This window comes from Homo sapiens, chromosome 2, assembly GCF_000001405.40.
Source record: "Homo sapiens chromosome 2, GRCh38.p14 Primary Assembly".
NCBI lineage: Eukaryota > Metazoa > Chordata > Mammalia > Primates > Hominidae > Homo > Homo sapiens.
Window position 1 is genome coordinate 71,232,213 of NC_000002.12, and position 571,172 is coordinate 71,803,384.

General features: G+C 45.2%; 2 protein-coding genes, 2 long non-coding RNA genes and 1 pseudogene across 20 annotated transcripts, besides 42 other annotated features; 3 read left to right on the top strand and 2 right to left on the bottom strand.

The window, feature by feature from the left end:
* Nucleotides 18,422–18,922: an enhancer, noted in NCBI's record as "H3K27ac hESC enhancer chr2:71477764-71478264 (GRCh37/hg19 assembly coordinates)". NCBI's record gives its function as "activates a minimal SCP1, AML or CMV promoter by ChIP-STARR-seq in primed H9 embryonic stem cells {active_cell/tissue: H9 hESC(primed)}" and the evidence as "EXISTENCE:reporter gene assay evidence [ECO:0000049][PMID:30033119]".
* Nucleotides 26,026–44,603, bottom strand: LOC105374797 (uncharacterized). Its single transcript, XR_940233.2, has 3 exons — nucleotides 44,170–44,603; nucleotides 43,963–44,072; nucleotides 26,026–26,290 (listed from the first exon to the last, which is right to left on the bottom strand). It is a non-coding gene; the product is annotated as an uncharacterized LOC105374797 (long non-coding RNA).
* Nucleotides 44,187–44,426: a silencer, noted in NCBI's record as "silent region_11622". NCBI's record gives its function as "represses an Ori minimal core promoter by ATAC-STARR-seq in GM12878 lymphoblastoid cells {active_cell/tissue: GM12878}" and the evidence as "EXISTENCE:reporter gene assay evidence [ECO:0000049][PMID:35858748]".
* Nucleotides 45,628–45,737: an enhancer, noted in NCBI's record as "active region_16018". NCBI's record gives its function as "activates an Ori minimal core promoter by ATAC-STARR-seq in GM12878 lymphoblastoid cells {active_cell/tissue: GM12878}" and the evidence as "EXISTENCE:reporter gene assay evidence [ECO:0000049][PMID:35858748]".
* Nucleotides 99,163–99,850: an enhancer, noted in NCBI's record as "H3K27ac hESC enhancer chr2:71558505-71559192 (GRCh37/hg19 assembly coordinates)". NCBI's record gives its function as "activates a minimal SCP1, AML or CMV promoter by ChIP-STARR-seq in primed H9 embryonic stem cells {active_cell/tissue: H9 hESC(primed)}" and the evidence as "EXISTENCE:reporter gene assay evidence [ECO:0000049][PMID:30033119]".
* Nucleotides 99,370–99,579: a silencer, noted in NCBI's record as "silent region_11623". NCBI's record gives its function as "represses an Ori minimal core promoter by ATAC-STARR-seq in GM12878 lymphoblastoid cells {active_cell/tissue: GM12878}" and the evidence as "EXISTENCE:reporter gene assay evidence [ECO:0000049][PMID:35858748]".
* On the top strand, nucleotides 99,570–202,849 carry ZNF638 (zinc finger protein 638). 4 transcript variants are annotated; one of them, NM_014497.5, is made up of 28 exons: nucleotides 99,570–99,663; nucleotides 116,541–118,059; nucleotides 123,507–123,568; nucleotides 130,941–130,979; nucleotides 131,742–132,040; nucleotides 133,217–133,494; nucleotides 136,170–136,316; nucleotides 137,671–137,793; nucleotides 148,010–148,068; nucleotides 148,301–148,353; nucleotides 163,929–163,979; nucleotides 166,489–166,560; nucleotides 167,347–167,433; nucleotides 167,900–167,968; nucleotides 168,266–168,306; nucleotides 169,744–169,875; nucleotides 171,658–171,786; nucleotides 173,389–173,430; nucleotides 173,916–174,050; nucleotides 175,910–176,035; nucleotides 186,390–186,427; nucleotides 190,602–191,826; nucleotides 192,438–192,503; nucleotides 194,248–195,202; nucleotides 196,335–196,439; nucleotides 199,115–199,216; nucleotides 200,953–201,071; nucleotides 202,530–202,849. In NM_014497.5, the coding sequence occupies exons 2-28, from the start codon at nucleotides 116,743–116,745 to the stop codon at nucleotides 202,593–202,595; spliced, it is 5,937 nt and encodes a 1,978-aa protein (NP_055312.2). In that variant the 5' UTR covers nucleotides 99,570–99,663; nucleotides 116,541–116,742; the 3' UTR covers nucleotides 202,596–202,849. The 4 variants fall into 4 exon arrangements, with proteins under 4 accessions (NP_055312.2, NP_001239542.1, NP_001239541.1 ...); NM_001252613.2 differs by having other exon boundaries at nucleotides 201,016–201,071; NM_001252612.2 differs by having other exon boundaries at nucleotides 99,570–99,653; nucleotides 116,215–118,059.
* Nucleotides 99,851–100,536: an enhancer, noted in NCBI's record as "H3K27ac hESC enhancer chr2:71559193-71559878 (GRCh37/hg19 assembly coordinates)". NCBI's record gives its function as "activates a minimal SCP1, AML or CMV promoter by ChIP-STARR-seq in primed H9 embryonic stem cells {active_cell/tissue: H9 hESC(primed)}" and the evidence as "EXISTENCE:reporter gene assay evidence [ECO:0000049][PMID:30033119]".
* Nucleotides 116,147–116,441: a silencer, noted in NCBI's record as "tiled region #7735; HepG2 Repressive non-DNase unmatched - State 17:Gen3'". NCBI's record gives its function as "represses a minimal TATA promoter and a strong SV40 promoter by Sharpr-MPRA in HepG2 cells {active_cell/tissue: HepG2}" and the evidence as "EXISTENCE:reporter gene assay evidence [ECO:0000049][PMID:27701403]".
* Nucleotides 116,194–116,394: a silencer, noted in NCBI's record as "peak3743 fragment used in MPRA reporter construct". NCBI's record gives its function as "represses an SCP1 promoter by STARR-seq MPRAs in K562 erythroleukemia cells {active_cell/tissue: K562}" and the evidence as "EXISTENCE:reporter gene assay evidence [ECO:0000049][PMID:32103011]".
* RNU6-105P (RNA, U6 small nuclear 105, pseudogene) lies at nucleotides 147,544–147,644 on the bottom strand (annotated as a pseudogene).
* Nucleotides 184,401–185,030: an enhancer, noted in NCBI's record as "NANOG-H3K27ac-H3K4me1 hESC enhancer chr2:71643743-71644372 (GRCh37/hg19 assembly coordinates)". NCBI's record gives its function as "activates a minimal SCP1, AML or CMV promoter by ChIP-STARR-seq in primed H9 embryonic stem cells {active_cell/tissue: H9 hESC(primed)}" and the evidence as "EXISTENCE:reporter gene assay evidence [ECO:0000049][PMID:30033119]".
* Nucleotides 184,633–184,682: a silencer, noted in NCBI's record as "silent region_11624". NCBI's record gives its function as "represses an Ori minimal core promoter by ATAC-STARR-seq in GM12878 lymphoblastoid cells {active_cell/tissue: GM12878}" and the evidence as "EXISTENCE:reporter gene assay evidence [ECO:0000049][PMID:35858748]".
* Nucleotides 191,707–192,001: a silencer, noted in NCBI's record as "tiled region #6666; HepG2 Repressive non-DNase unmatched - State 15:Elon, and K562 Repressive non-DNase unmatched - State 17:Gen3'". NCBI's record gives its function as "represses a minimal TATA promoter and a strong SV40 promoter by Sharpr-MPRA in HepG2 and K562 cells {active_cell/tissue: HepG2 | K562}" and the evidence as "EXISTENCE:reporter gene assay evidence [ECO:0000049][PMID:27701403]".
* Nucleotides 213,017–213,518: an enhancer, noted in NCBI's record as "H3K27ac hESC enhancer chr2:71672359-71672860 (GRCh37/hg19 assembly coordinates)". NCBI's record gives its function as "activates a minimal SCP1, AML or CMV promoter by ChIP-STARR-seq in primed H9 embryonic stem cells {active_cell/tissue: H9 hESC(primed)}" and the evidence as "EXISTENCE:reporter gene assay evidence [ECO:0000049][PMID:30033119]".
* Nucleotides 218,710–218,896: a silencer, noted in NCBI's record as "fragment chr2:71678052-71678238 (GRCh37/hg19 assembly coordinates)". NCBI's record gives its function as "represses an EF-1alpha promoter that drives an FKBP-Casp9 reporter gene in an ReSE screen in K562 erythroleukemia cells {active_cell/tissue: K562}" and the evidence as "EXISTENCE:reporter gene assay evidence [ECO:0000049][PMID:32094911]".
* Nucleotides 221,207–222,056: an enhancer, noted in NCBI's record as "H3K27ac-H3K4me1 hESC enhancer chr2:71680549-71681398 (GRCh37/hg19 assembly coordinates)". NCBI's record gives its function as "activates a minimal SCP1, AML or CMV promoter by ChIP-STARR-seq in naive H9 embryonic stem cells {active_cell/tissue: H9 hESC(naive)}" and the evidence as "EXISTENCE:reporter gene assay evidence [ECO:0000049][PMID:30033119]".
* Nucleotides 221,349–454,551, top strand: DYSF (dysferlin). Of its 14 annotated transcripts, none has more exons than NM_001130979.2 (56): nucleotides 221,349–221,874; nucleotides 248,671–248,726; nucleotides 249,667–249,758; nucleotides 271,002–271,107; nucleotides 279,595–279,709; nucleotides 281,028–281,120; nucleotides 281,504–281,709; nucleotides 283,411–283,539; nucleotides 283,968–284,030; nucleotides 284,777–284,827; nucleotides 287,966–287,996; nucleotides 288,577–288,692; nucleotides 294,008–294,134; nucleotides 296,086–296,189; nucleotides 302,809–302,877; nucleotides 303,056–303,099; nucleotides 306,945–307,027; nucleotides 317,138–317,179; nucleotides 318,829–318,944; nucleotides 319,395–319,508; nucleotides 320,799–320,976; nucleotides 321,595–321,719; nucleotides 323,753–323,859; nucleotides 329,540–329,732; nucleotides 331,846–332,001; nucleotides 335,739–335,870; nucleotides 335,960–336,126; nucleotides 337,608–337,722; nucleotides 338,017–338,122; nucleotides 338,387–338,529; nucleotides 341,986–342,159; nucleotides 357,381–357,474; nucleotides 357,999–358,076; nucleotides 366,352–366,533; nucleotides 368,490–368,630; nucleotides 369,287–369,316; nucleotides 370,564–370,593; nucleotides 379,033–379,134; nucleotides 379,253–379,414; nucleotides 380,429–380,594; nucleotides 381,122–381,198; nucleotides 411,753–411,851; nucleotides 423,950–424,078; nucleotides 426,666–426,821; nucleotides 428,348–428,439; nucleotides 432,056–432,226; nucleotides 432,950–433,092; nucleotides 435,164–435,303; nucleotides 436,542–436,630; nucleotides 436,900–436,995; nucleotides 437,393–437,534; nucleotides 441,985–442,084; nucleotides 446,845–447,023; nucleotides 448,789–448,898; nucleotides 450,318–450,465; nucleotides 454,242–454,551. In NM_001130979.2, exons 1-56 carry the CDS (start codon nucleotides 221,787–221,789, stop codon nucleotides 454,278–454,280), a joined length of 6,336 nt encoding a protein of 2,111 aa, NP_001124451.1. In that variant the 5' UTR covers nucleotides 221,349–221,786; the 3' UTR covers nucleotides 454,281–454,551. The 14 variants fall into 14 exon arrangements, with proteins under 14 accessions (NP_001124451.1, NP_001124453.1, NP_001124450.1 ...); NM_001130981.2 differs by lacking the exon at nucleotides 317,138–317,179 and adding an exon at nucleotides 388,335–388,397; NM_001130978.2 differs by lacking the exon at nucleotides 281,028–281,120 and adding an exon at nucleotides 388,335–388,397.
* Nucleotides 222,057–222,905: an enhancer, noted in NCBI's record as "H3K27ac-H3K4me1 hESC enhancer chr2:71681399-71682247 (GRCh37/hg19 assembly coordinates)". NCBI's record gives its function as "activates a minimal SCP1, AML or CMV promoter by ChIP-STARR-seq in naive H9 embryonic stem cells {active_cell/tissue: H9 hESC(naive)}" and the evidence as "EXISTENCE:reporter gene assay evidence [ECO:0000049][PMID:30033119]".
* Nucleotides 258,664–261,871: an enhancer, noted in NCBI's record as "VISTA enhancer hs2170". NCBI's record gives its function as "enhancer in: blood vessels[3/3]" and the evidence as "EXISTENCE:transgenic organism evidence [ECO:0001131][PMID:17130149]".
* Nucleotides 268,057–268,735: an enhancer, noted in NCBI's record as "H3K27ac-H3K4me1 hESC enhancer chr2:71727399-71728077 (GRCh37/hg19 assembly coordinates)". NCBI's record gives its function as "activates a minimal SCP1, AML or CMV promoter by ChIP-STARR-seq in primed H9 embryonic stem cells {active_cell/tissue: H9 hESC(primed)}" and the evidence as "EXISTENCE:reporter gene assay evidence [ECO:0000049][PMID:30033119]".
* Nucleotides 271,095–271,594: an enhancer, noted in NCBI's record as "H3K4me1 hESC enhancer chr2:71730437-71730936 (GRCh37/hg19 assembly coordinates)". NCBI's record gives its function as "activates a minimal SCP1, AML or CMV promoter by ChIP-STARR-seq in naive H9 embryonic stem cells {active_cell/tissue: H9 hESC(naive)}" and the evidence as "EXISTENCE:reporter gene assay evidence [ECO:0000049][PMID:30033119]".
* Nucleotides 273,287–273,581: a silencer, noted in NCBI's record as "tiled region #7639; HepG2 Repressive non-DNase unmatched - State 20:ReprD". NCBI's record gives its function as "represses a minimal TATA promoter and a strong SV40 promoter by Sharpr-MPRA in HepG2 cells {active_cell/tissue: HepG2}" and the evidence as "EXISTENCE:reporter gene assay evidence [ECO:0000049][PMID:27701403]".
* Nucleotides 274,341–274,842: an enhancer, noted in NCBI's record as "H3K27ac hESC enhancer chr2:71733683-71734184 (GRCh37/hg19 assembly coordinates)". NCBI's record gives its function as "activates a minimal SCP1, AML or CMV promoter by ChIP-STARR-seq in naive and primed H9 embryonic stem cells {active_cell/tissue: H9 hESC(naive and primed)}" and the evidence as "EXISTENCE:reporter gene assay evidence [ECO:0000049][PMID:30033119]".
* Nucleotides 274,843–275,342: an enhancer, noted in NCBI's record as "H3K27ac hESC enhancer chr2:71734185-71734684 (GRCh37/hg19 assembly coordinates)". NCBI's record gives its function as "activates a minimal SCP1, AML or CMV promoter by ChIP-STARR-seq in primed H9 embryonic stem cells {active_cell/tissue: H9 hESC(primed)}" and the evidence as "EXISTENCE:reporter gene assay evidence [ECO:0000049][PMID:30033119]".
* Nucleotides 279,801–280,300: an enhancer, noted in NCBI's record as "H3K4me1 hESC enhancer chr2:71739143-71739642 (GRCh37/hg19 assembly coordinates)". NCBI's record gives its function as "activates a minimal SCP1, AML or CMV promoter by ChIP-STARR-seq in primed H9 embryonic stem cells {active_cell/tissue: H9 hESC(primed)}" and the evidence as "EXISTENCE:reporter gene assay evidence [ECO:0000049][PMID:30033119]".
* Nucleotides 295,542–296,060: an enhancer, noted in NCBI's record as "NANOG hESC enhancer chr2:71754884-71755402 (GRCh37/hg19 assembly coordinates)". NCBI's record gives its function as "activates a minimal SCP1, AML or CMV promoter by ChIP-STARR-seq in naive H9 embryonic stem cells {active_cell/tissue: H9 hESC(naive)}" and the evidence as "EXISTENCE:reporter gene assay evidence [ECO:0000049][PMID:30033119]".
* Nucleotides 313,535–313,614: an enhancer, noted in NCBI's record as "active region_16019". NCBI's record gives its function as "activates an Ori minimal core promoter by ATAC-STARR-seq in GM12878 lymphoblastoid cells {active_cell/tissue: GM12878}" and the evidence as "EXISTENCE:reporter gene assay evidence [ECO:0000049][PMID:35858748]".
* Nucleotides 320,535–321,036: an enhancer, noted in NCBI's record as "H3K4me1 hESC enhancer chr2:71779877-71780378 (GRCh37/hg19 assembly coordinates)". NCBI's record gives its function as "activates a minimal SCP1, AML or CMV promoter by ChIP-STARR-seq in naive H9 embryonic stem cells {active_cell/tissue: H9 hESC(naive)}" and the evidence as "EXISTENCE:reporter gene assay evidence [ECO:0000049][PMID:30033119]".
* Nucleotides 321,037–321,536: an enhancer, noted in NCBI's record as "H3K4me1 hESC enhancer chr2:71780379-71780878 (GRCh37/hg19 assembly coordinates)". NCBI's record gives its function as "activates a minimal SCP1, AML or CMV promoter by ChIP-STARR-seq in naive H9 embryonic stem cells {active_cell/tissue: H9 hESC(naive)}" and the evidence as "EXISTENCE:reporter gene assay evidence [ECO:0000049][PMID:30033119]".
* Nucleotides 327,911–328,438: an enhancer, noted in NCBI's record as "H3K27ac-H3K4me1 hESC enhancer chr2:71787253-71787780 (GRCh37/hg19 assembly coordinates)". NCBI's record gives its function as "activates a minimal SCP1, AML or CMV promoter by ChIP-STARR-seq in naive H9 embryonic stem cells {active_cell/tissue: H9 hESC(naive)}" and the evidence as "EXISTENCE:reporter gene assay evidence [ECO:0000049][PMID:30033119]".
* Nucleotides 354,164–354,672: an enhancer, noted in NCBI's record as "H3K4me1 hESC enhancer chr2:71813506-71814014 (GRCh37/hg19 assembly coordinates)". NCBI's record gives its function as "activates a minimal SCP1, AML or CMV promoter by ChIP-STARR-seq in primed H9 embryonic stem cells {active_cell/tissue: H9 hESC(primed)}" and the evidence as "EXISTENCE:reporter gene assay evidence [ECO:0000049][PMID:30033119]".
* Nucleotides 354,673–355,181: an enhancer, noted in NCBI's record as "H3K4me1 hESC enhancer chr2:71814015-71814523 (GRCh37/hg19 assembly coordinates)". NCBI's record gives its function as "activates a minimal SCP1, AML or CMV promoter by ChIP-STARR-seq in primed H9 embryonic stem cells {active_cell/tissue: H9 hESC(primed)}" and the evidence as "EXISTENCE:reporter gene assay evidence [ECO:0000049][PMID:30033119]".
* Nucleotides 356,218–356,798: an enhancer, noted in NCBI's record as "H3K4me1 hESC enhancer chr2:71815560-71816140 (GRCh37/hg19 assembly coordinates)". NCBI's record gives its function as "activates a minimal SCP1, AML or CMV promoter by ChIP-STARR-seq in primed H9 embryonic stem cells {active_cell/tissue: H9 hESC(primed)}" and the evidence as "EXISTENCE:reporter gene assay evidence [ECO:0000049][PMID:30033119]".
* Nucleotides 361,865–362,364: an enhancer, noted in NCBI's record as "H3K4me1 hESC enhancer chr2:71821207-71821706 (GRCh37/hg19 assembly coordinates)". NCBI's record gives its function as "activates a minimal SCP1, AML or CMV promoter by ChIP-STARR-seq in naive H9 embryonic stem cells {active_cell/tissue: H9 hESC(naive)}" and the evidence as "EXISTENCE:reporter gene assay evidence [ECO:0000049][PMID:30033119]".
* Nucleotides 365,809–366,310: an enhancer, noted in NCBI's record as "H3K4me1 hESC enhancer chr2:71825151-71825652 (GRCh37/hg19 assembly coordinates)". NCBI's record gives its function as "activates a minimal SCP1, AML or CMV promoter by ChIP-STARR-seq in primed H9 embryonic stem cells {active_cell/tissue: H9 hESC(primed)}" and the evidence as "EXISTENCE:reporter gene assay evidence [ECO:0000049][PMID:30033119]".
* Nucleotides 366,311–366,810: an enhancer, noted in NCBI's record as "H3K4me1 hESC enhancer chr2:71825653-71826152 (GRCh37/hg19 assembly coordinates)". NCBI's record gives its function as "activates a minimal SCP1, AML or CMV promoter by ChIP-STARR-seq in primed H9 embryonic stem cells {active_cell/tissue: H9 hESC(primed)}" and the evidence as "EXISTENCE:reporter gene assay evidence [ECO:0000049][PMID:30033119]".
* Nucleotides 370,489–371,688: an enhancer, noted in NCBI's record as "CDK7 strongly-dependent group 2 enhancer chr2:71829831-71831030 (GRCh37/hg19 assembly coordinates)". NCBI's record gives its function as "activates an origin of replication core promoter dependent on BRD2, BRD4, P300/CBP, MED14 and CDK7 cofactors, with strong dependence on CDK7, by STARR-seq in HCT116 cells {active_cell/tissue: HCT116}" and the evidence as "EXISTENCE:reporter gene assay evidence [ECO:0000049][PMID:35650434]".
* Nucleotides 370,489–371,881: a biological region, named in NCBI's record as "CDK7 strongly-dependent group 2 enhancer GRCh37_chr2:71829831-71831030".
* Nucleotides 371,587–371,881: a silencer, noted in NCBI's record as "tiled region #1514; K562 Repressive non-DNase unmatched - State 13:Ctcf". NCBI's record gives its function as "represses a minimal TATA promoter and a strong SV40 promoter by Sharpr-MPRA in K562 cells {active_cell/tissue: K562}" and the evidence as "EXISTENCE:reporter gene assay evidence [ECO:0000049][PMID:27701403]".
* Nucleotides 438,671–441,550: an enhancer, noted in NCBI's record as "VISTA enhancer hs1479". NCBI's record gives its function as "enhancer in: limb[6/6] | tail[5/6]" and the evidence as "EXISTENCE:transgenic organism evidence [ECO:0001131][PMID:17130149]".
* Nucleotides 440,175–440,674: an enhancer, noted in NCBI's record as "H3K4me1 hESC enhancer chr2:71899517-71900016 (GRCh37/hg19 assembly coordinates)". NCBI's record gives its function as "activates a minimal SCP1, AML or CMV promoter by ChIP-STARR-seq in naive H9 embryonic stem cells {active_cell/tissue: H9 hESC(naive)}" and the evidence as "EXISTENCE:reporter gene assay evidence [ECO:0000049][PMID:30033119]".
* Nucleotides 461,249–461,748: an enhancer, noted in NCBI's record as "H3K27ac-H3K4me1 hESC enhancer chr2:71920591-71921090 (GRCh37/hg19 assembly coordinates)". NCBI's record gives its function as "activates a minimal SCP1, AML or CMV promoter by ChIP-STARR-seq in naive H9 embryonic stem cells {active_cell/tissue: H9 hESC(naive)}" and the evidence as "EXISTENCE:reporter gene assay evidence [ECO:0000049][PMID:30033119]".
* Nucleotides 461,749–462,748: an enhancer, noted in NCBI's record as "H3K27ac-H3K4me1 hESC enhancer chr2:71921091-71922090 (GRCh37/hg19 assembly coordinates)". NCBI's record gives its function as "activates a minimal SCP1, AML or CMV promoter by ChIP-STARR-seq in naive H9 embryonic stem cells {active_cell/tissue: H9 hESC(naive)}" and the evidence as "EXISTENCE:reporter gene assay evidence [ECO:0000049][PMID:30033119]".
* LOC124907827 (uncharacterized) lies at nucleotides 463,846–511,569 on the top strand. Its single transcript, XR_007086966.1, has 2 exons — nucleotides 463,846–464,682; nucleotides 510,492–511,569. It is a non-coding gene; the product is annotated as an uncharacterized LOC124907827 (long non-coding RNA).
* Nucleotides 559,135–560,122: an enhancer, noted in NCBI's record as "H3K4me1 hESC enhancer chr2:72018477-72019464 (GRCh37/hg19 assembly coordinates)". NCBI's record gives its function as "activates a minimal SCP1, AML or CMV promoter by ChIP-STARR-seq in naive H9 embryonic stem cells {active_cell/tissue: H9 hESC(naive)}" and the evidence as "EXISTENCE:reporter gene assay evidence [ECO:0000049][PMID:30033119]".
* Nucleotides 562,106–562,717: an enhancer, noted in NCBI's record as "H3K4me1 hESC enhancer chr2:72021448-72022059 (GRCh37/hg19 assembly coordinates)". NCBI's record gives its function as "activates a minimal SCP1, AML or CMV promoter by ChIP-STARR-seq in primed H9 embryonic stem cells {active_cell/tissue: H9 hESC(primed)}" and the evidence as "EXISTENCE:reporter gene assay evidence [ECO:0000049][PMID:30033119]".

The following is a 571,172-nucleotide window of genomic DNA, read 5'->3' on the forward strand; positions in this document are numbered from 1 at the left end:
TAAACTCCTGGCCTCAAGCAATCCTGCCACGTTGGCCTTCCAAAGCCCTGGGATTACAAGTGTGAGCCACTGTGCCCAGCCTAGTGCCTCATTCTTTAATATAAACAGACAGCTAATGATTACCAGAAAATTGAGGAAAGCCTCTAACATAAATGACAAAGATCAAAATAAATATACAGAAAAAAATTAACTCAGTGGTAACAGAAATAATGCAAGAAGCAGAGGAAAATGGAAAAAAAACCCTTAATATTCTTTAAAAATAAGATACTGTATCACCAAAAAAGAATAAAATGCTGCTTTTAAAAAGGAACATTCAGAGAACAAAAAAGCATTCTTGGAAATTAAAAATAAAAACTCTTCAAAATTTAGAGCTTCATTTTGCTCTCACATATCAGCAGCCTGGAAGTAAGAAACTCTGGGGCTTCCATATTCCACACAGCAGGCAGGAGCAAGAAGTAAAGAAGGATATGTCTCTGCCCTCAAGAGACTTCAAGGAAGTCTTCCACTCACCATTTCCATCCAGCTAAATAGAACGTAGTCATCTGGATAAACTTAGCTTGCCAGAGTATCGGGGGAACCAGCCCCCAATATTTCAATGTAGGTTCTTTTCTATTTTCCCTAAGTGTCAGCTGGTCTGAGAAATAAAGAGAAAGAGTACAAAGAGAGAAATTTTACAGCTGGGCTTCCTGGGGCATCATCACATATTGGTAGGACCGTGATGGCAACCCCAAGCCTCAAAACCAGCAAGTTTTTATTAGAGATTTCAGAAGGGGAGGGATGTACGAATAGGGAGTGGGTCACAGAGATCACATGCTTCAAAGGGCAATAAAAGATCACAAGGCAAAAGGGCAGAGCAGGATCACAAGGCAAGGGTGAAATTAGAATTACTGATGAGGGTCCATGTCCCGCTGGGCATGCATTGTCTTGATAAACATCTTAACAGGAAACAGGGTTCGAGAGCAGACAACTGGTCTGACTAGAATTCACTAGGCTGGAATTTACAATCCAATCCTAGTAAGCCTGAAGGCACTGCAGTAGACCGGGGCGTATTTCATCCCTTATCTCAACCACATAAGACAGACACTCCCAGAGCGGTCGTCTATAGGCCTACCCCTGGGAATGCATTCCTTCCCCAGGGTTATCAATTATTAATATTCCTTGCTGGGAAAGAATTCAGCTATATTTCTCCTACTCACACATCTGTCTACAGGCTCCTTGCAAGAAGAAAAATATGGCTCCATTCTGCCCGACCCCTCAGGCAGTCAGACCTTATGGTTATCTTTCCTTGTTCCCTGAAAATCGCTGTTATTCTGTTCTTTTCAGGGTGCCCTGATTTCATATTGTTCAAACACGCATGTTTTATAAACAATTTGTATAGTTAACGCAATCATCACAGGGTCCTGAGGCGACATACATCCTCAGCTTACAAAGGTGATGGGATTAAGAGATTAAAGTAAAGACAGGCATAGGAAATTATAAGAGTATTGATTGGGGAAGTGATAAAGGTCCATGAAATCTTCACAATTTATGTTCAGAGATTGCAGTAAAGACAGGCATAAGAAATTATAAAAGTATTAATTTTGGGAACTAATAAATGTCCATGAAATCTTCACAATTTATGTTCTTCGCGGCTTCAGCAGGTCCCTCCGTTTGGGGTCCCTGACTTCCCGCAACACTGGAGAGACTGGGAAATGAGTTATATGACCAGGTGACTAGTTAAACACGAGTTTTACTATTAAGTGAAAAGAAGAGAATGGATCTAAAGATCACAGAAAAACTGGAAGATAAAGACATGAAATTTTATGTCTCGTAAAGCAAAATAAAAAAGAAAGTTAGATGGAAAATAGGAGAGAAAGTATGATAAATGTTCTAGAAGGAGAGAGTAGTCCCCAAGAGAGGAGGATATAAATTAAATATCAAAACCATGCCTCATAACTGAAATAATCTGAGTCCTTTAATTGAAGGAATTCATCAAGTGTCCAACACTTTGAATAAAAAGGGCCCACACCAGTAATAAGTAACACTTGTTAAGTTTTAACTGTGTGCCAGGTATCACTTTAAGCACTTAACATGTATTAACCCCATTTAATTTTCAAAACAACAGTGTGAGTACTGCTATTATTCCCATTTTACAAATGGATAAACTGAGGCAGATCAGCTAGTAAGTGGTGGTGTTCTGTGTTCCTGTAGAGGAGGAATGCATTCAGATGTCCAACCTGATGACACCACACAAGTACCAAGAAGGCACCAAAAGATGTATCGTGCATATCATGAGATTTTCCATGCTTCAGGCTTCCAAGCAGGTCAACAAATGAGAGAGGCAGGAGGGGTGACTGGTTTTGGGTTTAATTGTGGCTAGCAGGTAGGGCTGGGGTAAGGGTGTTCATTAACAGGTTAGGGCTTGCAAGATTTGAACTTCCCAAGGAGGGTGCACTTTTTTTTTACCGACTTGCCTACATGTAGGGCAAGAGGGTAAGAGGGAGGATGGTGATTAAAAGCTGTCAGCTGGCCGGATTTGGTGTCTCACACCTGTAATCTCAACACTTTGGGAGGCTGAGGTGTGTGAATCACATGAGGTCAGGAGTTCGAGATCAGCCTGGCCAACATGGTGAAACCCCATCTCTACTAAAAATACAAAAATTAGCTGGGTGTGGTGGTGCAGGCCTGTAATCCCAGTTACTCTGGAGGCCGAGGCAGGAGAATTGCTTGAACTCTGGAGGCAGAGGTTGCAGTGAGCCGAGATCGCGCCACTGCACTCCAGCCTAGGTGACAGAGCCAGACTCCATCTCAAATAAATAAAAATAAGTAAATAAATAAAAGCTGTCAGCAGTCAAATATTAAAAATGGAGTCTGACTCTTTATTAAAAGCTGCAATTCAAGTCAAAGCACTTGCAAAGCTGTAGGGATAAGGACAAGATCCTAAAAGTTTTCAGAAAGAAATAGGTCACACACAAACAAGTCAGGAATCAGAAGAAAATCAGACTTTCCACAACTAAAACAGGAAGATAGAAACCAGTGGTGCGATACCTTCAAAATTCAGAAGGATAATGATTTCTAAGCTAGAAATCTATACCCAGCCATACTATCAATTCAGTGTGAGGGTGGAATAAAGATATTTTCAGAAAAGCAAAGTCTCAAGAAATCTAATTCTCAGATACCCTTTATCAGGGGCTACTGGAGGATATGCACTACTGTATTGTATATTTTGTATATTTTCAACTTTCTGTATATAATGATGTTTGACATCTTTAAAAATCTGGCTGGGGGCTGGGCTCAGTAGCTCATGCCTGTCACCCTAGCACTTTGGGAGGCTGAGGCAAATGGATCACTTGAGCCCCGGAGACTGAGACTAGCAACATAGCAAAACCTCATCTCTACAAAAGATACAAAATAGCCGGTGTGGTGGGCAAGCCTGTAGTCCTGGCTACTGGGGGTGGGGGTGGGGTGGGGCTGAGGTTGGAGGATCTCTTGAGCCTGGGGAGGTGGAGGCTGCAGTGAGCTGTGATGGCGCCGCTGCACTCTAGCCTGGAGGACAGAGTAAGGCCCTGTCTCAAAAAAAAAAAAAAAAAAATATGGGGAGAAACTGCCCCTCCTGGGGCCGGTCAATTCTTAGAGATGGCAAAGGGCTCAGCAGGAGCCGTACTTTCTCTGTCTGGCCCACAGACCCCAAGAAGCAATATTCATCTGCTTTAATCATGCCAGAGCCAGGTATCAGGCAACTAGAGACAATCCCTATAGCTTAGAGCCTACCCAAATCATTCGAGTTTGCCATTCCTAAACCCAGCCTTGCCTTTCCCCAGGAAATCCCAATTAAGGTTCTAGCTTAGGCTTTTTCCCTGTTCCTGTCTTGGGCTACCAAGCCAAAACCTGGTGCCTCCCGCTGTGACCCTGTGTGGCATGCAGTGATCCCCTCTCTAAGCCTTGTGAGTATAATAAGCTTTGTTTTCATGAGCCTCTCCTGTGCCTCCTCTTGTGGCTGCACCTGACTGACCATGTCACAAAAACACAAAACCATCATCAAAATTAGAAAGCAAGAAAGAGGAAGACACATAACTAAGGAAAGCAGGAGAGCTAAGAAAAGAGAAGAATGGCGGGTATTTCTCAGCATGACAGTGAATGGGGCAAGACCTGTCCCGCAGGCATAGAGTGCGGGCTGCCTGCAGTGAGATGAGTGCTCCAGCAGTGATGTCTTCCAGAAAAACAGGAACTGATACGTCACCATTTAAAAAAAATTCATGGCCATACTGACAGGTGATTTCACAGCTGGGAATAAGTTAATGATAAATGCACGGAAGACTAAGATGGCATTGTCAGTTCAGGAAAAGATAAAAGAAAAGGCACATAATCATACTACTACTCTTTGTAGCTTAGCTACAAACAATAATAAAAAATACACATGCAGCATTTGGTGTGTGCTAGGCACTGTTCTAAGTGTCTTTCATTTATTAACTCATTTAAACCTCCCAGCAGCTCATTTTACAGATCAGAAATATTTGGCAAAGATGTTAAGTAAAGGTACTTGTCAAATATTACACAGTATATCAGTCTCCTGCTGCTAAAACAAATTACCACAAACTTAATAGCTTAAAACAATACAAATTCATTGTCTTATAGTTCTGGAGGCCGAAAAGAGGTTTCTGTGAGCTAAAATCAGGGTGTTGGCAGGCCTGTATTCCTTCTGGAGCTCTAGGGGGAACCCCTTTCCTAGTCATTTCCATCTTCTAGGGACCACACGCATTCCCTGGCCGGTGGCCTCTTCCTCCATCTTCAAAGCTGGCAGCGTAGTATCTTCTCGCCCTCTGACTCTGCTTCTGTCCTTACAACTCTCTCTGATTCTGATTCCTCTGCCTTCCTCTGACAGGGACTCTTGTGATTAGATTCAGCCCACCTAGCAATCCAGGATAATCTCTCAATCTCAGAATCCTTAATTTAGTCACATCTTCAAAGTCCCTTTTACCATGTAAGTTAACATATTCATAGGTTCTGGGGATCAGGGTCTGGGCATTTTTGAGGGGACAGTATTCAGCCTGTCAAACACAGCTAGGGGTAGAGGCAAGATTCAAACCTAAGTAACTTATTTCCAGAGTTCTTACTCTTAATCACTATGCTCTGGGGCCTTTATGACAATACTCACATAATCATCATCATCTGAATACCAAATATGGCTATAACGAATTTTGGGATATAACCACATTGGGAGGATAGGGAGTAGGCTAGGGAGCTCTCTAATGCTACTCACTACATAGCATTTAGTATTTGCTAGGCAAAGAACAGTGCTTAGCACATACCAAATGCTATGTAGTGAGTGGCATTAGAGAGTTAATTCTTTATATTTCACAGCAGAAAGGCAAATGGATAGACTAGACTAGTCTAAAACTAAAAAAAAAAAAAAAAAAATCCAAGAATAAGTATATAAGCGTTTTTCTTAACATATGAGAAATATATATCTCAAAAGAAGCAGATAAAAGCAGAAAAGCATGCCAGGCGCAGTGGCTCATGCCTATAATCCCAGCACTTTGGGAGGCCGAGGCAGGAGGATCACCTGAGGTCGGGAGTTTGAGACCAGCCTGACCAACATGGAGAAACCCCATGTATTTTGTAAAAATACAAAAAATTAGCCAGGCATGGTGCCACATGCTTGTAATCCCAGCTACTTGGGAGGCTGAGGAAGGAGAATCACTTGAACCCAGGAGGCAGAGGTTGCAGTGAGCTGAGATAGCACCATTGTACTCCAGCCTGGGCAACAAGAGCGAAACTCCGTCTAAAAAAAAAAAAAGCAGAAAAGCATTGCCTCAAGGGTGGCAGGGGGAACTGGTGATTTTTGTTATCAGCCGTGAAAAACCAATTGATTTTACAAACTGTGTGTAGGTATTTCTTTGATTAAACACATTTCATTAGAAAACCCCAAGGTGTGAATATGGGACTCTGTTTAAGGAGCTTCTGTTTGCAGTGTCCTCCCTGCCAGTCTTCACTGTCATGTTTCCCAGTTCCCTGACCTTCTTTCAGGATCCTGTTTCTTGTCTTTGGCTCTTTGCATGATAGCTGGGTTTGGCTGACTTACCTCAGCCTTAGCACCCTCCCTTGGACACAGCTTTGGTATTTGTCCTCCAACTGGAAGTCCTGGGACTCTGGGTGTCTAAACTTCTGCTGTCAGAAGCAGGGCTAAACAAGGACTTACCTGGCTTTGGTGAGTTCCAGGCATGGCTTGTGGACAAAGCACCTCTTTCCCATGTTTATGTGGTCCAAGCCAGAAGGCAAATATCAGAATCAAAGGCAAAATTATAGTTCATACACTGGGGAGTTAATCTTAGGGGCAACACAGAGAACAGGAGCAAGGTCGTAGAGGCAACGTGAGATGAGTGAACAGCAGTAAAGGAATGGAAGTGCCTTCTGAGAACAAGGAGTGGCAGAGGGGACTGAGGCACTGGGTTGGTCCTTGAGAGGGGGTGACAGCAAATGGGCCATCCGAAGGTTTGGGTCCTGGACCTGTCATTCCAAATCCTCCAATAGTTTTTCTAGATTCATGATAGATGGCACTTTTCGGTCCCTTTTGAAGTTAGGCATGGATATGTGATTTTCTTTGGCCAGTAAAATGTAGGAGAAGCATATGTGCTTTGGACAGATTTTTTGGGTTTTTTTTTTTTTTTTGAGACTGAGTTTCGCTCTGTTGCCCAGGCTGGTGTGCAGTGGTGCAATCTCTGCTCACTGCAACCTGTGCCTCCCAGGTTCAAGCGATTCTCCTGCCTCAGCCTCCAGAGTAGCTAGGATTACAGGCGCCTGCAACCACATCTGGCTAATTTTTTTATTTTTAGTAGAGACGGGGTTTTGCCATGTTGGCCAGGGTGGTCTCCAACTCCTGACCTCAAGTGATCCACCCACCTTGGCCTCCCAAAGTGCTGGGATTACAGGCGTGAGTCACCATGCCCAGCCTGGACAGGTATTTTAAAAGCCAGTAGATCATATTCTACATCTTCTTCATATCACAGTGATCAAGTAGCAGATGTTGAGATGGAGCCTCCATCAGCCTGGGTCTCTTGAGTAACTACAGTGAGAGAGGCCCCTGCTGAATCACAATGAACATAGAGAAAGAGTGACAAACTTTTGCTGTATTAAGTCTCTGAGACTTTAGGATTGTTTGTCATCACAGCCTGACCTAACCCATGATGCCTGATACAGGTCCTGAAGTACCAGTCACTGTTCTGAAGGCAGTGACTTTGCCTTAAGAACTCAATGAGCAAGGCAAGGGTTTTGGCTTAAGAACTCAATGGGTCAAGTCCAGAAAACCAAGTTCACTCAGAGAATCCAAAGGACAGGAACAGTGCCTCAAATGATGGCAAAGTCAAGAGCCAAGAGCTGAGAAGAGCTGGACTAGCATGAGAACAGGTTAGAAGCAAAACCCAGAGAATGCTTGTTAATTCCTAGGGAAGGAAGTGAATTAAAGTGAGTGATACCTGTCTTTATTATTTTCTCAGCTCTGATCCACAGGGCGGTCTGGGAGGTTTGAAGGCTCAAGGTCAAGTGGACATGAGGGTGGTGGAAGCATCAGTACTATGCAGTTTGTGGAGCTTCAGGTTGGTAGTACAGGGAGATGTAGAAATACAGTGCAGGTGCTCTGATTAGAGAGAAGGAGCAAAGTGTTGAAAACAAACCCTGCGATGATGAGGAGCTCTGTAGAGGCACACAGATGCTGATGATAGGTTCCCTTTGAGCCACTGAATAAGGTGCTCCATTTGGTCATCACTGTGTGTAGTGGGCAGTATTCAGCTGGACAAGGTTGCAGACTTCTAAGCTGGGAGATGAACTGAAAGTGAGGTCAGAGGTCAAATGACTGAGTCCTCTGTAAAGGAAGATCTGATTAATAGACTGTCTCCAGTGGTGCAGATTGAGGCTAATATGAAAAATGTCCTTGTTAGAAAGTTGGGTCAGGAACATTCAAGGCAGCACTGAGTGTTGGACAGGACACATTAATTCCTTACATGTCTCAGGTGTTCCTTCAGTGTGCAGATGTCATGTAGCAGTAAGGTGTAGGATGCCATTTTTGATTGTGGCCTTTGGAGACCATATTCAGGGCTAGGTATAACTAGTCAGGAAGCATGGTGGCAGAGCATCAACCTGAACACATGCCCCCTGAGCTTTAGGGAAACAGTGTCTACCTGGAAGTTTTGACTGCCTAGAGTATATGATATTGGAAACTCAGAATAGTAAAAAGAGGCAGCCTGCCTTGTATCAACAGAACTGCCCTGTATGTGGCAGCTGCTATAGGCTATGATGAGATGTATGAGATGTATGTCCTACCCTCAGATGCTGAGACCTCAGGAAACAGTGGCTAAAAGCTAAAATTTCCATTCCCTGGGATAATATTTTGTCTCCACTGGGCTCAGCTTCCATGCAAAATGGGAACAGGTTTGCAGTTAACAGATCTGATGTCCTTCTGAGATGCACGTACGCCTATAACTTTGCTGTAAGCTAAGAGTCTAGAGACTATAAAATGCCATACTGGCTCAGACAAGGTCAAAGCAGGGACAAACAAACCCTACAGCCTCTGGATTATAGAGCTGCTTCCTGGGACCTAACAAATCAGTTTACCTCCTGAATGAGTCAATTAGTGGTGCTGTGAGGGTAGGAAAGGAGCGAATGAGCCGCTAGTAACATCCAATGCCCCCAAATATGGCTATGAGCTACACTGAGGCCTTGGTAGTCCTGGTAGGAGCTCTTTACAAAGGTCACTGGGGGCTGGCTGAGGAATTGGTGTTATGGTTTGTGAGAAGAGTTTCAGTTTCAGAAAAGGGAGTGCAGCTGCTTGGCTAGATCTCAGGCTGGGCACAAATTCAAGTGGACATTTGTACTAGAGAAGGGAGTGATGACAGGGCAGCCCCTCAGCCTCCCTGTAGGTGGTATGCATCCGAAACCTCTGGCATTGATGTGACAGAGGAACTGATGCTCCAGGTCCCAAGCAATGCTGGTGGGTGGCAGGCATGAGTCCTTCAGGAGATGCTCTGGTTATTGGCTTTCGGCTTGGAGAGGTCAAGACCCTCAGACAGTGTGGGCAGCATGTGACTAATAGGAGCTGGCTCTGGACACACAGCCTCCACGAACAGCTGGATTCATGTGGTCTTCTGGGTCACTGTCCTCTCTCCCTGCTTGCCCCCTACCCCAACATTTCAACTTCAGCAATATTGCTTCCTTTCTTCTTCCCAAATGTTTTTTTTTTCTTTTACAGAAAGTGGGTCCAGTCAACCACAAGGCTTTGTTTTGCTGAGTTGAGTATGCAAATACACAAGGACCTGTAGTCCTTCCCCACACAGTGCTTTTTTCTCTAAAGAAACACTGAACAAATACTCTTTAAGCACTGATTTAATGGAACATCAAATCATTGGCTTCCTTGGGTACTTGCATGTACTGATCTGCCCTCTCTATCTGCCCTAAGAAGAGGATTCTAAGCATAATTGGAATGCAGAAAAACTCTTCTTGTATTTGAGGTCTAGAGAACAGCACCAAACAGATAGTTCAATGAAGCAGCAATGTGAAGTTGCCAGGCAGAGACATGGGAGCCAGGAATGGGGCCGTGCAAGAGTAGTCAGCCACAGTGAGGCAGGGCAAGACTGGTGTGGCTGAATCATGACAAATCCTCCATGGTACTTGAAATCCCCTCCACTCTACCCATCATGAACTATCCCCCAATACAGGGCCCCAAGATAGGATGTCCCATCCCCCAAGATAGGGGCCCCAGCAGACCTCAAAGGCATAATCTGGCTGATGTTGGCATTGGTTAAGTCAATTAGGATAGAACAGCTGACAGAAAGACATCCAGAGGGAGAGTCCAACAACTGTTCAAAAGAGAGCCAAGGCTAAGATTGGAGAGGGAAAGTAGTGTCACGTCTGAGAGGTGACAAAAGCAAATAAAGCTAGGTTAGGAGCCAGACGAAAGGAAGGTAAGGAATAAAGGCAAACAACAACAACAACACAAAAGGGAAAGAGGACCTAGCTAGAACTTGTAGAAAGGGTCAAGATAGCCAGGCCGGGCATGGTGGCTCACGCCTGTAATCCCAGCACTTTGGGAGGCTGAAGCGGGCAGATCATGAGTTTGAGACCAGCCTGGCCAATATGGTGAAACCCCATCTCTACTATAAACACAAAAATTAGCCAGGCGTGGTGGCACACGCCTGTAATCCCAGCTACTCTGGAGGCTGAGGCAGAAGAATCGCTTGAACCTGGGAGGCGGAGGTTGCAGTGAGTCGAAGTTACACTACTGCACTCCAGCCTGAGCAATAGAGCAAGACTCTGTCTCAAAAAAAAAAAAGAGGGGGGCAATCTCAAGATGCTTGAGTAGGCTGGCCAAACTTAAATGCACAGGTTAGGAGGGAACATTATATAACTAAGAATACACATGATACTGTGATAGTTATTTAGTGGTAATGACGATATCAATGACCATTTATTTAAATAATAAGCTTTAAAATACTTTTGATACATTTGGAATAGTTGAGAAAATACAAATATGTACTGGAGATGTTAGATAGCATTAGAGAATTATTGGTAATTTTGTTGGTTGTAATGGTGCTATTGCAGTTAATAGGGAGAATATTCTTAATGTTTTCGAGCTCTAAGAAAATATTTAAAGATTAACTCATGACAACTGAAATTCACTTTGAAATGGTTTAGTAATACATACTCATATATATACATATATGTGAAGTAAATATGACAAAAATTTAACTAGTTTTGGATGCAGGTAATAATTCCATGTACTATTCTTTTGTTTTTCCGTTTAAATATTTTTCTTAAAAGCAGTTATAAATAAAAGCTAAAAATTAGTTTTTATCAATAGATCTACCAGAAGCTAAAATACAGCTAGGTATAAAATGATTATGCTAATGAAAAATCAAGACTATGTGGGTGAAAATATGTTATCAATTATCAATGTCGACCAGAAACATTGGGCAAAGGTCTTTATCATAAGGAAACTTTGCAGAGCAAATTTGAGATTAGAGATGGCAATAACATAGTTTGCAAAGTTCTCTAGCGGTTTCTTAGGTCTCTCCTGATTTCAGTAATCTAAATATTCATTTGCAAATACATCTATTTTAAGGGGATTGGGAGTAATAATTTCTTTTTGCAAGTACTTGTATCTGTTATATGATCTTTATCACTTTTGTCTAGCATTTTTAGTTATGTCTTTGTGACTGTCTGATTTATTCCCCAGCAAAGTTACCTTTTCTTCAAGGTTCATTTTTCAGAATTCTTGGTTTCTCTATTCCACATGTACATGCCCGACAAATACTTATTTATTAAATAAATACTTAGTTATTTAAGATTCCATGTCCTAAATACACTTCCAGAACACACAAACCTCACTACCATTATGCAATTTATCTTCTGCAAATCATTATTTTTCTATGGTAGCTTGCATGCTGAAAGCAAAGTGCATCCACATTCCCAATGATCACAAGTGTCCCACTATACTCTGGGAACCAAAATTCCAAGAATACTTCCAGGTTCCAAATTTACCCCTCCTGTAATGGAAAATCTCTCCTGCTGAGGTGGTAGTTTCTGATTGCCCAATATTGTGTTCCCTTTCCAGGGCTGCAGGAGCCCAAACACTCTTTTGAAAACCTCTCTCCCTACTAGAAACACAGGCTGTTCATTTAGCAATTATAGCTGTCAGCACAGCAAGCTGGCAGGAGAGAGAACAGCATCTGTTTCTGGGCAGCGAGCCCTTGGCAGAGCCAGGAGTTGAGGGCCTGGGGAAACAGGTAGGACAGTGGCTCTAATTTGTCACTTCCCCAGCACTTGTGTATTTGCATCTTGTATCCTGAAAAGTGATACATGTATTAATTTCACCTATATGCTGGGGAGGAAAATTAGAAAATATGGGAAGTAGATAAGAACAGGAATGGTCTGTGGGTCTCCAAGGTCTTGTACATAGTGATACTGCCTCATCCATTCATCTCTTCATTCAACACCCACCTACTGACTATCTTTTCTATATCTGCTGCTGAGCTTGGTGCTGTGGACCCACTGGTGAATGTGACATGGTTCTTGTCCTTGAAGGGCACACAGAGAGTGGAAAAAACTAAAGTATAAATGAGAACTACAAAGGGTTTCAGACTGTATGGGGCATGGGGAGCCCATACAAACAGGAATGGAATAAACTGTGGGTCTCCAGTTTCCACCTGCCCTTTTGTTCTTAGGAGCGATATTTCCTAACCATTTGCCATGTGAATTCCTTCCAAGCTGCTGCTTTAAGGTTTTCCATTATCTAACCAGAAGCCTGAAATTCCTCAAATTTTTATGGCACATGCTATTTGTCCATAGCTATTTAGGTGTTATCACCTGAATACATAGTGTAAATCTTGCATCCTGAGATAAGTTCCTAATGATTGTGGTAAGTGTCCTGTACTTTTACATAATAGCTAATTATATAATAGCTAGCAAATATACTTTTTGAATACTTTTGACATTAACTTGCTGTGTGGCCATTTGGCAAGGTCCCTCATCTGTCTTCTAGCTCTCAGATATTCCATCTGAAAAATGAAGAGAATTGTCCTGCCCACCTTATCCTCTCCTTGAGTTGATGACCAAGGGCTCTGAAGAATGAATATATTTTATCTAGACAAGGGTGTCTATTTTTCTAGACAAAATGACAGTTTATATTAATAAACAAATCTAATGAGCCAGGAAAATATTAAAAGGCTGGCAAACCAGAAAAATATTAAAAGGGTGGCAAATGTGTCCAGAAATATCATTATCCAGAGATAACCTGTTTCCTTCCATATAACTCTCTCTTTAAACACCCCCCACCACACACAGCCACAGATGGGACTGTCATATACATAATGTTCTCTAGTCTCCTTTTTTCATTTGAAAAAAATATTGAGCATTTTTTCATGCTAATAAATCACAGCTATCATTTTTCTTTTTTTATTATTATACTTTAAGTTCTGGGGTACATGAGCACAATGTGCAGGTTTGTTACCTAGGTATACATGTGCCATGTTGTTTTGCTGCACCCACTAACTCATCATTTACATTAGGTATTTCTCCTAATGCTATCCCTCCCCCAGCCCCCCACCTCCTGACAGGCCCTGGTGTGTGATGCTCCCTGCCCTGTGTCCATGTGTTCTTCTTGTTCATCTCCCACCTATGAGTGAGAGCATGCAGTGTTTGGTTTTCTGTCCTTGTGATAGTTTGCTTAGAATGATGGTTTCCAGCTTCACCCATGTCCCTGCAAAGGACATGAACTCATCTTTTTTTATGGCTGCATAGTATTCCATGGTGTATATGTGCCACATTTCCTTTTCTTTTTTTTTTTTTTTTTTGAGATGGAGTCTCACTCTGTCACCCAGGCTAGAGTGCAGTGGCGCCATCTCGACTCACTGCAAGCTCCACCTCCTGGGTTCATGCCATTTTCCTGCCTCAGCCTCCAGAGTAGCTGGGACTACAGGTGCCCACCACCATGCCCGGCTAATTTTTTGTATTTTTAGTAGAGACGGGGTTTCACCGTGTTAGCCAGGATGGTCTTGATCTCCTGACCTCGTGATCCGCCCGCCTCAGCCTCCCAAAGTGCTGGGATTACAGGCGTGAGCCACTGTGCCCAGCCATGTGCCACATTTTCTTAATCCAATCTATCATTGATGGACATTTGGGTTGGTTCCAAGTCTTTGCTATCATGAATAGTGCCACAATAAGTGTGCATGTGTCTTTATAGTAGCATAATTTATAATCCTTTGGGTGTATACCGAGTAATGGGATCACTGGGTCAAATGGTATTTCTAGTTCTAGATCCTTGAGGAATTGCCACACTGACTTCCACAATGGTTGAACTTATTTACACTCCTGCCAACAGTGTACAAGCATTCCTATTTCTCCACATCCTCTCCAGCATCTGTTGTTTCTTGACTTTTTAATGATCACCATTCTAAATGGCGTGAGATGGTATCACATTGTGGTTTTGATTTGCATTTCTCTGATGACCAGTGATGATGAGTGTTATTTCATATGTTTGTTGGCTGCATAAATGTCTTTTGAGAAGTGTCTGTTCATATCCTTTGCCCAATTTTTGATGGGGTTGTTTTTTTAATTGTAAATTTGTTTAAGTTCTTTGTAGATTCCAGATGTTAGTCCTTTGTCAGATGGGTAGATTGCAAAGACTTTCTCCCATTCTGTAGGTTGCCTGTTCACTCTGATGATAGTTTCTTTTGCTGTGCAGAAGCTCTTTAGTTTAATTAGATCCCATTTGTCAATTTTGGCTTTTGTTGCCATTGCTTTTGATGTTTTAGTCATGAAGTCTTTGCCCATGCTTATGTCCTGAATGGTATTGCCTAGGTTTTCTTCTAGGGTTTTTATGGTGTTAGGTCTTACCTTTAAGTCTTTAATCCATCTTGAGTTAATTTTTGTATACGGTGTAAGGAAGGGATCCAGTTTCAGCTTTCTACATATGGCTAGCCAGTTTACCCAGCACCATTTATTAAATAGGGAATACTTTCCCCATTGCTTGTTTTTGTCAGGTTTGTCAAAGATCAGATGGTTGTAGATGTGTGGTGTTATTTCTGAGGCCTCTGTTCTGTTCCATTGGTCTATATATCTGTTTTGGTACCAGTACCATGCTGCTTTGGTTACTGTAGCCTTGTAGTATAGTTTAAAATCAGGTAGTGTGATGCCTCCAGCCTTGTTCTTTTTGCTTAGGATTGTCTTGGCTATGTGGGCTCTTTTCTGGTTCCATATGAACTTTAAAGTACTTTTTTCCAATTCTGTGAAGAAAGTGAGTGGTAGCTTGATAGGGATAGCATTGAATGTATAAATTACCTTGGGCAGTATGGCCGTTTTCATGATATTGATTCTTCATATCCATGAGCATGGAATGTTCTTCTATTTCTTTGTGTCCTCTTTTATTTCGTTGAGCAGTGGTTTGTAGTTCTCTTTGAAGAGGTCCTTCACATCCCTTGTAAGTTGGATTCCTAGGTATTTTATTCTCTTTGTAGCAATTGTGAATGAGAGTTCACTCATGATTTGGCTGTCTGTTTGTCTATTATTGGTGTATAGGAATGCTTGTGATTTTTGCACATTAATTTTGTATCCTGAGACTTTGCTGAAGTTGCTTATCAGCTTAAGGAGATATTGGGCTGAGATAATGGGGTTTTCTAAATATACAATCATGTCATTTGCAAACAGAGACAATCTGACTTCCTCTTTTCCTAATTGAATACTCTTTATTTCTTTCTCTTGCCTGATTTCCCTAGCCAGAACTTCCAACACTATGTTGAACAGGAGTGGTGAGAGAGGGTATCCTTGTCTTGTGCCAGTTTTCAAAGGGAATGCTTCCAGTTTTTGCCCATTCAGTATGATATTGGCTGTAGGTTTGTCATAAATAGCTCTTATTATTTTGAGATACATTCCATCAATACCTAGTTTATTGAGTGTTTTTAGTATGAAGGGGTGTTGAATTTTGTCAAAGGCCTTTTCTGCATCTATTGAGATAATCAAGTGGTTTTTGTCATTGGTTCTGTTTATGTGTTGGATTACGTTTATTGATTTGTGTACGTTGAACCAGCCTCACATCCTAGGGATGAAGCCGACTTGATCATGGTGGATAAACTTTTTGATGTGCTACTGGATTTGGTTTGCTAATATTTTCTTGAGGATTTTCGCAACGATGTTCATCAGGGATATCGGCCTAAAATTCTCTTTTTTTGTTGTGTCTCTGCCAGGCTTTGGTATCAGGATGATGCTAGCCTCATAAAATGAGTTAGGGAGGATTCCTTCTTTTTCTATTGATGAAATAGTTTCAGAAGGAATGGTACCAACTCCTCTTTGTACCTCTGGTAGAATTCAGCTGTGAATCCGTCTGGTCCTGGACTTTTTTTTTGCTTGGTAGGCTATTAATTACTGCCTTAATTTCAGAACCTGTTGTTGGTCTATTCAGAGATTCAACTTCTTCCTGGTTTAGTCTTGGGAGGGTGTATGTGTCAAGGAATTTATCCATCTCATTTAGATTTTCTAGTTTATTTGTGTAGAGGTGTTTATAGTATTCTCTGATGGTAGTTTGCATTTCTGTGGGATTGATGGTGATATCCCCTTTATCGTTTTTTATTGCATCTATTTGATTCTTCTTTTATTCTTTATTAGTCTTGCTAGCAGTCTATCAATTTTGTTGATCTTTTCAAAAAACCAGCTCCTGGATTCATTACATTTTTGAAGGGTTTTTTGTGTCTCTATCTCCTTCAGTTCTGATCTGATCTTAGTTATTTCTTGCCTTCTGCTAGCTTTTGAATTTGTTTGCTCTTGCTTCTCTAGTTATTTTAATTGTGATGTTAGGGTGTTGATTTTAGATCTTTCCTGCTTTCTCTTGTGGGCATTTAGTGCTATAAATCTCCCTCTACACATTGCTTTAAATGTGTCCCAGAGATTCTGGTATGTTGTATCTTTGTTCTCATTGGTTTCAAAGAACATCTTTATTTCTGCCTTCATTTCGTTATTTACCCAATAGTCATTCAGGAGCTGGTTGTTCAGTTTCCATGTAGTCTTTCTTAATCCTGAGTTCTAATTTGATTGCACTGTGGTCTGAAAGACAGTTTGTTGTGATTTCTGTTCTTTTACATTTGCTGAGGAGTGCTTTACTTCCAATTATGTGGTCAATTTTAGAATAAGTGCTATGTGGTGCTGAGAAGAATCTGTATTCTGTTGATTTGGGGTGTAGAGTTCTGTAGATGTCTATTAGGTTCTCTTGGTCCAGAGCTGAGTTCAAGTCCTGGATATCCTTGTTAACCTTCTGTGTCATTGATCTGTCTAATATTGACAGTGCGGTGTTAAAGTCTCCCATTATTATTGTGTAGGAATCTAAGTCTCTTTGTAGGTCTCGAAGGGCTTGCTTATGAATCTGGGTACTCCTGTATTGGGTGCATATATATTTAGGATGGTTAGCTCTTCTTGGTGAATTTTACCATTATGTAGTGGCCTTCTTTGTCTCTTTTGATCTTTGTTGGCTTAAAGTCTGTTTTATCAGAGACTAGGATCACAACCACTGCTTTTTTTTGCTTTCCATTTGCTTCGTAGATCTTCTTCCATCCCTTTATTTTGAGACTATGTGTGTCTTTGCACATGAGACGGGTCTCCTGAATACAGCACACCAATGAGTCTTGACTCTTTTTCCAGTTTGCCAGTCTGTGTCTTCTAACTGGGGCATTTAGCCCATTTACATTTAAGGTTAATATTGTTATGTGTGAATTTGATCCTGTCATTATGATATTAGCTGGTTATTTTGCTTGTTAATCGATGTAGTTTCTTCCTAGCATTGATGGTCTTTACAATTTGGCATGTTTTTGCAGTGGCTGGTACTGGCTTTTCCTTTCCATGTTTAGTGCTTCCTTCAGGAGCTCTTGTAAGGCAGGCCTGGTGGTGACAAAATCTCTCAGCATTTGCTTGTCTGTAAAGGATTTTATTTCTCCTTCACTTATGAAGCTTAGTTTGGCTGGATATGAGATTCTGGGTTGAAAATTATTTTCTTTAAGAATGTTGAATATTGGCCCCCACTCTCTTCTGGCTTGTAGGGTTTCTGCCAAGAGATCCTCTGGTAGTCTGATGGGCTTCTCTTTGTGGGTAACCCAACCTTTCTCTCTGGCTGCCCTTAACATTTTTTTCCTTCATTTCAACCTTGGTGAATCTGACAATTATGTGTCTTGGGGTTGCTCTTCTCGAGGAGTATCTTTGTGGTGTTCTCTGTATTTCCTGAATTTGAATGTTGGCCTGCCTTGCTAGGTTGGGGAAGTTCTCCTGGATAATATCCTGAAGAGTGTTTTCTAACTTAGCTCCATTCTCCCCGTCACTTTCTGGTACACCAATCAAACATATATTTGGTCTTTTCACATAGTTCCATATTTCCTGGAGGCTTTGTTCATTTCTTTTCACTCTTTTTTTCTCTAATCTTGTCTTATTGCTTTATTTCATTAATTTGATCTTCAATCACTGATATCCTTTCTTCCACTTGATCAAATCGGCTGTTGAAGCTTTGTGCATGCATCATGAAGTTCTCGTGCCATGGTTTTCAGCTCCATCAGGTCATCTGGGGTCTTCTCTACATTATTTATTCTAGTTAGCCATTCGTCTAACCTTTTTTCAAGGTTTTTAGCTCCCTTGCAATGGGTTCGAACATGCTCCTTTAGCTCAGAGATGTTTGTTATTACTGACCTTCTGAAGCCTACTTCCGACAACTCGTCAAACTCATTCTCCATCCAGTTTTGTTCTCTTGTTGGCAAGGAGGTGCGATCCTTTGGAGGAGAAGAGGTGCTCTGTTTTTTGGAATTTTCACCTTTTCTGCTCTGGTTTCTCCCCATCGTTGTGATTTTTATCTACCTTTGGTCTTTGATGTTGGTGACCTACAGATGGGGTTTTTGTCCTTTTTGTTGATGTTGATGCTATTCCTTTCTGTTTGCTAGTTGTCCTTCTAACAGTCAGACCCCTCAGCTGCAGATCTGTTGGAGTTTGCTGGAGGTCCACTCCAGACCCTGTTTGCCTGGGTATCACCAGCGGAGGCTGCAGAACAGCAAATATTGCTGCCTGATCCTTCCTCTGGAAGCGTCATCCCAGAGGGGCACCCGCCTGTTTGAGGTGTTTGTCAGCCCCTACGGGGAAGTGTTTCCCCGTCTGGCTACACGGGGGTCAGGGACCCACTTGAGGAGGCAGTCTGTCCATTTTTGGAGCTCGAACACCATGCTGAGAGAAACACTGTTCTCTTCAGAGCTGTCAGACAGGGACATTTAAGTCTGCAGAAGTTGTCTGCTGCCTTTTGTTATACTATGCCCTGCCCCCAGAGGTGGAATCTATAGAGGCAGTAGGCCTTGCTGAGGTGTGGTGGGCTCCACCCAGTTTGTGCTTCCTGGCCTCTTTGTTTACAATGTGAGCTACTCAAGCTTCAGCAATGGGGGACGCCCCTGCCCCCCGCCAGGCTGCAGCCTTGCAGGTTGATCTCAGACTGCTGCGCTAGCAGTGAGCAAGCTCCGTGGGTGTGGAACCCGCTGAACCAGGCATGCGAGGGTATCTCCTGGTTTGACGGTTGTTAAGACTGTGGGAAAAGTGCAGTACTTGGTCAGGAGTGTACCGTTTCTCCAGGTACAGTCTGTCACAGCTTCCCTTGGCTTGGAAAGGGAAATCCCCTGACCCCTTGCACTTCCCAGGTGAGGTGATGCCCCCTCAGCTTCAGCTCGCCCTCTGTGGGTTGCACCCACTGTCCAACCAGTCCCATTGAGATGAACCAGGTACCACTGTTGGAAATGCACAAATCACCCGTCCTCTGTGTCATTCTCGCTGGGAGGTGCAGACCAGAGCTCTTCCTTTTCAGCCATCTTGGAAACTATCCCCTATCATTTTTCTTTTCTTTCATTTTAGGTTCAGGGGTACCTGTACATGTTTGTTACATGTAAATTGCATGTCACAGGGGTTTGGTTTACAAATTATTTCAGCACCCAGGTAATAAGCATAACACTGGATAGGTAGTTTTTTGATCCTTACCTTTCTCCCTCTCTCCATCATCAGGTAGGCCTCAGTGTCTGTTATTCCCTTGTGTCCATATGTACTCAGTGTTTAGCTCCCACTTATAAACAAGAACATGTGGTATTTAGTTTTATGTTCCTGTATTCATGTATTTAGGCTAATGGCCTTTAGCTCCATCCATATTGCTACAAAGGACATGATCTTGTTCTTTTGATGGCTGTGTAGTATTCCATGGTATATATGTACCACATTTTCTTTATCCAGTCTACCACTGATGGGCATTTAGGTTGATTCTAAAATCTTTGCTATCGTGAAAAGTGCTGCAATGAACGTACACATGCATGTGTCTTTATGGTAGAGTGATTTATACTCCTTCGGGCATATACTCAATAATAGGATTGCTGGGTTGAATAGTTATGCTTTGAGTTCTTTGAGAAATCGCCAAACTGCTTTCCACAATGGCAGAACTAATTTATATTCCCACCAGCAGTGTATAAGCTTTTTTTTTCTCTGCAACCTTGCCAGCATCTGTTATTTTTTCACTTTTTAATAATAGCTCTTCTCACTGGTGTAAGACGGTATCTCATTGTGGTTTTGGTTTGTATTTCTCTAATGATTAGTGACATTGAACATTTTTTCATGCTTGTTGGCTGTGTGTATGTCTTCTTTTGAAAAGTTAGACTATAATTTTCAATATATGTATAGGATTCTATTGTTGTATGTTTGTCGTAAGTATTTAACTGGTTCCCTATTAATTTTTGTGTTATTCCTGACATAAAATATGAGGATTAATACCCTTGCAAATATATCTTTAGAAATTTGTATTGTTCATTCCATAGGATAATTTATAGAAGTAAAATTGCTGAGTTACCTCCTCCCCAAAATGTAACTATTATATAGAATTTTAAGCTGATTATTCTCTTGTTTTTCTTTATAATTTACCCATCTATATTTATTAATAAATGCCTGCATAGAAGTTTTAAAAATTCTTATGTAGGGCAAACTTACCTGTTCTTCTTTAGGATTTAAGACTTTCGTTTTATGCTTCAAAATGCCCTTCACCTCTATCTATATTCACTGTATTTTCTTTTAATGTCAGTTTCAACTTTTTACATTTAAATGCAAAAATAATCTGGAATTTATCTATTTGATTTAGGAATTGAGGTGGGGGTTCAACTAATCTCCCCCAACAATGCCCAGATGGCTAACCAGTTATCCCAATAGTTAAGTTTGAGATGTCTGTTAGAAATCCAAATGGAACTAGGTAGGTATTACGAGTCTGGATTCTAGGAAAGAGTTCCAGCTGGAGATATGACGATGGGAGTTGAAAGTAAATAGATAGTATTTAAACCAAGGAGCCTGGATGACATCATCAAAAGAGAGAGTATAGGTAAGGAGAGGAGAGGGCCCCCACTGGCCTTCTTGCTGTTCCTCAAACATGTGGAAACCATTCTTGCTTCAGGTGCTTTGCCAACAATGCTCTTTCTCTAGACATTTTCAAGTCTCGCTCACTTCATTGAAGCCTCTCAAATGTCACTTCTTCAGAACAAAGGAACACCCTGACCACACTATTCAAATAGCATCCCTTCCCCTAAGCTTACCAATGACTCTATTCATTAGTCTTTTATTTTTCTTCATAGCACTTCTCATTTCCTAAAATCACACATTCATTTGTCTACTTATTTATTATATACCTTCTTCATGAGGTCAGGGCTTTGCATTTTAAAGAAATATATTATTTTAACCATCTATCCTAGTTTGGGATGTCCCAGGAGAGACCCCAGACAAGAATTTGAGTGTGATTGTTTATATGGGATATTATCCCAGGAAATGCCAGTAAGAGTATGAAGAAGTGAGACAGGAATGAGAAAGCAGTCAATAAAGGACACATTATCAAGCAAGTTACCACTGTGGGTAACTGGAGCTTAATCCTGCATGGGAACTCTGGGCCTCAAAGAATATACTCTGAGGGGTATGATTGCTGAGCTATTAATACACCAACTCATGTTAGTCACTGAATGAGGGTTGTTTCTGGGCGTGTTAATTCTTATGTACTTCTGGCCTGATGAGCCCACTTGCCCATGGGCACACCATATTTGCTGAAGAGAGTTAACAGGCAAAGAGATGCAGATACTGGTAATTAAAAGTGGGATGGTGTGCACTATAATGGTAAGGCCTGTGGGTATATGGGTGGGGACAAAACAACACCTGCTATCTCATTCTATTCCCTGCACCTTGAAGTGTGCCTGGCATATAGTGGATACTCAATAAATACATGAACATTAAATAAAACTTGTTCACATGTTAAGGGAACATAATAGGTGATCTGCTTGCCTGCCTCAACCTCTCAAAGTGCTGGGATTACAGGCATAAGCCACCGCGCCTGGCCTCAGAAATGTATTTTAACCCTTATAACACCACCTGTTTTTTATTTTCCCTGCTTGAAAGCTTATAGGATTATTTTTTATTTATGCTTGCCTAAGTCTGCCTTCAGTAAGCAGTCCTTGAGCTAACTCTTAAAGGAGGTATAGGAGTGTGTAAGTGGAGGAAGTGGCATGTGCTGAAAGGAGCAGCCAGGAGTTTGTGTGACTGGAGCACAGAGGTCAGGGAGAGATGGCAGGTGGGGAGACTGGGCTTGCAGGCAGTTGCGGTATGATTTGTGTGGCAGATTGTATTTTCTACAGATGCCCACAACAACATCTCCACACTTGCTCATCTATAATGTGACCTGATATTCATTTTTTTTTTTTTTTTTTTTTTTTTTAAGGCAGAGTCTCGCTCTGTCATCCAGGCTGGAGTAGAGTGGCGTGATCTCGGCTCACTGCAACGTCCACCTCCCAGGTTCAAGTGATTCTCCTGCCTCAGCCTCCCGAGTAGCTGGGATTACAGGCATGCATCACCATGCCCAGCTAATTTTTGTAGTTTTAATAGAGACGGGGTTTCGCCATGTTGACCAGGCTGGTCTTGAACTCCTGACTCCAAGTGATCCGCCTTCCTCGACCTCCCAAAGTACTGGGATTATAGGCATGTGCCACCGCACCTAGCCCTGATATTCTTTTAATTGAGAGGTAAAGTCCATGTACCCTCCCCTTGCATCTGGACAAATTTGTTTATAAACAACAAAATGTGGCAGAAGTGACACTGAAAATTCAGAGTCTGTTAAATGATGACATAGCTTCCACTTTGTTCTCTGGAGCACTTGCAGCTGGAACTCTGAAATGCTCTACCTCAAAGCCATCAAGCTACAAAGAAACCAAACCAAAAGGAGAGGCTACAAATAGGTGCTGTCGTCAGCAGTCCTGATCTTCTCCACCTGGCCCAGGGACCAGATTTGTGAGCGAATGATCCTTCAGATGATCCTAATCACCATCTGCTGAGATACTTTCAGGTAAGGCCCTAGACATCAAGAAACAGAGACAAACTCTGTCCTCATATCCTTTCCAGATCTCTGACCCCGACGATCCATGAATCTAATAAGATGGTTGCTGTTTTATATCACTAAGCTTAGAGCAGTTTATTACCCAGGCATAATAACTGAACACTAACCATGAGTTGGGCTTCCTCAGGAAATGGGGAATCATTGGTTTCTGGATATGGAGTAACCTAATTAGACATGGGATTCAACAGTAGTATAGTACAAAGCCTCAGGGTTCTACAACTCCCAGGGGCACCAATAATGTAGGAGTCAAGGTAATGATGGTCCCTATATTTGTGCAGACTGGTGACCCTGGTTGCTGTGGATGAACTGTCAAGAGCCAGAACTAGAAGTGAACTACTAATGAGACTAGTATAATAGTCTGGATAGGAGAAGAGGAGGGCCTAAGCTAGGGTAGTAGCCATGAAAATGAAGAAAAGGTAGCTATCAGAAATGTTTCAGAGGTAGATCCAGTAGAACCATGAGACAGGTAGAAGTCTGGAATGACTCCCAAGTGTCTGGCTCATGGAGGATGGTGGTATAATTTCCCAGGTCAGAGATCACAGGAGGAGAGACCAGTTTGAAGAGAGAGACGATAGATTAAGATTTGGATGTGGGCCGGGCACGATGGCTCATGCCTGAAATCCCAGCACTTTGGGAGGCTGAGGCGGGCAGATCACCTGAGGTTGGAAGTTCAAGACCAGCCTGACCAACATGGAGAAACCCTGTCTCTACTAAAAATACAAAATTAGCCGGGCATGGTGGCACATGCCTGTGATCCCAGCTACTCGGGAGGCTGAGGCAGGTGAATTGCTTGAACCCAGGAGGTGGAGGTTGCGGTGAGCCAAGATCACACCATTGCACTCCAGTCTGGGCAGCAAGAGTGAAACTCCATCTCAAAAAAAAAAAAAAAAAAAAAAAAAGGATTTGGATGTCTTGATTCTGAGGTGCCTGAGGATATGTCCAGGCATCATTTGGACATATGACAGATGCCTGGGCTATAAATAATATCTTTGGACCTTAACAGTATATATTTAGTAATTAAGTCTATGGAAGTGAATGCCATGGCAGTTGGAGAAGATACAGAATGAGAAGGGCCTAGAACCAAATAATGGGGAATTAAGATGTTTAAGGGACTGGCCAAAGAAGAAGACCACCATAAAGGATTTTCTGAAATTATCGAATAGGTAGTAAAAGAAACAGAAGCATCTGGTGTCAGAATACCTAAGACAGGAGAGAATATTAATAAAAAAAGAAAGTGGTCAGTAATAACCCATATCTCAAAGAGCAAGGATGGCAAGGACTGATAAGCGGCCATTGAATCTGATAATTATAAGGTCACTGGTGCTTTTGCAAGAGCAGTTTCTGTGGAGTGGTGGGAATAATGAACAACAGGCAATGGACAAGGACTTAGTGCAGAGTGAAGAGAAATATGAGTTCCCTAAACAGGCAGGGAAAAAGAAAGGGGCATTGAAATTGAAAATGGCAAGGAGAGGAGGGAAAAGGGGTGGGCGATCAGGATGACTCAAGCCTTTGTCAATTATACTGCAGGGCTTTGTCTGTGAGAGAGGCAGGGTGGTGCAGTGGGTAAGAGGACAGGCTTTGGAGCCAGGCTGCCTGTATTTGTGTGGAGTTTCACCATTACGTATTAGCTGTGTAAACTTGGGCAAGTTACTTAATGTCTTTGTCCTCAGTTTCCTCATCTGTAAAGGATAATTGTAACCACTTCTCAGGTTTTTGTGAGTGCTTAGAAGCAACCAATAAATGTTAGCTCTCAATGTTATTATTATTATTAATTATCATCATCATCATCATTACTACACAAGTAAACTCTGGCTTCTTCCCTGAATAATATCTACTGCTCTTGTTCTAGGGCAGTGATTTTCAAAGTGTGATCCAGGTCCCTGAAGCTCTCTCAGGGGGTCTGGGAGATCAAAACTATTTTCATAATACAAAGACACAATTTGCCATTTTCACTTACATCCTGTCACAAGTGTATGCTGCAGTTTTCCAGAGGCTACGTGATATTGCAACAGATATTGATATAGAAACAAATATGAAAATCCAGATGTCTTTTATTAAGCCAGACACAAGAGTAATTTTAAAAAATGTCAAAGGTCACTCTTCTCATTTATTTTGGTTGTGGTTTAGAAACTGTATTTTCCATTAAAATGTCTTATTTATGTTAACATGTAATGGGTTTATTTTTGTTAGATGAATGCAAACTAAATATTTAAAAAATGTATCCATTTACATTTCCAATATGGTAAATATTCAAAAGATATCCACAAAACAAAAGCTCTTGGAAGCTATCAATAATTTCTAAGAAAATTATTAGAAAGGGAAACTAACACCTAAAAGTTTTGAGAATCACTGCTCTAGGGACTGAATCAGAATCAGAACAAGAAGTGTTCACTAGTTTGTACTTCTTTCTCTGGTCACACAAGACCACTTGCTTTTCCCTAAGGAAATAATTTATGTTCACAGCTCTGAATCTTTGGTGTGCTATTCCCTCAGTTCACCCTTCTTTGTCAAAACTCTGCATATCCTATAAGACACTTATCTTCTCAGTTTCATTGGCTTACAGTGATGTAGGTCCTCAGCTTACCTTTCCAGAAGCTGCCCCAAATCCAGCATGCTTATGCTCCTTCCCATGGTCTCCTCTTCACCTATCACAAACATAGCGGTAGCTAGCCTCCAAATTGAGCAGAAGTGGGAGAAGAGCCCTCTTCCAAATTCTTTGTCAAACTTTGTCACCTGGGCTCCCAAGCAACATTTCTTTTTCACTGAGTCTCATAAAACTGCTACTTTGGTTTTTGCTCACAAGCCCCTTTCTATCAGTCAGTTTGGTCCTGAGTGAGAAATGCAATATTACCCTGCTCCCTATACCTTCATCTTTCTTGTAGTATTCAGGGGGTCAAGTACTAAAAATATTTTCTTCACAATAGTAGCACTTCTGAACCTTATTTTAAGCTCAGCTGGGATTTCTGTTGTCATTACCATCATCATCATCATTATTCTAATTCTTATATACATTCTGATCCCCACAATAATTCTGTAAGGAATATGTAATCCCATTATGTTAGTTATCTATTGCTGTGTAACAAATTACCCCCAAAACGTAGTGGCTTTAAACATTTATTACCTCAGAGTTTCTGTGGGTTGGGAATCTGGGCTGACTTAGCTGGTTCTGCTTCAGGGACTCACAGGCTATAATCAAGGTGCCGACCGGGGCTGTGGTCATCTCAAGCCTGAGAAAGATTTGCTTCCCAGCCCATTTACATGGTTGTTGGTAGGATTCAGTTGCCCAGTGGCTGTTGGCTAGACACCTCTCTCAGTCCTTCCCACGAGGCTCTCTAAATGACAGCTTGATTCATCAAAGTATATAAGCTAAAAAGGCAATAGAGAAAAATCTAGTAAGAAGGTAGCCAGTCTTTTGTATCCCTATCATGGAAGTGGCATTCCATCACTTTTGCAGAATTCTATTTTTTAGAAGCAAGTCACGAGGTTCAGCTCACATTCAAGGTAAGAGGATTACACAAGGGCATGAATACCAGCATCATTTAGCGCCATCTTGAAAGATAACTGCCACATTCATTTTCCTTGATGGTGAAACTGAAACTCAATGAAGTTGAGTAATATGATGGAGATCATTCAGTTAATAAATGGCAGAGTTGGATTTGAACTTAAGTCTTTCTTACCCCAAAGCATACCTTTAGCATTTCATACATTTTTACATTGTGTTTGTCACTGTGGCAAACAATTTCCCCCATTTAACTGCAGCCTTATTAAGGGTAGGAGGAGCTCGTGCTCCCTATGTTGACAAAAATGTTGGTAAATAGACTGATGAATGAATACGTGAATCAATTAAAATATTAATAGTCCATATATTAGAATTGTACACACAGAAATTACTAAACCAGGGTTCTAACTAAAAAGCCAGGACAGTAAAATAGAGCATGGGTCAAACTAAGAGAAGGGAGAAAACGGGCAACCCAGATAAACTATTGATCCCATGCATTTCTTCACATTTCTTTTTCCTTCTGTGTGAAATATGGCCTTTCTATTTTGGTTGGCAGAGATGAATCCTGTATGTTGCCGGAATCCAAACAGTAGAATGACCAAGAATACTCAAAAGGCATTCTGAATAAAGCTATATCCATGCCCCATCCAAAATGTACTAATTGATTTATTTTAGAGACAGGATATCATTTTGTCTCCCAGGCTGGAGTGCGGTGGCACAATCCTAGCTCACTGCAGCCTCAAACTTTTGGGCTTATGCTATCCTCCCATAGCTAGGACCACAGGTGCAACACCACCATGTCCATCTAATTTTTTATTTTTATTTTTGTAGAGCTGGTATCTCGAACTCCTGGCCTCAAGTGATCCTTCCTTGAGGATCCTCCCTTGAGGCTCCCAAAGCACTGACATCCAAAGCACTAGGCTTACAGGAGTGAGCCACTACACCGGACCAACAAAATGTATTTAAGCTACATATTTATGTGTGTTTAACACAGAAATTCCTAACCTATGTCACCGCGATGCTAGAAAGGAAAGAAAACGGCAGCAGCCAAAATATTTATGCTAGAAGAGATGGAAGGAGCAGAAAGTTTCATGCAAATTTGGTTGTTTGGATTATTCCTTTACCTCATAATAATTGGGTTATTTGTTTATTAATAAAATATTGCCTGTAAAGGTAACATTTTCAATAACTCAGATTTTATTGGTGGGTATTTTTGACATACATTTTGTCCAAGTAGTTCTGTAGTTCCTGCTTTTTATGGGACCTCTAAGATGCTTTCAGATATGATGTTATGCTATGGAAAGGGACTGACTTCTATCATCAGTTTACCAGTCAGTGACAGCTTGCTGAGAAATAGTTGCTGGACCTCTAATTTTCTTTCTTCTGTTGTTCCCTCAGATGTTATTTTCTGGTCAGGACCATGACTCTGAAGAACTGATCAGAAGCAGTAACAGTGTAGCCCCGTATATGAAGGGGAGGAAACTAGCAGTAAAGAATTCCTGGCTGGTGCGGTGGCTCATACCTGTAATCCCAGCACTTTGGGAGGCCAAGGCAGGTGGATCACCTGAGATCGGGAGTTCGAGACCAGCCTGACCAACAAGGAGAAACCTCGTCTCTACTAAAAATACAAAATTAGCCGGGAGTGGTGGTGCATGCCTGTAATCCCAGCTACTCGGGAGGCTGAGGTAGAAGAATCGCTTGAACCTGGAAGGCGGAGTTTGCAGTGAGCCAAGATCGCACCATTGCACTCCAGCCTGAGCAACAAGAGTGAAACTCTGTCTCAAAAACAAACAAACAAACAAACAAACAAACAAAAACAAAACAGAATCCCTGTGATTGTGAGTCTCACTTAGGGCTGGACCGAAAGTATTAGACCATTTACACAGAAATCTATTTTTGTTTTTTTTAGACGGAGTCTTGCTCTGTCGCCCAGACTGGAGTGCAGTGGTGCCATCTCGGCCCACAGAAATCATTTTTAAAAATCCTTTGTGAGGCCGGGCATGGTGGCTCACGCCTGTAATCCCAGCACTTTGAAAGGCTGAGGCTGGTGGATCACCTGAGGTCAGGAGTTCGAGACTAGCCTGGCCAACATGGCCAAACCCCGTCTCTACTAAAAATACAAAAATTAGCCGGGTGTGGTGGCGGGCACCTGTAATCCCAGCTACTCTGGAGGCTGAGGCAGGAGAATGGCTTGAACCCCGGAGGCAGAGGTTGCAGTGAGCTGAGATCGTGCCATGGCACTCCAGCCTGGGAGACAAGAGCAAGACTGTGTCTCAAAAAAAAAAAAAAAAAAAAAAAAAAAAATCCTTTCTGAAAAGTGGGAATGGGATGAACACACTTCTGAAAACATGAAATTTTAACCTATCTATTAAGTAGATCAGTACAACGTAAGAAGCCATCCTAGAGAACAGTCACGTAATAGTGGTCCTACCTTTTGTTGTTTTCCTAAAACATCCCTAGGTATAAGCATCACAGCTAGGTGAGCGATCTCTCCATAGCCTGGCTACCTAGAGACATAAATTTAGTGGCTGAGCCCTAGGCTGTCACTATCAGATTCTTCCACTCTACTTTCTAGTTCTGTTAATTCAGTAAGGAGACTTGCAGAAAATTACCAGTGAAGACTTTAGTCTCTAGAAAATCCTAAACTTATGAAAACATTTAGACACTTCTGCAAGATCCTATAAGTTTGCTGATATTACAGAGTTGAGGAGTCACCACTTGGAAGTTTAGTCTTTAGAGGGGGAGGGTTGAAGGTGACTATCTCTATAGGCTTAAGCATTACAAAAGTGGTAGCTTCATGACAATGGAGCTGTGCATTTAAAATTTTTTTCAATTGTCGAACAGGAATTTTATTTTCTCTGAAGATTTTGCCAAAGTGCCCAGGATGTTACTGTTTATAAGATTAGGTAGGTCATTTGCTGTTGTCAAGTAACATTTGCAATTATTGAGCAAGACTCCTTTAGCCATAAATCTATGCTAACCTGTCCAGGACATTCATTCCACAACTCTTTGCTGACAGTACACAAGTTATCATATAGCTGCATGGGAGTGTGAGGTACAGTTCTATTTTCATCTCACCCTTTGGCTTGCTCTATAACCTTGGGAAATCACTTCTAGGCCCTGTGCCACAGACCTGCCATCTGTAAATTAGGACTGTTTAGTAATCCTCCTCTGGCCAGGTCAATGGAAGTCATGAATTCTGGAGCTGGGCAATTAAGAACTTCTAAACACTCCATGAAAGTGCTATTGACACATTCATTCTTTTGAACTTTATCACATACCAGCCTTCTTGAATATTTGACCATATTTTTGCTCTAGTAACACTTCAACATAAAATGCATTAGAATGATTTTCCTAGCTGGGCATGGTGGCTCATGCCTATAATCCCAGCACTTTGGAAGGCCAAGGCAGGCACATCGCTTGAGCCCAGGAGTTCGAGTCCAGCCTGGGCAACATGGCAAAACCCCATCTCTATAAAAAAATACAAAAATGAGCTGGGCGTGGTGGCATGCACCTATAGTCCCAGCTACTCAGGAGGCCGAGGTGGGAGGATCAAGTGAGCCTGGGAGGTCAAAGCTACAGTGAGCTGTGCACACACCATTGCACTCTAGCCTGGGCAACAGAGTAAGATCCTGTCTCAAAAAAAAAATAATAAAAGGATGATTTCTCTAAATTTGGATGATCTCACCTAAATTCCTTCCAACCTTACTGCTAAGAAAGAGTATAAATTATTACATTTTACATATTCATTTCCATTTCTCCTACCCATCATACAGGTACACTTGAATCATGTCCACTGGATTTCACTGAGACAGGAGCTTAACCAGGATCCATTCATTCTGTTTTAGTTAGTAGTTGGGAATCAATGTTGTTAGAACAAATGGACATTTTTTAACAAAAATTCATACATTTAAGCCTCTCATAAACTTAAAACACCTACATTTACATCATGTTATCTTCTTATCCTTATGTAAGGAAAATGTCAGCCAGACCCTCCCTCCCCTTTGCAATCAAAATAAGGTCATCCGGACATCCAATGTGGGTGTCCATAGCCCTTCAAAGATTAGCATCACTAGTAATTTCTTTTTTTTTTTTTTTTTTGAGACGGGGTTTCTGTCACCCAGGCTGTAGTGCAGTGGTATGATCTCAGCTCACTGCAGCTTCAACCTTGCTGGCTCAATCAATCCTCCCACTTCAGCCTCCCTAGTAGCTAGGACTATAGACATGTGCCTGGCCAACTTTTTTGTAGAGGGCATTTCAACATGTTGCCCAGGCTGGTCTCAAACTCCTGGACTCAAGTGATCCACCCACCTCAGCCTCTCAAAGTGCTGGGATTATAGGCATGAGCTGCTGTGCCTGGCCAATTACCAGTAATTTCTGAGGGGCTTATTTTCTTCTGTCCTTTCTACTCCTGAGCCCCTACTTTTATGAGCACTGTCTTTTCACTGTTCCAACCACCTCAACATGAGCCTTTCCCTCAGTTTCTACAAAACCCCATTCACATAAAGTTTTAGTGAGATTTTAAGATTTGGAAAAATAACTTTAAATTTGTATATTAGACACTCTTGTTCTATAAAAGGTCAATTTTTTTACCCTTTCCCCAGAGATTCCCATTATTCCTTAATTCTATGTACCACCCAGACTTCTCCCCTTGACTTGTCTCTCCCCTCTCCTCCTTGCTTGGCTCATCTCTTCTCACCACTTTATTTTTCTTTCTCTCAGGGGGAAAAATTAATTTCTCTCGGGGTTCAGGCAGGGCAGTTTTTCTTGTGTTGCCAGGGCTTCCGCTCGTACCCATATTTTCAGAGTGTCATTTTATACCCGAAACAGCTTATCAGGGTATTTTCCCAAATAAAGACAGTTTTTTTTTTCTCCCTAAGAAGAATTCTGGTACCATGTCTTACTAATTTCTCTTCATTATATTCAACAATGTAGACTTATTTATGTACAGTCATCACATTTGCAAACTAGTTAGTATTCTACTTTTCTCATTATCTTATACATAATTTCCCATTTATTATTATAATATAGCCCATGTTTGCTACTTTAATACGTATCTTCCCAGTTATTGGGTATTTGAATAGTTTTGACTATAATCCCAAATGTAGATTATGAGCTGAAAATAAACGATTTCATAGATCGTGTGCTTTGCTACAGCACTCTTGAAAAGTTGTTCTAATAAATAATTTTCTCAATTTAACTCCATCAATATTCTCTTTTTTAATTTTCAATTAGCACTGCAGCAAGGCTAATAATTTCCCCAAAATTAACTTTTCTGAGTTTCTTCATGTGTGAACTATTTACACATATGTTTTGTTTTGTTTGTTTGGTTTGTGAGACAGAGTTTTGCTCGTCGCCCAGGCTGGAGTGCAATGGTGTAATCTCGACACACTGCAACCTTTGCCTCCGAGGTTCAAGAGATTCTCCTGCCTCAGTCTCCCAAGTAGCTGGGATTACAGGCATGTGCCACCATGCCCAGCTAATTTTTTGTATCTAGTAGAGACGGGGTTTCACCATGTTGGCCAGGCTGGTCTCGAACTCCTGACCTCAGGTGATCCACCTGCCTCCGCCTCCCAAAGTGCTGGGATTACAGGCATGAGCCACCGTGCCCAGCCTACACATATACTTTGACCCTTGTTCAGTAAAATCTGGGTATTGATTTTAACACCTTTATCAAGATATAATTCAAATACAGTTCCTCCATTGAAAGTGTACAATTCCATGAATTTTAGTATATTCAGAGAGTTGTACAAATATCACCACAATTTTACAACATTTCATTATCCCAAAGATTGCCGGGTCATATGGTAACTCTATGTTTAACTGTTTCAGTAACTACCAGACTATTTTTCAAAGTGGTGGTACCATTTTACAATCCCACCAGTGGTATATAAGGGTCCCAATTTCTCCACATTCTTGCTGTATTAGTTTGCAAGGGCTGCCAAAACAAAATACCACAGACTGGGTGGCTTAAACATCAGAAATGTATTTGCTCACAATTCTGGAAACTAGAAATCCAAGATCAAGGTATGAGAAGGTTTGGTTTCTCCCAGGAGTTCTTTCCTTGGCTTGCAGATGGCTGCCTTCTCATTGTGTCCTCGCATAGCCTTTTCTCTGTGCAAATATCCCTAGTGTCTCTTCCTCCTCTCATGAAGATACCAGTCATTTTGGATTAGGGTCTCACTTTTATGACCTGATTTCACCTTAAGTACTTGTCTAAAGGGCCAATATTCAAATGTAGTCACATTGGGGGTTACAGCTTCAAAACAGGAATCTTAGGGGGATACAATTCAGTCTATACGCTTGCCAACACTAGTTACTATCTATCTTTTTTATTATAGCCATTCTAGTGGCTGTGAAGTAGTATCTCATTATGGTCTTGATTTGCATTTACTTGATGGCTAGTAATGTTGTGCACCTTTCATGTGCTTATTGGCATTTATAGAACTGGCTATTCAAATCCTTTGCCCTGATTTATTTATTTATTTATTTATTTCTTTCTTTCTTTCTTTCTTTCTTTCTTTCTTTCTTTCTTTCTTTCTTTCCTTCCTTCCTTCCTTCCTCTCCCTCCCTTTCTTTTCCTTCCTTCCTTCTTTCCTTCCCTCCTTTCTTCCTTCCCTCCTCCCCTCCTTCCCTTCCTCCCTCCCTCTCTTCCTCTCTTTCTCTCTTTCTCTTTAAGAGAGAATTTTGCTCTATCACCCAGGCTGGAGTGTGGTGGTGCGAACTCTGGCTCACTGCAAATTCTGCCTCCAGGTTCAAGCAATTCTCCTGCCTCAGCCTCTTGTGTAGCTGGGATTACAGGCATGTACCACTACACCTGGCTAATTTTTGTGCATTTAGTAGAGACGGGGTTTCATCATGTTTCACTGTCATTTTTTAAAATTTTATTATTATTATACTTTAAGTTTTAGAGTACATGTGCACAACGTGCAGGCTTGTTACATAGGTATACATGTGCCATGTTGGTGTGCTGCACCCATTAACTCGTCATTTACATTAGGTATATCTCCTAATGCTATCCCTCCCCCCTCCCCCCACCCCACAACAGTCCCCGGTGTGTGATGTTCCCCTTCCTGTGTCCATGTGTTTTCACTGTTCTATTCCCACCTATGAGTGAGAACATGCGGTGTTTGGTTTTTTGTCCTTGTGATAGTTTGCTTAGAATGATGGTTTCCAGCTTCATCCATGTCCCTACAAAGGACATGAACTCATCATTGTTTATGGCTGTATAGTATTCTGTGGTGTATATGTGCCACATTTTCTTAATCCAGTCTATGATTGTTGGACATTTGGGTTGGTTCCAAGTCTTTGCTATTGTGAATAGTGCCACAATAAACATACATGTGCATGTGTCTTTATAGCAGCATAATTTATAATCCTTTGGGTATATACCCAGTAATGGGATGGCTGGGTCAAATGGTATTTCTAGTTCTAGATCCCTGAGGAATCGCCACACTGACTTCCACAATGGTTGAACTAGTTTACAGTCCCACCAACAGTGTAAAAGTGTTCCTATTTCTCCACATCCTCTCCAGCACCTGTCGTTTCCTGACTTTTTAATGATCGCCATTCTAACTGGTGTGAGGTGGTATCTCATTGTGGTTTTGATTTGCATTTCTCTGATGGCCAGTGATGATGAGCATTTTTTCATGCTTTTTGGCTGCATAAATGTCTTCTTTTGAGAAGTGTCTGTTCATATCCTTTGCCCACTTTTTGATGGGGTTGTTTTTTTCTTGTAAATTTGTTTGAGTTCATTGTAGACTCTGGATATTAGCCCTTTGTCAGATGAGTAGGTTGCAAAAATTTTCTCCCATTCTGTAGGTTGCCTGTTCACTCTGATGGTAGTTTCTTTTGCTGTGCAGAAGCTCTTTAGTTTAATTAGATCCCATTTGTCAATTTTGGCTTTTGTTGCCATTGCTTTTGGTATTTTAGACATGAAGTCCTTGCCCATGCCTATGTCCTGAATGGTATTGCCTAGGTTTTCTTCTAGGGTTTTTATGGTTTTAGGTCTAACATGTAAGTCTTTAATCCATCTTGAATTAATTTTTGTATAAGGTGTAAGGAAGGGATCCAGTTTCAGCTTTCTACATATGGCTAGCCAGTTTTCCCAGCACCATTTATTAAATAGGGAATCCTTTCCCCATCACTTGTTTTTGTCAGGTTTGTCAAAGATCAGATAGTTGTAGATACGTGGCATTATTTCTGAGGGCTCTGTTCTGTTCCATTGGTCTGTATCTCTGTTTTGGTACCAGTACCATGCTGCTTTGGTTACTGTAGCCTTGTAGTATAGTTTGAAGTCAGGTAGCGTGATGCCTCCAGCTTTGTTCTTTTGGCTTAGGATTGACTTGGCAATGCAGGCTCTTTTTTGGTTCCATATGAACTTTAAAGTACTTTTTTCCAATTCTGTGAAGAAAGTCATTGGTAGCTTGATGAGGATGGCATTGAATCTATAAATTACCTTGGGCAGTATGGCCATTTTCATGATATTGATTCTTCCTACCCATGAGCATGGAGTGTTCTTCCATTTGTTTGTATCCTTTTTTATTTCATTGAGCAGTGGTTTGTAGTTCTCCTTGAAGAGGTCCTTTGCATCCCTTGTAAGTTGGATTCCTAGGTATTTTATTCTCTTTGAAGCAATTGTGAATGGGATTTCACTCGTGAATTGGCTGTTTGTCTGTTATTGGTGTATAAGAATGCTTGTGATTTTTGCACATTGATTTTGTATCCTGAGACTTTGCTGAAGTTGCTTATCAGCTTAAGGAGATTTTGGGCTGAGACAACAGGGTTTTCTAGATATACAATCATGTCATCTGCAAACAGGGACAATTTGACTTCCTCTTTTCCTAATTGAATGCCCTTTATTTCCTTCTCCTGCCTGATTGCCCTGGCCAGAACTTCCAACACTACGTCGAATAGGAGTGGTGAGAGAGGGCATCCCTGTCTTGTGCCAGTTTTCAAAGGGAATGCTTCCAGTTTTTGTCAATTCAGTATGATATTGGCTGTGGGTTTGTCATAGATAGCTCTCATTATTTTGAGATACGTCCCATCAATACCTAGTTTATTGAGAGTTTTTAGCATGAAGGTTGTTGAATTTTGTCAAAGGCCTTTTCTGCATTTATTGAGATAATCATGTGGTTTTTGTTTCACTGTCTTGAACTCCTGGCTTCAAGTGATCCATCCACCTTAGCCTCCCAAACTGCTGCCACCATGCCCGGCCCTAATTTATTTCTTTGTCATAACAGATATTATTTCTATAATAGATTATTTGCATTATATAGTATATTGGTGTGTGTGTATATATATACACATATATACACATATATATACACATATACATACAGTATATTATATACTATAACCATATAGATATCAAGCAGACTAGATGCTACCATAGGAGAATTTTTTTAAATCTTGGGGATATGATAGCCTTTCTAGGAAAGAGTAAAAGCAACAACAAAAAACCCTAGAAAGTTAGAAAAAGTAATGTGACTATATGAAAATCAAAAATAATTCAGCCAGGCATGGTGGCTCATGCCTGTAATTCCAGCACTTTGGTAGGCCAAGGTGGGCCAATTGCTTGAGTCCAGGAGTTTGAGACCAACCTGGGCAACACTGCAAAACCTTGTCTCTACAAAAGATTAGCCTGGCATGGTGGCACATGCCTGTAGTCCCAGCTACCTGGAAGGCTGAGGAGGGATGATCACCTGAGCCCCTGAGGTTGAGGCTGCAGTGAGCTGTGGCTGCCACTACACTCCAGCCTGGGTGACAGAGTGAGACCCTGTTGCAATAATAATAATAATAATAATAATTCACTGCAAAAATACAGTAAACAAGCCAAAAGACAAAGGGGGTAAAAGATAAGTAATTTATTCATATTGGACTACTTTCATTATTTTATATATATATATATGCATGTATACATATCTATGCACTACAATTTTTAAAAAGACCAACAACTGAATAGAAAATTAAAAATTAAATTTGATAATGTACTGTATAGAGACGTGTTGAAACAGTGGTCCTGACAAATTGTTATGGGAGCCACAACTGACATGAACTATATATGGATATTAATTTGGTAACATATATGGAATGTTTTAAGTCCGTACCTTACAATATAGTCAATACATACATATATACATTTATAATTTTTCTTAACCCATGGAATGTCTTTGAAAGGATATGCAAGAAACTGGTCAACAGTGGTAGTCTAAGAGGAAAGAAAGCTGGGGGCAGGAGGCAGTGGAGGATGAAAACTGTCTTTTCACTGCATATATTTTTGACACAATTGAAAATTTTAACCATGTCATGCATATTATCTAGTCTTCTGTACAAAAAAAAAAGGAAAAGAAAATGACATGTGGATATAAGACTGAAAGATTTGAAAGCTGTTGCAAGATGGCCGATTAGAAGGAGCTGCAGTCCACAGCACTCACTGAAGGGAATGTAAAGGCGCGAGTGAATTCAGCACCTTCAACTTAAATATCCAGGTTCTTGCATTGGGACTAACTAGGCAAATAACTCTACCCACGGAGAATGAAGAAAAGCAGGGGGCAGGGGACGACACCCCATCTGGGAGCTACAGGGAGCCAAGGGAACCCCCATCCCCAGCCAAGGGAAGTAGTGAGTGATTGTGCGACCCTGCCTGGGAAACCACGCTTCTCTCACAGATCTTTGCAACCCCATGGATCAGGAGTTCCCCTCCTGAGCCCATGCCACCTGGGCCTTGGGTCCAAAGCAGAGAGCTGTGTGGAATCTTGGCAGAGCAGCAGCTGAGGCACACACAGAGACTAGGGAGTTTTACATACTCCAGCCCCGGGATCCCTGGCAAGGTGGGAAATCCCTCCCTACATCTCCTTGGGAAGGGGGCTGAATGCAGGAAGCCAATCAGCATCATTCTGTGGGTCCCACTTCCATCGTACCCCACAAGTTAAGACCCACTGGCTTGGAATTCCAGCCAGCCAATGGCAACAGGCTGGAATCTGCCTGAGATGGGTCTGGGTTCCAGAGAGGGAGGGGCGGCCGCCATCTCTGCAGTTCAGTAGCAGACTCAGCTGTTCCAGCCTAATGGCTTTGAAGAATACAAATAGTCCGAACGAGGAAGGGTCCTCCACAACGCAGCACAGCGGCCTTGCTAGATTGTGGTCTGACTGCTTCTTTAATCAGGACTCTGATCCATTCCTCCTCATTGGGCGGGATCTCCCTCCAGGGGCTTCAGACACTCCAGCCAGGGTTCTAAAATAGAACTCTCATCCCTCTTTGGGATGGAGCTCCCATGGGGAGGGGCAGCTGCCATCTCTGTGGTTTGGTTGACTCAGCCGTTCCAGCCTGCTGGCCAAAAGACTACAAATGATCTGGATGAGGAAGGGTCCCCCCAATGCAGTACACTTACTCTACCAAAAAGCAGCCAGACTGCTTCTTTTTTTTTTTTTTTTTTAAATGGAGTCTAGCTCTGTCACCAGGCTGGAGTGCAGTGGCGCAATTTCAGCTCACTGCAACCTCCACCTTCTGGGTTCAAGCGATTCTCCTGCCTCAGCCTCCTGAGTAGCTGGGATTACAGGCATGCACCACCATGCCGGGCTAATTTTTGTATTTTTAGTAGAGACAGGGTTTCACCATATTGGCCAGGATGGTCTCGATCTCCTGACCTCGTGATCCGCCCACCTCAGCCTCCCGAAGTGCTGGGATTACAGGCGTGAGCCACCGTGCCCGGCCCAGACTGCTTCTTTAAGCGGGTCCCTGATCCCGTTCCTCTTGACTGGGTGAGACCTCTCAACAGGGGTCTCCAGCCACCTCTTACAGGTATGTTGGGGCAGGCAACAGGTCAGTACTCCCCTGGGATGGAGCTTCCAGAGGAAGGAGCTGGTTGCCATCTTTGCTGTTTTGTATCCTTCACTGGTGATACTTCCAGGTATGGGAAAAACTGAGGCAACTAGGGTCTCGAGCAGACCCCCAGTAAACCACAGCAGCCCTTTGGTAGAGTGGCCTGGTTATTAAAAGTAAAACAAACAAACAAACAGAAAACAACAACAACATCAACAAAAAAGACTCCACAAAAACCCCATTCAAAGGCCAGCAACCTCAAAGATCGAAGGCAGATAAGCCCACAAAGATGAGAAAGAATCAATGCAAAAACACTGAAAACTCAAAAAGCCAGAATGCCTCTCCTCCAAATGACTACAACACCCTCCAGCAAGGGCACAGAACTGGGCTGAGGCTGAGATAACTGAATTGACAAAAGTAGGCTTCAGAAGGAGGGTAATAATGAACTTTGCTGAGCTAAAGGAGCATGTTGTAACCAATGCAAAGAAACTAAGATCGTGATAAAACAATACAGAAGCTGATAGCCAGAATAGCCAGTTTAGAGAGGATCATAACTGATCTTATGAAGCTGAAAAACACAACATAAGAACTTCACAATGCAACCACAAGTATCAATAGCAGAATAGCATGAAAAGGAATGAACAAAACCTCTGAGAAATATAGGATTATGTAAAGAGACCAAACGTATAAATGATTGGGGTACCTGAAAGAGATGGGGAGAATGGAACCAAGTTAGAAAACCAACTTCAGGATATCAACCAGGAGAACTTCTCCAACCTGGCAAGACAGGCCAACATTCAAATTCAGTAAATGCAGAGAGCCCCAGTAAAATACTCCATGAGACCATCAACCCCAAGATACATAATCATCAGATTCTCCAAGGTTGAAATTAAAGAAAAAATGTTAAGAGCAGCCAGGAGAAAGGCCAGATCATGGCTGGGCGCGGTGGCTCAAGCCTGTAATCCCAGCACTTTGGGAGGCCAAGGCGGGTGGATCACGAGGTCAGGAGATCGAGACCATCCTGGCTAACATGGTGAAACCCTGTCTCTACTAAAAATACAAAAAATTAGCTGGGTGTGGTGGCGGGCACCTGTAGTCCCAGCTACTTGGGAGGCTGAGGCAGGAGAATGGTGTGAACCCAGGAGATGGAGCTTGCAGTGAGCCGAGATTGCACCACTGTATTCTAGCCTGGGCAACAGAGCCAGACTCCATCTCAAAAAAAAAAAGAAAGCCAGATCACTTACAAAGGTGACCAGACTAACAGACTAACAGCTGACCTCTCAGCAGAAACCCTACAAGCCAGAAGAGATTGGGGGCCAATATTCAATATTCTTAAAGAAAAGAATTTCCAACCCAGAATTTCATATCCAACCAAAGTAAGCCTCATAAGTGAAGGAGAAATAAGATCCTTTTTAGACAAGCAAATGCTGAGGGAATTTGTCACCACCAGGCCTACCTTCCAAGAGCTCCTAAAGGAAGCCCTAAATATGGAAAGCAAAAACCATTACGAGCCACTACAAAAACACACTGAAATACACAGACCAGTGACACTATAAAGCAACCAGATAAACAAGGCTGCAAAATAACCAGCTAGCATCGTGATGACAGGATCAAATTCACATGTAACAATACTAATCTTAAATGTAAATGGGCTAAATGGCCCCAATTAAAAGACACAGAATGGCAAGCTGTATAAAGAGCAAGATCCATTGGTATGCTTTCTTCAAGAGATCCATCTCATGTGCAAAGACATACATAGGCTCAAAATAAAGGGATGGAGGAAAATTTACCAAGCAAATAGAAAACAGAAAAAGGCAAGGGTCGCAATCCTAGTTTCTGACTAAACAGACTTTAAACCAGTAAATGTCAAAAAAGACAAAGAAGAGCATTACATAATGGTAAAGGGTTCAATGCAACTAGAAGAGCTGACTATCCTAAATATATATGCACCCAATACAGGAGCACTCAGATTCATAAAGCAAGTTCTTAGAGACGTACAAAGAGACTTAAACTCCATGCGATAGTAATGGGAGACTTTAACACCCCACTGACAATATTAGACAGATCATTGAGAGAGAAAATTAACAAAGGTATTCAGGACCTGAACTCAGCTCTGGATCTAAAGGACCTGATAGATATCTACAAAACTCTCCACCCAAAAACAATAGAATATACATTCTTCTCAGTGCCACATGGCAGTTACTCTAAAATTGATCACACAATTGGAAGTAAAACACTTCTCAGCAAATGCAAGAGAACTGAAGTCATAACAGTCTCTCACACCATAACGCAATCAAATTAGCACTCAAAATTAAGAAATTCACTTCAAACCACACAACTACATGGAAATTGAACACCTGCTCCTGAATGACTCTTGGGTAAATAATAAAATTAGGCAGAAATCAATAAATTTTTTGAAACTAATGAGAACAAAGAGATGATGTACCAGAATCTCTGGGATGCAGCTAAAAGAGTGTTAAGAGGGAAATGTTTAGTGCTAAATGCCCACATCAAAAAGCTAGAAAGATCTCAAGTTAACAACCTAACATCTCAACTAAAAGAACTAGAGAACCAAGAGCAAAGAAACCCCAAAGCTAGCAGAAGACAAGAAATAACCAAGATCAGAGCTGAACTGAAGGAGATAGAGACATAAAAAACCTTCTAAAAAAAAAATCAATAAATCCAGGAGCTGGTTTTTGAAAAAATTAATAACACCACTAGCTAGATTAATAAAGAAGAAAAGAGAGAAGAATCAAATAAACACAATCAGAAAAGATAAGGGGGATATCACTGACCCCACAGAAATACAAACAACCATCAGAGAATACTATAAACACCTCTATGCACATAAACTAGGAGGTCTAGATGAAATGGATAAATTCCTGGACACATACACCCTCCCATGACTGAACCAGGAAGAAATTGAATCCCTGAATAGACCAATAACAAGTTGTGAAATTAAGGCAGTAATAAATAGCCTACGAACCCAAAAAAGCCCAGGACCAGATGGATTCACAGCTGAATTCTCCCAGAGGAACAAAGAAGAGCTGGTACCATTTCTACTGAAACAATTCCAAAAAATTGAAAAGGAGGGACTCCTCCCTAACTCATTCTATGAGGCCAGCATCATCCTGATACCAAAACCTGGCAGAGACACAACAAAAAAGGAAACATTGATGAACATCGATGCAAAAATCCTCAATAAAATACTGGCAAACTGGGCTGGGCATGGTGGCTCATGCCTGTAATCCCAGCACTTTGGGATGCCAAGACAGGCAGGTCACTTGAGGTCAGGAGTTCCAGACCAGCCTGGCCAACATGGCAAAACCCCATCTCCACTAAAAATGCAAAAAATTAGTCATACATGGTGGTGCACGTCTGTCATCCCAGCTACTCAGGAGGATGAAGCAGGAGAATCGCTTGAACCTGGGAGGTGGAGGCTGCAGTGAGCTGAGATTGCATCACTGCACTCCAGCCTCGGTGACAGAGCAAGACTCTTTCTCCAAAACAAAACAAAACAAAACAAAACAAAACAAAACAAAAAAAACTAGCAAACTGAATTCAGCAGCACTTCAAATAGCTTATCCACAACGATCAAGTAGGCTTCATCCCTGGGATGCAAGGTTGGTCCAACATACAAAAAACAATAAATGTGATTCAACACATAAACAGAACTAAAGACGAAAACTACACGCAGAAAGACCTTTGATAAAATTCAACATTCCTTCATGTTAAAAACTCTCAATAAACTAGGTATTGAAGAAACACCTCAAAATAATAAGAGCCATATATGACAAACCCATGGCCAATACCCTACCGAATGGGCAAAAGCTGGAAGCATTCCCTTGAAAAGCAGCACAAGACAAGCTGCCCTCTCTCACCACTCCTATTCAACATAGTTTTGGAAGTTCTGGCCAGGTCAGTTAGGCAAGAGAAAGAAATAAGGAGTATTCAAATAGGAAGAGAGGAAATCAAATTATCTTTGTTTGCAGATGATATGATCCTATATCTAGAAAACCCCATTGTCTCAGCCCCAAAGTTTCTTAAGCTGATAAGCAACTTCAGCAAAGTCTCAGGATACAAAATCAATGTGCAAAAATTGATAGCATTCCTATACACCCATAACAGGCAAGCTGAGAGCCAAATCATAAATGAACTCCCATTCACAATTGCTACAAAAAGAATAAAATACCTAGGAATACAGCTAACAAGGGAAGTGAAGGACCTCTTCAAGGAGAACTGCAAACCAATGCTCAAAGAAATCAGAGAGGACACAAACAAATGGAGAAACATTCCATGCTCATGGATAGGAAGAATCAATATTGTGAAAAAGGCCATACTGCCCTACTCCCATTAAACTACCATTGACATTCTTCACAGAATTAGAAAAACTATTTAACATTCATACAGAACCAAAAGAGCCCAAATAGCCAAGACAATCCTAAGCAAAAAAAAAAAAAAAAAAAAAAAAAAAGCTGGAGGCATCACATTAGCTGACTTCAAACTGTACTACAAGGCTACAGTAACCAAAACAGCATGGTACTGGTACAAGAACAGACACATAGACCAATGGGCCAGAATAAAGAACTCAGAAATAAGATCACACAACACTGTTGGTGGGAATGTAAATTAGTTCAGCCATTGTGGAAGACAGTGTGGCAACTCCTCAAGGATCTAGAACCAGAAATACCATTTGACTCACAATCCCATTACTGGGTATATACCCAAAGGAATATAAGTCATTCTGCTATAAAGACACATGCACACGTATGTTTACTGCAGCATTATTTACAATAGCAAAGACATGGAACCAATCCAAATGCCTATCGATGATAGACCGGATAAAGAAAATGTGGTAACATATACACCATGGAATACTATGCAACCATAAAAAAGAATGAGATCATATCCTTTGCAGGGACATGGATGAAGCTGGAAGTCATCATCCTCAGCAAACTAACACAGGAACAGAAAACCAAGCACTGTATGTTCTCGCTCATAAGTGGGAGTTGAATATTGAGAACACATGGGCACAGGGAGGGGAACAACACACACTGGGATCTGTTGGGGGGGTGGGGGGCAAGGGGAGGGAGAGCATTAGGACAAATACCTAATGCATGCAGGGCTTAAAACCTAGACGATGGGTTGGTAGGTGCAGCAAACCACCATGGCACATGTATATCGATATAACAAACCTGCACGTTCTGCACATGTACTCCTGAACTTAAAAGTTGAAGAAAAAAAGAAAATGAACGTGCATTGTTCTCCATTGCGAATAACGGCCACCAGAATTCCAGGGTAACAAATCTCTTAGTTGTCCTCTGGCCGAAATCTCCTCGTGCCCCACACCCTGCCCCATATCACAACAAGGCTTTTTTTTTTTTTAAGACACCGGGCTGGAGTGAAGTGGTGCGATCATGGCTCATTGCAGCCTCCCGCCTCAGCCTCCTGCCTCAGCCTCCCAAGTTTTTCTCACTTTTTCCCTTGTTCCTTTTTCCGTGTTCCTTAAATCAGAAAATAGTTTCCTGTCACCTGTCTGGACTCCTCCCCGTGTGCCTGCTTTGCCAGGTTTAGGTGAGGTGGACACAGAAATAGCGAAGTTGTCCTCTGGGGTGTGTCCTAATCCAAAACAGGTTCATCCTGGGACCACAGGCAGGCGCCACCCCTACACGTTTTTTGACGTTGGAATGTGCCTTATGTGGGCTCCCCTAATTACCTGTTTTCATATCTGCTCATCCACCGGAATGACTGGGAGATCCTCTAAGTGGAAGCTTTTTCCTATTTCCATGTGTCCCCAAGCACTGTGGCTGGCCCTAAATAGGTGTTCTGTAAACAGCAGGCGAAGAAATTATTAGTCTTAAAAAGGACAGAAAGACTCCCGCAAAAGCAGCAGCGCGTGCCGAACACCTTAGGCCTCACAGACCTTCTATTTGAGGAATGTGCTCCCCCAATCCCAGACCGCTCCTGGTGGGGCGGGCGCGAGCGCAGGACCGCGGAGCCTGCTGCGTTGCTCGGCTGCAGGGGAGGAGCTGGGCCCCGCCCCCGGCTTCCCGCGCTCCGCGTCCATTGGCTGGCCTCGGGGGTGGGCGGGTCCCGCCGCACGGAGTCCTGCGCCTTGAGGCTCAAGCGGCGGCGTGCAAGGCGTGTGAGGCGCGTAGAGAGCCGCGCGCGCCGTCTGCGATGCCCCGGGACGGCGTTCCTGCCGGGAATACCACCCCGGCGGCAGCCCAGGCTGCCGCGCAGAGCCCGGATTCCGCGACTGCCGGGGCACCGCAGGTTTTGGACTCGCTGAAGCGGTGAGCTCTGCCTTTGCCCTATATGCCGCGCTCTCGCCCGTGCTCTGGGGCAGTTGGCAGTGGGTGGGCAGGAAGGGGCGGGCCGGCAGGGCGTCGCACGTTGGCGTCCCCGCGTCGCGGGAATGGGGTTCGGATTCCCCCCGTGAATGTCATTCCCCAGGCTACCGGTCTTTAGCGCTAAGTTGCATGGGCTGGTGTGCCAGTCGGTCAGCGAATAGCGGCAGAACGCCTGGCCGGGCCGGCGTTTTCCGGGACACTCGTTTCGGCCTCGCAGTGGCAGCGCCTCCTGCGAGCCTAGACCGGCTCAGTGGACGCGCCGCGCTGTGCACGCGGGTCTGGGGAGACGGCGGTTCTTGAATGATCCCTCACACTGCAGGGTATCTGGGAGCGGTGGATTGAGGGGGCACAACGTGGCTTCTGTGTCGGTGAAATCGCTTGGACCAGCTCCAGTTCTTTTTAAAGATTACTCTTGTAAAAAAAAAAATACATTGTAGAATTGCATAATATGCTCTATCTCATCCAAAAATAGTTTTTGATGTCAGAGTAGTCATATGAACGCAACATTGACCCCTTTACCCCCCTAAATAATAAATCTTGAGCTTCTTATTGTATGGTAATAGATTTCTTTCATGAGAGAAATTTCTCAGGGAGTTAATCCACTCTCTCTCCCCTACTGCAAGATCCCGCTGCAGTGGTCCTAAAAAAGAAAAAGAAAAAGAAATTTCTCATACTACAGAAGAATAAAGTAGCCACGCTCTGTGTTTTGAATCAATTTTCAAGGATTTTTTTTCCACTTTGCTTAGGCGTTCTTTCACCCACAACTACACCCCCAGGTTCCAGATTTTGGAATGGTGTAAATAACGCCCCCCGGCGCCCATCCACTTAGCGGAAGGAAAGTCAGCCACTAGGCTGCGGGCTCCGGGCTGTCCCCAGCGTGGGAGAGGCTGTCCTGCTGGCCCGGCTGTTTATTGCAGCGATTTGGATGTTCCAAGAGTCACAAGGGACACTGCTCACGTCCCCATCTAGGGGGTCACTTCATAGCAGCATCAGCTCTTTCTTTTCATCCTTCTTGCTTGAGTCTGCCTCCGGTCCTCTGGATGGAGCAGGCTACAACGGACGCTCGGAGTAATGAAGTGAATTGCTCTTTCTTGATACAAATGAATACTAGTGCTGTACTGCCTTCTCCCAATCTTTGTGGCGTTTGTGTGAGCTGCTGAGAGCAGGCAGTGGAGAGAATGATAGACATTTTGCAGAAGCGGAACGCTCTAGTGTTATGTCATCCTTCTTGGCTCTGGTTTCTAGGTCCAAGTTCTGGTGACATTGTTTCAGCTTGCTTTGCCCTTTCCCAGGCCCCTGGGTTAGTTTGAAGGGAAAGGAGTGCCTGTTTCTTACCCCATAAGGACTAGGAAAAGGGATTGCTGGCTTGAGAAAGAGGTGCTGTAAGTTATCCTCTGCGGCCAGAATTCTGAGGATTGGAAGATTATGGATTTTTTAAAAAATGAAGGCATATAGAGGAATGGTAGACTACTGTAATTATTCTTAATAGGATGTTGGGAAATACAAATGCTGACCTATTTTATTCAGTAATTAGGGGAAGCTTAAGTACTTTAAATGCACCCTTTTAAAATTGCCAGTGTTACTGTGAATTGTCTTGTAAAACCAAAAAGCACCCCCAATTTAGCCTTTCTGTAGATCTTTTACATATGCTTAAAGGATTTGGGTCGGGATTCTTAGTGTCTTTGTATTTAATTTTGTGTCTTCGAGGAAGGGGAGCTATGAAATGTAGTACTTCCATACCTTTTGCCTCTGGGGACGTTTTTTGGTGGCAAGGAAAACTTATTTAGTGCTGATTTACGGGAATAGAATGGTTTAAGGAATTTGTTGGAGATTGCTCGTTTAAAAAATGCCTTGGGTTCATTATGATTTGGTAAATTGTACGGTATTGCTATATTTCATCCAAAATAATTTTCCATTTCAGGGTAAACATTTGAATGTACATTGACACTTCTATTTCCTAAATAATAAGTTTTGACCTTTCTTATTTTGTTTTCGGTCATCAGTTTTGAAGGATTATTTTTTCCCAAATTTGCTTAGGTTTGCTTTCATCCACAACCACGTGCCCAGGTTCTAAATTTGGAATGGTGCTAATAGTGTCAAATGTGCAATTCTGGGTAGGTATATGTGGGTGGATGGGATGGCTTATAGGTTGTATTAAAATTTTATTTTTTTTCTCCGTTGAAATGTCAGCCCCACCAGAAACTATTAATATTATGACATTATCTCCTTCAAGAAATGGATGTGATGATAAAATGCTTTAGTAATTTTGAATATTATAATATTATGACCACTAACATTAAATGCTGTGATTTTTAAAAATGGCTTTCAATTAGAAGGTTTTGATAACTTGAGTCTTTCTGTCATCTCTCAGTAATGTGCCATTACTAAAATATTTTTCCCCCCCTCTCTCCAAGGCCTCAACATTTTCCTTACTGCATTCATGTAAGAGCTGTGGTTTTGGTATGAAGGTTAAATCCCCTCACTTCTGACTTACATGTGCAAAAATTTACAGTTTGAGATCTATACCAAGGTTCACTTGGGTAACAGGATTCACAGCTTGAATCAGTAAAGTATCTTGTTTCCCCTGCTTCTGGGCAGGTGGGATCTTTGGAGTATCATTTCTTTATTTTCGTTATTTCCCAAGTTTTTGAAAATATTTTAATTTTGATTAAGATAAAGAAATGACTTAAATTTTTTTAATAAAAATTATTTGGGTAGACGATAATTTCACAGGGTTAAAAATTAAAAAGTTTAAAAAGGTATACAATGTAAAGTCTCTATCTTTTGCCTGTTTCTCGGCTTCTCAATTCTCATTCTGACAAGTTGCATGCTGGGTAATCATTATTATTAGTTTATTACTTCACCTCCCAGGATATTTTATATGTATAAAAGTGAAAACAAGTTTACATTTCCCCTTCTTATATGTATTTGCAGTTTTCTTCCATTGCTTTTTCCACTTGAAAATGTATCTGAGAGATCTTTTCTTACCAATACAGAGAACATCCTCAATGAAAGGTGTTTTTTTTGTTTGTTTGTTTGTTTTTCCCCTGAAAAGTAATTAGCAAAGAAAGAGAATGAAAGAAAAGAGGATGGCCGTGCGGTGGTGGCTAATGCCTGTAATCTCAACACTTTGGGAGGTCTAGGTGGGCGGGTCACCTGAGGTAAGGCGTTCAAGACCAACCTGGCCAACACGGTGAAACCCCGTCTCTACTAAAAATACAAAAATTGGCTGGGCGTGGTAGTGCATGCCTGTAGTCCCAGCTACTCAGCTACTCGGGAGGCTGAGGCAGGAGAATCGTCTGAACCTGAGAGGTGGAGTTTGCAGTGAGCTGAGATCGCGCCAGTGTACTCCAGCCTGGGTGACAGAGTGAGTCTCTGTCTCAAAAAAAAGAGAAAACAGAAAAGATGGACCTTGAAGAGACAAAGAGTTTTCTTTGTGGTTGGGGTATTGGGTACAACACTCTTGCTGTGTGAAAAAGGAATCACTTAGAGTGCTTAAGCATGAGATAAGGGGTTGTAAAACCTTCTAGGCTAAATAATTAAATTATTTTAAAATTTTTACTTTAAAATCAAAGTAATACATGTACATGATTGAACAAATAAAGCAGTTCTTGAAGATTTACCACAAAAATACCAGACACTTGTTAATTTCTTTTTACTCTGTTTCTCTCCTTGAAGGCAAACACTTTGAAGTCCTTTAACTTTTTCTTCTAGTATTTACCTTTGTCTTTCTGAAAAAGTATACTTTATAACCACTTCTTGACTTAAATAGTTTAGGTATTACTTTTTTATAAATTAAGAATTGATAAAGTGAGGATTTAACTCTTTATTCTCTCTTTCTTCTGTATCCTTCTTCCATCCTCCCAATTTAGATTCTGTCATAATTTTTTGTTAAATTAGTAGTTAGGTTTTATATTATTATGACCAGGTAAACATGACTAGCCTTTGAGCCAAATGATAAACTAATTTACCTAATTTTCTTTCATCCCGTGGTTAATTTTTTCCAAATGCTGCAGTGCCATCAAATGGGCCAACAAATGTAAGGATTTACCAATGCCATTTTTTCCTTAAACTTCCTTCCTATAGCTTCCATTCTTCATACTCTAATCTGGTCTGGTTCTAAGTTTGTAACAAACCTAAAGATTAATGTATTTAAAGAGATAACAAAAGAGATTGCACCTACAAAATAAGAACAGGTCGCTATGAAAAGAAACCATAAGACAACAAGAAAGAGCTCTATGAAATTAAAAATATGATAGTCAAAATGAACTCTGAATAGAAGACCTAGAAGATAGAGTTGTCTAGGTTTGCATAGCTATAGTCCTGGGACTTTCCTTCACCTTTCTCCTGATTTGGACCTTCTGTTATCTAGATCATGAATCTGGTTTTCTTCATTTTGCTGAAACAATTAGTCCAGTTACTTTCTAAGAAAAGATAAATGTTCTAAGTCCTTGCATGTCTTAAAAATGTCTTTATTCTACCCTTGCATTTGAATTACAGTTTGGCTGATTTTAAAGTCTAAGTTTTTCCTCAGCATTTTAAAGGTTTAATTCTAGTGTGTCTGCTGTTAGTGTTGCTGTTAAGAAATCTGATATAATTAAGTTTCCTGTTTCTTTTTATATGGGTTGTTTTCCCTTTCTGAAAGCTTTTTAGTATAGTCTCTCTGGTTTTCTGAAAGTTTGTGATTTTGTGTCATATTCACTGGTGTGATTCTTTTTTCATTTCTTGTGCTCTGCACTTGGTGGGCCGTTTTAACCTGAGGACCTCCCCCCGCTTTTTCCCCTAGTTTGATGAAATTTACTTTAATAATTTATTCCTTTCCATTTATTCTGTTCTCTTTTTCTTTAGTTGGATTTTAGACCACCTGGATTGATCCTTTAATTTTCTTATCATCTCTTCTATTTTTCATTTTTTTGTTTTTTTTTCACTTTCTCTGGATGATTTTTTTCAGCTATCTTCCTAACCCTTCTATTCAGTATTTCATTATGATCATCATATTTTTAATTTTGTAGAGCTGTTTGTTCTCTAATTGCTTCTTTTCAAAGCATCCTGCTTTTATGAGTGTCATATATTTTCATATCTTTTTAAAGATATTAATTCCAAGTTTTGTTTTTGGAGTTTTCTTTTGTTTCCTTGATTGTTTCTGCCTTTTGAAGTCTTTCTTCCTCTTTATTTGGCTTTTCAGTTTATTCAGGGAGACGCTTCCAGCCCTGTGCAGCATAGGCTGTAATCCTGGGAGTAGGGACAGGAAAGGGGAATGTGTTGAGAGTCCCCAAGGCCACCCTCAGGTTCAGCGATTTACTAGGAGGACATACAAGACTCAGCATATAGTCATACTCACAGCTATGGCTCATTGCAGTGAAAGGTTACAAAACAAAATTGGCAAAGGGAAAAGGTGCATGGAGTGAAGTCTGGGAGAAACCAGGCACAAGCTCCCTGGTCCTCTCTCAGTGGAGTTCCACAGGATGTGCTGAATGGTTGTGACCACACACGTGAAATGTTGTCTACCAGGGAAGCTCCTTAGACTCAGTGCGCAAGGTTATAACTGGGTGCAGGTTACATAGGCACCCTCTGCCTAGCGTTTACCATAATTCCACACTCCTAGAAGGAAATCAGGTGCTCAGCATAAACCACTATTCTTACATTTTTACACTGTTTAGGTACAGTGAGCCACTCACTGTTAGGGAATGGTGGGAACCTTCCTGAAATCAAAGTTACCAGACAGCAGCCATGGGCTAAGCTTGCAAGTAAGACTTTCAAAGCATAGTAGTCTCAGGCATGTTCTGTGAACTCTTCTGCACAGGAGCATAGGGCCCCACAGTTAATACATAGGCTTTCACTTATCCTTCTTCTGCTTCATGCCTTATTCATGCCCTCTACTGGTAACCTGGAGGTCAAAGACTCTCTCCTGCTATGGAACTGAGATGGTCACTTGGCTGCCACAGGATGGGAGTGAGGCACTGGGAAAGGGTGTATCCAAACATTTTGTATGGGTAAACATGACTAGATGAGCTGTTTTCAAGCTGTGGACTGGGGCTCCTGAGACCCATTTCATAATGATACTAATGTGATATTTGGCTTTTTCTCAGGGTATACAGTGGAGTTTTCCAGAGGTGTGGGACATTGCAATAGACCAAAGGCAGACATGTAAAACAGTGCCACTCTTATCACTGTTTTTTTAAAAAACTAGTTATTTTTCATAAAAATGAGTTTTTTTATCTTTAAATGGACTAGTAATTTTAAATTTCTGTTTTTCTTAAGATGATAAATATTGATAGTTATACCTATATAAACAAAAGCTCTTTGAAGTCTCAGTACTTTTTAAATATGTAGGTCTTTGGACCAACAAAGAGCTTGAGAAGCCTACATCTCCCATTTTTTCTGAGTCTCGCAGTTTTCCCTTTCATAGTTATCTACCTATTCCTTGTTGTGTGTATGTCGTAAAAAGTTTTATTTAACTTAGATATTTTATTTTATTTAACTCATTAATTAAATGAAGGAACCAGTAAGATGTTACAACCAGTTCAAACGGAGAATCTAGGGAACAGTTAGATTTATAGATGAGGAATATTGAAATGACTCACAAATGAAGGTAGCAGTGGCTTCTTACATAGTGGAGAAGGGATGTCGGTTGAACCTCCGCCAGGCAGAATTTACATGCCTAGAGACAAGTGTTATTTTGCTTTGCTATCAGTTTTTTTCAGTAGAAACTAGAAAGGTAAAATCGTTCAACAGCAGTGAAAGGCTAGAATCAGATAAGTTGGAAGAGTGTGATATAAATAAAGCTTAAAAGTTTTCCATTGAAGCACACATTTTCCCCTGCAATGCTCATCTAGAAAAGTGTAGATTTTAATTTGCTTTCCCATGTAAATTTATCTATGCAAAAATTCTGGTTGACAGGGAAATTATATGTATCATTGAAATGAACAAATTTGTATTCTGGGTATGTTTCATTTGCTAGGTTGCTTGCTTGTTTTAAGCAAATTGTTTAGGTTCACATGGCAAATCAGTGATGACTGAAATAGATGATTTTTTTTATATTTTATTTTTTAAAATGTTTGTGGGTACATGGTAGCTGTGTATATTTATGGGGTACATGAGATATTTTGATACAGGCATACAAGAAGTGAAATGAGTACATCATGGAGAATAGCAGTGTCCATTCCCTCAAGCATTTATCCTTTGAGTTACAAACCAATTACATTCAAGTTATTTAAAAATATACAATTAAGTTATTATTGACTATAGTCACCCTATTGTGCTATCAAATCGTAGGTCTTATTCATTATTTTTTATTTTTGCTTTGTACCCATTAAACATTCCCACCTCCCCCCAAAATAGATAAGAATTTAGAAAGCTTCTTACTTTGGTCCCAGACTGGGTTCCCTTCCAATAAACATTGACAGCGACTGGCAATATTTTTGCAATTGACACTGCCCCAAGCTTGGAGAGCATCAAAGTCAGTAAGCCTCAGCCCTATGTTCTCATTGGAGATGTGGCCATGTACATAGTGAAGGATTATACAGCATGATAGGTATAGTACCAGAGGTGGAAATGGTGTGACATAGAATCAGAAAAGAAGAAGCAATGAATTCTGGCTGGGAAGTTAAACATTTCATCAGGGGCTTGGAGGACAACCAGAATTTAACCAGAATGGTTTTCCATTTATACAGATACGGGAACTTCTCATTATTCTTTCAAATAAAAAGCCAGTCTCTTAGATTATGCCTAGATTTAGCCTCCTGGTATTCACACCGTTGTGTAGTCTTCTCCCATGTTGTATGGGGGTTGGTCTGTACACCGATATATACAATGGTAGAAATGGCAGTGTGTGCATTCCAAGGATTGGTCATAAGAGACACTGCTGTTTCCATCATGGTCTCTTGGCTTACTTGCTCTGTCGTGTCATGGGAACACTTAAGCAAACCTCCAAAAAGGCTTTTATGGGGGAGAAGCTGAATTTAATCTGGGCAAATGGACACCCAGCTCGAGAATCTATTTCTGGCTTCCCTGCAGCTGGTTTATTTGTGTGACTTAAGTTCTTGGGAGCAGAAGTAATGTGTGCACCTTCTGGTACTTGCCTTTAAAACAGTTTCTTAATCGTTTTTTCATTATCACTCCCATAAGGAGCCTTTTTCGACTTTTATTCCGTAATTGCTCCCTTGAAATTTTAATGCCACAGATATACTATATACCCGCATATGCCCTGTATGTATGTATCTGTGCTTTATCCATAAAAAGACTAAAATGTTTTTACCTCTGTACCCCCCAGGAACCACCTTTTTTCCCATTGGGGATGATGCTGACCTTGTTGAGAATGCATGCTTTAGACAGACTAGGAATGCTCTCCCTTCATGGGGGCTGGAAGGCACACATGGTGTAGTGTGCCGGCTTCAACCATGTAGACAGGGGGAATCAAACAACAAGACAGAAAGAACTGGGAGGCATAGACAGCATCACAGAACAAAGCTGCTAGCCTATGTCTAGAAAGTTAATTGAGAAAGAAGGGAACTTTGATCTTATTTAAGCCATCTTATTTTGGAACCTTCACTGTAGCAGCTTGGCCTTTATCCTAACAAATGTGCATCCCATTTTCTTTTTTTTAAACAGGAAATTTAATCAAAATAAATTTAATGAGATAAAAATCTATACACTAAATAAAATACTGATGACAGAAATTGAAGTAGACACAAATAAATGGAAACATATTCCATTAGGATAACTAATATTGGCAAAGTACCATATTATCCAAAGTTATCTATAGATACAATGTTATCTGTATCAATATTTCAGTGGTGTTTTTCACAGTAATAGAAAACAATGGTAGAATTTGAGTGTAACCTTAAGCAACTTCAGTAACCTAAGCAATCTTGAGAAAGAACAAAGCTGTTGGCACTATACTTCCCGACTTCAAACTTCATTTAAAGGTTATAGTAATTAAGAAAGCATGGTAAGTGTATAAAAATAGACACAAAAACCAATGGAACAGAACAGGGAGCCCAGAAGTAAACCTATATGCATTGCATTTCTTCAAAACTGCTTCGCTTTAAAAAAGTTTCTCTTCTGTTAGTTTCATGTCACCAAATTCTGTTTACTCAGCAGTATAGAAATGTTATTTACCCTTTTGCCATCTGCAAATGCCTTATCATTACCAGTACTGTGAATTGTATAAATATTAACATCATTGGATCCAAAATTTGGGTATCTCTAAGTGATATTTTATAATCACTTAACCAAAGTGTTACTATGCTTTATCTCACTGCATATGTTGCTAGTTTGCAGTAGAGTAGTAGTCTTATTGGTTTCTTTAGCCGTTGAAGCAGTAGAGTGTCTTTTTTTTTTTTTTTTAAGAGACAGCGTATCACTCTGTTTCCCAGGCTGGAATGCCTTGGTGCAATCATGGCTCACTGCAGCCTCTAACTCCTGGGCTCAAAGCAATCCTCCTACCTCAGCCTCCCAAGTGGCTGGGACTATAGGTTCAGCTAATTTTACTTTATTTTATTATTTATTATTTTTATTTATCTTTGAGATGGAGTCTTGCTCTTTTACCCAGGCTGGAATGCAATGGCGCAATCTCGGCTCACTGCAACCTCTGCCTCCTGTGTTCAAGTGATTCTTCTGCCTCAGCCTCCCAAGTAGCTGGGACTACAGATGCTCACCATCACGCCCAGCTAATTTTTGTATTTTTAGTAGAGACGGGGTTTCACTATGTTGGCCAGGCTGGTCTCGAACTCCTGACCTCAAGTGATCTGCCTGACTCAGCCTACCAAAGTGCTGAGATTACAGGCATGAGCCACCGGGCCCAGCCCTTATTTTATTTTATTTTTTTGGTAGAGACGGGGTCTTGCTTTGTTGCACAGGCTAGTCTCAAACTCCTGGGCTCAAGTGATCCTCCCACCTCGGCCTCCCAGAGTGCTGGGATTACAGGTGATTTATTTTAAATGATATAGTTGCTTAAGCATTTTTGTTCTGTAAGTTTTTTACTTTTCGTAGGGAAGGATGGCATTGCTAATTTCTTCTCAGATAGACAGAATATGTGCCATGTATTTAAGAGTTATGACACAAACCAGCTACAGAAACAGAATTTCTCATCCCAGAATTTTCTTGTTTTTTATTATTATTATTATTATCATTTTTTTCCTTTACAAATTGTAGTTTAGAAAAGTTTAACTCCTGGTTATCTCTGTTTTATTAGAACCAGGACAGTTTGGATGACAAAAAGTTAGAGGGTAGAGGCTATTAAGAAAACAAAAACAAAACCAGAAAAACGCGGACTTTTTAGAAGTAACTGGGTGTTCTGGGCAGTTAACCAAGGTTGGTAGAGGCTGTTAAGACCCAGCTAGGCCACGGACCGTGGCTCACACCTGTAATCCCAGCCCTCTGGGAAGCTGAGGCAGCCTACTGCGGATTGCTTGCACTCAGGAGTTCGAGACCAGCCTGGGTAACATGGCGAAACTCCCATCTCTACAAAAACTGCAAAACCTAACTGGGTGTGGTGGCCCACACCTGTAATCTTAGCTACCTGGGAGGCTGAGGTGGAAGGATCTCTTGAACCTGGGAGATCGAGGCTGCAGTAAGCCATGATTGCACCACTGTACTCCAGCCTGGGTGACAGAGCAAGATCCAGTCCCCTCACCCCCACAAAAAGACCCAGCCAAAGATGGGAGGTCTTTCTTGTGAAAAGATTTTGCTGTTTGCTTCACTAGTTTTCCTAAGAATATAGATGGATGTTAATAGGACTTAAATCTCATGATGGGTGTTGGGGGGACTGGGAGGGAAGATCTTCCAGACTGATGGGCCATGGATCATTTGTTTGGCCCTCATGGTGTTTCATACGTGTTTTGAATCAGCTGCCAACACTTTAAAATAAAGCAGGCACAGACACACACACACACATACATACCACCTCCATTTCCAGTGTGTAAAGGCTTGGAAGCTCTAGGAATGCTGAGACAACATTAGCACATGGCTGCAGTAGGCTGGAGCTAGGGAGCACCTGTCCCTTCTAGACAGGCATGTGCTCCCCACCATTTCCTCATGCCACCTGAGTGTGTAGACCAAGTGCTAGTAGACATTTATCCTTTGTACTTGTGCTACTGTTTTTCCACTGTAGCTTTCAGAAAAAAATATTTTTGGGTCCTTTTTTTCTCCCAAAAGTAGGAAAATAAAAAGGTCTTTTCATTCTTAAGAGGTAAGGGGGCATTTTATGTGTGTATGTGCAAGTAAAGAATATTCCTGTGTTTTAATATGTAAACGAAGATGCCATTTTAAAACCAACAAATTAAGATGCCGCCTAAAAATCAGCTATAAGCCAGGCACAGTGGCTCACTCCTGTAATCCCAGCACTTTGGGAGTCCAGGTCATGTGGATCGCTTAAGTCCAGGAGTTTGAGATAAGCCTGGGCAACATACAGAGACCCTGCCTCTACAAAAAAGTACAAAAAAATTATCTGGGCATGGTGGTGTGTGCCTGTAATCCCAGCTACTGGGGAAGTTGAGGTGGGAGGATGGCTTGAGCCCAGGAGGTCAAGGCTACAGTGGGCTGTGATGGCACCACTGCACTCTAATCTAGGTGACAGAGGGAGACCCTCTCTCAAAAAAAAAAAAAAAATCAGCGATACATAATAAATGACATAACTAGTATATAGAAAAGATAAAATGGTTTGTTTTGTAATGGGAATTGAATAAGGGATATCATTATGATATATAGCTTTTGGTTAAAAAAAAATGTCCTGGGTGTCAATACCTTATATAGATGATAAGTTCCTAGAACAGTGCCTTTTTTTAAAGAGAAGAAATTATGTTTCTCAAACAGAAAGAAACATATATAAATAATGTAAATATCATTGGAACACTGTTTCATAGCATATTGAATATATGGCTGAGAATTTAAAAGGCAAGTTACATTACAAATTTAAATTATTTATGGAGGCTGGGTGCAGTGGTTCATGCATGTAATCTGAGCATTTTGTGGGGCCGTTGTAGGAGGATTCTGAGCCAAAGAGTTTGAGATCAGCCTGGGCAACAAAGTGAAACCCCATCTCTATAAAAAATAAAAAAAATCATTTATGATATTTTCAATTTAAGCTAAGGAAAACATATAGATAATACCACACAGCAATATGTGTGGTGTCTGAAAATTTTAATCAGTTGAAAAACTTTTGTATTTATTGCTCATGGAAGGGTCCATATCAAAGGACTCATTTATATAAAAAAAGTCAAAATTTAACAAAAATGGGTAAAAATTTATCGGCTTGATTACGTATAGAAAATGCTCCTGAAATAGTAAGTAGTAGGGGTTACCATTGGATATCTTAGTGACAAAGTACTGAAAGGAAATAGACATGAATGAATGAATTAATTTTTTTGTTTCAAGACGAAGTCTTGCTCTGTCGCCTAGGCTGGAGTGCAGTGATCTCGACTCATGCAACCTCCGCCTCCCGGGTTCATGTGAGTCTCATGCCTCAGCCTCCCGAGTAGCTGGGATTACAGGTGCCCGCCACCATACCCGGCTAACTTTTATATTTTTAGTAGAGACGGGGTTTCACCATGTTGGTCAGGCTGGTCTTGAATTCCTGACCTCAGGTAATCCTCCCACCTTGGCCTCCCAAAGTGCTGGGATTACAGGTGTGAGCCACCATGCCTGGCCGGAAATAGATGTGAATTTATTCTGTTTAATATACATTGTAGTAGGAATAATTTTAAGCTGAAAGATTAAAAATGCAACCAATATAGTTATTAGTAATTATCACAATGAAGTGGATACTGATACTTGAAATTCAGGTGGTTCAGGACTTTGCAGGTTTAATGATATGTACAACATGCTAGTCTCCTATGTGTAGGTTAGAGCTGAAAATGCTTTTTGAACTGTTAAATCAACCTGTACGTATCATACAAGGGAAAAGTGTTGCCTCAGTTTACCTGTGAAGAATGGCTCCAAGATTTGGCATTTTTGGTTGAAGTTACTGCCCATTTAAATTCTGCAAATATTTATTTATAGGGGCATTCATAAAGAATGCCCCGTTTGTATGATTCAGTTCTCTCATTTCTAGTAGATACATGTTTTTTGGCAAAATGGCTTTTTATGTTAAGGAATAATCTGCGTCACTTTCATGTGCTGAAGTTGGTTTCCAGAAATGAAAATTAGCATCTTACTTCATTCTCAAAATGAATGGAATTTAAGACTGAATTCCAAGGCAACGTCTTTGACTTTATACTTTATAAAAATGAACTAGCATTTCTCAGTTAATAACAATGTGAATGGATAGCTGCAAGTGTATGGAAAACTAAATATTGTAACACTGGAGCAGCAGAATTCTACAAACACCTTTGGAGTAATTACCCTAAATTCAATAATCACTTTGCAAAAAATTTCATCTTTGCTTGAAAAAGTGCCTGTGTTTAAGAGTTGTTTTTTCTTCTCTTAGTTCAAGGATTCAGGGCTGAATTCTGTATTACATATTGCATGCAATTCTAGATATCGGAGCTGACATTGACACCTTGGTATAGGGGAAAAGGTGTCAAGTTTTGGGTTTTAGGTCAGTGGTGTTATGACCTACAAGAAAAATTTAGTAATTAATTGTTTCTGGGGTTTTTGTTTTGTTTTTGAGATAGGATCTCCCTCTGTTGCCCAGGCTGGAATATAGTGGGGTGATGCTGGCTCACTGCAACCTCTGCCTCCCTGTTGAAGCCACCCTCCTACCTCAGCCTCCCGAGTATCTGGGACTACAGGCGTGCACCACCATGCCCAGCTAATTTTTTGTGTTTTTTGTAGAAATGGGGTTTTGCCATGTTGTCCAGGCTGGTCTTGAACTTTTGGGCTCAAGTGATCTGCCCACCTTGACCTTCCAAAGTGCTGGGATTACAGGTGTGAACCACTGTGCCCAGCCTGTGCCTGTTATTTTTTTGGTGTTGTTTGTTTTGTTTTTGTTCTTTGAGATGGGGTTTTGCCATGTTGCCCAGGCTGGTCTCGAACTCCCGAGCTCAGGTGATTTGCCCCCCCTCAGCCTCCCAAAGTAGTGGGACTACAGGTGTGAACCACCATGTCCGGCCTGTGTTCCTGTTGTTTTAATTTGTATTTTTTTCAATTTCAAATTTATAATCTCTGATATCATAACTGCTTGTGTTGTATTACATTACTAAAAATAATGCTTAATTCTATTTCTGGCATTTGAGTTTTTTAAATCTTGATCGCTTCAATTATTTATGTCACTGGCGTGGCTCCTGTAGATATTTGAATTTGTGATTCTTGTCATAGGCAGAAGGTACAACCTGACTATATCCTTGGGCAAGATGCCTATGAAAATATGGTTATCATCTTGTTCTAATTAATTTTACACTGGTACCTCTTTTCCTTACTTAGGCACTAAACATATTTTTGCGGTGGTTTATTTTATGGTGGCAGTTTTAGGATACGAGCATGGAAAATTTATGCTTGCTTATTTCAACACTGTAAATACATACTACTAGACAGCCCAGTATCAGGTAATAAGATTTTTTTTCTCTTCAACCTTCACCCACCCTCTGCAGAATCTTCAGTGAGAATTTCCTGTGAAAGCTTCAGGGCAAACCATTTAAAAAAAATAATACCTATAAGCTTCGATAGGATCCAAGACTCCACCCAGACTCTGTTTTAGACATGTAATTCTGTTTAGACATGAAAAGTTTAGGTGAAGCATCACAGTTTGTGTTGTATTTTGTAATAACTCCTGCGTTTCTGTTGTTGTGTCACTGAAATTCTTTGGTTTTGAAGCAGATGTCTGCAGCCTATGAGAAGCTGCCTTGTGCTCCTTCTCCCTGGCAGTGCTACCCTCGCCCTGGCTCGGATGCAGCTATGGCTCTGCCTTCTCAATTGCTTGCTGTGTGTTGCTGTTTCATAGAACTGTAGACCTTAAAGACTCTCTAGTAAGGCTTTTGGCCACAGGAAAAGTTTTTTTCCTAAAGTTTCCAAACCAGCCCAAGGAAAGAGAAAAAGAGGACAATGGAAAATATTTTTCTGAATCTTAAATAATTTGTGGATACTGAATTATCACTGTTAATATATTCACGTTTCTCCTTGCTCCCATTTGATCCTCTTTGGGGTCGGATCGGTATGGGGGAGTTGTTTCTGAGGACTCTTTGCAGTGGTTCGCTGAGTGTGGACCTTGGGCCAGCAGTTCCCAGCATGACCTGGGAACTTATTGGAAGCGCAGAATCTTGGTCCCCATCCCAGACCTACATAAATCCCAGAAAGAGAAACTCTTGAGGAGTAGAGTGGGTGGTGGCACCCTGTGTTTTAACAGCACTTCAGATGATTCTCATACATGCTGAAATTTGAGAACCACTGTTGTATATAACTTGAATTATACCTATATTGGATTTTTACATGGAAACTTAGGAAAGCTCCCAAACTCCTTCAGCATCTTCCTACTTTCCTCCTATTACTTCAGGGTCTGAGATAAAGTATATACTCTGTGGTGAGCTGTGGACCTTTACCCAACCTGGCTGGGACTTTGTGATAGTTGTACTCAGTTGACTGTCCTCAGTGACAACTAATTGTTGAGGTAATGGGTGAGACAGAGATGCCTTTGGCACTTCTAGGAAATTCAGTTGGCTCTGGCCTCCTAGGAACTACTGATCTGAGGGGAACCTATGCTTTGAGACATGGCCAAAGCAGTTATTCTCGTCTTTTATTTACTTGATGTAAATAATCCACTGGAGAAAAAAAGTAGAGTATGTGCCATTCTGATTTAATTTTTTTTTTTACTGTAGTAAAATATACATAACATTTTCTATTTTAACCATTTTGAAGTGTACAGTTCATTGGCATTAAGTACATTTACATTATTGTGCAACTATCACCACTATCCATCTCCAGAACTTTTTCATTATTTCAAACTGAAACTCTGTATCCATTAAGTGATAACTATCCATTCTACACACCCTCCAGCCTCTAGTAACTACAATTCTTTCTTTATGAATTTGGCTCTTCTGGGTACCTCATACAAGTGGAATCATACAATATTTGTTCTTTTGTGTCTGGCTTATTTCACTTCGCATAGTGTCTTCATGGTTCATCCATATTTTAGCATACATCAGAATTTAATTTTTTAAGGCTGAATATTATTTCAGCGTGTATGTATATATGCCATGTGTCCATTCATTCATCAGTGGACCTTTCGGTTGTTTCCACCTTTTGGCTGCTGTAAGCAATGCTGCATTAGTGCACAAATATCTGTTCAAGTCCCTGCTTTCAGTTTTTTGGGATATATACCCAAAAGTGGAATTACTAGATCTTATGGTAATTCTGTTTACTTTTTTAGGAACTGCCATACTGTTTTCTACAGTGGCTGCACCATTTTACATACCACCAGCAATGCATAAGCGTTCTAGTTTGTCTACATCCTTACCAACACTGTTATTTTCTGTTGCTGGAATTTTTTTTTTTTTTAATAATAGCCATCCTAGTGAGTGTGAAATGATATCTGATTGTGGTTTGGATTTGTATTGTCCTAATGATTAACGATGTTGAGCATCATGTCATGTGCTTATTGGTCATCTGTATTCTTCCTTGGAGAAATTTCTATTCAAGTTCTTTGCCCATTTTAAAAATTGGGTTTTTTTTTTTCTTTTTTCTTTTTTTTTTTAGACGGAATCTCGCTCTGTCGCCAGGCTGGAGTGCAATGGCGCTATCTTGGCTCACTGCAATCACCACCTCCCGGGTTCAAGCGATTCTCCTGCCTCAGCCTCCGAGTAGCTGGGACTACAGGCATGTGCCACCACACCCAGCTAATTTTTGTATTTTTAGTAGAGATGGGGTTTCACCATGTTGGCCAGGATGGTCTCGATTTCCTGACCTCGTGATCTGCCTGCCTCGGCCTCCCAAAGTGCTGGGATTACAGGCGTGAGCCACCGTTTTTGAGTTTTTTACATATTCTGGATATTAATTTCTTATAATATATACTGCTTGCAGGTATTTTCTCCCACTCTGTGGGTTGCATTTTCACTCACCTATACTGTCTTTTGAATACTATCTTTTGATGCACAAAAATTTTTCAATTTTGACAAAGTCTCACTTATGTATTTTTTCTTTTGTTGCCTGTGCTTTTGGGGTCATATCCAAGAAGTCAGTGCCAAATCCAATATCATGAAGCTTTTGCCCTATATTTTCTTCCAAGAGTTTTATAGTTTTCACTTTTGTGTTTAGGTCTTTGACCCATTTTGAATTAGTTTTTGTATATGATATAAGGTAAGGGTCCAATTTCATTCTTTTGCATGTGGATATACACTTTTCCCAACACCGTTTGTTGAAAAGACTGTCCTTTCCCTGGTGAATGATTTTTGCACCTTTGTTGAAAATCATTTGATCATATATGTGAAGGTTTATCTCTGAGCTCTCTGTTCTATTCCACTGATCTGCATGTCTATCTTTATGCCAGTATCACACTGTTTTTGATTACTGTAGCTTTGTAGTTTTTTGTTTTTTGTTTTTTTTTTGAGACAGAGTCTCCCTCTGTCACCCAGGGTGGAGTGCAGTGGCGTGATCTTGGCTCACTGCAAGCTCCGCCTCCTGGGTTCAGGCCATTCTCCTGCCTCAGCCTCCCGAGTAGCTGGGACTACAGGTGCCCGCCACCACGCCCGGCTAATTTTTTGTATTTTTAGTAGAGACGGGGTTTCACCGTGTTAGCCAGGATGGTCTCTATCTCCTGACCTCGTGATCCGCCCGCCTCAGCCTCCCAAAGTGCTGGGATTACAGGCGTGAGCCACCGCGCCCGGCCAGTAAGTTTTGAAATGAGGATGTGTGAATCTTACAACTTTGTTCTTCTTTTTCCAAGATTATTTTGGCTATTCAGGGTCCTTTGGGATTCCATATGAATTTTAGGATGGATTTTTCTATTTATGTAAAAACATTATTGGGATTTTTGAAAGGGATTGCATTGAATCTGTAGATTGCTTTGGGTAGTATTGCCATTGTAATAATATTAACTCTTCCAATTCATGAACATGGGATATGTTTCCTTTTATTTGTGTCTTCCTTTATTTCTTTCAGCAATTTGTAATTTTCATTATACAAGTCTTTTACTTCCTTAAGTTTATTCGCACTAAGTATTTTATTCTTTTTGATGCTATTACAAATGGAATTGTTTTGAATTTCCTTCTCAGATTGTTCATTGCTATTGTATAGAAACCAACTTATTTTTGTGTTTTTCACCCTGCAACTTTACTGGATTTGTTTTTTAGTTCTCGTGGGGTTGTGTGTGTGTGTGTGTGCGTGTGTGTATAATCTTTAGGGTTTTCTACATATAAGACCATGTCATCTGTGAATAGAGATAATTTTACTTCTTTCTTTCCAATTTGGATGTCTTTTATTTCTTTTTTTTTTGCCTGATTACTCTGGCCAGAACTTCTAACGCTACGTTAAATAGAAGTGGCAAAAGTGAGGCCGGGCTTGGTGGCTCACATGTGTAATCCTAGCACTTTGGGAGGACGAGGCAGGCAGATTACATAAGCTCAGGAGTTCTAGACCAGCCTGGCCAACATGGCAAAACCCTGTCTCTACTAAAAATACAAAAATTAGCCAGGCATGATGGTGCACACCAGTAATCCCAGCTACTCTGGAGACTGAGGCATAAGAATCACTTGAACCTGGGAGGGAGAGGTTGCAGTGAGCCAAGATCGTGCTACTGGACTCCAGCGTAAGCAATAGAGTGAGACTACAACTCAAAAAAAAAAAAAAGTGTCTGAAGTGAGTATCGTTGTTTTATTCCTGATCTTAGTGGAAAAGCTTTCTGTTTTTCATAATTGAATATGATGTTAGCTGTGGGTTTTTTGTATCTGGCTTTTATTGTTTTGAGGCAGTTTCCTTCTATTCCTAGTTTGTTGAGTATTTTTATCATGAAAGGATGATGAATTTTAAATACTTTTATTGCATCAATTGAGATAATGTGGTTTTGTCCTTCTAATTCATTGTATGAAGCTAGGAATTACTTTTTTTTTTTTCTTTTTTGAGATGGAGTCTCACCCTGTTGCCCAGGCTGGAGTGCAATGACATGATCTCAGTTCCCTGCAACCTCTGCCTTCTGGGTTCAAGTGATTCTCCTGCCTCAGCTTCCCAAGTAGCTGGGACTACAGGCGTGCACCACCATGCCTGGCTAATTTTTATATTTTTAGTAGAGACGGGGGGTTTCACCATGTTGGCCAGGTTGGTCTCCAATTCCTGACCTCAGGTGATCCACCTGCCTCGGCCTCCCAAAGTGCTGGGATTACAGGCATGAGCCACTGCACCTGGCCTTTTATTCTAAAACTAGATAAAGAATACAAAAAAAAGTACAGACCAATATTCCTCATGAATGTAGATGCAAAAAATTACTAAATTATTGCCAGATTTAAGGCCAGTGTACAAAAATCAATTATTTTCCTATATTGTAGGAATAAGCAAAATAAATTTTGAAAAGGGATACTGTTTTCAAAAGCATCGTAAACATTAAATAATGTAACATAATATAGTCATAATATTAATGCAGAAAACCATACAATGTTATTGGGAGAAGGTAAAGAAGTTCTGAGTAATTAGAAGGATATACCATATTTTGTTGATTAGAAGTCTCAATATTGTAAAGATTTCACTTCTTAACAAATTGATTCACCGAGTCAATGCAGTCCCAACTCAAAATCCAGTAAGTTTTTTTTCTTTTTTTTTGAGAACTTGACAAGTTGATTCTAAAATGTATCTGGAAATGCAAAAGACCTAGAATAGCCCAGACAATCTTGAACAGTGGGAAGGCTAGCCATATTGGATATCAAGACTTAATATGGCCGGTCATGGTGGCCCACACCTGTAATCCCAGCATTTTAGTAGGCCAAGGTGGGAGGATTGCTTCCAGCCTTTTTTTTTTTTTTTACTAAAAAAAAAAAGAGAGAGACAACATGACACTGTAATTATTAAGAAAGTGTAATATTAATGGAAGAATAGAAAAATTGATCAAAAGACTAGAATAGAGAGTGCTGAAGCAGAATCACATATATCTGGACACTTCATGTATGAGCAAATTGACCCTAAAGAGAAGAAGGGAAATAATTAAATTTTTTTCAGTATGTGGCATGGAGACAATCAGATATTATTATTTTTAAAAGGAAGGAAAAAACATACAAAGTAAAAATCAAACCAAAGCTTGACCCAACGTCACACTATTAAAAAAAAAAAAAAAAAAGGCCGGGCACCGTGGCTCATGCCTGTAATCCCAGAACTTTGGGAGGCTGAGGCGGGCAGATCACCTGAAGTTGGGAGTTTGAGACCAGCCTGACCAACATGGAGAAACTCAGTCTCTACAAAAAATACAAAATTAGCTGGGCGTGGTGGTGCATACCTATAATCTGAGCTACTCAGGAGGCTGAGGCAGGATAACAGCTTGAACCCGGGAGGCGGAGGTTGCGGTGAGCCGAGATTGCGCCATTGCACTCTCCAGCCTGGGCAACGGGAGCAAAACTCCGTCTCAAAACAAAAAACAAAACAAAAAAGTTCCAGGTGGGTTGTGGTTTTAAATGTGAGCAGCAAAACAATGAAGTTCCTAGAAGATAATATATGAGAATATCTTCATAACCTTGGTATAAGAAGACTTTTAATAGGATGCAAATAATACTAACTATAAAGAGAAAGAAAAGCTAAATTGGACTACATCAAAATTCTTTCCTCACTGCCTCCCTCCCATCCTTTCTTCCTTCCATTAAGATTTTACCCCTGGCCAGGCATGGTGGCTCACACCTGTAATCCCAGAACTTTGGGAGGCCAAGGCAGGAGGATTGCTTGAGCCCAGGAGTTCAAGACTAGCCTGGACAACGTAGCGAGACTTAGCCTCTATTTTATATTTTTTTTTAAAAAAAATTTCACCCTACTGGGGAATTATTAGAGATCAACAGTAAAAATAAGTCATTGCTTATCAAGAATACTGTGGTAATGTCCTGTCACTGGGGTCCTCACATAAACTGTTGAAAACCTTTAAGCCATTTCCTACCATATAGCCACATAATCTTTTCAAAATATATATCATCACTTTACACTTTGACTTAAAATTCTTTCACTTAAAATTCTTTCACTAAGACTGGTTAAGTAAATTCTAGGATATCTCCCTAAAATGAAATATGCTACAGTCATTAAAAAGAATGAGGTAGATTTCTTTACATGAATGTAGAGCAATCTCAAAGAATTATTAAGTCAAAAAACAAGATACAGAACAATGTGTATTAAAGTGTAGGGAATAGATACAGTAGAATCTCATCATATATTCATTTCAGTTACTCAAAATTAACTAACTCATGTAGGTAAAAGAAAGGAAATTATATATTATTAAACAGGGCAGGGGACTGCATTGGCCTTTTCTCCACTTTGTCTAAGTATGTAGTCTATCTTATTAGTCTGTGAAATAGTGTGTAATTTTAAGGGTTTTACTGACCATTTATAAGGAAGAGTTATACATAATGCAGGAGGCCAGGCACTGGAACGGTAGTGGTTTTCCTAACTATCGTGCAGCACAGCTTGTCTTAAGACAGGGTCTTACACACTGAATGATTTTTGGTATGTCTGGCCCTCAGCCATTAAATGTCAGTAGCTTCTGAGGTATTGGGTCAACCAAAGAACTGCTCTGCAGATCTTCAAACATCAGTGGATGGGATGGGATTTAGGAGCATACCGCCTTAGTGTTCTTAGGCTAAGAACACTAGAGGGGAAAAAAATAGAAGAAATAATATAGGGTCACAGAGAAAACTGAGTGAAGACTGAGAGGAATTCACAGCATGGGATTTGGGATTGGTTGCACAAAACTGTATATGCTACGCCTGAATAAGTAATGTAAGGGTTTTTCATGGATTATTTTGACCATAAGCAAGACAGGAAAATGGGCAACATGGTTGCATGTAAGTTCTATCTGGAATTTAAGTTGGGCTCTCAGTTGCCAACTCCAGGGAGCTGCCAGGAAGTAGATGTGCTTGAAGGACTCCTCAGTTCCCACCTTTACCCTGAAGTGTTCTGGAACCTGCACTTACTATCCCTGTGCCAGCCTGTCCCTCCTCCCTCCCTAAGGAGGGGAAGGGAAACACCCTTAAGAGGGAAAAATCAGCTCTGAGGTGAGGAAATAGGATAGTTACTAATTTGAGAATACTCATTTGGCCAGGCGAGGTAGCTCATGCCTGTAATCCCAGCACTTTGTGGGAGGATCACTTGAGCCCAGGAGTTTGAGACCAGCCTGGGCAATGTAGTGAGACACCTGTCTCTAAATAAGAAAAAAATTAGCCAGGCATGGTGGTGCCTGCCTGTGATCCCAGCTACTTGGGAGGCTGAGGTGGAAGGATCACTTGAGCCCAGGAGGTCCAGGCCACAGTGAGCCATGATTGTGCCATTGCATCCCAGCCTGGGCAACAGAGCGAGACCCTGTCTGGAAAAAAAAAAAAACAACTGATTTGACTTAATGTACTACTGGACTAGACTAAGGAAACTCAAAATAAGTTCAGTACAAGGAAGTGTCTTGACTTAAGTTATAACTGAAAAGTCACACAGACTTCCGCTTAGCAGGGGCTTGGTAGGATAGCTGCTGTCCTTAGAAAGGTTTTGGGCATGGCCAACCTTGGTCTGGTATTTCAGTAATAGACTGGATTGTGCCTCATTTTGGTCACCACACTTAAAAAATAATGTAGATAAATACAGGAGTCCATTGAAGGTGATTAAAATTATTGAAAGCAGGTAAAATAGCCCTAAGATTGGCATTGGTGTTTTTACTGCACCCCAGCCCAGATTCTTCTGAAGTTTTCAGTAGCACTACTACAAAAGACCACAAGGTGGTGACAAAATTCTAAGGTATCTTTTTTTTTTAAGCTAGATTTGGAAGCAATCACACATTCCCTGATGGAAATGAGGAAAAGAAAGCTTAAGAATGTCTATATTTCAAGTTTTATGGAATGATCAGAATACTTTCTCTAGCAGGTTTTTTGCAATACTTGCCCATTGTTTAAACGAAAAGATTTCATTCATGTTAAAGAACAATACTGGTAAATGAGTTAGATATTTGTCTCTTAGGCTTTAGCAGACATCAGCATTGTTTCCGTAGCTTTCTGCTCTCTTTTTCTCTCTTTTCTGTCCTCTGTACCTCTGTCCCCTTTCAAAAGACTCCATCATATGAGGAAGTCAATCTAATATAGTGGTTGAGGGCGTGGATTCCGGAGGCCTGCTGCTGAAGTTCAGATACAGATTACCAGTTATTAACTGTGCGACATACAGCAAATCACTTAGCTCTGTGCCTTGGTTCCTTTTTCTCTAAAATGGAGATGACAATAGTGCCTAGTTCATTGATTATTCTCAGGATTAAATGAATCTATAAGTGTAAGAGCACTTAGAGCAATGCCTGGCACATAAAAATGTTAAAATTATATGGAATTAAAATTTAAATGATTTTCTATTGGTTTATGGAGTTAACTTTTTAAAATTTATTAAGTAGATGAGTGAGCTGCATGAGGATTTTCTCTCTCTCACACACACAACTTCCAAATAAAATTTAGTTGCTTTTGGTTTAGGAGGCACTTAATAGCTTTCCTTTTCCTCTGTCCGTCATGTTTCCCTATTTCTTACCCTTACATTAGTCACTGAAGAGAAAAGGATAGGGATTTTGTTTATTTATATGAAAGATATTTATGTTAAAGTGAGACAAGAAAAAAAAAGTGGGGTTTTTTTTTTTTTTTTTTTTTTGAAACAGGGTCTCGCTCTGTTGCCCAGGCTGGAGTGCAGGCATGATCTCGGCTCACTGCAACCCCCCCTCTCCTGGGTTCAAGCGATTCTCGTGCCTCAGCCTCACAAGTAGCTGGGACAAGAGGCGCATGCCACCATGCCCAGCTAATTTTTGTGTTCTTTTTAGTACAGATGGGGTTTCACCATGTTGCCCAGGCTGGTTTTGAATTCCTGAGTTCAAATGATCTGCCCCCCTCGCCTCCCAGAGTGCTGGGATGCCAGGTGTGAGCCACCACACCTGGCCAAAAACATAGATTTTTTTGCCCTGTATTTTCTATGGGCACAGAAGAAAGACCTTTTCAATAATCAAGAAGATTTTTAAAAGGATATTATGCCTTACATATTTAACTATTTTAGGATCACATTAAAATGATCTGCTAATGAAATTAAAATCTGTACATTTACTTTATTCACTCTTTTTTGTTTTTTTGAGACATTCTCACTCTGTTGTCCAGGCTGGAGTGCAGTACCGCAATCATGGCTCACTGCAATATCTGCATCCCGGGCTCAAGCAGTCCTACTGCCTCAGCCTCCCAGGTAGCTGGACTACAGGTGCATGCCACCACACCTCGCTAATTTTCATGTGTTTTGTAGAAATGGGGTTTCACCATGTTGCCCTGGCTGGTCCCGAACTCCTAGGCTCAGGTGATCTACCTGCCTAGGCCTCCCATAGTGCTGGGATTACAGGCATGAGCCACTGCACTGGGCTTGTACATTCTCTCTTTAGAAAATAAAACTTTTTAAATAAAATACTTCAAATATCCAAAAGAAAATCTGAGATATTTGTAAGATAAAATCATAAAAATAAAATTAACGCCATTTCTTCAACCACTCAATTGAAGAAATAGAACATTAATATAATTTTTGAAGCCCTCTATACCCTTACTCATCCTGTGCCTCTCTTTGAACTTCCCCCAATCTGACTTTTTTATTTCTTATTTTTTCTCTCTCTCTCTCTTTTTTTTTTTTTTTTTTTTTTTTTTTGAGACAGGGTCTTGTTCTGTCACCCAGACTGGGGTACAATGGTGTGATCATGGCTCACTGCAGCTTCCTTGACCTCCTGGGCTCAAGTGACCCTCCTGCCTCAGCCTCCTGAGTAGCTGGGACTAGAGGCGTGTGCCACCATCTCTGGCTAGTTTTTGTGTTTTTTTGGGGAGAAGTAGTTTCACCATGTTGTCCACGCTGGTTTCCAACTCCTGGGCTCAAGTGATCCAACTGCCTTGGCCTCCCAAAGTGCTGGAATTATAGGTGTGATGATTTCTTATTCTCTTACATGAAAAAATATCTTACCACTAATGGGCAAAATCATAAACACGGTATTGCTTAGATTTGCATGTTTGAAGACTTTACGTAAAATGATTCCTATTCTTCTTCTTCTGTAACTTGCTTTTTGTTTTTAGTCAGGAGTATATTCCAGATGTTCATCCATGTAGATACTTACCTAGAGCACATGTATTTTTACTACTCTGTTGTATTCTGTTATGTATATATCATTTATTTTTGTCACTCATCTGTCAATTAAAAATGGTATTAAAATCCAGAATTTAATAATTTTGCTATTAAAAAACCAGTGCTGCTGTGAGCATTTTGTACTGGCTTCTTGGTACACCTGTTCAAGAGTTTTTCTAGGCTACATGCCTGCGAGGGTAATGCTTGAAAATGACAAATGGTTTTCCAGGGTGATCATGATCCATGTACCTTCCTACTAGCCGTATATAAGAATTAATGTTTCTCCATATCCTTACCAATATTTGGTCTTTTGGTTTTTGCTTGGTGTGTGCAAAATGGTCTCTGCTTCAATCACTCTGGCCTGTTTAGTGCTCCTCACAACCTTTGCACTTACTTGTTCCTCTGCCTGGAATGTTCTCTCCCTGATATCTCCGTAGTTTGCTCCTTTACCTCTCTCAGGCCTTCACTTAATTGTGAAGTTCTCTGTGAGGCTTTCCCTGTCCATCCCCTTTAAAATTTGGCATGCTTCTCTCCCACTCCCTTATCTCTTCACTGCTTTATTTCTTTCCGGACCACTTACTGCCACTGCTTTTCCACACTAGAACTTAAGTTCCTTAAGGATAGGGAGTTTTTCATATCTTGTTCACTGTTGTGTTTCTAGAATTTAGAGCAGCACCTTCCCCATAGAAGACTTTAATAAATATTGTTGACTGAATTGAATGAATGTCATTGAGGTTTTACATTTTCTTGATTATTAATGAGGTAGAGCATTAATGAGGTGGCCACTTTTTATTAGCCATTTGTGTTTCCTTTTCTGTGAAATGGCTGCTCAAATATATTGCTTATTTTTCTATTGGGTTGTTTAATACTTTCTTATTGATTGATAGCAGTTCCTTGTAAGTTCAGATTTGTTAATTACTCATGTCATACATATACTTATACTTTGTGCCTTAACTTTAAGCTTTTTTTAAAAAAAAAAAAAAAACTTGGCCAGGCGTGGTGGCTCACGCCTGTAATCCCAGCACTTTGGGAGGCCGAGGTGGGTGGATCATGAGGTCAGGAAATCAAGACCATCCTGGCCAACACGGTGAAACCCTGTCTCTACTAAAAATACAAAAAATTAGCCGGGCGTGGTGGCGGGCGCCTGTAGTCCCAGCTACTTGGGAGGCTGAGGCAGGAGAATGGTGTGAACCCAGGAGGCGGAACTTGCAGTGAGCCTAGATTGCACCACTGCACTCCAGCCTGCGGGACAGAGCGAGACTCTATCTCAAAAAAAAAAAAACAAAAAAAAAAAAACAAAAAAAAAACTTACCTCTTGATAAACAGTTTTAATTCTTTAAACACTTTTTAAAAATTTTTTTAATTTTAATTTTTTTTTAGAGACAGTGTCTCACTCTGTCACCCAGGCTAGAATGCAGTGGTGCAATCATGGCTCACAGCAGCCTTGAACTCCTGGGCTCAAGTGATCCTTCTACCTCAGCCTCCTAAGTGGCTGGGACCACAGGTGCACACCACCATGGCTGGCTAATTTTTTTTTACTTTTTACAGAGACAGGGTCTCCAGTATTGCCCAGGCTGGTATCAAACTCCTGGGCCCAAGCAATCCCCCCACCTCTGCCTCCCAAAGTGCTGGGATTACAGGTGTGAGCCACTGCACCCTACCTGATATGTACTTTTGGATATATGATTACACATATGTGTGTTTTTTCTATTTAAAAATGGGAACATACTACACGTACCTTAAACTCTTTCAGTTATCTAAAAAATTAATTGTCAAATAATATTGTATTATATGGATCTAAAACAATTGTGTAGTTTACCCTCATTTGTTTCTGCAAGCTCATCCTCTTTTTCATGGTCATTAGATATTGCCTATTCTCAACACTTGGCCATCTTCTCTCCTCACTTGGTATTACCTCCGTAGGTAATCTCACCGATGGCTCACAGCTTAAGTTATTAGATACATGCCAGTGACTTCCCAGAGTTACGTCTCTAGCTCATAAACCTCAGAGCCCCAGCCTAGGTATCTAACTGTCTGCTTAGCATTCCTGCTTGCTTATGTCAAAGGTACCTCAAACTCTACATGTCTAAACAAGGCAGAACTAATGAATTTCCCCTCAAACCTAGCAGTCTGCCAGTGTTCCCTTGGCATGATCATCTGTCTCACTGAATAAGGCATAAACAGGAATCACCATTAATACATTATTTGCTCCTAAATCCTGATCATCTCTCCTGTGATGTCTTCTTTGATTTAGCTGGGCAGAAATTTAGGCTTCTGTAACCAAGAAAAGCTACGGATTGTCTGATTCACATCTGTTTAGAGTTTACTGTTTGTGGGCAAGAAATATACCTCTTTGCAAGGCTCTGTGGTCTTTCCTGTTTGCTTTCAGCTGGACCAATTGAACTGAACCTTGTTTTTTTTGCAAGAATTAGATGTAGAAGTAGTGAATTTATGAGTTAGGAAATTTTTTGACTGCAAGTTACAGAAAACCCTAATCCAAACAAATCAATTTATTGCCTTCTATAAAAGGAAGTCCAGAGGTAGAATGGGTTCAAGCTGATAAATATCAACAGTGGCTCAGTTATATCATTATGGACCCAGGTCCATTCCTCTCTTCATTCTGCTGTTCTTAGCAAAGTCAGTGTTTCAAGTTACAGGAGTTTAACCAGCACCTTTGTAACCACAGAATAAGGATGATCACTTCCCACACTTTCCACATAAGGATAGAGGCATCCTCCTGGCATTCCGTATGTATACATTTTTTCAGTTAAATATTCTAATTGGCTCTCTTTAAAAGTTTTATTTTTAATTGATGCATAATAATTGTACATTATGGTTGGGTGCAGTGGCTCACACCTGTAATCCCAGCACTTTGGGAGGCCGAGGTGGGTGGATCACTTGAGGCCAGGAGTTCTAGACCAGCTTGGCCAACATGGCGAAACCCTGTCTCTAGTAAAAATACAAAAATTAGCCGGGCGTGATGTGATGCACGCCTGAAATCCCAGCTGCTCAGGAGGCTGAGACATGAGAATCACTTGACCCTTGGAGATGGAGGTTGCAGTGAGCCGAGATTGGGCCACTGCATTCCAGCCTGGGCAACACAGTGAGACTTTGTCTCAAAAAAAATTTGTACATATTTATGGGATACAATATGATATTTTGATAGTGATCTGATTAGAGTAATTTGTAGAGTAATTTGCAAATCCACACCTTAAAACATTTATCATTTCTTTGTGATGAGGCCATTCAAAATCCTCTTTTCTAGCTATTTTGAAATATACATTATGTTAACTATGGTTACCCTACAGTGTAATAGAACAACAGAACTTATTCTTCCTACCTAACTTTGTATTCACTGACCAACCTCTCCCCATTCTTCCCTTTCCCCACCTCTCCTGCTCCAGTTTCTGTTAATCACTATCCTACTCTCTACTTCTATGAGATCAACTTTTTTTTAGATTGCACATATGAGTGAGAATATGCAGTATTTATCTTTCTGTGTCTGGCTTACTTCACTCAATATAATGTCCTCCAGATTCATCCATGTTGTTGCAAATGACAGCATTTTATTATTTTTGGCCGGGTGTGGTGGCTCACTCCTGTAATCCAGCACTTTGGGAGACTGAGGCGGGCGGATCACCTGAGGTCAAGAGTTCAAGACCAGCCTGGCCAACATGGTGAAACCCCATCTCTACTAAAAATGAAAAAATTAGCTGGGCGTGATGGCGCGTGCCTGTGGTCCCAGCTACTTGGGAAGCTGAGGCAGGAGAATAGCTTGAACCCGGGAAGCGGAGGTTGCAGTGAGCCGAGATTGCACCACTGCACTCCAGCCTGGGTGACAGAGTGAGACTCTGTCTCAAAAAAACAAAAAAAACAAAGAAAGAATTTTATAATTTTTTATGGCTGAGTAGTATTTCATTGTGTATATATATATGTATGCATACAACATTTTCTTTATCCTTTCATCTGTGGATGGATTCTTAGGTTGATTCCATATCTTGGCTATTGTGAATAGTGCTGTAATAAACATGAGAGTGCAGATATCTCTTCAACATGCTGATTTAATTTCCTTGGGTATATATACCCAGCAGTGGTATTAATGGATTAAATATGTGGTAGTTATAGTTATAATTTTTTGAGGAACCTCCATACTGTTCTCAATAAAGGCTATACTAAATTACATTCCCAACAATGTGCAAGGGTTCCCTTTCCTTCACATCCTCAACAATACTCATTATCTTTTGTCTTTGTGATAATGGCTATTCTAACTGGAGTGAGGTGATATCTCATTGTAGTTTTGATTTGCATTTCCCTGATAATTAATGATGTTGAACATTTTAAAATACATCTGCTGGTCATTTGTATGTCTCTTCTTTTGAGAAATATCTATTAAGATCTTTTGCTCATTTTTAAAATTGGCTTGTGTTTTTTTGTTTTTGCTATGGAGTTGTTTGAGTTTCTTATATATTCTGAATATTAACCCCTTGTCAGATGTATAGTTTGCAAATATTTTCTCCCATTCTGTAGGTTGTCTCTTCGCATTCCATATTTAAGGTCTGTCATCGCCACCCCTCCCCGCTTATGTTATCAGTTCATTTGTTAGTCAGGACCCTGGCTTGCAAGTGACAAATACCAAACTCAAATTGGCCTAAGCAAAATGGTAATAGTGTACATGGAACAGAAAAGGCTTTGGAATGTCTGGCTTTGGGCATGGCTGGATCTAAGGGCTCAAGTGATGTGATCCAGGTCTTCCTTTTCTCTCTCACAGGTTTTTTCCATTTTGTAATCTTGAGGGCCAGCATAACAACCTTGGTAGAAAGAGAGCATCTTCTTTGATAACTCCGGCAGAAAAAAATCCCGGAGAGGATTCTAATTGGCAACACTCCTGTTCCTGATTCAATGACTGTGGCCATGGGAATGGAATATTCTGATTGGTCAGGCCTGGGTCATGTGTCTCCTGTGGTCTAAGAAGGCAATCCAGCCACACCTAAACTGCAAGGAAGTGGTTCCTGGCTGGAAAAGGGTTTGGTTATGAGAAGAGGGGATGAACGCTGGGAAGGCAAAAATAGCAGCTGCTCATTATAATGGTATTTTAGCAACTCAAAGGAAGCCAAGTTGGCTAGAGCAGTAATTCTTGTATTGTCATTTCCAGTTCCAGTTCTGAATCAGAAATGGGTGGTAGGGCCAGCAATCTGTGTTTTAATAAGCCCTTCAAGTGATTCTGATGCAGGATAACTTTGGAAACCACTGATAAGGCCGGGCGCGGTGGCTCACGCCTGTAATCCCAGCGCTTTGGGAGGCCAAGGCGGGCGAATCACGATGTCAGGAGATGGAGACCATCCTGGCCAACACGGTGAAACCTTGTCTCTACTAAAAGTACAAAAAATTAGCCTGTCATGGTGGCGGACACCTGTAGTCCCAGCTACTTGGGAGGCTGAGGCGGGAGAATGGTGTGAACCCAGGAGGCAGAGCTTGCAGTGAGCCGAGATCGTGCCACTGCACACCAGCCTGGGCGACAGTGCAAGACTCTGTCTCAAAAAAAAAAAAAAAAAAGAAAACCACTGATCAAAGAGGTGAATATGGAAGTGAGATATGGCAAGCAATTAATTCTGGGTGTAGGAGAGATTACTTAGGGAAGGTGGAATCCAATTTAGACCCTAAAGGAGGAGGTAGAACTCATCTTGTGAAGAAATGTTTATTTCTTACTCTCGAGCTACTTGCTTTTCACTTTCACTGAAGCCTAGCTGATGCCAATTTACCATATTTATTCTGTCTCTTGAGCCACTGTGCCTCAGCTTTTCTTTGTCCCTAGAATTTTTTTTTTTCCTTCCTCGTCACTGATTTAAACCCTAGCCATCCTTGGATGTTCAGGTCACAGCTTCCTCTATTCCAGGAAACCTTACTTGATATGTTCCATTTTTATTAATGTATATCTGCTCTGCATGCCTTCTTTCAACCATTTATTTCAACCATTTCAAACATTTATTGATAGCTTATATACCAGATACTGTAGTAAGTACTGGACTTGCACAAAGGACTTGTGCTATCTAATTTAAAGGATATGTGCATGTTCCTAAAGATGCCATCGGAATGCCCTGTAACAAGGCTTTACCAGTTTACATAGACACCATGGCATATGAGGCTGCTTAGTTCTTCCACATCTTCACCACCACTAGATATTAACAATCTTTCTCATTTTTGCCAACCTGAGGAGTGAACAATATCTTATTGCTGTTTGATAACGAATACATTTGAGGATCTTTTCTCTGTTGGCTATTTGCATTTCTTTTCAGACTTGCTTGTTGATATCCTAAGCCTGTTTTTTTTTTTTTTTTTTTTTGTTTTTTGTTTTTTTAGGTACAGTGAAATTGAATTTTTTCCCTTTTGGGGTACAGTGCCTTGTATTTTAACACATGTATAGATTTGTGTAACCACAACCATTGTCAGGATTAAAAAAAAAATTCCATCACTTCAAAAAACTCCCTCGTGCTAACCCTTTATAATCCCACTCTCCCCCCAACTATAACTTGGCAACTCCTGAGCCGTTCTCCATCACTATAGTTTTACATTTTTGAGAATGTCATATAAATGAAATCATATAGTATATCACTTCTTGAGACTGGACTCTTGGACTCAGCATAATGTCTTCAGATTCAGCCACATTATTGCATGAATCAGTAGTTCATTCTTTTGATTGCTGAGTAGTGTTCCATTGTACCAAAGTTTGTTTATCCATTTGCTCATTGAAGGACATTTGGGTTGTTTCCAGTTTGGGTTTATTATTATTTATTATTTAAATAAATCAGCTATGGACATTTGTGTACAGGCTTTTGTGTGAGCATAAGTTTTTATTTTTCTAGGATACTCAAGAGTTGGCTTATACAGTAAATGCATGTTTAACTTTATAAGAAAGTGCCAAACTATTTTCTAGAGTGACTATACCTTTTTTCTGAGATGGAGTCTCGCTCTCTTGCCCAGGCTAGAGTGCAGTGGCATGATCTCGGCTCACTGCAACCTCCGCCTCCCAGGTTCAAGCAATTCCTCTGCCTCAGCCTCCTGAGTAGTTGGGATTACAGGTGCGTGCCACCATGCCCAGCTAATTTTTGTATTTTTAGTAGAGTTGGGGTTTCACCATGTTGGCCAGGCTGGTCTCAACGTCAGGCAATACACCTACCTCAGCCTCCCAAAGTACTGGGATTACAGGTGTTAAGCCATCACGCCCGCCCAACTATACCATTTTATATTTCCACCAGTAACATGTCAGAGTACCCTATGCTCCATTTTCTTGGGAGCACTTGGTATTGTCATTTTAGCCATTCTAGTAAGTATGTAGTAGTGTATTACCTTGGTTTTAATTTGCATTCCCTAATGGCCAGTAATGCTGTACATCTTTCCATGCTATTATTTGTCATCTTTATGTTCTCTTTAGTGAAGAGTCTGTTCAAGTCCACTGCCCATATTTTAATTGGACGGTTTCTCATTGTTGAGTTTTAAGAATTCTTTTTATATTCTCAATACCAGTCCTTTGTCAGATATGCAATTTACAAATGTTTTCTCCTAGTCTGTTTAGTGTCTTTTAAGAAACAAAAGCTTTTATTTTGATGAAGTCCAATTAATCAATTTTCCTGTTATAGAATATGGTTTTGGTGTCATGTCTAAGAACTCTTCATCTTAGAGAAATCTTCAGGTCATAAAGATTTTCACTGTGTTTTCTTTGTAAATATTTATAGTTTTATGCTTTACATTTAAATTTATAATCGATTTGAGTACTGTTCTTTCATCTTGTATTTTCCACAAGAGATTGTATATAATTAGTGTTATTCTTTAATAATGGGTAGAATTAATTTGTGTAGCCATCGGGGCCTGGAGATTTCTTTCTTGGAAGGTTTTAACTATAAATTCAATTTATTTAGTAGTTATGACTATATATTTTATTTTTATAAAATAGAAATCTCATCTGGAAGGACTATGTATATTATCTATTTAATTTTGCGTTATATTTGGTGGTTTGCAGTTTCTAAAAGTTGGTCCATTTTCACAAAAATTGTTGAATTTATTGGCAAAAAAAATTTTGATAGTATTCCTTTATTTTTCCTTTCAGTATTTATGGGATGTTTGTAGTAATGTCACATTTCATTTTGAATATTGATAATTTGTCTTTTTTTTTTCTGGTCAGTCTGGCTAGAAATTAATCAATTGTATTGATCTCAAAAAACCAACTTTTGTTTTTCATTGATAAGTTCTATCATTTCTTTCTTTTCTTCTATTTATTTATGTGTTGTCTTTATGTATTTAATTATGCATCTATGTATTTATATAAATAATTACATATAAATATACATATATATTAATGTGAAAGATTATTAGGTTATTGATTTGATAACTTCTAATATAAGCACTTAAAACTAAAAATTTCCCTCTAAATTTTTATATGATACATTTTATTAGGTTCAGAATATTTTCTAGACAATGTTACCTTACTGTCTTTGCCATAGTTAACTAAATTAGGGGTAAGTGTCATAGCTAAAAGCTACATTATATTAGCTGGGCAAGTGACTTATGAGTAGACTAGTGTGAGAAGTCTTCTAAAAATGGACAATGAGACCCAAAAAAATTTGGATTTGGAATTTTCAAAAAGAAAAGAAGCAGAAACCAAGATTAGAGGTGAAGCAGAAACCTAGAAAGACCGAGTTACATGTATGGTAGAGTCACCTCAGTAGGGAACGACAGTTGCCTATTTCAGAGGGAATGACAAGATGACTAAGTAAGACAGCAGGATCATGAATGATGAAGAGTTCATTTTCCATTGTTCTGTGAAAACTGTCCTTCCATCAGCTGAGCTGGGCCCTTGTGCTTTTCTCTTTTCTGTGTAACCCTAACATCCACTTTAATTAGTTATGAAAGGAAGCTTTAATATAAAAGCTTTATTGAGATATAATTTACATATACAGTTCATATATTGAAAGTGCACCATTGAATGGTTTTTAGTACATTTTCAGATTAAAAAAACCGAAGGGAGTTTGTCGTTAGTAAACCTCCATAAGAAATGCTACAAGAGGCCCGGTGCAGTAGCTCACTTTGGGAGGCAGAGGCGGGCAGATTACTTGAGGTCAGAAGTTCGAGACCAGCCTGGCCAACATGGCGAAACTCTGTATCTACTGAAAATACAAAAATTAGCTGGACATGGAGGTACACACCTGTAGTCTCAGCTACTTGGGAGGCTGAGGCATGAGAATTGCTTGAACCCAGCAGGTGGAGGTTTGCAGTGAGCCGAGATCGTGCCATTGCATTCCAGCCTAGGCAACAGAGTGAGATTCTATCTCAAAAAAAAAAAAAGAAAGAAATGCTAAAAGTAGTTTTTCAGGGTGATACAGAAGGATAGTAGACAATAATTCAAAACCATATGAAGAAATAAAGAACTAGAATTTACATAGGTAAATATAAAAACCAATGTTGCATGTTTAAATTGTAACTCTTCTTTTTTCCATACAAATAATAAATGCATAAAGCACTAATTGTAAATCTATATTAATGGTCACACAATGTATAGAGATGTAGTTTGTCACAAACATAAAGGGGAGTGGTGCTGTAAAGAAGCAAGAGTTTTTTTGTATTATTGACACTAACTTGGCATAAAGTCTTTTTTGTCTGATATTCATATAGCCTCTTCAGCTTTATATTTTTGCTCTTTGTGTAATATATAGTTTTCCATCCTCTTACTTTCAGCTTGTTTGTGTCTTTGAGTCTAAAATGTGTGTTCTAAGGCTGGGCGTGGTGGCTCATGTTTGTAATGCTAGCACTTTGGGAAGTGCAGGTGGGTGGATTGCTTGAGCTCAGGAGTTTGAGACCAGCCTGGGCAACGTGGCAAAACCCTGTCTCTACAAAAAACATAAAAATTAGATGGGCGTGGTGGCACACACCTGTAGTCCCAGCTATTTGGAAGGCTAAGGTGGGAGGATCGCTCGAGCCTGAGAGGTGGAGGCTACAGTGAACTGAAGATCATGCCACTGCACTCCAGCTTGGGAGACCCTGTCTCAAAAAAAAAAACAGGTGTGCGTTCTGAAGACAACATATATTGGTCATGTGTTTTTACTGGATGGGACAATCACTGTCTTTTGATTGAATTCATTAATTCATATTTAATATTATTAATATAGTTGAGTTTATGTTTGCCATTTCAATTTTCATTTTTTCGTATTCATGACTTTTTCCCTCTATTCCTCCTTTACTGCTTTTTTTGCATTATATGAATATTTTGGGAGTACATCTTAATTCCTTTTATGATTTTTGTATTATATAGATATTTTAAAAATTATTTTCTTAGTTGTTGCTCTAGGGCTTACTTACCATAATAGGCAGTTGACCCTTGAACAACATAGGGGTTGGGGTACTGACACCCTACACAGTTGAAAATTTATGTATAACTTTTGATTTCCCCAAAACTTAACTATAAGTAGCCTATTGTTGATCAGATGCCTTACTGATAACATAAACAGTTGATTAACACATATTTTATATGTTGTATGTATTATATACTGTATTCCTACAGTAAAAAAAACTAGAGAAAATAAAATGTTATTAAGAAAATTATAAGGAAAACATATTTACTGTGCATTAAGTGAAAATGGATCATCATAAAGGTCTCCATCCACATCATCTTCACATTGAATAGGCTGAAGAGGAGGAAGAAGAAAGGTTGGCCTTGCTCTCTCAGGGATGGTGGAGGAGGTGGAACAGGAGTCAAGAGAGGCAGACCAGATACATTTGGTGTAACTTTACAGAAATACATCATAATTTCTGTCTGATGTTTTTGGTTTTTCATCTCTCTAGAAATGTTTCTATATGGTACCAATCCTCCTTTCACCATTTGCTTTAGTTTCAGTGCCCACATTATAAAAGGGTCCATGTTGTAAAAGAAGTCAAAAGCAGTCTTGAATAATCAGAACTCTTCTGCCAAATTGTCTAATGTCAATTTGTTTTCTGGCACTGCTGCTTCTTATTTGTCCTTATTGTCTGGCACTGATTTGGAAGCACTTATCTCCATCAAATCATCATCTTTTAATTCCTCCGATGTGGTATCTATCTTGAAAAGATTATGAATTTCTCCAGTATCCATGTCTTGAAACCCTTTACCCCCCATCTTTTTTGCCATGTCCACAGTATCTTTCATGATTTTGTTGATTGGCTCTGTTGTAAATCCTGTGAGTCATGCACAACATCTGGACATAGTTTTCTCCAGTAGGAATGTAGTTTTTTAGGCTTGATGGCTTTCATGGCCCTTTTTCCCTTTCCTTTCCTCCCCTTCCCCTTCCCTTTCCCCTTCCCTTCCTTTTTCCATCCCGTCCTGTCTGTCCCTGGCCCCGGCGTGGCCCACGCTGGAGTGCAATGGCGCGATCTTCGGCTCACTGCAACCTCCACCTCCCGGGTTCAAGCAATTCTCCTGCCTCAGCCTCCCAAATAGCTGGGAGACTTTTCTTTTTTTCTTTTCTTTTCTCTTTTCTCTTCTCTCTTCTCTCTTCTCTCCTCTCCTCTCCTCTCTTCTCCTTTTCTTTTCTTTTTTCTTTTCTCTTTGTCTTTCTGTCATTCTCTGTTTCTCTTTCTTTCTCTCCTTCTCTTTCTTTTTTCTCTTTCTTTCTTTCTTATTCCCTCCCTCTTCCCCCTTTCTCTCTCTCCCTTTCTCTTTCTTTTCCTACTCTCCCCTTCCCTTCCCTCCCCTCACCTCAAATGTGATAGCATTTTGTGACTTATTCCATAACAACCATGGGCTAAACACAGTGGCTTGCACCTGTAATTCCAGCACTTTGAGAGGCCAGGTGTTCCAAGACCAGCATGGGAAACATAGCAAGACACCGTCTCTATAAAAAAAAATCCTCACAACGATGGTACCTTCAATAGTATTATCCTCCCAGACTTTTATGGTGTCTTCCCTGTCGAAGTTCTCTTCCATAGCTTGGATCTAGAGACTGAATTAATGTTGTGTTTAGGAGCTAGTAGACCATGTCATTGTCTTCAGTGTTGAACTCATAGGGTTCTGGATGGCCAGGGGCATTGTCCAATGTCAAATTAACTGTAAAAGGCAATTCCTTATTGGCAGAGTACTTCCTCACTTCAGGGAGAAAGCATCAGTGCAATCAATTCAGAAAAAGAGTTCTCCTTGTCCAAGCTTTCTTGTTGTACAACCAAAAGACACTTCACTGGTGTTTATCTTTTTCCTTCATGGATCTGGGTTAGCAGCTTTATTAATAAAGGCAGCCCTGATCATAAACCTGACTGCATTTGCACAAAACAGTAAAGTTAGCCTATCCGTTCCTGCCTTAAATCCTGGTGCTTGCTTCTCTTCCTTACTAATAAATGTTTTTTTGTGGCAATTCTTTTTTCCAGAATAGGGGACTTTCATCTGTGTTAAATACCTGTTCAGGTGGATATTCTTTCTCTTCAAGGATTTTCTTAATGATGTCTGGAAACTCAGCTGCTGCCTCTTGGTCAACAGAAGCTGTTTCTCCTGTTACCTTGACATTTTTGTAGCTAAATCTCTTTCTAAATTTGTCAAACCATCTTTGGCTGACATTAAATTCTCCAACTCTAGATCCCTTACCTTCCTTTGCTTTAAGTTGTCTTATGACTTGACTTTTTCTTGAATGATGTTAGAGGCTATAGGTATACCTTTCTTATAGCAGCCCTGAACACTTATAGAATCTGCATGTCTAATATTACATTGAAAGTTGTTTCCAAAAAAAAGCAGGGTTTTTGTGCCTGCTAGCATAGCTGCATTGATGACTTCATGAATTTTCTTTTATTTTTTACGATGGTCCTTACACTGGATTCATTTATCTGGAAATGGTGGGCAGCCTGCAGCTACAGGCCTCAATCTATGGTACATGTCAAGCAATTTGACTTTTTCATGTAATATCATGACTTTGCTTCTTAGGAGCACTTCCAGCATCACAGATGGCTCTTTGTATGGGTCCCATGGTGTTATTCAGGGTTTACAGTATTACACTAAACAGAATGAAAAATACACAAGAAATATGAAATATCAATTTTTATTGCAATTTGCAATTTACTAGAGAGACAACTGGTGTCACATGGCATTTTAAGCTGATATTCACTGCAATAGTAATAGGAAGTGGCTACAAAATTATTACAGTCATATAGTATGTACTACAGTTAATTTTATGCACTTATGAATTAATACTTCCTCTTTACATTTGTTTACATTTCTCTCAACTGCAAATGGATTCATGTATGGTCTGCAAGTGTTTATATGTGTAAGTTTTAATGTTATAATAGATTTTTGTATATTTTATGGTAGTAAATGATTAAATAGACTTATCTACATATATTTTATGCATTCATGACAGAACTTTTTCTTTTTTATTTTTTTTGATATTTCCAGGCTATGCATTTCATCTGTTTTTTCAAATTGTCGCAAACCTCCAAAAATTTTTCCATTATAGTAATTGAAAAAGATTTCTGCATAAATGGATTCATGCAGTTCAGACCCATGTTGTTCAAGGGTCAACTGTACATCTTAATTTTTCAGAATCTACTTCAAATTTATCATAACTTAATTCTAGTAGCCGGGCGTGGTGGCTCACGCCTGTAATTCCCAGCACTTTGGGAGGCCGAGGTGGGCGGATCACGAGGTCAGGAGATCGAGACCATCCTGGCTAACACGGTGAAACCCCGTCTCTACTAAAAGTACAAAAAATTAGCCAGTCGTGGTGGTGGGCGCCTGTAGTCCCAGCTACTTGGGAGGCTGAGGCAGGAGAATGGCGTGAACCCGGGAGGTGGAGCTTGCAGTGAGCCGAGATCGCACCACTGCACTCCAGCCTGGGGCACGGAGCGAGACTCTGTCTCAAAAAAAAAAAAGAAAATTCTGGTGAGATATATGATATATATGTCATAGATATATATAGCGTAGTTTGTGTGTGTGTGTGTGTGTGTGTGTGTGTGTGTATATATATATATATATATCTGGAGAAAGAGAGAGTCTCACTCTGTCACTCAGGCCGGAGTGCAGTGGTGCCATCTCGGCTCACTGCAACCTCGACATCTGGGCTCAAGGGATCCTTTTCTGCCACAGCCTCCTGAGTAGCTGGGACCACAGGTGTGCACCACCACACCTGGCTTTTTTATTATTATTTTTTGTAGAGACGAGGTCTCCCTATGTTGCCTATCCAGTGATATTTTTAAAATGTGACTCTTTTATAGCTCTATTGATTCTACCCCTTTTTTGTGCTATTATTTGTTATACATTGTGGCGGTAAAAAGTACAATAACTTAGGTGAAAACTCACTAGAGGGGTTCAACAATAGATTTAAACTGACAGAGGAATTAATCAGCAGCCTTGGAGTGGAATCTCTGCACTACAAACATATTGGGAGGAAGCCAGTTTGGGTCCCGGTATTTTTGGCCTGCTCCATCTGGTGTAGAGCCTCCACCTTATGAATGTGGTTTGGGCATAAGAAGGGAGCTCCAGACCTCTCTGCTGTGCAAACCTGAAACTTAGCCCCCATAACATGGAGCTGGGGGGGAAGAGATGTACTGGTCACCTGTTTTTCTGGAGAGATACCATATCTCTTTGGAGCTGTAGGAAAGAGGAGTCCCTTCTTCTTCTTTATATCAACTGGAGTAGGGTTTCTGTCACACTAAGTTTGGTGGAGATGGTGAACGAGCAGTTCACTCAACTGTCCCAGACTTTCTTACCAAGAATTAGTAGATTTTCTTCAAAAATGTTTTTTCATCTGATGGCCTTAGAAGAATTACAGAGACTTTACATGGTGGTTTTTAAAAAATAATTTTCATTAGTTGTAGTTGATTCACCGGAAAGCATGTCCATTGAACCCTACATGCTTCCATTCTCAAAGTTGATCTCTTTCTTGAAATGCTTTTTTCTTATTTATTTATTTATTTATTTATATAGGTTATTGGAGAACAGGTGGTATTTGGTTACATGAGTAAGTTCTTTAGTGGTGATTTCTGAGATTTTGGTGCACCCATCACCCGAGCCGTATATACTGCACCCAATTTGTAGTCTTTTATCCCTTACCCCCTTCCCACCCTTTCCCCTTAAATCTCCAAAGTCCACTGTGTCATTCTTATGCCTTTGTGTCTTCGTAGCTTAGCTCCCACTTATGAGTGACAACATACGTTTGGTTTTCCATTCCTGAGTTACTTCACTTAGAATAATAGTCTCCAGTCATCCAGGTTGCTGCAAGTACCATAAATTCATTCCTTTTCATGGCTGAGTAGTATTTCATTGTATATATGTACCACAGTTTATTTATCCATTCGTTGATTGATGGGCATTTGGGTTGGTTCCACATTTTTGCAGTTGCAAATTGTGCTGTTAAACACATGTGTATGCAAGCATCTTTTTTGTGTAACGACTTTTCCTCTGGGTAGATCCCCAGTAGTGGGATTTCTGGATCAAATGGTAGTTCTACTTTCAGTTCTTTAAGGAATCTCCACACTGTTTTCCATAGTAGTTGTACTAGTTTATGTTCCCACCAGCAGTGTAGACGTGTTCCCTGTTCACTGCATCCACACCAACATCTCTATTATGCTTTGATTTTTTGATTATGACCATTCTTGCAGGAGTAAGGTGGTATTGCATTGTGGTTTTGATTTGCATTTCCTTGATCATTAGTGATGTTGAGCATTTTTTCATGTTTGTTGGCCATTTGTATATCTTTTGAGAATTGTCTATTCATTTCTGAAGCCCACTTTTTGATGGGATTGTTTGTTTTTTTCTTGCTAATTTGTTTGAGTTCGTTGTAGATTCTGGATATTAGTCCTTTGTCAGATGTGCCGAGACCAGCTCGGTCGGGGAGACCCTAACCCAGTGGCGCTAGAGGAATTAAAGACACACACACAGAAATATAGAAGTGTGAAGTGGGAAACCTTCAGGGGTCCCACAGCCTTCAGAGCTGAGAGCCCTGAACAGAAATTTACCCACATATTTATTAACAGCAATCCAGTCATTAGCATTGTTTCTATAGATATTAAATTAACTAAAAGTATCCCTTATGGGAAACAAAGGAATGGGCCGAATTAATTGCAGCAGGAACACACCCTTAAGACACAGGTCGCTCATGCTTTTGTTTGTGGCTTAAAAATGCCTTTAAGCAGTTTTCTATCCTAGGTGGGCCAGGTGTTCCTTGCCCTCATTCCCGTAAACCCACAACCTTCCAGCTTGGGTGTTAGGTCCGTTATGGACATGTTACAGTGCTGCACAGATTTTATTTATGGCCAGTTTTGGGGCCAGTTTATGGCCAGATTTTGGGGGGCTTGTTCCTAACAGTCAGATGTATAGATTGTGAAGATTTTATCCCATTCTGTGTGTTGCCTGTTACTCTGCTGACTGTTCCTTTTGCCGTACAAAAGCTCTTTACTTTAATTAAGTCCCAGCTATTTATCTTTGTTTTTATTGCATTTGCTTTTGGGTTCTTGGTCATGGAATTTTTGCCTAAGCCAATGTGTAGAAAGGTTTTTCTGGTGCTATCTTCTAGAATTTTTATATTTTCAGGTCTTAGATTTAAGTCCTTGATCCATCTTGAGGTAATTTTCGTATAAGGTGAGAGATGAGGATCCAGTTTCATTCTCCTACATGTGGCTTGCCAATTATTGCAGAACCATTTGTTGAATAGGGTGTCTTCTCCCGACTTTATGTTTTTGTTTGCTTTGTCGAACATCAGTTGGCTGTATTTGGGTTTATTTCTGGATTCTCTATTCTGTTCCATTGGTCTTCATCCCTATTTTTATACCAGTACCATGCTGTTTTGATGACTATGGCTTATAGTATAGTTTGAAATCAGATAATGTGATGCCTCCAGATTTGTTCTTTTTGCTTAGTCTTGCTTTGGCTATGTGGGCTCCTTTTTGGTTCCATATAAATTTTAGGATTGTTTTTTCTAATTCTGTGAAGAATGATGGTGGTTTTTAAATGGGAATTGCGTTTAATTTGTAGATTGCTTTTGACAGTATGGTCATTTTCACAATATTGATTTTACTCATTCATGAGGATGGGCTATGTTTCCATTTGTTTGTGTCATCTATGATTTCTTTCAGCAGTGTTTTGTAGTTTTCCTTGTAGAGGTCTTTCAAGTCCTTGGTTAGGTATATTCCTGAGGTTTTTTTTTTTTTTTTTTTTTTTTGCAGCTATTGTAAAAGAGGTTGAGTTCTTGATTTGATTCTCAGCTCGGTTGCTGTTGGTGTATAGAAGGGCTACTGATTTGCGTACATTAATTTTGTATCTGGAAACTTTGTTGAAAAACTTTCTTTTATCAGTTCTAGGAGCTTTCTGGAGGAGTCTCTAGGGTTTTCTAGGTAAACAATCATATCATCAGCAAACAGTGACAGTTTGACTTCCTCTTTCCTTATTTGGGTGCCCTTTATTTCTTTCTCCTGTCTGATTGCTCTGGCTAGGACTTCCAGTACTATATTGAAGAGGAGTGGTGAGAGTGGGCATCCTTGTTTTGTTCCAGTTCTTGGAGGGAGTGCTTTCAACTTTTCCCCATTCCGTATTATGTTGGCTGTGGGTTTGTCATAGATGGCTTTTATTACATTGAGATATGTCCCTTGTATGCTGATTTTGCTGAGAGTTTTAATCATGAAAGGATGCTGGATATTGTCGAGTGCTTTTTCTGTATCTATTGAGATGATTATGTGATTTCTGTTTTTGATTCTGTTTATGTGGTATATATCATATTTATTGACTTGCATATGTTAAACCATCCCTGCATTCCTGGTATGAAAGCCACCTGATCATGGTGGATTATCTTTTTGATATGTTGCTGGATTCAGTTAGCTAGTATTTTGTGAAGAATTTTAGCATCTATGTTCATCAGGGATATTGGTCTGTGGTTTTCTTTTTTGGTTATGTCCTTTCCTGGTTTTGGTATTAGGGTGATACTGGCTTCATAGAATGATTTAGGGAGGGTTCCCTCTTTCTCTATCTTGTGGAATAGTGTCAATAGCATTGGTACCAATTCTTCTTTGAATGTCTGTTAGAATGCTGCTGTGAATCCTTCTGGTCCTGGACTTTTTGTTGTTGGTAATTTTTTTTATTACCATTTCAGTCTTGCTGCTTGTTATTGGTCTGTTCAGAGTATCTAATTCTTCCTGATTTAGGCTAGAAAGGTTGTATCTTTCCAGAAATGTATTCATCTCCTCTAGGTTTTCAAGTTTATGCACGTAAAGGTGTTTATAGTAGCCTTGAATGATCTTTTGTGTTTCTGTGGTGTCAGTTGTGATATCTCCCGTTTTCATTTCTAACTGAGCTTATTTGGATTTTCTCTCTTTTTTTTTTTTTTGGTTAATCATGCTAATGGTCTATCAATTTTGTTTATCTTTTCAAAGAACCAGCTTTTTGCTTCATTTATCTTTTGTATTTTTTTGTTTCAATTACATTTAGTTCTGCTCTGATCTTGGTTATTTCCTTTCTTCTGCTGGGTTTGGGTTTGATTTGTTCTTGTTTCTTTAGTTCCTTGAGATGTGACCTTATATTGTCTGTTGGTGCTCTTTCAGACTTTTTGTTGTAGGCATTTAGGGCTATGAACTTTTTTCTTAGCACCACCTTTGCTGTATCCCAGAGGTTTTAATAGGTTGTGTCAGTATTGTTGTTCAGTTCAAAGAATTTTTAAATTTCCATCTTGATTTCATTTTTGACCCAGTGATCATTCAGGAGCAGGTTATTTAATTTCCATGCATTTGCATGATTTTGAAGGTTCTTTTTGGAGTTGATTTCCAGTTTTATTCCACTGTGGTCTGAGAGAGTGCTTGATATAATTTCAATTTTCTTGAATTTATTGAGGCCCATTTTGTGGCTTGTCATATGGTCTATCTTGGAGAATGTTCCATGTGCTGTTTAATAGAATGTGTATTCTGCGGTTGTTGGGTACAATGTTCTGTATATCTGTTAAGTTCATTTGTTCCAGGGTATAGTTTAAATTGTTTCTTTGTTGACTTTATCTTGATGACGTGTCTAATGCTGTCAGTGGAGTACTGAAGTCTCCCACTATTATTGTGTTGCTGTCTATCTCATTTCTTAGGTCTATTAGTAATTGTTTTATAAATTTGGGAGCTCCAGTGTTAGGTGCATATGTTTAGGATTATAATATTTTCCTGTTAGACAAAGCCTTTTATCATTATATAATGTTCCTCTTTGTCTTTTTAAACTGCTGTTGCTTTAAAGTTTGTTTTATCTGATACAAGAATATCTACTCCTGCTTGCTTTTGGTGTGTCTCTTGAAGGCAGCAGATAGTTGGTTGGTAAATTCTTATCTATTCTGCAGTTCTGTATTTTTTAAGTGGAGCATTTAGGCCATTTACATGCAACGTTAGTATCGAGATGTGAGGTACCATTCTGTTCATTAATTGTTTCATTTGTTGTCTGTAGACCTTGGGTTTTTTTGTTTGTTTGTTTTATAGGTCCTGTGAGATTTATGGTATAAAGAGGTTCTGTTTTGATGTGTTTCCAGGATTTGTTTCAAGATTTAGAGCTCCTTTTAGCAGTTCTTGTAGTGCTGGTTTGGTAGTTGTCAATTGTCTCAGCATTTGTTTGTGTGAAAAAGACTTTATCTTTCCTTCACTTATGAAGCTTAGTTTTGCTGGGTACAAAATTCTTGGCTGATAATTTTTTTTTTTTTTTTTTCGAGATGGAGTCTCACTCTGCTGCTCAGGCTGGAATGCAATGCTGTGATGTCAGCTCACTGCAACCTCTGCCTCCCGGGTTCAAGCAATTCTCCTGCATCAGCCTCCTGAGTAGCTGGGATCACAGACATGTGCCACCATGACCAGCTAATTTTTGTATTTTTAGTAGAAACGGGGTTTCACCATGTTGGCCAGGCTGGTCTCAAACTCCTAACCTTGTGATCTGCCCACCTAGGCCTCCCAAAGTGCTGGGATTACAGGCGTGAGCCATCACGCCTGGCCTATTGGCTGATAATTGTTTTGTTTGAGGAGGCTGAAGACAGGGCCCCAATCACTTCTAGGTTGTAGGGTTTCTGCTGAGAAATGTGCTGTTAATCTGATAGGTTTTCCTTTATAGGTTACCTGGTGTTTTTGCCTCACAGTTCTTAAGATTCTTTCCTTTGTCTTAACTTTATATAACCTGATGACAATGTGCCTGGGTGATGATCTTTTTGTGATGAATTTCCCAGGTGTTCTTTGAGTTTCTTGTATTTGGATATCTAGTTCTCTAGCAAGACCAGGGAAGTTTTCCTCAATTATTCCCCTAAATATGTTTTCCAGACTTTTAGATTTCTCTTCTTTTTCAAGAATGCTGATTATTCTTAGGTTTGGTCATTTAACATAATCTCAGACTTCTTGGAGGCTTTGTTCATATTTTCTTGCTCTTTTTTCTTTTTGTTGGATTGGGTCAATTCAAAAACCTTGTCTTCGAGCTCCGAAGTTCTTTCTTCTGCTTGTTCGATTGTGTTGCTGAGACTTACCAGAGCATTTTACATTTCTATAAGTGCGTCCATTGTTTCCTGAAGTTTTAATTGTTTTTTATTTATGCTTCCTATTTCATTGAATATTTCGCCCTTCACTTCTTGTATCATTTAAAAAAATTTCCTTACATTGGCCTTCGCCTTTCTCTGGTGCCTCTCTGATTAGCTTAATAACTAACCTTCTGAATGCTTTTCAGGTAGCTCATGGATTTCTTCTTGGTTTGGTTCCATTGCTGGTGATCTAGTGTAATTTTTGGGAGGTGTTAAAGAACCTTGTTTTATCATATTACCAGAGTTGGTTTTCTGGTTCCTTCTCATTTGGGTAGGGTCTTGTCAGGGAAGGTCTAGGGCTCAAGGCTGTTGTTCAGATTCTTTTGTCCCATGAGTGTTTCCTTGATGTAGTACTCTCCTTTTCCTAGGGATCCCTTTTCCTAGGGATGTGGCTTCCTGAGAGCTGAGCTGTAGTGATTGTTATATCTCTTCTGGATCTAGTCACCCAGCAAGTCTTCCAGGCTCCCTGCTGGTACTGGGGGTTTTCTGCACAGAGTCCTGTGATGTGAACTGTCTGTGGGTCTCTCAGCCATGGATACTGGCACCTGCTCTGGTGGAAGTAGCAGGGTTGAAATGGACTTTGTGAGGGTCCTTAGCTTCGGTTGATTAGTACACTATTTTTGTGCTGGTTGGCCTCCTGCTGGGAGGTGGTGCTTTCAAGAGAGCATCAGCTGTGGTAGTATGGGGAGGAACAGGTGGTGGGAGGGACCCTAAAACTCCCAAGAGTATATGCCCTTTGTCTTTAGTTACCAGGGTAGGTAGGGAATGACAGTTAGATGGGGAAAGGGCTAGGTGTGTCTGAGCTCAGACTCTACTTGGGCAAGTCTTGCAGCATGCTGCTGCTGTGGGGATGGGGGTGAGGTTCCCAGGTCAATGGAGTTATGTTCCTAGGAGGATTATGGCTGCCTCTCCTGTGTCATGCAGGTTGTCAGGGAAGTCGGGGGAAAGGCAGCAGTCACAGGCCTCATCCAGCTCCCTCACAACCCAAAGGGCCAGTCTCACTCCCACTGTGTTCCCGACAACAGCACTGAGTCTGTTTCCAGGCAGTGGGCGAGCAGGCCTGAGAACTTGCCCCAGGCTACCTGCCTCCCAGCTGCAGAAGTAAGTAGGGCTTTCCTTCTTCCCCCGCCTGTGGAGTCTGCACGCTGGATTCATGTCCTAGCCTGTGTTCTGGCCAGAAGACTTCTTGATTGGTTCAATTTGTTACAGAGTTCAGATGGAGGTTTCCTTTTCCCTGTGGCCTTTTCCCCGTGCCTCTGGCAGCCCTCCTCAAGGACCCCTGTGAGGCGAGGCAGAAATGACTTGCTGGGGGACCCAGTGAGCCTATAGGGCTTTTCCTGCTGCTTCCTCTACCCCTGTATTTCATTTGGCTCTCTAAATAGACTCGGCTCCAGGTAAGGTCAGAATCTTCTCCCATAATCCAGACCTTCAGGTTCCCCAGTGGGGGTGTGTGTTTGGGGGCAGATGATCTCCCTTTCCCACTTCCACAGTTTGAGCACTCACAGGATTTGGGGAGGTGTCTCTTGGGTCCTGCAGGAGCAATCCACTTCCTTCAGAGGATCTGTGGATTCTCTTGGCTTTCCTAATGTATTCTTGCAGTCATTCTGGAGCAAAAGTTCATGATGTGAGCCTCTATACGCTGTTCTGTCCCTCCAAGTAGGAGCTGCAGTCTCGTCCTACCTCCTGTCCGCCATGATTTTCCATATCTTGAATTGCTTTTGTAGCTAGTGTGTAGACTGTGTACACAGTGCTATCAGGGTAAGAGGTTCATAAGATGATGATCCTGCAGGTAAAGGATTATTATTTTATGCTTGAGGAAACTAATTATTAATATTGCTTAAGTTGGACTCAAGTCAAAATTGTATTGTTTCTAAATCCCAGCTTGTTTTCCACTGATTGATGTATAATGATTTTGAGTCATGGTTTTAATGAGTTGATTTCATAGTCTTCATATAACAAGTATATTAGTTATGTACTGCTGTATTAAAGATTACCCAAAAACTTAATGGTTTAAAACAACAATATACGTTTTTTATCATCATCTGAGTCAGGAATTCAGAGGTAACTTAGCTAGGCAGTTGTTGCTCAGTGTCTCTCAAGAAATTGCTTTGAGTATATCTACCTAAGCTATAGTCAACTGAAAGCTTAATTGAGGCTGGAGGTTCTGTCTCCAAAGTGGCTCACTGAAATGGCTGGCAATTTTCTTTCTTTTTCTTTTTTTTTTTAAGGGGCAGGGCCTTGCTCTTTCACCCAGACTGGAGTGCAGTGGTGTGATCATTGCTCACTGCAGCCTGGAACTCCTGGGTTCAAGTGATCCTCCTTCCTCAGCCTCCCAAGTAGCTGGGACTACAGATAAGCCACCATGACTGGCTAATTTTTTAAATAATTTTTTTGTAAAGATGGGGTCTTGCTATGTTGCCTAGGCTGGTCTTGAACTCCTAGGCTCAGGCAATCCCTGCACACAGGCTTACCAAAGTACTGGGATTACAATCATGAGCCACTGCACCTGGCACGCCTTATGGGCTTCTGTTTAACAGGCTATTTGGATGTTCTCACAACATGGCAGCTGGCTTTCCTGAGGGTAAGTAATCCAGGAGCTAGGAACTGTCAGGCAGAAGCTCTCCTTTTTATGGTGTAGCCTTGGAAGTCACATAGCATCACTTCCACCACATTATCTTCGTTGAAAACAATTTACTAAGTCTGACTTACATTCAAGGGAAAGGGAATTAGGCTCCACCTCTTGAAGTGAAGTGTATTAAAGAAATTTATGAACATATTTTAAAACTACCTTAACAAGAAGAGACAAACTGATTTCTGTTTGCCATTGCATTATCTTTGATTAAAACTCAGAAAAATAACTGCTTGTTTTCTTGAGTTTCTGAACGTCTCCATATATTATGTCTGGTTGCACCTTATAGTCTCCAAAATTTAAGGATCAGTTAGAATCAAGTTTTCTTGATATTTTTGTCCTTTTTCAGGACAGGAAATGACTCTGGGATTTCTCATACTTCTCATCATGGCCCTTTATCTATCCCAATTCTTAGATTTAGTTTCTAAATACAAAAAGGCCATAGTTGCCCCCAGATCCTATTTATTAGGATACTTGCACTTGAGCTGAAATGGTGATGAGATTCTCTATGTCATTGAGACAGAGCCCCATTTAGGTTAACAAAGTTTGTGATGACTGTTCTGTTTTCTAATCAGGCATTGAGCTGTGACTGTGCCGAGCAGGCAGAAGCTGAGCTCTGGATAGAGCTGCTCAATGCTTGTTGTCTGGCCAATCAGACAACAGAGTGGGTGAGGGAAGAAGGTGGGGAATTGTGGAAGAAGATGATGTGCAGTAGGATAGATTTTTTTTCCTTGTCAAGAATATTGACATTTTTAGATAGGAATGAGGATTTATTGAAATAATCCACATGACTACAAGGCATAAATGCTTGGATATAGTAGACTCTAAGATAAAAAATATTTTTCTGGCCAGGTGCGGTGGCTCACACCTGTAATCCGAGCACTTTGGGAGGCCCAGGTGGGCGGATCACCTGAGGTCAGGAGTTTGAGACCAACCTGGCCAACATGGCAAAACCCTGTCTCTACTAAAAATACAAAAATTAGCCAGGCATGGTGGCTCATGCCTGTAATACCAGCCACTTAGGAGGCTGAGGTACAAGAATTGCTTGAACCTGGGAGGTTGGAGGTTGCAGTGAGCAGAGATTGTGCCACTGTAATCCAGCCTGGGTGACAGAGTGAGACTCTGTCTCCAAAAATAAAAAAGAAATTTTCTTAGGAATGCCATAAATTGGTGAGCATTTTTCAGTTTATAGATTTCCAGACTCACATCTTATGGAAAAGCTAATTTAGTACCCTTTCTTCCTGCATTTTACATGTAAGAAATCTGAAATCCAGTGAAGTTAGTATCAGCGAAGGAGCTAGAAGGATAACTCTTGGGATCTCTAATCCAGTTTTTTATTCAGTGTTATGCATTGTCTTAAATGGCCTGTAAGGCTTTGTGTGGTCTGGTTCCTTGATAGTTCTTCATCTTCATCTCATCCTTCCTCTTCATTCTTCCTCTGAGCTGGCCTTCTTGTTAGTCCTGAAATAAATTTTGCCTCAGGGCTTTGGCACTTGATGTTTCTTCTGGTTTGGAAACTCTTCTTCCAGATATCTACATGTCTTTTCCCTGTCTTCCTTTATATCTCTGCTCAGATGTCACTTTATCTGAGATTTCCCTGACTACTCTATCTAAAGCATTCCCCAGCCCCTGCCTCATCATTTTCCCCCTAACTGCAGTATTTTTTAAAATTTTACATTACCACATTATGTATTTGTTTATTATTTCCTTCACTAAAATGTAAATTCTATGAAGGCAGGTATTTGATAACTGTTATATCTTCTAGTTCTTAGAACAGTGACAGAGAGTAAACATTCAATGTAATGTAAGTCAAATTATGTTACTCCTTTGCTCAAAACCTTCCTGTTTCATTCACAGCAAAAAACCAAAGCCTTCAAAATGGCCTATGTTATGGACAGAATTTTGTCCTCCCCAAATTTATGTGTTGAAGTCCTAACTCCCCACACACCTCAGAATGTGGCTGTATTTGGAGATTGGACTTTTAAAGAGGTGATTATGATTAAATGAGGTCATAAGGGTGGGGCCCTAATCCAATATGATTAGCGTTCTTATAAGAAGAGGAAGATTCATGTGCATAGAGAAAAGACCATGTGAGGACACGGTGGGAAGGCAGCCAACTGCAAGCCAAGGAGAGAGATGTCAAGAGAAACCAAACCTGTTGATACCGTAACTGTGGACTTGAAGCCTCCAGAATGGAGAGAATTAATTTCTGTTGTCTAAGCCACCCAACTTGTGGTGATTTGTTACGGCAGCCCTAGCACACTAATCCAGCAAGTGTTTCCAGCTCCCCTCCACCTCATCTCCCGTGTCCTCTCTTAATTATGCTGTTGTGGCCTCTTTGGCCTTTCTGCTTTCTCAAGTACAGCAAGCTGGCATTCACCTCAGAGCTTTTACATTTTACTTTCACTCTTCCTGGAATACTCTTCCTCCTAGATTCTATACTGCTTATTCACACACTTGTCAGATTTCTGTTCAAATGTTGCCTTCTTAGTGATGCCTTTCTTGACCATCTCATTTCAAATTGCAGCCTCTGTTATGTGTCCTGATCTTGCTTTGTTTTCCTCCATAGCGTTTGTCACCATCTGACATACTATAAATGTACTTGTTAATTGTCTGTCTCCTTGATCAAGGCTGTACGTGCCATGAGGGCAGGAGTGAGTGTTGCCTTTTGGTTTGCTACTCACTCCTTGATGGCTAGAATAGTTCCAGGCACAGAGTGCACCCTCAAGTAATATTTTGTTCTGCGTTCTTTTATGTAAGGGTCAGTCAGGTGCGGCCACAAGAGGAGTTCCAGGAGAAGCTCAGGGAAACAAAGTTTACTATGCTCCCAGGTCCTAAAAGCAGGAGGCACGCTCTGCCATACAGGGCCACATGAGGAAACACCCAAGTCTGTCAGGAGGCAGAAGGGGCAGGAACGAGTGGCAGGAGGAGGAGCCCAGGCCAAGGCCTTTATTGGAGTTTCTCGGGAAAGGGAAGACAGAGCAGGGTAAACAGCTCAGGACTGGCTAGTTTGAAACATTTCCACAGGCTCTAAGTTATAGGAGTGGTCTGTGGTTGCCTGGTACCTGACCCTGGGATGACTAAGGCAGAGGAATATTGCCTCCTGGGGTATACCTGCCAGATAGAGGAGGATGGCTCTGAATTGGTAGTTTGCATATCAAAGTCAAGCTCCTGGCTGAACTTTGCCTTCTCTAAGAATTGGCTAGCCCCAGGAGTGGCAATTTCTCCCCAGCCAGAAAGGTTAATAAGATGTCAAACATCATAATATACAGAAAATAAAAACATAAACAATACATATTTACTGGCTCAGTTAATGAAATGGCCCTGACTCAGAGGTAGACAGATAGATCGTTAAACCAGACTAGAAGAGCCATAAATCCATTTTTATACATGGGAATGAAATAGTTTTTGTTATTTGCTTTTTAAGGGGAAGATATATTTCAATTATGTGAAAAAGGATGGTTTACTTAACAGCTGGAACCTTCATGATTGCCTTTATTCATTTGGAAGAAAATGAAGCTAGATCTACCTCATACCATAAAAATTATGTTAGATTGATTAAACATCTAAATGTAAAAAATAAAATTGTGAGGTTGTAAACAAAAGTGAACAATTATGAACTGTGAAGTTTAGATAACTCAGGAGAATTTTGTGTAATTTCTGGGTGTGTATGCTTCAAGGGAGTGGGATGAAAAGAAGACTCAGAAGTCATAAATGAAAAGATTGATAGATTTGATTTCATGACCATTTAGTTTATAATAGCAAAAGATAGAAACAAAATTTCAGTGAGGAGAAACTAATTGCCACATATTTGACAAATATATAGTGAGAGCTACCTCCTGATAAGAGACAATCACTTCACTAGAAATATGCACAAATAATATGAAAAAGAGTTTTTTTAAATGAAGAAATACACATGGCTCCTGCCAAAGCCTGGGCACGGGAGCCTGGCTGGGAGTTCACCCTCGGCCCCTTTGTGTTGCCAGTTTATTATCACCAGATAAAACAGTTAAATGGAGACTTAAAAAAAAAAAGAAAGAAATACACCTGGCTAGTAGATATGAAAAGATGCTTGACAGTGACACACACACACACACGCACACACACACATACACACCATCAGAGTCATTCATTCTTTCAAGAAATATTTGCTGATTTTCTACTGCGTACCAACTATCATTCTCTGTATTGGAAATAAAGCAGTGAAGAAAACAGACAAATATCCCTGACCTCAGGGAGCTTACATTTCTAGTGGAGGAAGATGGAAAAGAAACAAATAAATAAATTATTGGTATATCAGAAGGTGATAAGTGCTGTGCAAATAAATAAAGCCATATAAGGGGCCCACATAAAGGAAATGAAAGAAATTTCATAAGTTACTTTGCCTAACTCTAGGGAAATGTTTGAAAATCTAGATGAAATGGATGCTTTTCAAGCAAAATATAAATTACCAAATTCATTGTGGAAGAGAGAGAAATTCTTATCCAACTAAATATCATAAAGTATCAAGAGAAAATTAGAGAAGAACAACTCTCAGAAAAAGCACCAAACAAGATATTTCAAAGGTGAATTATTTCAAACTTTAAAGAACAGGTAAGTCCAATGATATTTAAAGTATTTCAGGTTTGAGAAAGAAGTGAGTTTGTAGGGAAATGGTTATTTTCTTTTTTTTTTTTTTTTTTTTTGAGACAGAGTCTGACTCTGTCACCCAGGCTGGAGTGCAGTGGCGTGATCTCGGCTCACTGCAACCTCTGCCTCCTGGGTTCAAGTGATTCTCCTGCCTCAGCCTCCCGAGTAGCTGGGATTACAGGCGTGCACCACCACAGCCAGCTAATTTTTATATTTTTAGTAGAGATTGGGTTTCACCATGTTGGTCAGGCTGGTCTTGAACTCCTAACCTTGTGATTCACCTGCCTCAGCCTCCCAAAGTGCTGGGATTACAGGCATGAGCCACCTTGCCCTGCCTATTTTCTTACATATTTAGTGGAAGTGACACTTTGTAGAAACTTTTTGGGAAGTTTTTCTACAACACCTATTAAAATTAAATGTATGTACACACATATACATTTAATCTAGCATTCCCACTATGATGATTCTAGCCTTTAGAAATTAAAGCATAATTTGGTAAGTCTTTGTATACAGCAGTGTTTGCAGTAGCAAAAAGACTGGAAACAACTTCAGTGTTCAACAACAGGCTGAATAATTGCTGAGGCAGCTATACTATGAATATTATACAATTATTTAAAAAAGGATTATATGGTTTACTTGGAGAAATGTCAGTAATCAGAAAAGCAAATAGCTAATGTGTGAAAAAAGAAAACATTTCCTGTTACATGCAAATAATGTGTTTGTATGAATATAAAGAAATGTATGGAAGGAAACTTATCAAATGTTAACATGGGTTATTTGGTGTTTAGGGGGAGCTTGTTGGCTTTTTCTTTGTTGTTTTTGATTTGTTGTCCCTAGCAGGATTTTTGGTTTGAAATGAAAATCCGATAAGATATCTTTTTAAAACGACTTTTCTTTTTAGTCTTTCAAATGCTTGTTTTAATGTGAATAAAAGAAATGCATTTGCTTGAGTGCTAGGTAAAACCGATGTGTGAGACTCAGGGTGGGTGGTGTGATTTGTGTGGTATGCATACGGCAGGGCTTGTAGCTTTACCAGATTTTGAACAATGACTGGGTTTTCATATTGGTGTAGTACAGCCACCTCGAGAAGATAAAACATTGCATAACACAGTTCTTTAACGTCTGTCATCCCAAGGTTTTCCATGGGTAAAATGGAGATTACAAATATCTACCACACAGATAGGGCTTTTTATTGTGAAATGACAAAAGGATTTTCAGAGTGTTAAAGTTTTAGCTGAATAGCTTTGGTTGAATTCTACTTTACAGTTTTGAGTAGCTATGACACACATCATTGCCATAGGGATCAAAAGGTGCAAGGTGACAGGATAAAAGCAGGCAAAATCTTGACCATACAAAGCATTATATTAACGTGCTAGGCGCGAATATAACCTGTTATAATATAATGTTGTTATTATTATTTGAGATGGAGTCTCACTCTGTTGCCCAGGCTGGAGTGCAGTGGTGCAATCTTCCCTCACTGCAACCTCCGCCTCCCGGGTTCAAGCAATTCACCTGCCTCAGCACCCCCTAGTAGCTGGGACTACAGGCGCGCGCCACCGGCTATTTTTTGTGTTTTTAGTAACGGGGTTTCACCCTGTTGGCCGGGCTGGTCTCGAACTCCTGACCTCAGATGATCCACCCACCTCGGTCTCCCAAAGTGCTGGGATTACAGGCGTGAACCACCGCGCCTGGCCATATAATGTTATTATTGAAGGCACAAATGATCAGGGAAGACTTCATGAAGGAGGTGAGACAATATAGGTCTTAAAAGGATGAGCGGTTTGGAGAGGACAGGCACAGAACCAGCAAAAGAGTGAAGACGGCGCTGGAGTTTTTTTTTTTTTTTGCCGCACGCCTTCGCCGCCACCACGCGGGAGCGCCCCTTCCGGGAGCCCGCTCCGCCCGGCTCTTCTCGGGCTTCGGGCGAGCGCGGTGCCAGCGGTACGCAGGCGCCGGGAGCCTACGAGGGCTCGCAGGAGCTGGGAGGCGCGCATGCGTGCAGCTCTTTGGAGGCGGTAGCGTTTTCGGCGTCGAGACTGGAGGCTGAGTGCTAAACTGTGTGGGGCGCGGATGGGATCCAGCTGTTAGTCGGGTAGGCATAGGTAGGACCGCTGCCCTGTGGGGAGTAGGGGGTTGGAAGGCGGAGGCCGGTATCGTGGGGGTCCTGAGCCCTTCCTGTGAGATCCGGGCCGACTATTGTATCTGTGTCGCAGCGGCTCCGCACAAAATGGCGGCGGGCAGACGGCGGGGGCGGGAGGAGGTTGGGGGACCCCCGGGATGGGAAGGGAAGCTGTGCTGTGCTGCCCTGCTCCGTCGTTTATTCACTTCGCTACCCGGGAGGGCCCGTCCGGGTACTCGTGAAGGACCCTGCCTCGAGAAGAGCTGCCTGACGCCGTTGCACTGGGCCGAGGATCGTGAAGAGCCCTTTGGCGAGGCCGAGGCGGCCCCTTCCCCAGCAGCGCCCGGCCTGCCGAGGCTGCGCTGGGCCTGACAGCCGAGGAAGCGGTGGTGAGGGAATGCCGAGCAGGGAGGAAGCGTTCCCGTCGGGCCCGAAGAGGCGGTGGAGTTTGAGCCGAGCCCTCTGACCAGCGACATTGTGCAAGAAGCGTGGAGAGAAGAGCGTGTTTGTGTTTGGGGTTGGGGAGGGGGTGTCGGGATGAAGGAGGGAATGTTAGGATCCAGCGGCTTTTCCGGGCTGGTGTTCTGTGCTGCGTAGTGCAGGTATGAAACCAAAGAAAATATCACCTCTGTGGGAGACTGAGGACTCATAAATGGTTGTGATACCTAACAGTATTTCCAAATTTCTCAGAGGAATTGTGAAAACAGAACGTTAGTGAATTGTTTTTGTGTGATTCTTAGCTTGGGCCCCGTTCTCTTAAAGGAAGGGGGAATGTATATATCACAGACTGGAATCCTTGAGAACGTTTGAAATAGATCTTTTGTTGTTTGAGGTAATTGTTAATGAGGGATACTTCAGTATTACAAAATCATGGATTGAGCTATAGAGTGAAGGCTACCTGAAGCTAATTTTTCTTAATCTTAAAATTTGTCCTTAGGCGAAGTTTGGGGCCAGGACCAGAAATTGTAGTAGTTTAAAGGAGTCCCGATGAAAAACTTGTCACCAGGATCCAGCGATTTATGTTCAAGTACTTTTTCCAACGAGCTCTGGAATTTTGCACAAAAAATTTTCTGCTTTTTCCCCTCATTTGTTGTAAAGGATTATTTTTTCAGGGATGTTGTGCTTGCTGGTTCAGATTTACAATTAAAAATTGATAACCTGGAGAAAAGGATTGACCAAAAAAAGGTGAATTTAAGGAAGTTTTCGGAGAAAAACAAACATGTAAATGACATTCAAATAGCTTTAAATTTTGTTAATGATTAGACATTTGAGACTTAGTGGACTTATGTTGCTGTCTTTTAAAAAAGTTTGACAGCATTTTATATTTTATTTTGTACTCCATATTCTGTAATATGTACTTCTAAATAATTACAGGGCGTCCCAGCATGTTATACATTAAAATATGCTGGGCCATTCCTTCCTTGGGGATTTATTTGTCTTGGAACCAAGAAAGGGTAAATATAACAGTTGGAAGAAATCACAAAATCTTATTCGTTTTTATTAACTAGTTTTCATAATGTGTTTATGGTCACATATTTATTGTATATTGGTTGTATTTGTTTTGTAATCCTTTTTTGCATTTTGTTTTGGAGGGTGTATACGGCAGGTACTCTAGGTTAAAAAGGTTTAGGTACTGTAGTTTAAAAAAGTCATCACTTTGTACTTGACTATCTTAGGGTTTTTCTTGGGTGCTCTTAAGTAGGTGATCTCCGGAAATTTTGTTTTTATGTAAGTGGAAGAAAATGAGACAAGTAGTTTAGTGGAAAGAGAATAGGCTTTGCAGTCGGAAGATCTGGATTCACATCTCCCTTTTCCTCAGTATGTGTGAGACTTTGGTAAATTATTTTAGTCTTTCTTGAGCTTTTGTTTCCTTATCTCTAAAATGGTGACATTATTACTTCCTGCTTGGGATTTTTGTGAGTGACTGTTAAGTGAGACAGTGTATGGAAAGCTCGTATTCCTTGGCACATACTAGGTGCTTAATGTTAGCTGTTACTTGTATTTCAAAATTGAAGTGCTTAGGCAGCATTGTTTGATAGAAAATTATAATCTGTGGGTATTCTCTTCTAATTAAACGGCTTAAAAGGATTTAGAGTAATAGAATTTTGGAGTTGAAAGGCCCTCTAATCTAACTTTCATTAAAATATTTTGTGCTTCTATAAACTTTTTACATGCCTTTCTTGTAGAACTTATCAATATATATTGTAACCATTTATATGATTGTTACGTTAGTCTTTGTATCTTTCCCAGTGCCTGGTATGTATTAGATGCTCAGATGTTGAGTGAATGAACTCAGCTGGTAGTCACCAGAGCCTGGACTCTAAATCATGCTCTTTCCACTGTACCTTAATGTATACTGATTAAGGTTTGGACTAAATTTGTCCAAATCCTTAATAAAATGCCTTATATACTTAGAAACAGTACTTCCAGTATTGGTACCCAGTAACATAGCTTGGGCTGTTTTGCAAGGAAACAGGCGCTAATGAATGCTGCCATGTAGTGGTTTTAGAGACTCTCCAAATTGAAAGTAATTATGTTTGTGGCTAAAGCTAATAAGCCCTCATGTGTATCCAGCTTATCTACTCTTAATTGCTTTAACTTTGTTTAGTGTTTTGAAATTTGTGATGGAAAATTAAAATGGAAGGAAAATAAGTATATAGAAGATGAGAAGAGAATAATGGAAAGGAAAAAGAGTGAGGAAAAGGTGAGATGTAGAAATAAAACACACAACTGTAATAATGCGGGTGAGGGCCGGGTGCGGTGGCTCATGCCTGTAATCCCAGCACTTTGGGAGGCGAGGTGGGCGGATCAGGTCAGGAGATCTAGACCATCCTGGCTAACACGGTGAATCCCCATCTCTACTAAAAATAGAAAAAAAATTAGCCGGGCGTGGTGGCGGGCGCCTGTAGTCCCAGCGACTCGGGAGGCTGAGGCAGGAGAATGGCGTGAACCCGGGAGGTGGAGGTTGCAGTGAGCCGAGATTGCGCCACTGCACTCCAGCCTGGGCGACAGAGCTAGACTCCGTCTCCAAAAAAAAAAACAAAAAAAACTCCGGTGAGGGTTAAGAATAATAAGGGTTTTGGTTTGAAAAGAAAGTCCAGGGTTTTGGTTTGAAAAGAAAGTCCAGGAAACAGGAGAAATAGCTTTAACGTACATTATGTTTTTTTGCTTTGTTTTTGAGACAGGATCTCACTCTTTCTCTAAGGCCACCATGGTTCCCTGCGGCCTCTACCTCCTGGGTGCAAGCGATGTTCCTGCCTCAGTCTCCTGAGTAGTTGGGACAACAGGCACACGTCCCCACACTTGGCTAATCTTTTTTAAAAAAATTCATAGAGACAAGGTCTTGCTGTATTGCCCAGGCTGGTCTCAAACTCCTGGACTCAAACCATCCTCCCACCTTAACCCGCCTAAATTGCTGGGATTACAGGTGTGAGCTATTGCGCCCAGCCTGTTTTCTTCATGGTTACCCTAAGGAACATATATTTTGGATTATTTTTTAATTCTTTTGAACCAAAATATATTTATTGTTCATTCAAGTTTTAAAAAAAATTTCCTATCTTATTTCCACAGTCGGTTAAACTTTTAGCTAACTTGCCTATTGTCTCTGCTGAGTTAAAGTTGCCAACTTTTGTTTTAAATATTTTTACCAAAAAAAAAGAAACAAAACCATTTTACTATGGAAAATTTTAAACATATACAAAAGTAGAGAGAATGATACTAATTCATTCATGTGCCTGTCCAGTTTCAATTATCTAGCTAATGGTCAGTCTTGTTTCATCTCTACTTGCTTATTTTTAAACAAATGCTTCTATCAGTTCAATATATAGTTCAGAATTTTCTCTAGAGTGTTTAGAAGAAAACATGCATATTACACGTAAAACAACAGTAACTATGAGTAATTAATTTTAATGTCAGATATTCAGACAGATATCAAATTTCCCCAGTTGTAACTCACTACCTCCCACCCCCATGCATATGTGGTAAAGGTTGTTGGAGTCAGGATCCAACTAATGTTCATAATTCATTTATAATTGGTTACGATTGATAACTCTCAAGTCTATAAACTCCCCACCTACCTTTTCTTAGAGTTTACTTGAAGAAAAACTTTGCTTTTTATACATTATTTAGATAATCTTTTGCTTCATCAGCATCTGAATTCATGAATTTTGATGTGACTTTAAAAATGTACTTGATAAGGCCGGGGCACGGTGGCTCACGCCTGTAATCCCAGCACTTTGGGAGGCCGAGGCAGGCGGATCATCTGAGGTCGGGAGCTTAAGACCAGCCTGACCAACATGGAGAAACCCCGTCTCTACTAAAAATACAAAATTAGCTGGGGTGGTGGTGCATGTCTGTAATCCCAGCTACTCGGGAGGCTGAGGTAGGAGAATCGCTTGAAGCCGGGAGGCGGAGGTTGCGGTGAGCCGAGATTTGCGCCCTTGCACTCCAACCAGGGCAACAAGAGTGAAATTCCATCTCCAAAAAAAAAAAAAAAAAAAAAAAAAAAACCAAAAAAACACAAGTGCTTGTTAAACAAATTGCTAGATCTCAATATAGGAAATACTGAAAGAAAGGTGGATGTAAGCAATTAACTCCTATGTCTAATATAATTTTCAAAAATTACTCGTCTTACTAAAAGAAAGAAACACCTATTAAGCATTTTGTTTACTGTTGAGCATTTTTTGAGCACCTGTTGCATGTCAGGATTTACAATTTTAGTTAATCTTCACAGCAGCATTCCCAATGGGTACTGTTGTTTCATTTTCACAGGATGAAACAGGCTTGGATTAACCAGCTTGCTCCGGGTAACATTGTTAGCAAGCAGTGGGACCAGAGTTATTTCACAGGATGAAATAGGCTTGGATTAACCAGCTTGCTCAGGGTAACATTGTTAGCAAGCAGCAGGACCAGAGTTAAAACACTGAATGTAGGGTCTAAGTTCTTAAAGACTGTGCTGCACTACCTCTCTAAAGCTGAATTAGTAGTGCTAAATTTTACTTAAGGAGTTAACTAATTTTGCATGAAGTCATTCACTGGCACCCCTCCTAGCAGGGTGGGTATCTTCAGATCAGTGGAAATTTCCCCAAAGATTAGATTATTATGGATTGCATAATAGGCTGACTAACAGTCAATAGTTAGGAAGTGAACATGATGTAGAAAAGAAGGGCCAAATCCAAAAATGTGTTTAAGGCTGATGCTCTTTATTATACTGCAGGTTTTCTGCCTCTTGCCATATTGCCTATAGTTTTTTTTTTTTTTTTGACTTTGTATAAAGTAAGAAGATCACATAGTCCAATGTTGGACATGAAATGTTGTGCCATTAACTATATTTGAATGAATTTAAGTGACAGGTGGTGGGGGAGTTCCCTGTCTCCTGCATATATGGTTTTTTCCCGAAAAGTTTGACATTAAGTTGCATATATTGTGGTCCTTTATCTCTAAATACTTCAGTGTGTATTTCCTAAAAATATTTTCTTTCACAGTCATAGTTACCAACTTCAATGAATTTCACGTTTATAAAATCCTTTTTTATTTTTTTGAGGAAGTGTCTGGCTCTGTCACCTAGGCTGGAGTCCAGTGAGTGATCTCGGCTCACTGCAATCTCTGCCTCCTGGGCTCAAGCGATCCTCCCAAGTGGCTGGGAGTACTGGCTCAGGCGCGCACCACCATGCCTGGCTACGTTTTATATTTTTTGTAGAGATGGGATTTTGCCATGTTGCCCAGGCTGGTCTCGAACTCCTGAGCTCAAGCATTCCACCTGTCTCGGCCTCCCAAAGTAGTAAGATTACGTGCATGAGCCAATGCGCAGCCTATAAAATTATTCAGTCTACTATTTGTATTCTGGTTTTTGTCAATTGACCCAATATTGTTTTTTATAGCAGTTTTTTTTTCCCCCTCCAGTACAGGACTAAACTAAGATCAGATGTTGCATTTAGTTGTTATGTCTTTTTAATCTTCCTTAGTCTGGAACATTTCCATAGTCTGCCTTTATCTTTTGTGAAGTTGACATTTTTGAAGAATACAATCTGCTTTGCTTTTCTCTTTAATAGAGCACTTCTCATTTTGGATTTATCTGATGTTTCCTCTTGATTAGATGTAGATTATATGTCCCTGGGCAGAAAAATCACGTAACTAATGCTATGTCCCCAGGATATCAGATCTGGAGATTTACCATTTCCATTTGCCCTTCATGCATGATACTATGTGTGAGCATATGCTATGGTTAAAGTGCTTGTTTCCCCCCACTCCCCCTGGAATTAATCTCTGGAGAGACGTTTTAAGACCATGCAAATATCCTGCTCATTAGAATTTACCTCTGTAACACCCACTCATGATTCTTACCTGAACCATCCTTTACTATGATGGTTGCAAAATGATTTTCTACTCCAACTGTTATTCTACATTTAGTAGTAGGTACTCAGCACTCTATAAGAGCTTCCCTTCTTCCGCATTGATTAATTTATTGCTATGTATTTATGGACTCTGTTTTTTCCAGTGTTTGATAATTTATTACTCTTCAGTTCTTTCTTGCTTTCTCCTATTTCCTATTTGTATTTCTTGTCTTTCACAATGAAAGCCCTAAGTTCCTAGCACCATCAAAACATTTACTTACTTGCTCAAACTTATGATGTATCTAAAGTAGTTTCAGAATTGCTTCATCCATACCACTACAAAAAATAAAATTACTAAAAAGAGTGAAAATTCGTTATTCTTCTCTTTCCCTTAGCTCCATCAAAACTGAGGTACATAAATCGTTTTTTATTTATTTATTTTCCTGGGGGGCTGTAACACTCGGGGTGTGGCCTCCTGTGAGGTACATAAATTGAATAGTGGTTTATAAGTTCTTGGATTAGTTTTCTTTTTCCCCTTCAATGTATTGTGGTATGCATTTGAAATATGATTGGATTAGTTTGCTTTCAGTGTTAGATATTTTTCTCCATCCCATCCTTACTGATTTTAAAAATATATGTAAATTGTTAACATGTTTCCAAAGGTTAAAACTGTATAGTAAGATGCTCCTTGAAATAACATTACCATATCCCTTCAATCCTTTCTATCCATTACCCCTTATAGATTACCAGCTTCATCGTTTTCTGTATTATTCTTCCTTTGTTTCTTTGTGCTAACCATAAAGAGGTATATGTATGTTTTCCTGTTTTCCTTTTTTGTTTAACACAAAAGATGGCATACTGTATGCTCATCTGCACTTGTAAAGACTTCAAGGCTTAAGGCTTTTAATGCATTTAGTCGGTTTAGGTTTTTTTTTTTTTTTTTTATTGAGACGGAGTCTCACTTGCACCCAGGCTGGAGTGCAGTGGCACCATCTCAGTGCACTGCAGCCTCCACCTCCCAGGTGCAAGTAGATTCTCCTGCCTCAGCCTCCTGAGTGGCTGGGATTACAGGCGCCTGCCAGCACACCCGGCTAATTTTTATATTTTTAGTAGAGACAGGGTTTCACCATGTTGGTCAGGCTGGTCTTGAATTCCTGACCTGGTGATCCGCCCTCCTCAGCCTCCCAAAGTGCTGGGATTACAGGCATGAGCCACCGCGCCCGGCCAGTTTAGGTATATTTAATTGAAGATTTTAGAACCCACTTTAGGTAAATGGAAACATTTTTTGGCCATGTTACTCCATGAAGAAAAGCAAATAACCAAATGGCAGAGAGGGCAAGGATGAGTTAGGCTTCAGAAACAATTGGGACTGGATATTGAATACCTTCATTATTGTCTTTACTTCTTGGTCTTGCTTACCTCTGTTCCAGTGGCTTTTGTTGTTGTTGTTGTTTTATGGTGCAGTTTCTCAGTAAAGCAGTAAATAGGGCTGTTAACAGCATTTGAATTTTAGAAACATCTACCACTTTTCTCATTTCTAGTTTAACAAAAAATCCTAGGGAAGATTTCTTTGTTCCAGCTTGGATAAGGTGTTTCCTCTTGGGCTAACCTGTTACACTTACTAGGAGTGTTTAGAGCAAGGCCACCAGTGCACATCTGCGGGGGAGCATCATTTACAATAAATACAATGTTGTGCTCTAGAGGCCTGTTTACGTATGCAGGTCACATGCTCCTAAGAAATAAAAAGGTATATCTTACAATAGCCCATTTATCAAAAAATCATTTTCCTGAAATTGGTAACAATATTAAATCATTGCTATATGGGATTAATGCCTGGTTCTCATGGAGATCTCTTAACATTGTGCATTAGCAGTTTTCCATTTTTTTTCAAATCTGAAATCATGGTGTTTATCAATCCTTGCAGTTAGTAGTGAAATTTGGTGTTGCCCTTCATGATGCCAAATAACGTTTCTAATTTTCTGCTTATTTTTGCTTTCTGTTTCATTGACTGTTTCTTTGAAGGCACCACATTTTGGCATTTTAACGTGAAACATGGTACTCTCTGTCAACACTTGTGGCACCCTCAGAATTGTTACTTGCATGCCTTTTGTGAGACAAGAGAGGACAAAGACTAATAGTAAAGAAGTTGGCTGAGTGGCTTTATCTGCGTGGTAGGAGAGATCAGCAGATTGAGTACCAGGAAAGCACAGAATGACATGTTAGTTTTTATAGCTGAATAAACAATCAGCCTCTTCTATTAACTACCCATTGTAATAACTGCATTCTTAAGTACCAAAGTGAATTTATATATTCTGAGACAAACAGTGCTCTAACAAAGCAGTATCAAATGAGGTATATGGGTGTATGTCTAGAAAAATAATGTTAGTGGTAGTTTTCCCTTTGTGGGAAGATTATAGAATACTTTTTTTTCTTTCCTGCATGTTATAGGGTGGTTTTTCTTTTTGGGGGGCGGATTTTGAAACTGTATTGCTTTTTTATGATTAGAAATAAAGTTATAAAGTAGATTTACACTTAATGTATCTGGTATATGGAAAGAACACCAATGGGAGATGTTGTAATCTTGTTACTTCCTAGCTGTGTTTTACTTAATGTGTGAACTGGAATTCCTTTCCTCTTAAGGTCATTGTGAAGCTCAGACGAGATAATATTTAAAGTGCTTTGTAAACTTTAAAGTAGTGTAAGTCCAAAAGTATGGTGTTTGATATAAATCTTTTCCTTATAAGTCTGATGGAGCCATTATCTGATGGATTGATTTTTGATGATGGTTTTGGATAAAGTCTGCCCATATCTGTAAAGAAAATTAAGGGCTCCCTTCCTTCTGAAAGACTGCATCAAAATAATAGGCAGTTCTTGGTTGTCTGTGGTATTGGAGATCTCAGAAATACCTCACAGGATCTAATAGCGCTATCTTTTCAATTCATCAAGCCGTTTCATCATGGCTTCCTCAAGAACCCAGTTTCTACTATGTTTCTGAAAGAATTTTTATGGTTGACATTATATTGAATATTTCTTGTTTTACAGTGGTATGTTTTAGTTCTTAAAAGGACATAAATGAGAGTTATTAGTTACTTGTTAAAACAGTTCAAAGGTTCAGCATGTTTTGTCACTATTAAGTATCCAGTTTTTGAAAAATAGTAAATTTAGAAAAATAAAATGTCAACTGAAAAGAGCAAATAGTATACTTCTAATTTTGTACAGTGTTTAATATACCCCACCCCCCCATCATGCGTGCATGAACGTACACTAAAGTAGATGAAACTATACCAGAGTATTAATTTACTCTGGGTGATGGTTTTATTGGTAAGGATTTTGTTTGCAGCTTTATTGTTTCTGTAACAAGCACACATTACTTACATAACTAGGAATAAAACATTTATTTTAAAGGGTTAATGCTACTTAATTGCAGTTTTTTCCCCAACAAGTTAATAGTTAAGAACCCTGATCTCAACTCTTCGTTTTTCCAGGTTATTTATTTCATAAGATGACTATCCATAAATCTTCCGATGAACGAACCTCTTTATGACCAGAGCTCCTGGGGTTAAAGGAGAAAGGTTTTATAATGGCTGTCTTAATTTGTTTGGTGGTTTTCCAGGTATTAATGCCAAATTTGCCTTTGTTTAGTTTCTGTTTCTTATCACACTGTTTTCAGGTTACATCATTATCTTAAAAAGGCAGAGGCTTTATTTTCTTCGTTGTGATATAACCTAATTCTTAGAGGTTTCTTACCAAGATCACTTTGCTTGTTTTGCTTAATTTTATTTTCTAAATTTTACAAATTAATATTTTCCACCAAAAGGTGGAACGAAACAAAGACAGCAAAATATCAAACTGTTTAGTAATAGTTAAAAAAGTCAAGTGGGAAGGAAGGTTGAGGCTGAGGCAGGAGAATCGCTTGAACCCAGGAGGTGGAGGTTTCAGTGAGCTGAGGCTGCGTCACTGCACTCCAGCCTGGGTGACAGTGAGACTCTGTCTCAAAAAAAAAAAAAAAAAAAGTCATACTAATATTTAGGACTTAAACTTTTTATTTTGGAAATCTTCAGAAATGTAAAAAAAGCACAGATAAATTCTTAGGGACTCAGCTTCCACAACCAGTATTTTTACGTGTCTTGCTTCATCAAATTCCCTTCATCTACCACCACCACCGCCCCTTGCCCCACTACACATGTTCACTCTTTCCCTCACCTCCGCCCAGATTATTTTAAAGAAAATCTCAGACACATTATTTTACTCATTAAGCACTTGAGCCTGTAACTTTTGCCTCTTTTTGCCAGTGCATCTGTGAATCTACATAGGTAACTGTAGATTTAAAGTTTATAATAGCCAAAGAAAAGGCATTGGGATGATGATGGTGGTGAGAGGAAAAAGAAAAGTACATACGAGAAGTATTGACAGGAATACACTGAATTTTATAGTTAGAAATGGAGATTTTTGTGCGTGCGTGTGTGTGTGTGTCTTGGCAATTTGGTAAGGGAATTGGTGTAGAGAGAGCAGAGGATTGAAAAAGCCACTAAAAACAGTAGCTGACATATGGCATAAGGGATGTTGGTTCCTAACACTTTTTTTCTGTCTTCATAGCTGACGTCTATCAAATAGTCCTGAGGGTGCGAAGACTAATGTTTTAGCTGAAGCTATTTTTTTTTGTCTTGAATATTATGCCTTTGTCAGAAATATGTAGTTAATAAGTTATAATTTACTTTTTATCATTTCCAGTACAACTGTCTTACAGTATTTTATCCAAAGACTTTAGGATACTCCAAATTTTTGAAAATTTGATAAACATGTTTAGTAAGACATTGTTATTTGAAATCTCATTTGTACTAGTTTCCTCAAAACTGTAGAAGATGCCATCCTACAAAACTCAATTCAAGCATTTCTGTCTTCCAGAAATCCTTTTCTGATACCTCAGCCTTGTTATAATACTGACAAACGTTACTGAAATTTGTTTTTTTTCTGTTAGATTGTTGGCACTTTGGCTATAGGAACGCAACTGTATTTTATTTGGCTTTGAAACTAAAAAGTAGCCTGGTGACTGTCATGTTAGGCTCTCAGAAGATATTTAATACATTGAGTGAATAATTCTGAGCTTACTCCTTTCCACTAAAAACAAAAAGGGGAAAAAGAAGGGTCTGTTAGGATGTATCTCCTCACCCCACCCCACAGTGGCATGCAGGATTTAGATGGAAACTTGTAAGAAGGAAATTTGTGACCTACTGTCATTCCCAATTAAATGTTCCTGCCTGCCAATAAGTAAAACAGAAACAACAAAAATCAGTGTTTAGCAAAATTGAGATGTATGGAAGTGATCGAGTAGAAGGCATTAGGCATGTAGCAGTGTAGGAGAGCCAGTAGCTAAAAATTAAATGGAATAGAAGAGAGATTAGATTGTCTCCTAACCATGTGAATTGAGGCCTTAAAAATGTAGATTCTGACACCCCTAAATAGAATTTCTTAACCTTTTTGGGTCATAGACCTTTTTGACAAGTAGATGACAGACTCTTATAGTTTGAATTTGAATTTTCTGCTTTCTGCTCCCCTCTCCCCACCAAAAAAACTCACGTTTTCCTGTTGTATCACACCATCTCCTGTTAAAATTAACAGCTTGCCGCCAGGCGCGGTGGCTCATGCCTGTAATCCTGGCACTTTGGGAGGCTGAGGCGGGTGGATCACAAGGTCAGGAGATCGAGACCATCCTGGGTAACATGGTGAAACCCCGTCTCTACTAAAAATAAAAATAATCAGCCGGGTGTGGTGGCACGCACCTGTAGTCCCAGCTACTCAGGAGGGCGAGACAGGAGAATTGCTTGAACCTGGGAAGCGGAGGTTGCAGTGAGCCAAGATCACGCCACTGCACTCCAGCTTGGGCGACAGAGCGAGACTCCGTCTCAAAAAAAATAAAAATAAAATAACAGCTTGCCCTCTACTTTTAGTATCCAAATTCTGAAACTCTCTCCAACCCAGAATAATTTTCCTATCTTTTTTGTATGGATTCTGATTCTGGTCATTAAAAGCCTTTACGTAGTAGTGTCCCTTTTTCTGAGGGAGATACGTTCTAAGGACCTGCCAGTGGATGCTGAAAATACAGATGTACTATAGTTTATTTGACCAGTTTCCAGTCTCTCTGCAAGCTTTTATAATTGCAGAAGCATGAAAAGGGAAGTTTTCAAGAGATTTCTAACTATATATTGTATCATTTTGGTTACCCTAATTTCATGAGATACTAGCTCCATCTTAAAAAGTAGAGTGTTAGCTATATGAAGGAGAGATCTGTTCTGGCTGTAATATCTTTGGTCAGTAATTATTTTGTATGAATAAAGGCTGAATTTGAACTTATTCTCTAGATTTATTGCTAAGAAAACTTTCTCAAAATTTCTTGGGAGTACTTAACATTTAAAAAACTGTCTTGAATGGCCTGATACTTAATCTTGTAATTTTATTCCCTTGAATTGATTGAGAAGGACATACATAAAAGTTAAGTGACAAAGTAGAAGTGCTGTTGGTGGGGCACCTAAGTTAAATTTGAAAAAATAAGGCTTCAGAATTATGTAATTGCAAAAGGAAACTATAATACCTTATAAATAGAAAGCTTGAAGTATAAATAACAAGCATCCTTTTAGTTAAAACATTTTATTTGGAGTGGATATGAATGGTAGAAGACAAACTTTGCTAAATGATTAAAAATGTAGCTAACCTTTTTAATTAAAAGTGAAAATTGTGCAAATGAAATATGAGTATACAGTAGTCTCCCCTTATCCATGGCTATACTTTCTGCAGTTAGTTACCTGTAGTCAACCACCATCCAAAAATAGGTGAGTATGGTATGAGAATGACATTTTGAGAGCAACCACATTCATAAAACTTTCATTATGCTATATTTTAATTATTTTTAATTGTTAATCTCTTACTGTAGCTGATTTATAAATTAAATGTTATCACAGGTATGGATATATAGGAAAAAACACAGTATATATAGGATTTAGTACCATCTATGGTTTCAGGCATCCATTGGGGATCTTAGAATGCATCCACCTCAGAGAAGGGGTGACCATTATACTCCTTAAATTTCATTCACAAAGAAAAGGCAACATAATGCTTACTTTTTTTAACCATTGAAGATATGTTATTTGGCATATAGGTCATAGGCAGATATTTTATTTATATGAATTTTTTGAGACAGTGTCTGCTTTGCCACCTAGGCTGGAGTACAGTGGTGGAAACAGCTCAGTGCAGCCTTGACATCCTGAACTCAAGCAGTCCTACCACCTCAGCCTCCTGAGTAGCTAGTTGGAAAAAACCAACATGCTTGGTTTTTTCATTTTTGTAGAGATGAGGTCTCACCATGTTGCCCAGGCTGGCCTCGAACTCCTGGGCTCAAAGCAGTCCTCCTGCCTTGGCCTCCCAAAGTATTGGGATTACAGGTGTGAGCCACCTGTATTTTTTTTTGTAGAGACAGGATTTTGTCATGTTGCCCAGGCTGGTCTTGAACCCCTGGGCTCAGAGCAGTCGGCCTGCCTTGGCCTCCCAAAGTGCTAGGACTACCGGCGTGAGTGAGCTACCTCACCTGGCCTCTCATAGACTTTAATATGCTAATAGACATTGTTCCCCTCTAAAAGGCAAGTATGGTGGCCTTCAAACTTTCTTGGCCAGGCAACATCTTTGTAGAAGACCACTCTTAGAGTACTCTAGTATTCTGGAGAATACAGTTTGTCAGGGGCAGTTGTCTTAACCTTCTATAAATGTGTACTTGAATCATTGTAATGCAATGTTGGGCACATTAGGAAATACACAGTACATTTTTGCCTTTAAGGAATTTTAAATGGAGATTGTTCCAAATGATACTTATTCACAATTCCATTTAGTAATTAGATCACTCTGATTGAAATTTGTTCTTTTGCTGTTTTATTTTGGGGGAGAAACATTATTTGAAAGAGCTTGTGCTTATGAAGTTATAAGAGGAGTCTTCACCAAATGGAATAAGTGGTTCAGAAAGCATTGTAATAACTACATGATAAACTGCTTACATAAGCAATGCGTATCTTTTAGGATTGGGTGAAGACAGTTGTTTTTGGAAGATATTTTATTATGTAGAAGGTAGGCACAATTTCATATGATTCATGATTGTTTAAAAAGACCGTGAGTTTGTTACAAATGAACTTTTTAACAGAATGTAGGTATCATTGTTTGGTAAGCTTGTGTCTGCAGCTTGTATCTGGTGAATCAAAAGCCTGTGTATTTGATGTGTTTTTGTGTTTCATTCTAATTTGAAAATTAACCTGTGCATGTTACTAATGAGTACTTTGGATGTGACCAGATAGTTTAACAAATACTTGAGGATCTTTTGAGTAGGAGTAGGGTTTATATGCCTGGGGGATAAGACTTAGCCATGAACATAAACCTTCAACTGACATTAGGTTGTTGAAAAAGACCATGTGTGTGTGAGTGCAAAAACATAAGATAGTAAGAATCCAAAAATGGTGCAAGCAATAAATAAAGGTTATTGAATGCCGGGCGACGTGGCTCATACCCCAGCACTTTGGGAGGTCAAGGCAAGTGGATCACTTGAGATCAGGAGTTTGAGACCAGCCTGGCCGACATGACGAAACCCCATCTCTACTAAAAATACAAAAAATTAGCCAGGTAGCATGGTGGCACATGCCTGTAATCCCAGCTACTCGGGAGGCTGAGGCAGGAGAATGGCTTGAACCCAAGAGGTGGAGGTTGCAGTGAGCCGAGATTGCGCCATTGGACTCCAGCCTGAGTGACAAAGTGCATCCCTGTCTTTAAAAAAAGAAAAAAAAAAGAAAGATTATTGGAAGACTCACTCTTGGCATTGGTAGTCAAGGGAGGTTGAATGGGGGTGACCTTGAAGGATGAATAAAGTCAGGTGAGCGTCCAGGGCAAGGTTTGTTTTTGATTGGAAGAGATGAAGAGATTTGGGAAGAATAGGAACAAAGGCATAGCAAAAATACCTGTCTGATAAAATTAGAGAGATTGGTTAGATTGGTTGGACCTTAAACAATAAAGCTAAGAAATGAAGGGAATGAGATATTTGTGGATTTTTGAACAGAGGAGTTGTGTGGTGAAAATGTCCTTTTGCAAAGGTTAAATGTGGTGGCAGCATGCAAAATGATTGGAGGGAAGGGTGTTAACCAGATAAAGACCATTTTCCCAGCCAAATTAACAATTACTAACATTATATATAAATAGAGAAAAGTGTATAGTAAAGTAACGGATGAAATTGTGGCTTGAACCAGACAGTGATGGTTAGCAAATAGGATCCATGATGTTGATGTTTATAACAATTGTAGATGCCTCAAGACCTCACATTTTCCACCATGCATTTCAATCACACATAAAAGTGAGGTCCTGATAGCACCAGCATAGTCTATATGCTCATACATTTTTTAATTGTAGAAAAGGCAAGTTGTGTGGCTGCTGACCTTGGTCCTGAATGGTAGCTAAAGTACTGTTTTCTGAGAAGAGTGTTGAAGGGGGTAGTACAGTCTGATGGGCTGGTCAGCAACCAGTTTTAACTAATAAAGTGCCTGGAAACTGTAAGTTACTTTTACTCACATCTGTTAATGGTTAAGAGCACAGATTACTGGACCAGATAACCTTGAATACAAATCTCAGCACAGTCACTTTTCTTTGTAAGTTACTTTACCTGTGTGTGCCTTAGTGTCTTCCTCTGTAAAACTGTACATATCTCAGGACTGTTGTGAGCATCAAATGACCCATTCCATTTAAAGTTCATAGAACGCTGACTGACACGTGGACAGTGCTCTATATAGTTAATCATTATTGTCATCCATATATATTCGTCCATACTGCGTCTATGGATGGAATCCAAGGGAAGGGTTACTGGTTTTGTTATGTATTATGTTCTATGTTATAACGAATTCCATGCCATTGCATACTGTTTTCTTAGACTCTGTAGTCAGGTTATTGGCAACAAATTTTTATCTTACAAGAAACAACTATTTAATAATAGGAACATAAGTGTAGTTTAATTGCCCTATGGGATTTATTAGATGTCAAGGCTGATTCCAAGGAAGATTGTGTTTTACAAAAATGGGTCTTTTAGGCTTACAGTTCTTACTTTCATTATTTGTATATCTGATAACATGCGTATTAAATGTGTGCATTTATAAGTATTTTAATGCCTTCATCTTTTTTTTCCCCAGTATTACAGCGTGAAATAAATTCCCAGTATTTTTCAAGATTATGTAAAAGGAGTTGTAATTACTGCTCAGCACCTAGGACAGCACCCAGTGCAACACAATGTACATGAACTCTGGCTTGAGGTTTGGGGCTTGTGTTCTGCATTCAGGAAAGAAAAGAAGAGAAAGTTTTTGGGAAATTTAAATCTTCGTAAGCCCTTACTCTAAAAGTATATGAAATGCAGAATGGTTTCATGGCTTTATTTCAAAATGTTTTACACTGGCTGTAGAACCCACTTCATGAAGTAGTTTGAGTTAAAATGATCTAATATTTGTGTTTTAACTTTCAGCTTTGTGTTATTCTTGGAAAATTTCGCACCACTTGTGAATTCCTTGAACCTGGGCATTGCAAACCCACTTCTGTTGGGCCCATCTCCTTTGCACTTTGCTCAGATTAAGACTCAGTTGGCGCTTCAGCAGCTGAATGCCGTTGCCTCACATGGTTCAACACCACCTTATACTTTATTAAATCAGGCTTTCTTGAAAATAGCCATGTCGAGACCCAGGTTTAATCCTCGAGGAGACTTTCCACTTCAAAGGCCACGAGCACCTAACCCTTCTGGGATGAGGCCTCCAGGACCATTTATGAGGCCTGGATCTATGGGTCTCCCAAGATTTTACCCAGCAGGGAGAGCACGTGGAATTCCACACAGATTTGCTGGCCATGAATCTTATCAGAACATGGGGCCACAGAGAATGAATGTTCAGGTAACTCAACACAGAACTGATCCAAGATTGACCAAAGAAAAACTGGATTTTCATGAAGCACAACAGAAGAAGGGGAAGCCTCATGGTAGCCGGTGGGATGATGAGCCTCATATATCTGCATCAGTGGCAGTGAAACAGAGTTCTGTAACACAGGTTACAGAGCAGAGTCCCAAAGTACAGAGCCGCTATACAAAAGAGAGTGCCTCAAGTATCTTAGCAAGTTTTGGATTATCTAATGAAGACCTAGAAGAACTTAGTCGCTATCCTGATGAACAACTAACTCCTGAAAATATGCCATTAATTTTGAGGGATATAAGAATGCGAAAAATGGGGCGCCGATTACCTAATTTACCTTCTCAGAGCAGAAATAAAGAAACACTTGGTAGTGAAGCAGTTTCAAGTAATGTGATCGATTATGGGCATGCAAGCAAATATGGCTACACAGAAGATCCACTTGAAGTACGTATTTATGATCCTGAAATTCCAACTGATGAGGTCGAGAATGAATTTCAGTCACAGCAGAACATTTCTGCATCTGTTCCCAATCCAAATGTGATATGTAATTCTATGTTTCCTGTTGAAGACGTATTTCGCCAAATGGACTTCCCCGGTGAGTCCTCCAATAATCGGTCCTTTTTCTCAGTTGAGAGTGGAACCAAGATGTCAGGCTTACACATTTCAGGAGGACAGTCAGTCCTTGAACCCATAAAATCCGTCAACCAATCCATTAACCAAACAGTTAGCCAGACAATGAGTCAATCTCTGATTCCTCCATCTATGAACCAGCAACCTTTTTCGTCGGAATTAATTTCATCTGTAAGCCAGCAAGAGCGGATCCCACATGAACCTGTGATTAATTCATCTAACGTACATGTTGGATCAAGAGGAAGTAAAAAGAATTACCAGTCACAGGCTGACATTCCCATTCGGTCTCCCTTTGGTATTGTGAAAGCATCCTGGCTACCAAAGTTTTCACATGCTGATGCCCAGAAGATGAAGAGACTTCCAACTCCTTCTATGATGAATGATTATTATGCAGCATCTCCAAGAATATTTCCACATTTGTGTTCTCTGTGTAACGTAGAATGTAGTCATTTGAAGGTGAGTGTTTTTAAAAAAAGATCACTGTATAATGATGCTCAGCGCCAGTTTTCTCTAAATTCTGATATGTATGCTGCTTGTTAACTAGGCGTTAAGGAAATGGCAGAAGGTAATTTTAATTGCAACCTCAATACATAGTTGTAATCTTAAGTAGCCCTGGCCTTAGTACTGAATTGAATTTTAGGCTTACTGTATTCCTATGACCGGGCACACCATATTTTAGTAGTGTGTCCATTTATTTTGAACTTTTAGTTATCCCACTTACGCAACATAAAATTTATGTAACATAAGCTGCGTACTTACAAGACAATGTCACATGGAATCACCTTTCTCTAAAAGGATCTGTTAGTATAAAAATACAAAGAGATGGTATAACCCATTTGTAATGCACACATTTAAGAGACAGTATATTATAGCCTTGCACATATACACCTGTCTTGGGATAAAGACAATTAATGTTGATTTAAATATTTCCTGACTTTATGTAGACTAGTGATTTTTAGTATTTTTTGAGAAGAAGCTTTCTAAAATAACTTCATAGCAAAAATAAGTCAAGGTGCAGTAATTATTCTGGGACCAGCTGTGGACTCAGAAAATAGTGTAAAATGATAGAAATTTGTAGAGAAAAATCTTTAAAAAATAAAGATGATTTAGGTAGTTTGATAGTATAGTTAGAAGGAAGTATTTTGCAGAGGCAGTGAAGTGTACTATAATGTAGAACATACTGTTCAGTCGTAATCATTGGTAGATTTGAGCAGGAATTTCCAAGTAAATTTTATTTACTTACGTATGGTTGGCAATCACTGTTTCTTCTATTTACTAATGTGATTTATAGATTTAGATTGTAAAGGGTCAGAAGAGAATATACTAACATGGGAAAAAGCTTTGATTCAAGGCCATGGCCTGGAATTGGTTGTATACTTAGGCTTAAAAATCTGTGTGTTAACGCTCTTGTTCTTTTCTTCCAGTGCTGCCTTTCGATTTTCTTTTCATTATTTACTCACTAGGTTTTCGTCAACATGAATCTGATAATTAGATCTGTTGGTATTTTCTTAAGGTTAACTCCAGCAAAAGAAAGCAGCATTCTACCCCATTTTAGCCAGATGTGCCAAATTCTATTAAAATAATAGTTGCCTTATTCCATCAGAAGGGATAGCAAAGTCCTTACAAGGGAAAGTCTTAGAATAATTCATATCACCTAATTGTAATCTGTAAGTAGCCCTGGCCTAAGTAGTGAATTGAGTGTTTGTCTGTATTCTTGTGACTGGGCATACCACATAATTTTTTTTAATTGATTTTGAACTTTTAATTAATCATAATGAATCCAAGAAAATACATCTTTAAATAAAGAACTTGAAGTTTTGTATTCTGTAGAGTAGAAAAGGTGTACATTTAATTTAGTATGTACTTATGGATACCAGTTTTGTACTTGACTCCAATTAGGTACTGGGGCAGAAATGAGGAACTGTGTAAAATTTTAGATGTTATTAAGCAGTTTATTCAGTCTTATTGGGGAGAAAAATTATGCTCCCAAGACATTTAAAACAATTAGAAGACAACAAGTGGTTTTGTGATTGATTTAACTTGTTTGGATATGCTGTAGGGGACAGAGATTTCTGTCTTGATTTCAGGCATGTATCACTCAGGCCAGCATCATCAATTTACCAATTTAATCATTACCAATTTGCCAATTTAATTATTTTAACTATTGTATTTGTAACAGTATGTGTTTAAAAATAAGTATAAATATGCATCCTGACATCAAAAGACTTTTATAGCCTAGTTAGACTAATGGAATGTCAGTTACTAAATGCACTAAGTCTGTCTTGACTAGAATGATGTGGGAGAGAAGACTTCATGGAGTAGGTTGAAGATGGGTCTTGAATTGAGGCTTTAGATATGCCTGTATAAAGAGGAGGAGGGGGCCGGGCACAGTGGCTCACTGCCTGTAATCCCAGCACTTTGGGAGGCCGAGACAGGTGGATCACCTGAGGTCAGGAGTTCAAGACCACCCTTACTGACATGGTGAAATCCTGTCTCTACTAAAAATACAAGAATTAGCCGGGTGTGGTCATGCGCACCTGTAATTCCAGCTACTCAGGAGGCTGAGGCAGAGAATCGCTTGAACCCAGGAGGCAGAAGGTTGCAGTGAGCCGAGATCGCGCCGCTGCACTCCAGCCTGGGTGACAGAGCGAGACTCCATCTCAAAAAAAATAAAAAAAATAAAAAAAAAAAAAAAGAAGAGGAGGGTTGGCGGCAACAACATACAGAGAGGCAGAGGTCCGGAGAGAAGACTACATTTCATTGTGGTAGGAGGCAGTTGGGAAAGAGTGATGAGCGTATTAGAAATAAGTACGAAAGGCTTTGAAGAGCTAGCCTAGGAGTTTAGACTTGAGGTGAGAGGCATTAGAAAGCTAAATAAGTTTGTTGATAAGTGAAGTGACATGTTGGAAGTATATTTTAGGGAGATCTGACTGAAGTATGCAGGGTAAATAGAAATGAGATGATGTGGAGTAGGACTTCCACTTGGAAGCTTCTTTAATTGTTCAAGTATAAGATGGTAAAAACCTGGGTTAATAGGATAAAAGTAAAAATTTGAGAGGAAAGGAAATCATTTAGTCATCATTAGAGCTCACCTAGATAGATTGCCATTAAAAAACAGACACACCTTTTAACAGCACAACAGAATGGGGCTCATCTAAGTAATGAATTTTTCACTACTAAGTGGCCAAATGATAGGGATTTGTGAAGATGGATTTCGATGGTACACACTGCCTCTCGTTTCTGTGATATATTTTGCAGCCTCGTAAGTGTTCCTGTGTGTGTATATATGACATAAATATGAAGCCAATAAATGTAAATTACCAATTGTAAACTTTTTCCTATTGAGTAAATCTGACAATATGTATATTCCCCACCTTCGAGTCTTTGAAACTATAGCTGTGAAGATGTACTTTGAGAACGTGAAATGTATTTGCTTGTTAAATTGGGGTTCAGATTTTAAAGGAGAAACTTCCCTTGGTTTAGGAGCTGTGTCATAATGACTGAAATAATTCAGTTTGAGAAAGTACCGACAATAAAAAATTGTTGAGAATAGTGAGTGAGCCCTGATACGAGTAGTTATATATTTTCAGTTTCATTCTGAGCCTGCCTAATTCTGTGCAGTCCTTGCAGCATCTCCTGCTAGTAGGTAATTATCACTTTTTCTCTGGGGAGGCAGTGCTGCTTTTGGACTATAATGTGGAAACTATTACTAGAGAGTCTAGAAGTTGGGGTGGGATGGGTGTGTTTACTGAGCTTAAAGCAAGTAATGTCAATTTGTGAAGCAAGCCTAAGAATGTGTGTATGTGTGTTGAACTGAGAAGAGTATATCTTAAATAGGGCAGCCATCATCTTCAGGTGATAGTTGCTGTAAGAATGATATCCTGTATTACTGTATCTTCCTATTTTTTCAAGAAAAGCTGGAAATCTGGACTTGCGGGTAAAAATCTCTGGATTATTAAATGTTGGCAACGTATTCAGATAAAACACTTTATGGTTCAAATAAATCATGCCCAACCCACTGCCTGCACCAGTGTGTCTGTTTGATGTAAACAGTGTCCAATTAATATTAAAAATATGGGTTTTAGTACTACTAGAGACTCTTCTTCTAGCTTTCTATTTGTATTATTAAACAGGATGTACAAACATTTCTTTTTTGTAGTCCACAATCAGTTCCATGGCTTAATGAAATAGTTTAGGATTTGTCATACCTTGTTGCTGAGTTTAAATTGATGCTGAGCATTGCAAATCAGTGTACCTTCTTTCAGATAGTTCTTGCCAAGGCAGAATCCAAAATTATTGTCAACCGTGGTTTTAACTGTGGAAACTTCTAATGACCTAAACTAAAATGTATTTCAAATGGAAACAAATAATAACATTTTCCTTAAGCAAAGTGTTGAAATACGAAGTTATTTAGTAAGTTTTCTGCCTTTCCAAATGCTGGAGGAACAGTAAAACATTGAGTAACATACATATTGCTTTTAACTAATTGTTTCACCTTGGAAACTGTATCTTTGTAAACTGTATTGGCTTTTTTTTTTTTTTAACCAGATGTATCTTCCAGAGTTATTTATGGGTACACATTGTAATTTTAGGACAGATTTATTTGTAAATGAAGTAATGTATAAGAAAGCATTTTGGGCTGGGCATGGTGGCTCACGCCTGTAATCCTAACACTTTTGGGAGGCCGAGGCAGGTGGATCACCTGAGGTCAGGAGTTCGAGACCAGCCTGACAAACATGGTGAAACCCTGTCTCTATTAAAAATACAAAAATTCACCAGGCTTGGTGGCACATGCCTGTTAATTCCAGCTACTAGGGAGGCTGAGGCAGGAGAATCACTTGAACCTAGGAGGTGGAGAGTGCAGTGATCCGAGATCGCCTCATTGCACTCCAGCCTAGGCAGCAAGAGTGAAACTGTCTCAAAAAAAAAAGAAAAGAAAAAAAAAAAAGAAGCATTTCGTTAATTGTAAAGCTCAAAGCTCTATATGTAAGGGATATTGTATCTTTGAAATGTTGTTACTTTTAAATTTTGAAAATAGATTTGATCAGTAGCATTTTTCCCCATGTTTTTCCTAATCTTATTTGCCAGTATAGTGAGTACCTTGTATGGAATGGTACTGGTCTATCAGGTAGCATTTTTATTTTATTTTTATTTTTATTTTTATTTTTTTGGAGACAGAGTCTCGCTCTGTCGCCCAGGCTGGAGTGCAGTGGCGCAATCTCGGCTCACTGCAAGCTCCGCCTCCCGGGTTCACGCCATTCTCCTGCGTCAGCCTCCTGAGTCGCTGGGGCTACAGGTGCCCGCCACAACGCCTGGCTAATTTTTTGTATTTTTAGTAGAGACAGGGTTTCACAGTAGTGTCGATCTCCTGAACTCGTGATCCGCCCTCCTTGGCCTCCCAAAGTGCTGGGATTACAGGCGTGAGCCACTGCGCCCGGCGGCATTTTTTGATTGTTGATGTTGTTAGCGTGAATTTTAGAGGTATTTGTCATTGAAATATTGTATTTTGAAGATGCTGTTTCACAGATACCGTTTTACTTATAGATTTTTTGGTGTTTTCTGGTGTGTTGTTTTTATATTTGCAGTAAGTTTTTTCTGATCCATGCTTTTATTTTCTCCAAGTTTATATATTGATTTCAAAATGAGCATCCACGGGTATGATTTTGAAAATGTTTTCTGTACTAAAATATTTTCAAATGGGATCAGTGAGGTATGGTATTAAGTGCATTTGTTTCAAGGCCTTTAATTTTTGTTTGTGAAAATTTTACTGAGCAGCCAAATGCTATTTATGAGTACGTTTGTTTAATTTTTGAACAAAATATTATTTGTCTTTTTTAAAAGCCTAATTCATTAGTCAACATGAGGAATATTCTAATTTCAACACTTTTCTCCTTTTACAATAGGATTGGATTCAGCATCAAAATACATCTACTCATATTGAGAGCTGTCGACAGTTACGTCAACAGTAAGAATATATTTTTCCTTTATTATAGATAGCATATTTACAAAATAGTTAATGTTCAGATGTGACTGTTAAATACCTTTAGTATAATACTTTGGAGAAAAATATTTTTGGAAAGCTATTGTCTTTTAAAAATATTAGTTTTCTGGAAGTATATTTAATATTTTTCCAAAATGGTAGAATTCAGTATATCCTTTGACACTTTTCTAACTTAATTCCCAGTAGGTAAACTTTTTATGTCATTAGTTCATTCTTTGCTGGCTTACCTTCCCCAGGATCTTTTATCTATATCAGAGCAGGTATCCTTTCTTCTCCTATCTCCACCTCTTCCCATAGGACAAGTAACTGAAAATCAGTGCAAACCAAACACCAGTATTTAATTTTGGACCTAAAGCTCTTCTCTGACTTAGAACCAGTTTTCAGAATATACCTTAAGTAAGGGATGGACAAGCTAGATGTCTTGCTTCCTTAACCTTGGCTCTTCAATTCTTCCCCCTTTTTCTTCTTAAAGACAGGGCACCTGTGAAGTTTTCCCTACTGGCCATAGAGGTGAAAAAGTGTGATTTTAACACTATGTTCCTGTATCTCTTGGAGTAACATCAAATTAAACTCTGTCTTCCCTAGTACCATTAAACAGTTCCTAGCCACTAGACTGAGAGTAACGTGTTATTGGGCAAATGGATTTGAGATTATTATTGAGAATCCTTTTGGTTGTAAGTGGTTAAAGTTGCAGATTAGTTGCTGGCTCATGACTGTAATCTGAGCACTTTGGAAGGCTGAGACAGGTAGGCTTGCTTGAGCTCAGGAGTTCAGCCTGGCCAACACAGCAAGATCTTGTCTCTACCAAAATAAAAATAAAAAAATCAGCCAGGCATGGTAGTACACATCTGTAGTTATAATATTTGGGAGGCTGAGGTGGTAGCATCACTTGAGTGCAGGAGATAGAAGCTTCAGTGAGCCATGATTGTGCCACTGCACTCTAGCCTGGGCGACAGCCTGTTTCAAAAAAAAAAAAAATTTTTTTTTTTTAAGTAAGAATTTGTAAGCTCACTTAACTGGGAAGCTTAAATGAGGTTGGTGGTTCTATTAATAAGTTTCAGGAGCAGCTGTATTGGATGCTCAAATAAAAATTGGTGTCAGAAATACTTCTTTCTTAGCTGTTGTCTTTTGCATTGGCCTTATGAAATCTTGGACACACTTCTTTCACATAGCAAAATGGACCCCACGGTTCTGGATGTAAGTGATCTGTATAGCTGGCATTTCTAGGAGTTTTTTTGTTGTTGTTTTTGTTTTCCTTATCCCACCCCTCACTCTATGACACAGCCTCGGGAGGTTCTGAGAATATATGCCTCTCCCATCTGACCTTTTTCCTTTAAAGCACTTCTTTCTCCATAACTCTGGCAGAAGTCCTTGTTTTGACTCTTTTGGTTCAATTTTGGTTAGTTGTCCATCCCTAAACACATTATAGTGGCTGTGGGAATAGGGTAGTCCATCTCGGTTTGTGTCATATGTCTGCTCCGGGTGTTGAGAGTGAGATAAGTGTCACCTGGATCTTTTGCACTAAGACTGGAAATTGGGGTTACTATCCTATATAGATGCTGTAAAGACAAACATAGGTTATCATGGGGAGATAATTTGTTACCTGAATTAGATACGCCTTACTGCCACTGTAAGGAATACAGTCGAAAATCGAAAATCTCTCCTAAGCAACATTTTCCCAGAGGTACCCAGTGGGATGTCTTAATTCTTATGAAGGTGAATTTTTAGTTGGATGGGGGTGAGTTACTTATTTTAGAGAGTCATTCATGCTAGTAAGAGGATTATAGCTACGTTAATTTACTTGAGCAAACAGCATGTATATATCTATTAAAGCCTTTAGTGTAGGTAAGCCTATTATTTTTTTCATACATGTAGGACCCTGATTTAAAGCATTTGCTTTCCATGCCTGCTACTTTAATGTTCTACTCTATTTTTTAACCATATCCAGTGTATTTTGGTTCTCCACAGAGATGAATAGGGGAGATATATATAAATACAAGCGTACCTCCTTTTATTGCACTTCGATTTATTGTACTTCCCATAATTTGCCTTTTTTACAAATTGAAAGATTGTGGGAACCCTGTGTCAAGTCTACTGGTGCCATTTTTCTTTTTGTTTTTTTCTTTTTGACTTAAACTGGGAGAGAATAAATTTCTATTTAGAGTCCAGAAGTCTGAAATCATGGTGTTAGTTGGGCCACCATTCCCTTCCGAGGCTCTGGGGGAAAATCTGTTCCATGCTTCTCTCCTAGTTTCTAGTGACTGGGGACAATCATTGACATTCCTTGGCTTGTAGCCTATCATTCCTATCTCTGCTACTGTCTTCACACCACCTTCTCTTCCCTTAAACCTCCCTATGCCCTGCTATTAGAAAGACACTGGCTATTGGATCTAGGGCCCATTGGATAATTCAGGATGATTTCATCTCAAGAATTTTAGTTTGATTACATCTGCAAAGATCCTTTTCCAAATCGGGTAACATTCACAAGTTCCAGGGATTGGAACATATATATGTATGTATCTTTTGGGGAGCACCATTCAAGAATCCATTTTAATCAGTTTCCCCTAATACCAAATCGCTCTCTCGTCTGGGCCTTGAGCAGTGCTTTTGCTGCCAAAAGCAATCAAGAGCTGAAGCTGAAAATGAACAGTGTGTGTATTAGCACCTGTATGCTGGTAAGAACTGCAACTGGATATATCCTTCGATCTGGCATCCTCTGGGTCAGTTTCCACTTTTTCCTATTGTGGGGCTTAAGGGTTCTTTCGTTACACAGGTAACTGTGGTTTGAAATTTAAAATAACAGTATGTCTTTCCTAATTCTCCAGGCTGTGTCTCCTAACCAGGCCTCATGATGCCTTCACAGTTTCTTACCTTCTGCACATTTTTCTTCACCTGGCCTCACTCTGATCACAATGGCAGATCCAGGGCCTCCCTCTTCCCTTGTCTCTACTGGGTCAGTCAGGACTCTTTCCTATCGGTGCCATTTTTCTAACAGCATGTGCTCACTTTGTGTCCCTGAGTCACACTCATAGTATTTCAAATTTTTGCATTATTACTATACCTGTTAATGGCAATCTGTGATCAGTGATCTTTGATTTTGACTTGCTGAGGGCTCATGATCAGTATTTTTTAGCAATAAAGTACTTTTTAATTAATACATGTTCATTTTTAAAAACATGCTATTGTACAGTTAATAGACTGGCATAGTCTAAACATAACTTTTATTTGCACTGGGAAACCAAAAAACTTATGTGACTCGCTTAGTGTGATGTTCTAGAACTGAATCTACAGTATCTCTGAGGTATGCCTATGTATCGATATATGACAGGGGATTTACTAGGGGAATTGGCTTACACAATTATGGAGGCGGAGAAGTCCCACAATATGCTGTCTGTGTGTTGAAGACTCTGGGTTTCTGGTAGTGTGGCTCAGTCCAAATTCAAAAGCTTCCAAACCAAGGAAGCTGATAGCATAATTCTCAGTCTGAGGCAAAAGGCCCTATAGCCCCAGGAGCCTGCTGATGCAAGTTGCATAAGACTTGGAGTTCTGATGTCCAAGAACAAGGAGGAGAAGGGCATCCCGCTCTGAGGGAAGGAGGGGTGGAGAGAGGGAATTCCACCTTCTTCCATCTATTTGTACCATCTGGGCTCCCAGCCTATGGCGTGATGCCCGCCCACATTGAGGGCAGATCTTCCTTACTCAGCCCACTGACTCACAGACTAATCTTCACTGGAAACACTCTCACAGACATGCCAAGAAACAATGCCTCACCAACCATCTAAGCATCCCTCAATCTAGTCAAGTTGACACCCAAAATTAACCATCACATTCAGGTTGTATGCACTTGAATAATTGCTTCATAACTTTCTCTCCACTGCAAAATAATTTAATAAATAGATTTGGTTAGGTGCTTGGGATCTGCATTCTTTATTCTTTTAAGCTGTGTTATAGGGATATACCTTCTTTCTACTCATTCCTCCATTGATGTATATTTAGATTTTTCTTTTCTTGTGGCTTATTCTCTCTGGCTTTATTGGCTCTTTCTGGATTATGATACAAGAGTAGTTGAGGAAAGATAACAGTGCATCAGAATTTTAATATTAAAAATAGGTAATTATGCTGTGTTTATTGTGTGCTGGGCATTCTTAGTGCTTTACATAATTGATTTAGTCTTCAAAACCATCTACGAGGTGTTAAGTATAAGGATTATTCCAGACTTTATCAATGAGAGAAGTGAGGCACAGAGACAATTTCCCTACCATCATGCAGCACATAGTTAAATGGAACTAGTTTAGCTCATGGGCCTTTATCATCCCTTCTACTTTTTTATGGCTTAAAAAATTTTCAGAATAAAATATTGAAGAGAAAAAGGAAGAAAAACATTTATGTGTTCTTCATCTATATTCACCATTTGTTAATATTTGCTTTATTATATCTTCATACATTTTTTTCTGAACTATTTGAAAATAAATTGCAGACATTATGGGACATCATTTCTAAATTCAGCATGTATCTCCGAAGTATTAGGATGTTCTGCATAACCACAATACAACACATTTAAGGAAATTAACAATAATTCCACAGTTCCTTCTAATATATAAGCCAAATTCATATTTTCCCATTTCTTTCCAGAATGCCTTTTATAATTCTTCTTGTTTGCCCCATCCATACCCTCAATCCAGTATTCAGTTAAGATTTATGCATTACAGTCTCTTTTAATCTAGAATAGCCTACTCTTTGTTTCGTTTGTTTTTTGTTTTGTTTGTCTTTTTTTTTTGTTTGAGAAGGATGTTTTTGTGGTGTTGATTTTTTCCTTGAAATGTCTGGGAAACTTGTTGAATGTCCCACTTCCTATAGTTTTCTATTTGTTTCCTTAGCATTAAATTCACTGAGAACATTTTTGTTGCAAATGCTTCGTTGGTGATGTGTATTTATTGCATCACATTGGGACAAAGATAATATCAGTTAACTAGGTCCTTGCTCTTAATAGTTAATGTTATACCACCTTTGTTGGGAGCGTTATTGCTTCTGAAGCACATTTTTGACTAGTTGGGCAGTATAGAGGTGTTTCCAAATTCTGCTTGCAGAATGTATACATGCTTTATCTTTCTGCTCTGGGCAGCAGAGATGAGAACATGTGTTACCTAGTGAACAGGTCTGAACTTGGTGAACCTGAACCTAATGAAGATCAACAATATTATTTATTGCTATCTCAGCTCACTGCAACCTCCACCTCCTGGGTTCAAGTGATCCTCCCACCTCAGCCTCCTGAGTAGCTAGGACCACTGGTGAGTGCCACCACGCTCAGCTAATTTTTTGTATTTTTGGTAGAGACAGGGTTGCCAAAGCTGGTCTCAAACTCCTGAGCTCAAGCGATCTGCCTACCTCAGCCTCCCGAAGTGTTGGGATTACAGGCATGAGCCACCATGCTCCACCATTATTACCAGCTCTTGAATATTAGTCTTCAAGCTCTTGTGAACCATAAACTAGAGACCCCCTGGAAATTTAATAACTTTGATGTGTTGTTAATCACCTTCATTTCCAGCATATACATGTGAGAAAGCTAAGGCTTACACATTCTAAGTAACTGGCTTTAAGTTTCTTAGCCATTAAATGACAGCACCTATAGTGAAACCCAGTTTTGTTTGATGATTAAAGATTTGCTTTGAATCACTGTAAGACTAGGAATTTATCCTCCTGGGTGGTACAGAGCAATGAAAGTTTTAAAAAGTGTGGAAATAGATGAAACAAAATTATCCATATATTGGGAATTGTTGACACTAGATGATGGGTATGTTGGATTAAAGTTAACTTTTTTGTCTTCACAGTTTGTCCTCTCATAATTAAAAGATGCTCCAGACAATATATCTATTCTCAAAGTAAGAAGAATGAGGCAGACGCTTTCTCAGATGTCTGTCAGGGGTTTTGTACCTGTATCTCATTGGTTAGAACTTACCACTGGCTGTCTTCTAGAGATAGTGGGAAAGCAAATATTTAGCTTTTTTTTTGCCATTGTAATAAAGGCAAACAAGGGAAAAGGGAATTGAGAATTGCTGTGGGGTTAGCTCATTAACAATGTCTGAGGCAAATAGCAACCAAGACAAACCACTTTAATAAGGTTCGACCTAACGTTATTTTCCTGCTAGGTGATTTGTCAGAAGTTTGCTGCCTCCATTTCCTTACCTGGCTTTCATCTTGCTGCTGAAATTTTATTCTTAAATGTAGTGATTTATTTATTTAATATAATCAGCATGTCCAGATGCCTCTTAGAGTTCAGATTTTCTAGAAGTTGAGAGTGAAGATACAGCCTTTTTCTTAGGCTTCTATGATATTACTGTTTCTCCTACTAGTTTTTCCGTGATTGCTTCTTAATCTTTTATTATTTTTTTTCTTTGCTTTACTCTAAAGTTGTCGATGTGCCTAAGATTCTGTCCTCGGCTCTCTTTTTTCCTATAAACTTCATCTTGTGTTAGTCTCACTCTTAGGGCTATAATTGCGGCTTCTACATGCCTGATTTCTAAATATCTCAGCTCTCATCTTTTCCCCTAATTCCAGATATTCCTTTACACTTATTCTGAAAACATTCCTGTTATCTTCTCTTACAAATGTTCGTTAAGTTCCCATTGTTTTTTTCCTGTGTGTAACCTCATTACCTGATTTTAAGGCTCTTCGTAATTTGTCTCTACCTGAAACAACAGACAGCCTGTCCAAGTTTCCCCCTTTATAATTCCTTTTCATCATGTCTATGCTGTAGCCAGACCACTTCCTGGAACAAAACACCGATGTTTTGCCTCCAATCTTAGTTTACATATTGCCACTGCATGAAATCTAACCTGATCCATTCCTATTAATAGATCTTTGTAAGGGCTACTTGAAAAGCAACCCTTTCTATGAGTTCTCTCCTGATTCCTCTCAGTGGACATATCTTTATGAGGACTACTTGGGGCAAGTTAAGGGGCACCATTCATGTTGTATTCTGTGAGTTGCCATATGGAATATGATAGGAGTGGTGTTCCCTAGAGTTCTGTAAAGTAGATGAACTGTCTTCTCTCTTTTAACCCTTAACCTAAGCTCGTATCTTGTACCTCTTAACACTTCTGTGCATATGCTGGCCGGTTTACTTAAATGAAAGTTTAGGCCTTTAAAGTATGGGGAGTGTGTTTCCCTGATACACCTATTAGCATAATACTTTGATTATTTATTGAATTAAACTCTCAAAATATTTTATTTCCAATAAAAGTTGTGAAAAGTCCTTTTGATATATTACAGGTAAAGATTAATTGAGCCTTACAGTCTGATTTTAGCTGTTAGTTAATATTGTTTATTTTCAAAATAGGTATCCTGATTGGAATCCTGAGATCCTCCCATCGAGAAGGTAATTTTTAAAAATAGTAATATTATTAAAACCTGATTGTCTTTTAAAAGTAAACAGTTAATTTTAAGAAAGTGATTCTTTTGAGTTCTACTTCTGCCATTTAAACAACAGGCAAATGCAAAAACCTCTATGAATCTTTAACTTATTCCAGCTTAAAGGTGACACAGCCCCTCCCCTGATCTACTTTCTTTAGCCTGTTCTGAAAATACTTTATTCTGACATTATTATTTTATGTTTATGACATCTTCTCTTGTAAATGCCTTGAATGCTAGGAGTGATATTATTAAGTTCTGTATCCCCTAGGGGATTCTCCTCAGGTTATGTGTGTACACACACGTACACACACATAGAGAAATCAAAGTCATATTTATAGATGGCATAATCTTTCAGGAAAAAATTATTGAAAACATCTGTTTACGTAAATCATTTCCTAAATTCTTTACATAATTTAATACTTTAAAAACATAATTGGAATAATGTTGGTACAGGAAAAACCAGAGAAATTCATTATCGTATTCTTCTGTAAACTAGAAAACAGACATCCAAGCAATTGGAGGGCTGATAAACTGTTCTGATTGTTTCTTATTTACGTATAAGGCTGAATTACATCATAACAAACAGATTTTTGTTTTAAGTACATATCTTTTATGAGAGTTTGGTATTGTTAACAGTCTGTTTTTAACAAGGTACTTCTGTCATTTATTATCATTTAAATTTACATTAAATTGCTGATCACTTTCTTTTCCGCCCCCCTGCTTGTAGAAATGAGGGCAATAGAAAAGAAAATGAAACTCCACGAAGACGTTCTCATTCCCCCAGTCCTAGGCGTTCTAGAAGATCAAGCTCAAGTCACAGATTCCGTCGGTCTCGAAGCCCAATGCATTACATGTATAGGCCGAGAAGTCGAAGTCCAAGAATTTGCCATCGTTTCATTTCTAGATACAGATCCAGATCCAGATCCCGTTCACCATATCGAATTAGAAATCCATTTAGAGGTAGTCCAAAATGCTTTCGATCAGTTAGCCCTGAGAGGATGTCAAGGAGATCAGTGAGATCATCAGGTACACTGATGGCCATGAAATAGTGAATGTACTTATTTTGACTAAATTTTTAAATGTCTTTCTTTTTGGATTTTGAGAAATGTTCTACTTTATTAAATTTTAGAGTTGATAAATGAAATCTGACCCACATGCCACAGAGTTATTCCCTCTGGTAACTTGGCAAAGAAATGTGTGTGAATGTATGTGTCCATCAACATCATATTTAAAAACCAAGGATGGTAAAAATGTCTTAGTTTGCTTTAATAATTGATTATAGAATTCCATGGATTAATTTAAAATGTTTTTGAGATTATTTTTTTTAACCTGTGACTTAATGTTGATTTTATGACCCTTTCAGAACTAGCTCACACATGCATGCCCACATACACAAACACACACCTTCTTCTACAATGAAAGAAACCATAGTTAATATCTGAGAAGTACTTTGACACTCCCACTGTTTCACTTGACTAGCCTGAAAAATTCAAAAATAGTACTTTGCACAGGTCTTATTGTGTCTAGTATAGTCTAAAATGCTGAATTCAAATGGAGATACCTTTAATTATATAAGGCATTCCTTCTTAAAGTATGGCCCAAGGATCGATTGGGGTCCTCAAGATCTTTTAAGAGTTCTATGAGATCTCTTTTCTAATTACATGCCTCCATGAGGCTGGATTTTCTTTATCCAGAAGCAGATATAAGAATTTAGGTTCTTCTTTTAAGCTCAACATTAAAATGTGTGGAAGAAGGTACTATAGTGCTACACATTTCACTAATTTTGTTTTGGGAATTACAGTTGGTTTTTATAAAAATATTTATGTTAATATGGGAATTTACTTTTTTTGCCATTACTTTCAGTGGCAAAAACTGCAGTTACTTTTGCACCAACCTAACATATGAATTGATAAATATTTTTACAATTTAATTTCTAATATGGTAAATATCAGTAAATATAACACAAATCTTTGTAGTCTTCAATAAGTGTAAAGCAATCTCAAAACCAAAAGTTTGAGGATCACTGGTATAAGGGAATAAAGGAACTTCATGTAAAAGCCTTCTGAGTGCATAAAATCTAGATTTTTGTATTGTCTGTGTGCTCCCTGTTTAGCTTGAGAATAGCACTATGTGATTATGTCATGAGATGGCTCCTACCTTAATTTTTTTCCAATTGAAATTATATTTATATCTTTTTACTAGATAGAAAAAAAGCATTAGAAGATGTAGTACAACGATCTGGGCATGGGACAGAATTTAATAAACAGAAGCATCTTGAAGCTGCTGATAAGGGACATTCACCAGCACAAAAGCCTAAAACTAGCAGTGGAACAAAACCATCAGTTAAACCTACAAGCGCTACAAAGAGTGATTCAAATCTAGGAGGACATTCTATTCGTTGTAAATCAAAGAATCTTGAAGATGACACTTTGTCAGAATGTAAACAGGTGTCTGATAAAGCTGTTTCTCTCCAGCGAAAGGTAATTCTTTAATTAATAATTATTTTTAGAGATAAGGTTTCACTCTGTCATCCTCGCTGGACTGCAGTGGTGCAACAAGCATGGCTCACTGCAGCCTCGATCTCCTGGGCTCAAGTGATCCTCCTGCCTCATCTTCCCAAGTAGCTGGCACCACAGGCGTGTGCCACCATGCCTGGCTAATTTTTTAATTTTTGTAGAGATGGGGTCTTGCCATGTTGCTCAGGCTGGTCTCGAACTACTAGGTTCAGGCAGTCCTTCCACGTCAGCTTCCCTAAGTGCATGAGCCACTATGCCTGGCTTCGTAATTCTTTGTTAGTGCAAATATGCGTACATTTGCTATGACAAACAGAAAACAAAGTTGTTGCCAGGCATGGTGGCTTATGCCTGAATCCCAGCACTTTGGGAGGCCAAGCGGGGTGGATCGCTCGAGCTTAAGAATTTGAGGCCAGCCAGAGCTACGTGGTGGAACTCCCTCTCTACAAAAAATATAAAAATGAGCTGGGGGTAGCGGCGGGTGCCAGTAGTCCCAGCTACTTGGGAGGCCTTGGGAGGCTCAGGTGGAAGGATCACTTGAGCCCGGGAGGCAGAGGTTGCAGTGAGCTGAGGTCACACCACTGCACTCCAGCCTGAACTACAGAAGGAAGACCCTGTCTCAAGAAAAAAAAAAAAATGAAGTTGTCTTAACTTTTTTATTCCGTGTTTCCAATAACTTTGAAATTATGAGTTTTGTTACATGATTTTAGTATGGAATATTTTACTGGTTTTTCTTGTGAGTATAATAAAAGTCCAAGGTTCAAAATCTCGTAGCTTAGGAATTCCAGTGGTTTGGTATTTGATGTGTCAAAAGAACATTTTGATGGTTTGGCATTTTTGGCTAGCTTCACAAGCAGATCACTGTGATGAGTTTTGCTCTCTAATTGGGAAAATGAATAATCACCAGCAGCATTATTGAGCTTTTGTAATCTTTTTTAGTAAGGTATAAGAGTGAGCCTCTCCTGAGAATTGATCATTATTCATCTGTTCTATACTTTTTGTGGTACAGTTCAGAAGTCAAATACTCTGTTGTACAGTGTAAAATTTATACTTTGGTACTGATTTATTAGTGTTATTTTGACTGTAACCTACTGGTTACGATACTAAGGTATTGTTTTATTGTATGTGTTTATTAAATCACTATTAATATATTAAAACATCAAGAGACTATCTTCAGAGAAAATCCTAATAGGCCCAATATCAAATATTTTGTATATTTTAATATTAATAAGTCTTCAAGTATTTAGGTATGGAATGCATTGCTCTCAACAGTATTTAAATACATGAAAGACTTTCAGTAAGTGCTGTTCCCTGCCCCAAAGAACTTACATTTAGAAGGATAAACTTCTGATAATCAACCAGTAATTAACAGAATTTTGAAGAGCATTGGGAAGAAATTTTTGAGTATAGGGAAAATTTTGAAGAGGCTGAGTTAGTCTCATAATATGAAGTTCTTTTCATTTTGTTTCAAGACTTCTAGGTGGTGGCAGTGGAACTTTTTTTTTTTTAAGTTTTCTTATTTAGTAAAAAATAAGAGAAATGGGGGTCTCGCTTTCTCACCCAGGCTGGAGTGTAGTGGCACAGTCATAGCTCACTGCAGCCTCAAGTTCCTGAGCTCAAGTATCCTCCTGCCTCAGGCTCCCAGGTAGAAGACTACAGGTATGCGCCAACACACCCAGCTGGGTGTTTTAATTTTTTTTTTTTTTTTTTTTGAATCAGAGTCTCGCTCTGTCACCCAGGCTGGAGTGCAGTGGCGTGATCTTGGCTCACACAACCTCCGCCTCCCAGGTTCAAGTGATTCTCCTGCCTCCTGCCTTAGCCTCCTGAGCAGCTGGGATTATAGGCGTGTGCCACCACGCCTGGCTAATTTTTTTTATTTTTAGCAGAGACGGGGTTTCACCGTGTTGGTCAGGCTGGTCTCGAACACCTGACCTTGTGATCTATCCACCTTGGTCTCCCAAAGTGCTGGGATTACAGGCGTGAGCCACCAGGCCTGGCCTTTTTTTTTTTTTAAAAATATAGAGTCTTAGTATGTTGCCCATCCTGGTCTTAAACTCCTGGCCTCAAGCGATCTTTCTGCCTTGGCCTCCCAAAGCAGTGGGATACAGGCATGAGCCACCATGCCTGGCTGTAATTTTTAACGTAAGCGGTAAAGTTGATACTACAGTGTATTCAAATGGTATGCATTATATATGAATTTTTAAAAATATTATACCTGTCTAGAGATCATTTCCAATTATTAGAACAGAGGGGGTAAGCAAAGCTGTAATTTCAGCTTTACTTGTTGGTGGGCCATGTAGTTTCATAGAAAAATTCTCTCTAATGGCCTTGGAACATTCCATAGATCTTATTTGCTATAAGATGCTATCAACAGAAAAGAGCACCTGTAAACCATTTCTGGGTTAAAAAATATAAATAACATTTCTTACCACTTTTGCATTTAAAATCTTATTAAAGTGTTAAAATCGTGATTTAAAAATGCGTAAAGGAGGTGGTGAAGGAAAAAGAAAAATGGGTAAAAAATATGGAAAAGACCCTTTAGTGTACTAATATTAGTGGTAGAAGAAATTATATAGGAAATTATTACTGTACATTGTAGCTTAATTTGGTTTATTTTAAATTTTCTTTCACTCCAAAAATAGCTTCGGAAAGAACAGTCATTGCATTATGGTTCGGTTCTTCTTATAACTGAATTACCAGAGGATGGTTGTACTGAAGAAGATGTGAGAAAATTATTTCAACCATTTGGGAAAGTGAATGATGTCCTAATTGTTCCATATAGAAAAGAGGTGAGTCATTTAGTCTGTGGCAAAAATTCATACAAAGTGATTGCTTTAATGATTCTATAAATTGCTGTTGTGTTCCTTAGCTGCTTGTACTGCATATATAATTGTTCTTTGAGAGTTATATAAATGTCTGGATGTGAATAAGCAAGGCCGCAAAATAATGTTTTATATCCTTTAAAATAAGTGTTTGCCCACTTTTTCTGTAAAGGGCCAGCTAAATATTTTTGGTTTTATAAGCCATCTGTAGGATCTCAACTACTGTGCTCTGGCATTCTAGTACAAAAACAGCTATAAGTAATATGTAAATGCGCAAGCATGGCTGTGTCCAAAAAACTATTTACAAAAATAGGTAGTATGCCATAGTTTGCCAGTCATTACTTTAGAACACCAGTTAGATAATACTAAAACAAATTATTTCCTTTGTATGGTTAAGTATTTTCTGTGGGTTATATTCCTATAACTCACATGATAAAGTTAAGAACTGTGAACAGTTCTTCACATAAGCACAACATAAAATAGTTAGTTAAGGCTGGGCGTGTTGGCTTGTGCCTGTAATCGCAGCACTTTGGGAGGCTGAGGCAGGTGGATCGCCTGAGATCAGGAGTTTGAGACCAGCCCGACCAACATGGTGAAACCCCGTGTCTACTAAGAATACAAAAATTAGCCAGACATCTGTAATCCCACCTACGTGGGAGGTTGAGGCAGGAGAATCTCTTGAACCCGGGAGGCAGAGGTTGCAGTGACTAGAGATGGCGCCGCTGCACTCTAGCCTGGGCAACAGAGTAAGGCTCCGTCTCAAAAAAAAAAAAAAAAAAAAGTTTTGTGAGTTAAGGCTGGGTGTGGTGGCTGAAGTCTGTAATCCCAGTACTTTGGGAGGCCAAGGCTGGAGGATCGCTTGAGGCCAGGAGTTCAAGACCAGCCTGGGCAACATAGCAAGACCTCTGTCTTAATTTTTTTAAAAAGTTTGTGAGTCAGGACAGGGAACATAGTGATAGTGTTGTCTTTGTTGCAAGAAGCCTTTAAAATGTCAGACCTACCACAAGCTGGACCATATCTTCCCTTCCCTCCTGTTGTTCAGTGAGCCCTGCCTTCTCATTTCCTCTTCTTCCATGAGCCTGCCTGGATTTTTTTTTATCTTGGTAGTGGTATAGAAATTATGTAAGGTTAAATGTCCATTTAATGTGTGAAACATCCTTAATCAAATTATACTTGACCAAAATAAAAACAGGCAAAAGCAACCATGACTTGAGGTAGTTTCATAGTTTGATGTTACAAAAGAAAGGATTAAGCCCATTTTAAAATGCAGGAACTTTTAAAGATAGATTTGTGACTAAAGATGGAATAAATTTCATTTTAGGCTTACCTAGAAATGGAATTTAAAGAGGCAATTACTGCAATTATGAAGTACATTGAAACAACACCTCTTACGATAAAAGGAAAAAGTGTGAAAATATGTGTTCCAGGAAAGAAAAAAGCACAGGTAATCTGGATTTAGGTCTTAAATGTTTTATCACTGTTGTTTTAGTTTAACTTTTTTGTTTAAGTATGGCACACATATAGAAATAGGCATAGAAACATAAATGTTAGCTCAACACATTATATGTGCATTAATTCAAGTATGTTGAAATTAAAACTTCCTCATACATGTATGGTGCTATATACAGTATTAAATAACGACGACTAGGAGAAAATACTTGCCATATATAACACAAAAATAGCAAACATCTGTGAATCTGGTACCTAGGTCACAAAAGAGAACATTTGACAGTATCTGGAAGTCCCTTGCTTGCTTCTTCCCAATTCTTACACCCTCCCTTCTTCTCACAAGTAAACACTAACTTGATTTCTAATGCCATAGTTGAGTTTTGCCTGTTTTCAACTTTACATAAACAAAATCGTATAGTGTACATTCTTTGGGCCTTTACTTCCTTAGAAGTATCAAGTTTTGTAACTTTAATTTTTCTAGATCATTTCTGTGCTTCAGTTCATATGATCGTAGATAATATCTATAGAATTACTTTAAATTACCCTTTAAGGATGAGCTTTCTGTTAAGTAAAAAGCTATATGTATATCTCACCTGTAAGGTTTTCTTTGTGTATGTGTGTGTTTTTTAAAATAGGGTGTTGAGAAAATATTTTTATATCTTAAAAAAAATTATTGTATTTTTAATTTTTGTGGGTACATAGTAGGTATATATATTTATGAGGTACATGAGATGTTTAGATGCAGGCATGCAGTGTGTAATAATCACATTATGGAAAATGGGATATCTGTCCCCTCCAACATTTATTCTTTGTGTATCAAATAATCCAGTTATACTCTTATAATTGTTTAAAAATGTAACATTAAATTATTTTTTACTATAGTCACTCTGTTGCGCTAGCTAATACTGGGTCTTACTCATTCTGTTTTTTTTTGGTACCCATTAATTATCCCCTCCTCTACCCCCTGTTACCCTTCCCAGCCTCATAACCATCCTTCGACTTTCTGTCTCCATGAGTTCAGTTGTTTTAGAGCCCACAAATTGTGGGATTTTTTAGATACCACAAATAAGTGGGAACATGTGATCTTTGTCTTTCTGTGCCTGGCTTATTTCACTTAATATAATGACTTCCAGTTTCATCCATGTTATTTTAAATAACTGAATCTCATTCATTTTTATGGCTGAAGAGTACTCCATTGTGTTATGTACCACATTTTCTTTATCTATTCATGTGTTGATGGACACTTAGTTTGCTTCCAGATCTTAGCTAATGTGAACAGTGCTGCAAGAAACATGGGAGTACAGATACCTCTTCAATATACTGATTTCTTTTCTTTTGGGTATATATACCCAGCAGTGGGATTGCTGGATTGTATGGTTGATCCTATTTTTAGTTTCTTAGGACCCTTCAAAATGTTCTCCATAGTGATCGTACTAATTTACGTTCCCACCAACAATATACTGAGGGTTCCCTTTTCTCCACATCCTGGCCAGCATTTGTTTTTGCCTGTCTTTTGGATAAAAGCCATTTTAACCGGGGTAAGATGGTATCTCATTGTAGTTTTGATTTGCATTTCTGTGATGATCAGTGATGTTGAGTACCTTTTCGTGTGCCTTTTTGCCATTTATGTGTTGTCTTTTGAGAAATGTTTCTTCAGATCTTTTGCCCATTTTTTTTTTATCAGAGTATTAGTTTTTTTTTTTCCTGTAAAGTGGCTTGAGTTCCTTATATATTCTGGTTATTAATCCCTTGTCAGATTTTTTTCCTGTAAAGTGGCTTGAGTTCCTTATATATTCTGGTTATTAATCCCTTGTCAGATGGATAGTTTGCAATTATTTTCTCTCATTTTGTGGGTTGTCTGTTGTTTCCTTTGCTCTGCAGAAGCTTTTTAACTTGAAGTGGTCCCATTTGTTCATTTTTGTACAGCATTTGCCTGTGTTTGTGGGGTATTACTGAAGAAATATTTGCCCAGACTGATGTCCTGGAGAGAGAGTTCCTCCAGTGTTTTCTTGTAGTAGTTTCATAGTTAGAGATCTTAGATAAAAGTCTTTAATCTATTTTTATTTGATTTTTGTATATGGTGAGAGATAGGGTTCAGGTTCATTAATGCATATGGATATCCAGTTTTCCCAGCTGGTACCTCCCTAGGTTACATGCCATCCCAGCCCACTAGCTCTAATCCCAGCCCCAGCCCTAAGAGTTGCCTAGGAGTTGTTGTCCTTGTGTCCTAGACTACCTTTCAGGTTTACCTAGCACCCTGGAGCACTTTAGCCCATGGTAGTGAGACTTGCCAAGAAATTCAGATTCTTATTGCCGGGATGGATGAGTCCTCTTTGGCTAGGTCTGGTCCAAAGGCTCCTTCAGTGCATGGGTGCTGGCTGAGTACAGCATGGCTTTGCTGTCCACTGTGACAGAGCAGCACTGAGTTCAATGTAAAGTCCCCTAGTTACTGCGCTGTCCCTTCCTAAAGTGCACAGACTCTGTCCATGTTGTGGGGCCAGATTAGGGAGGTGTGCTGTCAGGGATTTAAGGCTGTCTCTGCTACCCTCGTCAATGCCTCTTTCAGTGATACAAAGTCAAAACCAGGTAGTATGAATGCTCACTTGATATTTGGTTCTTGTGATGATGCTTTTCTGTGTGCAGATAGTCGTTAAAATTTGGTGTTCCTGCTGGGGATGGGATGAACAGTGTAGGGTTCTATTCTACCATTTTGCTCCACCCAGCTATGTGTTCTAGTAATTTAATTTTTCTACTAGCTGTGGAATGGCTACTTTATAGAGGTTCTATAACACACATTTCTCAATAATTTGATTTGGTAGTCTAACCATGTTAGTGCATTCCTCATTCTTTGTAACTTCTCTATAGTGTTTCTCTGTATGAATATACCACAGATGTATTACCAATTCCTTACTGATTGATATTTAGGTTGTTTCTAGAAACAGAACTTTAGTTAACACCTTGTGTACCTTCACAGGCCATCTTTTGACATTTATGATAGTGGTTTTTTAGGTGATACCTACCCAATGGAATGGTTGGTTTATAGGATGCACAGTAATGGATAATATAAGATTGCTCACTAAATAACTGTTATAATTTACTCCCTGGTAATTTATGAGAGTATTACCAACAACATCTTAATTTCTTCAGCTTTAAAAATTCGTTATATAGAAAATGATATCTAGTTTTAATTTGCATCTTTTTGATTATTCATTAACTTCATCTTTTTATATAATTGTTAGCTATATCTATTAACTGTTTAAGTGAGTTGTCTGTATCTTTTCCTATTTTATTATTGTTGTCTTTTTAAAAATATTCATTTGAAGGTGCATGAATATTGTGCATTCTAGACACTAATTTTGCATTGTATGTAAGAAGTCTTTTCTTACAGTCTGTTGCTTGTGTTATGCATACATATATCAAGTTTGAATTTTTTTTTTTTTTTTTTTTTTTTTTTGGCGGAGCCTCTCTCTGTCGCCCAGGCTGGAGTGCAGTGGCACCATCTCGCCTCACTGCAAGCTCCACCTCCCGGGTTCACGTCATTCTCCTGCCTCAGCCTCCTGAGTACCTGGGACTACAGGTGCTCGCCACTAACAGAGATGGGGTTTCACCATGTTAGCCAGGATGGTCTTGATCTCCTGACCTCGTGATCCGTCCGCCTCGGCCTCTGAAAGTGCTGGGATTACAGGCGTGAGCCACCTCGCCCGGCCAAGTTTGATGTTTTTATGTACTCAAATTTATTGGTATTCTATGGCTTCTGCATTTTTTTCTTTATTATTTTTATGCCTGTGACACAGCCTCAGGAGGTTCTGAGGACATGTTCCCCTCTTTTTGAGACAAGGTCTCACTCTATCACCCAGGCTGGAATGCGGTGGCACAATTTCGGCTCATTGCCACCTCCGCCTCCCAGGCTCAAGTAATCCTCCCACCTCAGCCTCCTGAGTACCTGGGACTACAGGTGCAAGCCACCGCGCATAGCTAAGTTTTAATTTATTTTTTGTAGATATGAGGTTTCACTTTGTTGCCCAAGGTGATCTCACACTCCTGGGCTCAGGTGATTCTCCTGCCTCGGCCTCCCGAAGTGTTGGGATTACAGGCATGAGCCACTGTTTCTGGCCTGCTTTTTTTTCTTTTGTCTTTTTAAGAACTTGCCTGTGCTAGTGCCTAAAAGGTTTTATTCCTTAATCTATTATTTGCAGCATAATATAGGATTGGAATCAGTATTATTTCCAAAATGGGAGCCAGTTAGCCTCAACACTATTTATGCCTAATTTATCCTTGTTGATTTGAAAAGCTTCTTTTATGTGTATAAATTCTGTATACATAGATGTGTTTCATACTCTTCTGTTGTGGCAATACTATGTGGTTTCTGTTACAACAATTACTATAGCTTCCTAATATTTCCCTGTCTTTCTTGTAGAGTTATTTTTCTTTGTTTATTCATTTTGGTTAATGTTTTTCCTCTTTATTTAAATTCATTTTGTTTAATCTTGAACATTTACTCCTGCACATTAGTTTTAGAATCAGTTTAAGTTCTCTTAAAAAAAACTTACTGGAATTTAATTAATACTGTGTTGAATTCGTGATAGTATTTTTACAACACTAAGTCTTTCTATCAAAAAACATAGTTCGTTGGCTGGTGGCTCTTGCCTGTTATCCTAGCATTTTGAGAGGCTGAGGTGGGCAGATAACTTGAGCTCAGGAGTTTGAGACCAGCGTGGGGCAATACGATGAAACCCTGTCTCTACTAAAAATACAAAAATTAGCTGGGTGCGGTGGTGCATGCATGTAGTCCCAGCTACTCAGGAGGAGGCTGAGGCAGGAGGATTGCTTGAGCCCACACGATGGAGAGGTAGCACTGAGCTGAGATAGCACCATGGCACCCCAGCCTGGGCAACAGAGCCAGGCTTTGTCTTAAACAAACAAAGAACATGGTTTGTCCATTTAGATTTCCTTTTATGCCCTTTAGCAAGTTTTATTTTTTTTTCCATAAAGTTCTTGAACATTTTGTGGTGGTTAAATTTATTATTTTACTTATTTTTACATATAGCTATTAGAGAGGATCTTTATTTTTTAGTTCTCATATGTTTTCTAGTTAGTTACTACTAGAGTAACCTATCATCCTAGTTTATACCTGCTACATGCCATCCATTTATTCCCATTGTCCTGGTTTGGATAATAAATTAAATCGTGTGGCCTTAGTTATTAACAATTTTATCATTTAGGATTTCATTCAGTTTCAACTAATAAAACCTCACTAGTGGATTGTTAACAAATAAGAGGTATATTTATCTCATAACAGAAATCTGCATGTAGGTGGTCCAGTGCTCGTGCAACAGCTCCATAATATCTTCAGGAACCTCGCCTTGTCTTCCAGCACTACTGTCTGTAGAATGTATCTTTCATCCTCATTTGTAAGATGGTTTCTGCACCTTCTGGCATCTTTTCTATCTTCGAGACATACAGGAATAAAAATGCAGAGCAAAATGAGTTTTTGTTTTCTTTTCTGGAAAGAGTGAGTTCCCCAGCAGCATTTGCCTGCATTTGATTTACCAGAACTACCAGACACATGGCCATCTAGTTGCAGAGGCAGTTAAGGAGAAACAAGGATTAAATACATAATTTAAGAACTTAAACTTTATCCTGTAGAGAGGTATATGTTATTCAAGGTTTTTGAACCAGGGCATGACATAATAAAACGGAGATTAGAAAGATTCATTTGGAAATGGTTTGGAGAATGAGTTAGGCAAATGATTTTGAAGGCAAAGAAAGCCTAGCAGATTGATTAAAGTGGAGAAGAGCACTGAAGTCCAATTAGAAGACTTGTTTAATCAATATACTCAGCCTTTTGTGATAATGGTAATGGTTTGTGGGTAGATTAGTAACCTTGAAAACAGAAAGGAATAGTGGCTTATACTAGTGACTGTCCAGAAAGACCTAGCTGATCATTAAATTTTTGGAATTGTTGAGAAGGCCAGTTTTCTTTCATTCTAAACAGTTAACATAGTTAAGGAACATAGGTAAGGATACATTTAAGGAAATAGAATGTTTCAAATAGCTTAAAAAATTCTCTTGGCCAACTTTTTGATGAAGTTGGTAAAGTAGCAGTGTAAGTCCAAGAGCCCAGGCATATTTACTGTCATGATTTTCATAGCAATGAATAGGTAAAGAAAATACGAGCACTAGAAGCTAGAAAACATGCCATTTTCATGGCAAATATTAATGTTCTTCAGCTAAATGTTGTTTGGATGATGCTGGAACAAGAAGGCTAACTCATGACACCTCTGTTGTGACAGAGCAACATGCCTAGGGATTGAGTGGAGGGAACTCTGAACAGAATTTGAGTTGTGCCTTCTTCATATTGGAAGTATGTGGACAATTGTTTTTGTTGTTGTTTGTTTGTTTGTTTTGTTTTGTAAATAAGTGTCTGAGGCAGGAAGGGGCAATCTTTTTGGCCTGTTACCACTTCAAGTTTTTCTACCAGTGCAAGCCAAAAATAAGCTGAAAGAACAAACTAGGAAGAAGAAGAGCTGTGCTATAGCTTTCTTGGTCCAAATCTTGATTTTGGCATGGCATGTCAAAACCTAGAAAAAACTTACCCGCCCAACATTTGATATTTCATGTTAGGACTGCCTCTAACTCTAGCTGTGTTTCATGTAACATCTTCTCCATTTTGCTGCTTCTATGAATCTAAATATTACAGAAAAGGTAAAAAAAATCCTATATCCCTATGTTAATATGGATTTGTACAACTCTTGTCAGAAACTAGGTAACTTAGTCTTTAATAATAACCTTGTAACCTAGTCTTTAATAATAATAATTTAATAATAACCTCGACATCCATTCTTAGCAGTGATTCTTAAGTCTTTTTGAGCTACTCCTTGCCCCACCGTTACCAGTAATCCGATGAAAGCAAACATTCTTTTTTTCCCAGGGAAAGGGCCATATTCTCATACTTCGAAAGTTTTCTTTAAAGTATCAGGAGCCCAGTGCAGTGGCTCATGCCTGTAATCCCAGCACTTTGGGAGGCCGAGGCAGGATGATTGCTTGAGCCCAGGAGTTTGAGACTAGCCCAGGCAATATAGTGAGCTCTTATCTCTTCAAAAAATTAAAAAATTGACCTAGTGTGGTGGCACGCACCCAGCTGCTGGGTAGGGTGCGGTGGGAGGATCGCTTGAGCCTGGGAGGCGGAGGTTGGCTGGGTGACGGAGTGAGACCCTATCTCAACAAAAGGGAGCTGGGGGATGATCAGGAGCCCTTGATGTGGAAAAAAGTAGGATCAGATTTCTAATAAAACGCTTTCAGCCATGACATACTACTGCATTTCAACCTTGTGCAAAAAAAACAATTTTTAAAACTTCAATTCAGTGTTTTCAGCAAGATTCATGGGGACATTACAATTAAAACTGGAGCAAGTAGTCAACTAGGAATTGCATGGATATGAAAAATAATGCTGGGCGTTAGTGAATATTTGAGCATTACAGAAAATCTAATGAATTAACAAGGAGATAAAAGCGAAAATACGCAATCAGAATTTGGATGAGAGGTTTTCATTTTAATTCTGAAACTATTTCTTATTAGTTAAGCATCTGTTATGCCTCTGTTGTGTCAGGCATTGTAATATCTACAGAAGATGCAGTGGTGAGCAAGAGAGGTGTGATCCTACTCTTGGTGTGAAAGTTAAAAGAGTGAAAAATGATTAGAGGAAAGGCATGGTAGATATATTTAGAAGACACAATCTGTACATAAGTGGAATTCCAGAAAGAGGACATCATTTAAATTCTGAGGATTTTAAATTTCATGGTTATGGTGGGGCACCTTATAGTGATCTAGGCAGAAAACAGTTTAACTATACAAAGAAATAGTCTAGCCTTAGATTGCAAAGCAACACATTCTTAAGAGTTGGGTGGGAAAAAGATTATGATTCGTTGTAATTGAGTACATTCATTTCAAGTGGAATCCTAAGGTGTGTGTTAAGGCAGTATTTATTCTCAGACATGCATGGACTTAGAAGATATTTCACTAATACATCTTTTTCTAAAACATTAAAATGAAGATCTTAAGAAATGGAGAAGTTATTGTATAAAATGTTGGCGGTGAACAATGAAACCAGTTAAACATAGACTAAAATCTAAATAATCACATTTTTATAAAATAAATTTCAAAAAATATCACTTAAAATTACCAGAAAGATAATTTTCGTGTGAAATGTATAATCAAAAATTGGAATGTAGCCAAGGAGTAAAGGCTAAATGTTTCAACTTATACATCGGAACATAGTAGTTTCAAATTTCTTTTAAAATTGAAAATTACCATTAGTAGAATAGCACTAGAACTAATTTCTTCTAAATAATTGAGTTGAAGGAACATGTGGGATAAAATCCCATATAGTGCAAAAGGAAATGACAAGAGTGCCCAAAAAGAACAGAAAGTATGAAATTGCATGAGAACAGTTATGATGAAATTCAGATCAATTAACAAATACTTGCTGAATGTTTAAGCATGACTTTATGCACTGGGAATAGAATATTGAAGAACACAAAGTCTCTGGTATCACAGAGTTTTAACTTCAAGGGGTAGAGAGAGAAAGACCACAAATAAGTTAAAAATGCATATGTATTATGTTTGTTTTCAACAAGTGCTATGGTAAAAAAAAATTAGGAAAGGGGAATAGAAGTACTCTTGTTGGGGAATGAAGAGCTGTGCAACTTTCAGTAAGTTAGTTGGGGAAGATCTCATTGAAAAGGTGATATATGAGCAAACATTTGAAGAAGATGAGGGAACAAACCACGTCCTGGATTGAGAGCATTCCAGACAGAAGGAATAGCACCTGTCAAACCTATACCTTTGTAGCATCTTAGAGGAGTAGAAAGGATGCTTGGGGATGGAGTGAAGAAGTATAGGAAGGAAGTGTATTGTGGTTTGGGAGTTAGAAGGTAGGTAGAACATACGTTGTAAACTTTTAGAGGCCATTGTTAAGTACTGGCTTTTTTTCCTTGAGTCTAATGAGAGGTTTTGAGTTGTGGAACAGCAGGTTCAGTCTGGGTTTATGTTGTGAATAGAGAGTGAGTGAATGGCAAGGACTGAAGCAGAGACCATTACGAGGCGATTGTAGTAATCAAAGCAAAAGGTAGTAGTAGATTAGACCAGGGTGATAGCAGTTGAACTTTAGACATTTGAGATGTCACAGTGCTATGAGAAACCATGTTTTTGAAAGTTACAGTAGTTCCCGTTTATCTGAGGCTTGGCTTTGCAGTTTCAGTGGTCAGTTGTGGTTTGAAAATATTGAATAGAAAATTCCAGAAATAAACAACATGTTTTAAACTGTGCCCTGTTCTGAGTTAGCATGATGAAATTTCATGCAGTCCAACTCCAGCCCACTGGGGCTGTGAGTCATTGCTTTGTCTAGAGTATCCACATTTTATATGCTACCTGCCCACTAGTCACTTAATAGCTGTCTTGGTTATCAGATTGACCGTCACTGTATTGCAGTGCTTGTGTTTAACCCTCATTTTACTTAATAATGGCCCTAAAGTGCAAGTATGGTGATGCTGGCAATTTGGATATGCCAAAGAGAAGGGGAAAAATGTTTCCTTTAAGTGAAAAGTTGAAAGTTCTGGACTTAATAAGGAGAGAAAAAAATTGTATGCTGAAGTCGCTAAGATCTACAGTACAGTAAGATATTTTGACAGACCGTATTCACGTAAGTTTTATTACACTATATTCTTACAACTTATTTTTTTAATTTAAAATATGGAATGCCTAACGAATATGCGTGTCATCCTTGCGCAGGGGCCATGCTAATTACCGTATCATTCCAATTTTAGTATATGTGCTGCTGAAGGGAGCGTTTTTCTATTTTATTATTGTTGATCTTTTACTATGTCTAATTTATAAATTAAACTTTCATGTATATACAGGAAAAAAAACATAGTATATATAGGGTTCAGCACGAGCACGGTTTCAAGGCATCCACCAGGGGTCTTGGATAAGGAGAAACTGCTGTAGTTAATGATAAGAAAATGCAGATGAGTTGTGAAAGATGAGATGTAAAATTAGGCTGTGTAATCACAAATTGAAAAAAATGTCTTTATAAATAGGAAAAGGTAATAATCATGTGTCCTTTAGAATAGGAAGATTTTAGATTTTTGTTCTATATTTTCTAAATTGCTTTATACTAAATTTCTTTTGTTCAAAATATTTTTCCTACGTAGAACAAAGAGGTGAAGAAAAAGACTTTAGAGTCAAAGAAAGTATCTGCATCTACCTTAAAGTAAGTGACTTTATGATTTCATATGTGAGAATGAAATGTGCATATGACTTAAGAAATTTTAATTTTTAAAACCGCATTTTAAATATATTTTATCACTATAACTATAGTTTAAGAGGGATATCACTCCAGTTGAATTATTTTAAACGTTTTTAGGTTTAAATATTACATTTTTAGGATTTTGTAGAACTTAGAATTCCTAAGTTGCTGCTAAATTTTTTCTCCTTTTAAATAGAAGAGATGCAGATGCTTCAAAAGCTGTTGAAATTGTTACTTCAACTTCTGCTGGTAAGTTGTTACTTTTAATATTCTTTCAAATGAGTGTATCTTGTCAGTTTAGTAGAAACTTAGATGATGATGCTATGAAGACACTATTGTGCTTTAATGAAGGAGACCCAAATTACATTCTTTAATTGGCCCCTGTATTAAGCAGGCGGTTAATATTTAATGCTGTGTAATTACAGAATCACTTCTGGAGTAAATACAACAAATCTGTGAGATAATGTATGTGAAATAGCTATCGTAGTTCCACAGTTAATAGCTGTTTTTTACATGTTTAGGTTAGTTATGCAATATCTCCCTCCATCCCTTCCCGATAAACCCACAAGACACAAAACATAAGAAAGGTATGTTAAGAATGCTTATCTGGTCCTCTTTGATTTTGGAGGTTAATTGAGAGCCAAAAAGCAAGCAAAAAAGACTATCCAGAAATGGATGCTATCATACTCATGTACTAAAAGCTATTTCTTTATACTCAGGAAAATACTTGAAGCCATCATTATGAATCCAGTTAAATAAATTTTGCATACAGTTTTATAATCCGGGTTCTCCTTTTTCTTAGTCCATTTAGGACTAGAAAGGTGGAAAGTTTTGAGACTAGTACTAGTGAGAATAAACAGCTCGATAGTGAAAGACAGGAAAGAAAAGCTAAAATAAGGCAGAGACAAATTTAGGAACTTACATTGCGTTTTGTATGTTCTGTTTGGGGAAGGTAAAAATATAGTGTGTTGGTTTTTCTAACTGGAATGAGGTAAGAATTTAGGCACTAAGTTTTACTAGTGAGGTGAAAATTGGATTGTGGAATATCTCATTTCCCCGTAATGTTTAGTTGTATAGAGTATTGAAGTATTGAAGGTTAGCAGAGATACTATGAATGGCTTCTGGAAGGCAGTACATTTTGATTAAGATTTTAAATTAGGTAACATTATGTGAAGAGATAAAATGTGGAGGCAGAAGATTACTTCATCTGGGGGGCACACAACAACAAAGGTAACAAAGTTCAATTATTCTATTGAAGGCCTTGAAGGGTCATGCTGAGAAGTTTTCAAATTTGACCCCATTAGTAGCATTTTCAGAATGTGTCATGTTAAAGAGTAATTTCTGAAAGAAGTTTTGGGTAAAAAGGTTTGGGGTGTGTGTTATAGCTATTTTTTCTCTTTTGAAAAAATAATTCACAGAACACATTTTATGAAATCCTTCAGGAAAGAAACCTATTTAGCTTTGTTTAGTCCACTGTTTCCTAAGCTTGGCAAAAGTACACTCCATTTTTTCTGGATAAGAGCTAGTAAAAATTGGTACAGACTCTGGGAAATTGCAGTAGAGAATATGGAGCCACTCACTAATTGTTTAGGATTCTTATATAGATTGGATAAATTGGAGAGATGTAAAAATCCCACTGAGAAAAAACAGCTGGGCTTCACTTTGGGATGATGAGGACCTGATGTGAAAAAGGTTAATTTAAGTGATGTGAGGAGGTAAAATTTGCATTTTATTATATGGAATTTTTCAGTAAGTGAGTTTAAAAAATTTTTTAAATAATTATAAAATTTCCAAGTTTCAGTCCTGATAGGTTTTACTAAGAGTGCGATGATATTATTGATTACAATTGGAAAACTCACAGTGGTGCCTTTGAATTTGGGGTTAGGTCCTTAGATTTCAACATTACCAAGTTTCAGCTGTCACGAGTATCTGCTAGAGATATTCTTTAGTCAGCCAATCATATGGCATTGAAAGTGAGATACTTGGGAATTTTTTTAAGTTTAAGGTCTAAATTTTGGAAAGCTAAAATACTTCCTTGCAATATAAATGTAGAAAGAAAAAGGAGCCTATAAACAGGACTGAGAAAGTGACAGGTGAGAAAGGAAGGGTACTTGATAATTTTTTGAGATCCGCTCAGATTGAAGAGTGACAGGAAGAGTTAATTAGAGCAGTTTTAAGGATAAATTTGATTATAAGCACAGGGAGGAAGCAAGAGTGTAATTTGATCATGAATGGAAACATTCGAGCTCTTACCCAGTACTAATTAAAAAGAAAAATAGTAATTACTGAGTAGCTATTATATGCCCATGATAGGGGGCACTTTGTAGAGGCTTAGGATGTATCAGTGGACCAAATAGGCATGGCTGTCCCCAGACAGTTTACATTTTTAACTTGAGGTGACAAATATTAAATATAAAATAAACATTAAATAATATGAGTTTTAGAAAATGAGAAGTTCTGTGACACAAAGCTAAAGCAGAACCAGGGTAAAGGTGATGCAGGATTAGTTTGTTTTAAAGTTAGAATTTAGTGTACAAAATAAGGTAAAAATGACTTATTAAGTAGACAGACCTACTAACATAATCTGTACCAGAAGAGAGAAAACAAAGAAAAGAAGCCTCACATTTGTGGGTATGATATTTATGCTGGACACATGGGCACATAGTATATTTATGTTATTTTGTTTAATCTTTCAAACCGTTCTTTGAGTTGTAGTTAATGTTTGGCTGGGTGCGATGGCTTATGCCTACAATCCCAGCACTTTGGGAGTTTGAGGCGGGTGCATCACCTGAGGTCAGGAGTTCAAGACCAGCCTGGCCAACATGGTGAAACCCCGTCTCTACTAAAATACAAAGATTAGCTGTGTGTGGTGGTAGTAGTCCCAGCTACTCAGGAGGCCGAGGCACGAGAGTCTCTTGAACCTGGGAGGCAGAGGTTGCAGTGAGCCAAGATCGTGCCACTGCACTCCAGCCTGGGTGACAAGAGCGAGACTCCACCTCAAAAAAATATATTGTTCTCATTTTCTAGAAGAGATAGATTCAGAAAGGTTAAATGAGTCAGGGCCACATGGAGGAGTTAGAATTTGAACGCAAAACTTTATGATTCCAAAGCGTTGCATATACTAAATTACCTCCCTCAAGAATGAAAACTTCTTGATTTTCTTGGATCACTACTTTTCTCCAGCCTTTCTAGTTTTCCTAATAATCTTTTCCTCTTCTCATGTCATGCTTTTCTTCCTGGGTGGTTTTTTTTTTTTTTTTTTTTTCTTCTTTTATTGAGATGGAGTTTCACTCTGTTGCCTAGTTTGGAGTACAGTGGCATGATCTTGGCTCACTGCAACCCGTGCCTCCCAGGTTCAAGTGATTCTGCCTCAGCCTCCCGAGTAGCTGGGATTACGGGTATGCGACACTATGCCTGGCTAATTTTTCTTTTTTTTTTTCTTTTTCTTTTTTTTTTTTTTTTTTTAGTAGAGATGGGGTTTCACCTTGTTGGCCAGGCTGGTCTCAAACTCCTAAACTTAAGTGATGCACCCACCTCGGCCTCCCAAAGTGCTGGGATTACAGGTGTGAGCCACCATGCCTGGCCCTCTTCCTGGGTGATTTCTTTCCTGTCAGTCTTTAAGGACATCTCCCTTACGTACATAAACTCTTCTATCCCCTTGAGTATACTCTTCTCATTTTCTTATATTATTTAACAGTTACCACTAATCATCCGGTAGAGTAGTTCTTAACCCTGTCTTCTCTTTTCTTCTGTTCAACATAATTCAGATTTAGATAACATCCTTCCCCTTTTCAGCCAATCAGTGGCGGATCCATATTAGTTTTCCACTGACTCTACTTCAGCTCTCAAATTCTTTATATGTAGCTCCATCATGCCTGTAACTCCTTTTAATTCAGACCTGTCGTCTCACATTTGAACTTTGGAAGATAGCCTCCTGACTGGTATTTTTTATTCCATACTCTGCTTTATTATACACGTTGTTGCCCAGAGGTCTCTTTAAAGCAGATCTGATCATTCTACTTCTAGCAACCAGTGGAATAAAGTCCAAATTCTTTGGCTTTCCATAAATTATTCTTTGCCCTTTGACCCCAGATTATCTTTTGAACCTATTAACAGTCAACTGTGTATTATTTTGTAGTCACTCAGAATAGTTTATTTTCCATGTTACTTCATTCCTTGGTTCTTTATTTATGCTGTCTATTTGCATGGAATTGATGGCTGACTTCATTTAACTTCAGTAAGCACTTAATAGGTCGCAGGCAAGGTACTGAAGATAAAAAGTCAGTTAAGACTTCTTTTGGGGAGAGTTGGAGGACAGATTCTGATTTATCCTGTAAGGCTCATCTCTGATGAAACTTCCTTGATCGAATGATTTTTTTCTCTTGTTATGGCTTTTCTCTTTTTTAGAAATAATATGTCCCCTTTTCTTTTTACCTTTTCAGTTCCCAGCTGAAAATGACATTCTTTTAAATCTAAGTATAAAAGTAATGAATGTTTATTGTGAAAATTTTAAAATATTTCAGAAAATGTTTAAAGAAAGTGATTTACACCATTCAGAGATCACCTCTTGTTTATTTGCTTAAGTCAGTTATTTTCCCAATAAAAGCCCTTTGCTCACCTGTGGGAACTCCCACATGTGAGTTCCACCAAATCTTTCAGAAAGCAATATCGATTTCAGCTATACCATGGCATTCAGGAGAAGGGAAAGCTTCCTGTAAAAGGGGAAATGAGAAAAGGTGGGGGAACAGGCTAATACATCAAATACTGACAAAGACACTACACACCTATCAGAATGGCTAAAATAAAAAATACTGATAGCACCAAATGCTGATGAGTATGTAGAGAAACTCATACATTGTGTGCAAGAGCAATTGTGAAATAGTACAGCCATTCTAGAAAAGAGTATGACAGTTTAACTTAACAAAACTAAACACATGCTTACCATATGACATCACTTACACTCTTGGGCACTCATCCCAGAGAAATGAAAACTTAGCTCATACAAGGGCCTATACACGAGTATTTATGGGTACTTTGTTTATAATTGCCCCAAACTGGAAACAACCCAAATGTTCTTCAGTGGATGAATGGCTATTTTAAAAAGTTTTATATTATAAAATTTCATGTATATCACATTGAAATGAAATTACAGAGAGAGAACAGATTAGTGATAGTCAGGGTTGGTGGGAGGGAGGTGGCTATTGCTATAAATGGGTTTTAGAAGAGATCATTATGAAGGAACCATTCTGTATCTTGGCTGGTGGTAGTCACACTGATCTACACCTATGATAAAATTTCAGAGCTAAGTACACATTACATGTAAAATGAGTGAAATCTGGGTGTTGGTAGATTGTATCAATTGTGTCAGTTTTCTGTCTGTGATACTGTACTACAGTTATGCAAAGTGTTAACCATTGGAGGGAAACTGGGTGAAGGGTATATGGGGTCTCTCCTTTTTTCATACAACTCCATGTGAATTTACAATTATCTCAAAAGTGAAAGTTAAATATTTTTTAATTGCTGACAGCTTTCATAAAACTATAGAATTATATGTAGGAATATTAATGTTAAATTTTAGTGTAAAATTTTAACATATAGTGTCTGCGAGCACTTTGAATAATGGACTATGCACAAGAGAGGGTCGTATTGGAAGTATAAAGATGGTTCAAAATGAGGAAATCTGTTAATTCAATACTACCATATTAAAAAAAGAACATATGATCCTTTCCATAAATACTGAAAGGGATATTAACTTCAACATCCATTTCTAGCATTTAAAAAAGAAATCTTAGCATGGGCATCATAGTGAGACCCAGTCTGTATCAGAAATTAAGAAGTTATCTGGGCATGTTGGCATGTGCCAGCTACTTGCAAGGCTGATCTGGGAGGATTGCTTGAGCCCAGGAGGTCGACGCTTCAGTGAACTGTGATCGTGCTACTGTACCCCAGCCTATGCAACAGAGTGAGACCTTGTCTCAAAAAAAAAAAAAAAAAAAAAAAAGTTTCTTAAATTTATGATATGTATGTGTGTATATATACTTTTATTTATGCACACACATACATATACAAGTACACATATGTTAAAAGCCAGCATATGTTTAATAATGCATTAGATGCATTCCCATTAAGGTTGGGAACTAAACTGAGAATATGCATCAACACCTCTTTCAGTTAAAATAAATATTTTTTAAAACTAATAACCATTAACCAGTACAATGTAATTCAAGAGGCATGGAAATTGGAAAGTAGGATACACCGTTATTTGCAAATATGATAGTACGAAGGAAAACCTAAGAGAATCAATTATACAGTGCTATTTAATTATAATTACCCATCTTAATTCTCTAATATGTCATGTTTAATTGCTTTTTAAAGAAGAGCTCCTTATGTAATCTAATATTAAATAGTCCATTTATAATAATAAAAATGGTAGAAGTTATAAAAAGAAAACTAAAATATTAAAAGGCATAAAATGAGCCTTAAATGAAAAAATGGCATTCTTGGATAGAAAGCTTCACTGTTATAAGATGCCTTTTTTTTCTTTTTTTCTTTTCTTCTTTTTTTTCTGTTGCCCAGGCTGGAGTTCAGTTGTGGAATCTCAGTTCATTGCAGTCTCCACCTCCCAGGTTCAAGTGCTTCTTCCACCTCATCCTCCTGAGTAGCTGGTATTACAGGCCAGAGACACCTCATCCAGCTAAACCTTTTTTTTCTTTATACACTAAGTATAAAGAATAATAGCAATAAAACATTTTAAATTACATAAGCTGATTCTAAGTTTATATATTATAAGAAATTAACATAGAAGAATAGGCAGGACAGTTCTTTAAAGAAAACAATGAAAACAGACTATCCACAATAAATATTAAAATATATTACAAAGTTCGAAGATTTAGAGTAGTTTCATATAGTTACATAGACAAAAAGTAGGACAGAAGAGAGTCCAGAGATATTTCCCAAAACATACAAAACATCAGTAAATTTGTATGATAATATTTCGTTTTAGTTGGAAAAAGATCAATTATTCATTAAATTAGCTACTTTTTTTTTACTTTTGATAAAAGTAAAAGCACTTTGCTTGGTGCGGTGGCTGACGCCTGTAATCCCAGCACTTTCGGAGGCCAAGGTGGCTGGATCACTTGAGGCCAGGAGTTTGAGACCAGCCTGGCCAACATGGTGAAATCCCATCTCTACTAAAAATACAAAAATTAGCTGGGTGTGGTGGTGCTCTCCTGTAGACCCAGGTACTCAGGAGGCTGAGGCAGGAGAATTGCCTGAACCTGGGAGGTGGAGGTTGTAATGAGCTGAGATCATGCCACTCAGCCTGGGCAACAGAGCAAGACTCTCTCAAAAAAAAAAAAGTAAAAGTGCTTATATCAAACTGCAGTTGGATCAAAGATTTACTATGATACATAAGATGATAACAGTATTCTTTAAGTGTGGAGAATATTTTTTGTAAAATTTAGGTTGAGAAGTCCTTCCCAATCAGGAAGACATTTGACTACATAAAATGTATTAATGCATAAGTATTTTGAGTGACTTTAGAAAATTGTTAACCTATGTGTTAATTTTCTTAAGGAACTCTAATAAAAAATAAGAAGCCTCAACCCAAAAGATAAATTGGAAAATAGTATGATTAGGCAGATTATAGAGAAAGAAGTAGAGATGACTTTTAAACATATGAAGACGGATACAACTACACTTATAATTAAAGAAAAAAAAATCCTACCAGTTTCCATTTCACATTGGGAAGGTTGATCATTTCAGTTAACCATGTTAGGTTTTTGTAGGAGATTGGTCAGGGTGGTGGGAAAAGTTATAAGGAGAGACGCAAACCTTCTTGGAAGTCCTGGGAGGTTTTGCAAAGCTTCGGGAGAGAATAAAGGCTGAAGGCAGCTAAATTCTCTTACCCTGAGGCTAAGGGCAAGTAGTAGGTAACAAAGGAGTGTAAAGGAATTTATCTAGATAAGTTTATTTACTTTTGCCGACCTTTGATCATCCGACCTTTGATCATCCGACCTTTGATCATCTGACCTTTGATCATCTGACCTTTGATCATCCGACCTTTGATCATCTGACCTTTGATCATCCGCGTGCAGGACTGCTCCCTACAGGCGGGGGCAACAACTACCCACAGATTGTGTTGGCTCCAGGCCTTTGTCATTAAATCTGTACTAAATAAATACAAGCAGCTCCAGCTTATTGGGGCTGCGTTCTCTCTTCGGCGTCTCTAAGGCCGAGCAGTTTCCTAGCTGCGCTCACGCAAAATACCTGTGTCTGCGTACTTTTTTCATCCGTCGCTCGGCCAGAGTCGGTGGATCAGACTCAGCAGCTGGTGCCCCTCGTGAGGAACACTGCAAGGGATCACGACGGAACCCCCGAAAATGAAGGCGAAGAGACTGTGCAGTCAGTAAGTCATTGGTGCCCACTCGGGATATCCAAGTTCAGGGGAATTCTCAGACTAGAGTTTCATCATGAGACAACAGCTGTCCGCACAACAGAAACAGTATATAAAAGTATTGAAACAACTGCTTAAAGCTAGCAGAGCCTCGGTTTCACAGGCTCAGTTAAGGGTCCTAAGGCAAACTGTTGTTTCCCATAATCCATGGTTCCCAGCAGAAGGCATGCTGGACCTAGAGCTCTGGGAATAAGTGGGGAGAAATCTTAAACAATACCATAAACAAGGGCAACGGGTCCCAGTAACATCTTTAACCTTATGGGCCTTAGTTAGGGCTGCTTTGGCCCTGCTGTACACAGAAGATCCCAAGAAGGGAAGGGAGAAGGAACCATCACCTACCTTACCGCCGCCTCCTCTTCCCTCAGCCCTGCCATTACTGGGTAAAGATACCAAAGAGGAAACAGAGGTTTTCCCTGAGCCCCCTCCCCCAATAAATTGGAAAAAAGACAAGGGATACACTACAGCTGTGGGACCCTGTCTTAGGCAAGTGGCATTAGAAGGGGAGCTCTTAACCTGCCCGGTAATGCAAGATCAGCAAGGTACTCAGGTATATGAACCCATTTCTTTTGACGCTTATAAAGATAAGAAAAAGCATCAGAGCAAACGGAGCTGCTAGTCCATTTATGAAAGGATTAATTGAAGCCATAGCAGACAACTTCTGTTTGGCCCCATGGGACTGGTCAGTGCTAGCTAAAACAACTTTAGAGCCCAGTCAGTACCTCCTCTGGAAGACAGAGTATGATGAGTTGTATGAACAACAAGCCAACCAGAATCAATTGGCCGGGCAAAACATAACAGCTGCTATGCTTCAGGGGAGGGGTTCCTATGCCAGTGTCCAACAACAATTAAGTTTTGTTCCCTAAGCCTATGCACAAGTGTCTTTGTGTGCTATGAGGGCTTGGGACTGAATTCCCGAATTCCGAAAGCGGAAGTTCAACAAGGATCTTTATAAATGTTCGACAAGGGCCTCAGGAGCCATTTTTTGAATTTATCAATCGGTTAACCCAGGCAATTAAGAGACAAATTAGTCATCCCCAGGCCGCTGATAATCTTATTGTTGCAGTTGGCTTATGAAAATGCTAACGTCGACTGCCAACAAGCAATGCAGGCAGTCAGAGGAAAGGCAGTTACGGCCAGGGAACTTACACGAGCACGTCAACTGGTGGGGACTGAAACACACAAAGCCAAAATATTGGCCATGGCAATAAAGTCTCCTGAAGTGAAAAGGGAGAAAACCCCAAATTGTTTTCTGTGTGGAGAGCCAGGTCATAAGAAGAGGCAGTGCCCCACTAGTAGAGACCAAGGTAACTCAGCAAAAGAACCCCCTTCTATATGCCCCCGACGTAGAAAGGGGAAACGTTGGGCAAATCAGTGCAAGTCCAAATTTGATAAAGATGCCAACCACCTAAGTAATCAGGTGGGAAACTTCATGAGGGGCCAGCCCCAGGCCCTGCTCCAAACTTGGGCAATGCCAGCGGCTTTCCTCGGTCAATTGGAAAGCCCACAGTCCACTCTCTCAGAACAGCCACCTCTGGGAGCGCAGGATTGGGCTTACTCTGCCCCAACGAATTAGTGCTAAAAGGAGAAGACCCTAAAAGGATTGCAACAGGGATCTGGGGCCCACTGCCTCCAGAACAGTGGGATTGGTCCTAGGATGATCAAGCCTATCCAGCAAAGGAATTAATGTGCTCACCAGGGTAATTGATAGTGATTATCAAGATTGAGGTATTAGTTATGATGGAGTGTAAAGGTCTGCATATTCTTCCCCCTAAATCTAAAATAGCTCAGTTACTATTCTTACCGTACTGGGTCCCCAATGCCCAGGGAAAGAGGAAGGGAAGTTTTGGAAGCACGGGAGCCGTAGGAGTGTATTGGAACCAGTTAATCACTGATCAGAGACCCATGATTACCTTAAAAATCGGAAATAAGAATTTTACTGGCTTATAGGATACAGGGGTGAATATTTCGATTATTAGTTATCAAAACTGGTCAGAAACTTGGCCTTGGGTCACTCAGAAACAAAAAATTGTCAGCACTGGCTAAGTGCACACAGCCAAGCAGAGCACACACCCCCTAACGTTGTGATTTGGAGGGAAAAAACAGTTAGCAACTCTAAACATGACTGTCCCTGTTAACCTTTGGGGACGGGACCGATTAGCCCAATGGGGGCTGCAAACCCCTTTCTAATAATGGCCACTGTTGTTATTCTTCCCCTACCCCTGACGTGGTTCTCTCAAGATCCAATTTGGGTAGCACAGTGGCCTTTAAAGGGAGGGAAATAACAGTGAGCCCATGAGTTAGTTCAGCAATTAAAAGCCAGCCATATAGAACCATCAAGCAGCCCTTAGAATTTGCCCATTTTCATCATTCCCAAAAGGTCTGGGAAATGGGGACTTGCATGACTTACGGGCTATCAGTGGCAGTTTGCAACCTATGGGGCCCCTTCAACGGGGCTCCCTTCCCCTGTGGCAATTCTTCAAGATAGGCCTATAGTCGATATTGACTTAAAAGACTGCTTTAATACTATTCCCCTTGCAGAACAGGGCAGAGAACAATTTACATTTACCATACTAGCTATCAGTAATGAAAGGGCAGCTTGCCAATTTCATTGGAAAGTACTTCCTCAAGGAATGCTGAACAGTCCTACCATGTGTCAGCATCATGTAAATCAGGCTTTGCTCCCCAGTAGAAAAAAATTTCCTAATTGCAAGATTATTCATTTTGTAGATGATATTTTACTAGCAGACCCAACAGAGCCAATACTTTTGAGTTTATATGCCTCTGTCGTTAAGATGTTAATCATAGCACCTGAAAAAGTACAGATGTCCTCACCTTGGAAATATCTTAGGTACATACTAACTTCCTGGTCAGTAAGACCTCAAAAGGTTAAATTAAATACTAGCAACTTACATACCTTAAATGATTATCAAAAATTACTGGGTGATATTAACTGGCATCCCCCCACCTTGGGCATAACTACTGATAAATTACAGAACCTGTTTTCTATCCTAAAAGGCAGTGCTGCCCTAGACTCACCCAGGTATTTAACCCCCGCAGCAAAAAGGGAAATTGAGGAAATAGACCAAGTTATTTCTCAGAGACAACTAGATAGCATAGATCCACGATATTCAGTTCAGTTGTTTGTTTTTCCTGCTAAACACTCCTCTACAGGATTAATAGGACAGATGGCCACAGGGCTGCGCTTCCTAGAATGTGTTTTTTGCTCACATACTGGGACTAAAACACTATTTGGCTATATCCAGCTAGTTAGTAAAGTCATCTATATGGGCTGCAGACGATGCAATCTGTGGCTGGGTTATGACCCTGAATGTCATAAGAATTTTCTTGAGTAGAAATTCGAAGTAGTCTTGCTCCATCTCTAGATTTTCAATTAGCACTCTTTGATTATGCAGGCCATATAAAATATGCCCTTCCTGCTGGCAGACTATTTCAGTTCTTATCTCATACTCCTCTAGTTTTGCCAACAAAAGTAGTTCACTCCCTCATACCTAAAGCTTTAACGCTTTTTACTGATGGCTCTGGTAAAAATGGAAAAGCGGCTATTTGGTGGAAACCACATAATTCCCTCACTCAATCTGGATTTACTACCGCTCAGGGAGCTGAGGTTGGAGCCCTAGTACTGGCCCTAGAAACCGAATCCGTTCAGCCCATTAACATTGTTAGTGACTCTGTTTGTTTGTTGCAAAACCTTGAGACCGCCCTCATTAAGTCCACTCTCGAGCCTACCCTGTGTACACCTTTTCTTGGACTTCAGCAATTGCTGGGTCAACATACACAGTTTTATCACACATATTCGAGCACACAGCTCACTGCCTTGCCCACTGGCTTATGGCAGTGATCAAGCAGACCTGCAGCTTATGACGTCACTGCTTGACCAAGCCACCCAGTCGCTTCAGTTTTTCCACCAAAATTAGAGAAACTTAACAATAGCAGCTTACCCAAAGACTGGGTAAACAAATTATCCTGCAGTGCCCAGATTGCCAGCTCACAGGCACATCTCTTCCTTGAACAGGTGTTAACCTTAGAGGACTAGAACCTTATCCATTATAGCAACAGATGTTACACACGTCCCTAAATTTGGAATACTAAGATATGTACATGTATCCATTGATACCAGTTCCTACCTAATTAGCGCACATGCTCTTCCTGGAGAGTCCACACGATACATCATTAAACATCTTTTAACTTTTGCGTTTATGGGGTGGCCCACAAAAATTAAAACTGATAATAATCTGGCCTGTGCCAGCTCACATATTCAACAATTTTGTCACACATGGAGCATCCAACATTCCACAGGCATCCCGTATAACTGACAGGCCATAGTAGAACGTGCCCACTCCACCCTTAAAAATATGCTCAGAAAACAAAAAGGGGAAAATGAGTAAGGACCCTGCAACACTACTAGCACAAGTGTTATTTACCCTTAATTTCTAAAATTTAAATGATAAATTTCAATCAACTATAGAAAAGCACCTTGCTAAAACCTCTCAAGACATAAAACCCGCAGTTTTATGGAAAGATGTAAATAGTAACGTATGGTGTAGTCCAAATGAATTGCTAACGTGGGGAAGATGATATGCTTGTGTTCACACCCCCCTCAGGCCCTCTTTGGATTCCAGTACGATGCATCAGACCATACCATGGCGTGGCTAGGACCCAACACAGTACCAGAAGTGAAGGAAATGATCCTGCAGGACCCGCAGCTCCAGACAACACAGCTTCCTCAGACGACACAAGCCCCGGACATTACCTGGGGGATGCTGAAGAAGACAACTTACAAGGCTGAGCAAATCCTGCTCCAGACACAGAAACCATTCACTCCAGATAATTTGTTCCTTGCTCTGCTCTCTGGTGTAAGTTACAACTCACGTAGGATCCTTTTTATGCTCTCGCTTCCCCTGCAACCCGTACCGGCTACACTCTATTGGGCTCATCTGTTAGATCCGCCTTTCTTACGCCCTGTTACCTGGGCAGGCACCCCCTTCCCAGCCTCTAATAACGTTAACTGCTTGGCTAGGAGGGATTGACTTATCCCAGTAGGGTCCGTTATTAATGGCACACATTGGACTAAGGTGCCAGGTAACACTACATATCACTCCATTATCTTCCCACTGTGTGTAAGGTTACTATGTACCTGCCGAAACACAATTATGGCTACAAATGGCAAAGGAATTGCCTTAACATTCTTGTGCCAGTAGCCTCAAACCGGGCAAGGCAATCAGTGCCACTTTCCCCAGCATTCTTCCCTGTGCTAAAGAACAAAGCCAGGAAAGTAATGGATTCCACTTTGGTTGGGAGGTCTGTCACGGGGGACAAGCCCTTAGTCTCCAGTTAGGCAATTTAACATCTTAGACTGGAGCCCCCACGGTCATTTACAGGGCGACCATACTGATGTTTGCATCCATTGTGGTGTCAATCTTAGTTTCATAGCCATGTCCGTTCCCCTGTGATTTGGGCCAAAGGGGGGATGGGATATCCCAGACCCCAAGTAGAGTCCTTGCCACCCCAAGACACTTAATGGCATCTGGGACATCTTAGCACCACCCTTAACACCTGGCATGGGACATAACATAATTCCAGTAACAATTATACTATGACCTTTATGCATAATCACACAGATCAGTGCCTGATTTGCACTACCCATCCATATGTTTTTCTTATGGGAACCAGTATTTCCATTACACCTCAAAACTCCATGTTTGTGACCTGAGTGCAAGGACAGGCTTGCTTCACCTCATGTATCATTAATTACAATATATCTAATTTAAATATTACTAGTATTATGGTATTAAGGAGACAATCTGAGGCATTCCTACCAGTCAGTTTGATACACGATTGGCAAGGTTCCTTTGCTCTTGCCACCTTAGAACATGCCCTGTCCCAGGTCAGACACCAAAGATTCATAGTTAATCTTACAGCCTTTATAGTCTCAGCCATAGTCATCCTAGCAACTGCTAGTTTTGCTGTAGCATCTATTACTGAATCAGTACAAATAGCTGCTTTTGTAGATAACTTGGCCAGAAATGTGTCTAATGAACTTCTCTTACAGCAGGGTACAAATCAAAAGGTTCTTGCACATCTGCAAGCCCTCGAGGCTGCCTTGGAACATGTAGGGGAGTGACAAGATGCGCTGGCATTCTGACAGCAATTAAACTGTGACTGGGAGCATAAGCATATCTGTGTCACCTCTCTACCATGGAACCAATCAATACATAGTTGGGATGAGGTGAAACAACACCTCGGGGTGACCTTACATGATAATTTAACAGCAGACGTAAAGCAACTTAAAACTAAAATTCTAGAATCCCTAAACGCCATAGATCTACATGTCCAACAAACAGTTATATGGAAGGATGTGCAAGAACATCTCTCCTGGATAGACCCTCACTCCTTGATTGGAAAAAAATATTACTAATTATACTCATGTTTGTCTTATGTTATTTACTAATTCTAGGATGCAAAGCCGGAATACGAGCAGTAATCGCTACGCCTGACAAACCTGCTGCTGTGCACATCTGTACTCTTCAATCAACAAAACCTGATGCAAAAAACAAAAGGGGGAGATGTAGGAGATCAGTCAGGGTGGTGGGAAAAGTTATAAGGAGAGACGCAAACCTTCTTGGAAGTCCAGGAGGTTTTGCAAAGCTTCGGGAGAGAATAAAGGCTGAAGGCAGCTAAATTCTCTTACCCTGACGCTAAGGGCAAGAAGTAGGTAACAAAGGAGTGTAAAGGAATTTATCTAGACGAGTTTTATTTACTTTTGCAGACCTTTGATCATCCTATTGCGCGCAGGACTGCTCCCAAGGCGGTGGGGGTGACAATTACCTACAGATTGTGTTGGCTCCAGGCCTTTGTCATTAAATCTGTACTGAATAAATACAAGCGGCTCCAGCTTATCAGGGCTGCATTCTCTCTTTGGTGTCTCTAAGGCCGAACAGTCCCCTAGCCGCACTCATGCAAAATACCTGTGTCTGTGTACTTTTTTCATCCGTCGCTCAGCCTGAGTCTGCAGGTCAGACTTGGCAGGATTTTGACTTGATATATTGTGTGTGTTTGGAAATGGGGAATAATTCCTATGCTTATGTACTGTTGATGGGAATATTAATTGGTTCAGCCTTTCTGAAGGTCAGTCTAATGTTACTTGTTAAAATTTAAATCTGTATGCCTTTTGATACATCAAGTCCATATCTAAGAATTTGCCCCCATAGTAATTCCATGGACATACAAAGATGAGTATAGGGCTGTTTCTTGCAGGGTTCTTTCGAAATTATTGCTAGGTTGACTTTTAACTAAATCCAAGTGATGTTATTTGTAATGTAGTACTTAAATGTTTTTCTTGTTGTTTTAGCCAAAACTGGACAAGCCAAGGCATCTGTAGCCAAAGTAAACAAATCTACAGGTATGTTTTTTTAATTAGGATTCTAGACTATTAGTTAAAACTTTAATGTATTTTAAAATCGTATGGCAGTAGTAGTCTTGGATTTCACATGACATAGTCTGTATTGAATGCATGCTAATCTTTGAGATTTATAATCATCTAGCAATTTTGAGAAATGATATGTACTAGATAATGCTTCTATAGTAATTATTGAAATAATTAACTGGAGAAATTTCTTATGATGAGTATCACATATTTTCCTCTTTCTCTTTTATTGAGGTCTCTCTTCTTCCTTACTTTTATATAATAGTTCAATAAATATGATCCTTTGTAGTTTTTGTGAGCTATAGTGGGATTTTAGGTAATTATTAAGTTTTTTCTCTTTTCCCTGGCATAATCCTTTCCAGTTTTTCTCCCAGTTCTGCTAAATCCTGATTAATTCAGGGTCATCTCTTTAAGTGGATAGAAATCAATGTATTAAATTATCTTTCAAGCCAGGCATGGTGGCTCACGCCTATAATCCCATCACTTTGGGAGACCGAAGAGGGTGGATCACCTGAAGTCAGGAGTTAAGTCCAGCTTGGCCAACGAGGTGAAATTCTGTCTCTACTGAAAATACAAAAAAACTAGCCAGGCACCAGTGATGCACGCCTGTAATCTCAGCTACTGGGAAGGCTGGGGCAGGAGAATCGCTTGAACCCGGGAGGTGGAAGTTGCAGTGAGCTGAGATCTTGCCACTGCACTCCAGCCTAGGGGACAGAGTGAGACTCTGTCTCAAATAAATAAACAAACAAATAATCTTTCATATAATGTTAAAAAGGAAAGGAAACAGCCTGGAACTGGCAAAAATCATTATTAGTGGCAGATCCAGAATTTTCATATAGTAGTTTCATAGAAGCAGTAATTTGAGTGGGTTATGGGTGGCTAGGAAACTTGTCTTGAAGCTGCATTTATTTTGCCAACACTTTGATGTTACTTTGATACCAAGTGTATGGGAGTCATTGGGGATGTGGTAGACTGGGATTAAGCTGATGGCCACCCCTTTACTTGCTGGAAATTAATGCCAGCTATTTTTTATTTTTTCCTTAAGTCCCAGTACCCAGATAGAAGTGATTTGTGATAATAACATAGGGATAGTGAAAGAAATATCTTAAGGGCTCACTGAGGCTCAGTTTACTGCAGTGTGGCAAAAGTCGTGAATGACAAGTTACGTGACAAGCTATAAGGATTTGTATTGCTCTTTTTGAGCAAAGATTATGGACTGTCTTGACTATAAAGGGTGGATTTGTAAACTTTCAGTTGATTTTTTTAGATGTCAATGAATGCTTTTTGTATGATTTTTAAAAGTATGATTGTATTCTCATAACGTTCCTGTTAGGTAATTTTGGCAATCACCACCCTTATGTATAGGGAAATGTGTACACAAATCTGTTCGTGCCCCAAAGCTTCTCAATAAAAATTGGAATTCAATTTAGATCTATTGATTTTTTATCTTGGGCTTTTTCCTCATCCATTCTCGCTAGTTGTTATGAATCCTAATTTCGAAGTTAAATCTTCTGTTGCTCTCTGAATGGTGGAAAGGGTTTGGGCTCTCTGATGATCTTCTGCAACACTTTCATGATCACATCTTTATAAACAGTATCATCTTGGAAAATAGGCCATAGTAATAGATAATGTAGGTACAAATAATGGTCAGAGCAATTTAAATAGTACTGTACAGCTAGGAAACTGTAGGAATGAGTCAAAACAATCTTTATATGACCTGACTATGATATAAGTATTCTTGAATGCTTTCTAATCAATTAGGAGCCGTGGAAGTGTGGGTTGGGAGGATCTAGGTTTAACTGCTTTTGGAACTGCTCAAAGTATGGGATTGTTTTTGTGTCCTTGGAATTAGTAATTTTGCTTCTAGTTGATCCACACATTCAGAAATTTATTTAACTTGCATGAATGCTATTTTAAGTACAGGTTGAGTATCCCTTATCCAAAATGGTTGGGAGCAGAAGTGTTTTAGATTTTGGATTTTTTTTCAGATTTTGGAATATTTGCATATATATAATGAAATATCTGGGGGATGGGAGCCAAGTCTAAACGTGAAATTCATTTATGTTTCATATACACCTTATATACATAGCCTGAAGGCAATTTTATACAGTGTTTTAAATAATTTTGTGCATGAAACAGTTTTTTTTAAGTACTTACATGGGAATTTCCCTCTTGTGGTGTCATGTCAGCAGCACTCGGGGTTTCAGGTTTTGGAACATTTCAGATTTTGGATTTTCAGTTTAGGGATGTTTGACCTATACCCCAGTAGGGAGGTAAATATCTTATTTCAGTGATTTCTTTTTTCTGAAGAAATTATCATCATTGCTAGATTTAGAAAATGGCCTATGTCCCCAAAGATGATAGCATTTTATGTTTTGAATAAAACACAGCCTATTATTCTTACATCTTTTTCTCTGTGAGGTTCTTTGGAGATTGTTGATACTAGTTAAGTAAACCAGTTTTGACTGCATCTTTTGTGATTTAGGGAAATCAGCAAGTTCTGTAAAATCTGTGGTAACGGTAGCTGTTAAAGGTAATAAAGCTTCAATCAAAACAGGTAAGACTATTGGGGAGGAGAGATTTTATTGTTTATTCTTTATTTATGTTTTAAATTCGTATAATAATTTTTAGCATCTAATACTTGAAGAGTTTAGTAGATATTTCCTTGATATTTAAAACCTGACCCATTTTGTTGGAATTTTATCTTTGGCAGATAGGCAGATATATTTTTGTGCATGTAAACAATCACATATATATAAAGCTATATAACTGTACATTTTTGACAGCTTTGTAATCACAGGTTGCTCTGTCGTTTCCCTCCATAAATGGTTTAATCTTTGTTTCCTTCGCTTTTTTTAGAGTTGTCAATTCATATTGCCCTCTCCAGTTTGTACAGTTTCTTAGATGCTTGTTACTTTTAAAAAGGATGTTAGGAGAATTCATTTTTTTTCATAAAGAAATGGAACACTATTTAAAATAAATTTAGCACCTTGCAACTAGAGCAATCTTTTTAGTAGTACCTTTCCTAACAGACTAATTCTAAAGAATCTTTGCAGAAATTACACAGTATTATTTTTGCGTGTGTGTGATTACAATGTTGGTCTGCCACATGAAGGTTAAACATGTGGCTCATTTGACGGCATCACCAAAAAGTTGTATCTTGATTTAAATTTGCTTTTAATCTTACTGGGAAAGAGGTACTGAAAATAAATAGAAATAATGACTATGTGGAAAAGAGCTGCTTTTGTAATAAAGTCAAACTAATTTACTAATACATTAGTGTGAAACATGCTAAATGATTTAACAAGACCTTTAGAATAATGGCTGACTGTACTTTTACAAGCAAAATCTGGTGGAAAGAAGTCTCTAGAAGCCAAAAAGACTGGGAATGTCAAAAACAAAGACTCTAACAAACCTGTGACTATACCAGGTAAGCTTGAAATGTGGTCATTCAGTGCTTTGTTTTCTTTTCTTTTTTTTAACTTTTTAAGTTCAGGGGTACATGTGCAGGTTTCTTACATAGGTAAACGTGTCATGGGGGTTTGTTGTACAGGTTATTTCATCACCCAGATATTAAGCCTAGGACCCATTAGTTATTTTTCCTGATCCTCTCCTTCGTCCCATCCTCCACCTTCCAATAGGCCCCAGTGTGTTGTTTCCCTCTATGGGTCCATTTATTTTCTTTAGATCATCTTTAAGGTATATTTTGAAATTTTGCCTAAAAATTATCAAAGTGGGGATTGCTGTCTTTTGTTTTTCAAAGAGAGATGTTTGGCTTATGTCAGGTCAGCCTAAGGAGACTTGAAATGTCAAACTAGCTTAAGTTCCTGTTTAGATTCATTAGTTTAATTATATTAGTGTTTTACTAGACTATTAAAGCAGACTATTTCATGCAGAAAACTCTGAAATAAAGACCAGTATTGAAGTCAAAGCCACTGAAAACTGTGCTAAAGAAGCTATTTCTGGTAGGTCAATAGAAATTTTATTTTGTTCTTTACTTATTTTAATTACCAATGCCATACCTAAGTGAAATTAAGAGTATTACGATTCATGTCTTTATCTCTTAATCTGAAATTTTGATCTCAGAATGAAATTTAAATGTATTTTTTAAAAGCCAATGTCACTTTTGTAGTCATTTTGTACTAATTCTCTAGACTTGTTGTATTACACGTTTTCATGTAGCTACTGTTTAACCTATTGTGGAATAAAGTAGGATCTTGATAAGTATGTCTGCATTGTTTTTAATTTTATTTTGTATTAAGATGCTGCTTTGGAGGCCACAGAGAATGAACCACTTAACAAGGTCAGTTTTCATGTTTTATTTATTTCTTTAAAGCTCAAGACATTTTAACAAAAGATATTTTTCTTATAAACCCAGGTAAAAAATTCATGGTATTTGGCATGTGAGAAATTCCAGTCATTTGTGACTTTTAAAACATGATTTTTAGAAAGGAAAAGAGAAAAAAATGTGATTTTAGCTCAAAAACCCTGAGGTGCAGAGTAAGTCACAAAAAGTAGGAACAGATCATCAACAAATGTACATGTTTTTTGAAGATTACTTTTCATTTGCCAAAATGGGTTTTGGGTAGACAGTAGTTGGTTAAATTAGAATCAGTAGAATTTTGTGAAGTCTATTTTTTTCTTAGAGGTAAATGGGAGATATGTTAATGGTTAGAATACCAGTTGTTTGCATTTATGGGGAAGCAAGTGGAGTTTGCAGTTTAAAGGACATGAAGTTCACTTAATATATTGTTTTCTTATGTTTATATCTATTATTATTAATACATTACAATCATTAATTTACATTTTACTGGTGCAGGTTTTTAGATCCTTCAGGTGTTGAGCATAAGTTTTTGTCTAGTAGATCCATTCTTCAAGTAGTAACTAAGTAGTAAGTCTTATTTTAGGAAGAGTATTTTATAGCACCAATTTAGTGTAAAGTCACACTAAACTGGTTTATGAAGATTGTAACTTCCTGCCTTTTTTTCCCCCTAGATATCAAAAATTGCCAAGTTGACTATAGCACATCATCTTTAGAAATTTTCCCAGTAAGCATGAAAGGAGTAATTGGCATTGATGAGAGAGTTACCTTGAAGAATAAAATGGATCTGAGAGAAGGGATGGCAGAAAACAAAAGTGCTTAATTGCATTGAGGATTGGGTTGTGGGGTAAAGATTCTCAGGAGCTTTTTTATTATGTATTGCCTAAGTGATTATCTTATTCAGGAAGATAAAAGGATACACACTGATTTGGAGCTTGGGGATATTATCACAAGGCACAGGGATGGCGACAGTATATGAAAGGAAGCAGTTGTAGCCAAAAACAAATGAACTTGTGTTTTAAAACAGTGGGTGACAGCTGCTTGGGTGGCTGAGACACAAGAATCACTTGAACCTGGGAGACAGAGCTTGCAGTGAGCCGAGGTTGTACCACTGCACTCCAGCCTGGGCAACAGAGCAAGACTAAAAAAAAAAAACAGTGGGTGAAAAAGAGTCCAGCAGACCTCGACTAGATGACAGATGGTATAACTACAATTAGTCTGTACTCTTGAAGAGTGTAAATTTGCAAGCTTTTTTGCTTTTCTTTTTAATTTGAGGTTCAGACCAGCCTCTTGAGTTTATCAGACTTTCCTCAGTATTAAATGCAACAATATACTAATATAACATGATACACAGTATAAACTTAAGTAAATATGAAACAAAGAAATTTTAATAACAGGTTTTAAAAATTTGTTTTGAAGGAAACAGAAGAAATGTGTGTGATGCTTGTCTCTAATTTGCCTAATAAAGGATATTCTGTAGAAGAAGTTTATGACTTAGCAAAACCATTTGGTGGTTTAAAGGATATCTTGATTTTATCATCTCATAAAAAGGTAAGAGTTGATTAATAGCTGTTCATATCCTCTGCAAGCATGCATGCTTTGAAAAACATTAAATTTACAAAACTAAAAAGAAAAGGTTTAAAAGCAGTATCTCAAAGTAAACTTTCAAGCTAAGGGATTTTAAAATATAAAACACAGATATCCTGTATTTTAGTATTGTTGTAACGAGACATAGTTTTAATGATGGGGACAAATGGCTTTCTAATATGTCAAAGTTCTACTCAAAATTTTAGTTTAATAGGAAACGTTTTATATCTTCAATATGTTTAATAAATATATCTTTTACTATGTTATGTTAATATGTTTAATAGTAGGAAATGTTTTATATCTTTAATATGTTTAATACATAAGTATATATATGAGAAAGAACTTACACCAGCAGCCTTTATCTATTTTGGCTTTTTAGGAAGCTATATTTATAAGATTCGTAGATCATTCTTCTACTTGTATTTCATACTCTTTCTGCTCTTATCAGTGATACTCAAATGGGAAGTAACCATTTTCAGACTCAGACTAATGATGTCATCAATACTTAAAACAATCTAGGTTTATCTTTATGTTCTAAATTTTCTATAAGCATCTGTTGGCTTTGTATTTTTAAAACAACACATTAAAATGTATGTTAATAATCAACTTGTAGAAAGTATGTTTAATTGAGCGAGATTTCAGGAAATAGTTTAAATCATGGAAATGACACCATTAGAATAGTGGGAAGAAGTGTTCTTACGTTAGAGAGGAGTTGGTAGTCACTAGAGATCTTTGAAAGTAGAATAGGATATATGTTTTGAGGCACTCCGAGCCAATTTGCTTTAGAAAATGGTAGAAGAGAGTGAGTACAGGTGAGTTATGTGTAATTTCACATTATGTTAAAAGTAGATTATTTGAATGATCGCAGAGCTCAGTAAATACACTAAAACCCATTGCATTGTGTACAGTGGTTGAACTTTAAACCTAAGTTATGTGCCCAGTTTTGAGTGGAGTTGAGTAAAATTATTAAAATATTTGGAGACTTAATGAAAATACTTTAAACATTTATGAAATTAAAATTAACATAAAATGAAAATTTAAAAACTAAGAGTATTTGTTTAAAAAAGGGAACAGGATTCACATCTACATTATGCTGTAACATTAAAACTACAATAAATAGATAAACAACCTTAAGAGATAATTCATTTCAAATAGGCTTACAACTGTAAGCAAACATACAGCTTTCTACCTCATTAACTATCAAATATATGGAAGAAGTTTCAACCTCTTTACTTACCAAGGTGTGAAAATTAAAAGCAAAATGTATGGAGCTACAGTTTTACACCTATGAAAATAACAAAATGAAAAATGACTTCACAATTGTTACACGTTTCTTTGGTTTTTTCATGTCTCATATTTCTCATATTTTATCAATTTATTTACTCAAGAAATACTAATATTGATTAGAAATATATCTGCTACATGCCAGATACTGCTCTATGTACTAAGGATACAGTTTGAATAAGATTTTTCTTAATGTCAGTGGCTAGAATGTCTCTTCTTTTTTCTCTCTTTAGTTTGCCTTAGTATAGTAAGTTTATTCATTCTTTATTTCTTGCTTATGGTTGTAATATTCTTAGTCTTTGGGCCTCAATTTTCTGAGGACTGCATTTTTTTATCTTTAAAATATTTACTAAGTTGTTCAATCCACTTGACGTTTGAAGTAGTTTGTTTATACTTGCAAGTCTGTTTTTGAGAAAAAGTAACATAAGATTTTTCTTGTTACCTTAATTTCTGTTTTAAAAGGCATATATAGAAATAAATAGAAAAGCTGCTGAGTCTATGGTAAAATTTTATACCTGCTTCCCAGTATTGATGGATGGAAATCAACTCTCAATAAGTATGGCTCCTGAAAACATGAATATAAAAGATGAGGTAAATCAGACCACCATTTTTACTAGCTCTTACTAAGTTTTTAAATCAGATTTGTTACAGTCTGTTATGTTTTCTAGTTTTCCACTTTGGTTCACATTTTTCTCACAGACACTGAGAAAGCTTCTTCCTGTCCCTCCAACAATCACCCAGTCACCCATCCCACTGTTTGAGAGTTACTTTCATAGTGAGGGAATCCTATTCTTCATGTATGTTGGGATGGAAAAAAGGTTGCATTTTGTCTAAAGACAGGTTTCTCTCTTATCTTTCTGCCATTATCTGTCATCTAAACTAGAATTCTGGAAGTTATCTTTAATTTTTTTTCTCTCATTTCTTAAATTTAGTTCCTTGTAAATCTTGTTTAACTCAGTGAGCTTGTTCCCTCTTCCTCATCCCATATACCATTGCTTTATCTCTTAAAAACTCTTACTGGTCCAGGTATGGTGGCTCACGCTGGTGATCCCAGCACTTTGAGAGGCTGAGGTGGGAGGACTGTGTGAGCCCAGGACTTCAGGACCCAAGACCAGCCTGGGCAACAAAGTGAGACCCCATGCCTACAAAACTTAAAATAATTAGCTGGGCCTGAAGGCGCACACCCGTGGTCCCAGCTCCTCAGGATGCTGAGGTAGGAGGATCCCTTGAGCCTAGGAGTTTGAGGCTGCACTGAGCTGTGATTTTACCACTGAACTTCAGCCTGGGTGACAGAGGGAGACCTAGTCTCTAAAACAAACAGACCTCCTCCTGGACCTTTTGTATATACAAAAGTAATTGTCTTTTGTACATACACGCTACCTTCAGTTTTATAAAACTCCTTTGAGTTCTCAGCTTTTATCTCATGTACACACCCTTCAGTGCCTCTATGTGACCTATAAACATTTACTGTCAACTGCTAAGAAGCATGAGGTAGAAATATTGTATGCATCACATGAGGTAGAAATATTATATCCTTTCTAGAGGCAGGTAGAAATGCATGTAATGTAAAAATACCTTTCATTAAGAATCACTCTAATGTGATGTAATTGGCAAGATTGTTTTATACACACCAGTAGTATCAACAAGAAAAAAAAAGTTTAGGATCCTCAGTCTTATAAAGTCCAAGTTCCTTTGCCGCACACAAAGCCTTCCATTAGTTGTCCTCTGCCTGCTTTGATATCCTTGTTCCCTGATGTTCTTGGCCTCTTCATAATTCAGTAGCATCAAATCTGCATTTATGCTCTGTGCTGTTTTATTTGCCTGCATTTCTGTTCTTTCTCATCTCCTACTTTGCTTAGTTAACTTTTCTTTTGTAATTTGAATTCTCTTCCTGTTGTCTAAATTAAATCTCTATTCCTTCTGTGAATTTGAATGTCTTTTCTAAATGGTACTATCTTATTAGTCTTTTATATTCTTAGGGGAATAAGAAGAATTAAATTGTATGGGTTAGAATGAGGCTTGTTTAGGAGAGAAAGATTTTTGGAAAGAATGTAAATCTTGCTGCTTCTTAATTTTATAAAATACTTTGTAATGCATATTTGTATAGATTGTCATGTTATAAATCTTAACTAAGTAAGTATTTGTATGAGAAAGAGCTTATACCATCAACCTTTATCTATTTTTGCTTTTTAGGAAGCTATATTTATAACCTTGGTAAAAGAAAATGACCCAGAGGTAAGTTTTGCATTTAAATGCTTTTGTATACTTATTTAATTGATGGAAACATTGTTTTACTTGTTTGCCTTTTAGGAATTAAAACCTTAGAACTAATTTTAAGATATTGAGGTGATGGAGATGTCAGATGGGTCTTCTTGGTAACAATAAAAAAATAAAGGTTTCTTGTAGTACTTGATGCGAAAAAATTTTTCAGGTACTGGAGTGCATATTAAGTGGTCTAATAGGTCAATATCTTGTCTGAGGATGTTTTGGGTAAACGTTATGTTGATAGTAGAAATATTATACTTCCCATTTTAGTACGTCATTTTACTGATTACTCGTACGTAAAATTAAGACCTCACTGTCTTCCCCCATGTAGTCATTTTCTTACTCTTGGGAGAGAACATCATCTGACCTCTGTAATAGTAAGTTAATGTTAATCTGTTTTACCGTTTGTTGCTTCAGCTGTGGTTTTTTCTGTGCTGTCTCTTAAAAAACTACAGGCAAACATAGATACAATTTATGATCGATTTGTACATCTTGATAATTTACCGGAAGATGGACTTCAGTGTGTACTTTGTGTTGGACTTCAGTTTGGAAAAGTGGATCACCATGTATTCATAAGTAATAGAAACAAGGTAACAAGTTCCCTCATAATTTAGCTATTCATTCTGTAAAGAATGTATAATAACCCTGTATTCTGACAATCTGCAACTTCTGATCTGAAGCACCTGTAAATATTACTCAACCACTTCGCAGAATTATTATAAACCAGAATATTTTATTTTGGACTGGGCCGAGAAAGAAGAGATGACCTCTCTTTTTTCAGAACTCCTAGTTTTTAAGGAAAAATAAGACTTACGCAAGGGGGAAAGGTAATATAGTGTAGACAGCATTATCTTACTGGGAAGTTTAGACCTGAGTTCCTTTGGCTCTGATTTTAACTATCTTTGTGGTCTTGGCTAAGTTGGTTTACACTTACTTGTAAAATGAAAGGGGTATTACCCAATATTTCTTTAAGTCCCTTCCAGCTATGAAACACCTGAGTTAGGTCTATTTGTTTGTTTATATGGAAAGAGAGAGATAAAATAATTGCTGGATGCAGTGGCTCACCCCTGTAATCCCAGCACTTTGGGAGGCTGAGGCGAGGGGATTGCTTGAGCCCAGGAGTTTGAGACCAGCCTGGGCAACATAGTGGGATGTCGTCTCTACAAAAAGTTTAAAAATTAGCTGGGCATGGTGACGTGTGCCTCTGGTCCCAGCTGCCTGGGAGGCTGAGGCAGGAGGATGGTTTGAGCCCAGGAGTTGGAGGCTGTAGTGAGCTGTGTTCACGCCACCACACTCCAGCCTGGGTAACATAGCGAGACCCTGTCTCAAAAATAAAGTAATCATTCCTTACTTTCATGATTTGGCCTCTTAACCAAAAATTATTCATTTATTTACATTTGGTATGCCTTCTGTATTTAATATGTATTTCAGCTACATGTTCATTAAAATTAAATTTTTATCAGCCATATATTACCTAGAAAGGCAGGGTTTTACATAAAAGTGGACAATATTCATAAAAAGCACTTAATTAACCAACAACTAGATAATTTCTTTGATATGCTTCTGATAAATAGAGCATAGAATGGAATATGATAAATAGTGTGACATAGAATGGAAGGTGGGGCACAGATGGCACATAGGAATTCTGAACCTTTCTTGTAAACATTTTTAATCCTCTATTTAAAAGAATACCTATCATTCTCTTCAGTTTTGCCTTGGCTTTACAACATTTTAAGGATTGTTTTCTCTTGTTTCCTTTAAATAAGGATTAACCTTACCTTTGTAGTCATATATCTGAAACCTGAAAGAAGAATATATTCCAAACTTTTAAAACAATTAAAAACATTTTTATTGTAGTAAAATACACAAATTTTACCGTTTGTAAGACATAAATTTAACATTTTAATCATGTTTAAGTGTTTGTTCACTGATATTCAGCACCTTCACATTGTGCAACCATCACCACCATCCATTTGTGAACTTTTGTCTCCTCAAACTGAAGTTTTCTATCCTTTTGACAATAACTCGCCATTAATTCAGCCCTTATCAACCATTATTTCTGTTTTTATAAATTTAGTTACCTCATGTATGTGGAATTATATTTGCTTTTTTGTGACTGGCTCATGTCACTTAGTATAATGTCTCTAAGGTTCATCCATGTTGCAGCATGTGTCAGATTTTTCTTCATTTTTAAAGCTGAGTAATAATTCTGTTTTACGCATGTAACACATTTTTATATCCACTCATCCATTGATGGACAGTTGGGTTGCTTCTCCCTTTGTCTGTTGTGAATAATGCTTCTGTGAACATGGGTGTACAAATACATGTTTAAGTATCGGCTTTCATTCCTTTTAGGTGTATACTAAAAAGTGGAATTGTTGGATTATGTGGTTATTCTAATTCCAATTTTTTTAAAGAACTATTCATAACTTTTTAATCTTCTCCAAAGGCAATTCTTCAGTTAGATAGTCCTGAATCTGCTCAGTCAATGTATAGCTTTCTGAAACAAAATCCACAAAATATTGGTGACCATATGTTGACCTGCTCATTATCTCCAAAGATAGACTTACCAGAGGTAAGATTTATCTTTCTTCAGCTTTTGTGATTTTAGAAAATACAGAGAACATAAAGGTCATTCTCAGGTAGTAGTCAAACTGTTTCTGTGTTTAGAGATGATTTTTATAATTTGTGTTGCAATCAGTGTTCCAATTTTCATAGTTTATAAAGCAGTATAAATTTGTCTAAATGAGAATAAAGAAATTTTCAACAATGTAACATATATGCATTTTTGAATACTTACTGTTGACATGTAGGTATCTACATTTTTGTGTATAGTGACTCTTTGTATGTAACATGATTGTCTCCAGAATGCAGCTACTTTGAATCCATTTTGGCTTCCTCTGGGTAGAAAGAAGTTTGTTTTATTCTTCTTTTTGTTTCAGTTACATTTATTATAAACTGTTTTTGTGTTAAGAAATAAGATTTCACAGGTTCTTGGCCTACACAGTAGTACATGTAGGAAAGCTATGGATAGTCCACCTTTGAAAGCATTAAATTCAAACTCAATCTATTTTCTCCTTCTATTCCATTGTATGCTGATATCAGAGGTAAGTAATAGGACCTTATATGTGGTGTCCTTGTGTTGTCAATCTGTTAAAAATCTTGCACTATCTAAAGAAAAAGGCAATTTCATCATCTAAATCTAAATTAGAGTATCTTTAAGTAAATGTATTATGATAGGTACCAGTTTAAGCACAAATGAGTGGCTCATTTCACTTGATAATTTCAGAAAAAAATATATAAAAGTTTTTAGCTATTCCTCAGCAGAACATGCATTTTTAAAAAGTTGTCATTTATATTTTTCAAGCTGTTATTCAGTTGTGTTCAACTAAATTCAAAATTAAACACTGACTGTACAGAAATCCTTATCCCAGAAATATAGTCCCAAATTCTTAGAGTTAAAAGAAAATTAAAGAAGTGAAAATTTACATAAACTTCTGCCTGAATTGGTACTTCACTTCCTAAGTGCTTACCCAGAACCTTATTCGTATAGTTTAAGTTGGATAACACATATGGCTTATTTGTAACAGTTTTTAATTGACTACTATTTAAAATGAGTTAATAATCAACTCTATATTATCTTCTCTTCAACACTTACTGTTTTTGTTAGACTGAAATGTTACTTCTTTGTGTAGTATGTGTGACCTTTATTTCAATATCTATAGTTAGCTTGTATACAAAGCATGTAGCACTCCATTCTAAATACTGAAAACTAGTAGCTGCATTTTTGGTATCATGATTATGAAGATATTTACTGCAGAATTAAGTAATAATGAGAATGGGTTTATAAAGAAGGCAATATGTGTGTCCATAACCTCTACACTCACAGGTGAGTTTCTTATATTCCCAGTCATTTCTCAAAATGGCGCCACATTTTCATTTTCATAAGTAGGTAGATTATGGTTTTCTTGTATGGTTTAGGGTTTGTATCTTGTTGAAAGGGGGAAAAATGACAGTCTTCATGTTACTGTGATCATCTGTGTAACTTAATTACTATTTGTTGAATGGAGTCTCCTTTCAGAGCTATTCTTGTGACTCTTTTCTAAATTTAGGGTCATTTGCTTTGTCGACCAATTATATACACCTTTGGTTTTCTTTCATTGTTTTTCTGAGTCATGTCTGTTTTTTCTTGGATTCTGTCACGTCACAGGTGGTTTTTCTGTTTGCTAGAGTACATTCTCAAGTATTTTTTTTACCCCAGAAAGTATGTGGAGGCAGTACATTTTCTGAAATTCTGCATGTTTGAAACTGACTTTATTTTGCTCTTACGTATTTCATTGATTGATTGTCTAGATGTAAAATTCTGTGCTTAGGCTATTTTTCCTTTGATTGTTTTTAGCATCCAGAATCCAGTATTATTGAGGAGAAGTCTGATTTAGATCAAAACTATTTTGTTCCTCTGAAAGGTTTTAGGATTTATATTATTAATTCTTTAAACTAGTTTGTTTTTCTGTTTGTTTGTTTTAAAGACGAAGTCTTAACTCTGTCACCTGGGCTGGAGTGCCATGGTTCAATCATGGCCCACATGATTTAAACCTTAACTCCTGGGCTTAAGCGATCCTCTCACTTCAGCCTCCAGAGTAGACTATAGGGGCATGCCACCATGCCCGGCTAACTTTATTTTATTTGATTTTTGATTTTTTTTTTGTGTGTGTGTGTGTGTAGATGGGGTCTCATTGTGTTGCCCAGGCTGGTCTCAAACTTCTGGCCTGAAGTGCTCCTCCACCCTGGGCCTTCCAAAGTGTTGGAGTTACAGGTGTGAACCACTGTGCTTGGCCCTAAACTAATATTTATCTAATTCCTTTTCTCTATGCTAACACTATTTTAGGTATTAGAATACCATGATGAACATTGTTTCAATGTCCTAGTTCTCAAGGATTATATTTTAGTGGAGGAGATAGACTATAAACAGATATAAAAGTGGTAAAAAGACTGTGAATAAATAAATTGAGATAAAAAGAGAATGATTAATGTGGGGAATGTGTATCTTAAAGTGGTCAGTGATAGTCCCTCAGCAGAAGAGTTATTTGAGAGACCTGATGGAAGAGAGCAAGCTCTAAGAAAATTTCAAGGGGAGATTTTTAGGCAGAAGAACCAGATCAAAGGCTTTAGGGACATACTTGGTGATTCCAGAATTTCTAAAGAGAGGGTTGGTATTGCTAGTCCAGTGAGTAAGGTTTTTTCTTGGTTTGGGACTCATTTCCTGCATCCTGCTTTTAGAGCAGGAAGTTTTTCTCCCCACCCACCACCTCCCCCCCCCTTTTTTTTTTTTTTTTTTTTGTCGAGATGGAGCCTGGCTCTGTTGTCCAGGCTGGAGTGCAGTGGCGTGACCTCGGCTCACTGCAGCCTCCACCTGCCGAGTTCAAGCAATTCTCCTGCCTCAGCCTTCCGAGTAGCTGGGACTACAGGCACGCCCTACCATGCCCACTAATTTTTTTTGTATTTTTAGTAGAAATGGGGTTTCACCATGCTGGTCAGGCTGGTCTCGAACTCCTGACCTCATGATCTGCCTGCCTCAGCCTTCCAAAGTGCTGGGATTACAGGGATTAGCCACCATGCCTGGCCCCAGGGAAGTTTTTCTATTATTATTTTTTGATTTATTTCCTTCAATTTTTAATATTCTGTTTTTCTGGAAATAATACCAGCACTGATTTCATAGATGCTGTATTCTCTTGAATTTTTCTGAGGATGTTCTTTTGAGTTTTTTATTTTTTTTATTTATTTTTTATTTTTTATTTTTAATTTTTTTTTTTTTATTATACTCTAAGTTTTAGGGTACATGTGCACATTGTGCAGGTTAGTTACATATGTATACATGTGCCATGCTGGTGCGCTGCACCCACTAACGTGTCATCTAGCATTAGGTATATCTCCCAATGCTATCCCTCCCCCCTCCCCTGACCCCACCACAGTCCCCAGAGTGTGATATTCCCCTTCCTGTGTCCATGTGATCTCATTGTTCAATTCCCACCTATGAGTGAGAATATGCGGTGTTTGGTTTTTTGTTCTTGCGATAGTTTACTGAGAATGATGGTTTCCAATTTCATCCATGTCCCTACAAAGGACATGAACTCATCATTTTTTATGGCTGCATAGTATTCCATGGTGTATATGTGCCACATTTTCTTAATCCAGTCTATCATTGTTGGACATTTGGGTTGGTTCCAAGTCTTTGCTATTGTGAATAGTGCCGCAATAAACATACGTGTGCATGTGTCTTTATAGCAGCATGATTTATAGTCCTTTGGGTATATACCCAGTAATGGGATGGCTGGGTCAAATGTTATTTCTAGTTCTAGATCCCTGAGGAATCACCACACTGACTTCCACAATGGTTGAACTAGTTTACAGTCCCACCAACAGTGTAAAAGTGTTCCTATTTCTCCACATCCTCTCCAGCACCGGTTGTTTCCTGACTTTTTAATGATTGCCATTCTAACTGGTGTGAGATGATATCTCATAGTGGTTTTGATTTGCATTTCTCTGATGGCCAGTGATGATGAGCATTTCTTCATGTGTCTTTTGGCTGCATAAATGTCTTCTTTTGAGAAGTGTCTGTTCATGTCCTTCGCCCACTTTTTGATGGGGTTGTTTGTTTTTTTCTTGTAAATTTGTTTGAGTTCATTGTAGATTCTGGATATTAGCCCTTTGTCAGATGAGTAGGTTGCGAAAATTTTCTCCCATGTTGTAGGTTGCCTGTTCACTCTGATGGTAGTTTCTTTTGCTGTGCAGAAGCTCTTTAGTTTAATTAGATCCCATTTGTCAATTTTGGCTTTTGTTGCCATTGCTTTTGGTGTTTTGGACATGAAGTCCTTGCCCACGCCTATGTCCTGAATGGTAATGCCTAGGTTTTCTTCTAGGGTTTTTATGGTTTTAGGTCTAACGTTTAAATCTTTAATCCATTTTGAATTGATTTTTGTATAAGGTGTAAGGAAGGGATCCAGTTTCAGCTTTCTACATATGGCTAGCCAGTTTTCCCAGCACCATTTATTAAATAGGGAATCCTTTCCCCATTGCTTGTTTTTCTCAGGTTTGTCAAAGATCAGATAGTTGTAGATATGCGGCATTATTTCTGAGGGCTCTGTTCTGTTCCATTGATCTATATCTCTGTTTTGGTACCAATACCATGCTGTTTTGGTTACTGTAGCCTTGTAGTATAGTTTGAAGTCAGGTAGTGTGATGCCTCCAGCTTTGTTCTTTTGGCTTAGGATTGCCTTGGCGATGCGGGCTCTTTTTTGGTTCCATATGAACTTTAAAGTAGTTTTTTCCAATTCTGTGAAGAAAGTCATTGGTAGCTTGATGGGGATGGCATTGAATCTGTAAATTACCTTGGGCAGTATGGCCATTTTCACGATATTGATTCTTCCTACCCATGAGCATGGAATGTTCTTCCATTTGTTTGTGTCCTCTTTTATTTCCTTGAGCAGTGGTTTGTAGTTCTCCTTGAAGAGGTCCTTCACATCCCTTGTAAGTTGGATTCCTAGGTATTTTATTCTGTTTGAAGCAATTGTGAATGGGAGTTCACTCATGATTTGGCTCTCTGTTTGTCTGTTGTTGGTGTATAAGAATGCTTGTGATTTTTGTACATTGATTTTGTATCCTGAGACTTTGCTGAAGTTGCTTATCAGCTTAAGGAGATTTTGGGCTGAGACGATGGGGTTTTCTAGATAAACAATCATGTCGTCTGCAAACAGGGACAATTTGACTTCCTCTTTTCCTAATTGAATACCCTTTATTTCCTTCTCCTGCCTGATTGCCCTGGCCAGAACTTCCAACACTATGTTGAATAGGAGCGGTGAGAGAGGGCATCCCTGTCTTGTGCCAGTTTTCAAAGGGAATGCTTCCAGTTTTTGCCCATTCAGTATGATATTGGCTGTGGGTTTGTCATAGATAGCTCTTATTATTTTGAAATACGTCCCATCAATACCTAATTTATTGAGAGTTTTTAGCATGAAGGGTTGTTGAATTTTGTCAAAGGCTTTTTCTGCATCTATTGAGATAATCATGTGGTTTTTGTCTTTGGCTCTGTTTATATGCTGGATTACATTTATTGATTTGAGTATATTGAACCAGCCTTGCATCCCAGGGATGAAGCCCACTTGATCATGGTGGATAAGCTTTTTGATGTGCTGCTGGATTCGGTTTGCCAGTATTTTATTGAGGATTTTTGCATCAATGTTCATCAAGGATATTGGTCTAAAATTCTCTTTTTTGGTTGTGTCTCTGCCCGGCTTTGGTATCAGAATGATGCTGGCCTCATAAAATGAGTTAGGGAGGATTCCCTCTTTTTCTGTTGATTGGAATAGTTTCAGAAGGAATGGTACCAGTTCCTCCTTGTACCTCTGGTAGAATTCGGCTGTGAATCCATCTGGTCCTGGACTCTTTGTTTGGTAAACTATTGATTATTGCCACAATTTCAGAGCCTGTTATTGGTCTATTCAGAGATTCAACTTCTTCCTGGTTTAGTCTTGGGAGAGTGTATGTGTCCAGGAATGTATCCATTTCTTCTAGATTTTCTAGTTTATTTGCGTAGAGGTGTTTGTAGTATTCTCTGATGGTAGTTTGTATTTCTGTGGGATCGGTGGTGATATCCCCTTTATCATTTTTTATTGTGTCTATTTGATTCTTCTCTCTTTTTTTCTTTATTAGTCTTGCTAGCGGTCTATCAATTTTGTTGATCCTTTCAAAAAACCAGCTCCTGGATTCATTGATTTTTTGAAGGGTTTTTTGTGTCTCTATTTCCTTCAGTTCTGCTCTGATTTTAGTTATTTCTTGCCTTCTGCCAGCTTTTGAATGTGTTTGCTCTTGCTTTTCTAGTTCTTTTAATTGTGATGTTAGGGTGTCAATTTTGGATCTTTCCTGCTTTCTCTTGTAGGCGTTTAGTGCTATAAATTTCCCTCTACACACTGCTTTGAATGCGTCCCAGAGATTCTGGTATGTGGTGTCTTTGTTCTCGTTGGTTTCAAAGAACATCTTTATTTGTGCCTTCATTTCGTTATGTACCCAGTAGTCATTCAGGAGCAGGTTGTTCAGTTTCCATGTAGTTGAGCGGTTTTGAGTGAGATTCTTAATCCTGAGTTCTAGTTTGATTGCACTGTGGTCTGAGAGATAGTTTGTTATAATTTCTGTTCTTTTACATTTGCTGAGGAGAGCTTTACTTCCAACTATGTGGTCAATTTTGGAATAGGTGTGCTGTGGTGCTGAAAAAAATGTATATTCTGTTGATTTGGGGTGGAGAGTTCTGTAGATGTCTATTAGGTCTGCTTGGTGCAGAGCTGAGTTCAATTCCTGGGTGTCCTTGTTGACTTTCTGTCTCGTTGATCTGTCTAATGTTGACAGTGGGGTGTTAAAGTCTCCCATTATTAATGTGTGGGAGTCTAAGTCTCTTTGTAGGTCACTGAGGACTTGCTTTATGAATCTGGGTGCTCCTGTATTGGGTGCATAAATATTTAGGATAGTTAGCTCCTCTTGTTGAATTGATCCCTTTACCATTATGTAATGGCCTTCTTTGTCTCTTTTGATCTTTGTTGGTTTAAAGTCTGTTTTATCAGAGACTAGGATTGCAACCCCTGCCTTTTTTTGTTTTCCATTGGCTTGGTAGATCTTCCTCCATCCTTTTATTTTGAGCCTATGTGTGTCTCTGCACGTGAGATGGGTTTCCTGAATACAGCACACTGATGGGTCTTGACTCTTTATCCAACTTGCCAGTCTGTGTCTTTTAATTGCAGAATTTAGTCCATTTATATTTAAAGTTAATATTGTTATGTGTGAATTTGATCCTGTCATTATGATGTTAGCTGGTGATTTTGCTCATTAGTTGATGCAGTTTCTTCCTAGTCTCGATGGTCTTTACATTTTGGCATGATTTTGCAGCGGCTGGTACCGGTTGTTCCTTTCCATGTTTAGCGCTTCCTTCAGGAGCTCTTTTAGGGCAGGCCTGGTGGTGACAAAATCTCTCAGCATTTGCTTGTCTATAAAGTATTTTATTTCTCCTTCACTTATGAAGCTTAGTTTGGCTGGATATGAAATTCTGGGTTGAAAATTCTTTTCTTTAAGAATGTTGAATATTGGCCCCCACTCTCTTCTGGCTTGTAGGGTTTCTGCCGAGAGATCCGCTGTTAGTCTGATGGGCTTTCCTTTGAGGGTAACCCGACCTTTCTCTCTGGCTGCCCTTAACATTTTTTCCTTCATTTCAACTTTGGTGAATCTGACAATTATGTGTCTTGGAGTTGCTCTTCTCGAGGAGTATCTTTGTGGCGTTCTCTGTATTTCCTGAATCTGAACGTTGGCCTGCCTTGCTAGATTGGGGAAGTTCTCCTGGATAATATCCTGCAGAGTGTTTTCCAACTTGGTTCCATTCTCCACATCACTTTCAGGTACACCAATCAGACGTAGATTTGGTCTTTTCACATAGTCCCATATTTCTTGGAGGCTTTGCTCATTTCTTTTTATTCTTTTTTCTCTAAACTTCCCTTCTTGCTTCATTTCATTCATTTCATCTTCCATCGCTGATACCCTTTCTTCCAGTTGATCGCATCGGCTCCTGAGGCTTCTGCATTCTTCACGTAGTTCTCGAGCCTTGGTTTTCAGCTCCATCAGCTCCTTTAAGCACTTCTCTGTATTGGTTATTCTAGTTATACATTCTTCTAAATTTTTTTCAAAGTTTTCAACTTCTTTGCCTTTGGTTTGAATGTCCTCCCGTAGCTCAGAGTAATTTGATCGTCTGAAGCCTTCTTCTCTCAGCTCGTCAAAATCATTCTCCATCCAGCTTTGTTCCGTTGCTGGTGAGGAACTGCGTTCCTTTGGAGGAGGAGAGGCGCTCTGCGTTTTAGAGTTTCCAGTTTTTCTGTTCTGTTTTTTCCCCATCTTTGTGGTTTTATCTACTTTTGGTCTTTGATGATGGTGATGTACAGATGGGTTTTCGGTGTAGATGTCCTTTCTGCTTGTTAGTTTTCCTTCTAACAGACAGGACCCTCAGCTGCAGGTCTGTTGGAATACCCTGCCGTGTGAGGTGTCAGTGTGCCCCTGCTGGGGGGTGCCTCCCAGTTAGGCTGCTCGGGGGTCAGGGGTCAGGGACCCACTTGAGGAGGCAGTCTGCCCGTTCTCAGATCTCCAGCTGCGTGCTGGGAGAACCACTGCTCTCTTCAAAGCTGTCAGACAGGGACACTTAAGTCTGCAGAGGTTACTGTGTCTTTTTGTTTGTCTGTGCCCTGCCCCCAGAGGTGGAGCCTACAGAGGCAGGCAGGCCTCCTTGAGTTGTGGTGGGCTCCACCCAGTTCGAGCTTCCCGGCTGCTTTGTTTACCTAAGCAAGCCTGGGCAATGGCGGGCGCCCCTCCCCCAGCCTCGTTGCCGCCTTGCAGTTTGATCTCAGAGTGCTGTGCTAGCAATCAGCGAGATTCCGTGGGCATAGGACCCTCTGAGCCAGGTGTGGGATATAGTCTCGTGGTGTGCCGTTTCTTAAGCTGGTCTGAAAAGCGCAATATTCGGGTGGGAGTGACCCGATTTTCCAGGTGCGTCCGTCACCCCTTTCTTTGACTCGGAAAGGGAACTCCCTGACCCCTTGCGCTTCCCAGGTGAGGCAATGCCTCGCCCTGCTTCGGCTCGCGCACGGTGCGCGCACACACTGACCTGCGCCCACTGTCTGGCACTCCCTAGTGAGATGAACCCGGTACCTCAGATGGAAATGCAGAAATCACCCGTCTTCTGCGTCGCTCACGCTGGGAGCTGTAGACCGGAGCTGTTCCTATTCGGCCATCTTGGCTCCTCCCTGAGTTTTTTAAAAGGCACTTCAGTTGTCTGAAATATCTTTTCTTTAGCTTACTTTGTTTACTTTTGTGCATTTGTTTTTCCGTTATTCCTTTATGAATAAGGAAGTAAGTTGGCCAATATAGGTATCTGATGTAGAGTTCCTCTGATACCATGCAGGGTTTTTTTTTTTTTCTCTCTAATAAACTTTTCTCCTTAATGGAAAGCTGCTAGTAAACACTCTCTGTAATTGGGACTTAAAAACCATCATCTTTAGTTTTGGGCAGTATCATTAGGATATAAGCTAGACTTATCACCAGATATCCCAGTAAAGGAAGTCTTTACTGTTGGACTCAAACACCTATGCCAGGAATCCTCTCTAGACACATTGAATTTCCTTAAAGTATTGTTTTCAGTTTTTAGTCTGACAAAATCTTTCTAGAAGACTTCTACCCAGAGAGTGCATGATTTCTCAGAAAAGGCTTCCTTCTAGTATGTATAAGCTCTGAATGGCAGATATGTTTTGCCATTTTGTTCACTGATGCATCCCAAGTACCCAGGACAGTGCTTGCCATATAGGGACTGATTTTTAATTCCTGCCCTTTTTTGGGGCTACAGAGTATTGCTTTCTTGGGACCCACATATCAGATAAATATTTAAAATATTTATCAGATATCAGACAAATATTTAAAAGGATTATTGTTCAATTTTATTTAGCATTTCTAGGTATTTTGAATAGGAAACTTTTTTAGTCAGCTGATCTCTCTTAGAAGTCTTTTAAAATAATTCCTCAAGGAAGATGTTGATATTTCACATTTATTGTTTAGGGAAAAGATAGAATTTCCAGGCTTCTAAAGTTAATAAAGTTTCTTATTTATATCATTATTAAGGAAACTTATTTTTTCATTAATATAAGTTATTGTGTGTGACCTAATTTGGAGGTCTTTAATTAGAAAAAAATTCTAGAACCTGATAGTAATGTAGACACTGAAAACTAGCTGCTTTGATACATTTTTAAGGTTTTTTTTTTTGAGCTTAAATTTTTACTAAAAACATTGCTTTTATAGTTAAATATTTCAAATCCAGTGGAATAGCCTCTAATAAAATGCTGATTATATTACAGGTGCAAATTGAGCATGACCCAGAATTAGAAAAAGAAAGGTATGTTGCTTTATGTTTACTAACACTTTTGTATAGTATTTAGTTTCTGAATTTTATTGCTGTATTTTATAGTAATGGCTCACATGTAGTGAAAAGTTCTTTTCTGCATATTTATTTTGTGTACATATGGGCTTGTTACAGTTTTCTTTTTGGACTCAGCCTGACCTAGGAGTTTCGTTTGTTGCTTTTTATTTACTCTCATTTAAGTATTTACTGAATATTTAGAGTAACTGCGTATATAAACAGTTTGAATTAAATAAACCACTTTATAAAATGTTTTAAGACTCTCGAATAACTCAACATCACGAACAGTAATTACATTGTTTTTGTTAGATTTTCCTATTCCAAAATAAACACGGTAGTAAAATTTTAACCTTTTAACGTTACTTAATTTCATTGTGTGTTTTGATACTTTTTAAAAACAACTGGGTTGGGGCGAGTAAGTATTTGTCCAAAAAAATTATGTATATAGTTTTGCATTATCAGAGGAATGAAAGCTTGTTTTTCAAAGTCTCCACAAACTGGTGACTTACAGCCTTGTTTTGACCACGTAAAGTACACCCTCTCCTTAATAACTTTCTCATTCTGATGGATATCCTCCTTATCACCACCCTTGTTCCACCAGTTGATGACTTGCCTTTCACTGCTCTTCATTGTAAATCACTGATTTAGAATATTTCTTTTTCCTCCTGTATACTGAGTCATCAATATTTATTAGTCCTTGTTGTAAGAGCGTATATTTGTTTGAAACAGCAGTTTGAAAGTGTTTAAATATGTAAAGTGTTTATTTTATCTGATGCACTGATGTTAAGATCCCTGAAAAACAGAACGTCTTAGCGGATTTTTCTTCTCAGTAATTTTTATAAAATCAGATTATTTTAGTTGACAAAGATGATGAGTACATTAAAATATACCAGTAACATTAAGCAATAGGTTTGCTCTGTGTGTCAGCACAGGGTTATTTAAGTTGTATGTCATACCAGGTGCATTCACATACCTAAGAAATAGTACCACCAGCAGTGTGTGATGTGAAAGCTCACAAAGGGCTTAATAAATAACAGTGCCTATGTAGTACTATATATATAGACCTAAAGATTGGCCACGTTAACTCTGTGGCAAAACCCATTTTATTTCATTTTACAAAGATTTTTTGAGGTCTGCATGAAAAGTTGTTCTCCATAGCAATAGCAGTTGGTCATTGTTCTCCTCTCATTGTTTAGACATAGCTTTTAAAATTGAATATATTTCTTAAATAATTTATAGATGTATTCAACCTCATAAAACTAATTTTTAAAATTAGCACCAAAAACTTCTTAATTCCCACCCCCCCCCGCCTTTTTTTTTTTTTTTTTTTTTTTTTTTTTAACATTAGAGAAAAAGATGTGGGATATGTCCAGAATACTAAACATTTGTTTTGGAGTGAACTGATGCTGAGAAAATACTATTTGTTGTTTTTGTTGTGTTTTTTTTTAGAGACAGGGTCTTGCTATGTTGCTCAGGCTGGCCTTGAACTCCTGGGCACAAGCTGTTTTCCCACCTCAGCTTCCTGTGTAGCTGGTACTACATGCACTTGTTTTGTTTTGTTTTAAAGCACTTGTGGTTGCCAATTCATTATGAATATGATACTTTTGTTTATAACTAAACTATTTAAATACTGTTTAGAGGAAACTCGTGGATACATTCATAATTTAATAATTCACACTGTACTCATTCTGTTGATATGTAAACAGATTTTATTTATCATCTGATTAAAGCCACAAATAAGAATGCTAAGTGAAATTTTTCTAATTCATTAACATTAGGAAGTAAACAGTTGGCCTCTGAAATAAACACTAATCTTTAGTATTGTGAAGTCCCAGTTTAAGGTTTCTCAGAATGTTTGTCTTTCAGTGTTAACGTTTGTTCTAATGCCCAGCTTTTATTGTATGCTTTTTCTGAAGGCTGTGAAATTCTGGTATTACTGGGATATTGGGGCTGGAGGGAGGAGTGGCAAATGAGATATCTGTATCTCAAATGCCTTTCTGGAATCCTTTTCTGTTCCATTTCCCAGAATGTGGCTGTTTTCATTTGATCGTTACAAAGAGTGGTTGTTTAACTTTGGTGTTAATGTCATTTATTTGACATTTCAAACTGTCTTTTCAAACTAACTTGATCAATATTGAGGCTTTTTTCCCATATTAGCCAGAAAGCAGATACTAGTTTTGGTAAATGACTTCTCTAAAGAAAACACTATGATTTGAAAAGACTAGCACACAAGGACAAATATGGAATTAAATAATTCTTCTGAGTAGACCTGTGTTCTCTGTTTCAAGTATGGAACTGCATAATGGTTCAGTTTGTATATAAGATAATAACTTTTTTATTGAAAAACTTGTGAAGGGGAAAGTCTTGCTATATCCTTGAGCCAGGAATCAAGGTCTCCATTGTTATCCTAGCCCCATAGATGTTTTTACTTAGCCCTAAGTTTCTAAAGTTTTATGTAGGGTTAATATGCAGTACAGTAATGAGGCAGGAATTTGAATATTTTCTTCATTATTGGAAATGAGTCTTGTAATTTAAAGACAAAAGCTTGTTTTGAGAAGTAATATTCATATACCTGCTGTAACTGTGAATGTCACTGCTCTTTTCTGGTTGTGCTTTGCCACAAATTTTATTGTGAATTGTAAAGATTTGAAACTCTTAAAATTAGCCATTTATATTTTGAAAAAAAGGGGTGTGATTATTTTAAAAAAAAAACATTTTAGCATGCAAAGAATAACTTGCACAATGGATAGAATATATATTGATTAAGGTTTAGGGTCAAGAGGTATTTCTCTAATCTGGTAGAAAAGTTTTCTCCTCAGGATGTAATCTTTGGGGCATGAGGGAAGACCAGTTTGGTTCAAATGATTTAAGACCCTGATGTGGTAGCACAACTTTCTTAAATATGGTTAACATCTCAGCACACAGATATACACCATCTTGTGTTGTTAACTGAAGGGTACATGGCCACCCTCTAAGAAGCAGGTCAAAAGGGATGGCTCATCCTCTCCTTCCTTAAAAAATAGGAGAAGAAAGTCAGTACTTTTTAATAATCAGGTATTGATATGATAGGATCACTCTCTGGTGTCTTTCTCCAATCTGCTGCTTCTCATTATATGAATATATTTGGTAAATTTTAATTTGCATTGATAGCATGTTGGGCATTGTTTTTGGAAGCTAAGGTTTTCCTTGTTCTTCAAGAAAACCTCTGATTTGTGGAATATTGATATAAAAATAACTTATTCTGTGTCTACCTCGGTGAAAGTACTGGAATTATAGGACTACTCACTTTTCATATACTTTAGATTTGGGAAGACCATGATGAAATAAGATGAATTACATATACTTAGCCATGTATTTCCTCCATTTCTTCTGAATATTACTTACACATTTAAGTTAAATATTAGAATTATACATTATTCTCTTGAATTGGGAAGGTTTATTTTTTAATGCATTTCTTCTTATAGCCAAAGGCAAATATTTATAAGACTGTATGTTCACATAAGGTGATTATATCAGGTTTTGTCACTAGCTTTAAATCCTCAATAGAGTATATAAAGAATACTTTCCAAATAATGTTCTAAGTATTATCATTAATAAATATGGTTCTTGGGTAATTAAAAAAATATTTTACATCCAAAAAAAAAATAAAAAGGTGATATGATTTAGAGTATGGTCTTTTCCCCCCACCAGTTTCTGTTTATGTTCTTTTTAGGTAAGGTTCACTTATAAAATTTTAAATCATAATGCATGGATCATTAGTTTTATTGTAGAACTGTACACATATTTTATTATTTCAGTTACCACTGTTGGGAATAGGACCTGATAATATTTGAAGTGTCTCAGATTCACATTTGACCTTTCAATGTCAGGGGTTAACTTGACAGAGGAGGGAAAATATTGGCTGTAATCACATGAGCGCAAAAGGAACATATCAACAGTCATAATTTATATTATTTACGTATTTCCAGCAATACATCTTACCCATTTTATGCTGATTGGTTGGATTTCCCAGTGCTTATTACGAATGCATCAGGAAGTCTTAACAATTGGCATCAGCAGGATTCTTTATAATGGTTGAATTCTCATCATAGTTTGATTTTTGTTTGTGTTTTTGTTTGTGTTCTTTTTGTTTGTTTTTAAATACTTTTAGCCCTGGCTTGAAAAACAGTCCAATTGATGAAAGTGAGGTGCAAACAGCAACTGATAGTCCCTCTGTTAAACCTAATGAGCTTGAAGAAGAAAGTACTCCCAGCATTCAAACAGAAACTTTGGTACAGCAGGAAGAGCCTTGTGAGGAAGAAGCTGAAAAAGCAACATGTGATTCTGACTTTGCTGTTGAAACTTTGGAGCTTGAAACTCAAGGAGAGGAGGTCAAAGAAGAAATTCCTCTTGTAGCATCCGCTTCAGTCAGTATTGAACAATTCACTGAAAATGCCGAGGAGTGTGCTTTAAATCAGCAGATGTTTAACAGTGACTTGGAGAAGAAAGGGGCAGAAATTATTAACCCTAAAACAGCATTGTTACCATCTGACAGTGTGTTTGCAGAAGAAAGGAACCTCAAAGGAATTCTAGAAGAATCTCCATCTGAAGCAGAAGATTTCATTTCTGGAATTACACAGACTATGGTAGAAGCTGTAGCTGAAGTAGAAAAAAATGAAACTGTTTCGGAAATATTGCCATCAACTTGTATTGTGACGTTAGTACCAGGAATTCCCACTGGGGATGAGAAGACAGTGGACAAAAAGAATATTTCTGAAAAAAAAGGTAACATGGATGAAAAGGAGGAGAAGGAATTTAATACTAAGGAAACCAGAATGGATCTTCAAATAGGAACAGAGAAGGCTGAAAAGAATGAAGGTAGGATGGATGCAGAAAAGGTGGAAAAGATGGCAGCAATGAAAGAAAAGCCTGCAGAAAACACTTTATTCAAGGCATACCCAAATAAAGGAGTGGGTCAGGCTAATAAGCCTGATGAAACTAGTAAAACTAGTATTCTGGCTGTATCAGATGTATCTAGCAGTAAACCAAGCATCAAGGCTGTTATAGTCTCTTCTCCTAAGGCAAAAGCTACAGTTTCAAAAACTGAAAATCAGAAAAGTTTTCCAAAATCTGTGCCCAGAGATCAAATAAATGCTGAAAAGAAACTTTCAGCCAAGGAATTTGGTCTGCTTAAACCCACAAGTGCCAGGTCAGGCTTGGCAGAAAGCAGCAGTAAATTCAAACCTACTCAGAGCAGTCTTACCAGAGGAGGCAGTGGAAGGATCTCAGCCCTGCAAGGCAAGCTTTCTAAACTGGATTACAGAGATATAACAAAACAATCTCAGGAAACAGAGGCTAGACCTTCCATCATGAAACGGGATGACAGCAACAATAAGGTGAGGAGGGTAGGAAGAATGGCACAGTGTGTCTTTGAAGTGATTAGCTCCGCTGCTGTAGCTATGTAGTAGGAGATGTAATTTTGTTTCATACTTTCATCTCCTCACTCTACCCCGGAAGCTCCCATTTCCTTTTCTTAAATGATTCCATTGTTTAAGCCAGTAGACATTCAGAGTATTAAACTCAAGTTCATAATTTATTGACATGTTTGAAAAGCATTATTTGGATACAATTTGGAAATAACTGTGGTTTAAAAAAAAAAAAAAAAAGTCTGCAGTGAATCTCCTAAGGTGATTTACCACTCTGCTTCTGAATGGGAAACTGTTTCCTCTCTTAAATTGAAGCTTCCTTTATCAGGTCACTGATTGCCTAACTAGACATTGTGGGACGAAAAGATCAGTAAAACTGAATTTAACTACAACTTGTACAGACTGTGCCTATACTGTTTAGTGACTGTTGACTTAGTTTTGTATACATGTTAAATAATTTGCATAATTGACTGTATTTGGGTAATGTTTACTGTTTTTTTTTGTTTTTTGTTTTTTTTTCCAGAACATTAATAATATGGTTGTAAATTCCGTTTTTCTGTATTTCTTATTTACTATTTCAGACTTTGGCTGAGCAAAACACTAAGAATCCTAAAAGCACTACTGGTAGAAGTTCCAAATCTAAAGAGGTAAAAAATAGATCACAGACCCTAACCCTTCTTTTTCATCTCCATAGCACAGTTCATCTATCTTATAACTTGTGCCTGCCTTAACAATGTTAGTGACTAAGAGTTTAGAGCAAGGGATAGGAATGAGATGTTTTGTTTTTAACTTATCTCTAATCCTACCATTAATTTACTTTTTGACCTTGAGCTAGTCTAAACACCTTGTGTTTTCTTGAGGCGGGGGGAGCGGGCAAAATGTTATATGGGGACAGAAAGAGAGTAGAGTAGGGCAATACCTCCAATCTCATATTGACAGGAATAGGTTGTAGACACAGAAAAAAAATTTATATATGTGAAAGAGACTGACATTTGACTTGAGTCATCCTCATTTTGTTAAAACAGGTTATCCTTTTGGCTCTAATTTAACCTTAAGTGGATGGTCTCTAAGATTAACTTTACTGGTACCAAGTTCTGTTGTCAAACATATTTTATATTTGGTTGTTATTTTAGGTTTTTACCATTCATAGAATTTTTTTCAGTCATTTTACTTTTCTTACCTGGTAGGGGATAGATTTGGGCCTATGTTGTTGGGGCAAGGAGAAATGTTACTAGTTTTAAGCAGAAATAAGGATTATGGCTACTAAAGCAGAAATAAGGATTATGGCTACTAAAGCAGAAGTAAGGATTGTGGCTACTTCAGTTTGCTTTGTTAATTTGATAGTACAATCGCTTGTAGATATTCTCCCTAGAAATTACAGGGTACATATTCTAATGTCGTTATTATATATAATAGCAGTTAATCATTAATAACATACTAAATGTATAGGAGCCCTGGTAGGAATTTATCTTCTTTACTATTGACGGCATTTTTAAAAATTACAGATACTGTTGTTTTCAAATACAGTTATGTTAGTCATTGAGTCTTAGTAATAATTTTTTCATACAACTTTCTCAAAATGTAACCATTATATTTCTTTTATTATTATTATTATTTTGCAACGAAATCTCACTCCTGTCCCCCAGGCTGGAGTGCAATGGCGTGATCTCGGCTCACTGCAACCTCTGCCTCCCAGGTTCAAGTGTTTCTCCTGCCTCAGCCTCCCGAGTAGCTGGGTGGCATCTGCCACCACACCCAGCTAATTTTTGTATTTTTAGTAGAGCTGGGGTTTCACCATGTTGGCCAGGCTGGTCTCGAACTCCTGACCTCAGGTGATCAGCCTCCCAAAGTGCTGGGATTACAGGCATGAGCCACCACGCCCGGCCTGTATTTCTTAAAATATGTATTCTATATATAATTAGTTAATGTGTAATCAATATATACTGATAAATGGAACAGCCTAATTAGCTGTTTACTTTCTAACTATATTTGAGGTGCTTTTAGAAGTCCAGTAAGTCTTCTAGAGCACTTATTAGATGTTTGACATATGGAACAGTAAATCCTTTGTACTGTCTGACAAATACTTTAAATGTATTTTTATGTGTCATACTTCGAAACTCTTCATTTAGGAAATGTAATCTTATTGAATTTAAGTAAAAGTGGAATTAGGTTGATACTGTTAGAATTTTACTTTTGGATTATACTTTGTGAATTATAGCTAAGTCATTTGTGGGGCTTTAAAAAAAACAACTCTTAATTTTAGCCTTTAGGAAAACTAATTTGCACTGAAATTCTCCCAAATGATCTGCATGCACATTTATTGTGACTATTTGGAATCTAGCCAGTGGTCAAAATTTGTTTACAATACTATGATTTTTAACTTTCCAACAGGAGCCATTATTTCCATTTAATTTGGATGAATTTGTTACTGTGGATGAGGTTATAGAAGAAGTGAATCCTTCTCAGGCCAAGCAGAATCCACTAAAGGGAAAAAGGAAAGAAACTCTCAAAAATGTTCCTTTCTCTGAACTTAACTTAAAGAAGAAAAAGGGGAAAACTTCCACTCCTCGTGGTGTTGAGGGAGAACTATCTTTTGTGACATTGGATGAGATTGGGGAAGAGGAAGATGCAGCTGCACATCTAGCACAAGCTCTAGTCACTGTGGATGAAGTAATTGATGAAGAAGAACTAAATATGGAAGAAATGGTAAAAAATTCAAATTCACTTTTTACATTAGATGAATTAATTGACCAAGATGATTGCATTTCCCACAGTGAACCTAAAGATGTTACTGTTCTGTCAGTGGCTGAAGAACAAGATCTCCTCAAACAGGAACGCTTGGTAACTGTGGATGAAATTGGAGAAGTGGAAGAGCTACCTTTGAATGAGTCAGCAGACATAACTTTTGCCACTTTAAATACTAAAGGAAATGAAGGAGATACTGTAAGGGATTCCATTGGCTTCATTTCTTCTCAGGTGCCCGAAGACCCTTCTACTTTAGTTACTGTAGATGAAATACAAGATGACAGCAGTGATTTGCATTTAGTGACTTTGGATGAAGTAACTGAAGAGGATGAAGACTCTCTGGCGGATTTTAACAACCTTAAAGAAGAGCTTAATTTTGTTACTGTTGATGAAGTTGGAGAGGAGGAAGATGGAGATAATGATTTAAAAGTTGAGTTAGCACAAAGCAAAAATGACCATCCCACAGATAAAAAAGGGAATAGAAAGAAGAGAGCTGTGGACACAAAAAAGACAAAACTTGAATCCTTGTCCCAAGTGGGTCCAGTAAATGAGAATGTTATGGAAGAAGATCTAAAAACCATGATTGAAAGACACTTAACAGGTAGATACTTGGAAGGGGTAGTCTTTCTGTTTTATGAGGGGATTACATTTAAAATTAATTTTAAAATACATGTTGTGGCATTACCAATAATGTCACCCAGTATTGATATTAGAGGCCAACAGACAGTTAAAGTCAACAATAAATTTTCCAAAGAAATGTGTACAAGTTTCACAGTTTTTTAAAGTTTTACAGCAGAACTTGCTCCAGGTTATGCTTCAAGAAAGGATGACAAAAAACAGAAAACAAACTGAAGTAGCCAAATTAGAATTGGAATGAAAATGATATATTTGTATTGTGGGAAAAAGACAACTTTTGATAAATAGAAGAACATTTACATCAGATTACCTCCCAGTTTTTGCTTAGACTTAGAATTAAGAACTATTTATAAAGGAACTATTTGATTTTAAAGTAATATTGTAATGATACAGAATAGTACGGCAGCTCACTTTCCGAACTTGAGGGAGATAAACATAATTTCCATTAAGAAAATCTTGAGGCCAAGTATTGTGGCTCACTCCCGTAATCTCAGCACTTTGGGAAGCCGAGGTGGGAGGATCGCTTGAGGCCAGGAGTGCGACACCAGTCTGGGCAGCCTAGCAAGACTCCGTCTCTACAAAAAATTAAAAAATGAGCCAGGCACGGTGGCATGCGTCTGTGGTCCCAGCTGCTTTGGAGACTGAGGCTAGAGGATCGCTTGAGCCCAGAAGGTCGAGGTTGTGGTGAGCAATGGTTGTGCCACTGCACTCCAACCTTGGTAACAGAGTGAGCCACTTTGTCTCCAAAAAGAAGAAAAAAAACCTGAAAGATTTAACTCAACTAAGAATAAAATACTAGGAAGGTCCCACAGGCTTATGGAACAAATTAGAAAAACATTTATGGACATCCTGGGAAAAGAAGTTAGAAAAGCATAGTTACTTGGAAAATGATAACTGGGAACAAAAGGAAATGCTTAGATTAAACTGATTATTTTAAAATAGAATTCTTCTATTTTATATTAGCAGTAGGCTTCCCTCCCAAATTTGGGTATTTTTTGCAAAAATGTATAATGTTGATTCAGACAGTATAATATGTTTAATTTAAAGCAATTTAAATACTGTTACTAGAGCAATAAATTAGGACTTTCTTTTTAAAGCTAAAACTCCAACCAAGAGAGTTAGAATTGGGAAAACTCTGCCATCAGAAAAAGCTGTTGTGACAGAACCAGCAAAAGGTGAAGAGGCCTTCCAGATGAGTGAAGGTAAAGCAGGATTGTTGGAATGGGAAGGAAAGTTACACAACACAGGAGAGTAGTTGAAGTTTAAAGATCTATCTAAGAAGAAAAGTAGAAAATCAGTGGAATAGAGCAGGGGTGGGAAAAGTCAACTATAGTTATTAGATGTGGGTAACATTTTGATCTTTGTAATGTAGAGAGAATGGATTATTGATATTAGAATGTGACAGATTAGAGGAAATGATCCTCGAAAGGTTTTCTGACCATGTTGCAGCATCAGATAGAAATTATTTATTAACTAGCTATTATTTGTGGACCTTGCTTTGTTGATGCTTGTCAGCAGCCAGCCAATGAATTAAACAAGAAGCCTTAATAGCGTTTATAAAATTTAACTTGAAACAAATAAGGAAGGGTCTAGTGAGAGAGAATACTTTAGTCACTCAGCAGATACTTGTCATATTGTATTGGGTATCCTTCATAACAATGTTAAAAAGGGTAGACAAAAGAAAGTACATAGCTCTTGCTCTCAAGGGGTTTATTGATTCAGAGAGGTTAAGCAAAAAATCACCTTGCCAGTATGATTTAAATAGAGCACTGTAAGGGTATCGCTTTTACCATTCTCTTTGTAGCACCCTCATTGCCCTCTTTCTTTCCTATCCTATCTTCTTTAAGGAAAACTTACCAAGTATGATTTGGTCCAAGGATTTCAGGTGGGCTCTCAGTGCTGCTCCCAATATATTAGAGGTCTCCTTCCTTTACTATTTCCTAACCAGATGTAAAATTAGCTTTCCCCCCCTTCTACATCACCTAACCCGTTTCTCATTGGATGTCCTTGCTTTCGTTTTTATTTGCCAGAGTAAATCTAGGATCTCCCTTGTCTGCCAACTTATATTTTGTTTTATACACATAAAATATAAAATTTGGCCAAGTTTTTCCCATTGAAAGAAATATCCCTTTGACCTTGAAATCTCTCTAGCTCCTATCTTTTCTACTTGCTTTTAGAGCAAAACGTCTAGAAAGAACCACCTACTTTTACGTCTTAATTTCCCATGGAACTGAATGTATTTTGGTTTCTTTCTCCTACCACTTTCCTGAAAATGATGTTGATGAAACCCCCATTAGGTTGTTGTCAAACGTGATTTTTTAAAGTGTTTTCTTCTTAAGTTAGTCTTACTTGACTTTTCCACATGATTGGTTACTTTTGATTATGCCCTCTCTTGAAACTCTTTGCCAAGTCATGGTCAAGTGGGTATTCCTTCTTCCTTGTCTATTCTTTTCCATAAACAATCTTTGATAACCAAGCTATAGGTGGTGGTTCAGTAATTAGGTTCTCGCATGATTTCATGAGGTCACCCCCCGACTTCAGAATTTCTGTATGGTAGGGCAACCTTGGCAATCAGCTTGCTTAGAACTGCCTCATTGCAACTGAGTAATATAAAAGGATGATTTAGTTACTGCTTACGTAACAATATATTTCTACTAATGAACAATATGTTTTGACAAAAGGACCTAGCTTAAGAAAAAGTCATTTTTCCACACAATTGTAAACTTAAATCATTTATTTTAATCTATTTTAAATATATAATTTTAATATATGTTATATACTATTAAGATAAATGTGCCTTTGGAGTGGCAGGAACAGATATGTTTGGGAAAGTTTATTACCCTGATGAAGAAATAAACAATTATAGAAAGAGATTGGAGGCAAGGAAACCAGATTGTTTTAACCATCAAGTTAAGAAAAGGAAGATACCTTTTTCTTATTGATTGTAGGACTTGATGATCAGTAAAGTGTGAGGAATAAGAGTAAGTAATGATTTCAGAGTTCCTTGCCATCCCCTCAGGAATACTAAAGAGTAGCCCAGATGTATGGAGGGAACACTGAACTTGAAGTCACAAAGTCTTGGTTCTAGCCTGTGTCACTCACTAGCTATGCAACCTTGGGCATATCTGTTTATTACCTCTTTTGATTGTGCTTTCTCCATCTCTGAAGAAATAGGGATGGGTTAATAATGATTTCACGTGCCTATCTTACATGAGGTAAAAGCTAAATGAATGATTATATATGTAAAAGGGTTTTGTCAAGTATTAGGCAACAGTAAGGCATTTCAGCTACTGAGGGTAATCAGAATTGCTTGGAATCAGTCTTCATTTTTGTCTGTCCCCAAGATCATAGTATGCAGAGTCTGCTAACATTGAGTGCTTCTTACGTGTTACTCACTTTGGTGGGCTTTAACATTTATATTAATAATTTTACTTGTGTTTCTAACAGGGGTCTTAGGCTATCAGTTTAGGCTCCATTTTCTAGATTGGAAGGGCCTCAGTATTGGGCCATAGAATCAATTTCTGCTGGTATCCTTTTCCCTTAATCTCCACTCTCGGCTCAGCTTAGCACTTTGCATATATAAGTTCTCTTGCCAGTAATGATAGGACTTGTATTACTTCGTTAAATTCTGCCTGGAACATATATAAATAAAATTTGCTGTTAGCTTTAGACCTATATTCCTAAATCCATTTGAATGGATTTACCCATTTATTCCTTACATTAAAGAATCTTGGAGAATATTGTGCAAAGAATGGCCAGATGGGATTAACAAAGGGAGGTTTTCCCTGAGAAAGAAAAAGGTAAGAATTATCCAATGTTAACTTTACAAAGTCTGTAAATCTATTCTGAATAGCTTTTTTTCCTCGAAAAATTTTAGTTGATGAGGAATCTGGATTAAAGGATTCAGAACCAGAGCGAAAACGCAAGAAGACTGAAGACTCTTCTTCAGGCAAATCAGTGGCGTCTGATGTCCCTGAGGGTAAAGTTAAAATGACATTTTTTTCTTACCCATATGAAATTTAAAAGTCGGCCGGGCGCGGTGGCTCAAGCCTGTAATCCCAGCACTTCGGGAGGCCGAGGCGGGTGGATCACTAGGTCAGGAGATTGAGACCATCCTGGCTAACACGGTGAAACCCCGTCAGTACTAAAAGGTACAAAAAATTAGCCGGACGTGGTGGCGGGCGCCTGTAGTCCAAGCTACTCGGGAGGCTGAGGCAGGAGAATGGCGTGAACCCGGGAGGCGGAGCTTGCAGTGAGCCGAGATAGCGCCACTGCACTCCAGCCTGGGCGACAGAGTGAGACTCCGTCTCAAAAAAAAAAAAAAACAAAAACACCATAATAAGTATTCTATTGTTTTAGGTGAGTAATTGGGTAACCTTGGCTGCATTGTCATTTTATAGTGGAAATTTGCATGTTTTACACAGTGGCATTTTTGAAGACAGCTTACTGGGCTGTTTTTACCTGAGAAGGATATTTTTACTGCACTCTTGAAATCTGGGATGTATCTCCTCTTTTATTCCTGGTGCTTTCTTTGCCACTCTGGTGAGAATTGAGTTATATTTGCCCAGGCAGAAAGTCACTCCAGTTAAGCAGAACATGCTGCAAATCTTTGCTAGCCGACTTTGTTCATGGTCAGCTAAGGTGAGCTGAGGGAGACCTTATTCAGCCATCATACTCCTCAATCAGACAGTTGCCCATCATTCTACCTCTTCTCTCTCTTTTATTTTAATGGGATTCCTAAGAGGTTTATTTTTATTATATTTTATTTTGAGACAGGGTCTCATTCTGTCAGCCAGGCTGGAGTGCAGTGATGTGATCTCAGCTAACTGCAACCCTTTCCTCCCAGGCTCAAGCAATCCTCTCACCTCAGCCTCATGAGTAGCTGGGACTACAGGCGTCTACCACCACACCTGGCTAGTTTTTGTATTTTTGGTAGATACAGGGTTTCACCTTGTTGCTTAGGCTGGTCTCAAACCCCTGAGCTCAAGCAGTCTGTCCGCCTTGGCCTCCCAAAGTGCTGGGATTATAGGCTTGAGCCACTTCTCCCAGCCAGAGGTATATTTTAGACTGTTAGGTTCTTATCTAATGACTTGGTATTCTGAAGGATTATTGAACAGTTCTTTGTTATCCGAAGATTCTCCTTGGGAATCTATTCAACTTGGCATTATACCAAAGCAGTGGCATACTGGCATTCCCTAGAGGTTCTGGAATAGTATAGAATGTGTTAACGAAATAAAGACTTACGTTTTCTGATTAAAATTACTACTATTGATCCCTAAATTTATAGCAGTGTGTACTGTTCTTATATTTAAGTATATACTGTGCTTAATATTTTTGTCGTGTTTAAATTGATGAAGGCCAGTTGTGGCTCACACGTGTAATCCCAGCACTTTGGGAGACCAAGGCAGGCACATCCTATAGGGGAGGTCAGGAGTTCGAGACCAGCCTGGGCAACATGATAAAACCCATCTCTACTAAAAGTACAAAAGTAGCCAGGCGCGGTGGCGCACACCTGTAATCCTAGCTATTCGGGAGCCTGAGGCAGGAGAATCACATGAACCCAGGAGGCAGAGGTTGCAGTGAGCTGACATCGCGCCACTGCCCTCCAACCTGGATGACAGAGTGAGACTCCGTCTCAAATAAATGAATAAATCGATGAACACAACTGGAGATTAATTATTGTTAATTTTCTTCTTGTCTCTTCTTATCCTCTAGAATTAGACTTTCTTGTACCTAAGGCTGGATTCTTCTGTCCAATTTGTTCCCTCTTCTACTCAGGTGAAAAAGCAATGACAAATCACTGCAAGAGTACACGTCATAAGCAAAATACTGAGGTAATTTTAAAAATTCTTACAAAATCTTGAGGTGTTGTTATTGTCTTAGAATCAAATTATTTATCTCCCCAAACGTACATTTCCCCCCGCTTTAGGAGAATGTTTATGCCAGTTTATTCCTCTTAAGTCCTGTTTTCTCCTTCAGTGTACCTTGCCTGTAATTTCTAGTCCTTATTCCTTTTCCTTGAACAGCAACATTTGCCAGAGTAGATTCTGCAGATCACTAGTCTCATATGACACTCCATTATTAAAGTAAGAAACTGCATGTTTTGATGCCCTCTTGTCATGTAGACATTAGCATATTAAAGTTTCTGAATTGTCTAGCCAGAATGAATCCTGGTTAACTTCATGCAAACCATTTATTAAACTGATTTAATCACAAAACCTTTTCTAAATTGTACACATCTTTAAGAAGTGTTACTCTGGAGAATCATCATTAACCATAATTGAAGTGGTGACTCTAGTTCCTGCTGAATATTTGAGAGTTTCGTACATCCTCTCTGTTGAATTTGTGGCACAGACACTCATCTAACATTTACTGAGCTGTTCTATGCTGGAAGCTTATTTAATCTCCTCATGAACTTCATGAGGTAGATGCTATTATTCCAATCTTAAAGATGAGAAAATAGACTTAAGGAGGTTACGTATCTAAACCCAAGGTCACATAGCTAGTTAGTAGCAGACCTAGGATTTGAACTCCGCTCTATTTCATTCTAGGCCCAAGCTCTTATACATTGTGCTTTGCTACCTGTGTGCTTAACTTAGTTCATCATGTCACTTTTCCATTTAAAACCTTCTAGTAGCTTCATATTGCACTTGGTCTAATATCCAAACTTCTTATTTTGGGTCTTCAAAGCCCTGCATGATCTGATTTCTTTTCTACTTCTCTGAATGCTTTCTGTGTTTCAGCTTTTCTGGCTCTCTCTGTTCTGTTTTTCATACATGAGAGACCCATTGCTGCCTTTGCACCTTTATACTGCTGTTCTTTTGCCCCTTCCCAGTCCTACTCGCATGGCCAGTTCTTCATGTTTTTCGTCTCAAATATCAGTTCCCCAGAAAGGTCTGCTTAAGAAAGACCTAGCTAAGTAGAACCCCCAAAAAAGTTCAGCCTCAATTACGTTGTTGCACTGTCTTTAAAGTGCTTACCACCGCCCCCAAAGTATTTTATTTTTTTCTTTTATTGTTTCTCTTCTCCCATTAGAATGTAAGCTTTATTGTATAAAAGATTCTATCTGTCTTGTTGCCCACCGAATCCTCAGGCACCAAGTGTAATACCTGGTGTGTCATAAACATCAAATGACTGATGAATGAAAGGAAGAAATGGTTATATAAGGCACTGTGTTTATAATATTTTGTAGGATCAGTTTCTTTTAAATTATAAATATACAGTAGATAAGTTTGCACACATAGCAAAATAACGTCTAATAAGTATTTTATATTGCAAATTGCTTTTAACAGAAATTCATGGCCAAGCAAAGAAAGGAAAAGGAGCAGAATGAGGCTGAAGAAAGAAGCTCTAGGTGATTGGGGGAAAGGAAAGAATTCACTAGAAATTTGTTTAGGGTCCAGTTGATTTGTGTATTTTTGTTATCATTTAATTTGTAATTTTCGTTTCAGAAGCAAATATTCGTGTTGTACAAATTTCTGATTGCCCTAAATGTAGAGAGACTGATGGGGAAAGTATGATGGGTTTGATTTTTATATCAAATCATCAGGCATGGAGAAATATCTTTTAGAAGTGTTAAAATAAATGTTCCTACTGTATATTTAAAATACCATCTGTGTTTGTGGCTGATTTTTTAAAGACTTGCTTGCCTCTGATTGCAGACAAGGTTTTTCACTACAACTCCTGTGATTTGGGATGTTTGGGGATTCTTCATGTATCACTGGAAGTCATAGCATGACAGTGTTTTACTTTGCTTCAACCATTCATGTGTATACAGGTCATAGATTTCTTAAAATTCAAATTTTTTCTGGATAAAATTAGATTACAGCATATTTTCCCCAAATAGGTTTGAATGAAACTTTGCTTGATTTTTATATGTGTTGGAAAGGTATTTTTTCTGCTTCTGGTAACACTTGCTGTTTCTGCCAGAACCCATTTAAGGTAACACCAAGCTAGTCATTTATTATTAGCTTGAATCTACAGAGCAGCCATTACTTCTGTGGACCACCAGAGTAGCTTTTTAAACCATTTGAATTATAGTTGAATATGTTTATAAGAAGTTTTAAGGGCACAAAAAATAATTGAATGGCTAGCAGGTGATGGAAATAGCCCTATACTTTTAAGTTTTTAGATTGAGCCATTCTTCAGACATAGTCTGAATACTTATAATTGTTTTAGTATTTGATGCCTCAAGATAGAGTGCACCAATTAATAATACAAAGAGGATGAATGGAGGGGAACAACAACAACAACAACAAAAACCCTACTTTTTTTAGATGTCTTATTTCCATCACAGCACAAGAGACATCACAGTCAGTAAGAAGGGCTTGGAGAAAAAAAAAGGCAGCACCTCTTTGTCACCTCCTATGAAACTCACTGCATACTTAGTCGAGACTTACCCACAGCCTGAGTAAAATTACAGAATGCTACACGTCACAGACAAGGGGTGGGGTAGAGAGAGGAGCGGCTTGCTGTCAAGAGTTTGTTGGAATTAAAACCTTACAGATGAATCCGGATAATAAGAGGGAGAAGAGCTGTTAAAAGATTGGGGAATAAGGTGCCTGTAAATTACAGAAGCACAGTGATAGTGAATAAGAATCTTAGTTTTAAAGAATCTTCCTTTCTCCTCAGCTTGCTTTTGGAACTTTTGCAACTAGGGAAGTTATAAGCTTCTTTAATCTTGTCTGGATCAGTCTTTTGAAATTGGGATTCTAAATTAGAATGAGAGGAGGAGCTGCTAAAGCATAAAAATGGTAGGGGTGATTTTTGTGTTTTATCCTAGTGACCAATGTTGACCATTAATTGTACATTATAAATAATGTTTTTCTCTGGGACTTTTTGCACTTAATGCTGGTAATTTTTATCATAGGGCTTCAAATACAAAAGATTTGTATGAGGTTTTCAGAAAATAAACATGCTCTTTGCATATAATTTTAGTATTGTTCTTGGCATTTTCAGAAAATCTTCCTCCTTTAGTCACACCACACAAATGGAACGTCATATACATAGTAGTTTCTGCTTATTAGTTGATTGAGGGATATAATTAGGATTGCAGCTGACTTAATTTTTTTTTTTTTTTTTTTTTTTTGAGACTTTGCTCTTGTTGCCCAGGCTGGAGTGCAGTGGCACGATCTTGGCCCACCGCAACCTCCATCTCCTGGGTTCAGGCGATTCTCCTGCCTCAGCCTCCCGAGTAGCTGGGCCTACGGACATGTGCCACCACGCCCGGCTAATTTTGTATTTTTTTTTTTTTAATAGAGACAGGTTTTCTCCTTGTTGGTCAGGCTGGTCTCAAACTCAGCATCTAGACTCCAAGGCAAAAAAAGTTTACATTCAACATGATCTCTATAAAAGTTTTTAGATTTTATTACCCTTTCTGGCATTAGGATGCTGTGGAAACTTGCCTCTCCAAAATTACTCCTTTTTAATCCTTCTTTAAAAAACATTTATAGGGGAGTCAGGTTTTTAAAACTTAAATTTTTAATTTTACTGATTTGTTATTTGATTGTGGAAAATGTCAAGCATATTAAGACAATAGGATAATTACCCTCATACATTAATTAGTTTCAATAATTATCAACTTAAGGCCAGTTGTGTTTGTCTGTGTGTATCTCTACTCCCAACTCTCTTGTATTACTTTAAATATCAGTATGTTTTACCCGTTAATTGTTCATTGTGTATTTCTAAAATATGAGTTCTTTTTAACCCTTATATTAAAAATATCCAGTACCATTAAAAAATCTCTTATTTAAATAATAGTTTGGTTCAGATTTTCAACTGTTTCATAAATCGTTTTTTTGTGGTTGTTGGTTTACTAAGTCTGAATCCAGATTCAAATAAGATCCATATATTGTGACTGGCTGGTAGGTCCTTTAAATTATACTATTTTGAATATATAGGTTCTTCCCTCCCTACTTCCGTCCTTGTAATTTATTTGGTAAAGAAACTAGATTCTTGGCTGTGCCAAGCAGTGCTGCTCAAAATGTCTTGGGACCCAGGGCAGTGCCAGTTCAGAAACTTTAGTATTAGTTTATGATTACTGAAGTACAGAAATTGAGAGTTTCTAGAAACATTTTGACAGTGATTTTATGTTCATTTATTGAATCTAACAATAAAAAAATTGGAGTTTGTATGTTTTTGTGGGGTTTTTAAAAAAAATTTTTTTTTTGTATTTTACAGAATTATTGGTCTATAGTTAATTGAAAATTAGGGAGAAAAAGAAAACTGATCAAGCACATAGTTTGAGAAGCACTGCTGACAGGTTTCCCCAGGTCTGACTTTGTTGCTTGCAACCATGTAGTACCTTTAACGTGTCCCTTGCTCTCTCTGTAGCTCATAAATTGGTAAGTAAATATAGACACTTGATTAGAGTTTGTTTTTTTCTTTCTTTTTTTTGATGAGACTACTTTAGGCAGTGATGTGGTCTTCCCGATAGGAGGCGCAAACTGATTGCCTTCTTTGGGATTTGAGTAGCAGCTGATGCTTAGTTTTGATCCACTTGTTCATTAGGGGTTGCAAAATAATGATATCTTAATTCTATATCCCTTTTTCATGTGTAAGCAGGAATATTTCTCTGCAAGGAGAAACTCCCCCTCATCTGCTATTTGGCTACTAGCGGTACGGTTTGTGTAAGAAAGACACAGATATGGGATGCTTTTCCTTTACTTACCTATTTTTTTCAGAATGAGTTGATTCTTTGGCATCCACTGTGATAAATTTTTTCTTAAGCATTAGTATGAACTTGTAAATTTTAACATATTTGATGTTTGAAACCTCTGCAGTATTAGTGTTATTGATCCTTATATGTCCCACATTTGATTTGATTTCCTCATTTCTACTAGTAGTTATCTGTATGTCAAGATGTTTCAGGCTCACTTCTCCAGACCTGGGGTCAGCTACTTCTCTAAAGAACAGTGGCTGATTAGGTGTGTTCATTGCTTCTGGACTGGTTATTGCTTTCCCATAGATGGAAATTGAAGTGTATGTTTTGTTTTCTAGACCAGGGTTCTCTGTCACCCAGGCTGGAGTGCAGTGGTGCAATCCTGGCTCACTGTAGCCTCAGCCTCCTGAGTTCAAGTGATTCTCGTGCCTCAGTCTCCCAAGTAGCTGGGACTACAGGCATGTGCTACCACACCTGGCTAATTGTATTTATAGTAGAGACAGGGTTTCACCATGTTGCCCAGGCTGGTCTCGAACCCCTGGCCTCAAGTGATCCACCCACTTTGGCCTGTCAATGCATGTATGTTTTGTTTTTAAGAGAAAATTCATCATCACTATACTGATTCTTCTCGTTCAAATTCATAACCTCTTCTATCTTAAATATAGATCTTCTTTGTCTTGTGTCAGGTATTACAATTCTCCAGGACATCAAGATGATAGACGTAAACTGTCGCATAATTGCTTAGCTTTTATCTCATCTTATATGCATCACAGTCACAGTAACAATGCCAAGACCTTAACCAACAATGTGATTATTGAAAACAGTTAAAAAATTTTTTTTTCAGTTTTGTTTTGTCCTGAGGGAATACCTCATTAAGAATATACATTCACATAGGGGAAGTCTCAAAGGAATTTTGTGTGTGTTTGTGTGTGTGTGTGTGTGTGTGTGTGTGTGTACATACTAGGTATATATATTTGTGGGTTACATGTGGTACTTTGATACAGGCATGCTCACATCAGGGTAAACTGGGTATCCATCACCTCAAGCATTTGTCCTTTGTGGTTCAAACAGTCCAGTTATGCTCTTCTAATTATTTTTAAATGTACAATTAAAAAAGTTTTTTTTAAGTAAGGTCTCATTCTGTCACCCAGGCTGGAGTGCAGTGACACTATCTCAGCTCACAATAGCCTCAAACCTCCCTGGGCTTAGGTGGTCCTCCCACCTCAGCCTCTGGAGCAGCTGGGACTACAGACGCATGCCACCATGTTCAGCTAATTTTTGTATTTTTTTTGTAGAGATGGGATTTTGACATGTTGGCCAGGCTTGTCTCGAACTCCTGGCCTCAATCTATTTTGATTTAATTTTTTATATGGGGAAAGTTGGGGGCCTAGTTTTATTCTTCTGCAAATGGATACTCAGTTTCCTCAGCACCATTTATTGAAGAGACTGTCCTTTCCTGAAGGTATGTTATTGGAACCTTTGCGAAAATGAATTTACTATAGATTTATTGGATTTATTTCTGTGCTCTCTATTCTGTTCACTGGTCTCTGTGTCTGTTTTTATGCCAGTACCATGCCATTTTTGTTACCATAGCTCTGTAGTATAACTTGAAGTCAGGTAATGTGATTCCTCTGGTTTAGTTCTTTTTGCTTAGGAGAGCTTTGCCTATCTGGATCTTTTGTTGTGGTTCTGTATAAATTTTAAGATTGTTTTTTCTATTTCTGTGAAGAATGTTGCTGGTATTTTGATAGGGATTGCATTGGATCTGCAGATTGCTTTGGGTAGCATGAACACTGTAACAATATATGAACACTTTAACAATACTGATTTTTCTAATCCATGAACATGGAATATCTTTTTATTTTGTGTGTCCTCTTCAGTTTCTTGCATCAGTGTTTTACAGTGCAGAGATCTTTCGCTTTTTTGGTTAATTCCTAGGTATTTTATTTTGTAGCTATTGTAAATGGAATTACTTTCTTGATTTCTCAGGAAATTTCAAAAATACATAGAATTGAATGAAAATGAAAACAACAAATTGAATTCTGAGATGCATCTAATGAAATGCTGGGAGGGAAATATGTAGCACTAAGTGCTTATATAAAGAAAGATCTCAAATCAGTAATCTAAGTTTCTGCCTCAAGATACTAGAAAAGTTAGAACAAACTAAATCCAAAGCAAACAGAAGCAAGGAAATAATAGAGCAGAAATTAATGAAATTGTAAACAGGAAAACAATAGAGAAAAATTAGTGAAACAAAAAGCTGGTCCTTCAAAAACAATAAAATTGATAAATCTCCAACAAGATTGACTAAAAAAATACCCAAACCACTAATATGAATGAAATGGAAAATATCACAACAGATCCTGCAGCCATGAGAACAATAGTAAAGGAGTACTGTGAACAACTCTACTCAAGTATAACTAGGAAGAAATGGACAAATTCCTCAAAAATCAGAAAGCACTAAAACTTGGCCAAGATGAGGCCGGGCGCGATGGCTCACGCCTGTAATCCCAGCACTTTGGGAGGCCGAGGCGGGTGGATCATGAGGTCAGGAGATCGAGACCATCCTGGCTAACAAGGTGAAACCCCGTCTCTACTAAAAATACAAAAAATTAGCCGGGCGCAGTGGCGGGCGCCTGTAGTCCCAGCTACTCGGGAGGCTGAGGCAGGAGAATGGCGTGAACCCGGGAAGCGGAGCTTGCAGTGAGCCGAGATTGCGCCACTGCAGTCCGCAGTCCGGCCTGGGCGACAGAGCGAGACTCCGTCTCAAAAAAAAAAAAAACAAAACAAAACAAAAAAAAGAACTTGGCCAAGATGAAATAGAGAACTTGAGTAATTCTGAAACCATTAAAGATGCTGAACTTGTAATGAAAACATCCTTGAAAAAGATACCTCCAAGTCCTGATGGTTTCACTGGAGAATTTTGCTAAACATTCAAAAGAAGAATTGATTTTGTGCAACCTCTTCCAAAGAAAATAGAAGAGGGAACACTTCTCAACTCTTTTTTTTTTTTTTTTTTTTTTTTTGGAGACAGAGTCTCACTCTGTCACCTAGGCTGGAGTGCACAATCTCAGCTCACTGCAACCTCTGCCTCCTGGGTTCAAGCGATTCTCCTGCCTCAGCCTCCCGAGTAGCTGGAATTACATTTTATGAGGAACTTATTTCAGGCATGCAGGGCTGGTTCAATACTGGAAAGTCCATTTAATAAACTATCAATAGGCTAAAGAAGAAAAACATGAGTGTATCAATTCATTTAGAAAAGGCATTTGATATAAAAATCAACACATCAATATTCTCAGTAGATCATAAAGAAGGAACTTCCTCAGTTTTATAAAAAGGATCTACAGAAAAAAAATCTGGCATCGTACTTAACGTTTAAAGTCTGTGTTCCCTCTAAGATTAGGAACAATGAAAGGATGTTCATTCCTGCCATCGTTAGGCAACAAACTTACTACTGCAGTTTTCCAGCCACTGCAATTCTAGGCAAGAAAAAGAAAAGGCATATAGATGAGAAATTTAATGAAACTATCTCTATTTGCAGATACATGACTGTCTACCCAGAAAACTTCAAGGAATGTGTAATAAAACTTTTAGAATCAATGAGTAAGGTTGAAGGACACAAGATCAACAGACAACAGTCATTTATGTTTTCTGTGTACTGACAGCAAACAAGTAGAAACCAAAATAACAAATGAAGTACATTTACATTTACACCAAAGAAAATTACTTAGGTATAAATGTACCAAAACATTTGTAGGATCTATATGATGAAAATTATAAAAGACTGATGAAAGAAATTAAAGGAAACCTAAATAAGGTAATTTATCATGTTCATGGATTGGAAGACTCAACATAATATCGATGTTAGTTCTCCCTAAGTTGTTCTATTGATTTAAGGCAATTTCTACCAAACCAATCAAAATTTTTTGTAGGAACAGACAATCTTATTCTAAAGTTTATATGGAAAAGGAAAGATTATGCAAATAGCTAAAACAGTTTTGAAAAAGAAGAATAAAACTGAAGGAATCCCTTTCTGATGCAAATGCTTATACTACATAGGTCCTGTAATCAAGAGCGTGCTGTATTGGCAGAGAGAAGGAAACATACATTGATGGAATAGCATAGAAAACCTGGAAATAAATCTACACAAATCACCTAGTTATTTACACAGAAGCAAAAGCAATTCAGCAGATGAGGAGAGCCTTTTCAGTAAATTGTGCTGGAGCGATTAGACATCCATCAGCCGAAAATGTACCTTGATCTAAACCTCACACCTTATATTAAAACTAAAAAACTCAAAATTATATATTTAAAATTATAAAAACTGAAGGGACCTTAGGTTTAAAGGTAAAACATAACACTATAAAACTTACAGAAAATAAGAGAAATTCTTCAGGGCCTAAGATTGGGCAAAGAGTACTTAGACTTGACATCAAAAGCACAATTTATAAGAGGAAAAACGGATAAATCTGATTTCATCAAGATTTTTGTTCTGTGAAAAATTATAGACTAATAGGAAATATTTGCAAATCACAAATCCAACAAAGGCTTTTATCTAGAATACATAAAGAAGTCTCAAAAATTAACGTTTAAAAATGATCCAATTAGAAAATCAGCAAAAGATATTTCACTAAAGAGGATATACAGATAAACAACACCTGAAAAAAATGTCCAATATCAGTAGCTGTTAGATGTAAATTAAAACCACAATGCGATAACACTACACATCTATAAGGATGGCTAACGTGAAAAATAGTGATAACACCAAGTGCTGAAAAGGATGAAGTTGAAACTAGATCACTCATACAATGCTGATGAGATTGTAAAATGGTGCAGCCAGTCTGGCAAGTAACCACATGACCAAGCACTTACACACTTGAACATTTATCCCATAGAAATAGAGACTTATTTTCACATAGGATGTATACAAGAATGTTTACGTAAGTGTTCATAGCAGCTTTATTCATAGTAGTTTCAAACTGGAAACTATCCACATACCCTTCAATGTGTGAATGGTTAAGCAAACTGTGGGTACATCCATACCATGAAATACTATCTAACAGGTTTTGTTTGTTTGTTTTTAAGGAAAGCTATTGGCCAGTATTGATAACATGCAACAACTTGACCCTCAAATTATGTTGAGTGAAAAAAGCTCATATCAAAAGGATACATGCCACATGATTTCATTTATGTATCATTCATTAAATAACAAAGATGAACAGATTACTTAATGCCAGGTATTTGGAATGAGAGGATCATAAAAAGGTACTAGTAAGGAATCTTGTGATAGTGAAGTATCTTGATGATGGTAGTGATTATGCAAAGCTGCACATGACAAAATTACATAGAGCCATATACATGAAAATTAGTGCATGTGTAACTGGTGAAATCTAAAGAAGTTTTGTGAATTGTACCAATGCTATCTGTTGATTTGGATATTGTACTATAGTTGTTTAAGATCTTAGTCTTGGGAGAGGATGGAGATAGGAAGCATAGGGCTTCCCTGTATACTTCTTTGCAACCTGCTATGAATCTATAATTATTTCAAAAGAAAAAGTTAAAATAATTGGATTCTGGGATTGGGTTGGTCATATATTCAAGGAGTGCATCGATAACCTCTTTGCCAGGGGTGAGTGGGACATAGTAATCTGTGATATGCAGTGTCATCACAGTTATTCAGATTATTGCCAATGGCATCATGGAATGAAGTGCAGGTAGAGGACAAGGCCTTGAGAGATGAAGTGTCTGAGGCACTTAAGTCAGTATGACAACAATAATGATTATTAAAACTGAGGCCACCTGTTTCTTATAGCCCTCTTGAGCATATTTTGGGAATAGGAGAAATAAAAGTTAAGAGCATACAATTAAGACAGGCATGGAGAACCAGAAGGCCTCCATGGTAGCTTTGAAGGAGTCCCTTATCTCTTGGAATCACAGAGCAGGTAAGGGTGAGGAGCCTCTGGTAGACACATTCTTCTACCACCTACCTGGTAACAGGTTGACTATATTCAGTCTCTTGTCATGGAGGGTACAATGCTTTGTCCTCACGGGATATATTATGGATATGGATTTGCCTTCCCTGAACTCAGGGCTTCTGATGGCACACTGTAGATTTTATGGATGGACTTCTCCATCACCATGGAATACCATCCAACTTCATTTTAACAAGGAGATGCATTTTTTTGGTAAATGGGCATGTGGGCAATGGGCCCATGCGTGCAGACTTGACAAATTTTACCATACGGTCCATCACCCAGAAGCAGCTGGCTTTTTAGGTGGCATGACCTGCTAAAGACTGGTTATGGCACAAGTTGGAGACAGCGTTGTTGCGGGAAGTCAGGGACCCTGAACCGAGGAACCAGCTGGAGCCACAGCAGAGGAACATAAATTGTGAAGATTTCATGGACATTTATCAGTTCCCAAAATTAATACTTTTATAATTTCTTAAACCTGTCTTTACTACAGTCTCTGAACATAAATTGTGAAGATCTCATGGACATTTATCAGTTACCAAATAATAGTCTTATAATTTCCTATGCCTGTCTTTACTCTCCTAATCCTGTTACCTTCGTAAGCTGAGAATGTATGTCACCTCAGGACCACTATTGTACAAATTGATTGTAGAACGTGTGTTTGAGCAATATGAAATCTGATTGTAAAACATGGGTGTTTGAACAATATGAAATCAATGCACCTTGAAAACAAACAATAACAGCGATTTTAAGGAACAAGGGAAGACAACCATAAGGTCTGCTGACTGCCTGTGGGGTTGGGCAGAATAGAGCCGTATTTTTCTTCTTGCAGAGAGCCTGTAAATGCGTGTGCAAGTAGGAGAGAGATCGCTAAATTCTTCTCCTAGCAAGGAATACTAAATATCAAGACCCTAGGAAAAAAATTGCATTCCTTGGGGGGGAGGTGTATAAACGGCCGCTCTGGGAGTGTCTGTCTGATGCAGTTGAGAAAAGGACTGAAATACGCCCTGGTCTCCTGCAGTACCCTCAGGCTTATTAGGGTGGGGGAAAAAATCCCGCCCTGGTGAATTTGAGGTCAGACCGGTTCTCTGCTCTCGAACCCTGTTTGCTGTTGTTTAAGATGTTTATCAAGACAATACATGCACAGCCCAACATAGACCCTCATCAGTAATTCTAATTTTGCCCTTGTCTTGTGATCTTTGCCTTGCCCTTTGCCTTGTGATCTTTATTGGCCTCAGAAGCATGTGAACTTTGGTCTCCTTTTTTGCCCTTTGAAGCATGTGATCTTTGTGACCTAATCCCTGTTTGTACACCCCTTCCCGTTTTGAAATCCCTAATAAAAACTTGCTGGTTTTGCGGCTCAGGGGGCATCATGGTCCTACCGATATGTGATGTCACCCCCAGAGGCCCAGCTGTAAAATTCCTCTCTTTGTACTCTTTTATTTCTCAGCTGGCTAACACTTAGGGAAAATAGAACCTACGTTGAAATATTGGAGGCGGGTTCCCCCGATACAGCATCCTAAGAAATGTAGCTGTTATCCTATGGAAACTTTATGTGCCTTAAAACAGAGGCCAACAATGTGGTGCTAGCTCTCCCATGGCTAGAACTTAAGGGTTTAGGAACCAAGAAGTAGAGGTGAGAGTGCCCCCTCTCCCTATTAGACCTACTGACCCACTTGTAGGATTTTAGTTCCCATCTCTGTGATCTTGGCCTCAGTATTTTGGAAGCCCAAGTGCTCAAGAGAGGAATTCATATACCAGGAAATAAGAACGTGACTCTAATGAACTGGGAGCTGAGACTGCCCTCTCACCTTTCGGAGTTCCTCATGCCAATAAACCAATAGGAAAAGGATCACTGTGCCTAATGGGAATGATCTGTTTACCAGGGGGAAATTGAATTGCTGCTACACAGTGGGGACAAGAAGAACTGTTCAGAACCCAGGAAATTCATGGGAGCGCCCCTTAGGTCTCTCCTGCCCTATAGTCCTGGTCAATGGAAAACTGACAATCCAGTAAAGATAATCCCACCAAGGACTCCAGTCTGCCTAGCCTTCATGCTGGCAGAGGGTGAGAGAAACATAAGTGGAAAGATTTAACTCAGATTCCCGACATAGGCCTTGCCACCAGCTACAGAAGTGGAGACTACAGCAGCCTTGTGTGGTGATTGTTGTTTTTAATCTCGTTCCCCTCCATTATATGCTGGATGACACAAACTCAGGATGCTCTGACAAGTACCCACCCTAAAACTACTGAGGAGGGTTGAATATGGGTAAAGATTGACCTCAGAGCCTAGGCTATAGGCTTGAAGGGGATCACACTGGAGGGGAAGGTATTCTTAAATGTCAGGGATGTCAGTAGGATCTGATTTCTGGATCAGACGACTGGGTAATGATTGGGCAAAGGAGCACGGCTACTGTGAACGACTGGCTGAGTATGAAAGACTGTACCCTGCTTTATCCGGTAGTCTCAGCAGGACCTTTATAAAGCTCAGTTCTGTTTTTCTCAAGTGGAATAATGAAGAACCTCAAGAAGTGTTCCTCAGCTGGCCCTATAAAAAGAAAGCTCTTAGGAAGGCCAGGGATTTGCTAATGTCAAGGAATTAAGTGGGTTCCCTGAGTTCTGGGGAGCCTGGTTAATAGGGCATGTTGTGGAAAGACAGAGCCCCACCAAAGTGGCAGGATTTGAGCCTTGAAAACTTTACATGGCTCTGGCAGCATTCATCCCAAAGATGATTATCCCCAGGTTTCCTGCTGCATCTGCTTCTCCAACAAGTTCTTCCTTGTTGGTCAGGATTAGGTTCTAAGAGATCCCTTCTCTCAATTCATCTTCTTAGAGATGGAATTGTCCCTAAAATAAGTCGACATTACCAGATGCATATCTTTGAGCTAATGTAACTTCCCCAAGTGTCCAGAGAGTGGAAGTCTCTCACCACCTCGGCTTGCCCATGCACCTCCATTGATCATACTCTTCAGATTATCTCTCCTTTCATCCTCAACTAGAGCCTATCTTGCATGAGTCTTGGTAAGGATTTCCATGCAGGCATATGTCTTCTTGATCTGCAGAACTCTCTTCTCCCTGGTAGTAACTCTTCTTTGAACAAGAAGTATCTTTCACCATTTCAATACCTCTGTTGTTCAAACCTCAAATGATTCCAACATTTTATAGATATCAGAGATCATAAACATTATTTGTGGCTTCATTTCTAAAGTTTTAATCCTATGAAATACTAGTCACACATTCCAATAATAGTAATATTAGCTAATATTTAGCACCATAATGTATGTAAAGCATTTCTTTTATGAGGCAGGTATTTCTATAGTTCTCATATTACAGATAAAGAAACCAAGCCGCGAAGGTAAGATCACTTGCCCAAGGCCATACGGCTAGTAGGTAAAGAAAGCTAAGATGTGAATCCAGGTAGTCTGACTCTAGCGTCATCCTTTTACACTACTGTCATTGTTCTTGTCTTGTCCTACTGGTCTTACAGTTCTTAGCTGAATATTATCTTTCCCACTGTCTTCCCCCTGCCTCCCGAGTCCCCCTTTTTTCACTTAAAGCCAGTTTTCAGACAGTCTTCTCAATCATTGTGAAATGTACTCCATCCAAATTCAAGAGTGTATTAATCTGGCATTTTAGGTTATGATCCAAAGAGCCAAAGTCTGTTCTTTGACACAACCTAAGTCAGTGGTTCCTGGTTTTTGGTCTGCATAAAAATAAGAGAACTTTTAAAAGCCAGATTCCTGGGCCATTCCCAGAGATTTTGATTGAGTAGGTCTGGGAGTGGAGGGGGACCCAGATGTCTCCATTTTTTACAAGAAGATTCTGATGCAGGAGATGTTTAGATTGATAGTACTTTAAGAAACACTAGGCCAGTCACAGTGGCTCACATCTGTAATCCCAGCACTTGAGAGGCTGAGGCAGGATTGCTTGAACCCAGGAGTTCAAGACCAGCCTGGGCAACGTGGCAAAACACTGTCTCTGTAAAAAAACAACAACAACAGCAAAACACATAAGTCAAATATTCACTTCTCTTGGTGCCCCTTTTCCAAAGTCCTGGCCATCAGCCAAGGGGGAAACAAAGTGAGACATTTGTTGCCCTCTTAACTCCTAAAGATGTTCTTTAGGCCTTTTCTGGTGATATCTTCCCATGAATCAACAGGAGTCCTTTGGTGTATGAGCTTCAGAAAGCTTTCTGGCCCCTCTCTGCCCTGAGACATGCAATAGGGACACCCAAACCTGCTCCTTTTGCCTGCATCAGCTCTGCCTGTGCCTTCATTTTGCACCCTACTCGGGAACCAGCCATCAGCAGCACCTGACTCTTCTCACTGCTGGGGCCTATAACAGGTTTCCTCACATTTGCTAGGATTGCTGCATCCTGGGATGTTGTGGCCTCTTCCAGAAGATGAGATAACCCCACTTTGGAAAGAAGTCGAACTCCTGTTCTGTTCCTCACTCTTATCACCCTGGTTTGGATCTCCCTCACTTCTCAGAGGCCTTCTATGTGTGTATTACTCAGGGTTCTCCAGAGAAACAACCAATAGGAGGTGTGTGTGTAGAGAGAGAGTAAAATGGAGTAGAAACAGTAAATAAATATCTGTTACGAGATTTGACTCATGCTATTATGGAAGCCAAGAAGTCCTACAATATGCCATCTTCATATTGGAGAATCAGAAAAGACCACACGTTGGGAATGGAGGTGGGGGGGGCCCACCAGGAGCTCAGCTGTGATGTCCGAGAGCAGGAGATGAATGTCCAGCTCAAGAAGAAAGAGTGGCTCTTCTAACAATCGCTGTGTGTGGAGGCTTTCCTTCGTGCTGTCTAGAGACTCCTCACCCTCTGGACTAAATCCAAAAGGAGGACTGTGCACACAGACTGACCTGTTCACATTAGTCCCAGAGCTGCGCTCTTGCAGCTCAGCAGATAGGCCGCTCTTCACTCCCTGCTCAAGAGGAGTGAGGGCTTTCAGAAGCCCCTGCACCTTCATGCTGAGCTCACTCCTTTCCATTGTATCAGCAGCCATGCCTGAACAAAAAATAGTTTCTATTTATTGAGTGTTTACTGTTTATTATGGTAGATTCTTGGGAAATTGAAACTCTCTGACACTACCATTAGTTTTTCTTCTTAGGGGAAGCAGATGAAATGACCAGGCTGTTACCAGGGTCTATGGTCCTTAGCAAGCTTTGCAAAGATCTGTGGTTTTTACAGAAGACAGAGAACATAGAAATAATGTAGTGTGTTCACATTACCTCTTTGGCGAAAAACCTGTTGTTGTTGTTTTTCTATTTTCTGTTGGAAAATAGTATCAAACTTGTCCCTTAGTTTCTCAGTGAAATTGGAGAGCCACCTCCCTCCCTTTCGTTTCTGTCCTGAAACAGTAAAGTAGTAAAAGTGGCCTGAAAACCACCCCTCTTTAACAGTGGTTGGTTGTGTTGACAAAGCCTTGGTGTACTCGTTTCCTGTGGCTGCTCTAACCAATTGTCACAACCATGGTGGCTTAAAAACAACAAATTTATTCTCACAGTTTTGGAGGCCAGAAATTCAAGATCAAAGTGTCATCAGGGCCACAAGAACTTGTTCTTTTATAGCAAGAAACAGAACTGTGCTTCATGCTCAGGAGTTGGATGTTGCAGTGAGCTATTTTGCCACCGCACTCCAGCCTGGGTGACAGAGGGAGACTGTCTCTAAAAAAATTAAAAATAAAAAGAATTGCATTTCAAGTTAACCTAAGTAAAATGTGCAGCGACTCACTATAAAGACACTGGGCATGTTGGTCTGGATCCCTGGCTGCTAGCTACAGCAGCCAAGCCTGGATATCTGAAGCAAGAGAGGATTTCAGAAGAGCTTTGGGGGCTAACAGAATGGAGGGAGGTTGGAGAACTTGGCTTTGGTTATGGACAGGACTCGCACAGCAGGCGCCCTACCTGGTCATTTGCTGTCACACGGCAGCTGCCATGTCTGACTTCCTGAAGCTCAAGAACTTGTTTCAAGTCTTGGGAGAGAGCATCCAACTGTCTGAGCCTAGGCCACACTGCCCAGTGACACAGAGTGGGAGGCCCTATCTCTAAAGCTTCCAGAAAAAAGGCAGGCACTTCTGCCCACCAAGAGGGGTGGGAAAAGGATGTTTTAGGAAGAGGGAGATTAAAAGCTGGAAGCCAAAAATGGCAAATATCCACCACAAGGACTATCTCAGCACTCACAGGCAGGGAGACTCAAGGAATGAGAGCCAGGAACAACAACCAGAAGGGTCTCTTTCTGGATCTTGTTTTCCCCACCTCACCCCCTACACGTGATCTCTTTTTCTCTGACTGCGAAACTTTCTCCACTTCATGTGCGGGGCCCCTTCTGAGCCTCCCATTTTATTCATCTCAGCTCCAGCCACACAGAAGCTAGCTTCTCTCAGTCCCAATTCCACGTTTTTGGGAGAGAGAATGTGATTGATTCAGGTTGGGTAGTCTCAGAGAAAGTGATTCTTTTAAATAGAGAAGATACCCCAAACATGTCCTACAATTTGGGGGCAGACATGCTCACTAGAGGTTTATTTCTGCACAGACTGGGCTGTGCAGAAAAAGTTTGAAGACAGCCTTCTGTATGAATAAAGTAGTGAAGTTGTGAGGAAGGTGTTTAACCTATACAGAAAACTGGCTCTTTTCTTTTTTTTTTTTTTTTTTCCTGAGATGGAGTCTTGCTCTGTCGCCCAGGCTGGAGTGCAGTGGCATGATCTTGGCTCACTGCAAGCTCCACCTCCCAGGTTCACACCATTCTCCTGGCTCAGCCTCCCGAGTAGCTGGGACTACAGGCGCCCGCCACCATGGGGTTTCACCATGTTAGCCAGGATGGTCTCGATCTCCTGACCTTGTGATCCACCCGTCTCGGCCTCCCAAAGTGCTGGGATTACAGGCGTGAGCCACTGCACCCAGCCAAACTGGCTCTTTTCAAATCACTGTAGCCACACCATATTTGCAAGCAGCTAGCTGCTTCTTAGGTCCAATTTTAGCTCTGCCACAGAGCAGGTTCATGTTACTTTATACATCTGAATAGAGCCAAACTGTACTTCTTTAAAAATAGACCATAATTTGGGCTTTCCCTACATCAACAGGGCCTCCTGCCCTTCTTCCCAAAGCAATTAAATTTTACTCCCTCCTTGCTATCTTTCTGTAAAATTTGAATCTGAAAAATGCTTGCCACAGACAAGGTACCAATAAATGTTGGTAAATGAATGAATGACTGAGTCAATCAATCAGTTGCTACATCCGAGCCAAAACTGTTTTCTCCAGCAACACATAATGGCCAAGTTCTGTAATGGGAAACTTGATTGCTTCATCTGCTCTTGCAGAATTTCCTTTCTTCCTCCTAGCTTTGCCTTACTTTGCGCCATCCCCCTTTTCACAACCTTGGTCCAAGTCACCATCAACTCTCACTCTGACCCTCTGCTGTAGCTTTTAACTCTTCACTTCCACTCTGATCCCTTGCACTGTATTCTCCAAAGGCAGCCCAAGGGAGCTTTTGAGAAGTAAATCAGATCCTGCCACTCCTCTGGACTTAGCAGGCCTCAGGCAGCTTCCCCCAGGCCCTGCATGGTGCCCTCCAGCCTGCCTGCCCCATTCCACAACCCCTTAATCTACACTCCTCTCCTCCCATGGCCTTGACAGAGCGCTTCCTTCTTTCTCTCTGGAATACTCTCTTCCTTGCCCCCACCTCAGTCCTGCCCAGTGAACTCCTAGCTGACCTTCAGATCTCATCTCAAATAGCTCTTACTGTCCTGGGCACGCGATGAGGACTCCCTGCTCTCTGTTCTCACACTCCCACATTTTCTGTCTTTTATGGCACTTACATATTTGTAATGGTATGTGACTGACGTGATTATTCCATAAGTGTCAGTTTCCCTCACTGAAGTGGAAGCTCTTTGAGGTTAGGGACTCTACTTGTTTGCTAGGGCTGTCATAGCAAAATACTGCAGACTGGGGGGCTTAAATAACAAAAATTTATTTCTCACACTTCTGGAGGCTGGAAGTCCAAGATCAAGGTGTAGTCAGCAGGCTTGGTTTCTTCTGAGGCCTCTCTTCTTGGCTTGCAGATGGCCGCCTTTTCCCTGTGCCCTTCACATGGCCTTTTCTCTGCGTGCATGCATCCCTGGTTTGTCTGTATCTAAATTTCCTCTTTTTATAAGGGCACTGGTCAGATTGGATGACCCTAATGACCTCACTTTAACTTGTTCACCTCTTTAAAGGTGCTATCTCTAAGTAGAATCACATTCCAAGGTACTGGAAGTTGCCTTTCACATAGAAATTTCGAGAGGACCTAATTCAGCCCATAACACAGACTGTGTCACTTGTGCCCACCACTGTGTCCCCACCCAGGACAGTGCCTGACTTATTTTAGGACTTGACACACTCCCATTAAATGAATGATTGCATTTCAGCTCCCCCCTTCCTCTTCCTCTTCCTCTCCCCACCCCCCACCATACGTTGTGCTAAAGGCAAAGAAAAGAAGGCATAGACCACTACAGAAGGACCCTAAGTGACCACAGGAAATGTTTGCTACCCTAATCTTGAAATTACAGACCTTTTTTTGGGGAGTGTTGCTCTCTTCTAGTATCTCCCTATGGGGAAAAAAATCAGCCACCTGTCAGCGGCCAGCCCATCCTGCCCTGGGTGTGTCTACTGCCCCCAGGGGCTGCTGTGGGAGTTTTGCTGACAGCTGCACACCCATCCAACTGGCCCTCTTTAGAGGGTGAGTCAACAGGCTGCCGGGAGTGTGGATCTATCTGCAGGAAGGCAGTTTAGCAATAGGTACTAGAACCTAAAAAAAAGTCATATCCTGTGACCTTACAATCTAATCTGAAGAACTGGGTGGGGGGAGGGGGAGGGCTAAGATGAGTTTATATCTTTTTTATTAAAAAGAAACTCCCTTTCTCACTATTATAGTAGAATCTGGGGAGAGCCTAAATGTGAAACAAGAGAAAGTTTGTGAATCTAGTACATTCATATGACAGACAATTATATAGCTATTGAAAATAGTGTTTATGAATAATTGTTTAATGATGTAAGATGTTACATGAAAACGTGGGACACAGACTGCATTCTACACTCAGATATATAATAAATACTGCAATTTACATGTGTGTATACATTCAGAGGAGAAAGCCTGGGCTGCCAAATACCCAAATGTTAATATACTATTTTTTCAGAACCAGAGATTTCTTTCTTTATGCTTTTTGTTTTAAAATGGCATGTGTTGCTTTTAAAGCCAGAAAAAGGGGGCAAAGTTTTTAAGGCAGCTGCCTTGCTTGTCAATGAAATTCTCAACTCCAGGCTTCTCTTAGGGAAAGAGGCCTCCCCAGGATCCCCCGTCCTACCCCGGGCGGTCGGGTTGAGTTCTGGAGAGACTGCTCCAATCCCCGAGGCGGAAGGAGGCAACCGATTTGGCGCAGCACTCAGCCAGGGGGTAGAAGCTCAGGGGAGGAGCCGAGCCTTTCTCCTGTCCAAGAGCGAGATCTGGGCTACGCCGGGCGCCCGGAGCCCTAGTCCAGCCCCCGGCCATCGCGGCCGCCGCCCAGCCAGGTGCAAAATGCCGTGTCATTGGGAGACTCCGCAGCCGGAGCATTAGATTACAGCTCGACGGAGCTCGGGAAGGGCGGCGGGGGTGGAAGATGAGCAGAAGCCCCTGTTCTCGGAACGCCGGCTGACAAGCGGGGTGAGCGCAGCCGGGGCGGGGACCCAGCCTAGCCCACTGGAGCAGCCGGGGGTGGCCCGTTCCCCTTTAAGAGCAACTGCTCTAAGCCAGGAGCCAGAGATTCGAGCCGGCCTCGCCCAGCCAGCCCTCTCCAGCGAGGGGACCCACAAGCGGCGCCTCGGCCCTCCCGACCTTTCCGAGCCCTCTTTGCGCCCTGGGCGCACGGGGCCCTACACGCGCCAAGCATGCTGAGGGTCTTCATCCTCTATGCCGAGAACGTCCACACACCCGACACCGACATCAGCGATGCCTACTGCTCCGCGGTGTTTGCAGGTAGGAGGGGCCGACCACCCTCGCCCGGGGTCGGGGTGGGGTAGAGGAGGGGACGCCGCGGCTCTCAACCCTGGAGAGCACCTAGAGCTGAGAGACAGGAGACTTTCTGGCCCCGCCAGACTGACGTTGAGTGTTGCAACGACACAGGTCTGCAGAGGGCGACTCAGAGGGAAACTGAGGCTGGAAGGAGAGAGGTGTCTGAATGGCGCTTCTCCTGGAAGCTTCAGCCCAGGTTGGTACTGAGGTAGGCCAGGAAGGTGGGACCAGCATCTCTCCTCTCACCTTTTCGGGATCTCTGAAAAGAGGTCTTTCTGCGTTGCCGGCGGCGAAGCGCTGTACTGCAGGGCTCTCCTCCTTCTCCCCTGAAGGTCTGGTCCCAGGCCTATTTATAACCCAGCTCTCTTCCCGCCCCGATCTGCGCCTGGCTGCTTTCCTGGCCCTTTGCTCTCTCTCAGAGGCTGGCCTGGCAGGCTGGCAGCCACTGGAGGCGAAGGCACCCTACCCTTGCTTTGCGCACAGGATGGGGGAAATTTAGCAGCTGGGCACAGCTGTCACAGCACCAACCTTTACAGACTTTCTCTGCCCCCAACCCCTGCCCCCAACGGACCAGTGGGTGGAGGGAGCGGGGGTCGTATCTGCTTTCTATCATCAGAGTGAGGCCTCCTTGAGCAGGGAAGCCACTCCCTTATCAGATTGGGACCTCCTATAGGAGGGCCTTCATAGAGTTATGACTTGACTTTTCCTCCAGGAGCTGAGGGCTGGGCCCTGGCTGCTCTCCAGGAACCCTTCAGGACCAAGCCAGAGCTAGGATCTACACAGCTGGGTCTTTGGGCTTGGAACCATACTGGGGGAGAAGAACTAGGGGGAAAGAGTGTGAACCTCCCACCCAGCCTGTGGGTTTTCCTCTCAGCCTCCACTACCTGCCACTCCCCTTCTCCCCAGAGATCTGACTTCTAACTACATCCCAGACTTCCAGAAATCATAGCATTAGTTGGTTTCTGGCCATTCAGCACAGTTTCACAAGCTCCTGGATACACCTGTTCACAGACACCATCTGCACATATGATCCCAGGCACATGCACACCCTGGAGCGTGTGGGACACCTGTGATGTTCCAAGGAATAAAAGCTCCGAAAGCACAGGCCTGTGTCCAGCTCAGCATGAGCAAGGGATCATGTCATGAGTACCTTCTCTTGGGTATGAGATTCAGGGCTTCTGGATTTGTTGGACCAGAGCAGAGCTTGAGGAGGAGTTGCTGAATGGTCCTGAGGCCTGGAAAGCAGTGTACACCAAGAGTGGGGACCAAGGGGGTGGCTGTGGCACTCCAGCTGTGCTTTTTTTCCTAACGTGCTGCTTTGATCTGCTCTCAATCAGTTTCCCACGTGGCCTCCGGAAATGAGCTTTATCCAGGTGTTTCCAGCAGGGAGGACATGGGAGTCTTTCATGCTTCCTCTCCGCATCCTCAGCTCTGGGCAGGCCAGGTCAGTGGCCCTGTTCAGCAGCCTGGCTGAGGGCTCTGGGCTCCTGGTGCACAACTCCAGGGGGCACCATTCATACTGTAAATAGCCCCTTGGCGGAGGGGAGGGAGGACAGGCACTCTGTGGGTGAAGCAGCCTCCTCCCACGCCAGCACCTCTTCCCCATTTATAGCCCCTGAACCTGGGGGCTGGTGCTCCAAATGTACACTCAGCTGCAGCAGCCCCTGCTGTCAGGGGCTTTGTTTCTGGCTTCCACTCAGCCTGAACCAGATTTTCTTCCACCTTCCCTGACCACATGCCCCCTCTGCACCCCCATACACTCAATACACTAGGCTTCTACCTCATGGTCCCTCACCCAGGCTAGGCTCAGACCTCTGGTTGGAGAAAGGAAAGAATGAATAATAAATGGCAGGCACTTTCTAACCCCAGAAGTGCAGGAAGTGCTGCTGGTGTGGCTTTTCTTTTGTTATTTCAGCCCCAAGGGCCTGTGTGTGGAGCAGCTCCCCCCATCCTGCATCCTCCCATTTACACATCCCTGGCTGAATCCTCTCCCCACCCCCATCTGCTTTTTGCCTGCTGCCTGGCTCTTCGGGGTAGGCTCCCCCTTTCCAGGGCCCAGAGCACACAGCTCACCTTGGGGAAAGGAAGTACATTTTCTGTGCCAATCCGTCATGAGCCCCTGAGCCTAGGAAGAGACTGGCTGGAGCCCCCACCCCTGGTCATCACTGAAACCGCCAGGCAGTCCTGGGGAATGCAGTCCCTCCCCTCCCCCAGCCCCTGGCCACATTTCACGTCCTGCATTAGCCAAGCTCCTAACCCATGTCCAAATTTGGCCTCCCTGTGACATTCAGGCCTGCTCGCTCTCCTTCTCCCTGGCAGGGTCAGCTTGGTGAATGATTACACAGAAGACTTCGGTCTCAGGGATGCAGCTCAAAGCAAAACACCAGTCTGGGAAGCCTTCCCTCCCCAGCTGGGCTGGGTCTGCTCTTCCCAGACTCTATCTGTTGTCCCATAAAGCCCCTCCTTTGGTTACATGATTATAATACCCTGTAGCCACACTTCACAGCCCCTTTGTGCATGTATACATTCATTGCAAGCTCACAGAAGCTTTGTGAGGTAGAGGGCAAAGATATTATCCCCCCTTAAAGATAAGGATATTGGCCCAGAGAAGTGAAGGAGCCTGGCCAAGGTCACATAGTGGCCACAGCATCCCCACCCCCAACCCCTCATCAGTGCCCTCTGTTGTTCTCAGTATCCTTGGTGCATGAATAAGAAAGTGCTCTGGAGAGCATACCATATGCTGCCCACACCCAGGGCACCAGGGCACTCGGACCTGAGCCAGCCAGGGAGGGTGGTGCCTGGGGTCCCCAGCAAGAAGCTGAGTCAGAGTAGGGGGAGTGCAGGGCTGCAGGAGCATGGTGTGAAACAATTGACCAAAAGATGGAGGATTCTGGGGTTTCAAATGCGTGTTCCTCACAAACAGAGGGAATGGACATTTGCTAAGCACAAAAGCATACCATTGTCAGGTGGTGTTTCTTGAAAATCCCACCAACAGTCCTATGAAAGAGATCTATTTAACTGACACCATGCTTATTTTAAGGCAGATACTGTTCTAACTAGAACATTAATAGAAGCTACATCATGACCCGGTTATAATTTGTACCAGGTCCTTATATGTAGACATATACACCTCAGTCCTCTTAGCAAGCATATGTGGTAGCAACTGTCATCACTCCCATTCTACAGATAAGGAAACTGAGGCATGAAGAGGTTAAGTAAGTTGCCTGAGGTTATACACTGGTAAGTAGTGGGGTTATGATTTGAGTCTAAGTATCTGGCTCCTGAGCCCCCACAATATCCCCAGCTTTAACCACTCTGCTATCTACCTCTGGCTTTAGCTTGGATTTACCAAAGACAAGCAAGAAAAGGTGGAGGGGCAGGACCTGAACCCAGGCCTGGCTGAGACCCTGATGCCCCCCTCGGTCTGCACCTTGACTCCTCTCATCACGTGCGTGGTCCTTACTGCTGCTTGCTCACCCAAGCACAGACATCCTCAGCCCTTATGTTCTGGTCTTGCAGATGCTTTCTTATCTCAGGGGGTCCTTGCTCTCTGCCTCACCCTCTCTATATCTGATAGGACCAATCAGTCACCAGTTGATGCAGGACGCTCCCTCCAGGCAGTGCTCTCGTTCCGGGCAAGCTCACAGCTCTGACAGGACTATGGTGGCTGCCTAGGGTCTGATAAGCCAAGGCCAGGGCAATGGTCACATGGCACTGAGGTGGGCAACCTGTGGTGCGTATGGCAGGTGCTCCGGGACTTCCAGGGAGGGGGTCATGTAACTGTAGATCTCAAGCTTAGCCAGTCTAGGAGAAAGTGAAAGTTGGGCGGGGGGCTCAGAAGAGCGGCTAGCTGGCAGCCTGAGTCACAGTCCAGTGGGATAACAGCATCGAACAAGAGGGAGAGAAGGACTGCCTGCATCTTGAACTCGGGATCCCAGGTCTGCCACTTTTCAAGCTATGTGGCTTTGGGCAAGTTACTTAACCACTCTGTGTCAGTTTCCTTATCTGTAAAGTGTTGATAACAATAGCTTGTACCTGCTTTGGATGAATCATTCTGGAGAGTTTATGTGTTAGTCCATATAAAGCACTTCAAACAGCCAGGCAAGCAATAAATGTTAACTATAATAATTATTACATATACTTTTACATAAATTTATTATAATCATTACTATTAACATATATTGTACATGTACTAAGAAATAATTGTACACATCCACAAAGGCTTTCAATGTCTTTTTTGCTTGGTGAATTCTATCCTCAGCTTTGTTTCTCCATCCACTGTCCTGCCAGGCTGGACACAACAGGCCAAGTGGTGGGTGGCCGTCTGTCTGCCCCCAGGGACACTGGGCCTGTCTTCTCTGGCTGCCCCTCCTAGAGCAGTCCCTTCTGAGGCGAAGTCATTTGGCCACCTGCCTGATGGCTGGCAGTGGCCCTCACTGGGGTACTTTCTCTTTCTGGGAACAAGTATTCCTCTGGTGACTCACTAGCAGCCCACAAACCTCTTCAGTCCCTCTCCCCAGGCCAAACTCACTTTCTTTCTCTACTTCCTGCATGCTAGTCTCTTTCCAGATTGGTCCACTAGCATGGGATGTTAGCAGAGAGAGCGTTCACATCTACTGTGGATGTGCTGTGCCCCAAGCACTGTGCTGGAGTTGCTAGTGTTTTGTTTAATCCTCCCAACACCGCTGCAAACTGTCCTCATTCTTTTGATTGCACAGAAGTGGAAACAGACACTGAAAGGTCCAATCACATGCCTCAGGTCACACCACTAGGAAAGGGTGGCCTGGGACAGAAGCCCAGGACTGTCTGATTGTTTCCACTATGCACGATTTCTCCCCTGACAGGCCCTAATCATGGCTGTGGTCAGAACCAGGACTGCATGTGGGTTCTACCCTCTTGCTGGATACACAGGTCCCCTGTCAATTCCACCTGGTGGACTGGGATATCCGCCGGACACATATTCTTAAATGAATGTGAAGGGAGAGGGAAGAAGGCCTCATCTATACTTCCGGAAGCCTTTGGACATTGACAAATATGCCCTGAAGGAGTCCTGTCAACTCATGTAGAATGTTCCTCTAAAGGTCAGTGTCACTGAGCAGAGAGGCAAGGTTTGTTTGCCTCCTGGCACCCCATGTTTAAGTCTTGGGAAACACAAAGGACCAGCTAACATTAGGAGAATGTGGCCAGAGGAGAACTGGCCCAACTCCAGCAGCAAGAGATGATTAGAAGCATGCCTTCCTCGATGGTCAGGAAGGTAGGGCCACAAATAAGTAGTGACAGGGGTCACAAACTCATGCACTTCCAGAAACGTGGCAGGTGGACTAAGATCAAGCTGGAGGGGAAATCCTATGTGCATACTGGGAGTGAGCTGAGGGGGGGACACCTGGTCTACAGGTGCCAGACGGTCAGTGTTAGGTGGAAAATCTAGGCCCAGGTGCCACATTCTCTGATTTTTTTCAAGAGAAGCTGTAAATCCAGATTTATACGGAAAAGTCTTCTAATATTTAAGGTACAATTTTGTTATAAAACATTGTACTGATTAAAGACAACATGTCTGTGGGCTGGATGTGTCCCAGAGAACACCAGTGACCGCTTCTGAGACACAGTATTTCATTCAATCCTGGAGACCTTGGGCCTGGGCTCTCTGGAGGGCAGAGAGCCAGTGTCCTCTCCCTTGGGCTCATCAGGCAGCACCTGTCATCAGTGACTACAGGATGGAGTGAGTGGGAGAGCTTTAGTCCCCTTCCCCCTTAACCTCTGTCAGCCCCGAAACACTGCAATAAGCATGAAACTCAGTTTCCAAACAGGCCCCTCAAGCCCTTCCTTCCAGGCTATGGCTCCTAAGCTGGCCCCATCACCTTTACAGTGGGGCTGGAGTAGCCTGGGGTCCCGAGGAGCTGCCCTCACCTGAAGCCTCAGGTGGGATGCAGATCTAGCTATTTGTAAACAAGCCCTAACTAACATTGGTATAAGCATGATGGTCTCTCCACTCACATAATAGTTGAATGTAGACAGTCCTGACTGGTAAGACTCTGACCCACAGGCTGTCCAGGACCCCAGCTCCTCCTGTTTTATTGCTCTGTTATCCCCAGAAGTTCCCTTTGACAACGTGGTCCATGATGGCGCACGCCTCTGTCTATATTCCAGCCAGAGGGGAAAGGGGGCCGGGGAGGCGTGCCGCTTCCCTTTAAGGACATATCCAGGCAGTTATATACAGCCCTTCTGCTCATATTCTGTTGGTCATCAATTAGTCTCCTGGCTACATTCAGCTATGAGGGAGGCTGGGAAATGTTTTTATTTGGGTGACCATGTACCCAAGTAAAGTGCTGTGGAAAATTTCTGTGGATGAAGGGGAGAACATATACTGGGAGGTGGAGGTCAGGTCTCAGCCACACTCTCCATTAGAACTTAATTCCTGATAATGTCCCCTCGGGAGGAAGCCCTATTGAGTTACTAGGCCTCAGTATGAAGTCTGCAAGGGAACAGTCAGTTATCTGATTAGGGAGAAGTCCAGGTCAGTGAACATCAGCCAGACTAGGAAGTTGGAGGCTGGGATGAAAAGGAGGCCTCAGGAAGTGTCCAGGGGTCAGATCACCAGCAGTTGCTTTTCTGATTTGCAGAACAGATGTGGGGAGACCCTTTTCCTTGGATGCAAGCCAAGGGAAGGCAGAAGTCCCTTGGAATGTTCCTATGGAGGTATTAGTTATACCCCCTACAGATTTCCATTTCCTGTGGTGACTCTGAAGGACTGGAGCTGGGGTAGGGTGGGGTATGATAGGGGCAAAAGCAAAGCCAGGAATCATTGTGATAGACAGGAAAAAAAAAAAAAAAAGAAAAAGAAAAAGAAAAAAAGCTTTGTAATATCCAAAAGTCCCTCTAGGGGGCAGTACTATCCCCTTTGAGAACCACTGGCTGAACTCACCAGTGGGCAGAACCCACACCCGGGAGCCACGTGCAGTGTCCACTATACCAATGCCAGGCCAGTCCTGTACTACACGCTGGGAATACCTGGGTCACTAAGACAGACTTGGTCTCTCCCCTCGTTGACCAACTCCACAGTCTAGCTAGACACGAAACGGGTGATTACGCTAATAGTTATTCCTGACCATTGTGATGCGTGCTAAGAAGGAAAAGGGCTGCTGTGCAGTCATTTGCCAGAGGGACCCGTCTAGACCCCAGGATATCAGGGACTGCTTTCCTGGAGAGGTGATCTTTAAGCTGAGGCCTGAAGTATGAATAGGTGGTTCTGCAAAGAAAGAGAAGAAGGCAGCTGGAGGCAGAGAGAACAGCGGACCTCAGAGCTGAGAGGGAGCTTGGCATATTCTAGAAACTGACGAGGCACCGGAGCTAGAGCTAGGAGAGCGAGAGGTGGAATGGCCTTGCCCTTTGGCCCGAGGAAATGAATCTGGGCTTCATCCCAAGAGCACAGGAGGCCTTTGGATAAACCTCCCAAGAGGCTTTTAGCAGGAGATTGACCTGATCATATTTAAGATCACCTGGCTGCAGTGTGGATAATGGGTCAGACATAGCCAGAGTGATGATGTGATGAGGCGACTGACCAGCTAGGAGGCACCTGCAGTGGCCTGGGCAGGAGAGGGTGGTGGTAAGACTTGGTGGAGTCACTTGGATGCTGTGGGCACACAGATGGTACCAAAGTCACAGGGGTCAGTAAGGATGATTTAGGCTGCAAGCAACTGAAATCCTGGCTTAAATAGACTTAAATGAGCAGAGAGGCAAGGTTTGTTTGCCTCCTGGACACCCCATGTTTAAGCCTTGGGAAAATCAATTTATTAAATGCTAAGTAGTCTTAAGGGGATCAGCTCACTTAACTGGTGTCCAGAGACCCAGTGAGCTCTGGGCATATAGACTATACAACTCTGTCACAGGATCCTAAGGGTGTTGCTTTTTCCAGCTGGAAACCTCTGTGGCTGGTAGCACCTTTGCCTGAATTTTGCTTGGGCCCACTGGGCTCCTTCTGCCCACTCAGCCTGGCAGGCTGTGCTCAGCTCTCAGTACCAGCCCTGATCCCACGCCTGCGAAGGGCGAGCCAGGCACTGAACAGCAAGGGGTGTGTGAGTGAGTGCAGGGTCCAGCCACTGCGCACAGCCAGGCATGCCAGCTGTGGTGGGGCAGGCAGCTCCAGGTGCTGGTACAGGCACTGGCTCTGTGCCAGGCTGCGGCTGGGCCAGGCATACTGGAAGGGGCTTCCACTGTGGCTACTGGGGAATGTGGTGGTGCCCAGAAGCTTGGAGGCACCAGGAACTGCAGAGCCCCAAAGAGGGTGTCACAGCCATGTCACCCCTAGGTCTGGGCTCCCCAAAGTGCTGAAGCTTTATCTCGTTCTCGTTGCCTGCAACATGGCGAGCAGGGTTGGGGTGGGGGGCAGGCTGTTTCAGCCTTGTTTGTCTTACAGCTCTTTCAGTCCTGCTGTTCAGTGGGTCCTGGGTCCTTGTCCTATGTCCAGGAAGAATAGGTACACAGACAACTGGATGGTGAGCAAGGTGGAGAGAGCTTCACTGAGTGACAGAACAGCTCTCAGGAAACCCGAAGTGGGTAGTTCCTTTCTGCAGGCAGGTCCTCCTGATAAGTGTCTAGCTTTCAGCAGAGAGGAGACCCACATAGGGTAGCTCGTCACCGCAGGCAGGTCTTCCCGACAAGTGGAGGAGACCTGACCTGGAGTGGGTAGTTCCTTCCTGTACCTGGTAGTCCCAACATCTGTCTGAGTCTAGCTGAGTCCTGGGATTTTATGGGCTCAGAAGGGAGGAAGTGTGTGCTGTTTGGTCCATGGGTGACCAGGAGCAGGCTGGGGGAAAAAGCACCATAAGTTCTCACTCTGGGCTGAGGACTCCACCTGGAACTGGCAGCCCAGCCCCCAGGCTTCAGGCCATCCCTGGCTTGTAGGTGGGGTTTCACTGAGGACCCACCCCTTTCTGCCCAGGAGCCTGTCTGCCTCCTGCTGCCATCAACATGTCGTCTAGGGCACCTAGGCTGTTCATGCAGAGGGGTGCTTGCAGTTCCAGGTGGAGCTACCCCTCAGCTTCCCTCCTGAGCTTGTCAGTGCTCAAAGTCTGGAGGGGGTTGAGGCAGCAGGGGGCTGGCATCTCAGTGCCACCACAAGTGTGCACACATCTGGCTGGGTTGCAACAGCATGTGGGCTTGGACACAACTTTGCTCCACCCTGGAGTGGGTGACTGGAGTTGGGAGAGGCCAGAGATGGGGCGAAGGCACTTCTGAGCCTGCAAGCTTCCTGGGCCCCAGAGAGTGCAGGGATGCCTGGATCTGGGGCCGCAGCCAAACGGCTGCAGCTGTGCCTGGGAGCTTGGGGCTCCCACCCCACCAACTTGGTAGGGGGCGGGGCTCCCACCTGTTCCCAGCCCCCACCGGCTCTGCAGAGTGCACAACACTGGCCAGACTCTCCACTGCAGCCCACGTCTTGGCAGTGGCCACTCCAGATGGGCCGCTGCTGCCAGCAACTCCATAGTATCATCCTGTACCCAGGCAGGCTCCATGTTTCTCTCTGATCTGCTGTCCATGATGTCTGCTATGTCCTCAACTGGTCAGCAATTGGATCTGCAAGCTTCCTTATGCACACAAAGCAGGAGAGGGAGTTGGGCTTCTCTATTCATGGCATATAAATCTGTCTTTCCAGGGGAACAACTTAGGACACATACCTCTAGCTAGACCAATAGCCGTTGCCAAGAAATATGCTCAGATAGAGTGGGATCCATCCTGGAGCTGGGGCTGCATAACTGAGCAGTCAGGTTCTGCTAGAAGGGAAGGGGGTCTGGATGGATGTTGAGGGAATCAAATGTCCGCCTCATCTTGAGGGGAGAAGAGAAGGGTAGAGCTGGGAGGAAGCAGCAAGGGTCCAAGCAGCTAGAGAAGGCGTTGTGATGAGAACAGGCTCAGACTCTCCTCTCTTTCCTTTTCCCCACCCCCATGCTCATCCTAGCTCTGTCCTTTACCGACCTTCCACTTCTTGGGAGCTGTAGATGTGGTTGCCACCCTCTGTGGTCTCTACCCCTTGACTGGAAGCTCCCTGAGGGCAGGGATGTGACTTATTCCCAGCAAGTCAGAGGTGATGGGTGAATGTTTATTCTTTCAGTCCATCATTTAGAAAGAATTTATGGAGACCATGCTTTGCACCAGGTGCTGTTTCAGGCACTGAGGAAACAGCAGTGGACAAAACAGACAAAAACCCCTGGCTCCTTGGAGCAGACATTCTGATGGGGAAGACAGAAAACAATTAAGACACATGTGCTATACAGTGATTGGTGCTAGAGAAGAAGCCTGAAAGGGAGATGAAAGAGGGAAAGTTGTGGTGTTCAGTTGTGTGGCCGGGTTGGTCTCACTGGAGTTGATATCTGAAGGAAAGGAAGACATGCCAGCCAGAGGGAACAGCTGACAGAGACCCTGGGGAGGCGCTGGTCTGGCCTGTCTGGGGAACAGCTGGAAGGCTAGCATGGGTCCTGGGGAGGTCAGAGAGGTCAGCCAGGGCTTTCAAGGTCACGTAAGGGGAGAGTGGCTGGAGAGGAGGTCAGCGAGGTCAGCCAGGGCTTTCAAGGTCACGTAAGGCCTTTGAGTTTTGCACTGAGTGAGATGGGAGCCAACGGAAGACTTTGAGTAGAACCAGGTCATGAGAATTGAATTGAGGATAGACCATGGGGACAAGGGCAGAGCAGGAGACGCATTGGGAGTCCATGGAGTCGATTAAATGACTCAGGCAAGGGATGACAGGCTTCCACTGGGGGCAGTTACAATGGAGATGGTGAGATATGGTGGGATTTTGGACATATTTTGAAGGAGAGTGGGAGGGGGATTTGCAGTTTTGGTGACCTGGTGGGGTTGAAGGTGTCACTGGGTGGGTTCAAGAGAGAATGGAGGAGGGAGATTGGAGACAGAAAGTATGGAGAGCTCCTTCAAAGGGCATTGTTGTGAAAAGGGAGAAATGACCAGTAGCTGAAGGGGATGTGGGGTCAACGGTGTGCTTTCTTGAGAGCAATAACATCATGCTTGTGTGCCGATGGGATGATCCGGTAAACAGGGGAACTTGGTAAGGCAAGAGAGTGAGAGAATCACTGCAGGCTCACCACTGAATGGGCGAGAGGGGATGGGGTCTATGCCCAAGTGTCCAGTTGTTACCAGTGGGGAGTACGGGTGATTCATTTGTAGGAACAGGAGAGAACTCACAGGATTTGGGCACAGATGCCGAGGGCGGGCGTTAGAAGGAGACTGGGGACCTGAAGAAGTTCTCTGCTCCGTAAAGAGGAAGCAAACTGAGAGTGAGGTTGGGCGATGGGGTGTCCTAGGGGCATCCGGGAGACAGGGAGACAAGACATATAGTATGATTGCCCCCAGCAGTGAGGGCTCGCTTGAGTTAAGGGTCATGACTACAAAAGGCACCACTCAGGCCGGCTGTGTTACTCTCCAACACAGCACTGGTTGGGGGCAGGTGTGGAGGAGGCGGAGTTGGATTCGCCAGGGTTATGGCTTAGCCCTGTGAGAATGCTGTATCCCTCAAAATAAGAGAGGGGAAAGGGAGTTGAGATTTTGCGCAGCAGTGCGTTTAGGCTGAGTGAGCAGGTTGGTTAGTGAGGACTTGGGCGGTGGGAAGACGGACAGTGCCCTGACAGGGGCTAGGTGCTGGAGTGCTGGGGGATAGAAGTGCGAAGCCAGGGCCCCTGTGTCAAGAAGTTCATACGCTGGAAAGGAACCAGACATAATAAGCGAAACGACTGTCACCGTTCATGGCTTACACCTTGAACAGCTTTCCACTGTGGAGACTAGGGAGTGTAGAGATTGTTGGGGATGGGGGACTTGCAGGGGACAGAATGGGCCGCAGCTGGACCCTAGTTCTCCAGGGAACGCAGTATGATTTGAATACAGATCTCTGCCTCCAGAGATGAGTGACTCGACACCGCTGCGGAGAAGGCTCCGAGGAGGGTTGGTGGGGACTCGAACCTCGGAGTCTCTCCCGACCCGGGGGTCCCAGCAAACCAGAACGGCCACCTAGACAGCCTGCGGACGGGAGAGGACCGGCTCCCTGGCGCAGATCATGGGGCAGGTGGAGAGAGGCGAGAGGCAATGAGGCGGGGGGCTCGGGGTGCACGGCACGCTCCGCACACTCCCCCTTCAGCGCTCACTCAGACTTGGTTTCCCCGAAGACACACTCTCGTCCCCGCCGCTGATTGCCCACTCCTTCCGCCTGCACTCCTGCCTCCTTCTCACCCTTTCGTCGAGCGCACAGGGCGGCTGCCAAGTCGGCACCGGTGCGCACCGGGCCCGGGATCCCTGGCTGGTGTGGAGCCTTGGTCACCGGAGGCCCCCGCGGAGCAGGCCCCACGGCGCCTTGTGCGCTCTCGGAGGCCGAGCTGCGCGCCCGCGTCAGCGGCGCCTCGTTCCTGGCCGGGAGCTGGGACCCGCGGAGCTAGGGACCAGCACCCCCACAGGCGCCCGTCTGACCCCTGTCCCTCCCCGCCCGCCGCGGGCAGGGCGGATCTGGGTAGGGGCCGGAGGGGGAGGGTCCGCCCAGCGGGTGTCCGGTGTCCTCCCTGCAGCCTCTCCCAGGCATTGGTCACTTCTCCGCGGAGGAGCAGCGAAGGCGACAGCTCTCTTGGCGCGGCTGCCTGGGAGCCGGGCGCTTGCTGGGTGGGTGCTCGGGCCCGGTGCTCCCGCTCCCGCCCTGACTGCGCGCCTGTGTGCCGCCGGGGCTGCCCAGCCATGCTGTGCTGCCTGCTGGTGAGGGCCAGCAACCTCCCCAGTGCGAAGAAGGACCGGCGCAGCGACCCTGTCGCAAGCCTGACTTTCCGAGGTGAGAGCCCCGTGGCTGCCGCGCCCATGCTCGGGTGCTACCCGACTCTCGGCGCTCACTGGCGGGTCTGAAGCCCCTGCTCCGGAGCTAACCCTAGTCCAGGCCACAGTTTCTCCCTTTGTCAGCAGGGACGGAAATCCCAGCCCCGACTTCTGCAGGGGGGCGATGAGGAATAAGCAGAGCACAATAAATGCCACAGGGCTTTGAAAAATTGGAAAAGCGAAAGTGCCGTAGGTCAGCGGTTATCACTTTTCTAAGACTGACACCCAGAGGAAATAAAGTCCGAGCTTTTACTGGGTAGTGGGGATAAGGGTAAGTTGGAAGATGGGTGCAGAAGGTAGAGAGGAATCAGGGCCTCTGAAAAACGGGGCGTGTAGATGATGTGCTTTGAAAGTTGTGTCTTTTTTCATTCATTCATTCATTCATTCACCCATCTTTATCCAACATTGGCTGTATTGAATCTGCCCCGTCTTAATCAGTAGGAAAAGGAACAGAATAGGATGGAAATGGCCTTGACACAAGGAGTTTTGAGGAATGTCAAGGATATTTTCTCTAAATTCAAGAAGCTAAGTCCCTACATGTAGTGCTTAGAATACATACAGGTATTTCTGTGTGGGGCAGCAGAGAAATCACACACACACTCCTCTTCTCACCAGGCGTCCTGAACCCCCTCCCCCAACCCCTCCAAGGCAGATTCCCACTGGAGCGGGTGTCTCAGGAGGGGAAAGGGAAGAGGAAGGATCTGTCAAAATTAAGAGAAGGAACAATAGCTGTGAGTCAGGACCCCAGTTCTGCAGAGAAAGATAAATCAGGAGAGGAAAGAGGGTTTCCACTTAGCCAGGAGCCATACCCTGTAGCTTTGTGGAATCGATAATAATAATAATAAAAATCTACGTATCAGAAAAGATAGTCAAATGAAGAAGGAAGAGTAGCTGGTGTTTTCATAAGCCTCCTTCAGTGCAGGCACCAAGGGAACTCTTTTCAGTCTGACCCATGATCTGAATCATATCTCCAAGCACCCCCAAGATAATGATAGATGAAAGACATGATTTGGCAAAGGGAGATTTATGTGTAGCTTTTATTCTTTGCTGTGGGACAAGTTATATGTATTCCTCTTTTGAAAGATGTGATTTGAAACGTTTAAGAAAATTTCACTATTTTCATTGATTGGTGACATGCCTGGGAGTTCACTATGCAAGAGCAACTTCAAGACAAAGTCTTTCCTTCTCCAGTGTCCACCTGATGCTGCCTAAGGCTTTGCTATGCAGAAATTGCGGTGTCACCATTGGCTGGAAAAGAAATTCCCTAAGGACACTGGGCAGGGCACACATTAGCATAGGGCTCTGGATGCTCTAACACTCGTTTGGGTCTGCTCACAGCTCTTTCCCTTGTCCTGTAACAGTCCTGTGGTGGCTACCAATGTCTCCATTCTGCAAATAAGGAAATTGAAACCCAGGGAAGTTAAATGTGTTCAGGTCAGTGGTCATGGCAGGGAGCTACCAGCGCTTGGAGTGGGTATTGCCCTTGAGTCGGGAAGATGACCAAATCCCTTGAGGCCCCTCTTTACTATTGCCCTCGCCCAAGTACCCCGAACACGTGCAGCTGCTATCTCCCCCCAGATCTCTGTATTCCTTCTTTGTAATGCCTTACTATTTATTTGCACTGATGATCTCCTCGGAAAACAGAAATACCATACAATAGAATGTAACATCTCCAACCGTTTCAAGTCTATTTGTATTTCAAAGCCCAGGGCAATGCCACCTTCTCCAGGAGGACACCCTGGATCCCCCTGGCTCTCAAGAGTCTCTCCTCTCTGGATGACAAGCAGCAGCACCTTGCTAGGGATGCTAGCACCCTCGCCCTGACTGGCCTGTGCTCAGCTCCATGCTTAGGTGCCTTGAGAGCAGTGACCTGTCCTATTTGTTCATTGGTTTGTCCCAGTGCTGAGCACAAGTAGGTGCTCTCTAGTGTTTGTGCGCTTTCTGGCCCAGCCTCTAGCCATCCTCCAGGTGTGCCTGGGAGCTTCATTTAGTCTGGGACATGGTCCGCTCACTTGATTGTTCCTGAGAATCACTTGTAGAACGTGTTTGAGAAACAGATTCCAGAGTCCCCATCTGTAGAGGTTCCGATGCAGCAGGTCTGGAAGGTGACCTAAGAATCAGCACTTAACAAATACCCGATGCAGGTTATTTTGGAACCGCATCTTGGGAAAAATGGGTCTGAGATGTGATGGCAGGTGAAATTAATGCGCTCCCCATTGCGGGAGCATTCACTGGGGAGTTTGGGGCTGAGTTGATGCCTAAGGAGGGAAACCGTTAGAACCAGGTTCAGAACTTACAGAGCATGTAGGCTGGGGGGACTCAACTCTGGCTGCAGGTCAACATTGTGTGTGGGAGCTTCACCAAAGACCACTGCCAACCTCCCTGCCTGCCTTTTCTGAAGCCAGATCCCTTCCGGTGGGGCCCCAGGCATAGGTGTTGTTTCTGTCAAATTTCCAGGTGTTTTGAATGTGCAGTCAGGGTTGAGAACCACTGAGCCCAGCTCCTCATGGCACAGATGGGACAGTGGCCTGCTTGCAGAGAAGCCAGCCTGCACTGTGTGTTTGGCTCCTACAGGCAGCCTGAAATGTATGGGGCTGGGCTGGCCCCACTTTCCTTGCAGTTGTTCCCTGTCTCGGATGTAATTTCAGGACCTGCCTCCCAAAATAGACTATGAGCTCTGGGAGGCTGGACTCTGAGGGCAATTTTTTGGCTTCCCTGTCTAAGCACCTCTATTAATAGTAGAGGCTACTAATGAATACTTCTCATTCTTTTGTTTTTCTATTAATTAATTCATTAACTAAAACTACCATGAGTAACTGGGCCATAGTAGATATTTTTGACTGATTGTGTCAACGAGCAGCTTAATTTCCTATAGCATTTAATTGTCTGTACTTCTTTTCTGCCCTGCCCATTTTCCATTCCTTAATGTGATTATTTATATCCCTCTATTCATGCAGTTAGTTCATTGAACAAATATTTACTGAGTACCTACTACGTGCCTGGTGCTTTTCTAGGTGCTTGGATGCATACAAGAACAAAACCAGATCCCTACTGCTTTAAAGCTGAAACATCTTATTTCCTTGAAGGCCAGATCTGCTGCGTCCCCACTTGGTGAATTTCTGCCCTGTGTCATCAGCCAGGAACCCAGAAGTCATTACTGACACTTCCCTCTCTCTCATCCTGTCAGGGCGTCTCCTCCTCCAGCCTCCCCCTCCCACCTCTTCTCTTCTTGATCTCCTGGGGGTCTCTAGATTTGGGGCAGGAGTTGGGGGATCTTATAGAACTAGTTGGAGGTGGATTCCTGTCGTCAGGGAACACTCTTAACTCACCTATGTAGGGAAAGTGGGCTGAAGGCCCCGGACTCTCTGAACCTAGCTGTTTACATATTACAAATGACTTAAAATATTGAAAACAGCGGCCAGGCGTGGTGGCTCACGCCTGTAATCCCAGCAATTTGGGAGGCCAAGGCGGGTGGATCATGAGGTCAGGAGATCGAGACAATCCTGGCTAACATGGTGAAACCCTGTCTCTACTAAAAATACAAAAAAAATTAGCCGGGTGTGGTGGTGGGTGCCTGTAGTCCCAGCTACTCGGGAGGCTGAGGCAGGAGAATGGCATGAACCCAGGAGACGGAGGTTGCAGTGAGCCAAGATTGAGCCACTGCACTCCAGCCTGGGTGACAGAGTGAGACTCCATCTCAAAAAAAAAAAAAAAAAAAAGAAAAGAGCTTTCTCTTCTCTTCCTTCTTTCCTTCCTTCCTTCTTTCCTTCCTTCCTTCCTTCCTTCCTTCCTTCCTTCCTTCCTTCCTTCATTCCTTCCTTCTTTTTTTTTTTTGAAATGGACTTTCACTCTTATTACCCAGGCTGGAGTGCAATGGCACGTTGTCGGCTCATTGCAACCGCCGCCTCCCAGGTTCGAGTGATTCTCCTGCCTCAGCCTCCCGAGTAGCTGGGATTACAGGCACCTGCAACCATGCCTGGCTAATTTTTATTTTTATTTTTAGTAGAGATGGGGTTTCACCATGTTGCCCAGGCTGGTCTCAAACTCCTGACATCAGTCAATCCACCCACCTTGGCCTCCCAAAGTGCTTGGATTACAGGTGTCAGCCACCCCGCCTAGCCTGTTTTCTTTTTATAAACATAATATGTACTTGCTGTTAAAAATGACAAACTACAGAAAGGCCATGAGGCAAGAGTAAAAAATAGCCCCAAATCCTGCCACTTTGAATTAACTTGTTAACAATTTGACACATTTCCTCCAAGATTTTTTTTCTTAAAAATTTTAGTTATAAAATTTAACATACAAGGAAAGTGCAGAAGATATAAATATATGATTTAATACAGTAGTTCTCAACTGGGGGCAGTTTTTTCCTCAGATGACATTTGCCAATGTCTGGAGACATTTTGGGTTGTTGCCACAGGGGTTGGGGGCACAGGGTGTTTATCTACAGGGTAGAGGCTGAGGATGCTGCTAGACATTCCACAGTGCAAGGGGAGGTCCCCCACACCAACCACAGAGTGATTCAGCCCACATAGTAATCATGCCACGGTTGAGAATAAATATGTGTGTGAAGAGAATAACTATGTAATATCACCCAGGTCAAACAGGTCAAGAAATAGCACCTGGCCAGCCCCATTTCTCCACCAGAAGTAATCCCATCATAGATTTTTTTTTTCCCAAATGTTTGCACATTTGCTGAAAAATAAACCAGGGGGCCGGGTGTGGTGGCTCACGCCTGTAATCCCAGCACTTTGGGAGGCTGAGGTGGGCGGATTGCTTGAGGCCAGGAGTTCCAGGCCAGCCAACAGGGTGAAACCCTGTCTCTACTGAAAAATACAAAAATTAGCCAGGCATGGTGGTGTGTGCCTGTAATCCCAGCTACTTGAGGGGCAGAGGCACAAGAATCGCTTGAACCCAGGAGGTGGAGGCTGCAGTGAGCCGAGATCTCACCACTGCTCTCCAGCCTGGATGACAGAATGAGACTCAGTCTCAAAAACATCAATTAATTAATTAAAAAAAAATCCAGGGTCATTTTTTATGTCAGTAAGTATTCTTCTATAACACCTTTATAAATATCTGCGTAATATTTTCTTATATGGATGCACCATCATTAATTTACTCAACCCCCTACTGATGAATATTTAGGTTATATAAGTGTTTATATTTATATCCAGTGCTTAAATTATACAGTCACTGTGAGGCATATTCTGGTGACTACATCTTTGGCCACATATTTAATTATTTCCTTTGGGTAAATACCAGAAGATGAATTGCTATGTCAGAGGTTATAGACAGATTTAATGCGTTGCTGCATTTCCCAAATTGTTCTTGAAGTCTGTATCAACTTTATCCTCCTGTCAGCCAAGTATGAGGGCTTATTTTTCTAATAATCCTGCTAACACACAGCATTGTCCTGTAAATCTTTGACACTTTCTTTCTTTTTTTTCTTTTTGACAGAGTCTCATTCTGTCGCCCAGGCTGGAGTGGAGTGGCGCGATCTCGGCTCACTGCAAGCTCTGCCTCCCGGGTTCACGCCATTCTCCTGCCTCAGCCTCCCAAGTAGCTGGGACTACAGGCGTCCACCACCACGCCAGGCTAATTTTTTGTATTTTTAGTAGAGACGGGGTTTCACCATGTTAGCCAGGATGGTCTGGATCTCCTGACTTCGTGATCCACCCGCCTTGGCCTCCCAAAGTGCTGGGATTACAGGCGTGAGCCACCGCGCCAAGCCAACACTTTCTTAAGGTTCAAATAGTATTTGTGATACTTCATTGTTATCACCTATTCGTATTTATTCTTACTGAATTACTTTTTCATTTGCCCATGGTGGAGCATGTTTGTCTTTTTCTTCATTAGTTGCAAGTGCTCTTTATGTATTGAGAATGTTACCGTTTTTGTCATAGATGTTTCTAGTATCTTCTCCAGTTCTGTTTGTTTTTCTTTAATTGGCAAGTAAAAATTATATGTAAATATCTTCCCCAGTTCTAATGTAAATATCTTCCCCAGGCCTTCTGAGTTTAAAGACTACTCTTCTTGAAGTGCATTTCACCCTGGCTCCCTCCCTTTTTGGCCACTTCTGTGGTTCCAGCTAGGATTTAGGAAGGTGGGGTGGAGGGTGGTTGACGGGGAGAGGAGCAGTGCTCTGCTGATGATAGGGGAGACAGCTGCCCAGTTCTTGGGGTGTCCAGGCCTGAGAACACCATGGCAGGGCAGGTGTCAGAATGACCATCTACCTCTGCTTTTTGTTTGGGGGTGTCTGTACCAAGAGGTAATACAGGCCTTCCTTCAGCCCACGCTAGGGCCATCTTTTCTCCTTTCACTTGCTGCTGCCTTTGGGTTTTCTGCTGATTCTTTGAATTTCTGTCACTTTCTTGGTCTTATGTGTATTCTAATGGGGCCGTCAAGAAACGCCCTGCACAAAGTAAGCCCTCAATAAATATCTGGGGGATAAGCAAGAGTCTGCATCTAGGCTGCTGCAGGATCCAAAGCCCCCTGCAGCTTCTGAGAGTAACTCCTGTTGCCTGACTCATGGGCAGATGCAGCTGTCTCTCTGTCTCTCTCACTGGGAGTCTGAGACACCGCAACTCCTCTCCTTCTCTCTGTCCCCTCTCTAGGAGGGACATCCGAGACTGGGAGACATCTTCTGCTCCTCCTGCTTCCCATTCGCCAAGCCGATACTGGCCAGTAGACCTCAGGCCCACCACCTGTGTCCATTCCATTTCCCACCTGGACTTAAAAAAAATTGTGGTAAAATGCACATAACATGAAATGTACCATCTTAGCCATTTTTAAGTATACAGTTCTGTGGCATTAATCATTGTGCAGTTATCACCATCTCCAGAACTTGTCATCCTCCCCAGCTGAAACTCTATACCCATTGAACACTAACTCCCTATTCCCCTCCCTCACCGCCCCTGGTAATTGCAGTTCTACTTTCTGTATGATTTTTTTTTTTTTTTTTTTTTTTTTGAGACAGAGCTTTTCTCTTGTTGCCCAGGCTGGAGAGCAATGGTGTGATCTTGGCTCACCACAACCTCTGCCTCCCGGGTTCGAGTGATTCTCTTCCCTCAGCCTCCCGAGTAGCTGGGATTACAGGCATGTGCCACCACGCCTGGCTAATTTTGTATTTTTAGTAGAGACAGGGTTTCTCCATGTTGGTCAGGCTGGTCTGGAACTCCTGACCTCAGGTGATCCACCCGCATCCACCTCCCAAAGTGCTGGGATTACAGGCGTGAGCAACCATGCCCAGCCGATTTTGACTACCCTAGGTACCTCATATAAATGGAATCACACACTATTTGTCTTTTTGTAACTGGCTGAGTCACTCAGTCTAGAGGAACCCTCAGGGTTTCATCATGAATCTTACACCTGTTGCTGGTCCCCAGTTCCTCAGAGCAGTTTGGGAAGAGGGCATGGCCCCCTTTCCTCACCCAGCATAAGCTGTGAGCTCTCCTGTATCTTCAACTTCTGTTAAATTACATGCATAAAGCCACATCTCTCAAGGCCTAAATTAATAATCAGGAACAGGGCAGGCCAAAATCCATGATGAGGAACTATTTTCTTAACAGTTTCCTAATTATCAATGTGCCTTCCCTTTTCTTGGTGCCTGTAAATCACGTGATTGTGCTTAGTGAATGTTTCGTTTCTTTCTTTCTCCTCTTTGGGGCTGCAGCACCCATGAGTGACCCCTTCCTTCATGTTACCCAGAGGGTCCCAGAGTTGGCCCTTCTAACCAGGACTTAGTGAAATCTCATTGAGAGCTTTTATTCTCCTCATCTACAGGGAAGGTAGGAAGTGGAAAATGATTAAAAGATATTTAGCACAGGGCTTGGCACACAGATATCGCTCAGTTAAGGAAGCCTGGAGCACCAGGAAATGAGTTTCCAAGTGTGCAACTCATGAGAGGCTGCAGATGGAATTTTCCATGTTACTCCTGTAGGTCACAGGAAGCTGATCTGTGATAGGGGAGGGGAAGTGGACACGTAGCTTGCATCTCAGGCCCCCTCAGAACCCTGTGCAGCAGACACTTTTATTATGATCCACTGATTGCTGAGGAGCAAGGCCTAGAGGTTATGAGTCCTCCCTAAGGTCACATAGTAGTGGCTGTTAGTTGAGTGACTCCAAAGCGGTGTGTCTGACTCCTGCTGGAGCCACACCAATATGGGCCACACAGAATTCAAAGTGGTTCAGCCAGGACCCTTCCCCCACATGGCGCCTCCTTTCTTCCTCCCTCCGCTGACAAACAGCCACACCATGAATGAAGTCTTGGGGCGTTCCCTGGAAACAGCGCTTCTATCCTCTTGTGAGGAAGTCAACTTGCAGTCAACGTGGAAAGAAAAGGACCCATTCATTCAGCACCCGATTACTGGCCACCTCGCTATAGACTAGGGTTACAGTTAGTAATGTGAGTAAGGCATGGTGTTTGCCGCCAGAAACTCCCAGCCCAGTTGGGGGTTCAGAGCTAGAAGCACACTGCTACACGGCTGTCCTGCACATGTGGTCACAGCATGGTTAGGGAGCACCAAAGAGAGATCAGCTACCTCTTTTGGGAGAGTCAGGGGAGTCTTACCAGAGGAGAGACAACCGTGCTGGGTATTGAAGAGTCAGTAGGAGTTCACTAGATCCATCAGAGTGGGCACAGAGGGGAGGGCAGGGGAAGGAAACTCACATGTAATCAGCATACTATGTGCCAGGCACCTCAACGTTCTATCTCGGTAATTTTCACAGCAACCCCTTGTAAGGTAGATATTATGATGATGAAATTGAGGCAGAAATGTTAAATGAATTTCCTAAGAGATTATTTTATTTTTTAGAGACAGGGTCTTGCTCTGTTGCCCAGGCTGGAGTGCAGTGGTACGACCACAGCTCACTGCAGCCTCAAACTCCTGGGCTCAAGCAACCCTCCCACCTCAGCATCTCGAGTAGCTGGGACCGCAGGCACATGCACCACTACACCTGGCTAATTTTGTAAATTTTTTGTAGAGATGGAGCCCCACTATATTGCCCAGGTTAGTCTTGAACTCCTGTCCTCAGGCGATCCTCCCACCTCAGCCTCCCAAACTGCTGGGATTACAAGTGTGAGGACCTCACTGGCCCCTAAGAAGTTCTTAAAGTGTTGTACATGGAACTTGGGGGGATCCTCAAGACTCTTTGAGCAGGTCAGAAGGTCAAAACTCCTTCACAACAACACTAAGAGGCTATCTGCCTTTTTTACTGTTTGGACATTTGTACTGATGGTACAACAGCAATGGCAGCTAATACTACTGGCACCTGATCACTAATCGAGGCCTTGGCAGGCTGGGTGTGGTGGCTCACACCTGTAATCCCAGCATTTTGGAAGGCCGAGGTGGGCAGACCACCTGAGGTCAGGAATTTGAGGCCAGCCTGGCCAACATGGTCAGGCTAAAAATACAAAAATTAGCCAAGCTAGGTGGTAGGCACTTGTAGTCGCGGCTACTCGGGAGGCTGAGGCATGAGAATCGCTTGAACCTGGGAGGCAGGGGTTGCAGTGAGCCGAGATCACACCATCACACTCCAGCCTGAATGACTGGAGTGAGACTCCATCTCAAGAAAAAAAAAAAAAGGCCTTGGCACTAAATTGTGCTTCTTGTTGTGTTTTTTAGATTGCATGCACTCACAGTTAAAAATAAAAAGGCAGTTTCATTTAAGAGTGTCCTTGATGAAGCAGTAAAAGGATTAGTTTGAATCCTCCTGTACATGTGTTGAGAATGTTCTGTGTGATGAAATGGGAAGTATGCATAGTGCACCTCTGCTGCACATCACAAAATGATGATTGTCTCCAGGAAAAGCACTGGAGTCACTGCTTAAGTGACAAACCGAACTAGCTGCTTTTTTTTTTTTTTTCCATGGAATACTGTTTTTACTTTAAAGAATGACTGACAAAACTATAGTTATTTGACCTGGGCATTGGGCAGATATTTTCTTAAAAATGAAAGAGTGAGCCTGCCATTTCAAGGAAAATGGCTTGAAATACCACTTGCTGCCAATCAAAAAATTTGAGCTTTTCAAGCAGAAATTGGAGTTTTAGAAAACTTTGAGAAGTAACTTCCAGCTTCCCAGTACTGAAAGTGTTACTCCCCCAAAACTCTGGGATTTGTTCACATGGTGAATAACAAACGACGTTCCATGAGAATGCAGGTTTTGATCAATAGGAATTTTATTACTTGTCACAAGCAGGAGCACTGGGACAAAGCAGTGTCTCCCTGAGGGAAAGTGACAGGAGGGTTTTATGGGGCAATGGAGAGGGGAGAGGGTGCAACATCGCATGTAGAGGAGGGTTCCCGGTGGCACAGATGCTGTGAGTCATGGTGCCAGCACATAGGTTGCATGTTATGGTAATGAAGCTACAGGTCTCCTGGGGTGCAGGCTTTAGCATGGTCATGAGGAAAGTTCATTGGGGTTCATCTGTAAGTTGCCGGGCTCTGTCAGGAGCTGGTTTTAGCCCACTAGATGACCGCCTACTACACAGAGCTTGAAAAAAACAGGCTGTAAGACAGAAAGCTGTAAAGCAGGCAGATTGCTCAATCTCCCTACCTGCTTACAGAAGGCTGATGGTGACATTAATGTATGAGTGTAATTTTTTGGTAGGGCATTGTGAAATGTGTCAACATCTGGGAAGATCTACGTAACTGACTGAACAAAAATTTTCCAAATGACCAATGCAACTGTTACAGAATCATACGTGGGTGAAAGATTCATTCAAACTGCAAGATAGAACAATGAATTTTAATGTAGCAGAGTACAAAATGTTCATTGATCTGGTTTCAGATTTCACATTGCAACTTACTGTTAAGAAGTTAAGAACTACTACTTGTTGAGTTTTGATGTAGTATCAAAGAAGGATATTCACAGTTATCTGAAAGTGTATTAAAATAGGCCTCCCTTTCCAACTACATATCTGGTTGGATTTTCTTCATAGACATCAATCAAAATGAGGAGTCTCAGCAGTTTGAATGCTGAGGTATTAATAGATATGAGAATCCAGCCAAGCATTAAAGAGATTTGCAAAAATCTAAAAGTGTCACTTTTCCTTTTTTGGGAAGTTATAGTTTTTTTTTTTTTTTGCTATATATGTGTCACTTATGTTAATATTTATTGGGCTTATTGTGATTTTAAAATTACTAAATAATTATTTTTAAATGCTTCAGTTATAATTTCTAATGTAAAAATTCATAGATGCAGGCCACCTAAATAAAAGCTCTTTGGCATCCTCAATAATTTTTTTTTTTTTTTTTGAGGCAGAGTCTCACTCTGTCGCCCAGGCTGGAGTGCAGTGGTGCCATCTCGGCTCACTGCAAGCCCCGCCTCCTGGGTTCACGCCATTCTCCTGCCTCAGCCTCCCGAGCAGCTGGGACTACAGGTGCCAGCCACCATGCCCGGCTAATTTTTTGTATTTTTAGTAGAGATGGGGTTTCACCGTGTTAGCCAGGATGGTCTCAATCTCCTGGTCTCGTGATCCACCCACCTCAGCCTCCCAGAGTGCTGGGATTACAGGTGTGAGCCACCGCGCCCGGCCCAGGCATCCTCAATAATTTTTAAGAGTGACATCCTGTGACCAAAAAGTTTGAACTGCTGCCCCAAAGAATCACAGGAAATAAGTGTTTTATAGTGGCCTGTGATTTCAAATTTCATGATTTTTTCCATGATCAGTGATTCACAGTGGGAGAGGGAGTTTGGGAGCTCCCCCCTCTCCCTGGAGGGAGGTTTATCGGAATCTCTGCGGGACTCACTACAACGAGCAAATATTTACAAGATAATTCCCTTAGAATCTCCCTGAGCCCCTCCCTGCCTCCCTCCCTCCCTCAGATGGTCTTTTGCTCCCTCTCACGTGCTCTCTTTCTCTTTTTTTCTCTCTCCTCTTCTTCAAATCCTCCCTCACCCCTTGCCTGCCTCCTTGATCCCTCTCTGCTTCCCTCCTCCTCTTCTCCAGGCTCTGAACCTGGCAGGGCGGGGCCGACCCCACAGGAGGCTGCACCTCTCCAGGCTGGATGGACTCTGATGTGCTTGGCTCTAAAGCCTACTGGGGCTCCTGGGAGATGTGGCCAGAGGCTCGAGGGACTTTCGTGGTCCAGGCAGGACTCTCTGAAAGCTGAGCCATCCAGGTGGAGACCAAAGGCTTTCCACTGAGTCTTGCACAGGTTGGGTGGAATGAGGTGATCTTTAAGAGCCGACCCAAATAAAAGTTCTGTGTCAGGCTGAACCCTTTGAATTGTCTGTTGAGCGCCCCATCGTTTCTTTTCCTGATGCTTACTGGAAGTGCCCAGGGCACTGCAGAACAAAGCTTCATTAAATGCCTTCTCTTCTTCTTTGGGACCTTCAACACTCTTTTTCTGTGGATCAGTGTCTTCATGGAAGACGTGTCTCCAGACCTACTGGGCTTAGTGGGGGAACCCCTCACCCTGACCTGTCGGTCCACATGGTGGGCCGCCAAGCAGAGAGGGCCAAAGCTCTGTCCAAACTCCTTGTTTTGTGGATCATCCAGAGAGAGAAATGCACTTGCCAGCCCAGTAAAGGACCAGGGGCTGCAGCACCTGCCTGTTTCTCCCAGCCTACGGCTCTTCCATGGAAATGACCTTCCTGCCCACTGCTGTAGAACCTACCCTAGGAGGAGGGTCTCCTTGTGCGTCTCCTTTGCCACCTTTCTTTCAAGCCTCACCTGCCCACCTCACTGGGGACAGGCACTTGCCCCTTCATGCCCACTGCTCCAGAGGAAGGGCTTCTGCCGTGCATCGTCTGGGGCACAGTGGGTCAGCTCTCAGCCATCAAAGTGTTAGTTCTTCTTGTCCACCTCAGAGCCATTCTGCATTCCCTCAGCCAGCCCTCCCAGCCACATAGAGCTTCCTTGGGACAGCTTGCCTCAGATGGACTCCTTCAAGGCCTTGGAGGGTGAAGTGGATTTTGTTTAAATGGAAATAAAATTAACATATCATAAAATTCACCATTTGAACAATTTCCACATATATAATTTAATTGGTTTTAGGTTGCAATATTGTGCAACCATCATCATGATCTAATTCCAGAACATTTTTGTCACCTCAAGAAGAAACCCTATACCCATTAATCAATCACGTCCCCATTTCTATTTTCCCTTTCCCTTCTCTTAGCCCCTGGAAACAACTAATCTGCTTTCTGTCTCTACAGATTTGCCTATTCTGGACATTTCTTATAGATGGAATCATATAATTTCTGGAGATGGATGTTGTTCAAAAGAGGAATGAAATACTTTCTAGGGAGATTGTTCATTGTTAGAATTAGAAGGCTGGATGTGGTGGCTCACATTTGTAATCCCAGCACTTTGGGAGGCCAAGGTGGGAGGATCGCTTGAGGCCAGGAGTTCCAGACCCGTCTGGGCAATATAGTGAGGCCCCCGTCTACACACACACACACACGCACACACACACACATACACACCAGCTTGATCTAGTGGTGTGTGCCTGTGGTCCCAGCTACTCAAGAGCCTGAGGTGAGAGGATAGCTTGATCCCAGGAGTTTGAGGCTGCAGTGAGCTATGATCTCACCATCGCACTCCAGCCTGGGCAACAGAGTGAGATGCTGTCTCTAAAAAAAATAATACTACAATCAGAAAATTTATAATTAAAAAAATTATTTAAAAAGTCAGAAATAACAATAACAAACTCATTAAGGAGAGTCAGCCTGGGTACTTTCTTTTGAAAGCATGTTTCTGATGTCCCAGAGCTGAGAGGGGGAAGTTGTGTGATTGGCATTGGGGATTCATTGCAGACTGGCGGGTTCTCAGGGAATCTGTTGATTTTGTAAGATTTCCCTTGGCGACCAAGCTGAAGCACAGGTCTCAGAAGCTGAGCCTAACTCAGCGGAAGGTGAAAGGCGGGATGTGTCTCTCCATTCTCCCTTTTGTGTCTCTTGTAGGGGTGAAGAAGAGAACCAAAGTCATCAAGAACAGCGTGAACCCTGTATGGAATGAGGTATGTGAGTTTTTCTCCTTCCTTTTCTCTCTGTCTGCTGCAGTTGTGTCTGCAGGGACAAGTTAGGGGGCTTGTGGAGGAGGTGCCTTCTCAGCAGTGTCCTTGAGGTGGGGAGGGGCTGGTGGTCCAGCCTGCCAACGAAATCCTTCTTGCTCTAGGAACCTGGGAGGAGGGTTGGTGGCCTGGCCTACTAGGTAAATGGAGGGGAGCTAGATATTTTTTGTTTCTGTTTCCCCCCAGCTCTGGCCAGCCAGGTAAAGGGTGCTCAGGGACTCTCTTGCCTGCCTGTTTCTCTCACACAGGCTGTTCCTTTTTCCTTGCTCAAAGCTCACCTTCTCCCCACAGCCCTCCCTGATGAGGCAGGTCCTCCTCTGGCTCCTGCTAGCCCCTGTCCCCTCAACCAGCTCCCTGCATACATGGCTCCCGGGTGGTCCTTTGGAAGCCCTGCTGCCTTGCATGGATGGGGTCGGATGCACAGGGGAGCCTTTGCTCTGAGGAGGGTCATGGGGGCCTAGCCAACATGGCACTAACTCGTGCTGCCTACCAGGGCCTGGCGTCTGGATGAGCCCAATAATCTTGGTCCTTGAGGATGCTTCAGGGTCACCTGGCTTTTTCCCAGCCACACTCCTGGCTTGGCTTCCTGGGGATGGGTTGAAACTGAGTTGGGAGAGGGGCCTGTGAAAGACCTCTCTCCTCTCTTCTGCTGTCTTCAGCTCATACTGTCACCTCTGAATTTCTGGATCTGTGGTCTTCATCTATCCATCCATCCATCCATCCATCCATCCATCCATGCTTCCATCCATCCATTGATCCATCTGCCTATCCACTAGAATCATTCATGAATGCCTACTCAGTGCCCTGGTGGCACGAAGGTGAACCAGACACAGTCTCTTCTCCTAGAGGGCCATAGGTTAAGATGCCTTTTCTCTTTTTCTTCCAGGGATTTGAATGGGACCTCAAGGGCATCCCCCTGGACCAGGGCTCTGAGCTTCATGTGGTGGTCAAAGACCATGAGACGATGGGGAGGAACAGGTAAGGTGGCCAGAGGGGGGTGCTCCATGGCTTGAAGGTGCAGGTAGGATTGTGGAGTATACAGACTGCAGAATCCCAGGCCCCAGGGAGCTGGGGTTTCAATTAGCATTTATCCACCTCCTCCCATGGGACTGGCCCAGTGATAGATGTTGGGAGAATCTGGCTGTGGCTTCAGGAACTCAGCCATGGGTACAGCTGAGCTTCCAGGCTACAGGGGAGGGAAGATGGGCTGGAATCAGGTGTCCACGCATTTGCACAGACAGTGTGTGCCCCAGGGAGCAGGAAGACTCGCTTCCTGCTGCTCCAGCCCAGAGGCTCCCTGAGGTGGGCTCTCTTTCCCGGCCCAGCCCAGGCCAGTGAGGGCAGAGGCCCCCTGCAGGAGGCAGGCAGGCAGGCAAAGTGAAACTGTAGCTAGCAGGGAGCTTTCCAGGAATGCTTCATGGAAGGGGTAGGACTAGAGGTTAAGATTCGTGGTTTAGAAATCAGAACAGTAAAAATGAGTAGCCCGGCCTGGGCGCTTCCCTGTGTTGGGGTTTCTGCTGAGTTTTTCATGTACCTAGTGGTGGGTTTCTTGGTGGGGGGATCAAAGTTGTGGTGGCAAAAGCAGGCTCCCCCTAGGCAGGCGATGAATCCCTTCTCTTGCCATTGAGCCCCTGGGCCTTGTAAACGGAGGTGGTGGGGTGGACAAGTTCAACCCAACCTGCAGATGGGTGGGTCTTGGACTGGGGCTGTGGGTGGACTGGGAGACATAGCACATGAAACTGCTCATGATGAGCCTTAAGCATCAGAGTGGGAGTCCGGTTGTCCCTGCTGGGCATGAGAGGAGGCAGCTGCGTTAGATGCCAGCAGGAGTGGGTTCGTGCTTCAAGTGCCATTTACGGAGGTCTAGGCCCAAGCATCAGGGATGGGCTTGCTGTTTTGTGACCTGCTCACAGGGGAGCCTTTGTTTGGGAACTGGGTCAGTGGTGTCTGAGGCCTGAAAGCCTGGCTGTGTTGCCCTGGGGTGGGGCAGAAGGGGTTGGGGAGGATGAGAATTCAGGAACCTAGGGAAGGGCAATCAGGGTCTCCGGCTGCAAAACACCTGGAAAATTTGAAATGTTAAAAACTCAGAAAAAAACCCAATTGCCACCTTCTCTCTGTGGCTGTGCTGGCCATGGGTGCATGGTGTGGGGAGGGTGGGGCACTTTCACTGGGCCCCCAAAAGTGTGGCTGCAAGGTGTGGGGCCCAGGCCTGTGGGCCAGGGCATCTTGGGCCCGTCTCTTCCAGCTGTTGACCTCAGACATCTCCACCTGCACGGGGGACAGGGATTGGAATCATTTCAGCTACCTTCCAACGCAGACACTGTGGAAGGCAAGGCAGCCGCTAACAAGCATGAATGGTGGACCCGCAGATCAGGGAGGGAGCAGCCCTGGACAGTGGGCAGTCCTCGAAGGCTTCCTGGAGGAGGGTCACTCAGACTGACTTGAAGGCAGGGGTAGGCTTTGAAAAGGCCAGAAGGGGAGGGTATTCCAGCGTGTGGATGTGGCGGGCAGCCAGGCTCAGGTCTCACAGGTGGGACTCAGTCTCACGACACGTGCGGCCCTGTGAGAAGTGGGTGGTGGGGAAGAATTGAGAGGGGGGTCTCCAATGCCAGGCTGAGGAGAATAGCAGCAAAGTCACACAACTGCCACACAGCTGAGTGTCTGGCCGCATGCTGTCTTATATACAAGACCTTTTCCCATCAGTTAGGCACGACTATTGTAACTGTCACCGTTACAGATGGGGAAACTGAGGCTCTGAGAGATTGGGCAACTTTCTTGAAGGCTAGTGATGGCAGAGCTGTGATTGGAAGGCAGGTTTTTGGGACATGCTCATAGTCACTGAGCCCCATGTGCCTCTCGGAGGCTCCTGGAAGCCCCAGGATGGTGTTGGTCTCTTCTGGAGAGTTCAGTTCCCTCTGACAATGCCGGCGTTGACAGAGTTTAGAGGGGCAGAGGCAGGACAGTCTGGTTACTGCAGGTCATGCAGCAGAAGCACATGTTTCATTTTCATTATCTTATTCAGCATTTTTACAGGCTCTGTGGGGAGATTTCCCTTTTTTTTTTTTTTTTTTTTTTTTTGAGACGAAGTCTTGCTCTGTGGCCCAGGCTGGAGTGCAGTGGTGCGATCTCTGCTCACTGCAACCTCCACCTCCCAGGTTCAAGCGATTCTCCTGCCTCAGCCTCCCTACTAGCTGGGATTACAGGTGCCCACCACCACACCTGGCTAATTTTTGTATTTTTAGTAGAGACAGGGTTCCTCCATGTTGGCCAGAGCAGTCTTGAACTCCTGACCTCAGGTGATCCTCCTGGCTCAGCCTCTCAAAGTGCTGAGATTACAGGCATGAGCCACCATGCCTGGCCAGAGATTTCCTTTAAAAATTTTTAAAATCATTATGGGTAGATAATAGTTGTATATATCTATGGGGTGCACGTGATGTTCTGACACAGGCATAATGTATAACAATCAAGTCAGAGTAACTGGAGTATCCATCACCACAGACATTTATCATTTCTTGTGTTAGCAACATTTCAATTCTACTCTTTTAGTTGTTTTAAAATATACAATAGATTATTGTTGGCTGTAGTCACCCTATTGTGCTAGGGAATACTAGACTCATTCATTCCATCTAACTGTGTTTTTGTATCCATTGACCACCTTGCTTTATCCACCTCTCCCTGCTACCCTTCCCTGCCTCTGGATTCTACTCTATCTCCGGAAGTTCAATTTTTTAAAAATTAGTTCTCTGTAGGGAGATTTCTAAGACCACAGAGGCAAAATGAGAGCTGTGAACATATTTTTGGCCAATTCAAGGACCAGGCTAGCCCTCAGGGTAACGGTAAGTGAGGGCCACACGCAGGCTGTTCTGGCTCTGTGGAGCAGAGGTCATATGGGGAACGGGAAGCTTCGAACCTTGGGGTCCTCCCATTGGCCCCTGTGGGTGTTCTCTAGCTCCTGGGGGCAGCTAGCTCCCTAAAAACCAGTGCCCCATGTGAGCAGTTCACTGCAGGGCTGTGTGCCAGAAATCAGGTCCTCAAAGATCAGTTTATGGGACAGCCAATTCACCAACCTCACCCGTTTACCAGAAACACCTTTCTTATAACATTTAAATGTAATTTTTGATTTTTCCAAACATTTATCTCAGTTTCAGATTTCTAGCAATTAAAACTTGTCTTAATTAAACTAGATTGAAATGTGCACGTACATTCATAAATACTTGAGGACTCTCAGAATATGCCAAAGCAACACTGTCATGAGAAGAAATGATAGAATTTTGGCTCCATGGCTGGGCATTGTGGCTCATACCTGTAATCCCAGCACTTTGGGAGGCCGAGGGCAGCAGATCACATGAGGTCAGGAGTTCGAGACCAGCCTGGCCAAGATGGTGAAACCCCGTCACTACTCAAAATACAAAAATTCGCTGGGCGTGGTGGCGGGCACCTGTAATCCCAGCTACTCAGGAGGCTGAGACAGGAGAATCGCTTGAACCCGGGAAGCAGAGGTTGCAGTGAGCCAAGATCACTGGCTTTGTGCCAGGAGAACATGGGATGTGTGGCCTCCTCAGCTGTTTTCAGGCAGGTGCGATGCCTCAGGGGAGGGAGCACAGGTACCTGCAAGGTAATTCTGTCACCCCACCCCATGACCAGATGGCAAAGTACTTCCACCCTACACATGGATGTGAGAAAACAACCAAAGACAAGCAGCAATACAAATTCCAAAAGTGTAAAAAGAAAACCATACCAGGGAGTAACAAGAATGAACGCATGACATTTTAAATTTTGAAAGAAAAGGAAAAAACTTCAGGGAATCCAGTTCAATGAGCATTTTATGTATTTATTTTTGAGATGGAGTCTTGCTCTGTTGCCCAGGCTGCAGTGCAGTGGTACGTTCTTGGCTCACTGCAACCTCCGCCTCCTGGGTTCAAGTGATTCTCCCATCTCGGCCTCCCAAAATGCTGGGATTACAAGCGTGAGCCACCGCGCCCAGCCCTTCAATGAGCATTTTAAATTGAAGACCTCCTCACTGCCCTCCAGTCCTGCCTGTTGGGTCAGGAAGCAAACAGGGACTCAAGGGTTAGGTGGCTGTGCCTTGCAACTGTCCTCAGGCCTCTCCAGTTGGTGGGTTCCAGTGAGGGTCCCCGGAGTCATCATGCAGCCACCCGTTTTGTTTGTGGGAATCCTGGGCGTGTCTTCTGTGAGCTCCCCCGCTGTCCAACCTCATCCTCTTCCAAGTGAGGGGATCACAGCCCTCTGCATCTGTTAACCCTCTCAGTCCCCCTCCACCTTGCCTCCCCTCCCTCTTCCCCACCTCCACCCTCTGGCTCTCTCTGCTTCTAGATTTCCCCTCAGGCCTCCCTCATTCTTTACAGCCTGTCACTCTGTCTCTGTGTCTCCTGCTTTGCTTCTTTTCCTTCCTGTGCCCCTCCTTTTATTCTTTCTCTCCTCCTTCTCTTGCCCCTCCTCGATCCTCACCATCCTCACCGCCACTGTCCTCTCTTTCCTATGGCTCCTGGGGCATTTGGCATTTCTGGGTTTTCCCTGATGATCACTGGCAGTTTAGGGTGATCTTGTTAAACCAGAGTGGTCTGCTGGCCCAGAGTGGGATCTGGGGAATCCTTTCATGCCTCAGGAAGGAAATCTCCATCTGGGAACTGTCTCTGGGCTGCTCAGCATGCCATTAACCCATGAGAGGGGCAGCCCTAAGCCCGAGGACCCCTGAGCCAACTTCAGGGATGGATCGACTTTATCTGGCTAAAATCAGGTTTCCAATGCACATAAAAGGAAGCTCCACTCCTTAGGGTGGAAGACACTCAGGCAAACCTAGCGGGTGGTCCTGGGATCCTGTTCCAGGCTGCACTGGACAATTTCCTGTTTACTCGAGGCTTCTCAGAGAGAAGCTGAAGGGGAGATGATCCAGGTCCCTGACCAGCTGTTTTGACCCGTGGGATGTTCAGCCCAGAAGTTCCCAATTCAGGCCACACAATAGAATCACCTGGGCAGCTTTTACACCCACTCATGCCTGAGCCTTGGCTGAGGTTCTGATTTCGTTGGTTTGGGGCAAGGTCTGTGCAGCATCACCTACTCTCCAGGTGCTGGTGTTTTCATTGCGCAGCCTGGGCTGAGAGCCACTGATCTGGACTCTAGACCAGCACTGCCCACTAGAACTTTCTGAGATGATGGAAATGTTGTCTTTGTGTTGACTAGTGTGCCTGAGAAATTGAATCTTAAATTGTATTTAATTTTAATGACTTAGATTTAATTAATTCCACGTGGCTAGTGGCTACTGTGTTGGACAGAGCAGCTTTAGATTTTTGGAACAGTGTTTCCAACCTGGCTGCATCTAGAAATGACCTGGGAGCTTAAAAAAAAAATAAGTGTCTGAGCTCCGCACTAAGCTGATTAAACAAGAACCTCTGGAGTGGGCTGCAGGAGTCAGCACTTTTGGAAACCACCCAGGATGGCAGGGGGGCAGTGTGCCCGCAGGGTAGAGAACTCACTGTGTTAGAGAGATGCTGGCATTTTGTTGTTGTTGTTGTTTAGGCAGAGTCTCGCTCTGTCGCCCAGGAAGGAATGCAGTGGCATGATCTCGGCTCACTGCAACCTCTGCCTCACAGGTTCAAGCGATTCTCCTGTCTCAGCCTCCCGAGTAGCTGGGATTACAGGTGCCCACCATCTCACCTGGCTAGTTTTTGTGTTTTTAGTAGAGACAGGGTTTCACCCTGTTGGTCAGGCTGGTCTTGAACTCCTGACCTCAGGTGATCTACCTGCCTTGGCTTCCCAAAGTGCTGGGATTACAGGTGTGAGCCACTGTGCCTGGTCTGATGCTGGCACTTCTGAAAGGAATTGCTCTCAATTTTTCCATGGATTAGCTAAGAAATAAATAGAAATGGTCATTCTTGTAATTGTTTATGTATGTGATTATTGGCAAAATAATCACCATCAAGTAATAATGGCTGAAACTGCACATGGTAAAATTGTTACAGAACTGAAAAACAGATGGAAGAATCCTGTTGGTAACTGCAAACACTGACTTGGGAAGTTGGACTTAGTGGAAATAATTCCACAAAAGAAAACTCAAAATGGCAAGGAGCAATATTTGATAAAACTTAATGTCAACCAAAAAAAAAAATTAAAAATCTGTGAGCCAAATCTGTGTTGGGAAATTTAAGCAGGGATTAATTGTCCCCAATGAAAAGAATTTTGGTAAAATGAAAATAAAGATGGTAAAAGAGAAAAAGAAAACAGTTTAATTGCTCTGTATGCAAAACATATCAACACATTAAACTGGCTTCATTTAATTTGTTCTGGAAAAATGCCTTCTCAGTGGAAATTAATTACTGTAGGTGTTTTTTATATTTAAATGTTTGGTAAATATAAACATGGAAGCAAAAATCTCCATGGGGTCAAAACATCCACCTGGCAAAGCACCATGGTCAAAATGATGCTCACCTTGACTGCAGTGATTCACTAACCCCAGGCCTAACCGGTCCCCAAGACAGGGGGCCCAGATGCAACAAGGAAGCATACAGAACAACCTGTTAAATGAGGAGGTCTCAAATACCACAGGCGACACCTTATATTAAGGCATTAATCATCGTTTCTCTGAGATACAGACTTGAGTGGGCTCCCTGTGTTTTTCCTGGTCACTCTACCCTCCAGCCTGACCGTGTCCCCAGCCTCTCTGCTTTAATCAAGTGTTATAGGAGGAGGTCTAGTCAGGATTGCCTTTAAAGACGCTCTCTTAGGTGTTCACAGTGGCATTTTCTTTGGAATAGTGTGATCTACTCTGTATCTTTTAGCGACCTGGTGACTCTGTAAAGTGGGCACTGAGGGGCCTCTCACCTGCACTCAGATGCCTTTCTGCCTTCACCCTTCCCCATGGTCTGAGCATCAGTCATGGTGCCTGCAACTGGAGGGGACCCAGGAGACAACCTGAGAACTTTCCTGAGCCCCAATGCTCCTTCTCCTCCTTCCTCCTTCAGCTGCTCCTCCTCCCACCCCCACATTGAGCTGGATGATCTGCCCCAGTGGAATAAGCGTGGACTTTGAGAAGAGCCAGGGTCTAGCTGCAACACTCTGTGGCCTTGGGCAGATCACTACACTCCCTGAACCTTGCTTTCTTCCATTCTTAGGGAGTATCAAATCAAGGGACCTGCCACAACGGGGGTCTCCCTAAATGTTAGTTCTGCACTGCTGCCTTGCTCTTGTTCCCCCGTGCTTCCTTCTGCTGCCCCCACCACTCAAAGTCCCACTGACCCAGCCCTCTCCCACCAAAGGCTGCTCTTAGCCAGCTGTGGGTTGAAAAAGCACCAAATCATATGAATGCATAGGTGGCAGCCTATGGCTTCATGTTTCACTCTATTTTAGGAATCGGCGGGATGCTGCTTTATAGCTCAGACTCTGCTTAGAAAAGAGAGAAGTGTTAATGGTAGGTGTCCAGCCACTGCAGTAGATTATGAGGAGATATTTTAGGAATGGTGTATCTTCTTCCTGACATAGGGCCATCTCTGAGCCTGGCCTTGGTGCCATCTGGGCGGAGGCAAGGGTGGCCTGATGCCTCCTATGTCAATGAGTTTCATTTGTTGAGGGAATGTGGAGGTTTCCAGGAAGGGGCTGAACATGCTCTTAGTTCTTCAGGGTAGCCATGCATGGGAGACGACAGAGGCGCCTGGGGAGGGGGCCTGGCCAGTTGAGGCCTGTCTCCCACACCTGGAGTATGCTGGTGGGATTGAGGGGCTCTGTACTGGGAGGGGCAGGTATTCTAATTCTCAGGCTGTCCATCAGAGCTTGCAGGGCAGGGGTGGTGGAATGAGAATGAGGGTCAGGGGCTTTGCTCAGGGACCCCACTGTCAGCAGAGTTCTATCCTGGCACTGTCTGTAACCTGGACCTCTCTGAAACCGTTTCCTCATCAGGACAATGGCAAAAGCAGTCCCTATGTTGCCAGGTTGCTGTGAAATTTAAATAATATAATGCATGTGTGTCAAATGCCTGCTCAGTGCTTGGAATACTGAAGGTGCAATATATGGGGGCTGTTGGGAGCAGGATCCATATAGATGCACTTACGTAAACCACACAAACATGTGAACACTATGTGCATGGCCCGTATGGACACCCGGCTGTACCTGAGTGTGCACTAGCATTGCATAATATGTGCACATGCATTTTTTTAAATTTAAAACAACCAAAAAATTTCACGGAAGTATAAAAAAACCTAAGTAATTTTTATAAGTATAAAAGTGCATTTCATTCTCAAAAAGTTATAAAGGAAAAAGTACAAGTTCTCCCATCTTCTACCCATGAATTTCTTCTCTTTTCTCCAGAGGTGCCCATTGTTAACGATTTGGTGCGTATCTTTCTTTCTTTTTTGAGACAGAGTTTCGCTCTCGTTGCCCAGGCTGGAGTGCAATGGCACGATCTCAGCTCACTGCAACCTCCGCCTCCCGGGTTCAAGTGATTCTCCTGCCTCAGCTTCCGGAGTAGCTGGGATTACAGGTGCCCGCCACCACGCCCAGCTGATTTTTGTATTTGTAGTCACCATGTTGGCCAGGCTGGTCTTGGACTCCTGACCTCAGGTGATCCGCCTGCCTCGGCCTTCCAAAGTGTTGGGATTACAGGCGTGAGCCACTGCGCCCGGCCTGGTGCATATCTTTCTGGACTTTTCCTAAGTTATCTACAGGCATCTGTTTATACACATGCATACTCATTTACTTATACAAAAATGGAATTATGCTATATGTATTGGTCTGCACTTTGCTTTTATCACTTCATCATTGACTCTTTCCCAGGTCAGTCCATCACATTTTTAAATGGTTATGTGGTATTCCGCGGTATGTGTGCACCGTAATTTACCCCACTGTACTCTCATTGACTGATATTTAGTTTCTTTCCAATGTCTTGCTCTCGAATGATTATCCAGTAAACATCTTTATCCAAATATTTTTATGTTCTTATGCTATTTTTTTCTTTAGGATAGGTCGTTAGAAGTGGGATTACTAGATCAAAGGGTATAAGCAAATAACATTTTTTGTAGATTCTGCCAAATTACTTTTCAAAAATGTTGTCCCAATTAATGTCCACCAACAATGCAATAAAGTGCCTGCTAATTTATTTTTGCTAGTAGAACGGACCAAAAAAAGTTGTAATTTGTGTTTCCTTGGCCATTTGTAAAGTTGAGCATCTTTTGTGTGCTGATTGTCCATTTCTATTTCTTCTTTTGTGATTGCCAATCATTGTATTTTGGGTTGCTCGTCTTTTCCTTTTAATTCATAATAATTACATATATTTGGAATATTATTAGGAATACTAACCCTCACTCTGTTCTATCTGTATAAAACTTTTTTCTCTCTGCTTCTCACCTGTCAGTTGCACTCACATGGCAACAGGCATTTACCCAGAGGTGCACGTGTGCACACAGACCTTTATTTGTTTGTTTTAAATTTTTAAGTTCAGGGTACAGGTGCAGGTTTCTTACATAGGTAAACTTGTGTCATGGGAGTTTGTTGTACAGATTATTTCCTCACCCAGGCATTAAGCCTAGGACCCATTGGTTATTTTTCCTGATCTTCTCCCTCCTCCCACCCTCCACCCTCTGAAAGGTCCCAGTGTGTGTCCTCCTCTATGTGCCCATGTGTTCTCATCATTTAGCTCCCACTTATAAGTGAGAACATTTGGGATTTGGTTGTCTGTTCCTGGGTTAGTTTGCTAAGGATTATGGCCTCCAGCTCCATCCATGTTCCTGCAAAGGACATGATCTCATTCTTTTTCATGGCTGCATAGTATTCCAGGGTGTATATGTATCACGTTTTCTTTATCCAGTCTATCATCGATGGGCATTTAGGTTGATTCTATGTCTTTACTATTGTGAATAGTGCTGCAATGAACATACATAGCACACAGACCTTTATAAAGGCAGAGTGGCGGTTTGCTGTGTTAGAAGTTGGGAAAAGGCATAGGCTTGGCCTCTGGTTTTAGCAAGCTGGTTTGCCAGCCCCCGCTTCTGGCATGCTTGGGAGGCTGTTTTGGGCAGGATTATTTACCCTTCACTGCCTCATTGTTTTCAGCGGGCCCGAAAGCATTGACCATATCCTTATTTTCAAGGATTTTTATGACTATATTTTGCCCTGGATTCTATCCAGGACATCCCTGGCTTTCAGAATCATTTTTCTTTTGTCTTTCTCTAGACTGAAGTGGAAAACTATTTAGAGTTACCCTTGGGCAGGCCCTGGGGAATCAGATACTGGCCGGAAGGCTGCCAGAGGCCAGGGGACTCAGGGGCTCTGGAATGTCCTGCTGTTCCCTGTTTCCTGCCCCTCACTGCCTGGCACGCATAGCGGAGAGCTGGAGGGGCTCAGAGGACAGGTGTTTCCTCCCCTGTATGGCATGTGTCTCCTTCCAGGACAGGGCTCTCTCACTTTCCTGTCACCTGGCTCATTGACGCTAACCAGGGGGAGATACAGTGAGTCAGTGATGAGTTACTCGCAATACATATATAGTTTTAATTGGCATGCGCTTTTCTTCATTTCAAAGAAAGAATGAGAAATGGATACATGGTAACCCTTCTGGAACATTTTTTTTAATTCAAATTTAAAGTTGTAAAAATAGTACAAGAACATCCATATATTCTTTACTCAGATATACTTATTCACATTTTACTCCATTAGTTTTAGTATATATGTTTTATTATACTTATTATTATTATCTCCCTTCCTCCCCCCCCCCCTTTTCTTTCTCTCGTCTCTCCCTTCTTGTTTCTCCCTCTTTCTCTTACTCCTATTTGAAGGTAAGTCATATTCATCACGGTCTTTGACTCCTAAATATTTCAGTGTATATTTCTTAAGAGTAGGGACACAGTTATCAACTTCAGTAAATTTAACACGATGCCATACTTTTTTGTTTGTTTGTTTGTTTTTGAGACAGGGCCTCACTCTGTTGTCCAGGCTGGAGTGCAGTGCTTTGAACAAGGCTCACTGTAGCCTTGACTTCCTGGGCTCAATCCATCCTCCTACCTCAGCCTTCCAAGTAGCTGGGACCACAGGCACAAGCCACCTCGTCTGGCTAATTTAATATATATATTTTTTTTGTAGAGACAGGGTCTCACTATGTTGTCCAGGCTGGTCTTGAACTCCTAGGATCAAGGGATCCTCCTGCCTCAGCCTCCTAAAGTGGTGGGATTACAGGAGGGAGCTACAGCACCTGGCTGATACCATACTTTTATCTAATATATTGTTTGTATTCCAGTCATGTTAATGGATGAAATAATGTTTTTCATTTCATAGCAATTTCCCTTTCCCTCTCCCCCAGTGCGGGATTCAGCCTGTGGTCCATATTGAATTTAGTCATGTTTCTATAGCCTCCTTTAATCTGGAACGTTTCCTTAGTCTTTGTCTTTCATGACAATTTACAGTTTTGAATAATATAGTATCCCTTTTTTCTAATAGAATGTTCCTCATTTGGGATGTCAGCCTAAATAACGAACAGAGAAAAAAGATATTTGTGAGGGAATAGAGCCAGCCGTGGGAATATGCATGCCATAGTAAACCACATGAGTATTTAAGGAGGTAAAGAAACACAAAGGTTTTCAGCTGGGTGCGCTGGCTCACGCCTGTAATACCAGCACTTTGGGAGGCCAAGGTGGGTGGATCATTTGAGGTCAGGAGTTCAAGACCAGCCTGGCCAACATGGTGAAACCCCGTCACTACTCAAAATACAAAAATTAGCCAGGCATGATGGCATGCGCCTGTAGTCCCAGCTACCCGGGAGGCTGAGGCAGGAGAATTGCTTGAACCCAGGAGGTGGAGGTTGCAGTGAGCTGAGATCGTGCCACTGCACTACAGCCTGGGTGATAGAGTGATACTCTGTCTCAAAAAAAAAAAAAAAAAAAAAAAGAAAGAAAGAAACACAAAGGTTTTTTAGAGGAAAAGAGGAAAATAATGAGGATTACATAATTATTTTGAAATATTATCCTTGGCTATAAAAATCAATTACAAGGGTGATTCTGGTCCAGGGTTGGACTGGTAATTAGTGGGCAGATGTTCTTGCAGAAGTGTTTTTTGAGTAAGGCTGTTATAGCCTTTGTGCAAGACTGTGTTTTTGCAGTCTTTTGTGAGGGTTTTTGTTATCAGGCATACAAGCATGAGAACCCTCTCTTCATGGCCTTCCTTAGCTCTTTTTGTTAGGGTTTTCTTAACATTAGCGACTCCATTTTTATTCTGACAACTTTCGTGGCAGTTTGTTTGATGTTTTCTCATGCTTAGATTCAAGCTTGGATTAGGTTACTCATCCCTGGCCAGAACACTGTCTAAGTGATGCTGTGTCTGTCTCCGGATCTGGAGGCACATGATGTTCCTTACTGGGGAACGTTAATTTCAATCACCTGGTCAAGGTGTTGTCTGATTTTTCCATTGCATATTTAAAGTTCTTTTCTCCCCCTTGAAGTTTGTTAAGATGTACTTGAAGATGGTGCAAATATCCTGCTTCTCAAGAAGATGTCCCCCTAAACTTAGCATCCATGGATGATCCTTGCCTGATCCAATCCTTACCATGATGGGTATGAGCTGATTTTCATCTCCAGCACTCCTTCCACATGTACCAGGCTAGGCTGTGTGAGGCTCTTGTGGTCACAGTGGTGCTGGCATAACCCCAGGGCCACCACGCATTGATCCCTACCTGTGCCTAGCACTGTGCCTTGGTGACTCATGCCTTGAGCCTCACCCCTTGGCTCAGGGCCATTCTCTCAGAGTTGAAAGACCTCTGGGTCATTAGGTTGGGTGTCTCATCTCTTCCATCCTTGATAGACAGTGTTGGAGTGAGACAGACACCCATTCTGGGGCTGGATTATTCATTAGAAAGTCCTTCCTTCTATTGGCTACAGTTTTTCTCCCTGACATTTTGAGGATCTTATTTCTCTACCCTCAGGAATGATCAAAAAGAAATCTAACCCTCTTGCATATGACAGCACTTCAAGTCATGGTCTAATATGGTGCTGACAGTCACTGGGTGGGATGGGAATGTGCAGAGAAGCACAGGAACATGGTGAGTGGGGAGGGGAAGAAGGGAACTGACACCTACCAAGTTCTATCTAGGTTCCAGGCACATGTGGGGGGTGATAGGTGTATTAACTGAAATTTTACCAGAACTCTCTGAAGTATTCATTATTTCCTCCAAGCTCCAACAATGCAGGGTGGGTTGTCCATTTTATTCTCATCAGTATCCCCAGTACCTACAACCGTACCTGACCCATGAGTGGTGCTCACTACATATTTGTTGAATGAATGAATGAATGACTTTTACAGATGAGGAAACAGTCTCAGAAAGTTTATGTCATGTGTGCCCAGCCACGCAGCTGGTCAGATTGCAGGGCTAGGTTTCTGGCATGGTAGGATGACTTGAGGGCTCTTATTGTTAAATCACTGAATGATTAATACTTTTGGAAGATAGTTGAGAGAAAGAACATTTTCAAAGTGTTGCTGTAGGTTGAAAGGTACAGTTTGAAAACACTGGGTTGGTGAGTGTGACATCCTAGGGTCAACCACCTGGGCTGTTCCATGAACCCAATAGAACAGGAGCTATGTGGCCTGCCAGCCTTTCTGGATCACTTTCCTTTGGGGCATTTGGGAGAAGGTAGCTTGTCTCCTGTCCACTTCTTTTTCAGTCTGAGCCGTACCCACTCCTCCCATCTTCCTGCAGCTAACATGGCTCTCAGCACCAGGGGCCGTGGTCCTCTAGGCTGCCCCAGCCCTGGTTCCTGCACACCCACATTCTTCAGCTTAAACCGCCACTGACATAGGGGAAGGCCCGGAGTCACTGGGGCAGGGGCTCTGCTACCCTCTGCAGGCGTGGAGGCAGGGCCCTAAAAGAGGGAGGAGAGGTGGAAGAGAAGGGTTCACTGTGGGTGTGGAGGCATGGAGACCACTCTCATTGGTGGCTCTCTTCTGGGTCCTCAGGCATCCTACCACAGGGTTGCCTCTCTCTGACCCACTTGTTTCTCTGGGGTCTCTGCCAGCTACCGTGATGCAGAGCTGCACCCTCAGTGCACCCTTCTCTTCCACCTCCCCTCCCTCTTTAGGGCCCTGCCTTCAAGGCCACCTCCTGAAAACTCCAAATGCCATCCCTGCATAGTGTAGACTATTAGACCTCCCAGCCTCCTCTTCATATGATACTTTAACCCATCTGAAAAATAGAATTAATTAGCTTTTAAAAGCTTTTTAAAATGGCCACTCAAGGCTGGGCGTGGTGGCTTATGCCTGTAATCCCAGCACTTTGGGAGGCCAAGGTGGGTGGACCCCTTGAGCCCAGGAGTTTGAGACCAGTCTGGGCAGCAGAGTGGGAGGCCACGCTGTGCAGGGCCACACAGGGAAGTGCTGGGGTCAGTGCCAGAATCAGTGCAGGGGTCAATCAGGAGGCAGAGAGAGCGAGGGGAACACGGGGACAAGCGCCTTTATTGTGGTTTCCAAGGGAAGGAATGGGCGAGGCAGGGTAAACAGGCCTGGGGACTGGCCAGTTTGAATAATTTCTGTGGGCTCTGGGCACACTTACACGTAGACATATAGCTGTCTATGTACCGACATAGACGGTAGGGGCTGTCCTGAGTTGCTGGAACCTGGCCCTATGGTGCTTAGGACAGGGGAATGTGGGCCCTGAGTGTGACAGGCTGTGGAGGAGGTGTGGGGTATGGGCTCAGAGTGGCTGGTTTGCATATGAAAGGCCTGCTGGTAAGTGAGGAGTCCTTTACCATCTCCAGGAATTCTGGGAAGAGAGTGCCTCCAAGGTCAACAAGGCTCCAGATGTCGAAGCATCAGAAATACAAAAAACATAGTTTGGCATAAGATTAAAAAAATATGGGCCAGGTCAAATGTATAGACTGGGCTCCCCTTCCCACGGATTAAGCAAACCAATGACCTTTCTGTTTCTTTCATGATGCACTCATGGGCCTCTAAGATGGCACAGGAGGCTCACTGTAGAGTTCAAAGCAAAGCCTCAGGCTCTGTCAGCCTTGTTATTTGTGTGAAATCAGGCAAGTCAAACACCTTCCCAAGTCCCAGTTTCCTTGTCTGTGAGGTGGACTGAACTAATAACAGTACCTACCCCACAGGACTAGTGTCCTAATATGTACCTAGTTGATGTAACTGCCCTACAGATTCATCGTGCTGGCTGCCAAGATAGAGCTGATTTATCAAGACAGGGGAATTGCAACAGAAAAAGAGTTTAATACTGAGCTGGCTAAATGGGAGACTGGAGTGTTATTCTTACTCAAATCAGCCTCCTCGAAAATTCAGAGGCTAGAGTTTTTAAAGACTGTTTGGTGGTGATACGGTTTGGCTGTGTCCCCACCCAAATCTCATCTTGAGCTGTAGTTCTCATAATCCCCATGTGCTGTGGGAGGGACCCAGTGGTAGGTAATTGAATCATGGGGACAGTTATCTTCACCCGGTTCTCGTGATCTGAGGTTTTATAAAGTGGTTCCCACACTTCACTCTGTACTTCTTGCTGCTGCCATGTAAAGAAGGACATGTTTGCTTCCCCTTCCCCCATGATTGTAAGTTTCCTGAGGCCTCCCCAACCCTGCTGAACTGTGAGTCAATTAAACCTCTTTCCTTTCTGAATTACCCAGTCTCAGGTATATCTTCATTAGCAGTGTGAGAACAGACTAATACAGGTGTGTTCCCAGACCAAACCGAGGGTCTGGCTGCTTATTCTCATGGCCCAATAATGAGATGAAGATGAACTGGGAAAGAAGAGAGTTTATTTCTGTAATCAGGTACAGGCAGAAGGCCTGGAAAATATCAGCAGATCAACTCGAAATTACAAAGTTTTCCAGAGCTTATATACCTTCTAAGCTATATCTCTACATGTGAGCGTGCATTCTTCTAAAGACCTAAGTGTCTAACTTCTTTGAATCTATAACTAAAACTAAGGTCTGAGTTTTGAAGACCTTCTTCTGGAGCCTCAGTAAATTTACTTAATCTAGGTGGGTCTAGGGGCCAGGGGTGATTATCCTTCGCTTGTCTCCTGCTAAATCATGGAGGTTTGGGGAGATCCTTTAGACCCCCAATAAAACTTGATTGTTGAGGCCTGGGGAGTTTCTTCAGACCCCCAGTAAAAACTTGTTTAGTCCTAAATGGGTCCTGTTAAGAATTCCTTTGTTATCTTGTCATGCTTCAAGTCCCCGGAAAGGCCTGGGCAAAACTCTTGGTGGGCTTTTGTTACATTCCAGCCTTTGTGTGATGGCACTGGCTCTATCAGCTTTGAATGTTTAACTTCACCACTCAGTCAGTGCTGAAACAGCTGTTATGAAGACCTGCCTGTTCAGCTGTTAGCGAGATCTGGCCTGCCACAGGTGGGCAGGGGGCTAGGGAATAGGAGTGCTGATTTGTTGGGTCAGGGATGGAATCACAGGAAGTTGAGGCTGTCCTCTAGCCATGAGTCAATTCCTGGGTGGGGACCACATGACCAGATGAGCCAGTTTACCAGTCTAGGTAGTGCCAGCAGGAATGCAGTGTCTGAAAAATACCTCAAACACCAATCTTAGGTTCTACAATAGTGACGTTATCCATAGGAGCAACTGGGGAGGCTCGGAATCCCGTGGCCTCTGGCTGCATGACTCCTGAGTCATAATTCCTAAGCTTGTGGCTAATCTGAGTTTTACAAAGTTACTCTGGTCTCCAGGCAAGGACGAGGTTTGTTTCTGGAAAGGGCTGTTTTCATCTTTGTTTCAAAGTTAAACTATAAACTAAAATTTTCTATGGTTAGCTGGCCTATGCCCAGGAATGAATAAGGGCATTTTGGAGATTAAAGGCAAGATGGAGTCGGTTGGGTCAGATCTCTTTCACTGTCATCATTCTCTCATTTTTATAATTTTTGCAAAGCCGGTTTCATTAATAGGAGGGTTGCTATTATTAGCATGCAAGTTCCATGAGGTCAGAGACTGTATTTTGTTGGACATACTAAATAAGTATTTGTTGAATGAATAAATTCTAAGATTTTTAAGGAGTTTTTACGTTTTGTTTTTAAATTTAATTTTTTACGTTGGTAAAAACTTTAAGAAGTTGTAAAAACAGAAACTATATTTAAAAACGCAGTGAAAATTCTCCCTGGCCTCTTTGTCCCTGATCTGCCCAGTTCTTGCTGTTCCCTAACAGGTAACCCCTCTTCTTAGTTTCTTATGGATCATTCCAGAGATCTTATATTATTGCTTAATCGCCCATATAGATTCTAACTTTCCTCTTTTTTATGCAGCAAGTAGCTTATTATACATGCTCTTTTGCACCTTGTTTTATCACTTAACAGTGTATCTTGAAGATTTTCCATGTAAGTGAATAATTCCCCATTATTGTTATAGCTGTCTAGTGTTCCATTGTATGAATGTACTGTACTTTATTTACCTGTCGTCTATGATGGACACGTGAATTGCCTCCTGTGTTTTGTTTTGTTCTTACAATGATGTAATAAGACCCAATGTTTTAAAATAAAATTGTTTTGATTTCTTTGTGCTTTATTAAAATAAATTGACTTGGCCACCATGATTCCCACCCTCCCACATGCTGCCTAAGGCTAAGGTTTGGGGGCCACCCATGCCTCCTTCCCTTCTGCCATACGGCAGTAGTAGCACCCCTGGATGGTGAGTTTGGGAACTAGTTCTTTTTCTACGGAGGAAAAGCATGTGCCCTGTCAGACCTCAAGCTGCCTTGGCCTCTCCTTCCCTTGCCCATGCCAGTTCCTGCCTTCTCTTTCTTTGGGTTGGCAGCGGCTCTTTCGGTCCCCACACTTCTCCACCCCCCACATTCCAATGGCTCCAGAGCACAGCTAGCCAAGAGGTCTGAGGAGGCTGGGAGCACCTGTGGTGTTTTCCTCCATGTGGGCTGCAGGGGGTGTGGCCAGGACCCACGGGTGTCATTTCCACCCATGTAGGCTCTGCTCTGCACACACTCATAGCTGGCCCTGTGCAGGACCCCTGGCCCCCTCCTTGCCTCATCTGAGCCTCTGGAATCCTGTCTGCCACTTGCCAGGCCCCTGGTTGGTGCCGACTGAGAGTGCAGCATCCCTGATGAGCAGAGGGCACCTGGCCCTGGAGCCTGTGCTTCAGTCTGACTCCAGATGGGGCGGGTCTCCTCAAGGGCCCCAGACCTAGAGGCCCCTGGATAAAGCCACATCTCCTCCATCCCTGTGAAATGAATGGATGAATGATGAGTGGCCTTCTGGGTTTTCTGTGACCAACCTCAGACCCCTCTAGCCTCCCAGGGGTCCCTCTTCTGCGCCCCCCACCTCTCCTCCCTGAGCAATGCTTCCTGGGAGGCTCTGAATTTCTGACTCTTGTGAACTTGACTACCACAGCCTGCTCCTTACACTGCGGGAGAGGCAGCCTGCCCTGCTATTTCCAGCCCTTCCTTCTACAGGAGTGGGGGCTGGTGAAGCCACCCTTCTTGGAGGGACTTGCCCCCAGGCCGATAGCAGGGTTTGGGGGTGCATTTCATGGCCCCAAAAAGCATTTCAGGGAGGAAATAACAAGCAGTCAACCCTGGCTGCTGTCTCTTGGGCATCCAAGAGGCACCCCAGGCTGGCAGGGGTGGGGGTGCTACTTCCTTCTGCATTTCCTGCCATTGTTCCCTGACCCACTTCCGGGAATTCTCCCTGGGCTGGGAGGGCTGGACAACCAGCAAGGGAGGCAGAGGAGGTCTGGCTTTTCTCGGCACCCTATGACCTGGCTGCTAACTCTGCTCTGCTCAGTCCTGAGGGCTCCTAAGCTGGAGCTCCAGCTGCCATGTACAGCTCTCTGGTCCATGAGGCCTCCTTGGGCCCTGCCTCCCAGTCCCCAAGGAGAGAAGCCTCAGTGCTCTGGGGGATTGACAGGGAACCTAGATACCCGGGTCCTGGGGCTGACTCAGCCATTCTCCTGCTTGAACAAGTCACTCCCCTCTGCCACCCCAGTTTTCTCGTGATGGGCAGGGTTACTCTGATCTCTGATGTCGCATGGACTCATGCATCCTCTATACCTACTGTCTGGTCTTTTTGACATTGTCTGGGTCCTGAGGACAATTCAGTCAACATACTGACGGGTGCCTTCTGGCACCAGCCCCTAGGATGGAGACACTCCAGGAGCCCCAGCTTATTAAGTGATGGTAAAAATCCTGCTCCATGCTGTGAAGGAATGGAACACAAATCAGTTTACATTCTAGAAAATATGGCTCCTAACACTGTGAGGGGGTTTCAAACCCTGGATTGAATATTAGTGAATATCTCTCCCCCTCTATCCCCTTCTTTCAGAAAGGGTTAGAAAATGGACCTTGAGCGTATATTACATTTACTGCCTTGCTAGCAAGGGCACGAGCAAGGCGGCAGAGTCTGTTGCTTTCAAGAAGGATGGAAAAAGAGGGATTTCATTGTTGAGAAGCTTAAATAAGTGGCTAGTTTTTAATTTTAAGTTTTATTATGATAAATCGACATAAACGCTACCATTTTAACCATTTGTGAGCATACATTTCAGTGGCGTTACATGCATTCATGATGTCATGCAGTCATTCCCACCGTCCACCTCCAAAATGTTCTCATCTTCTAAAACTGAAACTCTGTAACTGTTCAATAATAAATCCTCACTTCCTCCTCCCCCCAGCTTGTATCAGCCACCATTCTACTTTCTATGAATTTGACTACTCTAGCTACCTCATACAATATTTGTCTTTTTGTGACTGGCTGATTTCACTTTGCGGAATGTCTCCAAGGTCCATCCATGTTGTAGCATGTGTCTGAATCTTCTTTTTTGAGACTGAATAATATTCCATTGTATGGATGGACCACATCTTGTTTGTGCCTCTGTTGATGGAGACTTGGTTTGCTTACACCTCTTGGCTATTGTGAATAATACTGCTGTGAACACAGGTGTGCAAATATCTAGGTCCCTGATTTCAATTTTTTTGGGGGTATATAACTAGAAGTGGAATTGCTAGATCATATGCTAATTCTAGGTTTAATTTTTTGAGTAACTGCTATGCTGTTTCCCACAGTGGCTGCACCGTTTACGTCCCTACACACCATGCACAAGCATTCCAGTTTCTCCATATCCTGGCCAACACTTGTGATTTTTCTCTCCATGACTCTGTGTGTGTGTGTGTGTGTGTGTGTGTGTGTGTGTGTGTGTGTTTATAATAGCCATCCTAATGGATGTGAAGTAGTATCTCAGTGTGAGTAGTCAGTTTTAAAAATCACCTCGTTAGGTCGAGGTTGCAGTTTTATTTGATAGGGTCATAAAAATCTATATTCCAATCAATATTTGCAGAGACCAGAAAAGGGATGAGCCCAGATGACAGGTGTGCTGTTCATCCATCAGGAAAAAGCAGTTAATAAGTACACCTGTGGCTGTTCACCAGCCTAACATGGCCTTGTGCCCTGACAGTAATGTTCAGGGTAAGTCCATTTCTCAGGGAGGCAAGCAGAAGTCACACACAGACACCAGGCGACAGGTTCCTACAGTCACAGGCCACTCACTGCCCATGGTTTCCTGCTGCCTCTACAGAGGGGCAGACTATATGGTGAGCCCACTTCATAGCTTCCTCTGCTCTCTTTGAAGGGAGCATGTGCCAACCATCGCGCTGCTGACCTACTCTTTCCTAATAGCCCATACATGTGCCCCACCCCTCCTGTCAGTCAGAAATGCAGCCTCTGGTGCGTGTGGTATGGACCGCCCAGGGCCTCTCAGGAGTGGAGCCTGTTTCCCCTGCCCCAATATCCTTTTCTCCCTGTCCCTGAAGACAGGAAGGTTTCCTTGCTTTTCATGTACAATCAATCACTGCCGGCGGAGCCCTGGGATTCCAATACAGACGGCCTGTGTAGACATGGGTCATATGATCTGCTGGGGCTCAGGGGCAGTGTGGGGGTGATGAGATACTGACCTGGTGGACTGTCAAGGGCTCATGGGAAGACAACCCTTCATCTCTGGGGAGGCGTGGCTGGGCCTCTGGGGAGGGGCAGGAAGGGGTCAAGGTGGACCTTGGAGAAGGAAAGGTATCTCTTATCCCTTCCCATGCCCAAGTATTTCCCTAGGGGCCAGGCCTTCCAGGGATGGTGCATGGTGGTGACTGGGTGTGGGGGTGCAGGAGAGCCCTCGTGGGGTGCTGGGTGACTGTGTGGTCTAGGCAGACCAGCCTCATCTGAGTGGTGGCAGTGAGGGGTCTGGCAGAAGAGCCAGGGTGCCTTAGGCTAGTTTTCTACATTTGACTTCTCTCTCCTCTCAGGTTCCTGGGGGAAGCCAAGGTCCCACTCCGAGAGGTCCTCGCCACCCCTAGTCTGTCCGCCAGCTTCAATGCCCCCCTGCTGGACACCAAGAAGCAGCCCACAGGGGTAAGTGCCCATCAGCCTCTGCCAGGTTAAGGTCCAAGGCATTGCCAGGTGGCTTCCTCTTTGGGCCTTGCCATTCTGACCCCAGACATGCATCTGACTTCAGCTCCCTTGAAGCAGGCCTGGCCCTCCCTGACCAGAGTTTGCAGTGTCTGGAGGGGCACTGGACTAGGGGAGATGGGAAGGGCAGAGGGAGCCCTGACCCCACCTGCAGGGCTCAAGTCAGCCTTGGCTCGCAGCAGCTTGGCCTGCCCCTTGGTCTGGTGCTGCCGGTCTGGCCACCTCCTGTCCCCAGCTTCCTGGTCAGCCTTGGCTATAGCCCACCTAGTCTCCCTGGCAGACCTCCCCTCCTCCCTCACCATCCAGCCCTCTTCTCCAGATTCAGAATCTCTGAACCATCTGGGTCACAGGGCATGAGGGATGGAGGGAAAGAGCCCTCTCCCCTGCCCACCAGGACCCTCTTCCTTTTCCTCCGTTGTTCTTCCTGCCCCTCCCTGGCCTTCTCAGTGCTCCCCCCAAGTCCAATCAGACAATTCCCAGCCCTCCTCTCTGCCTGTTATTTTTAGTGAGCTAAATATACCCTGTAGGGTTCTCTCTTCTTGGTAGAATTCCTGACCTCTCCTGTGGGTTAGCCCCGCCTTCCAGGATGTACCAGGAACCATGGATTGGAACTACTTCCGCCCTGTGAGGCCTGGGGGATTCAGGCCCTGACTTGTCTCAGACAGGGCAGTGGTACTGCCCCGTGGCGGGTGTGTGAGGCCGGGGCTCCTGGCTGGCTGGGTGAGTCAGGAAGTAGCCGGTCTGGGCAGATCTCTGAATGGAACGAGACTGGATGCTGAGACCTAGAGAAAAGGAACCACTGAAGTCACATAGTCAGTGGCTGTTCCCATGGGGGCCTGGACCAGGAGCTCATCCCCTAGACCCTCTGGTGGAATGGCTGTGGATGGACTCCTGGTTCACTGAACTCTCAGTCTGCTGCCCTCTCGGTGCTGGACTTTGCTCCCAAGGGGTCTTAGGCTGGGGATGGCTGGGCTGCTCCCTTGATGGAAGATGTCACTTCCCAGGAAAGTCCATCTGTTTCCCACACAGGGCTCACTGGCAGAATGTTCTGGTTTAGAGCAGTATTCACTGAGCCTGTCTCCATCACCCTGAGTCCCCTCTCATCCTCCGTTTCAGCCTCCTGTCTCTTAACACTCCCTGTGGTCAAGGAGGACCCCAAGGAGTTCTGGAACTACCCCTTCAGGGGTCCTGAGGAGGCTCAGACCCAACCCTCAAGGCATGGGACACAGATGGAGGGATGATAGGTATCAAGGCAGCTGGCGAGAGAAAGCCTTGGGGTCAGGCTTGGTTCTCACTTCCTTGCTGGGACACCAGCATCTCTCCACTCCAGCTCTGTGTGCATCCATGACTCTGGTGTTTCCTGCCCTTCGGTCCCTTCCAACCTCAAAGGCCTGTCCAGCCCCGAGGCAGAGTTTTCCATAGCTGGTCCCTATTCATGAGCCGTGTCAGGCTGGAGCCATCCCCTCCATACCTCCCTTCGCCTCCTCCTGCTCCTTGTTCCCACACTGTCTGGGCTTCATGTTTACCAGCGGGGAGCCTGCTGCCTTCTCTTCCCTGGCTGGGGATTCCTGGCTGTCTGCAGAGCTTTACAATCCTTCACCAACCGTGTCTCCAAAAAGAGTGTGTGAGATCCAGGAGGTGGCGGATGGGAGAGAGTGCTGGACCCTGCTGGGTTGAGCCCCACTAGCTGAGCACAGGCTGGAAATGGAGTTGGGGAGCCTCCTCCCTGTTGCCCAGGAGGCAGTCCTCACCTGTACAGAGGGTCTAGGACTAGATTCTAGTCCATGTGATGGCATTAAGGTCACAGTGCAGCCCCAGACAGGTCATATGTCCCTTTGGGCTGGGGCTTCCTGCCTGGGACCTGGGCTGGCTGCACTGTAGTGCGAGGCAGGGATAACTGGGGGTGTGCTGGGCAGGGACAGACAGCCAACAACATTGAGGGTTCTCGCTGGCCGCTCACTGAGACCTCATTTCTGAGCTAAGCCCAATCAGCAGAGCATGCCAGGTGCCCCCATTTCATTGTAGCTCTCAGTTGCCTCTAAGGGCCAAAGAACCTGCTGATGGGGTGATACGAGTGAACACAGAGCCAGTGGGATCCTTAGGAAACTCTGGCAGACTGAGAGGCGTGGGGGAGGCCGGGAGTCCTGCCGCAGGCTGACTGCAGACCCCGTTTGCCTTTTGCTCAGTGTTCTCACCCAAGTCCCTTCAGATATAGCACGCTGGGCTGTGTGCCATGGAGGATCTGGCTATGTGCCAAATCTACCCTCTGACAGCTGCTAGGTTGATGGGGAAAACACTCCCCCAGTCCTGGAGGAACCTCCAGGCCATGGGGATTTAGGACACACATGGAGGAAAAGAAGCAGCATCCTCTCAGATGTATTTTAAGAGGAGCTCACTCAGGAAGGTGTGGATACATGGAGAAAACTCAGTCGGCATCACCCGGGCCTTAAAGCCAGAATCGGATCACAAAGGAGGACAAGAGCCTACGAAGCCCAGTGGTGTGTGGGTCAGGGAAGCCAGGAGGGCACTGTGTGTTGGGAGCGGGGACCTGAGGCGGGCAGGACAGTGCTCAGTGAGTCCCTGAGCTTTCTTCAAAGGTTTGGAGCTTCTGCCAACCAACCCTGTATCAGCTCAGGGCCACAGCTACCCTCTGCCTGCTTCTGGAGGTTGTCTGAGGGAGAGGTTAGTGAGGGCCACGCACATATCAGGCCTGTCTTGTCCACACGGGACACATGTGTTAGGGGAGGTGAGAGTGGGCTGGTCTGGGTTTTGGTTTTGATGAGCTCAGTGTTGGAGAGCTGTGGTCGAGGAAGTAGGTGGCGCACAATGGGCTGGGCATGGCAGGGTGGGCGAAGGACCCCAGAGCCTGACCACATAACCTGGAGGAGGGTCACAGCCAGGGAGGGTCTGAGGAGGTCATTCGCCTTCAGTTTCCTGAGCCCTCTTAGCCTGGGGCAAGACAGGAGTCTCAAGTTCTGCTGATCTCGTTGATTGTGGGCCCCAAGGCAGCAGACGAGGGCGACCGAGGTTACCCTGCTCCAGGGCAGCGTGTTTGGTGGACACACGATTGACTGACAATGGCCTTGTGCGTGGAGAACCCTGGAGTGCTGCTGAGTTGGAGACTGAGGACCTGGGCTGTCAGGCGCGGGACCCGTGACGTGGAGGACCTTGAGGAAGGTCCCACTGGGAGCTCTAGGCCCAGGTTGTGTAGTCCGGGAGAGCACAGGGCTCACATATATCCCCCAGGAAGAAAATCTTAGCTCTATTTGTCTAGAGAAGGAGACAGGGGTTGAGCTGTGATGTCATGGTGAGGGTACAAGGTCCTGGTCCTGGGTGGGGCCCACTGACACGCCCACTTTCCCTTAAGAGCCTCAGCAGAGCCAAAGAACTTCAGTATTCACCATCAGATCCTGAAGCCATGGTCCCTGGGGCCCACCTCCTAGTGCTGAGGTCTGTTCTAGACCCTGAGCTCCAGAGCCTCTGGAGCTGCAGGGATGTCCCTGTGGCTCTCTGATGGGCAGCTAGAAGACAGACCTGTGCTGGAAGTCTCATTCAAGGGCCCAGAGCAACCCGGATGGTGCCAGTTCTTCAGGAGGTTGGTGTGGAGCTGTCGGTGTAGAAACACCGGATGCTCAGGAAACCCCAGAAGGGGCTGCCTAAGTGGTCTCTGGAGCCCTCTCTCTGGAGAGGGCTGCTCCTGTCTGCATCCCGGAGAGGGCTGCTCCCAAGCCCCAGTGCTGAGGAGCTGGCACTGGGCACGGTGTGGAAGAGTTACACTCCGGCGGCTCCACCTCTCACAGAGATGGTGTATAGAAGCCCCCAGGTGGTGTGCAGTGAGTGGATAGCAGGGTGAGCCCCTAGAAACAGGAAGGGGCGCTCTTCCAGGGGACCTGTTTCCAAGGTCAGAGGCCCAAGGGCAGCCCAGGTGTGGCCCCTTCAAGTTTTTGCTTCACTCTCCTCAGCTCAATGGGGTCCACTCAGACCGCTTGATTTAACACTGCAATCTGCAAAATGTCTCATTCCCCTGATCCTTCTTGCTCTGGTTTACTTTTTCTTTTCTTTCTAACATACTCTCTTCTTTATGTATTTATTTTGTTTATTATTTATTGTCTGTCTTCTCTGCCAAGACATCAGCTCCATGGGGGCAGGGACCTTTGCCTTATTTATGGAAGCGTCCCCAGAATCTTGAACAGTGTGTTTGGCCCTGGCAGGTGCCCAACACACAGGCACGTGTGCGCGCACACACACACACGTAGAGGGAATGAATATGTGAGTTAATGAATGAATGGGTCAGGCCAGACATGTCAGGCAGGGCCCTCAGTGTTCATCTTTCAGATGTGGGCCCAACTCAGGCCAAGTCAAACAAACACCCCCCACAGGCCTGGCCTCTGGGGCCACTGCACGGAGCCCTGCGCTCACAAGGGCCTCATGCTTGGCTTAATTCTCTTCTGTTTCCATCTTGAAATTCTTAAAGCTCACTGCATCCTTGACCTCCGGGGCTCAAGTAGGCTCAAGTGATCCTCTCGCCTCAGCCTCCTGAATAGCTGGGACTACAAGCATGGCTACCACGCCCAACTAGTTTTTGATTTTGGAATAAGGGGCTCTGCATTTTCATTTGTGCTGGGCTTGCACATTATGCAGCTGGTCCTGACCTCATGCTAATCTTGGAGGGCCGGAGTCAGCATGGATGGGCAGGGGGCTTTATTTGTCTCTGCCTAAGGAGATTCCTGTGGCTATTCCTAAAAAGAAGCAGATTTTCAAAACCTTTTATTTGGAAATATTTAAGATCTAGACAAAAGTTGCCAAGTATGGTACAAAGAGTATTTTGTCCTAAGCCATTTGACATGAGGGTGCCAACCTCCTGGCCCATCATTCTGAACTCGAGTGTGTGTTCTCCAGTTAAGGACTTTCTCCTACATAACCACAACACAGCCTTCCAAACGATGAAATTAACATGGACACAGCACTCTCGTCTAATCCCCAGACCCCAGTCGCGGCTCATCCATTTTTCCCAGTGTCCTTTGTAGCAGAAGGATCCCACTAAGGCTCATGTGTTGCACCTAGTTGTTTTGTTTCTTCAGTTTCCTTCCATTTGGAATAATTCCTCAGTCTTTCTTTGACTTTTATAACCTTGTAGCTGGATATTTTTTTGAAATTCCGGCCAATTATTTGTAGAATGTCCCCCACATTGGTTTTGTCTGATGTTTCCTGTGTTTAGATTTAGGCTGTGTGTCTTGGGTGTGAGTGTAACACTGATGCTGCGTGGCTGTCTTTGTGCCCTATCAGGTGGGATGATTGTGATTCGTTTGGTTACCACACTGTTAACTGTGATCATTTGATTACACTAGCATTTGCTGGGTGTCCCCGCTAATCGTTCATCTACTCCCCTTTCTCATGTCAGAATTTTGTGACTTTGTAATATCCTCTTTGTCATCTAACCTTTACCCGTGAGTTCTATGAGCTGTTGTTTTGTATTTGTATTTTTACTTTTTTTGAGACGGTATGTCACTCTGCTGCCCAGGCTGGAGTGCAGTGGCACGATCCTGGCTCACTGCAGCCTCCGCCTCCCGGGTTCAACCAATCCTCCCACCTCAGCCTCCCAAGTAGCTGGGATTACAGGGGCATGCCACCACACCTGGCTATTTTTTTTGTATTTTTATAGAGATGGGGGGTTTTACCATGTTGGCCAGGCTGGTCTTGAACCCCTGACCTCAGGTGATTCACCCACCTCGGCCTCCCAAAGTGCTGGGATTACAGGCGTGAGCCACTGTGCCCAGCCGTCATGAAGTGTTTTTGTTTTTGTTTTGAGACTGGTCTCATTCTGTTGCCCAGCTGGAATGCAGTGGTGTAATCATGGCTCACTGCAGCCTTGACCTCCCAGGCTCAAGTGATTCTCCCACCTCAGCCTCCTGAGTAGCTGGAACTATAAGCGTGGGCCACCATGCCTGGCTAATTTTTTGTTTTTTGTAAAGATGAGGGTCTCACTATGTTGTCCAGGCTGGTTTTGAACTCTGGGCTCAAGAAATCCTCCTGTCTCAGCCTCCCAAAGTGCTGGGATTATAGTTGTGAGCCACTGTACCTGGCCGTACCCAGGAGTTTTAATATCACTGCTGTTTCTTGGTTGAATTCATTATTGCTTTGATGATTGCTAAATAGTGATATTCTCAGTTATTTTTCCTGCATTAGTCAGTTGGCATTTCGTGGTCAGGAAAAGCTTTCTCCTCTCCTATTTATTTACTGTGGTATGGATTTGGGTATTTCTATTTTATTCAATTGTTTAATCTGTTACTGTTATTATGTATTTTCATGTTTCTATTGTCTCAGATTTGGCCTGTGGGAGCTCTTGAAAGTTGGCTTCTGTGTCCTTTTGACATGTTTTTACTTTTTATTATTTATTTATTATTTTATTTTATGTTTTTGAGGCAGAGTCTTGCTCTGTAACCCAGGCTGGAGTGCAGTGGTGTGATCGACTCATTGCGACCTCTGCCGCCAAGGTTCAAGCGATTCTCCTGCCTCAGCCTCCTGAGTAGCAGGGATTACAGGTGCATGCCACCACGCCTGGCTAATATGTTTGTATTTTTAGTAGAGATGGGGTTTCACCATGTTGGCCAGGCTGGTCTCAAACTCCTGACCTCAAGAGATCCGCCTGGCTCGGCCTCCCAAAGGGATTACAGGCATGAACCACCTCGCCCAGGCTCTTTTGATGTGTTTTTAAGAATCAGTCATTCATTGAGCATTTCCTTCCTTTCTGGTGCAAGAAGATGGTCCAGGCTCATCTTGTATCTTCCCTGCCCTAGCCCTGGAAGTAGTTATTTCTCCAAAGAGCCCAACTTACCTTTTGCTGAAGTGGAAGAAAGTCCCAGGACAGTTGTTAAAAGTGCAAATACCCAGGCCCACCCTAGACCTACTGAACTGGCATCTCTAGGAGTCAGGTGTGGCATCTGGGCGGAGGGGAGGACTTTCTTCTTTTCCCCTCCACGGGTTGCAGGAGCTGAAGGGACTGGCTGCTCACGTGGCGACACCTGGTGGTGATTCAGGAACCCACAGGGCAGGTTATGTTCATTCCTTGGGTGAGGGAATTCAAGGGTCTCAGTTGCCTTTGTTGACCTCCTCCTGGGTCTCCTGGGATGCTGAGCTAGCTCTTGTCTCCTTCCTCAGTGTTCTGAGCCCTGCTTTCCACCAGTGCTGCTCTCCTTAGTGTGGCTGTCCCCAGGCCCCAGTCTGGAGAGTTCAAGCTCAAGAGCTGAGTATGTCGGGAGCCTTCAGGCCCTTCTCTCTTGGGACTGAGTTTGCTCTGTGAGTCCCTGGACGTCCCTAACATCATTCAGCAGAAAGGTCCAGTGAACTGTGCCAGAGCCACTCAGAGGGACATTATGCCTCAGGAAAAATTGTGTTTATAAAGGGTTTGTCAAAACCTGGGGAGAGCTTATTGCCTGACATTCAGTAAAAGAAAATCATTTTGCATACAGCAGATCTGTCTACTATTTGTTTGAAAGATTGGAGAGAACTGGAATGTGGAGTCACGGAATTATGGACAATTGGTTTTCTTTTGCCTTATTTTTCCTCTTTAAGCTTTCTGTGCTTCCCAAACTTTCTTAGAGTATCCGTTGCACTAATTTGAGAGACTGGCTGCCCCAGGAGGCTTGCTGGACCTGTGGAGCCGGGACAGGGCTCAGGCAGGCCCGGGAGCAGCCAGGCTGCAGATCCTGCTGAGGTTGTGCCGTTCCCAGGTTCAGGGTGAGGGTTGGGGTGGGGTGGGCGCATGGGCAACCCGACCTCGCCTGTGAGGGATGTCACCAGTCCCTCTCCTCTCTGGCCGGTGCAAGCCGGGGCAGCTGAGGATGTGCTGGGGGGCAGGAAGGAAGAGGGCTCTGCAAGCCTGGCAGCACACTGAGACCCTCTCAGTGCTAGCTGCAGCCTGAGCAAAGCAGAGCAAAGCTGAGTTGTCCCTGGAGAAGTAGGGGCAAGCCATTGACTGAGCAGAGTGGCCAAAGGGACATTTTCCTGAAGACAGGCCAAGTGGATAGTGGGAAAAATCCTGCAGGTGAGGTTGGATCCCTGATTCATTTGCAGAAGTCCACTACGTGCTACATCAACTAATTTGCTCCACATTTGACCTGTGAGGAAGGTGCTATTGCTATGACTAACCCCAATTTTATAGATGAGGAAACTGAGGCACAGGGCGGTCACAGATCTTGCCTAAGGTCACACAGCTCCTGAGTGGTGGAACCTGACCCCGGATTCTGTGCTTCGAACCACCTGACTATGCTGATAGGTCCCTTGGGGTGGCTTTGCCACAGCCTCCTGCAAACCTGGCTCTTGTCAGAGCCATATTCCTTGGTGGAGGGATGCCAGAAACAGGGAAGATACTGGAGGGCAGTGGTCCGAGGCCAGCGCACCAACCTGTCCCCCACGTCTCATCTCTTCCAGGCCTCGCTGGTCCTGCAGGTGTCCTACACACCGCTGCCTGGAGCTGTGCCCCTGTTCCCGCCCCCTACTCCTCTGGAGCCCTCCCCGACTCTGCCTGACCTGGATGTAGTGGCAGGTGGGTAGCCCACGTTGGCCTGGCTGGGCCCCAGCAAGAAGGCCGGCAGTGGCACTTGAGCCTGGGGGCTGGGAGCTGCAGCGAGGCTTCCCAGCCTTTGCTGCCCTCCCCAGGTTGGAGGCTGCCCAGGCCTGGAAAGAAGAGGGTGCAGTGGGTGGGAAGTCCTGAGGGCTGCCTTCTGCTGTGCAGAAAGAAGGGGCAGCAGGCACGTTCCCTTGGGCGGTGCAGGGAGTAATGTGAGGGTGCCTCCAAGCCCCAGCTGCCTGGGGACGGGGCTGAGCCCAGGCTGGGTGTTCTGAGCTGTGCAGTTCCAAGAAGGGTGTGTGGGGATGGGGTCTGACCCAGGTGATACCTGAGGCCCCACAAACTCCCCAGAACCGAATGTTTCCCTACCTCAGCACCCAGCAGGCCTTTGGTGATGGTGTGTGACAAAAGAACTAGTTTTTTTTCTTGAAAGAGCCCTGAACTGAACTTCAGGGTTCCAGTCCTGCCTTTGACACTGAGTCTCTGTGTGACTTTGGGCTGATTACTTTCCCTCTCTGGGCCCATAGATTATTTGTGAAGGGAGCAGACTAAGTTAGCTAAGTGCTGTGCCTGTCTCAGCTCTCTTCACTTGGTTCTGCCAGGCTGGTCAAGCGAGGACCCAGCCCGGGGTGGCTGGCTCTCCACTGGTGGGCCTGGGTGTGGGAGCCTCCATGTGGTCCAGCCTGCTGGGGTTGGGAGGAAGCTACATAGACGGGCTAGTGGGCACTTGCCCATGGGAAAGATTCTAGAGTTTTTCTCTTAGTGAAGGGAGCTAGAAGCAAGCACAGCATTAAAACCGGAGCAGCCCATGTCTCAATTGAGTGTGCCCTGTGCCTGACCTGGGGCCAGCCCAGCACAGGGCTCTGTGGTGAGGTCGGCAGAGCAGAGCTGTCTTGTTGGGGCTCAGCACTGTCCGAGCTTAGAGATGGGAGATCAGTCTGGACTGGAGTAACCTGGTAATCCTGAGCTGTGTGGCTGGAGTGGGCTCAGGGGAGGAAGGAGAGGTGCCCGTGGTGGCAGAGGGTGGGGAGCAGGGAGGGTCCGAATACTCTGGGACTGTGTTGAGGTGGATCTGACAGAGTTAGGTGCAGGCCAATCAGTGGAGGCTTCCAGACACGCCTGGGAGGTGGTGAGAAGGAACAGGTGCCACTGGGCTCCACAGCTATTTCTGAGCTTTGCACCAGGCTGGGGTGGGCGGGGAAGGCAGGGTTGGGGATGGAGGTGCAGTAGGTTGGTTTCCTTCACCCCAACCTCCTCCCTCCCCTCCCGGGGTTATGCCCTGCCCACAAGACAGGCGGGGGACAGAGCCGGGCCGAGACTTGGTCCCTGCTCAGTGACAGCACCATGGACACGAGATACTCTGGAAAGAAGTGGCCGGCCCCCACGGGTGAGACACGGGCCAGGACTGTCCTGATCCCAGACCCTCCCTGTAACTGTCTCACTAGCTGCCATGGTCAGCTTGCTGGAGCGGGGCCAGGTGGCAGAGGACTCCTCCTGCAGGACTTGGCGGGTGGGAGGGCTAGGGCCATTCTGTTTTCTTCCTGTTGACTAACTGGACTGACTGCCCTCAAGTTTCAGCTGCTGGAAGCTCCTCTTCTTTCTACCTTATCCATCCTGGCTCACTGATGGGGAGGGAGGAGGGAGAGGAAGAGGGGATGAGTCTTAGGGCCCATGCCTTTTGGATCTTCTGCCCCCTGGGCTGGGTCCCAGGGGCAGGGGCAGGGGCAGGGCCAGAGGGATCCAGGCCTCATTAGGGCCCTCTCCTCTTAGACACAGGAGGAGAGGAAGACACAGAGGACCAGGGACTCACTGGAGATGAGGCGGAGCCATTCCTGGATCAAAGCGGAGGCCCGGGGGCTCCCACCACCCCAAGGAAACTACCTTCACGTCCTCCGCCCCACTACCCCGGGATCAAAAGAAAGCGAAGTGCGCCTACATCTAGAAAGCTGCTGTCAGACAAACCGCAGGATTTCCAGGTGATGAACGGGCTTTCTCTGACCCCAGGCTCCTCTTCAGCCATCAGCTGCGGGTGCCAGGCACCTGCCTGGTTTGTCCAGCTTCAGGGGAAGATGTGTGTGGGATCCTCAGGGCCCTCCTGTGGGGGAATCTGTAGTTTCCCTGGGCCTGGGCAGATGCCAAACAGGGAGTTCACATCTTACATCCACAGAATAAGCTTCTGCCGAGACCTGTGGTTTTGCGCTTAAAAAAAAAAAAAAAAAAAAAGTCACTGCAGAGATTCAGCATGTCTTTGCATCTCTGATCAGAGAAAAACCTGATTTTTCTAACCAGGGTATATCCAACCAGCAAGCTCCTGGCTATTCAGGTGTGGTCTGTGTCCAGCACCTTCCGCATCACCTGTATACTTGTTAGACATGCAGAGTCTACTCAGACCTGCTCTACCAGAATCTGCATTTTAACAAGATCCTTACCTCAAAGAAGCTCTGTCTAACATCTTTTTTTTCTCCTTATATCTATCCCCCTGCATATAGCCATGGATTTTTCTGAGAGTCATGTGGAATTTGAATTTGTTCAAGCTCATCACAGAATAAAAGCTATTAATATGAACACTTTGACACATTTTTATCCAAAAATCCATCCCATTTTATTTGCTTTTAACTTTGGTCCTTTGCCTATTTTTTTTTTCTTTTCAAAAGAATTTTCTATTTTGATGTAGTCACACAGTGATATTTAACTCTTTACAACTACTTTTAAGGTTAAAAGCAAGAATCTTAAATCTCTATTTATAATACTAAGTGCAACAAATTGCAAAAATATATTTCTATTCTAAATCATGGTAATTTAAGCAGAAGTCCTAGCTCTAACCACTGTTTGCCCCAAAAGACAAAATTCTAGCCCCCATACTACTATTCCCCAAACATGTTCATATTGCCTTTGTTCTCTTTATGGAAATACCATATGTTTATTTTAGACACTTTGGAAAATATATTAAAATGAGGAGATTAAAAATCACTCATCCATCTTCCCATTGCTATTAAGAATATATCCTCCCATATTATGCAATTTACAAAAAAAAAAACAGTTGGTCAGTAAATAACAGTTGATTCTAAAGTGGAGCCAGTAAATATCTTATTTTTTTCCATAGAATTGCCTTAATATTGTAAAATTTCATATTTTAAAATATCTTACCTAATATTTGGAAGCATAGACGTTCTTGAAGTCTTCATTTACTTACAGCTCAATGGCAAAAATTCTTAATTTATTTCTCAGAATGTAAGAAAGCATTGCATCTTATAAAGAATAAAGACTATTTCTGGGGTCACTTCACTGTGTAAGTTCGACCTCTGAGGGAATTGTCAATAAAGAATATTCAAGCCACTTAAAAATGCCAGTATCAATGGGGTCTCGGGTGGGGCTTGTGCCAATGGCTGAATGACATAAATGGGGGCTGTATCTGCCCACCCCTGGGGTTTAATGTGGGTAGCCGACGAGGGGCAGCCTGGCAGCTCTTCTATGGAGCTGTGGAATTTTATAGATGTAAGGGGCCTTGGTGGGAAAATATGATAGTTCGTATAATGCTCTTCCTAATTCCTTTTTAATACTTTCCCCAAGAAGCCAGTGGTGAGATGGTCCCTGAGATTTCTGACTCTTGGGGTGGATGGTGGGTGGTCCTTAACTCTTCCCCCTTCCTCCTGCTCTTTCCTCCTTCTGGCTTTCAGATCAGGGTCCAGGTGATCGAGGGGCGCCAGCTGCCGGGGGTGAACATCAAGCCTGTGGTCAAGGTTACCGCTGCAGGGCAGACCAAGCGGACGCGGATCCACAAGGGAAACAGCCCACTCTTCAATGAGGTGGGAGACATGGGGCATGAGGGCCAGAACCTTGGTGGGCCTTCCAATCTGGAAGCCCAGTGCAGACACCTGGCAATTCATTCAAGAGTGTTTACGTATGGCGCTGACCTTGGGTGGTGAGATGTGCTGGCTCCCAAGGAGGTTATCTGTGGGACTGGAGAAAGGGCTCCTGCTCTTACTTCTCCTGCTGCTCCACATCCCTGTCACCCTATAGGGCCAGCCACCCACCCAACCCTGAAATGACCACGTCTGTGAGGCCAGGGGCAGATCACCCCAGAACTTGTCCAATCCCCAGAACTGTGCCCAATCCACATTTTCTGAGGGGACTAAACTGCTAGGCGTGGAGGCTTGGGGGTGGTGGTCCTCCCTCTCCCTGGCCTGAGGGATCAGCAGGCACTGATATGTCTCTCTTTGCTCTGAACCAACAGACTCTTTTCTTCAACTTGTTTGACTCTCCTGGGGAGCTGTTTGATGAGCCCATCTTTATCACGGTATGTCTCAGCAGTCAAAGTGTTCTCCGTGGGCTGTATGTATGCACATAGGTGTCAGTGCACACGCGTGTGTGTTTGTGCACGTGTGTGCATGTGCACGTCAGTGTGAATGCGTGAATGCGTGTGTGTGCCTGTCGGTGTGTATGTGAGTATGTGCGTGAGAGGGAGACGTGTTAAAGCCTGACATATGGATGATGTGGAGTAACTCACAGTCAGGCTCTACGGGTCACAGAAATGCCTGCAACAGCTCAGCTGGCAGGCAGCAGCTGCGGGAGAGCCCACTGCTCAGCATCCCCCTGGGGCCTCAGGTCAGGGTCCTTAAATCACTTGTGGCAATGAACATTTAAGGTTCCATCTTATTTTGTTAATCCACGTGCCTGCTTCTGACTGAGATTCTCTTTCTCTCTGGGCCTTGGCTCTTCCCCCATCTCCTCTGAAGCGCACTGCAGCCTAGTGGCTCTAAGTGTAGGCTCCGGCACTAGAGTGGATTCCAGCTCTGTCTATGCCGTGTAGGGATTGTGTTTTCTGTACAAGTCTCTGTGCCCCTATTTCACCTGTGAAATGGGGATAATGACAGTATCTGCTGATGGGGTTCCTGTGAGGGCTAAACACTGCTTAGAACAGTCTCTGGAATTGAGTAAGTGTGAAGTGTTGGCAGTTATTGTTTGGGAGGGAAGAGCTATTGGGTTGGCCGTGTGGGCCACATGTTCCCTGTGAATGTGAGTTTCCATGATCTTTCTCTGCAGGTGGTAGACTCTCGTTCTCTCAGGACAGATGCTCTCCTCGGGGAGTTCCGGGTAATTGCTTATTTTCTATGAAAGCAGTCAGTTCTCACTTCTCCGTGTTGGTGGAGCCTCTGTGGACCATGGGCAGGGGCTCCAGAGATCCTGTGTTTCTCTGCTTTGGGAAAATATAATTTCAAAGAACAACGCCAAGCCCTCTGCACAGCATCTCCTTTCACCCCAGAAAACCTCTCCACAAAGGTAGAAGAGAAAGAAAGCACTTTTTGTCACTGAAGAGGCCTTAAACCAGAGTGAGATGTACATCACAGGCAATGATCCACTAAGATGCTGCAAAGACAGAAAGAAATCTCACGCTAATTTAGCCAGCGGGTCCAACCCATTGCCCACCACATACGTTCTCAAGAGAAGCTATGCCCCACCCTCAGGTCAGGGGACTTTACATTTCAGACCTCCTGAGAATGACATTTGTATACTAAAGCTGACAAATGGCTTATTTAGTTTCTTAAAAAGATGTATAGCACCTTTGGTCACACCGAGTTCATCCCAAAGTCACCTGGTAATCGGGGTGACCATCTATGTTAGCTAATTTGTTGTGTCCAGAAGACCAAACAAAAATCAAACTCATATTTTTATGACAGGAAGTAGTTTTACAACTTGGAGCAAGGTGCGCACGGGAGTTAGGCTCCTATCTTCCGACAGAAGCTGGGACACAGGGGAGCCGTCTCCCTTGGTGTTTATATTTCAGACGTCCTGAGAATGATATTTGTATACTAAAGCTGACAAAAGGCTTATTTAGTTTCTTAAAAAGATGCATTTCAAAGAGACAGGGAAAGTGTAATATATTTACAAGTTTTCTAAGGTAAGTGTTCTGACAAAAAGAGAGGGGAGGGAAGTACTTCTTCCCTTATTTCCAACAAGCAGAATCAAGACCCTTATTTGTAATTTGGATTTTCCCCCACCTCTGGGAAGGCCGTGTGAGATCTGAGTTTGGGCAGCCCTCCTCCTCATCCTGGCCATCTTGGGCCAGTGAGACCCAGCGCTCTCTGCCCTGACATCACTCTCACCCTGGGATGGGAGTGGGGTTCAGATATGGATCCCTGGGGGAGGGAGAGGCAGTGGAGAGAGGGGAACCCTGCCCCAGCCTCCTCACTTGTCCCAGACAGTCCAGAAGTGAATAGTCCTCTTCTGAGAACCGAGAGCCAATGGATTTAACAGATTACGTAAAGTAAAGGTAACTAGTAATTGCACAGACTAAAGGAGACCTGTATGATTTTTTTTTTTTTTTTTTTGAGATGGAGTCTTGCTCTGTCGCCCAGGCTGGAGTGCAGTGGTGTGATCTCAGCTCACTGCAACCTCTGCTTCCCAGATTCAAGTGATTCTCCTGCCTCAGCCTCCCCAGTAGCTGGGATTAGAGGCGTGTGCTACCACGCCTGGCAGTTTTTTTTTTTTTTTGGTATTTTTAGTACAGATGGGGTTTCACCATCTTGGTCAGTCTGGTCTTGAACTCCTGACCTTGTGATCTGGCTACCTTGGCCTCCCAAAGTGTTGGGATTACAGGCATGAGCCACCGTGCCTGGCCTGCATGGTGTTTTAATGTAATTTGATGTAATTGTTACTAATTTTCTCATTTTGAAATTTTCAAGGATTTCTCAAAAGGAAAGAAAGAGCACAAGCTTATTTTCCCCTCTCCCCTCTATCCAAGTATATCATGCCTTCCTTCTTTAAATTTGTATTTTAAATATGAATTTAAAATAAGGGGCTTGGTTCTGCCTGTTGTCAGAAGTTACCTTAGAATTATTTATTCTGCCCAATAAATAATTGCTGGGACCAGGCGCAGTGGCTCATGCCTGTGATCCCAGTGCTTTGGGAGGCCAAGGTGGGCAGATCACTTGAAGTCAGTAGTTCAAGACCAGTCTGGCCAACATGGTAAAACCCCGCCTCTACTAAAAATACAAAAATTAGCTGGGCATGGTGGTATGCGCCTGTAATCCCAGCTACTCAGGAGGCCGAGGCAGGAGAATCGCTTGAACCTGGGTGGCAGAGGTTGCAGTGAGCCAAGATCGCACCATTGCACTCCAGCCTGGATGACAGAGCGACACTCCATCTCAAAAAAAAAAAAAAAAAAAAAAAAAAAAAATTACTGGGTTGGACCTGATGGCTAGATCAGTGGGTGAGATTTCTTTGTCTTTGCGCTGTCTTCTCAAATCATTGCCTGTGGGAAGAAGTCACAAGATAAAAAACTAAGTCTGTTTACCTGGAGAAGCATTTTTTAAAAGAATGAGCTTGAGCCCAAGTCATTCTGTAACAAATTAAATCTTAATTATGTTTTGAGTCTTGTTCTGAGAACCCAAGGGTTAAGTCAAAAAATTATTTTACTTGTATCTAATTATAAAAGTAATCTATGATTTAAAAAAAAGACGACTTTTTAAAACAGACTGTTGTAGGTTCACAGCAAAAATTAAGTGGAATGTACACAGTTCCCATATACTCCCTGCCCCCTGCCCCTGCTGCCCCCTGCAGCCTTCCCCACTATCATCATCCCAATCATCTGTGGATTTTTAATAGAAAATTGTAAAACACAGGAAGGAATAAAAAATGAAATAAAAATAATCCAAATCTACCATGCAGGGATAACATAGTCCTATTGTGTTGAATTTCCTTTCCTCTTTTTTTTTTGAGACGGATTTTTGCTCTTGTTGCCAAGGCTGGATTGCAATGGCATGATCTCGGCTCACTGCAACCTCCAACTCCTGGGTTCAAGTGATTCTCTTGCCTCAGCTTCCCAAGTAGCTGGAATTACAGGCATGCACCACCACACCCGGCTAGTTTTTTTTTTTTTTTTTTTTTTTGTATTTTTAATAGAGATGGAGTTTCACCATGTTGGTCAGGCTGGTCTCGAACTCCTGACTTCAAGTGATCCACCTGCCTTGGCCTCCCAAAGTGCTGGGATTACAGGCATGAGCCACCACGCCCAGCCTCCTTTCCTCTTTCTTTTCTGTACATAAGCATTCTTTATCAAACTGGGATCAAAATATATTTCATTTTCTTTTCATGTAGTATCAAATGTTGACTGCCTGTGTTTCCAAATGTTCTTCAAAAACATGGTTTTTAATGGAATCATATAATGCACCACACTTTATTTAACGCTTTGGCGGCAAGAGTTTGATTTGTGTCTCCTCTCATTGATTGCAGATGGACGTGGGCACCATTTACAGAGAGCCCCGTGAGTTCTCACCACTTTGGCCGTATCCTTGCATTTTGGTTCTGGAGGCTGATTGGGGACACTCATTTGGGGTCCTCACTGTCCCTCCTGGGGGTTTTAGAATCTAGAGGAAGGGTTTGATCTTGGGAGAGAAAGCAGGTCATTCATCCTCCATGTGAGACAGGCCCTCGGGAGGGTGTAACACTCACCTGTGTCTCCGTTGGCCCATTCAGGGAGGCTAGATCTGAAAGGCCCCATTACTGGACACTGGGCTCACGGCAGACAGGGACAGGTCATTTGGGTGACAAGCCAGGATTTCTCCTCACCCTGGTTTCCATTCTGATCTGGTCACTTCCTGAAGGGGAGGAAAATGCCTTGGGTTTGGCTCTGCCAGCCTCTTACAGGCGTTTCTGTTAATATTTCTGACTCTGACCACATGAACACTCAAAGTACCTTTTGATTCTAGAATCTGAGTCCTGAGCTCATGGCCCAGCGGATGAGTCCTTTACCTCCCCTGTGCAGTCCATCCTGGGTTCCCGGATGTGGCCACAGCCTGGGGTCTTCTGATTCTGGGATCACCAGAGGATGTTGTCTCTCTTAGGGCACGCCTATCTCAGGAAGTGGCTGCTGCTCTCAGACCCTGATGACTTCTCTGCTGGGGCCAGAGGCTACCTGAAAACAAGCCTTTGTGTGCTGGGGCCTGGGGACGAAGCGCCTGTGAGTACATTTCCCTGGGTCTTCCTTACGGTCCCCCACGCGGCACTTGGTTGCGGAGGCACCAAACCACAAACAAAAACTCTATTTTTTTTTCTGATTTAAACTAATATGTGGTAATTAATGAGAAATGTGGAACATGTAGAAAGGTGTTAATAAAAAATGAATGCTCTGGGTGCAAGGTATTAATAAAAAATGAATCACTCATAATCCTACCACTCCGAGAGAGCTATTATTGTCTCATTGCACATCCCTCTGGAAGGATATATGCACATATTTTCTTTTTGCAACAGTGAGATTATTCTATATATATTATATTGTGACTTGAATTTCATGGCCTAAGAATGTATCATGCTCATCTCCACATGTCAGTAAGTAAAGTTATAAGTTGGAGGTGGTAAGAATGAGAAAAATGTTGAGAGCAGGAGAGGTATCTGCATCTTTCTATGTTTGAGAAGAGGAGAAAAGGTTTGGAATCATCTTTGTGGGAGAGGAGTGAGGGGTTAGATTTAATGAAAGGATTTCTGTACAAACACCAGAGCACCCACTCTGGGTTGGACGCTTTGTTTGTAGTGGAGCCACTTGCCTCATGGTGCTCAGCAGCGCAGAAGCAGAAGAGAGGCAGGTGGGTGGTGGACGTGTTGGGTGAGGGCAAGCCAGGAGTGCTGAAGGTCAGGGGTGAGGTGAAGGTCAGGGGTGAGGTACCTGAATATGGCTGATGGCTTTGTGCAGGGAGGGAGAGGAGGACAGGGCCCCTGGGGTCTCCTGCCATGCCTCGTGTCTCCCCCATCCTCACCACACACTGGCTCCTTGGCCACCTGGACGTGCTGCTTGGATGAATGTGGGTTTCTACTTCTCCACTTAGCTGGGCCCCGGGTGCTGTCCGCCTCTTCCTTTACCTGGGTATAGTTTACTCCTTATCTAATTCTCCTCATCTCCTTACTCCTTATCTCTCCTGGCTGTTCCCAGACTTTCTTCCCTTTCCTAAGCTCCAACCTCAGCTTCCCTTGGAGAGGCAGAGCTGCACAGCGATGAGTGGTGAGAGCTCTGGGAGCTCCTGTGGTCCTCAACTTGCCCCCCATCTTCATCCACCTTCCCTCCCTTCCTCCGCCCCTCCCGCTGCATTATCCCACCACCTCCTTGGCCATGACTTCACATCCTCCACTGTCTTCTTTAGCCTCCTCTTTCTGGTCTCTTCTCACACTTGTCTCCTCTGCCTCCTTCTCCATGATCTGTACCAGGCTCAAGATTTCCCCATCCTAAAACACCCCTTCCTTGACCCATTTCTCCCCACCCCTCCTCTCCACTACTATTTTCTCTCTCTCCTACTGCTGGTCATCACCAACTTTTGAAAGGGTGCACTGCATCCCCCTTTTTCCACTCCATTGCCAGCTGCTCATTCCTTCTCCTCTTCAGTAGGAATCCCACCACCTCCCCTCCCTGAAGCCACTGGTGTAAGGGTCACTCATTACCATAGCTTAGGAGCTCTCCTCTGTTGTTAGACTGCACCACTGCTCCATAGCGTTCGATTCTGGAGCCCACGCCTTATTTGAAACTGTCTCCTCCCTTAGTATTCATGACTCTCCTTGCTCCTTTTCCAGTGGGTTCTTCAAATTCGATGTTGCAGTTCAGTCCCTGTTCCCTTGCTGTGTCCTGCCCGTCACTGTTGAGGAGTCCGTCTCTTTCAGACACCACCTGAGACTTGTAAATTGCTCTTCTCCAGCCTGGATCTTCTGAGCTCTGGACGCTCAGTTTCAGTTGCCTTGTCATCAGGCCACATTAACATGTCCCTTAGGCCCCTCTAACTTATTATAGTAAATCTAACTTATTATAGCAAAGCCTGTATCATTTGCTGCCCACTCCCCACACCTGTTCCCCATCCCGTATTAGGTGACATCTTAGGAAATTGCATGATTATCCACTTAGTCCCCCAAACCAGAGGCCAGAGTTTCATTCTTTACCCCTCAATCCCCATGCAAGCAGTTGGCCAGTCTTGTTGGTGGAAAACCTCAGTGTACGCCTCTTCTTTTTCCCATCCCAAGACAGGAGTTTGAGGTCCAGCTCCCACTCTCTCTCACTTGGGTCTCTTTGTGAATTACAATATAGGTTCAGCTGGTGTAACAAAGATGCCCCAAATAATAGGCATTAAGGAGGACAGAGGTTTATTTCTCTCTCATGAATGCCACAGTCCAGAATTGGCACAGTGCTTCGGCAATGATCAGAGACCCAGGCTCCTGGTCTTTTCTCCACTGTGATCATCATGCAGCCTCCGTCACATGGCCCAAGATGGTTGCTCCAGTTCCCATCACCATGTCTGTATTCCAGCCAGGGAAATGGGAGTAAAGGACAATGGAGGCCACATCTCTTCCTTCAAAGGCATGATCCAGAAGTTGTACACATTTATGCTTAGGTCCCATTGACAAGAACTTAGTCACATGGCCACATCTAACTACGAGGGAGCCTGGGAAATAAAGTCCATCCTAATGCTGTCCAGCTAAAAATTGAGGGTTTGTTAGGGGAGGCAGAAAAGACTGGATTTGGGGGAACAACTAGCAGTCTCTGCCATCCATCCTAAGTGTCCTCTGAGGTCTCCTAACTTCTTACGTTATACTTCACCTATCCCCACCTTATCACCAGTCATCTTTTTTTTTTTTTTTTTTTTTGAGAAAGAATCTTGCTCTGTCACCCAGGCTGGAGTGCCATGGTGCAATCTCGGCTCACTGCAACCTCCGCCTCCCGAGTTCAAGTGATTCTCCTGCCTCAGCCTCCTGAGTAGCTGGGATTACAAGCGTGCGCCACCATATCCAGCTAATTTTTGTATTTTTAGTAGAGACGGGGTTTCACCATGTTGGTCAGGCTGGTCTCAAACTCCTGACCTTGTGATCCACTCGCCTCGGCCTCCCAAAGTGCTGAAATTACAGGCGTGAGCCACTGCGCCTGGCCGCCAGTCATCACTTTTAAACCCAGGTAGAATCACGCGTGTCTCCTCTTACAAAACCTCCAGTGACTTCCCACTGCTTTTAGGATAGAGTCCAAGATCCTTAGCATGACATTCAAGGCCCTTGACATTTGCCCTCAGCCTAGTTTCCCAATCCCACTTGCTGTTATGTATCTTCATGGGCCCCGTCTGTGGCCACACCAGATGATGTGACTCTTTCCAGAATGCTCTTCCATCCCTCTCTAGCCTTTTCCCCTGCTGGAATGCCTTCCCTCTCTTTGCCTACCAAGAGCCAATTTGTTCTTCCAGACCCAGTTCAGATGCTACTTCCTCCCTGAAGCTTGCCTCGTCTTCCAGGAAAATGTATTGGTCTTTCCTTTGGGCCACCACCCAGCCCTTTGGTAGTCTAATCAGTTTATGTGTCTGTCTTCATCACTGAGATTCAGTTTCTTGATGATGGGGACAATATAGCAAATGTGATATCTTTTATCTCCCCTCTTGCCTAGTACGGCAGGTCTTGTACACAGTAGGTGCTCAGTCAGTGCTTATTGTCTAGGGGAATAGACATTTTTATGGATGCCTGAAAGATGATTGTTTTCTTCTGATATGAGCTGAGGAGAATAAACGCAGAACACATCCCTTTGGGCATGCTGTGATATGGGCATTCTGGGATTGAGGGTTTTGCAGCAAGGATCCTGAAGCAGGTTTCTACGTGTCAAGTGTGACTGAGTGAGAAATGGGGTGAGGCTAGTCCAGGCAACTGTCCAAGGAGTTGGCTGCTGGGCACAGCCTGACCTTGCTATTCTCCTGTCCCTTCGCTGCTCGCTAGCCCAAGAGCAGCCACCAGATCTTTTGTCTGTTCCTCCAGCTGCCGACTTCCCCATGTGCAAGGGCCTCTGCATGAGTTGCCTCCTCGTCTGGATGCCTCCACCTGTTGCTCATCATCCAGGTCTCAAGCTGGGAAGCATTTCTGACCCCACCTCAGTATAGTTACAAGCCCCCTTGCTCTGTGCTCTCCAAGCACGTGGGTTCTGCTTCCAGCCTGTGTTACACCTCAGCTTTCTTATCTGTAAAGTGGGGGCATTCTAGGTCTTACACCCAGAGCAACATCTGTGGGCAAGCAGCGTGGGCATCACTTGGACACTTTTTGAAATGCAGAATCTTGGGCCCCACCCCACACCTGCTGAACTAGAACCTGCATTTTAATTGGAATGCACAGCAGTGGTCTAGAAGACATTGATTCTCAGCCTCTGTTGCTAGTTGGAATCATCTGGGAAGCTTTACAAGCCACTGCTGCATGGGTACTCTCTCCCAGAAATTCTGTTTTAATTGGTCTAGGGTGTGACCTGGGTTTCCCAGGTGAGTCTTTTCTTTTCCTTTTTTGTTTTTGAGATGGTGGGGGCGGGGGGCGGTCTCACTTTGTTGCCCAGGCTGGAGTGCAGTGGTGCAATCTTGGCTCACTGCAACCTCTGCTTCCCAGGTTCAAGCAATTCTCCCATCTCAGCCTCTGAGTAGCTGGGACTACAGGTGCATGCCACCATGCCTGGCTAATTTTTGTATTATTTGGTAGAGACAGGGTTTCCCCATGTTAGCGAGCTGGTCTTGAACTCCTGACCTCAGGTGATCCGCCTGCCTCGGCCTCCCAGAGTGCTAGGATTACAGGTGCGAGCCACGGCGCCCAGGCTTCCCCAGGTGTTTCTAATGTGCCGCCAAGTTTGAGACCCATTCAAGGGAGGGGTGCTATGAGGATTAAATGAGAGAGTGCATACACATCAATGCATGTGGGATGTGATTTTTGTTATTACTGTTCCAACCACAAGACACAGTACATGTTATTGGATTCGTTTGCTGAAAGTGTTTTCCCTGCATGATAGTCAGCTCCATGGGAACAGGGTGCTTATTCATGTCATCCCCTTATTCATTGCCATATCCCCTGCCCTTCAGCACCATACAGACACCTAGTACTCACTCAGTAGCTAATGGCTGGGTGAATGAACACCTGCATGTTATTAAAGACAGAGTGGCCAGCTTAGACCTCAGTTACTACTGTACTATGTTTTAACCGGGAGGTGGGGGAGAGCGGGAAGGAGACTGAGGTTGGTGGAATGCTTGCTGTGTGCCACGTGCATTTACATCATTACTGGAGATGTTCCTCGCACAGTCCTGGAAGGTCAGTATCATGGTCTCTGCTGTACTCAAGAGGAAGCTGAGGCTCAGGTGAAGGACCTTGCCCGAGACCACGCGGTAGTAAGTGTCGGAGCGCAGTCTGCCTTACTGCAGAATGCAGCATTTATGTGGCGAAGCTGGAACTCTTAGAAAAGGAAAGTAAAACCCTGTGCTCAGGAGCGCATGAAGGAATCGTATTTGGTTTTCTTTGTAGCTGGAGAGAAAAGACCCCTCTGAAGACAAGGAGGACATTGAAAGCAACCTGCTCCGGCCCACAGGCGTAGCCCTGCGAGGAGCCCACTTCTGCCTGAAGGTCTTCCGGGCCGAGGACTTGCCGCAGAGTGCGTGGGGCGCGCCCTTGGGTGGGAGGTCTGCAGGAGGCTGGAGGCGCAGGGCTGGTGGGGGTGGGCGATGGCGGGCGGGGTCAGCTCCCTGGGGGAAGGAGAGGCGTCTAGGAAAACAATCAGAATTTAACGAAAAGTAATCAGTGCTGGTGGAGTTACAAAGATTCAAGAACTCTTGAGAGTAATAGCTGCCTCTCAGCTCCATTCCAATGTCCTCTGGGCCTGGTCTGGCAATATTTGGCCACTCTGTGGACCCATTTTCTTAGTTCTCATTGAGAAGTCAGCACCATCTGGACTCTATTCTGGCCTTAGGGCTGGCTCTCACTGATTTTCCCTCCCTCTGTGAGGAAGCCCGTCCTGCTAGTGGCAGAGCTGGGCTGGGGAGCAGTTGCTCTAATGTTGGAAGGGTTTGCATGAAGGACTCCTGGGCCCCACTGTCTTCACAGATGAAGGACACAGATCCACAAGGTGACCCACCATCCTAGCTTGCCTGAGACTGTCCTGGTTTTAGCACTGAAAGTGCCTGTTCCAGGAAACCCTGCAGTCTCCAGCAAACTGGGACAGTGGGCACCCGACTTGCAACCATCTCTTCCTCCCAGGAAGGCCAATGTGGCCACTGCCTGGTTTCTCACAGTGGTTGGCCCGATACTAGACCCATCTGTGTGTTTAGTAAATGCTGGGGAGTTATACCGAATATTCTAGAGCTCTGGTTATCAACCTGGGCTGATAGTAGAATTCCCTGGGAAGATTCAAAACGGTCCAAATGCCGGGGCCCCACCTCCAGCGTTTTAGATTGACTCGAGTTAGGGCAGGGCTCAGCATTGGTAGGGTTTAAAGGCTCCCCAGGTTGTTCTGTGGTGAGGCCCCGCTGTGAGCCACTATTTTAAAGCATGCATTAACACAACCAAGCCACTGTCCACAGCAGAGTCAGTGAGAAGGTTTGCAACTTGGGTCCCTGGTTACAACTTTTCCATAAAGGTAACTATTTGAGAGTTTCTGCTTCGGCTGCTGACGTCAAGAAATGAAATGTACAAGCTTACTTAGATCAAATCCTGAAGAAAGCCTGTAAATAAGTAATGGGTATTAATTCAGTACTAAAACACATGCTTAAAAATATTCTGCACTTATTGATTGCAACTAGAAGTGAGGCTGGTGAACTTCAAGAGGGGCATGGGGAAATAGAAATGTTTGCTTTTCTTAAGGTGAAAGAGCTTTGTGTTGAATTCCCTGCAACGTTGTTTGAAAAAAACAAAATAGATGGGCAAACAGATCATAAATGTTTGCTAATTGTTGTTGCCTTTTGTATTCATGTAGTTATTAGCTAGCGTATAATCTTTATCCCCCTCCACTTACTTACCCACTCATATGTCTGTAAACATAACATGCTTTATACACATATGTATGTGTATACACATAAACATATCTATCTATCTGTATCTACATATATAAATAATCTGGCTGATTCAAAAAATAATGGTTTGGGGCAGCATAGATTAAAAACTCTTAAAAAAAAAACAACAGAATTGACTTCTTGGTTAACCTCAGGTAAATCGCTGCGCTAATAGATTTAAAGGAAAATGTCAACCAGGCACCAATAATGGGATATTGTTATAACAACTGCCAGTCCTTTTCTGAGTACTTACTGCCCTTAGTGATGTAGATTTCTAATTAGTCAGGCAGGTAGATTTGATCTGAAAGGCTTTGAATGCAGGGTGGGGACAGTGAACTGAGCTGTTTGGGACTGGTGACAAAGTGGCCCGGAGCTCTCAGGAGTTGCTGCTCTGAGACAGTCCTCCTTCTGGGGAGCCCCTGGGCTGAGTCCCTGTGTGAAGGGGCCAAAGCTTCTTGCTCAGGTAGTCCCAGGACTGCCTGGAGACAGATGGGGGACAGTCAGGGTTTTAGAGGAGAGACAGCAGGCAGGCAGTGACTGGTGTGTCCCTCTTCCCAGTGGACGATGCCGTGATGGACAACGTGAAACAGATCTTTGGCTTCGAGAGTAACAAGAAGAACTTGGTGGACCCCTTTGTGGAGGTCAGCTTTGCGGGGAAAATGGTAAGGAGCAAGGGAGCAGGAGGGTTCTCTCGGGAGGGGACTTTCTGGTGCCCTGTGGACTGTGCCGGGTGAGAGCAAGACAGAGTGAGATGCCCCCACCAGAGGTGTGTGCACAAGGAGTGGCTGATCCTGGTGCGTGGTGAGACACCCACATAGGCCCAGCTCTCAGGGACTGCCCCGCACACGAATGTGGACAGGTCTGCCTGGGGGTGTCCCAGACAGACACATAGATGTGGATGGCCCAGGAGAGGACGTTGGATGGTGGATAGTAGAGGAACATTTGGGGGAAAATGGAGCAATAGCATGGAAACCAGACATGAAGGCATAAAGATAGAGAAACTATATTTTAAAGATGTGGGAGAAAAACATAATGGTTATTTAAAAAATGTTGTGGGGGTAGTTGGGCAGAGAAAGGCCCCTCTGGTGGGCACCCTAGCCTCTTCCTTGCAGCCCACCTTCCTGCCCTGAGGCGGGACTGTGGCTCCAGTCCCTGCTGACTTCTGTCCCAGCCCTTCTCTCCACACAGGCTGCCCACCCCCCAGTGTCTGTGCACCCCCCACAGGCTTTCCTGGCAGCCCCAGCCCTCCCAGGCTTCAGCCATCACCTCTCTGCAGAGAACTCCGTAGCTCTCCGAACCCTCCCTTCAACCCCAGGCCTCTCTGTGCCTCTAAACAGTTCCGCCTGCTGCCCCTCTGAGCCCTGGAGGGAGTCATTTTCTCTGCACAAACTGCCCCATATCCAAAAGCCTCTGTCTTAACCAGGTACAACCATCAAAGGCAGAAAATGTGGACCTGCCTTGATTCTTCCTTCTTTTTTCTCTCTCCACATCCCACATGCTATCTCTAGCTTTTGACTTTAAACTTGTCCCCAGGGCCCATCCCTACCTCGTGCCCCCACAGCCACTGCTAGCTCTTTCCAGGAGCATTCCCTTGTCTCTCAACTCATGGCATTGAATTTTTGAACAGCCCAGGCCATTTGTCCAAGTACTGGATTTGTTCGATTGTTTCCTTCTGTTGTTTAACTTGTTTCTCTGACTCCTCTCTTTCCTGTAAACTGGAAGTTAGGTCTAGAGACTCCATTAGATTCAGATGAAGTATTTCGGCAAGAACTCAGAGTAGTTGATGTTCTGCATGTCATATGGCATCACAACAGAGAGCCATAATGTCAGGTTGTCCCATCATTAGGGATGATCGCCTGATCACACAGTTAAAATGGTGCCTCCAGACAGCTCCCTTATAAATCTTCCCACTTTGTAATTAGCAAGTAAACTGTGGGTGATATCTTGGCACTGTACGGATGTCCTACTTCTCAGCTACCTCTTATCTAATGGTCTAAGCATCCATTGACCTTCCTGTCTGAAGAAGTCATTTAGTTGGGACTGCAAAGTGGTGATTTTCTCATTATCATTCTTTTTCTCTTGATTAGCCAACATTTTTTTCTGTAAAGAAGAGCTTTCTCCCTCCGCTTCGTTGAGTATTAGTATGGACCTCAATACTTTTTATTTCTAATGTTAAATCAGTCATTATTGTGTTGATGTATGAATTATACTGAAGGTGGCCATCAGGAGCCCCTTTGAGCTGGGCTCTCTCTCCTCAGAGACTAGCACAGGGTCCCAGTGAAAATGTACACGGGGATGTAATGCAGATTTTAAACTCGTTCATGTGGAGGTGTAAATGCTTACTGCAGATCCTCACCTGAGTGCAGGTTTTGGTGTAGACTCAGGGTCCAGGTCTTACGCCCTGCGCCTGGCATCAGGAGGAATGGGGACAGCTGCTTGAAGGTAGGAAGGAAACAGGAAGCTGCGGCTGTACGTTTTTGTGGGACACTAGCTCCAAGGACTAGGATTAATTCTTCCACTTGACACTTGGGGGAATTCACGTCCTGAGATTGTTCTTATTTCGCATTCCCAACATGGAAGGTATTTCGATGGTGGCTAGAACCAAGACCGACATGCCTTCACATTCATTGGAACTAAGCCTCAGAGCTCCGGGGCTCCGGGCTGCTCCTGGGTCCCTGCCAGCATCTTTGATCTCCCTGGGTCTTCTGTTCTGAGATGCCCTTGGCTGGCCCTGGGGATTTCTTTAGGAAGGTACCAGTGTCTAGGGGGAGGTGAAAGGACAAAGGCAGCCAAGGCAAGGCACTGTATACAGTAGATTGGCATCTGGGCTCATGCAAGAAGCTGCGCCTCCCATTTTTCCTCTAGAAGGAGGTGGAGGGAGTTGAAGAATGACCTTATGGTGAAGGAGGCAGCTGGAATGCTCCGTCTTGAAAGTTTCAACCTGGCCAGCCTCCTCGGTGGACCCCAGGCCTTTGCGTCCTCTCTGCCCTAAGCCACCTCCTTGTGGCGTCCCCGCTTCTGCTGCTCTTATGGCGTGTCTCATTCTGCCTGTCCCTCTCTTTTAGCCTGCTTGCATGTCCCTTTTCTCTCTTTACACCCTAAGCTGAAGAGCCCTGAGGTTACATTCTGTGTACCCACCCACCCCAGCTGGCCTTCTTTGCATTTCCCCTTATGGACACCTGGTGGCAGTATTATCCAAGATGTGAACCATACTTGATTTGGCCAAGTTCCTAAGAAGATAGGAGTGTGGGAGAGTGTGTGCGACTGTGCACTTCATGGTATGGAAGAAAGAAAAGGTCCTGCCCTACTTGTAGGGCAGGACAGGAAGATTTAAAACAACTTTTTTTTTTCTGAATTCAAGAATAAAACCCATTAATTGCAAAAAATTGAAAAAAATCAGAGACAAGGAAAACAACAAAAACTCCCACTGCACCATATTCTGTACCCTGCACCACCCTGGAGAGAATTACTGATAACATTGGTTTGTATTACCTACCCTGTTACCTCCCCTCTTCCCACTTGCTGGGAAAAAATCATGAAAATATTGATTTTCCTTATTCAAGGATTCTGTATTTGCCAATTTGCCTACTCACTAAAATGTATTTGCAAGCCCAAAATCAACACTCATGGCACTTTAGTGATGATTTGTGGACACTTTCAGGGCTTTGAAAAATTTGAGTCTCCCAGCGTGTATGTTGGTTGCTGAGGTTGAACAAGGTGACTCTCTGCCTCCCCGCTCCAACTCTCATGGAGTAAACATGACATGTCCATGATCAAAGGACATGTATTTACTCCACGAGAGTTGAAACAGGGAGGCAGAGAGTCTCAAAACATGGTACTGCACAGGACACGTATCAAAGGACACAGACAAAATGTGTGTCCTTTGATATGTGTCCTGTGTAGTCTCATGTTTTTCACATTTTTGTGCCTTTTCTTGGCGACTTCGCTGTTTAAAATGGCCCCAAATGTCGTGCTGAAGTGCTGTCTGGCGTTCCTCAGCTCAGAAAGGCTGTGATGTGTTTTATGGAGGAAGTGCGTGTGATAGGTAAGCTTCTGGCAGGCTTGAGTCACAGTGCCGTTGGCTGTGAGTTCAATGCTGATGACTCAGCAATGTATATTAAAAAGTAAGGTGTCCTTCAACAGAAGCACACATAAACCAAGGTTACGTATTGATCAGTTGACAAAAACATTGTGACAGAGGCTGCCAGGAATTTAACCCTGCTTCTTCTCTGAGGTAATGAGTCAGCATTCACTAATTCAGGGTTCATGGTGACCTTATAGATCATAACTACCATGAATAATGAGAATCAACTATATACATGCAGTTTGGTAAACTGCTTGTGTTGTCTCATCTTTTCTTAGGTTATTAAAGAGTCATTGAAATGATTTTTTTTGATGGCTGCATAATATTCTGTCAGATGAGTATACCATAACATTTGACCTATTTTTTGGACATATATAATTCAAATTTTCCTCTTTTATAAACAACATTGTGACAAACATCAGCATACAGGAATCTTTGTCCACACTCTGATTGCTTTTCTGTAGGGAAGTTTCTAGAATTGGGGCTGTTAAGCCAGGGGGCTTATTTTTAAGTATTTGATACAGATGGACAAATAGCCTTCCAGAGAGAGTGTACTAATAATACTCCATTGGGTAGTGAAGGAAGGTAAAGAAAAAAGGTAAAGCAAGAAAAAAAGAGAAGCAGAGGAAGAGGAAGAAGCAGCATGGTGTGGCCCTGGCTGAGTGCCTGTGGGTGGAACAGGATGGGGGAAGGCTGGCAGGGATCTCTGGGGCCACAGGCAGTGCTGGCTGGGGTGTGGCAGATGGACCAGCTGCTGTTCAAGCCCCCAGACCCACATCCTGGTGAAGGTAGCCAGGTTGAAGTGTTTGCGATGGAGGAGGGCCAGATGCCTGGGGCAGGGGCTGAAGTAGCCCGTGTGCATCCTATGTGTGTGTTGGGGCAGCCTGTGCCTTCTTATTCCAGGGACCTGGGGCACAGAGTTGGCAGAGCTGCTCAGCTGGGTCTTGTTAAAGTATCTTATTTTAAAATTTTGTTTATCTAATTTTTGAATTAGGTAGTACATTTATTCTATCTATCTATCTATCTATCTATCTATCTATCTATCTATCTATCTATCATGAAAAATCTCCCTCTTGCTCTGTACCCCATCCAACAATCAATCCATTTCTTCCTTTTCAAAGAAAACCACTGCAATTAGTTTCTTTTATATTATTCTGGTTTTGTGATGCACGTGTAAGCAAATATGACTACAGATTCTTTCTTCATTTTTTTTTGAGATGGAGTCTCACTCAGTAGCCCAGGCTGGAGTGCAGTGGTGCAATCTCCGCTCATTGCAGCCTCTGCCTCCTGGATTCAGGCAATTCTGATGCCTTGGTCTCCTGAGTAGCTGGTACTATAGGCATGTGACACCACTTCCAGCTAACTTTTGTATTTTTAGTAGAGACAGGGCTTTGCCACATTATCCAGGCTTGTCTTGAACTCCTGACCTCAAGTGACCCACCTGCCTTGGGCTCCCAAAGTGCTGGGATTAAGGCATGAGCCACCGTGCCCAGCCGACTATAGATTTTTGTCTTTTACCTTTTAGCACAAATGGCTGCACATCACACCACTCTGCGCCTTGCTTTTTTCACTTAATCATATAACTTGGAGATGGTTTCACGTCACTACCTAGAGGCATCCTCATTCTGTTTGACAGCTGCCTAGTACTCCATTGTACGGACGGACCATACTTCATTTAACCTGCTTTCCATTGGTGGACACATGGGTTGTTCCAAATCCTTGCTAGTTCAAGCCATGCTGCAGTGAATAGCCTCACACATATGTCATTCCTCACATGTGCAAGTATTTCTGTAGGATGGGTGTCTAGAGGTAGGATTCATAGGGCAGTGGGAACATGCATTTGAAACTACAATACATAGTGGCCAATTGTCCTCTGAAGGGGTCAAACTATTTTGTTTTCCCACCAGCAAAACATGAGCATGCAGTTTTCCCATAGCCTTGCCAACAGTGGTCTATCAGACTTTAGAGATTTTTATGAATCTGATGGGTGAGGAATGGTATTTTGTTGGTTTTCTTTGTGTTTCTTTCTGAGTGGGATGAAGCATCTTTTTATATGTCTCAAGGCCTTGCGTCTTCATTCTGTGAACTGTCTCTTCCACTCTTTGCTCTTTCTTCCACTGGATTGGATCGTTGGTCTCTCTTCTTTCCTTACTCCTCTCTTTGCTAACTAACACAAGGGCCAAATCCTGGCACTCAGCCCCACACCCAGCCCTGTGTGGCCTTTGTCTGGGGCTCTTTTTACAGGGAGGAGGGGGAAGGTGGGGGCAGGGGCCAGCACTGGGTGGACCAGGAATGGAGACATCATCCTCACCCCTGGGGACCTGAAGTCTCTGATTTAAGTCAGATGCTCATTAAATGAGATAATGCACATGAAATGCCTAGCACAATGCAGGGCTTATCATAGTAAATGCTCTGAAAAGGCTGCTCATTATTTTCATGTGTAGAACATGGAAATCTACCAGGATCTGTGTATCTGAAACTGAGTCTTTACCTGCTGCCCCCGTGTGTGGGTATAGGATCCCTGGGGCTGGCTAAGGGGCCTGGTGTTCCTTATGGACTCCAAGGCCAGGGCTGGCCTGTGAGCTGCTGGTTTGGATCTGGTTTCCACTCCTGTGAGGTTTCTTGTTTGGGAAAAACCTGGTCTTTAGGACAGGGCTGGTTGGAGGCAGACTATGGCTTATAGGGTTTGTATCTTCACTGAATTTTCTTTCACTCTCTGACCTCTGTGCATGGCTCCCCTCTCCCATCTCTGATCTCCTAGGGGTCACAGTCTTCCTACATGGTGGATGATCTGGGGTAATGGGCAAAAGAGCCTTCTGGGCCATAAGGGCCTCTGGGAAAGCTGGTCTGGACTGGACTCAGGGCCCCCACATTTAGGGTCATGGCCATAATGGGAGGTATGGAGAGGGATTTTCAGCCAGAGGTGTGAGTTAAGGGTAGAAGGGCTGTGGCATTCAGACAGCCCACCCCACCCTTACCCACTCCCCAGCTCTGGGTCTGACCTTCCATTGAGCTTTGTCTCTGCAAAGATTCCCTGTGTATGAACCCCCTGCACTAGGCCCCAACCCCAGGGTCTTACACCCAGCCCTAAGGGCAGCCAGCATGGCAGAGAATGGTCACTGGCTGGCATGTGGCCCCGGGGGAGCCCAGAGTCCCCATGGAGCTTGATCAACTTGTCCCCTCCCTGTGTCTTCTAGCTGTGCAGCAAGATCTTGGAGAAGACGGCCAACCCTCAGTGGAACCAGAACATCACACTGCCTGCCATGGTGAGCCTCCTGCCCCCAGCAAACCCAAGGAGGCCCCTGGGGCTCTGGGCTTCGGGAGGTCCAGGGCTCCTGCCTCCCCAGCATCCTGCCAGTATCCCAGACTTCAGCTCGGGGTAGGGAGGGGCTGTTCTATCTTCAAAAGGACTCTTCTCCCAACACGCCTCTATTCCTTCCTCAGTTTCCCTCCATGTGCGAAAAAATGAGGATTCGTATCATAGACTGGTGAGTTCTGAGTCTTGGAGTCTTTAGGGCGGGCTGTCCTGAGGGGGCGCTGGGTCCCTCAGTTTCATTCGGCTCAGTGACTGGTAGTAAGAGTGTGAGGGAGAAGTTTCAGGTGAGGTAATGTCCCCTTGGGGTAGCCAGGGATGGAGAGGGTGTGGGCAGTTCCTCGGAAGCTTACTCACACCTGCTTGTTGGGAGGTAGGCAGATAAGGAGGAATCATCTCTGAGGGCAGAAGGAGCTGGGAAGGCTTCCTGGAGGAGGTGGGGCAGGTGATGGCCCGGCAGGAGGGGTGGGGTTTTGCTAAGCTCACCATGAGGACATTCCAGTGAGGAGAGGCTCACAAACTAAGGGAAGGGTCTGAAAAGAGCAGAGCTTCAGGGAGGATGGGCTGCGGTGCTGCCCTGGGTTGGTGGGATGAAAAAGTAGGGTCCCCAGGCTGGAGGAGCCGACCAGATTGCCTGAGCAGGGGACACCACGGCAGCTGTGCAGCAGGTGAGGACAGCAGCTCACGGGCGTCTTAGAAAGACCACAGCATCTAATACTTGTTGAGCACCTACTATACACCAAACCTTGTTCCCAGCAAGCACTTGACACGAGTCATCTCATCTGACCATCAACTCACCGACATCAGTTCACAGATGAGAAGGCAGGTTGGGAAAGACTGAGTGACCTGCCCGAGCTGACAGCTAGCTGGAAAGTAGCTGAGGCCAGGCTTGAACCCAAGCCTGCTGTTTCCAAAGCCTGCGTTCCTAACCACTAGTCCATGCCACCTCCTGCTAGTTGAGGGGAGCTGTCTCTTACACTTGAGGGGAATATTCGGGGTCCACACGTGTGATCTCAGGGCATTGGGCTTCCCAAAAAGAGAGAGTTGTCCTTTCTTTGCCCCCAAGAAGTCTTGGCTTTGTGGTTCCCCAGCGTGTTCTCCTCTGGTCTCATGCCCATGACACCCCCAACCAGGAGGATAATGAGAGACTAGGGAAAAACCCCCAGGCCACAGAGCCATTAAGCTGTGTGCCAGTTCCCCAGGCCTAAAGAAAACAGCTTGTGAGAATTAGAGGAGAGGAAAGAGAGCCGCCAGGAGGGCCTGTGAGGGAGAGGCCGCAAGGGCAGCGACCACGGGTATGTACTGTGGGGAAGCGGTTTGGAGGAAAGATGTGCTTTACATCCCAGAATGATCTCTTCATCTCCGCTCTCCATGTGTGCCGCTCTGACTGCGGGCGATGAGCTGTGCGTGTCTCTGCGTGTTTGCGCATGTGGATGTGAGTGGGTGCGGTTGTCTCCTGTGTTGTGGATGTGTCTGGCCCGAGTCCGGGTGAGCTGTGTCAAAGGCATCGGCGTACTGTACAATCCAAACACATTACAGAATCTGGTGGTTGCATCTCTGGTTTGGGTTGAAGTGGCATTTTTATTGTGAGTCTATTTTCAGACTTGCTGTATTTTCCAAAAGCAACCCCAAGCCCCAAAACCCAGCTCTTGGCCAGAAAGCATTCTGCTGCTTCAAGTTCCTATCCAGAAGAGTGCTTTCTTCCCAGAAAATGCAGATAAGCTCTTGTTATTACCTGAATCCTGGAAATAGGATATAGTCCATATGGCCTTTTCTCTGTAACTTAATCTTCCATTTAATTCTTCAGAAATTCCTTTTTCATTAAAAAACCAAACCAAACAACAACAACAAAAAAACCCCAAACCACCCCCTACCTCCATAAAACAGAACCTCTCTCCTCCCACTCTCCTTCCCTCCTCTCCCAATTCAGAGAAGACTGGAGGTCAGAAATCCAATTCCTTTTCAAGTGCTGACCTTTTCTAGGGTTTGGTCATGAAGACTGGGTACAAATGCCATTAACTGTCACTCATCTGGTGCTGAGAATATCACTGTAAAATATTGCAGGAAATTTTTACTTTCTAGTTTTGTTTTTTTTTTTTTTTTTTTTTTTGCGGGGGGCGTGGTGGGAGGATGGAGTTTCGCTCTTGTCACCCAGGCTGGAGTCCAATGGCGTGATCTTGGCTCATGCAACCTCTGCCTCCCAGGTTCAAGCGATTCTCCTGCCTCAGCCTCCCGAGTAGCAGGGATTACAGGCACACACCACCACCCCTGGCTAATTTTTGTATTTTTAGTAGAAACGGGGCTTCATCATGTTGGCCAGGCTGGTCTTGAACTCCTGATCTCAGGTGATCCATCTGCCTTGGCCTCCCAAAGTGCTGGGATTATGGGCGTGAGCCACCGCACCCTGCTTTTCAGTTCTTATTAATATCATTTACTTGGAAAAATGATACAGATCTGTCTGTGCTGACAATTCATTCTTCCTAATGTAGTGCCGGCGATGGAAAACTTTAAAAATCAAAGCTTAATCACCTCCCTGGGAAATACAAAGAGGAAGAAAGGAGCACAGAAATTGTGCAGAGATTAGGGTACCTTGTAGGGTTAGGATTTCAAAGAAAAATTGAAGCACCATGCCAGGGTATGCCTTTCACAATGGGGCTGGGATGTGTCATCTGAAGCTGCCCATGGCTAAGGCACTCACAACAGGGAGAGGGGGTCTACGGGGCACCAAGAAGAAGGGGAAATTACCCAGGAGGAACTTCCTGAAGGAGATGGGTCCTGCCCAGCCCAGTGTTTCTCAGTGTCTGCATCATTGGCATTTGGGGCTGGAATATTCTTTGCTGTGGGGTTCTCGACCTAGTGGTTTTGACCGCAGGTCTAGCCTACCCGGGAAGCAGCAGGTGGCTGCAATCAAAGCTCTGGTCTCCACGTCAGCATATCTGGCCTCAAATCCCAGCTTTGCCATCTTGGCAAATTATTTAACCTTCTCAACCTTGGCTTTCTCATCTGAACTTGGGGCTAATTGTAGTACCTACCTGGTAGTGCCGATGTGAGAATGAGTGAGTTAAGTCACCTGATGGTTTTAGCACAGTGCTTGGCTCTTAGTACGTGCTCAATAAATGTTAGCTGTTACTGTTTATTATTATCAAAGGAGGCAGGAGTGGGGTTCAGAGGGAGGGTCTGCATAGGATGTGGTTGGCTAATAGGTGAATCAAGCAGTTAACCTCCTTGAGCTCCTGGCCACAGTCCCCTACCCTGGTTGGGGAGCCAAGAAGTGTCCCCCTGGAAGCAGGCCCTATGCCATGCAGGAGCAATGTTCCAGGAGTCAGGACGCCAGGGCTTCCGGCCTGGGCTTGCCCTTCCTCTCCTGATGACCTTGGGCAAGTACCTACATGGCTTTAAGCCTCAGTTTCCTCATGGGTGCAACAGAGATAATAATAAAAGTGCTTGTTTCTCAAGGCTGTGTGAGCCTCCTGTGTGATAAAGGCTAAAAGTGCCCCATTACATACAAAGTCAGATACAAAAAGGAATCGTGTATTACCATTGGCTACTTCAAGACTGTGGCCTTGGAGATAGTTTCTTCCTGGTCACCTAGTTTTCTCCTTGATCTGGACATTTCTTTAGCTCCTGGAGCCTCTCAGTTCTTCCTGGGTCCGGGAACCTGGCTCCCTGAACAGGCCAGTCCCTGGCCCTGCCTCCTTGCCTCTGGCCTCCTCCCTGTCAGCCTGCAGATGCGTCTGTAGAGATCCAGGCTGGCAGCCTGGGTTTGGTTGCCTGATGGGATGCTGGTGGTTGGCGAGATGAACTAGTTCCCTCTCAGAGAGTCTTGGGCAAACCTCCTGTGCAGTGTCTTCATCTCTGGGATTACCAGGCCTCAGTAACATACCAAAGTGAAGACCAGAAGCGCTCTCTGCCTGCCCCCCGCCCCCCTGTGATGTGTAACCGAGGCCGCATACTTCCTGGGTGGGCTGTGGCCTGCAGTTCCTTTCCTGTGTTCAGGCCCTCTCTGCTCCCTTGCTCTAGGGACCGCCTGACTCACAATGACATCGTGGCTACCACCTACCTGAGTATGTCGAAAATCTCTGCCCCTGGAGGAGAAATAGAAGGTATGTTCCCTCTTCGTTCTGCCCTTTGACCCCCTGTGCTCTCCCCCGTACCCCCTCTATCCAGCTTACACTTCTAGTTTTGAGAGTTTGCAGAAAAGGGGAGATTATAAGGCCTCTGTTGCCCATTTTCCACTGAGAAGAGCTCTGGCAATGAAAGAGATGTCTTACAGACACTTAGGGTTCTCCACACTTGGATTGTGGGATATGCCACTGAAGGGCACAAAGAGGATAATTCACTCCTGCAGAGAATATTGGCTGGCTGTGGCCATGCCATCCATCAGGTCCTGCCTTGGCCGACTGTGCTCTAGCAGTTTCAAAAGCTATTGAAATAGCTCTTACTGTTCTATTAAAAAAGCAACTCATCATCATTTTGTAAAATTTTAAGTAAAGAAATAATCTGAAAGAATATAAAATTTACCTGAAATTACCCATAAGCCCACCCCTCCGGACAAGAACTATTAGCACTCCGAGACCTTTCTGTATGTATGTATATATGTATGTATATGTCTGTACATGCATGGAAGATGTGTGTATTTAATACATGGGTATGTGTATATATACATTAGAACAAATTGTTTTGAAAATTGCTTTTTGATACTTGACAATACAACATAGATATCTTTTCCTGTTATTAAAAGTTCTTCTATAATACAATTTTAAGTGAATACACATATTCCATTATGTGAATGTATCATGATCCACGTTAACTAGTTAATGATGAACATGTAGGTGTTTTCAAATTTTTCCACATTATAAGCAACTAAATTGGCAAGGAATATTTCTGTAGCTGAATCTTTATATAATTCATGAGTTTCCTTTTGGATAAATACCTAAAATTGGAATTGCTGTGTGAAAAGATTTCAACTTTTTTTTTCTTTTTTTTTTTTTTTGAGATGGAGTCTTGCCCTGTTGCCAGGCTGCAGTGTAGTGGCCCAAACTCAGCTCACTGCAATCTCCGCCTCCCCAGTTCAAGCAATTCTCCTGCCTCAGCCTCCCGAGCAGCTGGGACTACAGGCGCGCGCCACCACGCCCGGCTAATTTTTGTATTTTTAGTAGAGACAGGGTTTTACCATGTTGGCCAGGCTGGTCTCGAACTCCTGGCCTCATGATCCGCCCACCTCGGCCTCCCAAAGTGCTGGGATTACAGGCATGAGTCACTGCACCCAGCCTAGGATTTCAACATTTTTAAGACTTTTGATATTTATCAAAATTGCCCTTCAAAAAGGCTGGACTACTTTATGCTCTCATCATGCCCCTAGGCTTATTTTGCTATACCCTCCCCAACACAGGGTAAAATAATAATATTAAAAAAGAACTTTGTTAATTTTATAGGTCAAAATAGTATTTCATTGTTGCCTTAATTTTCATTTTATTGATAGCTGGTGAAGTTGACCGATTTCAATTTGAATATATTTAAATAATTATTTTATATTTATATATAACATGTTTATATAATTTATATTCATTCTATTATAAATGTCTTATTTATGTTCTCAGTCCATATGAGGAAATGTTTATCTTTTTCTCATACCTTTGTAGGAGTTCTGTATATATATGGATATTAACTTTTCCCCTGTCATTTATGTAGTAAATAATTCTTGTTGGCTTTATTTTACCAATTAATAGTTTTTGACCTATAGAAATTTAAAATTTTTATGTAGCCAAATCTGTTAGTCTTTTCCTTAGGGAATAAGGCAGGGATCTAGCATTACTTTTTTCAAAATTGTTCTTTGGTGATACAAACACTGTATTTTGAGTAATCTTTTCCCTATATTTCGAAATGCTGCCTTTATCACCTACTAAATTCCTAAATGTGTTCTTGGGCCTGTTCCTCTATTATCTTCAATTGGTATGTCTGCTTATTATTTCTTTGGTTTTGATATCTGGGTTATGCTGGCTTTGTAAAATTAATTGTAAAGATTTAAAGTCTTCTCTAACATCTGGAACAGTTTCTATAACACAAGAATACAGTCCTTTGAGGGTTTGAAATAATTCACCCATAAAACCATATGGGCTGGGTGCCCTTTTTGAGTGGGTATAGTAATAGCTCTTTAAAAACTTTTCAATTTCTCCTGTGATGATTGTTATTTTTAGTTTGTCACTTTTACTCTAGTCAATTTTGATAATTTATATTTTCCTAGAAAAGCATCCATTACGTTGAGGTATAATTTATTTACATAGTGTTGTACAGAGCAAATTTTTATAATTTGAATAATTCTCTCTACCTGTGGTGTTTTACTTTTTCTTATTTCTAATGCTATGTATTTGAGTTTTTTTTTCTTGATTAGCTGGTTAGAAGTTTATTTTAAAACTTTATTGGACTTTTAATCTTTGCACTCTTTAACTGTCTTTAGACTGATTTTATTGTTTCCTTCTTTAACTTTATAGCTTCTTGTCTTTATTTTTAAAATTTCTTATTTAAATAATGAAAGTATGGTTTCTGCCTTCTGTGTCATGCTCAAACCCTAAGGTTCAGCAGACCCTAAGGTTATATTTAACTCTATTAATTTTTTTTTAACATTTAAACATTTGATCTATTTTGAATTTATTTTTGTGTGTTTTCTGACAGCAGTCTGATGTGATTCTTTCATAGTTAGTCTATTTTTTTTTCCTGACTAGATGCTGCTCATAGGAATTTATCTTTTTTCTTATAGTTTAGAAAATTATTTTAATCTATCTTGGTACAGGACACTTTCCATTGAATTTTGTCTGAGACATGATGAATTCTTAAATCCGAGTTGAGGATTGTTTTTTAAAAATTCTGACATTATGCCATGGACAGCTGAAGGCAGAGTGGGGGAGTGGGGAGAGCTCTAGCTCTCCAGCCCACCAACTTGGGTTCAAATGCTCTTGGCTCTGCTTCTTTGTAACTGAGTGAGTTGCTCCAGTCTCCGTAAAATGGGGCTCTTACAAGTCCCAACCCTCATGAGGCGGTTGTAAAAATCATGAGGTTATAAAAGTAAGGTTCTTATAATGTCTAGTACACAATAACCTTAAAGTAACATTTGCTGTTTATCATCATTAAGATGGGCTTTCTATGTTGCTAATCTGATTTTTTTCTGTACCAATTCTGCCTTTTACTGCTTCGTACATGGTTTAAAATGGGCTATTGCATTTGTAGTTTCTTGTCAAGCCTTCTTTTTTTTTTTTTTTATTGATCATTCTTGGGTGTTTCTCGCAGAGGGGGATTTGGCAGGGTCATAGGACAATAGTAGAGGGAAGGTCAGCAGATAAACAAGTGAACAAAGGTCTCTGGTTTTCCTAGGCAGAGGACCCTGGGGCCTTCCGCAGTGTTTGTGTCCCTGGGTACTTGAGATTAGGGAGTGGTGATGACTCTTATGGAGCATGCTGCCTTCAAGCATCTGTTTAACAAAGCACATCTTGCACCGCCCTTAATCCATTTAACCCTGAGTGGACACAGCACATGTTTCAGAGAGCACCGGGTTGGGGGTAAGGTCATAGATCAACAGCATCCCAAGGCAGAAGAATTTTTCTTAGTACAGAACAAAATGGAGTCTCCTATGCCCACTTCTCTCCACACAGACACAGCAACAATCTGATTTCTCCATCTTCTCCCCACATTTCCTCCCTTTCTACTCGACAAAACCGCCATCATCATCATGGCCCGTTCCCAATGAGCTGCTGGGTACACCTCGCAGATGGGGTGGCGGCCGGGCAGAGGGGCTCCTCACTTCCCAGAAGGGGCGGCCGGGCAGAGGCGCCCCCTACCTCCCGGACGGGGCAGCTGGCCGGACGGGGGCTGCCCCCCACCTCCCTCCCGGATGGGGTGGCTGGCCGGGCGGGGGCTGCCCCCCACCTCCCGGACTGGGCAGCTGCCGGGCGGAGACGCTCCTCACTTCCAGACGGGGCGGCTGCCGGGCGGAGGGGCTCCTCACTTCCCAGACGGGGTGGCTGCCGGGCGGAGGGGCTCCTCACTTCTCAGATGGAGTGGCCCGTTAGAGACGCTCCTCACCTCCCAGACGGGGTCGCGGCCGGGCAGAGGCGCTCCTCACATCCCAGACGGGGCGGCAGGGCAGAGGCACTCCCCACATCTCAGATGATGGGCAGCCGGGCAGAGACACTCCTCACTTCCTAGAGGGGATGGCGGCCGGGAAGAGACGCTCCTCACTTCCCAGACTGGGCAGCCGGGCAGAGGGGCTCCTCACATCCCAGACGATGGGCGGCCAGGCAGAGACGCTCCTCACTTCCCAGACGGGGTGGCGGCCGGGCAGAGGCTGCGATCTCGGCACTTTGGGAGGCCAAGGCAGGCGGCTGGGAGGTGGAGGTTGATAGCGAGCCGAGATCAAGCCACTGCACTCCAGCCTGGGCAACATTGAGCACTGAGTGAACGAGACTCCATCTGCAATCCCAGCACCTCAGGAGGCGGAGGCTGGCAGATCACTCGCGGTTAGGAGCTGGAGACCAGCCCGGCCAACACAGCGAAACCCCATCTCCACCAAAAAAATACGAAAACCAGTCAGGCGTGGCGGCGCGCGCCTGCAATCGCAGGCACTCGGCAGGCTGAGGCAGGAGAATCAGGCACGGAGGTTGCAGTGAGCAGAGATGGCGGCAGTACAGTCCAGCTTCGGCTCGGCATCAGAGGGAGACCGTGGAAAGAGAGGGAGAGGGAGACCGTGGGGAGAGGGAGAGGGAGAGGGAGACCGTGGGGAGAGGGGGAGGGAGAAGGAGAGGGAGAGGGAGAGGGAGACGGAGAGGGAGAGGGAGACGGAGAGGGAGAGGGAGAGGGCTCAAGCCTTCTTTTTTCCCTGTCACTCCTTTTATATTTTCCTTTACTTCTTTGCTCCTCGTCTGTTCTCTCCCGGCAGTTCTGCTTTGTTCCACAAAAACTACATCTTCTTGTACTCTACTGAGGATTCCAAATCATTTTCTGTAATATGCAGGTGAATGCTTTCCTGAATCTTATGGATGTGGTTTCCATATCCTGGTTGGCTCTCTGCCCTCTCCCTGCTTTATTCACTCTCCCACAAGATCTGTTCAGTGTTGGTATCTCTCACAGATAGGGTGTGTGGGTCTTTCTCTGTCCATCCATCTCCTCAGATCTTTAGCTGGAGGACAGGTTAACGTGCCCAGTTTCTGGCCGACTCTACCCAGTGCTCTTGAAGCTGGAGATCGTCTCCAGATTCTAGATCTGTAGGAGACCTCTAGGAGTTCTTCTCCTAGAAGAGGAGACTGGAGGAGATACCATTTTTAAAAATGTTCTTTTTTTTTTTTTTTTTGAGATGGAGTCTTGCTCTTTTCGCCCAGCCTGTAGTGCAGTGGTGTGATCTTGGCTCACTGCAACCTCTGCCTCCTGGGTTCAAGCGATTCTCCTGCCTCAGCCTTCCAAGGAGCCAGGATTACAGTTGTCTGCCACCATACCTGGCTAATATTTTTTATTTTTAGTAGAGACGGGGTTTCACCATGTGGGCCAGGCTGGTCTCGAACTCCTGACCTGAGGTGATCCACCTGCCTTGGCCTCCCAAATGTTAACATCGTTTTTAAGCAAGACATTGTTAACTTAGACTTCTAGCTGCTTGATGTCCTCAGATCCTTCCGTAAATGTAGGCAGCTATCAGAGGCATGTACCTGACATTGTTTTTCATTCACTTCATTCTTTTAGGAGATGCTTATTGAACATATGCCTTCTGTCAGGGGCTGGGCATAGAGGGTTGAACAAAGTATTCTTGGTCTCACCCTCAGGGAACTTAGAGTCCTGGCAGGCGACAAACAAATAGACAAATAAAAATATGGGTATAAGTTGTCTTAAGTGCCCTCGAAGAGAAGGACATGCATGGTGAAAGAGAATAACAGAGTAGGGGAGAGCTGCTTCTGCCTGACAGAATCAAGGAAGGCTTCTAGGAGGAGGTGTCTTAGGCTGCCAGAGGGGAAGCCACCGGCACGTGAGGAGTAGGAAAGAGTTCCAGGCAGAGGTGATGACATATTCCAAGGCCATGTGGCAAGAAAGAAATGAAAAGACTGGTTTGGCTGAGTTCTCTGAAACATTTAAAGGGCAACTTTTAATTATAGAAAATTTCAAGTACACGCAAAGGTAGAGAATTGTACAGTAAACTCCCAGATACCCTCCCTGAGCTTCCACATCTAGCTGCTCTCTGCCTTCTGATTTCCTTGTTGGAACTTTGGACTAGTCCCAGAAACGACCTTCCTGAAGGCACTGCGAACTTCCTCTTCCTGCCCCAGCCCCTCCCTTCCTCGCTGGGGGAACAATCTGTTCCGGGATGTGGCCCCTTCACTAATTGCTGTTCAGATAGTTTCTAAGGAGGGCTGTCTCCTGCACAGGTAGAGAGATTTGGGGGTGGTAATGCAGACAGAGGGTCACCTCACAGGTCAGTACTCTTGGTATGGAAGGAACCTCGTCTTCAGTTTTCTGACTGGCACTGTCTCTCATCTCTCAATCCAGGGGCAGACAGTGGTGGGGGCACACTGTGGCATTTCTGACTGTTTTCCGACAGTTGTGTTTCATGACGCTGCAGCCGTGCCTACCACCAGCCCCCTGATGGAGAGTTAACATCCCCCGACCTGTCTTCATTTCTATGCTGTGTGAGCCCTCACCTTTCTCTGTGTCCGCATGAGTGTGTTGGTGGGAAGGTAAGAAAGATGTTTATGTGGTCACTAGATGGCGCTCAGGTCACGGGCAACCCAGCATGCTGCGGAAGGCATTCAAAGTCGGGACCACCTTCCATCACAGATGGTTCTGGAAAGAAATGAGAATCTTCTTGCAACCAGCTAACCGGTTTTGAACATGCAGTTAAATAGCTTGATTTAAGTGGCAGTAAAAGAGTTAAACTTGTGCATCCAACTGGAGCTGTCCTTGATGACTCTCGGACTCTGCCGACCCGTTCCTGCAGAGGTGGGTCCCTTTCTGGGGCCAGGGCCTCTCTCCGGCCTTGAGGTCGGGCCCTTGCCTTGCTCGGGCCAAGCCTCCCCGACTTGCCTGCAGCCCCCTCAGAACGCGTCGCTCCAACTTTCCTTTCAGCCCTTTTTTATGTTGTTTCTCCACGTTGTGGGCTTGTAGCCCATTGGGGTGATAGACAACACTTCTATTTCCTCACTGCTCTCAAAGACCAAATGAAACTGAACTGTAAAAACAAGTTCTTTCTCTGTATTTCCCCGCCTCAGGGTTCACCAGATGATTTGGTTCAACTAGCAGTTTTTGTTTTTCTGTTTTTGTTTTTGTTTCCAGTGAGGGCAAGACCTGACACTAACCTTTTAAACACCTCTGCCCACAAATTTGCCTGGGCGCACTAGAGTGTTCCTTGGACCCTGTGCTCTGAAGTATTAAGTAAGAATTTTGTTTTTTAAAAAAGAGTGCTTTCCTTAGAAGCTGCAGGTCTTTTGAGAGGTAACAGGCACGTGAGCTCTGTGAAACATACACAGATTCTTTGATAACTTTATACATAGGAAACTCATGCTCCATAAATAGCACTTGTATCCTAGTGTTTTCCATAGTTAAGAAATCCAAAGTTAGTCTCCTTTTGTCTCTGGAATGTAGATGATGCTGATTTCCCAGCAGTTTTCAGTTTCTCCTCTTGCCTGGCGCAAGCGAGAGTCAGGCAGCCAGCCGCCATGGGCTTGGGGATGTGCCGAGAGGCAGAGGGAGCTGGCGGGGCAGACCGCAGGTGATGGCCTCAGCTTCTTCATGCATGTTCCGGGGACTGTGTGCAGGGCTGGGACTTGTGGCTCACTGGGCTGGGAGGTCCTGCTGTCTATCTCCTTCAGCTTCCCCCAGGTGAGGCAGCTGGGCTTCGTTGCTCGGGCCACAGAACTGGGAGCATTCATCTGTGTTTTGGGCTTCCACAGCCCCAGCTTCCTGGGCTGAGGGAAAACACAATAAAACACTTGTGTTTTGGCAGAACGGTGATGTGGACTAAATAGAGGCTTTGTCTTGGGTGGCTTCACTGGTCACTGTGCTCTTGAACTGTCTGCAGACACAGGGGCGAGAGCCCGGGATGGACCTTCACACCCAGAGACTGCGATCCGCCCCCAAGTCAGGAGTCATTGACCTAAGACACCAACAGGGCTGTGTCTTATTACACATTCCCAGTGCCTCCTCCTGCACCTGGTTAGGCTTGCTGAATGAACAAATGAATGAAAGAATGGGTGAATTAGGTTGGGTGCTGTGGCTCACACCTGTAATCCCAGCACTTTGGGAGGCTGAGGTGGGTGGATCACCTGAGTTCAGGAGTTCGAGACCAGCCTGGCTAACATGGTGAAACCCCATCTCCACTAAAAATACAAGAAATAGGTGGTGGTGGGCACCTGGAATCATAGCTACTTGGGAGGCTGAGGCAGAATTGCTGGAACCTGGGAGGCGGAGGTTGCAGTGAGCCGAGATTGGGCCACTGTGCTCCAGTGTGGGCAACAAGAGCAAGACACTGTCTCAATAAATAAATAAATAAAAAGAAAGAAAGAATGGGTGAATTAATGAAAAGGTGTGGTTGCGAGGCAGGCTGCTTCGCAGCCACCCACTTGATCCTCTGAGCCACCAGAGCCATGTGTTGGTCAGATGGCCGATGGGATTAGGGGGACATCTGCATCTGGGCTGGACACCAGTCTGCAGCCAGAATTCAAAATCAGTCTGGGTGGGAAGCCGACTTTGCCTCTGTAAGAAGCACATGGGGGTTGGAACTGTGACCTTGGCCTCATTAGCCCGAGATAACGGGCCAGGCCTGTTAGTAATCATTTAGAAGGAGCTTAAAATGTGATCTGTTTGCTTCCGGTGGTCCCTGGCCACTGCTCTCCTCGGGCCTGCAGCTGTGTCTGTGTTGGCCCTCTCGCTGTTGCAGAAAACTCCCCATGAGCAGAGCCCTGGCTCGCCCACAGAAGGAAACCTCTTGCTTTGGAGATGAAGGTGACCATGAACTATGATTTTTGCAGCCCTGGTGTCTGCTGGCTGGCATTCATAGCTGAGGCCTCGCTGAGGAGGGCTGAGGGGCTGGGCCGGGCCCTCCTTGCTGTCTTTGCCCTGTCCTCACTCTGGATGGCCACGCTCCCTTCTCTCTTCTCCACTCTTTCTGTGTCTTTGTGCATTCTTCCTTCACAAAGTTTTCCTCAACCCTTGACTTCTGACTGCAGTCACAGAGCTAGGGGCAAAACGAGTGTTTTCTGGAGGACAGCAACAGGTAAAGGTGAACAAGGAAGGGAAGTAATCAGCAAGTTCACCAACCACATCCCGGGTGTGCACGTGACCTCAGACTGCGTTACACTTTACTGTTGGAGAAGGAGAATGGGAAGATCAGATTTGGGAAGAGGCAGAAATCAGAGAGGACAGTGGAGGAAGACTGAGGGGTGTCCGTTTCCTTGGCGCATCGCATACCTGCCTAGCAGTGAGGGACAGATTCAGAGTCCATACATGTGCCAGAGCATTTCCTTCCGTGCTTTTCTTATTTCTAGACATTCCTTACCAACATTCAGGGGCACACCCAAGTGTGTAGCGTGTTCAGCTTGTGGACAGTGTCTGGCTCTGTGATTCCCTGGAAGCGGCCTGTGTCAGAAGCCAGATGCCAGTGCCTGCTGTTGTGAAAACGCAACGTGGAGCCTTCAGGGGGGTGATCCTGGACACGGCCACTAGGTGGAGATGTTGTGCCTTGAAATGTCCCTGCTCGGCGCGCCTGGTCCCAAGCACGACCTGCCTGCGGGCTTGGAGTGTGGGGTGTGCCTTGCTGCCTAGCTCTGGCCCTTTTGTGTCTCCCCACCCTCCCGTTGTGTCTGTACTTTGTTCCCCTCACTTATCTGGCTATCATATGGAAAAGCACATTTTCTTTTCTGAATTATTCCTTGAGTGTATTGAATCAAGTTTCGGGTCTGGTTTTCAACTGGCAAACGGAACACACAGAGTGATGGGCAGGCCAGGTGGGACCCCCAGGGCTCATGGGGTGTTGGGGGCTGCGTCTGGAGGGGCCGTGATGATTTAGTTTATGATAAATTCACAGCTGGGCAGAGGGTGGGGCCTCGGGCCACATCTGTTTCACACCCGGGAGCTGTCTTTCCATCTGTCTGCCTGCCAGCTCTCCATCCACAGCCTGTTCATGTAACCCGTCCTTCTCCCAGCCATGCCCACCCTAACCCCTTTTCCATTTCTTTACGCTTCAGAGGAGCCTGCAGGTGCTGTCAAGCCTTCGAAAGCCTCAGACTGTACGTTGCTGTCACCTTGGGGACAACCAGGGGAGTGGGGCCTTGGGTTTTGGCTAGAGGGGCGAGGGTGCTGGAGGCATGGGGTTTTTGATTTGCCTGAGGTGGGATTGAGATTCCCCCACAAAGGTAAGTCCCTGGACTTACCTTTGCTGTCACCTCTCGGCCTCTGTGGAGCATGTAAATCATCTGGAATGCTTTAAGGGGCAATTTCCTCCCACTTCCCCCAACCCTTCCTAAATGGGATAGGCTTGGGCTGATGCTCGAGTTAGACCACTCTGTCTGGTAGTGAGGGGTAGGGGCAGGCATGGGGGTCTGGAGTGGGGCAGGGGGAGTGTGAGGTGTTTCAGGGGCCAGGAGGAGGCCAAGAGGAGTTAAAAACTCTTGGAGTTGAAATCCCCAAGGTAAATCATAATTGAGATGATTAACGCAAATAATTAGTAATGCTCCTGTTAGCCCACCTACCTGGGCCTCCCACCTCTCCTGAAGGCCAGTGCCCTGTCTGTGCTGGGGTCTAGGAGACAGAAGGTGTTGAAGGAGGTGGGGAGGCCCCTGGCTGAGAGGGGAGGTGAGGCTCCAGCCTTCTGGTCCCTCCCTGTCCTGGCCCCTTCCTCATCCCTAGGGTCTGGGCAGGGGCTCGACTCACAGTGCATGACCTTAGGTCTAGCTCAAACGCTTCTTTGCTGAGGCCATTTGTTTTGTGCCTACTTTGGCCCATCCTTGTGTGGACTGATTGGGTCGTTCCAGAGGGTTCCTGTCTCTGGCCCTGCTTTCTACCTTTGGCATTTTGGAAACAACCTCTTCCCCATTCCTCTGAAAGGGACACTGTGGCATTTTAGGGTTTTCAGAGCATGGCCAGTAAAGTCCCATCTGGGAAACTCAGCTGTGAGCTGGAAAATGATGTTAGTAAAAGAGAGCCTCCAGAAAAGGATGAAAGAATGTGGAGAGATTTCCCCTCTTCAGGAGTGTAATTCTCGAACTCTCCTCTGACCTGCTCTGTTAAAAAATTGTTCTTTGTACAATGTGTGTGTGGGGAGGAGATTCTGGGATAAGGCAAGGCCGTTAGGGCAGAGGGTATGTGCCTGGGGGCTACCCTAGGGAGGAGGAACGGCTAGCTGGGCTCCATCCCTGGCCTCCTGGGAGATGGTTTCTCTGGTTACCGGGCTCTGGGACCTCTTAGCCCCTCCCCATTGGCTGCAGGGCCTACAGTGCCTATAGAAGCGTAGGATGGAGAGCACATGCAGGACATGCTGGGGGTGGGGCTGGGGAGGGGCACGAGCAGTGGAGGGCCTCAAACCCCAACTTTGTGTGCTGGCTGAGTGCATGGGCTTTGAGGTGACACCATTCTGGACCCTGCCACCTTGTAGTCTTGTGTTTCTTTGCATCTCCAAGCCTCGGTTTCCTCATCTGTAAAATGAGACTAATAAAAATATGATTGCATCTCAGCATGATGGTGAGGAGTAAAGAGACTTAGGGGAGGGCGTGAGAGCTATCGCTCGTGGCGTTCTTCTTTATACACTGACAGGAGCTGCATCTGGTGCATGTGGGGGGGAACTGAGGGCCAGGGGTGGGCTCAGGTTGGAAGGTGGCTGGGTGGAGCATTGGGAAGCCCCACTGGGCCGACCCCTCTGATTGCCACTTGTGTCTCCCAGTGGATGACTACCTGGGCTTCCTCCCCACTTTTGGGCCCTGCTACATCAACCTCTATGGCAGTCCCAGAGAGTTCACAGGCTTCCCAGACCCCTACACAGAGCTCAACACAGGCAAGGTAAGCCGGCTGGAGCCCTGGCAAGGGCAGGATGCCAGATGCCCAGGTCCCTCAGGAGCCCAGGCCTGCATGCAGGGTCTTCCAGCCCCTCCTGGGGGCCCACGACCTGGCAGCCAACCCCTCAGGGAGTTCTCCTTCTGCCCCTTGACACTGCCTCTGCCTGAGTGCCAGTCTGATCCTTCCATGTTCCTCGCCTTGAAGCACCCAGGCCCCGTCTCTCTGTCTTTGTCTTTTAGGCTGAGTTGGCATCTGGCACTGTCCATCTGGGTGGCTTGTCATATCCCCCGAACTCTCTGGGCCATGCTTTCCTCACCTGCAGGGGGGATGAGGTTGGCTGAGGGACCTCCTGGGTGCCTGAGAGATGAGCTACCTCAGGGCCAGAGGGTGCCCCTTTCCTTCCCCTCCTCCCCTCTGTCTCCCCTGCTCCTTGTGACCTGACCTCCCTGGCAGGGGGAAGGTGTGGCTTATCGTGGCCGGCTTCTGCTCTCCCTGGAGACCAAGCTGGTGGAGCACAGTGAACAGAAGGTGGAGGACCTTCCTGCGGATGACATCCTCCGGGTGGAGGTGAGGGGTGTGGCTCTGGGTGGGAGCTGGGCGTCGGGGCAGGGAAGGGATGGCCAGGCTGGGACTGGCCTTGAGGTGTCATGGCCGAGGGAGGAGGAAGCTCTGCCCACACGCATCGTGCCTTTACCTCCCCGGGCCTCAAGTCTCAGCTGTAAAGTGGGAATAAATCAACACTTGCCCTGCTTCCCTGGAGGGATGATCAGAGGCTCAGAGAAGATAAATGAAAATATTCAAAAAGTCTAGAGCTTGATGCAAAATGAGATGCGATTTTATATTAATAACATAAGGATAGCTAACTGTTAAGTCAAATAAGCACTGAACATGTATCAGGCACTGTGCTGCTGACACCTCTGCCATTACTGACTCCTCCCAGCACCATGAGGTGGCTGCTGTTATTATTATTATCCCCATTTCACAGATGAGGAAACAGGCTCAGATATATCAGAGGAACAAATGGTAGAGCTGGGCCTTGTGTCCAGGAGGTAGCTGTGTGGAGTCTGTGTGGTGCTTTAAGCTCTTAGACACAGTGGTCAGATCGCTCTGGTTTGAATCCTGGCTCTAGCACTTACCGGCTGCATCAGTTTCCCTATCTGGAAAGTGGGGGTAATGATTATACTTATCTCATAAGACAGTTGTGGGAATTAAGGAAATTAATACACATATGCAGTAAGCACTTACTAAGTGCTAGCTGTTGCTACTATTTACATTCACCTAACACCCAATTGTCTGACCCCTCTTCTCTCAGTCGTAGGATTGAGTTCCTGCCCTGTCCCCATCCCGTGCTCAGAGCCTGGAGGGGACAATGAGACCCTTTCATCCCAGGCACATGACAGTGGCAGCCCGTGTATCCTGAAGAGCTGGCTGCTGAGGGAGAGACCCTGAGTGGCATGGGGCAGGAGCTCTGGTCAGGCGCCTGGTGGCTTAAAAGCCTTAAGCCCCTCTGAATGGCAGATAAGGCCCGGGTTGCCCCTGCGGGCCCAGTGGGAGCCCCCACTCAGCTGATGTGGTGGTACCATGGCTGCTGGTTTGGATTAGGGGCAGCTTGACCTTGGAGGAGTAGCTCTTATTAGGGAAACGTGGCCAGACACATGCAGACCTGGAATGAGCTTGTTCAGTTAGCAATGAAATCTGGATGCTGTTTCTTTCTTGGGCTACTTGCCACCCGTCAGTCCAGCCAGGAGCTATTGGGTGCCGGTTATGGCCGGGGCCTGCCAGACGTATGTCCCCTCCCCAGCCTGGGTGCCTTTCTTTGCTCCTCCCGTGACCCTCTGGTCTACTCTCTGCTCTCAGAAGTACCTTAGGAGGCGCAAGTACTCCCTGTTTGCGGCCTTCTACTCAGCCACCATGCTGCAGGATGTGGATGATGCCATCCAGTTTGAGGTCAGCATCGGGAACTACGGGAACAAGTTCGACATGACCTGCCTGCCGCTGGCCTCCACCACTCAGTACAGCCGTGCAGTCTTTGACGGTGAGGCAGTGCTCCTGGCTGGGACCCCGATCACAGGATCATAGAGCAGGGGGCCACACCTTAAATCCCGCCTCCCATGGAAAGCTGCCAGAGTCTACTCAAAGGCCCTGGTCCTGGCCCTGGCAAACCTGTTCCAGCTGTCCCCTTGCTCTCCTCCAGGCAAGGGGCCCTGCTACTAGTGCCCACAGATGCAGCTCCTGGGACCAGCTGTGGTCAGCATTGACCCTGACCCATCCTGATCATTTCAAGGAGTCAGCCAGCCTTGGTTTGGACATTTTAGGGAGTGTGGCCTTGGGTTTCCCAGGGCAGCTCTAACATCTCCTCAGTTTTGACATGCCCAGGAGCCCTAATGAGAGCTGCAGCTGTCTGCTCAACTCACGAAGGGAGCTCAGGCACCTCTTCAGACACTAGGGAACACGGGTACGGGCCACTCCACGTGTCCAAGGGGGTTCTTAGATGGGAAGGGTGAGCAGGTGCCTGTCTCTGTCCCACGTGTGGTCCCTTTCCCAGCTCTGCCAGTCCTAGCCCTGGAGTGCCCAGGAGGCTGGCACTCTTAGCACCCCATCCCACCCGCCCTCCACTCCTGGCACAGCGCTCAGGCCCGTCTCTCCATTCCAGGGTGCCACTACTACTACCTACCCTGGGGTAACGTGAAACCTGTGGTGGTGCTGTCATCCTACTGGGAGGACATCAGCCATAGAATCGAGACTCAGAACCAGCTGCTTGGGATTGCTGACCGGCTGGTGAGTGAAAACTTGCCCAAAGCTGCACATGCCTATGCATGCACCTGCTACCCCCGCTGCATGGGGTGTCTCAGACCACCACCCACTGGTGCACACACTGACACACGGCTGTGCCTACTGACCTTTGTGGTTGGTGTCCTCTGTGCCTTGGCAATACCAGGCTTGTGGTCCTGTCCTGCATGCTTGGAAGAGAAAAGAGGGGATGTGAGCAATCTGAGGCAGCCCCAGTGTGCAGTGGGACACAGAGCAAGGGAGCAGAAGGAAAACCTATGCCACGCAGCAGGGCACGGCCTGGCTCTCGCTCGCTTACTCACTCATTACAGGCCTTTGGACTCGTAATGCACACAAGGGCTTGTGCTAGAAACTTCTAGCCAGAAGCTAGAGGCGAGAGGTGAGCAAGCAGTTGGCTCTGTCTTCAGGGAGTCAGTTTATTAAAGGAGGGCATAGGCTCACTTGTGCCTCTCATACAGGGCTTTCCAAACTTAGGTACAGGTGACATTCCAGGGGCAAAGAGATGTGGGGCTCCGAGCAGGGCAGGTGGCCAAGGAGCATCAGGAAGGCATCATAGGCCAGTGAGGGGGCTGTGTCCAGTGCAAGGAGATGGGGGGTGGGAACCCAGCTAGGCCACCATTGCAGGGACCTGGGGGAGGGTGACCAAGCCCTGGGAAGGAGATGGCCTTGGGGGGAAATTGCAGGACTTGAGCTACAAGGCCTTGGTGGCCGACTGGATTTGGGGCTGAGGAAGGGCTATAAGGAGGAACTCAAGTGGCTGGGGAATTGGGAAGCTGGGGAGAAGAGCAGAGCATATGAGGTCAGGTTCTGTTTTGGAGGTGAGGAGGAGCCTTCTGGGGAACCCCCTGCAGATGCTGGATGCTGCAGTCCTGGCACTTGGCCAGAATGGAGGAGAATCACAGGTGGGCAGAGGTGTAGAGGCTAAGGGAGGTGAGGAGGCTGGGCGGGAAGCTGATGGTCCTGGCAGTGGCTGTAGGGGTTTCTGTGGCATGGATGGGGACAGCTGGTGAGAAAGTGGAAGAGACATGTGCAGGCCCTACTGCAGGAGCATGCTCAGATCAGCAGGTGGAGGGAAGGGGGACTGGAGAGGCCTGGGCGTGTCTGTGGGTGGGGAGGTGAGCATGGCTTGAAGGAAAGGTGGACAGAGAAGGGAAAGAGGCCATGGTGGTCCCACCTTCCCAGAGACTGGCAGCTCTAGGGGAAAGAGGAGACCAGCGAATGCTGAGATGGGGAGAACATGGAGTTGATGCTATATAGCTCCAGTATCTGCCTTCTGGGCCCATCACTGGCTCACAGCAAGACTCCAGACTCCAAGAGGGCAGGGACCGTGTTCTTTCCAGTTCTACGAGATTGGTAGTCCAAGTCCTGAGCACGTGTCCTTGCTCAGGAAGGCTGCTGGGTGGGGAGGGGTGTGTCGGGGGCTGAGGGACAGTCCTTGGCCTCTCAGCTCAGGGCTGAGGACCCATGGAGAGGGCTGGAGAAGAGCTCGGTAAGGGCCTGTTTCCCTGGGAGGCAGCACAGGGAGTGAGCAGGCCACAGGAGTTTGAGGAAGGAGCTGTCTGTGATTAGAGGTGGCAGGACGAATCCTGGAGGAGGGCGCTCTTAGTCTGAGCCTCATTGGGTGGTAGAATCTGGAAAGGAGAGAGGGTTCCAGGTGGGGAACCAGAGCAGGCTCGGAGAGGGCCACTTACCTGTGGGAAGCCAGGCCTGGTTTGAGGTAGCAGGGAGGAGTCAGAAGCCATCAAGTTCTGCCCAAGTCTGCAGACACCCCCTGAGCTCCTCATGACTACATGTGAGGCTGGAGTTACAGGCATGAGACTGGATGTATTTGGGCGTGGGGAGCCTTGGAAGGTTCTTGAGCCAGGATAGACCCTGGTTTGTTGGGCCTGGACTCTGCCTTCTTTGCTCTAACTGTTCACTCCTTTTTGGTTCAGTAGCAGTGACAAGGCCTGGGGGTTGGGTCCAGCATGCACCCTCTGCCCTGTGGTGACACACCTGACCCTTGCCTGCCCATTCCACAGGAAGCTGGCCTGGAGCAGGTCCACCTGGCCCTGAAGGCGCAGTGCTCCACGGAGGACGTGGACTCGCTGGTGGCTCAGCTGACGGATGAGCTCATCGCAGGCTGCAGGTAGGGGGGACCTGGCGCCCCTGGTGCCCACCTCTCCTGGCTCAACTGGGCCTGTTTCGCTGGGAGTGCTCGTGTGTGGCAGTGAGCAGTGGCACGTCTCCCAGCCACGCTTGGCCAGCAGTCCAGCCCGTGCTGAGTCCAAAGGTGGTGGAGCCAGTGCAGGAGTTGAAAAGGTGACATTGAGAGCAGGTCATAAATCTCCCTGCAGCAGCGGCAGCTGCGGGCCCGGCGGCCGGCTCACCTGAATGGGGAGCATTGTGTCTCTGATCCCCGACCTCTTATTTCCCTGATGGAATCTCCAGGAGGAGCTGGCTGGGGGGTGGGGTGACGGCGCCCCTCATTCCCTCAAGGCCATGTCGGGGATCATGGTTTCTGTTTAGCTTTCTATTGACATGGCTGATTGTTGACTTCAGGAAAAAAGGGCCCGGGGTGTGGAGGCCCAGCAGAGGGGTGCATCTCACATCTCCTCTGCTGCCATGTGGTTTTGGGGAGCCACCCATGGGTTTTGACCCTTGGTTTTCTCAACTTCAACCTGGCATGAAGAATAACTACTTTATAATATCTTCTAAACAAAGTGCCTGGCCCTTGGGAAGGATTTAATAAATGGTAGCTATAATTATTGCTCAGAAGAAGAAATGTCAGGAGACTTAGCTCCTGGTCTCTTTATCTGACTTGGTAACTTTGGGAAGCTTCTCTTCTCTGGACTTTAGTTTTCTCAGCTGTTAAATGGACTTAAATAATTGCCCCTCTGCTCTCCACAGGGTTAATATATGCAAATGTGTGAATATATGCAAATGTATTCTATGCTCCCATACGCCTCATCACCCCTCCCTCAGCCTGGCTGTACAGCCCTGCTGAACGCATCTGAGAAACTGATAACCATGGTCACTGATCCAGCATCCCTTCTATTGTTTGTGGCTCAGTTAGGAAGTGTATCTTTATCAAAATATTACCCCAGAGAAATGCTCCCGGCCCAGTAGTGGAATTCCAGACAGGCCATTCACCCATTTCCCCCAACCTTCCTGAAGCCTGGCAGGCTCAGTGCCAGATGCCCAGAGCATACTGACAAAGGTACAACTTCAGCCCTCCAGGGATGGTTGGATGCGAAAAATGGGCAGAGGAGGTAAAGTGCGTTAGGAAGTTAGAGGTGAGCACTGTAGGAGCTCTAAGCAGGTGCATCTCATTCCCACAAATTGAATTCAGGGAAGCTTCCTGGAGAAGGGGATGCCCCAGGTGGACTTTGAGGGAGGAGCAGGAGTTAGCCTTTGGAGAGGGGACTGCCAGGGCAAAGGCACAGAAGCCTGAAATGCCTGCTGCCTCCTGGGTGGGGGAAGTGGCAGGAGAGGCTGTTGCCCAATTGGGCGGCCCCGAGGGTCTCTGCTAAGGAGAGCTCAGCCCTGGGAGCAAGGCCGAGGGAAAGGTGATCCCAGGGTCTAAATGCTGCAATGTGAGGAATGGACTGGTGGTGGCGGCGAATGGCAGGTGCTGGGACCAGGGGAGGGGAGACTGGACATACGGCAGGTGAGCTGTGATGATGGTGTAACTAAGACAGTGATAGTGGGAGGGGTGGGGGCTAGGGCAGCATGGACTATTTAGGAGGGATTATGATGACAAGCAGTCTTCTGTGCCAGGCATTGTCCTAAGAATTTTACATGTATTAACCAACCATGAAATCTTATGAACTAGAAAGTAGGCTGGGTGTGGAGGCTCACAGCTGTAATCCCAGCACTTTGGGAGACTGAGGCAGACAGATCACTTGAGGTCAGGAGTTCAAGACCAGCCTGGCCCCATCTCTACTAAAAATACAAAAATTAGCCATGTGTGGTGGCGGGTGCCTGTAATCCCAGCTACTTGGGAGGCTGAGACAGCAGAATTGCTTGAACCCAGGAGGTGGATGTTGCAGTGAGCTGAGATTGTGCCCCTACACTCCAGACTGGGTGACAGAGCAAGACTCTGTCTCAAAAAAAAAAAAAGTAAATGACCCTCGTTTTACAGATAGGAAACTGAGGCACAGAGAGGTTAACTTGCCCAGATTCACACACCTGGTGAGTGGCAGAACCCCCTTGCTGTGCTGCTCTGTAATGGACAGAACCTGATGATGGGGTGAATATGGGAGCCACAGGAGGGTTCAGAATGATCCCCTGATCCTGGCCAGGGGGGCTAGGTGGGCATGGGGGCTGTGCTCTGAGAGGGTCAGCAGGAGGAGGAGCCAGTTGAGGGGGAGGTGAGGCATTCAGGACAGGCTGTGTTGAGGTATCTGTGAGGAAGCTGGCCTGTGGTCTGGAGGTGGGAGGACAGAGTGGGGTTGGAGGGGCACATATGGGCACGGTCAGCCTGTGGTGGCTACAGCCACTGGGTGAGCTCCCCAGGGCATCCCCGGGGCCCCAGATCCCACCTGCAAGGTGACTCATGGTGCCATGTTGGCACCACCTTGGGTGAGGTGGGTGGGCCAGGACTCTGGGTTCTACCCGTGGCCCTGCACATGACCCCCGTGTTGTTTGTAGCTTGGCAGGTCTGAGGAGCCTGGAATATCTGAGACCTGTGGGCCCTGAGTCCTTGGCTGCCCTCAGTGACCTCTGCAGGGCTCTGCTCTTGGAGGATCTGCCTACAAACAGTTCTGGCGCCTTTGAGTCACTCTCCTGGGGTTGGAAGAGTGGCTGGGCCTCCCAGCAGGGAGGCTGGTTCCAGCTCAGGAGCTTGGGAGGGGAACTGGGTTCCCGTCCTCTTGAGAATGCATAATGCCTCTCTGGGGGGGAATTCCAGGCAGCAGGAGCAATTCGCTCAGCTCCACCTGAGGCCACTGAGTGGCCCAGCACCTCAGCTAGAGGGCTTCCTCCACCTCTCACTGCAGTGCTGAGCACCATCACAGCTGATAGGCAGAGCAGCCGGGCATGGGGGCCCTGAGCGAACTCAGGCCCATAGCTGAACACAGCAGCTCACCCTTTCTCCAGTCAGCCTGGCCCACTTCTCCAGCATCGGTGTTCCTCATTCCATCTCAGCCCTTTTCCCGGCTCATCTTCCGGGAGCCTCCCCCTTCCCCAGGGCTGGTGGTGTCCACTCTGTTCCTCCAGCCCAGCCCTCTTCTCTGATCTCTAGACCTATGAACCCAAGGTGCTGGACATGTCCACGTGGATGTCCCACCAGCACCTCCGTGCTGCGTCTGGGGCTACACATGTTGCAGACAGGTTTCATCACCTCCCAGCACTGTCTTTTCCTGGGTCCCCAGAATCCACGCTGGAAACCTGAGCCAGCTCTGACTGCCCTCCTCCTCTTTTCTCTGCCCCAGCCCTGGTGGCTCTGCCTCACCCATGTCCTTCCTCCTTCCTTCCTCTCCCACCCCTCCTTTAGTATCCCCATCGTCTTCAAGCTGTGTCATGCCTGCCTCCATGTCAGCCCTGCAGTGGCTGCTGCTGCATCCAGGAAAAGCCCCTGCTCTCATCCTGGTGGACAGGCCTTTCTGTCCCCACCACCTGCCTCACGGAGCCCTAACGCTTCTGAAGCTCTGCGCTAGTTTGTCCGGCCCTCAGCACCCCCACCCCTACAGGCTCCCCCTTGCCTCTGTGTCTTTGCACTTGTGCACATGCTGCTCCATCAGCCAGGACGCCCTTCCCACTCTTTGGGCCTTACTAACGCCTGCTGGCCCTGCCAGGTGCAGCTCAGGGCCACTTCCTCCAGGAAGGGCTCCTGACTCTGAGGCTGCTCAGGTGGGGATCTGTTTGCGTCTCTGTTCTGCGGACTTCCTGAGAGCAGGGCCAGGTCTCATCTCTGGAGGCAGCATCCAGTCCAAGCCCAGGGCAGAGCTGTTGCTCACTAGGAGTGAAATGAATGCCCCGAGGCCAGTTCATCTTTCAGGCCGGACACTGCCCAGGGTACAGGTATCCACCTGGCCCCGCAGAGGCAGGCAGGGACCTTGGGAGCAGCCCAGCCCACTCTGCTCTCAGCCTGCTGAGCCCTGCGCTGGGCCTACCTGCAATTTCCAAGTCAGCCGGCGTTGGCGGGGCCCCTGGCTTTGCTTAGGGCTGGGTGGAGCGCCATCAGCCTCCTCTTCCCGGTCTCCCCTTCTTTCCGTACCCCCTGCCTTGGGCTTTCCTGAGGAGGGAAAGAGCCGAGACAGCACGGAGACAGCTTGTTAGTGGCACTCACAGGTCCTAAATGTTTCTTGGGGAGTCTTGGCTGGGCTGTGGCCTCCATGAAAATCTCCCTTTGGTGGTCTGTACTGCAGCCCCTCCCGGCTCCCGACCCGGGCTGGGCGCATAAATCACCCTGGTTGGCTCGGCTCTCCCTATCCCTCTCCAGACCCGCTTGCCCCCGCTCTCAGGCCCACTCAGGCCTGGTTCCCAGGCAGGCCCCCGCCCCGCTACCCACCGAGCATGCCCCTCCACCACCGAGGAGCGGCCTGGGGCAGCCCATCCGCGGCACCCTCGGGGCAGTAAATATTATATTACTACAGGGTGTGCAGTACGTGACCTGAGACAGGCCCCGGGGCTTAAGTTTCCCGAGATGGAGTTTGCGTACTGCTCCCCCCATCCTAAAAATTCAATTAAAAAAAATAACAGGAAAAATGTAGTGCGCCGAGGGCCTGCCAGAGCGGTGTATCTGGCGGCGGCGGTGCCGCTGCGCTCCGGCGGTAATTGGTTCTGCATAGCTCGGGGAAATTGGCAGAAAAATAAATCAGCCGGGAGCCGGGAGTCAGACGCTGCAGGGAGGGGAGGTGGGGGGTGCTGCAAGTGGTGGGAGCAGACCTGGTGGAGCGGGTTTGACTAATGTCCTGTTTGGGAGTCAAGGGGGTGAGGTGGGGGCAGGGCAGCCCCCATACCCTCAGTGGAGAATGGAAAATGGAGAGGAGTCCCGCTTGGTTAGGGAGTGCACAGACTGCCCCGCCGCATTTCTGCATGGCCCTTGTGTGGGTACCGACCCCTGGCCTTGGAATGGCGAGGAGGAGCCATATGAAGGACTTTCAGGGCGCCTCCGTGGGATGGGGGAGGTCAGAGTTCTTTGCCTCTAAACAGGATTGAGCTTAAACCTGACCTCCTGTCTCTCAGGGCTCAGGGCTGTGTTTCTGGCATTGCATGTACCCCCCACCTCCTCTCCAAAGGCTTCCCAAAGCAGAGTGTTCTGGGAAGGGTTCTGTTGTGGCTCCCCACCCCACCTCAGGTGGATACATCTGAGCTGCTGGCCTCCCTGCAGTGCCTGCAGTAGCTCTTCAGGGGTTCCTAAATTTCTTCCTTGAAGAATGTGGACACAGCACAGAGCAGACTTGTTTCAGTGCAGGGCACTCAGCGCTGGAGCCTCTACTCTAGGAGGATCCAGGAGGCAGGAGCAGGACCCCCTGGGCCCTCCGAGAGCCTGTAGTCAGTGGGGCAGAGGGGAACACACATGCAAAAGAACTCACTGGACTGGAGTTGAGGACAGATTCCAAACTGGCAGTCCTGGAATCGAGGGCTGGGGGCTCCAGATCAGGAGGCGCGTAGGCTGACATGGGTGAGGAAGGCTTCCTGGAGGAGGTGAGGGTGGAGCACATCACATAGAGATGGCTGTGTGTGTGGAGCGGGCTGGAGAAGGCACCCAGCAGGCAGGCGGAGGGGGTGGGGCCTGCTGTGAGAACCTGGCACATGTGCATGCCTGGACCTGGGAGAGCCCTGGGCTCATCAGGCGCATTCCATCTGTCCGTCCCTCACAGCCAGCCTCTGGGTGACATCCATGAGACACCCTCTGCCACCCACCTGGACCAGTACCTGTACCAGCTGCGCACCCATCACCTGAGCCAAATCACTGAGGCTGCCCTGGCCCTGAAGCTCGGCCACAGTGAGCTCCCTGCAGCTCTGGAGCAGGCGGAGGACTGGCTCCTGCGTCTGCGTGCCCTGGCAGAGGAGGTAATTAAGCCTGGGGGTGCCTTTCTTCTTCTGCTCTCCTGCTGCCTGGAACATCAGAACTGGCAGGGACAAGGCGAATGTCTGGATTATTACCCACCCCGGTTCCATTGCTGGGTGACCTTGGGCAGGTGACTTAACCTCTCTGAACCTCAATGGACCAATTTGCAGAAGGAAGAGAGAGGGTACGATGGAATACTGGGTGTTATGGGGCCCAGCACAGAGCCTGGCACACAATAGGTAACTAATAAATGCCCTCTGTTTGCCAAAGTATGTCAGAGACAGAGCTGGGACCAGAATCCAAGGTACCTGGTTCTAGGTTCAGTGCCAGGGCCAGCTTCCCCAGGTTCCCGACTCCTACTTCCTGCCAGCCAGTGCCTGTCTGCACCTGGCCAACAACCTGCCCTGCCTGGACCCTCTGTTTCCTGTTGTCCTGGATGCCTCTGAACCCCAGGCCCAAGGAGGCTTCATTTTCAGTAACTCTGAGTTTTGCTGAATCTGATCAGAGAGAACCGGCTCTGGTTTGTCTTTGGGGAACTATTTCCCCACCTGCAGACCCTCCCCCTGAGGTCTCTGTGGCCAGATGCACCCACCCGGTTCTGTGGCAAATAGGCAGGTCCGGTATTTGTCTGGAATGAGAAGCGTCTGCTCATAAGTGTTGGGCAGACACAGCTGCTGCCTGCTCTGACCAGAGCCCTGTGGGACTCCCAGGGAGGAGGTAGGGGCTCTCCCCAGGAGTGTGAGAAGGGCAGGGCCAGGAGAGCGGTTGCTGGAGGAAGCTGTGGAAGGGGAGAGGGAGGCTGCTCAGGAAGGGATGTGGGTCCCTGGAGTCAGCAGGGCCTATAGGCACAGGCTGGTTCCCTGGTGGACACTGTGTCGCTCAGCTGTGGACCAACTCCTCACAGTGGCAGCAGACCAACCCCTCAGGCTGGTCACGGGCTTCCCTCTGTAATCTCAGCCCAGACTGACCCGTGAACTGTAAGCACAAATTGTGATATGGCTGGAAGGGGTTAAGGTCGAACAGTGCTGTCACTGTAAGGGCCCCGTGGAGAGAGCCCTTCTCAAACTTGCATGTGCATCAGAATCCCTTGGAGGGCTTGTGAAAAGCAGGTTAGGGCCCACCCCTCGAGTTCCTGCCCCCCTGGAACTGGGGCAAACCTGAAAATATGCATTTCTAACAAGTTCCTGGAAGCTGCTGCTGCTGTGGGTGCCACACTTTGAGAACCCCTGGTATAGTGGTTAGGAACACATATTTGGAGTCAGAAAAACCTGCATTGGCTCCTAAGCTCTCAAAGCCTGAATTTCCTCACCTGTCAAATGGGGCTGCCTGTCCTGCCTCCTGGGCTTGCTGTTGGGGTTCAGTGAAGCGACGCATGGGCATGCTTCACCTGTGCTGCAGGAGCATCAGCTCAGCAGGACCCTGGGTGGAGACCTGGGGCTCACTTGGGCTCACTTTGCTCATCATCCTTGGAAGCAAATGGACCCTTACCCAATCAGCCTGCTCTCCAGAGTGTGCAGCTGGGAGCAGTTGTCAATCATGCTGGAGGGGCTTAGGGGCCTCACAGTTTTGTTCTGGACTAGTCACCATTTTCAGAGTCCAGTGTCTTCAGGCCATGGGAGTCCTGCTGCTACGGGAGGAGGGTGTGTGTCCTCTGGGAAGGGCATACCTTCTGTGGATCTGTTCCCGCTCTTGGGGCTGAGGAAGGCGGGTGGTGTCCTAGGCGTAATGTTACCTCCCTGGTCAAATCTAGTTCTCTGATGTTTGCCCCCTGGGAATGTCTACCTGGTAGCGAGGACCTAAGAATGTAAGGTTTGAGGTCCAGGCAGGAGTGTCTCTTCCCAGAAGGATGTACTCAGCTCAGTAACCTTGGTGGGCTTCTCATGTGAGCTGGGGGCAGCCTTATGCTCTGTTCTCTGGGGGCTCACCGCCACTCAAGCCAGACACTGGCCAGCCCTGGGAGGTCTGGGGGAAGGCCAGGGTGGACAGTGTGTGGGATGGAAGCTGGGAGAGGAGAGGCCTCTGTGGCCTCTGAGTCAGAGGTCAGCTCACGGTGTGGCTGTGGGGCGTGGGCCTGGTGTGTCACCATCCCCACCCCGACCACCACCCTCTGTTCAGCCCCAGAACAGCCTGCCGGACATCGTCATCTGGATGCTGCAGGGAGACAAGCGTGTGGCATACCAGCGGGTGCCCGCCCACCAAGTCCTCTTCTCCCGGCGGGGTGCCAACTACTGTGGCAAGAATTGTGGGAAGCTACAGACAATCTTTCTGAAAGTGAGTTTTCTTTTTTCCCAAGTCATGATCGTATTTTTCCCAACATAAGGCCTTTCTCCCATCTCTTCTGTTTCCCCTCCTGTTCTTGACCTATCTTAGTTCTTAGGCTGTGGTCTTGGAAGGAGAAGAGGTCTTTGGGTAAAACAATTTCCCTTTTCCTCGGTTACCCCCGAAGTCCCCAGGCCCCTGCACCTAGTCTAGGAAGTTAGTAGGTTTGAGCCGGAATCACTGGCGCTGGGAGTGAATGAGGTGGAGTCTGTGGCCCAGGCCATCTGGGAGGGCTGACCCCTGGGGCTGTGTTTGTCCTTCCAGGCAGGTCCCTTATAGGGAGGCCTCATCCTCAGTTCCCAGGCACTAGCAGGCCTTGCATGACCTGGCTTCCACACCAACCCGAGTGCCCTGGACTGGAGCTGGAGCCACTCTGAGGCTCAAGTCCTCCCTGCTGGGAAGGCTGGTATCTGGGGCTTGGGACAGGCACACCACAATCTGGACCCACTGGAGAGCTGGGAGCATGTAATTCTGTCCCCTGGTCTCACCAGCCCCCACCTCTCCTGCCCTTTCTCCTCTTCTAACACCCATCCCTGCTCCCTCTTCCTCCTTTCCAGGAGGGTCACCAGCTTTGGGGACGGGTGACAGGGAGGTGAGTGGGTGCTTGGGGAGAGCCCATCTGTGCTCCTCTCTAGGCTCATGCGCGGACATAGAGCCAAAGCTGCTGTGGTCATGGTGTGGCCTGGCGTGCAGGACACAATGCGGGAGATCCCTCCCTGCACGATGGCTGCCCAGGCCCAAGGGAGGGCCCTCCTTGAAGAGCTGTCAGCAAGGCTGCCCCTGCTTGGGGAGGAGTGGCCCTGAGAAGCAGGCCTGCTCCTTACCTTTTTTTTTTTTGAGTTGGAATCTCATTCTATTGCCCAGGCTGGAGTGTAGTGGTGTGATCTCCACTCACTGCAGCCTCCGCCTCACAAGTTCAAGGGATTCTCCTCCCTCAGCCTCCTGAGTAGCTGGGATTATAGGCGTTTGCCAACCCACCCAGCTCTTTTTTTTTTTTTTTTTTAATTTTAGTGGAGATGGGGTTTCACCATGTTGGCCAGGCTGGTCTCGAAATCCTGACCTCAGGTGATCCGCCTGCCTTGGCCTCCCAAAGTGCTGGGATTCAGGCGTGAGCCACCGCGCCAGCCCTCCTTACCTCTTTTCATTTGCCCTGAATAGCTCTACTAGCATTCAAGGACTCCTCAGCCTAAGGCACCAGACTTTCATCCAGCCTAGTCCACCTCCCCAAAGCCCCTCCACGCTGGACCTTCCCCTTCCCTACATCTCTCCTCCCTCCTCCCCTCTTCCAGGAAGTCGTTGTTGACTTACTTTAGCCTGGAACCCTGAAGCAGAGCCCCCTGAGTGATGCTGATGCATTCATATATTGGCCAGTCCTCTTGTTGTCCCCTGGGGGGTGTGGAGAGGGCAGGTTTCAGTAGCACAGAGGATGCCAGGGCTGGTTGGAGCTCTATGTGGCCTTGGGCAGGTTGCTTAACCTCTCTGAATTGCCTGTTGTCTTATCATCTGTAAAATGAGGGTGGGTGGGGCTGCCCACTTTACAGGTTTTGAGGGTTGAGTTAGGTGACACAGGTGATGGGTCTTGCTGGAACTAAGTGATCAATGGATGTTAGTTTCTCTCCCCACCTCTCCCCTTTTCCTTTTGGGGAGCTCCCCTGCTCTATGCGTGCCATGACTGGAGGCCAACTCAAGGCCAGGGATAGTAGATGTCTGCACACAGTTGTGTGAGTGAGTGTGTCTGTGTGTGTGTGTGTTGGGCAGCAGGCTGCCCCCATCCACCTGCTCACATGCCACCTGGGGCATGTTTCCCATTAGATTCTAACCTCCTGTGCTTGTCAGAGCCTAACCTCTGAGAGTCTACCTCCTAAGCCAGTTCCTGGCCTGGTAGGGCAGAAAGGAAAGGAAGTCAAGGAGTGGCCATATCTGAGTGGGGCTGACCGGGGAAGGCGGTCTGCGAGAGTGGCGGGGGCGGGGCGGGGGGTGCTGCTGAATTGTGCCTGGTGGACTTGCTGGGAGGGGATGAGCTCCAGGTTCTGACCTCTTGGCCATGTAGCCTCAGGGAAATGCAAACTGAAAATTTTCCCTGGTTTCAAGCAAAAAAAAAAAAAAAAAAAAAAAAGATATAGAATTGTTTCTCGAAGTCTTCCCCACTGAGTTTATGAGCCCCGCCAGTAGCTCCTGAGCAAGCTCTACAAAAATGTTGGCAGCAAGCAGAGACCAAGAAAACATTGGTGTTTCTTAACTTAAACCAAAGTTGGAAAAAATGAGCACCAGCAGAGAGAGAGAGGAGCCCCAAACTAGACATTTCTTTATTTGCTGTTGCTATTTTGGGTCCAGCAGGCTGGCCCCGTCTCGGGGAGGACAGGGGAGAGAGCCGGGGGTGGATGGGGGAAGTGGGGGTCAGGCATTCCTGCCATCTCCCTGGGGCTGGTGGTTTGGAGGGTAAAGGCAGTTAACCACCCGGGGGAGAGGACAGCCGAAGCGAACAGCCATGGAGAGGTTTCCCCGGGGCATGACACGTGGACTCAGGGGCTCCTACAGGCTTCATTGAAGATGAACCAAAAGAAGGGGGGCTGTGTCCGCAGGAGGGAAGCGTGAGGTGGCCCTAGCCTTGGCATGTCCTCTGCCCCTTCCTGAGCCTCCTACCTGCCCTGGGCTCTCCCTCCAGGGATCCAGGCCTCCCTGACCAGCGTGGGACCCCTTACCTCAGCTGCCCTTTCATCTTCTGAACCCACCCGTTTTCTCACTTGGCTATACTGCTCTGAGCTCATGACACTAGGCCTGGGTACTTAATGTGTTGCCTCCTCTAGGGGACAATGTGAATTTTAAGAGCAGGAGCTTCTGCTCCTCAGGCCATGTCTGACCTTTGGTTTCAATCAAATGGTGAAGTAATTGTGGAGAATAATTTTTGTTTCATGTTGGGTTGTTGTGGTTATTCCATTTGGCAGAGCTTCTGAAAGTTTCAGGAAAAAAAGCAGTTGAAGACCAGTGAATAGTGGTTGACATGCTGATAATCACTTGAAAGGGTAGGGATATTAGATGATACAGTAACCAAAGAAATAAAATACTAAACATGGAGGGGGAGGCTTTAATTTCTTCTCTTTCCAGATCTGTATCATTGTATCTCCTTTAGAGACAAGTTTTAGAACTGTGCTGTCCAATATGGTAGCCACAGATGGCTATTTAAATTTACATTAATTAAAAGTAAATGAAACGAAAACTTTATCTCCGCAGTCATACTGGCCACATTTCAAATGCTCGGTAGCTACATGGGCCTAGTTGACTACCATATTGGATGGTGAAGATATAAACCATTTTCCTCATAGCAGAAAGTTCCATTGGCAAGCACTGTTCCAGAAGAAAATGGAAGCGAGGCTGTGGTGGGAGAAGGGGAGAGGAGAGGTCCTGGGCTAGACATGGTTCTTCTCTGCAGAGCGCTCCTAGGAGGGAATGATGTAGCCTTTGCCTTTGATGGGGAGGAATCTTGGTGAGGGGTAGGGGGTGGGGTGGACGTTTCTTAATTGCACACTCCCCTTCTATGCAATTCTGGTAAGCGCTCCCACAGGGGACACTCCCAGTGAGGGTGTCAGCCTGCTCTACCCAGGCTTGGAGGACTCCTCCTCCCCAGCCTCTCACTGGGACATCCGGATCCTGAAGGGGACTGTGGGTTTCTGTCCTTCTCTGGTACCCAGTATCCGATGGAGAAGGTGCCTGGCGCCCGGATGCCAGTGCAGATACGGGTCAAGCTGTGGTTTGGGCTCTCAGTGGATGAGAAGGAGTTCAACCAGTTTGCTGAGGGGAAGCTGTCTGTCTTTGCTGAAACCGTGAGTACCTGCCAGCCCCCACCTCTGCCTCCCACTACCTGGAGCTGCCTTGGCCCCCTGCTCACGCCTCATTCTTCCTGGCCCTCCAGTATGAGAACGAGACTAAGTTGGCCCTTGTTGGGAACTGGGGCACAACGGGCCTCACCTACCCCAAGTTTTCTGACGTCACGGGCAAGATCAAGCTACCCAAGGACAGCTTCCGCCCCTCGGCCGGCTGGACCTGGGCTGGAGATTGGTTCGTGTGTCCGGAGAAGACGTGAGTCGTGGGCAGGGAGGGCTGGGGAGAGCCAGGCCAGGCTGCCCACCATGGACTGCACCCTCCTTTTGGAGGCAGGCTGGGGTCTGTTGATCCCTCTGCTTGCTCCTGCGCTGGTCATAGGAACTTCCGCTGAACTCTCCCAGGACTGAGGCTTGCCAGGCAGCAGTCCTTTCCAGAAGGGCTTGGATGGTCAGACAGTCCTTTATTCTTTTCATTAAAAAAATTTTTTTTTTTTTTTGAGACAGAGTCTCACTCTGTTTGGAGGCTGGAGTGCAGTAGCATGATCGCAGCTCATTGCAGCCTCAACCTCCTGGCCTCAGGTGATCCTCCTGCTCCTGCCTTCTGAGTAGCTGGGACCACAGGCGTGCGCCATCATGCCTGGCTAATTTTTAAATTTTTTGTAGAGACAGGGTCTCACTGTGTTGCCCAGGCTGGTCTTGAACTCCTGGGCTCAAGTGATTCTCCCTCCTTGAACTCCCAAAGTGCTGGGGTTACAGGCTTGAGTCACCACGCCTGGCCAGGCCTTTATTCTCTCTCTTTTTTTTTTTTGAGACGGAGTCTCGCTCGGTCGCCCAGGCTGGAGTGCAGTGGCGCGATCTCGGCTCACTGCAACCTCCACCTCCCGGGTTCACGCCATTCTCCGGCCTCAGCCTCCTGAGTAGCTGGGACTACAGCTGCCTGCCACTACGCCCAGCTAATTTTATTTTGTATTTTAGTAGAGACGAGGTTTCACCATGTTAGCCAGGATGGTCTCGATCTCCTGACCTGGTGATCCACCCGCCTCGGCCTCCCAAAGTGCTGGGATTACAGGCTTGAGCCACCGCGCCTGGCCCAGGCCTTTATTCTTAAGCCTTCGTTCTGTGTGGTGCCCACTGGGTGTGGCCCCATCCTCAAAGACACCCAGGACAAGCCCATCACCTCCTCTGCACGTGAACCCTTCTCGTGTCTGGGCTGCTCACACATCCCCTGAGTGGTCCTTTCTCTGTCAGTCCCTCTCAGATCCACGTGGTCCTTCTCCATGTCTATTGCCGCCTTTGCCTCTCTCTCCTCTCCTTTTCCTGTTTGGTTGGCATTCAACTCTGTGGTGTTTAACTTTTTTTTACTTAAAAAAATTGAAGTATAACATATTATACAGTCAAGCACTCAAATCTTATGAGCACAACTTGATAAAACTTTATATTTTTACAACTATCCATCAAGCCTCGACTGCCCATCCTCCTTTTGCTGTCTTCAGTTGGCCCCCTTTTCTCTTTATCTTGGGTGATGTGCTCTTTTGTCCCCGATTATCTCGGAGTGTCCCTAGGTCTCCTTTTCACTGTCTGCCTTGGTCTCTTGCACCCTTCCCTCCCCACCCCCCATGTCTCTCATTGTTGGTTGGGGTGAGGCTGACATACGCAGGGGTGCTCTCCAGGAGGTGGTAGATGGATGGGGGCCTCTCCAGCAGAGCAGCAGAGACTCTGACCAGCCCTCCTCCACAGTCTGCTCCATGACATGGACGCCGGTCACCTGAGCTTCGTGGAAGAGGTGTTTGAGAACCAGACCCGGCTTCCCGGAGGCCAGTGGATCTACATGAGTGACAACTACACCGATGTGGTAAAGCAGGCACTCAGGGGCAGGTGGGGTCTAGACATTTGGTCTCTGGAGGCACCTGGTGCTCAGGGACAGGTGGGGCATGTTTCTCTTTGCCCCCTCTTACCTCCGGAGACTTCATGCTTTGATTTCCAAAGGGAAAGTGTGGGGTGCAGTGGTGGCAGGACACTGACTCTGGGGCTCTGCCCTTCTGTCTGGGACTTGGAGGACGTATGTTGTCAAGTTGCATCTTTTCTGCCTCCCTGCTCACATCTGTCTGTCTCCTCTCATTGCTTGCCTGTTCGGTTTTGTCCTTAGAACGGGGAGAAGGTGCTTCCCAAGGATGACATTGAGTGCCCACTGGGCTGGAAGTGGGAAGATGAGGAATGGTCCACAGACCTCAACCGGGCTGTCGATGAGCAAGGTGGGCAGCATGTGGAACCTGGCGAGCCCCATCCCCGGCAAGCTCTCAAGCCATGCTGGTGGGGACGACTGAATGCCAGGGCCCTTCACTGGGCTATTTCACCCAGGGACGCTTCTTGAAGGCACCCCCCACTCCAAGCTGCAAATTAGGACCGAGAGTCAGTGGCCGCTCAAGAGTCTGTGACCATGCCCCAAATTCAGAGATGGTCCCAGGAGAGATGGGGGGAACTGCCAAGCAATGAGTGACCGGTTCCCCCTCCCCCAGGCTGGGAGTATAGCATCACCATCCCCCCGGAGCGGAAGCCGAAGCACTGGGTCCCTGCTGAGAAGATGTACTACACACACCGACGGCGGCGCTGGGTGCGCCTGCGCAGGAGGGATCTCAGCCAAATGGAAGCACTGAAAAGGGTGAGCCAGCAGGTGGTGGGTGGGAGTGAGGCCTGTGGTCACAGGTGGCCAGTAGGCACAGATGCAGACCTGCATGCCCACAGACACATGCATGTGTGCACACAGCATGCACAGACACCTGGGACTCACTGGAGGTGCTCACAGATCACACCCAGCATACCCAAAGATCACACCCAGCATACACACAGATCACACCCAGCATACCCAAAGATCACACCCAGCATACACACAGATCACACCCAGCACACAGATCACACTGGGAACACCCACAGATCACACTCAGCACACACACAGATTACACCCAGCACACACACAGATCACACCCAGCACACAGATTACACCCAGCACACACACAGATCACACCCAGCACACAGATCACACCCACAGATCACACCCAGCGCATGCACAGATCACACCCAGCACACCCAAAGATCACACCCAGCACACACACACAGATCACACCCAACACACCCACAGTTCACACTCAGCACACACAGATCACACCCAACACACCCACAGTTCACATGCAGCACACCCACAGTTCACACCTAGCACACACAGATTACACCTAGCACACCCAGCACACGCACAGCTCACACCCAGCACACCCACAGATCACACCCAGCACATGCACAGATCACAGTCAGCACACACAGATCACACCCAGCACACACAGATCACAGTCAGCACACACAGATCACACCCAGCACACACACAGATCACACCCAGCACACACACATCACACCCAGCACGCACAGATCACACCCACCACACACAGCTCACACCCAGCACACACACATCACACCCAGCACACGCACAGATCACACCCACCACACACAGATCACACCCAGCACACACAGCTCACACCCAGCACACACACAGATCACACCCAGCACATGCAGAGATCACACACAGATCACACCCAGCACACCCACAGATCACACCCAGCACATGCACAGATCACAGTCAGCACACACAGATCACACCCAGCACACACACAGATCACAGTCAGCACACACAGATCACACCCAGCACACACACAGATCACACCCAGCACACACAGCTCACACCCAGCACACACACATCACACCCAGCACATGCACAGATCACACCCACCACACACAGATCACACCCAGCACACACAGCTCACACCCAGCACACACACAGATCACACCCAGCACATGCACAGATCACACACAGATCACACCCAGCACACCCACAGATCACACCGAGCATGGATCACATCCAGCACACCCAGCACAGATCACACTCAGCACACACACATTACACCTAGCACACCCACAGATCACACCCAGCACACACACAGATCACACCCAGCACACCCACAGATCATACCCAGCACACCCACAGATCATACCCAGCACAGATCACACCCAGCACACCCACAGATCACACCCAGCATGGATCACACCCAGCACACCCAGCACAGATTACATCCAGCACACCCAGCACAGATCACACCCAGCACATGCACAGATCACACCTAGCACACCCACAGATCACAACCAGCACAGATCACACCTAGCACACCCACAGATCACACCCAGCACACAGAAATCACACCCAGCACACCCACAGATCACACCCAGCACAGATCACACCCAGCACACCCACAGATGCTTATAGACAGACACACTCAGATGCCCATGATTACAGAAGGTCACATGCAAAGTTCACACACCAACCTGGAAGATGGAAAGACACCCATGGACTTTGTCTTAGGCTGGGTTTCCTGGAGGCAGAAGCTAAGACGTAGATTTGGCTGCACATTATTGGGGCAGTGCCCTCGGGAGTGTGAGGAGCAAGGATGCAGCTTCAGGCAGGTCAGCTGTGGCCTGAGCTGTGGCCTGGGGAAGTTCACAACTCGGAACACCACAGAATCCTCACCTGGAGGCAGGGCTGGGCTTTGTATCCTCTCAGCCATCTGTCTAGGCTTGGGGTTGCTGGGGTGAGCTGGGGCACATACCTATCTCTTCAGTGAGGGGGTTTCCTTTAGCATGGGGGTTCCCTGGAGCAGGTGGCTTCTGGGAGCTGGGAGCTGTCGATGCTGATGGCAGCTGGGGATGGGTGCGCCACACGTGTACATTGGCTGGTGAGGGGGCTGGGGTGGGCCCCGTTGGCATTCATGCAATGCAAGCACACATGCCCACAGTTGAGCACAGATGCCATGGGATACTGTCAGGCCCATCGTGCACATGGATGAGCACACGCAAGCACATGCACTTGCTCCGGGGTCACACAGGGGCCTGTGCACTGCACAGCCTCTGTGCCCGCCTGTCCTGGACCTTCTTGGTCTATGATCTTCCTTCCTAAACACACATTTGAATTTTGGCTCAAGAACCAGACCTCCCTTAGTCCAGGAGTAGCCTGTGGCATGACCTAGGTTCCTTCCTTTCTCCTTGGGGGCAGAGAACCTAGAGAGGACTCTTGCTGGCTCCAGGGAGGGGCAAGGCTTTTGGACAACCAGCTGTTCCTGGTGCTGTGAACCAGACAGATTCAACTTTCTCCCTGAAGGGGCACCCAGCAGACAGAGGCAAAGCCTGCCCAGGCTCATGTGCCTTGCCCACCACCCCACAGCCAGCATCCTTCCTGGAGAGTGGCACAGCTGGCCTCCAGGACTGGCCCTTGTCACTGTGCTCCTGGCCCAGACCTGAGGTGGTGTCTGACAACAGTGCCAGGTCACCCTCTCCCAGGAGCTGAATGGCAAGGGGGCTCCCGGGACTCCCTTCAGGCCCAGGAAAGGGACCCCATGAACGAGGTACAGGGGTGCCTCCATAGCTGAGTTGGGTCTAGCTCCCAGGGGTGAAATTGGCTGTGGTTGGGAAATAGGATCTTCCTTTTACCTCTGAGCTGCAGACCCACTACAGGATGTGAAGATGAAAAAGGAAATGACAAGAAAACTTTGGATTCATGAAATCCACCCAGAATTCAAACAAATAAGCAAGTTAAAAGCCCAGTGTTTTCGTCACTGCGTCAGCCTACCTTCCTTTCTGGCTGTTTGGTTCTTCCCGCAGCCCATGGAGCCTCCTCTCCCCTCCTGATTTTTCTTTTTCTTTTTTCTTTTTTTCTTTTCCTTTTGAGATGGAGTCTCATTCTGTCACCCAGGCTTGAGTGCAGTGGCGCAATCTCGGCTCACTGCAACCTCCACCTCCCAGGTTCAAGCAATTCTCCTGCCTCAGCCTCCCTGGTAGCTGGGATTACAGACATGAGCCACCATGCCTGGCCTCCCCTCCTGATTTTCTGACCTGGGGTTCCTGTGGCTGCAGAAAGCCCCTCTCCTCTAGGTGGCCCTCCCAGGTTTTCCCACCTGGAGGGCACTAGTGTGGGAGCTGGTGGGGAGTTGTCATGGAAGACAGGAAGGCAAAGGTGGAGCCGAGCACAGAACTCCCCCCAGCCTTCCCACCGGCCTCTGAGTCTGCCCCTTCTCTTGTGCAGCACAGGCAGGCGGAGGCGGAGGGCGAGGGCTGGGAGTACGCCTCTCTTTTTGGCTGGAAGTTCCACCTCGAGTACCGCAAGACAGATGCCTTCCGCCGCCGCCGCTGGCGCCGTCGCATGGAGCCACTGGAGAAGACGGGGCCTGCAGCTGTGTTTGCCCTTGAGGGGGCCCTGGTATGTGGGGCTGCACTTGTCCTGGCTTGGGTAGGGTATATCTTGGTTTCCCAGGGCTGTTCGGGCTGATGTGGGAGAGGCACAGGGACCCCAGGTTAGGACTTTTGGATGGAACGCTGGCTGGTCATCCTGGCGTCAGTACCTGTGGGGTGGCATGTGGGGAAAGCAGCCCCAGTCTGGGTGTTCTTCTAAAATGAAAAAGCTCCTTCCTTGGCACTGAAACACTTGCTGCTACTACTTTGAGGTGTCAAGATGAAAGCAGAGGGGAAGATGGCCTTGGCCGTCTGGCTGGCCTGTGCCTGGCTGGCTGGTGTGAAGATGGGCGAGGAGGCCCATGGGAGGAGTGAGAGAGTTCTTGTGGCCCCAGAGTGTCCTTGGTTGCATGTGCATCCTCTTGAGGCAGAGACCATCTCATGGTCATCCCCAGCAATTTTGGGGAAGAGGTGTGCCTTAGAAGCTGAGCCCCAGGATGACTTTCCTGCCCAGGGTGCGCTTTCTGTAGCCAGTGGAACTGGGGTAGGCTCAAGGTTCTCCAGGGCCGGGGTGACGGGCTCCCCAAAAGAGACGAGCAGGTGTCTCGGGGACAGTCTGAGCGAGCACTCGGTACTGGCACACAGCCAGTCCCCACTCTGCTGCTCTGGGGAAGGAGCTGCTCCCTCTGAAATCCAGCCAGGACTGGCACCTCCCTAGGGGTTTGGGCTGGGGCCCTAGGGAGCAAGCCCCATGGGACGTGAGGGTGTCCATGTGAAGCCAGCTGTGTGGTTGGGGTCAGGCTGGGCACCTATCTGTAGGACAGCCTGGCTTTGAAGGCTGGAGGAGTGCTGTGGGGTGGCTCAGGATCTGTTGGGCTGGCCACTGGCAGGGAGGTGAAGCCAGCAGTGGCCCTGAGAGGGAGTGGGTGGGCTGGGGAGGCTCTGTCAGTCTCAGGCCTCGATGGTGGGCAAGGCCCAACAGTGGCAGTATAGGAGAGGAAGCTCTCTGGGGGCCTGAGGACGTCAGAGGAGCCTGCCATAGGCTTCGGAGAGAGCCCCTCCCTTGCCCTGGGGCCAGGTCAAGGGGAGGCTGAGGGGAGATAGCAGAGCTCTCGGCTCTCTGGGCTATGGACTGGTCTTCCGGCCAGGGTCGGGCAGGATAGGATGGAATTGCTGCCCAGGTCAGAGCAGCTGGGGAGCCTTCTGGGGTGGGGCTGGTGTTCTGTGGCCCCCTCTGCTTTGAGTCAGAAAGGGCCTGGCCTGAGCACTGGGCAGGGGCTGGTGATGATCCTGCGGCTCTAGCTGAGGGGTGGGGTATAAAGACCTTGGCAGGCCTCAGAGTCAGGGCCAGGTCTGAGAAGGCCAGGAAAGCACCCTGTGTAATCAGGATCTGTTTTCATCAGCCAGAGCTCTACTCAAAGGGGCTGAGAAGAAAAGTGGTTTGTGGGCTCACAGAGCTGGGAAGAACCCGAGAGGTGAAGCAGGCATTAGGCCTGGCAGGAAACAGGTTCATACAGTGTCCCCAGGACTCGCACCCCTGTCTTGGCCTTGTCTCACACGGGCTCTCTCTGTGTGGTAGCAAAGATGCTGCTGGTGACGAAAGGCCAACATCATCCCTCCAGCCAGCAAAGTCCTGCTAGATAAAGTAGCCCAGCCCACAGCGCCACACTCTGTTTTCCATGCAGCTGGAGACCCCTGAGTGCTGCCTTCTCAGTAATGTCAGTGAAGTCTTCGGCATGACTGACCAGCTCAGCCTGGTGGTGCCCAGCCAGCCCCTGCACCTGGGTGAGGGATGGAGCGTTCTGATTGGCCGGCATGGGCCATGCCCCTTCTCTGTGATTGACAGTGCCACCAGATTGGGGAGAGGAGCTTCTGAAAACAAAAACAAAAAACAAAAACCAAAGCAATGTTGGGCAAAGAGCTCCAGATGGTCCAGACGGTGACCAGAGCAGTAGGGAGCCAGTATGAGTTGTTGACAAGAAGAGTGCTCTGGTCAGAGCTAGGCTTTAGGACCATCAGTCAAGCAGCCATGGAGGATGCTTGGGAGGCAGAGCCTCCCATCAGGAAACCCCAGGAGTCTTGTGTAGAGATCCAGGAGAGGTGACCACCTGGCGTGAGGCCGTGGGGCTGAGGTGGAGGGAGGTGGGACTGAAGGGTTTGGGGAGGGAAGGGCCAGAGGTGGACAGTGGGGACCCTGTGGTTGCCAGGCCGCAGGGCGGGGTGGGGCGGGCTGTGATGAGTTCACGGTTGGCCCTGGCAAGGCTGACACACACGGTGAAGTGCTGTGTGAGGGAGACAGAGCTGACGGCTGCCTGCCAGGCGGCCCAGGGCAGGAAGGCTGGAGCGGGGAGCCGAGGGGGCCGGGAGTGGGGAAGAGGTGACTGGAGACACGTGGACAAAGCGTGGATGGACCCTGGGGCTGGCTAGGGCCTGGAGGAAGAAAGTGACAAGGCTGGGGGACCCAGGCCAAGCTTTCATGGCTCAGCGCCTGGGAGAATGAGGGGGGGCACTTCCCAGAAGCAGAGAGACCGATCTGCGTATTCTTCTTGTGGAAGAGACTGTCCTGAGGGATCACTGAAACTAGGCGTGAAGTCAGCAGCCATGGGCGGGTGATGGATTGTAATTCACCTGTGACTTGCCTATGATACATGGAAGAGACCAAAGTGGCAAAGCCCCGAGTCCTGGGACAGCTTGGCTGGCAGAGAGAACCAGAAAGGGAGGCGGTGGCTTCAGAGGGCAGATCCCACAGACCTGCAGCTGGAGGACCAGAGAGTTTTGGAAGGTTTAGGTGTGTCTGGCATTTGGACGGGGCCACAGGCCCACTTGACTGTCTGGAAGACTCTATACCTGAGTGACACACACTCACACACTGTCTTACACACCAGCACACACACCAACACACACTCATACACACCAACACACACACTCTTTCCACTCATACACAACACACTCTGTTACACGAACACACACACCAACACAGTCTCTCTCCACACATTCATACACACCAATAAGCACACTAACGCACACATACACACTCATACAACACCCCCACACACTAACACCCATACACACTAACACCTACACAATCACACTCTCACACATACCCTCACACACACCAACACACTCTCTACACACTCCCATATATACCAACACACACACACAGCCCCACTCTCATGCAGCCCCCCCACTCTCACACTAACACGTACACAATCACACACATACCCTCACACACACCAACACACTCATACACACCAACACATAGACACACACACATTCTGACATACACTCTCTTACACTCACACATACACAATCATATGCACACGCACCCACACACACTCTTTCACACTCACACTCCCCCTCCACAGTCACGTTTCCGTCTTCCTGCTGGGACCCAGAATGGTTTGGGCTCCCGCTGCTGAGCTGCTGTCTTTGTCCCGGGATGTCCTGATGCCCCAGCACAGCACTGGGGCTAAGGTCCTCCCTGCCTCCTGGGGAAGGTGGTTGGATTTTCTGGGTGCTAGGACCCGGCTTCTGTCCTGAGAGCTGGTCTTTGCCCACGGGTCCCTGATGCCTGGTGATTCATTGGTGGGATGGGTGAGGCCTCTGTGGCTTGAATTCTGCTTTCCCTGCTTACTAGCTGTGGACGGGTCACTCATGCCATTAGCAACTCTGTTACCTCACTCGTGCAAGTAACTGAATCCCAGGGCCATTTTAAGGATGAATGACGATGCATGTAGTGAAGCACTTCTCAGACTTAGCAAAAGCAGGCACCGTCTGGGGATATTGTTAAAATGCAGACTCTGATTCAGGGTCTGGTGGGCCCCGAGAATCTCTGTGTCTAACAAGCCTCCACATGATGCTGATGCTGCTGGTCCAGGGGCCATCTCGGAGTAGCACAGATGTGAAGTACAAAGTGCCTCATCAAGATGGGGCTCCCATTGGCCCCCTACTTGGGTGCCCTTCTGAGAGAGGCAGAGCATGTGCATTCCTGCTGGGAGGTGTGTGGCCAGGGTCCTGGAGAGGGAGGTATGGCAAGATGACATGTTCTCCCTGCTGCTTGGTGGGGGAAATGTGGTCTTTACTTCTAATGATCCCCTGATCTGATGGTGGAGGCCTGGCTCATGGGGAACTCCTGTCTGATCAAGAAGAGAGATGTTCACATGTGAGTGCAACTAAACCCCTAGAATCTGCGTCTTTGAAGTGTTGGAGGTAGAATAAGAGTCATTCCAGAGTGGCAGTGTCTAATGAGGGGAGGCTTCTTGAAGAAGGATGTTGGGAGGCAGGCCTTGCAGGGGCTGGGGAAAGACCGTGGGTGGAAGCCAGGTAGCCTTGCTGGTAATCTGACAGTTCTGGACCAGGTCTGTGGTGCCCCCTTGCCTCCTGCCACCTTTTCCCTGACCCAACACGTCCACCAGCGAGCTGGGCCTTGCCTGCCAGCTCCCCTCTGGAAGACGTCTTGTTGGAAGGCAGGCCCTGTCTGCTCATTAGCACGGGCAGCCTTTCCCTGAAACCTTCTGCAGGGGCCAAGCCTGGCTCCTTCCACGGAGCGGGAGGCCCTGGCTCCGTCTGCTAATCGTCTGCTGTCTCCATCCCGAGCATTATTTTATTTTCGTATTATTCTTTTTCCAGCTAATATCCTGGCATTTCCAAAGACACCGGGTTTCATAATCTTCCTGGCGTTCCCAGGGAGCTGGGAAGCAGAGCACAAAGCCGCTATTATAGCGCGTTCCATCCAGCCTCCCTCTCCACCCCACACCCCCTGTGGCCACAGCAGCCACCACCGCCGCCTCCCACCCAGTCACCCCCTCCTGACGCCACCGGCCTCTCTGGGAACTCTGGTGACGGCTGCCGGGATGAGCTCACAGAATCCATCCTGTTGCCCTTGCCCTGGGCCTGCCCTCCATGATCGAGGATTTTTCCAAGCCCTGCCTCTGTGCTTGGCTTGAGTGTTGGGAAAGGTTCTCTGAGATGCCTGGGCCTGGCAGGGAGGGGAGGGACAGAAACGTCGGCAACGTGTGCTCAGAGTCTTGGAGATTTTTGCTGCTGGAAGAAACTTTCATTTTCTAAAGGCGTGCCTGATCTGCCTTGGGAGCTGTAGGAGCATCTTGATATTGGATGGAAAGTTGTGCATGTGTACGCACGCATGTATGATCTGGTGTAAGGGCCATGGTTTTATCCAATGCTCCAGGGGATCCAGGACCCCATAGAGGATAAGAATTATTAATATTCACTTTACCACGTGCTAAAAACCAGGCTTTATATGCGTCATCTCATAGTGACCCCAGAAGGCTGGATTCTATTATTAGCCCCATTTTACAGTTGGGGAGACTGAGGCTCTAGAGCTGCACTCTCCCACACAGTAGCCACTAGCCGTGGGTGGCTACTTAAGTTTACAGTTAAAGTAATCAGAATAAGAAAATTTGATTCCCCAATCAGACAGGCCACATTTCCAGTGCTCAGTAGCCACACCTGCCGAGTGGCCAGCTACCACATTGGGCAGTGCAGCCATTGACGGTTTGATCATTGCAGGAAGGTCTGCTGGACAGTGCTGCTCTGGAATGACTCCGAGCCCTAATGTCACCTTGGAAGAGGCCTGAGTGGGGATGTCCAGCAGCACAGCACGAGTCAGTGCTTAACCAAGGTCCAGGCAGTGGCTCTTCTGCCCCTCTCTCCAGGTGTCCCCTGACCAGCAGCCAAACCCCATCTGGCGCTTTCATTCCCCCACTTCTATGAGGGCATCATGTCTCTCCTGCTCCATGGAGTCCCTTTGTGGTGGGGTCCCAGGGTGGGAGGATTGGATGCTGCTGGCTAGAGGCCTCTGCCCTGGGCAGGCTTCTCCTCACCTGATAGCCAGGCAGCTTGGCAGTCCTGGGGCAGTCGGGCAGCTAGAGAGGAGCTGGCCCCCCGGCCCCAACCCTGGGAAACCTCCAGAGGGTTGGTGGAGGCCAGCATCCCGACTGCAGTAGAGAGGACCCTCAGAGACAGGCAGCTCAAGCCTGGGCCGGCGAGGCAAGGCCAGTTGGGAGTCAGAAGTGCAGGGATGTGGGTCAGGGAAAGGCTGGTTCCAGAGAGGAGTAATTTGGGTCTTGAGCTGGCTGAAAAGGAGGTCAGATGTGGATGGGGAGGGAGGGGCGGCTCTGCGCCTGAAGGAAGCCATGCTGTGGGCAGGGGACCCAGGCTTGGTTCCCAGAGCTGGCACTGTGAGCAAGGGCAGGCCCTGGGAGGTGCGAGGGGTTTACCTCATTAGGAAACAAGACCTATGGCTGGGGCTGGGGCTGGGGTGTTGAAAGGCAGCTCTGTGGATCTCTGGACTCTGTTTCTTGAATATTCACGTTGAGCACCTGTTCTATACCTGGCATTGTGCTAGCATGGGCGGCTTGAGGGCTGGATCTCCTCTCAAGCAGAGGCCTCGCTGCTCTTCCTACTGCCCCTCAGTAGGGGACAATTTGGGTAACTCTAAATGCGTGGACCCTGCATCTGTCTCGCTCAAGATTTGAACCCCAAGGTCTGGAGGATTCGATTGCGTGTCCATGTGCCTCAGGCAAAATGCCAGCGCCCAGATTCATGGCTGCAGAGGAGTGTGTTACAGTTGGGCACATGTGTTGAGTATCACCCATGTGGGTCATTGTACATGCATGAGGGTCTTCATCTGTCATTGCTAGAGTGACCATATAATTTACTGTCCAGTCTGGAACACTATTAATAATCACACTGGAAAAGCAGGCGTAAGTAGGACCATTCCAGGCAAACTGGGCCATAGAGTTGTCCTAATTACCAAGGCACCCTGGCGTGGGATGAAACCTGCTCCAGTGTTCTCTGCAACATCCGCATGTGGAGACATGGAAACCCTAGAGGGACAAGCACACACGCATACACGCTCGCGCCAGCCCACACGTGGCATCGTGGATTCTCCAGGTTTCCTGATTCCACCCTCAGCTCCCCAGGGGCCAGCCAGTAGTTTTGCAAGGAGTTTAGCAGCTGCTTCCAAGCCCTGGCTCCAGCTGTAAATTAAATGGGGTTGCACTCTCGCCTGCTATTCCACTTAAGGTTGCAATCAGCCCTGATTAGAAAGGGAGTCTGTGTGTTCCTGTGTTCCGTTCTGTCTTTTAAAGGGTTCCCCTCCTTTGGCCTGGGCTCCTGGCCTGTGTGGGGTTTCCCTGCAAGCTGAGGCTGGAGCAGCCAGGGAAATGAAGTGGGCCCTGGGTTCCCCACAGCCCTGACTTGGCATTCAACCATCTGTAGCTCCAGAACTTTGCTCAGGTGCTTTGAGCTCTGATGGGGTAGTAGGAGCCTGGGAAGAGCCTTGAGAGTGGGCAGGAGGACCCCAGGTTCTGCCAGCTAATTTGCTGTGTAGCCCCAGGGAAGACCTTAACCTCTCTGGGCCCCAGTTTTCTTGCTTATCAGGTGGGAATGCTAAAAACACAACAAAAATAATAACCTCTTCTTATGGAGCAGGGGTCAGCAAACTATGCCCCACAGGCCAAATCTGGCCCTCTGCCTGCTTTTGTAAATAAGGCTTTATTGGCCGGTGGCTCACACCTGTAATCCCAGCACTTTGGGAGGCCAAGGCAGGCAGATCACCTGAGGTCAGGAGTTTGAGATCAGCCTGGCCAATATGGTGAAACCCCATCTCTGCTAAAAATACAAAAATTATTCAGGAGGCTGAGACAGGAGAATTGCTTGAACCTGGGAGGCAGAGGTTGCGGTGAACTGTGATCGTGCCATTGCACTCCAGCTTGGGAGACAGAAGGAGACTCCGTCTCAAAAAAAAAAAAAAAAAAAAAAAAAAAGGCTTTATTGGCACATAGCTGGTACTCATTCACCTATGTAGTGCCTGTGGCTGCTTTTTTGTTACAACAGCAGCCGAACAGTTGCAGCAGAGACCCTATGGCCCACGAAGTCAAAAGTAGTTAGCACTTGGCCCTTTATAGACAAGGTCTGTCAACCTCTGTTCTAGGGCATGTACCGTGGGCCAGCCATTGCCTTCTGCCCTGTCCACATAGTATCTCATTTAACCCTTCCAGCAGTTCTAGGAGATAGGGTCTGTCAGCACTCCCATTCCATTTTACACTTAAGCAAACTGAGGTAACCGAGAAGCCAAGTAGTAATTGTTTAGCTGTGTTTCCTCCCATGAATATTGTGAAAAATTTTATGGATAATGGTTGGGTTGTGCAGGGTTTGTAGTAGTGTACACTACATCATCATGTTGGCATTTGGATGTCCCAGCAAAGCCTATAGTGAAGAGAGTGAAGATGGTGAAGACCTGGAAGATCACCCTAGAACTGTGCTGGTCAATGTTTAACAACCAGGTCTCCAGAACAAAACAAAACAAAACAATCCCCAGCCCTGGTTTGTAGCATTTGCTGATTTCCATGGTGTAGCTGTTCCTGCCATGACCAATTTCAAGCTAGCAATGTGGCACCACTGAACACAGAGCTGGGAAGAGACGGGCAGTAGCACACTGATACATAATATTTCCATCACAGATACATGAGATGGAAGCAGCCTCAGGAGCAGAGATAACGGGAAAAGGTAGTACAAAAATTAGAATGGGCCAGGCGTGGTGGCTCATGCCTGTAATCTCAGCACTTTGGGAGGCTGAGGTGGGAGGATTGCTTGAACCCAGGGAGGTTAAGGCTGCAGTGAGCTGTGATTGCGCCACTGCACTCCAGCTTGGGTGACAGAGCAAGACTCCATCTCAAAAAAAAAAAAAAAAAAAAAAAAAAGAGAAATTAGAATGATTTCAAGTATTTACCACCTTGAGTTTTTAAATATAGTTTCTTTAGTGGTAAATGTATATGATTTAATTTTTACTAATGGCTGTGTTTAACAACTGGCTTGCAGAATTCCTGAAAATATAATCTGCTCTCGTGAACCACATGCGCTCACTCCAGCACCTGCTGCTCTGAGGGGCCCCCTGACCCCTTTTACATAAGAGATGGGGGATGGCCCCCAACAGTAGTGCCCCTTCCAACAGCCCTGCCACAGGTGCTCTTCAGGCCCATCCTGTGTAGGAGTTGAGTCCTCCCCATAAAGTGAAGGAGGGTAGCCAGCCTCCAGCTGGTCCACACCCATCTGCTTGACTCTGCTGGAGCAGGGAAGGTCTCTGTGGCCTCCCTGGTGGCCCCTGAGATGTTTCCTTTCTGGCCACTGTGGGGCTTTCCCCTGCCTGCTCAGCCCCAGGAAGCCTCACTGCTTAGCCTGTGACTTGTTGCTGTGTCCACCCCTGCTCTGGCCCTTCTGTCACCTTACTGTCTCCACTTTATAGATCCTGAGCCAGAACTCTAGGCCCTGTTTAGACCAAGGCACCATTGCAAACAGAGGGTCTGCAGACAGAGGGCACAGACACCCCGTGGTGCAGAAGGAATCTCAGACATGCTGGTGGGCTCGATCTTGGTACTGATCTGATTTAGGTGGGTTGAGGAGTCCCCTTTGTAGGCTGTGTTTCCCCAGAACCTGACTATCTCCTCCTGGCTGTGGTCCTTGGATATTAGTCCTTGGCAGACTCAGGTGAGTTTGGCCATTGGCTCTGGGGACCCCTGGGGGAGCCCTGTGGCTCTGGGAGGCAGAGAGTTCCTCATATTCCTATGCTCAGGCTCCTCCAGGGAGCCGTGGCTTCCAGCCGGGCAGCAGCGGGTTGGAGGCCACCCAGTTCCCTGGACAAGCAGCAAGATCCCTTACACAGCTAGCCCAAGATGGAGTGCGTGGCCACAGACCGTGTGGCTGCCAGCCCCAGCCTGGGAGTTGCGGTGGCATGAGCTATCAAGGCAGGAATGTGACTGTGGGAAACCCAATGCCCTGGGCCTGGCCCTGGGGCTGGGCAAGAGTGTGTGTGTGTGTGTGTGAATGGGGGTGAAGGGTGGGTGGGCAGAAACCAGGGCATCAGCCTCTCCTGCAGCTTGGCTCTGCACGGGGCTCAGAGTGGGAGCAGAGGCAAAGCGGCCCTCCCTGTCCTGGCCTTGTCCACCTGGCCAAGCCTTTCCTCTAGGCTCCAGTGTGCTGCTGCCGCTCTCCCAGTTCCAGCACCCTCCTTCCCCTCCTCCAGGAAGCCTTCCTGAAGGGGCTTCCAAAGGCCTACCCCATTCCATCCCACCCCACAGATGGCCTCATCCTGGGGTGTAAGTGAGTCCACATTAATCCCTTTTTCCATAGTAACATCAGACCCGACTCTGAGCTTCCTGAAGGTAGGAGGTGCTGTCTGATGCACCTTGCCTGTCCTTTGCCCTGGGACCTTAGGCCTGGGTGCTGCACATGTGGCTTAGGGCGAGGGAATTCTGGTGATTGACTGCATGTGATAAATCTTCATTGGACGCCCACTACATGCTCGATGTTGGACTGGGTGCAGGGGATAAAGGAGTGTGTATGTCTTGCCTGCATACATGGAGGGTAGATGCAGGGGAGAAGCTGGGAGAGGCTGGGTAGGGGCTGCTGCTGAAGGCTGGGCAGCCAAGGAGGTGCCCATACCTCAGAGATGATGCAGCTAAGGAAGAGCCTGAGTTAGCTCATTTGAGAAGACATTCCAAATGGAGAGGACGACATCCCTGCATAAAGGCCCTGTGGCAGAGGAAAGGTTATGAATTCAAGAAATTTACAGAAGGCCAGAGGAGAGGAGTGTTATTTAACAAGAGCCTAGAGAGATGAAAGAGTTAAACCAGGTACCTGCCAAGGACCGTGGGGTATCATTTCATTCAGTTTTCACTACTAGTTCTCTACAGGGCACAGTTTCCCCGAACCTGGCCACAGGGGACATTGGGCAATGTCTGGAGACATTTCTAGTGATCGTAACTCAGTGGAGATGCTACTGGTATCTAACAGGTAGAGGCCAGGGACGCTGCTAAACATCCTACGACGCACAGGACAGCCTCATAGCAAAGAATATTCCAGGCCCAATTGCCAAGGTTGAAGAGCCGTGCATTTTCCACAGTAGCCCTGTGTGGGTGCTTGTGAGGCTATGCGTGTTAGAATGCAATTTTCAACAGGTCGGGCAGGGATGGCCTCTCTGGGCAGGTGCCACTGGCCCCGTGAGCAGCAGTAGCCATTTCACAACTTGAATGGGCAATGCCTGGCACAGAGTAGGTGTTTCGTAAATGGGTGGCACATCAGAGGAGAGACTGACGGGAGGGAGATGCTTCCCCAAAGTTCCCAGATTGGGTTTTCAAGAGGCCTTGTTACTTGCTTTGAGAGAAATTCCCCAAGCTTGAGCCACGCTGATGTCCACACCTGAAAACCAGAATGTACTTCAAAATCAAGAAGGCATGACATTGGCGGATCCCCACCGGGCCGGCCTGTGTCATCTGCCCTCCTCAAGGCCGACACAGTTGTCTTTCCCTGAGGCAGGTGCCCATTGTTCGTGAGTTCACTCACTTGTTCACCAATGATGTGTTGAGCACCTGCTGCCTGTGAGGTGCTCTGCTGGGTGATGGGTGCACGCTGGGCACCTGGCTGGGCTCTCAGTGGGACAAGCAGATGGGTGCTCGCAATGTAAAGTGGTGAGTGCAGTGGCTGGGGAAATTCAGGGCGAAGTGGGAGTGCCCAGGAGGGGTACCTAACACATCCTTGCAGGGTGACCTTGATGATAAGACTGCACAGAAACGTCAGGGGACACATGGGGCAAGGGCCTGGGGGCAAGAAAGGAGACCTCAGAGTGTTGCAGCTGGTGTGAGCAGGTAGGGGGTGTAGGGGTTTGGGGGTCTGTGGGTTTGGTAGTGTCCTGACTGCCAGAGACTCAATTTAGAGGCCACAGCAGGCCAGGAGGGAGGGGTGGCCTTCCCTCTGCTCCCAGGGTCTAATGGGGATGTATGGAGAGCCCAGTCTCCCCTGGGAGGGCCAGTGGACCAGAGGATATAAGGATGTTGGCCAGGCGTGTGGGTGGAAGTTTGCCCGGATTGTGAATCAGGGTGGTACAAAGAGGGACTGAGCTTAGTGGCTTCCCTCAGCCTGGCTCTGGGGGGTGTGTCTCCCCTGGTGCCCCAGTAATACTTCTTCCTAAAAATCCCCATCTGTCTCCCTGAGGTAGAGGGAGAAGGTCAGCACTTGGGTGGCAGATGGGGTGAGGGTGGGCAGCAGGCCCCTGGACCAGGTGTGGTGTGGCTGGGCCCCTCCTCTGGAGCCAGGTCAGGTTTTGGAACCCAGGCAGTATGAGGGGCATTCTCAGTGGGAGCGTTGGTTCCTCCCCCTGCAGGACAGTCACTTGCAGGGCCAGGGACTCAGTGAGGTCCACATGGAAATCCCAAGGAGGGAGATGCTGCTTCTGATTGCAGGCAGGAGGCCCTGCCCTTGGACAGAGACCCAGAACGTGCTGCCAGAACCTCAGACAGAGGCCTTGGGAGTGGTGCTGACAGGGGCCCAGTGAGGGGGGCCATCTAGAGGAGGTGCCTGGTGAGTGGGGATGAGCACTGGCAGCCATCCGCGAGCAGGGAGGTCCCTGCAGGCGCTGGGAGGGAGAGAGGAAGGATGGGGCCCTGGAGCCGGAGGCGCCTCCCTCCCTATGCTCACCCTAGCCCCCTACCTGCGGGTGGGGCACATGTGTGTGGCCGGACTGAGGTAGACGGACCACAGAGTCCATCCCACCTGCCTGCAGCTGAGTCCACCCCCTATCCTCCCTACTCCCACTGCTCCCACCCCTTACCGGTGCCCCAGCAGCTAGAGGTGCTGAGATGCAGGCATCACGCACTGTTGCACCTGCGGGCTGGCCAAGCCCTATTTCCAGCGTCCTAACCAGCTTTCCTTAGTGTCCCTGCCTCCCAAGTCTAAGAGGCCTGCTGGGCCTCCAGGTTTGCTTTGCGTTTGGTGTTGCACACCCTGCAGCCAGGGGGGTGTTCTGTGGTCATTCAGGGCTGGGCTTGGTGCTCCCTCCAGTGGGTTGCCAGCGCTGCAGGGCCAGGCCAAACGCCTCTCCTGGCAGGGGCCCAGGGCTTCCATACCTGTTCACGAGGGAGGATTTCAGGCCTTTGGGTCCGTGAGAGAGAGCGAGAGAGGGGGAAAGAAACTCCATGTACAAACCACCACTGCCTGGAGGCACTGGGAGAGGCTCTTGCTGGTTTGCTTGATTCTTACTGAAATGTCCACTTTTACACCTTGGAATCATTTTCAACAAATATGAGTGATGTGAACACCACTCCCAGCACATGACAAACTTTATAGTTTATGACACGCCCCCTCCCCAAGCCCTGTGCCTTCCCTCGTAAGGTCATTGATAGCTAACATTTCTTGAGCATTTACTGTGAACCAGGAAGTGTGCTAAGAACTACATCTTCTGTATCTTCTTTAATAATCAAAGCAACTCTCTAAAATAGATACTGTATAATTATCCCAAATTTATAAAGTGATTGATTCAGAGAAGTTAAGCCACTTGCCCAAAGTCACACAGCCAGTAGTAAACAGCAGGGCCAGAACTGGAGCCCGAGGAATCTGGTTTCAGAGCCCATGTTGAAGTTGTGGCCAAAGGAAGAGGAGAGTCCAGGCATCTCCCTGTCAGAAATGAGGATGTCCTGTGGTGGAAGTCAGAGCCCACCCAGGGATAGCAGGACCTTGGAGAGTCCCCTGGGAGAATAGAGGGACTCAGCCTTTCCCAAGTGTGTGTTTTGCAGGCCCTTTGCAGCAAGGGAGCAGAGGAAGACCCAGCCTACCTTAGGATGCAATTCCTTTTTGACCCAGAGTGACCAGGGCAGGCTTTGCTTAGGTGTCCTAAGATGATCTGAAGACGGGGAGGCCTGGGATGGTTGACGGCACCTCTGGCTGTGGAACAGCATAAGCTTGCTATGGGAGTGAGTGTGTCTGGGACAGCTTTAAGGAGCGTGGTTTGCCTGAAGCCAAGGGCCGGGTTTGGGGGAAGAAAGCCTTGGTGTCGGATGGGGAAAGATAGGGCGGGTCACTGGGGGTCTGAATGGGAGAAGGCTGGACTGGACCTTTCAGGCCACCGAAGGATTCAGGCCGAGGAGCTGCATAGTGACCGAGGGTGATGAAGCTGGTTTTGGCTTGGGGATGGCTGGCCAGAGGTGGGAGAACAGGTGTCTAGGGAGGCTTCTTGGACAAGGGGCTCTGGGACTGAGTCTTGAGGGTGGGCATGGTTTGGAGAGCAGGGGCACAGTAGTGGCAGTGGTGTCTTGTGTTGGAGGCACTGGGGGGCTTTGTAGCTTCAGAGCCTGGGGAGAGGTTGAAATTCTTGGGAAATGGTTCCAGGGTGAAGGTCAGGGTGGCCCAGCAGAAGAATCCTGGGAACTGGCCACTCTGGGTGGGATGAATGGGCCGTCTGAGGAAGAGGCCAGGGTTTTCTTTCAAGGGTGTGTACACGTTTGTGAGATGTGGGACTGAACAAGGAAGTGGAGTAGAGACCGTTTTATTACTTAACCCCACCCCTCTGAAATGGAGCAGGCGACAGTTTGGGTAGTGGGCAGGAGGGAGAGGAGAGAGGCACATGGAGAAATTTGAGTGAGTGCAGAGGGAGCAGACAGCACGGGGTGTCTAGTAACGGCCACCGACTCTCCCCAGTCCCTCTGTAGGCTGTGGCTTGGGCTTCTGGCCCTGGGCTGAGGAAGTGCATCGGAGAGCTGGGTGTCTGGCCCAGGGAAGTGGTCCAGTCTTGGTGCTCCCCAAAGTGGTTTGTGGCTCAGTGGTTGGAGCCCAGTGCTAATGAGGGCGAGGTGGCAGGGCTGACCATCTAGCTTTATACACAGTAAACAGACAGCTTGGCTTCCGAGCCTGACTGTCCACCCACTCCTGTCCCCACCTCTGTCCTCAGCCTGAGCCTTGCTCACCCTCAGCAGAGTGGGAACTGGTGAGAGATGGTGGGTGTGTGGTGCAGCTTCCTCCAGAGCTTGGGACCCAGCTCGATGTTAGCAGGGGGTGGCAGAGATGGGGACCCAGAGATGCTAGCCTGGAACCTCCACATTTCGATTCCACTGGACTTGTCCCTAGTGGGCAGATCCCCATTTGATTCTCCCCTGGAGAGCCCCTTCGGGTCATTCCTTCTAATCTCTTTGCCTGGAACAACTAAAAATTCCGTTCTGACTCATCTGGTCTTCACTAGAGAGGGAGAAGAATTTCCTACAGTCCTTTGGTGCTTTGACATTGGAGTCTGGTGATTTTTTAGGAGAGGTTGAGCTCCCCAGAATGAAATTAGAGGCTGAGAGTTCAGCTTTCGGCAGCGGAGAGATCTCCTGGCCCTGGGGATCTAACTCTCTGGGCTAGTCTCCCTGCCACCCCCAGGCCTGGGGGCAGAATCTGCCATAACCAGCTTCGTGTCTCCAGGGCGGCGTGATGGATGACAAGAGTGAAGATTCCATGTCCGTCTCCACCTTGAGCTTCGGTGTGAACAGACCCACGATTTCCTGCATATTCGACTGTAAGTGAGGCTTCGAGGCCTCTATGGGGTGATAAGGGTGTGTCACCTTATGCTTCTGTTTGGATGGAGTTATACGATCAGATGTGTATGTGGGGCTCTGGGGAGCTGAGTCTCTGTGCTTTTTGGTGGGTCAGTGCTGTGTGTATGTGTGTGTGTGTGCGCGCGTGCGTGCACGTGTCCGTGCCTATCTGTGTGGTGTGTCCACCCACTCAAATCTGAGATCAGGCATTTAAGGCCCTGCGCTCTGTGGCTGTCCCATTGTCTATTTGGCCTCCCCTCCTCCCCTCTTCCTCTATCTCTTCTCCCCAGCCCTAGGCTGGCCCAAGGACATGTTAATTAGTCAGGTGTCCGCTTTCAAGCTGTGGTCTGTTCTCCTGACCTCGCACAGTGGCCTGTGTGGTTTCCCTCATTCAGCCCCTCTGTCTGCTGCCCTTTCTAGGGACAGACTCCACCTCCCCCCGAGCCCCAGCTCTTAACCACTCCAGCCACTCACTCTGGCACCTCTGTTTTTTCCCTTGGTGAAGATGGGAACCGCTACCATCTACGCTGCTACATGTACCAGGCCCGGGACCTGGCTGCGATGGACAAGGACTCTTTTTCTGGTAGGTGGGAGAGAGGCAGGAGAGTCAGAGACTGTGGGCTGAGATCTGGGAATGGAGACATCTGGCTTTCGGGCAACAAGGGGTGCTGTTTGCTGGGTGCATGGAGATGGGTGCTGTCACCAGGGTCCTGTGGCTTCTTGGTCGTCAGGTGCAGCAAACTCTTGTCCATGGCCTGCTGGTCTTCTTGGTAGGATCAGGCTTCGCTGACTGTCCCCTCTTTCCTGAAAGCCCCTTGGCCTTGGCTCTAGCCGCCAGTCTCTGGAGGGTCCCTGCAGCCTCCTCCCTGACCTGCTCCTCCTTGATGCTTCATTGCCCTATAAGCCTGATGCTCCAAGAAGTCTTGTCTGTGTCCTCTCTCTGGGCACCGGGGTCCCCCAACTTCTCCACCTTCACTCACCTCAGTTCATCCTGTGCAAACCTCCATGTGACCTTGCTCCCCAGCTCCCCCCACCCAGATCCAGGCTGCCTCTGCATTTCCTGCCATGGCCCTGGGGTTGGCAGCCATCTGTTACCCAGGCTGGAAATTCTCAGTCACCCAGTCCTGAGGATTCTACCTCCTGAATCCCTCTCAGATCTGTTCCCTCCTCTTTAATGTCACACTGCCATCTGACACTGGCCTTGCCCCTTTGTATCTAGGTCATTCTGGTTATCTTCTGATCTCCCTGGCACCTTCCACACTGCCCCAGACACACCTGGTCACATCCCTCCCCTGATTTCAAGTATAGACACTGACAGATAACCTCCAACTCAGCACAGCAGACAAGTCCCTTGTGATGTAACCCTGTGGTCCTCACCTGGTTCACCTTTTGCTCATTGCCCTCTATCCAGTAGCTCCAGCCCCACCAACTCTGTCCACGTTGCCCATGTCTGGCCTTTGCACTCAGTGCGCTCTCTGTCTAGAACACATTTGCTCCCTATTTCTAACCAGCAAACTCCTAGTTATCCTTCAAGACCCAGCCCAGATGCCCTCTGACTTCCCCAAGCCAAGCTGTTTGCTCCTTCCCTCAGCACTTGGCCAGTGCCTTACCAGCACCTCCCTCAGAGGCCTTCCCCTCTGCACAGATCAACAGTGGTCTATCTCTGCCATCTCCTTCCTGCTCTGACCATGAGCTCCCCCAGGAAATGGTCTCGTCTTACTTTGAACCTGCAGCACTTGATGGCTAAAGAACAAACACTTGCTGAGTGCTCACTATGTGCCCAGGCGTTTTGCTGACACTATTTCATGTAACCCTTACAATTGCCCTGTGAAGTAGGTGGTCAACATCCCCATTTTATAGGTGAAGAGACAGATACTCGGATAGGTTAACTAAATGCTTGCATTAAAATAGCTACCAAGTGACAGAGCTTGGAAGGGAACCCAAGGCTATCACTGTCTGAGTGCCTGCTGTTTGGTTGAGTAGAACTGAGTTCCATGGGAGTGACTTCCTGGTCACAGCAGGGCTCTGCAGCTGATGGCCATCTGCCGGCTTCCTTGCTGGTCCACTCTCCTCCGCGATGTGGGGTCCAGTCTGTGTCCTTCTCTCCAGCAGCTGTGGCCCTCAGTGGCCCATCCTCCAGCTCTGTGCAGCCAGGTGCGGGGTGGATGAGGAAGTTCTACCCCGTTTTGCTTTGGGGCCAGGGTCCTGAGAGCTCCCTCTGCAAGTGTATATAGCAGCAACCCGCCAGAATTTACAGGCCCAGGCCAGACAGGCATCTGCAGTGGCTAACTTGTCCTGGGAAACTTGTCCAGGAGTCTGACGATTAGAACTTACTCTGAGAAAAAGGACATGGACGAGTTTATAGCCTTGCTTCCTCTCCCTTCCCGGAAGGGCGTGAGAGGTGAGGGTGCCGGGAGCGGGTTTGTGAGAGGGGGATGGCCAGGGGGGGCCCAGGCAGAAGCCCCCTTGTCCTCTGTGGGCCCTGCGGGCCGAGCACCCTGCAGAGAGGGGAGGGAACTCCTCCAAGGGCCCAGCACTGGGAGCCTATGCTCCCCTCTGGAGACGGCATTGGTAGGGCAGTGGCACTGGTCTGCGGAGACGTCACACTTTCCATCCTGGCCCCACCCCCTCCCCCAAATAAACATCCCTTGAGCTTTGAGGGCACTGCCCAGGGCTTCCTCAGAGGCCACTGGCTTCTGAATGAAAGGCCCGATTGAGCAGCTGCTGGAAAGGAAAACAGCAGCCAACATGGGTGAACCTATAAAACCCAGAGTGTTTATTTTCACTCCCAAACCCTAAACCAAAGCAATTTCTCCCCTGGAACTGACCCTGGGGCGGCTGGCGGCCGGAGGCTGTGCATGGCCACCGGCTGGCATTTCTCTGAGGAAACTCATGTGTGAATCCGGAATGTCTGGGGCCAGGGGAGGGCCTGGCACAGTGTCTGTCACTGGTGCAGCTTCCAGCTGCCTGCCGGGTGTCTGGGGCAGAGAGGGCCCTCCTTGAACCACTCTCCCAGTGCCTCTGACCTGTGGCTCTCTGGGCCTTTCCCCGGGGGCTCCTACAGCCCTCTGCTGTGCTCTTTGCTTCTCTCTATATGGTGGGTCTCGGGGCTGCCCGGACATTGGGGCCATGGCTGCTCCTTCTCCCTGGTCGAATATTTGAGGAGATAGGCAGGGGTTGCCCAGAAAACACTTGTTGAATAATATTGAACTTGGGAGAGGGAGGCTGTCCTAGAGATATTGCCATCCAGACGGCCTGAGGGTTGCACCTTAGGTGGGGTTTGAGTGTATGGCTGGGATATCAATTCTCTGGACCAGTGGAAGGGCATCTGTGGTATGTGCTTGTGTGTTTATTAATGTGTGTGCCCTGTGCAGCAATTAGTCATAAAAAACATAAAGTGATACTTAATTCAGTGACTTCTTTTTTTTTTTTTTTTTTTTTTTTGAGACAGAGTTTCGCTCTTGTTGCCTAGGCTGGAGTGCAATGGCGCTATCTTGGCTCACTGCAACCTCCGCCTCCCAGGTTCAAGTGATTCTCCAGCCTCAGCCTCCCAAGTAGCTAGGATTACAGGCACCCACCACCATGCCCAGCTAATTTTTTGTATTAGTAGAGATGAGATTTCCCCTTGTTGGCCAGGCTGGTCTTGAACTCCTGACCTCAGGCGATTCACCCGCCTTGGCCTCCCGGAGTGCTGGGATTACAGGCGTGAGCCACTGTGCCCGGCCAGTTCAATGACTTCTTTTTGTTGTTGGGGTGGGGTTCCCACTGCTTTGTGAACATCTGTTGTATGTACTGGGTTTGCTTTGAAATGAAAGGCTATGACTTGAGAGGACTTAGAACACGTCACCAACACCACACCTAGCTCCGTCCTGCCCACCCCTTTGGTGTGGAGTGGGTAGCATTGCTTCCCTGAACGGTAGCCTGAGCTGAGTTACTCTTCATTGTAGATTGGTGTTTCTCACAGGGAACCAGGGAAGAAGGTGTCAATTTGGCCCCCTCTGCCAGCTAAGAACTGCTGTTGTGGTTGGAGGGATCATAAGCTCTGCTTGTAGAGCTGCCCGCCCAGATGGAGGACCCTCAGGCAGCTCTATCATGAGGTCACCACGTTCCATTCCAAGGGATGACCCTCAGCTTAGGAGGGGCCCAGAAATCCCTCTTTGAGGCCCTCCCAGGTCACTGGGCTCAGGCGGTCCAACTTGGCTAACTGAGCCAATGAGAGATGGCTGATAGACCAGATGCCACGTCATTTATTAATTTACAGGGGTGAGTACCTCTCAAGAAAGTAGAAGGTCCTGTGCCCTCTTTGCTGGCCTTACAGCTCCAGGTAAGGTCACAGTGGTGGGCCAGGTAGGTGATCCTATGGGATGGTCCTGCCAGACCAGGCTGCAGTGAGGTTTGATGAGCCGGAGCTGCCCACAGCTGGGGCCACGTCTTGATGACCGGTGCCTTAGTTTCCCTCAGATTCAGACTCAGTCCTGGGTGGTGCTGGGGATTTCTTGCTTTTGGGTTTCCCAAGTCTGAACTCCAGTCTTCCTTCCCAACCCCTTTTTAAGCACAGCTTTTTGTTAAGGTTGGCTCTGGCTGGGGCAATCCACCAGACGAGCTTAAGGAGGTGTTTTCCAAAGTGCATTGGAGGCTTGTGAAATGCTCCACTTAAAAAGGGTTCCTGAGTAAGAGAGACTGGGAAACACTGCACGCTTCGGGATTTACAATGCACAGTGGCATATGAGAGGCTCTGAGGCGGCTGCAGGGAGGGAGCCTGTTTAATCTGTTTAAGCACTCATTAGCTCCCCAGAAAACCCACCACTCAAAGAACACATTTTGGGAAACACTGATCTACAGGATTCCGTCCAAATTGCTCAGCAGGAATCCAGGACCATTTGTGATCTGCCCCTCCTCCCCTCCTGCCTCCACTGTCCCCACTGCCCTGGTGCTCCCTTCATCCCCTCAGCCAGACCAATGGCTTGCTGATCCCCAAGTGCCTAAAGTCTTTGGTGTGTTTACCCTTGCCATGCTTGCGCCTGGAATGCCCCCTTTTCCTTGGTCTGCACGGCCTACCTCCTCATCCTTGAGGCCTGCTTTGGGAAGCCTGACTTGGTGCCAGCAGGCGACATCAGGTGCTCCTCACCCCTGCCCCTGTATACTCCACTATTAAGTAGCACATCACCTTGTATTATACCTGTTTAGGTTACAATTTCCAACCAGTAGTCACACTCTTAAGAGCCTGGATTATGTCTCATTCATCTTCCTATTCCTAGCACTGTGCTAACCTCCCACAGGATAGCCAATCAATAATTGTATAGTGAATGATGCATACAAATAACGCAAGAGTGAACGTCTTTGTACATACATCTAGCTTTTTGGTGAATCTGGATGACTCCCAGGAATATGGGAAAAGGGTATAAATGGTTTTATGTTTTTCAGGGCATAGTGCCCAATTGCTTTTCTGAAGGGTTGCTGAATTGCTTCCAGCAATAAAGGAGAGTACCTATTTCATCAACTCTTTGCCCATACTGGCTTTTTATAATTTTGAACAATTTTTCTTAATTTTATAGGAAAAATATTGCTGGAGTCTAGTTTTAATTTGCGTTGCCTTGATTATTGGCAGGCGATCCCACCCTCTCTGAAGGGCCCTTTCCTATGAGGTGGCATGGTGGAAGGAGCACTGGACTAGGAGTCAGGGGGTCTAGTACATACGATCATGGCCGAGCGACTTGGTCTTCCTGGGGAAAGCTCCCTTTTAGGAAAACTGGGGTGATACTTCCCACTCTGTCCCCGACCCTGGTGGTCTGAGTGGTTGGTGGGAAGGCCGAGGAGGAAAGCTTAGTGTATTGTGAACGCAGAAGGTCCTCCCCGGAGCTCCAGGAAGGTTGGAGCAGCAGGGCTCAGCCCGAACAGCCTGGTGCAGGGCTCTGGATCCAGCTAAGGAATCGTCTGCCTGAGGCCTGGTGATAGGTCCCTGACTCCCTTGTGGTGATGCAGTGAGGTAGAATCCTTGTGTGCTCATGGCTGGATCCTCCCTGGGGCAGCCGTGGTCCTCAGAGCTGCAATCCAAAGTGCTTGCCTCAGCTAGGGCACGATGTGCGCTGCATATGGCTTGTGGGTGTGGCCCTGGGGAGAGCCCTATGCTGTGATGCACACGCAAAACCCAGCCCCTCACCTTCCCCTCCACCGCTTTTTGGGAATCTGCCTCTCCCTCCTCTTAGCTTTCCTGGAAGAGGGATTTGTCTGTGAGTGTGTCTGGCTGTCCTTCATCTGACCACCTTGCTCTAGCAACACCCCTACTCCCCTTTTTCCTTTTTTTTTTTTTTTTTGAGGAGTGGGGTCCCGTGCAGGGAGAGGCCAGGCCCCTGCACACAGTAGCCCAGTGTCTGAGGCCCCAGGCCTCCAGGCCTGCTCTTTACAATGCCTTTGTTGTGTGTTTTTTCCTCCCATGGGCGGGTGGGGCACGTGTGTAGGTCTGGGTGATTTTTGTTTGAAAGCCACCCCCTCCCCGTTCTCCCCCCAGCGCTGAGCTCATTGCCTGGGCTGATGGGGCTGCTGGAAGGAGTCAGCCTGCTCGGGGGCCAGCGTGGGGGGTGCTGCCAACACCAATACAGCGTGCACAGCCGCTACAATGTGCAATTGTGATCTTTGTGTAAACGCGGTCGGTCTGGGGCCCGCATGCTTATAAAAATAAAGCGTAGGGAAGCACGGGGCGGGGCGGGAACAAAAGGGGCTTTTTCGCTGGCTCTCTAATATGGTTTTATTTATCGGAATGCGCCCTCCTTTCCTTACTGGAACCTGGAGAGGTTCTCTGCCGAGCTTGGAGCTGATGGTATCACAGCCAGACGGTTTCATTAAATGCACAGATGCCTCTGGGCCCTGCCAGGGGCAGGACGGAAAGGGCTCAGGGCCGGCCCTGCCAGGTCCAGTGCATGGAAAGGAGAGCCCCATGCCAGAGAGGCTCCCACCAGGTAGGGGTGGGCAGTTCTCTCTGGCTCCTTCCCCTGCCAAGGGCCTCCCATTGCCCTCTTCTGTTCCACAGAATCAGGCTCAAAACCATTTTCCTGCAGGAAGTCCTCCATGATTTGTGCCTGATGGCTGTCAGGCTGATCCCAGGCTGGTGGCTGCCTTCTATTAACCAGACCCAGCATTGCTCAGCCAGTGGGTGGCCATGGCTGAGTCCGCCCCTTAACTTAGATACCTCCTGCTCTTAAAATCAGCTCTTTGGGCAACAGGTACAACCTTGGATCCTGCTCTCTCCATCCCTTGATGGGTTTCCTGCCATTGCCCACCCCAACCTTCCCACCTCTTTCCTGGTCACTCCTTGCCAGCCCCTTTCTCTGCCACCTGTGCAGTGGCCATGGTGTCCCATTTGGTCTTCTTGTGGCCAGGGAGCCTGTCTTGCTCTTCTCCCCTTTGTGCGGAAGCCCTGTCTCCCCATCCCAGCCCCTGGGTTGTGTTTGAACCTGCATCCTTCTGAGGCCAGCGACACAGAGGCCATTACCTCTGAGGCCACTGAGGCCCTCTTGAGGTCACAAGGGGAGTGAATGGCAGTGCTAGGGCTGGACTGTGGGGCTCAGAGGGCACAGGCCATTGCAGGATGGAGTAGGGTGCCAAGGGTATTGAGTGCATGGTTAGGCACTGGGTTCAGCCCTCAAGGTGACATCCCATTAGGAGAAGCTGAAGGGAGTCCCCTTCTCCAAGCCCTGTGTTCCTCTCCCAAGTTATATGCACTCAGACCCTCTCCTGCATTGGTTTCCAAAATGTGGTCCCAGAAGGCAGCATGAGCATCACTTTTAGGAACTTGTTAGAAATGCACATTCTCCAGCCCACCCCGGCCCTGCTGAATCCGAGTCTCTGGGGGCAGCACCCAGCAGCCTGAATGAACCTTCCAGATGATCCTGCAGCATGCTCACATTTTCAGAACCACTGCCCTAGAGTCTGCTCTAGTGACACCAACTTGCCTTTGGGACAAGGTAGAGGGAATGAGTTGTGGCTGGGTCCCAGGGTGGCGTGGCCAAGGCTGGCAGGCTGGAAAGGAGTTTGGGGGTAGCAGGGAGCTGCAGGGGCCTTTGGGTTTCTCGCACACCCCTACTGCTAAATAGCTGCTGAGTCTGTGCACTTCCCTTTAGCACCCCACACCCATCTAAGCCACCATTATTCCTCCCTGGACCACTGCAGTGACCTCAGAACTGGTCTCCCTAGACCTCATGCTCCCTCCAGTCTGTTCTCCATGTGGCAGCCAGAGTGAGCTTGCTGAAACGCAGACCTAGCCACGTCAGTCTGGTGGCATCCCAGAGCTCACAGACACCAGCAGCTCTGCTCTGCTTCCCCTTCCTCAAGGAAGCCAGATCCCTCCCTAACACATTTCACTGCATTTTATGTCTATTCTTCAAGGCTCTGACCCAAATTGTAATTTTACGTTAGCTTGTGTGGATATTTTATATTTAGTTCAAATTGTATTCTCAGCCCCTAGCACCTAGCACCTAGCCTGGCATAAAGAAGGCACTCAATACATGCTTGCTGGATGAATGAATGAATAGATGAATATACCATACAGGCACTCACTTCCCCCAGCTGGACCCTGCTTCCAGCAGCCACAGCTCAGGAAGCGGCAGAAAAGGGGATGCTCTCTGGATCTTGTGCCCATTTGCCAGGACCCAGGCTCCATGTCCCCACCGTGGCCTCCAGCTGGCCTCATGGTGGGGCTAGGAGAGCCCCATAGGGAAGATGCATCCCAGCATGAATGTTGTTGCTCCAGAGTGGCAGCCACAACCCTGCTCCAGCTTTGTGGCCCCACATGGCTCTGGAGAAGACATCTCTCAGGGTCCCTGCTGTGTCCTGTCTCCCCTCCCCCTCTCCGGCCCATGCAGATCCCTATGCCATCGTCTCCTTCCTGCACCAGAGCCAGAAGACGGTGGTGGTGAAGAACACCCTTAACCCCACCTGGGACCAGACGCTCATCTTCTACGAGATCGAGATCTTTGGCGAGCCGGCCACAGTTGCTGAGCAACCGCCCAGCATTGTGGTGGAGCTGTACGACCATGACACTTATGTGAGTCTGCCCAGCTCCTGCCTCGTCCCCTCACAGGGAGGGACCATGTGCAAAGGTGGGGTCTCCAGGGACTCGTGGCTGCCCAGCCAGATGGGTGCTCTCCTAACTCCACGGGCCCTAGAACAATTAAAATAATTTTAGAGTCATTAAAAATGGATTGCTAGCACAGATGCCGTTCCCACAGCAGACATTGCTCATCAGTGGAAGGGAACATATCCGGAAAAGGCGCTTGGTTGTGGGTCAGGGGCTTGGGTTTTCTCTGCCTCTGCCTCGCCTGTGTGATCCCAGGCCAGTCCCTTCTTCTCATCGAGGAGCTGCGTGGAATCCTTAAATGTACATCAAACACTTACGTTACTGGCTGAGTGGCCCTTCACTTGGGGTTCCTTGTTTAGGTGGGAGCCCAGACACCCACACAGTGGAGAATCCTCCATGTGAGAGCACGGGTCCCCGAGTGCCTCTCAACTCTGTGCCACAGGCAGGGCCTCTTACCACAACTGTCCCACAGGACCTCCTGTGGTGACAGGCGAGCTCTAGGGCTGTGCTGTCCAAAAAGGGAGCCTCTAGCTGCACGAGGCTGCCCAGCACTGGAAATGGGACTGGTGCAGCTGAGAAATGAAATTGTAAATTTTATTTCATTTTAACGAAGTAAAATTAAAATTTAAATAGCTGCAGGTGGCTGGTGCTCCTGTATTGGACAGAGCAGCTCTAGGAGGCTCCCAGGAGGGAGAGAGTGCTATGGGCTGGAATGTCAGGAAAGCCTTTGGGAAAGACCCAGGCCCTGGAGGAAATGTGGGGTTGGGGTGTCAGTGCGAGGCAGAGGCCTGGAAGGAGGAGAAGGGAGTATGAGGCCAGGGGAGCAGGAGAGTGCTGACGTCAGGGCAGCATTTTCCGAAGAGGAGGCTGGATGCTGCCGGAAGAGATCCACTGGGCGCAAGGTAAAGAGGCCCGGCCTGCGCTGGAGGTGGCGGTGGGATGAAAGGGGAGGGGCTGGGTTTGGAAGACATTGTCAGTAAGAGTTGCCCTGACCAGACATCAGGTTCCCTGGGTGGGTGTGGTGAACAGGGGTGGGGGAAGGTGCTGCTGTCTATATGCCTCACCAGATGGCAGGGGCAGCTGGCCATGGGTAAGCTGGCCTGGGCTGGGGATGCAACGTTGGGGTGCTTGGAAGGAAAAGCTGGTACCATGGGAAGGAATGAGCAACTGGAGGAAGAGTCCATGTGGGACTGTTTGGAGAAGGGCACAGGCCCTGGCACCTTCGGAGCAGGAGGGAGGCAGGCGGCAGGGCTGGCACTTCTCGGGGGGACTCGGCAGGACTGAGTGCAAGTGCAGAACAGGGCGGGAGGGCAGCGGTATGAGCTGCAGGCTGCCAGAGCCCTGAGGGGGCTTGCCCCTGCATCCAGTGTGACAGATCTGTCTTCTGGGCGGCAGGGAGTTAAGGAAAGTGCCTGAAGAAAAGGCACCTGCCTTGATGAAAACATCATTTTGTCCAGGCTCATTTAATTTGATGAACGTGATCACAGTTTCCCCATTTGCAAAGTGGGTGGGAATTTAAGGGTGAAATGAGCAGGAGATACAGAAGTCCCTGGAACTGCAAAAACCTGTACTGCTGAGCGCATTAGAGAAATGCCAGGAGGCCGTCTCTCTGGTCTCCAATAGTCTTAGCGCTGATTAAATTGTAGCAGGGCAAACACTAGTTGGACAGTGTTGAACTGTCCAGAGGGACTTCCCGACCATGATGGGAATTCAAACCTAGTGACAGTCACCACAGGCTGCTCACAGCTTGTTTTGTCCTTGAGTCCTGCTAAGGAGAGCAGAATTCACCATTCTGTGGGAGGGGGTGCCCTTACTACTGAGGCCCTTTCTAGTTCAGAAGGCACATGTAGACCTGATCTCTCTGAGGCTCCCTAGAGCCCTGGGTAAGGGATGCTGATTCTTGTCTCTCTACGCTTGGTCTAGGGTGCAGACGAGTTTATGGGTCGCTGCATCTGTCAACCGAGTCTGGAACGGATGCCACGGCTGGCCTGGTTCCCACTGACGAGGGGCAGCCAGCCGTCGGGGGAGCTGCTGGCCTCTTTTGAGCTCATCCAGAGAGAGAAGGTGAGGCTGGTCTATATCCAGATCCAGGAGGCCCAGGCAGGAGTGGGGTGGGGGCCAACCCTCTGTGGGAGCCTGGAACACCTCCTCTGAAGCCAGGCCTCCTGCTGAGACCCATTTTCTGAACCCTAAGTCAGGACACCATCTAACATCGGAATAGAATTTGGGGATCAGGAATGTCTGAGTCCTCTGGTCACTGGATTTAATCTTCCTTGGGTCATCTCCTGACGTGGTTTCTGGGAGGAGGACCTCTGTGGTCTGATTAAGGGAGCCTTAATTGCCACAATGTGAGGGACTCCAGGGACAGGCAAGGGCAGGATCCCCGTTGCATTGCTGGCTTCACCATGACCTAGCCTCATGGCCCTGGGCCAGCCACTCCCCTGCTGTAAAATGAGAGGTTTGGGTTGGACCTGTACCTTCAAACTTCCTCTTAGTATGATGTGAACCCGAATAAGTAGACTGAATAGGAGTAGGGCTGCTCTGGGTGAAGTGTCTGGAGGAATGGGCACAGTGCCAGCCTAGCATCCCTTCTACCCTCAAGGAATAGAGGCTGCAAACCATGGACTGTCTGATCACTGACATAGTCCATGAGTGTCATGAGGGTGATGGGGGCCTTAGGTGACAAGCACATGACCAGAGCTCTCTTTTCTTCACTCCAGCCGGCCATCCACCATATTCCTGGTTTTGAGGTAAGTCTTGCTCTGACCTTTCCTTCTTCAAACTGATTGCCAGTCTCCCTGTGTTTGGCATCTCTCTGGGTTAGGAAGGGTGGCCAGGCATTACCGCGATCCTGCCTCAAGCCCCCGGGGAAGCTCTTTCAAGCAGAGGAGGGCCCGGGCTGGAGGGAGCTCAAAGTCTCTGCCAAGCTCAGGCCTTTGCTGCCCTTCTCTGCGAAGTCCAAGAACCACAGAATCCCAGATGGAAGGATCCTCATAATTGTCCAGCCCAGTGGCTTTCAGCTGGCTGAGCATTAGAATCTCCGGGACAGCACTGCCCAGGGAATCTTAATGCACATCCAGGACTGAGAATCACTGACTTAGCCCCAGGGTTCTGAAAGTGTGGCCCATTCTTGAGTCCTACTTCAAGCCCACTGAAGCAATTCTGAGGGCAGCCCAGCAACCTCTGTATCAACTTGCCCTCCAGGGCCTTCTCACACATGCACGAGTTTCAGAAGCCCTGATTCAGACCACATTTCCCACTGAATTGTTCTTACCAAGACCTCATTTTCTTTCCTCTTCCTGGACGGGGGCTTCATTCCCTTACTGCTGCTCTCCTTCCTTCTTCTGGAGGTCTTGGTAGAAAATGTTGAGCTTTGACTGGTACCCAGGTGCACTGGATGCATTACCTGATTACATGCCAAGTTCAGCTGCATCTATGAGAAGTAGTCATCTGGGCTGTGTTTGGACACCTCCATTGTCCTTCACAAGGCAGCCCACACAATTTTTAGAGAGTTCTTGGGAGGCCCTCCCTTCATGCAAGCCCTCCTTCACCAGCCCTGCCCCTCCAGCTCTCCCTCCCTGTCCTAAGCTCCTGCTCTCAGTGCTGCCCGCTCCTGGGGGTTCTAGGTTGGTTCTCCTCAGCTTGCCAAGGCCACAGGCTCCCAAGCCCTTCCCATCACCTGCTGCTCTTCTCTTTCCTTTTGTTGCTTCCAGAGATTCCTGGCGTCCAGGCTTATGCTTTAGCCTTTCCCAGCGTCCCTCTGCACTGACATCCATCACACCTTCTTTCCCAGGGACCACTTTAGGGGCGTGGCTGGGAAGTGCATCATTCTTACCCTTGGTGGGAGGTGGTTTCTGTTGGCTCCTCTTAGTGGTGGCATCTGGCATGCTGACCTCTGGCCCCGCCTAGTGCGCCTTGATACTAATAGAGAACTTTTTCCCCTTCCAACCCCTCTCACCATCTCCTGGATGTGCCACATCCCATGGCTGTGGGCCAGGTGCAGGAGACATCAAGGATCCTGGATGAGGTGAGCTGGGCGTGGTGGTTGGGATGGGTGGGCCGAGGTAGAGGGAAGGTGAAGCCAGCCTTCAAGCACACACCTGGAGCCTTCCAGGTTCCTGGTGCCCAGCAGGCATCTGTCACATGGAGACCTGTCTGGATTTTATTCCCCATGCTGTGTGTGGATTCAGGGCTGCCCAGAGTGTGTCCTGGGGGTGATCCTGGTCTAAGAAGGCTTGCTGTCCTGCTAGGAGGCCAGATTTCACCCAGACAACATGAATAGCAATACAGATTCTTAAATGATTAAGTACCAGGTGGCACATTTTGAAGAATAAATTGTTTGGAAGGGGCCAGAGTAGTCAAGGAAGCCTTTCTGGTGGAGGTGGCATTAGTCAAATGTCTTTATGCCCATCAGCACTTAGGAAGAAAGTGAGAAACATGGCTTTGGCTCAAAAGGCCAAGGACCAGTTTGGGTCCTGGCTGGTTTGGGGGATGGGGCGAGCTGGGGACCTCCTAGGGACGGGAAGAAGTTTAGAGTTTGCATTTAGATAAAGCAAGGCTGCATCCTTTGCCATGGGAGGAGAGATGCACGTTCCCTATGGCCTCCTGTGCATCTGTGGGTGGATTGTCGTGAGCCAGGCCAGAGGGTGGGTGGCAGAGACCTGGGTGGAGAGACAGGAAGGAGAGCCCTGGTCAGATGAGGCGTTGGGAAAAGGGCAGCCACTTCCTGCCATTAGGGAATCCCCAGACCGACAGCGGACACTATTTGACATTTTCAGTGTAATTTGGACTTGAAGTGCAGAGTCAGGATGTGGGATCCACAGGCCCCGCACCCCTTACCTCACTTCCTTTTGCTCCCAGACCGAGGTGGGGTCCGCCAAGTGAGCTCGCTGTAATTGCGCCTGACAGGCGGCCTCCTGCTTCTGGCTGCAGTTGCAAAAGACTGCCGATTTGGAAAGGGAGGTGGAGTCCTGTCCAGGGAAGCAGCACGGAGCCCTCTCTGTTGATTGAGTGCACTTTGTGGCCAAAACCCACAGCCTGCTCTGAAGAAGACCCAGCCCAGGGATGAGTTATTAAAAAAAAAGTTAAAATCCTTAATAACTGGATTCGTAATATGTAACAGTGAAGGCTCAGATTCCGAGGGCAGGGATCTGGCTGCAGTCTCGTCAGAAAGCAAATCAAAACTGCAGCTCATGGGCCAGAGCCCGAAGAGCACCGAGTGCCCCCTGCAGGGCCAAGCAGGCTGCAGGCTGAGGGTGGGTGTGGGTCAGCAGGGCCAGGGGAGAGCAAGTCCTAGGAGTGTGCTAGGCACAGGGCTGGGCCAGGCCAGCAGGTTCAAAGGGTCCAAGGAGGACCTATCCCAGTGGGATGAATGATCTGCTGGTCCAGGGACCAGCCCCAGAAGATGACCTTGTGACCTCCCTCAGTCCCAGGGGATAGCCCTGGGACCCCTAGCTCAGCCCATGTCCTTCTCACTTGAAGGCTAAGCCTGATGCCAAGATGCTGAGTCCTCTTCGCTTTAAGAAGCCCCAGGGCTGGGTGGTCCTTCTGTTGCCACTGGTCCTCCTGTAAGTAGGACCGCAGCAGGGTGTTTCTGTCTTCTTTGCTGTGACCAAGCTCCTGCCTTGTATCTCCCATCTGGCTGCTCCCAGGCTCCTGGCCCGATCCCTGTGAAGAGTGCTCAAGCCTTTCTGGAGGGCTGGGAGCCTCCTCCTGAGCCCCTGGCCATGGGAGCCCATGAGAGTCAGGGGGCAGTGAGGGAAGATGGGTGTGTTGGGGAGCTGTCTGGCTGCAGGAGGTGTGGGTTTGAGAGACTAGCTAGGAGGCTCTTGAGCCAGTTGAGATAGGGGCCTGGACTGGAGACAGGCCAGTAGGAACGGATGGGGCAAGTGACTCTGAAGGATGGTTTAAGGATATCCTCTCTTGTGGGAAGTGCCTTTCAGCTAGCGCAGCCAGGTGCAGAGATTTCCAAGCCACAGTGCCTGTGAATGAGATGAAATACTGTCTGCCCTTGTCGAAGGCTCCCAGAGCAGGACAGTGAGGGTAACTTCCTGGAAGAGGTGCCACTGAGCTAGCTTTTGAAGTTGGGATTGGTAGAAAATGTGGGGAGGTGGCCCAGGCAGCAGTGTCTTGGGCTGGGGGCATGTCACCTCCTGGATGTGGCCTGTTGGACAACAAACTTCCCCTCTCCCAGGCTTTATGCCCATCTGGGACACCTCTCTCTGCAGCTCTTGGTCAGGAAGTGAGGCTGTTGCATGGTGTGTCTGAGGCTTTGATGATGTCCGGGAGATCTGGGTCCTCGCAGACAGAGCAGATGGAGGGAAGGGTTTCCTTTTCGCTCTCCGGTCTGCATTTTCTTTGTCTTTCCCTCTCTTCCTGAGTCTCTTCCCACTCTCCTTTCGTGTTTCACTCTTCCTGTTTGCTCCTTGGCCCCAGCTTCCTCCTTCTCCCCGCCTCTTCTGAGCCCTCTGTCTGGTTTCTTTTCCTTTTTGTCTGGAGAACAAAGGCAGTCCTTGCTGCCAAGGGGAATGAGTTCAAAGAAACTGCAATTTTAGATTTCCTGAGAACTGGAGAATGTGTGCATGCACGTGTGAGCATGTGCGAGTGTGTACACTCTCGAGGGCACACACATGCACGCACACACAGCAGCTGAGGTGATCGTGGGTCCCTGAATGCCCAGGGCCCCCTAGGATACAGAACATGTGTAGAAGAAGACCCATGGGGCTTGTGATCCTGACCATTTCGGGGAGGTGGGGAGGGGAGGGGGTGTGGTTTAGAGAATTACCCTTGCTTCTGCTGCTGCTCTCCTGCTGGGGCAGGGGATGCCCTGGTGGGAGGGATCGTATGCTTTGTGGCTGATTTTACTGCCAGTTCAGGGGTGGGGGCCACCAGATACCACTCCATCCACCCATCCAGGCTGCAGGGTATATGGCTTTTACTCTAAGATGTACCCGGGGTACTCTCCTGTACCCCCAAGTCCACTGGAAGGAAAAATTTGGTGTTTTGCAATCAGGAAAATAAAGCCAGTGGTCCCCCATCCCCCATTCCTCCCCCAAGGCCTTAATTTAAAACACTGTTTTTCCTGGGAAGTGTAATTAGAGCAACATATTGTTCCTAACGAGCTGGGTGGGGCAGGCAGACAATGGAGCCCTCCCAGCCTGCCTGGCTGCCCCCTGCCTGGAGCTCCCCGAGGAACCAGGATGTGACTGCAGCGTCTTCTGTCCTCTGCTGGGTGAGGTGAGGGTCCATAGGCTACTGATGACCCGGCTGATGCAGGAGGCTTGCCAACACTTCCCTTGCCCTGGGAGCGACTCCTGTCTAACATGGTGGCCCCTAGACTGGGCTGGGGGTGCCCCTTTCATGGCTCAGGGCCTTGGTTCTTCGTGGTAAACTGGCCAGCGGGACTGATAGACTGAAGTGGGCTTGAGGATGGCTTCAGCTCTGGTAGGGGAGAGAGCTTCACTTGTTCTTGGGGTCTTCTTGGTCTGGGCTGGCTTGATCAACACTCTGCACACCTGTAGAACCCATCTCTGCAGCCGCCCCTGGTCTGCCCTGCATTTGAAGGGAGCAAGACGGGAGCTGGTCAAATGTGGCTTCCTCTGATTAGGCTTATCAGAGTCCTCCATCAACCCTAGGACAGTGAATCAGGATGTTCTGGTGGCACTTTCAGTCTACACCCCATCTGCCCAGCAGTGCTGAGAGGCTTCCCAGTTGCAGTGAGGGTCGCAGCACCCTCACTGAGAATTACTGTCCTGGAGAGGGGGTGCTGTGCCCCTCAAGTGGGCTGGACCAGAAAAAAAGTTGAAAACCAGGCTCAAGAGCTGGCAGAGACCTCAGGACTCCTGCCTGGGAGATGATCAGAGATCCCTTAGGACCATAGGAATGGGGTATGTGGGGAAAGGGTCATGTAGACGGGGTTAAGAGAGTCAGAGTCAGGTTATAAGACGTTTCTGGAGCGTCTTGGGGAGATTTTCTAGAGACCTTGAATTAGGCCCTAAAAATGGGTTAGATTCAGTTGGCAGTAAAGAAAGCCCATTGAACCAGAGGGAGTAATGAGCAGGCCTGGGGAGGACCCAGGGTCAGGCTAGAGCAGGCACGGGTGCTAGGAAGGAGGACAGTGCGTGTTGGATTCATTCCTTTATCCTCCCATCCACCCACTCTTCTGTCTTCACCCTCCCTCTTCCCCTTCAGTTATCCATTCATAATCATTTATTTGTTGGACGGGGGAATTCAGCTATGGTCCCTGTGTACAGAATTGCTGGTTTAACCAAGGACACAATCAAATGAACACGTGGAGATAGCATGGGTGATGGATTGATGTGTCTTTCTATGGGAATAAGTGTAAGTTGCTATGGGAGCTACGGGGGTACTTAAGCTTGGGGCACCAGGAAAGATTTAAATGGACACCTGCTGTCTGAATAGGAAGTACAGGAGGAGTAGGGGTAGAAGTGCATTTCAGACAGAGGGACCACTGAGCTCCAAGCCTCAAAGCTAAAAGAGCATGGTGCCTCCTGCAACCTGCTAGCATTCAGAAGGGCAGGGGTTGCGTGTGTCCCAGGAGGTGGTTCATCACTACTTGGGGTCATCAAGGGGAAATTTATCTCATGAGAGACATGCCCAGAGAAGGCAGCAGGAGCTGGAAGATTAGAGGTCTTGTGGAGGCTACTTTGAAGAGTCTGCACTTCATCCTGAGCAGATGGGAAGACATTGGAGGACTTGAAACAAAGAGTGACATTATTAGAAAGCCTGCCTTGGCTGCAGATTGTAGAACGCGTGGGCTGTTGGGAGAGGGTGTCAAAACCAAGTGAAAGGGGGATGCTGGTGAATCCAGGCAAGAGAGGGTAGTGGCTTGCACTGAGCAAAGGAGATGGGTGGGCGGGCGTGAGAGATGTTCAGGAGACAGGATTACCAGTGTTTGGTGATCAGTCAGGCAGGGCGATGAGGGGCAGGAGGAGCCAAGGGTGGCGTGGGAGCTTTTGGCTTGGTTGTCTAGATGGTGGGGTCAGACTTGAAGAGAGCAGGTTCTGAGGGGGAAGATGAAGAATCCAGTTTTGGACAAGTTCAGTGTGAGAGGCCAGTAGGACACATTAATGAACTAAGCAGTAAGATATTGGGGCTTAGCAGAGATGTTTGGGAGCAGAAAGTCTAGGAGAGGGCTAAGGAGCAGATCAGGGCTTGGTGGAGGAAGATGGGAAGGCTGCAGAGGAGGCTCAGCAAACAGGGTGAGGGCCAGCAGTGTGGATCCAGAGAGACTGTTTGGGAAGGAGATGAGGTTAGCTGGCCAGATGCTGCTGAGGGGGTGAGAGAGAGAAGAGCCCACGAGTGTCCTTCGGGTAGGGGACTCTGGAGACAAATTTCCGGGGAGGGGTGCTGAGGGCAGAAGCAGGGTGCACTGGGAAGCAGGTGGTGTGGACATGAGGGAGGAGAGGTAGTGGATGGAGACAGGATTAGAGAGAGGAGAGGAGGGAGCCTGCAGAGAGGAGGGCGCGGGTGGATTTGGGAGATGGGGATGTCTTTAAATTGGGAAGGAGCAGATCCAGGAGATAGTGTGAAAAATTGGGGAGGAGCATTTGGACGCATGGTCAGAGGGGGAGCCACAGAGGCAGGCAACCCTGGGAGGTGGCAGGAAATGGCAGGGAAGAAGCATGTCCTGGGACCCCTGGGGACAGCACGGTGGACAGAGATGGCCTTGGGATGCATGCTGTGGCCTCATGCTGAGGAAGCTGCCTGGACACACCTCTAACCACTGTCTCTGCCTGTCTCTTCCTTCTGCCTCCGCTGGGCCCGACGCTCCGCAGCTGTGTGCTCCTGCCTTCTTCCTCCAGGGCCTTCTCCAAACGGTATTGGAGCTTAACCTTCTCCAGGTTCTTGTTCCCCTGTCCTCAGCAAGCAGGCTCCTGAAGATGCGGAGCCTGGTCCCCAGCCTTTAGAGAGGAATGTCATCACCACGGAGCTCGAGGGAGCCCCGAGGGACAGACCGAGGAAATGAGGGATAAAGTGGATACTGCCCAGCGTTTGGGGGCCTAGAGAGGAAATATTCTGGGAGGAATGTATTCATGAGTTTTCCTTAGTGATTTTAAGAGAACAAGTGTATGAGAAAGATTGGTCTTTCTGCCACTCCACTCAGGGGATCCTGGGGCTGTTCCCTCCCTGATGGTTTTTTTTTTTGGCCCCTCTTTGTCTTGGGTTTTTGGCTCTGGGTCCATATTGGGTTGGGCATAGCCATAAGGGGCCATGAACAGACCACAAGCAGGCATTCAAGTGCAACCCTGTCTTTAAAGAGGACACCCTGCTGTGCTGCCACCTGCAGCTGGTGGCCTTGGAGTGCCCAGGGAGGACATCAAACTGGGGGTCCCCATAGCAGCCAGGTCACTGCAGAAGCTGTGTAGGCCCTGCCTCCATCCTCCAAGGGCACCTTTCATGTGGACTGTGACATGCATAGCAGCCCCTGGAGCTGTGCACTGCAGCAGCCCTGTCCATCACCCCTGCTTATCAGACGGTCAGGAATGCAGGTGCTTCCTGCATCATGTCACCTGCATTGTGGGTCTGGAGGAAAATGATAAGTTTTTTTGCTTTATGCCCTGGTGACTTAGAGATAGTAATAAAGCCAGTGTTGCTCTGAAAGATGCTTCTAATGGCTCAGCTCTCTTGAAGTCACCCTGGGGAGATCAACACCAACACCAATGGCAAAAACAATGGTACTAACAACAATTCTAGTAATAGTTACAGTCACAGCCATTTACTAAGCGCCTCCTGTGTGCCAGGCGCTCTTCAGATGTGTTCTCTCATTTAATTCTCGGAGCAGCTTATCTCAGATCTTCATCTGAGAATACTGAGTCACTGAAGTTGAGTAATCTGTCCAAGGCCTAATGGCGAGGAGGTGGCAGAGCTGGAACTAGAGTTGAGGTCTGATTCTAGGACTAAGCTTCCAACTGCTGTAGGTTGGGGGAAACATGGTGTCATCAGGGTGTCGCTGCACAGGAGTGTGGCTTGGGTTGGCTGTGAAGTGATTCATGGAGGTGGGGGGAAGCTGATATCTTTCTCTGCTTTGACTGCTCCCACCATCTATGGCAGAGCGTCTGTATGGATGTACCATCCTCGCAGAAGGAACCCAACAGAAGTCACTTGGAGAATGAATCCAATGATTTCATTGTTTAATAAATGAGATTACATGAGGCAAGCTCTGTAAAGTGTCTATCACAGTCCTTTTAATTATAGTTAACATTTCCGGAGTGTCAGGCCCTCCATGTATGGATGTGCAGGTTGGGCACTGCACAAGGACACTGTGTCTAAGGGGCTGCATTTCTAGCACAGACACCATATACTTGTATTTATTATAACAATTTCCCAATAGGTGGCAGTAAAGTGTCTTGTTCTAATAAACTCAGAAAATATGACAACTTTCTGACATGGAAGTAAAGAGTCTTAAGCACATTTTTCTCTAATTGTCACAAAGACACCACATGGGCTAATAGTCCTGTTGAAGGTTTACATGAAGCTCTAAAGGTTATACAGGTATTAACTTCCTCAACCCTCACCCTAACCTTTAGAGGTTGACAACTTTTGCTAACCATTTTATAGATGAAAACATTCAGCTATAGGAGGTGAAATAATTTATTTAACGTCATACATAGTGGAGTTAGGACTCACACCTGTGTTCCTAACTGCTGTTATTGGTGGTTAACTATCTAAGGCAGTACCTGCCTCCCTTGCCCCACCTTGCTTCCTCATGTAGTTCTTTGTGATCATTGAGGATTCCTGCCCAACTCTTTCTGGCAAACTCTTAGTAGGCCAGAATTGACACACACTTGCTCGTCTCTGTAGTGGAGAGAGACCCTCCCCAGCAGTGTGCTTTGGTGCTCTGGGGAGCCCCTTCTCCCATTGCTCAGTTGTTCTCTTTCTGGCTCACAATGCAAGTATTCTGTCCTCACAGGGGACAGGCGTGAGAGGTGGGGGTTTGGGGCTGGAAGGTGTCTAGGGGTGGGGAAGAAATACCAGGACAGATGATAACCCGGAAGGGTCTGAGCCAGGAGGCAGGAGAACCAGGCTGGCGGGCAGGCACATGGTCCTCTCTGGGACTGAGAGGGGCTGAAGTGGATCTGCCAGGATGGAATAGGCAGTGTGTGCACGCATATGCTGTGTGCGTATCAGGGAGGGGCAGACCCGGAGCAGCTCAGGGGGCATCAGAGCCTGCATTATGGGAGGAGGGGTGACGGGATTCAGTTGGAACAAGGTGACCTGAACCCTGGATGAAGGTGCTGGAATTGTGATCCTGGAGAAGATGATGCCTGGCCGAAACTGACTTAGCTTTTTCGTTTCTGCCTCCCTGTTTGTCCACTTCTGTCTTTCCTTCTCTGTTTCTCCCTGCACTTGGCATTTCTTTCTGTCCTATCTGTCCTTCTCTCTTGTCTTTTTGCCTTGGTCTTCCTTCCACCTTTGTCTCCATTCTACCTGCTGTCCACTGCAGTCTGAGGACACAGACCTGCCCTACCCACCACCCCAGAGGGAGGCCAACATCTACATGGTTCCTCAGAACATCAAGCCAGCGCTCCAGCGTACCGCCATCGAGGTGAGCCGTCCGGGCCTGGGCGTGGGGGCTGGGAGCAGCCTGCCCTTCCCCTTCCTGGCCCCAGCCTTTCCTGGGGCCCGGGGCCTTCTGAGCCACTCTCCTCATTCTGTGTGCTTAGATCCTGGCATGGGGCCTGCGGAACATGAAGAGTTACCAGCTGGCCAACATCTCCTCCCCCAGCCTCGTGGTAGAGTGTGGGGGCCAGACGGTGCAGTCCTGTGTCATCAGGAACCTCCGGAAGAACCCCAACTTTGACATCTGCACCCTCTTCATGGAAGTGGTGAGCCCCACCTCCCTACTGTCCCCTTCCAGAGTCCTGGGGCTAGAAGTTCTACATGTCCCCGAGCAGCCTGGGGCTTGTGCTCCAATTCCCTGCGGGATCCAGGGTAGGACCCCTCACTTTCCTGTGAACATGGGGAGAAATGCTCATACCCTCCTCACTGGAAGGGTTCAGGCCTCTGAGTAGGACAAACGGGGCCAACCTGCTCCTCCTATACCCAAATCCTAGATCAGCGAAAGTCCCAAGGAGACATCCCCTGGCTGTTGTCCCTCTGGGACAGGTTTCAGTCCCCTGGAGCGCCCTTGGGGACCTGCTAGGGCTTGGCTTTCCAGGATTCCTCCAAACCTTTTCTGACCATGTCCTCCCCCAGCCTGGGCCCCCTCAAAGGAGCTCACCCCCACAGCCCTCAGGCCCTCCAGGCCTCTCCACCTCCCTGGGATGCCTAGACCTAGTGGCCAGAGTAAGGCAGGTCTGAGGAAAAGAAAATGGTTTGCAAGATGAAAGCGCTGTAGAAATTCCAGGCCCAGTGGCTGTCAACAGAAGCCTCCTCTTGGCCGAGCCAAAGCCGCCCCTGAAGGAGAGCATATAAATTATTTCAAGTTGTGTTCAAAGTGCTTTTGGGGTGTGTGGGGGGAAGAATCTGGGTCTGTAAGCCAACTCTTGAGTATCCACTTGGGGGGACTGTCTGTAAGAAATGTTGAGTCCCGGGCCAACTCCCCTCGCCCGCTCCCCAGCCAGTGAGGGAGCGCAGCCTCGTTTCCACTTCAGGCTGAACAGGATGCATTTGGAAGGTAAAGCTGTGGGGGGAAAGCCGGCCTCTGCATGCAGCATTCAAGGGGCCGACAGAAAAGGTGTGTGGCTTCGCTCGACTGCCCAGCTCTGGGCCAGCCACCATTTTGGATTTCTGGCTGTGGGGATTATCTGCGGTTTATAGTCATTTTCTGCTCTTTGGGCTTGACCTGGAGACTTCCCAGAGGGGGATTCAGGCCAGTGCGTTCTTCCTCCTCCACCCAGATGCTGCCCAGGGAGGAGCTCTACTGCCCCCCCATCACCGTCAAGGTCATCGATAACCGCCAGTTTGGCCGCCGGCCTGTGGTGGGCCAGTGTACCATCCGCTCCCTGGAGAGCTTCCTGTGTGACCCCTACTCGGCGGAGAGTCCATCCCCACAGGGTGGCCCAGGTAGGGGAAGGGGAGATGATGGGCAGGTCAGGGAAGGGGGAGCCTCAGGGCCAAGCTACCCTTCCTAGTTGAGATGCATCCTGAAACCCTTCTCTTACGGAGACCTGAATGAGAAGTGGTTTCTGCTCTGCTAGACCACAGGGTGGAGACCTTCCTTAGGGCAGAGCCTAGCTCTGGGTGGGGGGCACCAGGAGCAGGTGACTGATACCCGTTGGAGCTGAGGGGTGAGGGCTCAAAGTGGGCCCAGGGGGAGGGAGAGAGAGGGCAGGGAGACAATGATGCGGGGAGGGAGGAAAGAAATGTGAGGAGAGGAAGACAGAAGTGGGAGACAGAGCATGTGAAGGAGGATGGGAGAGATGGAGATGAGAGAGGGACTTATTGGGAAGTAGGAAGAGAGAGATACCGACTGAGAAATGTGGAGAGACTGCAGGGTCTTGTCTTGGTCCCTTGGTTGAGCCCTGGGGCTGGTGAGGGGCGAGCCTTTTGAGAGAGCCCCTCTCAGGCCTGGATGGCTCCCTCCCCTGCAGACGATGTGAGCCTACTCAGTCCTGGGGAAGACGTGCTCATCGACATTGATGACAAGGAGCCCCTCATCCCCATCCAGGTAGGATGGGCATCCTCCAGGGAGGCCTGGGTCACCTTTCCCCTCCATTCCTCATCAATTCCCACCCCTTCTCCCCTACCCTTCATTATCACACAGCCTCTATACACATCCCCTTCTGGGCTCTGCGGTTGGACACTGTCCAGTAGAGAGACCCAGATGGGAGCTTTCAGTCTGGCTGAGGGGGGTGGGGTGTGCTCATCTGGGCAAGACTCAATCCCTTTTCTTGGATGCATATGTGAAAAATAGGCCATCTACCCTGGGGGCCATGGTGAGGGCTTTCTCCTGGAGATCACCAGAAAATCAGGGTGAGGAGCAAATGAGAGAAGGACGACAGGGGAGGGAGTGAGTGGGCCATCTCTGGGGTCCTCCAGCCCCATCTCCCTATCTGGGACAGGCCCCTTCTTAGGGGGAAGGTTGTTCTGTGGGCTTGTGCTTGGTGGCTCCTTGGAGACAGCTTAGAAAGAAGAGGCTGTGTCCAAGCCAAGAGTCTATCTCGCCCCATTCCTCCATCTGCAGGGAAAAGGAGGAAGGAGGCAGGGAGGGGCCTTATTCTAAGGTCTCCAGCCCTGGGGGAGGTAGGAGTCTTCCTTTTGCTGCATACTCAGCAACTGAGGGCCAGCCTGTGATGCAGATGCCAATGCCACAGAGCATGGCAGGAGGTCTGTGGCACCTTGTGCTGAGGGGCAGCGCTCCCCCGACTGTGGGCCATGGAGTGGCTCTGGATTCTGTAGGGTTGAGCCCATCTGGTCCTTCCCACAGTAGACATGGAGAAAGGTCTCACTGTGAGCACCAGCCTTGAACTCACCATCTGTTCCAGGTTGTCACCCTCCTCTCTGGGCTTTGCAAGATACTGGTCATACCCCTGGCACCCTGGGGCTCCCAGAACTTCTGGGCCACCCAGAGGCAGAGCCTCCAGGCCTGTATAGACAACACCTGTGTCCTCGGGCCTTGCTGCATCTGTAGTTTCACTGATGCTAAAAGTCCTCAGAAGCCCTGTGTTCCATCTCTCCAGCCTCTGTGGCTCTCCAGGGTTCTGCCCTGCCAGCCTTTCTGCTGGGAAGACCTCCTGCCCCCTGTCCCTTGTCCAACTCTTGATCATTGTTTAAGACTTAACTTAGGCATGGTCGCTTCTTTGGGGGAGTCTTTCCTGGCTCCTCTTCTCCTGTGAGACTTGCCTATCTTTGGGTCACTGTGCTGCTCTAGGGCCTGCTGTCTCTGTCAATGTTAGCATATTCCCCAGGCTAAGCTCAGGGGAGCAACTGCGGCTCCTTCCTCTTTGTATTCTCAATGCTCAGCACAAGGCCTCGCTTAGCGGAGGTGTTAATGAAAGTCTGTCTGTCTTGGCAAGTGGGTAGATGGGTGCATGGGTTGATGGATGGATGGACGAATTTTCTGGCTACTGTCTGTATGGATCTGAGGAGGAATCTCTCTCTTGGCTGGGGAAACCCAAATGGAAATTTCAGATGTCCCTATGTGAAATTTAGCTAAACTCAGTGCTAGTGCCTCTGGGCTGCTTGGGTGTTTATAGCTGAATTAGGCAGATAATTTGCCCCAAACTCTGGCTGCCTGCTCCTGGCTCCTGTTTCCCGGCTGCTCCATGGGCCTGTCTGAGATTGTGCAGGGAAGTGCAGGGCCTGCCCAGCAGGATTTCCGTTCTGTGTGTGCTGCCCTCAAAATGTCTACACACTCAGATGGGGAGGGACTATTTTAGGTCCTGCTGGCCACAAGCACAGCCAGAGGCAGACGATGAGGAGGCCCAGCCTGGCCATCCTCCCGGCGTTGACATGAGGGAACTGGGGCTGGGATCTGAGCCAGAGCTGGGCCTGTGCTGTTTGTGGGAGCACACGGCCACTCTGGCTAGAGCTGCTGGCCAGACCAGCAGCACTGGTGGGAGCTGGGATGGGGCTCCTGGAGGTGTACCCACCTGGGGAGGGGCTGGGCCTCCCCTGGCCTGGGACAGGGGAGGAGGAGGAAATGACACTGATTTGCTCTGATGGGGGAGGCTTGGACCTTGCCCTCATGGAGCTCCCTGTCTGATGAAAGAGACAAAACTCTGTTCTCAAAAGCCTCAAACCCAGCAGGGAGACCAGTTCTGTTCTGCAGGGAGCCCTGGCCCTCTGGGGAAGCCCCTTTTCTGGTATCTGACTTTGTTCCATGTTTTTCTCTGAGATCTATTGCTCTGATTTGGCTGATCCAGGAAATCTTTCACTCACTCGCCTCTCCTCCCTGTCCCTGGCACTCTGAAGGACAGGCGCTCCAAGGCCAACCCAGGAGGCAGCTGACCCCGGGTGCAGTTCCAGTGGTTTGCTAGATAACTATGGCTGGGCTTTCTTCCTCTCCCTCCTTCCCCAGTGCAGATAGCATGAAGGGCCCTGGCTTCTGGGGACAGGAGGGACGAGAGGTCTGGCAGAATCTGGATTTTGGCTGGCTTCTGTCTGCCCCACCGGTGTTTCTCGGCAGCCTGTTCCATCCTCACAGTTGATGCAGCCCTGGCTGGTGCTGGATGTGTTCACTGTGTCCTGGCTGTGGTCCTAGGACCCCTCCTAGCTCAAACCTGCTCTTGCCAGAGTTACCCTTCCATCTTGGTCCCTTCCTGTCACTTTCCTCCGTGACACCTTCTCTCTGCTCCCAAAGCCTTCTTACCAGCATCTGCCTAGGTCCTGGGATGAGCTGGCCACACATTTAGAACATGTCACCGGAGACCCTTGCCTGATGTTCAGGCCATGGGCTGGCACTCACCACGGAGTATTTCTTAGGTTTCTAGAAATGTTTTGGTTTGTGTCGAGAGTGGCCAATTCTGGAGGTGACTCAAAACGTGTATAAGGCAGGTCTGTGCTCAGCATCCCAGGGCTCGTAGATCAGTGTCTGTCTCTAAGGGTAAGGGTGGGGGGCCCTGTTTAGGGGGTGCCTGGCCTGTTTAAACTGTTCTCCATGGTGATGAGGATTGGGATGAGAAATACTCACACGTATTAACTCCACCACTTGTTCTTGGTCTGTGCAGCCATCCTATGTGTAGACTTTAGAGTGGCAGACTAGGGGTGGGGGTGGTGTGTGCACATGAGTGAGCATGACAGGTGGGGGTGGTAGGAGCAGGTGTGTGCACGAGCTTCCATGGGTGCTGGCCAGAGGTGTGTCTAAGCTTGGTGGTGGCATTGCAGGAATTGTGGCCTTGACTTTGAACTTTCTGAGGGCAGGCCTGGGTGTGTCCTCACACAGGGAGAGCAGAAGTGTCCTATTCCATCTAGTTCTCTGCTTTAGAAAACGATATATTCATTTTTTCAGATAATAAAATGATACGTGTTCATTATATAAAATTTGGAAAATATAGAAAAATAATGAAAAAATAGGGCTTACCTCCATCCAAACACACAATTTGAATGCACTGCACCCAACATTTCATTGTCATTCTTTCCTCTTCTTTTTAGGTTTCTCTTTCTGTCTCTGATTCTGTCTCTGACTTCATTTCTACCTTTAAAATAAAATTAAGGCCTTTGTTCACTAGTTGTTGTTGTTTTTTTATTAAGGCAGTTCTTGGTGTTATGATTATGATTAGGGGAAGAAAAACAGTGTTCAGGAACACACAGAGAGCCTGCCACCCCCTGTCCATTTCCTATAGAGGGTCTTGAAGCTCCAAATAGAGGCTGTGCCCCCAGAAATCGCACCTTTGAGGCACTGAGATGCCCCCAGAGCCAGCTGGGTATGGCAAGGGCGGCTCTTGCTTAGCATTCCGAGAGAGCACTCCTAGGTAGAGGGGCTCCTCTTCAAGTCCTCAGAGAAGGAGAATTTCGGGAGGTGGGAATATGTGAGTGTTGAAGAATTAGAGAAATAACTTTTAGGAAGTTCCGACTCTGGTCACAAAGAGACAAGGGATGAGGGGGTGTCCAGAAGATCTCAAATGAGTGATGTCAAAGTGAGGAGATGTTTCATTAACAAGGAGACCAAACTCTTGGAGTCTCCTGGCCCTGCAAGTTCACCATAGGCTAAGCAACCAGGGAAGCTTCTCCGGGAAGGCGGCCTCTGAGGCGGGTGGGTGAACAGGGGAGGACAGGGAGGCTTTCCTGGCAGGCAAAAGGGCTCGGGCAAAGGCTTGGAAGTGGGACTCTGTGTGTATGTTTTATGTGGCAAAGGGGTACGTGTGTGTATGTATGAGTGTATGTGGTAGAGGTGGTGTGTGTGTGTGTGGTAGAGGTGGTGTGTGTGTATGTGGGGTAGAGGTGATGTGTGTGGCAGAGGTGGTGTGTGTGTGGCAGAGGTGGGGTGTGTGTGTGGTAGAGGTGGGGTGTGTGCGTGTGTGGTAGAGGTGGGGTGTGTGTGTGGTAGAGGTGGTGTGTGTGTATGTGGGGTAGAGGTGGTGTGTGTGGTAGAGGTGGTGTGTGTGTGGTAGAGGTGGGGTATATGTGTGTGTGTGGTAGAGGTGGGGTATAAGTGTGTGTGGTAGAGATGGGGTGTGTGTGTGTGGTAGAGGTGGGGTGTGTGTGGTAGAGGTGTGTTTGTGGTAGAGGTGTGTGTGTGTGGTAGAGGTGTGTGTGTGGTAGAGGTGGTGTGTGTGTTTGGTAGAGGTGTTTGTGTGGTAGAGGTGAGGTATATGTGTGTGTGGTAGAGATGGGGTGTGTGTGTGTGGTAGAGATGGTGTGTGTGTGTGTGTGTGGTAGAGATGGGGTGTGTGTGTGGTAGAGATGGGGTGTGTGTGTGGTAGAGGTGGGGTGTGTGTGTGGTAGAGGTGGCGTGTGTGGTAGAGGTGGTGTGTGTGTGTGTGTGTGGTAGAGGTGGGGTATAAGTGTGTGTGGTAGAGATGGGATGTGTGTGTGTGGTAGAGGTGGGGTGTGTGTGTGGTAGAGGTGGCGTGTGTGGTAGAGGTGTGTGTGTGTGGTAGAGGTGTGTGTGTGGTAGAGGTGGTGTGTGTGTGTGTGGTAGAGATGGGGTGTGTGTGTGGTAGAGGGGTGTGTGTGTGGTAGAGGTGGCATGTGTGGTAGAGGTGGTGTGTGTGTGTGTGGTAGAGGTGGTGTGTGTGTGGTAGAGGTGGGGTGTGTGTGGTAGAGGTGGGGTTGTGTGTGTGTGGTAGAGGTGTGTGTGTGGTAGAGGTGATGTGTGTGTTTGGTAGAGGTGTGTGTGTGGTAGAGGTGGGGTGTGTGTGTGTGGTAGAGGTGGAGTGTGTGTTTGTGTGGGGTAGAGTTGTGTGTGTGTGGTAGAGGTGGTGGGTGTGGTAGAGGTGGTGTGTGTGTTACAGGAGGTGGTGTGTGTGGCAGAGGAGGTGTGTGTGTGGTAGAGGGATGTGAGTGTGTGTGCGTGGTAGAGATGGTGTGTGTGGCAGAGGTGGGTGTGTATGTGGAGTAGAGGTGGTGGGTGTGTGTCCGTGTGAGTGTGTTTTTTGTGTGTGTGGTGAGCGTGGGGTGCCAGCAGGAGACAGGCCTGGCCTGCTAGTGTGCAGGAGGCCTCGGGAGACTGTTTCCTCACTCTGTCGGGTGGGTGCTGGGGCTGGCCGGCTCTGGGACTCCCAGGCTCCCAGGCTCCCAGGCGCTGGGGCTGGGGCTAATTTTGAGCCTGCTGCTCCAGTTATAGTCTCTGGGATGCCGTGAAGGTGGGAACGTGCTCCCAGAACCGGAGTGGCAAATTATGCCCGAGTCCCAAAGGGGAACGTGTAATTTCTGAAGCTGGACCAGATCTTTGGAGCACTATGTTTAGCTTTATTTTGCTCTGGTGAACTGCCGGTTTCCCTCTCACCTTTCTAAAAAAGAACTGCATTAAAAATAACAGTAAGGCTTCTGTGGGGTTCAGGATGCAAATGGGAGGGGCAGAGCTGCTGCCTGGCGAGGCCCGTCTCTGGCCAGCTAGGGGTGGCACGTGGAGTTCACCCAGTCTATTCCAGGGGTCACACGACATGTGGCCAGCACCCCAGGGCCATCCAGCAGCCCTGGCTAGGTGCCCAAGGCTGATTCTGCCCTCCTGCGTATGCTTCTGGCTCTGAACAGCCCTGAGGGGCCCCTCAGTGATGTGTCTTTTCACAGAGCAGGGAGGGATCCGAGTCCCCAAACGTCCCTCCTGGGCCCAGCAGGGCTTCACCTTCCGTGGGTTTCTTTGGGCATCGGGGGAGTGTCTTCCAGGATCTTCCTGTTGAGGAAGGCAGGGCAGCCTGGGGTTTCGCCCCTTGGAGTCCTCCCAGAGCCCCCTGCTCAAGGCTTAGAGGTTGAGGGGCCAGCCCCGGCAGCTCTGGGTCCTAGCTGGCTGCTTCCCAGCACCTACCCTCCTGACCCGTTTGCTCTTTCTCGAACGGGCTGTGCTTCTTTCTTCCCCTCTACCTTTGCGCTTGCGATTCCCTCTGCCTAGCATGCGTCTTCTCACCTTGCCCACCTGCTAGCCTGGTACTCATTCACCCAGAGCCCCATCCCCTTATCCTAGAGTATCGTAGTGGTCTCTGAACAAGTCTTCCTGCCTTCAGCCCTGAGCCCTGAGGCCCTCCTCAGGCTGCAGCCCAAGGATTCACAGTACAGGGAGATTGATTCACAGTACTGGGAGATTGTAGGCAAGGAGCTGATGCTCAGAAAAGGATGCAGAAAGTGATTTGTAGCATGGAGTGGAGGTGGGACTATAAGACTCCTAAAGTCCCCACTGATGTCAGGTTTTGGGGAAGACATATGATGCCCTGGTTCTTGTCCTGGAGGAGGGAAGACTGAGTAACCTGCTGTAGCTTTGGGAACCATGCCCTGCAGTGTTGGTGTGGCTCAGAGGTTAGGATGCTGGGGTTGGAGTGTCCCTGAAATAGGCAGATTTTGGAGAGGGAGGGAGGACATATGAGAGAGTGGGCAAGAGTCAGGCATTGGCTGAGCCCCTTCCACGTGCCTTGCCTTGTGCTGGGCGTGCACAGCCTTCGTCTCATTCATACTCACTGTCGCCCTGTGAGGTGGGCTTTGGGCCCATTCTCCAGATAGGACGCTGACCCAGAGAGGTCAAGGGGCTTGCTCAAAGTCACACATCTGGTGAGGTGTTGGAGCCAGGCTTGTCCAACTCCAAAGCACATGTTCTCCCTGGAGGAAGAGCAGAGGGTGCCTGGTCAGAGAGCGCTACCTCTTGGAGACTGTCCAGCCTTCCCTAAAGTGGGTTCTCTAATCCTGTTGCTAACCAGCATGTTTCATTTGTAGCTTGCAGACGGTCTGTCGAGCTTGGCCCCCACTAACACGGCTTCTCCTCCATCCAGTCCTCATGTATGTACTGTTTACTTATTTGTGGGCTCCTTGTATTCCCTTGTGGGGCTGGGGGTAGGGGGGTTAGGAGGGAAATGGGAGGGGAGAGTGGGAGGGAAGAAAGGAGGTATTTCCTGAGCCCTAGCAGGGAAGTCACCTATCTTTGCCTCACTGAAAAGGAGGGGTGAGAGAAAGCTATGGAGTAGATGCTCAGAAATGGACACCCCTAGGTTACTTCCTGGGATTTACCTTATTTACCTGTGTGAGGGCTGGGGGCTTAGGTGGGGCTGCATGGGCCAGTGGAAGCGGGGAAATCTCTCAATTAGACTCTGACTTCTGGAGTGTGGGACCCCAGAAGGCTCTTCTGGGCGTGGGACCTCAGACGGCAGGCTGACTTTCTGTGCTCCTCCCTGATGTGTGAAGGATGTGTGTGACTGAGGAACCCTGGCTGGCCCCTCGGGTGCTAAGAGGTCTGCTGGGGCCAACAGTCTGCTCCTGCAGTTTCCAGCAGGGCTCCTTTCTGCTTGCCTGAGTGGATTCCTTAGGTGTCATCTTTCTGGGCTGTGGGTCCCTCTAGGAAGATGACTTTGATGTCTGGCCTTCAGCATGCGCTCCTGAAGTCCCATGGTGAGGGCCAGTGGGAGCCCCTGACCTGTGGAGGGTGGCGTAAGAGACAGAACTTGCTAAAGGCAGCGAGTTACATTCTACTTATGGTGTCAAGAGGAGGCACTGTTGTACTGGGGGTCTCATGAGCTTCTAGAAGGAGGCTATCGATATACATATTTTTTTCTGATTTATCTATTTTAAATAAAATATGGAAAACACAAAAAGTGTCAAGTAGGAAGTTAAAACCACTTTTATTCCTACCAGTTTATGATAGGCACTGTTAGGGTTTTGATGTGCCTAGATTTTTTAGATATCTTTTAAACTCACATGAATACTTTTTAAAAACAAAATTGGAATCATACTTTTTTATAATTTGGATTTTTTAAATTTAAAAGTATATATGAATATTTTTCCATATTTGTATGTGTGTATATATAATATATGTATAATATGTATGTTATGTATATTATATATATATTTTTTGAGATGGAGTCTCACTTTGTCGCCCAGGCTAGAGTGCAGTGGCATGATCTTGGCTCACTGCAACCTCCATCTGCTGGGCTCAAGCAATTCTCCTGCCTCAGCCTCCTGAGTAGCTGGGACTACAGGTGCGCAACACCACACGTGGCTAATTTTTTGTATTTTTAGTAGAGACGGGGTTTCACCATGTTGGCCAGTCTGGTCTCGGACTCCTGATCTCATGATCTGCCCGCCTCGGCCTCCCAAAGTGCTGGGATTACAGGCGTGAGCCACCACACCCAGCCTATTCTTATATTCTTTAAAGATATGACTGCATGTCACATGAACATTCGTAAACTTTTAACTACTCCCTATCATTTGCCATTTAATTTGTTTATTTCTCCTATTGTCTTCTTTTGTCCCTTAAAGGACTTATTTTAGTTCACTTTATATATGTCCATTCAGATGATTTCTTTGTTTTTTTTTTTTTTTTGTTACGCCCAGGTACATCTGTTCAGGCCATTTCTTGTTAAAGTGTATTCCTAGGCATTTTATGGTCTTTGGTGCTGTTCTAAATGGAATATATGTTTTCCTCATGACTTTGTCGAACTATCGCTAGAATATAGGAAAACAATATTTTTGTATATTTACTTTGGAACTGACTCTTTATTAAGGCCCATTTATTAGTTCTGACTATTGTTAATTGATTCTGTTTGGTTTTCCAAGTAGGTAAGATTGTTTTCTTCAAATAATGATAAACGTGTTAGTTTCTTTCTAATAGTAATGCCTCATTCCTTTTTCCAAATACCATTTGATATTTGAGATGCTGCTGAGCAGACTTATTTAGTCATTCATTCTAATGAGACTGCCTCTACCAGATTTCCATTAATTGGGATGATGATTGATGGTTTCAGACAGATATTTGATTTTGGCAAGGTTGTGTCCTTTATTGTTTGTTTGTTTATTTTTTTATTGTTTTTGAGATGGAGTCTTGCTCCGTTGCCCAGGCTGGAGTGCAGTGGTGTTGTCTTGGCTCACTGCAACCTCTGCCTCCTGGGTTCAAGCAATTCTCTTGCCTCAGCCTCCTGAGTAGCTGGGATTACAGGTGCCCACCACCGCACTCTGTTAATTTTTGTATTTTTGTAGAGACAGGGTTTCACCATCTTGGCCAGGCTGATCTTGAACTCCTGACCTCAAATGATCCACCCTCCTTGGCTTCCCAAAGTGTTGGGATTACAGGTGTGAGCCACCGCACCTAGCTGATTGTTAGTTTATTAATAGCTTAAAAATTAGTCATGGAAGTTTAATTCTATCAAATGTCATTTGGCATTTATTAAGATGATAATTTTATTTTCCATTGTCTGTTAATATAGTGTATAATTGTGCTATATTCCTGGGGTAAACCCAAATCGGTCAATTGGTCATGGTATTATAGTTTACTACAGTTGCAGCCTTCTTATCCAATGCAATCGAGACAGGTAGTCGATTGGCTAATTGATAAAGTTGATTAAATAGGGACTTATTTTTTTTTTTAATTGTACTTTAGGTTTTAGGGTACATGTGCACATTGTGCAGGTTAGTTACATATGTATACATGTGCCATGCTGGTGCGCTGCACCCACTAACTCGTCATCTAGCATTAGGTATATCTCCCAATGCTGTCCCTCCCCCCTCCCCCCACCCCACAACAGTCCCCAGAGTGTGATATTCCCCTTCCTGTGTCCACGTGATCTCATTGTTCAATTCCCACCTATGAGCGAGAATATGCGGTGTTTGGTTTTTTGTTCTTGCGATAGTTTACTGATTAAAAGTCCTGCAAATGTACCACAAACATTTTGTTTTTAACCATGTCCATGTAACTTTATTTGCCAATCATTTGACATGTGCCACACCCTCTTTTTGAATTTGGATGTGCTGACTTGTGTGTCATGTCATCCTTTTGGTATAAATCATATCCAAAATGCATTATCCAGGATTTTTAGTTTTAGGTTTATTAAAATTTGATGAGAACTTAACGATACTTGCAAAAAAAAAATCTGAGTGTAGAGTCCTCTTAAAGTTTAAGATGCCCTTCCACCTTTTATGTTATCTCACTTGTACTTGATATTCATCACTTAAAAAAAAAATCAAAAGCAAGCCAGGTGTGGTGGCTCTTGCCTGTAATCCAGCACTTTGGGAGGTCGAGGTAGGCAAATTGCTTGAGCACAGGAGTTGAGATCAGCCTGGGCAGCATAGTGAAACCCTGTCTCTACAGAAAATACAAAAATTAGCCAGGTGTGGTGGCACATGCCTGTAGTCCCAGCTATTCAGGAGGCTGAGGTGGGAAGATTGCTTGAGCCCCAGAGGACGAGGTTGCGGTGAGCCGTGATAGCATCACTGCACTCTATCCTGGGTGACAAAGTGAGACCTTGTTGCAACAAACAACCTCACCAAAACACAAAAGCCTTAAATTAGTTTTCATAGATACAATGCCCTTCCTTTTTATATTCAAATTCTATGTGTTTTTAAATATATACTTTGTTTATCCAATTACCATATTAGTACAACCCAGCTCATCTTCTGGAGCTGCAGTGGGCATCCTAGAACAGCTGTGGACAGTCAGTGGTTCTGGACCTCAGGCAGATTGTTGGCAGACAGGACAGACAGCATTTGTTAATCCTGGCTAAGAAGTTTTAAGGAGAGCTTCTATTATGTATTATTGAGTTAGGTTTGCTACTACTTAGGATTTTTACGTCTCTATTAATAAGTATGACTTTCGAGTTGTCTTTGTTACACTTTGATATCGGGGTTATACTAGTCCCTTAAAAGGCTTTTCAGGTGTACTTCTACTTTCTGTGCTCTTAAACAGGCTCTGTGGCATGATAATTATTGTTGCTGAAAGGCCCTAAAATACACCAGAGCCACTGTTTATGAACTTAAATTATGCAATTTGGAAATTATATGATACAAATATTTCAATAGTTTGGCTTTATGTACAAAATGTGTAATAGTAGGAAACCTAAATTTAAAAAAAATGACCGACAATCATGTAATTTAAAAGGTGGTGAAATTGTATCTATGGTTTCCTAACACGGGATAGCCATCATTTTTTCTCTAAAATGGTGTTATATGTTTTGAATTATAGAAGATTTTCAGGAACGCATATCTTATATAATTGTATAAGATGCAACTGTCTTGTATGCATTCGTAAAACTGGGCTCAACACATTTTCTGGAGGGGATTCTTTGATCATTTTGTACTTCTTCAATCAATTTGGTAGCTGAGATGTCATCAGATACTGCCTGTTAACACTGGTATAAATTTGTACATATTACTATAATGAAAGCTTTGTATCTATTCTGTTTTCATCTTCATTCTTAATTTTATGTATTTATGTTATTTTCCTTTTTTATTAGGCTTCATATCGTTTCATCTATTTTATAGTTGTTTTCCATCCAAAGAACCAGCTCTTTAAAAATTCTGCTGATATTATAATAGATTAGTTTCTTTAATTTCTACATTCAAGTCATTTTTAAGCTCTCTCAATCTGAAATTCCTATTATATGTATTCTAGATATCTTGGGTTATCACTTTATCTCTTTCTCTCTCTCTTGTTTAGAAAAGACTGTTAAAGGGAGCTATTTGTCTATATTTTCTTCTAAAAATTCTGAAGTTTTGCTTTTCACACTTCAGTATTTATTTCACCTGGAATTGATTTTGCGTGCGTGTTAATTGTGAGGTAGAGTTTTTTTCTCATGTAACTAACCAATGAATTAATATCATCATAGAATGATCTGTGCTTTCTCATTGATCCACAGTGACAGCTGTGTCATTTGTTGGGTTTCCATATAAGTGTGGGCTATTTGTGGGCTCTCTATTCTGTTCCATTGGTCTGTTTGTCTTTCTCTGGGCTATTTTAGTATCTTATTTACTATAGCTTTCTAATAGGTCTTGATCTCTGATAAGGAAGTACTTTGTTCATTTTCAGAAGTATCATTGCTATTCTAGTCCTTTGCTTTTCCACTTCAGTTTTAGAATCAGCTTGTCAACTTAAAAAAAAGTTGAGATTTGTGACAGAGTTATAGTGAATTGCTGGATCAGTTTGGGGAAAGCAGACATTTTTATTATATTGCCTTTTAACCATGAACATAATATATCTTTCCATTTATTTAGGCCTTCTTTAATGGTAATTTAATGCATTTTTATAATTTTATCCAAAAATGTCTAGTACAACTTTTATTATATTTAGTTCTAGCAATTTTATGCATTATTGTTCTCTTTACTTGAATTTTTAAAGGTACATTTTCTGACTGGTTTTTGCTTGTATATAAATGAAATCGATTCTCATATACAGATTTTATATCCAGAAACTTTGCTAAACTCTCTTATGAATTATACTGGCTTGAGAATTCTCCTGGATTTTCTATAGAGTCAATCATATAATTTGTGATTAATTACAATTTTAATTCTTCTGTCTATATTTCTTTTACTTTTTTATTTTATTTTCTTGTCTTATTGCCATTGACTAGAACCTTCAGCTGATGTTCTATGTACTTGGTTATAGAGAGTATTCTTTTCTGCTCCTAATTTTAAAATGAATGTTTTTATGTTTTACCACTGATCATCAAATTTATCAGGTGAACCTAGTTACCTGTTAGAATCTTACTAGTTAGCTGTTTTTTTTCATGAATGTTGTTAAATTTTATTGAATGTTTTTAAAGTATCCATCGAAGTGATCATATAATTTTGCTCCTTTAACCTGTTAATGTAGTGAATTACATTAATATATAATACATAATTATATAATATATTTACATATGTTAATTAATAACCCAAGTTATCTAAAATATATATAACAGGAATTTCAGCTTCAGAGAGCTTAATTACAGTAATAAATATATCTATATTAGTACTTAAACAACTTTGCATTTCTGAAACAATCTAAGCTGATCATGATATATTATCTTTTTTCTGCATTGCTGGGCTCAGTTTGCAAACAGTAAGTTTAGGACTTTTTTTGCATCATTTTTTGGGATGATATTGGCTTAAAGTGTTTCTTTTTCATACTATTATTTTCAGGTTTATAAAATGACTTCTGTTGTGTAAGCCGTAAGATTGGCATTATCCGTTGCCTAAATGTTTGGTAGATTCACTCATAAAACTGTCTAGACTTAGTATTCTTTTTGGGAATATTTTAAATTGCTGTTGCAGCTTTTAAAAATGTTTATAGGACCTTTGAGATTTTCTGTTTCTAAGTGAGTGACTTTTGGTGATTTAAATTTTCTAGGAATTATCTATTTCTTCCTAAAAATATTGGTGTAATATTTTTTATGATCTCTTAATTTTTCAAAAAGAATTTCTTCTCCATCTAGTTATGCCTCCTTTCATTCTCAAGATTATATTTTATTATTCTTGCCAGAATTTATCAGATTTTTTTCAGTCTATTCAAAGAATTTTTAGTTGATCTTCTCTATTATTTCCTTATTTTATAATTTATTAACTTCTTTTCTTCTATTTTATTCCTTCCATTTTATTTCTTTTCTTCCATTTTGGGGGAGTTTATTATATTTTAACCTCTATGTAAACATTTAAGGCTCTAAAATTCCCTCTCACTACTGCTTTATGCATCCTGTAGGTTCTGACAAGTAATATTTTTGTTATTTCCCATTCTGAGTATTTTCGGATTTTTATTATTTCTTTTTGACACCTAAATTGTCTAAAAATATGGTTTTTGGAAGTTACTAACTTATATTTTAAATTATCTTTTGTTATTGATTTCTAGGTTAACTGGAATGGTCTCTATGGTCCAGAGAGTGTAGTCTGTGTGTAACGATATAATACTTAGAAATGGCCTGACACTTGCTTTATGGTCTAGTTTAAATCTGTAACTGTCCTGTGTGTGCTTGAAAAGAATGTGTATTGTCCAGATGTCTTAAATATTCAATGTGCATTTAGAACAGGCTTGTTAATTGTTATTAAAATCTGTACTCCTGATTTTTGTGTGTGTGTGGTTTATCAATTTCTGAGCGAGACATGAAAATATTCTGCTTTGATGTGACATTTGTCAATTTCTCCTTATAATTCCACCTACTTTTATATATTTGATGCTCTCTATATTTTTTCTCTCTCTATAGAGAATTCTTATATCTTCCTGGAGAATTGAATCTTTTAACAATATGTAGCAAGCCTCTGCCCATTTCTGTCTTTTAAAATCTCTGCTAATGAGTTTTTCTTAAAGTCTGTTTTGTTCATGTTAATATAGCTACCCCAGCTTTCTTTTGGTTAGTATTTTCCTTGTATAGCTTTTTCCACCTTGTTACTTTCAACTTTTCTGTCTTTAAGTTTTAGCTATCTCTCCTGTGAACAGCAAATAGATAGATTCTATTTGTGTTTAATGCATTCTGACAATCTTTACTAATATATTTGAATTTGTTTCTGCCATCTTATTTTGTATCTCTATCAGCCTTTTTTCAATTAAAATATTCCCCTCCTTTTTTCCATCCCTTCTCTTCTTTTTAGTTTCAAAACTATATATGTTTCTATTTCTTTAGTGATTAGTATAGAAATTTTAACATGGCATATTTAACTTAGCAAAGTCTAAATTTAATTGGTATTTATATCTTCCTCCAGAATATTACAAGGAACTTAGACTGCTTTAACTCCAATCACCTATCAATTTGCAAACTTTTGTACAATATTTTAGTTTTATCTTTTTTACCTACCTTTTTAAAGCATTATTTTATTTTAAGTAATCATTTTTTTCTTTTAGCTATATTCACATTTACTTTTTTTTTTTAATATCCGTCATCTTTTTCCTGAAGTAGGGCCTATTGAAATTCCTATAATTGAGGTCAGTTCATTATAAACTTTCTCACTTTTTAACTGTTTGAAAATATTTTTTTCACCCTTATCTTGGAAATAATAGTTTCACTAACAGTTATTTTCTGTCAGCACTCTTTTCTGGCTTCCATTGTGCTATTGTTTTCACAAATCTGAGGACTTAAAAAAATTTTATTTTAAAGTTAAGTTTAGTTTTGGCTGGGTGCAGTGGCTCATGCCTGTAATCCCAGCACTTTGGGAGGCTGGGGCAGGCAGATCATTGAGCTCAGGAGTTCGAGACCAACCTGGGCAATGGTAGCAAAACCCCGTCTCTACAAAAAATACAAAAAATTAGCTAGGTGTGGTGGTGCATACCTGTAGTCCCAGCTACTCAAGAAACTGAGGTGGGAGGATCGCTTGAGCCCAGGAGGTTAAGGGTGCAGTGAGCCATGATTGTGCCACTGCACTCTAGCCTGGCCCACAGAGTGAGACCCTGTTGCAAAAAAAAAAAAATTTAAAAAGTAAAATTAGTTTAATTTAATTTTTAAAAGATGTTATTTTTATTCATTCTGAGCAATTCTCAACCATTATCTCTTCAAATGTTACAGATTCCATTCTCTCATCATTTCTGGAACTCTGGATATACAGTGGACCTCTTCTATTCTTCATGTCTGTCAAATTTTCTTTCATATTGTTTATTTCTTTGGATTGCACTCTGGCTAATTTCTGAAGATGTATCTTCTTGTTCACTTGATCTTTAGCAGTTTCTAATCTGCTATTTTACCCTATCTATTGAGTTTTCAGTCTTAAGTACTATATTTTTATTTCTAAAAGTTTTATTCCCCCAATCTGCTTGTTTATTTTTGAAGGTCTCCTGTCCCTTTGCAATATTTTTAATGCCTTTTATTTATTTAAACAGTTTTTCCTTAAAGCCCTATTTCTGACTACTCTGACTTCTGTTGTCTGATTCTGCAATTGGTTGGCTCTAGCTGGCTCTTGCTCATGGTGCCTAGTTCCTTATGTGTTTGATTGTGAACTCATGTTCCTTGGAACTTTATCTGAGAATTCTTTGGGGCCTGGGTGGAAGTTACATTCTTTTAGAGAGGATATGTGTTTACTTTTACCAGATGTCTGGAGACACTATAAACACAGATTAACTTAAAACTAAATGTTCAGTGTGTGGCTTTTTGGGTCCACTAGTTAGTATGCATTTTGGCTCCTTATTTCTCTGGATTTTTCCTTTCTCATTTGCCCTTAAGAATTTTCTTTACATTCCCATCAGCTCAGCCATGCATTTAAAATGGATTTTAGAAATATCTTTTCTGTTAATTTAGGTGTTCTTACTTGGAGGGTTTCTCTGGTTGTCTAATTTGTCATTTTGCTGGAAATCAATGTCTTTATTAGAGGTTTAAATTTGAAGTCATGGTTTTCATCATGCAGGTTTATCTCCTTCAGGGTTGTGTACTCTAATTTCTTGTTTGCAGTTTCCTCTTAAGACTTCCTATGAATACACATGAGCCATTTGTTTTCTTCTGCTTTTTACTCAACTCTTTAAGAGCATTGGGAGACATTTGTCTTTGTCTTCAGATCGCTCTTCTTCTTTTGCCCTTAATATCTTCTTTTTTTTCCTTGTGTTTATCCTTACAGAGGGAAGTCCTTGCTTGTCAAATACTGGGACCTCAGTTAGATTCTTTCCATAAATTCATGGGCCCTTCTAATCTCAAACTCAGACAAAAAGAAGAAGGAAATAGTTTAGATTTGCAGTAGTTTCACTTTGCTGGTTAGAAATCCAGCAGGGTGGGAGAAGTAAGAAGGAAACCAGGATCAGAGGCAGCTATGTGGGGCTATTCTTCTGGGCTGAAGAGTTTATTTCCTATGTTTGTTATGGTAGTCAGGGGTTAGCTAGGGTAGGCCAGAGGGCCAGAGCTGCTGCGCCTACCAATGAACTCCTATGTAGGAATTTCTTAAGTAAAGTAGAGTTGACCCTCTCCCACTAGGCCCACCAGGCAGGGTGTTACTTTAGGGAAGTTTCTACAGTTTTGGCTGAGTGAATCCTTAACCTTGTGGGTTCAGACACCTGTTGGGTCAATTTTCTCACGGCTAGATGTGTAAACTTACATGAGAAATATAGCTCCCTGGGGCATGTGACCTTGGTGGCTGGTCCAGCCCATAGTCTCCTATAGGCTCAGTGAGTGGGAAGCCAAATTGTGATTAAGAGTGAGAAATCAGAATGAGGAGAGAGAGTTCTGTAATTTGAACTTTAGTGCCAGCTGACTTGGCACTGACACATCCATCTCCAAAGGTAGGGGCAGCTTTAGTCCCTAAGCCTAGGTCTGCTCTCCCCTGATGGTGCTGGTGTGGACACCTGTCAGTGTTTACTCCTTACTCCTGTTTGCCTGTTCTTCAGGCCTGATTAGTACCTTTCTTCATGGATATGCTCTTTCTCTGGATTAATACATTCTTCCTAATTATGGTTAAGTCTTAGTGTAGGAGGCATTCTTCCCTGTTGAGGTGACTTTGCCTCTCCTTGCTCTCACCGACTATGAAGTTATTTCATGGTCTAATTCTCTAAGGGCAGCCCTATTTCCCTTAATTCCAGGTTGGGGGGATGTGGGATGCCTTATTGCAGCTCATGAGTACTGACAACAATTTATTCCAAGACTTTGAAGCAAAGGTTTTCTGAGCAAAGGAATCAATTACAGGGTGTGGCTCCCAAGTGAGGAAGCATTTTCAGAAGGCATCCAAGGCAGTTTGTCTCTGAACTTCATGGTTGCACCTCTGAGCTTGAGACTTAGAGGGGGAGTATTTTAACTTTAATAACATTCATGGTTTTACCTGTACTTTTGTACATATCAGATGTGCTAATTAGGAAGTCACTTATCTTTTCCTTAAAGTAGGTTTCCTAAGGACATGTATTTGGCAATATTGGTTTAGCAAGAATTACTGTATGTGCTTGAAAGTAACTGTACTTCTTTAAAAATATCACCCGTTCAGAAGTGTTGCCAGTGAAGCCTGGCCTCCCCCCACTCCTATTAGTTCTGATTAGGGAGGTTTGATGCCCGTCACTGGTGTAATCTGGACCTTCCTTTGTGACTCATTCTTTCTCTCATTTTCTCAGAGCAAATACAAATCGCCCATCAAATGACAAGTGAAAGCACAGGGGGAGGCGAGGGGAGGGAATCAGGGCCGAAATCTGTTAGCTATTTGGAGTAATTGGTTATTTGCTGTGTTTGCTGGTTGGGAAGCAGAGCACATACTTCACGGTCTCTCCTGTTACGGGGGCTGGAGTCACCCTCCGATATTGGATCCTCGTTGCCGGAGCCCTTGGCTCGGGGCGCCTTTTCCCTGCTTGGCATTCCTGTGGTCTCCTCGGGAGTGCACCCCTCCTCCCTCGCTGCACACTGCAGGGGGGACAGCCTGGGGTGAAACTTGTCTGGCAAACTTCAGGGCTCCATCAGGGAGGAGGAGGCCCTGGCTTCCACCATCCGGCGCTCCTTGCCTCCACCTCATCCTGACATAACCCCTCCACCACCCCCTGCCCCAAGAGGTCTTTCCCCTGGTCTGAGAGGGATCTCTTTTCCCATCTAGAGAAAAAACACTCATCTCTTCCTAGAGGGATATTCTTGGCTTCCCTTGGAAATCTACAGCATAGGCAACTGTCTCTGAGGTCTAACTTGATGTCTTCCTATCTCTATTGGTCCTATGCACTGGCTACTCCCTAGCCTGGGTCAAAATAGTGCTTGGAAGTTGGTACAGCGCTAGCTGCTGAGCACAAGACTCCCCTGAGTGTGCTTGGTGAAGCTTATTAACCCACCTTTTGTCTTTAACTCTTCTCTACATTAACCAAGGCACAGGGAAATCAGAGCAAATTAGCAACAAGTTCAAAATATAAAATATTTGAAAAGTAATGTGATTTTGTATATGAAAATGCATACAGTAACTAGAAAGTAGGTTGACTTTGGCACATAGTAGGTTCCCCCCAAATCCTCTTAAAATTGAATTTAGGAGAGCTAATATTAGTGTCTGTAGCTTGATGAATGCTTCTGCAGTCTTGGGAAGGCCTTCAAAAATAGTTTTTCTCTTAAGTAGTTGTAACTCTTGTTAAGCAAAATTGTCTACATAAGCAGAAGGAAGATAAGGTATGCTGCCCAGGCCCTATTGGAATTGTCACAGATTCTGAATTAGTCATGTTTTGTTGCTTTCTTCATATGTTTGAAGAGTCTGATGGAAGCTTCTTTCATTCACCTACTGGCTAGGTTCCATTCCTCTAGGCTTTCTGCATAGTTGTGTGGGATCATGGTGCCCTCAGAGAATCCAGTCATGGGCCCCCAAGGATCTATCTTAGACTCCTGAATTGAGAAAGCACCAGCAACCTCGGGTTCCCCACAGCTCCCCGACTCTCTGTGAGTCCCCCATCTGGTGGAGCAGGCCAATAGTCAAGTGATCAGGTCCCCTTGCCATCTGTTTGACTTTACTGGATGTCAGGCCCATGTAGTCTCTGGGCCTTTGGAAGCAATTCAGCATTTTGGTTAAAGGTCTTTACTTCTTTCCCACCTCTGCTGATCCAGAAATCAGAGTAGGTGGAGTAATGATCCCCTCCACAGATGAGGAGGCTGGACTGCAGGGAGTGTCAACAAGAGGTTGAAAGCCCAGTGTTCCACTTGTAGAAATAATTAAGTGACTTTTGTTATAAGTGTGTGGAGTTCTGCTGAATCAACGTGGTGGCTGGCTGTGGGCATATGTCTTTGTGGCTTTGGGGGGCATAAGTGATTTGGTATACACAGGGTGGAGTAGTTTTGAAGTCGGAGTATTTGCATGTCTGGGGTTTTGTCTGGTCTACATGTAGGCATGAGTAATTTTATGTTATTTATGTGTTTATTCATGTGTGCATGAGTAAATAGTCCATTTCCTAAATCTCAGGACATGAAAGAATTAGAGGAACCTTTGTACCGTGATTCCAGTACTACAGATGTAGAGCTATGGGGTAGCAGTACTGGAGATCAAACTGATGACACTGGCAATATCAACAAGAACATTAATCATGGTAAACTTTACAGGTTACAGCATATCTTTGTAGATATCTACTCTGAGCCTTACAGTAACCCCAGTGTTGGGTTGTTATGTTACTATCTTGATGATGATGATTTGTACTAAGAGGGAAATTACTTTCAGCACAGTCTAGGATGTCTATCTCTGGGTTGACATAGGCATGAAGGGCTACTTAAAATTATAAACAATAATAGACCACATTTTTTTTTAAGAGTTGGGCATATAGTTCTGCATAGTGACCCAAGGTTTAACGTTATAACCTCGGTGACAAATGGATTTGACCAGAAATTTTTCTCTTTGATCCAACTGGTCATCCTGGGGAGAGAAAACAAGTTCTGTACCTGCCCCCTGTCTCCTGCTTCCTGACTTCACAGAAAGGAATTATTATTGCCAGTTTTTCCACCCGTATTCATGAAATGTGTTAGGTCTACTGAATGATGATGGGAGATTAAATATTTGGAACGTATCATACTGATTTGGGTCTTCAGGGGGATTAAGGTGCTCATTAGACTGGATCAAGCCTGGAGAAATAGATCTCCGCTATTTTCTCTGGCTGCCCAGGAACTGCATATTGGCTATTAGCTGAAACTGGAGAGGCTTCCAGTCCATGCCTTGGTCGGACTTACTGGGTTGGCTGACTGCACAATGAGGGGCCTTGAACCTTGAGCATGGGGGAGTGGTGTTTTAATGGCCAGACTTCTTGTTAAAGCCTAAGGTGACACTTCAAATATCAAACCTTTTGTGTTTCTTTTTCCTCCTTGCCATGTTCCAAAACTGGATGCTTAGCTATTGCAAAATGAGGTAAAAAACACATTTGGAATGAGAAAACATACCACCATTTCCCTTTTGGAGCTTTGGAATATGGGATTCCATTAACATCAGAGGGTTAGTTGGCTTTGGCACCTCTGAGTTCAGACATGGAATAGCTGTCCTGTTTTTTGTGGGGCTCTTTCTTATGGCTGTGCTAACTTATTCCTGGACTTCCCGGGGAAGAGAAGGGAGAAGTGGGCTTGAAATAACTCCATCAGAAGCCAGATGAGTGAAATAGCAGAAATGACATTTTCAAGTCACATCTGTGAGTGTGTTAAAAATATAACTTTATTTTTCTGTAAATCAACTTAATCTCTCCTGTGAGCCCACATTTTTCCTGATGGCAGAAAAACCCCGGTAATCATCAACATTTTAGGTTTAAACTTAGGCAGTCTGGGCTTTCTATCTTCCTCCTTAACCCTGGGAGGCAGCTCAGTTCTGGGTTGGGCTTCCATAATGTCATGACCTCCACAGGGAGGAAGTCCTGGTCACCAGTATGTGTCTACTCTGACATTTAGAGACCCACTGATTTCTGGGCACACAGGCCATACTGCATCTTCTCATTTCAGCCCCCAAATCCTTCTAGTTTTCCTGGCTCTTTCTCTCTCCACTAACTTTCAAGCCCTACAGGGAGTGGGGCACCATTAAGCAGCTCTCCCATGACACTCTGGGGTCTGTGGGAAATTCCAAGGGCTTAGGCTCTGTCTCCCATGACACCCATGCAGCCATCTCCAATCAACTGCCCCACAGCCAATTCCTCTGGCAACTTCCGGGTGGCTGCTGCTGCCTGGACCCCCAAAGTTATAGAGGGGTCTGTTCCGTGTACACTTTGGAGCTGACCTGGAGGCAGGGTGTGCGGTGCCTTATCAGAAACCATCACAAGTCTCTAGTTCTCGCTTCCTTTCTCCTTCTACACTTTCATTTCTTTCGCCTATGATGGGGAAAAACTGGCTGGACAAAACATTCTTTTAAACCTATTATTTTAATGGCACATGATCAGCCTTTGTAAACTTAAAAGCCAAGGATCACCCCCTCTTTCCCCACATTCTGCTGTTTAGGCATTCCTGTATCCATCAAATATTGACAGAACTGCAATTATGTCTTTCAGGCAATGTTCTAAGCATTGAGGTTATGAGTGTTACAAAAGATAAAGGGGGCTGGGTGCGGTGGCTCACGCCTGCAATCCCAGCACTTTGGGAGGCAGAGGCGGGTGGATCATGTGAGGCCAGGAGTTTGAAACCAGCCTGGCCAACATGGTGAAACCCCATCTCTACTAAAAATAACAAAAATTAGCTGGGCGTGGTGGCACACACCTGTAATCCCAGCTACTTGGGAGGCTGAGGCAGGAGAATTGCTTGAACCTGGGAGGCAGAGCTTGCAGTGAGCCGAGATAGTGCCACTGCACTCCAGCCTGGGCGACAGAGCAAGACTCTGTCTCAAAAAAAAAAAAAAAAAGAAAGAAAAAAGAAAAAGAAAAAAGATGAAGGGCTCTGCCTTCATGGAGAAGGAGATACAATAAACAATATTAATACCCACGTAAAATCTATGGGATATCAGATGGAGATAATCACTGTGGAGAAAAAGCAACAAAGAGGGAATAGGAATTCTTGAGACGGGATTGTGATTTACAATATGGGAAATAATGAGGGTGAGACTGAGGCTGCACTGGAATCAAGACAAGAAGGAAATGAGGAAGTGGCTTAGGGATCTATCAGGGGGAATAGTGTTCCTGCCAGGGGAAGGACATGAGGGTGCTGGAAGTGTTCAGGACCAGGAAGGCTTGTTGGCTGCAGCAGCATGAGTGAGGAAGAAAGTTGAAGGACGTGAGGTCAGGGAGGTGTGAGGGCTCGATCACAAGCGACTTTAGAAGTTATTACAAGGGCTTTAGTTTTATTCTGAGTGAGCTGACAAATCACTGGAGGGATTTGCACAGAGGGTGACAAGATCCGATGTACATGGCTGTTGGGTTGAGCACGGATTCAGGGAGCAGGACGGCAAAGGTGAAGGTGGGGAGGCCAGTTAGGAAACTGCTGCAGTCATCCCACATGGGATGATGGGGCTGGACTGGGGCGGTAGTGACAGAGTGGTCTGGTTCTGAGTATACACTGGAGGTAGTGCCAGCATGAGTGACTGATGGATTAAGTGCAGGTCGTGAGGAACAGGAGTCAAAGGTGAGTGCAGGGATTTTGGCTTGAGCATCTGGAAGGAGAGAGTTGCCATTTGTTCATATGAGGAAGGATGTGGGAGGAGCAGACTGGGCAGGGATGTTCAGAGATAGGAATCTGGACTTAGCTTTGCAAAGCCTATCAGATGTCCAGTGGGAGATGTCACATGGGCAGCTGGAGTCCAGGGAAGGCACCCAGGCTGGACAGAGCTCAAGGTGGGACTCATCAATGTATGTGCTATTTAAAGAGCTAAGACCCAGGGAGAACCCAAGGGAGTGAGAGTGGATAGAGAGGATGGGCTCAAGCACTGAGCCCTGAGGCACTCAGATGGCCAAAGCATGGGTGACAAGAAGGAGGCAGCAAAGAAGACTGAGCAGGTGTGGCCGCTGAGGTGGGAGGACAGCACTGTGGTGCTCTGGACAGTGGAGCTCTGCAAGGCGAGGGGAGATGCTTCAGGGACAGAGGAGTGACCACTTCTGCCAAATACTGCTCCTGGATTGATTATTGAGGCCTGAGTCATTGGTGACCTTGACAAGAATGTTTTGAGGGAGGACAGAGAATGGAAACATAAAAATTAGAGACAATAAGTGTGGACAACTCTTTCTAGAAGTTTTTCTATAAAGGGGCGAAGGTAATGAGGTGGAAGCCCAAAGGGAACGTGTGGGCAGAGAGAGAGACGTATTCTGTGAATAGTGGGGCACTGGTGCCTATGTGTGAAGGCTAACTGGAATGACCCAGAGGGGAGGGATGTTGGTGACACAGGAGAGGGTGAGGAGAGTCACGGAGTGATGGCCTTGAATGGACCAGAGAGGATGAGCCCCAGGCATGAGGGCAGAGGTTGGCCTTGGGCTGGGGTGCAAGCCGAGCACCCACAGGAGCAGAAGGGAAGGTAGCACGTGGCATGGGTGCTGGTGGGGGCTTGGGGAAGTCTCTTCTGGTTGCTTCTGCTTTTAGGAGAAAGGAAGCAGGGACATGGGCTGAGCATGAGGCCAGGGAGGAGGTGCTAGAGGGCTGGGGAGAGGGCCAGTGTGGCAGGTGGTATCAGGAGAAGGGGCGAGTAAAGGGCCAGGGAAGTGAGATGAGGTGCCGGGCGGCACTGGGGCTCCTTGAAGCTGTGCCAGGAACTTGGTGTGAGACCCAGCAGCTGGTTTCATGGTTTCCTTCAGCCACATTTGGTTGTGGGGGGCTGATGTGAAGTGGAGAAGAGCTGGATTTAACCCCAGGTGGCACTGGCCAGAAGTACAATGGAACAAGAGAGGTGGAAGGAGTTTAGGAGAAGGAAAGGGCAAGGGGGTAAACAAAGCATTGTAGGACCAAGAAAATATTAGTTAATATGTAAATCATGATTCTGCCACATGCCTAATTGCTGTTAAAGGTGCAGGCCATTGATTAGAAGAGGGTTTACCTGTGGGATGCAGGACGAAAATGGGGGCAAAAGTCACTGAGCAGCCGGCCAGCTGGTGTGGCCGGGAGGAAGGTCATAGGCCATTCGTCTCAGCAGCTGTGAGTCTGCTGGGGAACAGCAGCTGCCAGACATCACCTGGAACTTTGAAGGAAGAGGGAATTGCAGCCAAGAGGGGAACTTGGGGAAAACAGTGTGGTAAGATTTAGGTCCTGTTGGTGGTAAATAGCTTGTTCTATTAAAAAAAAAAAATTGAACTCTTATTTCCTTAGAAAGAAACACTTGAGATTCCTGCTTTTATTCTTTTGTTTGATGTTATATGGTTGTATTTGATCATTTGTTCTTTTTAATTTTAGCAACTTTATTGAGATAATCCATGTGAATACAGGTTCTTATTTAAAGTGTACAGTTTAATGGTTTGTAGTATATTAACAGAGTTGTGCAACCATGACCGGAATCCATTTTAGAATATCCTCATCACTGCAAAAAAAAAAAAAAAAAGTACTGAAGAGCATTTATTCCTCACAATAACTGTCAAATTTATGCTATTATTTTTCCATGACAGATTAGATAAATGGAGTCCTAAAGAGGTTAAGTAGTGAGCAGTCTCTCCCAACCACTCCCAGCCCCTGGCAACCACTAAATATTTTTTGTTTCTATATATTTGCCTATTCTGGAGCTTCATATAAATGAAATCCTACAATATGTGGTCTTTTGTGATTAAATTCTTTCACTTAGCATAAGGTTTTCTAGGTTCATCTATGTCATAACATGTATCAGTTCTTCATTCCCTTTTTATTACCAAATAATGTGCCAGTGTAAGGATATATCACATTTTCTTTATCCACGCATCAGTTGATTCATATCTGAGTCTTTCCACCCTTTAGCTGTTATGAATAATGCTGCTTTGAACATTCATGTACAAGTTTTTGTGTAGACATAAGTTTTCATTTCTCTTGGATATATACCTAGGAATGGAATTGCTAGGCCATATGGCAACTCTAACGTTTAATGTTTTGAGGAACTGCCAAACTGTTTTTCAAAGTGCTGCAACATTTTACATCCTCACCAGCAGTGTACAAGGGTTCCAATTTCTCTATGTCTTCACCAACACTTATTATCTGACTTTATGATGATAGCCATTCTAGCAGGTGTGAAGTGGTTTCTCATTGAGGTATTGATTTGCATTTCTGTGATGTCTAATGATGTGGAGCATCTTTCCATGTGCTATTGGCCATTTGTATATCTTCTCTGGGGAATGTCAACTTAAATACACTGCCCATTTTTAAATTGGATGATTTGTCTTTTTATCATTGAGTTGTGAGTTCTCTATATATTCTGGATACAAATCCCTTATCAAATATATGATTTGCAAATATTTTCTCCCATTCTGTGAGTTGTCTTTTCACTTTATTGGTAGTGTATTTTGAAGCATCTTGCTGTTGTTCTTTATTTAAAAATTTTTAATTTTTAAAGCTATGCAAGGAATACTTGCATACAATGAAAAATTAGAAATTTTTGAGTTATACACAAAAAGGAATAAAACATGTACAATTTTACCATTCAGAGTGCCACTATGAACTTCTGGGGTTTAGTCCTTTTGTTAAAATGAGATCACATTATTTTTTAACCCTTTATAAATCTCATCAGTTGTGAGTAACTTTTCATGTCAGTAAATATATTTTTCCAGCATCACTTTTTAGGTTGTGTAATGTTTAATCATATGGAGGTACCGTTCAGTTCCAAGCAGTTCAGGTCCAAACAGTTCCTTATTGTTGGACACTTAAGTTGCTTCCAATTTTTCACTTTTAAATGAAGTAAAATCTTTATGCATATCCATGATTGCTTTCTTTGGATAGAATTCTGGAATAAGATTGCTGTGTCAAAGTGCATGTTCTTTTAGGCTATGGAAACGTGCAGCCAGTTTGCCTTCTGGAATGATTGTGGCCATCCGTGCCCCACCAGCAGTTTGTAGGAGATTAGCTCTTGGCCAAGAAGCTAACCAGGTCTATGCAACAACAGCAATATTACTATTATCAGTAAGAGCAATAAACACTTACGTTGCATTTATGTGTAGGCACAGTTCTGAGCACTCTCTCTATATTGACTCATTGATTCCTCACAATAACTGTCAAACTGATACTATTATTTTTCCATTACAGATAATTGAGTCCAAGAGAGGTTAAGTAGTGACCCAATGTCACACCACTGAGCGTGGCAGGATTTGAACACTGGCAGTCTAGCTTCTGGGTCCTGGCTCTCACCCACCCTGCTTTACTGCTTCTTTATGTCTATATCACATGAAAATTATTGGCAGAGGCACCTATATGTGCAAGAGCCCAGAAGGGAGAAAGCCTGATACTGTCAAACACAATGCTGACTATTGCTTTAAAATATTCTTTATAATGCTAAGAAAGCTTCCTTTTATTTTTAATTTACTGAGAGGTTCATTTGAGAATAAATGAAAAATTCTAACCTCTTAAACATCCATTTTTTGTTTTTGTTTTGCATATTATAAACTAGGGGCTGGCAAATTTTTTTTAAAGGGTCAGATAGTAAGTATTTTAGGCTTGGGGGACATAAGGTCTTTGTTGCAAAGACTCAACTCTGCAATTGTAGCTGAAACCTGCTACAAAATATATTGATATTTAAATTACCAAACTAGGTGGCTGGCCAGTAGGCCATAGTTTTCAAATCTCTGCTGTAGATGATCCTGTGGGTTTCCTCTCCTGACTCACTGATGCTGAACCACTCTTGTATTCTGGAATAACCCAGCTTGACCACGCCAGATTGACTGCTGCCATCTGTTCGTTAGTGTTTTATTTAGGATCTTTATGTCTCTCTTCAGGAATGAGATTAATCCGTGTGTGTGTGTGTGTGTGTGTGTGTGTGTTGCTTCGTCAAGTTTTGCTTCATAAAACGAATGTAAAAACTTTCATCTTTTTCTATGCTGTGGAACAAAGAATGATTTATTCTTTGCAACACTCATAGAATTTTCCCCCAAAGAAATGATCTTGGCCTCCTGTCTTTTTTTGGAAGTAGATCATTGAGATCTTTTCCACTTTCTTTTAAGGTTATTGATCTCTTCATGTTTTCTACTACTTTTGAATCAATTTTGGCAATTTTTATTTTCCTAGAAAATCATTCACTTCATCTACATTTTCTAAGATTCTGTCATTGGTTTCAGCCTCATAAACCTATTGATATTTTCATTGTCTGCTATAATATCTTTTGATTTGATTTTTCTCATTCCTAATAGTATATCTACTTTTAAAAATTAGATTTGATAAATGTTTATCTATTTTTTTTTTTTTTTTTTGAGACGGAGTCTCGCTCTGTGGCCCAGGTGGGAGTGCAGTGGCGCAATCTCGGCTCACTGCAAGCTCCGCCTCCCAGGTTCACGCCATTCTCCTGCCTCAGCCTCCCGAGTAGCTGGGACTACAGGCGCCCGCCACCACGCCCGGCTAATTTTTTTGTATTTTTAGTAGAGACGGGGTTTCACCGTGTTAGCCAGGATGGTCTCGATCTCCTGACCTCGTGATCCACCCGCCTCGGCCTCCCAAAGTGCTGGGATAAATGTTTATCTATTTTAATGGTCTTTTGAAATCTTGCTCTGGGGTTTAATCATCAATTATAATATTCTCCTTTCTAATATATTCATTTCTATTTACAATTTTCTTTGGTCTTTCTGCCCTTTCTAATTTCTTGAATTATCAGGTAATTTATTTTCATTCCTTTTGTATAAAAGTGAAAACACTTAAGATAAAATTTTTTTTTTGAAGACAGGCTTAGCTACAACTCGTACGTTTTGGGACATATATCTCCTATTGTTGGTATTTCCTAAGTATCCGAGGTTTTAGTTTTGGTTTTCTCTTTGACCCAGGAGGGCTTTAAGCATATGCCTTTAAATTTCCAAAAGGTTAGTATTTTATTTAAAATTTCTCATTTTTCTAGTTTTATTGCAGTATGGTCAGAAAATGTGACTGATAGTGGTTTTATTTCTGGGACTTTACTGAGATTTGCTCTGTGGCTTTTTTATTTTTTTCTAAGTGCTCCAAAGATGCTGGAAAAGAAGGTATATCTTCTGTTTTTAGTGTAAATAATGTTTGTCTATTTAGTTGTCACTGTTAATGGTATTATTCAGACTATCTGTCTCTAATTCCTTTGGAAATTTACTTGGTTATTCAGGATTGAGGGAAGTGTGATACCTTCCCCACAATTCTTGTTCCTGTCTTTTCTTTGTACAGAACTCACTGGTTGGTTGTCTGTCTGTGCCTGACTCTGAGCCTGAGTTATAAACTCAAACCTTTAAGTATTTGGGCTGGGAAAGAAAAATAAAGATTTAGGGGAACTCAACAGCTAAATTGGATTCCATTCTAACCATTTCTACCTAAGTGTCCATGTTTGCCTGTGTGCCAGTATGTGCAGTTGTGTGTTTCTGTGGGGGCATATGTGTGTTTTAGCATACACATCTCCTTTGGACGTGACTGTGTAAGTCAGTTCTTCTGCGTGTGGGTCATCCTGTGAGTTTGATATGTATGTCTGTATATGTGTGTCACCCATAGCATCTTTTTCTTTAAATTGAACTTTAAACATCAAGGCTTGGGTCTGCCTTGCTCTAAGCTGGCTTTTTCTAGAGTGGTTACAAGTCAGAAAGCTCTGCCATGCTGTACGCTACCCCACCTGACCTTGTTTCCTCTCTCCTGGCTGCAGAAGACCCTCCGGGTAAGTGGGTCTGGTAGGGCCTGGCTGCAGATTCAGCCTCACTCTGGTACACGTTCCCTGTGTGGTGTGTCTGGAGACACCTGGCCACACAAGGTGTGTTAGGACCACACTTCCAGGACGGGTGGAGACTCGAGAACCTCATCCTACCGTCTCCCCAGGATGCCTGTTCAGGAACCCTTGGCGGGGCACCAGCTTGTGTTTGCCTTTAGTAAGCTGGAGCTCAGAGCACTTGGCTTTAGTTTGAAGGGGCCACCAGCATTTTCAGAAACTCTGTGATAGGTGTTCAGTTCCTGGTGGAGAATTAGAGCAGGCTCCTGGGAGATCTTCTAGCCTACCTTCTCATACAGAGGAGGAAAGCGAGTTCCAGAATGAGCTCCTGAAGCCGTGTCCTTGGCCCTTCCCACTAAACCAGATAAGCTCTAATGGTACAGATGGGCTCAGAGTGAGTGATGGGACCTTGGTGGGCTTTTGGGGTGAACTGACCATCCCAGCTTCAGGGAGCTTGGTGACCCTCTAGGTGATAGGACACCCCACCTGCCGAGACAGGACACAGCTGAAGGAATATTCTAGACACCAGAGCTAAGAGGGCCTGCAGACACACCATGTACAGGAGGAGTTAAATGGTGGGGAGGTCAGGATTTGCCACAACAGGCCTGTCCATCTTTTCCTGCAAATAGGAGTGACTGGAGGAAGGATGCGGATGTCACACAGAAAATTTGTGCTGTCACATACTTCCTTTCTTCTCACCTAATACCTCACATTTAGCAGTGTCTTTGGAATAAAGGCACTTAGTATTAGTTGATTTTCAGGGACTCTGCCTTGATTTGACCTTGGGGAGGTTAAGTGCTGATTTCCAATGCTTCCTTTATTGCCTGGGTAGGGAGGCAGATGGGCAGAATAGATAAAACTCTTTTGGGTCTGAATTTTCCTGGATCTACTGCATTTTGTTCATAAATAATACATTATTGACATTTTCCCCTAAGAGCTACCCTATGTACCCTCTGATTTTGGTCTCAGTGTGTTGTGTCCCTGGGATGCAGGAACTACAAAGATGCTTATGCCCACTTCACAGAAAGGAAAAGGGAGGCTGGGGAGTTTGACAGAAACACACATGCTTGGGGGGCAGAGCCAGGGCTAGAGCCTCCGCCTCTCAACACCAACCAAATGCTGAAACCTCTTCCTCAGTCTGCAGTCTTTGCCCCAGGAGAGGCGGAGGTTTCCTCTCTCTGCTCCCCCACATCACCCTTAGGAAAGCCTTGTGGTCCAGAGCGGCCTAGCAGCGGAGGGAGGGTTTCCAACTCTGAAGAATGCTGCTTGGCGAGTCCTGTTTCTGAAATGGTCTCTTTCTTTCTACCCACTCAGGAGGAAGAGTTCATCGATTGGTGGAGCAAATTCTTTGCCTCCATAGGGGAGAGGGAAAAGTGCGGCTCCTACCTGGAGAAGGATTTTGACACCCTGAAGGTAAGGCCTCTCTTCAGTCTGACAGTCGGTGTGTGTGTGCGTACTGGGCAGTGGGAGACACAACAGAAAGAGAGCTCATGCAGTAGATGTATTTGCATTTGTCTCCTCATTCGGTGTCTGAGGGTGATGAATGCTGCTAGACCAGCTGGGTGAGAAAGCCACCCACCGATTTACAGCCCGAAGCAAGTGTGGGCTGGGATAACCAAGACAGTATTCCCAGGAGAATGCTGAAGAATATGGAAGTGTTTAGAGGTGAAATGATCTGTGTTAACGTGCCCCAGCCCCCTACCCCTTCCCAAGATCAGGGTGGCCCCCTCACCGATTTTCAAAATAGTCAACATTATTAATATTGCATGACATTGAAAACAGTTAAAGCTTGGAGATGGGTACGCAGGGATTTGTTGTCCTATCCCATGTCTTTCAGTGTTATTTGAACTTTTCTATAGTAGAAAATTTGTGTTAAAATAAAAAGAGAGTCGGTTTGAGAATGTACTCCTGACCCCTAACTCCTACAATTGGGCCAGAAAATTACCTACAAATCTGAAAATATGGGAAACCCTGTTTCTGTGGAAAAAAACAGAAATGAGTCAGCCAAATTGTGGTATTTTGAGGAAATTATACAAATATAATTATGCTTTGAAAAAGTAGACTACTTTTAAAGAAGATAATCAGAGGTGACTCAGAAATTACTCCTTAAAGGAGTTGCATGGTCTCCTGGCTAGGGTTGCCAGTTAAAATTCAGGATGCCCAGTCACATTTGAATTTCAGATGAACAATGAATAGTTTTTTAATATCAGCATGCATCAAATATTGCACGGGGCATATTTCTTTAAAAATTATTGGTTATGAAACAGGAAAAGTTCCCTTATCCCCCTTGCAGGGTGTGCAGTGGGGGTGTGGCTGGCTTCTTCAGTGCCCTGCTGCTCACACCTCTAGGGGAACATGCAGATGGGCAGGTTGTGGGGCTCCAACCCCACAGCAGTGTCCAGAGGTGAATGTTTACAGCTGAAGCCCCAGTGGATGTGTGTTACAGAGGACTATTTCAGCTTAGCCATCTGTAGGCGGCTTGTGTTAGCTCAATTAGACCCCTGCCTTATCACAAGCACAGAGGGCTTTCTGTATCCCGGGGTTTCTTGCCTTGGTGTACTGAAAGAATTGGATCGCACGTGGGCTTGGAGATTGAGTGCAAGGTTTTACTGGGTGGAAGTAGCTCTCAGCAGATTGGGGAGCCAGAAGGGAGATGGAATGGGAAGGTGGTTTTCCCCTGGAGTCGCGCTGCTCAGTGGCCTGGACTCTCCTCCCACCACCAGGACCAAACTCCACGTTGTTCCGCTGGTCAATGGCCTGCTGGCCTGCTGAGGCCTGTTGGTGTGCTCCTACGCCAGTGGGTCCTTCTCGACATCCCGCCGCTTGTGTGTTCCTCTGCTTGTGTGTTCCTCTCGATGTCCAGCAACTTGTGTTTCTGCCCGCTAGGGTCTTGGGGGTTTTTATAGGCACAGAATGGGGGTGTGGCAGGCCAGGATGGTCTTGGGAAATGCAGCATTTGGGCAAGAAAACAGAAATGCCTGTCCTCCCTAGGCCTGTGGCACAGGCCCGGGGGATGAAGCCCTCGCCAGGGACACCGTCCTCCTCTACCCAGCACTTACCTGACCCCGTTCTGTATCAGTTATTTATTTGAAATTCAGATTTAACTGGAAATTGTGTATTTTCACTTACTAAATCTGGCAACACTACTTCTGGATTATAAATGGGGGAGACTCTGTACCCCGCAATTACCTCCCAGGCTTGGAGAGGAGAAAATGAGAGGTGGGCACAGGCTGTTAGACACATAGGAAAGGCCCCAAGAGCCCTTTGGAGGGGACTGGATGAGAGAGAGTTGAAGCTTGTCAGGGTAGCAGGTGGCCTGGGCTTTCAGGTGATTCTTTTGGCGCAGAGTCTCTGCTAGGCACTCTGGAGGGCAGTTTCACCAGTCAGCAAAAGTTGTCTCTGCTCTATGGGCCTGCCTGGTGAATTGTGCCTGGAGACCTGGCTGCTCAGAGATGAGGCACAGGCAGCAGCAGCTGCGATCCTCAGGCAGCAAGTTCCTCCTCGACTTGGTAGTTGGGTGTGTGAGGTTGGGCAAAGAGACAGAACTATTTGTGTACCAGGAAGAAGGTCTGACACATTAGGTCTGGCATGTGGTCCTGTGGCCTTGCCAAAAAGTCAGACAACCCAAGCAAGAATGAGGACTCCTGCCAGGGTGGCCCATGGCCCTGGCCCCTCGCTGCTCCCTCAGGTGCGGATGCTGAATTGGCACCCAGCCCTCCTGCTTGACCTCTGGAGGAGGTCTCTGACAGCATCCAAGTGAAAATAGGCTGTCCAAAGCAAAATGCATTCAAACTATTTCTGGGGGGAAAACTAGACCTGGAAGGAACGCTGGTTCTTTAAAGATAAGTAAATGGAAGAAAACCACCATCACCAACGTGGGTCTTTGAAAAATAGCCTGCCACATTATGGAGAGAGTGGAGCACACAGTGGGTGCAGGAAAACAGATTTTAGAAATCACTAGCATAGGGGGACAAAACAACTCCTAATCTAAATAGAAAAATAAAGGAACAAAAGACACAACAAGAAAGCATTAAAAACAGAAACCACAGAAAATGCATAGTAAAAAAAGAACAAAACATCTTAATGTTCCTAATTAATAAAAATGGACTAAACTTCCCCATTAAGTGACAAGGACTCTTAGACTATATCAAAAGTCAAAATTCATTGTACTGTCTTTAAAAGACACATCTAAAACAATACAACTTAGAATGGCTAAAAAATAAAGATTTTGGAAAACAATATTTTAGCAAACAAGGTAAGTGTAAACCAAAGGAAAACAGAATTTAAAGTGAAGAGCAAAGGAAACAAAATAGAGAGTTTTATATAAATAAAAGATGTATATTTCAATGAAAAGACTCTCAAATATTTATGCATAGAATAGTAAAGCTTAGAAATACTTAAAGCAAAAATGGATAAGAATGTATAAACTGATATCTCACACTTGATAAAAGCACAAAATGACAGAAATTAAAGTTGCAGTGGGGATTTCATTACACCATTCTCCTTAACTATCAAGCAGACAACAAATACATAAGAAGATAAAAGATCTGAATAACAAGGTAAATGTTTTTTAAGCTACATGAAATTAAAGTTATAGCTTTAAAATAGAGAATAAAAATAATAAAAAATGGAGAATACATTTTTTCCTGATGCTCAGCGAATACTTACAAAATTTGATCACATATTAGTTTTGTAGTAAGTTACCAAAAGCAGAAATCATACAAGACAGATTATAATGCAATAAAATGAGAAATTAATAACAAAAGTTTAAACAAAAAGTTCAACCGCTTAGAAATTTAAAAAATATTTTATTGGGACTTCCAGTATGAACATGGCTGCATAAGTCAGCATTTTTCCCCTTTTCTCTTGGAAATCATTCAAACCCACAAAATCCATTTTCAGAAAAGTTGGAAACAAACAGAAGCCACAGACTTCAAAATATATGTAAGGGCTGCTCAAAGACAACTGAAATTGGTTAGAGGCCACTCAGCAGTAAGTGAAGAGAAGATACATGCAGAATGTTGAAAGATCAGAGTAGTAGCAGATCTCAGAAAGCCTAGCAAAAATATACTTTCTAATGGAAGAATGTTGATAATTATTTAGGACAGATAATGGTTACATGGGGGTTTATTATCTATTCTCTTTACTTTTGTGTGTGTTTGAAAATTTTCATAATAGTTTCAAAATACAGTTCCTGAAAGTGAGGTTTCACCATGAAATATAAATGTTACATCCTTTGTTTACAACCGTGGATACGGAAACTTTGGAGACAGGTTGAAGCTGATGACAGAAGCCTCTTAGACCTGATTTGATTCAGAGAAGCAGAGGTGGAGCTACACAAGAATTACACAAATGAGCCATATTTGCAGGAAGCAGTCTGCCTCTGTGGTGGGAACAAAATTCAGCTCATTTAGTGAGAAATAATTTTTTAAAACGGTGTAGCCTGAATTCAAAAATCCTGCAAAAAAGAAAAGAAAATCAAAATGAAAACTTATCAGTAGAAGAGGACATATACCTACTTGAAAAATTTTGCCAAGGAGCAGATGAGATGAAATGCTTTGCTATGAACTTTTTAGAAATGGGGCAGTCAGAATGCAAAGCAAAAATGAAAGTAGTCAAGGGCTGATAAAATGAGTGATAAACTATGGGCTGGCAGGACTCAGGAAAGAAAGAGATGAAAACGTGAAGTTGGAAGGAGCACAGGGCAGAAGGGCCACATGGAAAACACAACCAAGGGCACAGAGGACAGAAACTATAAAAGTAAGCAAACGAAAATGGAAATAATGAAAAAGTTATAAAGGAACAAAGAGAAAATGACAGATATAGACGTCAGGGAAAGGAAACCTAACATTTGCATAATTGGAGTCTCCAAGGAAGACAACCAAAATAGTAAAAAAAATTACAGAAAAAACCATAATGGTTTAATAAAACCTTACGGAAATGAAAGAATAGTTGAACATACATATTGAAAAAGTTCATGGTGTGTCAGGAAAAACTGACAAAGATTGGTCAATCTGAGACATATTCTAATATAATTACTGTACTTTAGAGATAAAGAAATAATTCTTTGGGTAGTCATACCTCCTCCCCACCTCTTGAAAAGAAAAAAGCAATATTAAGTCATTTAAAATAGGAACTAAATCAAGATGGCTTCCATTTTTTCGTAACAGCATTCCATATCCAAAGACAATAACACACTGATATAAGATCATCAAAGAAAGACAGGGTGACCTGAGGATTATATGTTCAGCCAAGCTCCCCTCCAAGCATAAAGGCTACAGATAACCATTTGTACATATTCAGGAACTGGAGTAATGTGATTCCAATGAGCCTGTCTTGAAGGAACTCCTAGGGGATTAACTTCAGCTAACCTGGGAAGTTATCTGGAGAAACCACAACAGAAGGACTGGTTGTAGTTCGAGGCTGTAGTCAGCTATGATTGCACCACTGCACTCTAGCCTGGATAATAGAGCAAGACTTTGTCTCCAAAAAAAAAAAAAAAAAAAAAGTGAATATGGTCATATTTTACCTTAGACTCAAAATGAAAACAAATGGAAGGGTTAAGGTAATAGGTAAGAATGTAAATATCATATATACTGAAAATGTAGAGATGGTAAAACTGACAAAAATTAGGTGGAGAAGGACAAAAGAGTATGGAATATAGAGTAAGGACAATGATTGACATATGATAAAATAAATACAGTGGACAGATATTATTTGAAATTGGCAAGTCACATAATAAGCATAGAAGCAAGATACAAGCAAACAGTACAAAGGTAAATGTTAAGGAAGATATTCTTGTCTAAAACTGGGTGATAGGGAGAAGGAGGGAGATAAAATTGGATTATTTTATTATTGCTACAGTAGGGACCCCATAAATACTATGCCTAAAGACATAGAGGACTAAGTATTATCAGAATATATAAATGTATATAAATACTAGAACAGAAGCTGAGATCATTCCAGCTATCAGAACTGTCACATGCACCACTCCCATCCGCCCCACACACAGAAAGTGGACCGTGCAAAGATTAAAAAAAAAGAACCTATGAAATGAGGAAATGTGATATAAATACATTACATGACTATATAATTAAACAAGTAAAACCAAGACCAAACATATCTGTCTTGTCAATACATGTTACATCAGTCACTTACTAATTACAAAATTTAAATCAGATCTCAGAGCAAAATCTAACTCTCAAATGAAAAGATTGATAAAGTTTGAAAATAAGATTAAGAAAATGTGTGCCAGGCAAATGCAAATTAAATGACAGCAGAAGTCATCATCTTAATATTAGATGAGAGGGTATTCAGGTTCCTAAAATTAAATGAGACAAAGGATGACACTTTATAATGCTAAATGGTACAATTCCAAGATATGACACTTATGAGAATATCTATGTGCTAAATACTACAACATCAATACTTACAAAACACAACTTACAGGAGATATGAGAAGCAATGGAAACACACTGGTTGGTAGGGGGAGATTTAATTCCCTTCTCTCAGTTCATGTCAGATCAAGGAGACAAAAATGTCAGAGGAGGCCAAGTGTGGTGGCTCAAGCCTGTAATCTCAGCACTTTGGGAGGCCGAAGCAGGCAGATCACTTGAAGTCAGGAGTTCAAGACCAGCCTGGTCAATACAGCGAAACTCTGTCTCTACAAAAAATACAAAAATTAGTCAGGCGTGGTGGCGTGCACCTGAAATTCTAGCTACTCAGGAGGCTGAGACAGGAGAATCGCTTGAACCTGGGAGGTGGACATTGCAGTGAGCCAAGATGGTGCCACTGCACTCCAGCCTGGGTGACAGAGCAAGATTCCATCTCAAAAATAAATAAATAAATAAAATAAAAAATAAAAGGTCAGAGGATGTAGAAGGCTTGGCATGATTAGTAACCTGATTTAACCCAGTAGCCTGAAAATAAAGACTACACGTGTGGCACTTTTACTACAATTGACCATGTAACAGGCCATGAAGAAAACTTTAATAAATTTCAGAAAGTGACAATACCAAGAAAACATTTTCTGATTGTAATGCAATAAAATTAGAAATTTGTAACAAGATCAAAAGCCCAAAAGGCCTCTTCTACCTGGAAAATTAAAAAACCCTCTATTTTAACAATTCTTGGGTGAAGGAGAAAATACTAACAGAAAGCACAGAACATCTAGGAAACAGTGCTAAAACACTACATATTAGAACTTACTGGTTATAGTTAAAGCAGCGTTCAGAGGGAATTTGTGGCCTTAAGAAATTATGTTAATTACAAAAAAGAAAACTAATTAAGTATCTAACTCTGGGATCAAATAATAAAGATAAAACTGTAATTACAGAATGCCGGGAAAATGAAAATGAAAACATGTATCAAAACAAATGAGGCAATGCCAAGACATTAGTGAGCAGAGGCAATTTCATATGAGTAACTATTTTCATTATCTGGAAAAAGGGAGTAAGTAAAGCTTCAATTCAAGAAGCTAGAATAATGATAATGAAAAGCCCTTAAAACAGCAGGACAAAAAAAGAGAAAAGGAAAAGGAAAAGCAGAAAAAATTAGAAAAGAGAAAATTATAGAATTGAATTGAAAAAAATCAAATAATTGGCACTTTGATTGGAATGAATCAACTAAAATAGATAACTCTTCAGCTAGTCTACTTTAGAGAAGTAGAGAAAACCAAGCCAAAATCCGCAATGAAAACAGGGACATAACAGCAGAGATAATTGGGAGTTAGGAATTTTAGAAAAATTCTAAGTATATTTCTATGTTAATAGATTTGAAAATGTCCTTAAAATGAGATAATGTGAAGGAAAAGAGAAACAGAACTGTCTCAAGAAGCAGCAAAAAATATGAAAGAAACAGGAAAATTATCAAAGAATTACTTTCAAAGAGAGAGCTGGAGCCAGGGAATTATAAAGTGAATTTCCTAAATTTTCAAAGAATAAATAATTCCTGTGCTATATGTAGTATTTCACAGCAGAGAAAATATTAAAATGTAGAAAACCTCGATTTTTATAGAGCTAGAATTACCTTACCATCAAAATCTGATAAAGTTCAGCCATATGTATAAATATCATCTATGACATGAATATATATGAAAAATCTTAGAGAAATAATAGCAAATGAAACCTAACTAATATTAAAATAATGTCATGATAACCGAATTTGCTTCATTCCAGGAATATAAAAAGTTCAACATTAGGAAATCATGAACAGTATTCATCATATCAGTAGGTAACATTAACAAAGATTATTTCAGTTGGTGCTGAAAAGCATTCAATAAAGTTTAATATCTATTGATGATTTATAAGATCAAGTAACATATTGGAAATAGGAGTTTCCTTAATGTTAAAAAGAACATCTCTCAAGCTAACAGCCAACATCCAACTTCATGACTTCAGAAGGTTTCTTTACTGTAGAAAATGAACTTGTATTTCTCAAGAATGTTCCTAAGTGCATTTGTCTGGGGAGAGAGTCCATGGCTTATTGACTGTAGATTACTGAAGCACTCTGTGACTCAATATAGGTTAAGGTACTGAGTGAAACACTAGGGCAGTCCTTTCACAAAGACAAGACAAGACTCACTGTGATCACGTTCATGTTATCACTAACATTGGTCCATATCTTCTAACCATTTCAATGTCAACAAAAAGAAACGGGTCGTTCATTTTAGAAAGGAGAAGACAAAATTATCCCTGTGTCTGACTGACTTGCTTACCACCTGAAGAGAACCAACTGAAAAATTAGTAGAACCATCAGGAGAACCCAGTAAGATGGCAGCAACTATTTAGAAAATCTAGTGGAAGAAAGATTCACATTCATAGTACCAACAAAAGAAGCTTCATGAGGAATAAACTCAACAATAAACACATAGGCTCTGTATGAAGATGCCTATAAATAGTAAAAGTCTTGTGTAAGTTAAGAATCAGATCATGTTCCTGTATTAAAATGTTAATACTATAAAGATAACAATTCCCCTGTTGAAAATTAGTTTTAAGTTTAATGCAAGCCTAACAAAAATTCCAAAGAAACATTTTGTTGAGAATGGAACTTAATGTTTTAAAATTTCATCTGGAAGAACATCAGGTAACGAAACAGGTTATGAAGCCACAGTGATTAAAACATGGTATTGGTGAAAAAACGCACAGATCAATAGAGCAGAGAAGAGATCACAAACAAACAAAAGGAGGCGTGAGCATTTGGCATATGACACAAGTCATGGGAAAGGGAGAAGAAGTTTAAACAAATATGATGTTTAGATAATTGCCTAACCATTTAGCAAAAAATAAATTAAATTCTTGCCTCACGCTGGGTACCAAATTGAATTGAGTGTTGAATAATCTTGCTATGAAGACATTGTAAGTATAATTTGAGAGGCAGACACTATAAAGAAAAAGATCTTTAGATGAGATGATCTAGAAATTTCTGGTATGGCTAAAATGCAAATCAAAATCACAATGAGATACCATCTCACACCAGTTAGAATGGCGATCATTAAAAAGTCAGGAAACAACAGGTGCTGGAGAGAATGTGGAGAAATAGGAACACTTTTACACTGTTGGTGGGACTGTAAACTAGATCAACCATTGTGGAAGTCAGTGTGGTGATTCCTCAGGGATCTAGAACTAGAAATACCATTTGACCCAGCCATCTCATTACTGGGTATATACCCAAAGGATTATAAAACATGCTGCTATAAAGACACATGCACACGTATGTTTATTGCGGCACTATTCACAATAGCAAAGACTTGGAACCAACCCAAATGTCCAACAATGATAGACTGGATTAAGAAAATGTGGCACATATACACCATGGAATACTATGCAGCCATAAAGAATGATGAGTTCATGTCCTTTGTAGGCACATGGATGAAGCTGGAAACCATCATTCTCAGCAAACTATCGCAAGGACAAAAAACCAAACACCGCATGTTCTCACTCATAGGTGGGAATTGAACAATGAGATCACATGGACACAGGAAGGGGAACATCACACTCTGGGGCCTGTTGTGGGGTGGGGGGAGGGGGGAGGGATAGCATTAGGAGATACACCTAATGTTAAATGAAGAGTTAATGGGTGCAGCACACCAACATGGCACATGTATACATATGTAACAGACCTGCACATTGTGCACATGTACCCTAAAACTTAAAGTATAATAAAAAAATAAAATTAAAAAATAATAATAATAAAAAAAATTTCTGATATGGCTAAAAATTGTAAATATAAACATAAGATAATCAAACGTAACCATAAATATAACATAAACACAAACATAAACATACCATAAATAAAAATATCATAAATATAACATAAACATAACTGAAAGGCAAGTGACAGACTGGGACAAACATTTGATAGACCAAAGTTTAATATCCTTTATATACCAAGAAGTCTCTCAAATCACCACAGAACAGAAAACAAACACCAACAGATGGAAAATGTACAAATGACAAGGATGAGCAGAAGAAATACAAATGGCTGATAAACCCGTGCAAGTTTCTCTATTATTATTATCTCTATTAAATAAATGCAATTTAAAATTCAGCATACCATCTTCTATCTATCAAATTAACAAAGCTAAAAATGGGTGAAAGTGTACAGTGATGGTGAAAGGCTGGGAGTGTGGGCACACTTGAACACTGTAGATAGGAGTATATAAATCCATACAATTTTTCCAGAGAGCAATTTGTGCACATCAGAGGTCTTAAAATGTGCATACTCCTTGTCCAGGAATTCTTTTTCTGGGAGCTTATAATAAAGATGAATTTAAACAAGTGCACAAAACACTTGGATAGGAGATTTTAAAACTCCCACACCGTATAAGTGGTTTAAAAAAATAATGTTGATGGCTGGGTCTGGTGGCTCATGCCAGTAATCCCTGCACTTTGGGAGGCGGAGGTGGGAGGATTGCTTGAGGCCAGGAGTTGGAGACCAGCCTAGGCAACATAGCGAGACTCCATCTCTACAGAAAATAAAAATAATAATATTGAAAAACCGCAAAACTAAATGTTCATCATATCTTGTGATACATTTATAAAATTGAATATCATATTGCCATTAGGAAGGAAGAGTTTTATAGAAGTATATTTTTTGACCTTGCAAAGATTTTCATGGTACATCATTAGGTTAAAAAACAAGTTACAGGCCAGGCACAGTGGCTCACACCTGTAATCCCAGCACTTTGGGAGGATGAAGTGGGAGGATTGCTTGAGTCCAGGAGTTTGAGACCAACCTGGGCAACATGGCCAGAACTCATCTCTACAAAAATAAAATAAAATAAAAAATATAAAAATTAGCTCAGTGTGGTGGCACGCCTGTACTCCCAGCTACAGGAGGCTAAGGTGGGGGGATCATTTGAGCCCAGGAGTTCAAGGCTGCAGTGAGCCATGATTGCACCACTGCACTCCACCCTGGGTGACAGAGTGAGACTTCTCCCCTCACTTGCACCCCCCATCCACAAAACAAGTTACAAGTTTGTATCTTTTGAGTCCATAATTTTGGTTAAAAAATTATATATATAAAGAAAATATTCAAAAGGACATATACCAAATGCTGATCAAATAACTAGTTATTTTTGAGAATTAGAATTTAAGACAATATTAATTTTTAAAAATATTTGCTTATATTTTTCTAAATTTTAATAATGAACCTGTGTCACTTGCATAATTAAATATTTATTAGAAAAGATAGAACTTGACCTTCAAGGAAGAGACAGAATTTGAGCTGGGCCTAAATGAGAAATAATATTTGGAAAGATGATTTCAGATATGACGAATTTAGCATGTATGTTAACCTGTTTAATGTTACTGTTTATTAGGTACATTTTATCAGCATAATAAAAAACAGCTTGCTGCTTTATTAAATCCTAAGCAATTCTAAAGCACTGCTTTAACAAATAATAATCATTGGCTGTTTGAGAAGAGACAAGTAAATGAATTGAGCTAACAAGTTTAAAGTGATGCTCCAAAGATACACTTGGATTGATATTTGATACCATTGTCATTGGATATCCTGTATGTGAACATTTTTACTTGAAATGCTGACCTGTTAATTTTCCAGACATCTATCACAGTCTTCAAATAAAATGTCGGTCCACCCTTTGCTCATTCATAATCTTGTTCTTTTAAAAAATGTACTGCCCATGTCTCTGATGACTCTCAGGTACTTACAATATTTTATTGACCAGAAAACCCTATTCCCTAACGGAGCTGAACAAATATCTTTCCTTTTGCTCCCTTCCCCTGGAATTTTCTGTCCATCTCCTCCTCTGTTCCTTTCTGGCTCCCTCTGTGACCTCTCCATCTCTCCAACCCTGCCCTCTTCTTTGCCTTCATTCCTTTATTTTGTTTTTGGTCACTTTCCCTCCTTTTCTTCTTCTCTCTTCCTTCTCTCTCTTTATTCACTCTCACACTGTCATGTTTCCCCTCCTTCTCTTGTTTCCTTTCCTTTGCTGTTGTTCTACTTTCTTTCTGTCTCTTGTCCCCTCCTCTAATCCCCATGTGTGGCAGGTCTATGACACACAGCTGGAGAATGTGGAGGCCTTTGAGGGCCTGTCTGACTTTTGTAACACCTTCAAGCTGTACCGGGGCAAGACGCAGGAGGAGACAGAAGATCCATCTGTGATTGGTGAATTTAAGGTAAATCCTCGAAGACGTCCCTAACCCAGGTGGGCCTAAGACTGTGGTGTTGGAGCAATAAGTGAAGGGGAGGGGTCGTACCTACACTGGTGACCCTGGTGCTGATGTTGGTGACCACATGGGTAATGGAGGTGGTGATGGTGATGCCGCTGACGCAGAATCTGACTGGTGATGGGATGGTGTTGGGCTTGGTGATCTCAGTGGTGGTGACTCTGGTAGAGATGAGAGTGGTGGTCATGATGGTGATTGTGTCAGTGACAATTGTATTTGTTTTTAGTCTGTTTTCATGCTGCTGATAAAGACACATTCAAGACTGGGAAGAAAAAGAGGTTTAATTGAACTTAGAGTTCCACATGGCTGGCAAGGCCTCAGAATCATGGCGGGAGGGGAAAGGCAGTTCTTATATGGTGGCAGCAAGAGAAAATGAGGAAGAAGCAAAAGCAGAATCCCCTGATAAACCCATCAGATCTTGTGAGACTTATTCACCACCACGAGAATAGCACGAGAAAGACTGGCCCCCATGATTCAGTTACCTCCTCCTGGGTCCCTCCCCCAACACGTGGGAATTCTGGGAGATACAATTGGAGTTGAGATTTGAGTGGGAATGCAGCCAAACCATATCATTCTGCCCCTGGCCCCTCCAAATCTCATGTTCTCACATTTCAAAACCAATTATGCCTTCCTTAGAGTCCCCCAAAGTTAACTCATTTCAGCATTAACCCAAAAGTCCACAGTCCAAAGTCTCATCTGAGACAAGGCATAGTCCCTTCCACCTATGAGCCTGTAATATCAAAAGTAAGGTAGTTACTTCCTAGATACAATGGGGGTGCAGGTATTGGGTAAATACAGCCATTCCAAATGGGAGAAATTGGCCAAAACCAAAAGGTTACAGGGCTCATGCAAGTCTGAAATCCAGTGGGACAGTCATATTTTAAAGCTCCAAAATGATCTCCTTTGACTCCAGGTCTCACATCTAGGTCATGCTGACGCAAAAGGTAGGTTCCCATGGTCTTGGGCAGCTCTGCCTCTGTGGCTTTGCAGGGTACAGGCTCCCTCCTGGCTGCTTTCACAGGCTGGCGTTGAGTGTCTGAGGCTTTTCCAGGTTCACGGTACAAGCTGTTGGTGGATTTACCATTCTAGGGTCTGGAGGAAGGTGGCCCTCTTCTCACAGCTCTACTAGCAGTGCCCCAGATGTGGGGCATCAGAGCCCCCACATTTCCCTTCTGCATTGCCCTAGCAGAGGTTCTCCATAAGGGCCCCACCCCTGCAGCAAACTTTTGCCTGGGCATCCAGGTGTTTCCATACCTCTTCTGAAATCTGGGTGGAGGTTCCCAAACCTCAGTTCTTGACTTCCGTGCACCCACAGGCTCAATACCACGTGGAAGCTGCCAAGGCTTGGGGATTCCACCCTGTGAAGCCACAGCCCAAGCTGTACATTGGCCCCTTTCAGCCACGGTTGGAGCAGCTGGGACACAGAGCACCAAGTCCCTGGGCTGCACATAGCACAGGGACCCTGGGCCCGGCCCACAAAACCACTTTTTCCTCCTGGGCTTCTGGGCCTGTGATGGGAGGGGCTGCTGTGAAGATCTCTGATATGGCCTGGAGACATTTTCCCCATGGTCTTGGGGATTAACATTAGGCTCCTTGCTACTTATGCAAATTTCTGCAGCTGGCTTGAATTTCTTCTCAAAAAATGGGTTTTTCTTTTCTTCTGCATCATCAGGCTGCACATTTTCTGAACTTTTATGCTCTGTTTCCCTTTTAAAACAGAATGCTTTTAACAGCACCCAAGTCAACTTTTGAATGCTTTGCTGCTTAGAAATTTCTTCTGCCAGATACCCTAAATCGTCTCTCTCCAGTTCAAAGCTCCACAGATTTCTAGGGCAGAGGCAAGATGCCACCAGTCTCTTTGCTAAAACATAACAAGAGTCACCTTTGCTCCAGTTCCCAACAAGTTCCCCATCTCTATCTGAGACCACCTCAGCCTGGATTTTATTGTCCATATTGCTATCAGCATTTTGGGCAAAGCCATTAAACAAGTCTTTAGGAAGTTCCATAGTTTTCCACGTTTTCCCATCTTATTCTGAGCCCTCCAAACTGTTCCAACCTCTGCCTGTTAGCCAGTTCCAAAGTCGCTTCCACATTTTTGGGTATCTTTTCATCAACACCCCACTCCTGGTACCAATTTACTGTATTATTCTGTTTTCACACTGCTGATGAAGACATACCCAAGACTTGGAAGAAAAAGAGGTTTAATTGAACTTACAGTTCCACATGGCTGGCAAGGCCTCAGAATCATGGCAGGAGGTGAAAGGCAGTTCTTACATGGTAGTGGCAAGAGAAAAGGAGGAGGAAGCAAAAGCAGAAACACCTGATAAACCCAACAGATCTCATGATACTTATTTACTATCACGAGAATAGCATGGGAAAGACTGGCCCCCATGATTCAATTATCTCCTCCTGGGTCCCTCCCACAACATGTGGGAATTCTGGGAGATACAATTCAAGTTGAGATTTGGGTGGGGACACAGCCAAACCATATCAACAATGATGATAAAAATGAAAATTAACCCTTCCTTCTTTTCAGGGCCTCTTCAAAATTTATCCCCTCCCAGAAGACCCAGCCATCCCCATGCCCCCAAGACAGTTCCACCAGCTGGCCGCCCAGGGACCCCAGGAGTGCTTGGTCCGTATCTACATTGTCCGAGCATTTGGCCTGCAGCCCAAGGACCCCAATGGAAAGGTAACTTTCCTAGAGCCCTCACCTCCCCCAGAGTAGCAGGCTCAGGTACAAGTGGCCTATAGAACCTGGACACAAACTCTGCCTCAGGGAGTTCATAGTAGGTTGGGAAACAGACAAACACACAAAACTGAGAGGTGCCTGGATGGAGTTGTGTTAAGGACCAAGTGCTCTAGAAGGTCAGGGAAGGCCAGTGTCAGTACAGGACTTTGGGAAAATGGGGAAGGCTTCCTGGAAGGAATAGGACTCTTAGGATAGATGAGATTTTGATAGGCTGGGAGGGAGAAGAAAATAGTGTTTTAAGAGGGGCCAAAAGCATAGGCAAAGGTTTGAAAGAAAATTGCTTAATGTGTGTCTAGAACAAGAATAAAGCAGAAAGATAAGTAAGGCTGAGGGTATAGGTTGGGACTCTCAATGGTTAATGGGGAGGAGTGATGGGGGAAAGGAGCAGCGTTAGTGACTGCTATGCCTAGTCATGGCAGAGTCCCAGGTAAAAGGGAATGCTGGTAACACTCACCCGGTCTTTATTTAAAATTTTGATATTTTGTTCATCATGGACTATTGACACTGATTTTAATTTTTAAAATATTTCATTAAAGTACTGTTTATCTTAATAACTATTTTGGCCCTTCCTTACATTTTGTGCCCAAGATAAGTGCGTGAGCTGTCTCCCTCTAGTCATTGCCTGAGATGGAGAGGGGAGATTTGAAGGAGGAAAGGAGTCTGGAGTTATGGGGAGGTGACAGAGGTGGGAGGCAGAGTAATGTTGGGAAGAGAAAGAAAGAGGAAAGAAGAGAGGCAGGGGTGGGGCCTGATTTGCCTTTACAGGCATGAGGCTAGGGTCCCCTCTTGTCTCCTGAGGCAGGTTTAGGCCCAGCATGTGTCCTTCAGGTGGTGGGCGGAGGCCTGGTATCCCACCCTGTAGCCTCACCTTTCAAGGGACAGAATGGAGCAGTTCTCAGCCTAGGCACCACTGACGGCCTCCAAGGTGTGGTCATGGCCAGTGGGTTGGTTTATATGCTTGAAGCCTTCCTGATGCTAGACTAACCCTGGGCACTCTGCAGCCCCAGCTGCTGGGTCGCTGGCTGAGGGGTGCTGCTGCTTCCAGGAAGCATGGAGGGAGACCTCCCTGGGCTAGCCTAGGCTGACATAGGCTGACCACCCCTCTCTCATTCCATATGCTTAAGCAGAGGTCACAGAGAGGACCCCAGCCTGGTCTCGTCATGTGTGTAATGCAGACTGTTGTGTTTCTGATAAGGGCCTGGCCTCTCCCAATGGAGCAGTAGATTGGGAGTGTGAAGGACTCAGGTGCCCCATTCCCACGGCTGGAGCCAAGACCAGAAGCCCATGTCAGGGTCCAAGTGGAGTGGTGTGGTGTGTGGGAGGGGGCCCTGTCTTGGCAGGACACAGCCCACATCTCAACTTCCTGATGGCTGCTCCCTCATCCCATCCAGAGGCAAGGCACTCATGAAGCCTCAAAGACAGGTTTGGAAAGTGTTTTCACAGAAGTGTTTTGTCTCCTCCTCCAGTGTGATCCTTACATCAAGATCTCCATAGGGAAGAAATCAGTGAGTGACCAGGATAACTACATCCCCTGCACGCTGGAGCCCGTATTTGGAAAGTAAATTGGGGCATCTTGGGTCTTGGGGTGGAGGAGCCAGACAGGATAACCCACAGTCTAGTGGGGGAGATGTGACTGGCACTGTGAAGTCCGTATCTCTTGGAGCAAAACTGTATTCCTTAAATCTTGCATGTCTATGGGGGCATAGCCTCAGTTAGCCCTTCTTTAGCTGCTAAAGACTTGATCCCAACAGAAGCTCCTAGTTAAATGCTAAACAATTACGTCTAAGATCAGAAATCTACATGGCTTGAGCTCAGGAGTTTGAGACCAGTCTGGGCAACATAGCAAGACCCCATCTCTACAAAAAATAAAAAACTTAGCCAGGCATGGTAGTGCATGCCTGTGGTTCCAGATACTTGGGAGGCTGAGGTGGGAGGATCCCTTGAGCCTAGGAGTTTGAGCTTACAGTGATCTGTGATCAAACTACTGCACTCCAGCCTGGGTGACAGAGCAAAACCCTGTCTCAAAAAAAAAAAAAAAAAAAAAGAAAGAAAAAGTAGAAATCTGTGTGTAAGCTCAGAAGATGCATTTGCTAATTCTTTTTTTTTTTTAAGATAAACTTTTACTTTGGAATAATTTTAGATTTACTAAACAGTTACAGAGACAGTGCATAATTTCCACTTACTCAATTTCCCCCACTGGTAACCCCTTACTCAATTTCCCCCACTGGTATCATCTTACCTAACCATGGGACATTTGTCAAAATGAAGAAATCATCATTGGTGCATTACGTTTAACCAAACTAGACTTTTTTTTAAAGGATTTCATGTTTTCCCACTAATGTCCTCTTACTAATGTCTCAGGATCCAATCTGTTATACGACATTGCATTTAGTAATTAATTCTCTGTAAGTGTCCCACATGTGTTTGTAGCAAGAGCTAGAGGAAGAATGTAGACCCAAGATAGTAAAATGATTCCTGAAATCTGAGAACAAGGAAAGGAAGAATCAATGCCCATTGCATGGGAGTAATTCCTAGGCATCCTGAATTGCTGTTTGGATGTGAGCTTGTTTAGGCCAGAGAGGGGAGGATGCAGAGGGAGGGTGGCAGCTATTTCTCTCGCACCTGCAGAAGACACCTACTGTTCCGATGTCATCAAGTCACATATTGCACTTATAAACCGGGGTCTGTTGAGTTAGTTGTGGTCACTCACCCTGCAGTGAGGACCCAGTCTCCTTGGGGAAATGCAGCTTTTGAAGGTGAACCAGCCCTGGCCAGTGATGAGCTCCCACCAAGCAGGGATTGGAGGGAAGTGGTAGGTGGGAGAGAGGAACTCTGTATGAGTTCCAGGGGCTGGCGAGCTCCAGGGGCTGGCGCAGGACCTCAGGCTAATGCTGATGGGGCAGTGGGCAGGGCCTGTTCCACAGTGGGTGGGCGTGTGTCAGGACTCAGGGGAGATAGGGGAGCCAGTGCAGGAACACACCCCTCCCATGCCTGTTTCCCCATCTCCCCCCAATCCTGGGCAAGCTGGTCTGCCTGGTGCTTTAAGCCTCCTTCAGATCACAACAGAAACCCTTCCATTCTATAACCCATGTGTCAGACGAACACAACGCATGAGGTGGTTTTTGTCACCATGTATTCCATGGCGTTACCTTCTCCTTTCCCCTGAGGAAACTGACAGGCAGGTGACTTTTCTGCTCACATTGAGCTCAGCCACTTTAACTCACGAACCCAGTCTCAGGCCATAACCCACTGCCCATTTGTATGGAATCCCGAGCTCCCTGATGGCTCTAGGGGAGTGTGTCCCCTCTTTGGATGCAGTTGTGTGTGTATATGTGTGTATGTATGTGTGTGTATGTGTGTATATGTGCACATATGTGCGTGCGTGTGTATGTATTTGTGTGTATGTGTGTGTATATGTGTATGTGTGTCTGTGTTCGTGTGTCTGTGTGGTGTGTGTATATATGTGTGCATGTGTATTTGTGTGTATACATGTGTGTAGGTGTATGCGTCTGTGTGTGTCTGTGTGTCTGTGTGGCATGTGTGTATTTTGTGTGTATGTGTCTCTGTGTCCATGTGTCCGTGTATGTGTGTGGTGTGTGTATATGTATGTGTGTTGTATGTATGTGTGTGTATGTGTATTTGTATATGTGTGCGTGTATGTGCATGTGTATTTGTATGTGTGTGTGTATGTGTGTTTGTGTCTGTGTGTCTGTGTGTGGTGTGTGTATATGTGCATTTGTGTATATGTGTGTGTATGTGTGTGTGTCTGTGTCCATGTATGTGTGTGTGTGTACGTGAGTACATTTGTGTGCCTGTGTGTGTATATGTGTGCACGTATGTGCATGTGTGTGTGTGTGCATATTTGTGTGTGTATGTCTGTGTCCATGTGTCTGCATATGTGTGTGGTGTGTGTATATTTGTGTATGTTTACGTGTGTGTGTGTGTGTGCGCGCACGCGCGTGGTGTAGGGAAGGAAGGGCCCTGCCTTCCTCCCTTCCTGGTCCAGTGTTTCTCCCTTCCTGCTCTGGCTGACCTCTGAGGTTCTGACTCCTGCAGTGTCTGGGCTGGGGAGAGGGCCCGTCTCATGTGCCCACCACCGCTGTCATCCGGGTACTCTCTGGACCACGGATGTTGAAAGCCGACTTATTTTCCTGTGGGTGCTTTCCAGAGGTTCCTCAGAGAGCCCCCCGTGAGCCCTCCCACTGCACTTTCTGGGATATGGCAGATGCTGCGTCCCTTTAGCTGCTGTCCCCAGCCCCTGGTTCTCAGATGGTCAACTCCACAATCTCTCGCTGCTACAACCCTCTGGGGGTCTCACAGGGCAGGATTCAGAGCAGTTCCAGTCTGGCCTCAGAGTGGTTTCTTCTCCTCCCAGGAAGTCCTTGTGTTCCTTGCCCAGGCATGGGCCAGAGTGCAGCTCCTCCCAAATGTGGCCCCTGCCCTCCTTCTCCATGCCACAAGTTGCTTAAGTTTCCCTGAGCATGCACCAGGTGCCAGGCTTGTGTCTCTCACCTGCAGGGAGCTCATTTTAGGGGGAGAAGGGAGAATACCTCTCCCTTTGATGCACATGGTAGATGGAGTTCTCAGATACAGCAAGAGCTCTCGCCAGAGAAATCTTTTCACAAATTCTCCCTCCATCCCATCCCAGAAGTGGATGTGAAGAGTCCAGAAAGCAGGTCCCAGGCCTGGAGTTTCCAGTCATCGGTAAATTCCAAAGCTCTGGCCCCTTGCTCTGGAGTACCAGTCGTCGGTAAATTGGAGTCCCCCAATTTACCGGGAGTCCTCCCTGGACTGGAGGTACCAGTCGTCGGTAAATTCCAAAGCTCTGGCCCCTGGCTCTGGAGTTTCACATCTCTTGCATCTGTTGTCTCCTGGTGTCGTGGTCAAAGCTTCAGTTTTAATGTGCATTTCCAATTCATTCTTTCGGTCTGTGGTCCATCAGGCAGGCACTTGCCTTATGCCCAGCACAGTTTATTTGGGAAAGTCCTGTCCCCCTTCCCCCTACACACACACTCAGGCCCAGTACAGCAGTGCTGTGGGTGGTTGGGCCTGTAAGATCTGTAGGGGGCCCAAGGAAAGAAGACTCCCTGGGGTAGTTTCGAGCTCTTGTCCTGCCCTGCCTGTCCCTTGGGTGCCCCGTGTTGGCTGACATCGGGAATCTGCCCCTCCTGCAGGATGTTCGAGCTGACCTGCACTCTGCCTCTGGAGAAGGACCTAAAGATCACTCTCTATGACTATGACCTCCTCTCCAAGGACGAAAAGATCGGTGAGACGGTCGTCGACCTGGAGAACAGGCTGCTGTCCAAGTTTGGGGCTCGCTGTGGACTCCCACAGACCTACTGTGTGTACGTGGATGGGGGCTGGCTGCCTGCTTCTCTGACAACACACCACCCCTGTCTTCTCTGACAACACACCACCACTGAGCACTTACTGTGTGCCAGCCCTGGGCTTAGCACTTCCTAGGCATTCTCTCATTGAGTCCAATGGGAGTCCTATCCCCACTCCACAGATGAAGAAACTGAAGCCCAGAGATGTTATTGCTTGTAAGTGGTGGAATTAGGATTTGAACCAAGAACCTGGCTCATCACATTGTTATAATCCAGTTATCTGTAATGCACATAGAAGGCCTAGAGAGGGCTAGGTACCTGGAAAGGGAGAGAGGGAAGGAAGGCAGGAAAGAAGCAGGGGAAACAGATGAGAGGACATGTGTGCTGCAACTGGGCCCGAAGGGGAATTTTGTGATGGTTTATGTCAGGGGAATGCATGTGAGGACTGCACCCCTCTTCCCACCATCTCAAGTCTTCTCTGGGTCTGATTATCTAACTCTGGAAATTGAAAACATTTAAGTTGCAATTCCGTACTTAAATGAGTCCTTTTCTCTCTGAGCCTCCATTTCTCCATCTGTAAAATGGGGATGCCCAGTCATGGTGAGCAATCAGATGGGACACCCACTGTAAAAGCAAGGAGTGGGCAATGCTGTACATGGGGGTACACCAGTCCCTGCATGCCCCTCTACCCTCATGAGTGTCCTTGAAGCATCTCATCTATGTCTTGTGCTTGCTCCTCAGCTCTGGACCGAACCAGTGGCGGGACCAGCTCCGCCCCTCCCAGCTCCTCCACCTCTTCTGCCAGCAGCATAGAGTCAAGGCACCTGTGTACCGGACAGACCGTGTAATGTTTCAGGATAAAGAATATTCCATTGAAGAGATAGGTGAGCTGCCACATGACCCCAAACCATGGTGGGCTCTCGCTGTATCCCTCCCTCTCTCATCAGACCCTCTGCTACCATAAAAGACCCAAGCGGACATAACCCACAGCAGCAGGCTGTGGGTCTCTCCAGGGCAGCACAGATGGGCTCCACTTGCACTTGGTACTTTGAGGATCAGTACTGACCTGTGATGCCACTGTGAAAATTAGAGGTCAGGGCACAGCCAGGGTCAGAGTGCAGTCCAAGGCCAGGTTGGGGCCCATCCGAGGGCAAGATCAGAGGTGAGTCTGAAGCCAGTGTCAGGGTCAGAGTTAGGCTCAGTCTCTTTCTGGCATTGGCTGGTCTGACTCTGGTTGGAGTTTGGGGTACAGTCCACTTCTCAGAAACAGTTTTCTACTTGAATTGCACCAGCCTGGCAGCTTGACCCTGATGGTATCTTCCAAGCTCCCCACTGACAGCCCATGCATCTAAAGGATCCCAAGGCAGGCAGGCCTTGTAGTGCCCCCAGTCCTGCCCAGGGTCCTGCCCAGCTCTCCTGGCTGAGAATCCCGCCACATGCTCTCCGTGTGTCTGAGATGCCCGCAGGCCTGCATCACCCACTCAGAGCAGCTCAGACTCCCCAGAGGTGTTTACAGGCCCAGCTGGCCCCTTGCCTCCTGGTTGCTTCAGAGATGTTTGATGTCAGAGCTGGTGCCAAGGTTATAAAAGGGAAATGATGGCTTTGATGCCCCCATCCCCCACCCCCTCCTCCTTCTCATTCTGTTTTCCTGACTCTCCCAGGTCATGGCTGAGCCAGGCTCGGCCATAAGGCGCCCCCAGCCCTGCCCCCCTTCATTCCCTTTTCCCATAGAATGAGCATCTGTTTTCGGGGGAGTCTCATTTCCTTCTACTAGTCTGTGAGCAACTTTAGCACAGGGCCATGGCTCATGGTCATAAAGTCATAGGAAACAAAAGCCAGAAAGCTAGAGATGGTGAGGTCCAACATCTGCCTGCTTTTACAGATGAGGCTGGTAAGACCAAGAGTGGTGAACGACCTGCCCAACGTCACCCAACCAGCTAGGGGCAGAGCCAGGTTCCTGGCCCTGTGTGCCTTCTGAGGTGCATGCCTCTTCCTTTGAGGCCCCTACTGAAATGGGCAGGGCAGGTCTGATGGGTGAACACATGTGTGTGTACATATAGGTGTGCATGAGCACACCTGGGTACATGTACAGATGTGTGTGTCCACCATCAGCTCCCAAAGCCAAGGCCTTTGACATAGTGGGCTCCAAGTTCATGTTGTTGGATGGTTGGCCAGGCTTCTCTGGGTCAGGAATACCCCATGTCTTCTCCCCACCTGTAGCACCAGTTTTTGACCCATTCCCTAGCAGGGAGGAGCTGTACCTGGGACGCACCTGGGGACAGGCACCTAGGTTCATGCCTAGTCACGCACCTTTCCTAAGTGAGCATGTGATCTCAGCTGCTCTGCTGCTAGTTGTGTGGCTTCTCTGTGCCTCAGATTTCTCTTCTATAAAATGGGGATAATAACAGCACTCAGCTTCTAGGATCCTCATGAAGACTAAATATGTTAATAGCTTGAAGAACAGTGTGTGGCACGTGGTTCCTGCTCTGGAAGTGTTTGCTGTTATTGCTATTATTTTAGCTACTGCTAATAGTAGAACAACTTAAGTGAACGAGAGCATAATACTAACAGCACTAAGATGCCAAATCTAGGAGTAAAGGTTGCTGAGGCTTAGAGTTGGGAGCAGTCAGGGAGAGCTTCCTGGAAGAAGTAGGCTTTGGAGACAGGAGGATTTGTATGGTGGAAAATAGGAATAAAAACTATAGAACAGGCTTGGTAGAAATGATGGCAATGGGGAATCTGGATTTTAAGCCTGGAGCTAGTGGACAGCAAGATTTCCCCTATCAAAAGTGAGACATGAGGACCAGAAAAAGTGCATCTGTGCTGGGGGTGAGGCTGCGGGGGTTAGAGCTTCTTATGACTCTTAGGCAGCCCTGCTCAGCCTGTTCACTGGGCAGCCCCATTATCTCTCGCTTCCCCAGCTCCTGCAACTTTTTTGTCTTCTCTCTGGGGCAGAGGCTGGCAGGATCCCAAACCCACACCTGGGCCCAGTGGAGGAGCGTCTGGCTCTGCATGTGCTTCAGCAGCAGGGCCTGGTCCCGGAGCACGTGGAGTCACGGCCCCTCTACAGCCCCCTGCAGCCAGACATCGAGCAGGTAGGACCTTGACCCTTGGGTCCCAGAGTCCTCGAACTCCAGAAAGCCCCAACCCCAGGGACAACATGGATATCCCAGAGGAGCCAGTGGGTCCCTTGAGATTTGGTCAATCCTTCCTTGACCCATTTCTTCACAGTCTGAGTGCGGCCATGGTTGGCCTGGGAGGGGATCTTTAGGTCCTGGCTTCCTCTGGCTGCCTCCATCCCTCAGGGCCTGCGAAACGAGGCTGAGCTTCTCCCCTCACCCCTGTAGGCCTGGCCTCCGACCTCTCCTTGTCATCCTGAAGCCTCTCTGTTTCAGCCTGACTTCAGGTTGGATTCCCCCATCCAACCACTATCTGTCAGTGACTCAGTCTCAGATGCCCGGCCCTGTGCTGGGTGGCTGTGGGGTATGCAGCCAGGGTGGCCCTGGCATCCTATGACCAAATGACAAAGCCACCCACAGAGAGCAGTCCTCAGTGGGAGGGGAATCCTCCCACGCTGAAGGGCGGGGACCACAGAGACAGCAGCCTTGGGATGGTGACAGGGAGGGCTTCCTGGAAGAGGTGAGCTCAGAGCTGGGTTTTGGAAGAGGAGAAGGGGAGACAAGGTTATAGGCAAAGAGAAAGGCCAAAGTGAGCCATGAGGATGCCTTTGTGAATGCCAGAGGACATTACCTCTGTTGTTTGGAACTGAGCTCTCTCTCCACCTAGGTGGTTTGGCTACCGGCCTCCCCAAAGTGGCACAACAGGTGTGGAAACTTCAGCTCTTTCATCTTCTAGTTCTGTGACCCTGCAGAAGTGACTTAATTGAATTACTTCAATTCCTGCTCCTTCTGCTCTAAGATGAGACAAATTCACACCTCGCTTGCAGAGAGGGAGGAGGATAAGGGGTGGGCAGGGAGAGTGATGTCCTGCCATGGAAGCCTTCTGAGCCCTCCATAACTGAACGGTGCTCTTTGACACGCCACGACTGTGCACATGCCATTCCCCTGGCTGCCAAGACTCAGCTCAGCCACCACCATCTCTGAGAAGCCCACCCTGACCCTTGACCCCCAGGCACAGGCCCAAGTCAGAGGCCTGTGGGGCAGTGGTCACCTCTGCGGTTGACCCTGTAGTCCCCTGTTTAGGGCAGTGAGGCTTTCTCTGGAAGGGCCTGGGTTTCTCTGTTCTGTGCCCTCAGCATCTGGCCCAGAGCAGGTGCTTGGTAACAGCTGGTTAAATGAGAAGGGTGGGGAGAGAACGGACCCTGTCTCCGCAGGGGAAGCTGCAGATGTGGGTCGACCTATTTCCGAAGGCCCTGGGGCGGCCTGGACCTCCCTTCAACATCACCCCACGGAGAGCCAGAAGGTGACTTGCCCAGCCACAGGCTCTGAGCTGGGCTGAGGGGTGGGGGCGTTGCAGCCTGCTGTGGGCGGGACTAGGCGGTTGCTCTTTTCTGCCGGGCTTCAGGCTATTTGGGCCATGGAATACAGTTCTCGTTTGGGCCTGGGCCAGTGTCCAGCCAGGCAGGCATCGAGTCCTCTTGGACCAGTCTGCTTCTTGGCTTCTTGGCTTCTTAAGGCCTTCCCATCCTTTGGTAGGAAATCTAGGTGGATTAGAGTGATACCTTTCCCCAGGTTTTTCCTGCGTTGTATTATCTGGAATACCAGAGATGTGATCCTGGATGACCTGAGCCTCACGGGGGAGAAGATGAGCGACATTTATGTGAAAGGGTAGGGAGCCAGCGTCCTCTTGCCTGTCCAGCTTCCCGCAGCTCCCGTGCTCCCTCTGGGTTGTGCACAGCACGGGGGGCTCTGGCTCAGGGAAGGGAAGAACAAACAAACTTCCAACGAGGGCTCCTGGGGGTGGTCCCTGCCTTTGGGGAAATCGCTCTCCCACCAGATTTCTTTTTCTGCACTGAACTTTGGGTTGAACTTACAAGTTTAGTGGCTGGGAAGTTAGAATGTTTTCAAATTTATGGCACATTTTGTACATCGTGCCGATTTCCTGGGAATTCTTTTTGCGATAAGCTCATTTACCTTCTTAACTCCTTGTCTGCCTAAGTTGACGATGTATATACTGTGTTGGAAATCTTAATGAGAACTATTCTCTAAAAACATGTATGTCTAGTTGGATGATTGGCTTTGAAGAACACAAGCAAAAGACAGACGTGCATTATCGTTCCCTGGGAGGTGAAGGCAACTTCAACTGGAGGTTCATTTTCCCCTTCGACTACCTGCCAGCTGAGCAAGTCTGTACCATTGCCAAGAAGGTCAGTGTCCTTCCGATTCCCTGTGGTGCCAGCACCAGGGCTTCTAAAGTTAGCCTGACCTGACCACCACGTCCCTGCCTGGCAACTGTCACAATCTCACTGCTGCCCCACCATGTTGGAGCTACCACTGCCATCTCCACATGGCCACCACCTCCACTGTCCCAGCACTGCCAGTGTCACCACCACTGCTGTCTCAGCATTGTGTGATGGCCTCTGTCCCATCACAGCCAATGTCACCGTGGCTGCTGTTCCATCACTACTGGTGTTATCACAACTGTTGCCTCCTCACTGCCAAATGTCACCACCACTGTTCTGTCATTCATGGCACTACCGTGGTCCCACCCCTGCTGTCATTACCCCCAAAGCCACCTCCACCATCTCTGCATCCACCCCTTTTCCACTCTCTTCCACCATCTTTCCCATCCCCAGCCCTGCCGCCACCCCATGGCCACCTCATGATCACACAGTGCCATATCCATCATTTGCAGCTAAATCCAGATCCCAAAGTCACTGCCTCCCTCCCTACCTCAGACAAGTTAAGCAGCAGGAAGGACCATGGGGTCTGAGTGGGTAGAGTAGGGACACCCAGCATGGCCTTCAAAAGGGCAGTGGGGCAGACCCCATGGGGGAGCTTCCCAAGAAGGCCAGTCTGGCCTATAGATCATGGTGTCCACAGGATTGGGAGTTGCTTGGCTAAGTCTTTCTCATATCCCATTTTCCACATCTGTGCCTATGGTCACCGTCCAAGCTAGGTCACAGTCCAAGTGTGCCTGCAAGGCCCACAGCCATCACCCTCCTCTCTCCACTCCCACCTCTCACTACAGGCCAAAGGCACCTAGGGAGACCTGGCTTGCATCAGCCAGAGGGGAGGCTGGATTTGGGGACCTCGGTCTCTGTGTCTCAGCATCTGCTAGTTTAGGTCTCATCTGGGGCGTCAACTTTTTACCCCTGAACTAGGCAGAACTCGAGGACAGCCAGCCTCTTCCTGGTAGGACCAGGCCTGCCCTCAGAGAGCAGCCCCCAGAGCACAGAATGGGTGCTGAGGGCAGTGGAGACTTCAGGGCTATGCTGGTTGGAGGCAGAGGGGTCTCTGCTGTAGCTTCTGGCCATCCTTGTCCCACCCGGCATTAAATTCCACCCTGAGGTGCTCTCCAACTCAAGGGGGTAAATGCCTCTCTGGCATCTAGATTCTGCTGGCCCGATTTCCTTCCAGAGGTGGCTCAAGGCTTTAAGCCTCAAAGCTCCTATGACTCCTTGTCTCCTGAAAGGAAGGGGATATATGACGCGTTCCAGTGCCTGCATTTTCTTGATTCTCTTCATTACATCCCCTCTGCATGGCCCTTCCCAGCCTAACATGCAGGATCATCTGCACATTAGAGAAAGCAAAATGTTCCGCGGAACATTCTGAAACCATGAAACAAAAGAAAACATGGATTCAACAGGGTTAAGTGGATCCCTTTACCGAGCCATTGCTGTGGAGTGACTGGCAGAAAGCAGAATTGAGCAACAGGGTTCTGGGAGGTCAAGGAAAGCATGGGCCGTTTGCAGGTTGAGCCTCATTTGCTGCTGTTCAGTGTGCTTCCCTGACATGAGCCTGTTTCCATCAGAAAGCCAAGGTTGCATCTGCCCCAAGACACAGCACTGCCCCAGCCAGCTCTGCTGCAGACAGAGGGAGAGGGGGCCTGGGAGTGGAGAGGGAGGGCTGCGCCCCCCGTGGCACCCCCAGGGCTCACCTACAAGGGCTGGAGACTGAGACCGAGAGGAATGGGAGGTGGGACAGCCCCTTCCTCATGACAGGTGGAGATGTGGATTAGGAGTGGCTGTTTTGTCTCTGAAGTAAGAGGAGAGATGATCTGGTACTGGGGCAGGTGACTTGAGACCAGTGGAAAAGGCTGGAAAGAGCTGCTATGAGTGACAGTGAGGGAGGGACACAGAGAGATGGGGAGGGAATGTGACTGGCAGCACAGAGAGGGTTACCCGGCAGTTCTGGGGACCCAGTTGTGGTTGCTGATTAAGAATTTGGGGTGGCTCCATTCTGGCAATGTTGTGGTTTTGTCTCTGCATCATAGGGCCTGGTCAGGAGGAAGGAAGAAGGGGAGAGTGGGGCCAACCCGTGGGCGAGTTCCAGAGGAAGACAGGGGTCGAGGATATGGAAGGGACTGCCTGATGGCCAAGAGGGTCTTGGTCAGACTTGGGAGAATGAGAAGCCCACAGGGGAGCAGGGGTGGCGAGGAGGAAGAGAGGTCAGAGAGTGGAAGGAGAGGCTCACTGGGAGGGAAGGCCAGAGGGGAAGGGACGTTCTCCGTGATGCCAGACTCTGGGGAGAAGGTGGCTGGAAGGAGGGGCGGAGAAGGTCAGAAGAGGAGGCTGAGAAACAGAAACAGAGGCCACGTGGCTCTGAAGTCAACCAGAGGTGGGAGACAGAAACTGGCTCGGCCGAAGGCGGAGACAGAAACTGGCTTGGCCGAAGGCAGAGCCAGAGGGTCCCTCTTGGAGTGAAGGGACCCTGGGAGGCAGGCAGAGCAGTGGCCACAGTGGGGCACCAGTTAGCTGGGTTGGGCTGAAGGATCGAGTCTGGATGGGTTCGTGCAGGGGCACTGCACAGCCTCTGGGCTCCCTGGGCCTGCCACGGAGCCAGCCCTCTGCCGTGGGGTTCAGGGCCTCTGGCAGGCAGGCCCTCCAGGGACCCCATTAACCAGACGAGACTGTCGTAAAGTACAAGGTCTCCTTTCATCCGGCGGCTTTGAACCACCACTGGTTGCCCCGGCCAGGCTCCCCACCTGGAGCCCAGCACACCCTGCACGTCAGGCACCCACCCTGCAAATAAACAGCTAGTAAAAGCGCCCAGGCCAGGAGCATAATGAGCGCCTGGGACCTGGGGGGGTTCATTCCCCAGGCTGGAGCCCCAGCCCAGCTGCTCCCACCAGGGGCCGTTTGAACCTCTGGCTCATTACCGAGCCCATAAACCAAGCTGGCCAGAGGAATGGAGGCTGCTGGCGGGCCATGCAGGCGGGCCTGCGGAGCTGGCCATAAAAGCTCGCCAGAGGAGGGAGGCACCTGCAGAAGGGCTGGGGCCCGGAAAAGGGGGGAGGCACCAGACAGAGGGCTGGAGGTGAGGGGCCAGCTGGAGACCTGAGCCCCTTCCCCAACCCAGGCAGCAGTCCAGGCCGTGGCTGGGTGCTTTGCACGGGGACTAGTCCTCACGGGGCAGGGGTCATGGTCTTCGGTTCGGGAGCTCACTGGGATTTCCGTGGCCAACCTCTGAGGCTGGGGTGGCCACACAGCAGGCCCTGGCTGGACAGCAAGGGTGGGTTTACCAGGCATTTGGTGGAGCTTTTCCCCTGCAGAGTTGGGTCCAGGCCCTTGCTCTGACCCGGCACTCAGGACTTGGCACCCACCATCTGCAGGGTGGTCACACTGTTTCCTGTCCTTGCCACTCACCCAGGGGAGAGTTATAGTGAGAAAACAGAGAACAAGACTGCGCTGGAAAGCCCTAGTGACAGTGCTGTGGGTTGAGTGTGGCTGGACTGAGGGGTGCTCCCCGGCCTCCGCATGTGCAGTCCCACACCGCTCAGTTGCTCCATGAAGCCTCAGTGGGAGGAAGCCCAAGATGACCTTGTTCCAGGCGAGCTGGTCTGAGGGAGGTGGGGTGGGGAGAGAAGGGCCCCTCCTCTCCTTTCAGCAGGAGACGGAACTTCCCAGCACTTCAGGCTTTGGCTTTGCCCTGGGTCAAGCTCTTGGAGTGAAGTTGGGTGGGGTGGAGAGGGAGGAGCTGGGGTCTAGATTCCAGTGCCAGCTCCTTACAGCAGCGTGCTGGGAGATCCTTCTATGACAGCCAGGGTAGGGTGGGGTCCCTCAGGGTCTCAGTTACCCCACCCTGACCCTGAGATGCCAGGTACAGAGCAAGGTTTAAGGTAGAGAGCAGGACTCTGGAACCCAGCTGCCAGGGTTTGAGTCCAGCTTGCCACTTCCTAGCTATGTGGTCTTGGACAAATTACTTGCTTTGGTCTCCTCCACTGTAAAGATAGTATCTCCTTTACAGGTGGTTGGAAGGATAAATGAGTTCATAGCAGTAGAGGGCCAACGCATAGGAAGCACTATATTAATGTTATTATTATTAGTGGTCAGACCTCAGGCACATTCCTTTAACTTCTCCAAGCCTCACCTTCATCATCTGTAAAATGGGAGTGATAACCTTGACTTACAGAGTTGGGAGGATTAATGGAGCCATCTTATGTGAACTGAGCCTGCACGGTGCCCTTTTGGGCCCTTGAACACTGCCTTCTGGGATCTGTCCTTCCCAGTCTTCCCACAGGACCTGGCTCTGGCAGGTCCCTTGGGGACATCCTACTCCTCTGCCTCCTCCAGGCAGCCTTCCAGGCTGGAAGGGAACACTGCCTCTCTCTAACCTTGCTTCCTTGCATCCTTCTCTGTTCCTCTTCCGGGTCAGGATGCCTTCTGGAGGCTGGACAAGACTGAGAGCAAAATCCCAGCACGAGTGGTGTTCCAGATCTGGGACAATGACAAGTTCTCCTTTGATGATTTTCTGGGTAAGCGCTATTGCTAGAATCCCATTCTGCACATGGGGGCTGCCCCAGAACCCACACTGTGTGTTTATGCCACTGTTGGACCCTTGGGGAAGCCTAGCAGGAGGAGTGATCCCACTTTCTGCTTTCAGGGAGCTCAGGGTCATGTGTCCCCAGTGTTAAGTGAGGTGTATGACACACAGCAGTGTCAGAGTGATTGGTGGCCACTGAGGGTGGGCCTGTCAGTAGAGGTGGCACTGAACACTGGGCCATGTTGGATGATGGGACTCAGATATGTAAGTAAGCGAGGGACGCAAGTGTGTGCTGCCTGTCGCCAGCTGTCTGGCCTCACATTTGACACAGACTGAGCCCTGTGAGTGAGGGTCTCAAGTCAGTCTTCATCCTTGTGCCTGTGTGACCGACTGAGTGAACAAACCCAGGCTCTATCCCCATTACCCCCAGACAGGGTTCTAGTGGGAAGGGCTGTGATGAAATCTGGGACTGGGGAGCAGGGAGGCTGGGTTGAATGGAAGGTGGTGATGGTGGCCTTGTAGGGTTAGGATATGGGGACAAGGAGGAAGACATTGTATGGGGCCTGCACGCTCATCTGTGAGAGCAGTGAGTTCAAGATAGCCCTGTCATGGCTATAAAGGTTAACTCTGGAAAATGTGGTCTATCCATACAATGGGAGAGTATTCAGCCATGAAAGCAATGAAATACTGATACATACTACACTGTAGGTGAACCTGAAAACATGCCAGGTGAAAGCAGCCAGACACAAAAGGTCAAATATTATATGGCTTCATGTATATGAAATGTCCATAATAGGCAAATCCATAGAGACGGAAAATAGGTTAGTGGTTGCTAGGGATTGGGGGAGGGGGGATGGGGAGTGACTGTGATGGGTAAGAGGTTTCTTTTTGCGGTGATGGAAAGGTTCTGGAATTAGATGGTGGTGAAGGTTGCACAACTCTGTGAATATACTCAAAGGCACTGATTTGTACACTTAAAGTGGTTAAAGTGGTGCATTTATGTGAGGTGGATTTTACCTTGATTAAAAAATAAAGCGAGCTTGTGAAAACGGCAACCCAGGAAGTCAGGATCCCTGGTTTCTAGATCCATTCTGCCACTTGGGAGCAGGGTGGCCTGGAGCCCTCTTGGGGTAGCCCTTGACTGGAGAAGGTGAGTCGTTCTTAGCTGAGCCCTGGGGCCCCTGCAGGGGATATTCTGAGGCGCGGCTTCCGGCAGTGGGGAGAAGGCTGCCTGTTCACTTGACTGTTCCCCCGCCCTGCGCACCTGGCCTGGCCAAATGCCCAGAGAACTTTGTTATAAAAGCATCAGGTGCAAAAAGCGTGGCACCAAGTTTGACTTCTATTATTTTACTTATTATTTTGTACATAATTCCTGTAGAGGAATTAGAAAATGCAGGTAAGGAATTAGAAAATGCAGGTAAGCAATGCTTCCTCCCCACCTTAATCTCACCACCCAATTTCTACTAACATTTTGGCATGTATTATTGTATTATATATTATTTGAGACTTAAACAAACATAAGTATTTTATATATGTATTTATATATACACATGTACATGCATACATATATAATATATACATATATTCATATGTATATGAATGGATTTCTATTACACAGACTGTTTTATATCCTGATTTTTGAAAAACCTAATATTCCAAGAACATCCTTTCTGGTCAGTAGGTATCGATCTGCATTTATATCTCCATCATCACACTTAATGCCTGCCTATGTTTTGTCATAGACGTGGGCCCTGTTTTGATTAATCCTCTCCTGGTGGGTATTCAGGTCATCTCCAGGTTTCCCAATGTGAGTAACACCCTCGGCATATGCACATCCTTCGATCCTTTGTGCATATCTTTCCTTAACTCTGAGAAGTAGATATGTCTTTGTACATTTTAATGGCTTTTGAAACATTTTGTTCAGTTGCCCTCTAGAAAGGTTTTACTTGTTTATACTCCCACCTGTGCCCTGTTTGTACAGGGTGCCATTTTCCCTAAACTTTTGCTACCACTGTACATTAAAAAAAAATTGCCAATAAGATATTTCCTTTTTATTTGCATTTTTTATTGCATTTAAGGTAGAACTTTAAAATATATTTATTATCCGTATTGTGGAATTTTCTTCATGGTTTTGCAATATTCATCTTTTATTATTGATTTTCAGAGCCTTTTATGTATTAAGAATACATTGCAAATAATTTCTCCCAATTTTTCTTATGCTTTAAAATTTTTATGGAGACTTTTTTTCTTACAGACTTTGTGAATTTATGGCATCAATCTTTCCTTTATGAAGTGAGGCTTTAGAAAATTAGTTTTTAAAAGAAAAACAAAAAAAAAACCCTGTGTTTTTTACTGACTGAGTAAATCATGTTCAAAGTAAAGTTAAACAGACTCATCCTTTGTTTTAAAAAATAAAACCATTAACGAATACTAGCTTTTATATCCATGAAATTTTTCTTTTCCACCTTCATAATTTGTTTTCTAATTACATAACTTGTGTCTTTTGAATATTTATTACTTTTTAATTTTAAAGGTAATGGTTAAGCACCTATAAGCTCACCATCCAGATAGCCTGTGTTTCCTTACAGTCTTTTATGTAGATCATGCTGAGATAATGTGTGTGTATGTGTGTGTGTGTGTGTGTGTGGTTTAATATTCTGACATTTGCTTAATATATTGGCACCATATTTCAAATAGAAAATAAACATTCATTCATCTGCACTGGAGGGATGGAGAAATATATGGGTGGGTGGAGCATAGATGAATGCCGATATACAGTTGAATAAGTGGACAGACAGGTGGAATAATAACCTGATTAATGGATAGATATAGTGCTTAACAAATGGTAGCTATAGAGGAATGTGGATAGTTAGGTCAAAGCAGACGCACAGATGGAAGGACGGATTGATAAATGGATGAGTGGAAAGAAAGAAAACTAGAAAAAGAGTTATATTTAATGTTCGGTTATAGTAACTATGCATTCTACACTGAAAAAAATTGAAACACCTTTGCATGGTGTTTGAGAATTTCTTTAATTTGGCTTCAGAAAATAATTTTTCTATTGATCTCTCTTAATCCCTTTGGCAACCTATGCTCCAATCCCATTGACTTTATCAGATTATGATTAGATTAGGCGAAACCACATGAAATTGCTGTTTAAATGGGTCAAAGATAGTTAAATACAAGAATTTTCATATGGTTCAACCTAATAGCTGAAGGTATCCTGGGAGATGATAGATAAAAGGGATGATTAGATAAAACAATAAAAAAAGATGGCTGCTTGGATAACTAGGTGGTAGATGAAAAAGACTGTTGGATGAACCACAGTGAGGTACCACTTCACACCTACTAAGATAATAGTAATAATAATAAACCAGAATATAGCAAGTGTTTTGAGGATGTGGAGAAATTGCTGGTGTGCTGGGACATTGGTGGTTTGAGTGTAAAATGATTCGGCTGCTGTGGAAAACTGTTTGGCAGTTCCTTGAAAAGCTGATCATAGAATTGCTAATGAACAAAGAATCCTACTCCAGGTGTGTGTGTACCCCAAAGAATTGAAAACAGGGACTCAGACATTTGTGTGCTAACGTTCACTGCAACATTATTCATAATATGAAGTTAAAAGATGGGAACACCTCAAGTGTCCATCAACAGATGAATGAATGAACAAAGTGTGGTACAGGTTAAATATAACTTATCTGAAATGCTTGGAACAGAAGTGTTTCAGATTTCTGATGCTTTTTGGATTTTGGAATAATTGCATATACTTAATAAGATATCTTTGGGATAGGACCCAAATCTAAATACAAAATTTTTTTCATATATACTTTGTAAGCATAGCCTGAAGGGAATTTTATAGAATATTTAAGATAATTTTATGCATGAAACAAAGTTTAAGTACGTATGTGTGGAGTTTTCCACTTGTAGCATTATGTTGGCAATCAGAAACTTTCAGACTTTGGAGCATTTCAAATTTCAGATTTTCAGATTATGCATGTTCAACCCGTATATGCCTAGAATGGAATCTTACTCAACCATAAAAAAAATACAGATTAAAAAAACACTACTGATATATACAACAAGGATGAACCCTGAAAACATTATGGAAATCAAAATAAGCCAGACACAAAAGAACAAATATTGTATGATTCCACTTATATGAAATATCTAGAATAGACAAATTCATAGAGACAGAAAGTAGACTAGAGGTTACTGGGGCGAAGGGGAGGGAGGAATGGGGAGTTATTGCTTAATGGGTGCAGAGTTTTTGTTTGGGGGATGGAAAAGTTTTAGAAATAGTAGTGATGGTTGTACAGCATTGTGGCTGTAATTAAAGCCACTGAATTGTACACTTAACATGGTTAAAATAACAAATTTCATGTTATATGTATTTTACCATGATAAAAATAATTAAAAAAAAATTGATGTATGGCTGTTTATAGACGGTGTATGAATGGATTTGTACATAGATGAGTAATTGAAGAGGTGGGTGGCTTTGTTAAGGGTGAGTAAATAGGAGTGGATGAACATGCATATGAACGCATGAGTAGATGAATGGGAAGCTGTATAGATGGAATGGGAGACAATGGGTAGGGAGGTGGAGAGTTCGTGAGATTTTACCTGTGGCTCGGCCATGGATAGAAGCTGGTGACAGAGGTGACTGAGTTTTTCCTGAACCTGCCCTGCCTAAGGGTGGCTACAGGCTGGCAGTGATCGAGAAACCCTTGGCCAAAAACTACCTCTCTGTTGCAGGCTCCCTGCAGCTCGATCTCAACCGCATGCCCAAGCCAGCCAAGACAGCCAAGAAGTGCTCCTTGGACCAGCTGGATGATGCTTTCCACCCAGAATGGTTTGTGTCCCTTTTTGAGCAGAAAACAGTGAAGGGCTGGTGGCCCTGTGTAGCAGAAGAGGGTGAGAAGAAAATACTGGCGGTAAGTCTACTTCCTCCAGCCCCAGTGGAGGGCATGGGGGAAGCTTCTTCCATAGAAATTGTCAGAAAATACGTCATCAGAAAATACATGCTTACTGTTCCTCCTCCTTTCTCCCCCTCTCCTGCCCCCATCCCCCCTCTCTCTCTATTTTCCAAGGCATTCTCCCTCTTTCCTCCCAATTCCCGGTCGCCTTCTCCTTTGCGGCTCACATCCCAGGGGAAGCCTATTTAAACCAAAAGATTACTCTGTTTATACTCTACTCATTGGCTTTAATAGTGACCTGTGTCCTGGGTTCCCTCTGATCTGGACTTCCTGGGTGAATGGGCGGGGGTCATGCCTCTCCCATTTGAGCAGGACCCTCCAAGGGACCATCCTTATTCTGCTCTCTGAGAGGTCTGCTTAGAGGGGTGACTGGAGGGCCCGAGAGAACCGTCCTTCCCCTGAGTCCACAGCAGCCATGGAGAGGAAGTTAATCCCTGAAAGTTTACTTAGAAATTTCAGGCAGCCAGCCAACCCTGAAAGTGGTCCTTGAAATTGAATATACTTGTTATATAAAGAGTGGTAACAATAAGAAATACTAGTACCCCAAAGGAAAAATGAGAAAACGACATGCATAGCTAATTCACAAAATAATTACCAATGTCTGCAAAGCATTTTTAAAAAGGTTTAGTCTCTCCAGTAATTAAATAAAGGGATACAGTAGTCCCCCCCTTATCTGGAGGAGATATGTTCCAAGACCCCCAGGGGATGCCTGAAACTACAGATAGTACTAAACCCGTATTATGTACTGTGTTTATTCCCATCTATACATATCTATGAGAAAGTTTAATTTCTAAATGAGGCACAGTAAGAGATTAACAACAATAACTAATAATAGAACAATTATAACAATATATTGTTATAAAAGTTAGGTGAATGTGGTCTTTCTCTCTGTGTGTCAAAATATCTTACTGTACTGCCCACGGGTAGCTGAAACCCTAGAAATCAAACCCAAAGATAAGGGAGGACTACTGTATTTTTAAATGTGTTTTTTTTGTCTGTTAAATTATATATATTTTTAAAACAGAAATGCTCATTGCTGCTGAGCATGCAGAGAGAAGACAGGCCCCCCTTTTACTTCTGCTGGGAGCACTAATGGTTTTACTGTGTGGAGGAAGAAATTTGATAACATATAGTAACAGATTTAACAATATTTATGCCCTCGGACTCTGTCATCCGACTTCTAAAATCCTTCTAAATAAATAACCCAATAAATTTTAAAAGTCTAGGTTCTGGGATATTTGTTGCAGCATTATTTACCCTATCAAAGAGTTGGAAACAACCTAAATGAACCAAAATAAGTAGTTTACTAAATAATTATGGTCAACCATCCCATACAATGTTTGGCAGTCATTAAAAACCGAACTTTAAAGAATAGACAACTACATAGTGAAATATATTCCGAAGTGAAAAAAGCCATCTATGGAACTGTATATGCACAGTGTGACATTTCATAAGCTTGCAGAGAAAATCAGCTATGATGCATGCAAATGTTAACAGTGCTTGTCTCCATGTAGTGGAAGTAGGGGTGGCAGTCTCCCTTCTTTATACATTTCTGAAGTTTCCAAATGTTTTACAAAGAGCAGGTGCTGCTTTTATGTTCAGAAACCCTACATCTTTTTTTTTAAATAATGAAGTGGCCCTTATGTTTTTTCTGGCCTGGTTACTCTCCAGGCCACTGAGCAGAGCCTTCGTGCCCCTAACCAAGTGCTCTCTGTCCCCTCAGGGCAAGCTGGAAATGACCTTGGAGATTGTAGCAGAGAGTGAGCATGAGGAGCGGCCTGCTGGCCAGGGCCGGGATGAGCCCAACATGAACCCTAAGCTTGAGGACCCAAGGTCAGTGCCCAGCCCCTGAGCCCCAATGCCCACAGGTCTGGGGGTATAGGCCACAGTCCAGGAGGCATCCCATTGCATGGCCATGTAGAAGTCACAAAGCCCACGTGGCTCAGAGAGGGGCACGACTCATCCAAGGCCACACAGTAAGTTAGGGGGAAGGTGATGGGCATCTGTCCAGAGAACACTGGGCTCAGCGAATTCAAGATGCAGGTGCTATTGGGTACCTGTTGGTTGTGTGCCAAGCATGCTATCCTATGCATGTGTACATTGTGCTATGGAACCTTCCCTGCAGGGTAGTTGTTATTATCCCCATTTTACAGATGAGGAACAATCTCAGCAAAGTTAAATAAGGGCATTCCAGCTAGGACAGTGGTGAAGCAGAAATGCTCTCACCTGGTCTGATTGGCTCCAGAGCCCGATCAAGGTCTTGACCCTACCAAGCTGCCTTCGGTGGCTCTCCTATGGTGCCAGTGTGACTTTCAAATGGTTTTTCAGCCTTCATTTTTCCATCTGTGAAATGGGGAGCCCAATCCCTGTCTTCCCTACATCACAGACCTCTTGGGGAGATAGACCAAGCCAATGGATGTAGATGCTGTGAAGGCAGTTACAGGGGCAGAGTCACTGAAAGATGGCTGTGGGGGCTCAGGAATGTGTTTGCTGGATCCCGCCCCACCAGCCTACTTGGCTCAAGTTGGATTTAGCATAGATGGCTCAGTTAGTCACCATGCTGTGATTAGCACCGTGTGCCTGAGTGCCATGGGGCTGGCAGAGCAGTGAGAGGCACCCTTGCCTAAGGATGCTGGGATCTGCACAGGAAGAAAAGAGAGACCCGTGAGACACCAGTGTGCAATCTGATGTTAACGGGGCCATGATGGAGACCCAGAATCCTCCACGTATTTTGAGATGTGGAGCTGGCCTAGGGAAAGGTTTTGAGATTCTTGGTTGTGAGAGAACCAGCTTCCTATGTTCTCTTCCCACCGTTGTTCCCTGAGCATGGACTAGCCATGTGCATCTGGGCAGGTGTCTTGGCTTATCTGGGGCTCGGTGGGCTGGAGAGCACTTTGAAGCACTGCCCAGCTCCTAAATCTGCAGTTTGTGATTAAGTCCTGGGTCAGGAATGGGTGAGGGCACCAAGGAAGGTGTCCTGGAGAGGATGGCAGAGAAACTGGGCCACTGAGGATGCTTAGGGCTTGGCAGCACCCAGAAGAGGAGGGCAGCACAGGTGGGGGTGATACTGTAGCAAGGGCTTGGGGGAGAGGGAATGCAAGGTGCAAAGGGCTAGTTTAGGGACAGGGCCTGGGCAGGCGCTGGGGGTGGACTGTGGAGGGCCAGGCCATTGGACCTGCTGTTGAGAGAAGAGTTTGGAGAAAGCAGCCCTAGTAAAGGATGCCCAGTTGACCTCCGGGATCTCGCTTCCAGGCGCCCCGACACCTCCTTCCTGTGGTTTACCTCCCCATACAAGACCATGAAGTTCATCCTGTGGCGGCGTTTCCGGTGGGCCATCATCCTCTTCATCATCCTCTTCATCCTGCTGCTGTTCCTGGCCATCTTCATCTACGCCTTCCCGGTGAGCAGGCCTGACGACACTGTGGTGGGGGAACTCTGGGTCTAATGGGGGAGTTCATCATTGTCCTCAAAGAGCTCTCCCAGTCTAATGGAGAGAAGTAACCTCTGTCCTTGGAGAGCCCCTGGTCTGATGAGGATACAGAGCCCAGCTCTGGGGAGTCTCCAATCTGGTAGGTGTACAAAGTTCTACCCTTGGAGGCTCTTAGTCCAGTGAGAGAAACTGAGTTCTTGCCCTTCATGGTGAGACAAAGCTGTCCTCAGCAAGCCCCTAGAATTTGTAATGAAGGGGTTAGGAGAAGATGAGGCCCTTTGGGTTGCGGTGGGCAGGGGGACTTTCTGGAAGGGAGGTGTGGAACTGGGTCTGAAAGGAAGGTGAGATGTTGATGGCAGAGCAGAGAAGGTCCCTTTGTCTTAACAGCAGTTGCAAATCCAGAGGAAGGGAGGAGCTGGGGCTGGGAGAGCATCTCAGGGTCCACCTGAGGCACTCAATAGAGTGTGTCCTGCCTCCTGCAGCAGGTGGGCATAGGGAAGCTGTCGGGGAGCGGGAGGCTGGCCCAGGAGCCCTTACTTGGCTCGGTGCCCATTTGGGTTTCCTTTCACTTGGTAAGAAGCCAATTGATGAGCTTGTGGGGCCATACCAGAGGTGGCTGTCGTGCCCTTGCTCTGTGGGGCCCTGCCTGGGGGAGGAAGGTCCCTGCCTGTGCTTCCCCAGCCCGCACAGCTCATCAGGGAACCCGGATCACCAGGGAGCCTCCCCCAGTGTCTCTGATACTTTAGACCTTGAAGGGGTTGCAGCATTCTCAGGCTGACACCTGATTTCTAATGCTCTTTAAAATTTAAAAGAAATCTTTTTAATATGAAAACTCCAACCCTATATAAAAGTGGAGAGAATGGTGTAATCCACCCCTTGAGGACCTTATGTTGGTGGCAAAGACGCAAACACCCAGAGAAGGAAAGGGCCTGGCCGTAGGCTGCACAGTATTCCATGCACACTCCCAATCCAGGGCTCACTGTGATTCCCACTTCAGGCCTCAGTCCTGGTCAGCACCAGGCCACTGGCCCAGAGCATTGATCCCATGGCAGACAGGCTGCTTGGGGAACTGCCCCCAGGTGAGCTCTTTGCTCTGTGAGTCCTCCAGGAGGAGGAAAGGGCAAGAGCCCCTCCATCCCACTGCAGCTGGCTATGCCCATGTCTGCAGAATGCATCTCAGAGAGGAAGAGAGTTATAACCACACAGCTTTCCATGCAGTTCTAACAGCTGAACTGAGAGGAGCTGGGGAAAGGATGTCTGGTTTGGATGTCCGGACCAGCTACCATCTGGGCCATAGTGACTAAGGAGAGTCTAGAACCAGGGTGGTGAAGGGTCTGCCTACAGGCCAGGCCTGCTAAGCTGGCTGTGGTCACCTGAGGCGCAATGGAGAAATGTTTCTGAGGTTCTGAGGTTTGTCCATCAGCAAAATCTGACTGTGGTCCAGGGTAGATCTAGGTTGCAGGGACTCGAGGTGTGTACGATGTGGGAGGCCTCTTTAAGCCAAGGGAGACGAGATTACAAATATAAGCTGAGATACAGGACTGTGGAAGAGTGTGTGCACGTGTGGTGTCCTGCAGCATGAGCTGTTGCTGTGACCTGAGATCCGGGGTCAGGCCCCAGGACTTCTGCCTGGTGTCTCCTGCCCAGGGGGCACCCTTCCCAGCCTGCCTCAAGCTCCTCCTCCCATTCGGAGCCCAGCTGGCCAGTGTTCAGTTAGCCACAGAGACTCTAAGCACGTGTGTGCGTCTGGGAGGTAAGGGCGTGTTTTGGGGATGAGGGAGAAGAGGATGAGGCCTCATGCCACTGGGGAGTGCTCACTTCCCTGGGGAGACATTGAAACCAGAGAGTAAGGAAAAGTACTGTGGATGATCAAATGCTCTTTTGGGAGGCTCAGGCCGTGGGAGTTTAGGAAGAGAAGAGCTGCTGCAGACCCTCGCCCTTGGTGTAGTCGGAGGACTAGCAGCAGTAGCACCAGGGAACTCACTAGAAACTCAGAGTCCCCGGCCGGCCCCGGCCTGCTGAGGGGGAATCTGCATGTAGGCACATGATGGTTGGAGAAACCCTGTTGGATGTGACAGAGCTCTGTCGCTGGAGTCAGGATTATGGACTCTTCCTGTGACCTTGGCAAATCCCTCCTGCTCACATGAGGAAGGGGCTGCACTAGGTTAGCTCTGGCCTTCTGTGGCTGGGACTGTGCTTAGGGGAGCACTGTCATCTTCCCTGGCTGCTGTATATTAAGCCAAGCCTCCTTCTGAAAAGCCAAGGGGAGGGGAAAGGCAGGTCCAAAGTGGCATCACCACCACCCATGACATGCCTAAGCCCAGCCCCTGCCAGCTGCACCCTGCACTGCTAGGCTACTGGGCAGCAGATCTAGGCCTCCAGGGGCCTGGGGAAGGAGGCCCTGCTGCCTGGCTGGGAGAGGAAGGAAAGATTTCCAGTCACTTCCAGCCTGTGGTCCTTCCTCATCGCTGTGGGCAGAAGCAGAGTGGTACTGTGGGGGGCCTGGTCAGAGCTCCTCCCTGTCTCCTGTCCCCCCAGCAGCGGGCCACTCTCCTTTGAGTTCTTCTGGAAGTTGTCCTCTTTAAAATATGGACCCTGCTTCCCCTCTCCCAGGGCTGGTGTGGGGATGTCAGATCCTAGGTAAGGGGTCTAGGGATGAAGGGGGTGGCCTGGGCCTGAGGCTGCAGACTGGCTTTGCTCACAGGTCTTTGCTACAAGCTGAGCACATCCTGCCTCCTTCCACCCAAGTCACTCATTCATTTGGCCAGTACCAGATGATGAGGGCCGGGCCCTGGTGACCCTCACCTGGCTTTCAGGCCATGGGACAGAGGCTGCCTGCCCCAAGCCAGGGCCTAGTGGAGAGGGGCCCAAGGACAGGGCAGCTTCCTCCAGTTGGCCTAATCCCCTACCCTCTTGGAAATTCCCTTGGGAGGGGTATGAGGGGGCAGCCTGTCTGATTCCTCTCAGCTTCCCCCTCAGAGCCAGCCGGGAGCAGGGCCAGCGTGGGGAGGCAGGAGGCGTTTGGCGGGGAAGGAGGGCCGGCTCTGTTTCCAGAGTTGGCTTTCCCCAGCCGGCGCTGGGGAACATACTGTCCCAATTAGGAGCCCTGTATTGTGTTGTATGTGTTTTCATGGTTTTTGGGGGGAGAAGTGGGGAGGGGAGGATACTGTCAATCCTGCAGCAGGCAGGGCTCAATCAAGGGTGCCCTGTCTCTAGTGCTGGGCTGTGCCGTGGGTCATCCACGACAGCCCATCCCCAACTCTCTCTCTGCTTTCTGGACAGGGGTGTGATGACCCGTAAGCCCTGGGCTGCCATGTGGGGGAGGACCCTGGGCCCCACCTTCAGCACCTGTCTGATGGAAGAGGCCAGGTCCAGGGTGCTCAGAGTCCTCTGGGCAGTCAGCTGGAACCTGGAAATGGGCCTGGCTTGATGGGGGAGAAGACAGAGCAATTTGGGCAGCTTTGGCCCCCAGGTGGGAGGGTGCGGGTGGAGTTTCGGAGGGTATGGGTTTGCCTGATGGGCTGGAGCACTAGGCAGGGCGGAGTGTTGAGCCCCACATGGTATGGATGGCAAGTGGTGAGGGCGAGGCGTGGGCAGGTGGTTGAAGAGCCACGAGCGTCCTCTCCCAGCCTCTTGCCTGTTGGCAGCTTAGCCCCATCCTCTGAGCCCCAGGTCTGGGACAGCTGCTCTGGCTGTGCCTGCCCCAGTGGGATCACCATGGGTCCCTGTCTCCTCCCTCCCTCCAGAACTATGCTGCCATGAAGCTGGTGAAGCCCTTCAGCTGAGGACTCTCCTGCCCTGTAGAAGGGGCCGTGGGGTCCCCTCCAGCATGGGACTGGCCTGCCTCCTCCGCCCAGCTCGGCGAGCTCCTCCAGACCTCCTAGGCCTGATTGTCCTGCCAGGGTGGGCAGACAGACAGATGGACCGGCCCACACTCCCAGAGTTGCTAACATGGAGCTCTGAGATCACCCCACTTCCATCATTTCCTTCTCCCCCAACCCAACGCTTTTTTGGATCAGCTCAGACATATTTCAGTATAAAACAGTTGGAACCACACAGCAGTGTCAGTGTGTGTATCTCTACAGTACCTGAACAGGGAGTGACTGTGAAGGGGGATATGCCTGGGTGGGCGGGGAGGGTGGACGGGGTATGGGTGCTGCTTCCAGCCCAGCCTTCTGGAGGGAGAGGCAGCTGAGAAGCAGTGGGTGGGGCCCGTGGAACTGCTTCTTCTTTCACAAGACTGGTTGGGGGTGGGGTGGGCTTGGGGCTTGGTGTCTGGTTTGCCTTAGCCCCGGCCTCCTCTGCCTCCTCTCCAATCCAGGACTTTCCCCTTTCCCCCTGCCTTCTCCTTACTCGGGCACCCCCCCCGTCTCCCAGGCTGCCCTTTGCCTAGGAGGGCAGCTACCTGTATCTTCTGGTTTCTTTGACCATGCTAGGGAAGAGGTTCCATTTTATAGAAAGGGAACTCCAGTGGGGAGGGTTCGGCCAGAAATCCCCTAGGCAGGGAGGCCACTGTACCTCTGGCTTTGGCCTATTCCCATAGAATCCTGGGATTTCTTGCGATTCTCTCTCTCTGCTTCCTCTCTCTGCTTTAAGAATCCGATCTGGACAAAGACACCTTTTTCTTGTGGTCTAAAGCTTAGTTGTAGCCATTGGTTTGACATTTCCTGCAGGAATCAGGCTTAATCTACAGAAGCAGCAGGAACATACTTGGAGAGAAAGCCAAGCGCTTGAAAACATCACGTTTCCAAGAGTCTCCTGCATCTCTCGCCTGAGGGGCTGAACTCTGTGAGCACAGAGCTGGCAGCCTCCACTCCCGTTACCCAGCGGGTGTCCCCGGTTTTCCACGGTGACCCTGCATCCTGGCCCAGTCCTCCTTGGCTCTTCACTGATTGGCAGGACTGGGGGTGGTTGGGACAGGGTTGATGTCTGGAACCTGCCTGGGTGAGGGAGCTACACCTTGAAAGCAGGGTGCTTCTTACTTCAGGAGAGCTTCAGGCTAGAGGTGGCTATGAGTCCTGAGACCCTGACACCTGAACCCTAGAGCCAGGGGCCACGCCGCACGTAGGACACAGCAGGGACTGGGGTCAGAGCTTTTCTGGGAAGGTCAGTCTGGTGCTGAGCCTTCACTGAGCACACTAAGCATGCCTGTGGGGAGGCAGTGAGAGGAGGCTGGCCTTTAGGGAGGGCTAGAGGGAGAGGAAGGAAGGGGTGGGGCCACCACTTCAGGAGGCCCCGAGCGAGATTTTTAGGAGAGGGAAAACCTGAGAATATTTGAAGGGAGGAAGGAGGAAGCCACTTGTTAGGGAAAGATCAAAGACACAAGAAAGAGTATGAGGTAATTCATGGAATCAGTTTCTGGAGAAGGAGAGGAGGGGGTTTGCTTTGGAAAGAAGGTCTGTTTTGTCTTCCAGGGCGGAAAGGCAAGAGGAAATGAATGAATACCATGCAACTATCAGCTGGATTAAAAGAGCTTTAGGGGTCATTGTGCTCATTTTTTCATTTCTTCCTTCACTTTATTCTTGATTCTCTGGGTTGCAGGTAATGGAAAACCCCACTCAAGCTACGAAAGGGAATTCAATGGCTTTACAGAAATGAAACACCCAGATGATTGGTTTCAGGTAAAGGCTGATCCAGCTCCTCAATGTGAGATCATTGAGAGTTTGTGTTCTCAAGGTTGGCTTCAGTTTAAAGCTGGCTCCATTCATCGTGCTGGGCTTGAAGCTGCTCTCTGAGACCACATAGACCACTAAGAAAAACTCAGAGGGGGATGAGGAATGGATGGCAAGGGGACACCATCCCCAGCAAACGCGCCTTGAGATGCTCTATGTGGCAGGCCTAGAGCAAGGTCTGAGGATGAGTTGCATGTGACTCTTTGCCTTCCATAGCTCCCAGCACGGTGGGGAAATTGTTCCCTTTTGGGAGTATCAAAGAAGGAGTGCCCACTGCCCTGGGGAAGGAAGGGGCAGGAGACTCTCTCAAGAAGGGATACCATTTGAGTGGAGCATCGGACTGGCCCGGCGGCTAAGAGAGGAAAGGTGTTCTCAGTGGCAGAAGTGGAGGCTGAGTGGTGGAGCTGTCGAAGAACTCAGCTGGTTCAGGGCATGGCTGGGGAGAGTGAGCCTGGAGGGAAGTGGCCCAACAGAGAAGGAAGAGAGGCCAGGTGGCAAGGCCAGGTGGGGAGGGCCTTGCGTGTGCGGCTGAGGAGTTTGAACTTCATTATGGAGACTTGAGGAAGACCAGAAGGACTCGAAGCTGAACAGACCTTGATCAGAATCATGTTTTTCTGAAAAACCATTCTAGCTTTGTTCTTGGGAGACAGGAGTCCCCTGGGGGTACATGGGTGAGCTTCAGGTATATAAACATTTTGTCAAACTGCCTTTGATGGGGTGAGGGCCCAGTGATCCCACTCGATTCTTAAAATGGTCCATGGTCACAAATGGCAAAGGACAATTTCTCAGGCTGCTGTGCGGCTGGTTGCAGAGGGCCATTCTAGAAGAGTGGTTCGCTAATCCAGGAGCCAAATGGGAAAGGTCTGAAAGGCAGGGCTCAGGGTGATTCATCCATTCATCCATCCATTCATTCGCGCATTAAAGAAATATATATATCATATATGCATTGGGGGGGCTATCTGTGTACCAGGCAGGGTGGTAGGCTCTAGAGATACAATCTTGAGTAAGATAAACATGGTTCCCACCCTCCTAGAGCTCACAGTTGAGTAGAAGAGGCAGATAAGTAGATGGGCAATTACAATACACTGGTGGATGATGAGCAGGAGCTGTGGAGTCAAGAGCAGGGATGGAAAAGACAATAGAGGGAGCAGTAGTTCAAAACCAGAAGCTGGTTCAAAGATCTCTAGGAGTTGCTACATGGGCATGGGGCCATGGTTTCCAGCCAGGGGCACTTTTGTCCTCCAGGGCACGTTTGGCAATGTCTGGAGATATTTTTGACTTCACAACTAGTGGGGGCAGGGGGTGGTGGTTATGAGAGGGACTGAGGCACCGTTAGAAAGGTTTTCTCCCCAGTAAAAAGGGGCACAAAAGGAGACACATCCTCATCTTCTGCCTCTTAATATTATGGAACAATGTAATGACTGGGGCTGTGGCTGCCATCTTGTGATCCTGAGGCGATCAGCCTGAGGAAGAAAGCCAGCACACAGAGGACGGCAGAGGAAGTGGGGAGGACCTGGTTCTTGGTGAAGCTATTGAGGAAGAACCAACCCTGAAGTCACCCTACCACCAGAGGAGACAGCTTGTGACTCAGGGCCATACATTCCTTGTAGCGTAAGCCATCTTTGGTTGGGTCCTGTGTTACCCACAGCTCCAAGCCTCCTTGCCGGCGAATTTCATTCTGCTCCTCTGAAACCGGTTTTCACTGCCATCTGCAATAACCACGGCTGCCGTGCACAGGCACCACATCTAAGACATCATACGTTTATTATTTATTATAGCAATTTTCCCACAGATGGCAGTAAAGTGTTTTGTTCTAATAAAATCAGTGTGTTACAGTAGTTTTCTGATAGAAGTAAATTACCTTGAGGAAGGGGCACCTTTTTCTAATTCACACAAGGGCACAATCTAGCCTTGGTGGTTAAATCTGTGGGCGCTCACCCTTCACGACTCAGCTGTGGCTGACAGCACGGACGTTCTCTGCTTCTTGATCAACCTTCTGTCTGTACCCAGCTTCTGTGATACCACAGTCGCCTGGTGGTCCTCCTCTCCCTGTGGCTTGGCGTCCCTCTCTGTTCGTCTGTGATGTTCCCCAGGTCTCTTTCCCTGGCGCTGTTCTCGTATTGTATGGCTCCTAGGCACCCTCACCTGCCCCACTTTCTCTGCCTTCTACAGGTGAATGAACCCGGAATCCCTCACTGTAGCCCAGTTTCTCCCCTCCGCTGCAGGCGCCTTAGTGTACTGCTTACGCACTGGCACTATGAACTCAAACCCTCCCACTCAAAGTCTCCATCCTCCACCCCATTATAAAACTCCTGCTCTATTTTTCCCTCCACCCATCTAGTCCCTGGAGCTGCACTTGTGGGAGGCATCCTTGAGGCCTATCGCCTCTTACTCCTCATATCCAACACATCACCAAATCCCACAAATTCTGCTTCTTGAATCTGAGTCAAGCTACTTCTTTTCCCATTACCACCATCTCCACTTATGATCAGGCCCCTAGCAGGCCAACGTCATTGAAACCCAAATGCTACTGCCTTTGGCCATTCCTCTCTCTCAGATCTTCCCTGCGTGGTTCTCCACTGCCCTCAGGAGGGAGGCCAGCCCTGCTCGCTCTCCCTGCTCACCTCTTGCCTTTCCTTCTGCCGTGCCCATCTCTTGGGTCTCAGCTTGGCCCTTTCCTCCGGGTGTTCCCCCTGTCCTGCCCTGGTGCCTGTCTGCCACACTCAGTCAACGCGGTCCCTCTTCGGTTACAGGGCTTGTTAACACTCCATTGAAACCGGCAGACTTGACTGTCCCACCCCCACCCCTGGAGTCTGCGCCTCCAGGGCTGAAATCACATCTCAATTCTTAATGAGATGTCTGCTTCCTTCACTGAAGGGACTTTACTAAGTGTTTCATTGCAAGTTTTCTTTAAATAGCCAGGCTCTCAGAGCCATTTCAAATAGGGTTTTATGTTCCTAAATTCAGTTAGTTCTCAACATTTGAGACCAATTCTTGCAGCAAGGTGGAGAATAACTCTCATCTGTGAAAGAAAAGCGGTTCAATAAAGCTTGATAAGCCTTTTGTATCCGGAATACTCAGTTCCCTGCCTTTATTTTGTCTGCTGGTGTTTTTGAGAGATTACACACACACACACACCATTTTCTGCTCCTTTTCCAGGGCTGTGTGGATAGTCCAGGATGGGGTGATGTCTGCTGGTGTTTTTGAGAGATTACACACACACACACACCATTTTCTGCTCCTTTTCCAGGGCTGTGTGGATAGTCCAGGATGGGGTGATGGGAGCGTGGACAGACAGAAAGGGCTCTGAGTGTAGCCCCTGCTGTCCAGCCCACAACCCCTCCCCAGTTTGCCTCCACCCCCAGGGAACTCAAACTTGTCTCAATCCTCTCTCCATGTGTTTCATAAATTTAGGATTATGGGATTTCCAGAGGAGCCAGGTGGGCATCCCCTGACTGGGACCCGGTGACAGCCCAGGAAACGTTTCCTGCTTTGGAAAGAGAACTGGGTGAGGGCAAGGGTTCACCCCGACACACGAGGTCCTCACACGGCTGCGAGCTATTGAAATGAGTGACGCCAACCTTCCCCTCTCCCCTTTCCCCATGTGCTTTTGTTCCTCCCTCCAGGGAAAAATAGCTACGGCTCCTATTCCCTGTGGCTTGGCCCAGCATGGCTTGCAGACTCTGTTTCTCTGCCTTTGTTTTGGTCTCGGTTTTTCATGGGGTCGGGGGTGTGTGTGCGACAGAGAGACAGCAGATGAGGCAGATGCAGAGAGAAACAGACTCATGGTGAGGGGCAGAGACAGAATGACAGTGGCAGCCGGGGACAGGAACAAGACCAAGAACCTCACGCAATCGCCGGAGCATTTCCTCCACGTGCTCCTCATCCAGGCAGCTCCGGAGCCACACCATTCTGCTGGCGCCCAGGCTTACCGCTTGCCCCTGCTGGCCGGTTCTCCCTGTTTCCACCACCCGCCTAGCCTGGAGCCTGCCTCTGCTTCATGCTCTTCGGACTCCCTCCTCAGACTCCCACCTCGCATTCCTGTGGGGGATCGGGGCCCCCCTGGGGGGACTTTGTGGAGCCCACTTGTGTCCTCATTGAGCTCAGGTCTAGGTAGGACACTCTTCCCTTTACGTCAACAGAGGTGTTCTGGGATCTTTTCTAAAGGAACTTGACCGAGAACCAAGGGCAAAACAAAAGAGCGAAATACACAAATCACTCACATGTATAAAGGGTAATACATTTTTAAAATACCTGCTGGTGTATTTTGCCTCTTTGTGATCTGTTTTTCCCTCTCCCTCCCCTGGAGCACTTTTACCATCCGGGCTTACTGCCTGTAGAAGAGGACGAGGTCAAAGATGCCTCAGGATACAGAAGACAGAAAGATACCCTGAAACCCCAGGAAAAGTGCCCCTCTCAGCTCTCATTGGAGCCACTGGCCTGGGAGCTCTCCCCCAACCTTGCAGATCCAGATGCAGCTAGGAGGCTCCGTGTGGCAGCAGCACATCAGGGCCAAAGCCTTCTTCAGTCTAAAAAGGGATTCCCAGCCTAACAGATGCCTGGACGGCAGAGATCTTCCTCCAGCCTGGTGGTTAAGGGCATGAAGTTTGGAATCAGTCACACAGTGGCCCAAGTCCTGCCCCTGCCACTGAGCGATGTGACCTCGGGCAAGTCGTGTGACCTCTAGGCCTCAGTTTTCTCATCTGAAACATGGGAATGATGATGGCTTTTCCCTCATCGGGTGTTGTGAGGACTACCTGAGATGATGCATAGCAGGTACTTAACATATGAGATCTGTAATCATTCACTTAAACAAGGAGCTCTGTCTGTCCTGCGTGCTGGGGAGGAGGCAAGGGTTAAAGAAGACGGAGCAGTGGGGAGATGGCTCCCCTTGTTGGGAGGCTCCTCCAGTGTGGGGCGATGTTGACTCATTTCTCCATCTAGAAAGGGCTGGGCTTTCTCCCTAGAAATGGGGAGGGACCGCAGAGAAACTGCAGCTGCCTTGATGTCCCGGCAGTGCCCTCCACCCAACCCTGTCTCGGCCATCATGTCTGGGCTTTCCTTTCACAGCTAGCTAGCAGTGTGACTTTGGTTATTCCACATGCGGCCTTCAGGTGTGCTGTCACCTCAGATGATCACAATGGGGGACCCTCCAGATATGTACACTGAAGACCCCTTGTATAGACCCACTCATGCAGCTGGTTATGCCCGGCCACACTCCAACTCACCCAGGACACACCCATACTCCCTCAGACCCATTCACAGCACAGGCATCAACACAGCAAGCACCCAAGTGTGCTCTCCGCACATACATTTCCTCTCCGTGTGTGTGTGCGTGTGTGCGTGCTTCACATTGTCGGCCAGAATATGCTCTGGAAACCCAAGCAGAAAGGAGCATGTGAATGTGGCCATCAGGGATAAATTAATCCCAGACATATAAAGGGTTTTTTTTTTTTTTTTTTCATTCTCGGCCCTACTGCAAATTCAATTATGACTCTCTGCCAGCTACTGAACTGAGGGGACAAGCAAGTACGTGGCTGAGCCTGGAAAATGGGACAGGGCAGGGGATCCTTCTGAATCCACACCCTCATTCCGCTTCCCTGCTGTCCAGGATCCGGGAGAGAGTTGCAGGGATTCCTGGATTCCCTACACCAGTCAGATCATGGGGCAGCAGCAAGGTGCCATCCAAGATGTGGAGCTAATGGAAGCAGAGCTGCCTTCTGGGAGCTGAACTAGGAAGGGACTGCGTGCGGGCTCAGAGCATAGACTGGCAAAGGCTTGCCGAGGAGGCCACTGGTCCCAGGTCCTGGCAACTCTTAATGGCCCATGCATTCACCCACCCAGGGAGAAAAACGTGAGTCTCAGACACCCACCTTGACAATGTCCAGGGAAGAGAGGCTTGGCTTGTGACTCCAGGGCAAGACTTTCTATCCCCCATGGCTATTGGGGTGTGGCCATGATATGTCCCTTGCCCTCCACATTCCCAGGCAGCCTTCTGATGGTGCTGTGGCTCCCGGTACAGGCCTGTTTGCAGGCGGTGCATGTGTAAATTATGCTGATGCAAGCTGTGTTTCCCACTGTGCATTCACATGGGGGCATTTTGGCTTCTATGCCCCTCTCTGAGCTCTGCTAAGGAGAGTCTGCCCCTTTGGGGACACACTCTGGACCCACCTTCCTCAGACCCACACAGTCAGGGGTCTTAGCCTGCAAGCATGCCTAGGCTAGGAGCCCTCCTAGGTCGAGAATGTCCCTGGAGAGGCCTGCCGGGGGAGACATGACCAGCCTCTCCTTGGAGACGCCCATCTCATGGGATCGGGGAGGTTGGGCATTCATGTCCACCCAGGCTAGGAATGAGGTGCATCTCCTGTCAGACCTAGGAGCAGTCCTCTGTGACATAGCTGCCTCCTCCTCTTCTTCCAGAGGGGAGGGCCGCGATGGGGAGTCAGTTACTTTAAGGGAATCCCTTACGGTCTTTGAATTGGGCTTGATTGCATAAGAATGCCCAGAGGAGGCCAGGTGGAAGCCAGTTTTGAAAGAGGAGAGACGAATTGGAGGAGATTCGATTTGCTGTTGTTTCTCAGGTGGTGGTGAGGTGGTGTGAGTGGTCAGTCGGGGTGTCTGAGGCTGGGAGGAAGGAGAGTGATGGAGAAATTTGGTCCTGGTAGGGGAGCCGAGGCCCCCAGGGGAAAGCCCCCACAGGAAGCGGTCCCTTGGAGAGAAGTCCAGGGCCTGGAGGAGCAGGCCTCAGACTGGAAGCGGGGGCTCTGCCGCTCCCTGGGGTCCTCTGGGGCCTCCTTAAGTAACCTAGGCCTGGCCAAGGAGAGCTGGGTTTTCACAGTAAGACTCAGGCTGCCAGAAGAATGAAAAGAATGGGCCTGAGGGAGCACCTCCGCCATGGATGGGAGGAGGGAGGAGGACAGGGAAGGAGCAGAGGCCCGTGTGTGTTGTGGGCAGCCGCACCAGCCCTGGGTCAGCATCCAGTCTGCCTTCCCTGGGGTCTCTGCATGGCAGAGGCTCCACACCCTGTATAGTCAGGCTGCTTCAGGTGCCTGGGACTCACATCCCACCAGGCCAGGCTCCCGGGCCCTCACCCAGGACGAGCCCTCCTCTCCACCCCTTTCCTTTTCCCTCCTATCTGCACCAGGTAAGGGAGCTTTGGAGAGGAGGGAGGAGCAGGAGCAGGGTGCTCCCCAGAAGCTAGCCCTTCCCCCACCCCCCAGAGATGGCTCATTCAGGGCTGAGGATGAAGTTTGAGACTGGCCCGCCTCCAGGCTGGTCAGAGAGGGAGCCCCAGCTACCGAGTGCCAACTATGTGTCAGGCACTGTGCTAGGCACGATGCCACCTTTAGTCCTCACCTGTGAGAGATAGCTATTATGAGCCCCATTTTAGAGATGAGAAAAGTGAGTCTCAGGGAGGTCACGCAGCTGTTAACGAAAGGCAACCCCAGCCACGTGGACTCAAAATGTTTGCTTTTCGTGCTACCCCACCTCCTGACTCTGCCCCCAGCACAGTCACCCCGCCCCAACCAATCTCACATCTGCTGACTTCCAGGCTGGATCCAGAACTCCCACCAGGTGGGTAGGGGTGGGATGCAGGAGGCAGGTGGGGGCCATTGTGTAGAGGTAGTGTTGGCACTGTGAAGCTTGCAGTTTTTTCATTCACTCAACAAATACTTACTGAACAACACCTGTGCCCAGGCTCTGTTCTAAGCACAAACTTCTTGCCCTTGTAAAAGCTCCTGGTCAGGGAGTCAGATGAGAAACAATTTCAAGCGGTGATAAGGGAGCATTAGGAGGAAAAATAAAGCCAGGTGAGGAGATAAATAAACAAATCACTACGATGGGAACTAAACGAATGAGCCTTTTTAGATGGGAGAGGGGAGAAGCCTTCTGGAAATGTGAAGCAGAAGCAGAAACCTGGCTGAAGGACAAAAGTGAGCCATGCAAAACCTGGGGGACAGCATCGCAGTGGGGGGCGCAGCAATTGCCAAGGGCCTGAGGCAGGACTGAGCTTGGCTTGACTGTGTTTGTACTGCCTGGAAGTGGGGCCTTCAGCCCTCTGTGGCTCATCGGAAACTTTGGGCCAGGGAAGGTGTTTCTGCTCATTCCTATCTGCTCCCTGCTTGGCTCTTTCTAGGACCAAAGCGGGTGTCTTTAACCCCTCTAGGCTGAGCTGGCAAGACAAGTACAGAGCCCCCTTGGCCGTCTTTTTCCCGTGGTTGGCCACCTGGCCCCCGGCCTGGGCTTGGGAAATGCTTCCGGAGTTCACACTCCTCACTGCCCACTCTGAACCCCGCTGGCGATCAGGGCAGCACACTATTTCCAGATGGGCATGGGAGACTGTTTTATTTTTAAAAATAGCTTTTGTTGGTTTTTGTCTTATTACAAAAGTAATATTTGTTCATTATAGAAACTGGAGAAAACAGCTAGCAAAAGGAAGAGTATAAAACAGCCACTAATCCTATTACCCAGAGAGAACCACTGCTGGCACTTGGGTATCTCCAGAATTTTCCATGTGAGTATAAAGTATATGTTAGTATTTTTTTAAAAATGTGATCTCACTGTGCAGAGTGGTTTGTAACCACTGTACCATGAACACCCATCCGCGTCTACATATTCATCTATAACATGATTTTATGGCTGTATAATCATTGATCACTCGGAGGAACCATGGTGTATTTAGTCAGGGCTCCTATTGATGGATTTTAGGTAGTTTCCTTTTGCTTTCTTATTGAGCATCTTGTCTGCAGGGCTTTTCCATGGCCATCCTAGGTGGCTGTTTTGAAGTGGCTAAGCAGTCATTGAGATATAAGGGCAGGATAAGAAGCCTCAGAAGGCCAGAGGTCCTGACGGGTCTGGGGTGTGTAGGTGAGTCCCTGCTTCCTTGTCTAAGGCAGGGATCTTTTAAGTGTCTCAGACACCCCTAGGCAAAAGGTGAATCACTAGAAAGACTGAGGAGATAGGATTAAACCGGGAAAGTGGTGTCTTCCCTACAAGCAGTGCCGCCATAGAGGAAGGACACTCTGGCCTTCCGCCTGCCTCAGGGCACCTCCACGACCCCTGCCCATAGTAGGCTGGGGTGGGGGATAGTGGGAGGAATGAGGTCACCGGTCAGGAGGGGTGGGGTGGTGAGGATCACCTGCCTCCTCTGCAGAAGGCATTACGGGAAAGCTGGGGATGGGGATGCGGGTGGGGGATATGAGGTGAGGCCCCCAGGGATGTGTAGATGTAGCGTGGATGAGAGGGGCTGTCTGGGTGTCACCAAGGGTGAAAAACCTCCTTTGCCTTCTTCATGAGGCTGCCTCTGATTTCTCCATCAGGGCGGGCTTGGAGCTCCTGCTTTCATGGTTGTATCTCCTCAGGGCCTTTACCCCCTGCTGCTTACATTAACAGGAATAATTCGGGCCAGCCTGCACTTGACTCCAGCTCTCTGGCTTCTCTCCCCGCCATCTGTGAGGCCTGGGGCATTTCTGTCCCTGCTCCCCCTAGTCAAACGCGGTCAGGTCATCAGAGCTCCTTCAGTTCCTATGAGGTTCAGATGCCAGGAATGTGGAATGTGGCACCTGGTAGATGCTCAGCTTTAAAATCTTCTTTTACATTTTCTTATCCCACCTTTGACTAAATATTTAAGGGGATGTAAAGCATCTTCATCTCTGTGCCTCCCCAGGGATTGTCTCTAAACCTCTCCCTGGGAGGTGGACAACACTTCACTGGGGTATGGGAAGAAAACATTCACAAATCCAATCTGTTACTCTTTCTTAATATATGATGTTTGGCTAGACCTTGGACGCCACTTATGCCATGTGACTTATGGTCATGTATTCTATGCTAAGTGCATAGGAGTCCTAAGGGAAGGCAGTGGTAGCGCCACCCTTGTTTTTCAGCTTTTGGTGTATGGCTTTTTGTGTCTTAGCTTTTGGTGTGAACCTGGTTAGTTAAGGGGATTTAGAGATTACACATTGTGGATTTAACTAAAGTAACCCTCACAGAAATGGACACACAGCTTAAAATAATTCCTGCCATGGAACTACTCTGATTGAAATTAAGCTAAGCGTACAAACAGGTGACAATGGTGGATGGGAGATAAGCTAACCATGTGAAGTAGAAACGAGGGCACAGCTAACCCATGCATCCACCGCATGCAGGAGCTCCCCAGAGAAGCTGCATTAGGCAGTAAAAAACATGCCAGGTGCGGTGGCTCATGCCTGTAATCCCAGCACTTTGGGAGGCCGAGGTGGGCGGATCACCTGAGGTCAGGAGTTCAAGACCAGCCTGGCCAATATGGTGAAACCCCATCTCTACTAAAAATACAAAAATTAGCCAGGTGTGGTGGTGGACGCCTGTAATCCCAGCTACTCAGGAGGCTGAGGCAAGAGAATCACTTGAACCCGGGAGGCAGAGGTTGCAGTGAGCTGAGATCGCACCATTGCACTCCAGCTTGAAAAACAACAAGGACATAATCAGATCTGCCAAGAAGTCAGTGACACTGCTGATGACCCAGAGGCCTTGCATGGGTCACCTGCAGCAGTGGCCCTCATCCTAGACCTAGAACCTGCCTTGAAGTCCTCATTGTTGTCCATGGATAGACCGTGTGGGGAGATAAATCAGCATCTAGGGGAGTGCATGCTCAGACTTTTCACCAGTGGAGGTTTGCTATCAGTGCGTTCGGAGGTCACCGCTTCACAGCCTCCAGCCCCAGGCTGGGCACACAGCGGGGCTCAGGAAGCTTGCACGGGCTGATGTATGTCTTTGTGTGAGTGTGCGTCTGTAAGAGATTTTTATGACTAGGCGTTCCTCTCACCTCCCTCATTCAAAGCCCTCACCCCTCCTTCTCCTCCATCCCCCCCATCAATTTTTCTCTCATTTATTCCCTCCTGCCAGTGGGTGCCCCTGCCTGACCCTCATTAACTCAAAGTGTAAAAACCATTTGTCTGCAGCCCCCTTTCCTCCCTCCTCCCCCAGCTGGGGCTGGGGCATGGCCCTTCTTTCCTCCCATAGAAGCTCAGACCTCTGTGGTTTATGAGCGAGACCCTAATCTGGGAGGCCCCATAGAACAGGCAGGACTCGTTAGGGGATGGCCTCAGGGCTGCTCAGAAGACCTATAAAAAGTGAGTGATGCCCCTGGGGAGCCCAGATCCTCTGTTATTCCTCAGAAGTTGGCAGAGCACCGCACACCTCTAAGGGCCCCGTCTTGAAGGACAATGATGTAGGTGTCACCCTCCCAACCCAGGGCTGTGTTGGACACGACTTCACAGCCATATGTGGATGGACGGTTCTTGGCTCTCCATCCCTGCCCGATCCTCCAGGGTAGCTCCTGCCCCAAGGATCTCTGACCCCAACCTTCTCATCTGGGGAGGGCAATTGTTCATTCCTCAGCCCCAAAGGAAGGGGACTTGGACAGGGAGGAAGGAGGGCAAATTGGACCTGAGAGTACACTAGCTAATACATGCTTAGAACTGGATAGGAGTGTTTGTAGTATGTCAAGGAGGCGATGGATCAGGATGGGTGGCTGAGGAGTGGGCCCAGAAGACTTGGGTGGCAACACTGGAGATTATGAGGACTGCAGACTGTCCTTAAACGCGGAGAGAGCTTCCCAGAGTGGGGATGCTAAACTGCCACTCAAAGGCAGGTGGCTTCTCCAACAGATCTCCAGGTTGGAGGTGAACCCCAGGGCAGGGGACCCAGGTCCTCCTCTGCTTCAGTCTTAGCTGGCTGCCAGAGGGGCTGGTTGTCTGCCCACCAGAGCAGAGAGAGGTGAGTGGGCTGGGGACATTCCTGCCCTCCCCAACCCGCCCCATGCTACTCCCTCTGGCAGCAGACCAGAGGAATCCAGGAGCCAGAGGTGGACCCGGGGCTTGTGGCTAGGATCCCTGCCTGGCCCTGTGCAAGAAGGCATTGAGTTTTCATTCCTCAGGGGAGCTACAAATTTCCTGACGAGCGTGGTTGGGTTTATGTAACGTAAACACCTCAGCACACAGTGTTCCACCTGCAGGGGGGACAGGTGGGGGCCTCAAGTGCTGGCTGCTGGAGGTAAGAACTGAGGAAAAGCTGGCCTCACCCGGGAGCCAGGTAGGAGCCACCTAACCGGTGTGCCAGCCAGGCTGGTGCAGAGTCTGAAAGTCACCCATCAGTGTTCATTCACTGGCTTCAGCAACGACCTCTCCCGGATAAGGGTCACTGAGCAGATCTCCCCACCTCAGGGCAGGCGAGATGAGACCCTGTACGCCTCCCTCTGCTTTCTCCATTCTCAGACTCTGATGGCCCAGGGCATCCCCAGGAACCCCGGGGGAGGCGGTGGGGGGAGGCGGGGGAGGGGGAGGTGGGGCTTGACCAGGAATGGCTGGGGAAGGGCTTCAGGAATCTCCACTTCTGTTCTGAGCTGACATTGTTCACAAGGCAGGGACAGAAGTGAGTGTCAGGGGCAGAGCCGGGGAGAAATGTGACGGCCCTGGTGGGGCCCCTTCCGGGGATGCTCTGACTCGCTCCTTGGTCTGAGGCCCGCCTGACCTGGTGCTGCATGGGGGCTGCCTGGGTGGCCCTCCGCTGGTCTGGGCTGTCCCTAGGCTGGGACTAGGCCCTGGGTGGCTGCACTGGGATTCACTCAAAGCCACCGCTGACCTGTCTCCCGGTCTGCCAGGGTAAAAATAGATGTTTCCACTGCGGCCACCTCCGCAGCATCAACTTTCTCCTACTTGAGCCCCTGCCAGTGCTCGGCTCAGGGACTGGAGCATGAATTACAGGGCTGAGCTTGGCGTCGGGGCCTGGCGTCAGGGCCCTGCTGTGGAGCCAGGCTGCTCATGAATGCCCTATTGTTTGGGGAAGTGACCCTGTGTGTCCCTCCTCGGGGCCTGGGGCCTGCCCTGCTCACCTCCAGGCCTCTTCCCATTCCCTTTGGCTTTGTGCCCGCCTGGCCTCTGAGTTCCTCACCTGCCGCCTCATCTTACAGGGGAGGCACAGTCCCTTCCATACAGGGCCAGCTCTACGGGCATGTGACTTATGCAGTCACACAGGGCTCCACGCTCAGAAGGGCCCCACGCTTGGCTTAATGCCCTACTATCACCACCTTGACTTTCCCAATAATTTTGGAAAAAGGCACATTTGTATTTTGTACTTGGCCCTATGAATTACGTAGGTGGGCCTGCTCTATTAGGAACCACTAGTCTGATGAGGGAGCCACGGCCTCTGCCTCTGCAGAGCCCCAGGTCTGATGTGAGAGCATCTGCTGTCCTTCGGGGAGCCCTTAGATTGGAGAAAAAGGCATGGCTGCCCTTAGAATGCACACTGATGGGGCACACATTGCCTTTGCCCCTTGTGAGCCCCCAGGCCTATGTAGGAGACCCCATCTGTGCTCTCAGAGAGCCTCAGGTCTGATGGGGAGATACAGCCCCTGCACTTGGAGAGCTCAGATGTTGGTAGGGAAAGCATGGCCATTGCCATTGGCAAACGTGTATTCTGATGGGGAAGACAGAGCCTTTACCGAGCCCACAGTCAAATGGTGGAGATACTGGCCCTGCCCTTGGGGGCCCTTAGGACCCATGGCAAAGACCAGATAGACACACATGCACATGTGTATAGCAGGGTTAGTCCCTGCTGAGACTCGAGGCCATTCAGGGTATGGGGGAGTTTGACCAAGGGCAGAGCATAGGGCCCTGGGTAGACACAGACCGCTATGAGTGAGCTGCCAAGGAGGAAGAGCTGGGGCCAGGCCCTGGCAGGAGAGGAAGGCCGGCATCTGGGTCCTGTGGGGGTGCACGCTGGCTTGTGATGGGGTCCTGGGAGGATCAGAAGGACTTTTCAGAGGACCCAGGGAGCATGGTAGAGCTTGGATGCTCCTGAAGGTGTCAGCCCCAGAATAGCAGAGGCTGGTGTTTTCCTGGCAGAGCAGCATGTGGGCTGGGGCCCTGCCTGCCCGGGGCTGGGGTGCAGCTTGCAGTGGAGGCTGGGAGCGCAGCAGGCCCAGAGGACTAGGACCCTTGCGTGAACTCCTATGACCCACTGAACTCCCTGGGAGTGGGTGGGTATGAGGGGGCCTCACTAGGGTCCTGTGAAGGGGAAAGTGATTGGTGACTGGATGCAGGGCCAGCTGCCTCCCCAGCCACAGGGGGAGCAAGTGGCATGGCAGCAGCTCCTCTGGAAGCCTTGAGGGCCAAGGGACCCTGGATCACAGGGGGCAGTTCCCCATGAAGGGAGGCTTCCTGGAGGAGGTGGCAGGAGGGTCGGGGCTCTGAGAATGTCTCTGTCTGTCCATCAGCCTGCCTATTCTTCGGGGTGCACATTGTCCTCTCAAGGCTGCTAGTATGAAAGGACTCCCAAGAGGTGCCCACATTAGAGATGGTGAGGAGCGGTCTCTCTGGTAGGTGACGGGCTCCCCTGCCCTGTGAGGAGCTACAGTGCAAAGGTGAGTGGCAGGCAAGGCGGAGCCCTGGAGCCAGCTCCCCCTGCATGAGTGTGAGGATTCTGCCGTGGGGCCGACTCTTCCTTCATCCAGAGCCCGGCTGTGGCCGCTGACTTGCCTCTTATACCTCTCTTTGGCCTGGCAAGGGGGGCCGGGAGTTGGAACCCCAGGTCAGAGCAGCCAAGGCTTGCAGAAGCATCTCAGGGTCTTTCCCATGTAGAATCCTGGGCGGCATCTTGAGAGACCCCTGTGTGGTCTGTGAGAAGCAAATTAAATCATAGTCAGGGGCCACGGCCACTGTGCTGCTCTGCCCCTGGAAAGGGCTGGGGGCCACAGCCTACCCTGAGCTGGCCTCAGCCAGTCCACCAAACACCCGATCCCCAGTGAAGGCTGGGAGAGAGATGCCTGGGGAAGTGGTTGGACCTCATGCTTGGTAGTGGCCATGGGGCTTGTTTGATCTCGACTGTGAGGCTCAGAGTGTGCAGGGAACTCTCCATGGGGCGAAGGAAGAGTCCTTTCACCAGGAATTTGGAGACCAGGGGCTGTTGAGGAGGAGAGAAGGGAGGAGGGAGAGATGGTGGAGAGAATGCTCTTGGGGACCAGGGTGAGGGCTCGGTCTGGGGCTGGGAAAAGACTTTTTAACCTTTGCAGAATGACTGTATGCATCCAGGTGAGGTAGAACTGGGGACCTCTGCCATCGAGTCCACCCAGGCCTGCCTTCTCAGCAGACATTGTCCCTTAATCAGGCACCCCGGGCACCGTTCCTGCCTGGCTCAAGACCCAGCTCTGTTGGTGTTATGCTCACTGTGCATGATGTAGCAGAGTGAGCTCCAAGATGCCAAGCCCTTCCTCAGGATCCCTGCCATCGTGGCCACAGCAGCTGAGTTGGGGGATGTGTGGCAGAACAGGGGAGGATGGAGGACGGCAGCGGGGGCCTTGCTGCTACACTCCCTGTCCTTGCCTGCCCCTCGGAATGGCACCTCTGCAGGTCAGGCAGCAGAAGGGAAGGCAGTCAGACACCAAGGGGGACTTCTGGGTGGCCCCACTTGGTAATGCATCCTGCACCAGAAATCCAGGCATGTGTGGGGTTTCTCCTTCCTGGAAATTGAGGGCAAAGACACCCCCAGGTCCACATCTAGAGCTGGGTGGACCACGTGCCAACCTTCTCGGGGGAGGAGGAGCTCTTCCCTTTCTTCCCCCAACCTGGGTGCTGACTTCAGGGATCAGCTCAATCCCCCACAGCTGTGTTTGCCTTCTCTGTCCTGGAAGAGCAGTTTCTGCATACACCTTTCAGCCCTAGCCCTCAGATCCTTCCATATGGGGGAGATGGCAGGGCCCCCACCCAGTTGATCCAGTCCACCTGTGAGGCCAGAGGCGGTGGGAGCCTGCCTGGGCCCGCACAGCCACACGGCGGGGAGCAGAAGGCAGAGCTCCACTCTTTCTCTTGCCGCCCACTTGCATGAGTGTGATTACTTCATTCATTTATTCAATCAGCCAGTATGTGCTGAGTGTGTGCTGAGCCCAGAAGGCTATGCCAGGAGCTGATAAATAAGACTGCCCCTGCCCTTGGGGAGGCAGGAAGATCTGGGCAAGCACGTGTCCCTGTGCCCTGCGGGGTGACAGAGACTGTTTCTGGGACAGGGAGGATGATCTGTCCTGCTGGAGGGTGGGATGTCCCTAGGAAGACGCCTGCCCTGAGACCTGTGGGATGAGGAGGATGGGATCAGGCTGTCCTGGTGAGGCAGCTGAGGCTGAGGGCCGAGGAGCTGTGGGTTGGTTGCAGGGACCCTGGTATCTGGCTCTCTCCTAGGACCCTGCTTTCCCTCTAGGTCTGTGGATCTGACCTCTGCATGACCTCCCCTCCCACTCACCTCAAGACTGAGGCGCCTCTCAGTCACCCCCTTTTCTTTGCCTTCTCCTCCCCTCCCTGTCACCTCCACTCCAGAAAGCAGCTTTCATTTTCCCCACCTGCCTCTCTCCTCTCATCCCCCAGCATCTGTTGGGGAAATTGGGCCATTTGAAGAATAAAGGAGAAGGCAGGAGAGAGGAAACTCCCGTCTCAGGGCCCAGCCCACAGCTGGGGTGAAAACCTGTTCCTCGTTAACACCCTGAGTCAGGGACCAGAACTGGGGGCGTCGTGCTCCCCAGCCTCCCTCAGGGACCAGGAGGGGAAAGGCATGCTGGGAGACGTTAGCTGCAGTGATTGGGAGCAGATGGGAAGGGGTGGTGAGGGGCAGGGACACTGGGAGGAAGCCTGTGGGGGTGGGAGGGAGCATGTGTGGAGGAGCCTGGGAAGACCCTCACTGGACCTCTGGGGTCCTGAGCCCATTATCTGGAAACAGGTCTTCCACAGGGCATCTTTCCATCCAGACTGAAGGGAATTCCAGGTTTAGGGTATGCAGAGGTCTTCGGGAGGGTGGAACCAAGAGCCAGGTCTCTCTCGGGGCGTGTGTGCCAGTGGAAGCTCCTGTCTGTGGACACTGGGGGCCACACTGCCCTGGCCCACACCTGAGCCCTCGAGGGTCCGAAGATCCCTGTCCGGGACCCTGGCGGGGGTGAGGTGAGGATGGAGCATACGTTTGGATCTGGACTGTGTACGAGGAAGCCGGGGTCTGCTGGCCCAGAGCAGGAGGGGGACACGAAGCCTGCAGGGAGTGAGGTGGGAGTCCAACAGAGGGGACATTCTTTAGGGCACTGCTGGCTGGTGACCAGCATTAGAGGTGTGACGGTGGTGGTGACAGTGATGTGGAGGATTGAGGTGGCGGTGACAGTGCTGACAATGACCGTGTGACAGCGGGATGCGGTGATAGTGGTAGAGACATGTCCTTGCTTGGCCCACTTTCATGGGGTTCAGGGGGTATCAGGTTGGTGACCCTCCTCAGCTTCCTCTTCAGCACTCCCCGTCCACCCATCTCCAGCCCTCAGAAACACCATAGGGAAGTGGCCGCAGTTGGAGATCTTAATTTAGAAGCTGTGGAGTTCTGAGTCACAGCAAAGGCAGACCTGGCCCCTGTCCCCATGGGACTCGGTTGAGTGCAGCCCCCACCTAAGTGTCTGTCCTGGAAACAGGTGTGGGCTGAATTGGGCTAGGCCTGGAGAATTTCACTGGCCCAGGTCCTACTCTTCACCCCTGCCTCTCTCCTCAGCCCAGAGCCCATTGTCTCTGCAGAGATTAGTGACATGGTGTCAAAATCCCCAGCCATTTTAGAATCCATACGATTGAGGTCCTGAAGGAAGAGGCAGGGCTGGGAATGTAGGGTCAGGACCATATTTGTGTTCCCCCTTGGCCCCAGCTCCTCAGCCAAGCACTCCTCCTACCCCACCGAACCCAGGCTCAGGCAGGCCCCTGGTCTGCACTTCCTGCTCCACGTGGCTTGGACCCAGATTCCTCCTCCAATCTTTTAATTAGATCCTGCACTCATTAGCTGCCCGAATGCCTTCCAGACACTCACAGCTGCTCTGGCCCTCCCCACACCTGCCCATCCAGCTGGGCCTCCCCACACCTGGAAGACATCGAAGCCTCCAGCCAGGGCCCCCAAATAGCAGCCCCTCCCTGTGGCCTCTAACAGCAGGGGCCAGAAGAGACACAGAACCTTCCTCTGAGGGCGGTGGGGGCTGCAGGAGAGGTGCCTCCCCAGCCCTGGCCATGTTGGCCCTTGCAGGGAAGGCTGGGAAGTGAGTTGTGGCCACAGCACAGGAGACAAGAAGTCAGATGCCCCCTTTGACCATGGCCAGAAGAGCCAGTGTCTCCCTATGCCTAGGCCCTCCCTGCAGGACCTCACTTGAGAGAACCTGCTCAGGGCTTAGAGTGTTTGCCATCTGTGTGTGGGAAGAGGACAAGAAAGGTCTGTGAGGGAAATCAGAGAGCTCAAAAAGAGGGCTGGAAGAAGCTGTGGCTTTAATCTTAGTAGTCTTTCCCGATGAGGGGCAATTCCTAGAGGATTTGCCAGCCCAAATCATCATTCAGTGAGTGTCAGAGGGTTCACATCCAAGGTCTTGACCCAGTCTTGAACTCTCTTGTCTCTAGTGGCTGTCCTCTTTCCTGGTCCACTGAGTTGCACCAACTCCTGGGCACCAGTCACGTGGACTCAAGTGAATGAATTAATTGAACACTCACGTATGAGGAGTGCTTATGAGGAGACAGGAACTGTTATAAGTGGTTGCAAATATCGTCACTTAATCCTCACACTAACCCTATGAGATAGGTACTATTACTGTCCCCCTTCCACAGATGAGAAACAGAATAGTTGAATGGCTTGCACAAGTTCACGTGAGTTATAAGAGGCTGGCAGTGACAGGATCCCAATTCCTGTCATCTCTGCTCTCTGTCCTTGTGCCTGATTGCCTCGTTAGAATACACACTGTGCATGCTACTCCCTGGAGTGGGGCAATAGTGGCCCTGGGGCCTTTCCCTCCAGGAACCAATAGGTGCTGGAATTACTGTCACCCCTCCTGGGGGAGATGGGAGATCCTGGTTGCATGGCCAGGGCCAGGCAAGGCAGTTTATTTCTTGCATACTCAGTGTGTAGCGTAAAATGGGAAAACTGTGCTTGGAACTGAGCATTACATAGAGAATGACAGGGCCTCCATATTACAGTTCCAATCCCTGCCTGGAAGGATAGAAGTATCCACTGCAGCTCAGCACCTCTGCTCCCCCAAACCCTAGGATATTTTTTGAGTTTTAGATCTTTTTCACTAAGTGAAATGTCTGAGGACCCCAATTTATTAAAACAGGTAAAAGCAGACCTGAGCTGGGTTAGGTCTGGTTTGGATGGGAGTGATGGTGAGGAGGCTGATGCTGGGGTACCCGGCCCCTTTGGGCACCCCCAAATACCTTAAGCCTGGGGACTCCCCACACTGGGGAGTCATTGTCCTGAGGGGACCAACTAAGCATCTTTCAGGGGGCAGATGGTGGCCTGGTTGATGTCCCAGCTAGTCTCTCTTGAGCCTGACTTAGGCCACTCTCCTTTGTCTCATGTGATGACAATTCTGAGCTGAGTGAGTTGGCCTGGGGAGAACACATGGAGGTGACAGCATTGAGCTGGGGTTCACTCATATGCGGGGAGCAGAGGAGCAGAGCAGAGAGAGCCCCCCTAGCCATCCTAGACGTGTGTGTGTGTGTGTGTGTGTGTGTGTGTGTGTGTGTGTGTGTGTTACCTTAAAGAGTTTTTCCACCTGCCCTCCACCCCTCACTGTGTTTCCCCAGCAAGACTTTGGGAGGGGCTGGTTGCCAGGACCAACTCTAAATGTCAAGGCCTGGAAAATCCAACTTGGGGCCATACATTCCTACCCCAGGTGGCAAGATCATAGGGGCAGAGACTGGGGCAGGATGGTGAAGTTAGCCTCCTCACCCCCTCCGTGTTCTACCACTGCAGAATAACTCTGTGGCTAGTCTGGCCCCTAGGCATCCCAGATCCAAGCTCCTCCTTGGCCATCGCACACGTCTTGGCCAACTCAGGCCGTATCATGCCCCTGCCGCTCATGAACCTACAATAGCTCTCTATTCTCTAACTGTGCCAATATTAGGTCCTCAGCCTAGCACCTAAGTTCCTGCCATGAGCTGATCTCACCAGTTTCATGTAGTCACTTCTGTACCCCCTTCTAGAATCAACCTTCTCTGAGAAACCTTTGAGAACACTAGTGTTTCTTAATACATGGTCTTGTGCCTGGGAAGATGAGCTGTCTATTCATCATGAGTGGGTATATCATATCTGTACACAACTGGATTGAAACCTCTGGAGAGTTGAGGATGTTGTCTTCTGATTCAATTGGAGCTGAGTTTGGATTTTGTGTGCCCGGCTCTGCACAGTTGTGTAACTTTGGGTCACTTCTTGCTATCTATAATCTATGATTAGTAGACAAGCGTGTTAGTCTGTTCAGGCTAACATAACAGAATACCACAGGCTGGTTGGCTAAAACAACAGAAATTTATTTCTCATAGTTCTGGAGTCCAGAAATCCAAAATCGAGGTGCTGTCAGGGTTGGTTTTTGGTGGGTCTTTCTTCCTGGCTATTAGACAGCTGCCTTCTTGCCGTGTCTTCACATGGCCTTTCCTCGGTGTGTGCACTCAGAGAGAAAGAGAGCTCTGGTGTCTCCTTCTCTTACAAGGACATCAGTCCTATGGAATCAGGGCCCCACCCTGCCCTTCATTTAACCTTAATTACTGTCTTAAAGGCCCTATCTCCAAATAGTCACATTGGGTGTTAGAACTTCAGCATATAAATTCTGGTGGTGGAGGGCACAATTCAGTCTATAACAATGGTTTAAAAATGAAGGAAAAGAAAAGACTTCCATGGTTGAGTAAGTTTGGGAAAGGATGAATTCAAACAAATCGAACAGGATTCTTGACTGCAGGTCTTCTCAGAACCTTTCACTGTGAATGACTGGAGGAGATAAATAACATGCTGTGTGTTTCTCAAACACATTTTGCCTTGGAATTCACTTCTGGTTGATCATCTTGCAGAGCCAGTGTTTTCTGGAGCTCTGTTTGGGACCTGCTGCCCTAATCAATTCCTGCATAATTTTTTCTAACTTGAGTACCTTACAGACAGGGTCAACATTACTGTTCTCCCCAGAGAATGGGACAGTAACCAGAGAGCTCTTCTTTGTTAATACTAGACCTTGAATGAGTAATCTCAGTTTGTGATGTTATCAATCCTACTTGTTAGAGTGCTGAGTGAGGGCCCCAGACTTACAGGTTTCTGTTTTCTTTTTCTTTTGTTTTCTTTCTTCTTTCCTTTTTTTTTTTTTTTTTTTTTTTTTGATGGAGTCTCCCTCTGTCACCCAGGCTGGAGTGCAGTGGTGCAATCTCAGCTTACTGCAACCTCCACCTCCCGGGTTCAAGCAATTCTCTGCCTCAGCCTCCTGAGTAGCTGCAATTACAGGCACCCGCCACCACGCCTGGCTAATTTTTGTATTTTTAGTAGAGATAGGGTTTCGCCATCTTGGCCAGGCTGGTCTTGAACTCCTGACCTCGTGATCCACCCGCCTTGGCCTCCCAAAATGCCGGGATTACAGGTGTGAGCCACTGTGCTTGGCCACAAATTTCTTCTTTGTGTAAGGTTCCTAATGCTGACTGGCCACTGTACCCTCACTTGGCCCTAAGATCATAGTAGTTGATCTGGATCCCTGGAGGCAGCTCTTTGCCATCATATGGCACCATGTCTTTGCTGCATTTCAGTTGCAGCCTTGCCTGGAGGCTGAATGATGGACAGCCCTCAGTGGGATAACCCTCCATCTTCCCCTTTGACTTTTCATGCATGATCCCCAAAACACTTTGCTGAAATTGGTACTGCCCAGGAAATGTGGTCCAGGGCCTTGTTACTCCAGGGTCTGAGGACCAGCAGCATTGGTGTCACTTGGGGGCTTGTTAGATGTGCGGAGTCTCAGGTCTCATTCCAGTCCATTTGGGCCAGAATATGCATTTAACAAGCTCCCAGGTGATTTATTGGCAGGTACATTAAGGTTTGAGAAGTACCAGTCCGGAGTAGTGATTTTTCAGAACCACATGTCCTGACCTATACTGGGTTGTGAAAGCAATGTCGTGAGTTACAATCAGTGTTAAAAAAAAAAATAAAACAGTAGAATTAAAAATATAGGATCATCAACTTAATAAGGGCAAGTATTTTGGAGGAAAATTTTGTGTATCCTGGGTTGTGGCATATAATGTGTATCACTTTAAAAAAAGGTTTGAAGTCTAAGGCAAAAGTCTAAGGCACACTCAAGGGTGGGGAGACAGGGGACTGGCTGTGGTGACCTCTGCCTGGCCCTGCCCACCGCGTCACTTCCACCTGGCCTTTCCCCAGCTGTTCTGGATGTCTAAGGGTTTCCCATCACTGACCACACACACCTTGTCCCCACACCCTGTGGCCCAATGCCTGGGCTTTGGGGTGTGGTGGGGGAGAGCTGGAACCAAAAAGAATGACTTTTAAAATAGGTTCTCCAGGTTTATTTTTTCCCTGGCTCCTTCTCCTCCCTGCCTTTTCAGCTCTTTGCCCTGGGGATTCTTTCTTCTTCCTTTCCTGTTCCAATCTAGATGGCAAAGCCAAGTGCAGCTCATCGGAGACTCAGTCTCTTTCCCTCCACGTTGTAGATTTTTCTTTCCCAAGATCCCCTCACTCCGTATGGAGAAATCAAAATAACCCGACTGACCCCACGCCTGCAGGGCCCTTCCCACCTCTGGCAGTCTGCCATCAGCCCATGTCTGCCAGAAAATTTATCTGATCTTTGAACCTCGCACTCGCTTGGAGATAAACGTAGGCTACTGCTAAAGGCATCAGTGCTATTGTAGAGTTGGGGCAAGTGGAGGTGAACAGGGCAGGGAGAGGGCAGAAGGCTTTGGGACAGAGGGGCTGGGAGGCAGGCTGCCAACGCTGGGAAGGTGCAGGGAGTGTCTGCAGTCATTTCTCCCTCCCTTCATGTTCATCCCCTGGTTCCAGGCCAAATAGAAATGCCTGAACATCTACCAGGGACAGTCCTTTTCTGTCGTCGTCATCATCATCATCATCATCATCATCATCATCATCATCATCACTACTCTAGATGATGTAGGGTGATCATATGATCCATTTCCCTCCAACACTTGGAGGTGATACCTGTTCTCTGGGTATACTTAATACTACCCCCCTTTCACTCTCAAGAGTGCTCCAATTTGGATTTCAAATGATTTCATCCCTGTATATAAGAAAACAAAAGAGCCTGCCAAAGGTCACGAAGCTAACAAGCAGTTCAGCTGGCACCAGACCCAAACCACATACTCCTCCCAAGATGCTTCATGGCCTGCACAAGATGCTGCACAGTCTTCCCAGGATGTGTCACAACCCTCCCAGGATACCCCACGGCCCTCCCAGGATGTATCATGGCCCTTCCAGGATGCCCTACAGCCCTCCCAGGATGCCTCACAACCCTTCCAGGATGCCTCAAAACCCTCCCAGGATGCCACACAGCCTTCCCAGGATGCATCACAATCCTCCCAGGATGCCTCACAGCCTTCCCAGGATGCGTCACAACCCTCCCAGTATGCCTCACTGCCCTCCCAGCATGCCTCACAATTCTCCCACGATGCTCCACAACCGTCCAAGGATGCTTCACAGTTCTCCCAGGATGCCTCACAACCCTCCCAGGATGCCTCACGGCACTCCCAAGATGTCTCACTTTCTGCTTCTCCCTCCACCTGGCAGGAAGGATAGTGTAGATCAGTGTGTGAGCCTGTGTGCTGAGATCCTAGACTCCTTCCAGAACTTGAAAGCTAGCTAGAGGGAGTCAGTTCACCTTCTAAAAATCTCTCCTAGCCTTCAGGGTGGGGTAGGACCCTAAATAGTTTCTGAAGCCTCTGATTTTCCTTCACGGGTGGGCAGGGCTGAGAGGGAGGGATGCAGGATCTGTTCACTGGTGCTCTTTGGTTTTACCCCTCAGGCTTGCTCAGAATCCCAACTGTGGGAAGCCTTAACTTCCTGGGGGTAAAAGACACACAGGCTGTTTCTTTCTGTTCTCTGCAAGGGTGTGTGTGGAGGGTGGAGTGGGGCAGGTGGACCTTGGAGTTAGTGATGATGTTGGGGCGGAGTAGGGGCCGGAGCTAGTACTTTGCATACTGGCGGTCTTGGGGCCTGGGGGCAGGATTTTAGCTGCAGGTGGCATATACTGGCAGTAACTGCCCCTTGAACTTGGATTTGGCACTGGGGTAACAACTTTGAGGCACAAGCCCACCCCAAAGGCTTCTGATATTCCCATTTCTCCAGGCCACCCATGGTCACTGAACTGCTGACAGGCTTCTGGCTCTGTCAAGCCTACTGTCCACAGACAGGGGAGGCCTGGGATCTTGTCCCACTGAACCCAAGCCCTGAAGCTTTGCTGGGAATCCGCCACATCCGTCCGAGGAGTATGTAGGAAACACAGGTGAGGGCGCACTGGAGGGAGTCTCTCGCAAGGAGAACACTGCTGCTCAGGGATGGAAGAGCAACATCTAAAACACATACACACACACCCAGATGCACACATATAGACACACCTAGAAACATAACACATTCACAAATACCCACATACCTCATGTAGGTCTACATGCATACCAAACATTCACATACATACAGATGCCTTCTACATACTCTCCCATCCATGTTCATGGACAGGCATATCCATGCACCCATGGGAACATATAATCATGCACACACTCATATCCACATGCATGTACATCCACATGCATGGATACAATTATTCACACACTCTGCATAAGAGGTACTCATATATGCAAGGTCCCTTGGCCAGCCATGCAGGAATGGGGGATGGCCCCCTGACATGAAATAAGGGGGGTCCAGAGCTCTGAGAATAGGGACTGTGTATGGAGAGCATCCTGGTTCCCAGGAACCTGGAGGCTCTGGAATACGACAGCAGGAAGAACAAGTGGCGCTTGGAGCAGAGGCACAGCGGAGAGTGTGGGGGACAGCATGACCCAGGAACCCTCAACCAGGCTCCCACTTCATTGTCCATACCCGCTGTCCCAAGGGATGAGCCTCTCCTTGATCCTTTGGTCCCAAACCCATTTCTTCCTGCCTTATTTAGAGAGAGATAACAGATAACCTACAAAAGGAAATCCAAGTCAAATTGACACCAGATTTCTCCCGAGCAATGATATGTACAAGAAAACAGTGAAACTTTATTTTAGAAACTCCAGGCTGGTCTCCACTGAGTTTTGCTGGAGGAAGGAAGGGGCAGGTCCTGCATCCACTCTTGGATTGAAAGGTTGGAGAAAGACACTCTTCAGTAGCCCTCTTAGAAGACATTTCCTGCCCATTTCAAAGATCTTTGAAAAGCTATGTGGAGCGGTCAGCTTAGCTTCCTAGGGTGGGTGAGATTGCAGGTGGCAGGATTAGAGTAAGCAGAGAGGAGAAGGAAGCATGCCTGGCGGGGAACTGCCCTGCAAAGATCCACAGGCCAATAAGCTGGTATGCTGGACAACTGCGTGGCTTCTTTCTGGTGTTCTGGATGCTGCTTCAGAGCCCTCTTGCCTGGGAGCCTGATTGCTGTAGGTGACCCTAGGTTTGCACAGGACAGATCCTCCTTTTTCTGGCACATGTGGCTGTCACTCAAGTAGAGCCAGACTGTCACCTGTGGGCCCTGTGAGGCTTGTGATGGCATGGTACATACCACTAACCCTGTTCAGAGGTCAGGAGTCAGTCTCTGGTCCAAGTCAGCGTGAGTTTTGTAGCCAGGGTAGGGTTAGTCTTTGGACAAGGTCAGTTTTGTGGCCAGTATCAGAGGTTAGTCTTGGCCAGGACTGGAATCAGTCTGAGTCAGTTTCGGGATTGGTCTGTGGCCATGGTTGTGGTCAGTCTGAGGTCAAATTGATGTGACTAGAATCAGGGCTGAGTGTGGCTGGGAAGCAGTTGATCCTCAGTGTAGCTGGTGTGGATGAGACTTGCAGCGAGGCCTCAGCTGCTGAAAGGTCTCCCGCCCACTCCTCTGATGGATACTCTTGCCATATCCCGATGTTAGCATCTCTCACTTCCAAACTCCTTGGTGAAGCCTGGGGCAGTGGACAGCAGGGCTCCCGGGCCATGTGTCCCCATAACTGGATGACCTTAGCTTCTCACTGGCGGGCCTCCTGCATATGGCCTCAGTCTGAGGGGCCTTGGGAGGGCTATGGCGAATGGTTTTCCTGACTCTGGGCTTGACACCTGGAGGCCAGGCTTTGGAGTGGAATGTGGCCCATGGCTAGGGCTCTTCACATCTGAAGAGCTGACTATGGACTCTTTGTAAGCCTTTAGCAAGGCTGAATGACAACCTCATCCTCTAAAATAACCAGGGACCTCACTCAAGGTAATTTCTCTGCCCAAGGAAAGTGGCAATCAAGCAGTTTCTTTGTCTGAAGCTCATGTCTTTTAATATGCTGTCCCAGAAACTGCCTATTCCAGAAGGAGAAGCAGGGACAACAAGCGGCTTGGAAGGCTGCAAACAGTTTCAACTTGTTCTGTCTTCCTGGCCTGTGGCTTATGATTGTGTGTGTTTATTTATTTTACATTGCTCCCATGCCATTAGAGTGTAAACCCCAGGAGGAGGGACTTTGTTGTCTTGCTCACTACTGTATCCTCAGTGCCTAGCAAAAAACTTGATGTGCGTTAGACACTCATTGCATTGCTGCTGAATACATGAATGAATGTGTGTTTTACTTCTATCTCCCCTTCTGTCTTCCAAGTATTCACTGTGTCTTGTGGTTTCTGTTTCCTATTGATGTCTTGGGACTGCCTACCTCTCCCTACCTCCTACCTCCATCAGCTGAGTTCGGGCTGCTGCCATTGTTCCCCTGGATGTCCACAGTGCCTCTTAAGTGGCCTGCCCACATCCCATCCAAGCCCTCTCCGATCCACTCTCCATACTGTGGCTGGAAGGATCCTTGTAACATATAAATAGATCAGGCTACCCCCTGGTTAAAACCCTTCAGTGGCTTCCTATTGCCCTGAGAAGTTCCCTTAACACAGAGTCCAAGGCATGATTTGGCCCCTACACACTTCTCTAGCCTCCTCCTGTCTCTCTTGTCTTTTCTTGTCTCTCTCTGTCTCATTCTGAGCGCCAGCCAGGCTGCCCTTCTTTCACATCCTCAAACAGCCCCCTTTCTTGCAGTTGGAGCCCTTTTATACACAGGGGTCCTACCTGGAGTCCCTCACCCCTCTGGCCCCTGCCACCCAGAGGCTCTCCTGACCCTATCCCCTGGCTAGGCTTCCTGTACGTCCCTCATCTTCACGCTCTCCTTCTCAGCACACTTGATTCTGAGCATCTGCCAGAATAGCTCCTGGGTCTCATTCCCTCCGATACACACAGTGCTGCCTGGCATATTGTGGGCTCTTGGGGCATCTTTGTGGAATGAAGGGCCCAGTGTCTGACATTGGGACCCCAAAGTTGGCTGCACCGACCCTGCATGCCCTAGCCCCTTCCCCCACACAACTGCAGAAACCTTAACAGCCGCAGCTTGGGGAGGTTTAGCAGTTCCTCTCTGCAGGGTCCTTGCTGAACTGACATAGAGTACCTGGCCTGACTGTCAGGAACAGTGATGGGGAGGGCTTGGCACATCTTACTTTCTGAGTGGGGAGAGTGTGCCACTACTTCCCACAAGAGCACATACAAGGAGGATTCCCCCGGATTGGAAGGAGGCTGAAGGCAGGAATGGTGGAAGTATGATAAGTATGGATCATATCCTGCTTAGAGAGAAAGTGCTGGGCTTTGTGGGATTTGGAGGCGTAGGCAGTGAGGATAGTAATGAGGACAGGGATGTTCTCCTCAAATTCCCCATGGGACCCTGATGACTCCAGCCAAGGAAGGGCTGGCAGAAAAGTAGTACAGCTTGGTGACCTTGTGAGCTTGGGGACACACCTGGGTATGGATGGGGTCTCAGGGGACAATGGCAGCAAGGGCTGGGGTGAGCCTTCTTCAGGTGGCTTACAGGTGAGTAGACATGGATGAGGAGGAGGCTTGTTCTCAACTACAAGTGAGATGCTCCCTGGGACCTCCAGGGAGTGTAGGAGACACCACCATGCAGAGGGGCTGAGATCTGGAGCTGTCTGCCTTGTTTACCACTGTCATAACTCCTTAGGTGGGCACACGACGGATTCTCCAAGTCTCACAACTCAGAACCAAGCTCTGGCCCTGAAGGAGCAACTTGAGGGGCCCTGAGAGGAAACTGCTTGGTGCAGAGAAAGATTTGCAAGACTGTCAGCCCAAGCAGCCTGCATGGCCAGGATCCTTCAGGGGAAGGAGGGGGTATGGGTAGGGAGGTCCATGGCTGCCATCTCTGAGGCCCCCACCTAGGTCAGGACCCTGGCTTGCTTCAGAGACCCCTCTGGGCTCTGGACTTCAAAACTTTCCATTTCTCTCATTTCCATTTCTGACTTGAGACCTCTTGGAGAAAAGGCCTCAGTGTCAGTCCTCCGGGGATGGGAAGGTGTCTGGGTCTTGACCAGCTCATCTGGGGAAAGAGATAACCTCTGTTATCCACCTCAGGGCACAGCCACGCTTCCTCCATCAAAGTGGCACTTCCAGGAGACGCTGGCAGAGCATCGGTTTGTCTGCAGACTTCTCCTGAGCCTTGGGGTCCATCGTCACCGAGGCCCCTCAAGCCCCTCCCCTCCAGGCCTCTGGATATCACTTCCTTTGGGAACAGGAGATGCTAGCCGATTTGGGAAATGCTCACTGCAGAGGAGTCTGGCACTGTGTCCGGGTCGGCAAGGCTATATTTAACCAGCTATATTTGCTGTCCCACTCACTTGTCCCAACCCGGCCCCGCCCGCCACCCCTCCCCCTCAGCAGCCTGTCCTGTCCCACTGGGGCCGCGCCGTCCTTGCTCACCCTGCTCCAGCTGTGCAATTGTGGTCTGGGCCACAGGCTATTTTTTGCTTGGTGCCAAAGATTATTCAGTTATCAGGAATGTGTGTTTAAGTGGCCGTCTCCGGAACAAGGATTATAAATAGGAACTTGGGGTCAAGGCCTGGGCCCCAGTGTCCTCCTCTTTGTCCCAGTTCCTGTCCTGGCTCCAGGATTTTACTTGGGGTGAACACCATGAGGCCATGGTGAGGTTGTCTGGAGGAGAGGACCCCAGGGTGGGAGGCCAGAGGTCCAGGACTAAGAACACTTCTGACAGGCAAGTCACCTGATGTCTCTGGGACTTGCTTTCTCCATCTGGGCAATGGGGAGACTCAGGCTCATTCACTGAATGGCAAACAGGAAATAGATGGGCAAGAACTAGTCTTGGGAGTAAATGCGTAACAGTTCAATTTGCTTTTTGGGAGCTCCTGGTCTTTTGGTGGGACTGTGCCTAGGTTTGATCTCAGCATTAAGTGGCCTAAGCAGGATGAAGTGGGCATATTTGGTCACAGGCACCCAAGATGAGGCTAAATCTTTCTCCTACAAGATGAGGGCTGCTTCCCAAGGTGCCAGTTATCACGGAGAACAGGCCCAGGTCAGAGGCCTTGACCCAGGCTGTTTGGTTGGTGAGTGTGGGCAAGGGTGCCTGGTGAAAATGGTTGGGCTGCTTCCTGGTGACTAGTGGCCCTTCCTATCCTGGGGAGAGCCATCTTCTCATGCCCTGGCTTGGGAAACTTTGGCTCTTTTTCCCTCCATCAGGGGAGGGTAAGGAGGGATGTCAGGGTTCCACCCAAATGCTGGGGTGGGCCAGGCCCTGGGGGCGCCATACAGCTGCCCTAGGCTCCTCACCACACTCCTGCCTCTGAAGAGGGTGGTGCAGGGGAAGGACATGCTGCCATCCTTTCACCTCAGTTTCTCCACTGTCAAATGGCAGAAATAATGTACAGCCTCCCTCTCTGGAGCTGTTAGGTATGAGAGTGATCTAAAAGGATATTCAATCATTCATTATCACAATAAATGAGAATGACATTCTGAGCAGAAAGGCCTTGGTTGACCTGAGGGGTCGTAGCCTCCCGATGTCACCAAACTTGGCCAAACCCCAGCAGTCCTGTGGCTTCAATCCCCATACACTGTGTCTCCGTTTTCCCCTTGGGTGCAGACGCTTTCATTGCTCTCCTCGCCCAGTGGTCTTTGTCACCCTTCCCCTTCACTCTGGCAAATCTCAGGCCTGGATGACTGATTGATCTGGGATACAACTATGGAGACCTCTCCTCCACCCATTTGGAACTCTAAACTCAGCAGGAACTTAGCTCTTCCCCCTATTCAGGTAGGGCCAGTACCTGTCCCATACTCTGTCACCAGGACAGGACTGCATTGCCAGCTATGGCATTGCACCTGCAGCTCCACCCCTTGCTCTGGGGCCATTTATGTACAGAAGAGCCTCTTCTTTCTGATAATGTTGGTACATTAAATGTGTACTGTAATGAGATGAAATTGACTTTTATATCTTGGTAAGACTTTTCATTTAAATTTTCGAGTAAGATAAAAGATTCTTTGACAGACTACATTTTGGATTTTTTTAAAAAGTGGCCATAAATGGGGTAGTGGGGCATTCCCTAGTGGAGGTGAGAATTGGGCAGGGGTCTGTTCCCCAGGCTGGGAATGCAGAGGGCTCCACAGTGTTTGACCAAGCTAGCTGCCTGGCAGGGGAGAGTTGTGGAGATGGCAAGTCCATGGAGTGTCTCCATGACAGGCTCCAGGGGAGTCCTTGCTGGGTCGTTGCCAAGGGTGTCCTTTGTGTTTTCCTCTGGGGGCTGTTCTAGCTTGGTTTGACAATTCTGAAGGTCCTAGGGGACCTCCATCTATCTCCACAGGCAAGAGCAGGTGCCATCAGAGGGGATTTTCCCTTAGTATTGGAGAGTGGGGGTGGGTAATCAGTAGAGAAAGAGAGAGACAGAGAGAGGGCATGCTTAGCTTATTCCAGATCCCTACTTCCCAGCTGGCCCCAGGTCCTGGCTGCTCCTCAGCCAGCTCCTGGGGCAGTTTTGTAGAAGAGAATGTGGACTTGTGCTCAGCAACCACCAGGATTCAGTCATACATAGCACTGGATGGAGATGGAGGCTTGAACAGTTTTGAATAGTTTTCTCCGAGGGCTCAGCTGCCACCTCCTTTTCCTACAAGGTCAGCATGACCCCCAGACGAGAACCTTCCTCAGCCCCCTGCCCTGTAGTTCCCATAAAGAATAAGTGATTTCCTTTCTTTTTCCAGGGTGAATGCTTTCCTCATTCCTTGGCTCTTGGCTGTATCACTGCAATTCTGCTCTCATTGTCAGGCTGCCTTCTCCTATTTTCTCCTCTCTGTCTCCATCAGTCCAAGCTGGCAGTATTTCTGCTGGAATAACAGCCTCAAGCACCCTGCTTTGGTGACCCAGCCTGGGCCTTCCTCCCCTCCTGTCAGACCCGCAGCTTGGACTCACTGCCCTCGACTGCCTACTTTGGATAACAGGCCTTTACTTTGGCCTTGTGCTTCCCCCCTGGCCTGGCGGCCCCTCTTTTCAAATGAGGCTGAGCCATGTTCCCAAGGCTAGCACTAGGGACAAGGAGAAATGGTGCTAGCACAGGCCTGCCCCAGAGCCCCTGGAGGCAGGGCCAAGATTCTAGACCTGGGCCACACTGCCCATAGGCAAGTCGGCTCTTTGCAGGCAAAGGCAGGATCAGGAAACTGGACTATTAGTCTTTACAACAGCTCTATGGGGTGGGCATTGCCATCACTGGTTTATGGATGAGGAACCTGAGGCTCAGAGAGGAACAGAGGGTGACCTGAGGTCACATAGCCAATAACAGACAGAGCTTGGACTGAAAACCTGGTGTTGCTGCCTGCCCCTCAGCCTCCTTCACTGTAGAAGTATAAAGAGCCTTGTTGAGAGACTACTGCCTCCAGCCCCAGGACCACCCTAAGACCTGGGCAAGAAGGACCTCATGCCTTGTAGCACTCGCCTTGAAATCTTCTAGGTTTCTATCTGTAGCTGGAACTGACCAGGACTGGCAGTGCCATCTAGCTGGGGCATCCTCAGCTTGAACTGGCACCTGTGTGGGCCCCAGTCCCTGTTTCTCCTCCTTGGGGTACCCTCTGACACTCAAACCCATGTGTGAGGTTGACTAGATGTACCAAGGAGCAATGGGCCTCATGCCTGTGCAGTCATCTTGGGGCCACATAGCTGGACTTGGTTCCTGGCAGGCAGTCTGGTGAGTGGATTGCTCCCCTGGCTGGTGAAGAATTTTTTATGTGGGATCACATGAAATTGGGCTTTCAGAATGGTGCTGACATGCTGATTTTGAATGACTCAATTGTTTATATAGACAGGAGCCTGGCAAGAAAATATTTGCCCAGGGTCCCATTCACCCTAGGGAAGGCTCTGCCATCTCCCTGACATTAAGCCATCTTGCTGTATTGTTGCTTATTGTACTGAAATTGATTTTCCCTTTGTTGCTTTGAAACCTCTTTAGAAAGACCTACACCAAGGGAGATTTCCCAAATTCCCTTTATTACCCCCTCCCCACCATGTTTCACAATCCTTAGATTTTAAAATTGAATCCAGATCTGACTTCCAGGCCCTAGTTCTTCAGCTACAACAATATCCCTTTGTCCTGGCCTCAGTGGACAGTGCTTAGCCCCATTCGACCTTTAGCCTTCTTGCAAAAAAGCAGGAGGCCCACTTACACCCTGGGATTTCCAGGAGAACAAAGATGTGATAAAACCTGCCAGAGATCACATGGTTGCCCAAGGAGGTTTGGGATTTTCATCTACAGCTATTATTTCCACCTTGATATGGGGCACTCTGGGTTATCCGTGGAGGCTGTGGTCAAAGGGACCCCATGGGGCAAGCATCCTTTGCTCTTGGTAGCCACTCCTCTTCTCCTCTCTCTGTAGCCTGCTTGTCCAGTCCTGACCCCCTGGCTTCTTTCTAACACATGCCCTGGCCCATGCTCCCCAGTGAAGTTGGGATGAGGGCTTGGAATGGAACAGCCATTAAGGGCCCTACATCCAGGGAGTGGTTGTCCCCTGGTAGATAGAGGTGAACGGACCATCCTTCACCCCGGGGAGGTCAATGCTGTGAACCCATATTTCCTTCCCAGCAGCATCTGCCCTTGGGCCCCTCTCTGAGCCTCTTTGTCTCTCTCTTCTCAGTGGGGCTGTCAAAAGCTGAGCCTCACAGGTTGTGACTAATCACTAGCAGATTTTTTTTCCATCCAAGAAGAAGAAAAAGCTGAAGGAGATGAAGAAAAACCCCAACAGTGAATAACTCGGAAGAGTTTCCAACATGTGGGTGTTTTTCTGGGACCAAAGATCAGGAAGATTCCAAATGTAAACAATCCCAAAATAACTCAGCTCTCCCAACCCCAGGCATTCCCAGGACTGGATGTCCACACTCCTTCTCTTTCCCTCAGGGAACCCAAGGTCAGGGAGAGGTGGCAGGGCTTGTGTATTGGGAAGAGTTGCTGGGGACTTCAGGCAAAGTAAAGGGTCTGCCTTTACTTTGTAAAGGCAGGAATTTAGTCTTATTCATCAGATAACAGTGATTATCTCTTTGTTTGAGAGAGGGGCTTCTTCCTGTCTCATCAGACCAGATTGCCCTGGGATTAGAGACCATGACTATGACTTTTTTTTTTTTTTTTTGCTCAGAGTCATATCCCATCGTGCTTAAACCAAGCTCCTGAGATTTCTTGCCAGCATAATGTAATGGAAAGAACATGGACTTTGAAGTCACACAGGGTTGGAATCTTGGCTCCACTGCTTATTAACTGTGTGGCCTTGAGTACATTATTTAGCATCTGGGAATCTCAGTTACCTCCTTATAAAACCGGGGCAATGATTCTTACCCAAGAAGATCCTCTTTCTAACACACCTAGTATGATGCCTCTTGCCTAGAAAGGGCTCAACACATGTTCCCTGTCCCCTTCTCTCTACCCATGAATGTGACTTGAGCTGGAGAAATCAGTAACTTCTTTTCTACCACTTTCTTTTCTGAAAGAAGTAGAGTATGTGTGTTCAAATGTGGAAATCACTTCTTTATGTTACTGAAAATCACTATGGCAACTCATGAGAGAAGGATATATTCAATAAAGAACGTAAAACATCTTTCTAAAGGAGATAATGCTGGAGGATGGTTCAAGTCTTGGTGAAAATGATGGAGGTGATGACAGTGTAGTTGATGGTGAGATAATGATGGTGAAGAGAGTGGTGGTGGTGGCAGAAGTGACCGTAGTGATAAAAATCATGGAGGAGATGATGGAGAAGGTTCATAAAGTGATGGTAGAGGTAGTGGTAAAAGTGGTAATGGAGGCTATGATGCAGGTAATGGGGAAGTAAAGGTGAGGATAGTGGTGGTGATGGGGATAAAAGTGATTGATGGTGATGGTGGTGATGAAGGCTATGTTAGAGGTGACAATGTTTGCTTGTTTAGGATGATGGATAAGTTACACTTGATTTGGTGTCATGGTGAGACAGGGTGATTTGTGATCAGGACTACCTCAACCAGTCTTCCACTCCAGTAGATGAAGGCACAGAGAAGGCAGGCAAAGCAAGGTAGAAGAATGCTTTATGATTAACTGTTACTTTGGCCCTAAACTACAATAGGGGACATTAAACTTCTTAATTGTAGCTGATTGAACACACATGTTTATTTTGGCTACCTCCAGAAGCCCCACTAAAATGTCATTAATATAGTTTTTTTTAAAGGCATAAATCCACAAGGAAAAAGAGAATGGGAAAGGAAACATCAGCAAATAAGAGAAGCTAACAATTTGGAAATTAGAAAGTAGATGGATGAATGGTATCTGACTTAGCAGACCACAGAAAACTGAAACCCAAGACTGCAAGGGTGTGCGGGTAGATGGTAGAAACCAACAGGTAGCAAACTATTTCTAGCCACAGAATCCTACAGAGGACTGGGAGTTGGAGGCACCAGTTACTTCTGAAGGCACAGATTCAGAGTAAGGCTGAAAAATGGGAGGGTTGATTGCAAGTTTTTTAAAGAAGCAGTAAGAACCTCCCCATCCCAGATGTATTCCTTTACTCTGTTCATTCAGGTAATCGTCCCTTCCCAGGCTGGCAGAAAACAGAGAGTTTATGCTCTGAGATGTTAAACCAGAAAGGTTCTGGGCACAGGGGCACCAGACACAGTTGAGGGAGGAGAGAGGAGCCAATCTGAAAACAGGGATATTAAGGATAAATTTGTTTTCTGAAAGGTGAGGCTGTTAGCTCTCTTCTCATTCAAATCCCAGAATACTGGTAGCCAGGTTAATATTACATGAGCAAGACATTCGAAGAAACTTTCCTGGGAAAAGTTTTCTCAGAAAAACTTCTCTTGATTTTCCCAAGAGAAAAGACTTAAGAGTTGTTGACATTTGGTCTCCCAGGGAAACTGTGAGCCCACTCAGCCACTCGATGGTAAAGCCCACCTGTCGGTACCTTTCTCTCTTCTCCCACTGCTTTCAATCAAGATTTTAATGTCTCACACTTTGACATAAATGGGGACCTAATAATTACTTGACATTTAAGAAAGTCCTTCAACATGAAAGGCAGAGTTCAAAACAAAGAGGAAAAAGGAGGGTAAAGGAAACAATGAAGAAAAAAAACAGCACAGAAATTACAACTAACATTTTCAGAATGATGAAATGAGGTGAAATTACTTTTATTTTTAAATTTATTATTATTTTTTTGAGACGCTGTCACCCAGGTTGGAGTGCAGTAGCGTGATCTCAGCTCACTGCAAACTCCGCCTCCCGGGTTAAAGCGATTCTCCTGCCTCAGCCTCCTGAGTAGCTGGGATTACAGGCATGCACCACCACATTTGGCTAATTTTTTATATTTTTAGTAGGGACGAGTTTCACCATATTGGCCAGGCTGGTCTTGAACTCCTGACTTCATGATCTGCCAGCCTTGGCCTCCCAAAATGCTGGGATTACAGGTGTGAGCCACCGCACCCTGCCCATTTTAAAATTTTTTTTTAGAAGACAAGGTCTCACTCTGTTGCCCAGGCTGGAGGGCAGTAGTACAACTGTAGCTTACTATAGGCTTGAACTCCTGGGTGCAAGCGATCTTCTCACTTCAGCCTCTTGAGTAACTAGTACTACAGGTGTATGCTACCATGCCTGGCTAATTTTTAAATTTTTTGTAGAGATGGGGTCTCGCTTTGTTGCTCAGGCTGGTCTCAAACTCCTGGCCTCAAGTGATCTTCCTATCTTGGCTTCTCAAAGCACTGGGACTATAGGTGTAAGCCACTGTACTCAGCCAATGCCTCTCTTAAATGAGAATCAAATGTTATATTTTTTAAAGGAACATAAAAAAGAAATACAAATATAACATTCCTATTTGATTTAAAGATCAAATCAAAACAGAAGAAGGGTTGGAAGATAAGTAAAGACAAATTCCCAAAAGGTAGAACAAAAATACCAAAGAAATGGAAATTGACAGAAAAAGTTAGATTATCAGTCTAGGAGTGGCATTCACAACTGTAAGTCCTAGAGAGAAATAGAATAAAGGAAGGAGATGAAACTACCAAAAGAAAAATATAAGAAATTTCCTAGAACTATAAAACATGAATTTAGAGATGGAAAATTTTCTATGAGTACATGACAAGCTGAATTAAAAAATATCAACCAAACCAAGAAACAATTCAGCCAAAGGCACACTGCAGTGAAATCTCAAAACTCTGGAGACAAAAACTTTAACAATTCCAGAATGAGGAAAATAGTTTATTTACAAATTATTGGGAGCCAGAATTGCATAAGAGTTCTCAACAACTGCCATATAAGCTAGAAGAAAATAAACAATGCTTTTACATTCTGAGGGAAATGCTTTCCAAACCAGAGTTCTATACCCAGCCAAACTAACAATTGAGTGTGACAGTAAAAATAAAGATAATTTTAGACATGAATGATCTTTAAAAACTACTTTCTAAGCATCGTTTTTTAAGGAGGATATTGACAAATGTTATCCATTTTGAATTAGGAAGTAAACCAAGGAAGAGAAAGGAATTGAAGGATCCAACAATCAGGATAGAGTCAAAGGGAAGTCTGAGAATCATGGAAGGAAAGTTTCAGGATGACAGTCATCCAAATATGTAGAGAACAATCAGTCAGATGGGCCATAAGGATGGAGGACTCATCAGGAAAGAGATCCACAAGAATAAAATGGAACTGATTGTAATTTACAGTCAAAGGAAATTTTCAGTTCTGTTGGACAGTTTGGGAATGAATTGGTAAATGATACATGGAAAATTGAGCAAATGGCAAAACAAGGCAATTACTAACTCCTAGAGAACAAAAAAGTTGTATAAGAATGGAAAGTGGCTCAATTGTGAATGATAGTCATTGTCATATAGTAATAGTAATGCAAAGCCTGAATATGGCTGTGATCAGTATCAATATTCGTGTCTGTGTGTGTGTGTGTGTCAGAGGGTGATATGTGTGGGTAAGTGGTAGTGCAAGAGAACTTAATTCTCATCTTCCAGAAGCATCTAGATCAATACTTATTGATAGGTTAAAAGATGAAATCTAAACCTGAAAAATGCAAAAATATATTATCATGTCACTTAGAAATAAAACAATTCAAAATGCTTGCCTCAGGAGAAGAGGACTCAGAAGTGAGCAAGATTGGAGCAGAAGTCTGATGTTTTTTATTATAAACCTTGTAGAACATTTTACTTTCAAAAATATGTACATGAATTACTTTGATAAAAATAAAGATTTAAATAGAATATAAAAATGAGAACTCTAGTGAGCCATGCTAGATGATGTGGAGAACATATTGACCAAATAAGTCAGTCCAAATGGCTCAGAACCAAAATCAGCTAAAAGACCTGCTCCATCTACTGCCTCTAGGTCCAAACCCAAGTCTTGGATATGTCCACACTCACCAGAAAGCCACAAAAGGGAGCTTAAGAAACACAGAAACATCTTGCATTTGCTCCATTGCTCTGGCCTTTCCAGGACCATGTGGCTGCCACATGGGAGAGAGAGAAGTGGGGAGAAAAGGTTCAAGCCAAAAGCCTTCTCACTGGGGGAGCAGTCCCCAGCCCTCATACTTCATCCATGTGGGCTAGACATTTAGTCTGGCACACTGTCTCTTCAGTACAGTGCACCATAAGCTCTTCTCAGACCTGAGTAACTATTGCCATCCTCCTCCTTGAGGGTAGGACAAGGGGAAGGGAGAGCTGTGAATGACTCCTAGAATCCAACAGTGATGGTGGCAGTGAAGTTGAAGGTGATAGTGTGATGATGGAGTTGACAGAGGTGGAAAAAGTGGCAATGACAGTGGGGGTTTTTATAATGAGCATAAGAGAGGAAGTGACAGGAGAAGGTATAGGCAGTGATGGTGCCAGTGATAGTGAAAATGATATTGATGATGCTGTTGGAGATAATGGTGAAATAGGTACAGTGCTATGACAAAAGTGATTGTATTAGTGACGATAGAAGTGATAGTGGCAGCAAAGGCAGACATGACAGAGGAGGTGCTATTAGCAAAGATAGTGGAGGTGATACAGTGGCAGTAGTGGTGGTGGTTTGAGAGAGATGGTAATAATGGGACTGATGGCAGTAATGAGGGTGATGCAAGGGGAGGGGTTAGGAATAAGGATAGCATTGATAATTACGGCAATGAAAGTGGAAATAAGCGGTGGTACTTAGTGATGACAATGATGGGGATGGTGGGAGTGATAGCAGAATTGTTGTTGCAAGTGGTAGCGATGGGAATGTTGGCAAAGATGATTGAATCTCATAGTAGTGGGGATGGTGGAATTGGAAATGACGGCAATGATGGTAGCTGCAGCAATCGCAGACACTATTGTAAACAGGAGGATATTAAGATCAAAGACAGATATATATGTAGGGCATCTAAAGTCATTAGTTTAGTCAGGCTAGATTATGCTGCAGTAACAGCCAGCTCCCACATCTTAGGGAGTTTGCACAGCAAAAGTTAAATCCTCATACGAAATGTTTAAAATAGGTTAGAAGGGGGACCTGCTCTCATTGTCACCTATGGACCTGTGCTGACGAAGGATCCAATTTGGTGTGCTCTTAGGATCACCATGGCAGTAAGGAGAGAATGTAATGAGTTATGCACTGTTTCTGTGTTGGTCAGCTTGGGCTAGGTTATAGTGTGGTAATGAAAGACTCCAAAATTTCTATAGCCTTTACCAACAGAATTTCTCACTCACACTCTCTAGACACTGTGGGTTGGCCGTGGCTGTGCTCCTCATCATTTTCACTCTGGGATCAAGGCTGATGGTTCAGCCTCCATCTGTAACTTTGCCAGTCTTGTGGCAGAGGAAAAAGAGAATATGGTTAAACATGTGCTGGATTTTCAAGCTTCTGCTCAGAAGTGACACGTATCATTTCTGCCTACATTTTATTGGCTAAAGCAAAACTAATTTCAAAAGAGACAGGGAAATATAATCTTCTTAGGTGCCTGGAAAGAGGATAACTGGAATTTTTGTGAACTCTCTAATGACTATGATAGGCACTGTTTGCTCATGGAGTGTGGGAGGTAGAAAGAGCAATGGAGGAATTACGTAAGGCTGGTATGGTCATGGGGGAGGAACTTGGCCAATGTGGAGGGGCTTAGGGATGAGGGGAAAACAATTTAGAGGAAGGAAACACCAGGAGCAAGAGACAGGACAAGTCATGGCAAAGTCCACAAACCTGCTTGCCATTGGTCCTTGGTTTTTCTGGTATTTCTGGTTTCCCAGAAATCCAACAGATTCTGAGAATGTTTGTTTGGAGCACAACATTCACTGAGAGAAGCAGCAGATGATAAGGATGGAAAGATCGGTAGATCCAGAGCCTGAAGGGGATTCAAATGCCATGCTCAGATGTTTTGCAACATAAACCATAAATAAAATGCACCATAGTTAAATAAGGTTGGGGAATGCTGTATGCTTTGTCCCCCTTTTGTACATTGGTTCTCTTTACATCAGGAAGCTCTCTGGTGACAACACTGCAATCCTCAATATAGGGCTTCCAAAGTCACCCCGGGTGTCAACATCCTAGTCAATGGGAGGAAAAAGAACAAGGAATGGCCCATGGGAGGTTATTAATAGGCCAGGCCAGGAAGTGGTGCACATCACTTCTACTCAGATATCACTGGAGATAACTTAGTCACATAGATGCACCTAATGACAAGGGAGGCTGGGAAGTATAGTCTGAATGTTTGCCCAAATCCAGAGAGATGAGATTTTGGAGGACATGTAACAGTTGCTTCATGAGAACTCACTTCAAATCTTTGAAGGACTTGAATGTGAACAAGGGCCAAAACTTTCTGAGTATTGCTTCAGAAGAGAGAAACATACAAAGAGGCAGGCGTTGGCTCAATGAATGGAAGGAAGGACTTTCTTGACCGTTTTATCAGAATCGCAAATTATCAGGATTAGGAATGACCTGGGAGTTCAACCCACCTCTGAGGCTTGAACCCCGCTTCTAAGAACTCTGTTTAGAAACCTCCAGCAGTGGAGCACTCTCCATGTATGGAGCAACCTCTTCCATTTCCTAAAAGTTCTGATGGCCTAATTCACACGGAATTGCACGGCAGCCTTTACTTATGCTCCGGGGGGTGATGTTTTAGGGGTTAGATCCCTGCAAGTGCAGCTTAGGTGATAGCGTCAAGAGTGATCTCTAGACCTTACTGTTCTGAAAAGTATTTTAGTCTGCTGCTCATTCTCACTGGCTGTGTTTCTTTGCAGACCCGGCCCTGCTGCTGTACTGCCCAGCCCAGCCCCTCTCCCCAGGTCCCAGGCATCCTTTTTTGGTCCCTTGGATTCTCTCCAAAATCTGTCAACTTTTTGTTTTTCTATGCTGGGCAATTTATTTCACTTTGCCTTCCGTCTCTCTTCCGAGGCCGGCTTTGCCACCATGTGGTCCTCCGAGGTGCTTAGTTTAACACTAAGGTATCTACTTAAAAGAGGCATTATATCATAGGAAATGGAATTACTGCAGTTAGGGTGTTAAATGACTTTTGGCTCCCACCCCTCTCCCCATTCATCTAGTTTTTCATTTAGCACCTTATTTATTGAGCACTTACTGTATGCTGGGCAATAGTAGGTAAAATATTTAGCACACATCAAGGCTTCAGTGACTGGTAACTCATTTTTTTCCCTCTCTTCCCTTAGAAAATCCTCCCTGCTGGTGAAATGACACTTCCCACCTTGAAACCTCTAGTTCTGGGTGCTGAAAGAGAGCTGTCCAGCTGAAGGATTGGCTGCCCCTTGTCCCTCAGATTCCCACAATGGAGACTCTATAATGGGGAGGGGTCAGGCCCAAGTGTTCAAACTTCAGGGCCACTTTTGGCCTTTAACATTTCTGATTGACAATGGCAATAACCCTGACAATCTGGTATGCCCTGTAAGACAAGAAATCTAGTCTTTAAAACTGATAAACTCACAGGGTTCTGGGCAAAGTGATCCAGGGGTGTCTGGTTTAGCCCCCTAGGTGCCAGATCTGACAAGGTGTTCCTGTATCTTCCTTGTCTCTTGGCTTGGCTTTCGGAGATGCAATGGGGTGGCAATGGGCTGACTTCCTTCTGCAGCACCCTCTTGGGAAGCAGCATGAATTTGTTTAGACTAGAATGTCTTTAGCAGAACTGTTCTTCTACAAGGACCTGGCTCCCAGTTAGCCACCCAAATGGTCAGATGACTATAGCAGTCCCACTCCCCACCCAAGGACCCTTCTGCACAGTTATTTTCCCAGCCGTAGGATTGGGTCTTGTATTAGTCCATTCTCATGCTGCTATAAAGAACTGCCTGAGACTGGGTAATTCATAAATGAAAAAAGTGTAATTGACTTACAGTTCACAGGGCTGGAGAGGCCCCAGGAAACTTACAGTAATGGCAGAAGGGGAAGCAAACACGTGCTTCTTCACATGGTGGCAGGAAGGAGAAGTGCCGAGCAAAGGGGGAAAAGCCCCTTGTAAAACCATCAGATCTTGTGAGAACTCACTCACTATCACGAGAAGAGCATGGGGGTAACCATCCCCATGATTCAATTACCTTCCACCAGGTCCCTCTCACAACACATGGGGATTACGGGAACTACCATTCAAGATGAGATTTGGGTGGGGACACAGCCAAACCATGTCAGGTCTGCAGGTCTGCAGCACTTCCTAGAGCACCCTTCACATTGCAGTTGTAAATGGGCTTGTGCTCCTAGGGGAGCCAGGCTTAAAGGCTACAATGTGAATGGTGCCAGGGGGCACCATTGTTTTTTATTTGCATTAATGTTATGTTCTCTTTGAGTGCAAAGAACTTTGAGGTCTCAAAGCTCACCTCTGTGCTTTCAATAGATCCTCACTTTAAGGTCAGGTGGCATTTCCATTTAATAGAAAGAAAACTGAGGCTCTGAGAAAGAAAGTGGCTTCTCCAGGGTCACAGAGCTAAGAAGTGGTGGAGGAGGAGCTAGGGCCGTATCTCTGACTCTTAGCACAGTGCTCTGTCTGTAGCATAATGTGAAAGTTCCTTGTCTCCGACCATGATGCTCCCAGCCCCACCAGGCTCCTGCCACTAACCTCCTGTCTCCTATTCCGTTTGAGTCCAGGCCTCTCATTTCCAGAGCAAATCTGTGATAATAGTTTGGGCTGATGGGAGAGGACAGAGGTGCATGCTCTCCTCCAGGAAACACAAGTGTCTTTTCTTAGGGGCCTGATCATGGAGGACTCCATTGGTACCCTAATGGGAAGTGAAGAGGGAAGGTAGCACGCCTGCCTCTGGCCCAGGATAAAGCAAGGGAGGCAGAAGCAGTGCTGGGGTGGGGGCGTATCTCTGGCCCCCCACATCCCACATTCCACCTTGAGTCCACATCCAGCCCCCTTCTTGTCCTCTTCACTGTCTGTCACATGCTCCTGACATCTAGAAATCTGAGATGCCTGGAAAAGAGGGGAAGAGGCAGCAAGCACGATGAGCTCATCTGTGCCGGCCGGCGCCGGGCGCCCCTGCGGGACCCTTTTTCCATGTCGGGGTCCAGGCTCCTCGGGTGACGATGACTTCAGGGCTGGAGATTCCCCACTGGCCTCCCTGAGGGATGACTGCTGGCTTGTGGTGCATTCCAGCCATGTTCTCCTCAGCCCTGGCGACGTGAGAACCAGAGCCCATGACCCTCTGTCTCCCGGCTACTCTCCAGGGGAGCCTGGGGCCCAGCGTGTGGCTGGCCATCCAGGCGGCACCTACTCCTGACCCAGACTCTTCCAGTCCCCACTCTTCCTGTTCCAGGGATGGAAAGCCCAGGACCAAGAGATGGTCCTTCTTCTTCCTTTTGGTCTATCTTCCCCTTCAGCCTTCCTCCCTCCTCCCTTTACCCCCAGCCTGCCCCGAGCCCTTGGCCTTGCCTGCCCCATAGACTCAGCTCAAACAGAGCCAGTATCCTCAATGGTGATGACGTCCACGAATGCTGTGACTTGAGAGGGGCAGCTGTGTGACAGACCTTTCTGGAAACTTATCCTTTTCTTCCCAAACCCTTCATGAAGCACCTTACTCCAGGCCTTATCTAGATTCCCCTTCTGTCCAGTCCAAAGCAGCCATTGCCTTGGCAATGCTCTCCTTTCTCCTGGCCCCTTTCATGACCTTAGGGTGTTTCATGGGTCCCTGTGGCCTGGGATGTCCCTACCTATTGGCAGCACCCCTCATTGCCCCCTTCTTGGCTAACCCAGCCACACTGCTTTAGTCGAGGGCTTAATGTTTTCCACATCATTCCTGAAAAGGTGACTCCTTACCCCCTCTCTCCTACCCACACCTCATCTCCTGGCTCTCCATGCCTCTTGAAGTTGCTGTCCACCCTCGCTTCTCCACTCAACCTGCCATCCACAGTGTGGCTGACTCCACTCAGACTCAGGCCCCTCCACTCTAGTGGACTATGCTCACTGCAGTCACTAGTGCCTCATTGCCAAGTCCTCCTTTGACCTCTGCAAAGCCAATTACACGGACCACATCTTCTCCTTGGCCTCTCTGTTACCCCTCTGAACTGATGGAACCTCAAATACAATTAACCAAGACACAAATTCCTTCCATTCTTGAGTACAAGGCTAGGTGCATGGCTGGTGCGGTGGTTTGATGGTGTCAGGATCTATTCCTTCTACTCGTGCTGCCATCTTCAATGTGCTTTCATTTCTTGGCCTGGAATGGATGCTCCAGACCCTGTCATTGGGGAAAAAGAAGAGGAAGGGGATGCCAGCAGCTTCTCTTGAAAGACAGGACTTGGAGGCTGCAATGTCACATCAACTCCCTTCCCCCTGGCCAGAACACAAGCGCCTGGCCATGTCTCACCGAGGACGATACTCTCCAGGCAGGTGGACATGTACCTGGCTAAAAATCCTATTGCCTGTAAGGAGGGGAGAACAGATGCAGGGGCGGGGGTAGGGGAGGGAGGGTGCCTGTCCCTGATGGTTCCTTGTCAGTGTGTTTCATGGGCTGTTTTCCTCTGTCTGCCCCGTCAAGTGCTGCTGCTCCCAGTGTTCCTGTTTCAGGCCTACTCTCTTCTCTCTCTATGTGTTCCAAGTGGCTAACTTTAGTACAGATGTACCTCCTGACACAACACCCACAGTTTCACCTCACAATTGAGAAATTTCTTTTGGTGGTCCCACTAGCACCTCAAAATTGATATTCCCCAAACCTAACTCATTATTTGCTTCCTGAATCTCCTTTTCCTCCTGGGGCCTTTGCTCTTGTGTCTGGCACCCTCCCCTGGTCTCTCTCCATCATTCCCATGTAATCCATTCCTCAAGCTCCCTCAAAGCCTTTGATTCTCTCCATCTCCACTGCCTTGGTCTATGTCCTGTTCATTTCTCACCTGGCCTCGTAGCTGCCTGCTGGTTGTCCCCTTGACTTCTGTTTGCATTCACCTTGGGAGATCTATGATGCAGCCATACTCTTTCAAAATGTGCTTTCAATCAAGCCGTTGCCTACTTATAGACCTCCTTGGCTCTCACTGCTCACAGTGGACCTCCCGCTGGCTGCTCCTTCCCGTCCAACCCCTGGGCTCTGCCTCTTCTTCGTCGTGCTCTGCTGTTCCAAACAGCTTGGTGAGCTCTGAAAACTGCACATCCTTGTTTTCTGCCTGGGTTTCTGCATCGTCTCATTCTCCTTCTCCTCAACCACATGGCAAACATCCTCTCAGCCCTCAAGACTTGGCCTAAGTGTCAACCCCTCTGGGAAGCCCCTTCACTCCCCTTTCCATGAATTTTGGGGGGCTGCGGTTTATCTCTGATCCTTGGCCTGCATAGCACAACCTCTGTCCCATACCAGAATTATGATGATCCATTTATGAATCTGTCTCTCACCTGCCCAGGAGCTCTATGAGGGCAAAATCACATGCTTTCCCTCTCCCAGTCCTCAGCACCTGGCACGATGCTGGATGATAACAAGCATCCTCAAGGTGTTTGTTGAATGCATGACCATGTAGCAAGGACCATCGATTGGTCCTGGATTACAGGCATGAGCCACTGAGCCCAGCCTGATATACATGTATTTTAAACAAAAACTGAGAAATAGAATGAGGTACTAATGGTAACCATGTAAACCTGGCTCAGGAAATATCCATAGCGTCTCCTTGACTATATCATAAAGTCCATGCTGTTTTCCAAGGCATTTCAGTTGGAGACTGTATTAGTCCATTCTCATGCTGCTAACAAAGACATACCTGAGACTGAGTAAATTATAAAGGAAAGAGGTTTAATTGACTCACGGTTTAGTATGGCTGGGGAGGCCTCAGAAAACTTACATTCATGGTGGAAGGGGAAGCAAACACATCCTTCTTCACATGGCAGCAGCAAGGAGAAATGCTGACCAAAAGGGGGAAAAGCCCCTTAAAAAACCATCAGATCTTGCAAGAACTCACTGTCACAAGAACAGCGTGGGGGTAACCCCTGTGATTCAATTACCTCCCAGCACATCCCTCCCACATGGGGATTATGGGAACTACAATTCAAGATGAGATTTGGGTGGGGACACAGCCAAACCATATCAGGAACCATCAGGTTTTTCAGTTTCAACTCCCTCTTCATCACCTGCACATGCCGTTTCTTGCATTACCACCCACTCTTGGGCTCCAGTGTTTGTCATTTGCTCCTCTCAGCCTGGAGTGCCTTTGCCTCCTCCTTCACCTGTTGAACACCTGCTCATCCTTTGGACTAACTTTCATGCCACCTCCTTCGATCCGCCCAACTCAGTCACATAGTGTTCCCTCTGCACCCTGCTGCTCACATTGCCATATAGTTCTTATTGTCTGTCATCAGTGCAGTGCCTCACTGAGGTAGTAACATCCAGCATTCCTTCTTTCATGTGGCGTCCTCTCCCTTCCCTGATGCCCCCACCACTCACCTGGCTGAAGAGAGGGGACTGCCCTGGTCTTTGACAACCCTACCTTTATGATCGCAATTGATGGACTTTCTCAAGCTAAGCCAGTCATAACTCCTCCCCTTCGGGTTCTAGCTCATTGCTTCCAGACCAGCCATGTGTCCTTCAGGCCAATCAGACTCCTTCTCTGATATATATATGTTGTGTGTGTGTGTGTGTGTGTGTGTGCATGTGTGTGTATATACACACACACATATATATTTATTCCCTGATATATACACACATACATACATGCAATATATATATTTAAATATATTTATATAAAAAGTATATTTGTATATTTAAATATTTTTAAAAAATATATTTACATAAAAATATACTTAAATATTTCTTTAAATATTTAATTTAAAAATAAATATCTAAATATATATATATATTTTTTTTAAAGAGATAGGCTCTCATTCTGTCACCCAGCCTGGAGTGCAGTGGCACAATTATGGCTCACTGCAGCCTCAAACTCTTGGTCTTGAGCAATCCTCCCACCTCAGCCTCCTGAATAGCTGGGATCATAGGCACATGCCGCCATACCTGACTATTTTTTGTATTTTTTTAAAGAGATAGGGTCTCTCTATGTTGCCCAGTCCGGTGTTGAACTCTTGGGCTCCAGCGATCCTCCTGTCTCTGCCTCCTGAAGTGCTGGAGGCAGTGGCTGCTTTAGGCTGGACAAGGGTTGGAGTAGGGTGCTCCATGAAGGGTCTGGGAAGAAAAGGATAAGTAAAGTTTTCAGAAATTTCCATCAAACAGCTGTCCCTCTCAAGTTGCAGGTTTCATCGATGTCATCAGTGTTGGGGATGCTGGCTCTGTCTGAGCTTAGCCTTTGGGGAAAGCAAGACTAAGGGCTTGGGGCAGGCTGGGGATCCAGGGAGGAGGGAGGAAGGATAAAGGGGAAGATAGACCAAAAGGAAGAAGAAGGAAGGACCATTTCTTGGTCCTGGATTACAGGCATACACCACTGATCCCAGCCCGATATATATATATATATATTTATTTATATATATATAAATATATATATAAATATATATATAAATATATATAAATATATATATAAATATATATATATAAATATAAATAAATAAATATATAAATATATATAAATATATAAATATATAAAAATATAAATATATATAAATATAAATATATATAAATATGTATACATAAATATATATTTTATATATATATATATATATATATATATAAATAAAACAGAAACTGAGAAATAGAATGAGATCGAAATGGTAGGATATATAGCCAGGAAGCTATTGGAGGCCTTTTTATGTGTGTATGGGAAGGGAGCCATTGCTCAGTAAGAGAAGGAAGCTAACACCAAGAGAGTCATGGGGTTGGGTGAGAGAAAGAGTGGGAGAGTGTTCTGGAGCATTTGAAGGTTTCCTGAAGCCCAGCTGCATCCTGCTCTTGCCATGACATGGTTGGATTCTTTGAGTGGATGATATCCATCTCTTTTCCTAATCTGGTTCAAGTTGCACTCAAGAGTGCTAACTAGTACTTAAACCTATTTGGTTCTACTTAGTAGTGTAGCTATCTGAGTACAAAAAAGACTCCTCCGTTATTTTTCTCCAAGTCTGTAGAGGACACAGCCACATTGAGTGCACCCCATTACGGCAGGGTCCAGGTCTCTTCTCACCCAAGCACATAGCCCAGACCAGGGCTGATCCACCTTTGCTAATTCAATGACTAAATGCTCACACACAGGAAGATTGGGCTGCTGCCTGACCATGGCTTTATTCCCATTTTAAGCTGTGTAAACCCATCAACAATCAGCAAATTAATAGTCTGTGAACTGAGGTCACTCATGGTTTGTTTACTACAGCCACTATTTCCGTGGGCCAGGGAACCCTTTCCACAGGTGGTTTTTTGAGCCTGGGTTTAATTTATTCCTTTTCCCTTACCCCCCTAACTTGGGATAATTATTGCTTTTGTTTACAGTTGAGTTAAGTAAACTGACCACCATCTTCCCCAGCAGAAACCTCCATGCCTGCACAGTCCATTAACGCTGCCGCCGTGTGGCTGGAGATCAGCCAGGTTGTAGGACACCAAACATCTGGACACTGGAGAGGCTTCAAGGGCTTCTGCCAGAAGGAAGTGTCAGGGCTTGGGGAAAGGGACGCTACAGGAGACTTTCACCGCCAGTGACCCGAGACTGCCCGGCACTCAAACCAAAGCGTCTGTGAAGTACAGTGGTGAGGTCAGCCTGGGTGGATGTTCTGAAGCACGGGCCAGGCCTGGGAGAGGAGCGAGATGTTCCTCTGGGAGGAAACCATGGAGCAGGTCCATAGAACAGGATGGCAAAATGGTCGTGGCTGAACAGAGGGGGCTTTGATGGAGGAGAGGAAGGCACCATTCTCTGCTCACTGGGAGCATTGGGAGCCACTAGGATGGGGAAGTCCCTGAGGGGCCCTTTCTAGTGAAGGCAAGAAGGTGGAGCTACCTCACTGAAATTGGAGCTGCAGGGACTGAGTCCAGCATTCTCCAAGGACCCATTCCATCCAGGGACCCACAAATACTTAGTTGTTCTTGGTGTACAAAGACCAGCCACAGGCTCATCAGCGGGGTGTACTCAGCTGGGAGGAACAGCCATACTCTTTCATTCTGGCTCCCATGTGGCTCCCAGCACATGGGGAACTGTCTGGGCGGGGGCTACCAACCAGAGCTTGGCTGCCCCCCAGCCCTTGCCCTAATCCCTGACATCACCACCCCAGACATCTGGCTGTCAGGTCTAATTGAGCTCATGCGTGGAGGGAGCTGGCAGGACAGGAAGCCTCACTCCATGCACTTCCGTGCCCACCCAGCCAGTATCACTGAGAGACACTGCATCCCTCCTTGGACAAATCACTTAACCATACTGAGTCTTGACATCATCATACATTAAACAGAGATAATAATAGCACCTACTGGAAGGGTTGTCATAAGGATGAACAAAGATTGTGTGCTGGATGTATCTTGCATGCAGGAACTGGCATACAGTAAACACTGAGCTAATGACAGCTACTGCTAGTATTATGTGACAGAATGCTCCTCTTACTCCATGACACTAACATGCTGCATGACCTTGGGTTAGCCATGCTCTCTGAGCCTCAGTTTCCTCATCTGTAAAATGAGAGCATTTCTATCAAGTTTTTTTTTCTAAACCAACGTTTCATTATCTGTAAGTGAGGATAATATTATTTTCTCAATTATCTTATGGGCAGAGGGAAAGGAAGAGGCTCCATTGATGTATGGTCAATGTGATAAAGTTTTAAATAGTATAAAAAACTGTTTTAATTCAATGGATAATGATGCTGAGCAATAATTATAGGTGCTAATTAATGCTCGTGGTCAGGGTGTCAATTAACAATGGGGATACGTTCTCAGAAATGCATTGTTAGGCCATTTCATTGTTGTGTGAACATCATAGGGTGTACTTCCCTAAACCTAAATGATAGAGCCTACTACCCACCTGGGCTGTATGACATAGTCCATTGCTTCTGGGCTACAAACCTGTACAGCATGTTGCTGTACATGGATACTGTAGGCAGTGGTAGTGCAATGGGAAATATTTGTGTATCTAAACAGAAAAGATGCAGTAAAAACATGGTATTATCATCTTATGGGACCATGTGGCATATGTGGTCCTTGTTAACGGAAATGTCACACTCCTCTTATGTTACGTCGTGCATGACTGTAGTTTTCTAACATGCTTCCATTCACTTGTTAAGGGTTGGAGGGGAGAATTTCCAGTGTATATGGCAAGGAGGAAGCTGGGCAGAGTGGTCCTGGGCAGAATGTAAATTATACAGGGATATGGCTGAACTGAAAACATTCAACCCACTTTGGGAGGTCTCCAAATCATTAGGTGTGTGGTTTGGACAAGCTCCCTGAGTAGTTCTGATGCTCTTGACTCGCGTCCCCTCCTTCTTCTTGGTTATTTCTTACTTTAGCTCAAGGCCTTTAGGCTTGTTATAAAGTCAACGCCCCAGAGATTCCATTAACAGCTGTTCTCAGATTCTCACACCTGTGTATGAAAGAGATTTCTGTAAGGGAAGAGTCTGGACTAAGGAAGGGTAGACTTGGAGTTGGATCAAAAGGGGACAGCTTCACAGAAGGGAGGACTGCAGGCAAATGCCAGTGGTCCTGGTGTGTCTTCTTTTTGTATTGGCTGGGATGGTTTCAGATTCCATGTTCTCAAGAACCAGTACAGGGTCTACATTAGGGTATCTCAGCCTCTTTAATCCTGTACATCTCTTTCTGCCATCCACTGATTTACCCTTTTCTTGAAAGGAATTATTGCTAGCTTTTGCACCTCTCAAGAGGAGAGTGGTAAGCTTTACGTTCTATACCTTGTATTGTCAGAACAATACACGCGTCATTTTCTTTTTTTTTTTCTTTCCAACTTTTATTTTAAGTTCAGGGACACATGTGCAGGATGTGCAGGTTTGTTACATAGGTAAACGTGTGCCATGGTTGTTTGCTGCACAGATCATTCCATCACCTAGGTATTAAGCCCAGCATCCATTAGCTATTCTTTCCGATGCTCTTCCTCTTCCCACTCCACCCCCACCCTCTGACAGGCCCCAGAGTGTTGTTCCCCTTGAAGTGTTCATGTGTTCTCATCACTCAGCTCCCACTTATAAGTAAGAACATCCAGTATTTGGTTTTCTGTTCCTATATTAGTTTGCTGAAGATAATGGCTTCCAGCTCCATCCATGTCCTTGCAAAGGACATGATCTTGTTCCTTTTTATGGCTGCATAATATTCCATGATACATATGTACCACATTTTCTCTATCCAATCTGCATTGATGGGCATTTAGGTTGATTCCATGTCTTTTCTATTTTGAGTAGTGCTGCAATGAACATAAGGGTGCATGTATCTTTATAATAGGATAATTTATATTCCTTTGAGTATATACCTGGTAATGGGATTCCTGGGTCAAATGGTATTTCTGCCTCTAGGTCTTTGAGGAATCGCCACACTGTCTTCCACAATGGTTGACCTAATTTACACTCCCAACAGTGTAAAAGCATTCTTTTTTTCTGTACAACCTTGCTAGCATCTGTTGGTTTTTGACTTTTTGATAATAGCCATTCTGACTAGTGTGAGATGGTATCTCATTGTGGTATTTAACTGCATTTCTCTAACGATCAGTGATGTTGAGCTTTTTTTCATATGTTCGTTGACCATATGAATGTCTTCTTTTGAGAAGTATTTGTTCATATCCTTTGCCCACTTTTTAATGGTTTTTTTTTTGTAAATTGTTTGATGTTAGACCTTTGTCAGATGGATAGATTGCAAAATTTTTATCCCATTCTGTAGGTTGTCTGTTCACTCTGATGATAGTTTCTTTTGCTATGAAGAAGCTCTTTAGTTAAATTCGATCCTATTTGTCAATTTTTGCTTTGTTGCAATTGCTTTTGGCATTTTCATCATGAAATCTTTCCTGTGCCTATGTCCTGAATGGTATTGCTTGGATTTTCTTCTAGGGTTTTGATTCATCACATAAACAGAACTAAAGACAAAAACCACATGATTATTTCAATAGATGCAAAAAAGGCCTTTGGTAAAATTCAACATCCCTTCATATTAAAAACTCCCAATAAACTAGGTATTGAAGGAACAGACCTCAAAATAATAAAAGCCATATATGACAAACCCACAGCCAATATCATACTGAATGGGCAAAAGCTGGAAGCATTCCCCTTGAAAATAGGCATAAGGCAAGGATGCCATCTGTCACCACTCCTATTCAACATAGTATTGGAAGTTCTGGCCAGGGCAACCAGGTGAGAAAGAAATAAATGGTATTCACACAGGAAGAAAGGAAATCAAACTATCTTTGTTTGTAGATTACATGATCCTATATTTAGAAAATCCCATTGTCTCAGCCCAAAAGTTTCTTAAGCTGATAAACAACTTCAGCAAAGTCTCAGGATACAAAATCAATGTGCAGAAATCACTGGCATTCCTATACACCAACAACATGCAAGCCGAGAGCCAAATCATGAATGAACTCCCATTCATAATTGCCACACACACACCTAAGCACACAGCTAACAAGGGAAATGAAGGACCTTTTCAAAGAGAACTACAAAGCACTGCTCAAGGAAATCAGAGATGACACAAACAAATGGAAAAACATTTCATGCTCATGGATAGGAAGAATCAATATAGTGAAAATGGCCATACTGCCTAAAGCAATTTATAGATTCAATGATATTCACATTAAATGACCATTGACATTCTTCACGGAATTAGAAAAAAAGTATTTAAAAATTCATATGGAAGCAAAAAAGAGCCTGAGTAGCCAAGACAATCCTAAGCAGAAAGAACAAAGATGGAGGCATCATACTACCTGACTTCAAACTATACGACAAAGGTACGGTAACCAAAACAGCATGCTATTGGTACAAAAACAGACATATAGACCAATGGAACAGAATAGAGATCTCAGAAATAAGACTTCACACCTACAACCATCTGATCTTCGACAAACCTGACAAAAACAAGTAATGGGGAGAGGATTCCCTATTTAATAAATGGTGCTGAAAACACTCGCTAGCCATATGCAGAAAATTGAACCTGTACCTCTTCCTTACACCATATACAAAAATCAACTCAATATGGATTAAAGACTGAAATGTAAAATCCATTTTCAAACATAGCGCATCATGATGCTAGTTAAGTATCTTAGGTGGGATCCCTAGAAATAGTCACTGAGACAAGGATTTAAATGCAAGCAGGAAAGTAACCCCCAAAGCACCGGGGGGAGGGAAGAAGAGAGACAAAGAAGAGAAGAAGCCGATAAAAGGAGTATTATCAAGTAGCTATCAATGTGGGCAACTGGGGCTCCATCTATGGGAAACTATGGAAGACAGAGTTTTCCAAGCCAGGAGGAAGGAAGCTGGGATATTTATCTTCCATCTTCCCATCTTTCTTTTTCTGAGGGCTACCTCTGGGAGCATTAATTCTCCAGTGTTCTGGCTTGTCCCATGCACAAGCAGAGTCACAGGTTTGTATAGCAGGCAGTCTTTGGTCTGTGGAGGAAGTATTGAGGGGCTTTGGACAGGGGACCAAGAGAGCTTGCTGCAATATGATTTTACAAATAAGGTACATCCTCCACCCTTGCCCTAAACCTCACCAAGAGTCTGATGTGCAATCCAGAGTTAGGAATCACTGTGCTGGTGTGCTATGACAAGGTTTTTGGATAATGCTGGAGATGGTCATTATGAGATGAATAAAAAAAATTAATGAAGTGCCCTGTGGGAGACAGTTTTCCATGGGTCTGTCATGTTTCTGCACATCTTGCCAGGAAAAGCACAGGCTCCTTTTATTCCTGACTACCTTTTCAAGGTTGTTTGCTTAGTTAATAGTTTGAGAAGATAAAGGTATCTCCCTCTGGAGCAAAGGACACCTTTGTTTACTATCCAATATAATAAAGACAAGGCCTTCCTCTGGATCAAAATTTAGGCATTATTATGCCTATTATAAAAGATTCAGGATGCCTAAGCTAGAGATCCCTTCTCTCCTGTAATGCAACCCACTGTGTGTGCAGGCATCACCTGGCCTTCTTTACATTACCCTGTAGGAATTAGGATTCACGGGACTGGTGCCAATGTTGATTCTCTGGTTACTGCTTATTTTTGTGAGTAATGAACTATCCTTTGTCTCTGACCCAGGAGTCTTGTGTCTTCTGCCAGCATCCATGAAACAGTGGCAGCTAGCTTGCTGGCTTGCAAGAAGGACAGAATCTGAGCTCCTTCACAGTTCTTGACACCTCTTCCCTAATCCCCCACCCCAAAGTCCGTGGTCATCATGTAGTTGATGAAAAGAGACATGAGATTTCCTGCTCGGGAGCTCATAATCTACTTGAGGAAATAAGACAAATGAGTAGGAAATAAGAAATTATCTACAACACTGCCTGATGAATAACAGCATAGTCCTTGAGTAGAGGCTCTGAGAGTGGATGGGAGGGAGGGAAGGGTATTTTAGGTGTGAAGAAGATCTGGAGCAAAGCAGGGAGTAAACACAGGGTGTCCAGGACAGTCCTGGGCTAGGTGAGGGTTGGCCCTAACACAGAGAGTCAGGAGTGCCCAGTTGGGGAATGCAGACTGGGCTCTGTGGGTCATGGGGAGTTCTAGAAGCCCCTATATCGTGTTGCCTTTTTTTCTCATGTTCCACCCTTTTTCTTCTCTAGGACTCACTGACCTGACCCCTCCATCTCCCCAACTCACTGTGCCCCAAGGTATCTTGGAAAAATCCCCAAAGAAGATATGGCAGTTTTGTTTGTGTGGCCTGTGAGCTGGGATGGGAGCTGAGTCCAGAGTCCATAAGAGCCCCCACCCACTCTCCTGGGCAGCAACGAAAGACCACCAGGAATGTCCAACAGGGAATAGATTTATGGCCAAGCTAGGAGGAGCATCCCTGTGAAGACACCTACGGAGTCGTTTCGACAGGAGAATTTACAAGCGCCCTCCTTCGCTTGCTACTGAGTGGAAAAATACACTGAGCCCAGAGCAGTGAACTCCTTGCCAAGGCCTGTGACTCATCTCCAAGTCATAAATAACGGGTCCCTCATGACAAAGCAGAGAAGGGAGCCGGGCCCAGGGCCACGTATTTATTAGAAAAGAGAGTGGAACCATTAGTCGGGGGCTTGGTTTCCAGGAAACTCAAACCACACCACAGTAGAGAAGGTCAGGAGGCCCTTCCACAGGAATTCAGACCTGACATTTTTTTCATATTCTCAAACTTTCATGTGGGGAGGAGACCCCTGCTACATCCACCAGAGGCATCCCCTGGCCACCCAGTTCCATGGGCCAGGAGGAGTCTTGCTGTTTCCCAGGCCCTGGGGGCCACTCCACCATCCCCTGCCCCTGATACTTTTGATGGCGACCAGGGGAGGCAGAACCGCCTGTCTCGGTGGCCCCACTGACATCAGGAAACGTTTAGTGCCTGAGAAGTGTGACCTCTGACGAGTTACGACTCCTCCTGAGGCCTCCATTTCACAAACCTTCCAGGACCGCTGTCAGAATGAGGTGGGGGAGTAGACTCAGGACCGTGCAAGCCCATGGGATGAGCTCACAGCCATGAGCGGCATGGTCTAAGGGAAGAAGGAAAGAGAAGAGAAGAGAAAAGTTGGCTCTGCTGGTCTCTCCCTCTGGGTTGTTCCCCTTGTCTCTGTGCTCTTCTCTGTCTCTGATTATAAAGGACTCAGAATCTAAAGGATAATAGATGCAGATGGATGGAACAATAAATCGTGTGGACTGTTGATAAAACCTTTGTGCTTGAAGAAAATACAACTGTGTGTGGTTCTGAGAAGGCTGAACTCATCATCTCCCCCTAAACCCACTCGTGTGTGGTCAACACCACCTCCCTAGTTGTTCAGGCCAGAAAAATGTGTGTCTAGGTTGATACCCCACATCACCCCTACTTCCTGCAGCAATGACCTTTGCTCTCCCCAACTTCTCTTCCTTGGTCCCCACCCCTCCCACCCCTGCCACCCCTCCCACCCCTGCCACCCCTGCCCTGGCTCAGGACACTGACATCCTTCACCCGATAGCATAGGTCTGAGCACATTGCACTCCCAACCCTTTGGTGGCCTCCCCTGATCTTCTGGCTCAAGTCCACTCTCTTCAGACCCCAAATGCAGGCCTGGTGGTGCTATTCCTTCTCTCTTGTTCACGGCTCAAGGCCAGGGGCTGGCGCCTCCTTCTGCATGCTCCTTCCTCAGAGTCCCTGCCCATGCAGACACTTCCCTTAGCCTCCCGAAGCCTTGGTGGCCCCTAACTGCTCGTACTCATCTGTGTCCCCACCCTGGCCATGCACTCCTTCAGGCAGGGGCCATCTTACTCATCTAATCCTTCCTGGCTGCACAGAACCTGGCCTGCAAATGACAGCTGGGGAGAGCTCAAGGAGTGAATGATATGAATGGCTGAAGAGATGAATGAAGTGATGAATCAATCCTGCCTGCATGACAGCTCTTGGCACAGACAGGAATGTGTGCTGCATCTGCTTCCCTGCTCTGAACTGTGCCCTATTTTCATTGCCTTCTTCTGGCCCTAACTAATGACTGGCCTTACACACAGAGGACTAATGGAAGCTCTGTGCGTGGGTCAGCTGTTTGATCTTTGCTACCTCAGCTGTTAGGGAAACTTCACTCTTCTACCCTGATCTATGCTGGGCATTTCAGACACTGCAGGAAGGTCAGGAACATTTATTGTGTTTCCAGGGTCCTGGTTCTGAGATATCGAGGCTGGAAATGCATCCCCCCAGGTGTGTTTCCATGTGCACTGCAATCACAGAGCATGAGCATTGAAGCAGAATGAAATCGCGACACTCAGACCTGAGAAGCGTCACAGGAGTGCTTTGGACCAACATCTTCACTGTACTGATGAGGTCCTTGGAGGCAAGGGCTCGACCTGCAGTCCCCCGTGTTGGTGAGAGGCAGCCCTAGAATCCCAGGTTCCTGACTCCCAGTCCATGCTCACTAGTGAGCCTTTCATGCTCGGCAGTTCCCTCAGCTGTCTCCTCTTGCCACTGCCCCTCCTCCTGATGTTCAGGAGCCCTGGGCTGCTCAAGCTCCCTCTCATTCAGCCAGTGTTGCCTACAAACTCTCTCTCCAGGTATTGCCAGCCTCACTGTTTTCCAGTTCTGTTTATTGTTTATTTTTGCAGATAGTTATCTGCCTCCCATCTAGTATGTGGGGCATAGAATCTATTGCAGGGACAAAGAGACCTCAGCCTTGGTGATAACAGGTTTGGGTCTCAGAATCCCAGGGCTTAGAATCACCTTCTTGGGACTTATTCAAGTCAGCAGGTCATCCAGGTGCATCGCTGATCCTGTTTCAACTTCTCGCAGGCTCAGAAAGGGCTGAGAAGGACCCAGAGTGGAATTACTACAGGCTCATCCATCTCAGTGGGGCTAAGGGTGCTCACTGATCAGGGAGGGAGAGCACACCCGGCTAAAGGCCATAAACAGAAGAGAGACAAGTTTGGATAAATATGAGGCAAACTCTGTGCTTGACTCTTGAGTCTTCACCACTTAAGTTTTCAGCATCAAGAGGATCCACTTTGGGAGGACTTCCTGGAGGAGATAAACTCTGGGAAAGTTCACTGGGAACCTGGGAGAAGGTGGACTGGGAGAAGAGGAGGGACAGAAGCTGGAAGAATGTCCCCCTAGTCCTGGGACCTCGATTAATGCTGGGGCTGAAGTGTCACCATATTTAGCTCAGGGAGTGGAAGGCCTCATCCTCTGTAGGGTGGGAGAGACCGGGAGGCTTAGATTCAACCTAGAGGGGTTATTCAGGCTGATGTCTTGGGCTGTAGCCCTTGGCATGGAATCTTCAGCCTTAGGTTCCAGAGGGACATTACCTCCCCACCATGACCCTCCTGAGCCAGGTCTCAGCCTAAGCTGCTGCCACTGCCCATTGCTTGAATGGGCTTGAATGTTTATTCCCCTCAAAACTCATGTTGGAATTCAGTTGCCATTGTAACAGTATTAAGAGGTGGGGCCTAATGGGAGTTGTTTAGGTCATGAGGGCATCACTCTTACCAATGGAGTCATGCTGCTATATGAAGTGCATGTGGGTTCACTTCTTCTGCCTTGTGCCATGTAAGGACACAGCAAGAAGGTCTTACCAAGATGCTGACACCTTGATCTCAGACTGTGCAGCCTTCAGAACTGTGAGAAATACATTTCTGTTCTTTATAAATGTTCCAGTCTCAGGTATTCTGTTTTAGCAGCACAAATGAGCTAAAATACCCATCAAACAGTTACTCTGGAGGGAGACACGCAGTCTCCCAGTGAGCAGATACAACCACCAGTCCATCTTTTCTCCTATCCTAGTAGGGGTCAATTGCATAAGTAGGGGAATGAGTGTTTGAGAAATACAGTTCTAGAGGTGGGATTTGAGGCAGCAGCCATGAGCTTGAGTATAAATAATGCTCGAGGAAGGAAGCAGGCTGGTCGCATTGCCTCTGCACACTGCACCTGAACAGCGAGGGCTCTCAGGGGGTTCTCCAGTTTGGAAAAAAGTCGGTACTACTGGTTTTTCCAGCCATGTTTTCTGCCTCGGCCCATCTTCACCCTGTTTTTTAGATATATCCAACTCTGGAAGGATCTACATATTCCCAGTTCTTGCCCAGGCTGTTTTCTCTGCCCTTTCTACCAACTTCCTACCCCCATTTCAGCCTTCATCCTCTGGGTAACTCCTACCTGGTCTTCCAGAGCACGCCCACGTAACAGGCACGCCGTAAGTGTTGAACCAAACACCAGACACTGCTCAGGGGCCATAGGAACTGAGAGAGCTGAGTTCAAGCTCTCTAAGTTCTCTTTGCAGAGAATCCCCTGCACCTAATTTGCTTGTGATCTTGGGCAAATCACTCCCATTCTGTGGCCTCAACTTCTTTATCTGTCAATGAGGCTGCTGAGCTGGCTGAGCTGTGAGCCTTCCAGCTCTGACACACACCCTGGGTGGCAGCGAGGCCAAGGTCCCGGCCCCAGGCTCTCTCCCTGGCCTGCCTCACTCTCCCCAGCCGGGAGGAACATCCTGAACAGCGTTAAGAATAATAAACACGGGCTGATAAACATCAATAGGCCCGCCTGGTGCCAAAAAGAAAAGAGGGAAGACTGCATTGCTGGCTGGAGCCTCCCTGGACCACGGAGCTGCTGCCAGTTCCTTAATCATCTGGAGACAGCCAGCCGGCTCCCCCAGCCCCGCCCTGGGCCCAGGGCAGGCAAAGGCCAGGCCAGGCCCCGGGGAAGCCAGCCACTAGGTCCTCAGCCACAGCTAGCCACAGATGCCCCACCCCCTCTATGCCAGGGCCTCTCTTTGTATGGGGATGTTATGTTACTGCCTTGCTCGAAACTGTCAGTGGCTTACCGTTGCCCACAAGGCAGAGCAGAGCCCACAGATCCCTGACTGGCACTGAGGGCTTCGACTCAGGCCTCAGCCTTCCTCTCCAGACTCATGGCTCACCTGTTTCTAGATTACAGCTGTGGAGAGTCTGCCACTTCCTACCAAGCTCTATCCCTCTGATATTTTTCACAGACTGCTGAAGGGCCTGGTGGCCCTGGCAACCCTATGTTGACACCCATTTCAGGCACCAGGGCCCTGCAGAGTTAGTATTTTTGGCTCAGGGTGCTCAGTATTCTAATTCTTTGATTCCTTGTCTGACTGTCTCGGGGATGAACTCTTGAGAGAGAGACCTGTTCCTGGAGAAGTAAGATATGCTGTGCTCAGAGCTTGAACTCGAACCAGATGATCTGGTTTCAAAACCTGTTCTGTCACTTTGCTATGTGGCCTTGGGCAAATTACCTAACCTTTCTGTACCTCAGTCTCCAGTAAAATAAAGATGATATGAATAATATAATAATACCTATCTTACACGGTAGCTGTCAGGCTTACAAGGGCTAACACATGTAGCGTGCTTAGAAGAGTGCCAGGGACCCAGCAATGCTCTCTGAATGGTAGCCATTATTATTTATCTTTGCACACCATATGCTACCAGTGCCTGGTGCAGAGTAGGCTTCAGCTGCATTTGTTGAATGACTAAATGATGGTCAGACTCATAGCTAGAGAAAGGACCATAGGCCTGGCTCCCCCATGGAGTCCTGGCTGCTGTGGTTATGTGATGAATATCTGTTGAGTGCCCAGCTGTGATGGCCAACAGTGTGGCCACAGGACAGGCCCCCACTGAGGGCAGGGCTGCATTTTCTCCAACAGGACAAGGGCATCATTTCACAGGTAGCCAGTGGGTATTAGTGAACTTGGGGACTTCTGGGTACCTAGGCCTTCCCAGGGTTGCTGATAAACTCACTGGTCAGTGGCTCTGGGTGCTGAGTCATGTAATGCTTGGAGTCAGCAGTGGCTGGGGAAGGGAGTGTGGCCAAAGCAGGAAATGGCCTGCTGTGGCCAGGGTTGGCTGCCCCTATGACCTCTGGGGCCTCAGAGGCTCTTCCCAGAGCAGGCAACCTGGCTCATTCATGAAACCGCACGTCCAAGGGAATCGCCATTCCCAGGGATGCTCGGCCCTCTGCTTTCCAGCCTTCCCGCCTCCCAGGGGAAGCTGTGTCTCTCTGCTTTGGTCCAATTTTCCATGTGGGTCATGTGATAGGAGACATGGTTCGGGAACTTCATGCATTTCTAGAATTCTTAACTCTATTTTCAGATGTCCGCTCCCCTGTGCATACCCCCCACCCGCATCCCAAACATACCCTTTTATTATGAGTAATATCATTCTTCCCAATGAAGAATAAGAATCATTAGTAGATTCCTGAATCAGATTTTAGTGGGTTGAGAATTATCTCTTAATCTGAGAAGGTCTTTCTGCTAGATTTTGGTTAAAACTTGCCTGAAGGGTCTTGGTAGGAAATGTACACCACTTGGAAGGCAAATATACTGGAGAGAATTTGAATACTCTGCTATTGGTTGGGGGTCATCTATTGTCTAGTTACTCACAGCAAGGGGCTGCCCTGACCTGCCTATCAGGGAATTCACGATGACCCTGCTGCAGGCTGTCTCAGGGAAAGTCATGTCCATGGCTCTGTGTGTCTGCAGACTGCAGCAATCTGCAGCAGCGTCAGCTCTGGGCATCCCATTTCTAGTAGTTTACAGGTGGTGGTGAGTCTGGGGCAAATGGCACTGAAAAATCCTGTTACATAGTCAGTGCCTAAAGATGATGGGGCATGGGGGGCAGGGCCTTAGCTTATAGGCCAGGAGAAGGAAAAGCAGCTGGGGAGACTGGGGTTCTAGAAGGAGGCAGGACCAGTGTCCTGAGGTAGGGAAGGTGGGGCAAGGAAGGAGGTGGGAATTTAGGTGTGCGCTCATCACTGCAACTGTGGACAAAGATCACACCTTTGTGGAAATCAGAAATAGATACCCCCTCTGGCTGGGTATAGCCCTGAGCTAGCACAAAGCTTGCTGGGTGCTATCTGGGCTACTGGGACCATCATGCAATGAATGCATGACCTGTACAGCCTCACACTGTGGCCCTGAGCTCTAGAGCAGATACTCACACATGGGTGTGTGCTGGGGCTTCCGGATCAAACGCTGTGTCTCCTCTATGTCCTCCCCTGCAGGGCCATGATGTGAGGACTGTGAGGCTTGAAGGGAGGGGTCAGCTGCTGTAGCGTTGGGCCTTATTAATGGGGTACTGGATGTGGCCAGGGTGCCCTCTTTCCCTCTGCTGAGGTGCCCTGGGGACAGCTGATTAAGGAGCCTGGCACAGTGTCAGTAGTGATTTATGGACTGCCGAGAAGCTTCTGCCTTGAGAGCTAGGCTGCTGCATTATTCATGGTGGTAAGTCATAAATCTGCTGCTGGAGCTAGCTGCTGGCTCGGCCATGGAGGATGAAGACTGAGGGAAGGGTGGTGGGGGAAGAGCAGCAGCTGCCAGGACAGGAGAGGTGTTTGGCAGGCAGGATGGGTTCTGAACAGGAATCTGACGCTTGCTCTTTAGGTCTGGTGTGTGGCCCCATGAATCATCTTGTCCACTCCCTTGCATTTCAGTGGTGAGATTCTAGGTCTTCCCTTGGTTACTCAGGTCCAGCAACCTTCCTCTTGTCTAACCTGGCTACCTTTAATCATGGCTGAAGGCCACGGTTCCTGCCAGAATGCCAGAGGAATTTCTTAACAGGACTTAAAAATATCAGATCACATTTCTTTAGAGCAAATTATCTGCCTAAAGTCCTGCCATCTGGCAATGAGGGCCCCTATGAGCTAGTCTTACTTTTTGCAGTGGTTACTTTACCTCACTCACTAATACCTGTGTGTGAGAAAAATGCACGGCAAGATATAGCCATGTGTGTGAGAAGAAACAGTGCAGTGGTCTTCAGACTTGAGCGTGCATCAGAATTGCCTGCAGGGCTTGTCTAAACACAGATTGCTGGGCCCCACCCCCAATGTTTCTGATTCAGCAGTTCTCAGGTGGAGTCTGAGAACTGGCATTTCTAACAAGTTTCCAGGTGATGCTGATGCTGCTGGTCCAGGAATCACACATTAAGAACCACTACCTTAGTGTAATTTAACCAAGCTTTGCTGTGCTAACATCACCTAAGGAGGGCAAGAACTATTAGTAAAATATACAAATCATTAAATTCATTCATTTGTTCAATAAGCATTTATTGGAACCTACTAAGTGGCCCTGCTGTGCTCTGAGCTGTGAACACAGATACGAAGAGTCAGGCACTGGCTTTCCCAGGCAGCTCACAGTTCAGCTGGGAAGAGGACACATGGGAAGGCATTTGCTGAGAGGTGAGTCAAGCAATTCAACAAATTCAGCCCCTGTTTGGGGGTCTTTAAATGCCCTCATTGCTCACTGTTATGATCTAAAGTAAATAGAAAGGCATAGTCTTGTGCTTTCTCTCCCAAAGCTGTCTGGAGAAACACCCAGAGATATGATGGGCTGTGGGTTAGACAAGTCTGAAGGTACTGCTGTCCTGAAAAGGAGATGACCCTGCAAGTTGGGAGGTTAAGATTTCGTGCTGGAGGTGAGACCTGAAAGATGGATTTGGGAAGGAGTATGAACCAGTAAACATGACTGTCCATACTAGATTAACAATCTTTTCAAAACTGAATAAATGTGGCTGTCCACTTTCCTCCCATGTGTTAGGCTGAAAAACCCTTCCCCTGATCTTATTGGTCCCAGATTCTTAGTTTTTTACAGTCCCTCATTTGCACTTTCTTCTGGGACTTGCAGACAACAGACATGCTTGTCTCAAAGGCTTAATCGTAAGTTCAAACAGACAGTAAAGTGTGTCTGGGCAATATCTGGGCCTGGAGTGGTGATGGGGGTAGTTAATGTGGAAAGGGATTTGTGACAGAGTGGAAATGGGTTGCAAGGAGCTATAATCGGGCATGGGGTGTCTGGCTGGGAAAGGGAAGTGGCTGTAGGATAAGGAGCAGGTTGTTTGGATGCTACAGCAAAGGGCCCTGTTAACTCCCCTCAAGACTGTACTTAACTATTCCTCTCCCAACATACTTCCCAGAAAGAAACATATTAAACTTTTTAAAGTGCTTCTTTTGGTATTTATAGCCATATTTGTAACCTAAATGGATACACTGCCTTCTTTTTGTCCACCAATTTCAGACATTATTGACTTTATATCATGATAGTTGAAAATTTAGGCTCATTTATAAATACTCTTCTGTATCTATTCTCCTAAGATCATTATATCTTAATTCTTAGTTTAAATCATTGTCAGAGTTTTCATTATTATGGCTATACATTTTGCTTAGCATTGACACAAATGGTATAGTCTGATTACACTTTCATTCTTGGACAACTTTTGGTTTTTCCTGGAGTTAATGATTGCTTCAGTTTTTCATTTGTTTACTTGCCTTTTAACATTGGATTAATTTCACAACCTTTCACAGCTTTGTAAAGTACCTTTTAATATAATTTTATGATTGGTTGACACAAATGGTATAGTCTGATTAAACCTACCAGATAGGTTAAACCTACCAGATAACTCATTACTTGCATTCTCTCCCCTCTGAAATCGTGTCTTCTTGTACTCTGTGATCTACTGCTCCAACTGGACTCACTGATCTATGGCTTCTGCACAGCCTCATCCTGACTCTTTCTTTCACTAACATCCTGGCATTCCCTTTGACCCTCTCTTATGTTTATTCCATGTTTCTTTGATCCCATGTATGTTTTCCTCTTTCTTGTTTTGCCCCTTGCTTTGGGGATGCATATCCTCCAATAGCTTCCTGAGAAATGGCACAACAGAGGGAAATGTCAGAAGACTCTGAATCCCTGAAAATGTCTTTATTCTACCCACAGTCTAGATGGAATATAGGTAGAGAATTTTTGGCTGAGAATAGTTAACAATTAGAGTTTCCAGCTTCCATTGTTGCTGTTGAAAACTCCAGTTTCATTCTTGTTCTCAGTTCTTTGTTTGGGCTATCTTTTCTCTCAAAAAGCTTTTAGAATGTTTTCTTTATGCCTGGTGTTCTAAAATGTCATGATGATGGATCCTCATGTGAGTTTTTTCTTCCTTTCCTTCTTTCTTTCAATAGTTACTTTTGTACCATTTTATTTATTTACTCTGGAACTTCCAGATGTTGAAAATGGAGTCTTCTGAATTTATTCTTTAATTTTTGAATCTTCTATTATATTGTCTACATCCTTGTCATTTTGCTCTACTTTATAACAAAAGTTACTTTCTTAACTTTATCCTCCAACTCTCCTATTAATTTTTTGTTCATATGTTTAATTTTCAAAGGCTCTTCATTGTTGTCTGGTTGTTCTGTATTTATAGGTATGCTTTATATTTCATTGATGCAATTTTCTCTTTTATCTCCTTAAAAATGTTAATTATATACATTTTTGAGGCATCCCATTTATTTTATTTGGATGCTATAGCATCCAAATTAATCAGATGAAACAAAGATAGTAAGAAAAGAAATTCTCTGTTTTTCATTGGAGGATTTCCCCCAGATATCTGGAAATATTTGATTATCCATTTATATTTAGAAGTGAGGATGACAAAGTGAATCAAAAGCTGGGAAAGAAGGTAGGGCTTGTGGACAGGTAGTCAGATAGCTCAGAGTCTTATTATGAACCTCCAACGCATCTATTCTTTAAGGTAATTTAATTTCCCTACCAAAAAACTTTAAAAAAATTTAAAGTATCCTCACTTATACCATATGGATGCTGCTAGTGTTCTGAAACTTTGTTGATTTGGTACATTAAAGATGGCCACTGAGCTTTTGGAATTCTCCTTTAAAATGGTGGAGTTATTTTCTCTCTTCTTCAAACTGGGTTGGCTTTGTGACTGCTTTACTAGTAGAATATGGTAGAAGTGATGGATAATTGTTCTGAGACTAAGCCTTAAGAAGACATGGTAGCATCTACTTTTGGAATCTAATCTTCTAAGCCTTAATTTAATTTAATGGAATTAATTTAATGGAAGCTCCTACTTTTGAAATCCTTTTAACACCATGTGAGAGGTCTAGCCACCTTCCTAAAGAAGCCAAGTAGAGAGGCCAAGCATAGAGGAAGTGGCCCTGAGATTATGTGGAGAAAGAGGCCCAGCCATCCCAGCACCCCAGTAGACTCTAGCCTTCAAGCAAGACCAACCAAAGCATCAGATATTTGAGTTGGCCATCTTAGATGTTCTAGCCCAGTTGATCCCTCAGATGATGATAGCGCCCAGCCAACATTGCATAATGTAGAAGAATTATAGTCATGCACACATTAATGACATTTTGGTCAATCACAGACTGCATATATGACAGTGGTCCCACAAGATTATAATGGAGCTGAAAAATTCCTAGCACCTAGTGACCTTGTAGCCATCATAACGTTGTAGCACAATGCATTACTCATGTGTTTGTGGTGACGTCTGTGTAAATTAACATATTGTGCTGCCAGTCATATAAAAGCCTAGCACATACAATTATGTATAGTACATAATAACTTGATAATTATAGTAAAAAACTATGTTACTGGTTTATGTATTTACTATACCATGCTTTGTATTGTTATTTTAGAGTTCACTCCTACTTACTTAAAAAAAAGTGATGGTGAAACAGCCTCAAGCAGGTTCTTCAGGAGGTGTTTCATAAGAAGGCGTTGTTATCATAGGAGATGACAGCTCCATGCCTGTTAGTGACCTTGAAGACCTTCTAGTGGGACAAGATGTGGAGGTGGAAGACAGTGATGTTGATAATCCTGACTCTGTGTAGGCCTAGGCTAATGTGTGTGTGTGTGTGTGTGTGTGTCTGCGACTTTATAAAAAAGTTTAAAAACTAAAAAAAAAAAAAAAAAATTTAAATAGAAAAAGCTTATAAGGTTATAAAGAAAAAATATTTTTGTACAGCTGTACAATGTGTTTTAAGCTGTGTTATTACAAAAGACTCAAAAAGTTAAAACAATTTAAAAAGTTTATAAAGTAAAAAAGTTACAGTAAGCTGACTAATTTATTATTAAAGGAAGAAAAATACTTTAAATAAATTTAGTGTAGCCTAAATGTACAGTGTTTATTAAGTCTACGGTAGCGTAATGTCCTAGGCCTTTATATTCTCTCAGCACTCACTCACTCACTTACCCAACCAAAACAACTTCCACTCTTGCAAGCTCCATTCATGGTAAGTACCCTATACAGATGACCATTTTTTATCTTTTATACTGTACCTTTTCTATGCTTAGATATGTTTAGATACACAAATATTTAACCATTGTGTTCTAATTGCCAAGTGTTCAGTACAATGACATGCTGTACAGTGTTGTAGCTAGGATCAATAGGCCATACCATACAGCCTAGGTGGCTGTATGGCAGCTCTACCATCTAGGTTTATATAAGGTTCACCCTATGGTTCTCACAACAAAATTGCCTGACACATTTTTCAGAGCTATCCCCATTGTTAAGTGGCATATGATTATATTTAGCTGGGTGCAGCCAATCTACAGAATTGTAAGCAATAAAACACTTGTTGTCTTAAGCTGTTGGATTTTGGGGTGGTTGTTATGCAGCCATAGATAACTAAAACAATGGAGGATGAGAGCCTGGGGCTGCATCATATGATATAATCTGCAGATTTTCACTCAATACCCTGATTTTAGAATGGCTTCTTACTTCTGCTGTATCTATACTTAGATTCAGGAGGGTCTGTGGTTTGAAAATTTATTGGCCCAAATTTAAGTACTGATAGACTTCAACATCCCAATTGTAGTGTTCAAGATCCCTACCTTGATATAGTTCAAGCCTAAAGTTTGGCACTGTGATGATCTATAATTTCCTGGTTCAGTATCTTGTCTCCAGCTAAGGAATCTTTTCCATCAAGCCTCTCCTTCACCTCGGACATTTTCCTTCCCAATTTTTTCTCCACAGGACTTTTGCACCTTTTGAGAAAGTGGAATTAAAATTCTTTCTGCACAATGTCTTCTTAGAATTATTGCTACTCATGCAATTTCTCTAGCAGAGCTAATACAGACCTCTATCAGATAGTTATTCTTGACTGCTAATGATTTTAATGAAGGCAGGGTTCCTAGTCCATTACAATTAATTAATTAAAATGAATCAATTTGAACTTTCAATTGGCTGTCTCTGATGTGGCCTCCAGGACCTTCTCTCTAAAAATCCGTGACAACTTAGGAAGACATGACAATGTTTAACATCATTGAAAAGCAAGGCTGATGTACAACGTATGGTCAGATTATAGGAGGAAGTTACTAAATGCAATACAGATAAAGCTGTATCACAAAACCAGAAACAAGTGACATACCGATGCTCCTCTTGAAAGAAAGCAGAATACCTCTTTACTCCTGCTCTAGTTGCCCTAAGCCATTCTGAGACCAAACTAATTTAAAAACTCGGAAGCTGACCCACTACTGTGTGGGTGCTGCTTATTCTGCCTTTCCACTAATGTTTCTACATTCATTTGGAGACTGCAACTGCTGGAAAACAACAGGGTAATATGGGGTGACCCCAAAGGGGTGTTTTGCATTTGAGGAAGTGTACGACCCTCATATGCAGCTCCACGCCTGTGGGTGAGGACACACAGACCTGGTAGCAATGCATGTGGGAAATCATAGGCACAATGTTTCAGGAAGTTTCAGGAGCAGGATAAGATTCCTTCATATGCTTACCTAGCTGGGATAGAAAGAAAAAAAAAAAGACTCCACCACAGTACAGCAGCACTGTATTAAAAGAAAGCCTAGAAACCAGTCCCTGGTAGTTGGGCTGAGACCTCTGTGGATACAGAGCCCGCAAAAGCCCTGTTGCTACAGATATAAGGAGACTCTACTGATTACACATGGGCAGTGGTGGAACCAAGGGAAATCTATATATTTTGTCCATCACTAAAACAGAGTCTTGATATATTTCCTTTATTTTGAAAATGAATACAAAAGGAAAACATTCAACTTGGTCTATTAAAAAAAGGCAAAGGGCAAAGCACGAGAAGGAAACCTCATCCTGATGACTCAGAAGTGCAGAGAGTAACTAGAAGACAATTTTAGAAAACTGTCTGGAACCCTCACTAACTTGCAAAAAAAAAAAAAAAAAGTGATCTCTATGACGAATAACTAAAGAAAACCGTAAGGAGGGAGAAGACCAAGATGTAGTAAGATGAGATAAAAAGATGACAAAGTGAGATGGAAAGGGAACTAGGAAAGATATAAAGGTGTGTCAAGTTACCTATTGTGATGTAATGAGTGGCCCTAAAATGTAGTGGCTTAAAACATACCATTTTGTTTGCTCACAATTCTGTGGGAAAGAATTAGGACAGGGTCATTTGCAATTCTGCTCCCCATGGCCTGCTCCAAGGGGTGGTAGCAGTTGAGAACTGGGCTGTGGCTGGAATGTCTCAGAAGGCTTCACGTGCACATCTGGCACCTGGTAGCTAGAGAATTTTGGGACCCCCTTTCTGTCATGTGACTTGAGTTTCTTTATATGGCAGCTGGATCCCCCAAGTGAGAAAGTAGAAAGTGCCAAATCCAGGATCAGAAGTCTTCTAAAACATTAGTTCCACTAATTCTATTGGTTAAATCAAGTCTCAAGATCAGCCAAGATGAAAGGGAAGGGAAATCATCTCCTCTCTTGGGAGGAGGTGCATATGCATACAGCTTCAGGAGGAGTTGTTGGCAGCCATCTTTGTGGTCAACCTACCTGGGAATTGTAGGTTCAAAAAAGGATGAGAAAGAAACTAAAAGACTTACTATCCACACCAAAGGGTGTGAGGAGCAGAATTAACACTGTGGAAAACTGGAATAATGATGTGGGAGACAAACATGAGTAGTTCTCCCATAAAGTATGAATGGATAGAGAGATAAAATAATGAATGAGAGGATGGAGGACAGGGAACCAAGGTCATAGTGGGACCCCCTTTCTGTGTTTATGGAATCCTCCATGTTAGGTGTCGTGGTGACAGAAACTGCCTTACACATAGAATCTGAAAAGGGCGGAATCACATTTTCTCAGGCTGCTTGCTGGGGTACCAGAACGTGAACTATGCCAGCCAATCAGGCACACCCATCCAGGACTCTGAAAAGGAAGCTTGTAGCACAGAGATGAAAGAAAAAGGAAGAATTCATTTTGAGGTTGACAGCATGACGTCCAGGGCAGCAAAAGCCGTGGAGCAAGCGGCAGTAATGCTGCAAGCCACGCCCCTAGCATTCAGTGGTATCATACCTTGAGTCCTCATTAAATGTGTTCTGTGTGTAACGTGGCTGTCACTCTGGCTGCTGCTGAGCCTCGTACTGTACTGCTCATTTTCTAAGCCTGGGTCTTGACCTTATTGATATTTTTGTAAGATTCCCAATATCCTTTTAATAAATTATTTCATGATGAAGACAGCCAGAGTTAATTTCTGCTGCTTGGAAGTAAGATCCCTGACTAGTGCAAGCACCTGAACAAAGAATGCAGTTGGCCTTTTGTTTCTGCAGGTTCAACCAACTGTGGATCAAAAATAGCTAAAAAAAATAATAAAAATAACAATAGAACAATAAAAACAACACAAGATAACAACTAATTTACATAGCATTTACATAGTATTATGTATTATAAATAATCTAGAGATGATTTAAAGTATACTGGAGGATATGCATAGGCTATATGCAAGTACTACACCATTATATATAAGAGACTTGAGCATCTGCCAATTTCAGTATCTGGGGGGAGTGTTCTGGAACCAATCCCTGCAGATACTGAGGATAACTCTAATAGGTATTGCTGTTGGGGGAAAAGCAGGTTAACTGGAACAAAGGCAGTGATCAGTCAAAACAATTCCTTTTTAATTTCTTAGAAGCCAAAAAGGAATCCAAGTATGTGTTCAGAAATGTTTTACTGTATTCTAGATGATTTAATAAAAGGAGATCTCGTCTAGACAAATTTTAAAAGTAATTCTATTAAATAGGATATTAACTCATAAAATTATATAATCATAAAATTCTAAAAAGGATATAATAATATTTACTGGGATAAAATATTCTATAGGAATTAAGAAGTGAAAAAATAGATTATCTACAAGTTAGGATGACTTCAGACTCCTGATCTGCAACACTAATTGCCAACAGAAAGTATAGTGATATTTACAGTTTTTAGTTTTGCAGGTAAGAGTTTGTGATCCACATTTTTTCTTTTAGAAAAGTACTGGAAGATGTTCAGCATGGAACTGAGTTAATGATTCTCACACAAGTCTTCTTTCTGAAGATTGTTTTAGTTATTCTAGGGCCTGTGCCTTCCATACAAACTTTAGAATAAGCTTGTCTTTGTCTACAAAAAAATCTTGCTGGATTTTGATAGGAACTGCATTAAATGTAGAAACCCATTTGGATAAAACTGCTATCTTTATTATGTTGAGTCATAACACGGGCATGAACATGCTATGTTTTTCCATTTATTTAGGTTTTCTTTGAGCAACATTTTATAATTTTTAGTATATAAATCCTTAATTACAGATTCATACTTTTTATCATACACATTTTGGTAAATGTTTGCCTATTTTTTTGACTGATTGTGAATGATACTATGATTTACATTTTAGTTTCTATATGTTCATTGTTATTTTATAGAAATGCAATTAATTTTTTTGTTGATACTATATCCTGTAACCTTCCTAAACTCATATATTATTATAGTTTTTTTGGAGATTCCATGTAATTTTCATATAGACAGTCATGTTATCTGCAAGTAGAGACGGTTTTATTTCTTAATCATAAGCCCTTTATTCCTTTTGCTTGCCTTATTGCAGGAGGTAGGACTTGCAGTACTGTGCTGAACACAAGTGGTGAGAGCACATTCTTGCCTTGGTCCCGATCCAAGAGAAGAAGCACTCGGTCGTTTACCATTAAGTGTTATGGCAGTACTGTGGTTAGCTGTAGGTTTTTCAATAGATGCTTTTTATCAACTTGCGGTAATTTATTTATGTTCCTAATTTGCTGAGAGTTTTATCGTGAATGGGTGTTTGATTTTGTCAAATGCTTTATCATGGACCTAAATGTAAAACATAAAAGCATAAAACTTTTAGAAAAAAATAGAAGACAATCTTGGAATCTGGGGCTAGGAAAAGAGTGCTTAAATTTGACACCAAATCACATCCCTACAGTAAATCAAATGATAAACTTGATCTTTTCAAAATTAAAAGCTTTTTCTCTGTAAGAATCCATGAGAAGAGAAGAAATCGACAAGCTACAGACTGGGAGAAAATATGAAAATATTTGCAAACTACGTATTTGACAATGACTAGTACCTAGAGTATGCAAAGAACTCTCAAAATTCAACAGTTAAAAAAAGACCCAATTAGAAGTGAGGAAAAGGCATTCACAGACATTTCACATGAAGAGAATATGCAGATGGCAAACAAGCACATGAAATAATATTCAGCATCATTAGTTGCTTTATTTTTTATTTATTTATTTTTTGAGACAGAGTCTCGCTCTGTCGCCCAGGCTGGAGTGCAGTGGTGCGATCTCGGCTCACTGCAAGCTCTGCCTCCCGGGTTCACGCCATTCTCCTGCCTCAGCCTCCCGAGTAGCTGGGATTACAGGCGCCCGCCACCACGCCTGGCTAATTTTTTTTTGTATTTTTAGTAGACATGAGGCTTCACCGTGTTAGCCAGGATGGTCTTGATCTCCTGACCTCGTGATCAGCCTGCCTCGGTCTCCCAAAGTGCTGGGATTACAGGCGTGAGCCACTGCGCCTGGCCAACATCATTAGTTGCTTTATTGATAATAGCCCCAAATTGGAAATAATCCCCATGTCCTCAACTGGTGAATGGTTAAACAAACTGTGGTACCTCCATACGTAGAATACCACTCAGCAATAAAAATGAACCAACTGCTGATACAACAACTTAGATGAATTGCCAGGGAAGTATGATGAGTGAAAAATGCCATTCCTAAAAGGTTACTACTGTATGATTTCTTGTATATAATTTTCTTGAAATGACAAAATTATAGAAATGGAGAACAGATTAGTGGCTGGCAGGGGTCAGGGACAGCGTAAATGGGGTTAAGGGGTGGGAGGTAGATATGGCTGTAGAAGAGCCACTTGAAGGGCCCTTGTGATGATGGACTTGTATCTTTACTGTGGTGGTGAATATAACAATCTATTTATGTGCTAAAATTCTGTAGAGTTAAATACACACACACACACAAATACAAGAACTGGGAAAATCTTAATAAGATGAGTCAATTAGATGAATGTTAATATCAAGGTTATTGATATTAACTACAGTTTTTTAAGATACAAGTTTGTGTGAAACTGGGTAAAGGGTACATGGGGTCTCTTTGTACATATTCTTACAACTGCATGTACATTTGCAGCTTTCTCAAAATAAAAAGGGTAATTAAAAATGAAACATTCGAACATTTACAAATATTAAAATCAAAAGCTAGACAAAGATGCCCACCGTAACCAGTATTAGTTGACATTGTTGTAGAGGTTTTAGCTAATGCAATTATTTAAGAAACAGAAAGAAGTAACTAAGAAACAGGAAATGAAATGATTATGATTTGTATATAATTTTTTTTTACCTAGAACATTCTAGGGAAGTTGCAGAAGAGAGTTTATAAGGGAATCAGTTATGAATTCAGTTAACAAAGTCAAGAGTTTTCTTATAAAATAGCAATAGCTAGTTAGGGGAAAAGATTTCCTTGGCATAAACTATTGAAAATTGTGCAAGACCCATAGGAAAAAAACTTTTATAGTTTTGCTGAAAGACGTAAAAGAGGACTTGAATGAATGGAGAAACATACTCCTCATTGGGAAGATTCAATAAGTGAAAGTGTCATTTCACGGCAAATTAATTGATACCTTTAATAAAATTCAGATAAATTTCCCCATAAGATATTTTCAGAATTTAAAGAAAATACAAAGTTTATTAGGAAAAACAAATCGGCAAAAAATGCTTCATTACCAAATAAAAAATTAAGCATTCAGCTCAAGAAACTTAAATAAGAACAAAATGTACAAAAGGAAATAAGGATGGGAAAAGTAATAGAATTGCTAAATATATTCAATAACTCTTCCTTTGAAAAAAGTAATAAAACAAATTATTCCTTATAATGTTCACCATAATAAATCATAGAAGAAATAAAGTGTAAGAAAAAATACATCTGTAATTTTATTCTTATGGTAGGAATGAGATATGTATACAATTTTTTTCCTATTAATTTGTGCAATTGAGACCTCTTTCTATACCAGGTGTTTTTAATTCTCTAGCTTTGTAATATGTTTAATTAGCATAGTAGTTAAACTTTAAGCTTGAAAATAATGAGTCCTGGGTTCAAATATAGACTCCTGATATTTAGTACTTCTGTAATATTGGAAAACTTTTTTAGCATTGCTAAACTGCAGGCTATTGTACTTTTTTGAGTTTTGGGGAGGAGTAAATAGAATCCACAATGCTTGTGAAAAACCACAGTGCTACATATAGCGTAAGAACTAAATTAAGTTTTTAGTATCTGGTAGGCAACATCTTCGAAAATTCCTTGCTTTCATTAATTTTTCCAACTCAACTTTAGAATTGTTTTATTGAATTTTAAAAACGGTCACATTGGAATTGCATTCAATTTACAGATTTATTTAAGGCAGATGATTATTTTTATAAATCTATCTTTTAATCCAGGAACAATCTATATCTCTTCCCTTACTCAAGTCACCTTTTCATCGCCCTAAGTAGTGTGTTCTACATTTCTTCCATAGATAAGACATTACTAGATTCAATCCTCCAGGTACCTAATGGTTTTTGTTGATGGTGTAGATGGGATTTTTTCCCCATTATTTTTTCAAGCTGGTTATTGTTGATTGGTGGGAAAGTTGTTGATTAGAATATTTATTCTGTAATAGATAGATATGAAAAACAGTTTTGCTTTTTCCTTTCCAACACTTATTCTATTCTTTTTTTTTTTTTTTTTTGACTTATTGATATCCATGTCTGCTTAATCTTGACTTGGATTATGTTACTTGCAACCAAAAAAGTCCTGACTTACACATCTGGAAAAGAGTCTGAATTAAAAAATAAATCCTCTTGATATTAACTGTTATATCCATATATCTCCTTCTACTTATAACTTTAAGTGAAGGTATTTCCTAAGATTGACCTAACCCTGCATTCCGGGAGTTAAATCTATTTGGTCATGCACTTATCTTGAAATATATTGCTGAATTCAGTTTACTATCGTTTATGTGTAGTTTTTGTTTCTTTAGTTGGTTTTGATACCAAAGTTTTGCTGGTTTTGTAAAATGATTTGAGATACTAATTCTTTCTCTGGGTCTTAGAACAGTTTAATAGCACAGGATTGATCTACTGCTTGAGAATCTGAAATACCTTTTGACGAGTAGGTCTCTAATTATTTTTCCATTTATTTCAAGCTTATTTCTTTATTGTCTTTCTATCTTTTTTGAAATCAATTTTGATATTCTATATTGCCTGCCTGTCAGCCTCCTTGCCTCTTTCTCTCTCCTTTCTTGAATTATTCTTCCAGAAGCCATTAGGTGGGACTGAACAAGATAGGGCTCCATACAGGCAAGGTGGTGACCACGGCTCTAAGTTGGGGTGTCAGGATCTGAGCAGGATGAAGAAGAAGACTGCATGGGGTGAGGTGTGACAGTGAGAGAAAAATGCTTATAAGTTGGGTCGGGGGAAGAGACTGATCCAATAAGTAAATATATTAATAATAATGACAGCCAAGTTTCACGTTTTCAGAGAAGGGAGTTACAACTATGGAAGGGGAAGAGAACTAGAATTAATCCTGTGGTGTTGAATTGGAATTGGGATTATGGGTGTGAACTCACTGTTTTTAATACACAGATATAGAAATAAATATATGTATTTCTGTGTATTTAGTTTTCTACTTCTGTATAATAAATTACCCCAAACCTTACTGGCTTAAAACAATAGGACATATTTATTATATCATAATTTCTGTATAGCAGGATTCTAGGTGTAGCATAGCCAGGGGCCCCAAGATCTCTCACAAGGCTGTCATCAAGGGTTGTAGTCTCATCTGAAGGCTCCGTTAGCAGGATCTGCTTCCACACTCATTCATGTGGTTGGCAGGATTCACTTCCTCACTAGCTGTTGGTTGTGAGCCTCTCCAGAAGACAGCTCACAATATGGCAGCTGGCTTCTCTTGAGTGAGAGAGAATGCCCAAGTTGGAAGTCAATCTTTTTGTAACCTAAACTTGAAAGTGACATCCCATCACTTTTATCATATTCTGTTTGTTAGAGGTGAGTCAGTAGGCCCAGGCTGCACTTAAGGGGAGGGGATTATATAAGAACTTGAATACTAGGAGGTGGAAATCACTGGTAGCTCCTATAATAGATAGATAGATAGATAGATAGATAGATAGATAGATAGATAGATAGATAGATGATAGATAGATGGATGATAGATAGATGGATAGATAGATAATAGCGATAGATGATAGAGATAAATGATACAGGTAGATAGATAGATGATATAGATAGACATACACAGATTTCTCAACTCTGTGTACTGAAATATCCTAATAGCACTGAACACACATAGTGCCCAAATCTTTGTTTTTAAGTACCTTTATAGATGATAGCTAGATGGATGATAGATAGATGGATAGATAGATAATAGCGATACATGATAGAGATAGATGATTTAGGTAGATAGATAGATGATATAGATAGACATACACAGATTTCTCAACTCTGTGTACTGAAATATCCTAATAGCACTGAACATAAATAGTGCCCAAATCTTTGTTTTTAAGTACCTTTATAGATGATAGCTAGATGGATGATAGATAGATGGATAGATAGATAATAGCGATACATGATAGAGATAGATGATATAGGTAGATAGATAGATGATATAGATAGACATACACAGATTTCTCAACTCTGTGTACTGAAATATCCTAATAGCACTGAACACACATAGTGCCCAAATCTTTGTTTTTAAGTACCTTTATAGATGATAGCTAGATGGATGATAGATAGATGGATAGATAGATAATAGCGATAGATGATAGAGGTAGATGATACAGGTAGATAGATAAATGATACAGATAGACATACACAGGTTTCTCAACTCTGTGTACTGAAACATCCTAATAGGACTGAGCACACATAGTGCCCAAATCTTTGTTTTTAAGTACCTTTATCCATTAAAAGGAACCAGGGCTTTTGAAGGAATGGTGGATTCCAGGACTGGGGCAGAAAAAGTACACAGTGAGCCTGGAACATCGTGGTGTGCCAGAAAGTAAAGAAGTGCTCAGAGAATGATGAGTCCAGATCAAACGGACATAGAAACCAGATTGAAGCCACTCTCACTAGCCAAATCTGGGATAACTTGACACGATACAAAAGAATAGTAACTGTTTTTGTTATTTTTTTACCATTGAATAAAATAGGAATCCCTGAGTCCATGCGGATATAGATAAATAAATGAATATATAAATGGGGAAAAGAGAGAAATCTGTCCTTGAGAGTAGAATGCCAACTCTACAGAAGGGATGATAGATTTAGAAAATCACCATTTGACAACACTCACAGTATTATGACTCAGCCAAGAAACATCAATGGATGCTAAAACTGTGGATGAGGAATGAGATAGTTACATAAATCTCAAAGCACGCCCCTACAAAGTACTTATTGATAACGAAGGGAAAGAGAGTCACTCGACAGTGGAAGGCAGTCCTTTAATTAAGTGATCAAGTTCAAATTGAAATTATGTGACCCCTGATAAGATGCACTGAGATGCATGTGATACAGAACCTGTATCTGATCATTAGGAGGCATCAGACAAGTCAAATCTTCAAAAGTGTAAGGTTAAGAGAGTCAAGAAAAGATTGAGGAATCATTCCAGATTGAATGAGGCTAAAGAGAAACGATAACAAAATGTAGCACATGATACTGGATTAGATCTGCTTGCTATGGATATTATTGAGACAATTGGCAAAACTTGAATGAAGTCAGCAGATCAGATGGTAGTAACATATTCATATTATTTTCTTGATTCTGATGGTCATATTGTGATTCTGTGGAAAGATGTCCTTGTTTTAAGAAACTACACGCTCAAATATTGGGGTGTATGGAGACATCCTATTGGCAAATTGCTCTGAAATGGTTAAGGAGGAAAAGTTATTTGTACTGTTCTTATAAACTTTCAGTTTGAAATTATTTCTACATAAAAAAAGATAAAGAAAGGATACAAAACTCAACGAGGTGTGTGATCCTATGTCAACAAAAACATGCAATAAAGAAAGATTAAGTGAAAGTTATCCTATTCATCAAATTGTGCGTAGTATTTTCTCCTAATTTTTAATTCTCCTCTATAGGGATGCATGCCTCTCTCCTTCACTGTGCTGTGTGTCTGTGGCTGCCATCTCCTCTTTGATTTGCCCTGCTAGAGGCAGTTTTGTAATGACCAACAGTATGGGTTCTGGTGGTGGACAGATCTGAGATAAAATATTTAACTTCCAAAGCCTCACTTTTCCCATCTGGGCAACAGGATTAACTGTACTTCCTACCTTATGAGGCAACTGTGAGAACCGAATGTGCCAGCGTTAAAGTGCTTATCATGTGTGACGGTTAATTTTATGAATTAACTTGACTGGGCCATGGGATGCCCAGATATTGATTAAACAGTATTTCTGGGTGTGCCTAATGTGGGTGTTTCCAAAAGAGATTAGCATTTGAATTGGTGGATTGAGCAAAGCAAATGACCCTCTCCAGTGTGAGTGGGCAGCATTTGATGTATTGAGGGTCTGAATAGAATAAAAGGTGGAAGAAGCGTCAACTCACTCTCTGCCCAACAAGTTGAGCTGAGACATTGACCTTCTCCGGCCCTTAGTGCCCCTGGTTCTCAGTCTGTCAGACAGACTGGAATCTACACCATTGGCTCTCTGGCTTTCAGGCCTTCAAACTACGCCACCAGCTTTCTTTGCCTCCAGCCTGCAGACAGCAAATCCTGTGACTTCTCAGCCTCCACAATTATGTGAGCCAATTCTTTTTTTTTTTTTTTTTTTTTTAATTCGGGGTCTCACTCTGTCACCCAGGCTGCAGTGGCCCAATCTCAGCTCACTGCAGCTTCGGACTCCTGGACTCAAGCAATCCTCCCACCTCAGTCTCCTGAGTAACTGGGACTACAGGCGCGTGCCGCTACATTCAGCTAATTAAATTTTTTTGTTTGTTTGTTTTTGGTCACAACAAAGTCTCATTATATTGCCAAGCTGGTCTTGAACTCCTGGGCTCAAGGGATCCCCCTGCCTTGGCCTCCCCAAGTGCTAGGGTTACAGGCATGAGCCACTGCATCCAGGGTGAGCCAGTTCTTTAAAATAAATCTCTCTCTCTCTCATCTCTGTTTCTCTGGAGAATCCTGACTAATACCTCATAGTACCTGGCCATTAGCTGAATGCCTAATAAATGCTGTTATTATTATCCTAATTATAGTCTTTTCAAAGACCCAACTCTTAGATTTCTTGGATCTATAGTTTTTATTTTTATCATCATCTAATTTATTAGATGATGATAAAATGTTTCTTCTAACTTTTCATAGCTTTGTTGACTTTGCCCTTTTACTTGCTTTTTTGAGTTGAAAACTTAGTTCATTTAATTTCTTCTGTTTAATGAGAAAAACATAAAACTCTATATATTTTGCTCTTTAGAGCTTCATATGTTCTCTTTGCTGTGGCTCTCATTGTTTCCTAAATAATCATTCATTACTTGCAGTCTTGATTTCCTCTTTGACTTTAGGGCTATTAAAACTATTCTACACCCTTCTAGAGTGGCTTCAGTTTGTTTCTTTGTTTTTCTTTTTGTTTTTAAAGTGTAGTTTTGCTGCATTGTGGTTTGCGTTTGTGCATTGTACTATTTCCACTTTTTAGATTTTAATGAGATTTTCCTTGTGGCCTAAGATATGATCAAATTTTGTAACTGTTTCTTGGTCATTTGAAATAAATATGTATTGTCTGTTTCTAGGAACACATTTTGATATAGATCTGTGAAGCCAAAGTTTAATAGTAATTTTTAATCATTCTATCTTCTTATTGAAATGCCTGTCTACCTGATTTCTCAGAAATGGCGAGGCATGTTTGGTGTTCTTTTACAGCCATGGTTTTATTCAATTTCTCTTTAATACTTAACCTTTTTGTACTTGTACATTTGATGCTTTATTTGGCACACACAGATTAATGGATCTTATATCCTCATCTAGTTTACCTCACTTACCAATATCCCTTGCAATGCTTTTTTTTGTTGTGAATTGTACTGTCTAATATTAATATTGCTTTCTTTTTGTTTGCACTTGGGTAGAGGATACCCAGTAGATTGTTCACTCTTTCCCAGAAGGTGGTCTACTTTATAGGAAGCCTTGTAAAGCCCTGACCCAAGCTATGCTTGTTTGCTCCAGAGATGGGCATGTGACCATGCTGGACCAATCAGATACTCCCTGAGTTGGTGGGAATTGGGACCAATGGGTTACACTTCATTTTGCTGTTGTCTAGATTTGAGGGGATACACACTTGGGGATGCCTGTGCTATGGCCGTCTTCCTCCAGGAAAAGATGGAAAGCAGAGGACATGGCTTGGTGCAAATGTGGAAAATGAAGGAGATGCACAAGAAACCCAGGGATGAGAGATGGGAAAGACTCCTAACAGCCTGGAGTTCCCTGTGTCATTCTAGTTCTGAGCCTCTAGAGTCAGGGAATTTCATCATTCATCTCATGATAGTGCTCTCTCTTCTTCATTCTCCCTTTTACTCCCCCTACCGTGTTCCTATCTCCTCAGGTTTGCCTTGCAAGTTTCTTTATACAGTTATGCATCACTTAACGACGGGGATACATGCTGAGAAATACATCTCTACGCAATTTTGTCATTGTGTGAACATCATAGAGCATCCTTACACAAATCTAGATAGTATAGCCTACTACACACCTAGGCTATATGGTATGGCCTACTGCTCCTAGGGTACAAATCTGTACAGCATGTTATGTGCTGAATACTGTAGGCAGTTGTAGCACAGTGGTAAGTATCTGTGCATCTAAACATAGAAACGGTACAGTGAAAATATGGTATTAAAATCTTATGAGACCACCATTGCATATGCGGTCCTTCATTGGCTAAAATGTGGTGATGTGGCACATGACTGTATTTAGAAATTAGGAAATTACACTTTCTATTTTTAGTCAACTACTTCTTCCCTTACACATATACACACTACATATATATAAATATATGTATGTATATGTACATATGTGTGTATATATGTGTGTGCATATATATAATGTGTATATATAGGAAATTATAGTTTCTATTTTTAGTCTACTTCTTTCCTTAAACACACACACACTACATATATATGTGTATATATGAGCATATATACAAAAAGTGTATGTATACACACTTATATACACATATACACATATATGTATGTGGATATGTGTATATATACATATACATATATACATATACATATATACACATATCCACATATATGTGTATATATACACATATCCACATACGTGTGTATATGTGTATATATACACATATCCACATACGTGTGTATATGTGTATATATACACATATCCACATACGTGTGTATATGTGTATATATACACATCCACATACGTGTGTATATGTGTATATATACACATATCCACATACGTGTGTATATGTGTATATATACACATATCCACATACATATATGTGTATATATACACATATCCACATACATATGTGTATACATGTATATACACACGTATCCACAAACATATATGTGTATACATGTATATACACACGTATCCACAAACATATATGTGTATACATGTATATACACACGTATCCACAAACATATATGTGTATACATGTATATACACACGTATCCACAAACATATATGTGTATACATGTATATACACACGTATCCACAAACATATATGTGTATACATGTATATACACACGTATCCACAAACATATATGTGTATACATGTATATACACACGTATCCACAAACATATGTGTATACATGTATATACACACGTATCCACAAACATATATGTGTATACATGTATATACACACGTATCCACAAACATATATGTGTATACATGTATATACACACGTATCCACAAACATATATGTGTATACATGTATATACACACGTATCCACAAACATATGTGTATACATGTATATACACACGTATCCACAAACATATATGTGTATACATGTATATACACACGTATCCACAAACATATATGTGTATACATGTATATACACACGTATCCACAAACATATATGTGTATACATGTATATATACACGTATCCACAAGCATATATGCGTATATATACGCGTATCCACCTACATATATGCGTATGTATACGCGTATCCACCTACATATATGCGTATGTATACGCGTATCCACCTACATATATGCGTATGTATACGCGTATCCACCTACATATATGCGTATGTATACGCGTATCCACCTACATATATGCGTATGTATACGCGTATCCACCTACATATATGCGTATGTATACGCGTATCCACCTACATATATGCGTATGTATACGCGTATCCACCTACATATATGCGTATGTATACGCGTATCCACCTACATATATGCGTATGTATACGCGTATCCACCTACATATATGCGTATGTATACGCGTATCCACCTACATATATGCGTATGTATACGCGTATCCACCTACATATATGCGTATGTATACGCGTATCCACCTACATATATGCGTATGTATACGCATATCCACATTCATACATGCACACACATATGTATACATATATACACATATACATACACACATGTGTATATATGCATATATACACACATATGTATACGTATATATGCAGTGTATGTGTTTAAGGGAAGAAGTAGTATATGTGTATATATATGTATGTCTATATATATAGACACATACTATATATACTGTACATTGTTTCTTCATCAACCTCAAAAAGAACATGGTATGCATTTATTTCCCCTGTGTAGGATAATTTCATGCTTTTTAATTGCATCACTACTTCTACCTCCCATTTTTTCTTGATATAATGACATTTTAGATTAAGATGATTATTATGAATTTGTTTCTTACATTTATGTATCTTTTTTAGTAATTGCTTTAGACATTTCTATTACTTTTAAAATCATGTTACTATCAATTTTAATAAGTTCACTCTATTATGTATCTAATTTCTACTAATTTTTTCATTTTTTCTTGCTTAGCTGGAGCACTGCTTTGAACAAATTTTTCTGGTTGGTTGAGGGAGTGATATACATTCTAAATGCTTACATGCTTCAAAATGTCTTAACTGCCATCACAAATGAATTATAAGCTTCATGTTTCAGTTGCAGTCTTTTCTCCTTGGAACTTTGTAGATATTATATTTATCATATTTCTTTTTGTATGTAGGATTGTAGAGGAGAAGTCTGATTCCAGTTCAATTCTCTTCACCCTGACGTGTAACCCACCACCCTCCTCCCACCCCACAAATACATCAAGGATTTTAAAATTTATCCCTGACATCCTAAACTTTCACCAGGAGATATTTAAGCATGGCCCCTCTTTCATTAATAATGCTTGTTTTTTTCACAGGAACTTTTGTTTCTGTGGTTAAAGATATTGTCCATCTCTCATGTTTCCCCCTTGATCCATCTGCTCCTCTTTCTCCTTCTGGAATGGCAATGAAGTTGTTTTTAAATACGGGCTTTATTATTATTCAGGTGTGGCGAGGCCAACAGATCAGGACACAACCACCATTGAAAAGATGGTTTATTACTCACAGTCCCAAGAGGAGAAGGCATAATATGCCATGGGTGTGAGTGGGAGGGACACTGGGAAGCACCAGGGTCAGTCAGGAGGCAGAGGGAGTGGGGAACATGTGGGCAAGAGCCTTTACTGTAGTTTCTGTGGGAAGGAATGGGTGAAGCAGGGTAGGCATGCTTAGAATTAGCTAGTTTGAGTAATTTGAATAATGCTGAATAATTGAATAACTTCAGCAGCTCTGGGACATAGAGACTGTTCCTAGATGCCTGATACCTGGCTCTGGGGTGATTAGGGTGGATGGATAGTGACCAGAGTGTGAGAGACCTGTGAGAACCCTAAAAAGGAGATGGTTAGGGTCTGGGCTCTGGATTCATTAGTTTGCATTTGAAAGGCACGCTTCCAAGGAAGTTCTTTACTAGCTCTAGAAATTGACTAGGAAGAGATGTTTTCTCCAGGGTCAGCAAGGCCCCAGATTTTGAAGCCCCAGAAATACAGAAAATAAAAAGGCATGATGAATACAGAAGTAGTTACGAGAAGCCCCCTAAATAACTCTGCTGTATCTGTAGTTATATATACGCTTGATTGTTTCTAATGATAATATGTTAAAGAAAAGATTATTATTGTAACATATTATTTAGCTCTCCTTTTGCTTTCCATACTGCCAAAGGTTTGTATACAGTCATATACCTCATAACGACATTTCATTCAACAACTGACTGCATATATGACAGTGGTACCATAAGATTATGATGGAGTTGAAGAATTCCTATCACCTAGTGATAGTGTAGCCATCATAATGTCATAGTGTAACACATTACTAACAAACCTACTGTGCTGCCAGTCATATAAAATTATAGCATGTACAATTATGTTCAGTATATAACACTTGATAATGATAGTAAATGACTATGTCACTAGTATATGGATTTGCTATACCGTACTTTTTAATCATTATGTTAGAGTGTACTTTTTCTACTTATACGAAAAGGTTAACTGTAGAACAGCCTCAAGCAGGTCTTTCAGGAGGTATTCCAGAAGGAGGCATTGTTATCATAGGAGATGACAGCTGCATGCATGTTACTGCCCCTGTAGACCTTCCAGTGGGACAAGGTGTGGAGGTGGAAGACAGTGATATTGATGATCCTGACCCTGTGGAGGCCTAGGCTAATGTGTGTGTTTATGTCTTAGTTTTTAGCAAAAAGGTTTAAAAAGTAAAGAAAAAATTTTAAAATAGGAAAAAGCTTATAGAATAAGGAAATAAATAATTTTCGTAAAGCTGTACAATGTGTTTGTGTTTTAAGCTGAATGTGTAAAGTCAAAAAGTTAAAAAATTAAAAAGCTTATAAAGTAAAAACAATTACAGTAATTTAAAGTAATTTAAGGTAAATTTGATTGTAAGTTAAGTGTAGTCTAATTGTTTATGATGTCTACAGTAGTATACAGTAATGTCTTAGGCCTTCACATTCACCCACCACTTACTCACTGACTCACCCAGAGCAACTTCCAGTTCTGCAAGCTTCATTCATGGTAAGTGTCCTCTACAGGTGTACCATTTTTTATCTTTTATACTAAATTTTTACTGTACCTGTTCTATGTTTAGATAAACAAGTACATAACCATTGTGTTCCAACTGCATACAGTATTCAGTAGAGTAGCACGCTGTCCAGATTTGTAGCCTAGGAGCAATAGGCCATACCATACAGTCCAGTGTGTAGCAGGCTGTACCGTCTAGATTTGTGTACATACAAACTATAATGTTTGCACAATGACAAAATTGCCTAATAATGCATTTCTCAGAATGTATCGTCATCGTTAAATGATGCATAACTGTATTTCATTAGTTTTATGTATTTCCAAACAGCCACTTTAAAAAAATTTCAACTTTTATTTTAGATATGGGGATACATGTACAGATTTGTTACACAGGAATAGTGTGATGCTGAGGTTTAGAGTATGGATCCCATCACCCGGATAGTAAGCATATTACTTGATAGGTAGTTTTTAATCCACCCCACTCGCTCCACCCTCTAGTGGCCCACGTCTATTGTTCCCATATTTATGTCCATGTGTGCTCAATGCTTAGCTCCTACTTATAAGTGAGAACATGCAGTATTTGGTTTCCTGTGTTAATTTGCTTAGGATTATGGCCTCCAGCCCCATCCATGTTGCTGCAAAGGACATGATTTCATCCTTTTTTGTGGCTGCATAGTATTCCATAGTTATATGTACCACATCTTCTTTATCCAATCTACCACTCATGGGCACCTGGGTTGATTCCATGTCTTTGCTGTTGTGAGTAGTGCAGCAATGAACATACAAGTACATGCGTCTTTTTGGTAGAATGATTTATTTCTTTTGGGTATGGCCCCAGTAATGGGATTGCTGGGATGAATGGCAGCTCTGTTTTAAGTTCTTCAAAAACCACTTTTTATTTCATTATTCCTTTCTATTTTTTGTTTCTTTTCGTTTTATTATTTTTGGCTTTTATCTATATTATTTCCTTTTTTTTCTATTTCCTTTTGTTTTTTTCCATTATTCTATTTTCAACTTCTTGAGTTGAATCCCGAATCCATTTATTTTAAAACTTTCTCAATTTCTAATAAATATATTTAGGTCTAGACGCATCTCTCTAGTTATAGCTTGACAAATTTTGATGTGCCATGCTGTTCTGCTCTCATCTCTCATCATTGTTCAGTTCTAAAAGGTTCATAATTTTTATTGTGGTTTCTTCTTTAACCCATAAATTAGTTGGCAGTGGGATTGTTTTGCTTGTTTGCTTCCAAATATATGGGTCTTTTTTTAAAATTTTTTTTGGAATAGGGCCTCCGTTAATAGTTTGAGTTGTATTGTGTGGTGGTCAGAACACATGGTCTGTATCTGTATCATATTGATAAGACTTCTTTTGACAGACATTGCAAGTCAAATATTTTAAATGACCATATATACTTAGAAGGAGTATGTGCTTTCTATTGAGTGCAAAGTGCTATATGGCTCTATTATATCAAATCTCTTGTGATTTTATTACTTAAATATTTTTATGATGTTAGAAATTTTGACTGCATGTTCTGTTCATCTCTGAGAGAGCGACCTACTCTGATTGTGGATTTGTCAATTTCTTTTTTGATGCTATCAATTGCATACTTTAAGCGCATTGTTAGTTGAATATAAGGCATTATGGTTATGCCATTACATTTTAAAAAATTTATTTATTTTTATTTATTTATTTGTTTATTTATTTATTTATTTTAGAGACAGGGTCTCACTCTGTGGCCTGGGCTATAATGCAGGGTGCCATCATAGCTCACTGTAACAATGAACTTCCAGGCCTCAGCCTCCTGAGTAGCAGAGACTACAGGCAAGAGCCACAGTGCCTGGCTAACTTTCATTTTATTTTATTTTTTTGTAGAGACGGAGTCTTGCTATGTTGCCCAAGTTTGTCTTGAACTCCTGGCCTCAAGCAATCCTTCCATCTCAGCCTTCCAAAGCGCTAGGATTATAGGCATGAGCCACCCTGCCTGGCTGATTTTATTTTTTTATTTTTAAAGATGGAGGTCTTGCTATGTTGCCCAGGCTGGAGTGTGATGACTGTTTACAGATGCAATTATAGCTCACTGTAACTTCGAACTCCTGGGCTCAAGAGATTCTCCCGTCTCAGCCTCTTGAGTAACTGGGACTAAAGATGTGCACCACTGTGCTTGGCTGTTATACCATTTTAATGGATTATTCTTTTTAAGACTAGGAAATGTTCCTCTGCGTTTCTATAAAATTAATGTTTTCTTCTTCTCATTAACATTTCACCAGCCTCTATTTAGATAGCATTTTACATGTGTATGTTTTGCATAACTTTATTTCCATTCTTCCTCTCCCAATTTAGATTTTTTTCATAAACAGCATATAAGTGAATTAAAGAGGGTAAAGATCATTATGAAATTCTGTCTTTGAATAAAGATTTGACCCATTTATATCCATTTATTATGAGTATAAATATATTTTCACTTACTTTGGCAATACCATTTTTGTTCCTATTCACCATGGGTTTTCTTTGCTTATTCATTTCCCCTTCATTCTTGCCTTCTGTTGAATTGACTTCATTATTTTTTTCCTTTACATGTTTGTAAATTACACATCTGTTTCTATCCTATTTGTGGATAATCTCATTTGACGGTTCATTTTCTATGGAGGTATTTCCCTAAATGCCATTCTCTATAGGGTGGTTTTGCAGTTTCCTTAGCCCCAGCTCCCCAGGGCTTGGAGTTGTCAACCAGGTATCATGTGAACAGGTTTGTCTTGTGGTCTTGTCCATGTGGATGGAGTAGTTCTGAACTTCATATCGACACAGGGAGCAATTTCTTTCTTAGGCCACATCTCTATTTCTGGCCATGGATAAGCAGTACGTTTCCAGACACATGGGTAGGTGGGTGAGCAGAGTCAGCTGCCTCCCCTTGTGGGTGGGCTATGTGTTCATGGCTTCGCATAGGTGCCCAGTCTTGGCATAGCAGCCCTAATCCCAGTGACCTTTCTCTGTGCCAAGTTCTTAGCTGCACTCCAGCTCCTGCTTTGGTTTCCTCTGCCATTATTCACATGTGAAGATCTTCCTTTCTTTATTCTCTTTAACACAGTTACGCACATATATTCTAAATTAAATGACAAATCTGTCATTCCTGTATGCTGGGATGGAGGGGTAGGGTTTGGGTACATGCTCGCTCTGTTACCTTGGCCTGAAAGTCCCATATTATCGATTTGCATACACACTAGGCTGGAGTTAAATGACTGACACATGTTAGAATACTTTAGGATGAAATTCTTCATCCAGGCAGCTATCTTCCAGGAAGGAGGGGCCCTGTCTTCTTCAAGCAGCACTAAAGGTGGCATCTTCTTGGTTCATCTTGTGCCTTTCTGGGTCTCTCTGGGCTCCAGAACAGCACCTTGGGCTCCTCATGGCCTCTGCTCCTCATGCACGCTGGCTTGGATGGAGAAGCCTGACAGCTTCTGAAATACCCATGAGCAACTTGAAGGTCAAAAAAGGGAACATAACAATGCAACAGAAACAAAAGAGTGATGACAGAGATGGATGAGGTAAAACTAAGGAAGAGCTTTCCCAGGGCTGGGTTTTGAACTCTTACGGACATCGAACAAATAGGTTCAGATGTTCACCCGAGGTAGCACTGGGCAGGCTCCAGGGCTGCTGGCTGACAGGACTCCCAGCCCCCAGAGCCTCCTTCTTGCCTGCACTTTGTCACCAGTGTGCTGAGTACTTGGATGCTGCAGCTAACCAGGCTTTTAGGGTCCTTGCCAGGCCCCTTGCATGGTTTCCCCAATCCTGTTTTGTTCTCCTACCTCCTGTTTTGAATCAAGCAAATTTATTGACTGCTTGGGGAGGCTTGCAGGAGGCTTTCTGCTTCTTGCTCCCTTGAAACAGCACACTAATACTAAACATCATTTATTAAGCACTTCTATGTGCTATATGTCAGACAGACCCTATGCTAAGGGCTGTCTTGTTTCATCCTTTTTTCACCTTTAATTGGATGCTATCATGATGTGGAGACTGAGATCATCATTTTAGAGATGAGGAAGCTGAGGCCTACAGAATTTCAGCCCCATGCCCAAGTTTACACATCTGGCCCATGGTAGAGTTGGGAATCAAACCCAAGTTTGTCTGATCTCAAGGGCTGGGCTGTTTCTTCCATACTCTTCTGCTAACAGATACAAGAGTCAAATGTGATGCTAATGGTAGCTTCCAAGCTAACTCCCAAGTGGCTTCCCAGGTAGCTTTTTTTTTTTTTTTCTCTTGAGACAGAGTTTCACTCTGTCACCCACACTAGATTGCAGTGGTGCGATCTTGGCTCACTGCAACCTCTACCTCCCAGGTTCAAGCGATTCTCCTGCCTCAGACTTCTGAGTAGCTAGGATTACAGGCATCTGCCACCATGCCCAGCTAATTTTTTGTATCTTTAGTAGAAACGGGGTTTCACCATGTTACCCAGGCTGGGCCTGAACTCCTGACTTCAGGTGATCCACCTGCCTTGGCCTCCCAAAGTGCTGAGATTATAGACATGAGCCACCATGCCCAGCCCAAGGTAGCTTTCAAATCATTAATCCTGGCTGGGGAAAGGGCTAGAGGGGACTTCACAATTCACTGCTTCTCCAGGAAATGGCACAACACTTCTAAGATCTTCTGGGAGAAACTTATGCATTGTGTAGGAAGGATGATCAGATCTTTTATGCAGTTTTTGGGGAGTGGGCTGGTGCTGGGGAACTGGGAGGGGGAGATGGGCAGGGGAAGAATGGGCATAGACTAGCCCTGCCTGGAGGGAAAGGTGAAAGTGGTGGGAACATGTACTGGGGTCACGTCACCTGGAGGCATCCCCCTATCCACACCAATCAGACATCTGCCACTTAAGAGAAAAGTCTCTACTCCCCATCCTCTTCTAATAGGTGTCCCTTCTGAGAACCAGATTCCAGGATCTCTCCCAGTTCAAATCCAGCCTCAGACCACCTTGCCCAGAAAAGGTGGTTTTGTAGTCTAACCACTTTCCCTTTAGTTGTCTTAGAAATCCAGCATGGAGCTGCATAGAGGGCTCTGTTTATGCTGGAGCGGGGAGGAGATGATCCTGGAGAAGGATTAATGCCCACACTTCTCCACAGGGCTCAGACCCATTAACAGGAACTCCTTTCACGGTCCCACTGCCCAATGCCTGATGCTGCAATTTCTGTTCCTAGGGCTCATACCCACTGAGGATCCCGTACATTGTACACAATGTCTGCCTGGAGGAGGGAATCTGCACCTGGGAGTCTCAGCACCAGTGCCCTGGGCCTGTCTGCCAAGATGCCCATCTGCAGCTGAGAGGCCTGAGGGTGATCCAGCCCTTCCCGAGGCCAGGCTCTGACTCCTTTCGTGTGAGGCTTGGGCAGCTCCAGGCTCCAGGCTGGATCTGGACTGTGTGAGAGAGGACTTCCCTGGTCCAGCTCTCCCTGGCCTCAAATGGACCGCACCATCTTCCTGCAGTCTGAAAGCTCTCTCTGGCTCACAGCCCCTGGAATCCTTATCTTCCCTAGGCCCATTTCTCTCCACCCTGCTTGGCTTCTCTGAAACATGATGGCAACTGGTAAAAACTGGCTCCCTGTTCTTTCCCTTTGTTGAATGCTTCTGGGTACATCTAGAAGAACTCACCTGCTTCTGCCTTCCAGAAAGAGCAGAGAGTCAGTCAGGATAGGACAAGTTATACTGCAGCAACAAGCCTAACATCTCAATGGCTTAAAACAATGGAGATTTATTTCTCACTCATGCTTCCTGTCCACTGTGGACTGGCTGGAGCCTGTTCCATGTTATCCTTATATAGGAACCAGGCTGATAGAGCAGGCTCTTTGGAACCTATCTGGTGGCAGAGGGAAAGAGCTCTGGAGGGCTTTACACTGACAATGACAAGCTCCAGCCTGGAAGGGACACATACCACATGGACCAGGAAGTGTGTTCAGAGAGCAAAAGGCGGCAAAAGTCAACCACAAGACTTGCCATGTGGCTAAGCAAGGGCACATTTCTGGAAGGGTGAGGAGCTGGGTTTCATGTGGGTGGTCAGAGGTCAACAGACAGCTGGGGAGATGTATTCTCCTTCATTCAACACAATTGACTTTGGAGCTGGACTTCCCTGGTTTAAGTTTACATTCTACCACGAACTAGATGTGTGACTTCAGGCAAATTGCTTAGCTACTATAAGCCTCAACTTCCTCATCTATTAAATGGAAGCAATACCATCCAGAGTGCCACAGCCAGCAAGTGCTGCTGCCAAGATTTCCAGCTACCTGGATCTGGGTCCACGGCCCGTGTGTCTGCCAAAATCCTGTCTCCACTGGCAAAAAATCCTGGCTTAGTAACACCCACATGGCACAAGATGGCAGTGTAATCTCTCCCTTATCCCACTTGCCTATTCTTCCCCTTTTATTCCAAGCCCCAGATTTCTCCCTAATCATCCTGGGCCCTCTGGAGCTTCCCCTCAACTCCAGTTCCTGCCTGGCTGGATGGCACAAATCCTGCTCTCAGTGCCTCTGAAGTCATTTGCTGAGAACTGAGGGTAGATCACTTTAGACCATTCAGCCTAGGTTCTCACCAGCCCCTGCCTCGGGGGCTCAGACTCCTTCAGCCTCCAGAGTGGGCCAGGTTCCCAGATTCTCATTGCACTTGGGAGTGACCCCGCCACATGTGAGAGGCCCTGAACCCTGGGTGGTATCTTGAGCTCCAGGCTGTGACTGGGAGCATTCTGGGGAGCCCACTCTGTGGAAAGGAGAGAAAGGTTACAGAATCCCTCCAAACAAGGCAAAACAAAGCCATTTATCTTGGCGCATTAGTCACTGAGCTGCTGACGCAGGCAAACATGCTGTACTCTTGGCAATCATCATTTACATTAAAACAGGATGATTTGTGGAGTTGGAGGCCCGGGACCCTTCCAGACTTCCCCACCCACCTCAGTCTGTCCCTGCAAGCGCCAGAGGGCTGGGGCTGTGGGTTCTTCCTTGGCAAAGAGAAACTGGCCTTAGTCTGGGGGTACAGGTGCCCAGAGTCCCAGCCCTATTTTCTTCCAGGTGCATATCCTTCCAGGCTGTGGGACTGTAGGAGCTGCCTCAGCCTCCCAGAGCCATGCTCAATGGGGGCAGCCTCTCAGGCTGGGCTGGGTTCAGTGTCAGCATCACATTGTATGTGTGGTCTTTTTTTTCTTGGCTGTTTAGTGTTTGGAAGGAAGGGCTTTCAAGCCTCCAATTTTCCCATATTCCAGAGGAAGATGATGACAACAATGAACACTGTATATATACAGTGTCTTCCTCCCTTTCTCTCTCTCTCCCTTCTTTCCCCCCTCTCTCCATTCTCTCTCTCTCTCTCCACACACACACACACACACACACACACACACACACACACACAGACACCACTCTTACACAAATTGTCCCATATACGGATGAAATTGTACCTTTGAGAGCTAACACTCCCTCTCTCCAGGCTTAGGTGATATGGGATAGATAGCAGAGTCTTCCTTCTCAAGGTGACTTGTCATTTGGTCTGAAGCAAATCCCAGGTGACCGCCTCACCCACATCACACAGACAGTGCCCAGGCTGTCTGTTGCTCTTCGGCCCTGGGTCTGTCCTAAGTGCTCCTGGCCATGGTGCCCGCCGTGCCCCACTTTCAGCCTATATGCCCAAGGGTGCAGCACACAATCTTGTCTGTGCCAGTCAGGATCATATTCTCCAGGCCTCAGTGAGGGGTGTAGAGATGTATATTTGACTCAGTCAGAACCAATAAGCGTGAATAAAACATTGCTGAATTTCTGTGAAAGTGAACCTCCAGCGAGCGAGAGAGAATGAGTGTGTAATGAGCACAGAATTTCTTCTCTCTTGGTCAGTGTGCCAGAAAGTGGATCTGGCATGGCTGTCCAGAGGGGAGAGCTGAAGGGCCACCTTGCAGAGCTGAGAACAAAGCAAAGACCTAGAGAGAAACAGTCCCTGGTGACATCCTTTAGGTGACTGGGTTGAGCTTCTCTGGATCAACCTGTCAAGCTTTGAGAGTTAACCTATTCCCTTTGTTTAAGTCAGTCTGGGGTGAACTTTGTGTCACATATGGCCAGCAGAGCCTTAACCAGTACAGAAAGTAAGTGTGATCAGAGAGTGTGGGAGACCTTGAAGTTTAGCATCAGAGCTTTGCACAGGCTTCCCACAACTGAGAACACCATTGTCGCCTAGTGGATCTCCATTCCTCTTGCAGGGCACTCATTAAGGAAGGAAGACTCTGCTGTCTATCCTGTATCACCTAAGGCTGGAAAGAGCATCAGCTCTCAATGGTGCAATTTCATCCTTGTATGGGACAATTGCGTGTGTGTGTGTGTGTGTGTGTGTGAGAGAGAGAGAGAGAGAGGGAGAGGGAGAGAAGGAGAGAGAGGAGAGAAAGGTGGGGAGAGAGAGCGAGAGATCAGAAGGCACTGTACGTATCTTCCAAGAAGATGTGCTAAGCATCTCCTAGAAGTACGGATGAACATCCAACAAACGGAAAAGACAGGGAGCTCCTTTTTGTCAGTCATACCATTATGTTTTAGAGAAGCCAAGCAGAGTAGGGAGAAATCACTACCCACTCAGGTATTGCCTCTCTGTTTGGAAGTGTTCCGTATCTCTGGGACCTAGACTGTACCATGGGCATATTCTGGGCTGTATTTATTGGTTCACATCCATTCTTCACCCAAACACAGACCTGTCTTGCCTCTAGTTCCTGTGGGTTGGGGCACACAGTAGGTGGCGTGCATGCAATAAATAATTGTTCTTCTGAACAGCTGCACTGGTGGAGAGAGGGGGAGGGAAGACAGAAGACCTTGGAGGAAGAACTTTAGAGTTCAGAAAAGAATGTGTGAAGGCCTGAGGTAGGCAGTGGAAGAGAGGAGATTTGGGACAAGAAAAGAAATTGCTTTTAAAAATGAGAGGAGGAGACTTAGGAGGATCACTTGAGCCCAGATGTTCGATGTTCAAGGCTGCAGTGAACTATAATTGTGCCACTGCACTCCAGCTTGGGTGGCAGAGAAAGACCCCATCTTTAAAACAAAGAAATAAGTAAAACAAAAATGGAAAACTTTAAATGAGGAGAAAAAGTTCTGTAAGCTGAAACTGAGAGTGGTTCATGTTTCAGGTGGGAGGTGTGGTGGGTGGCATGGAAGTCGAAGGACAGAATAACAGGGAATAACTTCGAGTTGGAGTGGGTGGGGACAGGCAGATCTCCCATCCAATCAAGGAGTCTGTGCTACCCTGGCAGAACAGACAAACCAACAGGTGCTCCCTTAGCCCTGCCCTCAGCCGGTGCTGACCTGGGTCATCCAAAATGCTGGTGGTGAAGGGTGAGCACTCCTGGTTGGCGTTGGAAGGCATTGTTATACCTTAAATGACAGAGGGCTGCTTGATGTCCCAGATATGACTCCAAACTGATAATGGACATTGGGCTAGGTGTGGGGAGTTAGGGTGCCCTTCCACCTCAGAAATAACCCCACCGAGCTCTTCTTTAGGGCTAATGTCATTTTGAGGATGCTTGGAAATAGCCCAAGAGGCACCATCTTTTCTCTTTGGGGTATAAATGACCTGGCCTTCCATACTGATTGCCACCAAGGATGGGTAGACAGCAGCCAAGGTGGGGCTCTGGGGGGCCAGGGCAGGGGCTGGTATAGCAACCTGGAACAGAAAGCTGAGGCTTCCATCCCAGCAGAGAGCAGAAATGGAAGTAGGGAACCAGGGGCAGGGGCAGAGGACAGTGGGGTGGGGAGGGCTGCCTCCAGAGGTTCTTGGGGATACTTCAGCTCTGCCACACCAGCCTGCTAGACCAAGACCTGAAGCCTCTGGTTGCCAGCAGGGGAAGAGGCTCCCTGTGTCCCTCTAGGCCAATCTTCTGGCTCGGAGCCTGGGTGAGCTGAATCCGAGGCTCACAGGCTAATAATGCTGTCCATGACCAGTTCAGGGGCAGACGTTGGGATGGTGGGGTGCAGTCTGCGTGGGAAGGGAGTCAAACCCTAGCCTGGCCTCACCCAGCAGCAGCTCCCTGAAACTTTCAGCCTGGAAGCTGGTTTGCACCCATCCAGGGGGCAAATTCAGTTAGGTTGGTCTTTTGCCCACCTGGGACTGTACCTTAGAATGAGTCCTGGGGCCTATAATGAGCATCTCAGGTGCATGGGTTGGATCTTTGGGCACCTACATGGCTGCCAGGCTGCTAATTCCCATGACAGGGCCTCCAAACCTCTGTTCTCAGCCAGCCTCCATCCACTGTCTGCCCAATTATTTGCCATGCGACTCTTCTCTTGTGCCTGGGCCACTCCTACCTCTGCTTCTTCCTTAGCCCCCACCCCAGCCCTTGCCACCAGCAGGGGCCAGAGCTGGAGGCCTGGCCACAAGTGGGCCCTCTCTGAGCACTGTCCAGACTTTTCAGTGGCTTCCCCTTTCTCACAGATTAGCCCTCATGATGTTGGCATGGGACTCCCAAGAGCTTTTGACTTGGATTGAAGAGGAATGCAGCTAATTGAGGCAGCCTAGGGATGCTCCCATCTCTCCAGCACTGCCTTGCCTCTGCATTTCCCCCTCTTTCTTTCTGCCCACCCATCTCCAGATACAAATCTTTAGACATCTTATTTCACTTCTCTTGGTTATGTATGTAGGAGTGGGATGGCTGAGTCATGCAGTAGGTATATGTTTAACTTTTGAACAAACTCACAAATAGTTTTCCAAAGTAGCTGTCCCATTTTACATCCCTTCCAGCAATCTATGAGAGTACTAGTTGTTCCACCTATTTGCAATACTTGGTATTGTAAATCTTTTTAGATGAGGGCTGAGGTCATGTGGGTTATAACAGCAACATTAAAGGGACAGAGTTGGAGGTGACAATACAGTTAGAACAGGTAAATAAAGAAGAATGAGATTGAGATGGGGAATGGACAGTGTTGTTGGGATCTCACCTCCATCAATTATCAGCCATGTGACCTTGCACAAGTAACTGAACCTTGCCATGCCTTCATTTTCTCACCTGCAAACAGGGATGTAACATTTACCGCTGCTGAGATTAAATGAGGCAATGGACATAAACATATCTACAGAGTGCCTGGCATCAGGGCTTCCGTTAGTCTTTGCATGAATTAGGTGAAGGTGTCCCTTTTTTGGGGTTGATACAGCCCTGGACTAGGGTGCTGGGATTGGCCCAAACTGCATAGTTATTCACAGTGATTCTGTTTGGCCCACAAGTTGTCAACCGAAGCACCCTGAACAGACCGAGTTGAAAGGAAGAGGTGAGCGTATTCATCAGTGTGCCTGCTCTGCCCTCCCCACAGCCCTCCCCTTCTCTCTGGTGACTTCCCCTGTCCTCCACCTTCCCCTGTCCTGCTGCCTTGGGTCTGTGGAAATGTGGGTGCCAATCTCTAGGTCAAATCTACAGGCAGAAACTTCTTTGAAGTTTGGTATCTCTACTGAATCATAAGAAATCCTGCTTAAATAGTCTGGTTCTCAAAATAATTTAAGTGTCGCAGAGGCTGGGTGTGGTGGCTCATGCCTGTAATCCCAATACTTTGGGAGGCTGGGGCGGGAGGATTGCTTGAGGCCAGGAGTTGGAGACCAGCCTGGGAAAAAGGGAGATCCTATCTCTACAAAAAATTTAAAATTAGCCTGGTATGGTGGCACACACTTGTGATTTCAGCTACACGGGAGGCTGAGGCAGGAGGATTGCTTAAGTCCAGAAGTTTGAGGGTGCAGTGAGCTGTGACTGCACCACTGCACTCCAGCCTGAATGAGACACAGCAAGAGACCTGACCCTGTCTCAAAAAAAAAAAAAAAAAGAGTGTCACAGAGATGAGCTCAAGGCAGCAGCATTTATGGTGACTGGATTTGATCTTTATTTGAGGGGAGCCAGAGGGAGGCACAGAACTTTTGGGGGGCCCAGGAGATATTGCAGAGTTCACGGTTTACAGCAGGGAGGTGCTGAGGGCCTGGAGACAGGTTCTCAGTACCCTAAGGTGAAGCCTTTGATCAGGAAAACATCTCTTCCCAAGGCCAAAGTCCTTGGGCTGTCTATGGCACACACATGCGGAAGGCCAGGGCACATTTGCCTCAGCTCAAAACATACAACTCACTACATGAACAGCTCAACTGAACTAGGCCCTTTGATTTATGTGTTTACATTCCCAAAGGGAAACTTTCTTTACCTGAGGGACTCTTGGCTGGGTTCCTTTCATGATGAGAACAGGACATGAAACTTTGTTTATGGAGAGGTAGTACTCCAAGCCGGGGTGGAAGCCGGCCCTTAAAGTTTGGGGCTGGGCAGCCCTGATAACCACCAGGTGGGGAATTTTGTCTCTGAGCTTTCTGTCCCTGATGTCTCAGCCTGGGCACCCAGCAGGACTCCCTGGTGTCAGCAACATGAGTGACAGATGAATCATTCATTCCTGAGGCGCTCAGATGAGTCACTGGAGAAGCAGTGTCACCTTTCCAAAATTTAACTTTCCAGCAACTTCAGGAATTCAGCAGTCGTGTAGAGAGAGGGATGCCTGCAGTTCGATTTTTGTCCCTTCCCACCACCCTTTTCACCTGCTTGATGGTGCAGGGTGGGGAGGACGGGCAGGACACTGCAAACAGCTTTTAGCTGGGTGAAGATGAAGGAGAACTTTCTTGCTTATGGCCACCCAAAATAGATCCAAATGCAGTTCTTTCTCTCCCCAGCAGAAGGGAGTGAGGCTAGACTTTGGGGAGTACTGATCTGTAGAGGAAGAGCAGTGGAGCGGCTCCCCTCAGTCTTCCAGGCTGAACCTTGTCAGGGTTGAGAAGGTAGGTCAGATGCCGCTGGGGCCCCACTGGAGAAGGTGACAGCTGGTGGCAGAGGGCCGGGCTACCCAGGGCTGTGTCAGTGCTGGAAGGCCGCCTGGAAGAGGCAGCTGTGGCTTAGGGCTGGGCAGCGGTCCTGCTGGCACCCCACCCACCCCCGCCTTTCTTCTGCCCCTCCTGGGGTAGTGCCCCGGCTGCTCCGCCGGAGTAGTGATGGCTCTGAAGGTGAAAGTCACCTTCTGCCGCTCTCCCGACGGCCTGCTGCTGGGGTGGGGAAGCGGGGGACATAAATCCTTCCTCATCCCTGTCCCGTGGCGCTTGCCTGCGCGGCCGCGGGGAGGAGGCTTCTTGGCTGTAAATCAGGGCCGCCCCCAGCGCCTGCCGGCCCTTCATCACAGTGCTTTACGGTGCTGACACCGGCCAGGATTTAGTGGGTCCAGCCAGGCTGAGGCCGCCTCCTCCCCTTGAAATTAAGGCCACCCATAAATCCTGGAGATGCCCATTTGCATATCCATCTGCATACATTTGCCCCTTAAATTGCCTGCCTTGAAACACCGCATGGAAGTTGGAGCCACTGGGACTGAGAGTCTCCATTGTCTCAGCTCCTGTTGTAGAGGGGAAACTGAGGCTCAGGAGGGACAGGGACCTGTCCGTGGCACAGTGGAAGGCAGAGGCAGAGTAGGGTTGGACCCAGGAAGGATTTCAATAGATATAGCTGGGTTGATTTAGATAGAAGTAGAACAGAGAGTCAGAAGTTGAATGCCTGTGGTGAGCAGATTCCGGATTCTCTCCCTGGAAGGCCAGGGCAAGGAGAGAGGACAGTGGGAGCACCCTGGAGGAGGGCGGCAGTGGGGACGGCCACCGGGAGGCCTGAGGACACCTATCAGGAAGTTTCCACAGAGGGGGAGCATTGGAGGGGAGCCTGCAAAGGCAGTCCTTGAGGACAGGACTGGCTGACGTGGTCTCACCCAGGCCTCTGTAGGGAAAAGCGGGAAAGGAAAGGAAGATGCCAGAAGCAGGAACACACAAGCCAGGGTCCCCTTGGCTCCTTCTGCTTCCTGCTGGTGTCAGTCATGACCAGGACCCTACCTGGACACGAGTGATCTGTCAGAAAGGCCCAGACCTGGTGGGAGCTTGGCATGGCCAAAGCATTCTCCTCTGTTGAGCCCCCCACCTTACCATTCCGCCTCTGCTGTGCCAGACAGCCACAGTGCACCTGAGAGCAGTCCATTGCTTCAGGGAGAGCCTCCCTGGGGCCTTTTTTTGACAGACCCTCTCCAAGGGTGAGCACCCACAGAGGCCCTCCCTCATGTCCCCCTTCCACCCGGGCAGGACCTTAGAGCCAAAGCTCAGGTCTTTCTGGGCCCTAAGCGGGAGGGAGAGCCATGGCACACCCGGGAAGCTTTTGCCTCCCTCGACCCCAGGGGCCATTCCGTCTTCCAAGCAGAAGTCCTATGGGTGAGACCCCGTGCTCCCAACTGGGTCCAGGGCTGGCCGGTGACCAGGACAAGGAGCTGCTCTGCTCCAGGAGGTCACCCCTGGGTCTGCACGAATGCTCCCTCCTTCACCCGTGGGGTGCGTGCATCATGGGTTTCTGATGGACTCAAACATGCCCTCTCATCTGTGTTGCAATAGTCTGGGGAGAGAGGCTTTGGGGGAACCTGATGCTCTTTCTGAGACCCAGAGTTCTGGCAGGGTTTGGGGATGGGCTCTTCCCTGAACCAGGCCAACCCATTGTGGCAGCCAGGCCTGGGGACCCCCTTCTTCCGTCTCCCAGATGGGACCCAGAGGATCAGCAGTATACGGGTAGAGCTCCAGTCTGGCCCCAGGGGCAGAGGACCCCTCTCAAAGTCTCCTTTTCCTGCCCCCGCCCCCCTCCCCATTCCACCCCATCCCATCCCACAGCCTGAGGCTGGTGGGCAAATCCCAGCCAGGGCTGACAGGGGTAAGGGATCCTGGCAGGCTGAGCCCTGACAACAATGTCTCTGCTCTGGGCCTCCTCTGACCTCTCCAGGGCTCTGTCCTTGCAGCCTGGGTGAGACTAGGTGTCCCCAGGATAGGGCTGCATGTTCTGACCACTCCAGCTCAGGGAGTGGCTGCTGGTGGGGACAGGCCAGGAGAGAGGATGGGAGCCAGGATGGTAAGAAGGTTAAAAGGCAGCTAGGCGGCTGTCTCAGAGCATGGGCATCATGGAATGATGGGACAAGAGTGGGAGCCCACCCCACAGCAAGCCCTGGCTGGGTGCACAGGGAGATGTCTGCAGGAGGGGCTGGACCTGCCCCCAGCTGATCCCAGCCCTCCTCTCCTTTCCCCTGGGAAGCCTCAGTTGCTGCTTTCCCCTTGTTCCCTCCATCCCTAGCTCCCACCCCTCCCCTCCACAGAGGCCCCACAGTGGATATGTTTTCTCTTCTCTGGGAAAATGGTCTCTCCTGGTATTGGGAGAGGAAGGCCCTTCCCTCTATCTCCCTGCCTTCAGGGCAAAGCAGCCAGATGAAGCGGATAGAGGGGATGCCAAGACACTGAGAGCATCTCAGGGAGGAAAGAGGGTAGCAACAGTGACACCACATTCTCCGTCTGTGCACTCCCTGAATAACTACTATGATGACTACTAAAGGATGGGATATGGCCCCCTGTTAGCTTGGGGATAGTGGGGATCACAGAGGCAGGGGAATGGCCCAGAAGACCTCCCCAAGCCTCCCTGACTAGCGTTTGCTGGGATTCTTAGAAAGCATGCACAGACTTTGTGGCGGCGCAGCAGCGGGCCTGGGCAGAAGGGCCCCCCATCTGGAAGCCTTTAAAGTCTCCCTCCCCCTCTTCTCCAAATAGCTTGTTCCCAGAAAACAGGAGGAGAAGTTACCCAACAACATGCTGGAGCTTCCTGTGGGGCTGGCGGCCCCCTCCCTGGCCTCTGTTGTAGCACACCAGGCCCGCACCAGCAACTCAAGCACTAGCTCAGGAAGGCTCTGCCAGTTATATATTGCAGAGCTGACGTCCCTCCCCTCCTCCAGGATCTGGGATTACAGCTCACCTCCCCCAGGAAGCCCCCAGAATTGCCTCTCTGCTCTCTGGTACCTGCTGCCAGATCTTTTGAAAAGACACACCTTGCTTTTGTGGACTCCTTCCATCCTGTTCCACAAACGGTAGTCAGTCTGTTTGTCGTAATGAGCCCCCCTTCCTATTTTACGTCATGGGAAACTGAGGCCCGGGGCAGCCAAATGACTTGCCCAAAAATAAACAGAGCCAGACATAGACTCTGGCTCTCCTCCCCAGTCCAGGGGTCAGTCACACCATGTCCATTTGGCTGTGCCTATCTCCCCAGGTTGGCAGGCCTAAAGAGAGCACCCCAGTTCTGATTGCTGACATGACATTGGGTTTGGCAGAGCTGAGGTGCTGTTCAGGCATAGAAGCTGGCAGGGACTGAGGGGCAGAGACCTTGGTGAGATGGGTAGGATCCTGGCCAAGCAGGACTGAGGACCACCAATGCTGCGCCCTCCTCGGAAGACCTCGCTGCCTGGCCTGCATGCTGATTGTCTGGGCTCCTGCCCTGCCCTGCCCCCCTGGCATCCGAAGGCACTTGATTTGGACAGCTTGGCAAGAAAAATTTCCAAATTTCCAACCCCATGGGTAATAGCAAAAGAGGTTTTAAAACTTTTAGGTAACCAGAGAGTTTAGTTTTTGTTGTTGTTGTTGTTTGGGTTTTTTTTTTAGACGGAATTTTGCTCTTGTTGCCCAGGCTGGAGTGCAATGGTGCAATCTTGGTTCACCGCAACCTCCACCTCTCAGGTTCAAGTGATTCTCCTGCCTCAGCCTCCCAAGTAGCTGAGATTACAGGCATGTGCCACCATGCCCAGCCAATTTTGTATTTTTAGTAGAGACAGGGTTTCGCCACGTTGGTCAGTCTGGTCTCGAACTCCTGACCTCAGGTGATCCTCCCGCCTCGGCCTCCCAAAGTGCTGGGATTACAGGCATGAGCGCTGCACCCAGCCAAGAGTTCAGTTTTAGATGGCAGCCTGGCCCCTGCAAGAGCTGACGGTCAATGCAGTCACTGCGCTGTAGGTCTCAGTTTCCTTAGCTTTAAAATGGCGGTAAGAGAACAGAGGCTTCATGGGGAAGATGGAAATGGGCTTTGAAGGATGGGAAGGAAGAGGAAGGAGCACCTTCCAGAGCAAAGCAGAAGCAAAGATTCAGAGGGGAGAGTGGACGGCGACTGTTTTCAGGTATGAAGGAGGCTAGGCTCTGTCACTCTCCCCAGCAGCGCGACCTGGAACAACTTAACTTGTCTGTGCCTCAGTTTCTCATCTGCGTAGTGGGGATTGTAACAGCACTATGCCGCCCTGGTTAAGTGACATCATGTTTGTAAAATTCTAGGCAAATGCCTGACGCATAGTGAGTGCCTCATGACAGGTTTGTGTAGTATTTATTCACTTATTCATTTATTTAATAACAGCCTTTGGCTATTCATTTTAATTCCCTTGAGCAACACAAGATGGCGTTCGCTCAAGCATGCGACTCCCAGACGCTCATCCAGAGGTCTTCAGGGAGGGAGATCCCTGGGACTTGCAAACTCCAGCTCCTCACACAAGATGCTGTTGGTGTCTGCAAGGCTCCCCTGATACCTTGAATTCTTCTCAGGTGGTGGGGGAGGTTTTCTCTTCCTCTGGGGCAAAGAGGGATGCAGGCAGGGGTGGGAATTCAGCTCCAGGGCAGAGGGTGTCCATCTCTAAGTCCTGCCTCAGTCCCAGCTTCCTAGCCCCCTGTGTCCATGACCACAGCCTGGTAGAGAAGGGGTCCCATAGGAGGCCAATCTCTCTGGCCACCCCAGCCTGTCCCAGGGACCAGAGACCCCACAAGTCTTTGATGCTGGGGGCAGTCTGAGGAGAAAAGGGTGAGGTGGTGGAGAGGGGGCATGCGTGGCCAAGGATTGCAGCTCCAAGTGAGAAATAAGCAGGAGCAGATGGAGCCCAGAGCACAAAGTTCCTGTTTTCACGCAAATGTCTGGGACAATAAAAGTCAGGGGGGAAGACGGGGGTGGGGTTGGAGGGGAGCATAGAACCAGGGGTGGGGGTGCAGAAAGAAGATGCCATGTCAGCAGAATTAGCTCTTATTAAAATAGTTTCCGTCGAATTGGTTGGGGATGGGGGTGGACTTTCCAGCCCCCTGCCCAGAGCCCTTGGCTGGCCTGCTAGGGACTGGCCCAGCCTGAGAAGGACGGGGAGGGCTCTGGGCCTGTGCCTGCTGGGGACGACCAGACAGCGAGTGCTCCTCAGAGCTGATTGCATTTCCTGGCCTTTGATGCCCAAGATCAAAGCAGGGCCAGGCCATCCTGGCCTCCAGGCCTCCTGGCAGCCTCTCTGCCTGCAGGGTCCAGGCTGTGTGGTCATGGTGGCTGGAGAGGGCAAGGCAGCCTGGCATCCCTGGTAGGCCCAGAGCAAGAGCAAGCTAGAGGACCAGGATGTGGGCTGCGGGGGGCTGCAGCCGTGGATATAGCCCATATCTGCTGTCCACGCATGCCTGTGCTTATCATGCTGGTTCTGTGTCCTCAGATGAGATGTTAAACGTGGAGGTCACTAATGCCCAGGTCGTGGGAACTTGGGAGTTGGGTTCCATATGGCCCAGATCAACTGTTACATGAGCCATGCCTTGGATCCTGCAGCCTGTGGAGATGGCTGGGGGGTCCATCTTGCTATAGCAAGAAAGAGCTGTAACACTGCTGTGCAAGCTGGCCTTTCATGGGATCCTGGCTGGGAGGGCTTCAGGGGTGGTTTGGACAAGGGTCTCCATACACAGACCTTCCTCCCAAGGGTCCCCTAGCTCCCCTTGCTGGCCCAAAGGGCTCCATCCTGGGGCATTTCTAGTACCTTCCTTTTATTTGCACCAGCCTGGGCCCCCTTTGGGGAACTAGCCCTGGGGGTTGCTCAATGATGAGAGGACAGCTGCTTAGGGTCCTGCTCCTAGTGTACAGGGAGGCAGATAAGCCCCTCTTGATGCACTGCAGCGATCTGCAGGAGTTGGTCCCCAACTCCCGGGCAGGTTTCCTGGACGTCTTTGCCTGTTATGCCCTTGTGAGGGCTTCAGGTTCAGACGGCTGCCTCAGCTCAGGCCAGACTCCTTGCCTGGCTTCTTCCACCCAGGTGTCCATCGGGTGGTGCTGACTCAGTTTCCCTTTGATGTGAAGCATGCAAGGGGATACCAGGCAGAGGCTAGCCTGGGGTAGGAGTTGGGCAGTGTGGAGGCTGTGTAAAAAATGCTGGGGAGGCAGAGGCTTCTACAATCACATACCTGCAGGGCCTGGGGGCAGGGTCCTCCCCGTGCAGTGGCGTTGGTGTTCCTGCAGGCCTGCGTGTTGCAGCGGGGCCCTGGCGGCTCCAGTGCCCACCCATGTGGAGAGGATTAGGGCCTGGAAAGATACATTTTCCCCTCTTCCTTCTTGGAAAGAGGATCAAGGGGACCTGGTGACAGCCCAGAGATTCTGGGCGTGTGAACAGCCCCACTTCCGTCCATTTCCCAGGCAGCCTGAGAGATGCACACCATCTGCCCCAGTGCCGAGCCTGGAGCCCCCAGCCCACCCAGAAAAGGAGGCACCAGTCGCCTGCTCTTCCATCCTTGGAGGCCCTGCCCTAAAGGGGGAGCAGAGAAAGTGGACTGGGGGCTTCGTGGAAATAAGGCAGCCGCTGGTGATTGATACCTCCTGGGTTATCTGGAGTGGTTACTCTTAACTCACTGGTTGTTCTTGTATTCTCAGGATGTAATTACATTGTGACTTCCTGGGATAGGAGCCCTGATCGCACCCCTACAAGGTTTCTATAGTCTGGGCTTGGTCTTCAGCCAGCCCCTGCCACTGATTTCTTGGGACCTCTGTTGGGCCTTCCAGAGTTTGAGGCTGAGCACAGAAATAACTGTTTCAGTCTGAGCCATGCCCTTGTGAGCAGGAGTAGCAGTGAAGTGGGTGGGAGCATGGTTTAGGTGGCTAGGAAAGACCCAGGGCTCAGGCACCAAGCAGAATTAGGACTGGGGCAGGGATTTTTAACCTGGGAATACGTGCATGGCTAGCCCCTTCCCCACTGCCAGACCTTATTCTCCCTGCTCTGTGTGATGTGTGTGTGAGTTTGCTTGGGCACACACGCAAGAATGAAATGACACTGGTCATCTTCCCCTCCCCTTGCCTCTCTTCTCCTGTCATCTCCTTCTCCACTCCTGTCCTCTTAGCTCTCTCCTTCTCTCTCTCCCTTCCTTCTCTTCCTTCCTCTCTCTCTCGGATACCTCGGACTGGGTGGTGATATATCTCAATTGCCTATGCCATGCCTATGAATAAGGGGCTAGAAACTGCCGTGCTCGGTTCCCAAGCTTGAGGGAAGGTTGTTTCTTCTCCCTCTCTTCCGAGTCCTCAGCATAGCTGAGTGTGGTGGTACACGGGTCTTGTGGGAGGAGGGGATGTGTCATTGGCCAAGAGTGGGGATTGGAGAACAACTCTGAACTTGGTTTTCATGCTGTTCCTCCAACAGGAACCCTCTTTAGATGTGACTTAGTGTGACCAAAGCCATTCTGCTACCCACCCAACAGGATCCCATTCCTGAGCCATGTAAGCCAGGGCCTTGCCACAGGGTTGCTCAGAGGTAGAACGGGGTGGAGGGAAGTGGCTGAGACCTGACCCATGCTAAGACCTTGTGCCTGGCCCCTTCAGCTGACCCTTCCTGAGATTCCTTGTGTTTGAGTGTGTACACACTTGCATGTTTTCCTGTCTGCACACGAGTCAGCCTGCATGGGCAATTGTGTGTATGTATATACATCCATGCACATGAGTCAGTATAGGGAAAATGTGCTGTGCATACACATACGCACTGTACATGTATGCACGTGAGTCAGTGTGGGGATTACGTGCTTGCGTATGTGGGCTCACAAATGGAAGGCTTGGCTGGGAAACCCAAGTCTCCCTGTCCCAGGCCTCAACCCTTGCTCCCTGGGGCCCTGATGGAGGAGAACAGAGAGTCCCCAACTCTCGCTATCTGGGACAGCGGCTTCTGTTGGATTCCCCCCCACCCCTTTCTTTCTTGACACAAATAGCCTGTGGAACAAAGGGAACTGGGGATTTGGATTATTTACACAGTCAACATTAAGCAAGTTGTGGTCTATTTAAATTCTTCTTTATTAGGCTGGGAAATTCCATGGCAAACACTCAGACAGTAAGGAAACCTCCAACGCAGCAGCTCCCAGCTCCTGCCATTGCTGTGGTTCCCCATCTCCTCTCCCCTGCTCCCACCTCTCTGACCCCTGCTTCCTCCATTCAAGCTCCCTGATATCATGCCAACCCCCTCCACCTGACACAAGCCCTCCAGATTCCCCCTCCATGCCTCCCATCCATTGGCCCAAATTTCCTTTCTTCCATCTCCCTTCCCTCTGCCTCCATTTCTCAAACCTCCACCCCTGCCTCCCACCTTGCTTCTTCTTCCTAGACTTGGGAGGGACAGCTGGAAGCCCAGCCCCACACCCAGCATCCAGTCTACAGGCACAGTGTGCAGAGAGAGGGAAAAAAAGCAAGGCCCGTGAAAGCATGGGAGGAGGCAGGTGGTGGCCATCCCAGTGCAATTCATCAATGTGCCTGGGAGGCTGAGCCTCTCTGCAGCTGACTCTGTGAGACAGTTTGAGTGGGGAAAGAAAGGGTCCTATCTACAGGTAGAGCCACAGGGGTGCTCCATGTCTCCGGTAAATTCAACATAGTGACAGAGTGAGACAAGTTGAGGGATCTGATGCTTATGCTAAAGACAGGGGCCTCTGCTGTCACCCAGGCTGACACTCAGGAGCTCTGTGATCTGGGGCTACAGCAGATGATTTGTCTGGGCCAGAGTGAAGGAGACGCCAAGCATTAGGTTTCAGGGCAGTGAGAAGTCCTGGGTGGAGGTGAGGGGGAAGTTGGGCAGAAGAATGGGAGGCCCCTGAGGCTGCAGGGCCAGAGTGGGGAGGGGCAAGCCACTTGGGAAGGGGTCTGCTGGGTAACCTGGTCCTGAGGTAGCTGCAGCCATGTTAGCTGTGTTCTTCAAGACTTTTTCTATGAGGCCTTAGAACCCAGGCCTGGGACTCGAGTCTGGAGGATTCAAGGAGGCTGATGCTCCCCCGTATAGGGCAGGGAATCACTTCTGCTCCTTCAAAGCTGTCAAAAAGTGGCTTCTGGATGTCTCCAGAGGCAGAGGTTTGCACCACTGAAATGCCCCAGCAGAAGCTGGGCCTTCCCAGAGGGGCTCCTGGTGCGGGTGCAAGGGGCCCTTCAGATCCCTCCCCATGGAGCCAGGCAGGCCTGGGGCAGAGGAGGCGCTGAGCATGGGGAAGCTCAGAGGACTGCGAACTTCCTTCAGAGGGGACCCCCTCCGGACCAAGGGTCTACAGGGTTGGTCTCTTCTCCCTTGGGAAGGGCTCTCCATCATGTCCCTGGGGATGGGCCATACCCTTTCTTTAGCCCTGAGGGCTTTTCCAGAGGAAGACATCATCAGGGGCAGAAGGGAAGCTTGAAAAAAGATGAGAGAAGGGGGTGCTGGGAAGGTGGGGGGTGGGAGAGTATGGATTGAGAACCAACAGAGAGCATCCAGTGGACAGCCCAGCCTCCCATTCTTGAGCAGGGGCCCCTCTGCAAGCCCTCAGCTCCAGAGTGCTCTCCTGTCACTGTACTCACCTCTTTTGAAATAGCTCTTTTCTTGTTTTTCTCTGCAACTAGACTGTGAGCCTCCTGAGAGTAGAGAATACAAAGAATTTGCTTTGTAACCCAGTGCCCGGAGTGTGGGTAACAGCAGGAGCTTGTTCAGTGCTAAATGAGCTCAACAGAACTGCATTTTCAGGGGTGCTGGCTGAGCCCAACCCTCACCTTTCTCCCGTAAGCTCAGCTGTTACTTGCATGCCAGGCACTAGTCTTGGTTTTTCTGAAGCCACAGTTTGCATGACAGGGTGGACAGACCCTGGAAAGCCAGAAAGTGATGCTCTCTGCTTTGGGAGTCTGTCCTGAGCCCTTCCCTGGTCTCGGCCTGCTCTGCCCTTGTCTGGTGACCAGTGGCACATGTGCCAAGGTCTGGGCCTCTATCACCCACTCTGAAGGGGACACATTTGAGAAGCTGAACAGATTCTGCTTGGTGGGCAGTGACTAAGTCTTGAGCTGCCCCAGACAAGCTGGGGGACATCTGCCCCACCCCAGGAGAAAAACTCCTGAGGCTGTGCCCTCCAGGAGGAACCCCCTGGGTGTAAGGGTATTTGTGGCAGCCCAGGGGACTGGGGTGAGAAGCAGGTGGCAAGGCCAGGCAGCTGGTTCACACCTGTGGCAGGAAGTCACTGCCACACACCTTTCTCAGAGGGAGAGCCTGTGCCCATGTGCTGAAACCTTTAGGAGAGGGAGCCCACTGAGGGCTGGGAGGCTCATCTCAGAAATCTCCTGCTGGCAGGCTGTGCTGGGGGAAGGGAGACAGGCCCCAAGGGTTTTGGAAGCACAGTTACCTGAGAAGGGGACTCCACAGGTAAAGGTCACTACACCCTGTAGTCCCTTGCTTTAGCTATTGTTTAAACTGATGTTAGCATTATTGACGAACAGCGCACAAATCCCCCTCCAGGCAGGCAGGGCTCAGGAGAGAAACTGCCCTTCCAGATTGCAATGTGACAACCTCCTTCTCCAAACAGCAGCACAGCCTGCAGCGGAGAGGGCCTGAGAGCTGGCTGCCCATTATCACCTCGGTGCCGGCCCTGCCCTCTGGGCCTGTCCCTGCTGCCACCTCTGGGCCTGTGTTTCTGATTAGCGGCCCCAGCTGCGCAGCATTAGTTGCATTTTTCCAGGATGAATCTTGGTTGTGACTTCCTGCCACAGGTCTGAACCAGCTGCCTGCCTTTGCCGCCTGCTTCTCACCCCAGTCCCCTGGACTACCCTAAACGCCCTTACTCCCAGGGGGCTCGTCCTCGAGGGCCAGCATCAGGAATTTGCCTCCTGGGATAGGGCAGAAATCCCCTAGCTTGCCTGGGGCAGCTCAGGGCTCAGCCACTGCTCACCAAGCAGAATCTGTTCAGCTTCTTGGATGAGTCCCCTTCAGAGTGAGTGATAGGGACCCAGACCTTGGCACACGTGCCACTGGGCAAGGGCAGAGCAGGCCAAGGCCATGGAGAGGCTGCAGGTAGGCTCCCAAAGCAGACAGCATCACCTTCTGGCTTTCCAGGGTCTGTCCACCCCGTCATGGTCTTGGTTAGCATGAAGTCATGGTCTCCAGCTAAGGCTGCACAAACCCCGTTCTTTTCCAGAGCTCTTCTGGAAAGCTAAGTGAAGCTATCAATAGAGTCAGCATTCACCTGAGAGGTAGTGAGCTCCCCGTCCTGCAGGTCTGTGAATAAAATCTTTCACATTCATAGTGGCCTTTAAATCTTTTGTGATCCTTACTATGTCCCTGTAAGTGGGTACGGCAGGGGTGAGCTTGACAATTTTTGGAGGAGAAAACTAAGGCTGGAGTGAATGTGTGCTGGAGTCTAGGCTAGAACCCAGATGTGAAGCCTACTTAGTCCACTGTGAGTTTGATTCAATATCCCTTCTCTCTGAACCCAAGCAGATTCCAAGAGACTAAGACCCCAGACCCCAACCTGGCAGCTGGTGCATGCTCTTTCCTCTTTCCCTGCCTACCAGCTCCCTGGCCAGCACCCCCGAACAATCTGACAGCCTATCCCAGGCCGGCTTGATTCTGACTGTTTGTCACTTTCCTGCCTCAACATCCTGCCCTGGGCCTCAGCCTTTGGTCTATGCTAGGGTCTGTGATCTGGGATGGGCCTCTGAAAATCAAAGCCCTAAGAGGACTCACAAGACTGTGAGCAACCTGAGTATGGGGCCCATAGAGGGTAGCTGGCTTCTGTGTCCCCAGTGCCCAGGGCAGGCCTGGCATAGAAGAGAACTCAGGCAAGAGAGTGGGACCAGCGGCTGGAAGAAATCAAGCAGGGAGTGCCATGGAGAAGCGGCTGCAGTTGGCTTTGGGGACTCCATGTGGTCAGGGAGGCTCGCTTGCTCTGGAAAGTAGGTGGAGGCTGGAGGCCAGTACTCCCTGGGGAGAGGGTGCCTGTGTAACAGGAGCATCTGGCCCTTGAAAATGCTGAGCAGAGAAATGCTAGCAGTAGCGCCAGGTGCCAGCACTCAGGGTGGGATAGAGTTCTATTGTGGCCATAGAGTCCTGCCATGGGTAGAGCTTGCTGAGGGGGGACCAGATGCTGTTGGGACCCTGGGGCTGCCATCGACTGCCTTTAGCCTGTGCTGCTGCAGGGATGCAGTGTTTCTACCCCATAACCCATCTCAAAACCCCAGTCAGCAACCGGGCTCCTGAGAGGTGGGCACATCAGCTCTCTCAAGTGCCCCGGGAGAGTTTCCTGGCCTAAGATGGTGAGTGGCATGGGGCAGGGAACAGAGACTCTGCTGGGGAAGCCTCTGTCCCAGCGGGGAGATGCTGTCCCTGTCTTCAGAGAGGCCACTCTTTGGTTTATGATGTATTGACATATCATAACCCCTGGACTCCTTTGCCCAGGAATTAATGATTGTATTTCTATAATTCTTCAGTTATTTTAGGAAAATGTGAGCTGTTTCTTTAATTATCTACAAGGACTTGCCAACAGCTATTATACATTTGGCTAGATTGAGACTATGAATGAAACTTGTATTTGTCCCTAAAAGTCTCGGTTGGTTTTAGCCTTCACTGTCCCCTGGATGGCTGGTGGTGGAGTGCGACGTGTGCGGTCAGCTAATGGGGACACAGTGCTGATTTGCTTGGGCTGTGTCAACAGGATCTTGGAGCTGGGAGGACCCATGACAACTTTTTACATGATGAAGAAATTCCCCTGTTGGAAGACAACCCTTCCAGCCTCCATCGCATACCTGCTGTGATAGGGAGCTCACTGCCTGCTACTTGATCATAGGTTCTGTCACCTGCTCTAGGGCCACAGGTCAGGCCAGGGGTCACTGCAGGCTCTCTTCCAGAGGCAGCTCTCCCAGGGTCCCCCTGGTGGTCACTATGAAGCTGTGCGGCTCTCCTGGAGGGTTCCCTTGCAGCCCTCAAGTGGACAAAGGGCTCATCTTTCCTTGCCAGGGGCTCCCTTGTAAAGGCCCTTTGGCCAGCAAAGGCCCCTGGGTTAGAGTTTCCTTGTGCCGCCCACCAGGCAGAAGGTCAAAGGTCTTGGCCAAGGCCCACTGTCCTCTCCCTGCAGTGACCTTCTTTGAGCACCTCTTCCTGAACATTCTCACGCCACCCTGCCAAGTCCTGGCACATACAGGACCAGACAGTAGAGTTCAGGCTGTCCCTGAGACTGCTGAAATGCCCCTTCTCCTTCACCAAGGACCAGGGGAGAAAAAGGGACCATGGACTGGAGACAGACAGCGGGAAGGGCGGGGAGCCAGGCGATGTCATCAATGCCTGCTGTCAGGCTGGGGCCCTGCTGTCATCTAACCTGCCCGGGGCTGATGTGTCCTGGTCACTGTTAGTCCATGGGAGAAGGACCCTTATCATGGCTGGGAGACCAGGAGAAGGGGTGCAGCTCCCCTTGTGTCTTGGATTGGAACATGATTGCCAATAGGTGGCCCCAGTGGTGATGAGGGCTGTGAAGGAGGGTCCTCCATCTTTCCTGCCACCAGCCGCACCACCATGGCTACCTTCACCGCCTTTCCAGCCAAAGCCTTTCAAAGCCATGTCTTGGTGGGTAGAACTGGATGGGGCTCTAGGCTGTGACTTTAAATGAGAATCACTAAACTGTTGGAGATAATGGAAGGGAAGTGAGGGGCCAGTGGGGACAGGCCAGCCCTTGGGTCCATGAGACCAGTGCACTGTAGCCAAGAGTCTGAAGCCTGGCCCACATCCTCAGCCCTGGGAACATAGGAATGGCCTCAAGACCCCTGCTCAAGTCCTATGTTCTCTCCCACCAGGGACAACTGGCCATGTGGGCTTGTCTCATGGCCCCTGCATGTAATAGCTCCATTCAGTTTGGGCTTTTCATTCTTAAGTAGCACCACAGTGGGAAGTCTCTGGGCCTGTCCAGCTACTTTACACGGCCTCCCCCAGCTGGAGTTGAAACCTATGCCTCCAAGTCCTTCCTGCACCCCTTGGGGTTTCCTCTTCAGCCCTCTAGCAAATAACTATTCCAACAAAAACCTTCACAGCTCCCCAAGAACTTGCCATAATTTATAGGCACAAGGCAGTCCAAATCCATATGGAGAAAAGTAACATTCCTCCCCAAGAAGCAGCCCAGCCAGCCGAGAGTGGGAGAGAGAGAGAGAGACTGCTAAAAGATATACCTGTGTATTAAAAGAACTGGGGACTGAGGACTGGGGACAGACAATGGGAAGGCAGGAAGTGAGGCAATGTCACCTCACAGCTTTTAGTCCAAGGGTGACCAGCTGCCTTCAAAGGATGCCTTGGGACAAAATATGGCTGCCAGGTTTCATTTGTCCAAATGGTGGTTTTCCTAGAACAAAGGGACTTTTTTTTTTTTCTCAAAGGTAAATTAAAGCTACTTCTTTTAGGGAAGCCCAGAAAGATTTGAATTTTTAAGTGAGTTCGTCCAGCCTCTGCCCTGTTATGCAATTGAACTTGTACAGTAAACCCCAGGGAGGTGAGGTGTTACCATCCCCATTTTGTGAATGAAGAAACTGAGGCTTAGGGTGGTTAAGCTGCTTCTACTCTGATGTAACAAGAGGAGGCAGGATGCAGAGCCAGGTCTGCTGACCTGCAGAGCCCATACTGCAGGGGAGAGGGGGTCCCCAGAACTTAGAGGATATCAAGTCGAGAGGACAAGCACCGTCCAGTGGCTGAAAAGGCCAAGTCGAGCTGCACCGGAATGGGAGGGGTTAAGAGCCATACTGTGGAGGCAAAGTCATTCCAACACCACCCCCTCCCCCCTTTTCTCTTCCTTTTCCACTGAGTTGACCTTTAAATTATGGCATCAGCTGTCGTGCCAGACATGCTGCGATTTCCCCTCACTCCATCTGCCCAGCCTTCCCACTGGCGCAGTTTCTAGCTTGCTGCATTCTCCTCCCTCCTTCCCGTTCTCTCCTTCTCTCTCCTCTGCCCCCATCAGCTGCCTCCCTCTGAGTCCCATTCACAAAATCCCAGCCATGTCGCTGGCCCTGCTGCAGGTGGCATTCGGGCATTGCTGGTGTCCCCCCAGGGCCATGTCTCCCCACCTCCCAACTCTGCTCCGGGACACTGCAGCTGGGAAGTCACCTCTGCCCAGTCCTACTCCTGCCTCCCTCCAGGCTGGTCTGTAAGCCTGCACACCGGCCTCTCCCCACCCGTGCCCCATCCAGGCCCTTGCTGCTCCCATCTTCCTCCAGCCCCACCCCTCCCCAAAGCCTCCAGTGGGGATGCACCCTCTGCTTAATATTCATTTGCATTTGGCCCAGGGCCTAAACTATATATTTTGTTTTTTTGCCATGACTGTAGAATATAGCAGACATTAAATCTTATCGGTTTAATTTTCTTCCAGATAATAGTACAGGCTTTGAATTTTTTCTTAAACTATGGAAAAAGTGTCAAAGAAAAGTGGAACATTAATCAAGGGACTTTGATGAAAGGAATGAAAGTGTTTTCCTAAGAGCCCAACATGTGGTGCAGCTGCTGGTGGATATTTAAATGACATTTTTCATATGTTGCTATAAAAAAAAATCTCTTTGAGTTGATTCTGGAAATATATTACAATTTGCTACAATGCCAGTGGTCTTAAAATTATTTAGAAATAAAATGTGTTTATGATTTCTGCTCTACTTTGTATATTTGTCTGCTTCAGGACTCTTTCCTTTGAGGAGGGCCTAACCAGTCTACCCCAGAAGCAGTAAGTCTCTTCAGGACAGGCACCATCAGACAGGGGGTCCCCAAAGATGGGAGTCATATTTTCTTCTTCTGTGGCCTTTGGCCTAACATGTCACTCTTCTCCAGAGGTTTAAGCTGCAATGGGAGGGATTCAGGCGAGAAAGAAAGAGGTGATGGAGAACGTCATTATGTATTAGGAAGGTCTGGGGAAAGCTTTTTAAAAGGTGTGATTTCTCCTGTAAATGAGAAAGGAATGAATTCGTTCAACTCCTAGGTTTCCTTATAAGCCTGAACACCCAGGAGAGTGGAATCCAGAGGCCAGAAAACCCTGACCTCCAGCCTCCCTTGTGAGGCTCCTCACAGCATGGAAGGGACCCCTCCCTCCATTTGGGCTGGGAGAGACTGGAGCTTCAGTCTCATTTTTGGAGCCAGCTGGGCTGGGAAATCTTTGGGAGTCTGCCCTTCCCAGCCCCCTCACTGGGATGCCTTCCTCAGAAGATCATTTAGGGCTTCTAGGCTCCTGCCCTCTGAAGGACCCACTTCTCCCCTATGAACCCTGCATCCTTGTAACTTTGCCAATCCTAGTGCCAGGGGAAGGAAAGAGACTCCCGAGAGGTGCCCTTGGCATGTGGACACGGAGGCCGTCTGTCCTGGGCTCTCTGACGGACCGCAGAGGCAAGGCCAGGGTCTCAGCAGTAGGAGCGCCTAGGCTGATTCCAGAGCAGAAGAGGCCCCACAGTCCCTCCCAGGACCCAGAAGGCAGATGTCCTGGGCGCTTGCTGTTCTTCCCCCAGCCTGCGCAGCTCCTGGGGGAGATGAACGGAGGCCTGAAAGCCTTCCCAGTCTGGCCTCGGGCCCTGCATTGGCAGTCAGTTCTGTCCCCATTGACCAGTGGGGGGCACACTCTCCCAAGTTTTCCTGTCTCCACTGTAATTGTCATTTGGACCTGAAGGTAAATTCAAGGGTGCTGGTGCCTCCTTCCCTGCCAGGGGCTCCCTGGAGGAGGGGTGGACAGGAGAAGCTCTGCTTCTGCGCAGTCTGCAGGGCATCTCCAGCCTCTGGGCTGCTCTCTTCTCCTGTTCTGGCCTTTGGGTCCCCAGCTTCTCCTCCTGTCCACTTGCCCCACATGTCCTCCCGAGAGGAGACCTTTTATGAGGACTCTGGTTTGGGGAAGGGAAGAAACCTGCCCAAGCGCAACTAAGCTTTCCTTCCTCTCAGATCTGCCTCCACTTTCCTTCCTGATCTCATTGTCCCCTCTTTCTACCCAACCTACTCAGTTCTACACTGTCCCCCAAGTGTCCAACCTTGGGTCTGCCTCTGCTTCTTTTCTGCAATTAGATGCCTTCTTGTAGGCCCAGCCGAGGCTCCACTTTCTCCCTAGGGCCTTCCCTGTCTGACTCCAAAGAACACAGTGGCTGAAGCTTGGGAAGAGGAGTGAGTGAGGTGGGGTCTTGCCTTGCCAGTTGCCTTAGCTCTGCTACTTTTGTCTTACACCCCCTCGGACTATGAGCCCCTTGGGCAGGACGGTGCCAGGAGGGCAGCCTTTATTTTTCCATAACACTGTTTGGTGCAGGTGGAGCTCAGAGAAGACACCCCTGGAGGGATTTGGAACAGCCTCTTAGGCACCTTTGGGAGGTCCCTGAGTCTCAGCTGATTGAACTAATTTAGCTGATCACGATAATTCTCTTGCCTGTAACAATTTAGGAATGAAATATGAGAAGAGTCTGTTGGGGGCTTTGAGGAAATATTTTCTCACACCCAAGACAGAGATACAGTGACACAGGAAAACAAGTCCTTTGCTTTCCTCTGGTCGTATCCATGCCTAGATGAGATGGTAGAATGCCTGCAGCATCTGAGGATGAAGCCGTGACACAGATGAGGACAAGCCAAGAGCATCTCAGAAGCATGCAACAGGAGCCCTGATGAACCTTCTTAGAAAACAAGATCATCAGTTTCTCTCACCATGTTGTCTAGCTGAAGATGGAATGTCCTGCTACTTACAGCCATAAAACAGCCTACCTGCATGGGAAGAGGTGGATGGAGGCTGGAGAAACACTCATTGCTGAG

Bases quoted from the DNA above. Each gene is read 5' to 3' on its own strand.
- DYSF (NM_001130987.2), top strand. From the start codon at position 234,631: ATGCTGTGCTGCCTGCTGGTGAGGGCCAGCAACCTCCCCAGTGCGAAG. The intron at 332,002-335,738 runs GTGAGTTTTCTT...TCTGGTACCCAG, and splicing joins TACAGACAATCTTTCTGAAA to TATCCGATGGAGAAGGTGCC. The intron at 338,123-338,386 runs GTGGGCAGCATG...CCCCTCCCCCAG, and splicing joins CCGGGCTGTCGATGAGCAAG to GCTGGGAGTATAGCATCACC.
- ZNF638 (NM_014497.5), top strand. From the start codon at position 116,743: ATGTCGAGACCCAGGTTTAATCCTCGAGGAGACTTTCCACTTCAAAGG. The intron at 148,354-163,928 runs GTAAGTTGTTAC...TTGTTGTTTTAG, and splicing joins TGTTACTTCAACTTCTGCTG to CCAAAACTGGACAAGCCAAG. The intron at 196,440-199,114 runs GTAAAGCAGGAT...GAAAAATTTTAG, and splicing joins GGCCTTCCAGATGAGTGAAG to TTGATGAGGAATCTGGATTA.